The 568,374-nt window shown below is 40.1% G+C and overlaps 4 protein-coding genes, 1 long non-coding RNA gene and 1 pseudogene across 12 annotated transcripts; 3 read left to right on the top strand and 3 right to left on the bottom strand.

Annotated features, from left to right (window-relative positions):
• The first annotated feature begins 12,234 nt into the window (after positions 1-12,234).
• On the top strand, positions 12,235-18,212 carry SRP19 (signal recognition particle 19). The gene is made up of 5 exons (XM_037530214.2): positions 12,235-12,332; positions 12,892-12,967; positions 15,455-15,526; positions 15,620-15,731; positions 17,616-18,212. The coding sequence occupies exons 1-5, from the start codon at positions 12,292-12,294 to the stop codon at positions 17,747-17,749; spliced, it is 435 nt and encodes a 144-aa protein (XP_037386111.1). The 5' UTR covers positions 12,235-12,291; the 3' UTR covers positions 17,750-18,212.
• A 16,883-nt stretch (positions 18,213-35,095) lies between these two features.
• REEP5 (receptor accessory protein 5) lies at positions 35,096-86,610 on the bottom strand. The gene is made up of 5 exons (XM_037529449.1): positions 86,436-86,610; positions 85,849-85,942; positions 59,881-60,019; positions 43,821-43,989; positions 35,096-35,284 (listed from the first exon to the last, which is right to left on the bottom strand). Exons 1-5 carry the CDS (start codon positions 86,551-86,553, stop codon positions 35,235-35,237), a joined length of 570 nt encoding a protein of 189 aa, XP_037385346.1. The 5' UTR covers positions 86,554-86,610; the 3' UTR covers positions 35,096-35,234.
• A 50,263-nt stretch (positions 86,611-136,873) lies between these two features.
• DCP2 (decapping mRNA 2) lies at positions 136,874-208,880 on the top strand. Its single transcript, XM_037530796.2, has 11 exons — positions 136,874-137,099; positions 157,941-158,092; positions 163,601-163,728; positions 164,516-164,614; positions 177,235-177,387; positions 177,509-177,621; positions 177,720-177,827; positions 179,817-179,952; positions 184,451-184,561; positions 188,277-188,328; positions 189,992-208,880. The coding sequence occupies exons 1-11, from the start codon at positions 137,047-137,049 to the stop codon at positions 190,153-190,155; spliced, it is 1,269 nt and encodes a 422-aa protein (XP_037386693.1). The 5' UTR covers positions 136,874-137,046; the 3' UTR covers positions 190,156-208,880.
• On the bottom strand, positions 139,346-139,771 carry LOC119261458 (mitochondrial import inner membrane translocase subunit TIM14-like; annotated as a pseudogene).
• Positions 208,881-210,125: 1,245 nt separating the features above from the next.
• On the bottom strand, positions 210,126-547,113 carry MCC (MCC regulator of WNT signaling pathway). 2 transcript variants are annotated; one of them, XM_054688299.1, is made up of 17 exons: positions 546,510-547,113; positions 352,894-353,007; positions 319,762-319,904; positions 305,325-305,467; positions 276,414-276,577; positions 273,977-274,183; positions 257,614-257,760; positions 256,633-256,722; positions 255,401-255,549; positions 250,566-250,706; positions 248,362-248,465; positions 245,356-245,539; positions 231,888-232,122; positions 230,813-231,019; positions 226,570-226,670; positions 215,868-215,990; positions 210,126-215,053 (listed from the first exon to the last, which is right to left on the bottom strand). In XM_054688299.1, the coding sequence occupies exons 1-17, from the start codon at positions 546,564-546,566 to the stop codon at positions 214,873-214,875; spliced, it is 2,490 nt and encodes an 829-aa protein (XP_054544274.1). In that variant the 5' UTR covers positions 546,567-547,113; the 3' UTR covers positions 210,126-214,872. The 2 variants fall into 2 exon arrangements, with proteins under 2 accessions (XP_054544274.1, XP_054544275.1); XM_054688300.1 differs by lacking the exons at positions 319,762-319,904; positions 352,894-353,007; positions 546,510-547,113 and adding an exon at positions 314,634-314,813.
• LOC129144773 (uncharacterized) lies at positions 255,124-298,094 on the top strand. Of its 7 annotated transcripts, XR_008549339.1 has the most exons (7): positions 255,124-255,184; positions 255,456-255,557; positions 256,157-256,280; positions 258,035-258,121; positions 262,082-262,221; positions 267,763-267,938; positions 270,472-270,711. It is a non-coding gene; the product is annotated as an uncharacterized LOC129144773 (long non-coding RNA). The 7 variants fall into 7 exon arrangements; XR_008549340.1 differs by lacking the exons at positions 267,763-267,938; positions 270,472-270,711 and adding an exon at positions 298,023-298,094; XR_008549342.1 differs by lacking the exon at positions 267,763-267,938.
• Positions 547,114-568,374: the final 21,261 nt, after the last annotated feature.

Genomic DNA, 568,374 nt, shown 5'->3' with positions numbered 1-568,374 from the left:
CAAAAAGATAAAATTAACTTTAATAATATTAAATTACAGATTATTCCAACTCATACTGGAAAGCTAGAAGGGAGGGAAGACAAAAGCATAATAAAATTCTAATGTAAGCAGAGTCAATAGATGCTATTTTGTTTTTAACTTAGGAAAATAATCACTTTTAATTTAGTGGTAACCCCAGTGTTAGAAAAAAATTCCATCTAAATCACCAACCAAAATATAATTAAGAATACGTGAACAAGACATCAAAGAACACGAGAAATAGGGAGAGGGAGAATTAGTGAGAAAAGCATAAAATGACAATAATACCAAATAATAAATGTATTAAACACATATAGTAAAATAATCTGTGAGTGCACAGATTGGAGTCAAAAAATACCACAATAACAAAAGATACTTGGCTCATCTTGAGGACTAGCAAGACTTGGCTACCTGTCCTCCAGATACAACTAGGTTATAGTACAACAAAGCCAAAAGAACCCTGAGGGAAAAATGGACTACTATAGCACACACTAGGCATAATGGTCTGGCAGAGAGGGGTACATAAAACTTTAATTGAATGTTATTTGTTGTGACATTGGGAGCAGTACAAACCACAAAAGGGAGGGATGGCTTCTATGTGGAACCCCATAAAAATTGTTGACTTGGACACATGCCATAACTGGGGACTCCTGAAAACCATCTCTCCACTGGATAAGGGGGAACATAAGTTGGTGCACAAGATGGAGGGTGCACTGTTGGAGAGATTTTGGTGTAGAGGTGCAGAGCAAGGATTACTGACTGACCTGAGGCTTTCAATGTAGAACAGTTGAAGCCTGAACTGCTACACAGAAAACAGGTTTCAGCACCTGGGCCTCTTATAGAAGAGGCTATTACTCAAAGCTAAGGCTGAGGTAAGCAAAACATATGCTACCCCCCACACCAGGACAAAAACCAAAACAAAGAAATGCTTGAGCAAACTAGAGCTCAAGCTCCTAACAGTAACAGGAACAAACACTCCAGGATAAGACTGCAGGGAAAGACAATAACTCCTGGTGTCTGTGACACCAAATCAGCTACAATTCGTGGTAAGTGCTGCATCTTGCATTTAAAATATAACTAAAATGGAAATGGACACAAGGCTATAAGATACATTAAGACAGAGGAGCTGGCCTAAGGGATGGAGTAATGGTGATCCCTACCACAAAACACTGGTATCCACAGTACAGTATAGAATTTGAAGACCTGAGTTTACTGGAAGTGATTCTTTGGTGGCCTACTGCCCCAGTATTCTTTCATACCTTCTACCCCACATCAGTGCCAATTCTTAGATTACTTCAATAGGTTCAAAGACAACAGTCTGGAAAAATACCCTATTCTTTTTATTATTATGTTTTATTGTGTATTAGTACCACATCTTCTTGATCCAGTCATCTATTTTGGGGCATTTGGGTTGTTGCCATAGCTTACCTATTGTAAATAGTGCTGCTATAAACATGGGGTGCCGGTGTCCTTTTGAATTAATGTTTTTGTGTCCTTTGGGTAGATCCCTAGGAGTGGAATTGCTGGATCATATGGAAGCTCTATTTTTAGCAGATTGAGGAATCTCCACACAGCTCTCCATAGTGGTTGGGCCAGTTTGCACTCCCACCAAAAATGTAGGAGAGTTCCTTTTTCTCCACATCCTCACCAACATTTGTTGTTGCTAGTTTTTTAAATATGTGCCATTCTCACTGGTGTAAGATGGTTTCTTATTGTAGTTTTGATTTGCATTTCCCTGATTACAAGTGATGCTGAACATTTTTTCATATGCCTGTTGGCCATTTGCATTTCCTCTTTGGAGAAGTTTCTTTTTAGCTCTTCTGCCCATTTTTTGTCTGGGTTATTTACTTTGTTTTTGTTGAGTCTCATCAGCTCTTTGTAGATTTTTGTGATCAGTCCTTTATCATTAGTTTTGTGTGCAAAAATTTTCTCCCAATTGGTGGGGTGTCTCTTTGTTTTGGTTTCTGTCTCTTTTACTGTACAGAAGCTCTTTAATTTGATGTAGTCCCAGCTGTTTATCTTTTCCTTCACTATCACTGCTTTGGGTGATGTGTCTTTAAAGATGTTAGTTACTGAGGTGTATGTCATGTAGTGTTTTGCCTTTATTTCCTTCTATATATTTAATGGCTTCAGGTCTTATGTCTAGTTCTTTAATCCATTTTGAGTTGGCTTTTGTGCATGGTGTGAGGTAGTAGTCAAGCTTCATTCTTTTGCATGAAATACCCTATTATAAGTCATAAAAAATTTAAAAAGACAGAACACACCACAAATGCCAGAGCATAAATCAGACAATTATACAAGCAAATGGCAACCCAGAAAATCAGAAACAGCTTTTATATCTGATAAAATAGGTTTCTTAATTTTTTTTATTTCTTTATGCGTACAAGAACTGGAATCTAGACCAGAGGTGCAGGAACTGAAAGGATTCATTAGAGACAGAGTGGGGAGCAGAACCGGGGGTTCTATTGAAATGCACTGCTGAGGGGAGCAGCCGGTGAGACAGAGGAGGTCTGCTGCGCCAAGTGGGTAGCTCCCTGACCGGGATTGAACTCATGCTGCAGTGACTGCCAATAGCTTGATAGTGCTGATTTGCTGACACTTTAATCCCTGCGTCACCAGGGAGACCCCCTTACTCCTTTTCAGCTCATTACCCTCTCTTCTTCCATCTAGGTCCTCAGTGCATTAATATCTCTAGGCTACTTATTTGATCCTCCATTTGATCAATTCTACTTCCATAGCTTTCCTGAATTTGTTACTTTCTTATTTAAAGATTTTGTTTATACCATCTGTTCATTTATTTCTGAGCTCATTAATTTGTTCTTCTGAATTTTGTTGCACCTTTTTGATTAGCTTTGCTGAGTTCTCTTTTGTTACTTTGAATTGCCTTTCTGAGTTTTTCTCCATACTCTCTTGAGATCCCTTATTTCCATGTATTATATTTTTTGCCACCATTTTTGCTACTTGAGGTGTTCCTATTATATTGTTTTTAATATCTTAGCAGAAACTTAAGGGGGTTAACTTTTATTATTCCCACAGCTAGTGCTGTGGTTTTGTTCGATTTTTCTGGTTTCTGTATATACTCAGATCTGTTTTGTAGCTTTAGTCAGCAGAGTTGAAGTGTTTGGAGGTATACAGGTGATTTGTGTGGATGAGTTAGAGTGGGGCTGGCTCATGTTTGTGGCACCCCTTAGCCCCTCACACAAGTTTAGAATGAGATACTCAGCAGTTCCTGTTCTCCCAAAGTGCCTCACAAATTAAGGTCCAGTCTTAAAGTGGTAAGGGAGAGTGTAGATCAGAATGCCTACTAAGGTCTCTGGGGAGCCTACCACAGTGTAGCTGCAACCATGACCCTCCTGGGAGCTGCTGAGTTCTGCTACCACTAGTTGGGATGCTTCCAGGGCATGCACTAGAACTCACTGAGGTCTGTGGGGTCTACACTGAAAGATCTGCTACCAGGTCCAGTCAAGGGGCTGTCTGAAATCTGCTGAGGAAAACCACCAGTGAGGCTGTTTCCAGCGCCCAATCTGGAGCTCATAGATGTCTGCAGGGGGTCAAAGGTGGTGGATCAGTTTCCCATTCCCACCCTGGGACTCCCCAAATTCTTCCAGCAGAGGTCTGTGTGGGGTCTCCAGAGGTGGGTCTGCTTCTAGGTCCTGTCCCAGTTCTCAGTGATGTCTGCAAGAGCTACTATGTAAGGTCCTTACCAGTTCTACTGTGCTACAGGCAGAGCCAGCCAGCCACCAGGGCTCACCTTGACCACCCAATTGGGCTACCTGCTTGGTCCATTTCACTGCTCATTGGGCTTCCCTCCTCAGGACATTAACCCTAGTGGGTGCTGTCTTCATCTGTTTTTCCATTAGGCATTATTAGCTTTGCACTGCTGCAGTCTGTATGTGGAGGAAGAGTCCAGTTTCTTCATTCTGCCCCCTTCTTGCCACAATTACTTGTTTTCTAAATCCTTGCTTGTTTAAAATAATCTTTTTTGCCCTCATTCAACGGATCATTTGGATCCCAACTTTCCTCACAATTGTTTCTCCTCAAGACTCTTTACCTTCTGATGTTTACCTTGGCTAAGAAGTTCAAATACTGGTCAAAGATATTTTTCCCATTATAATTAACTTTTATTTCCTACCTTGATGTCTGAAATGTTTTGTTTTTATTCTTGAAATAAAGACATTTAACTGGCATAAATTGTGTTTTTTATCCAAAATTGTTTCCAGACTCAGGTTCAGCTGTCACCACTAGCGAGTCAATAATGAGATACAAGGCCTGGAGTTAGGAAAGCAAAGTTTTGATATTTTTAAGAGTCAATGTCCTGAGGAAATGGATGGGCCAGCATTCTAATATTCTATCTTGGATGTCTTTAAGTTGATTGGAGGGTTTTTAAAGGGACAGGGGATGTGGGACGTGTGTGTCAGCCAGTTTTATTTTCATGTTATCTTGACTCATGAGCACCTGGTGGTCAGACTGGTATCATTTCTCAAGGGCAAGGATTGTGGTGCTTGCAACCATAGGCCCCAATTCCTGTTTTCTTTAAGCAAAGGTGAGATTTTTAGAAAAGTTTTCTATCTTAATCTCAGCCAGTCTCACACGGTTATCTAGGTAGCCCTTTCTTTCCTGCATTCCAAGTTCCTAGCCTGGCATGACACTGAGCTTAAGGTTGTTGTTTTACTTGCTTGGGGTGTGTAGGGGCAGTAAGATACAGTGCAGGATCTCTACAAACGGAGCAGATGGGTTAAAGGCGGAGTCCTGGATCCCTCGGTGGCTTTTTCAGGCTTTTATTACATTTATCAGCTACACAGCCAATGGGGGGGGGGGCGCGAAAGGCGGGGGGGTTGGGGAGGGCCAGGAGGCTGTCAGGCCTCCCAGTCCCTAGCAAGTCTTCACTCTCTCTGGGCTCTCTGATGTTCTCTCGTGGCCTTTGCTTCTCTTATCCTTTTGCTCTGCTGGCGTCCCCGTGACGCCGTCCTTATAAGCCATGTCTTAGGCCAGGTGTACCCACTTACGTATGCCCACACCCTTCTCCAGGTGCCCTCCATCAGGCATGCATGAAGGACTGCAGGGATCCAGTATCAATCCTAATGGCAGGAGGGCAGAAAAGCCTGACAAACATTTACCCTACAGGGTGTCAGATAAACTGTATCTGCAAGTACAAGCATCAAAAGTCTGAAAAAAATTCAACTTTCTGCCACTGCACACCCCAATTTTTTTATAACCTTGGTTATAAAAAAAATTCTCTGTATCAAACACCAGTCAGTGTCTGCCTGTATGGGCAGGACTGGACACTGAGCAGGTTTTCTATGATCCAGCAGACCGGGTAAAGGAGGAGTCAGAGTCCTCAGTGGCTTTTGCAGGTGTTTTATTTAGATTTACCAGGCATGTGGCAGGCAGGGGTCCTGGGGGGCCAGGAGGCTGGCAGTCCTCCCAGCCCCCAGCAAGTCTTCACTCTATCTGGGCTCTCTGGTGTTCTGCTTCTCTTCTCTCGGCTTCTCTTTTTCTCAGCTTCTACTGGCGTCCCTGTGACACCGCCCTTAAAAGTCCAGTGTTAGCCCAGGTGAATTCCATCTACCTACGCCCACACCCTACTCCAGGTACCCACCATCAGGCATGCATTCAGGACCGCAGGGATCCATCATCTATCCTAATGGCGGGAGGGCAGAAAAGCCTGCTACCTTTTACCTTACCCTACAATCCACCCCCTCAGGGTTTTCTGCCAGACAGTCTATACAAGTCATATATATGTTTTTCTTGGCAATAGAACACTGCAGCCATGGCCCACAAAAACAAATAATGTACATCACAGTAGAACAACAAAATACATAAAATACAACAGAACACAAATATTTCCAGGCAGGGCAGCAACCTAGTGGCAAAAGACAATTATTGGCACCAGCAGGTGATCCATCAAATCTGCTGCCGAAGGCACTGCTCATACGAGGGAGGGAACCACTCACGGCATCTATTGGAGCCGTCAGGCTTCCTGGCCTTCTCTGGCTGTAGTCTCCGCTACAAGCCACACGCTGCATCCACCCCCAGGATGCACTCACTCTTGAACTGGTGATTCTATTCTACTGTTGGGGGTAATCGCCAACCCTCAGGGTTTCTGTCTGCAGTCGCCCCAACACTCGGCTTTCAAAGCCACCAATGCGACACGCAGACCCCTGCACTCAGGCCAACCCACTGCACAAGCACATGGGTCGGGGATCCAAACTCTACAAGCACATGCGGCCTCTCTGGATCCCCTCTTCAGCTTGGGCTCCACCCCAAGCCATGTTCCCCACCCACCCCCCAAGGACGGCTTCCTCAGCTCCTCACCCTCACTTGAGAATGAGCAGGGTATAGGGTAAAGAAAATGTCAGGCTTTTCTGCCCTCCCGCCATCAGGATAGATGATGGATCCTTGTCCTGAATGCATGCCTGATGGCGGGCACCTGGAGTAAGGTGTGGGCATAGGTAGATGGGATTCACCTGGGCTGAGACTGTGCTTTTAAGGGCGGCGTCACGGGAACGCCAGCAGCAGCAGTAGTAGCAGCAGCAGAAGCCGAAGCAGAAGCCGAAAGAGAAGCCGAGAAGCAGCAGAACGAACGCCAGAGAGCCCAGATAGAGTAAAGAATTGCTGGGGGCCTGGGAGGCCTGCCAGCCTCCCAGCCCCCCAGCCAGCACCCCTGCCTGCCATATGCCTGGTGAACCCCAATAAAAGACCTGCAAAAACCCACTGAGGACTCTGACTCCTCCTTTACCCGGTCTGCATGGGATCAGAAAACCTGCACTGTGGCCATTCCTGATTTTACATAGGGCATTACCCACAGGTGATTTTATGTGATTCACTGGCCTTCCTCAGCTTACTTAGTGCTTAACAGCCACTTAGGGCTTCCCAAACTTAGTACCAGCTTTTGCTTTCTCAGTTGGCTTTTCCTCTGCCTAGCTGCTGGGCAATACACAGGCTGCTTTTGGCCATCAAGGCCCCCTGGCCACCCACAGATTCCCATCTCCTGGGGTGTACAAACAGTTCTCCCCCAGGGTCCCCAGAACAACATTAGCTTGCCAAAGTTCCTCCGCCTTCTGGTGGGATTGTCAGTACAAGTCCATTAGTCCAAGTCCATTGGCTTTTCCCTTTATTAGCACTGGCAAGCTCTGAATCATGGTCCTCTTTCTTTCCCCAACGATTCTGCTGCCTCGGCGATCTCGGGCTGGTCCTCTCGGGTGTCTCCTGCAGGCGAGGTCTCGTCCTGCAGCTCCTGGACCTTGTTCATCTCCTCTGCCACCATGATGCCTCCAGCGTTGTCACAGGCAAACACGGTCTGTTACTCCTTAGTCCCTCCAGGTCTTTGGAGGGCTCCATACCCGTCTGCTTGGATCATCTTGCTGACTTACGCCAATTGTATGAGCAGGACTGGACACTGAGCAGGTTTTGTATGATCCAGCAGACTGGGTAAAGAAGAAATCAGAATCCTCAGTGGCTTTTGCAGGTGTTTTATTTAGATTTACCAGGCATATGGCAGGCAGGGGTGCTGGGGGGCCGGGAGGCTGGCAGTCCTCCCAGCTCCAGCAAATCCTCACTCTATCTGGGCTCTCTGGCCTTCTCTCTGTTCTCTTGGCTTCTCTTTTTCTCAGCTTCTACTGGAGTCCCCATGACGCTGCCCTTAAAAGCCCAGTCTTAGCCCAGGTGAATCCCATCTACCTACGCCCACACCCTACTCCAGGTGCCGGCCATCAGGCATGCATTCGGGACCACAGGGTTCTGTCATCTATCCTAATGGCGGGAGGGCAGAAAAGCCTGATACCTTTTACTCTACCCTACACTGCCCAAGTGTAGATTGTACTGTCAGGAATTCTTGGTGCCCAGAAGTTGCATGGGCTGCTCTAGAAGTGGGATGAACAGCTGCCCTCCCCTTAGAATTAACAGTTTCTCATAAGACTACCAAAGCTGTTTGTGCTCAAATGCAAGGCATTTGATATGGGTATAAATTTGATATGGGTATCACCTAATGATATGGGTATAAATCCCACAGAGACTGAATATGGAATAAAAACAAATCTTAGTCATAAATACCATGTGTACTCTGGATTTTTCCCAACAGGGAAGCTCTGCATTAGGTCAAGTTGAACTAATGCAGATAGTAATCCCATCTTCTGTCTTCTGTGGAAACTGACTGTACTATATTTCTGTAGAACATGACTTACACTATGGTAGATCATATTTCCATAGGTTGCACAATATCCCACATCCTATATGATTTTTTTTTTTTTTTTTGCTAAAAGAATTTGTATTACCTTCATTGAATCGGAACTAGTCCTATTGTTAGGGGGAAAGGATGGCCTGAGCAAATTCCATGCAGGCTTTGTGGACTCCACCCCCATTCCATGAAGACACTGGGAGCTACAAATCCCATGACCCCCAAAGGGAGGTTGCGAGGACTTGAGGGTGGAGTTAAGCAGCCATTTTTCTCTGTTTGTATTTTTAACCAGCCATGTGAGTGGGAGTAGCTCTGTCTTGGCCAGGTAGTGCTTGGTTTTGGCAGGTAATTTGGGATTGCAGGTCAGTGGAATGGATAGGACGCATTAAAGAATTTATCTCCCTCCTTTTCTCCCTGAGTTACTCATTTCCTCATTTCCCCTTTCCTTGTAAATAAACCTGTGATTAACCTTTTGTGTGTACCTGCATTTTAAGTCCCCTTTAAGCGCACAGGTGAGGACCCACAGTCAGGCAACTCGTTTTATATTGGAGTTGCTCTGTAACACTATGACTGCTTTGACCAATGAATGTGGAAGAAATAATAACGGACATTAAAAAAAAAAAAAACCTTGCAGTTTCTACTTTGACACCTCTAGGAAACCATTTACCATTTAAGAAGTCCTGAAACTATCATGCTATGAGGAATTTGTTAAAGAAAAAGTTACTCTGACGCATGTTAAAATGGTAAGAAAAACGGTTCAAGATTATTGCAATAAAGGAAAGAGATCAGTTCAATTCTGAATACAATAGATACACAGGAAATGTTTAACCAAAGTGCAGAATGAGGGTCAGTGGATGGAAAATTACTCTGGGTGGAGGGATTCTTGCTTAACAGGACATTTGTTGAAGGCAGACCAAGGGTTTATATATAAGAGGTGTGGGGTGATAGTGGGGTATCTCAACATCCATATTGGTATGAGCCAATTCCTATCATCTATCTATCCGTCTGCCTATCTATCTTGCCCCCACCCATTTTTTTTTTTTTTGAAAAGTGCCTTCTTTAGGATGTGGCACAGTGGGTTCAGAACAAGTCAGACCAGTCACAAGCCACCATGCCATCCGAGGATTCTGGGACCAGAAAAGCATGCTGTACACTGAAAGACTGCACTTTTCTATAATTAATTATGCCTCATTTGTTCCAACTTATGCTTTTTTGTGCCTATGAACAATTACCTTCTTCCAGGTATAGGGGGACATTCCAAAGATTTATGAACAGCCCTGACCACCATGTACCCTTGTAGTTAAACAAATAGGGTTTTATAGTTTTAAAAGACAGGATTTCCCCCTTGTGTGCAGTGATAGTTGACCTGGTGGCTTAAGTTTGGAAAGTGCCTTATGACAACTGAAGGGTCTTTGCAGAAAATTTATTTACAGAATTATGTCATAGTTAAGAGAGTGGATGCTCTTGGGTCTGGGTGTGTACACCCGTTGAAGAATAACAGCCACCATACCAAACATGAGAGCAAGCAAGTGTGGGTATTGAAGCAAACAGAAAGAACTCCTGATGATGGGGGGGTGTGGGGGTGTCTATGAGAGGATGCCAGTTTTACTCCAGTCCTGTTTATGACTATATACTGTTAGACTTGCTGTTGCCCCATGTGCCAGACTATTGATTAGGCACTACTTGTCCAGGAAGTTTCTGGTGGTCGTTTTTTTGTGTTCCCTACTTATCCTGTAACCTGATCTTACTCTAGGTGGTGGCTAGCTCAGCAACATTTCAATAAAACACTTCTGTTTTCCTGGAAGCTGTTTTGTTTCCTCTGTTCCTATATTGTTTAAAATCACCGTCCCAAATCTCATCCTTTCCCGTTCTCCAAGTTGTCCTGGCCTCAGTTCCTCTCACTACTCTATTTTTTAAGAGTCATTTACATTTTGTAATCTAACAACAGATTTAAAGTAATTTTACCTGACGCAATGAATTTGGTTTTGTGTTATTTAATCGTTATGAACAGCCCTGACCACCATGAAATCTTGGAGCACAAATATGTTCATCCTGCTTACTGAAAAACAATTAAAGTGTATTTACCTGAAGTTAGCAAATGCTGAAAGAGTGCTTTGCAATTTACCTAAGTATGCAAAAACATTTAAGTTTAGGGCAGAAGGTATTCTTCAGAAGTTTAAAGCTGGTAGTCTAAATTATCGATGTATATACAGCACACCGATATATGTACAGCGCAGCCACTAATTTTTTAGTTCCATCACTATAAATCCCACTTTGCCAAGTTAAAAGCAAGCAGCAGGGCCCAGGAGCCAGGAAAGCTTCAACACAATGGACATCTCCTCGCAGAATCTGTTATAGTGTTATAGAACAGGGAAAGGGGCAGCCCAAACCCCGCAAACCTGCCTATTTTAAATGGGTTCTGCCATCCGCCGCATCAACACAAAACATAGGAGACTTTAATGGGAAGGAACTTTAATAAAACTAGGAAACAATACAGGTAAGGCAAAGAGTCTAGTTTCTAAATGAAGCACCCAAAGTTACCCGTCCCCTCGTGGGTAAAACTCCATCCATATGGGATCGGCCCAGAACAAGGCCCCAAAGTCTACCACAAGTCTAAAACATCTTCCAGTGGGGACCCACAGAAAAGGGTCACAAACAACCAGACAAGCCCGGAAGGAAAAGAGCAAAATCAACATCAAGATAAAAGCTGCCATTGTCACCTCCCCACAGGTCTCACCCACATCTGTGTCACCCAGTCCACGACCAAAAGACAAGCGCAGTTTCTTTACATGTCTCTAGGCTCCATGCGCCTCCTCCAGGTCTCCTGGCTCCATCCTGCTTCCTTCCTTCCTCAGTCTCTTCTGCCGCTTCTCCTCTTCCTGCTCAGCTCCACCCTCCCTTGGGTGGGGCAGGGAACCTCCCCCTTTCCTGGGGACCACCCTGTTACAATAGGACAGGGAGAGGGGCAGCCCAAACCCCGCAAACCTGCCTATTCTAAATGGGTTCGGCCATCCGCCGCATCAACACAAAACACATGAGACTAATGGGAAGGATCTTTAATAAAACTAGGAAACAATACAGGAAAGGCAAAGAGTCTAGTTTCTAAATGAAGCACCCAAAGTTACCCGTCCCCTCGTGCGTAAAAGTCCCTCCATATGGGATTGGCCCAGAGCAAGGCCCCAAAGCCTGCCACAAGTCTAAAGCACCTTCCAGTGGGGACCCACAGAAAAGAGTCAGAAACAACCAGACAAGCCCGGAAGGAAAAGAGCAAAATCAACATCAAGATAAAAGCTGCCACTGTCACCTCCCCACGGGTCTCACCCACATCTGTGTCACCCCGTCCACTACCACAAGACAAGCGCAGTTTCTTCACGTGTCTCTAGGCTCCATGCGCCTCCTCCAGGTCTCCTGGCTCCATCCTGCTTCCTTCCTCAGTCTCTTCTGCAGCTTCTCCTCTTCCTGCTCAGCTCCACCCTCCCTTGGGTGGGGCAGGGAACCTGGAACTTCCCCCTTTCCTGGGGACCACCCTGTTACAATCCCCCCTTTTAATTTTTATTCCACCATATCCTCCAGGTCTCCTGGCTCCATCCTGCTTCCTTCCTCAGTCTCTTCTGCAGCTTCTCCTCTTCCTGCTCAGCTCCACCCTCCCTTGGGTGGGGCAGGGAACCTGGAACTTCCCCCTTTCCTGCGGACCACCCTGTTACAGTTCTACTACCGCGTGACGTGCGGGACGACGCAGACGCGCTGCCCCGGCCACGAGGAGCGGCACTAGCCTAGCTCCGTAGGAAACTGGCAAACAGCCTGAAACTCGAACTCGACTTTAGGTCTCACGGACCCAAAACGTGCTCGCCCACGGATCTGAACAGGGGAGGGGTCAGTTTTCTCCTCGCGAGAGGAGAGGGGCCCAACGCCACGTCAGAACCAGCGACGGCGCCGAGCGACAGGTGTCGGGACAAACGGGCGGCGAGGGGCGGGCTGACGCGGCCCGTGCGGGGGAGGGACTTCCGCCGGAAGCGGCGTCTGGGACCTCTCGGAGCCGAGTACCAGCCGCTTTTCTCACGTTCCGGGGTCCGCGCGCCGAGTGCGCCGCCGGGACGATGGCCTGCGCGTCGGCGCGCTCCCCGGCCGACCAGGACAGGTGGGTCCTGAGGCGGGTAAGGGGTTGGCAGCTGCCGCGGGGCTAGGCCCCCCCCCAGGGCTCCCCGCGGGGCTCGGCCCCGGCGCTGGTGCCTACCCGAGGGTCCCGGCATTCTAGATAAGTTGCTCGTCGCGTACCTGTCTGTGAGACAAAGGACTTTGGTCTAAGTGGCCAGGGCTATTAAGCAACAGAATGACAAAGTGGGAAATCTGTTCTTTTTCATTTTTTGTTATGTCTGTGCTGCTTTGGGTTCTTTAAAAATCCCTAATACCTTTGTCGCCGTACTTTCTGCTTGGGAGAAAGGGCCTCGCCCTCAGCAACTGTTGACAGGCGGTTCTGTCGCGCTAAATACGACTTTTTTTGTTTTAACCTTCTCTTAACAGGTGATTTTTTTTCATTCAAAGTAGTAAAGTTTCCTTTTTAAGTAAGTTACATAAAAGGTTACATTAAAAAGTTAAACAAATAATAGTATAGATGGGTTAACAATCGTGATGAAGATGAATGATGAGATTTTGAAATACTGTCCCGGTGATACCAGCTGTGCTTTTTATTGTGGCAGGTTCATTTGCATCTATCCTGCTTACTTAAATAACAAGAAGACCATCGCGGAAGGGAGGCGAATCCCCATAAGTAAGGTAAGTCGGTGGCAGGTACTTCTTTGGCAGGGTTGGGAAAAGTTGTAATGTTAAGGCCACAGTAACTTTTAATGTGGGGGGCTTGAGGAGAGCAGCAGCTAAGAATTGAGGTGCTCTCTTAATGATGGTGAAACCAGAAAGACACGTCATAGCTACAGGAATTTTTCCAAGTAGTGCTTTATGAAACTGTTTGAAAGAAAGGGGTGGGAGGTGAAGGGCTTGCATATTTTTTTAAATCAAGATTTTGGTAGTCTTCTCCTTGATAAAGGAAGCCAACATGGCATTGTACAATATAATATCCAGAATGCAGTTGAAGTATTAAACAAGACTTGCAGAAAATTCAGACAAGTTTCATTGTTATAGTTCCATTATTTTTTTTTTAATTTTTTTGAGAGGGGTACAGTTATTTTAAAGTTAATGCTTTCTAAATTAGTGTATTACAGTTTTAAAAGGTAGGATTTTCCCTGTGTGCTGTGATAGTTGACTTGGTGGCTTAAGTTTGAAAAGTACTAATGCCAACTGCAGGGTTATTGTAGAAGTTACTTTGTTTTCAAAATTGAGGTCATATTGTAGGTTTTTGGTTGGTTTGGTTGTTAGATTTTTATCATTGAATTTACTCACAGTGTTAATTTTTGTACAGTGTTTGATTTCTCTACTCTGATGTTGTCCCCATAGTTCTCCCACCACCATAGAATAGACCCTGTGATCTGTCACCCCTGTTTCTTGTGCTCTTCTTCCCTCACTGTTTTCACCCCACTTCCCCTCCCCCACCCCTTTCCTGCTGTAGGCCTCAGATCTGCCAGTTCTTTTTTCTGGCCCTTAGTTCATTTTCTCTGTATTCCACATATAAGTGAAACCATCCCATGCCCTATTTGTGTGTGTGTGTGTGTGTGTGTGTGTGTGTGTTTCTAAAGATTTATTCATCCATGCATACAAGAACTGGGTACAGGCCAGAGGTGTGGGGGGTGAGAGGATTCAACAGAGACAGAGTGGGGAACAGAAAAGGCAGATTAACTTAAAGTACACTGCTAAGGGGAGCAGTGGGTGGATCAGGAGAGGTCTGCTACACTGCCATGTGAGTTGCCCCCATGGCCTACCAGGGGATCGAACTCCTGCCCCAGAGGCTGTGGACAGCCTCATAGGTTTCGTCCCAACTCCTTGCGCCACCAGGGGAGGCCCCTGCCCTAGTTTTTAAGAGTCATTTACATTTTGTAATCTAACAACAGATGTAAGGTAACTTTACCTGAACCAGGAATTTGTTATTTTTGTGTTATTTAATGTTTCCCAATTTGCTGCATAAATATGTAAAGGAAATTCTACTTTGCTGCTTCAGGGTAAAAGAGAAGACACTAAAGCAGTGATTCAGAATACTTGAAATTTAGCCGCTGTGAGGGAGACCTCTGGTAGCAAGTTCTTAAGATTTGGAGAATGAATTGTTTTTAACTTTACTGATGTAAAGTATACATACAGATACATAAATGTCAAGTATATACGTACACATGGGTAACTAGCACCCAAATTAAAAAAAAAAATTGCTAGCACCCAAGAAGATTCCGTTATGTTCCCTCTGGTTACTGTTCTCTGTATATATACTCACCCGAAAGGATAATCGCTGCCCTGGCTTCCAACAGTGGTTTCAGATGGCTTATATACTGTGTGCTTTTGTCTGTCTTTTCTCACTGAACTTTAAGCTTATGTGATTTCCCCACACTTTAGTGTAGTAATTCTTATTGCTCTGTCACAGCGTTGCTCAGCACCAGAAGCCTGACATTTTGAGTCAGATAAGTGTTTCTTGTGGGAGTTACCTTGTACATTTTAGGATGTTTAGAAGAATTCATGGCCTCAACCCACCAGTTGCTAGTGCCCTACCCTACCCAGGTTATAACAATCAAAAATGACTCTTAAGCATTCCCAGATGTCTTTTAGGGCACAAAATTGCCTTACTGAAAAGCACTGCTCTGTAGTATTTCATTGCGTTAGCATACCATAATTCATACTACTGTTCATGTATAATTAAGTTGTTTCTGGTTTGGGGCTATTAAAAATACTGCTGCTGTGAACATTTTTGAACTTTAGTGAATGAATTTTTGAATTTTACTGATAGATCCTAGAGTAGAATTACAGGCCCATAAGAAATGCAAGTATTTGGCTTTAGTAGTTTCTTCCAGATTTCTAAAGTGGTCGTTTAATCAATATTCCTTGAAAATCTACTGTTTTACAAGCAGCAAGTCAGGTGCTGCTAAATATACGGGTGAACAAAACAGTCCTTGCCCTTGTGAAATTTATGTTCTGTTTTAAGGGAGTGGCCACAGAAGTATGAATCATTGTTATTCCTAGGAATTTTTAAAATTACAATTAAAACAACTGTACCTAGTGAAAGAGAAAGCCTAGGATTTTAACATGTGTTTTGGTGTTGGTATTTTAAGTGATTTACACAATATAGCAGTATCCACTTTAAGCTGTAGTGTTTTTATTTTAACTATTCAGGCTGTTGAAAATCCCACAGCTACAGAGATTCAAGATGTATGCTCAGCAGTTGGACTTAATGTATTTCTTGAGGTATGATGTGGTTCTTTTTTCACTGTTTTCCATGCATATCTTATTGGGATAATTTTCAATTTTCTTAAAACTTTTTATTCTTATTTTTGTTAGAAAAATAAAATGTATTCCAGAGAATGGAATCGTGATGTTCAATACAGGGGCAGAGTCCGGGTCCAGCTCAAGCAAGAAGATGGCAGCCTGTGTCTTGTACAGTTTCCATCACGTGAGCTTTTTTTGATGAACAAATACACAATTTGGGGATAGGTTATTCCTCTGTACTGCAGAAAAGGCTCTGAAATTGATTTTGAAAGGTAAAAATATAATATGCATTCTATAAAGACTATTGATGGAAAGTGGTAAACAGTGGGCCTCCCTGTTGGTGCAGGCTGTTGAACGCAGTGCTGTGAAGCTGTCTGCAGCCTCTGCAGTGCCAGTTTGATTCCCGCCAGGAGATACCCACATGGCGAGCAGACCTCTCCTGTCTTGTCTGCTGCTCCCCTCAGCAGTGTATTTCGGTTGGTCAGCCTGTTCTGTTCCCCACTCTGTCTCTGGTGAATCCTCTCACCCTCCCACACATTTGGCCTGTACCCCGGTTCTTGTATAAATAAATAAATAAATCTTTAAAAAAAAAAAAGGTAAACAGTGGCTCTAACTTCTTTTAAGAACCTCTTTGAGATTGTGATAAATTTTAATGATCTGTCCAAAAAAAGTTTTACAAACACTTTATAATCTGCTGGAAATGCATCATTGCTTCCAGTTTAGTGATATAAAATTATTAATTAATCAGATGTTAGCTGCCATTCAGATTCTAGAGACCCTTGAGGTCTGTGTTAATAATTTCTATGATTAATCTAAAAAGCCACATTGAAAAAAGCAAGAGGTATATACATTGTATGGGATCTCTTAGGTAAATTTGAATACAAAATACCACTACTTATTGATAAATGTGTAATGTAATATTCTGTACTGATATTTTGTGTGTGTGTATATGGATGTGTATCCATATATACATATATAGCACATATATATCCATATACACACACATATATAAAATGCTTTTGCAATGATTAGAAGAAAATAGCCAATCTTTAATTAATCTATCAGAGTGCAGGGTGTATAGAGATGGTCAGGGAGGACTATAGCCTTATATTTAGTGCTTTATTTCTTAAATAACCATAACCAATAAAATTGACATTTGAGTTCTAAAATTTTAATTCTAGGTATTGGGAAGATAAGTTTTTATGTGTTAATCTTTTCAGAATTTATTTCAAAAAGCATTTTAATTTTTTTTTTTAATTTTTATACAAGAACCGTGGTACAGACCAGAGGTGCAGGAGGTGAGAGGACTCATCAGAGACAGAGTGGGGAACAGAACAGCCAGATTGACTGAAACACACTGCTGAAGGGAGCAGTGGGTGAGTCAGGAGAAGTCTGCTGTGCCATATGGGTAGCTCCCTGGCCGGTGCATTGAACTCTTGCTGCAGTGGCTGTGGATTGCCTCAGAGGTTGCATTTTAACCCCTGCACCACGAGGGAACCCAAGCATTTGAATTTTTTAAAATAAGATTTTTTTCCCTTTACACAAAGACCCCAAATGGACAATTTAATTTTTTGACAACTCAGTTGTTTTTTGAATTAAAGATTGGTTTTTATATAAAATAAATAAAATAACCATAGAAATTACAGTTGAAGATATATTTCACGTTTCCACTAAGAAAATAGTAAAATGAAAAGAGCCAAGAGCAAGGTGTTTTAAGATAAAGATGGTAACTACTGGAGCTGGAAGAGGCTCTTGGTACAGAACACGTGCCTATATACATAAATCACCTAAACATTTGAGTAAAATATTTTGTACCTTAATCTTTTGTACCTTAAAATCTTTTGTACCTTAATTGGGTTTTGTTAGAAGTTTGAGAAGGCATGTTTCTATAGCTTAAGGTGTGATATTCTGACTCTTGTTTCCAGCTTGAGATATATTGAGATATATTCTCCTTTGATGCTCAGGTCAAGTTCAATTTTGGACCAAGGCCAACATTTTTGTTTTCAATTTAATGTTTTACATTTTGATTTTGTTCTTTTAAATACTAAGCCTAATTTCTGATTCTTAGGTAAGTCAGTAATGTTGTATGCAGCAGAAATGATACCTAAATTAAAAACAAGGACACAAAAAACAGGAGGTGGTGACCAAACTCTGCAGCAAGGAGAGGGGAGTAAGAAAGGAAAAGGAAAGAAGAAGAAGTGACTGGGTCTGAGTTTCAAGTATGTGATACTACTGTAAGAAATATGAACAGAGGCATCTGGAACAAGCAGCTGTTTATTTCCATCATTTTTCTGCACTATGAACATTTCTGCCTCCCAACTTCAGCCTCAGAGTTGACAAAGAAATTTACATCTAAAGTTTGCATCTGATTCTTATGCTGTGTAAAAGAAAATGTTAATTGCCTTCCATAGAGTTTTTGTGGAAGAAAGAAGCATATTTTTAAATGAACATGGACTCTACCATAAGTTACTGTCCTCTATGTAAACATATTTTAGATCGATAAGTTTGGTAAGATTTTAATTACACATTTTGTTAACCTTTTAAGTTAAATAAAATTCGAAACTGACTTGTAGCTTCTGCTTGTGAACTCATTAATGTCAGTAGAGGACATAAGAATAAAATGAGTAGTGCAAGGTTAAGTGTGAAATTATAGGAATTTTTAGATCCTTTTGGAAGACTATGAGTAGCTTGTAGATCATAATTTATAGTCAGTTGCTATATCCAAATTGTGCAATTAGTTTTTTGACATACAGAATGCCCTGGAGGCAGCTCTTTCTGCCTGCTTGAGTCTCTGCAAGCATCCTTTCCTTTTTTTTTTTTTTTTTCAGTTTTTTTTAAGATTTATTTATTCAAGCACTGGGTACAGTCAGAAATGTGGGAGGGTGAGAGAATTCGCCAGAACGGGGAGCAGAACAGGCAGAAGGACCGAAGTACACTGCTGAGGGGAGCAGCGGGTGCAGCAGGAGAGGTCTGCACGCCATGTGGGACCCTTGTCAGTGGCCGGGGATCGAACCGGTGCTGCAGAGGCTGTGGGCAGCTTCGCAGCCCAGCGCTCAACCACTGCGCCACCAGGGAGGCCCATCCTTTCCTTTTTTTAATAATAATAATTTTTTTAATAAAAATAAGCCAGCCATTTGTATATGGGAAAAAAAAGTCCTGGAGTTTAGGCTTTAGATTTGCTTATTTTATAGACTTGACAACATTATCTTAATTGCAATTCTAAGATTATACACTATTTTTCAAGAAACTAAATTGGATTGGAGAGTAACTTTATTCCGAAGGACTATTCTGAAAATGCTGATTTTGTGTAAAAATTTACTGGGATCCTTACCCAGCCATGTGTTTTTGGCTAATGAACTTTACTTGTAGAATTGCATTGTCTGACTCCATGTGCTTCGGCTAGTAGGTTATTTCTCGGGAATTTAAATCTCAAGTATGGATGGTGATGGGAGCAAAGATTCCTAATAATTTACAAATTTGAACTTATAATTCCTGAGGCCTGCTTTAGCTTGTCTGTGAATTCTGTGAGTTACCTCACTTTCAAGTAAATCTCATTTAAGTTTTTATTGCCTGAGACTGAACAATTTCAGTTGGTTGAAAAATAAACCCACAGTTTCAGTGACCCATTGATGTGCAGGAGGAAGTATTGGAATTCCTGTTTTTTTCCTTAATAATTTCTGTTAATGTACTTTACAGTGATGAACAAAAGTCAAATATCTAAGTAGCTATATCATGAATAAATATTGGGATGATATGTGCAAAACAGACCCCTGCACTAGTTAATTTTGGAATAATATGAAATCTACAGATTATAACTGTTGGTTCAGCTGTCACTGATGTCCTCATGTATCTGTATATTTCACTGTTCTTGGCATGTTCCTAACATTCTTATGATTGTTGTCTCAAGCTTGTAAAAGGACTGACAGACACAATATCAAATATACCAGCAGTGTTAAAGGCAGAAAGAAAAGATAGCTGTGCCAGCCTCTTCTGTCCTTCAATAGGAAAGTCAGTTTTCTCAAAATCCCTCTCAGCTGACTGTCACTGTAGAAAATTGTGACACCTGTCCATCTTTGGCTGTGAGGGAGGCTGGGAGACTGAATATGTAGCTTTTTCAGTCCTGATAATAAAGACAACCAAAGAAGAAGGTAGTAGAGTATGGCAGTGGGGGTAGCCAAATAAAAGATACGTTACAAAAAGGCAACTGGAGTCTAAAATTGTTTTAGTTATGGGCAGTAGGATTGTCAGAAAAAGTTTCTGAACAATTACTGTAACATTATATTGCTGTTTCACATTTATTGTAGTTAGCACATAATGAATTTTTCATTAATCAAAAACAGTCCTGGCCTCTCCTGGGAGCTTGAGAAAAACGCAGAATCTCTATAGATGCAGGCCAGAATTTGAAGGCATGTAACAAAATTCCCAAGTGATTCTTACGCATAAGTTTGAGAAACACTGAAGTGTGCTTTAGTTATTTTTCTTTTCTGTACTTATGTTTTCCTCAAGCTAGTTCTTGGTTTTTTTTTTGTTTTTTTTTTTTTTTAATAGAGGCATGTTTTATTTATTTGTTTGTTAGTTTATACGTGCACTGGGTACAGTCAGAAGCGCAGGAGGGTAAGAGGATTCACCAGAGCTAGAGCGGGGAGCAGAGCAGGCAGAAGGACCGAAGTACACTGCTGAGGGGAGCAGCGGGCTGCAGGAGAGGTCTGCACGCCATGCGGGGCCCTCCTCCGGTGGCCGGGGAGCAGCCGGATATCGAACCCACGCCGCAGAGGCCTCGGGCAGCTTCGCAACCCAGCGCTCAACCGCTGCGCCACCGGGGAGGCCCAAGCTAGTTCTTGTTTTATCTGCTTAGTTTTCTGAATGTCATGAAATATTTTTTTTAAATATGACTAACAAATATTTCAATTGTCAAAATGTCCTTTGATAAAGTTTATTCATGTCAGGTAGTTTATTTCATCTTTTCAAAAAATCTCTTCTGGGGCCTTTTTATCTGACTATTCTTTTGTTTGCACTTTAGACCTAGTGCACAACTTAATTCCAGATTCTCTTCACCATTTGGAGTTTGACTCATTTCGTCACTTTGCTGTTTGGGATAGTCTCTTTTCCTGTATCCTTTGTATGCCTCTTTCTTGGTTTCTTCCTTGTTTTGTGTATGCCATCTTGAGATCTTACTGAGACAAATGCAAGGAAGGTAACTGTTCTTAAATCTTACATGTCTAAATGTCATCATTGTACCATTACACTGTCCTGTGCCCTGAGCTGCAGGGATAGGCTCACCACCCAAGACCCTGAACTGGGATAGGCAAGTTAGAAAATGAATTAATGAATGAGTAAGATTGTTTATATTAGAAATGTTTTTGGTCTTTGAAAGTTCATGACCAGAAACTAGCATAGTAAGTGAACTTTATTTTTTTTTTAAGATTTATTTATTTATGCATACAAGAGCTTGGGTACAGGCCAGAGGTGTGGAGGGTGAGAGGATTCACAAGAGACAGAGTGAGGAGCACAACAGGCAGACTGACCGAAGTACGCTGCTGAGGGGAGCAGCGGGTGAGTCAGGAGAGGTCCGTTGTGCCATGTGGGTTGCTCCCTGGCTGGCTGGGGATTGAACTTGTGCTGCAGAGGCTATGGACAGCTTCAAGTCACAATTTCCAAGAATCTTTTATAGCATTCTATTCATATTTCACAGATGTAATTTATTTTTTAGAGGGTATGGTTTGTATTTTGTTTCCAAGTTCACTTTTTTATGTTTTTATCTTGATCCCTGTCATACCAAGTGAATATCCTTAGATTGATGAGGGTTTTGTTTGTTTGTTTTAAATTAATGACATATCATTTTACATACTTGTTTGTCTTTTCACGATACAGAATTTCTCCTTCAGGCGTGGTCACCATAGTTTTCCCACCACCAAAGCACCTATTGCCCTCCACCATAGTCCATTGTGCGCTCTTCTCCCATTTTCTCTTCTCCCACTCTCCCTTCCTTCTCCCTCCCTTGTATGCCTCAGATCTATGGTCAGCCTTAAAGGAGCTGTTTTATAGTTTAATCCTTTGTTTTTTCTATATTCCATATATGAGTGAAACCATCCAATATATATCTTTTGCCTTCTGACTCATTTCACTTAGGATATTCCTTCCAACTCCATCCTTGTTGCTGCAAAAAGCATTTGAGTTTATCTTTTTTGATGACTGAGTAGTATTCTGTTGAATGTATACACCATATCTTCTTGATCTACTCATCTGTTGTGTGACATTTGGATTGTTTCCATATCTTAACTGTAGTAAATAGTGCAGCAATAAACACAGGAGTGCAGGTTTCCTTTCAAATTAGTGTTTTTGTGTTCTTTGGGTAGATAACCTAGGAGTGGAATTGTTGGGTCATATGGTAGATCCATTTTTTGGGAATCCCCAAACTTCTTTCCATAGTGGCTGGGTCAGTCTACGTTCCCACCAACAGTTTAGAAGAGTTCTTTTTTCTTCACACCCTTGCCAGTATTTGTTGTTTCTGTAACTTGGGTTTTGTTTTTTGTTTTTTTTCTTTATAATGGGGACCTTTCTCACAGGTGTGAGGTAGTATCTCATTGTGGTTTTCCAGGGTTTTCATTATAAATGGACACTGGACCAGTTTGCACTCTTACTAGCAATGTAGGAGAGTTACTTTTTCACTGCATCCTTGCCAACGTTCGTTTTGCTTGTTTTTTTTATATGTGCCATTCTTACTGGTGTAAGGTGATATCTCAGTGTGGTTTTGATTTGCATTTCTCTGATGATAAGGGATGTTGAACATTTTTTCATATGCCTGTTGGCCATTTGCATTTCCTCTTTGGAGAAATGTCTTTTGAGTTCTGCCCATTTCTTGACTGGATCATTTATTTTGTTTTTGTTGAGCCGTGTGAGTTCTTTGTATATCTTTGTGATCAGTCCCTTATCAGTTGACTGGAGTGCAAAAATTTTTTTCCTAATAAGTAGGGTGTCTCTGTTTTGGTTAATATCTCTATGACTGTACAGAAGCATTTCAGTTTGATATAATCCCAGGTGTTTATCTTTGCCTTCACTATCACTGCTATGGGTGATGAATCTTTAAAGATGTTTCTGAGATGTATGTCATGTAGTGTTTTGCCTATATTTTCTTCTATATATTTTATGGTTTCAGGTCTTATGTCCAGTTCTTTTATCCATTTTGAATTGATTTTTGTGCATGGTGAGAGGTAGTGGTCTAGTTTCATTTTTTGCATGTTGGGGTCCAGTTTTCCCAGCACCATTTATTGAACAACCTGTCCATGTTCCATTGCATATTCTTTGCTCCTTTGTCAAAGATTAGTTGTTCATATAAGTGTGGCTTTATTTCTGGGCTCTTTATTCAGTTTCAGACTACTAAAAATGGAGCTACCATCCGATCCGGCAATTCCACTACTAGGGATCTACCCAAAGGACACAAAAACAGTGATTCAAAAGAGCACCTGTACACCTATGTTTATTGCAGCACTATTTACAATAGGTAAAAATTGAAAAAAGCCCAAAAATAGATGACTGGATCAAGAAGATGTGGTATATATATACACAATGGAATATTACTCAGCAATCAAAAAAGATAAACTCGTGCCATTCGCAGCAATGTGGATGCAGGTAGAAGGAATTATGCTCAGCGAAATAAGCCAGAAGGAAAAAAGAAAAATATCAGATGGTTTCAATTATAACAGGAATATAGGGGAACCAAATAAGACATCAGTATATAAAAAAAAAATAACAGTACAAAACACAACAAAGCAAAAACAGACAATTATAAATCAGAGACATACTTCGGGGAGGAGGAGGGAGAGGGGAGAGAGGGAGGGAGGGAGGAGCACAGGGGACTGTGGTGATGGTGCATGGGTGCCTTGGGGAAGGAAAATCTATGGGGCTCAATCTGAGGGGGTAGGGGAAAGCAAATATTGTCTAAAAAAATTTAACAATGATAAATGTTAAAATAAAAAATAAGAAATAAAAAAATAAAATATAGGTGAAACCAATAAATAAATAAATAAAATGGATGCTGAATCTTCTCAAGTGCTTTCTCAGCATCTGCTTATATGATCATATGCTTTTATCTTTTTGGTGATTATGTTGATTGATTTTCAGGTTTTGAAGCATCCTTGTTTTCCTCATATCCCCTTGGTCATGGTCATATATATATTTATATATAAAAATTACATGCGTAATCTTTCATGTGGTATTATGTTTGCAAAGTATTGATTTTCTTTTTTTTTTTCTTAAAGACTTTTTTATTTATTTTATACAAGCACTGGGTACAGTCAGAAGCGCGGGAGGATGAGAGAATTCACCAGAGTCAAAGCGGGGAGCAGAGCAGGCAGACTGAGAGCAGAGCAGGCAGACTGACAAAGTACACTGTTGAGGGGAACAGCGGGCAGCAGGAGAGGTCTGCGTGCCATGCGGGACCCTCATCCAGCAGCCAGGGATCAAACCAGCGCTGCAGAGGCTGAGGGCAGCTTCGCAACCCAGTGCTCAACCACTGCGCCACTGGGGAGACCCACAAAGTATTGATTTTTAACTGTGTTTACTAGGAAGATTGGTCTGTAGGTGTCTTTCTTAGTGTTGTCTTTGTTTGGTTTTGGTATTAGTATGATGTTGGCCTCATAAAATATATTTGGAGGAATTCCTTCTTTCATGATTTTTATCCAATGTCTTTGAGCTAGATAGATATTAGTTCATCTTCAGCGTTTTGATAGAATTCAACGTAAAGCCATCTGGTCCTGGTATTTTGTTTTTTTAGGGGAGTGTTTTGATTACTGTTTCAATTTCCTTGTTTGTGATTGGTTTCTCTTGGTTTTCTGTTTCTTCCCTATTTAGTCTTGGATGATTGTATAATTCTAAGAATCTGTCTCTTCTAGATTGTTAATTTTATTTGTATATAAATGCAGTGTCTGTTGTAACTTTTTTTTTCATTTTCAATCCAAGAGTTTTCTGCCTCATTTCTTAGTGAGTCTAGCTAAAGATTTAACTATTGATACTTAATTTTATCAAAGAGCCAACTTTTGGTTTGATTGATAATTTTTATTTTTTACTTTTTATTTATGTTTCATTTATTTCTGCTCTAAATTTCATTATTTCCTTCCACAGACTTTTGGAAATTTTTTGTTGTTCCTTTCTAAGTTCCTTGAGATGAGAGGCAAGATTGTTTATCTTGCTCTTACTTATTGATATGGGCCTGTATTGCTATATATGTACCACTTTGTCTGTGTCCCATACATTCTGGAAGATTGTGTTTCATTTGTCTCAAGGTATTTTTTTATTTCTTCTTTGATTTTCTCATTTAGCCAGTGGTCATTCAGTATTGTTTGTTCAGTCTCCATGAATTAGAGTATTTCTTTGTACTTGTTTCGTAGTTGGTTTCTAGTTCAGTGCCTTTATGGTCAAAGAAGTTATTTAGTATGATTTCAGTCTTTCATGTACTTGTTGACACTGTGTTGTGGCCCAGAATGTGGTCAATCCACATTCTGGAGAATGACCCATGTACACTTGTAAAAAATGTATATTTGACTTTTTGGGGTACAGGGCCCTCTCAGTGTCTTAAAACCCATTCAGTCTAATTCTTTATCTAGGGCAATTTTGCTCTTATTTATTTTCTGTCTTGTTGATCTGTCCATTGATGATAGTGGGGTGTTGTTTGTTTTCAGATTAGGTAATAGTTGTTGGATGTATTTTTGGTGCTCCGTCGGTTGGCAAGTATATATTTATGTTTTCCTGTTGTATTCCCTTAACTTTTATGTAGTGTCCATCCTTGTGTCTTTACTTTTTTAAGCTCTAGTAGAAGAATAGCTGTTTCTGCCTTCCTTTGGGTACCATTTGCTTACAGAATTTTTCTCCATTCCTTTAATTTCAGTTTATGTTAATATTTGGAACTTATGTATCCTGGAGGGAGCAGATGGTTGGATTCTATTTCCCAATCCAACTGTTAGTCTGTTTTTTAATTGGTGAGTTCAGTCCATTAACATTTGGAATGATTACTGATATGGCAAATTCTGTTACTGCCATTTTGTTCCTAATTCTGTGGTTCCATTTAATTTCTTTTTCAGTTCTTGTGTTCATTCCTCAATCTGGTTTAAATCCTCAAGGTCCATTTAATATTTCTTGGAGGAGGGGTTTAATTGATGTAAACTCCCTAAGATTTTCTTTGTCTGAAAAGGTCCTTATTTCTCTCTTATACAGGAAAGAGAGCTTTGCAGGATAAAGTATTATTGGTTGGCATATTTTGTCTTGGAGTATTTTTGAGTATGTCATCTCATTTTCTTGCCCATACTGTTTTTCAGAGAAGTTCGATGTTAGCCAGGTGGTTCTTTTATAGGTTATCTTCTACCTTCATTTTTTTTTCTTCGTCTTGGGTTTTTTGGAAATTTTACTAATAATGTGTCTTGCTGTAGGTCTCCTTTTACATAGGTAGCTTGGTGGTGTTTTTGCTTCCTCTTTACGTTCAGTTCCTTGTTCACATTTTCTTCCATCATTTCCTTGAATAATTTTTCCATTCCCTTCACTATCCTTCAGATTCCTGTGATTCTTATATTTTCTTTCCTCATGGTGTCAGAAAATTCTCAAAGTGTTTCTTCATTCCTTTTTTTTAAATTTTTTTTTAAAGATTTATTTGTTTATTTATTTATACAAGCACTGGATACAGTCAGAAGCGCGGGAGGGTGAGAGAATTCACCAGAGCCAGAGCGGGGAGCAGAGCAGGCAGAAGGACCGAAGTACACTGCTGAGGGGAGCAGCAGGCGGCAGGAGAGGTCTGCGCGCCATGCGGGACCCTCCTCTGGTGGCCCGGGAGCAGCCGGGGATCGAACTGGCGCTGCACAGGCTGCGGGCAGCTTCCCAGCCCCGTGCTCAACCACTGCGCCACCGGGGGAGGCCCTCTTCATTCTTTTTCCTTTATATCTTTTTTTGTATCTTTATTCTTTTTTGTTTGTTTGTTTTAGATTTATTTATTTATTTATACAAGCACTGGGTACAGTCAGAAGCGCGGGAGGGTGAGAGAATTCACCAGAGCCAGAGCGGGGAGCAGAGCAGGCAGAAGGACCGAAGCACACTGCTGAGGGGAACAGTGGGCTGCAGGAGAGGCCTGCGCGCCATGTGGGACGGGACCGTCACCAGGTGGCCGGGGATCGAACTGGTGCTGTGGAGGCTGCAGGCAGCTTCGCAACCCAGCGCTCAACCGCTGTGCCACCGGGGAGGCCCTGTATCTTTATTCTTGCCTCATTTATGTCTTTGAGATTGCTTATTCTTTCATTAGTTTTATTGTGCTTTCATGGCTTTCTCCAGAATTTGTTACCTCTTCCATTTATCTTTGTACATCTTGCAATTCTATTTTCTTGTTTAAAGTTTCAATTTCGATCTGTTTATTGCTTGTGCTTCTCAGTATTCATTTCCTTTTTCTGAGTTTTCTCATATATCTCTGATCACTTGTCATGAGTTTTCTTTGTATTGTTCCCATTCTTTAGTTTTTAATCATGACAATTTTTAATTCTTTTCTGATAGGTAAGAGAGCTCTTCCATGTCTGTGGTTAGGTTCTCGGGGTTTTTTTCCTTTTCTGTTATTTATTTGAAACCGGATCCCTGCAGCATAAGCCTCTGGACAAGACCAGCTCCTTACCACTAAGCAAGCAGTGGGACATGTGGCTTTGTTGGTGCCTCCACCTTACCAATCAGTGAGTACAGCTGGAGGGTTGGCCAGTGGAGGCTGCTGAGAGCTGCACACAGCACTCTAAAAGCATAGTGGCTGAAGATACTGACTGTGGGCAGCCCCTTTCCTCCACAGGCTGCAGGGGGAATTTCCCACAGGCCACCCAGGATGCTGCCTCTGGGCAGCACCCAGACAGCCCTGCTGATGGCTACATTGCCATTCACCTTAGGCACTGGCCCCAGCACAAGGCAGGTTTGAGCGCCAGACCTTGTGCTCCATTAGCTGGCTCCAGAAGCATGCTGCTTGTGGGGGGCATTTTACTGCCTGCCACCTGTGGCTCCACTGGGCTCAGGTTGTTGCTGGCACACACTTCATGGGGCAGTGGTTCCCCTGCCACACTGGCCCAAGGCATGCAGCCCCACTGGCAAGGTTACCCTTTGCAGGAGGCAACAGCAAATCCCATGGCCCCTGATTCACAGCTGTAGGGAGGAGCATGGGGCCCCACTGGACCAGCTCCAGTGCTGCAGCTCCTGGAGCCCCAGGCTAACATGGTGGGCTCTCAGCTGAGCCCACCCTGCAGCAGCTGGGACAAAGTGCTGCTGATCCAGTGCTGCTGCAGGGCCACCCCCTTACTCTCAGCCTTAATTTCATACCCAGCCCCACTGAACAGGTACCATGCGCCAAGTGCCTCCAGTCCCACTGAGGCCAGCCCTGGCTCAGAGCCCACCAGCCCATGAGCCTGCCTTCAGGTCAGAACAGGTAGGGTCTTTGCAGACACCAAGTTGTAGAATGAAACAATCATGTATGAGCTAAATGAACCAATAAGGCTCAAGCCCAGATCATTAGTTAATTATTCACATAAAAACACAAAACCAAAAACAAGAATGAGCTGTTTGGTGCAAATGTCCAATCAGTAATTTAGGATTGAAAATGGTCCAATCAGACTTGTATGGTAGGAGACCCTGAAAAGGATAGAAGGAAGGGCAGGAGCCAGCTTGTAGATTTTGTTTCAGGACTCTGAAGAAATAAAGGATCAGTGACAACCTTGCAGGAAAGAAGCATTCAAGCAGCCTATCTCCAAAGAAAGAAGCCAAAGACTGTTACAGAGACCTGGCTGCTATGCCTGCCTCTGGTGACCAGTGGTGACTGGCACTACTGGCCAGTACTATCAGTACTGTTGACAGGTGACTGGCACGCTGTCTGGGTCACCTCTAAGAGCTGTCCACCACTTCTGTTGTCCAATACCACCTCCCGGTGCTGTTGTCTCTGGTGCTGTCCAGTCTATCCTTCTGTGAGCTTCTGTATTGTCATCTCAGCAGCCCCACCTCTGAGCACTTCCAGCTGCCACTGTGAATTGGATCCTGGCCCACTGCTTGTTGGTGTTGCCACAAACTCTAGGCCATCATTGATGGGACAGCACCATCTAATGAACAGTCTTGTTTGGGACTTCTGGACTCTGTGCTGAGATAGCCAGAATTCTTTGTTCCCCTGTTTGATAAATAAGCCCCATTGTTGTTGTTCCTTGAAGATTAGTGGTCTTTAGTTGTGTTTACATGGTGAAAAGCCATAGACAGTGACCTGACCTCCACCTGTGCACTGTCCTTTGAGTGCTGTAGCCCTGCTAGAGCCCTGTCTTAGCATCGTTTCAATACTATTTACAATAACCAAGTTTTAGAAATAAACTAAATGTTTGAGCACTGTATATTCCCGTTTTATATTGTTCCCCAGAAGACTTTCTTGGCTATTTGTATTTTTCTTTCTCCCTATTGTTTGCTTTGGGTTTGCTCTGTTGTAATTGGGGCTTTTGTTGTATGTGGGTCCTTCTCTCCCCTCTTCTGGGTGTTACCTGATGTTGGGCACAGCTGCTGGGGCCTTGTGAGATCTGGAGTGGTGGTAGAGCCTGCCCTGGAGCATGTCTGTGCCTTGTTCCACTGGCTTGGAGGGCTGTGAGGACTGTGAGTGGAGGGTCCCAGTGCTGAAATCTTACCCTGCCTAGCAGAAGCTCCCGGGCTGATTCCAGTAACTGGGAGGGCTGGGACAGTGATGAGTATTTAAAGAGTGAAACACCAAGAAGTCGATTGGCACTACTGAGCACATAAATACTATGCATTTTATTAAAAGGATATCTGCCAGACACATGTGGGGAGATAGCTCCAAGATCAGAGGTGTTTTCACATAGGCTGATCTGCTTTTTATCAATTTTCCTGAATGGAGGAAGGATCTGTAAGGGCTTAGTGAGAGAAGACGGTTTGGAACTGGGTTTCAGAATTTAGTCATTCAATTCTGTTTTAATATAACTACTTCTCTCCCTCAACTCAACCTATCCTAAGAGGATAAACCTCTACTCTTGGTTTATTTCCCTTATTTTTGTTCCCTCTCAATGTTGTGATTGCTCATTTCAGATAATCCCCAATTTAAAGTGGTTCTATTTAAGATTTTTGATTTGTCAATTTTACAATGGGTGTGAAAACAACACACATTCCGTACAGACTATTTTTTGGGGGATGGGGGTGCTGGCTAGTGATAGGCTGTGCAGTACTCATGCTGTTGGGCAGTGGCAGGGAGCCAAAGCTCCTAGTCAGCCATGTGATCATGAAAGTAAACAACCTACCTACCAGCTGTTCTGAGCCTTATCACAGAAAGACAACCCTGTAACTATAGCATTTCTATCCTCCAGCAATTAATTTTAGTGCAGTGTTTCATTCTCCAGGCCCATTGTACTTTCAACTGTGTTATTGGTGAAAAACTATGCAATCATTCTGTTTTTCACTTTCAGTGAAAATAAATTACAGTGTTCAATAAATTATATTAGATATTCAACACTATTATAAAATAGACTTTGTGTGGGCCTCCCCTTGTGGCGCAGCAGTTGAGCGCTGGGCTGCAAAGCTGCCCACAGCCTCTGCAGCACCAGTTCGATCCCCGGCCGCCGGGCGAGGGTCCCACATGGCACGCAGACCTCTCCTGCCGCCCGCTGCTCCCCTCAGCAGCGTACTTCAGTCCTTCTGCCTGTTCTGCTTCCTGCTCTGGCTCTGGTGAGTTCTCTCACCCTCCCGCGCTTCTGACTGTACCCAGTGCTTGTATAAATAAATAAATATATCTAAAAAAAAAAAAAGTAAAAAGAAAAATGGCAGGATTTCCTTCTTTCTTTCCTTTTCTTTTTTTTTTTTTAAAATGTCTGTTCATTTATTCCATTGACAGATTGAAAATAGTGCCCAGGATTTTGCACTTTACATTATTTTTTCAACAGGAGGTAAGAAAGTTTGATCACCCTTTTTCCATGACTCCAGTGTGTTATTATTTTCTTTTTTTTAATTTAAATTTTATTTTTATATTCCCCATACAATTACAACCCCCTTATTTTGACCCCAACCCTTCCTTTCCCCGCCCCCACCCCCTTCTTTCTCTAAAAAAAAAAAAAAAAGACTTTGTGTTAGGTGATTTTTACTTGATATAAGCTGATAAAAGCATAATTAAGGTAGCTATAATGTTTGATCGGTGTATTAAATGCATTTTCAACTTTGGTATTTTCAATGTACAGTGGATTTCTTTGGATATAACCCCATTGTAAGTCAACGAAGATCTGCATTTTGATATTGGGTGTGACTTTATAGTGAAATTTCTATACCCAAAGAGAAACTGGGTAAAGTAGGTACAATAATGCTCCCCTACAGCACCCCCCCCCAAACCTGTGAATGTTAAGTTACATGGAAACAGTCTTTTCAGCCTTTTCGCTAGCATCGAGTTCTTATCAGTTTAATATCCAAGGACAATCTTATGTGGAATGTAGAGGAACAGAAAAAAGGGTTAGGAAAAAGACAAAACTTGCAAACTGACCATAGATCTGAAGCATACAGCAGGAGAGGGAAAAGTGTAAGGGTTGGGGGAGATGGATCACGGGTGTGCTATGGTGATGGGAGAATGAGGACTAGAACCTGAGAAGAGAAATAAACTACTGCCCCATCTTAATCACATCTTTACAATGATATAAGAAAATTTATAAATTAATTTTAAAAGAAAGAAAATGGTCTTTGCAGATGGGATGAAGGATTTCAAACTGGAGAGAGTACCTTGGATTACCCAGGTGGTCCAATATAATTACAATATAATCCCCTTATAAAAAGGAAGTCAATGTTGAAGTATTAGAGGTCCACAAGCCAAGAAATGCAGGCCACATTAGAAGCTGAAAAAAGGCAGGGAAATAGATTCTCCACTACATTCTCCATAAGAAATGCAGCTCTATCAACCCATTTTCAGATGTCTCCAAAACTGTAAGCTAGTACATTTGTGTTCTTTGAAGCCATCAAATTTGTGGTAATTTGTTACAACAGCAAACCAACATGCCAGATGAACTATCTAGCTAAGACAAATCTTTTGGGATTCTTGTTCTTACTAGTAGTCATCAGTGGTTCTCAGCCCTGGCTATATATTAGGATCACCTGTAGTTTAAAAGTGCACTGGTACCTGGGTACCATAGCTGACTGATAGAATTTCTAGCAGTAGAGGTAAAAAACAGTTTTTTTAGGAAGCTTCTCAAGTGACTGTAATGTGCAGCCAGATCTGAAAACCTTTGTAAAGATACATTTACCTAACCCAGTGGTTTTATCTCAAAGTGCGGTTCTTGGACCACCACCTGGGAATATGATGAAAATGCAAATTTTTCAGCCCCACGCCTTACCTACTGAGTCAAAACTTAGGGGGGTGATGGGATCATCACTCTGTTTTAACAATGCCCCCTCTGCTCAAAGAAAGCATCTTAATGTAGGAGAACTACTGATTTAACCAAAGAAATTCCTTATTGCCCTTAATTCTCCATGAAGTGTGTGTTATAAAGAGATCTTACAAGCCAGTATTTTAAGAGGACCTAGGAAAACTTTTAAGGTCATTCTCAAATTTATCTACTTTCTTGCCAGACTATACTGTACTGAAATCTTGATGGCTAAGAATGTGAAATGTGTGTGTTCTTCTAAACACCATGATTCTAGACATACAGGTCTAAGTGAAAGTAGATGTATGTGATAGAGCTGATCAAAAATCACCCTTCCAGAAGTAGGTATTTTAAATAAAATTCTCAAGTTCTTTTCTCAGTCTCTTCTAAAATAATACAGAATGATTTAGAGGGCCTCCCTGGTGGCGCAGGGGGTTAAGACACAACCTATGAAGCTGTCTGCAGCCACTGCAGCACGAGTTTGATCCCCAGCCAGGGAGCTACCCACATGGCGCAGCGGACCTCTCCCGCCTCCTCACTGTTCACCTCAGAAGTGTGTTTCAGTCACTCTGCCTGTTCTGTTCCCCACTGTCTCTGGTGGATTCTCTCACCCTCCACATCTCTGGCCTGTGCCCCAGTTCTTGTATGCATAAATAAATATTTAAAAAATAAAATAAAATAAAATAGTACGGAATGATTTAGAGGCACGTTTAAGAAGTGTTTATTATACATCAGCATATATGCAAAACACTATCTTATGTTACACTAGACTGGTGTGTATAGAAAGCGATGGTTTCAGTTTCTTTTAAATCTAGTACTAATTATTGGTAGAAACTTTTTTAGGGAAGGTCTTTCCTCTGACAAGCAGTGATCAGTAGGGAAAAATTACAGATAAGCAATGGGGTTAATAAACAGCAATGTTTAAAATTCATTTCTATATTTACTATGATTTTGCTTAAGTAATTTTAGGGTTTTTTTTCCAAAGCCCATAAAATAAAATGAAATAGAACAGTCACTGAGATAACGGAATTTTATTTACATCCATTTCCACTTAATATATCACATCTCCAAGATAGGTTGTAATTTATTTAAAGGTTATGCTCATTTTCTTCAGGCTGTATGTAGAAGAGTCTCGCAGGGTAGCAGTAACTGTTGATTTGAAACCTTTCAAGTAGGAAAGAAATTGCTGTAGGGATTCTGTAATTTTACATACCCCTGAAATATCATTCAGGTACTAATAAATGCTTGTTTTCTAGCTAAACACAGGTTTAATTAGTTTTTCAAATACATTAACCATAGCAATATATTCTTTGGGAAATCTAAACTGAGAATTTTCAACTCATAGCTTCTGCCAATAATATGTACACTTTGCCCAGAAGAGTAACCTAAATTCCTTGCAGAATGCACTGTAGGAGAAAGTTATATGGATAAAAAATTTTCAGTCAGAATATATTTTCTTAATATAGCTTTTAAACTTATTAGCCTATAAGCAGTTATGAGCAGTAGTAACTTATGCCTCCCTTTCTTGCCTGATAATATATTCTATGTAGTAAAAGTTATATGTTTTGGATTCTAACAATTACATATTCTAATTTTTAAGTTGCTAATTTTCATTTTTCTGCCATCAAGAAAAGCATACTTTATCTATGGGGAAAGGGCTTTAAATATTCCTAGAGATATTTTTTTAAAAACAAAAAGTTAAGGCTTGATTTTTCTCCCAGTAACAATTATTTGCTTTCTAAAGGTTTTTTTTTTTTTTTTTTTTTTTTAATTTTGAGGTAAGTTTACTAAGATGACTTATGATCACCACTGTTTTTCAGAAAAAAAATAAAGCCCTGATCCATATTGTAATATTTGGGTGATACTGTCTCATTTTTATAACATGAACCATGTTACAATCTTAATTGTTACCTAAAAGAGAGTTAACCAGCTCTATTTGCCTCAACAAATATTTTATAGGTTGGATATTTAATCTTGTTAGTTCTGTGACAGTCTTGTTTTAGTCAATTTATTCTACTTCAGAAGGCTCCAAGCAGTAGTACTGGTATAAAGCTCAATTATCTAGTCCTGACAAGTTGTCAAGGTCTCTATTATTTGGCTGATCCAGCTTCAGATATTAATTTATCCTTTTTGCTCTGAAGTTAAATGCAGGTTATCAACAGAAAGCATAAAAATGATAACATTTAAAGGACTATAAATGATTGTGAATAGTATACTAGGGGTATCTCTTGTATTTGCCCTAAAAGGCCAGAGAAAGAAGGTTAGGGCAGCTGGCTTAACCACTGCCAACTAGGTTACAGGTTTTATTATACTTCCTTTCATTCTGTCAGCATTGTTCTTAAAACCTAGTATCATCATGACATTACCAATGATATAAACAAGAATATGGAATCAGAGATGGGCAGTTCCTTAAAGTAGTTTTAAAAAAGACTAGGAAATAAAACAAGACTAAACCAACATGTTACATTACTCCTCACTTTTGAAAGTGAAACCAGCTTGAAGTTAAGAAACTTTAGCATCTTAAAATAGAGACATCTAAAGCTTATAAGCAAGTATTTAAAAGGCCACAAGATAGTATTACGAGTTCTACACAGAATTAGGAGTTGTAATTACTAATGTGTGTGTACATTTCCACATTTATCACTAAAGTGACTGCTTTACAAAGTTGTTCTTATATTTAGATGCTACCATGATAGGAAAACAAGGAGGCCACCCTCCATTCAATCTCATTTATCACTTAACTGACTTAGAAATATTATTCATTTGTATTAATTTTCTGCAGTATTATTTAGCAGATCACAATGGAGTCTTCAGTTTTTGACAGTTGCTCTCCATGAGCATTATGCATGTTATAACATTTTTCCACATAAATGCACAAATACATTAAAAACATTTCATACAAAATTGTACATTTCATGAAGTAGAACCATACAGAGTAAGTGTAAGTACAGAGAGAATGCATGCAGAGAGAGACCAGTAAGGTATAATGCCTGTGGGATACTTAATTTTAAGTTTTTATTTCCTGTAGGACAGTAACATCTGTCTCTTCCTACCCAGAGGCAAACATATTTTCCAAAAATTACATTAAATTTAAATTAAAATGCTCCTTATGTATATAGTAAAAGTAAGCAAAAAAAAAAAACAAAAAACAAAAAAAACAAAAACAACCCAACACATTCCTTTTTTTCATATATCAAAAATGTGTCCAAGGTAACATTAAAACAATTATACCACAATCCCTAATGTAGTAATAGCAAGCTCTAATAAGAAGGTATAGAGAGGGCAGAAAGGGTCCATCCAGTCATGGCTTAGGTACTCTTCTTTTCATCACCCAGTAAATTCACAGCAGCTTTCTTGGCTGTTAGAAGGAAAGAAAAATAATCAAAGTTGTTTGCAACATAGGCTCTGTGCTTAATGTAGCTACCAGATAGCAATCGCATGACTCATGTTCAGAAGGGAACACAGAAGTCTGTGATCTAGGCTGAGAATTTCCAGGAAATGGACAAGATATCGCCTCAGATCACAAATATTAGTATTTGAACAAAGTTCTTGAAGGCCATCTAGGAGTCCTGAGCTCTGAAAAAGAAACTGGTGAGCCCAAGGTGGAAGAAGGGTATGGAAGTTACAAGTTAAGAGAATTCTTAAAATTATAGAAAAGAATTTAAGTAGATTGGAGTTTTGTGCCCAGAAACAGCAGTGTAGGAGGGAGAGAGGCCTGTGAGAAGGAAGTGGGGGAACATCCTGCAGGGACACCAGTGCTGCTGAGAGCTATCTTGGTGGGCATCTTGCCTCCTCAAGAGGCAAGGTCATCTCTCATTTCCCACTTTCTAATTAAAGAGTGAAAAAAAAAAAAATCCCGAATTATAAGTCCATTGCCCACTTTTCTACAAATTCTAAAAACCCTGTGGAACTTAAGATCATCATTAGCTTTCTATATATAACTTCTATATCCTCATTCATGTCTCTGAATGTTTCCTTTATACCTTCTTGCTTTTACAGAAATCCAGCTGTCCTTAAGGACAGTGTTTTCTCTGGTTGTGATTATTTGTTTTCTTCTATGATTCTAGCACCAGGGCTTGAGGTTGTTCTTGTTCTTCATTGTTCTTTGTTCTTCATTTTCCATTCAGAATCTTATTATATCTACTACTAGTGTGTTTTCCCCTAGCCACCTCTGATCTTTACATATGCTGCCTCATTTCTTTAAGATTTTGCTCCAAAGATAACATTATTTTCTAACACTACTCCTATTTTAATTATTGATGATTTCAATAACCATAGATGTTCACAATCCTTCTAATATCCTAGCCCCTTAGTTCTTCCCTCCCAAAACAATGTTTCATCCTACCTACCATACTCTACCTCAGACACTCACTCTATGGCCTCTGTCACTGCCAAGAACTACAGTTCCTTTAATCTCGGTGCCTCCTATCCCTGAAGCTCATGATCACTATTATACTGATTCAGAGTTCCTCCCCCACCACCTGGTTTTCTATTCATTGATCCTAATACTTTTTACATTGATCCTCTCTTTCCTTTCTGTTCTTCTCTTCTTCCTCACCCAGCTTAATTTCCACTGTCAGGCATTACCTATTTGTTAGCCCCACTCTAACTTCATAGCTTTTATTTTAAAAAGTCAACTTTGAGGAGTCCCAACAAGATGGCAGCAAAGTGAGGACAAAGTTAACCCCTGAAAGATAACAGACAACTATAGCACAAAACAGGAGCAATGGTCCAGCAGTAAACTGTGTTTGTTGCAAAACTAGTGCAATATAACTCATGAGTTAGATATGGCTGCTGAATGGAACCATCCCCCCCACCACCACCTTCAGCTCTTGACTCAGGCTCATACCTACACTAAAGACTTTGGAGACCCAGCACTTTGTTGCATAAGGGTATGTACAGAGTTGACATCCAGGACAGAGGGTGCACTGTTGGGAAACTATAGAACAAACGGGTGTAGAGTGATAATTACTGGCTTGAACTGAAGGCTCCGACTATAGAACAGCTGGAGCCTGAACCAATAGAGAGAACTAGGTCAGATCACCTGAGTATCCTCATAGATGAGGCTGACTTGCAGCCTGAGGCTGTGATATTTTAAACACCTGCCACCATTCAACCCAGGACCAAAACTGAGATGACACCTGAATTAACTAGAATTTAAACACCTAGATCTCAACAATAGGCACAAACACCCCAGGGTAAGGCTCTATACTGGAAATGCATAAACCAATACCTGTCTTGTTGGCGTTGTCTCAAAAACAATCCATGTCCAATGCTCAAGTGGTGTGTGACACATATGAAGTGGTGTGTGTGTGTGTGTTCATACACATAGGCTGGGAGTTTTTCTGGAGAAGGGGGTCTCTATGGAGCTTCATGACACAACAGAAGGAAGCTTGAATCCCTGATTCTCACTGGAGATGACCCTCCTGTGCTCTATGTATACTTCAGTTTCTTTCTACTTGTTACCCCTTGCCACCTGTTCTCTGGACACCTAACAGAGTAAAGGCAGCAATCTGAAAGTTTATCCCTGCTACAACCTGTAAAAACTAAAAATGAATAGACAATAGAACATAACACAAACACTGGAGCAAAGAAAAGCCTACAAGAAGTAAATTCATCAGAACTGTTCAAGGTAACAGTTTTCACAAGACTCACTGAACTAAAAGAAACAGTGGAAAATGTAAAACAGGCATAGAATAAAGACCAAGAAATAGGAGACTGTAACAATTAGAACCAATTGATCTAAAAAATACTATCACCGAATTAAAAAATGTAATGCTTTTGTAGATGGCCTCAACAGCAGAGAAATGCAAGAAGTGGAGAAAATTGGTGAACTCTAAAGCACAATGTCACAGAAAACACAAATAGAACAACAAAGAGAAAAAAAGAATAAACAAAATAAAAATAGTGTAAGAATCCTTGGGGTGGGGGGGGGTCTCCCTGGTGGCACAGGGGTTAAAGACAGCACTATCAAGCTATCGCCAGCCACTGCAGCACAAGTTCTATCTCCTGCCAGTCAGGGAGCAACCCACATGGCTCAGCAGACCTCTCCTGCCTTGCCTGCTGCTCCCCTCAGCAGTGTATTTCAGTGCATCTGCCTGTTCTGCCCCCACTCTCTTTGGTGAGTCCTCTCAGCCCCTGTGACTCTGGCTTACACCCTAGTTCTTGTATGCAAAAATAAATAAATCTTTAAAAAAAGAAAAGAAAAAGAATCCTTGGGATATCCTAAAGAGAAATAACACCCATACCATGGTGTTCCCAGAAGTAGAAGAGAAATAGACAGGCATAGAAAATGTATTTAAAGAAATAATTACTGAAAATCATTTCAAGATGGGAAATGAACCAGATATCCTGATCCAAGAGGCCCAAAAAGTTCCAAACAAAACAATACCAGACAGGCACACTTCAAGTCACATTATAATAAAACTTGAAAACCAGTGACAAGGCCAGAATACTAAAAATATATAGAGAAAAAGGTAACCTATAAGGGAACACTAGTTAGGTTGTCTGTAGACTTTTAAGTAGAAACTCTACTGGCAAGAAGAGAACAGCAGAGTATATTTAAAATGTTCAAAGAGAAATATTTCTAGTCTAGAATCTTTTAACCTACAAGAATAACATTCTAGACAGAAGGAAGTGTAAGAGTTTCACTGAAAAGAAAAAACTAAAAGCTTCACATGAAAGAAGTACTACAGGGTTATTATAAAGTGACAGAACAACAAATAAAAAGGTAACAGTCACCTAAATTATATAATATGGAAGAGGACAGCAACAATGTGGCCCATCAGAATGAGTTTGGGAACAGACAGTCCAGTGGTTCACACAAATAGTCCATCATATACTAAATCTCAAACAAACTCAGTAGAAGTAACAAATAAGACATGGAAATGGATTCTAAACAAAACATACATAGAAGAGCTCAAAAAATCAAAAGAAAAAGACAAACTAAAAAAAAAAAAAAGGCAGTCAGCATTTAAGTCTCAACATCACCTTAAATGTAAGTGGCCTGAATTCACCAGTTAAAAGGCATAAAGACTATAAACACTTGGAAACTAAACAACATGCTGCTTAATATCTATTGGATAAAAGAGGAAGTCAAAGAAGAAATTAAAATATACCTTGATAATATAAAGATGGTGCTCAAAGCAAAGAAGGAAGTCCCTGCCTCTCCCAAAGCCAAAACCAAAGCAAAAGTTTTAAAGAACAAGAAAGCAGTGTTGAAAGGCTTCCATAGCTGAGTCCCAGGCAAGTTAGGGTTAATCAGACAGCTTCAGGGACAGTGCAGGCAGGACTTTGGGACAGTTAAAAAGGGGTTAAACAAAACCTACTCCAGAGAGAAGGGTTACTGGAGGCAATAAATATTAAGAGAACTTGGACAGGGGAGGTAAAGGAGAAACTCTAAGAGCTGGGAAAATGGATACATCTGCCTGGAGTACAGCCACTAGGAGAAAGAGGCAAACACCTAGTAGGATGATGACATTTTAGAACAGAGAAAAAAGGTTTAAATATCCCCTAGACGCAGGCCCATATGGTATCTTTTGTTCCTCCTTGGCATCGCTGTCTTGGAGTCTTTGCTTTTGTTCTTTCTCCTCTAAATAATCTTTTCTTTACTCTCTAAAAGATTTGCTTCTCTCCGCTTATTTATCGAGGGTTTGTCTATGAATTTCTTTTTACAGCTTCACGGGACAAGAACTCATGGTAATTTAAGGGTTACTAGGGTGAAAAGCAGCAGCAGCAGCTGTAATCATGGTAACAGCACACACCCGCTTCACAGCCACACAAGAAAGAAGATTCGCATTGTCACCTACTTTCCAGTGGTCTAAGATACTGTAGTTCTGAAGGCAACCCAAATATCCTCAGAAGACCACCCACAGGAGAAACAACCTTGACCATTATGCCATCATCAAATTCCCCCAGCCATGAGGGAGAGAGGACAACACACTAGTGTTCATTGTGGATGTCAAAGCCAACAAGCAGACTGTGAAAAAAGTCTATGACATTGACATGGCCAAGGTCAACAACACCCTGATCAAACCTGATGGAGAATAAAAGGCATATGGCCAACTAGCTCCTCCAAAGCTCCTGATTGTTTTTTTTTTTTTTTTTTATAGAGGCATGTTTTCTTTCTTTCTTTATATGTTTGTTTGTTTGTTTATACATGCACTGGGTACAGTCAGAAGCGCGGGAGGGTGAGAGAATTCACCAGAGCCAGAGTGGGGAGCAGAGCAGGCAGAGGGACCGAAGTACACTGCTGAGGGGAGCAGCGGGCTGCAGGAGAGGTCTGCGCGCCATGTGGGACCCTCCTCCGGTAGCCGGGAAGCAGCCGGGGATCGAACCGGAGCCGCAGAGGCCGCGGGCAGCTTCGCAACCCAGCGCTCAACCGCTGCGCCACCGGGGAGGCCCGCTCCTGATTGTTTTTAGATGTTTCCAACAAAACTGGAATCATTTAAAGTGGACTAATTCTAAATATAAATTTTTTCATCATTAGAAAAGGTACCTTGAGCCAAAAGAAAATGACAGAAACTATCAGAATTATGGGATGCAACAAGTGCAATCTTAAGGGAGAAGATAATTGAAATAGGAAGGAAGAAAAATCAAATAAAAAAATCTATCACATCTAAAGCAACTTGGAAAAAAAGAACAAACATGATTCAGTTAGGAGAAAATAATAAAATGAGCAGAAATAGAAGACGGAGAAATCAAAAGGTCTCTACAAAAGATCAGTGAGACTAATAGTTGGTTCTTTGAGAAGATAAAATAAACTTCTAGCTAAGCTAAGAAGAAAATAATAGTAAAAATCTCCCTGACTCACCTGCTGCTCCCCTCAGCAGTGTATTTCAGTAGGTCTGCCTGCTCTGCTCCCTACTCTGTCTCTGGTGAATCTTCTCACCCCCCACACCTCTGGCCTGTACCCCAATTCTTGTATGCATGAATAAATAAATCTTTAAAAAATAATCTCCCCCCAAACAAAAGCCCAGCCAGACACTTCTACATACAAATTCTATCAAAATCAACCTTGACACACACTCCATCCATGGAGTGAATGTGGGAGGAGAAAAACACAACAGTCTCACTTTAAAATCACAAACAAATCTCAAGTCAGTCTTTCATACTCCCTAGCAACCATGTCACACAGTCCATTCACTCCCCCACAGTCCAAGAGGGCCAAGCAAATTACAGACATACTGGTTTACAATTGCCTGTGGCTGCTTTCACAGTACAGTGGCTGAGTTGAGTAGTTGCAAAAAGACCCGAAGGTCCTTAAAAAAGAAAATATTTATTATGTGGCACTCCACAGAAAATGTTTACCTCAGTCCCAGATAGTCAGTTCATAATTAGTCTTTCCATCACCTTTTCCCTTATTCTCAGCTAACCTTCTTCCTACTTTAGTGAGAAATTTGAAGCAATCAGACAATCACTTCTGTAAGCTCACCTACCAATATCTGCAGCCATAAGCCCTGATTTCCCTTCTGTTATTATACATTGTTCTTGCTCCTGTGAGTAATCCCTCCATTTACACAAGGTTACCTGTCTTGTCTAGTCTAATTAAGGTCAGAGCTCCAATTCATGTTTTCAAAATTATTTTTTCTTCTCAACATGCCTTTCTCCTGGATTATTCTCTTTAACCTTCACACATATTTTATTTCTTCTACTGTAAAGAAAAGAAAAAATAAATTCTTCCATTTCTCCTCTTTGCAGGAAATTTCTCCAAACAGTTGTCTAAATTAGGTCATGTCTTTCCTCCCATTCTCCTCAAATCTGTAACAGTCAGGATTTTGCTCCCACTCCACAAAATCTGTTTTGTCAACATCACTAGTGCTTTCCTCAATGCTAAATCAAATAACATTTCAGCCCTTATCTATCTTATTTGACATGTCTGCAGATGTGACACTGGATTGCTCCTAACTCTTTGAAGCACTCTCTGCACTTGACTCAAGGATACCACAGCTTCATGGATTTTTTTCTCAACTGGGCTTTCCCTTCTCAGTCTGCATTTCTGAGTCTCTAAATATTGGGGCCAAGGGCCCAGTTCTCAGACCTCCTCTTTCCTAACTACATTCGCTCTCAGTGATCTTCTCCAATCTCATGCTTACTATACTGGATATGCTGGTAACCCCCAAATTTAAATCCCCAGCCAAGACCTTTCTCTTTAACTCTCAGATATCTATATCCAACTGGTGTTTGATTGCTCCATGTAGGTATCTAATATACACTTCAAAGTTATGTCTAGAAGGAAATTCTTTGTTTTTCCCTTCAAATCTGTTATATCCAGTCCTCTCCTGCACGATGACAATTCTTTTCTTGCATTTGTTCAGGCTCAAAAGCTTTATCTTGTCATTGACCCCTCTCTCATACTCCATGCCTGATCCACAAATAATATCCACTTAGCTTTAAAATACATCAAGAATCCAATGACATCTTAGCTCCCACAGCTACCACTATGAACTAAGCCACCACCATCATACAGTCACTGCAATAATCTTTTAACTGGTCTACCAATGTCCTCCCTGTCCCCACTTCAGGCTATTCTTGATACATTATAGTAGCCAAAGTGATCTTGTTAAATACAAGATGGATCATGTTGCTCCTTTGCTCAAAATTCTCCATTAGCACCCAACTCACACAGAGTAAAATCCAAAGCCTTTAAAATAGCCTGCAAGGGGCCTCCCCTGGTGGCGCAGCGGTTGAGCGCTGGGTTGCGAAGCTGCCCGCGGCCTCGACAGCGCCAGTTCGATCCCCAGCTGCTCCCCGGCAACTGGAGGAGGGTCCCACATGGCGCGCAGACCTCTCCTGCCGGCCAGCTGCTCCCCTCAGTAGTGTATTTCGTTGGTCTGCCTGTTCTGTTCCCCGCTCTGGCTCTGGTGGATTCTCTCGCCCTCCCGCACTTCTTACTGTAACCCAGTGCTTGTACAAATAAATAAATAAATCTTAAAAAAAAAAATTAAAAAAAAAATAATAAAATAAAATAGCCTGCAAGACATGACACCATCTGCCTTCCTCCAGCCTACTTTGCCCAACCTCTTGGACTTGCCTGGTTTGCCTGGATGTCCCCCTTCCAGTCACAGTGCTCTCACCTGCCAGCTGTTGCAAGCACAGCTCCTTTTCTCTGGAGCATTCTCTGGAGCTCCTTTTCTCTGTGCCTTCCTTTACCACTTTCAAATCTGATTCAGGACAGCCTTCAGCATGAGAATTTCCTTAATCACTCTATTTAAAATTGTAGCCTATCCTTCAGCTCCTGGCACTAGGAAGCCCTTGACACTATCTTTCTGCTTTATTTTTTTTCTCTATCATCTGTAAACTATTAATATAAAATATAAGTTACTTTAAAATTTTTCTTTTTTTTTACTTTAAAATTTTATTGTCATTCTCTCTCAACAAGATTACAAGCTTCATGAGTTCAAGGAACATGATCTTGTTCACTGGTTTATTCCCAGTACTGTGAACATGCTTATAAGTTCATAAGCACATATTAAGAACTTAATATGTTATAAGAACATATGAAAAAACTTCAATTAAAAAATAAACATTTGTTGAATGAATTAGGAGAGCTGAGAGAGGGGGCATTCTCTTGTACCTATAAATAAAAAGCATCTTGAAAAGCATAGTAAGCAGTTCAACCTGAACTGTGTTAAAGAGATTATATTTGTATATAAATTAGGGTATTATCTAAATCTCTGCCACCACTGAAAGTCATTTTTGCTAATGTGATGGTTGAATGGCACATTAAATGTGGGAAAAGTAAAAGGCAATAGGCAGCCTTGGTAAGAAAATCCCAGCATAGCTTTGGCGTTTGGCTGAAGAGAACTGACAGGACAAGAAGGCTGGGAAGCTTGTTGAGGCCCAGCATATCCCGTCTCCTCTCACACACCGAACCATGCTGCCCCAAGTCTTACCTTCTTTGGTGATGGCATCTGCAGTCTCCTTGGCTTTGTCTTTCAGGTCTTTCACCACAACATCTACCTGGGCTTCGTGCTTCAGGAAGACAGGACGGATAATGCGCTTGTAGAGGAGCTCGGCACCGTTGGAAGGGCTGGGGGCCATGCACCACAGCAGGAAGCCACACTGCAAAGTAAGAGCTGACATGTAACAGGAGGGGCACGTGTCCCCCACACACTGTCTGCACAGTGGGGATGGTTGTGTGCTATTTTCTCCAGTAGCATTTCCACTGTTTTCTACAGGGTGCTTGTGGGCTTCTGTTAGATGGGGAAAATGTCACAAATAATGGGCTACTAGGGAAAAGCTGAGACTGTAAAACACACCAAGTCCAGGGCCTCCCTGGTGGCATAAGGGGTTAAGATGAAACCTATGGAGCTAGCTGCAACCACTACAGCACAGAGATCGATCCCCAGCCGGGGTGGGGGGGTGGGCACCAACATGGTGCAGTAGACCTCTCCTGGCTCGCCTGCTGTTCCCCTCAGCAGTGTATTTTGGTCAATCTGCCTATTCTGTTTCCTGCTCTGTCTCTGGTGAATCCTCTCACCCCACCCCCCAACACCTCTGGCCTGTACACCAGTTCTTATATGCATAAATAAATAAATCTTAAAAAAAAAAACCACACCAAGTCCAGCACCTAAACTTCCCTTCTAATGTGGACCACTGCTTAGTTTATAAGCTATGAGACTTGAGCGCTAATGCACATATTTGTGACCAAAAGCTCATTACTACATTATCATGTTTGTTTTTTAAAATTCTGTACTGCATTTTGAATTTCTATTACACTCAAAATACAAACACAGGTTCTCAACAGATTACTCTCTCTAGATTATTTGAACTACAGAATTCTAGAAAAGTAACATCCACTAATCGGGGTTTGTAACAGACACACAAGGGCAGGGGGGCAAGCTTTCAAAGAACAGATTATTAGACCAGATGAAAAAAGAAACAAACTATAGCTATATGCCTCTTGCAAGAAGCACAACTGAAAACCAATTAGGAACACTAAACATGGATGGGAAAAGATAACCCAGACAGGGCCTCCCCTGGTGGTGCAGTGGTTGAGCGCTGGGCTGTGAAGCTGCCCGCAGTCTCTGCAGGGCAGGTTCAATCCTCAGCCACCAGCGAGGGTCCCACATGGCGCGCAGACCTCTTCTGCCGCACCCGCTGCTCTCCTCAGCAGTGTGTTTCCTTGTCTGACTGTTCTGTTCCCCGCTCTGGCTCTGGTGAATTCTCTCACCCTTCCGTGCTTCTGACTGTACCCAGTGCTTGTATAAATAAATAAATAAATCTTAAAAAAAAAAAAAGATAACCCAGACAAATATCAACTTTCAAAATGGCTCATCCTGAAAATATTAATAGTACATAAACATTATTTGGGGCAAAATAGGTAAACCAAGTGATAAAGAAGAAAAAAATTTACCAAGAAGATTTACCTAAACCTACATTTTAAATGTTTTATTACATATTTCTTTGAAATATATTTCTTCAAAGAAATATATATTTCTTGAAATATATATAGCTTGAAATATATAAATTATATATAGCTTTGTATATATTTGTAATTATATAATCACACTTTTATAATTTAGATAAATTTCATTTTTATAATTATAACTTATAATTATATATCACTAAGTATAGTTTTGACATATATACATTAAATTCAGAAATATATAGATGGGGGCCTCCCCGGTGGCGCAGCGGTTGAGCGCTGGGTTGCGAAGCTGCCCGCAGCATCTGCAGCGCCGGTTCGATTCCCGGCTGCTCCCCGGCCACCAGAGGAGGGTCCCACATGGCGCGCAGACCTCTCCTGCCGCCCGCTGCTCCCCTCAGCAGTGTGCTTCGGTCCTTCTGCCTGCTCTGCTCCCCGCTCTGGCTCTGGTGAATTCTCTCACCCTCCCGCACTTCTGACTGTACCCAGTGCATGTATAAACAAAACAAACGAACAAACAAATAAATAAATAAATAAAAACATGCCTCTATTAAAAAAAAAAAAAGAAATATATAGATGGGAGGACAAAATTCACGATCATAGTAGATTTTACACTTCCATCAAATTAATATATGAGACTTGTGAAGAGGTGGATCAACATGGCGGTGGGGAAATGCTGCGAGTAAGTCTTCCCATAAAAAAAAATTATGGGGAGGAAATGTGGCAGGTCCCTGTGAGAACCAGGACACGGAAGATAAAGGGCAACTCTGGCAAACTGCCTGAAGAGGAAAGTTGCCATAAAAGTGCACGAGAAGAGAGTAAAGCTCAGAACCCTGCTACCCTCCCCCACCCACAAAGCCGGCACTCTCCGTCCAACAGAAAGGAGAAAAACAACAACAACAACAAACTACAGATCAAGAGGGGGCACTGAGTAGAAAGAAACTATTGCAGGCACCGCATCCTGCGAATGGTAACTGAAGAACTGTGCAGGAATCGCCATAGAAGTGAGCGAACGGCTCTGGGCACCATTAGAGGAAGATAAGGACTCAGTGGAGAGACCTACAAATAGCCCAAGGGCAGCTGGTAAGCTTGTGTGGAAAAGTGCGCGTGCTCAGAAAGCACACGTGAAACGTGGCTGCCCAGGTCCCTGCGCACTCAACCTATTTTCCTGGGAAGACATGCTGGAACTGTCACTGAGGTGAATGACCCTCACCGAGTTATCAAAAAACACGTGTGAGACACGCCATATTTAAGATAGGGAGCTTTGCATCCAGACCTCACCAAAACTGTATGACTCTGAGAAGTGCTGTCCCCACAGTCAGAGGTGAAGTGAACACCCTCCCCACTTCTCCTCCTCCCCCCTCCACACAAGCCAGGCACCCCCCCCCACCAACTGGCCACAAGTTGGTGCCCAGAGGGGGATCCAGCCACCACTGGGGCAGACCAAGGGCACAGGTGAGCGTCTCCCAGACACACCACCTTTAAAGCAGGGAGCTCCACATCCGGACCTCACCAAAATTGTGTGGAACTGAGAAAGGGCTATCCCCAAAGTCAGAGCTTCCGACATCCCAGAAGGAGCTCACCAAAGAGATGTTGGCCAGTACCAGAGACACAGTGTGTCAACGCATAGTACAAATCAAAAAACAAGCAGCAGGGAGAAGAAAAACTACAAGCACCCAAGCAGTCCTCAGGGAAAGGACACACAACAAAAAGAAAATCAACCACCAGACTGCAACAACAGTGACTTGGAAAAACTTCTGAGCCTTCTCGATAGAAAATTTAAAATCACCATGATTAAAAAACTGAAAGAAGTAGAAAATGATATGGGGAAAATAATCAACAATCAGAAGAATGAAATTGAGTCCCTAAAGAGGGAAGTGAAAGAAATGCAGGAGATCAAAGGATTAATGGAGGAGCTAAAGAACTCTGGGGAAAGCAGTGAAAGCAGAATAGATGAAATGGAAGAATGAAAAAGTACTCTCGTAAACACAGAAATAAAAAGAACCAAAACAGAAAAGGAAAGAGAAGTATGAAAGAAAAAGAATGAAGACAGACTTTGGGAACTATCTGACTCCATGAGGAAAGGAAATATGAGTTATAGGGATCCCGAAGGATCCCTATGTGTCTACATAGGAACAGAGAAAATATTCAAGGAGATAATCAATGAGAACTTCCCAAGCATGAAGAAGGAACAAGAAGAACACCAAACTTCCATGATGAAAGTAAAATACAGCAAGATACATAATAGTAAAGTTTCCAAGAATCAAGACAAGGAAAAATTATGAAACTGACAAGAGGGAAGAAACAGATAACATACAAAGGAAAACCAATCAGGCTGACATCAGACTTCTCCAAATAAACACTACAGGCAAGGAGAGAGTGGAGGGACATAGTAAAAACTCCAGGACAACAAATATCAACCAAGAACACTTTATCCAGCAAAGCTTTCCTTCCTCTATGAAGAAAGTATAAGAAACTTCCCAGACAAACAAGCTCCAGAATTTCATTACGCTAAACCTCCTCTCCAAAAAATACTACAAGGAGTCCTAAAACTGGAACCAACAGAGAGATGAATAACAACGAACCAAGACAAACAATAAAACCACAGAAAAGACAAATAAAATGGCAAATATAGACGCCAACATATCAATATTAACGCTAAATGTAAATGGACTAAACTCCTCAATAAAAACCACAGAGTTGCAGGCTGGATTAAGAAACAAAACCCAACCTTTTGCGGTCTCCAGGAAACACATTTAACTACAAAAGATAAAAAACAGACTGAAAGTAAAAGGATGGAAAACAATCCTACAAGAAAATGGACCAAAAAAGAAAGCAGGAACAGCTATACTTATGTCAGATAAAACAGATTTCAAACTCAAAAAGGTAAAGAGAGACTCAGATGGAGCATACAAGAACTGCATTACACTACATTATGATCAAGGGGACAATATACCAAGAAGACATAACATTCATTAACATACACTCACCAAATGAAGGAGCACCAAAATATATCAGACAATTATTATCATCTCTGAAAACAGACGTCGACAAAAAATAAGTAAGGACACTAAGGCTCTAAATAAGGCTCTCTACCTCGTAGTCTTAACAGACATCTATAGAACACTACACCTAAAAAAATCTGAGTACACATTTTTCTCAAGCACACATGGATCATTCTCCAGCATTGATCATATACTGGGACACAGACAAACATCAGCAGATACACTAAGACTGAAATCATACCAACCATCTTCTCTGACCACAAAGAAATCAAACTAGAATTAACAATAAAAGGAAGGCAAGGAATCCTCCTACCTCATGGAGATTGAAGCCCAAACTACTAGAAGATGAGGAGATCAAAGAAGAAATTAAAAAATACTGTGAGTTGAATGACAAGGAGGATACCAATTTCCTAAATGTATGGGATACAGAAAAAGCAGTAAAAAGAGGAAAATATATAGCAATACAGGCTCACATCAATAAACAATAAAGAGGGCCTCCCTGGTGGTGCAAGGGGTTAAGATGCAGCCTATGAAGCAATACGCAGCCTCTGCAGCTCAAGTTTGATCCCCAGCCAGGGAGCTACCCACATGATGCAGCAGATCTCTACTAACTCACCTGCTGCTCATTCTGCCTGTTCTGTTCCCCACTGTCTCTGGTGAATCCTCTCACCCTCTGCACTTCTGGCCTGTACTCCAGTTCTTGTATGTATAAATAAATAAATCTTTAAAAAAAAAAAACAAAGGAAAAAACTCAAAGAAAGAACCTAATCTCAATCTCAAAGAACTAAAAAAAGAACAACAAAATAAACCCTAAAACCAGTAGAAGAAAGGAAATAATAAAAATCAAAGCAGAAATAAATGAAATAGAAACTAAAATAAAATCCAAAAGATCAATGAAACGAAAAGTTGGGTCTTAGAAAAAATAAATAAAATAGACAAACCCCTAGCCAGACTCACAAAAGAAAAACCGGAGAAAGCACAAATAAATAGGATCACAAATGAAAGAGGAGAAATCACAACAGACACAGTAGAAATCAAAAGAATAATCAGAAAATACTATGAATAGTTATATGCAAACAAGCTCAACAATCCAGAAGAGATGGACAAATTTCTACAACTTTACAATCACCCTAAGCTAGATAAAGAATAAATAGAACACCTAAACAGACCAATTACAAGCAGTGAAATTGAATTGGTAATTAAAACCCTTCCTTCCAAAAAAAACCCAGGATCAGATGGATTTACAAATTAATTCTACCAAACATTCAGAAACGAATTAGTGCCTATCCTTCACAAACTCTTTCAAAAAATTGAGAAGGAAGGGATAATACCAAACACGTTCTATGAAGCCAACATTACACTAATACCAAAACCGAACAGGGACAACACAAAAAAAGAAAACTACAGGCCAATCTCTCTAATGAACACTGATGCAAAAATCCTCAGTAAAATTTTAGCTAACAGAATCCACAATGTATCCATAAGATAATTCACCATGACCACCAAGGATTTATTTCAGGGACACAAGGATGGTTCAACATCCTAAAATCAATCAATGTAATCTAACACATCAACAAAAAGAAATATAAAAACCATATGATAATATCAACAAATGCTGAGAAAGCTTTCGACAAAGTACAACACCCATTTATGTCCTTGAAATCCTTGGGATACAAGGAACATACCTCAACATCATAAAGACCATCTATAACAAACCCAGAGCCAATATCATTCTTAACGGTGAAAAGTTGAAAGCATTTCCATTAAGATCTGGAACAAGTCAAGAATGTCTACTCTCACCACTGCTTTTTAATATAATACTGGAAGTCCTAGTCAGAGCAATAAGACAAGAGAAAGACATACAAGGAATCCAAATAGGGAAGGAAAAAGTAAATCTATCACTATTCGCAGATGATATGATAATATACATAGAGAACCCCAAAAACTCCACAGAAAAACTAATCAAACTAACCAATCAGTTTCGTAAACTAGCAGGATACAAAATCAACACACAAAAATCAGTAGCCTTCCTATACACAAACTATAAATCTGAAGAAGAAATCAAGAACCATCCCTTTTATTATTGAAACAAAAAAAAAATCAAATACTTGGGAATAAACCTAACAAAAGAGGTAAAGAACCTATACAAAGAAAACTGTAAAACACTGTTAAAAGAAATAGAAGAAGACACAAAGAAATGGAAAGACATCCCCTGCTCATGGATTGAAGAATTAACATTATCAAAATGGCCACCTACCAAAAGCAATTTACAGATTCAATGCTATTCCAATAAAAATTTCAATGACAGTCTTCAAAGAAATAGAACAAATATTGATGAAATTCATATGGAGCCACCAAAAACCCTGAATAGCCAAAGCTCTCTTGAAAAAAAAAAAAGGGGGGGACGGAGGTATCACACGCCCACCTCAAATTATACTACAAAGCCATAATCATCAAAACTGCATGGTATTGGAACAAGAACAGACACACAGACCAATGGAACTGAATAGAAAATCCAGAAACAAACCCACAAATTTACAGTCAACTAATCTTTGACAAAGGAGCAAAGAATATGCAATGGAGCAAAGAAAGTTTGTACAATAAATGGTGCTGGGAAAACTGGGTTGCTACATGCAAAAGAATGAAACTTGACTACTATCTCATACCATGCACAAAAGCCAACTCACAGTGGATTAAAGAACTAGACATAAGACCTGAAACCATAAAATACATAGAAGGAAATACAGGCAAAACACTACATGACGTACACCTCAGTAACATCTTTAAAGACACATCACCCAAAGCAATGATAGTGAAGGGAAAGATAAACAGCTGGGACTATATCAAATTAAAGAGCTTCTGCACAGCAAAAGAGACAGTAACCAAAACAAAGAGATACCCCACCAACTGGGAGAAAATTTTTGCACACAAAACTAATGATAAAGGACTGATCACAAAAATCCACAAAGAGCTGATGAGACTCAACAAAAACAAAGTAAAGAACCCAGTCAAAAAATGGGCAGAAGAGCTAAAAAGAAACTTCTCCAAAGAGGTAATGCAAATGGCCAACAGGCATATGAAAAAATATTTAACATGACTTGTAATCAGGGAAATGCAAATTAAAACTAAAATGAGATACCATCTTACACCAGTGAGAATGGCACATATTAAAAAAACTAGCAACAACAAATGTTGGTGAGGTTGTGGAGAAAAAGGAACTCTTCTGCACTGTTGGTGGGAGTGCAAACTGGTCCAACCACTATAGAGAGCTGTGTGGTGATTCCTCAGTCTTCTAAAGATAGAGCTTCCATATGATCCAGCAATTCCACTCCTAGGGATCTACCCAAAGGACACAGAAACATTAATTCCAGAGGGCACCTGCACCCCTATGTTTACTACAACACTATTTACAATAGGTAAGCTATGGAAAGAACCCAAATGCCCCAAAATAGATGACTGGATCAAGAAGATGTGGTATATATACACAGTGGAATATTACTCAGCAATAAAAAATGAAAAACTCATGCCATTTGCAGCAACATGGATGGAGCTGGAAGGGATCATGCTCAGCGAAATAAGCCAGAAGGAAAAAGAAAAATACCGGATGGTCTCACTCATACCAGTAATTTAGAAAACCTAATAATGGACCCAGAAAAAGACTAATTATACTAAAATAAAAATCAAAATCAACAAGAAACTATAAACCAGAGACACACTACAGGGCATGGGGGAGAAGGGAATAGGATCAAAATAAGGGGGGGTGGGAATTGTATGGGGATTATAACCAATATGAAAATGCATACATTGTGCAAAAATGAAAAATGATGTAAAAAACATAAAATTAAAAAAAAACAAGTAAAAAAAGAATATATCAAACAAATTTTAAATTGTTCAGAATATAGAACAAAGAACACAAAATTAAAAATCTTGATCTAAAATATATATAGGGCCTCCCCGGTGGCGCAGCAGTTGAGCGCTGGGTTGCGAAGCTGCCCGCAGCCTCCTTGGCGCCGGTTTGATTCCACCGGAGGAGGGTCCCACATGGCGCGCAGACCTCTCCTGCTGCCCGCTGCTCCCCTCAGCAGTGTACTTGAGTCTGCCTGCTCTGCTCCCCGCTCTGGCTCTGGTGAATTCTCTCACCCTCCCGCGCTTCTGACTTTACCCAGTGCTTGTATAAATAAATAAAAATAAATCTTAAAAAAAAAAGAATTATAAACAGCCAAATGTCCAACAATAGATAAAGGGTTCAATGAATTTATTAGCAGCCAGAGGTAGTGGGTTCTTCAGTTCCTCCCTCAAGAATGAAATGGGGACTCTAACCATGGCAGTTGATTTTGAAGCTGAGACTTATAACTGAAACAATAGATCAACCTCCCTTCAATATCAAATAATTATCAAAGCAACTTCTGCCCAACTGTCAAAGCCCATCCCATGAAATAAAATTCTTGCCAAAAACACATTTTGGGAGGCATATTTTTGTTTCAAATAATTAAAAATATTAAATGGACCACACTTATTATACTTTCTTTTAATATTGAATGACATTACCATAGAATGCCTTGAAGACAACTGTGTAATTTTCATTTCAAAACAAATGGAAGATTAGTCTTTTGGAAAATTTAAGATTTTAGAGATTGCTGGATTTTTTTGTTATCCAAAGATATTTAGCACTTATAAAAAATATATTTATGATCTTTGAATTTATCTAAATTCACATATGTTAAAATTTAAAATATTTGGAAGTCCTTATTCATAATGCCCATCTAATAGCAGTGATATCACAGTGCAGTCTCCAATAGAAAGAGACTTGGTTTTTGCCTGGGGCCCACAGACTGTGCAGTAGAGGGTCCTGTCAGCAGAACCCCACCCGGTTAATATATGATCTCAAACTATGAAACATGAGCAAGCTTGACTCCCTCCCTATTCCTGCTCCCCTCTGCTAGTGGAGGCCACATGAGGTGGAGAGAGGATCCAACATAAGAGAGAATTACTAAATCATTTATATTTGTTTTTAAAGTACATTACAAAAATTGCTTTGCAGCAGACTTTCTTCTCTATTAGTAAAATGCTTGTATATCCATTATTCTTCAACTCCACAGCACCAATGAGATCACTGAAAATAATAAAATTTACTGCAGATGTTCTAAATAGATAATATACTTGGATGAGAAAACATTGAATATGCTGTCAGTCAAAATGCTTTCTTCTGCATTAGTGATATATTCTGAGTGAAGGGACTGAGGAAAAGTCCATTCTCTGTAAGAGAAATTTTTGAAGCATATCCCATTTTAAGGGGTAGCAGGGATCTTACCGATGTCATTGCTACAAACACACAGTGATTGCTTGGAGTGTAAAGACATGTTCAATATTTTATCTTTTATAGAATTTTTTTTATTTGTGTTTTTGTTTTTCTAACGCAGCCTGTAACATTGGAGTATCCACTGGTTAGGCATCAAAGATCAGTTGAGAAGATACAGCGCCATGTGTGGAATTAGAAACAACACAACGGTCAAGTTTTGTTCTGAGGTCTGTCTTTGACAGGTTTTAAAAGTTAGTGTAGGGCCTCCCTGGTGGCGCAGCGGTTGAGCGCTGGGTTGCGAGGCTGCCCGCAGCCTCTGCAGCGCCGGTTTGATTCCCGGGCTGCTTCCCGGCCACCAGAGGAGGGTCCCACATGGCGCGCAAACCTCTCCTGCCGCCCGCTGCTCCCCTCAGCAGTGTACTTGGGTCCTTCTGCCTGCTCTGCTCCCCGCTCTGGCTCTGGTGAATTCTCTCACCCTCCCGCGCTTCTGACTGTACCCAGTGCTTGTATAAATAAATGAATAAAAATAATTAAAAAAAAAAAAGTTAGTGTAAAGGCACTTTTTTTTTTTTGATTATGAAAGTAGTATATGTTCATTCCTTTACTCAGCAGATATTTATCTGAATGTTAAAAATCTTTTCTAAATCTAGGGGAAACTTGGATAACACAATATCCCTGTGGTCATTCTCTTTACATTTATGTGTGTTGGAGCATGTTTTAGATACGGAGGAAAATAGCCCTGGTAATCCTACCAATTTTAACATGTTAGGGTAGTCGTCCTTTTTTTTTAAACGCACAAATCTATTGGCATGTATACATAAATACATACAGAATTGTGTATGTATTACTGCCCTAACTAGATATGTAGGTTACATCTAATTCTGCCTCATTTTTTTCAATTAATACAATACTATTGGTTTATTCTCATGTTATTCAACATTCTTTGATATAGCTGTCTAATTCATATAGAGAATAATGTACTCATTTCTCCAGTTGATAGACATTTAGGAGATCTGTCTTGCTATTATAACTAATACTGCAGTATCTTTGAACATAAGCTTTACCCTCATTTAGATCATTTTTCTAGATTTATTTTTAGAACAAGATTGGATAAACTCTGACAAGTTTACACTTTGATCCAAACTGTTACCTATGCTGTTTTACCCATTGACAGAGAGCATAGCAGTACTCTTCTAATTTTGGAGGAGACAAAATTCACAATTTGTTAAGCTTTTATTTGTGCATGCTGAACAGTCATTTTAAGTTTAACCCATGCCTATTCATGTGGCTGCAGTGCAAAGATTTCCTAAGACTTATAGTCTAATAAAGTAATTGTAGTGTATCAGAAGGATTTTTCTAATATTAACTCTTGGTTCTGCGCAGCTAGTCCTATACTGTATATGTTAAGCATAATCCTACCTTGGAAATACCTCTCTGAAGGAAAATCAGATAGTGACAGAATTATCCGGCCTATTGTCATCATTCATGCAAGGAGTGAGTATGTTAGTGCTAATACAGTCTAGAGTCCAAGAATTGCCAGACTCTTTGTTGATCTGCTGGTAAGAGTGGCTTGTTGGTATATCATCGGCTGGCACTTTGGGCTGTAGGATAGTGACATAGATTAAGAAGAGGGAGCTGAAAAGCTGGTGACTGAATATCACCTGAGAGTTGAGCAGTAATTAACTTTATTATTAATATAAGGAAATTATTCATTTGAGAACTGGAAAATGCTAAGGATGTAAGTAGAAAGCAGTAATTATTTTACTGTGTCAAGGCAATAGCTAGAGAGTACTGGAAAGAACTAAATTAGTTGGACGGTAGCCTACAGAGCAATCACAGTGGAGAAGTATGAAAATGCAGGCAGTTGAGTCTGGTCCCTCTCATCATCTGCTTAATCCATTCAGAGAAGGTGAAAGAATCATTGCTGAATGGTTGATATCTATATAAGCAGATAATATAGGCATCGGAGTAAAGTAGAAATGACTCATTCTTGTTATGAATCAGGACAGTTGGAGTCTGCTTTATGATTTTAGATATGTTAACTACCCTCTCTAAGAGTCAGGTTTCTCTTCTCCAGGATTTTAAGAAAGTCACAAATTAATGTACTTAAAGTATATAAGATAGTAGTAGTGTTACTAAATCCTATAGTTGTTGAAAATCTCTAAAATATTATCTACTTATATAGATATCAACCATTCAGCAATGATTCATGGTCGGCAAAGTCTAATTGACCTGGCTTTCAGCAGAGGAAATGAATACTAAAACCGGTGAACAATGCAGTCACTTAGTTCTCCATTTTGTGTTAATGTAGATGTATAGATCAAAAAACCAAGGTTCTCCCTGGCAACATCTCAAAATTCACTGAGATAGCTGGCCAAGCCCAAAAGGTGCTAGAGTAGAATCACTGGGAAAACGGACAGTAAATATGAACTACCCGCACCTACTGAAGTACTGAGGGTCCTTCAAGGAGGGAGCTTCATTTAAGTGCTTGAATGTTTTAACACCATTGTTTATCTGTGAGGGCTCATGGAGTTTTTGCATGGTTGCATATTTCTATACGTGTTAGTGTAACTAGGAGATGACCAGTCTGAATCCTTGCCATTCCTACTGCCATGCTTCCCACCCCCCACCCCCACTTTGTAATCCTAACTGAATATTCTGTTTTCCAGTTGCTGTGTTCAGTAAACCAGTCTTGGCGGCTGTCAGACATCAGGAGTAGGAGAGATGAAGCAGGGAGGGCTGGCTTAAAACCCTAAGTGGGAGATAGTGGCAGTGAGTGTGTTTGGTTGGGTGTTCTGATATGGAAAGCAGGCTGTGTGGGCTCTCTAGTCTAGATAGTCTCAACCATTTGGAAATATATGTAGGAAATCTTGTTTGTAGCCACTACAGTCACTGATTCTACTTAAGGATATTTTATGGTGTTTTTTAGCATATTTTGGTTTGAACACTTATATACTGAAATATATATTGTTTATTACTTATTTTCACTTTGTTTCCTTTATATTATAGTTGGAGTATTACATTGATTTTTTTTGATAATTATGTGTATAAATATAGAAGCACATTGAATGTCATTTCAGGTAGTAAAAGGAGAGTCAAAATATTTGTATAAAAAAGGGCATCTTGTTTCATGATTTGATTTTACCCACTTTATTTAATTATTTTTTTAAAGATTTATTTATTTATGCAGACAAGAGCTGGAGTACAGGCCAGAGGTGTGGGGGGTGAGAGGATCCACCAGAGACAGAGTGGGGAACAGAACAGGCAGACTGACTGAAATACACTGCTGAGGGGAGTAGCAGGCGAGACAGGAGAGGTCTGCTGGACCATGTGGGTTTCTCCCTGGCTGGCCAGGGGATCAAATTTGTGCTGCAGTGGCTGCAGACATCTTTATAGGTTGCATCTTAACCCCTTGCACCACCAGGGAGGCCCAATTTTACCCCACTTTAAAGCTAATAAATTAGTCTGTTACTATTTCATGGGTTGGAGTAGAAGACACAGTATTCTTGCAACAGATACAAAGTCCCTACTATTCTAATGCCCCAAATGCTTATTTTCTTACAAATTCTGTATAAGGTAGATTTTAAAAAATTTTTCATGAGTATCTATTTTAGAGAACCAAAAAGACAAGCAGTTAAATGACTTGCAGAAGGTTTGCCCAACTAGTAAGTAGCAGGAAGAACTCAGGAACCCAGTTTCTCTGAGCCGACTTTTCTATATACCACAGGAGATAGTTATCTTAGAATTCCAGTTTATTGGGTGGGAGCCCTATATATATCTTTATTTATTTATTTATTTATTTATTAAACATTAGAGAGAGGTCTGCGTGCCATGTGGAACCCTCCTCCGGTGGCTGGGGAGCAGCTGGGGATCGAACCGGCACTGCAAAGGCTGCGGGCAGCTTTGCAGCCCAGCGCTCAACCGCTGCGCCACCGGGGAGGCCCCTGGATATCAATTTCTTATTGGTGTAAATGCTGTAAATGTATCTTCCTAGTTTTGTCTTTTTTTTTTTTTTAACTTTGTCTATGCTGCCATGGCTACATAAAATTTTAATTTTTAGATATTGTATTACTCAAATTTCAAATCTTTGTGACTTTTGCTTTTTGTCTTACTTTCATACCTCCAAGTTAAAAACCACCTTCCTATATTTTTCTGGTAAAACAGACATTTTGGTGAGGAAAGAAAATACACATAGGGACTAAAAAGCAGTTCCTTCGCAAGCCCCCAGCTCCAACCCTTAGAGCTGCGATTAAAATTCAGGAGCATCCTCTCACAATACTGCTTGGAGTGAGTGGGAAGCAAAGGTGAAGAGCTCTTTTGTGGGGGAGAGTGATGAACTGTGGTTACTCTGCTGCCTAGGACACCTCCATAGGACTCATCCGCCCAGAGCTCTTTACTGCCAACAACTGGGATGGCCTTCCCATTCTAGAGCTTGACAGAGGTGCTGATATACCTGAAGGAAAATGAGCTTTTAGACCAAAATGAGGGGATATCTGAAGAGCACAACCATTTCAAAAGAAAGACAACATAATCAACTACAGATTCTGTTAGTAGCAGAAATATTACAACTGACTGACCAAGAATTTTAAATTGAAATATTAACTATGCTAAAAGGAATATAGCAGTAAGAAACAAGAACAAGCAAACATAGGAAAAGTCAAGTAAGGTATGAGAAACTTGAGAACTGGAAGGTAAGATTGAGAAAATTTTCTAGGAAGAAGTAAAATACAAATGAATACATTACACAAATATATGTACATATATATATGATCAAAATATCAAAATAACAATGTAGTTGTTGGGGTAAGGGAAACCAAAGAAGGAGAGCACTTCCTTCATCTAATTTCCTATATCTAAATTTCCTTAGATAAGAAATTTAAAACAAAAGAAATGGAAATATAGAAAAAGTAGTACAACAAATAGGATACTAGAAATAGGTCTGAATATATAAATAAGAAAATAATTACTAGTTCCCAGGAAAATTCTTTTTAAATGTGCAAGGACACTACATGAACCTTATGTGCGCTCTGTATAGCCCAACTAGACAGTATTCACAAGGTCATAATAAGTAATACCTGTTTATTTAATCAAGACTCTGACACAGATGTCTGAGGAAGATGGGAAAATGGGAAGGTTGCATGTGAGTGGCAGGGATGAGGGGAGAAACATTATTATTCAAGGAGAATCAAAGAGTTACTGCATGAAGTGGAAAAATTAAAGAGTGGTTGATATGAGTATTATTTAGAGACACAGAGGTGAAGACAAGCTAATGTGCCAAAAATGAAGGAATGGTGGTTGCTTTTAAGGAAGGCAACATAGGGGGGCAAAGGTACAGAACTCATGTTTTTCTTCAAAAATCTTACAGGAATATTTCAGTCTATAAACTATGTCATATGTAACTTTTATTGAAATGAAAAAGTGCAAAGAATTTTTTAATTTTTATTAAAAATAAAAAGTACAAAGGGAAGAAGAAAGCCAGAATTTACAATGGCTGAGCTCACCACCCTCTCCAGCTTGGAACACCTGCTCTGTGAACCTGAGGGACTATTTACATCCTACACAATTAATAGGACTCAGGGCCTCTCCCATGGAAGACATCTGAGCTGCCAACTGAAGACAGTTTGTCTCATCTAGGGAGAGAGAATCACTCTATCTACCAGAAGTTGTGAACTCTTTCACTCTTAATCGCCTCTGGTGCAAGTCCTGAGTTGACAAAGGTCCTGTTGGGAGTGACTTTCAATTTCCTATTCCTCTCCCCACATGGCTGTAACTAAGGCAAATCCTCTGCAAATTCGAGGTATGGCAGGCCTGACATCTGCCTATGCACTTGCTGAATTTATTAAAATAATTTCCTCAGACAACCTAGTTCACATCTTCTTTCTCCAAACCTACATAAAAAAATATGTATTTTTTTCTTTTGAAAAGAATGACTCCTGTGCCTTGCAAAATCTGCAATGTTTCCACATCAATTGTAGAGAACTTTGCCAGGAGCAAACCCACAGCAATGCCTGTGCTAGTCATGGTATGTTCATCCTTTGTTCTTATCAAACACACCATGAACACACAATTGCTTTGGCTCTTTCCAAGACAGTATACAAAAAGTTAGACACATTGAATCCTGCCTTCTTGTTTGTAACCTGAGTCATAGCCAACAGCTGTGAAACATCCAAGCATTTGTTCCTATTCCTGGGATATAGGTCCTGAGAATTTATTTTAGTGGTAGACATCAAACCAAATACATAGATGAAAGGAAACAGAGCATTGTGGGAGAAGTCACATACCTTCAGCATGTAATAGAAGGGAAACCATGACAGGAAGAGGTCAGAGAAGAACTCGGCAATGCTGAATACACCATACACTACCCAATAGGTCAGCCACTGAGTATCATCGTCTTTGTTGGGACTCTCTATGGCTTTAATCCTGAAAGGCAATACAAATGTAAGTTTTATCATTTAATAAGGTGTAATAAAGCATTTTCAAACATACTTTCACAGCTGTCCTCTAACATGAAGTAAGAAATTCAGGCAAATGTATATACTATTACTAGATGCAAGAGCACAACCTAAGCCAGGAAGCAATGAGGGGAAGTAAGGACAAACCATTATAACTTCTTGTTCTGATCCTCTGGTGACCAGAGAAACCAAAACCAGTTGTTTCCTGTCAAGCTCCAGCCAGACCCTAGGAGATACCACCAGTGACCAGTAACTCCAAACGGGGTTGAGACTAGAACTGAGTGGGGTCTACCACCAGGATATATCAAAAAATCTCTTATGATAACTCAGTTCTTGTGCACTTTTAATAACTGAGGTACATCATGGGTCAATAACAATTTTCATAAAGGAACATAGTTCAGATACTATCCAAATTCCATAACACACAAATAGGGAAAATACTTTGCTATCAATTTGGTTCTGGTTGTCATTCTGTGATCCTCTTATCTTCCTCCTCTCATCAATAATATGACTTTCTCAGTAGCAACTGCTGCTTAAACAAATTCTTTCTGCAAATGAAATTTAGAGATTTCATTCTGTACAACAATCTTCTTTTTACTTCTGAATTACAGAAATTTCTTATAGTCTTGTGAATCTCCTCATTCTAAAGCTAAATGAAATATCATTTTAAATCCTATCCCAACATATATCTGAATGCTTATAACTGAGCTGGACTAAAATAATAAACTAGAAGAAATATGAATCTTGTTTAGCGTATGAGATGAGTTAACTATTGAAAATGCACTAGCTACTAAAATCAGTTCCCCAAAGTGACTGTTAGGCCCTGAGTCATGCTGAGTCATTCACTAAGGAAGATTCTGAATTAATTAGGAGAAGCTATGAGTGTATGCCTGCATACATGCATGAAAGTGTGACAAAAATAACAAAAGGGAAAGTTAGAGTTGAATGAGATTAATGCTAATGATTTAGGAAGAGAAGGAGAGGAAGAATGAGGAAGTGAATGCAGTTTTGAACATCAGAGAAAGGGCAAAATGGATATTTTACCACAAAATATGTATGAAATAAATGTAAATAAAATGAACTTTAAAAAATTATTATAAAATAATGACTTGTGTATGCCTGTATTACCTTTTCTCATATATACACTAGCTAAAGTAACACCAAGCCAATACATCCTTGTCCAAGTGAGTGAATATGGGTAGATTCTACAACTGGACTTGTACAGTATGTACAGATTTCAACTCACTGTGTCAGAATGAGGATGTAACAATTTATTAGGCAGCACAGGGGATTCAGGAAATCCAAGATGCACTCTATGCTTATTGGTCATTTATTGTATGGACCAAAGGACAAAAATAAAGAATGCGAGGGAAAGAGCTGAATAATTATTTCATTTAAACTTCATTAGTTCTATGGAATATATATAAATAATAATTGAGAAGAAGAAATTGAGACTTAGGGAAGAAAAATAACATGTGGAGGGCACCTGGCTGCAAGTAGCAGAGTTTGGATTTGCACCTATAAGTAACTTCAACCATTTATCCATTGTTGGACTCTTTGGTTGTTGCCATATTTGGTGACTGTGAATAATGCCGTGACAAACATAGTACAATTGTGATATTTTAAATAAAATAAATACTTCAAATTAGTGCTTTTGTTCTGTTCAGATACATATCTAGAAGTGAGATTGCTGAAAGTTACAGTAATTCTATTTTTAACTTTTTGAGGAAACTCCATACTGGTTTCAACACTGGTTGCATCAATTTACATCCCCAAAAACAGTGCACAAGAGTTCCCTTCTCCACATCCTCTGCAAAATTGCTTTCATGTTGATGTTTTGATAAAAATCATTCTGACAGATGTGAGGTGATACCTCATTCTAGTTTTGATTTGCATTTCCCTGCTTAATAGTAATATTGAAGATCATTTCACATGCCTATTGACCATCTGTATGTTTTCTGTGGAGAAGTAGTTGTTCAGATCCTCTACCATTTTTTTTTGGAGACCATCATTTTTATTTACATCAATTCAGTTTATACATATTTGAATCTTATTTGAATGACCTACATCTGTTTCTGATATAAAATCCAAGTTTAAAATAACGATCAATTTGCTATTCACATATCATGCTCAAGTTCCATTTGTATATGTAAATCCAACCTTATATAGAGAGATAAAAGGTACTTCACATAAATTTAGTGAAGTTGAACCTTATATAGACAACACAAAAACATATCGATGAAGTTTTTTCAGGCTGCAACTACGGTAGCATTTTTCTGCAGTATTAGTGCACTGAAAGAAAATAAATTTATCTAAAATATAAAGACTAATCCATTCTTCCAAAACTATTAATTACCTCCCAAGTGTTTCATAATTCAGTTCTAGAAGTTTGTGGAACTGTGAGCATTCCCTGTTCAGAAATGTGACATCTATAAAAACTTGCAGAAAATTTCAGAAAAAAATCTAGTCTTCTAATTTAAAAGTTGATTGGTTTGCCAATGGCACAGTCATATCTTGGGGCTCAAGTCAATAAAACCACAAAGATCAAAATTATACCTTGTACTCTCTCTGACCGTGATATAAATTAGAAATCAAACTATAAGAAAAAAAAAAACAAAAAATTGTGAATACATGCAAACTAAACAACCAGCTGCTCAAGAGCATTTGGATAAATGAAGAAATCAAACATAAATTAAAAAATACCTTGAGACAAAAATGATGATACAAGCTGCTGGAATCCATGGAATACAGCAAAAACAGTCTCTGTGGGACCAAATTAAAGATCAAGAAATAGCTAAATAATCTCATATCTCACCTAAAGCAACTTGGAAAAGAAAATGAACATGATCCAAAATTAGTAGAAAGAAGGAAATAATAAAAATAAGAGCGCTGGGCTGCGAAGCTGCCTCTGCAGGGCCGGTTAGATCCCCGGCCGCAGGCTAGAGGGGGTCCCACTGGCGCGCAGACCTCTCCTGCCGCACCTACTGCTCCCCTCAGCAGAGTATTTCGTCAGTCTGCCCGTTCTGTTTCCCTCTCTGGCTCTGGTGAATTCTCTCATCCTCCCACGCTTCTGACTGTACCCAGTGCTTGTATAAATAAATAAATAAAAAGATAAAAAAAAAAAAAAGAAGATGGGCCTCCCCTGGTGGCGCAGTGGTTGAGCCCTGGGCTGCGAGGTTGCCCGCAGCCTCTGCAGTGCCGGTTAGTTCCCCAGCCGCTGGCGAGGGTCCCACCAAAAAAAAAAAAAAAAAAAAAAAAAAGAGCAGAAATAAATAAAATGAGACCAAAAAGACTATACAAAAGAAAAAAATAAATGAAACTAAGAGCTTGCTCTTTGAGAAGATAAACAAACTTGATAATGAAAGAAAAGCGATCATTACAGATAACACAAATATAAAAGATCGTAAGAGATTACTAAGAATAGATATATGCTAATCTTTTCTATAAAATCTGTCACAAGACCAGGATGCCCATTTTCACCACTTCGGTTTAACCTGTTACTAGAGGTTTTGGCTAAACACAGGAAATAAGGGGAATCCAAGTAGGAAAAGATGAAGTGAACCTATCACTGTTTGCAAATGACAGATACCAAGATCCTAAAGACTCCATTGAAGTTTATCAGAGACAAGAAATTAATACAGCAAAGTGGCAACGATGCCAGCAACATACAAAAATCCTTTGCCTTTTTATATACAAAAAAGGAAGCAAAAAAATTAAGGAAAAGAACCTCTATTAATAATTGTTTCAAAAATAATTAAATGCCTCTGAAAAAAACTAATAAAAGAGGTAAAAGACTAATATAAAGAGGACAAGATGTTATTAAAGGACAGTGATATAAGGAGGAGAAAATCAATATAATCAAAATGACTATCCTGCTTAAAATAATACACAAATTTAACACAATCCCCATCAAAATGTGAACAATATTTTGCAAAGAAATTGAACAAAAAATACTGAAGTCCATATGGAACCACAAAAGACCTTAATTACAAAAGTAACCCTAAGAAAAAAGGAGAGAAATGGAGATACCACATTCCCCAGATGCAAACTTTACTATAAAGCAACAGTAGTAGGGCCTCCCCGGTGGCGCAGCGGTTGAGCGCTGGGTTGCGAAGCTGCCAAAACCTCTGCTATGCCGGTTCTATCCCTGGCTGCTCCCCGGCCACCGGAGGAGGGTCCCACATGGCGCGCAGACCTCTCCTGCCGCCCGCTGCTCCCCTCAGCAGTGTACTTCGGTCCTTCTGCCTGTTCTGCTCCCCGCTCTGGCTCTGGTGAATTCTCTCACCCTCCTGTGCTTCTAACTGTGCCCAGTGCTTGTATGTATAAATAAATAAATAAATCTTAAAAAAAAAAAAAAAAAAAAAAAAGCAACAGTAGTAAAAACAATATAGCACTGGCACTTGGACCAATGGAACAGAATTGAAAGCCCAGAAATAAGACAGCATCTAATCTATGATAAAGTATCTATGACCATAAAATGGGGGGAAAGACAGTTTCTTTAATAAATGGTGCTTGGGAAACTAGAAAGACACACATAAAAGGAAATGGATTACTCGCTGACACCCTGCACAGAAATAAACTCCAAAGGATTAAAGATTTAGATATAAGACCTGCAACAATGAAATACATAGAAGAAAACATTTGGCAATACGTTGCATAATATCAACAAAAAAGATAAATTTGGTGATTGGTTCCTATGACAAGGGATTAAAAAAACAAATAGTTGGGATTACCTCAAGTTAAAATCTTCTATACAGAGAAACAAAATATACAGTATTAAATAGATACCCACAGAATGGGAGAAAATACTCACACAATATGTAGCTGATAGGGATTAACATTCAAGATAAGTAAAAACACACAATTGAAGCATAAAACAAATAACCTAAATAAATGGGCAGCAAATACAAACAGGCAATTCATCAGAGGATATCCAGAAGGCCAAAAGACATGAAAAATGGACATTGCCACTTCTAATAAGAGAGATGCAGGTTAAAACAAGATACCAGCTCACACCTGTGAGAATGGCGCATATGGAAAAAAAAAAAAAAACCAACAACAAGTTTTAGAGAGGATGCAGAGAAAAAGAAACACTATTACACTGAGAGTGGGAATATGAACTGCTGCAACTATTATGGAAAGCTATCTGAATTTACCTTAAAAAACGAATAATTGAGGGCCTCCCCTGGTGGCACAGTGGTTGAGTGCTGGGCTGCGAAGCTGCCCACAGCCTCTGCAACTCCGGTTCCATCCCTGGCCACCAGGCGAGGGTCCCACATGGTGCGCAGACCTCTCCTGCCGCCCGCTGCTCCCCTCAGCAGTGTACTTCGGTTCTTCTGCCTGTTCTGTTCCCTGCTCTGGCTCTGGTGAATTCTCTCACCTTCCCGTACTTCTGACTGTACCCAGTGCTTGTATAAATAAATAAATAAATCTTAAAAAAAAAAAAAAAAGATTCCTTTAAAAAAAATCCAACAAACTAGTAATTGAAATAGAATACAACCCAATAGTCCCACTCTTGGAAAAACAGCCACATAATATAAAACAATCATCAACAACAAAAAAACCCTTATGTTCCACAATGTTCACAGCAGCATTATTTACAGGACATGGAAGCAGCTTACATGTCCGTTGACAGACTACTGGATCATGAAGATGTGGTGAATACACAACATGGAGTATTATATAGCCAAAAGAAAGGGTGAAATGTAGCCATTTTCAACAAAATGGAGAGTATTTGCAAGAATTATGTGCAACAAAAATAGAACAAATACTGGACATTTACATAGCAGACAGATACTGGATATTCACATAGCAGACGATTTGATAGCATCAATCACTTTCAAAAACTAGTGGTCATTTATAAACATTCTGAGGGCTCTGAGGTTAAGAAGGAGGGGGAAGAAATGGGACAAAGGATGGTGCTGAAGGAAATAAGAAAGATGAATGTTAGTTAAAATAGCATTATTATAGCTGTTGATATGATGAAAAGTAGTAAGACCAGCATATATTTGGAAAATATAATCTGCAGAGCATACTGATAATATGAAAGTGAGAAAAATCAAAGGTAATCCACATTTTAGCCCTGAGAAAATGAACAAATGGTTATACCACTTCTAAAGGCTGGGAGGCAGATGGGTTTGATTAATTGGGTACTAAGCAATAGCAGAAGATTCTGTTTTGTGCATAGAGTATCACACTATGTTTAAAATATATAAGGGCCTCCCCAGTGGCACAGAGGTTGAGCGCTGGGTTGTGAAGCTGCCCGCCTGCAGCCTCTGCAGCGCCAGTTTGATCCCCAGGCGCTGGGCAAGGGTCCCACATGGCACACAGACCTCTCCTGCCGCCCGCTGCTCCCCTCAGCAGTGTATTTCAGCCAGTCTGCCTGTTCTGTTCCCCGCTCTGGCTCTGGTGAATTCTCTCACCCTCCCGCGCTTCTGACTGTACCCAGGGCTTGAATAAATAAATAAATAAATCTTAAAAAAAAAAAAAAAAACAGCTACTCATATTTAAAAAAATAAAATAAAATAAAATATATAAGATCATGTATGATCCCCTAATAAAGTGCCCCATGTTTATAATTGTAGTGATCTGATTAATGGATTCAATTTATAAGAAAGTTTTCTGCTAACACAAAATCTGATTCTGTTTGAATTCAAATTTTACCTTGAAGTGGTAATGAAGAGGTGAGTAAGATGTAACCGAATTCTAGAATATTGGAAGTAAACTCCTATCATAGTTAGTACTCAATAATTTAGTGTTCTTTCCTCTTGATTTTCCAGTTATAGAACTTTACAAATGATGCTATATAATTTATTTCACATGTTCATTTGGAACTTCCAGTGAATTATAGGAAAATATCACATAGTCCCTTTTAACTACTTAAGATACGTAAGAGTTTCTATTAAAATGTATTTGACATAAATTTGTTTAAAATTATTGAATACTGAGAAATTAATTTTAAAATGTACCTATCTTGGGCCTCCCCGGTGGCGCAGCAGTAGAGCGCTGGGTTGCGAAGCTGCCCGCAGCCTCTGCGGCGCCGGTTCGATTCCCGGCTGCTCCCCGGCCACCGGAGGAGGGTCCCACATGGTGCGCAGACCTCTCCTGCCACCCGCTGCTCCCCTCAGCAGTGTACTTCGGTCCTTCTGCCTGTTCTGCTCCCCGCTCTGGCTCTGGTGAATTCTCTCACCCTCCCGCGCTTCTGACTGTACCCAGTGCATGTATAAACAAAACAAATGAACAAACAAATAAATAAATAAATAAAACATGCCTCTATAAAAAAAATAAAAAATAAAAAATAAAATGTACCTATCTTCAAAGACAAACTATATGAAAAGTAACAAGAACAGATAATGTAAATTACATAATCTCAAAAAAGTAAGCTTTTCATTAAAAATGCATAATTAGTTTAAATGGATAAACTATAAGAATGTTGTCATCAGCTTTTGTGGCAGTGAACTGAATTTTGCTGATAATCTTTCCATATCCATTTACATGAGCAACTTTACTCTGTATAAGTTAAACACCTGTTAAAGTTTTTACTGCATTGCTGTTTCTGCACCACCATTCTCTCTGAATTCAAATGGACTTCAGGCATTTCAATTCCCCTAGATGAAAATATTTTTCATGGGTCATATGATAATAATGAGAATTGTTTAATACAACCTTAGAAAGAATACAACCAACATTCAAGCAAGTTCTAACAAGTGTTTCATTTTTTTCAAAGCACACTATTTTGAGCCTAACTATCACTTTTATATAGGATCACATCCTCCAGGGCCAGAACCCATCACTGTTGTATCAGCATCAATTGGTTAATCTGCATAAATTCTCAATGGCACTGTAGAAACTCACTGTAGTCCATGGATATTCAACTGAAAAGGCATCTCTTATCCAAGAAGTAGTACAGACAACTCCAGCTCCGCATTTCACTATTCTAATTCCCTTTTCCTCTGACGATTTTTTCCAATCAGGTTGTTTGTTTTTGAGCAATAAGGGTTCTTCATATATTTTGGATACTAATCCCTTCTCTGATATATTTGTAAATATATTCTCCCATACCATAGGTATCTTTTCTCCTTTGTTGGTGTCCTTTGCTGTGCAGAATCTTTTTAGTTTGATGTAATCCCATGTATTTAGTTTTTGTTTTAGTTGCCCTTCCTTTCCTTTGGAGACAGATCCAAGAAAATATCATTCAGACAGATGTGAAGGAAGCTACTGCCTATATTTTCCACTAGGAATTTTATGGTTTCAGATCTTAATTTTGAATTAATTTTTGTGGATGGTGGTTGAATTCCATTCATTTGCATGAACTATTTAAATACATTTTAGTGTATCCGTACAATGAAATATTCTGAAGTCTTTAAAAGGGGTAGTAATAGGGAAAGATGTCCAAGAAATATTGTTAAAATGAGTGTTATAAAATAGTGTTAAAATAGTGTTATAATTTTGTGTTTAAAGAAAAGGAACATTTATTTGTGCATGCTTATACACCAAGGATGGCATCCAGAAGTATATATTTCAAATTATTAAGTTAATATTGGATATTGGGATAGTAGAATTTATTTTTGAAGATCTTTGCAATGAGCAAATACTATTTTTCATACATGGAGGGAAAAGATTTCTACTAGAGAAAATAAAGTGCACCAGACCTTGTATAACTACTTCCTCCTATGAGACTAGTTTCCTCTATAGGGCTTTGTTAAGAACAAACAGTAAAGTGAACATCAGACAAGTTCATTTAATTTCTCTCTTGAGGAAACAGCTCATGACTTACTTACAAACTCCTCTAAACAATGATCAGACACAATCTGTTGTGTTTTAGTTCATTAAAAGGACTTCAATACACAAACAGACAAGAAAGATGCTGAGAGAAATTGAACTCATTCTAATTTTCAAAACAAGCTATCAAAAAATTATGAATTATACTGAACTATGGAATAGCTAGATTTTTCCCTTCATTGTATCCTAACATTTACTAGGTATATGACCTTGGACAAAATTTTTCTTAGTTCTCTCTTCTGTCAAGTAGGGATGATAAATCTTATTGTGTTGTTGGGAAGATTAAATTTAAATTTAATTAAATTGATTTATTGAATTGTTTAAATTCAATGACCAGAACAATGACTGGAACAGAGTAAGAGCTCAGTAGATTGCACCTTAATGGGTAATAATTATAATATAATAATTTATTATTGTCATAGGAAAACAGGAGAGTAAAAAGATTAGAGAGTTGTAAGGACACTATAGGCCTTATGCCTATGTAGAGGTGGTAAAGGATTGATACCATTGTTCATAAGGCTAAAAGATTAGAGAACTATCCATGTATATCATTATATCTTACTCTCCAAAATACCAAATGTTACAGAGTAAAAAGTTAGCTGAAATCCTGGAAATCCTATTTTTTGGTCAGTGGAAATGAACTTGGGGGCCACAGAAAACACTGCTCAGATCCATGCTGCAAGGCACAGACAAGCAATTATTTTTTTACATTTATATTGGATTGGTGTACATAATCCACTGGCCCTCACCCAGACCAGCAGACCACTGTGACTGGTGGCTAAAGCCAAAGACTGTTACAGGTGGTCTCCCCTGGATGGGAGTGCTGGTGAGGATAGAGAGCCCCAGGGAAAATGCGAACAAAGTATCATTCCGGGTGGAGAATCTGATAAAATATATATATAAAAGGGATTGCAGAACAGCGCTCAGCATTCAGTGTTTGTGAGTGAGCATTCGAGTGTGAATGTTCAGGATTCAGCGTTCAAGATTTTAGCGTTTTTGGATCTTCAGCAATTTCAGGATCAGTGATTTCTGCCCCCACCATGCTGATCTTCCAGAAGGCTGTTGTGGGCATCTGAAGAATGTGGACAGGCTTCCAGCAGTCACTCTCAGAGAGGAAAAGTTCGGAAGCTTTGCAAGCAGCCGAGCAACTAAAACTGTTCCCAGTTTTGCTGCTGTTACAGCCAAGCAACTGAGTCTGGAAGGGAAGGTGAAGACCCAGTGCCTGGCCCCTCTCTGAGCTGCATGAGTATGGCTGTTTGTTGGGTTGTTCGGCTGCTGCAGCTGCTGTTTTGAGTGTCATTTGTCTGGTGCTGTGCTGGGGCATCTCGGCAGCTATGGTGAGCAATCTCCTTTTGTGTCTTCTGTTGTCTTTGTGAGTTGGATCCAGGCCTATAGTCTGGCAGCCACGTGCTTCAGGTCTGCAGTGGCGGGAAGATGCCATCTTGGGAGTGTTTGTGTTTAAGACTTGAAAACACTGGACACTGCTTTGGGTGAGGTAAACAGACAATTTTGACCTCTGTAACTCTTTGTTTTCCTTGGTTTGTTAAACAAATCCCATTATTGTTGTTCTCTGAACCTGAGAGTCTTACAATTGGGCGAAGAACTCAGATGGTGGCCAGTAAACTCTTTGGGCAGTGTTCTTGGCCAGGTGTAGTGCCCCTTGCTGCCCTGTATCAGTACCAGCTGCCTCCACTCTTGTTGGTGGCCATCTACTTATTCACACCTTTGCTGCTGTTTTCTAAAAGCCAGGACAGAAGCCAAGGATGGTCAAAGGATAGAATTTAAAATATGTGAAAAAAAGCAACGGTTGAGCAAAGATGGTACTAGGCTCTCCCTTCCAAACTAAGTGGCATCATTCAGAGAACCTAAGATTTCCCTGACCTATGCACATGACTAAGTTGCAAATCCTGTAAAAACTTTATTAGAAGGAAATCATATCACTAAAGACATGATGATGAGTTTCATAGTTTTATGGGGCCCAGCATGAAGGGAGGCAGCAACCTTGTAATAGGTAGGGCAACAGGCAGGGGTGGGAAGTCAGCACTCCATTGTGCCCAGATAAGACCCTGGGTCCTGCTGTATCACCCATGGAACATCACCTTTCAGACTTCTTAATATGTTAGTTAATTCAAGTTCTTCATTGCTTAGGCCACTGTTAATAGCCACACCTAACTGAAACCTGATATAAAAGGTGAGGGGAACCATGGAAAAAGTCTTGGAAAACAGTCAAAAAACATCTCTGCTTAACTTGCCAAATTCCATTATCAAATACATATATATACATACACACACACACACATATATATACACACACATACATATACAAATATATATATGTCAAACTATTTACAGTTAATGCTCATTTGGTAGACAGGAGAAATACACTACTTAATAAAATTATTTCAGCCTTAACACATCCATCTAGGAAAATAATCACTTTCATATGCTCTTAAGTCAGGCTCACACTGATAAAAATAAACTTAAAAAGCTGATAAAAATGCTATTCTACATATAAATGAAACAGCTTATTCATGTTTCTGTTTTGAATTCTTATCTTTTTTTTTAGGACAATATCAAGGTTTATCATATCTAACATGTAATACATTTAGTAGTTTAAAACATTTAACAAATATAAAAAATAATATACCAAATAACATGACACTCAATTTTACCTAATATTGACTATTAGGTAATTAAGAACTTAAAAAATAAGAGATTGATTTACTAAGAAACTAAAACTAGAATCAATTTTTTTTACTCTTTTTTAATTTTATATATATTTTACATCATTTTTGTACAATGTATGCTTTCTCCTCTCAGGTGTAGTCCCCGTGAAATTCCCACCACCAGTTCACCTGTGTCCCATCACCATAGTCCCTTGTGCTCTGCCCACCCCTGTTTTGATCCTTCTCTCTCTTCCTCCTTGCAGAATGTCTCTGATTTATAGTTGCCTCTTGATTTTGATTTTTCATTATAATTACTCTTTTCCCCCGATCCCTTATTTGTTTCCTCTACATTCCTCCTATAAGTGAAACCATCTGTTATTTTTCTTTTTTCGTTTGGCTTATATCACTGAGCATAATCCCTTCCAGCTCCATCCATGTTGCTGTGAATGGCATGAGTTTATCTTTTTTGATTGCTGAGTAATATTCCATTGTGTATATATATCACATCTTCTTGATCCAGTCATCTATTTTTGGGCATTTGGGTTGCTTCCTTAGTTTACCTATTGTAAAAAGTGCTGTGATAGGGCCTCCCCGGTGGCGCAGCAGTTGAGCGCTGGGTTGCGACGGATGCCTGCAACCTCTGCAGTGCCGGTTCGATCCCCAGCTGCCGGGCAAGGGTCTCACATGGCGCGCAGACCTCTCCTGCCGCCCACTGCTCCCCTCAGCAGTGTACTTCGGTCCTTCTGCCTGTTCTGCTCCCTGCTCTGGCTCTGGTGAATTCTCTCACCCGCCCGCACTTCTGACTATACCCAGTGCTTGTATAAATAAATAAATAAATCTTTAAAAAAAAAAAAAAAAAAGTGCTGTGATAAACATAGGGGTGCAGGCGTCCTTTTTTTTTTTTTTAAAGATTTATTTATTTTTATACAAGAGCTGGGGTACAGGCCAGAGGCACAGGAGGGTGAGAGGATTCACCAGAGACAGAGTGGGGAGCAGGTCAGATGACAGAAATACACTGCTGAGGGGAGCAGCAGGCATGACAGAAGAGGTCTGCCACACCACATGGGATTCTCACCAGCCAGCAGGGATCGAAACAGCACTGCAAAGGCACAGCTTCACAGTGGGGCGCTCAACCTGCTGTGCCACCAGGGAGGCCTGCAGGTGTCCTTTTGAATTAATGTTTTTGTGTCCTTTGGGTAGATCCCTAGGAGTGGAATTGCTGGATCATATGGAAGCTCCATTTTCAGTAGTTTGAGGAACCTACACACAGCTTTCCATTGTGGTTGCACCAGTTTGCATTCCCACCAGCAGTGTAGGAGAGTTCCTTTTTCTCCACATCTTCGCCAACATTTGTTATTGCTAGTTTTTTTTTAATATGTGCTATTCTCACTGGTGTAAGGTAGTTCTCATTGTGGTTTTGATTTGCATTTCCCTGATAACAAGAGATATTGAACATTTTTCACATGCCTATTGGCCAATTTCATTTCCTTTTGGGAGAAGTGTCTTTTCAGCTCTTCTGTCCATTTTTTGACAGGATTGTGTATTTTGTTTTTGTTGAGTCTCTTCAACTCTTTGTAGATCTTTGTGATCAGTCCTTTATCATTGGTGTTGTGTGCAGAAATTTTCTCCCAATCAGTGCGGTGTCTCCTTGTTTTGTTTAATGTCTCTTTTGCTGTACAGAAGTGCTTTAATTTGATGTAGTCCCAGCTGTTCATCTTTTCCTTAACTATCTTTGCTTTAGGTGGTGTGTCTTTAAAGATGTTACTGAGATGTATGTCATGTAGTGTTTTGCCTGTATTTTCTTCTATATGTTTTACAGTTTCAGTTCTAATGTCTAGCTCTTTAATCCATTCTGAGTTGGTTTTTGTGCATGGTGTGAGGTAGTAGTCAAGCTTCATTCTTTTGCATGTAGCGACCCAGTTTTCTCAGCACCATTTATTGAACAAACAGTCCTTGTCCCATTGCATATTCTTTGCTCCTTTGTCAAAGATTAGTTGTCTATATTTTTGTGGCTTTATTTCTAGGCTTTGTATTTAATCCCCCTGGTCTGTGTGTCTTTTTTTATTCCAGTACCATATTGTTTTAATTATTATGGCTTTGCAGTATAGTTTGAAATCTGGGAGTGTAATACTGCCATTCCCCTCCTTTTTAGCCAGGAGCACCTTGGCTATTTGAAGTTTTTTTGTGCTCCAGAAGAATTTCATCAATATTTGTTCTATTGCTTTAAAGACTAAAACTACAATCAATTATATGGTGATGGATATAATTGGACTTTTAGTGGTGAACTTACTGTAGCATATACACATGTTGATTTATAATGATGCACACCTGAAATTTATATAATGTTATAATGCAATGTTACTTCAATAAAAAATATTTTTAAAAAAAGGAATTAAAACTAGTAAACTGGAGACAGCGGATATGGGCGAAAGTTGTATTTTCTGTGTCTTTGAAATATTTTGTCATTTCAATTATTTAACTTTTCTTCTGTCATGACAAGCTAAGTGATGTAGTTCATTGGGATGTTATAGCTTACTGAAATGCATTCTAAGTTAAGCATTTTTGGTACCATATTAATCTTACAGACTCAAAAGTGATTCCTGATTAATAAGTATTTCAATACCTTCATTCATGTCATAATATATAAAAATGTAAATTTCCTACCTTAAAATGAAGTATATATTTATATTTATGTATTATACACACACACACACACACACACACACACACACACACAAAGTGAAGGGAAATCATAAGACAGATGACAAATCCAAAAAGCTCATTTAGAATTTTCTAAGTATTCATTCCTGTGTCCTATATCCTAAAAGATACACTTTAAAGGGAGTTTCTAATAGGAAATAAGAATGTATGATTTAATCTTTACTTTGATATAATTTTTCTCAAGATAAAAAGGAAATGAAGAAAGTAAATACAATTATTAACTATCAGTATAAACCAAAAGTTGACTTGCTTTATTTTTCTCCACTAAGTAGTCTGTTGGGTGCAAGGGACAGACAGTGAAGTGAAATGAAATGACCAATGGAGCCCTGTCTACTAATCTACCCCAGATTACCAGGGATAGATTCACTCCAAGCACAAGTACCCATCACACAATGACACTGTACTTAAGTCTTGGGGACAAAACAATGATTCTCAAAGACCAAAAGCTCATAGTCAAAAAGTGTTCCCTTCCTAATTATTGCACACTTGTGCTTGGGGAGATCTTATCAAGGAGAACCATGGAGGCAGTTATGGGAAACTGAAAATCTCAATGGAAACACAATAAAGTGGAAATGAATTTAATATTTGAACATTGTTAAAATTATACCACTACTTAAGAACATATATACCACTCTACCCAAACAGAAGAAAACCATTAGCAAAAACATATATTTATCTTTTTTTGTTCTTGCAGTAATGCTGAATTAAGATGTTGATATAAGTTAAGACAGGAACAAAAAAAAAAAGCAGAAATTTAAACAAAAGAAAACACTACCTGGAAAGTTTTTCCTTAATAGTTCAAAAGTTCAATAACATAGAATAAGAGAACTGTAATTATGATAAGTCAATTTTCTTTCCTCTTTTTATGTTCAAAGTTACCATCCTTAAGCATTCCGTGAAAAGTGACACATATTATCCCCTCTCTTATACATGAGAAAATTTAGTTTTAAAAAAAGTTAAACTATTTGTCCAAGGGTTAATATAACTACTACTTATCATCTGCTTCCAATTACTCACATCAGAGTACATACTTTCTGTACTGCCTCAGTTCGTATATAACTAGCCACTACAATTCAAACTAGCCAAATGACATAAAATTATTATATGCCTTTAAGGCATTGGCTATAACACTAAAACCAAATGTATTCATCAACAGAATTTTAAGTTTATATTACAAGATGGACAGTGCATCAAAAAAATCAGTTAATAAAAATCCTATAATGGAGAAAAGCTTTGAGATATACTGCTAGTAAGCCAAAATATAAAGAATATGAACCATCATGTTTTTATAATCCTTTTTTGATACAGCAGACACATAATATGACCATCCATAGAACCCACTATGCATGGGACTGGTTTGGCTCTATTTATGTACAGTGTGATGTAGGAATTCCTGATAGCTTCAAAGAATTTTATATTACCTCTACTTAGGTGTCTGCCCCTGCAGGAAAAAAATTATACATTTTAAGACATAAATACTAGTTTGTTTCCACACTAATAAATAAAAGATTTTCATCTTCATAGAAAAAAAGAAGGTAAGAAAATACGAGCACTCTGAAAGTAACACTTCTTTTTTATTATAGAGTAATTGCATTCAAAGCAAGCGAGAGGATCCACAGAACAATAGACTAAAAACAAAAATGGAACAGAAAATAAAACTGATTTGTTTATTACAGTTCATCTCATGCCCAACACTTCTCCCCCACTCAAAAAAAAGGATATTAGCTAGTGGCAAATATGATTTCTAAGATGATTATACAAGAGGAAAGAATAAATAAAGTTCCTTTGTTCTTTAACAGAGACTTCATATAATATAAATTGATGGATTTAGTGAAATATATAACATAAAATAAGCTAAATTCATGGGCAAACATTTTAAAATGAGTCTTTAAAACATTTCTTATGAAGAGTGAATTATACAGACAAATCTTTGACTCAGTGGTCAAAGATTTTGATGTTCAATTACAGTGACCTTATTTACCAACTACCTGCCATTTTAGTGTTGTTGTTGTTGTTGCTTTATAATGCAAAATAGAAGATTCAGCCATAGTCAAATTGAAATATTGAACTGTTGACCGGGCCCAGGCCAGGGAGTCAGGCAGTCCCATGCCTGTGCCTGTCTTTGCTTAACATATGACCTCAGCAACTTGATCTCTAAGACCTCTCCTCCCTAATTTTCTAACTCAAAACTGAATGCATTCAACGATTTGATAGAGAGATGGCTTAAAAAGATGAATTCTGGGCCTCCCCGGTGGTGCAGCAGTTTGAGCGCAGTGCCATGACGCTGTCCGCAGCTTCTGCAGCACGGGTTCAATTCACGGCTGGCCAGGGAGATACCCACATGGCATGGCAGACCTCTCCTGTCTCACCTGCCGCTACCCTCAGCAGTGTATTACAGTCCCTCTGCCTGTTCTGCTCCCCCCTCTGTGAATCCTCTCACCCTCCCACACCTCTGACTTGAAACCCAGCTTTTGTATAAATAAATAAATTTAAAAAAAAAAAAGATGAATTCCTCATGCAATAAAATAGTAGATGCACATCCTACTGGGGAAAATTGTTGTTTATAAAATTGATCACTCTGTAAATAGGCTAGTTATGTCAACTATAATATCATAGTTGTCAACTATAATATCATATAATATCATATATCAACTATAATAAAATCTGAGCTCAAGTACCTTCACAAACTTGACTGGAACAACATAAGCCAATCTTTCCAGGCAACAGATGATGATCAAAACGTAGGCAGCAGGCTAGAGTTCCCCCTGACATGTTAGCGATCCCATGACTAGATCCAATAGCCATGTGACTGAGAGGGGTGAAGAGAAACTTTCTTCCCAGGAGTCAGAATAATGAAAAAGTAATAGAATGAAGTCAGGGAAGGTTTCTATAGCCTCTACTTACATTTCAACTACTACATAAAGTCATCTCATTAGCAATTTTTGAAAGTGTTTTTAAATTTTGATATAAATTCATTTCCTCAAAATTTCTTAATCGGTATGTTATCAATAGCCACTTACTTTAAATGGGATATGAGGAGATTAAGTTGAAAACTGAGTCCTCATTCAAAGTAAGTGTTGACTAATGATAAAGGACTGATCACAAAAATCTGCAAAGAGTTGATGAGACTCAACAACAACAAAGAAAATAACCCTGTCAAAAAATGGGCAGAAGAAACTTCTCTGAAGAGGAAATGCAAATGGCCAACAGGCATATGAAAAAATGTTCAACATCACTTGTAATCAGGGAAATGCAAATCAAAACTACCATGAGATACCATCTCACACCAGTGAGAATGGCACATATTAAAAAAACTAGCAACAACAAATGTTGGCGAGGTTGTGGAGAAAAGGGAACTCTCTTGCACTGCTGGTGGGAGTGCAAACTGGTCCAACCACTATGGAAAGCTGTGTGGAGATTTCTGGACCTACTAAACATAGAGCTTCCATATGATCCAGCAATTCCACTCCTAGATATTTACCCAAAGGACACAGAAACATCAATTCCAAAGAGCACCTGCACCCCTATGTTTATAGCAGCACTGTTTACAATAGCTAAGCTTTGGAAACAACCTAAATGCCCAAAAATAGATGACTGGATCAAGAAGATGTGGTACATATACACTATGGAATATTACTCAGCAATCAAAAAAGATAAACACATGCAATTTGCAGCAACATGGATGGCGCTGGAAGGGATCCTGCTCAGCGAAATAAGCCAGAAAGAAAAAGAAAAATACTGGATGGTCTCACTCATAGCAGGAATCCAGAAAACTTAAATAAGGGACCAGGAAAATGAGTAACTATAAGAAAGTGAAAATCAAAATCAACAAACAACTATGAACCAGATACACTCTATGGGGGGTGGGGGCTGGGGAGGGGAGGGATTGGGGTCAAAATAAGGGGGTTGCAATTGTATGGGGAATATAAAAATAAAATTTATATTAAAAAAACAAAGTAAGTGTTGAAAAGAGAAGAACTCAGGACAGAGGGGAGATGAAGGCAGCTCCAAAGACAATGGACTCAATCTTTAGGGTCTTAGAAAAGACAAAAATAAAAGTTCATTCAAGTTCATAGGAAAGACTCCAGAACAGAGTTCTAGGAATGTGATCCCCCTATCAACTATTTTAGGGTCCAGAAACTCAGATGGTGAATAAATAACTTAAATCATTCATCTTTTTGCTCCTCAAAACTATTTATGTCACAGGCAAGAGGGAAATAAAAGTAATCAAATTATCTACAAAAATAGTCACAAGTTGTTAGATGGCTATTTTATTACTTTTTCAATTTTTCTCCACAACTTCAACTTAAAATAGGCTAGCAATATTAGCAGTAATACTAAGTGAAAACATAACCAAAAAAAGCTGACAAAAGTAAAGTGTTTAAATGTATAGGATTTCAGTGTTGCTTAAGGCAAATTAACAGAATTCAGGTTATATTTTTGATCCAGATGCACTGATGGCCAGAAGATGACATCTTTACATTACTGAGAAGGTAAAATGTGGGTGTGCATTGTTCTGCTCTTAAGCACTGTAACAAAGAACATACAGTTGCAGAGAGAAAGGCTAATGTAACAGGAACATAAGCAACTTACAGGGAATCTACCCGTTTTCAAATTCTCAGAAATAAAAGAGAAAAAATGTAATTACAAGTTTTCAAAAAAAAAAAAAGAAAAAAAACCCACAAGAAAATGAATCCCCCTCACACAATCCAAACACAATCTAAGAAGAGAACCACAAAAACCCTCTAGCACGAAGAGAAGCCTGGTCCGCTTCTCTCTACTTCAGGTCACTTGCTTCTGTGAAACAAAAAGTGGTTTACAGGGCAACTTTCTCACACTCTCCTCTGGTAATGAATTCTGTTTAGGAGTCTTCCATTGTAAATCATAAACAAGTATGTTATTAAATAAGTTCCAATCCTTTTATTTTTATTTGTTTTTTTTATTTATTTATCTGTTTGTTTGTTTTTTTGTTTATACAAGCACTGGGTACAGTCAGAAGCACGGGAGGGTGAGAGAATTCACCAGAGCCAGAGCGGGGAGCAGAGCAGGCAGAAGGACCGAAGTACACTGCTGAGGGGAGCAGCGGGCGGCAGGAGGGGTCTGCGCGCCATGTGGGACCCTCCTCCAGTGGCCGGTGAGCAGCCGGGGATTGAACCGGCGCCGCAGAGGCCGCGGGCAGCTTCGCAACCCAGCGCTCTACCGCTGCGCCACTGGGGAGGCCCAGTTCCAATCCTTTTAAACCCATATTTCCTCACTTCATCGGCTGGATATCATTTGCTAAGATGTTACAGCTTTTCCTATGTAGTTAACTGTATTAAACTCTTGTAGTTATTTGACAGTGTTTTTCCAAATTTGTCCCCATACTCCCTTTTTGATATGATGTCATAGGGACTATCCCCTAACATTCTCCCCTTTAGATTCATTGTCTGATGACATGGAACTAAAGGAATACAGCATTCCTTTAGGAAACCCAATTCAGGGTGTCATCTTCAGAAGGGTATACCAGAGCAAGTCCCAGAAAATAACTATTTATATTGCTACTGTCATGAATCAAAGCTACATGAACAGATAATAAGAAATTATTAGTAACATATTCTAACTCATTTTCACAAAATGTGATGAAGGCCCATGAGTACAGATGTATGATTTGAGATGGCAGTACTTTATATGATAAAGAAAAAACACACTGCAATAAAGGCATTAAAGAAAAAGCTAATACCGACATTGTGATTTTTCAGTACACATATAGTCATGGCCTATATCTGTGAGACACTCCAAAAGCCACAGAAGCAGCAGTAAGGCACACAGGTTAAAAACATGTGTCAGACTTCGTAGGTTTAAATACCATCTTCACCATCTGCCAGTTAGAAGACCTTGATCAAGTTTGCTTTCCCTGTTTCCTCATTTGTAAAATGGGAACAATCACAGTACTTACGTGGAGGGCTGTTATGAGGATTAAACAAGCTGTATTTGGAAGGTACTTTTATAGACAAACAGGTCTGTTACATGTTAAAATGTTGCATCAGTGTTCAGCAGTCATGCAAGGAGAGAAAAGCAGTAACATTCTTTGAACTAGCAGCAAAATTTAAAATGAGCTGAAGAGGTCCATAAATGATCAAATGACAGATCACTTTAGTGGGCCTGGGATTACACAAGTGTTAACAAACACCAGACACCAAATGCAAGACTCTAAACATAATTAATCTGCTTGAACCTGATGGTAAAATATTCCTAAATGTGCTGTCACATTCTTGTGTAGTAGCTGAGGGTTCCAGACCATGTCTAACCTGTGCCACAGGAAGCATACACTACCTCTCTGTGTCCCTGGATCATCTGAAAATTAAAGGAATCATGTCTGATCTCTAAGGTTCAGCTCTAAGAGTCTCAGGAAAGTGCCAGCCTGATCCTTAGGAAAATATTAAAGGAAGAGAAAAATCAACCTTTCCACAGAATTTAAAACAAAAAAGTGACTGTGTCAGACAAAAAAAAAAAAAAAAAACAAACAAAACAGAAAAAAACACAAAAAACCATTCCTCTTTTCCTTTTTTCCACAGAGCAAAAATAAAAATAGAAACAAAGTCATTAAACTTTCCCTCATAATCCCATTAGAGCAAAGGAGCTGGCACAGGACCAGTGGCCCCATTCAGGGGCCACTAAAAGTGGTCTCTGGCAGGAGTCTTTGCAGCACAAAGTGCAGTGCAGCACACGTTCTCAAGGGGGCCCCGAGGAAGCCTGAACCAGAAACAAGTTTCAGCACTGTGTATATGATTCTATTTATATTAAATATCTAGGATAGGCAAACCTATAGAAACAGAAAATAGATTTGTGGTTTCCGGTGACTGGGATGTAAGAGAAATGGAGAGTAACTGCTAATAGAAATAACATTTCTTTCCGGGGTGATGAAAATATTTTGGAATTAGATAGTGGTGAGGGCTGCACACTTTATGAGTTGTATACTTTGAAAATGTTGCATATGAAAAGGGTGGTGAGCCGGTCTATCTTATAATAGAGGTTCCTAGTATTATCCAGTGGTTTTCCTTCTCCTGTCAGGAACAGAGGAAAGTAAGGGATTAAATAATTCTGCCACAGCACTTAATATTGAAAAGGCTGGAATCAGATTTCAAGTTGCCTATATAGGGTGGCCAAATGTCTGGAAACAAAGGTAGAGGACTAAGGCTGTGCTCTCAAAGAAACAACATACACAGAAAGTGAGAGTAAGCCAGAAGGGGGTTGCCGGTCCATGAGCAGTGGCAAGCCTCAGCTGCGCATTCCAACTTGCCTAGACCTGACCTAGAGCCCCACCCACAAATTTCCCAAGGTGGCAACTCAAATTAGGAAGCCAAATGAGGTTCTCCAAATTTTATAAGATCCCTTTACACACAATCTGTGGGCTCCTCTCTATAATGGCCCAGGAAAAGGAAACAGCAGGAGCAAAAGTTTTCAGTTTTCAGGAGAAACAGTAAGGGATCAGCAATAGTTGGCAGGATTGTTGATTACTTCCAGGAGGCACAGCAGTCAGGATGACTTTAAAATGCAAATTATCTCATGTTACACCTATTAAAACTCTTTCAAGCATTCAGAAAACATGCAAACTCCTGACAACCACCTAGTATAAAATGCACATTGTGTACTGGCTCCAGCCCTACCCACTGGCACCTTCCTTTTCATCCTCTTGCAACCACTTCCTTCTCAGAGAACAGACCCCAGTTCCTCCACCAGCCTGGGTACCTGCTGCCCCAAGGCCTGGCACACTCCACTCCCTCTGCTGGGCCCTTTCTCATTCCTCACATCTTAACTGTGAGAGTATGGCAGATAACTATCTGAGGAGGGTCCTTCCAGTTACTCTCTACACAGCGCTCTGTCAATTTTCTGTAGAGGATTCACCACACTGTCGCTACTTTACCCTTTCTTGCAGTTCACCCCGGTAGATGGTTCTTTCAGGAAAAATGGAGAACATGTCTGCCTTAGCCCCTGGTGTGTCTAAAGTGTCGCCACTGTACCTGGCACATGATTGGCATTTGACTGTTGCGGAATTGATGAACTTTGGTTGGGGAACATCAGGAGAATTACAATAGGCAAGGAAAACAAAGTGAAGATAATCATAGATCACACTCAAAGTGACTCTGACTTAGGTGCTATTGACACTGCTATTTTCAAGAGCTTTCTTTTGACAATGATACACATTGGTTAAGCAATGAACAGACTTGAGACTAATGTAACACTGATTGCCTGACTGTTTACTAACTAGGGTTTTACTCGCACATAATTCCACATCTTGAATCTCCTTCACAAAGTAAAGGCCAAGTAGGCCTCTGGATTAGTCCCAGGTTCAACAGGACATTTCCCCTTCCCTTTCACCCCACCTTCAAGGAAAAAGCACAGGGTACTGCTGTTACCATACACCAGGGGTTCTCAACAATGCTCATTAAATCCTTTAAGACTAGTAAAAAAATCAAGGAAGTTAAAAAATTCCCACCTCCAGGCTGTACCACTTAAGAATTTCTGGGGGCTGGAGCCAGGCATTTGTATTTTTTAAAGTTCCTCAAATAATTCCAATGGATAGCCAAGGCTGGGAACAACTATTTGGGGGGAAAGCCACATACTTGTAGAGACCATTTAATTCATCTAATTTCCTTATCATCATAGATTCATATTTACTTTAAAGGTAAAAGAGTTGGATCTATCAAAAAGGAGTATACTGGGGCCTCCCTGGTGGTGCAAGGGGTTAAGTTGCCGCACTATGAAGCTATCTGCAGCCACTGCACTGCAGCACGAGTTAATACCAGGCCAGGGAGCTACCCACATAGCACAGCAGACCTCTCCTGTCTCACTGCCTGCTCCCCTCCGCAGTGTATTTCAGTGGATCTGCCAGTTCTGCTTCCCACTCTGTCTCTGATGAATCCTCTTACCCCTATACCTCTGGTCTGTATGCCAGTATTGTACGCATAAATAAATCTTTAAAAAAAAGGGAGAATACTTTGAATTAAATACCAACCCAAAGATATTCATAAACTATTTCTTGAGTTTTTGCTTAAATTGTGAAATTCCTTTGATTAGATTTTTAATTTTTTTTCCAACTCATATTAAGGTATACTTCAAATGTCACTTTACCACAGATATTTAAATAGAAAAGAAATGTGTACACTTGAATAGAATAATTCTAATATATGTAAAGCCAACTTACCTGACTACTAAGAAATATGACAATTTTACAGAATTCCTTGCAATAGACAGGAACATTTAGTTTCTTTTAAGTAAAAAGAGGCATAATATAAAATTGACTGTCTACAAACAAATGATAAAGCCAAAAATGACTGGCTTGAAATTACCTCAAAATACAACTAAAGAAATAGTCCCTGATAGAATTAATCCACTTCAGGTTAAGGAAAAGTAATTCTGGCTTCATCTCAATTATATCCACTCCTATACATATATGGATCTACATATCCCACTTAGAAACAGATGTCTAACTTTCTAAAGTCCATGCCAATGAATAGCCACACCATCAGAGAAGGTTATGGAAAAACACAAAAAATAAGATTATGTACAAAATGGCACTGATGTGGAAGTGATGTTTTTTTCATACTATTTGGTATTTTAGAAAATCCACATTTCTTGCTAGTTCATTGTAACTCAAGCAGCTACGCAGTTATTAATGTGCCACACAAGATTTATTCTAACTGTAATCAATAACATCTAAAGCACAAATCTGAGAAAGACTTTGCATGTTTTGTTTTTTTTTGGTTAAAGAACACTTTTTTATTTACATATATACATATATGTATATGCTACTTATTATACATGTACACACACATATGTGGAAAGGTAATATATTTGCACACTAAACCCTCACTTAGCTTTTTCCTTCTAACTCTTCTCTTTTTATAGCCAAGTTCATTGAAAATGTCTTCTTTCTCAGTGAACACAGCATATATCGCTTTGAATTAATGTAAAAGAATATCTTTAAATACGGTGATATGCAAGCCATTTTGAATCAGGTTTGCTTACTAACTTTCTATAGACAGCAGACAGCACATGACATTTTATGGAAAACTGCTATTCATGTACCTTTTTCGCTGATGGACAAGACAAACCAGTTTTTCTAGCCTTCCTTTGGCATCATTTAGTATACACATAAAATCTGAATGGTATGTTCTTGGAGAGGGTAAAAGCACTTCTCAACTGTAAGACAGAGTGCCTCCAAATTCGTAAGCAAGCAATGTATGTAGGCAGACTTTCTGAGTGTCACTGTGTGTCTGCACAAGACTATACAGTTACTATACAGTTACAAGTAGTCTTGTGTAATTTCCACTTCATTGTTCAAATCAGAACTAACATCTTTTAAAATGTTACTTCCCCTTCTAGTCATATATTAAATTCTAGCCCGGCCCATGATAGAAACAAGGTATAATAATGTGTTATCTGTGTTTTAGCTGAACAGCTGAAAATCTTTTCTTTCTTAATTTTTGTCCCTAGGGTTGAGGAAAATTGCAGAGATCAATTCAATGACAGTAAAACCCACCAGCTTTCTTAGGAAGAACTGTAGAGTAAAACAAAATTCATTTGTGGGAAAGAATGATTCCTATGTCAATCTATCTAAAAGTTAAATTGTGGAATACCTGTCAAATAATCACACTGTAGAGTAAAAACAACTTCAACTAGTAATTTGGATAAAAATCTGATGATTCATCTTTAATTAGTTTAATTATATAAATTATTTATAAAACCAAGATCACATTAGTTATATAGAGACACTTATATCCCTATATAAGGGATGCACTTTATAAAGTTTATTTTTATACTAGGGTAAGCATTCCTATTTGCCTGTAACAATTGGCAAAGCTTTTTAAATTCAAGAAGGTAAAATTCTCCCTAACTTAATTAACATAAATAAAAAATAACAATTAACATAAATTCAAAATTAAGGAAGTCCTAACCGTTGGGATTTTACCATCTCTGAACATCTGTAAGTTGAAATATACATAAGAATAATTATTAAGAAGAAATCGGGGCCTCCCTGATGGCGCAGCGGTTGAGCGCTGGGTTTCGAAGCTGCCCGCGGCCTCTGCAGCGCCAGTTCGATCCCAGGGCTGCTCCCCGGCCACCGGAGGAGGGTCCCGCATGGCGCGCAGACCTCCCCTGCCGCCCGCTGCTCCCCTCAGCAGTGTACTTCAGTCTGCCTGCTCCCCACTCTGGCTCTGGTGAATTCTCTCTCCCTCCCGCGCTTCTGACTGTACCCAGTGCTTGTATAAGTAAAATAAATAAATCTTAAAAAAAAAAAAATAGATAGCCTTTCTACTTAAAAAAAAAAAAAAAGGAAGAAGAAGAAACCATCTCTCTCAGCCCCTAGGGATCTCCCTGGCAGTACAGGCAGGTTGTCTGTATTGTGACACTTTTCATTGTGCTTGGGTTGGAATGTAGACACCAAGCCAGGATAATGTGATGAAATATACATTTCGACGAATCATCAGGCATCAAATTAAGCTCTAAAATGTGTAACCCTAAGCAGTCGGTTACTCCAGTGCTTTGCCATCTCTCCCAGGAAAGTGGCGCTACCCTGCCCCTGGGCACCCCCGCGTCCCGGGGCAGTGAGTGGACGTGAAGGGGCGGCTGCGGGAAAGCCACTTACGAGATGTAGGCTGGGTAGCCAAATCCGATCAGGTTGCAGAGGAGAGAAGCGCCATAACCGAACACCAGGTACAGGGCCACCAGCCCGACGACACCTGCAGACCCGAACAGAGGAGTGAGTCGCCGGCCCCGAGCCGCTCAGCCCCGCGGCCTCCCCACCCCCGCGACGCTGGGCCTGGCGTTCAGGAACAACAACGCACAGCGAGGCTGGGCCCGCGCCCCCCCGTCCTTCCCTTGAGTCTCGGGGCGCCCGGCGCCCCCCGCCCCGGGGCCCTCGCGCCACTCCCCCCGCCCGCAGCGGCCCCGCCCGGCCCCGCCCGCCGCGGGCACCGACACGTCAGCGCCCCGCGGCCCCGCGCCCGGCTCCGCCCGCCACCCGGCCCGGGGCGCAGGCCGGCCACGCCCTAGCCTGGCCGCCGGGCGAGACCGCCGGCCCCCGGCCTCTCTCGGCCAGCAGCCCGGCCCCGGGGGAGGCCTCGCGGCCGCGCGTCCCCGACGCCCCCTCCCGGGCCCCGTCCCCGCCCGCGCCCCAGCAGCGGAGCGGCAGCGGTCCCCGAGCCCGCGGCGCCCCCCGGACCCGGCACCCACCGAGCGCGATGTAGCTGCGGTTCACGCCGGTCTTGGCCTCGAGCTTGGCCAGGAGGTCGGTCATGCGGTTCTTCTCGTGCAGGAACTGGTCAAACCTCTGCCTCATGGCCGCAGACATGGCGGGGACCGTCGCGCCGCCCGGGGCTGCTCCTGGTGCCGGTGGCCGCGAGCCGGGGTGCCGGGGGCGGGAAGCGGGCGGGGCGGCGGCGGGCGGGGCGGCCGCTCGGCCACGTCCTCGCGGCGCCCGCCCTCCCGCACCTCGCCACGCCCGGGCGGGGCCCCTCGGAGGCGGCCGGCGCTGCTGCCGCGCCCGGGCTGCTGACCGCGCGGCGGAGCGGGGCGCGACGGGCGTCCGGACTCGCAGCTCCGGTCCCAGCGCAGAATGTGGCGGGGAGGGGGCGGGCGCGGGGGGCGACGAGACGGGCTTCTCGGACCACGACCGCGGCGATAAAACTAGCAACGCGTTTCAAATCAATCTGAAAATTGAAATGTGCCACCATCCTGGAAGAACCTTTGGTTACTGACCTAATTTTTCCTTCGTTGCCAGACTCGGCATCGTTTTTCTCACCTATTGATGTTAGTTTTTTTTTTTTTTTTAAGACTGCTGAAGACACATGCTTTCTTTGGGGGGACATCCTCTTCAAGGAAATTTTGCACTACCTAACTTTTCAAGGCGGACTGGAATTCACTTGATGTCTGATGTGGTGATAATATTTCTAACCCCCTTCAGCTCTAGCTTACAGACAAAATCTCGCGAAGATGGTCTTTCCAGCTTTGGAGCACGACCTCATTTGACCAGAAAGCCGTGCCCCTGCTCTTCCTCCACCTGAACTTCATCTCTTATTCTCTCTCACCCATGTTATTCCAGGAGACTCCTTTTGAAATGATTCTTTCTAGCTCAAATGTTCCATCCAGAGCTGAGTCATTAATTATTACAGCAGTTACTGACCCTGACCTCTACATACTCTGTCCTACACAATCCCTTCTGCTCTTTCAAAAGAATTTAACTACTATTGTGCCTTCCATTTCAGCAAAAGATTACTTGCACACTCTTTTTTCATTTTATGCTGATTCTACATTCTTCCTTTCTTCCCCAGAGTTTCTTAGCTCAGTTCTATAAGCTGTCTGCCACACCCCTTCCACAACCACCATCAAGCAGCCAAATCAATGAACACATTAATCCAAATTAAAAATGAATGGAATCGTGGAGCTAGTCCCCCAACTGGACTTTCCATTTCTGTCTTTGCGCCTACCGTCAGTTCTCAATGTGACAATCATTTGTACCATTTTAAAATTGTGCGTTCAGTGATCTTTTAACTCTTAGCTTTGCAGTGGTGTCACATCTGCCTAAAGATTGGCATCAAGAGTGCCTAAAGACAGAAGAGCTAAAAAGACATGTCTCCAGAAGAAATGCAAATGACCAACAGGCATATGAAAAAATGTTCAACATCACTTATGTCAGGGAAATGCAAATCAAAACTACAGGGAGATAGCACCTCACACTTACTAAAAAAACAGAAACAACAAATGCTGGCAAGGATGTAGAAAAAAGTAACCCTCTTACACTTCTGGTGGTAATGAAAACTGGTCCAGCCCCTTTTATGGAGCTGACTTTTATGGAAAGCTGTGTGGAGGGTTCTCGATTACTAAAAATGGATCTACCATGTGATCCAGCAATTCTACTCCTAGGAATCTACCCAAAGGACACAAAAACATTAACATAAAACCTGCTCTCCTATGTTTATTGCAGCACTATTTACAATATCTAAGATATGGAAAAAACCTAAATGCCCCCAAAACAGATGAATGGATCAAGAAGTAGTATATATACACAGTGCGATACAACTCAGTGATCAAAAATTATAAATTCATGCCTTTGCAGCAACATGAATGGAGCTAGAAGGGATTATGCTAAGTGAAATAAGTAGAAGGAAAAAGATAAATATCAGGTGGTTTCATTCATATGCGGGCTATGGAGAAACCAAACAAGGATCAGGAAAAAAACAAAACTTGCAAGCTGACCATAGATCTGAGGAGAGGGAGGAGAGGGGTTTAAACAGGGGAGAGAAGAACACAAGGGCATATGATAATGGATCACAGGTGCTGTGGTTGTGGAAGAACTATGAGTACTGCACCTAAGGGGAGAAATCAAATACTGTCCAAAATTAATAATATAAGAAAATAAATGAAAATGCTAAAAAATAAAAGAGTGCCTAAAGCTAAGCCCACTCTTTCCCCTGGTTTTCGCTCTACTTCTAGCTCAGTGGTTTCAACCAGAAGCCATTTTGCCCCCCAGAGGACATATGGCAATGTCTCTCTAATCCTGAATTGCAACCACCAACACTCTTCCTGTGTTTTTCTCCTTAGCATTTGTTTCTGTCTGACATTTCTCAATGCTCTACTTTTTAATTTTTTTCTTTTCCCCTAGATTTGAGCTTCATGATGATAGATTTTTTCCTGTTTTGTATACTTGTAACTCAAACAGCTTGAATAGTTCCTGGCACTTAATAGACAGTCAGTAATTTTTGTTGAATGAATATCAAACATGGTGGTATGAAATACCACCCAGCATTCTAAATGCTACATGTACTGATTCATTTACAGCTAAATTTAGCTGTCTCACTTTGGGCAAGTTACATAAACGCCCATCCTTCTGTTTCCTAATCCGTAAAACAGAAATATCAGTAGTACCTATTTCACAAGGTTGTCATGATGATTAAATGAATTACTTTTACAAAGTTCTGAAAGCATGGATACAAAATAAATATTTGTTAATAATTTAAGAAAGAAAGAAAAACTCCACAAGACTAGATGCTAAAATTGAATTAGAGGAACACTAAATATTTTTTGCCTTTAGGAAATTACAATCAGGTTGGGAAGTGTGGGACCTTTAGCTCCAGTCATCATTAAAAAGCTTAGATGCTTTCATAGATAAGTAAAAAGATAGAGGAGATAAGAACTCTGCCTCACATCGAAGATCATTCACCCACTCATGTTCATTAAGTTTATCCTATGTGTCAGATGCTCCTAAACCTGGAAACCAGATAGACTAGGTCTCTGGCAGGCCATGGAGAAAGCTAGCTTGAAGCACATTAATGTCTGCAATCCCTAAGAAGGAAGTCAGATAAACTTGGGATGATGTTCATGCCATTGCTATTGCTTCCATTCATTAGAGAAGGAAAGTCTGCTGGAAACACACGTTTTCAGGTCACTTTGGTTCTTTAAGTGAAGATAATTTTTCAACTACTTGAAGTCATTAACACTTCTGTTCTAATTCTCTCATGGGTGTTAGGTAGAAGATGTAGGGCAAAATTTACAGGATATTTCTTTAGTACCCTTCCCCAGCCCCCACACTTGGAAGGGACCCTGACTTTTACTGGAGCCTGACACCCACGAAGCAGCCAACATTCTTATCTGAAGGCTCTCAGCCCCTTCAACCGAGCCCTGTTGGCACGCACTCCCCTCCCTTTGCTGAAGAAGGTTGATGGTGACATGTCAACAAAATTAAAAGGAGAAAAGACTAAACACAGCCTGAGACACAAACTTGGCAGAAGACAGCAGGAAAATGGAGAGGCTAGATGTAATTCATGAAAGCATGTTAAAAGAAATAAAATGTGAAAATTACCATGCTTCATTGAATATATGTGAATTACATTTTGCTTGCTTTGTCTTAAATAAACATTTTCTACTAAAAATATGGACATTTTATCATGTATTCATTTATCAAACGGGAAGTTGAATTTTAGAAAATTACTGCTCACAATTAAGAATAAACCTTGTGATTTGTTGTTTAACAATGTATTATTTTTCTGAAATTAATACCAAACAACGCAATTGCAGAGAAATCTGGAGATTTTCACCAGATAAAAGATTTCTTCTAGCGGCGCGAGGGGTTAAGATACAACCTATGAGACTGTCTGCAGCCTTTGCAGCACAAGTTTGGTTCCCAGTTAGGGAGCTACCCAAAAGGCGCAGCAGACCTCTCCTGACTTGCCCACTGCTCCCCTCAGCAGTGTATTTCAGTCAGTCTGCCTATTCTGTTTCCCACTCTGTCTCTGGTGAATCCTCTCACCCCCCACACCATAACTTTGGCCTGTACCCCAGTTCTTGTATGCATGAATAAATAAATCTTTAAAAAGAAAAGAAAAGAAAACAGTCTATAAAAAAATGTCTTCTAATTCACCCTTTTGTTTCTCTAGAGGCACTGCACAATAGATAGATAGAAAATAAGTCACTGAAAAGTTGTTCCTCTGAATTCAAGACTCGCTCAAGATAAACCATGGTAATTAGATTCCCGCTTTGGAATCTAAATGCTCCCAGGATATGATGTCAATTACAGAGAACGTCTCAGATCTGCCTCATAGCCTACATGGTGGCATGCATTTTGCTTTTCTTCCCATATAAGAAAAGGACAAGAAAGGGTCAATTTTCTGTACTTTCCTTTGTGAAAAGACATCAGAAAATTTAGTTAACTTGACTAGAGGAACTGATCAGTTGTATTAGTTTCTTATTGCTGCTATAACAAATTACCACAAACTTGGGGGCTTAAAATAACAGAAATTTATTATCTTACAATTCTCTATGTCAGATGTCTTGCACAAGCCTCACTGGGCAAAAGTCAAAGGGTTGTCAGCAGGGCTGCATCCTTTCTGTAAACTTACAGGAAAATCTGGCTTTTGTTCATTTTGGGTTGTTGGTAGAATTCAGGTCTGTATGGTGGTGGGACTGAAGTGGCATTTCCTTCCTCTTCTTCAAGTCAGCAGCAGTGGATTGAATTCCTTTCATACTGCAAGTTTCTCTTCCTTTTCCTTCTCTCTCATCTCTCTGAACCATGTGCCTTCTGCTTCATGTGATTGGATCAGACCACCCAGATAATCTAGGGGAGTCTTCCTATTTTAAGGTCCATGACTTTAATTATATCTTGAAAGTCTCTTTTGCTATGTAAGGGGATATATTTACAAATTCTCAACATTAAGACATGGGAACATAGGAGAGTCATTGTTCTGTGCTCTATGCCATACTTATATGTGACAGGGTGGCTCATAAACAGCCTCAAGTTTCCTGGGATTAATTAATATGTTGAGGTCAATCAGCGTAGTCCTTTCACAGGACTCACATTGGGAATCAACCAAAGACTTGGCACAGGTTCAAATAAGGCACAGGTCCTAAAGAAGATGCTCTGGCTATGTTACTTATTAGCTGTGTGAACATAGGAAAGTTCTCAAATGCCAAAATCCCTACTTTCCTTAGCCTACCAAATAATGAAGATGTTTATCTACCTGTTACAAACCAAATGCTTGTGTTCTCCCAAAGTTCATATGTTGAAACCTAACCCTTAATGTGATGGTATGTGAAAGTGGGAGTTTTAGAAGATAATAAGGTCATAAAGGAGAGTCTCGTGAATGGGATTGGTGCCCTTATAAAAGAGTTCCCTTGCGCTACCAAATTATGTATGCACAAGAAAGACAGCAGTGTACAAAGCAGGAAACAGGCCCTCACCAGATGCTGAATCTTCTGGTGCCTTGATCTTGGATTTCTGAGCCTCCAAAACTGTAAGAAATAAAAGTTTGTTGCCAGAGCCACTTGTTCTACGGTGTTTTTGTTTTAACAGCACAAGTGGACTAATGATCTACCTCATAGGGTTGTTGGGATGTTATCCATGTGAAACACCTTGTGGTGTACCTAGCCCCTTGGAACACTGACGAAGCTTCAGCTGATCCAAAAGACTCATGAGAAATTAAGTAGGCTGTCAAAAGAATTGATGTCTGACATTCCTCCTTCTGTCTCATTCCTTTGATACAGGATTTGCTGTCTGTGAAAATAATATCCTCTAAAAGAAATAAGAACACATTTTCATCAGAATTTTACAAGAAAGAAGGATGGAAATGAAAATTTATACTGCATACCTATTACTGAGAATGATAGCTCATGCAATACATGAGGTATTTGAGAAATCAATTTTATTTTCAAGTAAATTAGCAAAGAGGTGGGAGATAATCTACCTCTCCAATTAAGAAGGGAACTAAGAACAAAGAAGTTAAATTTTATTGACTGAAAGCAGGTTGTGGCAAAAAAATATGAATTTAGCTGAAGTTCATTAGTTACTCACAGGCACTTTACACATGAAGTATGAAGAGCCTTTTCTTCAAATAACTGGAATTTTGAATTTCTCTCGGTGTGCTCCCTCCCCCTTTGTGTTCTCAGTCTTTAGCCAAACTTGGAGGTCAGTTCAATGATGTTTGCTTCTACTTGGCTAGGCAGTGTCACTTAAACTGTGTCTATAAATACAAGCCTCAAAGAGAAAGTTAGATAAGTTCTTTTTCTCTATTGTACTTTAGGGTCTGAGAACAATTTAACCATTTAATCCCTGTTGCACACCTATTTGGGCTAGGCAATTTGTGTGCACAAAGGATGTAGAGCATATTCCAATAGGATGGGGGCACCAAGATCAGAGTAGGTTTTTCCCACACACAAAGTAGTGAAATGAAATTGCTAATTTCTTGGTCTTGACTACAACTCTTTGAATAATCTGTGGTCAAGGGAAATGAATCTTCCAGACTGAACAGAACTGACCTAGCAAGTTGTGTCAGGTGAAATCAAGCTATTCTCTGACAGCAAGCAAGCTAATTGATACATTTCTTTATCACGTAGCAGACTCCAAATACATTCTCTCTCTCTTGTCTTTATCTTTCAGCCTTTTTTGGATAAGTTTTGGTTCACAATCCCCCAACTCTTGGATATCTTGACTGTACTGGTTAATTCAAGGACATGCCTCTTCCTTTGAATACATAAATAACTTCTGCTTTATTATGAACCCAGCTATGCAGTTAGGGGAGAAGGATTTGACCATGTAGCTTATTGCTTATTATCCATGATAGTATATCTAAAATTGATGCTAATGTATTGATGCTAGCTAGCATTGGCTTGACTATTTTCACTCCATTGTTTCTAACAACTCTTTATCAGCCACCATTAATAAAAACTCTCTGCTATAAGGGAGAATTTTTTACTATAAAAAATTAATGCATACTGTTTCCAAACAGTACCATTGCTGTTAGTATCATCTTAACCGGTGACATATAAGTGTTGATACTTTTGAAGACCATTCTTATGCAAAGAGTTTTAACTTGGAATTTCAATAATTATAACCTTTAATCATGTACAATAGTAATTGAATTTGTGTTGGACACTATACAGCAGGTTTGTACCACATGTATATTTATTTGATATGTTCATCATTCCACAGTGTGGCATATGAAGTAAATTAAAGGAGGAGACTTGAATACGATTGCTTAAAGTTATGTTTTTAAGATGTAGGAGTCCCTTTTTACTTAGATTGCTTAATATCAAGTTCATAACATTTATTTAATTTCAAAAAATACCATGATGTGCACTAGATGCAATCATGTTAATTAAGCCACAGAAGACTTCAGTGAAAAAAATTCAGTGGAGGTTAGGCAGGTGTCTTGATAAATCAAAATATACAACCAACATTGGCTCAATTTCAAGGCAATCAATTTAAAATAATTTATTTTTATAGATACCTCTGTTAATTAAAGATAGCAATGAAAAGGGTAGCCCTCTTCCTGTTCTTAACTGAAGACATAAGCCAAAAGCCAAGGCACAGCTGGACTTGTAAATGGCCACTGAAACTGTTACAGGTGGTGCCCCCTGGAGGGGTTTGCTGGTGTGGATAGATAGCCCAGGGAAAATGCTAAAAAGTATCCCATTTTGGGGTGGAGCGACTGATAAAAGAGTATAAGGAACTACAGAAGGGAGTACTGGATTATTCAGCCTTTGGGATTCAGCATTTTAGGATCTTCAGCATTTGGGGTCAGCGGATTCCAGCCCCTACCGCACCAATCTTCAAGAAAGCTGGGCCTCCCGTGGTGGCGCAGGCGGTTGAGCACCGCGCTGTGAAGCTGTCCGCAGCCTCTGCAGCGCCAGTTCCATCCCGGCTGGCCAGCGAGGGTCCCACATGGTGAGCAGACCTCTCCTATCTCGCCCGCTGCTCCCCTCAGCAGTGTATTTCTTCAGTCTGCCTGTTCTGCTCCTGCTCTGTCTCCGGTGAATCCTCTCACCCTCCCGTGAATATGGCCTGTACCCCGGTTCTTGTATAAATAAATAAATAAATAAATAAATAAATAAATAAATAAATAAATAAATAAATAAATAAATAAATCTTTAATTAAAAAAAAAAAAAAGAAGAAATCTGTTGTGGGTCTCTGAAGGTGGAGGCCTCCAGCAGCCAGCCTCAAAGAGGAAGAGTTCCGAGAATTTGCAACTAGCCAAGTGACTGAAACTTCCCAGTTTTGCTGAGGTTACAGCTTGACAGAGCAGGCGAAGATCCAGAGCTCGTGCTTGGCCAAGCTGCGTGTGTGGCCATTTGTCGTGTCGTTCAGCTGCTACAGGTGCTGACTTGAGTGTCACTTGTCTGGTGCTGTTCTGGGGCATCCTGACAGCTCTGGGAGTGGTCTGCTGTTGGTCTTCTGTTGTCTTTGTAAGTTGGAACCTGGCCTAGAGTCTGACTGCCACATGTTCCAAGTTAGCAGAGGCAGGAAGATGCCATCTTGGTCATGTGTCCTATTGTTTGGGAGGGGAGATCTGTTGCCTCAGTGGGGGGGAAGATGCCATCTTAGCTGCTTTTGTAAGGACACTGCTTTGGGTGAGGTAAAGGCCATTTTTGGTCTCAGTAACTCTTTGTTTTTCCCTGGCATGTTAAATAAATCCCATTGTTTTTGTTCCCTGAGCCTGGGTAGTCTTGCAATTGTGTGTATGGGTGAAGAACTCAGACAGTGACTGGTAAACAATTTTGGCAGTGTCCTTGGCCAGTTTTAGTGCCCCCTTGCTGCCCTGTGTCAGACTGACCTTGCATAGAAATTACACAAATAATAAAAAAGTTGACTTTAGGCAAATCATTAACTTCAAAGAAAAACAGGCTTCAAGGTTTACAGTATTTCTAAAATTCCTACTTCCCAGAAGATAGGGCTCTAAATAGAGTACATTTTAACAAGCCTCTTAGTTTTCTTCAATGTATAGAAAACATCAAGTAGATATAGTCACTGGATACCTTCCCAGACTTTCTCTGTAAATTCCTTGAAAATGTAAAATGTTTTCTTTGTACACTGTATAAAATTCTCATTGTGAGGCTCAGAATTTGGAGTGCTGTCCCAAAATTATCTGGAGGCTTTTCTTGGGCTAGAAATATCTCAGTTTGATTCCTTAAACTTGCTTATCTTTTGCTTACTTTATTTAAGTCACACCACAAGTCAGGGTTTTAGATTTGTATTGGCTCAGAGAAGACTAAAGAGAAAAATCAAGAGAGATTGGAACAAAACAAAATGGAATGAGATGAGGTCCCTGGGAGGATAATCTGAAATTTAACCAGACCAGTATTATACCCAAAGGGCCCTGTGATTTAGGGTGAAATTGGAAAACACCTCTTAGACTTTGGAGATCAGTAGGGCTTCCACAGAAAGAAAATGAGGAGAGTTGTACTTCATTACACAGGTGGCATGTGGAGAGAAATGCCTGTAGGCAGTGGTCTGGGTCATAGAGGCTGCCATACAAAGTATGGCACTGAATAGGGGAACGCTGAGCAGTGTGGAAGCACATACCTTTGACTGAGGGGAAACACATGTGAAGGAGCTGGGATACCACAGGTGGTCTGGGTCCCCATGAAAAGAGCAAGAACAGTGTCCTGGGATGTGCTCTTCTCTCCCCCATGCCTTGGGACTAATACTCATAAAACACAGACTGCAAAAATCAGGCTCGGAACTATAGAGAGGAAGGATATAGGCAGTGCCACAGTCAGGCCCCTTACCCAGTGCATTCCCACCAGCAACTAAACCCCTGCAGGAATCTCTTTGCCACCTGACTCAGCAGGCAGAAGATCACATCTTTATACCTACAGAAACTGAGAAGGGCTAAAGAAAATTAAAATAAAGTAGAAGTGCAGTACCACCTGCTGGAGAAGTAGAGGTAGTACAATATCTTTATGACTGCTAGAGATACTTTAAAAAAATAGGAAAAACCAAGCACTGAGATGGGCAGACAAAAAATAAAACACATGGCACATTGAAACCACAAAAAAAGGATGTCATAATAAGGATAGAACAACTCTACTTGTGAAATCCAGCCACAAAGTTATGAAAGTTTTATAATCTGATTAGAGTTCAAAATTGTCATGATGAAAAAATTCAAAGAAATGGAAGAAAATGCAGAAAACGAATCAAAGTGATAGAAGAGAACATTGAAAAGTTAAAGAGACACAACAAAATTCAGAAAAACAAGTGAATCTGATGATATATAAAATGATATGAACAGAAAATTGAAATAAAATCCTTAAATAAGAAAATAGCAGGACCACCCTGGTGGCCTAGGGGTTAAGTCTCATCGCTAGCACTATGACAGCCCACTGTGATGGCTTTAGTTCTATCCCCAGCTAGGGAGATAACCCACATATGGTGCAACAGGATATAAAAAGAGCAACTAATGAGCATAAACAAATGTGGAGAAAGCTATAGAAGCAGAATAGACCAAATAGAGGACTAAATCAGTGACCCCAAATAATGCAAAAAGGGCTCACATGCAAGAAGAAAAAGAAATACAAGGAATTAGAATGAAGAAACACTTCAAAAACTATCTCACTTTATTAGAAAAGGCAACATAAGAGTAATGTATTTCAGGAAGGGAAAGAGAGAGAGAAGAGAACAGAGAACTTATTCAAAGAAATAATAAATACTTCCAAAACCTGGGGAAGAACTGAATACAAAATCTACAATGCTTAAAAAACACCTGGTTATCTAAATGTATGGCGATCTACACCAAAATAGTGAAACTCTAAAGAATCAAGACAAAAAAAGAATATTGAAGGTGGCTAGGGAAAAAAGTAGTTAACCAATAAAATTATTCCCATCAGGCTTACACCAGATTTCTCTAAGGAAATCCTATAGGCAAGGTGAGAATGGAATGATGATTTCAAAATATTAAATACAAAAACTGATGGCAAGAATACTATATCCTGCCAGAGTCTCTTTCAGCTATGAGGAAAAAATGAAGACTTTCATGGACAAATAGAAACTGAAGGAGTTTTCAAATATTAGACATCCTCTATAAGAAATATTGAAAGGAGTGCTTGATCAAAGAGAATGAAATAGAACCAGAAAAAAAAAAAAAGACAAAACAGCAGTAGCATTGATAATGATTATATCAATAATCACCAGGAATAAAATAGACTGAACTCACCAATCAAAAGGCATAGTGTGGCACATTGGGTTAGGAAAAAAGCCCAACTTTCTGTTGTATCCAAGAGATCTGCTTGAGGTCCAAAGATAAACATAGGTTCAAAGTAAATGTTTGGACACTACATGACATGCACCTCAAAGACATCTTTAGAGACACATCACCCAAGGCAGTGATAGTGAAGGCAAAGATAAACAGCTGGGACTACATCAAATTAAAGAGCTTCTGCACAGCAAAAAAGACAATAACCAAAACAAAGAGAAACCCCACCAACTGGGAGAACATTTTTGCACACAACAGTAATGATAAAGGACTGATCACAAAAATCTACAAAGAGCTGATGAGACTCAACAAAAACAAAGAAAATAACCCAGTCAAAAAATGGGCAGAAGAGCTAAAAAGAAACTTCTCCAAAGAGAAAATGCAAATGACCAACAGGCATATGAAAAATGTTCAACATCACTTGCAATCAGGGAAATGCAAATCAAAACTACCATGAGTTACCATTTTACACCAGTGAGAATGGCACATATTAAAAAAACTAGCAACAACAAATGTTGGCGAGGATGTGGAGAAAAAGGAACTCTCCTGCACTGCTGGTGGGAGTGCAAACTGGTCCAACCACTATGGAAAGCTGTGTGGAGATTCCTCAATCTACTAAAGATGGAGTTTCCATATGATGCAGCAATTCCACTCCTAGGTATTTACCGAAGGACACAGAAACATTAATTCCACCCCTATGTTTATAGCAGCACTGTTTACAATAGCTAAGCTTTGGAAACAATCCAAATGCCCAAAAATAGATGACTGGATGAAGAAGATGTGGTACATATACACAATGGAATATTACTCAGCAATCAAAAAGATAAACACATGCAATTTGCAGCAACATGGATGGAGCTAGAAGGGATCCTGCTCAGCGACATAAGCCAGAAAGAAGAAGAAAAATACTGGATGGTCTCACTCATAGCAGGAATCTAGAAAACCTAAATAAGGGACCAGGAAAAAGAATAACTATAAGAAAGAAAAAATCAAAATCAACAAACAACTATGAACCAGAGACACACTATGGTAGGGGGAGGAAGGATTGGGGTCAAAATAAGGGGGTGGCAATTGTATGGGGAATATAAAAAAACAAAAACAAAGTAAATGTTTGGAGAATAACTTTATAAGCAAAGGGGACCCAAAAAAGTGGGGGGGGAGAGCACACTAATATTAGGTAAAATAGACTTCCAGATTAAAAAAAGTAAAAAGAAACAGGGACAGCCATTATGTAATGATTAAGGAACCAATATATCAGTAAGATATAACATTCATAAATATATATGCACCAAGTAAGGAGTACCAAAATATATACAAGGCAACTGTTAACAAATTTGAAAACAGATGTTGGTAACACCACAATAGTAGCAGGGATTGTCAACATCCAACTTTCATCAGTGGACAGATCAACCATATAAAAAATCATTAGGGAAATAATTGCCTTAAAGAAGGAGTTAGTCCACCTGGACTGAATAGACATTTGTAGTACATTGTGTACCGCCCACCCCCCCTACCCCTAGCCCCCCAGCCCCCACCCTCCCAACCTCCCCCCCACCCCGGAAAAAAAAGCTGAGTATGCATTCTGATGAAATGCAAATGGAACATCCTCCAGAATAGGCCACATGTTTGGTCATAAAACAGCTGTCAACAAATGCATTAAGACTGAAATAAAATATCTCCTCTATGCACAATGATTATTAAACTGAAATCAACCACACAAAGAAGAAGGAAAAATATTTAATATTTGGAGACTGAGCAACATACTACTGAATGACTATTGGCTTAAAGAACAAGTCAAAGAAGAAATTAAAATGTACCAGGAGACCTAAAAATGATGACATGAACTATCAGATTCTACGGGTCACAGCAAAGTCAATACTAAGAGGGGATATATAGTAATAGAGGCCTGCAGCAAGGAAAAAGTAGGTCAAATAATCTAATGTTACACATTAAGAAACTAGAAAATGAAGAACAAAATAAAAAGCTGGTAGAAGGAAGAAAATAACTAAAATTAGAAAAGAAATAAAGGAAAGAATGATAAAGCCAAAAGCTAGTTTGCTGGGGGGAAAAATAGACAAAACACTATCTAGGTTCACAAAGAAAGAAAGCTCTAATAAAAATAATCAGAAATGAAAGAAGTCACATCAGACATCTCAGGAATAAAGAGGTTCATAATAGATTACTATGATCTCTTGATATCAATAAACTGGAAAACCTGGAAGAAATGGATAATTAATTTTTAAATTTTAATTAATTTTTAATTAATTTTTAATTAATTAATTAATTTTTAAATTTTTTTACATCATTGTTCATTTTTTTTAAATCTTTTTATTTTTTTTATAGAGGCATTTTTATTTATTTATTTATTTTGTTTGTTTGTTTGTTTTGTTTATACATGCACTGGGTACAGTCAGAAGCGCGGGAGGGTGAGAGAATTCACCAGAGCCAGAGCGGGGAGCAGAGCAGGCAGAAGGACCGAAGTACACTGCTGAGGGGAGCAGCGGGCGGCAGGAGAGGTCTGCGCGCCATGTGGGATCCTCCGCCGGTGGCCGGGAAGCAGCCGGGGATCGAACCGGCGCCGCAGAGGCCGCGGGCAGCTTCGCAACCCAGCGCTCAACCGCTGCGCCACCGGGGAGGCCCTCATTGTTCATTCTTAAACAATGTTTGCTTCCTCCCACCCCCTCAGGTGTAGTCCCCATAGAATCTCCTTCACCAATGCACCCATGCACCATCACCTCAGTCCCCTGTGCTCCTCCCTCCCTCCCTCTGATTCCTCTCCCTCCTCCTCCCCTGCAGGATGTCTCTGATTTACAATTGCCTGTTTTTGCTTTGTTGTGTTTTGCATTGTTATTTTTTTTTACACTGATGTCTTACTTGGTTCTCCTATATTCCTGCTATAAGTGAAACCATCTGATATTTTACTTTTTCTTTCTGACTTATTTCCCTGAGCATATTTCCTTCTAGTTCCATCCACATTGCTACAAATGGCATAAGTTTATCTTTTTTTGATTGCTGAGTAATATTTCATTGTATACATATACCACATCTTCTTGATCCAGTCATCTATTTTTGGGCATTTGGGTTGTTTCCAGGTTTTACCTATTGTAAATAGTGCTGCAGTAAACATAGGTGTACAGGTGTTCTTTTGAATGAATGCTTTTTTGTCCTTTGGACACAAAATTCCTAGGAGTGGAATTGCTGGGTCATATGGTAACTACATTTTTAGTAGACTTGGAACCTCCAGACAGCTTTCCATAGTGGTTGGAGCAGTTTGCACTCCTACCAGCAATGTAGGAGAGTTCCTTTCTCACCACATCCTCACCAACATTTGTTGTTGCTAGTTTTTTGTTTTTTTTTTAAAAAGATTTATTTATTTATTTATTTATACAAGCACTGGGTACAGTCAGAAACATGGGAGGGTGAAAGAATTCACCAGAGTTAAAGCGGAGAACGGAGCAGGCAGACTGACGAAGTACACTGCTGAGGGGAGCAGCGGGCAGCAGGAGAGGTCTGCGCCATGTGGGACCCTCGCCTGGTGGCCAGGGATCGAACGGAGCTGCAGAGGCTGCGGGCAGCCTTGCAACCTAGCGCTCAACCGCTGCACCACCAGGGAGGCCCTGTTGCTAGTTTTTTGATATGTGCCATTCTTACTGGTGGAGGTGATATCTCAATGTGGTTTTGATTTGCATTTCCCTGATTATAAGGGGTGTTGAGGATTTTTTCATATGCCTGTTGGCTGTTTGCATTTCCTCTTTGGAGAAATGTCTTTTAAGTTCTTCTGCCCATTTCTTGACTGGATTGTTCACTTTGTTTTTGTTGAGTCTTGTGAGCTCTTTGTATATCTTTGTGATTAGTCCCTTATCAGTTGAATGGAGTGCAAAAATTTTTTCCCAGTCAGTGGGGTGTCTCTTTGTTTTGGTTAATGTCTCTTTTTCTGTACAGAAGCTTTTCAGTTTGATGTAATTCCAGGTGTTTATCTTATCCTTGACTTTCTTTGCTTTGGGTGATGAGTCTTTAAAGATGTTACTGAGATGTATGTCTTGTAGTGTTTTACTTATATTTTCTTCTATATATTTTATGGTCTCAGGTCTTATGTCCAGTTCTTTTAGAAATGGATAAATTCTTAGGAGCATATAAACTTCCATGCCTGAATCAGGAAGAAATAGAAAACCTGAACAGACCAATTATAAGCAAGGAAATTGGAATAACAATCAAGTACACAAAAATCAAAAAACCCAGCACCAGATGGTTTTACTAGTGAGTTATAGCAGTTCTTCCAAGAGGAAATAATACCTAACCTTAAATTCTTCCCAAAAATTTGAGGAAGAGAAAATGCTCCCAAACACATTTTATGAGGTCAACATTACTCTGATACCAATAGCAGATAAAGACACCACCTAAAAAGGAAAACATACAATATCCACAAATCAATGTATTTCACTACATCAACAGAAAGACAAAAATCAAATGATCATATCAATAGATGCTGAGAAAGCATTCAATAAGATTCGACTTCAACTTACGATAAAAACTTTCAAAAAATGGTGATAGAAGGCACACACGTCAACATATTAGAGGCCATATATGATAAACCCACAACAAACATCACTGGCAATGGCAAATGATAAAGCTTTTCCTCTGCAATCAGGTATAGACAAGGAGGTTCACATTTACCACTACCCTAATGAACACAGATACAAAAATCTTCAACAGACTCTTAGCAAACAGAATTCAACAATATATTAAAAGGATTATATATAACAACCAAGTGGAATTTATTCTAGGGACTCAAAAATGTTTCAACATCCACAATATCTACTGAATAGGATAAAATAGTGGCACATTATATATCTGACAAAGGGTTAATATCTAAGATCTACAAACAACTCATACAACTCAACAGCAAGAAAGCAAACAACCCCATGAAAAGGTGGGCAGTAGGGCCTCCCCGGTGGCGCAGCGGTTGAGCACTGGGTTGCGGAGCTGCCCGTGGCCTCTGCGGCGCCGGTTCGATCCCCGGCTGCTCCCTGGCCACCGGAGGGGTGTCCCACGTGGTGCACAGACCTCTCCTGCCGCCCGCTGCTCCCCTCAGCAGTGTACTTCGGTCCTTCTGCCTGCTCTGCTCCCCGCTCTGGCTCTGGTGAATTCTCTCACCCTCCCGCGCTTCTGACTGTACCCAGTGCTTGTATGTATGTATGTATGTATGTATGTATCAATCAATCAATCAATAAATCTTTAAAAAAAAAAAGAAAAGGTGGGCAGTAAATCTAAATGAGCACTTCTCTGGAGAAGACATGCAGATGTCCAACAGGCATATGGGAAAATGTTCATCATTATTTATTATCAGAGCAATGAAAACAAAACCACAGTGTTACTCAACCCCCTGAGAAAGGCCCATTTAAAGTATAACAGAAACAACAAGTGAGATAAGGATGTTGGATAAGAGAACCTTGGTACACTGTTGGTGGAAATGTGGGCTGGTCCTGCTACTATGGAAAAGAGTATGGAGGTTTCTCAAAATATTAAAAATCAATCTCTACCATTGATCCAAAAGTTCCACACTGAGGTATCTACCCTAAGAATGTAAAAACACTAGTTAGAGGGTATTTCTGCACTCCTATTTTCTTTGCAGCACTTTTTTTTTTTTAAGATTTATTTATTTATTTATACAAGAACCAGGGTACAGGCCAGATTCGCGGAAGGATGAGAGGATTCACCAGAGACAGAACAGGGAAGAGAACAGGCAGACTGACGAAATACACTGCTGAGGGGAGCAGCGGGCGAGACAGGAGAGGTCTGCCACACCATGTGGGACCCTCACCAGCTGGCCGGGATTGAACCGACGCTGCAAAGGCTGCGGACAGCTCCACAGCACTGCGCTCAACCACCTGCGCCACTGGGGAGGCTGTGCAGCACTCTTTATAATAGGAAAGTTATGAAAACAACCTGAGTACCCCATGACAGATGAATGAATTAAGATGATGTCATAGATATACATAGTACAATTCTATGCAATTATTAAAAAAATGAGCTCTTGCTATTTGCAATAACATGGATGTACCTGGAGGGAATTATGCTACATGAAATAAGTCATAAGAAGAAAGATAAATATGAATGGTCTCTTTCATATGCAGAATACAGAGAAACAAAAAAATGGATCATACAAAACCAAAACAAAACAGATCCTAGAACACTGTCTTTAAAATTGAAGCTCTGGGGTCTCCCTGGTGGTGCAGGTGGTTGAGCGCCACACTGTGAAACTGTCCGCAGCCTCTGCAGCGCAGGTTCAATCCCGGCCAGCTGGTGAGAATCCCACATGGCTTGGCAGACCTCTTCTGTCTCGCCCGCTGCTCCCCACAGCAGTGTATTTTGTCAATCTGCCTGTTCTGTTCCCTGCTCAGGCTTTGGTGAATTCTCTCACCCTCCCGCGCATCTGGCCTGTACCCCAGTTCTTGTATAAATATTTTTAAAAATCTAAAAAAAAAAATAAAAATTGAAGTTCTTAGAGGGGTAGGAGGAATATGGAGGCGAAGAAGGTAGGGTCTCAATGGAGCAAAGGAGAATGGGTGCCTTGGTGGTGGATGTGGGGTGGTAACATACTTCTGAAGAGGTGTGATCCTATATCTCTGAATATATGCAATGTTGTAAACCAATGTTATCTTAATAAAAAGAAAAAACAGGAAGAGAAAAAAGTCAGGTTAGTCTGAAGACCTGAATCAGTTTATAGAGTGTGATTTATTTTCATTTGCCTTAGATTGCAACTACTTTGACAGAAAAGTTGAGAGATATAGAGAGCCTCAGGCTATGACTCTGCCAGGGAACTATTGGATGTAAGTGCCCAATTTTTTAGGGTGACTTAATTTGAGACCAAGGAACAGCAAGGAATGCTGGTTTTGTGAAGCAGAAAAGAGATTCAAGAATACTCACTTCCCCTTGAAGTTCCTCCCCACCTGTATTGTATCTAATTATTTAGATTTAATTTCTTAAAGGTTTTACATCACTTTCTGTAGGATAAAGGAAAAATTGGGCTCTTTTACACCCTCCTGTCACTAGCCTCTATGGCCGGCACCTTATACTTCTCCCATAATTGTGGACACCTGGGCCTAAAGAGCATGGGCGTGCGCATGTGTAAATGTGTACACTTGGGCCTTATAGGGAGGGAATAAAAGGATGGCTGTGAGACTACAAGAGGACTACGAGACCACACAAGACCCAGGGAGAAGCCAGAAAGAATGCAAGGAGCTAGAAAGAATTATGCTCACTGAAATAAGTCAGAAAGAAAAAGAAACATATAGGATGGTTTCACTTATAAGAGGAATATAGGGGAACCAAATAAGGGGAAAAATAATAACAGTACAAAACACAACAAAACAAAAACAAATAATTATAAACCAGAGCTATCCTGAGGGGGAGAAGGGAGAGGGATCAGAGGGAGAGAGGGAGGAGCACAGGGACTGTGGTGATGGTACATGGGTGCATTGGTGAAGGAAATTCCGTGGGGACTACCCCTTAGGGGGTGTGGGGAAGCAAACATTGTTTAAAAATGAACAATGACAAAAAAATATTTAAAAAAAGAATGCAAGGAGATTCTCAGCCCAGCCCCCCTGCCTGCCTCCTTGCATGCCAGCCTTCGGACCTCCCTGCCTTTTTTTTTTTAAAGAGGCATGTATTATTTGTTTGTTTGTTTATACATGCACTGGGTACAGTCAGAGGCGCGGGAGGGTGAGAGAATTCACCAGAGCCAGAGCGGGGAGCAGAGCAGGCAGAAGGATGGAGGTACACTGCTGGGGGGAGCAGCGGGCGGCAGGAGAGGTCTGCGCGCCATGTGGGACCCTCCTTCGGTGGCCAGGGAGCAGCTGGGGATCAAACCGTCGCCGCAGAGGCCGCGGGCAGCTTTGCAACCCAGTGCTCAACCGCTGCGCCACCGGGGAGGCCCTCTCCCTGCTTTCTTCATGCCCCATGCTTCCCTGCTGCCCAGCCTGCCTGCCTGACAGAACACTTTCAGAGGGCTAAAGAATCACCAGTCTTTTATATTCATTAATCTAACAGCTATTTACTGAGCACCTACTATCTGTTAGGCACTAAAGATATACCAGGAGTCAAGATAGATAAAGTTCAAGCTTAATAGATCGCACAGCAGATAATAAACATACTTTCTGGATCAAAATTCTGTCACTGAGAATTTGAAAGAAACTTTTGTATCTTAACCCAATATTTGTTTTTCATCACTGTAAAGGCAGGAATGGACCTGTAGAGCTGTAGAGGGCAGGACTGGACACAGTGCAGGTTTTCTGATCCCATGCAGACTGGGTAAAGGAGGAGTCAGAGTCCTCAGTGGTTTTGAAGGTCTTTTACTGGGGTTCACCAGGCATATGGCAAGCAGGGGTGCTGGCTGGGCCTCCCAGCCCCCAGCAAGTCTTCACTCTATCTGAGCTCTCTGGAGTTCGTTCTGCTGCTTCTCAGCTTCTCTTCAGCTTCGGCTTCTACTGCTGCTGCTTCTGCTGCTGCTTCTGCTGGCGTCCCCGTGACGCCGCCCTTAAAAAGCACAGTCTTAGCTCAGCTGAATCCCATCTACCTATGCCCACACCCTATTCCAGGTGCCCGCCATCAGGCATGCATTCAGGACAAGGATCCATCATCTATCCTGATGGCGGAAGGGCAGAAAAGCCTGATATTTTCTTTACCCTACAGGACCACAGGGCAGGTTCTGATTCCATGCAGACCGGGTAAAGGAGGAGTCAGAGTCCTTAGTGGGTTTTTGCAGGTCTTTTATTGGGGTTCACCAGGCATATGGCAGGTAGGGGTGCTGGCTGGGGGGCTGGGAGGCTGGCAGGCCTCCCAGACCCCAGCAAGTCTTTAGTCTATCTGGGCTCTCTGGCGTTGGTTCTGCTGCTTCTCGGCTTCTCTTTCGGCTTTGGCTTCAGCTTCGGCTTCTACTGCTACTGCTGCTACTGCTGCTGCTGCTGCTGCTGCTGGCATCCCCATGACGCCGCCCTTAAAAGCACAATCTTAGCTCAGCTGAATCCCATCTACCTATGCCCATACCCTATTCCAGGTGCCCTCCATCAGGCATGCATTCAGGACAAGGATCCATCATCTATCCTGATGGCGGAAGGGCAGATAAGCCTGACATTTTCTTTACCCTACAGTCCACCCCCTCAGGGTTTTCTGCCATATACAGTCTATACATATATATATACAATTTTCTAAGCAAACAAACAATGCAGCCATGGCCCACAAAAGCAAATACATCAAATATAACAAAATACAATATAACAAAATACAACAGAACACAAGTAAGTCCAGGCAGGGCACCAACCTAGTGCAAAAGACAATTATTGGTACCAGCAGATAAGCCACCAAATCTGCTGCTGAAGGCACTGCTCATACGAGGGAGGGGAATCACTCACGGCATCTACTATATCACACCAGGAGCCGTCAGGCTTCCTGGCCTTCTCTGGCTGTAGTCTCGGCTACAAGGCACACACAGCATCCACCCCCAGGATGCACTAGCTCTGGGATTGGCAATTTTATTCTATTGGGGGTAATCGCCAATCCTCAGGGTTTCTGTCTGCAGTCGCTCCAACACTCGGCCTTCACAGCCACCAGTGCGACTCACAGACCCCTGCACTCAGGCCAACCCACTGCACAATCACATGGGTCGGGGATCCAAACTCTGCATTCGGCTTGGGCTCCACCCCAAGCCACATTCCCCACCCGTCCCCCAAGGACAGGTTCCTCAGCTCCTAACCCTCACTCAAGAATGAGCAGGGCATCACCCACAGGTGATTTTACGAGACTCACATTTCTTCAGCATACCCAGGCTGCTTAACAGCCGCTTAGGGCTTCTCAACGTAGCATCAGTACCAGCTTTTGCCTTCTTAGTTGGCTTTTCTCCTCCACCTGGCTGCTGGGCATAACAGGCTGCTTTTGGCCATCTAGGCCCACTGGCCACCCCCAGATTCCCATCTCCTGGGGTTTACAAACAAAACTGTTCCACCCCCAGGGTCCCAAAACTTATCAACCTGCAAGGTCCTCCGCCTTCTGGCGGGATTGTCAGTCTTAGTCCATCAGTCCATCAGTTCAAGTCCATTGGCCTCTCTCTGCGTCAGCAACGGCCTGCTGCCTCAGGGGTCATTGGCTGGTCCTTTCCGGTGTTGTTGGCTGGTCCTTTCCGGTGTTGTTGGCTGGTCCTTTTGGGCGTCTCCTTCACGCCAGGTCTCGTCCTGTAGCTCGTGGAAGTTGTCCACCTTCTGTGCCGCCATGGCGCCTCCAGCGTCATCACAGGCAAACACTCTGTTCTCTTTAGTCCCTCCAGGTCTTCGGAGGGCTCCAATACCCGTCTGCATGGATCTTGCCGACTTACGCCAGTTGTAAGGGCAGGACCGGACACTATGCAGGTTTTCTGATCCCATGCAGACCGGGTAAAGGAGGAGTCAGAGTCCTTAGTGGGTTTTTGCAGGTCTTTTATTGGGGTTCACCAGGCATATGGCAGGTAGGGGTGCTGGCTGGGGGCTGGGAGGCTGGCAGGCCTCCCAGCCCCCAGCAAGTCTTTACTCTATCTGGGCTCTCTGGCGTTGGTTCTGCTGCTTCTCGGCTTCTTTTTCGGCTTCGGCTTCTCTTTCGGCTTCGGCTTCGGCTTCGGCTTCGGCTTCGGCTTCGGCTTCGGCTTCTACTGCTGCTGCTGCTGCTGGCGTCCCCGTGACGCCGCCCTTAAAAGCACAGTCTTAGCTCAGCTGAATCCCATCTACCTATGCCCACACCCTATTCCAGGTGCCCGCCATCAGGCATGCATTCAGGACAAGGATCCATCATCTATCCTGATGGCGGAAGGGCAGAAAAGCCTGATATTTTCTTTACCCTACAATCACTAAGAAAACTAATATCAATAGGAGAAACCTTGTCATCATGATGCTTTACCAGTCTCTGTGCATAGCAAATCTTTCAGTCCCATCAGTTACTCTCTTGCCTTTTCTTCAGTTCCAGTAAAAGTTGGGGAGTGGTGACCTTTTGATTGACTCATCATTTTGCAACATTATATAATGAATTCAGTGGAAAAAAACACAAACAGTAAGAAGTGCTATTGTTTACCCCTCATCTTCCAGTCTCCCAGGATTTTCTCAGTGACATAATTAGACCCATGAGGAATGGGAGGTGGAGGGAATCATTGACCTGACAAAACAGTTGACCATAATATCTTTATTCAGCAGAGAGATATTTAAAATTGTAGAGACTATTATTGTTTTATATTAATGCAAAATGTGTTAGCAGTTAGCAATTGTTTCTTATACCAGGGAACTAACATCTGTTACCAATGAGATTCTGGCATCTCATCCCATCTGAGTAATTCTGAGAAAAGGAAACCAGAATAACAGAGTAGTGGTCAACCCAAAACTGCCCTGAGGCTGCAGCTTTGGAACAACCCATAAGCAAAATAATTAGATGAGTAGGACTGTTTTTCCATGGGCTCATCTGTCTTGCACACATCTGTGTGGTGACCGTACTGTGTCAGGCAGTATGCTTAAAGATAACCAAATGTGCTTCCTGCTCAAGGAAACTTAGATTTTAGCATCCTTTCCCTACTTTTTTACCTCTACAGTTTCTTCAAACTCCTTGTTATTTTATCTTTTGATTCTCTTATCAAAACTGTAAAAAAAAAATCTCTTTTACTGAAGTACATTTGTTGACAGCATTATGTAGATGTAGGGTAAATGGAAGTGATCAGGTTTTTCCCGCCCTCCCTGCCATTAGCATCAATGATCAACACCCGTGGTCTTACATGCGTGCCTGATAGAGGCCCCTGGAGTGTGGTGTGCACAGGCATGAGTGGGCGCGCCTGAGCCTGGAGAGGGACCATATAAGGGCGTCACAGAGGACAGGTCGCAGCAGAGGAACAAGCAGCAGAGAGCGTCAGAGAAAGGCTAATAGAAGAAAGAACATCTAGGGATTCACGGGGGTGGGGGGGGGTGGGGGGGGTCATGTTGCTGGCTCTCTGCTGGCTGTTTCCCCTGGTACTGTTAACAAACCTGTGGGAATGATGCCAAGGGCTCCAAGGTTCTCTTTCAAGCTGCCTGAACCAACGATGAACCTACGCAGCCTGGGATGGCTGCAGAACAGAGGTTTCAGGTGTATTGAATTCTAAATCAGCATCCATATATGCCATATACATTTGCCACTGGAATTCTAGTTTCCATCCATCACTATACAGTTGACCTCTTTTACCTGGTTTACCCATCTCTCTTCCCTTTCCCTTCTGGTCACCACTATTTTGTCCCTATACTCTTAAAGAAATTTTTTTTTAATTATAAGTTGGGAAGAAGCGGATAGGTATTAAAGACTGTAGTGGTTTAATCCATAATGTTCTACCTTTCTCAGAGGTGTTTGTTTTTTCAGATACCAAAGTCCCTTAAAGTGAAGTAATGAAATTAATTTGGAACTGTAGACTTTAGTGAAGAAATAGTAGAGACATTTTTCTCTAGGTATGTGGAGTTTCCCAGATCCACCAGCATGGAGACGTCCATACTGCACTGTTTAGGGATGAGCCATTGAGAACCAAACTGTATTTGCTTGTTTTTTTATTTTTATTTTTATTTTATTTTTAAACAATATTTGTTTCCCCCCACCCCCTCATGTTTGCTTGTTTTTTAAATACAAGATAGTTTGGTTTTGTTAAAAAATAGGTTGCTGGGGCCTCCATGGTGGCGCAGGCGGTTGAGCGCAGCACTGTGAAGCTGTCTGCAGCCTCTGCTGTGCGGGTTCGATCCCAGCTGGCCAGGAAGATACCCACATCGCACAGCAGGCCTCTCATGTCTCACCCTCTGCTCCCCTCAGCAATGCTTTCGGTCTGTTTGCCTGTTCTGCTCCCCGCTCTGTCTCTGGTGAATCCTCTCACCCTCCCGCACATCTGGCCTGTACCTGGGTTCTTGCATGCATGAATAAAATCTTAAAAAAAAAATAGGTTGCTGAAATATGATTAAAAACTTTAAAGTATAATATATAATATATATAAAATAATTGAAAAATTTTAGACATTGTAGAATGTCATGAAGTAGTAAAAAAATAATTCTCCTTCCCTTAGGAAGTCACATTATTTTTTTCAATGTGTAGGGTCTTACTTGGGTTCTCTTCTGCAATTTGCTTTTTCTAAACTGTGTAAATCTTGGACATCTTCTCATTCAGTATATATAATTCTTTTAAGTGTCAGTGTAGTATTTCTGCTGTACAGATGCTTGTGATTATTTAACTCATTCTTTATTGATAGACATTATAAACAGTGCTACAGAGAAACGTATTATTACTTACTTCCAGTATTATTGCTTACTTTCGCTAGTGTACTAGCAAACTACATTCTTTTATTTCCCTAAATGCCATTCTTAATCTCCTTGTCCCTTTCTCCCTTCTGTCTTAACCTCAGAGCTCTCACAATACTTATTAATGTGTGCTGGTTCTTTTTTTAAAGTCATTTGCTTTATCAAATCATCTGTTATATAAATGTCTGGTATTTGTGTTTGTTATTCTAACTTGATTTTCTACACACAACTCCTTCCAGTTTCCTCCATTTTCCTATAAATGATGGCATTTCATCTTGTGGCTGACTGGTACAATGATGGACATTTAGGCTGCTTCCAGTTCTAGCTATTATAAATAATGCTGCATGTTTTTTTGTCTTAGTATAATTAAACCCAGATCTTTCAAGGATTAGGACACATTTTTCCTTTAGTCATTGAAGTGCTTGTGACTTTTAAAAGTTCTTTCAACAAATGCTTGTTGATTTGTATAAAATGCCAGTCATGCTGTTAAGCCAAATATCTAAATTCCTATTGTTGAGGACAAAGATACCCAAGGACCCTTGGGGTCGCTGGAGAAAAGAATTTCATGAAGCACCAGAATGAAGCCATCAACAAAGTTTATTAAGAAGTGATAGGACAGGGCCTCCCCTGGTGGCGCAGGCGGTTGAGTGCCACTCTGTGAAGCTGTCTGCAGTATCTATAGAGCCGTTTCAATCCCAGCCAGCCTGTGAGGGTCCCATGTGGTGCTGCAGACCTCTCTTGTCACGCCCACTGCTCTCCTCAGCAGTGTATTTCGTCAGTCTGCCTGCTCTGTTCGCCGCTCTGTCTCTGGTGAATTCTCTCACCCTTAATCATGCATGCTTTTGGGAAAAAAACATCATTATTCTCAATTTCAGGACTAATTAGAACTATCCCTTCTCCCCTTATTTATCTATCTATCTATCTATCTATCTATCTATCTATCTATCTATCTATCTATTTATTTATATTTTATATCATTGTTCATTTTTAAACAATATTTGCCCTCCCCGCTCAGGTGTAGTCCCCATAGAATTTCCTACACCAATTCACCCATGCACCATCACCCCATGGGAGAAACTATAGTTAAAGTACTCCCAGTTCTCCCAACCAGCCAGAACATATCTGGTCCTTGAAACAAAGCGATGGCCCCAGGTGGACTGCAGGGTTTTGGAAATGCAGCTGTGCTGCTCTGGGGGAGTATATGAGGGTTCTTTGCTTTTTTTTTTTCTTTTCCTTTCTTATATCATTTTTCATTTTTGCACAATGTATGCATTTTCATTTTGGTTATATTCCCCATACAATTGCACGCCCCCCCCCCTTATATCCTTCCTCTCTCTACCCCTCCCCTCCCCAGTGTGTCTCTGGTTTATAGTTGCTTGTTGATTTTGATTTTTACTTTGTATTGATTAGTCTTTTTCCTGGTCCATTATTTAGGTTTTCTAAATTCCTGCTGTGAGTGAGACCATCCAGTATTTTTCTTTTTCTTTCTGACTTATTTCACTGAGCATGATCCCTTCTAGCACCATCCATATTGCTACAAACTGCATGTGTTTATCTTTTTTGATTGCTTAGTAATATTCCATTGTATATATGTACCATACCTTCTGCATCCAGTCATCGATTTTTGGGCATTTGGGTTGTTCCCATAGCTTAGCTATTGTAAATAGTGCTGCTATAAACATAGGAGTGAAGATGATCTTTGGAATTAATGTTTCTGTGTCCTTTGGGTAAATACCTAGGAGTGGAATTGCTGGATCATATGGAAGCTCTATCTTTAGTAGGTCAAGAAATCTCCACACAGCTCTCCATAGTGGTTGGACCAGTTTGCACTCCCACCAACAGTGCAGGAGAATTCCTTTTTCTCCACAACCTCGCCAACATTTGTTGTTGCTAGTTTTTTTAATATGTGCCATTCTCACTGGTGTAAGATGGTATCTCATGGTAGTTTTGATTTACATTTCCCTGATTACAAGTGATGCTGAACATTTTTCATATGCTTGTTGGCCACTTGCATTTCCTCTTTGGAGAAGTTTCTTTTTAGGTCTTCTGCCCATTTTTTGACTGGGTTATTTTCTTTATTTTGTTGAGTCTCATCAACTCTTTGCAGATTTTTGTGATCAGTCCTTTATTATTACCGTTGTGTGCAAAAATGTTCTCCCAGTTGGTGGGGTTTCTCTTTGTTTTGGTTATTGTCTTTTTTGCTGTGCAGAAGCTCTTTAATTTGATGTAGTCCCAGCTGTTGATCTTTGCCTTCACTATCACTGCTTTGGGTGATGTGTCTGTAAAGATGTCTTTGAGGTGCATGTCGTGTAGTGTTTCTCCTATATTTCCTTCTATGTATTTTATGGTTTCAGGTCTTATGTCTAGTTCTTTAATCCATTTTGAGTTGGTTTTTGTGCATGGTGTGAGGTAGTAGTCAAGCTTCATTCTTTTGCATGTAGTGACGCAGTTTTCCCAGCACCATTTATTGAACAAACTTTCTTTGCTCCAATGCATATTCTTTGCTCCTTTGTCAAAGATTAGTTTACCATAAATCTGTGGGTTTATTTCTGGATTTTCTATTCGGTTCCATTGGTTGGTGTGTTTGTTCTTGTTCCAAACCCATGCACTTTTGATGATTATGGCTTTGTAGCATAGTTTGAAGTCTGGGAGTGTGATGCCTCCATTTCTTTCTTTTTTTTTTTTTTCAGGAGATCTTTGGCTATTCGGTTGTTTTTGGTGATTCCATATGAATTTCATCAATAATTGCTCTGTTTCTTTGAAGAATGTCATTGAAATTTTTATTGGATTAGCATTGAATCTGTAAATTGTTTTTGGTAGGATGGCCATTTTTATAATGTTAATTCTTCCAATCCATGAGCAGGGGATGTCTTTCCATTTCTTTGTGTCTTCTTCTATTTCTTTTAATAGTGTTTTATAGTATTCTTTGTATAGGTCCTTTACCTCTTTTGTTAGGTTTAGTCCCAAGTATTTGATTTTTTTGTTTCAATAATAAAAGGGATGGTTTCTTATTTATTTCTTCTTCTTCAGATTTATTGATTTTTTGTTGTTTTTTTTTTTTTAATAGAGGCATGTTTTATTTATTTGTTTGTTTGTTTCTTTGTTTTGTTTATACATGCACTGGGTACAGTCAGAAGCACGGGAGGGTGAGAGAATCCACCAGAGCCAGAGCGGGGAGCAGAGCAGGCAGAAGGACCGAAGTACACTGCTGAGGGGAGCAGCGGGCTGCAGGAGAGGTCTGCGCGCCATGTGGGACCCTCCTCAGGTGGCCGGGGAGCAGCCGGGGATCGAACCGGCGCCGCAGAGGCTGCGGGCAGCTTCGCAACCCAGCGCTCAACCGCTGCGCCACCGGGGAGGCCCGATTTTTTTGTTGTTTTTTTTTTTTTTTTTTTTGTGGGACCCTCACCGGCGGCCAGGGAATGAACCAGCACTGCAGAGGCTGCGGGCAGCCCAGCACTCAACTGCTGCGCCCCCAGGGGAGGCCCTTTAGATTTATTGTTTGTGTATAGGAAGGCTACTGATTTTTGCATGTTGATTTGTATCCTGCCACTTTACTAAACTGACTGATTAGTTGAATTAGTTTTTCTGTGGAGTTTTTGGGGTTCTCTATGTATATTATCATATCATCTGCAAATAGTGATAGTTTAACTTCTTCTTTCCCTATTTGGATTCCTTATATGTCTTTCTCTTGTCTTATTGCTCTGGCTAGGACTTCCAGTATTATATCGAAAAGCAGTGGTGACAGTGGACATCCTTGTCTTGTTCCAGATCTTAATGGAAATGTTTTCAGTTTTTCGCCACTGAGAATGATACTGGCTATGGGCTTGTCATATATGGACTTTATGATGTTGAGGCATGTTCCTTGTGTCCCGAGAATTTCAAGGGCCTTTATCATAAATGGGTGTTGTACTTTTTGTCGAAAACTTTCTCAGCATCTGTTGATATTATTATATGGTTTTTATATTTCTTTTTGTTGATGGGTTGGATAACATTGATTGATTTTCAGATGTTGAACCATCCTTGTGTCCCTGGAATAAATTCTACTTGGTCGTGGTGAATTATCTTATGGATACATTGTTGGATTCTGATAGCTAAAATTTTATTGAGGATTTTTGCATCCATGTTCATTAGAGAGATTGGCCTGTAGTTTTCTTTTTTTGTGTTGTCCTTGTTTGGTTTTGGTATTATTGTAATGTTGGCTTCATAGAACATGTTTGGTTTTATCCCTTCCTTCTCAATTTTTTGAAAGAGTTTGTGAAGGACAGGCACTAATTTATTTCTGAATATTTGGTAGAATTCTTTTGTAAATCCATCAGGTCCTGGGATTTTGTTTTGGGGGAGGTTTTTGATTACCATTTCAATTTTGCTGCTTATAATTGGTCTGTTGAGGTGTTCTATTTCTTCTTCTTCTTTTTTTAACTAATCTTTTTTTTTATTTGAAGATTTATTTTTATTTATTTATACAAGCACTAGGTACAGTCAGAAGTGCAGGAGGGTGAGAGAATTCACCAGAGCCAGAGTGGGAAGCAGAGCAGGCAGACTGAAATACACTGCTGAGGGGATCAGCGGGCGGCAGGAGAGGTCTGTGCACCATGTGGGACCCTCCTCCAGTGGCCTGAGAGCAGCCAGGGATCAAACTGGCGCTGCAGAGGCTGTGGGCAGTTTCACAACACAGCGCTCAACCGCTGGGCCACTGGGGAGGCCCTGTTCTATTTCTTCTTTATGTAGCTTTGGGTGATTATAGAGTTGTAGGAATTTGTCCATCTCTTCTAGATTGTTGAACTTGTTTGCATATAACTGTTCATAGTAGTTTCTGATTATTCTTTTGATTTCTGCTGTGTCTGTTGTGATTTCTCCTCTTTCATTTGTGATCCTATTTATTTGTGCTTTCTCCCGTTTTTCCTTTGTGTGCCTGGTTTGTCTATTTTATTTATTTTTTTCAAAGAATAAGCTTTTGGTTTCACTGATCTTTTGGTTTGCTTTTTAGTTTCTATTTCATTTATTTCTGTTTTGATTTTTATTATTTCTATTCTTCTACTGTTTTGGGGTTTTTTTGTTGCTCTTTTTCTAGTTTTTGAGCTTTGAGATTAGGTTGTTTCTTTGAGTTCTTTCTTGTTTCTTGATTTGAGCCTCTATTGCTATATATTTTCCTCTTATTACTGCTTTTGCTGCATCTCATAATTTTAGGAAATTGGTGTCCTCCTTGTCATTTAACTCAAAGTATTTTTTAATTTCTTCTTTGATCTTCTCATTAGTCTGGTGGTCTTCCAGTAGTGTGGGTTTCAATCTCCATGAGGTAGGAGAGTACCTTGCCTTCTTTCTATGGTTTATTTCTAGTTTGATGCCTTCATGGTCAGAGAAGATGGTTGGTATGATTTCAATCTTGGTGTACTTGTTGATGTTTGTCTTGTGTTCCAGTATGTGATCGATCCTGGAGAATGATCCGTGTGCACTTGAGAAAAATGTGTGCTCAGATTTTTTTTGGGTTTAATGTTCTATAGATGTCTATTAAGCCCATGAGCTCTACATCCTTATTTAGAGCTTTAGTGTCCTTTCTTATTTTTTGTCTCATTGATCAATCCATTGTTGATAGTGGTGTGTTGAAGTCTCCTATACTACGTATGTGTTTTCTCTGATGTCTGTTCTCAAAGATGATAATAGTTGTCTGATATGTTTTAGTGCTCCTTCGTTTGGTGAATATATGTTAATGAGTGTTATTTCTTCTTGAAGTATTTTCCCCTTGATCATAATGTAGTGACCGTTGGGGTCTCTTTTTACATTTTTAAGTTTGAAATCTGTTTTATCTGATATTGCTCTTCCTGCCTTTTTTTTTTTTTTTTTGTCCACTTGCTTGTAGGATTGTTTTCCATCCTTTAATTTTGAGTCTATTTTTATCTTTTGTAGTTAAATGTGTTTCCTGGACTCAGCAAAAGTTTGGGTTTTGTTTTTAATCCAGCCTGTGACTCTGTGTCTTTTTATTGAAGAGTTTAGTCCATTTACATTTAAAGTTAATATTGATATGTTAGCATCTGTATTTGCCATTGTGTTTGTCTTTCCTCTGATTTTATTTATTCTTTAATAACTTTTTTGTTTTGGCCTTGTTTTGTTGTTATTCATCCCTCTGTTGGTTCTGGCTTTAGGACTCCTTGTAGTATTTTTTGGAGTGAGGGTTCAGTCGTAATGAAATTCCAGAGTTTCTGTTTGTCTGGGAAGGTTCTTATTCTTTCTTCATAGAAGAAGGAAAGCTTTACAGGATAGAGTATTCTTGGTTGGCATTTGTTGCTTGGAGTCTGTTGACTATGTCCTTCCACTCTCTCCTTGCCCGTAGTGTTTCTTTGGAGAAGTCTGATGTCAGTCTGATTGGTTTTCCTTTGAATATTATCTGTTTCTTCCCTCTTGTCATCTTCATTATTTCTTCCTTGTCTTGGATTCTTGGGAGATTTACTATAATGTTTCTTGCTGTATTTTTCCTTTCATCATGGAGGTTTGGTGTTCTTGCTTCTTGTATCTCTGCTTTTAGCTCCTTCACATTTGGAAAGTTTTCTTCAATTATTTCCTTGAATATTTTTTCTGTTCCTAGGTCTCTCTCCTCTCCTTCTGGGATTCCTATAACTCTTATATTTCCTTTCCTCATGGAGTCACATAGTTCCTGAAGTCTTTCTTTAGTCTTTTTCATTTGTACTTCTCTTTTCTTTTCTGTTTCGGTTCTTTTTATTTCTGTGTCTTCGAGAGTGTTTATTCATTCTTCCATTTCCTCTATTCTGTTATCACTGCTTTTCCCAGCATTCTTAAGCGCTTCCATTAATCTTTTGATCTCCTGCATTGCCTTCATTTCCCTCTTTAGAGACTCAATTTCATTCTTCTGAATGTTGTTTTCCTTAATGACTTCTGTCCGTTTTTTCATCATGGCAATTTTAAATTCTCTTTCTGGAAGGCTCAGAAGTTCTTCCCAGTCACGGATGTTGCAGTCTGGTGGGTGGTTTTCTTTTTGTGGTGTTTCTTTTTCCTGAGGAGTTGCTAGGTTGCATGTAGTTTTTCTTCTCCCTGTTGCCTGTTTTCTAATTTGCCCTATGCGTTGGGACACTGTGTCGCTGGTACTGGCCAGCATCTTTTTGTGTGCTCTTTCTGGGATTTCAGAAACTGGCAGTGCAAATGAGTCAAATGCTGTTATGCCAGATGTCCACGAAGGCATACTTTGAGTATGTTAATGGTCGCTGTCACAGAATATCTCCTCCTTCTGTGTTTGTTTAATTCCAAAGGTGTGTCTTGAAGTCCCACAGACTTCCCTGGAGGCGGGGCAGCTGGATTGCACTCTGGGCTCCAAATTGCTGTATCCCTCTCTGGGCTCCAACTCCCTGCCAGGCAGGACCAGGCTTGTGGGGGCCTTCAGCTCACCTCTGGCTGCACAAGGAGTCTTCTCCCAGTTTTAAGCAGTCTTTATTGAAGGAAGGTTCCTATTCTAAAATGGTGAGTCTGAGACGAACTTTGCTGTGCGCACTGTCTGCTCTGGCCATGGATGCCCACTCCCACTCTGGTCTCAGACTGTTGGAGAGTCCTTTTCTATCCCTAACACCAAACAAAATAAAATAAACATAAATTTGACAAATTATTTGCTGAACATATTGAAAAAAACTATATAACTTGACTGAGAAATATTAAAGACTTGGGATATATTCAATATTTCCCCAAATGTTCCGTAATTTTAACACAATCCTAACATTTGGAATTTGACAAAAACATTCTAAATGTCACCAGTAAGAATAAGCCAGCAAAAATAACCAATGACATTCCCAAAAAATGTATGAGGACAACTTATCTTAGCAGGTGTATAATTGCAGTAGTTAAAACATGGATCCTGTGAAAAAGAACCTATCAGAGAACTGAAACAACTTAATGACAGACACTAAAATAGACATAAAATTGTGAAAAAATGGAGGGAAATATAATAAAACAACAAAGCAAAACAAGCAACAAAAATCTAAAACGCAAACACAAATATGGAAAATAGTTCACATGTATAGCACAGGCAGGATTAATGACTTCATAAATTTAGTTATGAAAAAATAGGAAAATTCCAAGAAAAGTGGACAAAGTACATGAATATGATAATTTACAAAATCAGACAATCAAGGGAAACATGTTCTTTCTCACCTGTAATCAAACTTCATACTAAAACATTAAGACACATTTTTAGCTGATAAGTGAGAAAAAATAGCAAATTTTATAATACCCAGGACTGATGAAAGAGTGCAGAAAGCATACACAGGGATATTGTATTAATATTGTTTTACCATGGAAAGATGGGACACACTCTAAAAACCCGTAAGTAGACAATTGACTAAATGATATAAAATAGCCATATAATAGAATGTTTAGAACAATTAAAATTATGGCATAATTAATTTTAGTTGAAATGAAAGCTGTTCATTAGTATATACTTCTATTAATTTCTAAAGCAGTGCATGCAATTATTAGAATAGATAATGTAATGCATTTAAAGTAAAAATTTTAATTTTCCTTTACTTCACCCTCACTTCCATCCCCTCCCCTGCATTAAATTTGGTTTGTATCCTAATAGATCATATTCCACAGAAATAAAATCATTTGTGTGTCTATATTTATATCTAGATATAAACATATACATTTAAAATGTGGGTCATACAATGAACATATATTTTACTCAGTAACTTCCTTTTTCATTCTACATGTTAAAAATGTGATACATTAAATATAAAAGGATGGTTATAAAACAACATGTACAGACTGATTCTGCTTTTGTAAAATCCCATATGTCTATGTGTATGTGTGTATCTGGATTTAAACAAAGAAAAAAGTTCAGGTATATAGATTTCCTGGTGGAGAAGTACAGGTGATTTTCAGCATTTTTCTATATACTTCTTCCTATTGCTTAACTTTTTTTAAAAAGCATGTACTTTGTATTACTTTTATACCAGAATAAGACCTGTTTTTATTACAAAGAAAGATATGTTATTATTGAAAAACAAGTGACACAGTATTTATTGATATCCTTCAGTTAAATGTTCCACTATTGCTCCCATGACCTACTATCTTCTCAGTTGACAAACAAATATTAATATTTTATTTCTTTATAAGTCAAAATATGAGTTATAATCTCACTATATATTTATGTATATAACATGCACGAACTATATATTTAAAGTGAATTGTGGCTGTGTTTAGGATTCATCTCAACTTTTTGTGATTTTATCAGGGCAAACTGAAACTGCTGCAAGGGGAAGAAATTAAAAACCACAATCATTTTGCTGCCATTTTTGTTATTGCTATAGGTGGTAAGATTGATTTTTTTTTTTACCCAGAAAAATGTGCTATCAAAGAAACTGCCAAGGTGACCAGAGGAATAATTTCTATGGCAGTTTTCTACCTTCCCAGATCATCATTGTATTGTACCATTTGTCTGCAAAAAAGGACCTGCCTAATATCTAGTATCAGTCCTGGTTAATGTGAGAAGTCTGCCACTCCAGAAGTCTTTTATTTACCTTGTCCCAATCCCAGTCCTTTCCCTTTTACTTGAAAGTAACCACATCTTGCCTTGTATGATCACCATTTCCATGCTTTCTTTTTTCTTTTTTAAAGATGTATTTATTTATGCATACAAGAGCTGGGGTACAGGCCAGAGATGCGGGGTTGGAGAGAATTCACCAGAGACAGGGTGGGAAAAACAGGTAGATTGACTGAAGTACACTGCTGAGGGGAGCAGCGGGCTAGTCAGGAGAGGTCTGCTACATCATGTGGGTTGCTCCCTGGCCGGGGATCCAACTCGTGCTGCAGAGGCTGCGGATTGCTTCATAGTGTGGTGCTTAACCCCTTTGCACCACCAGGGAGGCCCTCCTTGCTTTCTTTATGATCTCATCATCCAAGAGTCATCTCTAAACCCTATAGTTTAGCTTGCTTAGAAATATATAGATACACACATCCTTTAAGTTTCTTCTAATGTACCCCTTTTTCTCCTCTTACCCCATCTTTTGTTTAAAACTTAGTTCTGGAAGAAGCTGAGTTGTTTGATTTTACTTGTAGGATTTCCACATCTGGATTTTGCTGTTTGCATTCCCTTGTAATTTATTCTGATCACATTGATCAGAGCCTCCCATCTGGTGGGCCATAAGATGTTAATGGCCATAAACCATACAGTGATCAGGGCATGGTTTGCGATATTGAAGTCTATGACTGTGACAGCTTAGATTAATACTAAGCATAAGAGGTTGGGGGCAGGGGTGGAGGGATCAGCAATATACTTTAATGTATTGCTGGTGGGAATCAAAATGGTAACAACCATTTTGAAAAGCTATTTCATATTATCAATGTCGAAGATACACATACCCAGCAATTTTACTTGACATAAATACATACCATGGAGAAACTCTTATTCATGTGCGGAAGTAGATAGGAATGATAGATATTCCTTGCAGCATTTTTTTTGAACCTGGGGAAAATTGTAAGTAACTTAAAAACAGATCATCAGGAAAACTGTTTACTAAAATGAAGTTCTAAGAAGTGAAAATAAACAATCTAAAGTTCCCATATTAACAAGATAAATTATATATTGTAAAAAAGAAAAAAAAAGTATGTTGTAGAATAGTATGTAGAGTATTACATTTAAAACATTTAAGACATGCACAGTAGTGGTATATATTATTTTGGGTACATACTAATTTGGTAAAAATAAGAAAATGTGTGGGAATGATATACAATATTTGTAGGATAATTATCCAAGAAAGAGAGAAACAGGCTTCCAATACTTTGTAATAAATGTACATATAACGTGATTACTTATAAAGTGAGTAGCATATTCTGTAAACATATTTATAGAATACAGTTAGGCTTACTTAGGTCTGGTTTATATAAGTCTAAGAAAATAGTCTGTAGTTACTAAAATGGCATGCTTAGGTGTCTGCTGTCAATTTTCATTTGCAGTTATATCAATAAAGTAGTAATCTATATTCTTTGGGAAACTTGGCAAATGGAAACCACATGTTGGTTTTAGATAAATTGTCCTTCATTTTATTTGTGGTTTATAAATATACTGAAGTAAACTAGTGTTTGCCTAACTTATATCAAATTAATCAATCAACAGTTCTACATTTTTGAGTGTTTTATATGCAAGGTTCTGTAGGAAATTAGAAATATATTTTCCCTCCAATCAAAGAATTTAATATCTAATTCTAGAGATAGTAAACAGAACAATATAAATAAAATGTCAGCTAATTTGTATGTCATGTGTTAAAAGAATTTAGAGAAGCTGGAATTCAGATTGAGGGCTGGTAGCAGTTGGTGGAGCTTATAAAGTTAGTGAAATCTGAGCAGGGCTTTTAGAAATGAAAAGAATTTACTCTAAGTGCAAAGATGGAACTTAAATGCAAGACTTTTCCTGGAATGTGTTCTTATCGCAGATCTGAGGAAGATCATTCCCATCAACCATTGGCACTAGATTTAAAAGCAGCTCCACTCATAAAACATTGCTCTAGTCTTGGTGAAACAGGGCTAGCAGGGTGCTATTACCAAGCAAGGACAGTGCCCAAGAGAGGACAAGTCACTGTGGGTTTACACCCACACCCACAATTGCAAGACCATTCAGACTCAAGAAACAACAACAATGGTGTTTATTTAACAAACAGGGCAAACAAAGAATTTCTAAGGCCACAGAGGACTGGCTACTGTGTTGTCCAGAAGTCCCAAACACAAATGCTGCTCATCTAAGATGGCGCTGTCCCTCCAACAAGGGCCTGGAGCACATGGCTCACCGGCAAGCAGTGGGCCAGGATACAGCTCACAGTGGCAGCCAGAGACATTCACAGGTGGGGCCCCAAGAGTCCGAAGGTCAGGATAAACAGCATCAGACAATGGAGCAAAGAACAGAAATAGCACTAAAGCAATGCTGGGTGATCAGATAAACAGCTCTTTGAGACAACAGGCCCAGGGTCTTCGGTGCTCTTTTCAGTGGCAGCAATAGGACCAGATGCAGATTTGCTGATTTCACTTCGCTGAAAAATGCTTTGACTTCTCTCTCTTCAGAGGTCAGCTGCTGGAAGCTCCTTCTTTCTGAGGCCAGGTACAGAGATGGAGGAATCCCAAAGTCTGGGGGATCCCAAGATGTCTCCTGTGCTCCTTACATTATTCCTGTGCTCCTTACATTATTTTTCCAGTGGCTCCCGCTGCTCAGGAGGCAATGGGGAAACACCTGTCTTGCCCTACAGTCCACACTGCTGGGCCCTGGTTTCATTGAGATTGGGTAACTAATTCAGTGCTCAACTCTTTCTCTGATCCAACTCTTTATCAAGTTGAAAACTGAAGTGAAAGTAAAGAGCATACCATTTATGTGTCCACCTCAAAGTTTGTTGTAACTTATGGCAAAGACCAGAAATCCACTCAAACAGGCAAAAGTGAAAACAAGAGTTTACTGAAGATGAAATGGGTTCGTAGACATGAAGAGTTAGAATTGAAAGAGTCCATGAATTGGAAGGTTCAAATCTGCTCTCTTTGTCTCTCCAATCTCTTTCTTCCCTTTGTTTTGCTGTCTCTGTCTCTCTAGTCTTTTTGTGGCCTCCCCGCATGTTTCATCTTGCACATAACTCGAAATGTGTGTCTATGAAAATTAGACACACATTCTCTGTACTTATGCAAATGCATTTCTTAGAATTTATACTGTAGATATACAAGTGCGCAAAAAATAAATGTGAAATGAACACTGAAAAAAAAAGAAGCAATCTAAATGTCAACTTAAATAGTGATATTGCCATTCAATGATATGTGTGATAGATCTTACGAGGCATAACAAAACTCTGCAGGAAGAATATGCTTCCCTGTTCATTTAGAGTTGGGCATATATATGTGATTTGTTTTGGCCTGAGATTTGTGAAGTATTTTAAGAACCCATTTTATGAGGAAGACCCTCCATGCTTCCTCTGGTACAGCAATTGTAGAAACACCCATTAGAGGGAGAATCACTAGATGGAAGCTGATAGATACTGAGCCTTCAGGGGGACAATGATGGACTTCCACACAGTAAATAAACTTTTGTTGTCTTAAGCCACTGTGATTCCTGTATTATTTGTTATCATAGCATAACCTAAATCATCCTGAGTGATCTTCACTGTACTATGCAGTCAATAAAATGAATGACAGAGATATGCATGCACTGAGATGTAAAATGTAAACATGTTAAGCACAATACAAAAGAGATAATTTTACATCAAATTATTCTATACATAATTTTATGAAAATATCTCTAAAAAGAAAAACTAGGGAACTCTTCCAGAGAAATAGAGGCTGAAGACGCATGGCAAGTAAATACAAAGTGCGTGATCTTTGATTTGATCTTAGACCAGAAAAAAATTAGTTTTCTTTTGTTAGTGGGATAATTAATAGGATTTGGATGAGCTCAGTAGATTAGATAATATTATATTGATATTAATTTCTTGATTTTTAGAATTAAACTATTCTAAAGGAAAATGTCTTTGTTTTCAGGAAACACACACCAATATATTTAATGATAAAAAGGGACATCATATTTGTAATCCAATTTCAGATTTTTCAGAAAAAAATGTGTATCAATCATCTACATATCTATATGTAAAGAGAGAGGATAAACTATTTATGACAAAACGCTATTATTTGAGGAGTTTGGGTGAAAGATATGTCTGTGCTATCTTTATTATATTTCTGTATTTCAAGACAAAAAGGTTATGCTTAGACTTTTTTCCCTCAATTTTTTTTTATTTGCCAATGGTTTAGAAATTTTTTAAACTATAAAAGGTAAGTAAAACCTGGAGTTCTGGGGTAAAGGGAGACTTTTCTTTTCCTGGGTATTTTTATTCCATTTGAATTCTCCAGAGATAATAAATGTTTATTACTGTTTTCAGACACTATGTTTTAAGGGAATATGTATTTGTCTTAGTACCAAATACACCAGAGAATACCTAGCAGAAACTGCTGCAGGAGAAAGATGACAACCTGAACCATAACTGAAGTAAGAAAATTTAACAGAGTTCAATTATACCATGGAAAAGAATTCCAGGAAACATTAAGCATATTTTTTTCATTTAAATAAAAAAAAGAATCAGAAGTACTAATTTGGAAATCTGTTGGAAAGAAAAATTTATTTAAGAAGGAAAAATATGGCATCAGATTTTTCATTAAAAACCTGAAGTTAGGATGAAAGAAGATCCACAGAGTTCTAAGGGAAACAAACTAACAAAATAATAATTAAAAAAAAAAATCCACTCAAGAGTCATTCCCCAACTTGGATACCTGTCTGTCAGGTTGTCAGGTGAAGGAAAGGAATGTATGAATCTACAAAGATTCAGAGAGTACATCCCATTGATGGTCTAGGCAATAATTAAATTAGAACAGGGGCAAAGAGGTCAGCACATTTCTTATTTTTTTTAGCTGTATTTTATTATTTATTTATTTATTTACTTACTTACTTACTTACTTATATAAGCACTGGATATAGTCAGAAGTGCGGGAGGGTGAGAGAATTCACCAGAGCCAGAGCGGAGAACAGAACAGGCAGCCTGACGAAGTACACTGCTGAGGGGAGCAGTGGGAGCGGCAGGAGAGGTCTGCAGGCCATGTGGGACCCTCGCCCGGGGGCTGGGGATCGAACAAGTGCTGCAAAGACTGAGGGCAGCTTTGCAACCTAGCGCTCAACTGCTGCACCACTGGGGAGGCCCAGCATATTTCTTATTTAGTGTAATATTAGGAGATCTGACTCTGATCCAGAACTCTCAATAAAAGTAATAAGACAAATATTAAAAATCCAATTACTTCTTGTCAAGATGTAATAATTGAAAGGAATAATGCCTGTGGTTGGTAGCAGAAGAGGTGTGGGTAGAATAAGGCTCACTCATACAGCAGAGTCCACTGGGAATGCACTGGCAGTATCCACTAAAATGAAAAATATGTACACTTTTTCATAGTAAACTCACTCCTGCCACTCCTTAGACATACAATTATACAGAAGAATATGCAGAAAAGGACTTTCATTTGCAGCATTTTTTTGTAGGGACAAAAATTTGGAAACAAAGTGTATGTCCACCAATGGGGAAATAATTGCTTAAATTATGGTATATCCACACCATAGACTATTTAGGAAGACAGCATTTTATGTATTTAAAAGACTGAGTGCACTCTGTCAATTGACTTGGATAGATATATTCTTACTAAGAAAAGGAAATGCAGAGAATTTTGTAAGCCCCCTTTTATCTTGTAATACAATGAGGCAGGAATGCCCATGTATATATGTTCATCTAATTAAAAGTAAAGAGAATGTGTGCAATTTGGCGCAGAAGTTGTTAACCTTCTTTAAGTTTAATTAAGAATGGGAATGAGGTTACTGGGGAGAAGGCAGAGACAGGAGGGGACTTAAGCAACCCAGGGGAAGTAAGCAATAATTCATTGAACAATTCATTGTAAGTGTAGTCTCCATATAGACTGGGTAGATGTTTTGCAAATCAAACTTTAAATTTGTGAAAACTAACACATCTTTGTAGGATTTTAATAGTTTTCTAATTTTAGAGCTCTGGCAGACTAGGTGTTTCATCTACTTTAGGGCTGCATGAGACACTATCCAAGTTTGGCAATGCGAATTCTGTTCTGTAGAAAACTGAATAAGCATATGATAAAGTAGGTACTGAAACAAGGCCAAACAGTAGTTCTGAAACCTGGCAGTCTACCTGCTGGTCATTATTACCATTCTTTCCAAAACATAACCTCCAAATATATTTATATAAGTCTTAAATAATTTTAGAAATTGTAAACCTATGGTCACATATCCTGCTGTCATAAAAATCATGGTATAAAATCCAGTTTTTGCATATTAACAGTATCCTGGCTTATGCATTTTAATCATAAAAAATGCATACATTGTTTATCATGAGTGAGTTCTTCATTTATTTGCAAAAATTTTTCATATTCAAAGTTAGGAAAATTACTAAAAACAATGAAGTTCTTTTAAATAGTAAAATGGAGGACACATAATTTTGACTTTAAAAGGAAAATTTTTCCATGAGAATGTCTTTATGAGTGATGAAGTTTAATGTACTAACTCTCTTCATGGACATTTGCATTTTTAGAGGGGAAAACATTTTAGGACAATGGGAGACTTTTAAAAAAATCAATATTTTCAATATTAATGAAAATATGGTTTTGGCTCCTAGTGGGTAGGAAATCTTGTGCAGAAAACTACAAGAGAGAGAAATGGGCCCTGTTCCTGTCCACCTGGCATCCTGCATTAAACCAGCTCCTTCCTGAGAGCACTATCCGACAAAGGGCAGACACAAGCCTCCCAGTTTGATTAGAACAATTACCAAAGTCTCTTTGTTCATTTCCAACCTGACCTTTTATTCCTCTGTGACTCAAAAAGTGTAATCTCCTCACCATCACCCCGCTTCCAACTTCACATTCTTTCCCCAAATTGACACCATCCAGACTGGACTTGCCTCCCAGGTACAGTTTCACTTTCCACTCTCTTAAATGGTTTTGATCTAGACTGTATCTTTCTTCCAATAGTGCTCATGGAAAGCTACATGGGATGTAAAATTGTAACTTTCAGGTTATTTGAATAATGCTAAATTGAAATGGAGCCTAATTTGAGTAAGAGGAAAGGGTAAAGGTCCTATCAGAGCACTCCATGAAAGTACTTCAGGCAAAAGACCAAGTTGGCTTCTTGGTGTGTCTCCAGTCCATGGCACTTGAAGAGGCAGTGTCAAATTCTGCATCTCAGATCTCTTTCAGACTCTCCTCATCCGTGCTTTGCTGACTCATTGTTATTTTAGGGAAGTGAATAATGTTAGCTGACTGTATGATTTAGCTCTTCCCAGTTGGACCTATGAGACAGTTTTCTGTAGATATCATATTTTATTTGTGATATATTGATTTTATTAGTACAATCAGATGTTCCTAAGTTCTCTAGGTTTTGAAGGTCATTCTTATTTAATGCCAAAATAGTGGAGTGGAGCCTGATCTCCAGCTCTAGAATCACCCACCCTCTTGCTTTACTCTCCAACTCTTACTCTCTTAAAACTTTTCTTTTCATGCTGCCTTGCTTTTCTAATAACATACACCCCAAATGTAGCTGTAGACTTTGTTCTTGATTTCCCAAAGCACTGTTACTAGACTTAGGGTGTGCATTAGGACTCAGGGTTGCAAAAAGAAAGTATTCAACTCACATGAGTTCTAAAGAGCAACATCACAGCTATCTTAGCTAATGAAAAATATAATGAAAAATCCAGGGGATACAGGGAGTTCAAAGCTGAATGGGATTTCAGGACTAAAACAATATGATGAAAAATTGGTTTTCCTTAATCTCTTACCCAACTCCTCTGCTTTAATGGAAATAGAGAAAGTAAGGTTGTAAATAAATTAAGGTTACAATCAGCTGATGTTAAGAAAAGGTGTTATGTTTAAGTGTCTGGGTAGGCCCAGTATAATCACAAGGTTCCTTAAAAATGGAAGAGGAGCAGGGCCTCCCTGGTGGTGCAAGGGGTTAAGACGCAACCTATGAAGCTGTCGGCAGCTACTGCCGCATGAATTCGATCCCCGGCCAGGGAGCAACCCACATGGCACAGCAGACCTCTACTGACTTGCCTGCTGCTCCCCTCAGCAGTGTACTTCAGTCAATCTGCCTGTTCTGTTCCCCACTCTGTCTCTGATGAATCCTCTCACTCCCCACCCCTGCCCCGCACCTCTGGCCTATATCCCATTTTGTATGCATAAATAAATAAATCTTTAAAAAAAAAAAGAAAAAAAAATGGAAGAGGAGCAGGAGTGAGTCATAAAAAGACGGGAATATGGGGCCTCCCTGGTGGCACAGCGGTTGAGCGCTGGGCTGCGAAGCTGCCCGAAGCCTCTGCAGCACCGGTTCGATCCCCGGCTGCAACCCGGCCACCTGAGGAGGGTCCCACATGGCGCGCAGACCTCTCCTGCCGCCCGCTGCTCCCCTCAGCAGTGTACTTCGGTCCTTCTGCCTGCTCTGCTCCCCGCTCTGGCTCTGGTGAATTCTCTCACCCTCCCGCACTTCTGACTGTACCCAGTGCTTGTATAAATAATAAATAAATAAATAAATCTAAAAAAAAATGTTAAAACCTTAAATAAAAAAAAAAGACGGGAATATGAAAGAAAGTCAGACTGATAAGAGGTGAGAAGGAATCAGTCAGCCATTGCTGGCTCAGAAGATGGAGGAGGAATGGGAGCATGAGCCAAAGAATGCAGGTGACTCCAGCTGCCAGAGAAGGCAAGAAAATGATTCTCGCTACAGCCTCTAGTAGAGAACACAGCCTTCCCCTGTGTTGAAATTCTAATTTACAGAATTATAATAAATTTGTATTTTTTTGAGGTACCAATTCTGTGGTAATTTGTTAGAGCAACAATATAAAGTGAATATATGGAGAGAAATTATGTCACCATTTGGCAGTGCTGCGACAACTACAGAAGAGAAAGTCAACTTTAAGGGGGAGATTTCATTATGTGTGAAAGGATTTCTTCAGAGATTCAACTAATTTAACCAGAAAACAATGTAATTACCCAGACTCCTTAGAAGTGTAGTCCTACATATGGTGAAAACTACAGCTGTTAAGTCCTGCCCTTGTGCTGAAAGCATGAGTCAGCATTATGATGTAGGCTTTAAAAATGGAGAAAAGGAATGGACACTCTCTGCTGGAAAAGCAGACTTCTGGTGTTTTGGACTCATTCCTTGTATATTCTGGGAACAGTTAGGTCCACCCACAACCTTCACGGGAAGTGATGAGTCAACTGTGAACTCTGCACCCCATGTAAACCATGTGGGAAGTGGGTTACAGGGCCAAATTGAGCTGATATTTTAACAATGGGTGATTGGAGAACTATTTCTTTGGATTTTTATGCTGTTTCAACAGAACCTCTTAAAGAAGTCAACCATAAGAGATGCTATGAGACAGATCTTCCTAATTAAAGATACTTTCAAGGTGAATTTAAAAATAAAACAATTGCCTCCAGCAAGAACAAAATATGTTTAAAGATTTGACATTTGACAGAAAATGTCACATTTAAACACATTTGACAACAAAATGTGTTTAAAGATTCAACATAGTAGAGAGCTTAGTTTCTGAAATTTCAGTAAAAAGAATCCCTTCACTAGTAACAGAGAATTAATAAAAGAATTCTTAAGAACTGTTATTGAGAATTAAGAAATTATTTCTATTTTTTTTTTTATATAGAGGCATGTTTTATTTATTTATTTGTTTGTTTGTTTGTTTTTGTTTATACATGCACTGGGTACAGTCAGAAGCGCGGGAGGGTGAGAGAATTCACCAGAGCCAGAGCGGGGAGCAGAGCAGGCAGAAGGACCGAAGTACACTGCTGAGGGGAGCAGCGGGCGGCAGGAGAGGTCTGCGCGCCATGTGGGACCCTCCTCTGGTGGCCGGGGAGCAGCCGGGGATCGAACCAGCGCCACAGAGGCCGCGGGCAGCTTCGCAACCCAGTGCTCAACCGCTGCACCACCGGGGAGGCCCAAGAAATTATTTCTAAAACAGAAAACTCCTGAAGCAATTTTCTTTTTCCTGACTTGTCCCTTATGCGAAAGGTCATTTAGCACTAGATACGAGCTTTTTTATTTGGGTCTGTAGGGTAAGTAAAGTATCAGGCTTTTCTGCCCTCCCTCCATTAGGATTGATGACGGAACCCTGTAGTCCTGAATGCATGCCTGATGGCGGGCACCTGGAATAGGGTGTGGGCATATGTAGATGGGATTCACCTGGGCTGAGATGGGGATTTTAAGAGCAGAATCACGGGGACGGGGACGCCAGCAGAGCTAAAAAGAGTGACCAGAACAAGAGAGAGAGTGAGGCCATGAGAGAATGCCGGAGAGCCCAGAAAGAGTGAAGACTTGCTGAGGGCTGGCAGGCCTGCCAGCCTCCCAGCACCCCTGCCTGCGGTGTACCTGGTAAATCCCAATAAAAGCCTACAAAAGACACTGAGGGTTCCAGGAGTCTCCTTCTTTACCCCATCTGCTAGGATCATTAAAAAACCTGCCCTGTGCCCATCCTGCCCCTACAGGGTCTGACAACCCCCCTTTCATTTGCCCTCTTTCAACTTCTTTCCATTCTGTGCAAACCCATCAGAATATGGAAGTTGGACATGAGAGAGAAGCAAGAAGAGAAAGGCAAAAGAAAAGGAAGATAACCTAGAGTCTAGAGGTGTTTTATATCTTTTGTATTCATATATTTATATTTAACATGTAATGTTAAATACATTTAACATTATATTTATATACTACATATATTTATATATTTTATACCTGTGCTTTATGCATAAATAATACACAAATATCTACATAATTATATATGGGAATAAAATAAGTAAATATATAGACAGAGAAAGAGCACAAATAAGATCTATTAATTAGGACTCTGGTGAAAGTAACAAAGTGCATTAAGCTAGAATGAGTACATCTTTTCCAACAGATTTCTAAGCAGATTTTTTAAAAAAGATTTATTTTACTTTTACAAGAGCCAGGGTACAGTCCAGATGGGCGGGAGGGTGAGAGGATTCACCAGAGACAGAGTGGGGAACAGAACAGGCAGACTGATGAAATACAATGCTGAGGGGAGCAGTGGCTGAGACAGGAGAGTTCTGCTCACCATGTGGGTTGCTCCGAGGCCGGCGGGGATCGAACTGGCACTGAAGAGGCTGCGGACAGCTTCACAGCACTTAAGCAGAGATTTTTTAAGAGAGTGATGTTTACTCAATGATATTAAGATTTTGTATCTCATCTCCTCCTCAGTAAACTCAGTACATATTTGGTAATAACTTACTCCTTTGCTTGTTCTTTAGTTTGTAGAGTGCCTATCATATAACAAGAACATTCTAAGCCCCGGAGAGTCAATGAATGAAAGAAAGGATTCCTGCTTTCTCCCTGCTTTCTTTTTTGTAACTTACAGTTGGAGAGAGGAGAAAAATTAATTGAAACAAAATTTAATTGAGGAAGCCTAGTTTGGAGGAAACAAAGGCTTGTGACAGAGAATAGTAGAGAGTATTAGATGCAGTGGTTAGGGAAGAGCTCTGAAGAGGTGATTGTTAAGCTGCACATGAAGGATAAAAGGAGGAAATTAATGAATGGGGTGGGCAGGACTCCAGGTGGAGGGGATGGTATGTGGAAAGAGCTTGGTGAGTTTGATGAATTGCAAGAAGACAACTGTGCTAGAGTATAATGAATGAGATGACAACAGGACAAAGTACAAGGCTACAGCAAAAGCAGGTGCCCTATCACGTGAGGTCTCTTGGGTCACGGCATGAAGATTGGATTTTACTTAAAGGGTCATGAAGATTTTCATGCAGGAGAATGATGCCATGTGTTTTAAGATGCTCACTCTTACTGCTATATGGAGGAGTGTAGTGGCAGGAAGGAACACTGAGAAGGTTTACTATGACCCGAGCAGATGGGGTGAAAGAGAGAGTCCTGGAGCCCTCGGTGGCTTTCACAGACTTTTATTGGGATTTACCAGGCACACAGCAGGCAGGGGTGCCGGGGGGCCGGGAGGCTGCCAGGCCTCCCAGAAAGTCTTCACTCTATCTGGGCTCTCTGGCATTCTCTGGTGGTTCTGCTTCTGCTGGCATCTCTGTGACACTGCCCTTATAAATCCAGCCTTAGCCCAGGTGTACCCCGTCTACATATGCCCACACCCTACTCCAGGTGTCTGCCATCAGGCATGCATTCAGGACTGCAGGGTTCTGTCATCTATCCTAATGGTGGAAGGGCAGAAAAGCCTGATACTTTTACCTTACCCTACAAGGAGGGATGAAAATAGAGTAAGAGTAGAAGAAAGGAGTAGTTAGGAGCCTACTAGTAGTCCAAATGAGAGATGAGGTGATGTGGATAAGGTGGGGACAGTTGAAGTGGAGAAAAGGGAATGGACCTTAGATATGTTTTGTAGAGAGACTGCTTAGGACTCACTGATGGACTGCACATGGTAATGTGTGAGCAAAGAATCAAGGTTCTGAGGTTTCTGGTTTGGGTCACTGGATGGCCAGTGGAACATTGATTGGAATGATTTCAGTCCAAGGGACAAGAAGTTTTGGCTGAAACGAAAAGAAATGCTTGGGTTAATATAAATTCAGAGGTAGGATAGTGTAGCGGCATGAAGGCACAGTACAGGTTCTCTATGATCCAACCGGACGGGTAAAGGAGAGTCCTGGAGTCCTCAGTGGCTTTTCAGGCTTTTATTGAGCTTTTTACAGGCAGGGGGCTGGGGGGACCAGGAGGCTGGCAGGCCTCCTAGGCCCCGGCCAGTCTTCACTCTTTCTGGGCTCTCTGGCGTTCTCTTGTGGTCTTTGCTTCTCTGCTGGTTCTCTCTTGTTCTGCTTCTGCTTCTTTGTGATGCCGCCCTTATAAGCCCAGTTTCGGCCCAGGTGTGCCTACCTATATATGCCCACACCCTACTCCAGGTGCCCGCCATCAGGCATGCATGTAGGACCGCAGAGATCCATCATCAATGCTAACGGTGGGAGGGCAGAAAAGCCTTATAATTTTTCACTTACCCTGTAGATAGGCTTCAGGATTCACTTATGTCCAGCATTTCTTCAGGAACCTGGATCCTGGTTCAAAACCTGGGGGTAGTTTTTCAATCCTAACTCTTGGCTATTGTAAAAGCTTCACCTGGCATGCAGCCTCATGGAAGGAATAACTGACATCCCTTTGCAGACTTGGCACATGGCCAGTGCATTGCAACCTCTGCCAGGCTTTGTATTTCAGCTAGGTCTCTTTGACTCATGTGTTTCACATGTTTGCATTCCTAACCCCACACCCTCAATAATAAGTCTTTGAGGGCTTGGGCAGAGTTCTTTACGCACCTCTGCTTATGGGGGAAGGGAGGGTGAAAACCTTGATGACCTTTTCCTACTCTGAACCACTACTCAGTACTTTTCCATTCCTAATCCCTCCCCCTAAGCTCTCCCTCCCTCATCCCAGGGTTCATAAAACTGATGATCTATTTTGCTCAGTGAATATCACCCATCCTGGTGGCTCTGTGCCACCTGGCCTTTGACGAGTGCCCACTTCATGTGTGGGGTGTGTGTGTGTGTGTGTGTGTGTGTGTGTAGGGTAGGTGAAAGGTATCAGGCTTTTCTGCCCTCCCACCATTAGGATGGAAGACGGAACCCTGTGGTCCTGAGTGCATGCTTGATGGCGGGCACCTGGAGTGGGGTGTGGGCATGCGTAGGTGGGTACACCTGAGCTAAGAGACTGGTTTATAGGGGTGGTGCAGCAGAGTGCGGTGTGGTGGTGGTGCGGTTTCGAGGGGGAAGGAGTGCAGTGGAGTGCACGGAGGAGTACGGCGACTACAAACAACCGCGTAGAGCATGTGGCTGCTAGAAACGTTAATAAAGCTACCCAGAATGGGTAGGTTGTTTTACAGTGTGTGTGTGCGTGTAACACAGAGGGCTATTTGCTCTTATGTACATAAACATGATTAAAGGGAATCCTCACATTTTTGTTTTGTTGCTTTCATTGGTATCCGGCTCCATTTGTAACGGGGCTGAAGCCACTGTTACAGGTGGTGCCCCCTGTATGGGGATGCTTGTGAGAATGGATAGCCCCAGGTGAAATACGAACAAAGTATGGGTGGTGGTGGTGGAGACTCTGAGATAAAAGGGACTGCAGAAGTAGCCCCCAAGACTCAGTATTGGGGTTTCAGCTTTCTGGATGTCAACATTTTCAGATCTTCAGCCATTCTGGGGCTAGGAATTTCTGCCCCCATCTGTGCCGATCTTCGAGAAGGCTGTTGGAGGACTCTGATGGACTTGGAGAGGCTTCCAGCAGCCAACTTCGGTGAGGAAAAGTTCGGAGGCTTTACAAGTAGCCAAGGAACTGAGCCTGGCAGGAAAGGTGAATTCCCAGTGCCTGGCACCTCCCTGAGCTGCATGAGTGTGGCCATTGCTAGATAATTCGGCTACTGCAGCTGCTGTTTTGAATGTAGCTTGTCTGGTGCTGTGCTGGGGCATCTTGGCAGCTCTGGTGAACATCTGTTTTATCTCCTGCTCTCTTCCTGAGTTGGATCCCAGCCTATGGTCTGGCTGCCATGTGCTGCAGGTCTGCAGTGGTGGGAAGATGCCATCTTGGGAACCATTGTGTTTAGGTCTTTAAAACATTGGACCCTGCTTTGGGTGAGGCAAGCGGCCATTTGTGGCCTCAATAACTCTGTTTTTCCTGGTTTGTTAAGTAAGTCCCATTATTGTTGTTCTCTGAATCTGAGAAGTCTTACAATTGTGGGCATGGTGCAGAACTCAGACTGTGATGGGTGAATTCGCTCTCCTCTGCTTCTCTTGGTGAATATAAATACTAGCCCACAATACAAGTGAATATAACAATGTAACAAAATGCAAGTACTTGCCATCAAGTGTGCAGTCCTAAGGCTGGAAGGCAGAAAAGCCTGAAAATCATTTACCCTACAGGGACTTTACCCCTTTCTGGTAATTCTCCACTACCGTACTCTGCTTCATCGCCCCACTTTGCCACCCAGAATTGTGAAGCCACCACTATCTACTGTTATTTCCATACACTTAGCTTATAGCAAACAGCCTCTGCCTGCTAGCTTTGTGGTTACCTGCCTCAGATTGTCAGCTTTCAGTTCCCTCAAGCAACCAGCCCTTTCCAGCCTGCTCTTACAGGACAGTTCCCTAGCGGGCTAGTTCTCCACTCCCTCACCAGGTGTGACACTGGGATACAGGTGCTTGAGTAGGGACAGAGGCAAGCCTGCGCAAAAATGATGTAACCTGTCCACCAGCCCTTGCGGCGTGTGAGGACAGGTGGTGAGAGAAATCGTGCACGCACACTGGTGCTGCACAGGCCCTGCGGCCCTGACTTCTAGGTGAAAGGTTTGCTGGTGATGCCGGCGTGTGTAACAACTGCTGCCGCTTTACCACGAGTTTTTGTCTCGCGAAACCGTAGAAAGGAATTCACAGACTTTTGGAGTAAGTAAGCAGAGAGAGACAAATCTTGTCTTTGAAAGAAAAGTTTATTTAGGAAGAAAAGAGACAAAGAAGAAAGACTCCCAGGTATAAAGTACCTGGGAGGGGCCAAGATGAGCCGGTATGGGATATTACATTGGCAATATATACTTTTTCTCTTTCATTATGTTAAAAGTTCAGTCTCTCTTCCTGATTGGCTAGCTCTCAGGGGGTACTAAGGAATTTCACATTCCTTATTTTAACAGTATTTTTTTCCCCCCATTTGTTATGTTTATTGCTTTACCTTTATGGTCTAGCCCTCCCGGTGAGTATCTTTACACTTTATCTTATCAACCAGGACCATCCTTAACAAGATTATCTGTGGTGCTAGGATGTTTGTTTTTCCCCTAGTGTTAACAATGGTGCTAGGATGTTTGTTTTTCCCAGTGAAATTGGTTTCATTTCCTTGCTTGTCCTTATCTCTGAAGCCTCCCTAAATTCTTCAGAGGTCCCCTCCTGCACTGTCCCTAAAACTGCCTAATAACCCTAGCTTGCCCTGTCTCACTGGGTTGCAGAAAGGACGGTGCGACCACGTTAGAAGCCCCAGACGCCGGCCTCAGGACGGCCGGGGAAGACACGGCCCAGGAACAGCTCCGCGGGCTTCCGTGTCCTCAACTCCACCCACCCTCGGGGTCAGACGGAGCCCCGGGGAAGTTGGCTTTCCGAGCAGCCACTGAGGCTCTTGCAGGCGGGTTGGCGACGACGGGCCAATAAACAAACGTCTGATTGGCTACGCGGCAGGCCCCGCTTCTCTAGCTTCCAATTGGGCCTTTCAAGCGGAGCAGGGGCGTGGCTCCTGGGGCCCTGCCCGCGCTTTGACCCGGCCTCGGGGGCCCGGGCTGAGGCAGCGGGACGGAAGTGAGCGGTTCCGCCCCTTCCTCTCCGTCTTCTGTGGAGCCGCGGCCGCCCCATCTCCGGCTCCCGTAGTCTCCTCGCCTTAGCCTCGGTCCCCGGCCGTGCGGAGCCGGGATGCGCTGCTCCTGCTGTGGGGGCTCATCATGGAGACCAAACGGGTGGAGATTCCCGGCGGCGTCCTGGACGATCTCTGCAGGTACGCGGCGCCGGCCCGCGGCGGGTGCCTCCCGCTTTTCTCCGCGTTCGTCGACCCCGAGGCCTCCCCGCCTACCTCCCTGTACTCGCCTTCCGGCCCCGTCGCTCGTCCCCGGGCGGCCCCTTTCTCCGGCGACAGCACCTTCGCTTCCAGCCGCAGCTCCGCTGGCCTTCGGCGGAGCGCGGGAACGAACTCATTTTCTTAGTTTTCCAACTGCTTCGCTTTCCCGCCAGTGACCCGGCTTCTCCACATTCTGCGTCTTCAGCCCTTTTTCGACCGCCCCTCCCCCTTCCATTGTTTTTCCTGCCCCCTGCAATTCTGTGAAAGACCCAGGGTTTTAAATCGCAATCTCGGGTCCCCTATCTACGCTAGAAGCAGTTTTCAAACTTATTCGTACCCTGTGTATTTTTGCACGTCTGTGGCCTGCTCTGTCAATTGCAATAAAGAGTGGTACTCTGGTCCATCCCAAACTTATATTTGCAAGGGGGAAAAAAGTCTAGAGCGCTTTTCTTTTCCTCATTCTTAAAGGAAATTCTTAACTACAGGATTTAACTCTTGGTATACTTTTACAGAGAAGTTTTCTGTGTTCTTCCCTGTTGTCAGCTAACATTACACATAATAAAACACGTGTAAATGGACTAAAAAATTTCTTTGCCCGAATTCAGTTTTTTGTTTGGTTTATTTTTTGGCTAGTTAATACCCTGAGCTGTCGAATGTGTATGTGGGTTGTGAAATAATGTAGGTTACTAGTGAATAAATTCATTGTATCTATGTGGCTTCTAGTACTTGTCATACAGTTTTTTTAAATAGGAAGGAAAGAACTAACACAGTAAACCAACATTTACTGTGTGCCAGACGCTTGGTAGCTTCTTTAACGTACATCATTTTATTGATCCTTGAAACAACCCTGTTTGTTGGATGCGGTTATTTCCATTTTAATCTGATCAAACAGCTTCTGAGAGGTCATTATGCTGATTCAGAAAAAAACAAGATTTGAAACCTAGGCCTTTTCCTTTAGTGTCTGTTCTTTTTCTCCTAGACCAGGTGGATGTTAAGAGGTCTAGTCTAAAAGTTTAAACCTTTCAAGAGGGAAGTACATATAGATAAGTAAGTAGAGTAATTTTGCAACTAATAAGAATGTCATTGTGCTTTGGCTATGATATAATTGGGGGAATATCATAGGTTTAACTGAACTACTTAAATAAGCACTTATTTTCTAAGAATCTAAATTTTGTAAGAAAAGAATAAAAGATTTGATACATGTGTATCTATGAATGTACACAGTGGTTTTGTGGTTTTTATTTTCTTCATTTTTCCAAGATATTTTTAAAGGATGGGGTTATTGCAGTTAAAAATGTTAGAGATGAGTATTTGGAAAAGTGAGCATTCATCCTGGGAGGATTAATAGGGATACACATTGCTTTACCAAAAGATCGACTTCATAAAATAAAAAAAAAGAAGGTAATCTTACCTGTATTTGGGTAGCTAAACTAATCTTTCTACTCGTATTGGTTGTATTTTGTACATTACTGAAGATTACACCATTTAAATGAGCTATATGGGCCAGTAAGACAGTGATTGAATTTAAGTGTGGAAACTGTTTATTCACAAATAATTATGCTGTGTTTTTTAAATATGTTAGACATCGATTAGTGTTAAGTTGTTAAATAAAAGTTCTTACTTGGTTTTCCAGTGAGAGTATATTTGTTGGGTTTTTTTTTTTTTTCATTTTAACTCTTTTGGAATAGAGTGACTTTTTTTCTTTTCAAAGTTTTTTTCAATTACTGTGTTTTGCCAATATAAATAAGGATGATGTATCTAAAAATTAGGTCTATTTGATAACTAACTCCGAAACCAAATCTTAAAATTTCAGGTTTTAAAAGTAATGTAACTTTCAAGTTAATATATCTTTGTTGATTAAATATTTCTAATGTTAATAATTCAGACTTTTGATTGTGGGTTTTTTTTTACAGAAATCTTTACACTTGGAAGTTACATTTTCTACAAAAATAAAGTTCAAGTTGAAAAAGACTCATTTTTCTTCATTTCCTTGCTCTCTTAAGTACCTCTGATTATGATTTTGGTCTGGGCTCTTATTTTTACTCCCTTCATTTTCCCTCTAGTTCTACTGCTTAGCAGGCTTTTTGTTTTGTGTTATTTTAATGTGTTTCTTTTTTTAATTTATGCTAAATCATTTTTAAGATTTATAGCTTTGAAGCATTTTATTAAAAAGTTGGTGTTTATACATCAACAGCTAAGAACTTAAAATTCATCGTAACATTTACTTCATTTTTTGGCTTGACCTTCTAGTAAATCTTTAGCTTCATTGATTTTGGCTGCTATATAAGGAGATCCTCCCTTGTCTGGGTGATTTAAAAGCATAATTTGTCCATGAGAATCTCTTATTTTTCCTCTATTGGCAGTAGGGCTTACACCTAAATATTAATGCTGCTTCCCGTTTTATCATTTTTGGTTCAAATCCACCTCTGTAATAGCCACCAATGAAAGCAGGTTTTGGTAGGCTTTGAAAAACTTGTTTTACTTGAGGCTCCATATGCTTCATGGCTTGCAAAACATAGCGGCTTGCAAATCCTGCAGCAGCAATTGTCAGTCCAACTGCTACCATTGTACTGGCCATGGCTCCGGCTCAGCTCTCCTGCCTCCACCGAGAGTGCGGCTCATCCCAGACCAGAGGCCACAGCCACCAGCCCCACGTCCCCGCCAGACACCTGTGCGGCCACCGCTGGCCGGCACAGGCCCCTATTTTAACGTTTTGACAAAGTAAGTGTTCTCGACAATCTTGCCTAATTCAGTTGTTTGCCATATATGAGTAAGTTAAAGCAGATGAACATACACAGAATGAAAGCAGTGAAGTGTAGTTTTCATGTATCCGATTTTTCTTTTTCTTACACAGTTTTTTAAAGAAGTCAACTTTTAACTTTTAAAAATATGTACTCATATAAGGTTTAAAAAAATAAAACATTACAGATGAATTTATGAATGAAAAGAAAGTTTTTCACTGCCCCATTCTATTCCAGTTCTTTTCTTTCCAGACTTTTGTGTGTTTTGTGTTGATTCTTGTGGATACTTCAGTATATTAAGTATATTAATATACTTGTACCCCCATTTTCTTGCTTTATCAACTTTGAATATAAGATTGAGGATTTAGTTTGCCTTGGTAAATACTATGTGAGGGTTTAGTTTACCACACTACTTAGTTGCCCTTCTACTTCCAATGGAGGTAAATCACTAGGTTTTTCCATTGGTTCTCTTTATGACATTAATATATTCAAAATTATATTTCTGTTTTATGAACTTATAGCTAGTATATCTTGAATCTGTATTTGAGGTGTATTTGCAGTTAGTGCAAATACCGCAGCTTATTCCCAGGTGAACTTAATGTAAAAATTAAGATTTATAATGTTTACATTCCATTTGGTAACTTTACTAAGTCTTTTATACTTTTTACTATTGCTTGATGATAAAAGCTGAACAATAAGGATTTATTATAGAAATTTTTCACATTAGAGGGAAATCTATAATGACTAGGATTTTCTTATCTACTGGGCCATAGTCACTGTCCTTTTGTCAGGATCTTGAAAGGAGAATGTCCAAATATACTTTTTCTTACAGTTTTACAAATTGGTTAAAGTGATGCTGCCTTTTAATTTTTTCTTTTAGAGAAAGAAGCATATACTTTGTTCATTATTCCCTGTTTTTTTCCTAACTATCTTTGATATGCATTTACTTTTTTGATTATCTTTCTGTTCTAATTTTGGCTTTTTGCTTCACATTTGCATTGTAATCCTCTTGTTCATTTACCTCTCCCCTAACACACCCAAAGTTTCTAGTGATTCCTTCCCCCTCTTCTGCTCCTGCTCCTTTATTATATTCATCACCACACCCTCTATTATACTATCCATTCCAAGGATTTTTTTCCTGCAGTGTGCCCTCTTGGAGACCTCCACTCTCTTTAGTTCAATGTGGACTGGTTGCTTTCTAGACTTGCCAAACAACTAGCATATTGGAATTCCCCTCCCACACTTTTCCCAGGTTGTATCTATTCACTATTGAAGCTCATGTTTTATGTTTTCTCGGTTTTCATTCTTATTTTGGTGGTGCACCAAAGAAAATAAGTAATTTTCTTTGAGGGACTCGTTAGAAAGTAAATTTTCTGAATCTTAAAAATGTCTTATTTCTCATATTATTCTTTCCTAGTGGTCCATGGCCCATGCTAGTACCAAGGTTTTAAAAGATTCCTCAAAACTTTCTTTTCTGGGCCTCCATGGTGGCGCAAAGGGTTAAGTCTCAGCACTATGAAGCTATTGGAGTTCGATCCCAGGCCAGGGAGCTACACTTGGCACAGCAGAACCTCTCATGTCTTGCCCGCTGCTCCCGTCAGCAGCGTATTTTAGTAGATCCACCTGTTCTGCTCCCCACGCTGTCTCTGGTGAATCCTCTCACCTATACCTTTGGCCTACACCCCATATATAAATGAATATTCAAAAAAAAAAAACCTACCTTATCTTCAGAGCCAGTTTGTAACTTTCTTTGTCATAGATTATAGAATATGTTGGCTGATTCTTGGTAGCTTTTTCATATTCAAGGTCAGGTGGTAGAGGGTTTAATTTATTGATTAGAGTTCTTTATACGAGTATATAGGACACTTGGTTTTACATTGGGGGGCCCTTGAAAGTAAATCTATGGGAGTTCTGCTTTTGGGTGCCAAGATCCAAACCTATCGGCTAAAGTTAAGAAACAGACTTGAGTGTTAATCTCCCTACTGCCATGCTTGTGGAAGAAACTCCAAGGATGTAATAGAGTAGACTTTTTAATTACATCAAGCAGACCTTACTTTTTCTTTTTTTATTTTTTATTGAGGTAACATTGGTTTACAACACTGTATATGATTTAGGGGGATAGGTTCTCACCTTTTCAGATGTATGTTACCAAACCACACCAATCACCAGAACACACATAATCCTTCACCTTAGACCATTGGCCCTCCTTCCCCCTATAGTAGCCTCAATTCTACAATCATATATAGGATTTATTTTTGATTTAAATTTGTCGGTTCCTTTGTTTTGTGTTATATTCCCCATATGAGTGAAAACATCCAGTAGTTGTCTTTCTCTGACTTATTTCATTTAGCATAATCCCTCCAGTTCTGTCTACATTGTTGCAATGTATCTTTTTTTATAGATGAGTAGTATTTTATCAAGTGTATCTGCCATATCTTCTTAACCCACCCCTCTGTCACTGTGCATTTTAGGTTGTACCTGTAAATTGGCTATTGTAAAAAATGATGCAGTAAACACAAGAGTGTATATATCCCTTTAGTGTTTTTGCATTCTTAGGGTAGATACCAAGGGGTGGAATTGTTTGGTCGTATGTTATCTGTTTTTAATATCTATTTTCCATGGGGACTGGGCCATTCTGTATTCCCATCAACAGTGTGTGAGGGTTCCTTTTTTCCTACATCCTCACCTACATTTGATTTTTGTTTGTTTTTGGGTATGGGCCACTTATACATGGGTGAGGTGGTATCCCATTGTGGTTTTGATTTGCATTTCCTTGATGATGAACATTTTCCTGTTCATTGCCTGTTCGCTATCTGTATATAATATATTCCTTGGAGAAATGTTTATTTAGCTCTTGTACGCATTTTTTTTTGGAGGGGGGTTCTTTGTTTTCTTTTTGTTGAGATTGAGTTCTTTGAGCTCTTAGATATCCTTTTTCAGATAACGATGTGCAAATATTTTTTTCCATTTGGTAGGGTGACTTTTTGTTTTAATAATCGTTAGTTTTACTGTATGAAAGCTATTTAGGTTTATGTAGTCCCATGTGTTTATTTTTGCTTTTGTTGTCCTTTCCAGTTGCCATCCCTGAAGCCACTGTCAGTGTTTTGCCTGTTTTACTTCTGTGTATTTTATGTTTCAGACAACATTTTAATAAATCATTTTCAGTTATTTTTTTTAATTTTACTTTATACATACAAGATTTATTTATTTATTTATACAAGAATCTGGGTACAGGCCAGATGCACGGGAGGGTGAGAGGATTCGCCAGAGACAGAGTGGGGAACAAAACAGGCAGGCCGACTGAAATATACTGCTGAGGGGAGCAGTGAGTGAGACAGGAGAGGTTCTGCTCCCCGCTCTGGCTCTGGTGAATTCTCTCACCCTCCCGCACTTCTGGCTGTACCCAGTGCTTGTATAAATAAATATTAAAAAAAAATTATTCATTTTATGTATACAAGAACTGGGGTACAGGCCAGAGGTGTGGGGAGGTGAAAGGATTCTCCAGAGAGAGAGTGGGGAGCAGAGCAGGCAGACTGACTGAAATACACTGCTGAGGGGAGCAGCGGGCGAGACAGGAGAGGTCTGCCACACCATGTGGGATCCTCACCAGCCGGCCGGGATCGAACCGGCGCTGCAGAGGCTGCGGACAGCTTCACGGCGCTGCGCTCAACCCCGTGTGCCACCAGGGGAGGCCCATTTTCAGTTAATTTTTAATAAACCGTTTCCAGTTAATTTTTGTGTATGATATGATAGGAATCTAGTGTTTCTCTTTTTCTTTTTTTTTTGTTTTTGTTTTTGTTCAGTTTCCCATTACTATTTGTTGAAGAGAATTTGCATTCTCCATCGTATACCCTTGCCTCCTTTGTTGTAGATTAACTGTCTATAGTTAATCTGGGTTCTCATTTCTTTTTTTTTTTTTTTTTCTGGGCTCTCATTTCTATTGGTCTGTATTTATTTTTATTCAAATTCCATTCTGGTTTTTTTTTTCAATTTAAATTTTAGTTTTATATTCCCCATAGAATTTCAACCCCCTTATTTTGACCCCAATCCCTCCTTTCCCCCTGCCCCAACCCCCATAGAGTGTCTCTGGTTCATAGTTGTTTGTTGATTTTGATATTTTCTTTTTTATAGTTACTCTTTTTCCTGGTCCCTTATTTAAGTTTTCTACATTCCTGCTATGAGTGAGACCATCCGGTACTTTTCTTTTTCTTTCTGGCTTATTTTGCTGAGCGTGATCCCTTCCAGTGCCATCCATGTTGCTGCAAATTGCATGTGTTTATCTTTTTTGAATGCTGAGTAACATTCCATGGTGTATATGTACTACATACATCTTCTTGATCCGGTCATCTGTTTTGGGGCATTTGGGTTGTTTCCAAAGCTTAGCTATTGTAAACGGTGCTGCTATAAACATAGGGGTGCAGGTGCTCTTTGGAATTGATGTTTCTGTGTCCTTTGGGTAAATCCCTGGGAGTGGAATTGCTGGATCATATGGAAGCTCTATGTTTAGTAGGTCAAGAAATCTCCACAAAGCTCTCCATAGTGGTTGGACCAGTTTGCACTCCCACCAGCAGTGCAGGAGAGTTCCTTTTTCTCTACAACCTCGCCAACATTTGTTGTTGCTAGTTTTTTTAATATGTGCCATTCTCACTGGTGTAAGATGGTATCTTATGGTAGTTTTGATTTGCATTTCCCTGATTACAAGTGATGTTGAACATTTTTTCATATGCCTGTTGGCCATTTGCATTTCCTCTTTGGAGAAGTTTCTTTTTAGCTCTTCTGCCCATTTTTTGACTGGATTATTTTCTTTGTTGTTGAGTCTCATCAGTTCTTTGCAGATTGATGTGATCAGTCCTTTATCATTAGTGTTGTGTGCAAAAATGTTCTCCCAGTCAGTGGGGTTTCTCTTTGTTTAGGTTATTGTCTCTTGCTGTGCAGAAGCTCTTTAATTTGATGTAGTCCCAGCTGTTGATCTTTGCCTTCACTATCACTGCTTTGGGGGATGTGTCTGTAAAGATGTCTTTGATGTGCATATCCCATAGTGTTTCGCCTTTATTTCCTTCTATGTATTTTATGGTTTCAGGTCTTATGTCTAGTTCTTTAATCCATTTTGAGTTGTTTTTTGTGCATGGTGTGAGGTAGTAGTCAAGCTTCATTCTTTTGCATGTAGCGACCCAGTTTTCCCAGCACCATTTATTGAACAAACTTTCTTTGCTCCAATGCATATTCTTTGCTCCTTTGTCAAAGATTAGTTTACCATAAATCTGTGGGTTTATTTCTGGATTTTCTATTCGGTTCCATTGGTTGGTGTGTTTGTTCTTGTTCCAAACCCATGCACTTTTGATGATTATGGCTTTGTAGTATAGTTTGAAGTCTGGGAATGTGATGCCTCCGTTCCCTTCTTTTTTTTTTTTTTTTTCAGGAGATCTTTGGCTATTCGGGGTTTTTGGTGATTCCATATGAATTTCATCAATAATTGTTCTATTTCTTTGAAGAATGACATTGAGATTTTTATTGGAATAGCATTGAATCTGTAAATTGCTTTTGGTAGGATGGCCATTTTAATAATGTTTATTCTCCCAATCCATGAGCAGGGGATGTCTTTCCATTTCTTTGTGTCTTCTATTTCTTTTAACAGTGTTTTATAGTTTTCTTTGTATAGGTCCTTTACTTCTTTTGTTAGATTTATTCCCAAGTATTTGATTTTTTTTTTTTTGTTTCGATAATCAAAGGCATGGGTTTTTTTGATTTCCTCTTCTTCAGATTTATAGTTTGTGTAAAGGAAGGCTACTGAATTTTGCGTGTTGATTTTGTATCCTGCCACTTTACTGAACTGATTGGTTAGTTGAAGTAGTTTTTCTGTGGAGCTTATGGGGTTCTCTATGTATATTATCATATCATCTGCAAATAGTGATAGTTTGACTTCTTCTTTTCCTATTTGGGTTCCTTGGATGTCTTTCTCTTGTCTTATTGCTCTGGCTAGGACTTCCAGTATTATATTGAAAAGCAGTGGTGAGAGTGGACATCCTTGTCTTGTTCCAGTTCTTAATGGAAATGCTTTCAGCTTTTCACCATTGAGAATGATACTGGCTGTTGGCTTGTCATATATGGCCTTTATGATGTTGAGGTATGTTCCTGTATCCCAAGAATTTCAAGGGCTTTTATCATGAATGGGTGTTGCCCTTTGTCGAAAGCTTTCTCGGCATCTGTTGATATTAGCATATGGTTTTTATATTTCTTTTTGTTGATGTGTTGGATAACGTTGATTGATTTTCGGATGTTGAACGATCCTTGTGTCCCTGGAATGAATCCTACTTGATTGTGGTGAATTATCTTATGGATACATTGTTGGATTCTGATAGCTAAAATTTTATTGAGGATTTTTGCATCAGTGTTTATTAGGGAGATTGGCCAGTAGTTTTCTTTTTTTGTGTTGTCCTTGTTTGGTTTTAGTATTAGTGTAATGTTGGCTTCATAGAACGTGTTTGGTATTATCCCTTCCTTCTCAATTTTTTGGAAGTTTGTGAAGGATGGGCACTAATTCGTCTCTGAATGTTTGGTAGAATTCATTTGTAAATCCATCAGGTCCTGGACTTTTGGTTTGGGGGAGGTTTTTGATTACCATTTCAATTTCGCTGCTTGTAATTGGTCTGTTTAGGTGTTCTATTTCTTCGTTATCTAGCTTTGGGTGATTGTAGAGTTGTAGGAATTTGTCCATCTCTAGATTGTTGAACTTGTTTCCATATAACTGTTCATAGTAGTTTCTGATTTTTGATTTCTGCTGTGTCCATTGTGATATCTCCTCTTTCATTTATGATCCTGTTTATTTGTGTTTTCTCCCTTTTTTCCTTTGTGAGCCTGGCTAGGGTTTGTCTATTTTATTTATTTTTTCAAGAACCATCTCTTGGTTTCATTTATGTTTTGGATTGTTTTTTTAATTTCGATTTCATTTATTTCTGCTTTGGTTTTTATTATTTCTTTTCTTCTACTTGTTTTAGGGTTGTTTTTTTTTTTTTTTTTTTTTTTTGTTCTTTTTCTAGATCTTTGAGCTTCAAGATTAGGTTGTTTTTTTGAATTCTTGTTTCTTGATCTGAGCCTCTATTGCTATATATTTTCCTCTTATTACTGCTTTTGCTGCATCCCATACATTTAGGAAATTGGTGTCCTCCTTGTCATTCAATTCATAGAATTTTTTAATTTCTTCTTTGATCTCCTCAGTAGTCCAGTGGTCTTTCAGTAGTGTGGGTTTCAATCTCCATGAGGTAGGAGAGTACTTTGCCTTCTTTCTATGGTTTATTTCTTCGTTTGATGCCTTCATGGTCAGAAAAGATGGTTGGTATGATTTCAATCTTGGTGTATCTGTTGATGTTTGTCTTGTGTCCCAGTATGTGATCAATGCTGGAGAATGATCCGTGTGCGCTTGAGAAAAATGTATACTCAGATTTTTTTGGGTTTAGTGTTCTCTAGATGTCTGTTAAGCCCATGCTCTCTAGATCCTTATTTAGAGCTTTAGTGTTACTTATTTTCTGTCTCATTGTTCTGTCCATTGTTGATAGTGGTGTGTTGAAGTCTCCCACTATGTATGTGTTTTCTCTGATGTCTGATTTCAAAGATGATAATAGTTGTCTGATATATTTTGGTGCTCCTTCGTTTGGTGAATATATGTTAATGAGTGTTATTTCTTGAAGTATTTTCCCCTTGATCATAATGTAGTGACCGTTGGGGTCTCTTTTTAGCTTTTTGAGTTTGAAATCTGTTTTATCTGATATAAGTATAGCTGTTCCTGCTTTCTTTTTTGGTCCATTGCTTGTAGGATTGTTTTCCATCCTTTAACTTTGAGTCCGTTTTTATGTTTTGTAGCTAAATCTGTTTCCTAGATACAGCAAAAGGTTGGGTTTTGTTTCTTAATCCAGCCTGCGACTCTGTGTCTTTTTATTGAAGAATTTAGTCCATTTACATTTAGAGTTAATATTGATATGTTAGCATCTGTGTTTGCCATTGTGTTTGTCTTTCCTTTGATTTTATTTATTCTTTTAATAACCTTTTTTTTTGGGGGGGGTCTTCTTTTGTTGTTATTCGTTCCTCTGAGGTTCTGGCTCTAGGACTCCTTGTAGTATTTTTTGGAGTGGGGGTTTAGTCGTAATGAAATCCCAGAGTTTCTGTTTGTCTGGGTAGGTCCTTATTCTTTCTTCATAGAGGAGGGATAGCTTTGCGGAATAGAGTATTCTTGGTTGGCATCTGTTTTCTTAGAGTCTGTTGACTATGTCCCTCCACTCTCTCCTTGCCCGTAGTGTTTCTTTGGAGAATTCTGATGTCAGTCTGAATGGTTTTCCTTTGAATGTTATCTGCTTCTTTCTTCTTGTCAGCTTCATTATTTTTTCCTTGTCTTGGATTCTTGGGAGCTTTACTATTAGTGTGTCTTGCTGTATTTTTCCTTTTGTCGTGGAAGTTTGGTGTTGTTCTTGCTTCTTGTATATCAGTTTTCAGCTCCTTCTTCACGTTTGGGAAGTTCTCTTCAATTATTTCCTTGAATATTTTCTCTGTTCCTACATCTCTCTCCTCTCCTTCTGGGATTCCTATAACTCTTATATTTCCTTTCCTCATGGAGTCAGATAGTTCCCGAAGTCTTTCTTCGGTGTTTTCCCTTCGTACTTCTCTTTCCTTTTCTGTTTTAGTTCTTTTTATTTCTTTGTCTTCAAGAGTACTTATTCGTTCTTCCATTTCATCTATTCTGCTTTCATTGCTTTCCCCAGAGTTCTTTAGCGCCTCCATTGATTCTTTGATCTCCTGTGTTTCTTTTACTTTCCTCTTTAGGGACTCAATTTCATTCTTCTGATCGTTAATTATTTTTCCCTCATCATTGTTTTCCTTTATGACTTCTTTCTGTTTTTTCATCATGGCAATTTTAAATTCTCTTTCTGGAAGACTCAGAAGTTCTTCCAAGTTACTGTCGTTGCAATCTGGTGGGTGGTTTTCTTTGTGTGGTGTGCTTTTTTCCTGAGGAGTTGCTGAGTTGCATGTGGTTTTTCTACTCCCTACTGCCTGTTTTCTAAGTTGCTGTATTCCTTCGGACACTGTGTTGCTGGTACTGGCCTGCATCTTGGGCGAACTTCCCAGCTCACCTCTGGCTCCTCTGGGAGGCTTCTGCAGGTTTCAAGCAGTCTTTACTGAAGAAAGGTCCCTGTTCTAAAATGCCGATGCGGGGACATGCTTCCTTGCACACCCAGTCTGCCCCGGCGGTGGGTGCTGCTCCCCTCTGGGCTCGGACTGCAGGCCTGAAGGGGCCTGGCGTGGGTGAGCCTCCCAGCTCACCTTTGGCTCCTCCGGTAGCCTTCTGCTGGTTTCAAGCAGTCTCTACTGAAGAAAGGTCCCTGTTCTAAAATGGCAATGCGGGGAACGCGCTCCCCTGCGCGCCTGGCGTGCCTGGGCGGTGGGTGCCGCTCCCCTCTGGGCTCAGACTGCAGGCCAGAAGTGGCCTGGCATGAGCGAACTTCCCAGCTCACCTCTGGCTCCTCCGGGAACCTTCTCTCTCATTACTATTTTTAACTGGGAACCTATTGTATCAGATATAAGTATAACTGTTTTTTATGCGTTTTGGTTGCCATTTGCTTTTATTAATGTTTCTTAGTCTATGGTTGTTTCGTAAGATGGGTTTCTTGTAAAGAGTAGAAGGTTGGATTGAAGTCTATTTAGCCACTCTACATCTTTTGACAGGTGAATTTGGGCCATTTACATTTATGACGATTATTGAGTCATAAGTGCTCATTGCATTTGTTTATTTACTTTTTTCTTCTTGGTTTGTCTTGACTTTTTTATTTGAGGGCTTTATGTTAGTTTAGATTATGTTTTCATTTGCCTTATGCGTTGTTACTTCTATTTTTGTTTTCAGGTTCTTCTGAAGTTAGCATAAATATATGGGGCTGTTTATGTTACCCATTGGACTTTCTGGTAGACCATGTTGTTATTGTCTTCTTCCTACATATGAAATGATTTAGGTGTCCGTTGCCTCTGTATTGGCTGTTCCGCTCTTACGTAATCCCTTCAAGATTTCTTTCACGTGCTGCTTGGTGTTTTTAAAGCCTTTAAGTTTATGCTTTTCATTGTAATGTCTTACTCTTCTGTCTTGAGTGTTAATAGTGCAGGGTAATGATTCTGGCTTGGCAGTCTTTTGCTTTAAGTACTATAAATATTTCCTTCCAGTCTCTCTGTTCTTATAATGTTTCTACAGAAAAGTCTGATTGGTGTGCCCTTATAAATTACTGTTTTTTTCCTTCTGAAGTGAAGTATTTTGTGTCTATTGTTGACTTTCAACAGCTTCATTTAATTTAGAATTGTTTTGTTTGGAACTCTTTAAATTATATTTGTTTTTCTCTTCTTTCTGGGGCCTGCATAATATTGATATGTCTTTCTAATTTATGTTAAGGTGTTTTTACATTATTTGTATTTCACTGTTCTTTTTTTCTCTTGTTCTATTTATGTGTTATCTGACATGCTTTTGAGCTCTTTGTCTCCTGTTTGCTCTTGAGAAACTCAATTTCATTTTTTCATTTCGTTTCACTATTTTAGTTGTTATTTCCAATTATAGTTGCCTTATGCTTTATTCAGTTGCTGTTTCATATCCTTTGTTTTTTGAGTTCTTTAAGTGTTGTTATTACTGTTACCTTGAATTCATTTTCAGTCATGATTTGCAGTTGTTGTGAACTGGGACTCCTCTTGGGTACTTCTTTCCTTCTCCATTTATGTTTGTTGCGGTAAAGTTGCTTTACATTTGTAGGGTAAAGAAAATGTCAGGCTTTTCTGCCCTCCCACCATCAGGATAGATGATGGATCCTTATCCTGAATGCATGCCTGATGGCGGGCACTTGGAATAGGGTATGGGCATAGGTAGATGGGATTCAGCTGAGCTAAGATTGTGCTTTTTAAGGGCGGCGTCACAGGGACGCCAGCAGAAGCCAAAGCAGAAGCCGAAAGAGAAGCTGAGAAGCAACAGAGAACGCCGGAGAGCCCAGATAGAGTGAAGACTTGCTGGTGGCTGGGAGGCCTGCCAGCCTCCTGGCCCCCCAGCACCCCTGCCTGCCATATGTCTGGTAAACCCCAATAAAAGACCTGCAAAAAACCGCTGAGGACTCTGACTCCTCCTTTACCTGGTCTGCATGGGATCAGAAAACCTGCACCGTGTCTATTCTAACCCTTACAACATTATTTTGTTTTGGGCCTCTAAGGGTTTTTTTCCTTCTAACTTTTTTTTGTTGTTGTTCATCTGTCTCCTTATTTTTAAGCTATTGTTATAATAGGATTAGGTTTTCAGACTGTTGCCTGTGTATCAGTTGAAGTAATCAGAGAATATCTGACACTCTCAAAGGGTGGTAGGTATAAAAGTCAACCAAGGGCAGTAGAGCACCAAAGCAGCATCTCCAGTGAGTGTCAGGGATTCATTTTCTACTGTGCTGTGGAACCAGAGTTGTATGTTGAGGATCCACAGTAATTTCTAGGCTGATTCCTGGGTCTTAGTGTTTCTTATAGCCTTGTGTCTGTTTCCACCTGCAGATTTTTTTTTTGAGCACTAGGTGTACTGCTGGGCATGGGTTGTATTTGATACAAGGCCACAGATTGGGAATGTTCGCTTTTCCAGCACAGAGCCCTATCTTGGAGTGTTATTAACAGGTGGTTAAGTTCTAGTTTATTAGGTGTTCTTGTTTTGGTTTTGACCCTAGGTTGTAGGTGGCAGGTGTTTTGAATAGCCCTACCTCAGCTTTGAGTAAGTAGCCTTGTAAGCCGTGGCTGAAGCCAAAGATTGTTGTAAGTGGTGCCCCCAGGAGGGGTTTGTTGGTGAGGATAGATAGCCCCAGGGAAAAAGCTAAAAAGTATCACATTTTGGGGTGGAGATTCTGATAAGTAATAGAGGGGACTGCAGAAGCAGCCCCTGGGATGCCGTGTTCGGGATTTGGTGTTCAGGATTCAGCTTTGGAGCATTTGGTGTTTGGGATTCAGCTTTTGAGATTTAGCATTTTTGAATATCAGCGATTTCAGGGTCAGTGAGTTTGGCCCCCACCATGCCAATCTTCCAGAGGCTGTTGGGGGCCTCTGAAGGATTTGGAGAGGCCTCCAGCAGCCAACCTCAGAGAGGAAATGTTCAGAGGCTTTACAAGTAGCCAAGCAACTGAAACTGTTCCAGGTTTTTGCTGCTGTTACAGCCTGGCAGGGAAGGGGAAGACCTGGAGCTGGTGCCTTGTTGAGCTGCATGAGTGTGGCTATTTGGTGGGTAGTTCAGCAGCTGAAGATGCTATTTTGAGTGTAGCTTGTCTGGTGCTGTGCTGGGGCATCTCAGCAGCTCTGTGAGCATCTCTTGTTTTGTCTTTTGTTGTCTTTATGAGTTGGAACCTGGACTATAGTCTGCTGCTGCATGCTCCAGGCCTCAGTGGCAGGAAGACACCATCTTGGGCATGTGACGTATTATTAGGGAGAGGAGCTCTGTGTCAGTGATGGGAAAGATGCCATCTTTGATGCTGCTTGTTTAGAACTTAAAAACTCTGGACACAGCTTTGGGTGAGCTCAACGGCCATTTCTGGCCTCAGTAACTCTTTGTTTCCCCCTGGCTTTTTAAATAAATCCATTATTGTTCTCTGAAGCTGAGCAGTCTTACAGTTGTCTATGTGGGTGAAGAACTCAGACAGTGACTGATAAACTATTTGGGCAGTGTCCTTGGCCAGTTTTAGTGCCCCTTGCTGCTTGTATCAGCCTCTTTTATAAGCCACTACAGGTTATTTGACCTGTTTATCACTGCTGATTAGGCTCCACCTGGTCTATATTTTGAGCCTGAGGTCAAGCCAGTGATCCTTGCTTTGCACCCCTGTTCCTATAGCTTTCCAATAGTGTACCCTTTGGCCTGGGCACCAGCTTTACACACCCCCTTATTCAAGGCAGTGCTGGGTCTCAAGAGTCCCTGATAGTGGGTGGCATTTGCTCCTGAGTAAGCAATTGTAGACTGTTCTGTACTGCCCCCAGTGTCACCATAAACCCATTCACTTCAATGTTTTCTTATCCCTTTCCACTGGAATATTTCTTCTAGTGTGTGTTGGTGATCACTGTTTTTTTCTTCAGGGTTCTTTTACTTTGTTCTACTGTAGTCTGGTTGTGAGTTCATGGAGGTAGTGAGCCCAGCATCTTCACTTTGCTTCTATCTTTCTGGACTCCCTCATGTTTTTGATTGGGTTGTTCTTTTCTCATTTTCTGGTTGCATTAGTGTAGGGTAAATGAAGATTGGTCAGGCTTTTATGCCATAATCGCTGTGGCTATCACCTGTGATCTTGAATGCAGGAGGTGCTTGGGAGCATAGGCCCAAGGTACATGTACCTGATGGTGGGCACTTGGAGTATGGTATGGACATGCGTAAGTGGGCGCACCTGAGCCTGGAGGCTGAGGCTTTAAGGGCAGTGTCACACAGGACGGTGTGTGGTGGAGAATGGCTACATGAGAATGAGTGCAGAGATGTAAGACCACAAGACAATGCCAGAGAAAGCCCAAGGAGTACAGATGGGTGGGGCCTGGGAGGCCTCTGCCCACCGGCCTTCCTGCCTTGCCAGCCTGTGAGCTTGCCCCACAATAGTTGGTGTAGAATGATCATTAAAAACCTGAAAAAGCCACCAAGGACTCCAGGACTCCTTTACCTGTCTGTCCAAATCATTAGAAAACCTGTTCTGTGCCTTGCTGGCACTACAATTGGTATTTCAACTACTTTTTCAAATACTGAAATGCTGCTAGTATTTGCAGTGCTGTTAGTGTTGTGTATATAACCCAGTAACTGTTCTGAGGCTTGTGTATGGTCTTTGTGTAGTTCTGTTCACAAAGTCTGTGGTATACTGTTTTGTAGCCTAATCCAAAATTCTGTAGCTTGGGGCTGGACACCTGTGTTCATAAACAATTCAATTGGTCTAAAACCAATGCCTCCCCTGTCCCCTCAGGGCTCTGACTCTTGGCTCCAGACCACTGCTTGCAGGCTGTGCAAGCAGCAGCAGGTAATGGGGATTTTACCGTCCACCACCAGTGGCCCCACTGGGCTCTGCCTGGGCTGCAGGCAGAGGCCTGCAGTGATAGTGGGTGGCAGTGGTTCCCAGGTGTAGGGGCAGGAAGGCACAACAGAGTAGGTTCTCTGTGACCTAAGCAGATAGGTATAGGAGAGTCCTGGAGCCCTCAGTGGCTTTTTAGGCTTTTATTGAGTGCTTTTTACACCATCTGTAATGCAGCAACCAGGTACACAGCAGGCAGGAGGGCCAGGAGGCTGGCAGGCCTCCCAGCCCCTGGCGAATCTTCACTCCTCTGGGCCCTCTGGCGTTCTCTTGTAGTCTCTGTTTTTTTCTTTGCTGCTCTGCTGGTTCTCTCTCATTTTTTTCTCATTTTCTGCTGGCGTCCCCAAGACACTGCCTTTATAAGCCCACCTGTGCATGCCTACGCCCTACTCCAGGTGCCCGCCATCAGGCATTTATGTAGGACTGCAGGGATGCATCATTAATGCTAATGGCGGGAGGGCAGAAAATCCTGATAATTATCACTTACCTACACCAGGGCATGCAGCCCCTAGTTCAGGGCTGCAGGGAAGAACGTGGAGCTCCACCGGGCCTGTGGATTTAGTGTCTGGATTGTGGAATGGGCAGATCAGGTGTGAGCTGTGAACTGATTGGTGAATGGTCCAATCAGCCACAGGATTGAAAACGATTCAATCAGACTGTGGTGGGGGTTGGGGAGAACCCTGAAAGAGGATATAAGGAAGGGCAGGAGCCAGCTTGGGACTCTTGTACACTCAGAATCTTGGTTCTGATCTCAGAAGAGGTACTGACTCTATTGCACAGTCAATCTGTGCTTGAGAAGGAATCTCTTTTCCTGATCTCTGGAGAAAGGAGAAAGACGCAGCCTGGGAAGCCTACCTCTGAAGAAAGAAGAGAAGCTGAAAGCTTCATAGAGAAACCGAAGAGCTTTGCAAAGGCTGGGTTGGCAGCACCTGCCTCTGGCCTGCCTGTTACATCACCTGGAAAGAGCACCAAAGGCCCCAGACCTGGTGTGTCAAGTACTGTTTGTTGTTGATGTGGGCCAACAACTCACAAAGAGCTGTAACACTAGTGTTAATAACATGGCTTCTGGTAATTGGATGACCAGCACTACCAGCCATTTGCCTCTGTGTCTGGGTCACTTTTGAGAGCTGTTAATTATCTGACCCCACCTCCTAATGCTGCTGCCTCCTTTGCTGTCTGGTACAGTATCTGGTGCTGTCCAGCCCAGCCTTCAGACTGTTGCTGTGGGCTGTGACATCATCTTAGTGCCCACCTCCAGCTGCTGTGAGTTGGATCCTGGCCTGCTGCTTGCTGGTGTGCCATGAGCTCCAGGCTCTTGTTGACAGGACATCACCATCTAGGATGAGCGGCCTTTTGTTTGGGATTTTTGGACACTGCACACTACCTGGGGTGAGATAGCTAGCCATTTGTGGCCTTAGAAACTTTCCCTTGTTTGTTAAATAAGCCCCGTTGTTGTTGTTTGTTCCCTGAACCTCAGTGGTCTCACAATTGTGTTAGCAGGTGAAGAACCCACAGACAGTGAACTGTCCTTTACTGGGTACTGTCATTTGACCTGCGATAGCCACCTCCACACCCTATCTACCCACCCGCAACCCCCCTGTAGCTGTTTCAGGTCCATCTTCCTCAACTGCTTTCCTATGCTATCCCCCTGATACTACTTGATTCCTTGATTCTTCCCTCTTTGGTCTATTTGCTAGAATGCCACTGCCACACACTTCTTGTAGTTCTGCTTATTTGTGGGACCACCCAGTTGGAGGATAGAAGGAAAAAACAATAGAATTTGGTCCCATTCTCCTGAGACCATGTAGGTCTTGTGATTGAGATGAGGATTCCCATCCCTCATAGTTAATATGCTCTGTGTCCATTTCACTGCTGCTCTTACTCTTACCTCTGCAACCAGTATCGTATTGCTTAGGGCTGGGTCACCAGAGAAAGAGAAAATGAAAAGGGAAAATTTCCTCCTTTAGTTCTATGCATTAGGTTACTCCTTTAGACACCTTTCTTGATCCTTACGGCAGAACTAGAGTGTTTAAACTCGAGTTCTTTATTTCTGCTCATGTTACACCCTCAATCCAGCCTGGGGGTAATACTGGAGGTTGGAAAATTTGTAGATATATTTTAAATACTGAACATCTTTCCCAGTCTTCCTGCTGTTATTTTCACAATCCTCAAGTTAACTGCCCCTTGCATTCAGTCCAGGTTTCCAAACTGCATCTTATGGAAGGAAGAGAGTGGTGTGTGCTTGTGACCTCTTACCAGGAATAGGAACCTGTGTCATCATTTAAGAGATAAATTATAATTACCTGTATGTCGTTATCAGTATGTGTCAGCCAGTTGGTAGGCTATGGGAATAAAAGTATGTGAAAATCATGTAAATTATCAGTAATTAGTTTGAAAGAGTTTGGAAAACAATAGTAAAATTTAGGTAATTGCTTTAGTAGAGAAGTGAGAGAGTATTCAGAGTGAGTCTTCAGAGGAGTCTGATTTACCTGAGTAAGAGAAGGAATATTTAGAAATATACTATTTCATATTTTATAATTCTGTATTTCTACCTGGTTGTAGCATATGGTATGTAATAGTTACCTAGGGCTTTGATAATGTTTCACAAAATGGATGACTGAAATCAACAGAAATTTATTCTCACCATTTTGGAGGCTACAAGTCTGAAATCAGTGTGTCAGCACAACCATACTGATTCTGAAACCTGTAGGGAAGAATCCTTTTTTACCTCTTCTTAGTTCTGGTAGCCCCAGGTGTTTTATAGTTATAGATTTATTACTCCAATTTTCCGCTCTTCACATGGCATTCTTTCAAGTCTTACCGTCTTCCCTCGAGGAGTGTTGTGTCCTATTTCCCTGTTAGGAGGGAAACCAGTGATACCTGGGTAAGGCTTATCCTAAAGATGCCATTTTAAGTTGATAGCCTCAGAGTATGAAATCTTCTCCGAATGAGGGTAGTAGGAGTTAAAACTTGAACATTTCTTTTGGGGGCCACAATTCAACCAACAGCCATAGTACAGCGTAAGTAGGTGCACGACAGATACCTGGAAAGTCATTGACATTACACTGTAAACCAAGGGAACCAAAGATAATGAAGACATAGAACAGATCGTTGGATTCATAGAATACAACATTGGAGGAATCTTAATACGGAAGAGAGAAGTGATAGCTGAGAAATAAGCAGGTACCCAATCATGAAGGACTGGAAGGGAGTCTTGGGCATAAAAAATTTTTAAAAGACTCCAAAAAGCAGTGGACTTTTGTAGTGCAATTTGTCTCTCAAGCTCCCTTGAAGATGGAATTGCCAAATATGCAATTCTGTGGAAGAAACAATGGGAAGAAACAATTACTGCTATAAATCACATTCGCTTAAACTCACAAATTGTTCTTGCACAAAAATGCAGGTCATTATCTTATTCACACATATACATAGGTATATATAACTTAGTTACATTTATACTCCATATGTAAAAAAATACCTTCCCTTTAGGATTTTTAATTGTTGAGTGTATTTGAAAGTTAGTTTGAACTGACTGCAGAGTCTCCAGATTAGACTCTTTGGGACGTCTATTAATGAGCAACAGAGTATAGATTTCTTTAATATTGCTTTGTAATAAGTGTGAAGATAAACAGGTGTCTTTTCTCTTGGATTATCTGAATATATTGACATATTATTATTAGAAAATGGTGCCAGAAGTCCTGGGAAAAGTTGTTTTCCTGCTCACTTAATTTATTGTTAGTGAGCTATAAGTACTTGTGGCCAGAGGGCGAATGATATCTTTCAAAAATTCTTCATGAGTGAGATACACAGGACACCGTTATTTTTTTCTTAAGATTCATCTTCTCTATAATAGTTTCACCCAGTTTTGCTTTCTTTATCAGCACCATTTTTGATCCCTTTTCTGTGTTAAAGTAGATGAAAATGAATTGTATGGTTTGTAAATGTAATGTCTTACATGCTTTTTTTGTTTTTGACAGCCGGTTTATTTTGCATATTCCCAGTGAGGAAAGAGACAATGCTATTCGAGTGTGTTTTCAGATTGAACTTGCCCATTGGTTTTACTTGGATTTCTACATGCAGAACACACCAGGATTACCTCAGTGTGGGATAAGAGACTTTGCTAAAGCTGATATCCTTTTTATAAATGTAACAACTGTTGTTCATTCTTACTAATATTTTAACACAGATTATCTCTTGTCTTTGAGATTTATAACCTATTAGATAAAACGTTCTTGATTTCTAAAATTGTCAAATAGTAGACAGAATTTAAAAGTGTTCTTTTACATAAAGGATCCTTTGAGGTGTACACTGATGACTAGAATTAAATTGGATTTTCTTTGCATTTATAGCTGTCCAGCCTGTTTGTAGAATTGATTTTTCGTTTTCTATTGTTTTCTTTTAACCACATTGTTTTTAATTAGATGGGATAGAAATTCTTAGCTATTTATTGAATACTTAGTGTGTTCAAACTAGTGTTTTTGATTTCTGGAAAATATAAAGAAGACTTCAAATATAATAGAAACTTGTCATAATTTGTCATATTAATATTTAAGATTAGTAAAGAAACTGTGTCATAAAGCAGAAAATGCCTGATATGAAGTGCTTTTAGAATTTGGGAAAACTGGAAATATTTTAGGTGCAATTATATTTTTAAGGTAATAAAGGGCTTTCTCAGTAGACAGAAGTGGGGAATAATATTTACTAGGTAATGAAAAGGGATTGAGCAAAATTGGAGAGCTGGAAAACATAATGGTTATCTCAGAAAGTAAATTAGTTTGATCCGGGGGTGGTTCTTCCTATTATGTCTGTAATAGGAGATATGAATAGAGGGTATAAAGGATGGATTTGTGTCTAAAATCTTTGATTTTCATTCTGTAGGTAACTTTTAACTATAAGTCATATGTTGAATTGTAATTGTATTCAAAAGTTCAGTGTCCTGTACTAGAGTTGGAGTAGGAATAGGTAAGGACTCAGCACAAATGGATAGAACACTGTTCTAGATGACCGATAGTCATAAAAAGTTTTTGAGCAGGGGTAGAGAAGATTATTGAGCTCATTTGAAAGTGGCACTCAAGAAGATTTATTTGGCAGGATAGGTTGAACCATAGGATGGTCAGTAACATAACTTGAGATAGGGACCATTGAGGGTCCTGAACCATAATAGAGAGGCTGTAAAGAAAGAACTGAGGAGACACTTTTTGTTGGAAGAAATGATCAAGCTATTTGATCATTCATCATCTTCACATTCCATGTGAAGAAATAAATGAGAAATCAAGGAGAATAGAGGTGATATTTAACGTTCTTTTGTTAAGGCCTTGGAGTATAGGTTCTGTGGAGAAAGACTGCTTTTAAGCAGTTATAATGTAATTAGAGAAATATGATGAAAACAGCTAAATCCTCTTAATTCTGTGAGTTTGGTCCACCAAAACAACATCACATGTACTTTGAGGTTTGGGATAAAATTTTGTATATAGCATGAGTTCTGATCTTTCTTTGCTATTAAAAAATTGAGAACCTATTTTAGTTATGCTTTTTTAAATTAAGTTACATGAAGAAAAAAACTTATGCTAATGTGGTATTAAGTAATGGAGCACTTACTCTGTGCCAGGCATTCTGCAGTGAACAAGGAAAATGCAGTTTCTATCTTTAAGAAGATGAAGAGAGACAGGAAAGGAAATGATGGCAATGCAGTTTGGTAAATTTTAATAGGGTAGTATAGGGTTTAGTGGGGATAGAAGAGTGGGATACTCAACTCAGGTTTGAAGCTAGATAAAAGTTTTCTTTGGAGGGAATCTGTGAGAAACTGCTATATGAAAGAGTGAGAAGTTAAATACGTTGGGTTTTGAATGAGTGGGGTGGAAGATGAGATAACTTTGGAGAGACAGTCAGTGCTATAAGGGTCTTGTATGCCTTTTTTGGGGGGAGGGGTACTTTATACTTAAGAGTGATAGACCAGTGTAGGAGATCGAAAAGAAAACGTTAGATTTTTTCACTGGGGGAAAACTTCCACATAAAAGAAAGTTGAAATAATATTACGTATGCCATCATACCTTTCTTATGTATTTGCCTATTTTTAACATTTTCTGCCTTTGCTCTTCTGTCTAGGGGTGTTTAGAAAGACAACTCTGGAAGGTGAGATTGGGAATCTAGTAAATCGCATTTTCATAATTTATGAGAGAAATAAATGGAAACCTAGGATAGAAGTGAATGAAGAGGTTAAATTTGAATGTTTTTGGAAGTGAAAATTAGTGTTAAATTGGATGTTTGGGGTGGGTGTGGGACAAGGTATGAGTGCTTGGACACAGATTTCTGGTTTGAGCATTTGAGTTGGGTGGGTGTGCTATTCCATCGGTAGAAAAAGTTTTAGGAGAAACTTTGTGGGGTGAATGAAGTTACGCACAAGATGGTTTGTGGTACCTTTAGGATATTTAAATGGAGATTTTGCCTGTGTAGTATAAAAAAGTTAATAGCATGAGTTAATAGCACCTGATGCCAGATTCCTTGGAATAGCTTCCCATCTTTGCTATTTCACTAGACATGCAATGTTGGGGAGATTGTGGCACTTTTTATGCCTGTTTTCACTTTTGTAAGTTGTACATGATCTTACGAGTTTTCTTCAGTAAATGCTCAGGAATTTTGATAGAGGATGGATATCCTGAATTTGCTCCTGAGATGAAGCTTTGCTAGGGAGCTGTATAGAGAACGACAGATAGGATTTCTAAGAGCTTGATTATAGTAATGGACCCTATTGCTAATATGGAGAAAGGAGAATAAAGGTAAATGTCAAATAATGATGTAATAATGCTGTGAGTAACTGAAAGAATGCCATAGAAAGTTATGGTCAAGATATTTTATCTTAATCAAATTGTCAGAATAGTTCCAGTGATGGTGATGGCAAGGCCCAGAACATTGCTCTGGGAATTGGTCCCAGAAGTAGAAAGTGGATGTGAAGGATAAGAAATATGCGTAAGTGAAGGCGCTGGAAGGGATCATGCTCAGCGAAATAAGCCAGAAAGAAAAAGAAAAATACCGGATGGTCTCACTCATAGCAGGAATCTAGAAAACTTAAATAAGGGACCAGGAAAAAGAATAACTATAAGAAAGTAAAAATCAAAATCAACAAACAACTATGAACCAGAGACATTCTATGGGGTTGGGGGGTGGGGAGGGGAGGGATTGGGGTCAAAATAAGGGGGTTGCAATTGTATGGGGAATATAAAAATAAAATTTATAATTTAAAAAAAACAAAGAACTTCAGAAGAGCTTTGTTGTCCGTGGGGAAATTGATGTTATCTAAGATAATGGTAGGATTTGAGGTGGAGATTATGCCCTAAATGATTTGTTTATACCCACAGCGGATTTTTCATGTTTCTGCAAAAGTGTTAATAAAAGGGTTATATAAAAATTACTTATTCAAAAGAATGTGTAAATACAAACTTCAAGTGGACATGTGCTTAACATTGTCATATTCTATCTCTAATCCATCTGACATTCTTTTTTCTTAGTACTGTTGATTAAGGCCCAGTAACCCAGATTCAGCACACAGAATAATTTGGGGGTTAAGATCAGAGAGTAGTCAAGGAAGAATTTCAGTGAAAGTTAGAAATGATAGTTAACAATCCTTACATTATAGGGTTTTTATAATTAAATATATTTTCATTGAATAATAATATTTCTAGAAGTTTCAGTCCCATGAATTACTTCTATGATTATTAAGTTTGAAGAAGGATTAAAGAGTTTTCAGTGGGTAAATTGATGTCATTTGGTTTTGGTTCTCATTGTATGAACTTCGGTAAGTACACGTTTTTTTCAATGTTAATTACAAGTGTATCTTGAACTGTATTTAGTTTATTTGACTCACTTTTGTGGTGGTTTTGGGGTAAAAAAATGGATAAAGGAAAAGTGTTAAATACTTGTAAAGCTGTCAGTTGATTAATCTCTTTATTCTTTTAAAAGAAGTTTTTTACTGATTTAGAAATAAAATACAAGATAACAGTAGAGTTAGCGATGTAGTTGATATTATAAGGAGCATTGTAGGTAGAAGGAAGAGAAAGAAGAAAACTGAATAAGTATTCTACTTTCTAAACTACTGACATTTATTCCTGTTTCTGGGTTTTTATTTTCTCTGGTTAAATTTTTAATGGAAAAATAGCCATTTATTTAAAATTTATACTTAGATTTGAAAAAAATCTCTGTAACCTTAAAAGGTGTAAGGGATTTTACTAAACATCTAAAGTTAGGCTTTTATTGAGAATAACTTTTAGAATCTGTGTAGAAACCTATAGTTTGTGTTATAGCCAAACTTGATTTTTTTCTTTCCCCTCCCCTTCCTGAGATTAACCTAGTGCCTCGTTTTTTAATTGCAGTGATGTTAACTTCTGGACTCTTCATGACCTCTTGGTTCTTACTATAACTATAAAATGAAAACAAAGTTTGAAATACAAAGCTGTAGTTCTCATAAAACTTAGTTTCATATAATGAATTTAATGGGATGTCTTTGTATAAACCAAACCACACATCACAATGTGATCGTAATGCTGATCCTTTTCAAGGATTTTTGTGTGTGTGTGTGGGGGGGGGGGCCTCGCTGGCAGCCGGGAGCGAACCGGCACTGCGGAGGCCCTCGAGGATGTTTTGATGTGTGTCTAGTACTTGTTTTTCTGACACATTTCTTTACTCCATCTGTTATGAAACCTGCTTTTTCAATGTTGTATATCATTTGGCCCCAGTGCATCACTTGCATGTTAGGTTTCCTCTGTTCTTAATGGTATACAGCAATTAAAGTAGTCCTATTTTAAGTCTGGTCTTTGTATGCAGTATATGTGAACATACAAAGGATTGAAAATATGCTCATATTACATGTTTTTAGATTAACATTAAAATGAAAGCAGAGTATGAAAGTTTTCATGGAGGACCTGAGAATCTGATAGAATATGTCCTGGGTTTGAGAAACACTATCACAATTTTCCCATACTTTTTGTAATTCACAGTATTGGAATGATGAGACACTTGATACCATGGAATACTGGAAGCCTGAGCATGTACTTTATAGTAACTTTTGTTTTTTTAATTTGCTGTTTTTTAATCTAAATTATCTTACTCTGCCCAATTTGGGGGGAGGGAGGCAACTTTTAGCCCAGTTTTAAATAGGCTATACTTATACCTTGATACCCGGATTTACCTTGCTCTATAGTCCTTAATAAATCTTCCTCTTAAAAAGAATGTTTTGATTGTAAAAGAAATACATGTTCATGGTAAAGAAATTCAGCAGTATAGAGTGCTAGAATTTATCCCTAGTTCTACTTTCCAGAGTTGAGCATGTTAACTAGTTTCTACCTTTTACCAGTGTATGTGTACTATAATTCTGTTTCTTGCTATCAGTTTGTTGAGCCCTGGTGTGATTACATGGTTCTGGAATATATGTGTTAATTTTAGTATCCATGAGATGAATATTCAAAGTTAGCTTGATTTGTTACAAGAGAAAACAAATGTGAGTAAACAAAAACAAGAAAAATAAACTTGAGATAAAGATTTGAGAAATTTCATATAAAACACAGTTATTTAAAGAGGTCTTTTTCTGTATGTAAGTGCTCATGCTAATTAAGGGAGACAATAGTTTCCTTAACATTATGTATACTCTTTAGTCATTGCCCATTTTTGCTGCCTCAAGGTGAAGATGTGGAAAAAGTTTTGGATGAATGGAAGGAATATAAAATGGGAGTACCAACATACGGTGCAATTATTCTTGATGAGACACTTGAAAATGTGAGTGTAATAAAATAAAAGATTTCTAGTGAAATGGTGACGCCCGTTAATTTTTACCCTTCTAATAAAATGCATGTGATTATCAATAAAATGTTATTTCTGTAATGTTCTGAATTGAGGTTTTATTTTTATTTATTTATTTTTAAAGAATTTTTTTTTTTTAATTTATTTATACAAGCACTGGGTACAGTCAGAAGCGCCGGAGGGTGAGAGAATTCACCAGAGCCAGAGCGGGGAGCAGAGCAGGCAGAAGGACCGAAGTACACTGCTGAGGGGAGCAGTAGGCGGCAGGGGAGGTCTGTGCGCCATATGGGACCCTCACCCGGTGGCTGGGGATTGAACCGGTGCTGCAGAGGCTGCAGGCAGCTTCGCAACCCAGCGCTCAACCGCTGTGCCACCGGGGAGGCCCCCCTGAATTGAGGTTTTAAAATGTACTTAGATTTTTATTGCTAGAAGTCTAACTTTTGTATATTTATTGAAAAATTAATGTTTTGATTCTACATTTGGGTTTAATATTTTGTACTTGTTGGTATGACTTATTCTAAAAAAAAGAATAAACTAATTGCTGAAGAAATATTTTTAAATAGGCAGAGACCTTTCTTCACACTAGTAGTGGTATATTCAGATTCATGGAAGATACTTTAACCAGGTATTTTATAATAAATTATCAGTGATAACAATTACCTGAATAAGACTAAGACTAAGAATAAGAATAGCTCCATAGAAAGGAGCATGGGAAAGAAGGGTGAGGTTTATTTTCACATTTTTACCCCTGCTTATTTTGTAGGTATTACTGGTTCAGGGTTACCTAGCAAAGTCAGGCTGGGGATTTCCAAAAGGAAAAGTAAATAAAGAAGAAGCGCCACATGATTGTGCTGCTAGAGAGGTGAGTTATTGTAATTTGAAACAATAATATTTGATTAATTTTTGCTCTAAGTGTTTTTGTTGTTGTTTTAGCTATGTAGACCTGTTTTTTGGATAGTCTAATTCTCTATACAGAAGCATAAAATAATCTCTTTTATAATTGTTGACTGTATTTTATTTGCCTCTTATTTCCATTTTCTTTCATTGTCCCATTTTCTATTCTAGCACTTCTAACTCCTTTTCTCATATTGCCTACCTTTCCTTTTAGAATTGGATTTGCAATTGATAAAACATTTTGTGTATTAAACCTTTGTTTTTTGCTTATAATACTGGCTTCCAAACATTTGCACAATTTGAACATTTCAAAGTCATTTAGTTTTATTAGTCATAACCCAGTCTAGCCTCCCACTGCAAATACTCTTTAATTTTAATTTTTTTTTAAAAAAAGATTTATTTATTTTATACAAGAACCGTGGTACAGGCCAGATGCGCCGGAGGGTGAGAGGATTCACCAGAGACAGAGTGGGGAACAGAACAGGCAGACTGACGAAATACACTGCTGAGGGGAGCATAGGGCGAGACAGGAGAGGTCTGCTGCGCCATGTGGGACCCTCACCCGTCTGGCCGGGATTGAACCGGTACTGCGGAGGCTGCGGACAGCTTTACAGCGCGGCGTGGTCAACCACCTGTGCCACCAGGGGAGGCCCTCTTTAGTTTAGTTCTTTAAGGATTGAAACTCCCTCCGCATCCTCAATTTATCTTTCCTTATTTTCAGTTGAAAGGATTTATTATTTGTCCCCTGAATTTGATTTGTTTCAGCCTCTAAACTTATGTTATTTCTCTACCTGAAAAGTACCTTCTTTGTACTGCCTGTTCAAATCCTATCTAGGTACCTTTCTAGACCCAGCTCAAATTATCTTTTTTCTCTGAAGGTCATCATTAACTAGCTCTGTAAATAGGATATGAGTTTCCTATTTATAAAATTGTTTCAGGCCCCTGACCCAATAGAATTGAGTCCTTTGACCCCCGAAGAGAAAGTACCAGAGAGCAGCAGGCTGCACTTAAGCTTAAGAGAGTATAAAGGAGGCAATCCAAGGACAGGACTCTAGGTTGACTCTGAGGGGAGTCCACACCAATTTTACTCAGTCTTCAAAGATCTTAGGTCCTTCTTTGAGGCCATCTCTGTTCTCTGTGGCGTGTACATGTCTGAGTGTGCATAATTCCAGAGGTTACATGGTGATATCATGGGTGCTTGTAAACTTGACCATAAGCTTTAAATAAGCTCATGGACACAATGCATGGGTGGAAAGATGTGCAAATTAGAACAAAGGGGGCATAGACAGTGATTACAGAAAAAATACAGTCTCTCTGGTGTCCATTATATCTTATCAGTCCAGGGACCTGCTGAGGGTTTGTAACAGGGTGGTCCCAGGAAAGGGGGAGGTTCCCTGCCCCACCCAAGGAAGGGTGGAGCTGAGCAGGAAGAGGAGAAGCTGCAGAAGAGACTGAGGAAGGAAGCAGGATGGAGCCAGAAGGAGACCTGGAGGAGGCGCATGGAGCCTAGAGACATGTGAAGAAACTGCGCTTGTCTTTTGGTCGTGGACTGGGTGACACAGATGTGGGTGAGACCCGTGGGGAGGTGACCATGGCAGCTTTTATCTGGATGTTGATTTTGCTCTTTTCCTTAACACCCAGGCATACATTTGCTAATTAAAACACCACTGCTCCACAGTTGGCTTGCAAAACCCATCAGACACAGGGCAGGAAGTAGTCAAAGACAAAGCAACATACCACTGAAGAACCATTATTGCCTTTAGAAATGCTAATGAGACAGCAGAGATTACAAAAAGAAAGAAAAAAAAAGTTCCAAGTGGTCTCAGACGCCATCTTTGATCTGGCCACATGGTCCAATGTACTGCCTAATCTTTTGAGTAAAACTGGCACAGAACAATTTCCACAAAATCAAATGTCTTAGCAAGTCACTACAAACAAATTACATACAGACACACAGATCTTAAAATCGACATATGAAACAAACACACCGGAGAAACCAAAAATCACATTTGCGCTTATGGTAGCCAGTGCCATAGGGAAGCCCAATTTCCCCATGGGGCTGACTAACCACGGATGGCTCTGTCCTAAATCACGTTGGACGCCAAATCTGTTATAGGACAGGGAGAGGGGCAGCCCAAGCCCCACAAACCTGCCTATACTAAATGGGTTCTGCCATCCGCCGCATCAACACAAAACATATGACACTTTAATGGGAAGGATCTTTAATAAAAACTAGGAAACAATACAGGTGAGGCAAAGAGTCTAGTTTCTAAATAAAGCACCCAAAGTTACCCGTCCCCTCGTGGGTAAAAGTCCATCCATATGGGATCGGCCCAGAACAAGGCCCCAAAGTCTACCACAAGTCTAAAACATCTTCCAGTGGGAACCCACAGAAAAGGGTCACAAACAACCAGACAAGCCCGGAAGGAAAAGAGCAAAATCAACATCCAAATAAAAGCTGCCATGGTCACCTCCCCACGGGTCTCACCCACATCTGTGTCACCCAGTCCACGACCAAAAGACAAGCGCAGTTTCTTCACATGTCTCTAGGCTCCATGCGCCTCCTCCAGGTCTCCTTCTGGCTCCATCCTGCTTCCTTCCTCAGTCTCTTCTGCAGCTTCTCCTCTTCCTGCTCAGCTCCACCCTTCCTTGGGTGGGGCAGGGAACCTCCCCCTTTCCTGGGACCACCCTGTTACAGGTTGGCGACTGGTCTGATTTGTTCCTGCCTCCACTGTTCCACACACCCTATTTCAAACTGAGGGTTCGAATGGATACTTTCTAAAAATCATTTTTTAAAATTCTGTTTATTTTAAAATCTGTCAGTTCTAGCCCACAGTAGTGTCTGAATTTTAATAGCATTTCTCTTTTTCACTTAACATTAATTATATAGCATCTTCTAATAGATTACAGATTGTATTCTCTTATCAATTCATTATCTTTTTCCTTGACATTTGGGAAGATGAGCTAGAGGAATAAGTGGAAAGTGAACTAGCTAAAACGTTGATTTTTGTTCCCATGTGTTTCTGCTATGTGTCATTCACTATTATGTGTCACACTGGTCACTTAATCTGTAAGATATATAAATTGTCACTCGTGGGCTCAATAACTAAAAGTATTATGTTTGATTATTTTATAATTGCAAGTAATATCTTTCAAATCTAAGGTGGTAGTGACTTCAGAGATATTTTTGAGATGATTATTTGGACTTTGTGGCATATTTGAGTTGGTGCCTTACTGCTCTTAGGCAGCATTGTTTACTGGTTGGCTTAAGTTTGGGTGTAATCTATTAGTGAAGGCTAATAATTAAAATTCTTATAAACCACTAGTGGTTATTTTCTTTGGTTGAGGATTTAAAAAGATTTAAAATGCTGGTTTTTAATTTCAGCATGGAGCAGCTTATCTAACAAGTATTTGCAATAGCTTATAGACAAAACCATTATTTACATGTGAAGGAAGTTTTATGCACACTACTTAAAATTGAAAGCCTTTTAGGGAACAGGTGAGGAATTGCCATTTCCTCTGAGATCTTTTCCTTTCAGTAGATGTCAGGGATGAAACAGAGCATTTTAAGGTCTTCCCTTTTATGTCCTCAAACTTTGTAACCCTCTTGCTCCTAAGAAAGAACAATATAGGAACCATTGCATCTTAAATTAGAGGTATTAACCTACTAGTTAGACTAGTCCTGTAACAGTGAGATAGTTGTCCAGGTCCGGGAAAGACATTGTGTTATCTGGAATAGTAGAAATTTAGGCTACATTGGGTAAGACTGGCTGTCTCTGCAGTTGGGTCTTCTTGGGGGAAATTGAAGGAAATCAAATACCTAACTTGTGAACTAAAGAAGTAGACCAGACCCAGGGGATTTGCTTGCATCTACCACTGGAACCCACCTTTGATGAGTTTAATACACCTCATTGTAAAGAGTCAGAATAATGCAGAAAGGGGCCAAGGGAAAGAGGGAATTTGGAAAACTCCAACCTGTGAGCCAAGCATGTATAATTTTCACTTACTTGTTATCTGTTCGGGGATACTAAAATAAAAGGTGTGTGTGTTGTGTGGTACTAATTTCAGTAGTTTACCATAATTTGTAAGAAAGTAAATGGGATGGATTTCTTAGGACATGGGTTGTGAGAGAATAGAACGTGAATCAAAGGATCTGAAGACAGTCTTGTACGTGGGATATAATCATTTTGGAGGTTATCACCATTAATAGATGAGGAACTGAAACAAGGCAGTTTATACTATTGAAGCATGGTGACCTGAGATAAGCAGCCTGAGGATCTTAGTAACAACCTTTTGTTCAGTTCCTGGTATGCAATGTATTTCCTGATATGAGTCTTCCTTCATATTAGATTATATACCGCCTTGAGACAGAATGGACCTGGGTGGGGGGTTCCCATGACTACTGACCCTTTACTCACTGCTTGGTATGCAGCTATGCATCTTACCTCTTTGTATGTAGCCACGTCATATCTGACCATGTACAGCTGCCAGTGAAAACCCACCTGAAACTGTTAGGGGGAAATGATGTCCTGAGTTAATCCCATACAGGCTTTGTGGACCCCACCCTCACTCCAGACTAAAGCCATCAAGACTCTGGGAAAGACAAATCCCATCACCACCAAGGGAGGGTGGCTGGGACCTGAGGGTGGAGTTGGGCAGCCAGGTTGGATATAAAAAACCAAACACGTGGGCCTTGGGCGCTCTCTGGCTCGCGATTGCTCGCCTCCTGGCTTCACCGCTCCTGGCTGGCTGCCAACTCTGAGAGCGCCATTTTGGGATTCCTGATCGGCGGATCGGGTAGGACTCATTTAAAACTTTGTCTCCCACTTTTCTCCCAGAGCTGTACATTTCCTCATTTCCCCTTCCCTTGTAAATAAACCTTTTATTAACCTTTCACGTGTGCCTGCAGTAGAGCATTGATGAGTCCTTTTAAGCACGTGGGTGAGGACCCACAGTCAGGCACCCCGTTTTATATCGGGGTTGCTCTACAACAAAACCTTGTAGAAACTGACAGTGTATATAAACCCCTGACTTTCTATAGATGGGGCTCCGCCTTGGGAAGCGAATGGTGCATTAAACCTTCTTGTTAGCCCTGGTGTCCAAGTTGCCTTTGTGCCATATAACACTGTGTCCAAGGTTACATAGTAAACAACAAGCAAACCTGGGAGTCAGGCGCTGGAGTGCACATAGTAGTTTATGACTACTACAATATAGGCATGTGAATAGTATTTATAAATGGGTATTTCTAAACACACATGTGCAGACACAGATGAAAGCAGAAGTAATCTGTGATTTTATTTATTTTCTAATGACAGTTGCTGTTCTGATTTGGATCAGCAGGAAATTATTATTTCTGTTTTGAGTTTTTGTCTTGCTCCGAGGGAACTATATATAATCCCTTAATTTTAAGGAACGATATTCCTCTAATTTTAGGGAAAACATTTTATCTTTATAAGAATTAATTCTGACTTCTAACATCTGTTTCAAATAGCATCCTTGCCGCGGACCAGCACAGCAGTAGACGATGAGGCCACCTCAGGGTTGAGAGAAGCGTGCAGTGCAGGGTGGTCAGGGCGTCGGTGAAAGAAATGACAAACAGACACACTTCAAGAGTGAAAATCTGAGTGTAATTTTCTTTGAGTTTGTGACCAGTATATATATGTTTTCCAAAGGCACAGGGACAATGAATATCAATGAAATCAGCTTGCTCATGGGCTCAGTCTATCACCATCAGGGAGGTGATCTACATAACAAGCAATGACTTTTATAGAAGAAAGGAGGAAGTTTAGAAAGACAAATAAGGGATTAAAGTTTGTAGTTCTAGAAAGATAGGATAAGATTTTTAGTGGTTCCTGGTGGTCGTTATCTTTTGATAAGTTTCTGCATTTTCAGGGAACTTCCGCTGTACTTCCTCTGCTTCGGGGGTGTTATGCTGTTCTCCCCCTGCGCGCTGGTTGCCCAGCCGGACCTAGGGACGGTTAACCCTAAAGGTCACTGCAGGGGGAGGTGCAGCACATCCTCTTCTAACTGTTCAAGGACCTTGTCAATAAAGACTTAAGTGGCTATAAATTTTTGGAGTAGGGTTTTTGAAGACAAATATTTTGACTTATTTCTCAGTTTTAAATGACTAACTCACTTACCTTTGTCTTAAAGACAACAATTTGGGGGTTAGGATGGAGAGTTGCTATATTGGTTCACTCAGAATGCCATAACAAAAGTCCACAGACTGATGACTTAACAGAAATTTCTCACAGTTCTCAAGGCTGAGAGGCCAAGATCAATCCCTGGAGAGGACTTACCCTGACTTGCAGAAGGCTACCCTCTTTTCTCCCTATGTGCTTTTCCTCTTCCTATTATAGGGGTACCAGTCCTATTTTGATTAGAACACCCCTTGCCCCCTGTGATCTCATTTAACTTTTGTCTCACAGGCCCTGTCTTAAAATATAGTTGTATTGGGGGCTACACATTCAGTGTATGGCTTTTGGAGAAAGACAATTCAGTTCATAGTGCAACAGGGTGGTCCCCAGGAAAGGGGGAGGTTCCCTGCCCCACCCAAGGGAGGGTGGAGCTGAGCAGCAAGAGAAGAAGCTGCAGGAAGAGACGGAGGAAGGAAGCAGGATGGAGCAAGGAGACTTGGAGGAGGCGCATGGAGCCTAGAGACACGTGAAAAAACTGCGCTTGTCCTTTGGTCGTGGACGGGGTGACACAGATGTGGGTGAGACCCGTGGGGAGGTGACAATGGCAGCTTTTATCTTGATGTTGATTTTGCTCTTTTCCTTCCGGGCTTGTCTGGTTGTTTGTGACCCATTTCTGTGGGTCCCCACTGGAAGATGCTTTAGACTTGTGGCAGGCTTTGGGGCCTTGTTCTGGGCCAATCCCATATGGATGGACTTTTACCCACGAGGGGATGGGTAACTTTGGGTGCTTCATTTAGAAACTAGACTTTTTGCCTTACCTGTGTTGTTTCCTAGTTTAATTAAAGTTCCTTCCCATTAAAGTCTCATATGTTTTGTGTTGATGCGGCGGATGGCAGAACCCATTTAGAATAGGCAGGTTTGCGGGGTTTGGGCTGCCCCTCTCCCTGTCCTATAACAGATTTGGCGCCCAACGTGGGGCGCCAAGCTGTTATAGAGCAACCCCGATATTAAACGGGTTCCTGGCTGTGGGTCCTCACCCGCGCGCTTTAAAGGGACTTATGAATACTCTACTACAGACACACGCAAAAGGGTTAATAAAAGGTTTATTTACAAGAGAAAAAGAAATAAGGAAAATGTACAACTCAGGGAGAAAATAGGGAAATAAAGTCTTTAATGCGTCCTACCCGATCCGACGACCTGGAAACCCCAAAGTCACTCTCAGAGCTAGACGGACGCCGCGAGCTGGCCGAGGGCCCCAAAATGGAGAGAGCCCCCAAAGCCCACGTGTCTGCCTTTTGTATCCACCTGGCTGCTTAACCCCACCCTCAGGTCCCAGCCACCTTCCCTTTGGTGGTGATGGGATTTGGAGTTCCCAGTGTCTTTGGCTTTGACCTGGGGTGGGGGTGGAGTCCACAAAGCCTGTATGGAATTTGCTTTGGGGCAGCCTTTTCCCCCTAACACTGGGGTGGGGGTGGAGTCCACAAAGCCTGTATGGAATTAGCTTTGGGACTGCCTTTTCCCCCTAACAATAGTAGTTGCCATTTTTAAAGATTTTATTTATTTCCCTTTGCATAGAACTGGAGGGTAAGCCAGAGTTGTGGGGAATGAGGGGATTCACCAGGATAGAGTGGGGAGCAGAATAGGTGGATACACTTGAGCGGAGCAGCAGGTGAAACGAGAGATCTGCTGTGCCATGTAGGTTAGCTCCCTGTCTGAGGATACAACTCAGGTCTTGAAGGTGGTAGTGCTGAGACTTAATCTCTTGGCCACCAGGAAGGCCCAGTTATTGCCATTTTCAGTGATGAAAGTGTAAACTAGCAGCCCCAGAGTTGCAATGTTTCTGTCTGCCACTTGGTGGTACTGCAGTATAACAAAAGCAGTGCCATGGGGGGGGGTGGAGCTTACTATTAAAGCTGAATAATTTTGGAATAAATTAGGGACACAATGTCCCTTTACTCTGAACCACTCCTACATGTAACTTTTAGGAACAGGAAAATTCTCTTATATATCACGGTGTAGTTGTCAAAAATAGGGAAGTTAACATTGAGGGATGGTGTTATCTAATGGACAGTTTATATTCAGATTTACTAATTACCACATTATGGTCCTTTTAACAGCAGTTTCTGCCCCTCCCCCATCCAGGATCCTGTCCAGCCTCCTGAATTGTATTTACATTTAATTATTGTATCTCTTCAGTCTCCTTTAATCTGAGACAATTCTTCCTTATTTTATTAAGCATGAATGAATTCACTTAGATCTTATTTGTAACACAAGTACAAGCTCTGCTCACATGGAACATAGATCATAAACAATTTACTTTTAGCATAGTGTTTCTAATATATGGATTTACATGATTAGGTGTTTATCTTATTTTTTGTTTTAAGGTACTATTCAAAGAAAGATGCTAGAGCAAATACTAAAAATAGAACTAAGAATCATACACATTTTCAGCTTTTTTGGTTGAAGAAGAGACATAAGGTACATTCCTCTTAGCATTTATTCAGTTTTACATATGTGTATACTTCTGAAACTACCACCTAGATCAAGATACAGAACATTTCCAGCACCTAAGATTTTTTCCCTAGCCTTTTGCAATAAATACCCATTTTCACCCCCACTTTCTAGAGGGAACCATTATTTTGACTTCTGTAAACAATGTTTTTACCTTTTCTTGAAACTTCTATGAATGGGATTTTGCAGTAGGCACTGTTAGTATTTTGTGTCTTTGGCTTATTTGTAATGTCCATGAGATTCATCTATATTATAGTGTATTAGTAATAGTATTCCAGTGTACATTTATATCAGAGTTCTTTATCCGTTCTCTCTCTGTGTTGCATTATGTCCACTATTTGGGTATTATGAATAAAACTGCTGTCACTATTCTTGTAAATGCCCTTTGAGGTAAATAAGCCCGTTTTCTCTGAGTGGATTTGTTGAGTGACACAGAAGGTACATACCTACTGCACTGTAAACTGGTTGTACCAGTTTACATTCCCACCACCTATATATGGGCGTTCTTTCTAGTTGTCCTGGTCTACATATAGAATTACCAATTTTAAGAAATTTAGCTATCCTGATGGAAATGTAATGGTATGTCACAAGTTTGTAATATGCTTTTTCCTGAAATGTTTTGATATTGAGTACATTGTCACATTCATATTAGCAATCTGAATATCCTCTTTTATTAAGTACCAACTTAAATGTTACACTTTTTTTTTTTTTTTTACTGTCAGGTTGCTTGGCTTATTTGATACATAGGATTTTTTAATATATTCTAAATTTAATTCTAATGTGAATACCTTCTGGTTTATGTCTTAATGGAGTCTTTTTGGTGAAGAGAAACAATTTATCATTGGTGGGTAAACTTTTAGGTAAGCCAATCTTAATTGTTATATATCTAATAGCTAATCAATAAAGATTGATTTATAATAAAATACATTTATTTTTAAGTTTTTTATTAAAGTAACATTGGCTTACATTTTTTTTTAAATTTATGCATACAAGAGCTGGGGTACAGGCCAGAGATGTGGGGGCGGGGGGGGGGTGTTGAGAGGTTTCACCAGAAACAGAGTTGGGTACAGAACAGGCAGATTGACTGAAGTACACTGCTGAGGGGAGCAGCCGGCAAGACAGGAGTGGTCTGCTGTGACATGTGGGTTGCTCCCTGGCTGGCTGGGGATCGAACTCATGCTGCAGAGGCTGCAGATTGCTTCATAGTGTGGTGCTTAACCCCTTGCGCCACCAAGGAGGCCCTGGCTTACATTATTAATGGTATTTTGGAAATACAGGACCCCCCTTCTCTTCCCCACTCCAGGTATCCCCATTGTAGTGCACCCAACACCAAATCACATATGGTCTTCCACATATAGTCCTTTGTGCTTCCTCTTTGCTTTCACCCCCTCACTCCCTCCCCATCTGAATGCTTCAGCTTTCAAGTGTTAGTCAAAAATGGTTTCAAACTCTGTCTTAAGATAGAGTGGACCTAGTTTCAAAGAAAAGGAAGGCCAGGGCTTTGAACTTGGATTCATTTTCACATAGTGTATACATCAGTTATAAGATAGACCTACATGGTTGGTCTACCTACCTATCTTTCATTGCATTGTCTTATATATGTAAATGTTAAGTTTTGGGGGAGTGGGCAGACATGTAACTTTCACCACGGAGCCTTCAGAAATATCCTAGATTTTATACATTTGAATGTCAGTGACAATCTCTACAGTAGACTGTTTATATGTGTACCTATAACACCTTATATGAAGAAACATAGAATAAGGATGCTTTCTTTTTATTATCACATATGTCTTTCTGTACCCAGCCTGAAATTTTCAGAACAAGTGATGCCTCCCCTTTTCTATATGCCATATAGCAATTTTCACATGTGTATATTTACCTCATTTTTAAATGGAAACAAATGGCTTAGAATAGTTACTAGTATAAGGATATGGTGACAAAAATGAGTTAGGTGTGGGGCTCACACACTGTATACATGCCTGAGATGCCCCATTATTATGAGGATGGTAGAAAAATGTATTAGAGCTCACAGAGAATGACAATAAAGGAATGGGTACAAGTAGCTTCATCTTACCTGTATGTTGCGAGAGATTCAGGGCTGTGCAGTGTTTTAGTGTCTTTTGTCCCACTAATTGGGTAGGTAATGCTGAAGCTAGAGGAAGGGAAGAAGTCCATTATAAAATATCTACAGTGGGGCCCTCCAGTGGGGGCACAAGGAGTTAAGCACAGCACTGTGAAGCTATCCGCAGCCTCTACAGCGCCAGTTTGATCCTTGGCAGGCCAGGGAGCTTACCCACATGGTACAGCAGACCTCTCCTGTCTCGTCTGAGGCTCCCCTCAGCAGTGAATTTCAGTCAGTCTACCTGTTCTGTTTCCCACTCCGTCTCTGGTGAATCCTTTCACCGCCCGCACCTCTGGCCTGTGCTCCAGTTCTTGTATGCATAAATACATAAATCTTTAAAAAAAAAATCTACAGTGGTTTCTCATCACTGAGAATCCACATTTTTTTTTTATTTGGGGGGTGAAGTAGGGGAGGACTTTGTCAAAGATTAATACAAATGTTACTGGGAAAATTTAAAGGCTAGAAGAGACCAGTTGTTAGGTAAAACACAATGTTAATCAGATTAAGCATGGTTTCTTTGGTTGGGCAGGGGTGAAGGGTGAAGGTAACATTCTGTGATTTATATGCTTTCATTTCCTCCTTCCTCCAGTCCTTGAGCCACTGCTGAAGGCAGCTTTAGAACCATTAATCCATTTCAGTTTTCAGTTCTTCTGCACCTATAATCACTCTCCTCCTCCCCTGCCCATCTGGGGCTGTAACTGGAATCTGGACACTTAATTGTTAACCACAATTCATTTTTCACTTTTGCAGAATAGCTTTTTTTGTGTAATACCTTTATTAGTCTCTAGCTTGTATATATATTTATGGATCTTGTGGGTAAAATCTACCTACACGTGGTTTCTAGATCTACTTCCCACAGATTAGGAGCCTCTGAAGTAATTCTAACTCAGATACGTTATGTGTAAAGGAGGGTTTCCCCATACCAACAAGCAGTTTTCAAATACTAGCAGGGCGTTTCACAGTTCAACTCAATTCTGACACCATCCAGATTTAGCATCAGATTCCATTCCAGAGTCCACTTCAGATACCAATTGCAAGTCCTCTAGGTTGTCTCTATCTTATCTATCACTTGTGCTTCTGACAGACTGGCTATAGATTGGAGGTTCCAACCACTCCCTGCTTAAGTTTTATTAATTTGCTGGAGCAACTGACAGGAGTCTAGAAGCATTTTACTTACTAGATTATTATTTAAGGACATAATATTATAAAAGGAATACCTCAGGAGCAGCCAGATGGAAGAGATTTTTACACACATAGGGGAAAGGTATGATGCTTCCAGATTGGAAACTTCCTGAACCCCATCCTTTTGGGTTTTTATGGAGGCCCAGCAAGCATGTGGCTTATTGAATCATTAGTCTTTAGTTGTAGAGCTCTATCTCCAGCCCATCTCCCTGCCCCAGAGGCATGTATAAAGGAACTTGGAATTTCCAACCATTTGGGAGTCCCCCAGAATCACTTCATTAACATAGCAAAAGATATCTTTGAGGCTTTAATCACATAGGAAATTTCAAGAACTCTGTCAGGAAGGGGAATGAAGACCAAGTAAATATATACTATAATTATCATTATAATACATTTTCAGTTAGGTGAAGAAAATTAGGCTCAGATATATAAAGAGTTTTGACCGTAGTGATAAGGTTTCAGTAGAGGAAGAGCTCTAGAACTAGGCCCTGGAGTATTTGGACTTCCTACATAGTGTTTTCATGCCTTGAATTGCCTGGTTATTTTTGAATTTTCACCGTTGAACTAGACCATTTTTAATAACTGAAGGTCTAACAGCAATCACTGAAAACCACCATCAAAATTTGTTACTTCCAGGTCTTTGAAGAAACTGGTTTTGATATCAAAGATTATATTTGTAAGGATGATTACATTGAACTTCGAATCAATGACCAGCTTGCTCGTTTATACATCATTCCAGGAATTCCAAAAGACACAAAGTTTAACCCAAAAACTAGAAGAGAAATTCGGGTATGTAACAAATTGGAATTATGTTTAAGTTGTGCTGGATAAGTATCTCAGTTGAATAATGTATAAAACTGCTTTTAGAAATTTATCGATAATAGCTAACTGGATTGTTTCCTTCTTTTAGAACATTGAATGGTTCTCTATTGAGAAGTTGCCTTGTCATAGAAATGATATGACCCCAAAATCCAAACTTGGTTTGGCACCTAACAAATTTTTTATGGCCATTCCTTTTATCAGGTATGTTGATATATCTTGAAATATAGAACTAACCTTCATGCTTCTAATAGTCACCTTTTTAATGTTGCCCAGTTTTATGATTTTTTACTCTTCTGTAGACCTTTAAGGGATTGGCTTTCCCGAAGATTTGGAGATTCCTCAGACAGTGATAATGGATTTTCCTCAGCTGGTAGCACACCTGCTAAACCAACTGTGGAAAAATTAAGGTAAAGAAACCCTGTATTCATAGGAGTCTAACTTTCTGTTAGTTTTTAATGAAGTGGAATTTTGCTTCTAAAGTTGATGGTACTGTTTTGTTAATGGTCTTGTAGATAATACAGGTTTTATTTTTTATTTTTTATTATTTTTTTTTTTTAATGAAGCCATTTTTATTTTATTTTTTTTTTTTTTTTTGGTGGGACCCTCACCCGTGGCTGGGGATCAAACTGGCGCTGCAGAGGCTGCGGGCAGCCTCATAACCCAGCGCTCAACCGCTGCGCCACCAGGGGAGGCCCGATAATACAGGTTTTAAAGGGTTTTTGATGAGCTGCAAAGGTTAGGTGGGGTTGGAAAAGTGCTTCAGGCATATTGTATAATAGTATATAAAAGAGGATGCCTACTTTTTGGATGGAGTAGATGGAACATCTGGAAAAGAAATCGTGTGCCATTATACAGTTACTTCTCTATTCTCATATCCTATTAGAGATAATTTAGTTTCTGAAGATAGCTGAATAGTGGGAATATTGAAATTTATTTTTTTGTGAAGGGGAAATGTGATGCTGATGTATAATTTGTTCAGAAAGAGAGCTGTGCATGAAAACTTGGGCTTGCTTTCCCCCCCCCACCCCCTTGGCATAGATTGTGTATTCTAAAGAGTGACTTACATGAACTCTTTAGTAAATAATTTTGTTAAATAAACATGTTTGTAATCAGTTTACTAGATAGAACTTAACCTCTGTTAGCTTCAGAAAGTTATTTTTAATATCTTCACTATATGTACTGTTAACTTATTCTTGGTGCTTTGAAAATTAAACAATAGAAGTAAACCAATCAATATTTTTAAAATACATAGAAAGTATTCTATTTTAGTGGGGTTTTATGAGGATAAAGAGCTTAGGCGAAATGCCCTCAGAGTAGTTACTATGTTTCACAATCTGTGATTATGACCAAAAAAATATATACTAACAGGTATAGAAAAAGTAGATAGGAATATAGTGAGGATTGTAAGTGAATAGACGTTAACTAAAAAGTTAGGAAATAGTGACAGTGTTAGGGGAAGCATTGTATGAATGTTTGATAGGATTTATCCACCACTGTGTGTGGTATGGTTCTCAAGATGCTTAGTCCTAGGGTTTGTAGTTCTGGAAAGTGGCATTAGGAGATAATAAAACAGTACTAAATTTCGGGTTTCTTGGGGAGTGTACTATATATTTTTATTACATTACATGTGATGATATATTGGTGGAAATACCTGAATTTTACCTAGAAAAAGGGTGTAGAGACTGCAGTTATATTATAATTTGAAAATGCCAATGGGGAAGAACTGAGATACTCATAAATCATCTTACATATAATACAGTTCTTGAGCTCACTCTGGACTGTATTATACATGTAAACGGTACTATAGAATGGAAAATAGTGCTTCATTGTAAACTGCATTTTCATGTTATCTTGTACAAATTCTTTGCAATAAGAATTTGAGACTTGATGTTTATATAATTTGCTCATCTGTTTTCTTTGGCCCCTTTATCTTTTCCTTTAGAATATAGCTTAAATTTTTCAGTTCCTCCAGCAAGAATGGATTTCATAACTACCTGTGTAGAAACAGTACTAAATTCAGAATATCCTATTAAGAAATGAAGTTTTCAATTTATTAAGAAGGAAAACCTGCTTACATTTCTTTTCATTAATTTTAGAAAGAATTCTTTTTTCAAATTTTTAAAAGTGTAATCACTTATATGGAAAAGATAGTGAGGATAATTTAGAAAAGTTTTGGATTAAAAATAACATTACGGATTCATTCAAGAAGTTGCGAACAAAGAAACTTCTAGGGATATAGCAGTAGACAAAGCAAACTAGATTCCCTTCCCTGGTAGAACTTAGAGAGAAAATAAATAAGAAAATAAAATTTCTAGTCTATAAGATAAGTAAGGTGTTAGAAGAAATGTAAGTGAAAATATTCTGATCTGATTTTTATTTTTTAAATTTCGGTGTAGTCGAACCAAATTCCGCCACAGTCAACAATTATTTCCTGAAGGTTCTCCTGGTGACCAGTGGGTAAAGCACAGGCAGCCATTGCAGCAAAAGACATATAATAATCATTCTGAAATGTCCGACCTTTTAAAAGCAAAGGTGAGTGATACACATTTAAAATTTTTCAGAATTTCAGATCATTTGACTTTGAACTGCATCTAAATTGAGGAATTGCAGATTAGCATATAGTGCTCTGAATTCTTGACCTCCTGTATTCATGACTTATAATTTGAGCAGGATTGAGACTATAACTTTTTTTTTTTTTAATAATAAATTTTATTTTTATATTCCCCCATACAATTGCAAACGCCCCATTCTGACCCCAATCCTTCCCCTCCCGCCCCCCACCCCCCAAAAAGTGTCTCTGGTTCATAGTTTTTTGTTGATTTTGATTTTCACTTTCTTATATTCATTTTCCTGGTCCCTTATTTAAGTTTTCTAGATTCCTGCTATGAGTGAGACCATCCGGTATTTTTCTTTTTCTTTTTGGCTTATTTCGCTGAGCATGATCCCTTCCAGCGCCATCCATGTTGCTGCAAACTGCATGTGTTTATCTTTTTTGAATGCTGAGTAATATTCCATGGTATATATGTACCACATCTTCTTGATCCAGTCATCTATTTTTGGGCATTTGGGTTGTTTCCAAAGCTTAGCTATTGTAAACTGTGCTGCTATAAACATAGGGGTGCAGGTGCTCTTTGGAATTGATGTTTCTGTTTCCTTTGGGTAAATCCCTAGGAGTGGAATTGCTGGATCATATGGAAGCTCTATGTTTAGTAAGTCCAGAAATCTCCACACAGCTCTCCATAGTGGTTGGACCAGTTTGCACTCCCACCAACAGTGCAGAAGAGTTCCTTTTTCTCCACACCCTCGCCAACATTTGTTGTTGCTAGTTTTTTTAATATGTGCCATTCTCACTGGTGTGAGATGGTATCTCATGGTATTTTTGATTTGCATTTCCCTGATTACAAGTGATGTTGAACATTTTTTCATATGTCTGTTGGCCATTTGCATTTCCTCTTCAGAGAAGTTTCTTTTTAGCTCTTCTGCCCATTTTTTGACTGGATTATTTTCTTTGTTGTTGCTGAGTCTCATCAGCTCTTTGCAGATTTTTGTGATCAGTCCTTTATCATTAGTGTTGGGTGCAAAAATGTTCTCCCAGTTGGTGGGGTTTCTCTTTGTTTTTGTTATTGTGAGACTATAACTTTTATTGCGTGGTGTAATCCGGTGTAATGAGTAATTTTGGGATATATACTACCAGTGAAAGGTTGCATTACTGTGTGGTATTCTAATGTGTGTTTATACCACTATTTATGTTCCACACTTAATGGATTCTTACAAACAATACTGCTATGAATATTTCTGAACATGCCTTTTGATGTCCATACACAGTTCTTTGGAGTATATATAATTAACAACAGACATGTTGGGTCAGCTGTGCCTATGTTCTTGAGTATATACAAAATGCTTGAGTATTTTCTCAAGTAATTTATATCTCGCAAATATGAGTCCAAGTTGTTTCACATCCTTGCTAATCCTTGGTTTTTATTACTTTACATGTATTTATTACTTTAATCATCTCTTTGGTTACCACTCTTCTTTCTTTTTCTTTATTAAAAAAATTTGCTAATCAAAATTATAACTTTTGTGTGTCACAGGACACGAATCAAAAGAGTGAAAAGACAACCCACAAAATGGGAGAAAATACTTGCAAATCACATATCTGATTATGGGTTAGTACTTAGAATATTTAAACCATTTCTACAACAAAAAAATCCACTTAAATGGTCCTGAGAAAAAAGGAAAGGGGGTATCACAGCACCTGATTGTAAGCTATATTATGAAGTGATAGTACTAAAAAAAAATATGGTGTTGGCACAAAAAGAAATAGCCCAGAAATAAATCCACATATATATTTATTTACAATACAATAAGCATGACCGCATACTGGGGAAAGGAGGATCTCTTTAGTGAATGGTGTTGGGAAAGTGGAAAGGTCATGTGTAAACAAAGTTGGCTCACTGTCTAACCACCTACAGAAAAATAAATTTAAATGGATTAAAAATGTCGATATTCAGACCTACTGTAATGAGATACATAGAAAAAAGCATTGGTGATGTGTTTTATGGCAGATAACAGCGATGTCTTTGGGGACCTGACCTTTAAAGGCAAGGGAAATAAAAGCAAAAAGCAATTGGGACTAACTCAGATTAAAAAGTTTTCACAAAGTGAAAGAAAATATAAGTATATTAAAAAGATATTTTACTGAATGGGAGAAAATATGTACATATTACATAATCAGCAAGATATAGTACAAGCTCATATAATTCAACAGTAGGAAAAAAAAATAATAAATTGGTAGCAGATCTGGAGAGACAGTTCACCAAAGAGAATATCCAGAAGTCCATTAGATACTTGGAAAAATGTTCATCCTTCCCTCCAATATGAGAGATGCAGGTTATATCCACAATGAGATGACATCTCACACACACGAGAATGGCTCATATTAAAAAGACTTCTAACAATGAGTACTGGAGTGGGTATAGATACAGTGGAACCTTGTTAACACAGTTGACCCAACAGTTTCACTCTAGGACAACTATGCAAAGAATATAAAAACCATCAACTTGAAAAATCACATGCTTTATAGTTTTTGTTGTAATATTATTTATAATAGCTTAGGATATAAAAACAAATGCCCACTGATAGAAGATTATATCAAGAATACAGTAGTATATCTGAACAGTGAAGTACTTTCCAGCCATAGCATAACATGAAATATGCCATTTGCAACAAAATCAAAGGAGTTTGAGGGAAGTATGTGGAATAAAGCAAATCAGAAGGACAAATATTGGACATTTATGTAGTGGATGATTTGCGAATGTAAAATACTTATAAAAACTAGTGGTAATTAATAAATGAAGTGAGATTTCTGAGGTTTAGAGGCAAGGGGAAGGAATAAAAGGTCAAGGGGGATATAAACATAGTGATGGGGGAAAAAGGAAAAAGCAATTTATTGGTTAAATTACTTGACATTTCTCCAAAGAAGGCATACAAAATGGCCAGTAAGACATAAAGATGCTCAACACCATTGGCTATTAGAGAAATACATTCAAAAAGCACGAGATACCATTTTATACCCTTTGATGGCTGTAATTAAAAAAATAAATAAAAGGATACTGAAAGGTTTTGACAAGGATGTGGAAAAATTGGAACCCTTGTGTGACGCTGGTGGCAATGTAAAATGATACAGCTGTTGTGGAAAATAGTTTGGTTGTTCCTCAAAAGTTGAATGTAGAATTACCTTATTACCTAGCAACCCAGAAAAATTGAAGACAGGACAAATAACTTATAGGGTAACTTTCATAGCAGCATTATCCACATTAGCCAAAAGGTAGAAATAACAACCTACATGCTATCAGCAGATTAATGGATAAACAAAATGTGGTATGAGAATGGAATATTACTCGCTCTTAAATAGTAGTGAAATTTTGACACATGCAACAACATTTATGAACGTTAAAATCTTTATGCTAAGTAAAAGGACATATGTTGTATGATTCCACTTATCATGAGGTACCTAAAATAGAGAAATTCATAAAGACAGAAAAACTTGAGGTTAACAGGAGCTGAGTGATGGGGAAAGAGGGACTTCCTATTAATGGGTACAAAGTTTCTGTTTGGGATGACAAAGTTCTGGAGTTGGGTCATGGTTGCATAACATTGTGACCATGCGTATTCCCCCTGAATTGTACAGTTAAAAAGTGGTTAAAGTGGAGTCATTGGTTCAGTTCCCAAGATGCTTCATAGCTGCATTAAAAAATGTTTGGGCCCCAACTCTGCCCAAGTTTACCATGAGATTTGGGTAAGAATGGTTGTGTTGGGATGATGGATTTCATCGTTTATTAAATGAGGAGCACTAATAAAAGAAGGAAAGTTTTGAGAGCTTCCAACCGTGCTCCTAAAATAAAGCAGATGAAACGTCAGCCTGTATATAAATTTTACCATGCTGTCTTAGATGGGAACATGGAATGTCACTATTCAATTGTAAGGACATTTCCTTCATGGCATGAATAAATGTCCCTGTAAGGAGACACATACTGCCTGCCCAGCACTGCTTGAAGTAGCTTTCCACTTGGCACCCTATGTGTCTGTCACTGTCTGAATGACCTTTGTAACAGCAGATGCAATTTTCCTGAGCCCTCACACTTCTGATGGTTAATAAATGTGTTAATAAATGTGTTCTTGGGGTTAAAAAAAAGTAGTTAAAATGGTAAACAGCTATGTATCGCAATAAAAAATAGGTACCAGAAAGAGTAGAATTGAAATTGAATTAAGAATGTATGGCAAGTTGAGTTTCTGAAAGCCGTGTTTCCCTATCATCCTTTACTTGTTAGCTTATGTTTTCAAGCTATTTTAACAACTCCTTAAACTTTTATATAGGTAGATATAGTGTGAATTAATGAACATATTTTTATGTATTTCTAAAGGAATCTTGCTTTGGAAGCACTATTATCTATAAGACACTGATTGAAAACTGATTCAACCATATTAACACTGTAGATTTACATTTTATTTTTTCTTAATGGAAAAATAGAATCAAAGTGTGAGGGGAAATGGCAGAAAGCAGTATCAAGACTCGCCTAATCAAAAGAAACGAACAAACGGGATCTACAGCCAGCAAGCCAAGCAGCAGAATCCCTTGATGGTAAGAGTTTTAGAGCCCCTATACTAAGAAGGTAGTTTCTTTTCTTTTCTTTTCTTTTCTTTTCTTTTTTTTAAAGATTTATGTTTATTTAATTATGCACAGTTGAACTGGGGTGTGGACCAGAGGTGGTGGTGGGGTGGTGTGTGTGAGAGAGGATTCACCAAAGGACTGAGTGGGATTCAGAACAGGAGGATCTACTGATACACACTGCTGAGGGGAGCAGCGGGCGAGACAGGAGGGGTTTGCTGGGCCATGTAGGCCAGCTCCCTGACTCAGGATCAAACTCATGCTGCAGTGGCTGGTGATAGCTTGATAGTGCTGAGACTCTAACCTGTGCACCACCAGGGAGGCCCCTGGTAGTTTCCATTTTGTAAAAGTGAGGCAAGAACTTTGTTAGACCACGTTGATGTTAATTTGCTTTGTTCTTACTTTAATTGATATGTTAATATTTTTATGGAGCAAAATTATATGCTATTCACACTAAAAATCTTGGGTACTGTTAATTACAGGTTTGTAACATTGATTCAATTGCATATTTTTATCTTAGCTTTTTTTGTGGAGTTGTTTTATTTTAGTAATATGAAAACAATGTGTAGTCAGCCCTGTTTTCTATAGCAGTAGCTTGGCCGCTGTACTGTCTATATTTTCCTAGAGTCGGTATTATTTTAATGCAGTTAAAAGTTTGTAAAAATATCGCAATGTGGTTTTTCCCTGTTAAGGTGTTAGAATTTAGAAAATTAAATACAGCCAATGCCATTAGTCATTAGAATAAATCTAGAGACAAATAATTATAAGCATTTCAAGGCATTTATTCCCGTTCTCTTTGTGTTCCAGAAGTTAATTTATAACTAATGATCTCTGTTGCTTGTCTTTTCTGTTAAGCATTGATACTTGTGTGTAGAATTTTCTTATGGTAGCTTCACCAATTTTTTTTTTCTTTAACGGTGGGTGATAATAGTAATTTCAAGTTTTTAGCAGAAACATTTTACCTGAATTCCCTGATGCTATTTACTTCATTTGGGGGTGCATTAATTCTACTAGCAAACACATGTTAAAGATCAGTTTACTCTTTATGCTCCTCACTATTACTGTACTTCTACTCTGGCAGAAATAGTGATTAACAACAAAGAAGACAATCTCACTAGATGATCAAATGGCTTTTAATCTAACTCAACATCTGTCCGTAACAAAATGACAAAAATCATTTCTTCTCAATATATAAATTTAACCCAATACCAATACAAATCTTTGTGGGTTTTTTACGGGTGCTTCTTAAAATGACTCAAGTACAAGAAACTGTGTGTAAGAGAAGTAAACACATGTGTTAACGAAAGAATGTAAATTAAGGGCCTCCCCGGTGGCACAGCGAGTGGTTGAGGGCTGGGTTGCAAAGCAGCCTGCAGCCTCTGCAGCGCTGGTTCGATCCCCGGCTGCAGGACGAGGGTCCCACAATGGTGCATAGACCTCTCCTGCCGCCTGCTGCTCCCCTCTACAGTGTACTTCGTTAGTCTGCCTGCTCTGCTCTCCGCTCTGACTCTGGTGAATTCTCTCACCCTCCCATGCTTCTGACTCTACCCAGTACTTGTATAAATAAAATAAATAAATCTTTTTTAAAAAAAAAGAATAAATTAAAATAAGATACGAATTTTTGTGTCAGACTGGCAAAGATGAATGTGATAGCAACATGTGTGTTGTTGAATATTGGCAACACATAAAAATTACTAACTGGTGCAGCTTTCTGGAAAGGCGTTTGCTTATCTTTTTTTTTTTTTTTTTAAGATTTATTTATGCGTACAAGAACTGGCGTACAGGCCAGAGGTGTGCAGGATGAGGGGATTCACCAGAGACAGAGTGGGGAGCAGAACAGGCAGATCGACTGAAATACACTGCTGTGGGGAGCAGCGGGCAAGTCAGGAGAGGTCTGCCACACCATGTGGGTAGCTCCTTGGTGGCGGATCAAACTTGTGTTTCAGTGGCTGCAGATAGCTTCATAGGTTGAATCTTAACCCCTTGCGCCACCAGGGAGTCCTGAGTTTGGCTATTTTAATAGAAATAGTTCTTGCCTTGTTTCCCTGAAGAGAAGTTTAAAGAATAGTCTCACCAGGGCCTCCCCGGTGGTGCAGCGGTGGTTGAACGTTGGGTTGTGAAGCTGCCCGCAGCCTCTGCAGCGCTGGGGCTGCCGGAAGAGGGTCCCACATGGCGCACAGATCTCTCCTGCCGCCCGCTGTTCTGCTCTCCACTCCGTCTCTGGTTCTGCTCTCCACTCTGTCTCTGGTGAATTCTCTCACCCTCCCACGCTTCTAACTGTACCCAGTGCTTTTATAAATAAATAAATAAATCTTTAAAAAAAAAATAGTCACACCAGTAATCTTTTTAATAATGAAAACGGTAACAATCTAAATATCGAAGAAGATAATATTAAATGCAATATTGTAAATCTTTGCAATAGATTACCATGTAGTTATTAAAAATGGTACTATAGATCTTTATATACAAAGCAGAAATAGATTTATAATATATTTAAAAGGTAGAGTATTAAAAATCAATGAGCTATCACCCCAACTCTGTTACAGTGACTATTATCAAAAACACGAGATAACAAGTGTTGCAAAAACATGGAAAATGGGAAACCTCTGTGCATTGCTGGTGGGACTGCAAATTGATGCAACTTCTGTGAAGAGAAATGTATGGAGAGTTCTTAAATTAAAACTACCATATGATTAAGAAATCCTGCTTCTAGTACTTTTCTGAGGGAATTAAAAACACTGCCTTGAAAAGATTCTTGTATCTCCATGTTTCTTGAATTATTTGCAATAACCAAGACATGGAAACAACCTAAGAATGCATTCATGGATGAATAAAGATGAAACATACACACGTGCGTGTGCACACACACACACAAATATTCAGCCACAAAAAAGGAAATCCTGCAGTTTGTGACTGCATGGATAGATGTGAGATTTTATACTAAGTGAAATAAATCAGAAATGCAGGTACTCTTGTCTAACTATATGTGGAATCTATTAAATAAAACAAGCAAGCAAAACAGCTTGTGGTGGTTGCCAGGAGTGGGTGCAGGAAATAGACAAAAGGTATGAAGGGGGTCAAAAGGTACAAACTTCCCGTTAAAAATGAGTCATGGAAATGTAATGTACCTCATGGTGAGTAGAGTTAGTAAGTGTAATTGAAAGTTGCTAAAGTATAAATCTTAAAAGCTCTCATCACAAGAAAACATTTTTTTAACTGTATGGTAACATATTTATTAGACTTATTGTGATTATTTCACAGTATATACAAATGAGAAATTATGTTGTATACTTGTAACTAATGTAATGTCGCATGTCAGTCATAGCTCAATAAAGAATAGTAGATTATAGAATAGTTGCATGTTTTGAATAATTGCCCTGAAATGTTACACAGTTATATGAAAATACCCTCAGACATACCAGAAAAATAGATGGGAAAAACAAACTGGAATGTTAATTGTAATTATTTCTGGGTTGAGAAACTCTGGTTTTTTATATTGTATACGTAATAAAGAACTAAAAAGTGTTTTAGACTTAAAAAGAGAAACTAGAAAGTACTAATGATAGAATAGGGATGGATAAAATTATACTGGTTTTAGTTTTCTTCCTGAGAAATTTGATAGTACACCCACATTTATGATATGTGAAATAACTAGAAATGGTGTATTGTGTGTTTGTTTTTTTCTTAGAAATGTGAAAAAAAACTCCATCCACGGAAGCTTCAGGATAATTTTGAAACAGGCAAGTCATTTTCTTTTTAAAATCTCTGCCTTGTGAGATTTGGTTTTATTTAAACTTGATTTTTGTGGAATACGGTGTGATGAACAATATAATAATAAATTAATAAATTTATAATAAATTATGTTCTGTAGAGTTAGTTCATATATGTGGTGAAGCCCTATGAAACTGGCTAAAATGAATTTCCGTAAATGATCTGGGTGAAATTACCTTTCCTTTAATGTGCTATTTTGTGAATATCAAGCCTTGGTGGTTGTGCTGGAATGTTGTAAATAATTACTTAAGGTTTAGTGGGAGAGTATAGTAAAAGCAAGGAGACCTCATTTTCCTGTGTATGTAGGGAAATGTTTCCCTGACTTAGGGGATAATGATCAACTTTTTAAGGTGGTATTAAGGATAGTGTTTATTAAAATCGTACTTGAAACTTCTCCATCCTCAGATATGAAGAGTAGTATGTAATTTGATTTGGATAGTAATACTAATGAAAGTAGAAAGCGCTTTAGTAATGATTTAATAGATGTTTTTTAGGAGTGCAATAGACTGTATTTTTTCTTAGGTGCTATTTCAAATTATGTGAATTCCCTTACAGTTGATATATATGTATCACCATCTCAATTTAAGACTATCATATGGAAAAATCTAAGAAATGAGAAAAGCATCCCAATCATAATTCTTTTCTTACAGTACTCTATGGCTTAAGCAAGATACAAGCTATCTTTTTTTTGTGTGTGTGTGGGACCCTCGCCGGTGGCCGGGGATCGAAATGGCGCTGCAGAGGCTGCGGGCATGCTTTAGCCCTTTTTTTGGGGGAAAGGTTATTGAATAGCTGAGTTAAGGAATAGTTTAGTATAGCTAAGTTATGAGGGTCAAAGTCTTGATTGATTTTTTTGGCCATGTGGGTGATGAGGGAATGGTAGGCTGATCACTAAATCTAATCACCACAAATTCAGAAATCCATCATTTCACAAAATCTTTATTGAAAAGAAGCCAATGTTTAGGATCATTAAAGGTGGGTATACTATAACTTAGTATAGCCAGCTTAGTTGGGTGTTATATAGATATAAAAATGAATTTATCTGGAGAAAGAAGTATAAAAAGATTCTTGTCCTGAGGAACTTCATTTCAGACTTTATTCTGCCTCAGTCTCTGGGTGTCTGTTCCAAACCTACTTTCCTGGTCAGGTCCTTGCTTTACTTAAAAAAACAAACCTCATATAAGTTGGAGTTCTGTTGTACTGTGATTTTGAAAATTTGAGTTTTTCTTTAGGTTCATATACCTAATTTGATACTTGAAGGTTTGGTAAACTATTTTTCTAGAATTGAAATCTTAACAAATCTTCTCATTGTAATTTTTATAATACCTACATTTTGATTTATGTAAAAGGCTCCCATTACTTGGGCACAAAATACAAATAAGGGATTAGACAAAGGTATATTCATTTTGAAAGCAAGGAAATGTTAAGGATGTTAAAATAAAGACTGAGGTTAAGATTTTAAATGTTTGTATGGAAATAAGCAATGGTGTAGAAATTCAGTTGAGTACCAGAATGGCGAATGTAAAGTATCTTGATCATTCTACATAGATTTAGATTTAGAATGTTAGTACCATGAAGAATTTTATAACCAAAGTGAAGCATGGTGATTTTTTTTTATTTTATTTTAAACAGATGCTGTATATGACTTACCTTGCTCCAGTGAAGACCAGTTGCTAGAACATGCGGAGGGACAGTCTGTGGCATGTAATGGACATTGCAAGTTCCCTTTTTCATCCAGAGCCTTTTTGAGTTTCAAGTTTGACCATAATGCTATAATGAAAATATTGGACCTTTGAGAGCAGCAGATTTATTGTGGAAGTCCTGCGTCCGGAGACATGTTGCATTTGAATGGGTGTCTCTTTGAGCCTCACCTTTCTCAGGTGTTTTTAAAGCAATGCAGGGAGGCAGTGATGCTTCTGAAGTAGCAAGAAACTTGAGTTTGCACTGTAAATGCAGTTATAACCTTATATAGACATACCTTCTCAGTGTTTAGCTTTTGAATTTAAGTTGGCTGTTTGGAGGGCATTTTTTTGTTTTCTGTGTGATTGTGGCTTTTCATTTGTATTTTGGTCAGAAAAAATAGTGTTACCGTCATCAAGTAGCCACATTAATGAGAATATTCTGTCTACCCATTACAGTAATTGTAATAATAGTTATCTTACATTGAAATTTTAGAAGGAACTTAAAATACATACTTTTCATATGACCACATTGCTGAAATGTCACAGAAGTGAAGATTGCAGATCAGCTGCTATAGTGGCATATTGTGTATTTCTCTGCTTCTAACCAGTTAGGTTCTGTAATCCTCTGCTTTTTTTGAAAGGTTTTGTTGAGAGGTTTTCTTTAGTGCCAGTACCTGCCTATGTAATATTCATGTTCAAGATGAACTCATAGCACTTCATTGGAGGACAAAGTCCTCAGCCTGGAGAGCGGCGAAGCCTGGTGGGGATTGGATGATATAATTTGAAATTGTGCTTTACAGTGAGAAAACCTGAGACACAGCTGAAAAGAGGGGAACAGAGAGCAAGAGGTCCCGTCCTCAGCAACAGCTATAGTCATGCCTTTGTAACCTTACTGCCGCTGACCTGTTAGTATTGTATAATACGGTAATTTTGTTCTTGTGAAAATGTATTCTGTATTACAGTTGTGTGTGTGTGTGTGTGTGTGTGTGTGTGTGTAAAACTGACTTTATAAGATATTACATTGCATCTCAGTGTTGATCTCTGGAAACTGATACTCATAAGGTTCCAATTTGCAGTAGTACCAGAGACTGATGAGCTTTTATTTGCATGCTGAAGCTTCTGGGTGATGGTGCAGGAAGGGAAAGATGTGCAGTTAACCAGGTACACTGCAGAGGACCAGAAGAACACGGAAGCAACATACATAACTTACAGTAAGGAATGTTTTTTTCATTCAGGATTCTTACATCCAGATATGGATGGCAGTGCCCATCTTAAGAAGGATTTCAGCTCTAATTGAGGACAATCATCAGGGCTTTAATAAGGAGATCTTAATGTTTGGGCTGCTTCTGACCTCATTGAAGGTATTTGTGAGGTGGGACATTTGGGGAGTGTGTGAGCATATGCATGTATGTGCATCTGTCATGTGAGTTTTAAAAATCTTTTTTTTACATGTGGTATCCACAAAATATATATCTCTGATTGTAAATTTTATTGGGGAAATCTTTATTCTGTATACATAGGCTTATTTAATAGGGGTTCTATTTAACCCAATGGGACTTTCAAAATAAGTGCTAGTGTAAGGAATTCACTTGGTATTTTTACTTTGCTTTAACTTTTAAATGGCTTGATTTTCAAGGAGAAATTCTATTTATTAATAAGTGTCACCCTCTTGGTGCTAAGCAGGAGAATTCACAACAAAAGCAGTACTTTTTGAATTAGGTTATTCCCAGTCCTGCATCTTTTAATGTGACAAAATTGTGAATCTTCTGTGACTTTACAAAATGCATTATATTACTGTGTTGGGAAGCTCTTACTGTTCTTTCCAGAAATACGCCTACCTTGCTTGGGTCTCCTTATAGTTAGTTCCAGCATTCCAGTTTTGTTAAAAGTGAAAATTTAGTTTGCCTGACAGGTAAATCATTTTCACTTGTTTACTGTCATCTGTAAGCATTTAATACATAGTGATTTCTGTGTGTGTGTTTTCTTTTCTAAGTGAGTACTCAGTCGTTTTGGTGCCTAGTGTTGGATTTTTCAGCTTTTAGTACTAAAGCAAAAGACATTAGAGTTTGTTACCAAAAATATGTCCTAATTTGAGCTTTCTCAAGAACCAACAAGTTTTCTCTTTTTTGATAATAGTAGTCGAACTGGTTAAATATTGTTGCTGTTGTGCTGCTTCATTTAATGCACTGTGGAACAAAATAAGGGTACTGTTGGGAGGGTATTTTGGTAACTTGAGGCTTTTGGCTCTCTTGACAATTTGAGATTAAAAAAATTAAGAGATGTGTTGTAAGTTTGTGATGTAACTTAACTATGCAGAAACTGTGTAAGTTGGATGTACCTGTTTTACGTCTGCTGTACTTATTCCTTTGAAGCTATGTATTAGTTTCTCAGAGTTCAGGTGATTTTGAGAAGGGCCAGGTTTAGCACAGAACTGGATTTCTCCTTTGAGAAATTTTAGCATGGTTTGAAGAAATCAAGTGATAAGTGGGTGTGCTGAATATGCAATAATTTCCTTCTGTGTGCTGCATGCATTTTAAGGAGCTAGAAGTATATTAGCTTATGTTTTTTGTCTTTGAGAAATGGTTCTTTAAATTCACTTTTTAAAATGTTCTTATGTTTCAACTTTACATATTCCAAGGTTCTAGTGCACTGTGAATCTTTTTTAATTTTGTAGGTGCTTTTATGTATGACTTTAATGATTTGTAAAATGTTAAATGAATTGTTTGTGTACTTAACCATTATGATCCACAATGGGTTTGGTTTACATGCTTTCACAAGACTTTGTTAAGAAATAGAAATGAATGGCTTTAGGGTTTCAAACAGATGCTCTCCTGACAAATGAACATATGGAGAAGTCTGAGAACCTAGTAGAACTCTTTTAGCTTGGGTAATATTTGATTAAAGATGTTTGAATATTAGTTGGATTTTTGTGTTAATATGTAAAGGCAAGTCTCCTGCCCAAGGAATTACGGCCACTGCTTGCTGCTTTGAGCTTTGAATATCCTTATTTTTCTAGTAAATATCAGTAAGTATTGATATGTAGATATATAGCAAAATAAATTTTATGCTATAGGATTGGGTTGGTACTTTTTTAAAGCTTTAGTAATTTGTGAGTAATCTAAAATAAAAACTCAAATCTGAGTGGATAACATCCTTTCCATGGGGCTCAGCATATTGTGGTGGTCTTTAGAAATGGTCTCAGTACATATATGCATTAAAAACAGTTCATTACCTATTCCCCTCATTTACTTTTTTTTGGGGGGCAGGGGTGTCTCCAACCCCCCCAAACAATAAGGAAGCAAATAGGACAATAAAGGAGCAAAGTTAGATATAAAAATCAGATGTTTTGTGAATTTATTTTACTCACCATATTAATATCTCCTGTTTTTTTTAATGTTTACTTTTACGTCAGACCTCCCTCTGCCTTATCAGAGATTTTGTTTTGATTTTTATGTGTTGTGTGTGTTTGTGTTCTCTGAGGCTATATTGCCTTAGCATATTATTCAGTTACAAGGTCAGATTCACTTTTTCTGACTGAGAGAAATAAGAGTTACCCAGTCATTTTGATTTTGATTCTTTTTAAGTCTGGAGGAAGGGGTCACCTGTGTTGTAACTTTAGATTAATGATACTTAGAAATTATCAAGAATAAACAGTGGTTTCTTTTTTAAACGCTTATTCCTCATATCTTGTTGGTAAGCATAATTAGAGGTCTTCATTTTGTGTTATGTCCTAAGACCTTGGCGTGCATTTGTATAGTTGCCAAAATTCTAGAAATGAGATTATGGTGGGCTTTCTCAACATCTTTTTCATCCTAGAATTTCATTCTTCTTAAAATTTGTGGTACTGTGTTATAAAGATGGCAGATTGCAAATAAGTAGGAAAGTCTCTGCCCAATGCTTTCAAAGTAGAGTTCTGGATTGCATTTTCCAAAAAATAGACTAGATTATTATTTTAGAACAGAAGTGTCCTGAAGGGAAAAGATACAGTTATCAGTTTTGAGCAAAGAGAATGTAAAAAAGATTTTTAGAAGATAGGTGTGTGTAACTTTTACTATCATTTTGAATCTCTGGATAAAAATCCATTTTTTCTAGTTGCCTAGCAGTCCATTAAATCTAAAGTATATTTTCTCAATTTTTAAAGGCTTCTGAGTGTTTGGGAGTCAGGTCCTTTCTGTGCTGATAGAACTCCAGTTACACTGAAGTGCATCTCCTTTTCTATAGGCAGGTAACAGCACACACAGCCATAGTCAGGTGTCTATGTGTTGTAACCACTTAATGTGGTAGCTATACATTTGTTCTGAGTGTGATTTATTCCTTTCCTTGAAACAAATAGTGTTTATTATTGAAAGAGAAATCTATAGTTAGGGAAGGGTAAAGTTAACTCATGCATGGAAGTGGATTTGAATGGTTGATTTCTACCAGCTTATAAACTCAGTCTTCAGCATGAAGTACAAAGAAGTATAAAGAAATAACTGACAAAAGTATGGAAGTCTTTTGAAATGTTCTAATTAAATCTTTATTCTGAGTCTCCAAATTAATGAAATCACCAGTTAAGAGATTCCATTTATCTAGAGTCTTCTATGGTAGCAGAGGATGGTCTAGCTCTGGTTTAGATTGGAAACACAGTCTAAGGGAAATTAACCTTGACAGGATGCTTGTATTAGCTTCACATTGTTGGTCAAGTGTTCTCTGGGAAAAGGGAGTAAATGAGAATCAGTTGCCTAACTTGTCCTACATGGACCCTCCTCTTAGTGGATTTAACCCTTTAGTCCAGTGGAAGGATTAGGCCCTGCTACATATTTGATGCTTTTTTAGTGGAAGGGTTCTTGCAGATGGTTGGATCTTTTTTAGCTATAGGGCTCTGTTGAGTGCTGCTTGAAGACCTGATATTTCTTAATCTTTTTTCTTGGCGTGGCTGGCCAGGAAGACATTGAATGCTTGCCCCTGCAATTTGGGTTTTTTTTTTTCCCCCTTTATACTATATTTCTTTTTTCTTTACTTCTTTTTTTTTTTTTTAAGATACCCTACTTCATTTATTTTTTAATGTATTTTTAACATCATTTTTCATTTTTGTAGAATGTATGCATTTTCATCTTGGCTATAGTCCCCATACAATTCAGTCTACCACTGTGGGAATTAGCAGGCAGTGATCACATCTTGCTATCCACAGATGATCTCACTTTGACCCTATCTGCAACAATTAGATAAGATAACCGTGAACACTATTGCTGTTTTGAGTTTGTGAATGTAGCTGTCAAATTGGTTTGGGAACAAAGGAAATTCTTTTGAGTTCTAGAATGAAAAATGAACAGCATTCTGATGATGGTCCTCAGTTTTTAAGAGTTCTTAGTTATCATGCTTACATTATGGACTTTCTAAGATAGAAAATACATTTAAATTTAATCTCCTTTTAACCCACTGAATGTGAGGCTTCAGCTGTCAATTGCTATAAACTATGGTGTGAAACATTTTGGCCATAAATCTGTATTGTTAGTCATTTCTCAAGCTTTAAGGAATTAGGTCTTTGTAAAATGAAAGCTTGGCTTACGCTTTTGTGATATTTATGAATAGAGAATGGATGACAGCATATTAAGGCTAAAGTTCTCAACTGTGGAATTTAGAAAGGTAATAGCTATTCCTCAGCAGTTTGGTTGGTTAAACAATTTTGGGAAAAAATTCACTAGCCACAGACTTGCACTCTTCATGTAGTATTGAATGATAGGCACTGAGAGAAATGACACAAAAGACACATCTGCAAGGGATTCTTTGTTCATTTCAGTATTATCCTAGGGCATTGCTATCTTCTGTTCAACTTAGATTTGTTTTTGGATCTTGGAAAAATACCATTTAATTTCAAATGCAAATTTCCAAAGAACTTTTCTGCTCATTTTTCACTTCAAATAGAACAGAAAACAGCTAGTCTGGCTTCCATTTTATAAATATTACAAACTTTTCTTCAGTAACAAATTGGGAAGGGAAATAAAGCCATGAACTTTTGCGCACGTGCACACACACACACACATTCTTACAAAAGTTTGTTTATTAGCTTAATATCTTGAAAAGTTTATCTTTGGTAAGTATTAATCATCCTAGATCCACATACAATTCAGATTTTAAATTTTATTTGTTGACTTTAATGAAGATTTAAAATAATTCTATGATTAATAAAATAATTGATTAATCAATGGAATTATAGTTTATGTATTAGCTAACTTAAGTCTTCTTATGTAAGATAATCTTTCATCTAACCAAAATAAGTGCATACACTTTAGTTTGATAGGAAAAGGCATAATAATTGATTCCTTTCTATACCCTGCCTATTTCTAAAAGAAGATTTGAAGTTTTTTTTTTTTAAATACTGTGGAGATCTGGAGTAGCTTTTAGTCTGAAAAAGTTGAAGGTATTTATACTGAGTTATGTTAAGCAAATTATCTTGAGATTTATGTTGAATTATGATGGAAAAAATGGTGAAATGATTTTACTATTAAATATGACATTCAGTTGAAAAAATACTTCAGAGTAAATGTGATAACCAAATAGACTAAATTTTAATCAGTAATCATTTTTGTTTTATGTGAAATGAGTTCAACATTTAAATTTTGCCTTAATTGTAGCAGTATTTCATTATTCTAAGTATTTTAATGTTTCGAGAGATAAGTTACTCAGTGGAGTAATTCTGTCTATGGTGGTACTGGAGTATTTGTGCTTGTCTTGGTTAATCATCAATTATTTAGGAAGAGCAGAAAAAGATATCCTCCTCACCTCCATGTACCTGTTGAGATTGCATTGAAATTATAAGAATTAATATCTTCAGAGCAGATTTATTGTGTTTCTAGATATTTTACATTCTGGCTGAACAATAGCTTTGTCTCCCTCCATCAGTATTATTGAAAGGATAAGGACTGAATTTCACCTACATTGTGTTGTGTGACTGTCATAAACAAAGGACTTTAGGTGACTCATGTTTGTGAATTGGGAGCTAAAATGTTTACAGGACTACTGCATTTCCAAAGATTAGAAATGCCAGCTGTACACTTAACTGAGAAAATGATCAAAGTCCTGTGTCTTAACAGTTAGGCTTTTTGAAAGTTTTTTGATGTAAATAACACCAGTTTAGAAATAAAAAACCTTTTATTTTATGAAATACAATTTGAATGATGGAAGGTTTTCTTTGTATTTTAAAACATTTCTACAACTGATTGTTCAATACTGCCTTTCTGTAAAACATCCTATTAAATTTAGACTGTAGTGCAATATCAATAAATATTGCTGCTTGGGCAGTTTTAATTACTACCTTTACCTGGTTTCTGTTGCTATTACTGGTTATAGGTTTCAAATTTGCTCATATTTTGGTTGCATCTCTTTAAAGAAAAGTGACAGATAGGAGATAAAGATATCTTTATATGATTGGAAGAAATATTAAAAGAGTGTCTGCAAAAACAAAAGTAATCTCAAGCAATTTACATTAGGTTACTTTAGTGCAAGGCTCTAGTATGAGTTAATTATGAGTTAGTATAATAAGGCTCAATAACTCTTCAATTTGTACTATAATTAGTTTTTCCAGATGTAATTAATGCTTTACTGTCCTTGAATCTCAGGGGAGAAACAAATGCATGCTCATCTAGAATCTCAGTTCTGTGATAGTAATTTTTATTTAAAATTTTGTTTGGCAAAGGAAGCATTTTATTAATGGGTGGCACCAGGTTGTGAGGACAAGAGAGTCGATAGGCAGAAAAGGCTGTCTCCCTGAGTGACAAGTGAAGGAAGATTATATAGAAAAGAAAAGAAGTTACAACATATTGGAGTGGGGTGAATTTCTTCGTCCTTGGCTCTGGGGACATTAAGCAGTCTAAGAGTAGTCAATCACAAAACTACTGATGACATAAACCACCCTGGGATGTTGATCCTGAACTCTGTTATCAGCATTAAGCCAGTTCCTTAGGATTCTTATGTCACTGCTCATAAAGGAGGGCTCTGTGTTGAATGTTTCCTTACCCACATCTCTTTCAAGTGTTTTCCTTACATGTCCCCAGAGTTCCTCTTGCCAAGTACCAAGACTCAGAAGCAAGCATGGCTTCTTTTTCACATCTTTGTTTATGTTTATAATTTTTAAGAATGAAGAAAGACCAGTTTATTAAATTTTTAATTTTTTAAGTACTTTTTTTCTTACATTGTTAATTTTTGGACAGAATTTGATTTCACCCCTCAGGTGTAGTCCCTGTGCATTCTCGCACCATCATAGCACCCACAGTCCCTTGGGCTCTTCCCTGTCCTGTTTTGACACTCTCCCTTCTCACTTGCTATCTGCCTGAGATCTGTTGTCAGCTTCTAAGTTTTGTCTTTTTCCTTACCCTTTGTTCACTTTTTCTATATTCCAGATATAAGTGAAATCATCTGATACTTTTGTTTTTCCTTCTGACTTATTTCACTTAGCGTTATCCCTTCCAGCTCCATCCATGTTGCCAATATGGCATGTTCATCTTTTTTGATCTGAGTTGTGTTGGTGTTCCATTTATATATTGTTCCATTATATATGTTCCATTTATATATACCATATCTTCTTGAATCAGTCATCTGTTTTGGGACATTTAGCTTGTTTCTATATCTTGGCTATTGTGAATAATGCTGGAATAAATATAGGGGTGCAGGTTTCCTTTTTTTTTTTTTTTTTAAAGATTCACTTATTCATACAAGAGCTGGGGCACAAGCCAGAGGTTTGGGGGGTGAGAGGATTCACCGGAGACAGAGTGGGGAACAGAACAGGCAGATTGACTTAAATACACTGCTGAGGGGAGCAGCGGGCAAGTCAGGAGATGTCTGCGCCATGTGGGTGGCTCCCTGGCTGGGGATCGAACTTATGCTGCAGTGGCCGTGGCCAGCCTCATAGGCTGCGCCACCAGGGAGGCCCTGCAGGTTTTCTTTTGGATTAGAGTTTTTGTGTCCTTTGGGTAGATTCCTAGGAGTGGAATTGCTGGGTCATATAGTAGATCATTTTTAGTGATTTTGTTATAGAGCAGCCCCGATATTAAACAGGTTCCTGGCTGTGGGTCCTCACCCGCGCGCTTTAAAGGGACTTATGAATACTCTACTACAGACACACACAAAAGGTTAATAAAAGGTTTATTTACAAGAGAAAAGGAAATAAGGAAAATGTACAACTCAGGGAGAAAATAGGGAAATAAAGTCTTTAATGCGTCCTACCCGATCCGACGACCTGGAAACCCAAAGTCACTCTCAGAGCTGGCCGGACACTGCGAGCTGGCGGAGAGCCAAAAATGGGGGATCCTCCAAAGCCCACGTGTCTGCCTTTTATATCCACCTGGCTGCTTAACCCCACCCTCAGGTCCCAGCCACCTTCCCTTTGGTGGTGATGGGATTTGGAGTTCCCAGTGTCTTTGACTTTGACCTAGGGTGGGGGTGGAGTCCACAAAGCCTATATGGAATTAGCTTTAGGACATCCTTTTCCCCCTAACAATTCGAGGAACCTCCACAAATATTTCCATAATGGCTGGACCAGTTTATGTTACCTCTAGGAGTGTAAGAAGGTTTCTTTTTCACCACATCCTTGTCAACACTTGTTTTTGTTTTTAAATATGTGCCATTCTCACGGGTGTTTATTTTTGCATTGTGGTTTTTATTTACATTTGTATCATATATTCCCTGGTAATAAGAGATTTTGAATATTTTTTAATATGCCTGTTTGCTGTTTGCATTTCTTCTTTGGAGAAGTCTATTTAGCTTTGCCCATTTTTTGATTGGATTTTTTTGTTGTTGTTGAGTTGTATGAGTTATTTGTACATTTTGGTATCAGTCCCTTATCAGTGGTATGGTTTGCAAATATTTCTCCCATTCAGTAGGGTGTCTCTCTTCATTTTGGGTACTGTTTTGCTGTATGTACTTTAGCTTTTTGGTTTGATGAAGTCCCAGCTGTTAATCTCCTTTGCTTTCCTTGCTTCTGGAGATGAACCATCCTCAAAGATGTTTCTGACATTTATGTCATGGAGTGTTTTGCCGATGTTTTCTTGTATGTATTTTATGGTTTCAGTCTTTTATCCATTCTGAATTGATTTTTGTGTATGGTGTGAGATCGTAGTTTCATCCCATGCATCTGCAGTCCGGTTTTCCCAGCACCATTTATTGAAAACATTTTCCTTGTTTCAGTGTACATTCTTTGCTCCTTTGTCATAGATTAATTAATTGACTATACATGTGTGACTTTATTTCTGGGCTTTCAATTTGATTCCGTTGTTCTGTGTGTGTTTTTATTCCAGTACCATACTATTTTTATTATGGTTTTGTAGGCATTTAATTCCTCCATTCTTTCCCTTTTTAGTCAGGAGAGCTTGGCTATACAAGGTAATATTGAAATTCCATGTGAATTTCAGCAATATTTGTTCCATTTCTTTGAAGAATGCCATTGAGATTTTTATTGGAATTGCATCGAATCTGTAAATTGCTTTGGGTAGGATGGCCATTTTGATAATTTTATTTCTCTGATTCATGAGCAGGGAATGTCTTTCCATTTATTTATGTTGTCTTTTATTTCTTTTAACAGTGTTTTGTAATTTTCCTTGTATGGGTCTTTAATCTCCTTTGTTAGGTTTATTCCCAGGTATTTAATTTCTTTTGGAATAGTTGTAAATGAGGTGATTTTCTTAATTTTTCCTTTTCAGACTATTTGCATATAGGAAGGCTACTGATATTTTTGTATCCTCATACTGAACTGGTGTATTGTTTTAATTAGTTTTTGTATGGAGTCTTGAGGGTTCTTATGTCATCTGCAAACAATGATAGCTTTACTTCCTTTGCAATTTGGATTCCTTTCTTTGTTTTTCTTCCCTGACTGCTCTGGCTAGGACTGCGAGTATTATATTGAAAAGCAATGGTGAGAGGACATCATTGTCTTGTTCTAGATCTTAATAGAAAGCCTTTCAGTTTTTCAACATTGAGAATGAAGTTAGCTGTGAGTTTGGCTTTTCTCCCAAATTTTATGAGGGCCTTCATCATAAATGGATGTTGAACTTTATCAGATGCTTTCTCAACATCTATTGGTGTAATCATACGGCTTTTATTTTTCTTTTTATCAGCGTGATTTGACTGATTTTAGATGTTAAAGAATCCATGTGTCCCTAGAATAAATCCCACTTGATTATGTTGTGTAGTCTTTTTGATGTAGCCTCTTTTCAGCCTTTTGGCTAAGATCCCTTTTTATGCGTTGTTGGAATTTGTTTACTAAGATTTTACTGAAAATTTTAACATCAGTGTTCATTAGGGTGATTGGCCTACAGTTTTCTATTATTGTGTTGTCTTTTGGGGGTTTTGATACTTGTGTGATGTTGGCCTCATAATGTGTTTTTGGTATTACCCCTTTTTTCTCAGTTTTTGGAAACAATTTTAGGAGGATAAATATTAGTTCATCTTTGAACTTTTGGTATGGCTTGCTTGTGAAAGCATCTGGTCCTAAGCTTTTGTTTTTTGGAAGAGTTTTGATTACTGTTTCATCTTCCTTATAATTGGTTTGTTCAAGTTTTCCATTTCTTTATTCACCCTTGGGTGATTGTATAATTTTAAGAATTTGTCTTTAGATGCTTGAACTTGTTGCGTATAAATGTTCATCATAATCTCTAGTTATCCACTGAATTTCTGCTGTGTCTGTTATAATTTCTCTTGTATTTATAATCCTATTTATTTGAATTTTCTCCCCCTTTTTTTTTTTGTAAGCCTACCTAGAGGTTTGTTTTTTTTTTTTTTTTCAAAATACTAGGTTTCATTGCTCTATTGGACTGTTTTTTCCCCCCTCCATTTCATTTATTTCTGAATTATTTATTTTATTTTTTCTACTGGCATTAGGGCTTTTTTTTTGGTTATTTTTCTCACTTGAGATGGAATAGGTTGTTTATTTGGTTTCTTTCTTGCTTCTTGACTTGGTCCTTTATTGCTATATACTTCCTTCTTTGTGCTGCCTCTTCAGCACTCCAGATAGTCTAGAAGATTGTGTTGTGATTGTCATTTATCTCAAGGTCTTTTTTAATTTCTTCATTTCCTCATCAATCTAGTGGTCTTTCAATAGTATGTTGTTCAGTCTCCATGTAATGGGGAATCTCCTTGCTTGCGTTTTGTAGTTGATAATTATCAAACTAGATACTGTTTGGGGCTAAATGGTCAGAGAAGATGCTGTTTTTGGAACCCAGCCACCTCAGCAGCAGGAGCTGGCGGCAGCAGTAGTGTTGTCTTACCTTGCTGCTCCACCACAAGTCAGTTGTGGCAGTTGCTCCTTAGAGCCCAGAAACTGCCCTTTTGTCATTTGTGGCAGTTGCTTTTCTGAGCCCAGTAACTGCCTTTTTGTCAGCTATGAATCATGGAATGGACTAATCAGGTGTGAGCTGTGAGCTTATTGGTGCTAAATGGTCCGATCAGTCACAGGACTGAAAAAGGGTCTAATCAGACTTGTGGGTGGGGCACCCTGAAAGAGGATATAAGCCAGGGTCAGAGGGATCCAAGGGACAGACAGTTCTAGCCTCCAAAGAAAGAAAGAAGACAGCCAGTCCCAGAAGAAAGAAGGAAAGTCTTGGTTCCTGGCCTCGGAAGGAAGAAGAAAAGAAGCATCCAGTAGCCAGCCTCCAAGGAGGGAAGAGAAGCCAAAGACCTCTGTCAGAGACTGGGCCTCCAGTCCTGTCTCTGATAATGCCTGAAAAGAGCACCAGTGGCCCTGAGCTGTTTGTTGTTGGTATAACCCAACAACCTGCAAAGACCTGTCAACACTGGCTGTCTCTGACACCACCTCTGGGGGACCAGTAGCGACTATCACTTCTGGCCAGTGCTATCCAGTACACCTGGTGACCAGTGACAACTATCCTGACACTATCTGGGTGAGATAGCCAGCCACTAGTGGCTACAATAAGTTTTTTGTTTACCCTGTTTGTGAACCCCATGATTGTTGTTCCTGGAGCCTGGGGTCTCTTGCAATTGTACGGGTGCATGAGAAACCACAGACATTGTAACCTGGCCTATTAGGCACTGTCCTTTGTTTAGCTCTAGCTCATAGGCCCCTATGGTGTGGGTATTGTATTGGTATAGCCTTTGGTTTGGTTTTTGACCTTTTGGGAGTTTTTTGGTGACTCTTTTATCTTAGAGCCTCGGCAGTTGGGTAGCCATTACATGGCTACCATCAAGCCTCCTACCCTGACTGCCCCTATTTCAATACTTAATGTGCTTTCACTTTTTTATTTTTTAAGATTTATTTTTGCATACAAGAGCTGGGGTACAGGCCAGAGATGCAGGGGGTGAGAGGATTCACCAGAGACAGAGTGGGGAACAGAACAGGCAGACTGAAATACACTGCTGAGGGGAGCAACAGGCGAGACAGGAGAGGTCTGCTGTGCCATGTTGGATTAGCCTCCCTGGCCAGGGAGCGAAAGCATGCTGCATGCATGCTGTAGTGGCTGGCGATAGCTTGCCTCAGCTATTGGGGTGTAGGCCAGAGGTGTGGGAGGTGAGGATTCCTCAGAGACAGTGGGGAGCAGAACAGGCAGATCTACTGAAATACACTGCTGAGGGGAGCAACAGGTGAGACAGGAGAGGTCTGCTGTGCCATGTTGGATTAGCTCCCTGGCCAGGGAGCAAGCGTGTGCTGCACGTGTGCTGTAGTGGCTGGCGATAGCTTGATAGCTGTGAGACTTTAAACCCTTGCGCCACCCGGGAGGCCCTGATTTCAGTCTTTTTTTTTTTTAAGAAACATTTTTTTTTTTAATTTTATTTATTTTTAATAGAGGCATGCTTTATTTATTTGTTTGCTGGTTTGTTTGTTTTGTTTATACATGCACTGGGTACAGTCAGAAGCGCGGGAGGGTGAGAGAATTCACCAGAGCGGGGAGCAGAGCAGGCAGAAGGACCGAAGTACACTGCTGAGGGGAGCAGTGGGCGGCAGGAGAGGTCTGCGCGCCATGTGGGACCCTCCTCCGGTGGCCGGGGAGCAGCCGGGGATCGAACAGGCGCCGCAGAGGCCGCGGGCAGCTTCGCAACCCAGCGCTCAACCACTGCGCCACCGGGGAGGCCCCTGATTTCAGTCTTAATGTACTTGTTGATATTTGTTTTTTGACCCAGAATGTGATTGGTCCTGGAGTATGATCTATGGGCACTTGATCTGTTCATTGATCAAGTGATCAATTGATCACACATTGATCTGTTCATTGATCTGTTCATTGGTTAAGAGAGATGTTGAAGTCTCCTATCATGGATTTGTTTTATGTGATACCTGTTTATTGAGATGATAATAGTTGTCTAATGTATTTTGGTGTGCCTTCTTTTGGTGAATTTAGATTGACAAGTGTTATGTCTTCCTGGTGTATTGTCCCCCTTGATAATTAGTGTCGATCTATGTCTCTTGTTACCTTTTTAGCTGCAAATCTATTTTATCTGATATAAGTATGACTGCCTTTTCCTTCATTTGGGTGCCATTTGCTTATAGAATGGTTTCCAGCCCTTTACATCTTTGTTTATCTTTGAAACAGGTGTATTTCCTGGTGACAGCAGATTTTGGTTTCTCTTTCCTAATCCACCATATGGTAGTCTTTGTCTTTTATTAGTGAGTTAGTCTGTTAACATTTAGAGTCATTATTGATATTTGGAAGTCTTTTGTTGCCATTATGTTCTCAGTTCTGTGTGTTTTCTATTTAATTCCTTGTTCAATTCTTTGTATTCATTCCTTTCGTGGTTAGGAGGAATCCTAACTTCTGTAATAATTCTTGGAGTAAGGGTTTAAAAGCGAATTCTAAATTTTGTCTGAGAAGGTCCTTATTTTTCCCTCATAAAAGAAGAAGATATTTGCAGGATAATGTATTCTTGGCTGGATTTTTTTGTTTGTTTCATCTTGGCGTTTTTTGACTATGTCACTCCATTCCCTTCGTGCCCATAGTGTTTCTTCAGAGAAGTTTGATGTTAGCCTAATTGGTGTTCTTTTACAGCTTCTTGTATGTGTATTTTCACTTCTCTTCAAGTTTGAAACATTTTCTTCAGTGATTTCCATGAATAGCTTTTTAGCTCCCTTCTTTTTCTCTTCTCCTTCTGGGGTTCCTGTGACTTTTATATGTCCTTTCATCATGGTGTCATCATTTTCAAAGTGTTTCTTCATCTCTTTTTTCATATCTCTCTTTTTCTATCTTGGTTCTGTTCGTATCTGCATCTTCGAGATTACTGATTTGTTATTCCATATCGTCTATTCTATTTTCCATGTTTCCCCCCAGAATCTCTTACCTCCTTTTTTGCACCCTGCAGTTTGTTTTCTTATTAAAAATCTCAATCTTGGGCCTCCCTGGTGCCCTTTCAGTGCTATCACCACTGTGGCCTGAGTTCGATCCCTGGCCAGGGAGCTAACACACATGGCACAGAGGACCTCTCCTGTCTCTCCCGCTGCTCCCCTCAGCAGTGTATTTCAGTAGATCCACTTGTTCTGCTCCCCGCTCTGTCTCTGGTGAATCCTCTCACCCCTGCACATCTGGCTTATACCCCAGTTCTTCTGTGGAAAAAGAAAAGAAGTTTCCATTTCAATCTCTCTGCATTGATTCTGTTTTCTCATAGCATTCTTTTTCTGTATCTTTTCATATATTTTTGATCTGTTTTCCTGGGTTTTGCTCCTGTTTCAAGTTCTTTGACTTTCTTAATTATGGCAACTTTGAAGTCTTCATATGACAAGAAGAAAAATTCTTTCATGTCAGTGTTTTTTTGGATTCGGGAGGTTAATTTTGTTTCTTTGGTGTATTGTTCCCCTAAGCATTTGTGGGACCATTTGTATTTTTCTTTCTCCCCTTTGTTTGCTTTTGTATTTGCTCTTTCTACAGATGGGGCTTCTGTTGGGCATGGACCGCCTTCCTCCTTCTGACTATTTACGTCATGGTGCTATAATTTCTGTGGTTTTCCCTGTCCATGTGAACAGCAGGCTGGCCATGGGGGTTTGGGAGCACCTGGGGGTTGGTGGTTGGGATTTTTGGTGTCTGGTATGCGGCTTGTCTTCACAGCTAAGCCATTATATTCATAATATTGCTTCCACAGTGGAAGTGACAACATTGTGCTGGGAATTTTTGTTGTTGTTGTTGCTTTATTTTGAACATACATGTTGCAAAATTGCCTGCCATCCTTCTGGATATATGAATTCCTTATACTTCCAATTCCTGATTTTACTCCATTTTGGTGATTTTTTAAAAAGGAAAAACTCTTCAGTGCATAACTTTCCCTTCATGCTACATATAAAAGGCAGCCTCTGTAGGGTTCCTTGATTCAATTCCAGTGCGTGTAGCAGTGTTAAATAAAAATAACCAGTATTAACTGAAAATAAGCATCTCAGTGATAATTAGACAATTAATCAAAGTGAGAATTTGAATGCAGGACCAACAGATTTGATTCTGAGAGCTGTTCTAATAAACAGAAGTTTGAATTTAGTTATATATGTAGGAACAGTGAGTCCTTGACATTAAGAATGTAATTATTCATAGGAGGGGCTTCAGTTCTAAGTTATCCTAACATAAAGATATGCTGTTGCTAGAGGAAGGCAATGCAGGATTTAATATGTGAAAAAATTCCTTTTGAACGAATATCCTGCAGAGATACAAACAGTGGGTATCCATTGTTACATCTTTTTCCCCCTGACTTCTTTGGTCAACAGTGGTTGTGAATTCTGACTTTATTTTCAGTCAGCAGACTCCTACAGATAGGTTGGAACCAATGAAGGTAGCTTTGCTCTCTTACCTGCTAGACCAGGGAAAGTTTCCCAGAAAATTTTAGAGTATTAACCATACCAAATAATTATCTAACATCAGGAGGTGTCCAACTTAATTCAGCTGAATTCTTAGACTTTCTACCCAAAGATAGCATCAGATTCCACAGGTTATAGGGTTAATCTTAAAACCATTTCAGATGCCAGTTGAAAGCCTAGGCTGTTACTTAGTGAGACAGCCTAGGTAAAAGAAATAGCAAATGGTAAGATGAGTTGCCCCAAGTCCTCTTTGAACAGATGGACTAAATTGTGGACTGGCAAGCCCTGAGCAAGTGATTTGGCCCACCATACTGGCCATGAGGCCCCATGACAGACAAAAATCATTAGATCTTGACTAATGATTATGCTATAGGGAAGCCCCAAAGGGAAATGGGTTGACCTTAGTGTGTGAGTTCTCTTAAGAACTCAGGAGAAGACTCAAGAGTAGGCATGCAGAGAAAAGTTTATAAAAGGTTAAAAAAGTTAACTACAAGGGAAATGAGAGGAGGGTAACAGTAATTATTCAATACATCCTACAGGTCATCCTATGGGTTTGTCTGAGCTACAACCCCAGGTGCAAGCTGAAAGCAGGAAAGGCAAGAGAGTGCAAGCCCACATGTGTTCAATTGTATACCAAACATGGCTTTTTCATTCCACCCTTAGTTCCCAGCATACCCCCACACCCTTCAGGAAGTCGAGTGAAGGCAGATTCATGGCATGATGGGAGTTACAGTCCTTGGCACCTGAGATCTCTTTGGCATGGAGGTGGGGGTGGAATCTGTAAGACATCAGTGGATGGAGTTCATTCAGGACATACGGTTCCTCCAACAATTATCTCAAAATTTCCTGGAGGTCTCCCTCCAGATGGAGAGCCCATATGCACAGTTGGACTATAACCTATTTGCACATGCCAAACCCAGAACAAGCTACGATGCTGGTCTCTGCCCCACCTCATGGACTTACTCTTTAAATATCTCCTCCTAATTCCCTTGGAGGAACCAGGTTAAATTCTCTTTTGCAGGACAGGTTCCATCATGCATGAGTTTCTAGGAAAGCCTTGGCTGGTTCAGCTATATCAAATGCTCTCTGGTGAATTCTTTCCCTAGAGGGCAAAGGACCAACTCTTGTGTCAGTGCTTGTATTGTAACACCTGTGTTTCTGACTGACTTGCTGTAGATTAGAGGTTCTCAAGACACCCTTTCCCCAGGTTGAATTTACTTGCTGGAGTTAGAACTTAGGAAATCTGTTTACTTAGTAGATCAAAGGAGCTATCTCAATAAGATGCACAGGGCAAAAAATGGGAAAAGGGCTATCCAGATGTGCCACTTTCCTCCATTGTTCACCATTGTGGGTTTTGGAGTCATCTCCTTTGTGGACTTTTATGGAGGCTTCAGTAACTAGGTGTGATTAACTCATTGGCCATTGACAGTTGAATTCAACTTCTGGCGCTATTCCCCTTCAAGATACTCAGGATGGAACTGAAAGTCCCATCATGTCTGTTCATATTGGTTTCCCTGGCAGCAGCCCCTTTAGGTATTTTCACTGATGCTGCTTTATAAATATAACAATGATTTTTTAAAAAAAAAAATTTATTTATTTATTTACACAAGCACTGGGTACAGTCAGAAGCGCTGGAGGGTGAGAGAATTCACCAGAGCCAGAGCGGGGAGCAGAACAGACAGACTGACGAAATACGCTGCTGAGGGGAGCAGCGGGCATGGCAGGAGAGGTCTGCACACCATGTGGGACCCTCGCCGGCCGGCTGGGGATCAAACCGGCACTGCAGAGGCCGCAGGCAGCTTCATAGCTCATCACTTAACCGCTACGCCACCAGGGAGGCCCAACAATAAATATTTTTATCTCAACATATAAGAAATTCTGGAATTGTGGCAGAAGGCCAATAGTGTGAGACACATATTTTGCTAATCTGAATGGCCAAATACATATTTTTCTTATAAGTCAAAATATAGAAATGGGATATAAATGAGGTTTCTTTTACTATTGGCTGTTTTATTTTATATATATATATATTTTAATTTTATACATTTTTTACATCATTTTTCATTTTTGCACAATGTATGCATTTTCATTTTGGTTATAGTCTCCATACAATTCCCACCCCCCCTTGTTTTGATCCTACCCCCCTGCGCCCGCCCCTCCCTCCCTCCCCCCCGTATTGTGCCTTTGGTTTATAGTTGCTTGTTGATTTTGATTTTTACTTTATTAGATTAGTTTTTTTCCTGGTCCCTTATTTAGGTTTTCTAAATTCCTGCTATGAGTGAGACCATCCAGTATTTTTCCTTTTCTTTCTGGCTTATTTCGCTGAGCATGATCCCTTTCAGCTCCATCCTGTTGCTGCAAATTGCATGAGTTTATCTTTTTTGATTGGTGAGTAAATATTCTATTGTGTATATGTACTGCATCTTCTTGATCCAGTCATCTATTTTTGGGCATTTGGATTGTTTCCATAGCTTAGCTATTACAAATCAAAACTACAATGAGATACGAGGATGTGGAGAAAAAAGGAACTCTGGTCCTGCACTGCTGGTGGGAGTGCAAACTGGTCCAACTACTGTGGAAAGCTGTGTGGAGATTCCTCAACCTGCTAAAGATGGAGATTCCATATGATCCAGCAATTCCACTCCTAGCTATTTACCCAAAGGACACAGAAACATTAATTCAAAAGGGCACCTCCACCCTATGTTTATAGTAGCACTATTTATAATCGCTAAGCTATTGGCTGTTTTAACCTAGTCTTATATCTAGCCAGTTACTCTGCTGTGACTAGGGCTCTTCATTAAATGTGAAACATCACAGATTTGGTATTTACTTGTGAGACCAAAGTGTTTGTTACTGGAAGCCTTAGACCTCGACCTTGCTTGGCTCACCTTCCTGCAAAACCTGGCCAGCCAATTACCAGTGAGAAACATCCTCAACCCTGCAGTGACTTTTGGGCCACTACTCCAGAACCAGCTGAGACCTGATGGCCATGGAAAGGCAGATGCAGAAGACCTGACCTAGAAGTCTCCAAGGATTCATTAGTATGCTAAAATGCACACCCCTGGCCAGAGACTTAAGGTGCTAATGAGATATGGGAAATGGGAGTCACATAACCCATCTGTGCTTGCCCCAGTGTAGCCCAGCTTAAACCCCCACTACTCCTAGTCCACAGTGTAGCTGAAGGCAGTTGCAGTCCTTTTCCTATTGTGTGGTTCACAGTAAATGTTTCTTACTTGTTATATTAGCTCTTTCAAATTTGTGGGGGAATTGATTAGTGGAAACCAGACCCTTCGGAATCTGTAACAGAAGGTCAGATGGACCTTTAGCTGATAACACAATTATTAGCTGTGTTATGGAATTAGAAATGTTTATTCAGAATATAAGCATGTAAAATATTATAAATGTCTCTGTATAAATAAATGGAGTTCTTTTTAAACATTTTTATATCAAACAACACAAAGTGGCTATTTTACAGAAACTAAAGGCATCTGGAACCATTTAAAGCATACAAGTGAAGAATAAAAAAATTACAAGGTATAGTACAGTTTTAAGTAGCAATTTTAAAGTGAGACTTTCAATATAAACAGTAGGACAGTACTGACAAATGCAAACACATAGTCATGTGTGCTTTAATTTAAACTGTACATTCAAGCAGATTCTAATCACAACATATTTAAAAGTAGCACATATTCAAATAATAGGAAACCTAAATCTCATGCAAAGTGAGTAAGTGTTGCCAGTATCTTTGAAAACTGATTAGAAATAGAGTGAACATGTTAGGTTCCAACAAAAGCAAATTAGGGGTTCTTTACTTGGCAGTTCTGACTAAGAGCACTATAAGTGAATACTATGAGTTCTACAAACAGAACATTTTTCTTGTACATGGATTTGATTTGCAAAAAAGTGCAAAAGTAAACGGTAGAGCAAGAACAACTAAGCAGGTCATTAGTGCAAATGAGGGGGATTTTGTATGTAGCTTACTCTGTTCTGTAGAGCAAATGTTTAAAATGTTCAGCAGATCAGTGATCATTATCCTGACAATGGAAAAATCAAGTACTTGGACATAGTTGTCATATCCAAGCAGTTGATGTTATTGAGACAGAAATGTCTTGGTCACATGCAGAATCTTGGAATGTAATAGAAATTTATCCAGTATAACTTAGCCAAAAATGTAATAGTTGTCTGTGAAACTGTCTTTCTCTACACAGGAATTAAACAAAACAAGAATGCATGAATAGTTGCTGTTCACCTTGTAACAACAACCTTTTCCATTTGTTGATATTTAACTGCTACTGAGTGCTCAGTGAAGCTGGTAACAGTAGTCAGCATTACATTAATTGATAATTCTGTTTCCACTTCTAAAAAGTGATTGGCAGTCTAAGGCAGATGTCATTTCGTTAATGATTACAAATATAGTTAGGAGATTCAGTTGTGTGAAACAAACCATCAGAAGGCCAAGGTTGTTCACTGACTTCAGCCTGGCCTATATAAACACAAGGTTTCATTGAACTAGAACAGGCTTTGGATAAAATTCAATAAGAACTGTGTTTGCAGTGAAAGAATAATTTTTGTTTCATAATAGATAACCGTTCTACAAAGGAGTACCCACCTTCTGAGCTCTAGAGAGTTTGCAGGCCTTATTGAAAGGGTGATTTGTTTTCTTGGATGGAGTTTTAGAAATTGTTTTCCAGGTTTTTTTTGTAGTGTTCTACTAATCTGTCTACTTTCTTCCCCAAGGGCAGGTGGGGGGAACTTAGCAATCTTGACTGTACCCCAATTAAATTAAATGCAGACCACCAGAGAATTTACTCCCGTTTTAACCTCTATATCCTACTTTTAGCTGTTTGCTGCACCTAGAAGTAGGTGCAGCTGTAAACTTAGTATTACTAGTATGATCTTTTCACTTTTGTTTCATGTGTAGACAGGATGAGACATACTCTCAGGCATTTGCAAATGGTTTAAAGCTTTATTGTAGTGTTATGATTTTCAGAAGTTGTGAATAAACATTTGGGTGTGTTGTGTGATGTCTTTTCATCACTTAAGAGCAGGACACACCAAACTTGAGAGCTTTAAGACAATTGGTAGAATTAGAAAGCGATTGCAGAATAACTCGTGGACCATAGAAAACATCTGTAGAAGGGAACAGGCACTGTGGCAGTTCAAATTGTTTCAAGTTTTATTTAGGGTAGTAAAATCCTTACTAGCTTTGTGCTGACAGCTTTAAAGAAACAGCCTATATGCTGTGATTTGCCTGCTTTTTTTGAGTAGTGGAACTTCAGGGCTCCAATTTAGAGTTCTCTGAGGTCCCTGTAAAGTATTGCTGGAGGCTCAGAGGAAGGTGGTAAAGTTCTTGCACCAAAAAGAGAATTAAGCAGTTATGTTTAACAACATGGGTATTAACGTCAGAGTCCTGATATGACATAGCAGATGAAACTGAATATGAAATAGTACTTAACCTGCATTGACTGGCAATCTGATCATACAAGGTGTAAAGGCATTTAAATGTGTAAATGTAAAGGCATTTAAATGTGATCATACAAGGTGTAAAGGCATTTAAACCTTGGGTATAAGTCTCAAAAGAAGGAATTTACTGCTTGGAAGCTGGTGTACATGGATTTTGGCAAAAGCCTGTATTGATGGCACTGCAGCTGTAGACAGAAGCGTCTTGCCTGTGATTTTGTGCCTCAATTCAGCCATGGGAAATAAACTCCAAGGGTACTGTCAAATCAGTTATTTCTTGCATATAAATCAGAGACTTAACTCTGAATAGAGAAGGTACTACACTGAGGAAACTAGAAGAAAACTGAAAAATATGGATGTCTGGATGGGTGTTTTAACTTTCATGTAAGTTAGAATCAAGATCATTGTTTATCTCAAATGGAGATGTTACTATAAACCAGGTCCTATTTAAAGAAAAGTTCAGGTAATTTAAAAGGAAAAGTATCCAGGTACTGCTGTTATTTAATCAGTACAGTTTTAGTTAGTCCCACAATTAGCATAACCAAATGGCTATTGGTTCACCTTAATGTACTTAAGGAATATTTGAAAAATACAAGGAAAGGAAATCAACTATTTAATGTTTTTTATTCTACACATTTAAAAAAGTAACAATTTTGCCAGGGAACGTTCTCACCCAGTCACCACATACTTAAAAGGATTAAGTTGATGCTCGGAATGAGGCCAGGTAGAATCAGTAATATTGAATCCTGTCATAGAGGAGCCAAGACCTGGGTCTAAGAGCTACATGACCCTAAAAGGGTGTGTTGGGTTCCTGTTCAATGTGGTGCAATAATGGTTGACTGGCCAGCAGATCAGATTTTTTAGTGTTGGTGAAAATGAAGAGCTGTGACTGGTTTCCCCCCTGTATATCCCAGTTTGCTCAGGAAAACACTAACCAAGCAAGCTGGAAAATAGGGAAAACCACAATTGTGTCACAAGTCATTTTTTTGAACATCTCAGCCAAAACATTTTTCTTGCGATGTGAAACTAGCCAAAGAGGAAAAATTAATTAACATAAATTACAAGTACCAACTTAAACTAAATAAGATTCAGACAAAACAAAACCAGTGGGCACTTTCACAGTGATTGAAGCTGATCCTTCTATCCTTTTCTTGGCATGGCCTTGTCTCATTACTGGCCTGAGAAAGAAGAGAGGTGGATTTGGGGACAGAACTGCTTTGCCCTCCCAGGTAGTAGGGTGTGTCCTTACACAACACAGAAGGCTGAAATGGGTCATGCTTTTTGAAAGGGAACTCTAATGCAGTGCCCTGGTCTTAAAGCAACATATTTCTCATAGATGACTGTGGAAGGATCTGCAGGCACTACAGAATAAATGTCAAGTGAGCCTTTAAAATATATCAGTGTAGGGGACCCACAGAAGACTTGTAGGAAAGTGAAGGGGTAAAATAGGGAAGGTTACAGTAAAAAGGAATAATGAATTTAAGATGGGAGACCTTGAAAGAATTTAGGTACAGTGGTCCTAGCTAATGTTCTCAACATTCTGATTAAAATCTAACCAGTTTAGGCACCGTATATGAACTAACATGTCTAGGGAGTATAAGGGGCCTCAACCATACCCTCATTCCCTCCCCTTTATGATGTCAGAATCACTTCTTGAATTGGTGGTTCAGTAACAATCTCTAAATTAGGATTGGTCTGAAAAACCCTTAGATCCACTCAGTGCCTAACCATGTAGCCTCTTGTTCTTAAGAGGCAGGTCCAGAACTACATATGTTCTCATGTGACTGGCCTTTGATTCGTTCAGAACAGCATTTGTATATTGCTCTGGGCTAAGTACTTGCCTGCTCTTGAAGTTTAGTTCCACTACACACGCCACCAACAGGATTCTCTCAGCGCTAAGACCTAGTGTCAAATGAGGGCCAGTGGAATGGGATAGTACCAGCAAACCTGGGTTGCTAAGAGCAGTGAAAGTTTTTATTCCTCCTACAGACCTGTTCAGGCATCGCTGTGGTTAAGCTTCCATGGGCAGAACTCTGGTGCTCTACTGTAGGTACGGTATCTGGGACAGAAAGTAACCCATGCACCATTCTTCTTTAAACTCTCCACCCCTCTTATGGATAGCCTGTATCTTAGTCTAGGTATTTGAAATTCAAAGTCAGCTGCAATAAGCAAACCAGTAGTTCTCCATGCTGGAGACACACACCCTTGTGTGTGTGAGAGTTTTCCCATGAAAAAGAAATTAAGGGTGCTAAAGATAAGGTCATTGGCTACCAAAAAGAGAAGAATGGAAAATCTTAATAAACAAATGCCTGGGACACCACTGAAGTACCACCTCCAAACAGAAAAGGAGGGAAAGGCACAAAGCCAGAGCTGGAAGCAGAAGCAGGGTCTGCTGAACATGGTGCGCAGCGGCCACAGCTCTGTAGCAGGAGCTCTACCTGCAGTCAACGCAGCATCGCCAGGACCACTTGCCCCTGGGCTTGAGTCATAGCACTCTGTTGTCTCAGGGCTGACCTACCACTAACTTCCCTCAATCTCCCCACAGGTCCTCTATCCCTTGACCCTCTCCCTGGTGACCTGTTGTAGATTAGTGTCCATGGGCAGAACTTTGGTGCCAGTGCCAGTTAAAGTGAAGTCTCATTGGTGTGTGGCCTTGAGTTCTCCTCCTCCAGCAGAGCTATTCTTTGCTTGAGCATCCTCACTTGGGTTTCATGTCTCTCCACCATGGCCATCATCTGAGACTCCAACTTCTTCAATTTGTTTTGATGCTTCTTCTTGGCTTTCTCATAGGCAGCCACCAGGTTGCTTTTTGGAATAGAGGAAAATGAGAATGAAGATTCATCTTAGCATCCTGTCCTATCCCCTGGGTAACCAGATCCAGAGAGCACCACTAAAAACAGGTCACTCAGACTCTTGAGTAAGAACCTAAAGTCATCCTTTTTCTTGCAACTACTGATCTGTGAAGCTGGGTTTTACAACTATATTTCAAAACAATATATGCCTGTAAAAGCAGATGTGAAAATCTAGCCGTCTATTAAATCAGATGTGATTTATAGAATTGTATAAACAGTGCCACTCTTTATTTTTAGAAGTTATTTTTAATAAAAATGTCATTTGTATTACATGTAGTAAATTTATTTTGTAAACAAATAAAAACTAAAAAAATGTGTCTGTGTTTTAGTATAATAAAGTCTTCAATTTTTGTTGAGTGTAAAGGGGTCCTGAATCTGAAAAGTTTGAGACTGTTCTTTTAAAATAGTGCTTCCTAAGGTGTTCGTTCCATTGGATATTAAATGTTCAAGTGAAAGGTGCTCTGGCCAATTTTGTTAGGAAAATATTGGCTTAAACACTCACTCTGTTTGTATTATGACTTCTCAGAACCATCGCTATATAAAATATTGAAAGTAACATGGCATGCTGCGTTTCTGGGCCGAAGAACTCATCTTCCCCACTAAGTATTTAAGTGTCTGTTGATCAATCTGGAAATCATGTCCTAGGAATGACCAGGCCCTAAAGGGGGCAGTTGAGGACTCTATTATATAGAGTTGGTTCCCAGGAAACATGAAAACATCCTTACTGGTGTATGAGTACAAGTACCACCCTCAAATGGAGATTGTACCTGTTGGCTCGCTTTAGGTCATTAACAAACTCTGCTGACTGCTGATGTCGAATTTCACTGCTCTTGGTGAGTCTTTCCAAGGCACTGACCAATTCTTGAACTTTGATCTTCAACTTCTTCTCACTATATCAAGGAGAGACAAAGATGCCATGAACAACTTGACGATAGTGGCAGTGACTGTTGCATTAGAAGTGGTAGCAGAGGGGAGGGAGATTTAACTTACCAAGTCAAAAGGCAAGGAAAAGGAAATAGGTAGACATGAGACTACTTGCACTGCTGGACACCACCACACCACTGCATCTTACAGGCCTGTTTGAGCCTGCTTCCTGTAATGATGAGGGCACTTCAGAGACCCAGTATATGGCACAAGCCAGGAAGCTGTTTCTGGCCTGAATCAATCTAGAAATTCCTTTATGTAGTGGGCATATCAGATGCTCAGTAAAGAGTGGAATCTGACCACAAAATCCTGAACGGCTTCTTCCAAGTATCTTAGGCATCTCCTAAACCACCTGAGGAGTCTAGAAGAGAAGCTTCTGGTTTTGGTGGCCTTCCTTGGACTAGTCCCTACTCGTTAAAATCAGCAGTATCCCACCTTAAAGAGAAACACAAGGTGGGTAGTGGTGGAAGGAGTGGAATTGTTCTCATTTTAGAGGTCTTTGTCAAGTGGAAAGGATGAGTTCTACGAATGTCATTTTTGCAAGAATAACCACAAATCTAAATGTATTCAGCTGATCGAATCTAACAACAGGAGAAAGCTAAACACCAAACTCGAAGATTAACTTACAGAAGAGGGATGATGGAAGGCTTTCATTTTTCCATGTTACTTTTGTATTGCTTGAAATGTTTGTATACTTTTTTGTAAAGTATTTGAGATGGAGCCTAAGCTGTTCTTCCAGTAGGACAGGTGTGGGAGGATTTTCAGATGCCCCCTTCCTGACTTATATTTCACATATCTTTCACATGCTTGCCCTCAGTTACTGTAAATGCAAGTCAGGCTTTCCAAATTGATTAATAAATACAGGAATTACAACACAACAATCCAGACCTGCTTCTTAACATTAAGGGTAGAGGCGGAAAGTTGTTTAGGTGTCTTTGGGAGGTGGTTCCCTTCCCACCCTCAGCCTTCTAGGCAGACTTGTCAGCTGAGGGGAAATCAGTAGAGCAGGAAAGATTTTTTTTTCTTCCCTCTGCCAAAAAAGAACAGGGAAGGGTTTTTTGTTTGGATTCTTTTATCTTTTGTTGTAAAACTGATTAATAGTGCAAAGAGAAGAAAGGTTGAAGAGAATTTAAAAGGTCACAGTGAACTCTTCACAACAACATAAAAAGCAATATCATTCCTCCCAATTACATCAGCAACCCAACCAGCCCACTGGCAGAAGCATATAGAACTCCCTGACCAGTTCAAAATAAAGGGCTTCCCACTCCAGCACCCAGCCCTGGGAAACCAGAGGGAAATTTCTGGACAACCCAGGAGTCAGGAGAGGCTCTCATAGACTTCTAACTGCAATTGGGACTCGGGGGGAGCCACATCTGGGAGCTGAGTCTCAGGAAAGCAGGTGGGATGGAACTGTTGTACACACTGCACAATAAAACTAGGCTATTACTATAGAGATAAGGCCAAACCTCAAACCTAAAACGTGGGTTACTTTACCTGTTTTTGAGTGAGGCAAATGCCTGCAGCAAGTGTCACACAGGACAAAGCCAAGCAGGTCTGTTGCTCACCTGGACTGACACAAACACTAAATACTGTGAAGTAACAACTCTAGGCTTGCCAAGGTGGCAGCCTCTGGCCATCGGTAGCCATTTTGCATGTGAAATGTGGCTTATTGTAAGGGAAATGGGTTAAATCAGGCTCTTTTTTTGCCCCCTCATCCCCAACCTCCACAAGGGATAACATGTTTTTGCAAAAGGCACTTGGGAACAAGAGCACTGGGCACCTGTGATTGAGTGCTGGGTCCCAGAAGCCAGAGAGCATGGGGTGTGTGCACATATTTTAAATATGGATACCTGGGCTGAGAAGTGAGTGAGAAGCCAGAGTGGAGATTGTGTGCAGGAAGGTGGGACTGGGAGGCTGGGAGATTCTGTTGCTGCCTGCCTCCCTGCCTGCTGGTCTGACCTTCGTGTACCAGGTCCCCTGCTGCAGCATTAAAGGCCTGTAAGATTTGCATAAGGCTCCAAGACTCCTTTTCCATTTGCCAAATCAACAGTGAATCTGCCCAGCCTGGAGCTGATCCCCCTACACTGGTTCATTGTAAAGTAGACATGAATTTGAAGACAATATGGAAAAGAGAATGTAAGAATCAGTGATTTTTTTTTTTTACATTTTCATGTTATAATTTGGATATTTGGGGCTAAAGTTAATTTTGCCTGTGTTTAATAATATTTGATGTGACTGCTAGAAAATTACACATGGCTTATATTTGTTTCTCTTGTGTTATGTGCAGATGGCACATGTTTAGAGTAATAGTACCATGTGTTTTCCTTGGATTTTGATTCAGGTTTGGATTTAGGGTTGGGATTGAGAACCAAGTGATTTTTATCAGGCAAATTTGGGAAGCACCAATAAAATGAAAGTGTTCTTCACCTGAGTGTTCTTCATATGTAGCTAACTTCCGTGGTCTTGAATTTACATGCACAATTGCTGGCCAAAGCATATTTTCCTGAAGTCTTCAGCCTTCCTCAGAACCTCAAAGGATTTTGAAAAAGATTTGGAACTTAAGTCCACTAATTCATGTGTAAGGTAAATGAATCAGGCTTTTTATGCCACTAGCCTCTGTGGCTATGTAGGATAAGGAAAAATGTCAGGCTTTTCTGCCCTCCCGCCATCAGGATAGATGATGGATCCTGGCAGTCCTGAATGCATGCCTGATGGCGGGCACCTGGAGTAGGGTGTGGGCATAGGTAGATGGGCAGCGTCACGGGGATGCCAGTAGAAGCCAAAGAGAAGCCAAGAAAGAGCAGAGAGAACGCCGGAGAGTGGAGTGAAGACTTGCTGGGGGCTGGGAGGCCTGCCAGCCTCCCGGCCCCCCAGCACCCCTGCCTGCTGTGTACCGGGTATATCCCAATAAAAAGACCTGCAAAAAGCCACTAAGGACTCTGACTCCTGCTTCACTCGGTCTGCATGGGATCAGAAAACCTGCACAGTGTCCATTCCTGCCCTTACAGGCTATCACCTGCGAGCTTGTCATGTTAATGTGGGAGCATGCACCTGAGCCTAGAGGTGGGGATAAAAGCAGTGGCAGCAGGAGCAGGAGGATGAGCAGTGTGACTATAGCATAAGCAAGATCACACGAGAATGCCAAAGAAAGATGGTAAAGATTCAAGGGGGCTGGGAGCCAGCCCCTCTGCTTGGCTTTTGCCTGCCTTCTTGCTTGCCAGCCTCCCTGCCTGATGTGTCTGTGTACCTGGTTCCCTGAGTGAGCATCAAAGCTTGACAGATCTACTGAGTGCTCTGGGACTCTCTTCATCCATCTGCTTGAGTTGATAATGAACCTTTCCTGTGCATGCTGGGGTTACACTATGTTACTTTGGAACCTACACTGTCATGTTCTGTTCCTTCTAGTTTCTAATTAAAATTTGGGCTTCAGTTAAGGAAGAATGTGTATGGTTTGTTCAGATAAGGCTAAATGAGCACTTTCTAAGGCTCACATAGATGAGAAAGTAAAAATTAAACAACATACATTCCATTTGCCTGCTTACTAATAAGCATTTTGAAATGCTGATATTCTTTTCTGGAATACCCAGAACCACATACTCCCTTCCTTTCTTACACCGAGCTGTATGGGCACTTGCCTACTTATCAAGTGAAAACAAGGCCATGCTGGGTTATACCATTACAAGGAAAACCCAGGTCACCAGCACATACAAGGATGTCTGTTTCAGGTCTTCTCACTCCTCCAAACATGAAGGTTGTTCCTGGCCACAAAAATGTCCTATGAATCTTACTCGAATCACATAGGGAGTGTTTTGTTTTTTTTTTTCTTTGAAACTATTTTAAGCAGTTGCATCTACAGGGAATTTAAGAGATTGTCTCATGGCAGGAGTATGCCAGTCAGTGATGGTAAAACCAGGGTGGCTGCCAGCAAGCAGGGTAGGCTGCAGATATGTGGCGAGGCTCTCTGTGTGATGCGGTCAGCTTGCCAGCGGTCTGGAAGGAAGGTTCTCAATTAGGGGAAGCACTGTCATCACAAAATCCAAATGAGGAGCTGGGTGGTGGAGGGGAGAGTCCGCAGGTTAAGAGCTAGTTTTGATGAGGTGGTGACTGACTCTGCAGTCAGGAAACTTTCTAGAGGAGCTGCAATCAGACTCCTCTGCAGGGAGTTGCCACGTTATAGTCACGGGCTAGGATTCCTTAGTGATTGCTCATCCTACAGAATTCGTCTTTGAGAGTATTGTCTGCACATGTGGTTCTTGGCCTCACTTTTCACTTTATTTTTTAACCCCAGCCGTACTCTCTGAAACTGCTCACTGAGACTAATGACCTCAGCATGGCCACATCCAAAGGTCCCTCTGTCCTTACCTTGCCTGTGGGCACAGCTCTTCACTCCTGAGTGCCTGGATTTCATCCATTTCATGATCCATTCCTCTGACTTCATTATTGATATAACACTCCCCTAAGGACTAGGAGTTATTTAGAATGTGGGATATGAATACATTTTATAGCCTACACTTTCTAAATTGAGTCTTTCTTCCCATTTATTTTCCTAAAGATGACTTACATGTTAAAAACTTCCAAATCTTTACCTCCAGGTCTTCCCTCAGATCCTGGAATTGTCTATTTGACTATGAACTTAACAGGCATCTTCAGTTGAACATGTTCAAAGCAGGACTTTGGATATGACCTCCCCAAACCTTTCTCCAGCCCTGTCAGCTGATGGCTTCCTTCAGCTATTCTTACCTGGTCCCTGTCCCTAGTCTTCCACAGTTATTCAACACAAACCGATTCACCAAATCTCATCTTTCCCTTTCAGCCAACACACGGTCTGTGTGGCCATCATGTCTTACCTGGACAACCTGAGTCCCCTACTAGGTTCTCTGCTTCACTCTGCACTCTCTAATCTGGTTTTCACAGAGCAGTCATTTTTTAATATGACAAATAAGATCACATCACTGCCTTCCACCTGCACTTAGAACAGTCTAGCAGCATGCCTGAGAGTGGACTCACCCAGGCATCTGCCACCCAGCAGGTGTGTGCTGGGGCCCCAACAGGATAGACAAGTGAGCTGTCTCTGCTGAACAGACAGGCTGTGGGACTAAGGGTGAGGTATCCCCAGATAAGGATGCCCTCCAGATATTAGGTTTGATTGAGGCTGTATTTTTCAGCAGCAACAGGATGGTACAATCTTTTTGGTCCAGACTTTCCAAAACATGTTTCTAGCCAAGAATAGTCACGTTCACGTTCAGTGTTCCCAGGCAGACCTGCCTCTGCCTGCACTGGGGCACTCCTTACTTGTCTGCCTGAGTTCCAGGTAAAGCTTTCACTTTGAGCTTTTGTAACATGAAGGAAACAGTGGAACGCCAAAGTAATCTAGTTACCCAAGCAGTGCCTGCCAACCCCTTGGATGAGAGTCAGTCTTTACCTGTGAGCTTCTAGGTACTGGTCTTGGAGTTTAGCAACTTATTTATGTGACAGTGTACTCAGAGGCATACTTGGTACTCCATTATGCTCATCAGATCCATGTGCATCTATGGAATTCTAAACACATCTTCCATTGCTTAATTGCTATGACAAGTCAATCAAATACAAATATCAACAAGTTTAATGAAAAGTGCCTTTTAAAATAATGGTCCTACTAATAAAATAGTGAATATTCTGTTGCTTGTTTGCTCAGTGGAGGCTCCAAATATGAAAGGACTCTACCCAGTTCCTTCTTCATTCTAGTTGTAGGGCTCAATAGCAGTATTAATCCATAATTGCTAAAATCTGGGTCAACTGGTGGTATCTTTCTTCCCCTTCTAGCCAGATGTTTTCTATAAGTTGGAATACTTCTGGAGCTGGGCAGATAGTTTTGGAGCCCCAGCCTGAATTTGAGCTCCGAGAAGGCTGGCTGTGGACTGTTAAAAGGCACTCCTAACAACAAGTGGTCTTCAGGTCACTGAAGGGAATGAGTGGTCAGTGGCACTGGGAACTCTGAGGAGAGCAGGAAGGTACATAGTTGAGGTGACTTAGAAGGTGAGTGGTCTACTGGAGCAGGATGGCCACAGGTTGAGAGAGAAGGGGATAAAGTGGAGGGCATGCTCAGAAAGAGGAATTGTTCAGAATGTCTGGACTACAGATTGTATAGTGAGGAAACAGTTTAGTAGGGAGGGGCTAAGGATTTAAAGACCTACATATAATCTTGAATGCCAAGCCATGGAAGATATTTCTGCAGAGAATCTAGTCAGAAGTGTGTTTTAAGTGATTCTGGTGGTGGAACATGAGGTGAGATTGACAGCAGAATGATCTAGAAGGTGCTACTCCAAGAGTTCGGAGGAGTGAGGAGAACTCAGAGAAGCTACTTCAGATGGAAAGGGATGGGTGGGACTTTAAGAGGTAAAAAACAACATAAGCTGCTGATAAGAAGTAGGAGAAACTTCGAAGTTGTAACCCTAGGCCATTAGAAGAATATTTTTTATATATATAGACATTCTGAAGAGGCAAATTTCAAAAGGCAGGAAGAACCAATTTCTGCTTGGGAGGGTTGGCTACACAACCCTATCTAAGTACAAAGAAGAATCACTTCTGCAAATCCCCTTCCTTAAGTGCACTTTTATAGTTTATGTCTTTGGTGGAAAAGTTACACATTTAAATTTTACCTGGTCCAAGAGCAAGAAAGACATCTGAGGTGGGAGTTTTGCAGCACACCGGCTGTGTAGGCATCTATAAAAACAAGGTGCCCTGACAAAAATGCTCATCCTGTGCAAGACTGAAAACCTGGTCATGCACATGGGGTTTATGGCAAAACCAGAGCCAACTAACTGCAATACATTTTCATGGGAATGGATTCAGACCAGATGGGGTTTTATCATAAGTGTGTAACTGCATAGAGTCCCGGTTTTGTTCCAAACAGCCAAAGGTAGGGAAGGCACACTGTGAGTTTGGAGGCCTGAGTTCTCTGAGGCTGACACTAGGTTGGGTGGGGGTGAGGCTGGGGCATCCTGATCTAGAGCCAGCAGGTGAAATGTGTGCCAGCAAGCTCCTCCGGGAGGCAGCGGATTTTCCTCTCTTGCTTGCTCCCTGTTCCATGTCTATACCTGCTCTTTTCAGTCCGGATACCCAGGCCCATGACTTTGTTGTCTGCAAAGTATTTTTCCATTTTCAAGGGGGGAGTATTTCAGAAAATTCCCTCAAATGCCTTGACCCATTAACACAGCAATGATTTAATACTGTCAGAGAAGTTGTTGGTTTCCATTTGATGTTTTTTTTTTGAAAGATTTATTTATTTATACAAGCACTGGGGTACAAACCAGAGGTGTGGGAGGGTGAGAGGATTCATCAGAGACAGAGCGGGGAACAGAACAGGTAGATGGACCAAAATACACTGCTGCGCAGAGCAATGGGCACAACAGGAGAGGTCTGCTGCACCATGTAGGCTGTTCCCTGGCCAGCCAGAAATCGAACCCATGCTGCAGAGGCTGCGGACAGCTTCACAGCGCTGCTCTTAACCCGCTGCGCCATGGGGGAGGCCCTCCATTTGATGTTTTAAAATAAAGAGATCTCCAAACCTCAGCCCTCAGGTGTCTGTATTATATACCCTTATGAAATGATTATTCTAGTTTCTAAGCTGCATTTACAGCATAATTCCATTATTTTTCTTTTTCCTGTAGTCTTGTGGGAGCTTCCTTATCTCCTTATATCTAGGTCTTGATTAGAAGTCCATGCTAACCAGTTTAAGATTGGTTATTAAAAATCTGTTGTGACCAAAATAACAAATAATATCTCTTTATGTTTAGTCAGCAGAACCTGCATCCTATTTTTGCCTGAGAAGGACTATGAGGTTTGGGAAATTTCAAAAATGGATGGGCTTAGCTTACAGATACAATATCCAAATTAGAAGCAGGGAGTGAGTTTGCACCTGGAGGTGAAGGCACAGTCACATGGTTCAGGTCTGCTCAGAGTACTTACCTAGTTGCCATTCTTTCCCCACTGCAAGCAAAGCAATTACAATTTAACCACAAGCACCAATTTAACCATAGGCACTGGCAGTGTAAAAACAAGAAAGGAAAGATAAAAGTGAGGGTGAGTGAGTCAGGAGGGGGGGAAAGCTCCCCACAAGCAATCTGCCTTCAGCTTGGAGGCCACATAATATAAGCAACCCCACTGGATGGAGACAGCTGACTGGGAGTATATGGAACCTTTCACTCTACCCTAAATATCCAGAAAAGACAGGATATGTAATTTTTAAAAATCCCCACGCATGTTAGCAAGCATGGAGAACTCTTGGCATACCAGACACCATTAGCAAAAAGATACAAAGTAAAGGGGCAGATTTTTATCCTTCCTGAAAAAGGAAACCACAGCTCAAAATACTCAGAGAGCTGCTACAAAAAGAAACAGGCCGGCCTCCCCTGGTGGCACAGCAGGTTGACGGCAGTGCTGTGAAGCTGTCCACAGCCTCTGCAGCATGGGTTGGATCCCAGCTGGCCAGCGAGGGTCCCACATGGTGTGGCAGACCTCTCCTGTCTCGCCTGCTGCTCTCCTCAGCAGTGTGTTTCGTCAGTCTGCCTGTTCTGTTCCTCGCTCTGTCTCTGGTGAAACCTCTCACCCTCCTGCGCATCTGGACTGTACCCCGGTTCTTGTATAAATAAATAAATAAATCTTAAAAAAAAAAAAACAAATACAAAAACAAAGAGAAACTCTTATGTTTTAAAAAAAATTTTTTAAAAAAAAAAAGAAACAGGGGCTTCAGAGATGGCCCAACCAGAGGTGCTGGACATCAGAACAGGAGCCAGATGCTCAGGACAGACTCGCAACTCAGACAACTGTGTTCAGCCAGGAGGAAGCCTAGAAGGTGAGTTTGTGAGCCAAAACCAAGAAAGAACCATGGAGTTCTAAAAAGAATTTTTATGTGAGGAAAGTTAATACAGCTGAGAAAATAAAACTTTAGAAGATACATAGTAAATATTCTCAGAGAGATGTAAGAAGATATCATATCATATCATTAAAAAGAGATGCTAGATTTCATCACCAAAATAAACTCAACATGTAAGACAAACACCACAGTGTTTGTCTATAGCTAAAGAACAAACTAGTGAGCTAAAGAGTCTCTCTAGAATTGTCCAGTAGGCAGTCCAGCCATCTATGGTTCTTGAGCACAATTTTGTTGGTTTGGATTTGAAATGTGCTTTAAATGAGAAATACATGTCAGATCTTGAAAATGTAGTATAAGAAGATAAACTATCTCATTAATATATCTTTTAAAAATGTTGATTATAAGGTAAATGATATTTTGGATACACTGAATTAAGTAAAATAAGTCAGATAAATAATTGATGAGGATTTAACTGTTTCTTTTTACTTTTTTAATTTGGCTAATAGAAAGTCTAAAATTATGTGTGGGCCTCCCCGGTGGCGCAGCGGTTGAGCGCTGGGTTGGGAAGCTGCCCGTGGCCTTTGCAGCGCCGGTTCAATCCCTGGCTGCTCCCCGGCCACCAGAGGAGGGTCCCACATGGCGCAGACCTCTCCTGCCGCCCGCTGCTCCCCTCAGCAGTGTACTTCGCTTCTGCCTGCTCTGCTCCTTGCTCTGGTGAATTCTCTCACCCTCCCGCGCTTCTGACTGTACCCAGTGCATGTATAAACAAGCAAACAAACAAATAAATAAATAAATAAAACATGCCTCTATAAAAAATAAAAAAAAAAAATTAAAAAAAAATAAAATAAAATTATGTGTAATTTGCATTACCTTTCTATGGGACAGAACGGAGTGCTTAAGAATGGTAAAATATGAAAAGTGAAGTTATGGGACACATCTAGATGAGTCACATCTTGGTGTCCTTGCAAGAGAGAAAGAAAGGAGGTGAAGAAACACTGAACTGACAGGAAACATGGAGAACTGAACACAGGTGTTCTGAATGGGAAAGCACCCCGCCGATGCTGGAAACAAGGGAAAGATGCCAGTTTTGATTACTACCATTGATCACTGTCCTGAAGGTTCTTGGCAACACAATACCACAACGAAAAAGGAAAGCTACTTCGGGCCTTCCTGTGGCGCAGTGGTTGAGCGCTGGGTTGCGAAGCTGCTACAGTGCCGGTTCGATCCCCGGCTGCTCCCCGGCCACCGGAGGAGGGTCCCACATGGTGCGCAGACCTCTCCTGCCGCCCGCTGCTGCCCTCAGCAGTGTACCTCGGTCCTTCTGCCTGCTCTGCTCCCCGCTCTGGCTCTGGTGAATTCTCTCACCCTCCCACGCTTCTGACTGTACCCAGTGCTTGTATAAATAAATAATTAAATCTTAAAAAAAAAAAAAAAAAAAAAGGAAAGCTACTTCTATTTGCAGGAGAGATGACTGCTTCTGTACCCCCTGCCATTCCCCTTGAAGCCTGGGCACCAACAAACTTCTCCAGTCTATGCCCCAAGGCCCAGGCAAAAGAAGCAAATGTCAGCCCTTCCTTCTGCCCAGGTAGGGCTGGAATGATCCACGAAGAGTGAACATGAGCAGCCAAAAGCACAGAATGAAGCCATCATCCCTAGAATAAATGCTCGTGAGTGGAAGGAAGGGTGCTTACCGACGGATGGCATTAGCAAACTCTGCAGCCAGCTCACTGTCGTTGCATGTTGTCCTCATTTCAGCCAGGGACAAAGTTGGGGAGGCAGCGTCAGCACAGTCCTGAGAACAGCAAGCACACACTTGTTAGCCTGGGTCCAAGACTGAGAACACTGGGCAATACATCGCAGGTGACTGGAGCAAGGACCATCAACAAGCGCTGCCTGCCTTGAACCTGCAGCCTCCCAGCTGGGCGTGGGCAGCGACACTGCAGAGAGTGCTGAGTGCCTAGGGAACTGCGTGTGGGTCTAAGCACCACATATATTCACATATTTTATCATTGTGTCATTATGGGGCAGCTGCTTCACTGTCCGCGTTTCACCAAGGAGAGAACTAAAGCACAGGTACAGGACACGTGCCAAGTCACCAGTGAGGACACATGGGATCAGGAGTCAGACTCAGGTCGGCTGCTTCAGACGGGAGACCTCTTCACTCAGCAAAAACTCTAGTTACTCACAAAATACACCGCGTGTCCCTGCCCCTATCCCACTTCTCCTTGGGAGAACACTATCTTCTCTAGCTTTAGGAGGTATAGTGGGTTTGGTGTGGGCATCTAGAAAACCCAGGAAGGAGATGGACAAGTGCAGACCCACCAAGGTCTTCGCATGAGGTTGGAAGCTTGACACTAGCTAAATATCCTCTTGTTTACACATGAGGAAACATAAGAGCCAGAACTCTTGAAGCCTGAATCCAATGAACACTCTTCGGATACCAGTGATGCACCAGCAGAGCACTCCACTTTCTCTGTGCCTGGACGGAGCACAGAGCTGCACTGAGTAATAAAGTGGCTAGGGCAGGCTCTCATCTGATAATTTTCTGAACAGTCCTATACCAAGAATCTACCACACCCCGGCCAGAGAGTAAAAGGTGTGTGATCTGTCACATGAGAGTGAAAGTAATTGGAAAGTCATGTGAAGACAGTCTGAGAGGTACAGGCAGCATGAATCAGAGCTAGGGGTCTAGATGAGGGAGGGCACAGTCTCCCTCAACCCCTCTGACCTGGGGGGTTCGTCTCAAGCAGTCACATCTGAACCCCCTTCCCTTTATCATGCCCACCACCTGCAGCTCTTTCCCTGTATGCCAACTTCCAAGTAATGTTAACAATTCATGAGATTTAAGGACAGAGACTTCTTTATCCCACCTGCCTCTCACTGAACATGTTTGGTAATATCTATTGCATAGAGATAATAGCTACCAAAATCTAATGCAATGTGGATAAAATTTTTTGCTGCAGAGAAGTTTTTAAGTAGGGATGGCTATATCCTGTGGAGCAAGAATGAATGTTCTAGATCCAAATTTTTGCTGCTATCTGTTTTGTTAGGGTCCACAGGTTAAGAATTAGAACAATATCTTTTTGATGTATAGAAATCATATGTAATTCAAATTCCTTTGTCCATAGATAGTTATGAAATACAGCCATGCCCATTTGTATTATAGTCTGCTTTCATACTCTAATTCTGTAACAGCAAATTTGAGTAGTTATGTCTGTCCATGTGTCCCAAAGAATGCTAAAAAATTGACTGACTGGCTTTTTACCATTTGCCTCATCTACCAAAAAATAAGATCAAATAAACATCCCAGAATAGAGATTTCACTGAAATACTACATGGATCTAATATTTGAAAGACACGGAAATCAGTGTATTCTAATTTCACCACCTGAACTGAACAACACAAAGCACACTTAAAAAGCTTCTTACACTGGTGTAAAAATATTTTTAAATCATCTGACCAAATTACCTGTCCCACCAGAGATTTCTGTATTTTGAAGTCATTCCATAAAACATGTTGCTTCCCAAGTAAAAATAAATTCTGAGAACTAGCAGTTCATGGGTCTTTTGGTAAGATGCTGGCACGTTCATTTCCACCACACCCTAAGAGTTTGCACCCACAAACACTGGAGCTCTGTCTCTCAGACTCTGTCCCCAAGTGACCACTGACAAACTTGAAAGTCTATATAAAAATCTTAAGATATTTGCATGGAATGGAAAATCCCATCTCCTCCAACCCCGGATACTATATGAAACAGCACTTCGTGGACACAGATGGCTCATGGTACACATGCACAGGTGCCTCTCCAAAGCCCAGAATGTGTCACAGTGTCTCCTGCAGCAAACCCTTCAGTGACTCATCACTGTCCATCAGGCCAACTTGTCCAGCTAATGGGTCAATTCCTCTGGTTCCCCATTCTGCCCTGGCCCTCTGTCCCTGCTTGCTCCAGCTCCCTACAGGGTCTCAGTCTAGGAATCCTGCTGTGAATCCCCACATTTGGATTTTGTGCTTGGTTTGTGGCCTCCTACCACACTCCGAATTGATCCTACCATTCAGGATGTAGTTCTGCCTTATTGTTATCTGCTTGTCCATCACTGTCTTCTCTGGAACCCAAACTCCTGGAACTGCCCCCAGCACCTTGCCAGGATCAAACCACATCTAACAAATGAACATAAGATTGAGAAGCACCAGGGTCCTGGTGGATCTGGCCTTGGTGGACACTCTACTCCCTCCCTTAGCTCCTTAGCAGGTGCGAGGTGGGCAAAGTGTACCTGTGAAAGACATTTAAAATTTCTTAGCTATTTAGGGCGCCTCCCTGCTGGCCTGGGCAGTAAGTCTCAGTACTATCACCTCAATGGCCTGAGTTTGATCCCTGGCCAGGGAGCCACCCAAATGGTGCAGCAGACCTTTCCTGACTCGCCTGCTGCTCCCCTCAGCAGTGTATCTCAGTCAATCTGTTCTGTTCCCCACTTTGTTTCTGGTGAATCCTCTCACCCCACCCCCCCAACCTCTGGCCTATATACCAATTCTTCTATGCAATAAATAAATAAATATTTAAAAAAATTCTTAGCTAGGGCCTCCCTGGTGGCGCAGGCAGTTGGATGCTGCGCTGTGAATCTGTCTGTGGCCTCTGCAGCGCGGGTTCAATCCCGGCCGGCCAGCGAGAATCCCACATGGCGAAGCAGACCTCTCCTTTCTCGCCTGCTGCTCTCCTTGTAAAAATAAAAAAAAATAAATCTTTTAAAAAAAAATTCTTAGCTATTTAGAAAGAACTACCACATGGCCCTAGCTAGTTGCTTCCTTTCCAGCTACACAGCTCTTCTTGAGGTGCCCCTTCTCAGGGCTGTGAGAAGCCACTCATAATACCAGCAAAACAGCACATGCTCCCACATTTCTGGGCCTGACACAAATTGCCATCAGAGGTGATATTTATAAGGAACAGAAAATAGGATACACAAGATTTCCACACCCTGGGATGAGGGATAAGACACTTTAGGACTTAGAGCTTCTTTCCCCCTCTAATACAGTATTTTTTTTTTTTAGAGATTTATTTATGCATACAAGAGCTGTGGTACAGGCCAGTGATGCGGGGGGTGAGAGGATCCACCAGAGACAGAGTGGGGGACAGAAAAGGCAGACTGACTGAAACACACTGCTGAGGAGAGCAGCAGGTGAGACAGGAGAGGCCTGCCTTGCCATGTGGGTTTCTCCCTGGCCGGCCAGGGACCAAACCCATGCTGCAGAGGCTGCAGACTGCTCCATGGTACAGTGCTCAACCCCTTGCGCCACCAGGGAGGCCCTCCAATACAGTATTTAGAATAATGCCGAGATATGGTATGGTGACTTGAACTGAATTCTAGAAAATAATTGTAGGTTAATGGGTGTGAGTTTGCAAGATGATAGCCCTGACAGCCCCTCTCTGTGATATCGTCTATAACTCAGAGCTGGCCTTCCCGGCTTGCTTCGTACATTGAAGATATCTCAGGGGGGGCAATGCAGACAAGAGGAGGGGGCTTGTTAGCTAGATTTGGGTTGTCTCAATTCTGCCATTTATTAGATGCTAACACATCTCATTTTCCTCATGTAAATGGGAATAACTACTCCTTCCTTGGAATTCTGTATGGTTTGTGCAGAGGGATCAATCTATGATGGTTGCTGTGTGACACACGACAGATAAGGTGAAATTATTATCAGACCTTAGGACAGCTAAGTCCCTCCCCCATTAAGACTGTAATGTGAGATAATGTTTCCACTGTGATATAAAGGGAGAATTTTTAAAAATGTGGATTTCGTCTCTTTGCACTTAAAATATCACCTTCTTTCAGATCTTGAGAATGGCTGGTGGTTTCTATGCACATAAGGAAAATGGGGTAGCATGGCAGGAGATGTGGGGTGGTAAGGCAGGCAGTGAGCTGCTCGGGCTGTGCCCTCTACCTTGCCAGGCTTGTCCCTGCCGCTGCTGCTAGTAGAGCTGAGGGACCGCATGCGCTGCTCCTTCTGCTCCTCCACCTCTGACTTCAGATGCTCGATGTGAACCAAGTAGGCCTGTTCCTGCGCCTCCCGCGTGCTCAGCTTCAGCTCCAGGGCCTTCTTCTCCTTCTCCAGTAGGTAGAGCTGGGCCTTCAGTTCAGCCATCTCCTCCTGTGGGTACAGAGAAGCCAGTGTGAAGAGGGATGTGATCAGGACCTTGAACTATTGGTAGCTATTGGTTGGGGATAAGACAGTATGGGCAGGAGACACAATAGTGGTTTCTACACACCAGAAGGACTGACATGTGACAAATTGTGTGTTATGTCACTCCGTGGACCTGAATTGAGATGAACAGGTAAAATTGCAGGCAAGAAGATCTCTGCTCATTATAAGGAAAACCTTCCTAATAATTAGAATTCCTTACTCCCCCCCAAATGGCCATACTTTCCTGTCAGAAGCCACCTATCTGGCATGCAGGAGCTGAGCATCACCAGTCAAAGAGGATGCAGAGGAGGCAGCACTGATTTGGCTAGGCCTGAACAGGTTCCATCCAATTTCTTTTCTATGGCACCAGTCCATGCAGTCAACCACCCTGATGGCACTCTTGGTGGCCTGCAGCTGAGCCATCAGGTGGGGTGCACCCACAGCAATGACATTGCTGGTCTTGTCTACTTCAGGGAGCCCAAACACGATCAATAGAAATAAGCCCTTCACAGGTGACTGCTCAAAAATAACTTTTAAAAGTTTGCTAGAGAATTCAAATTAGCGTTTTCTGTGGAAAACAAAAGGTGAATTCAAAATGAACACTGCTATCCTGGGACCAAGAGCCAGATAACAAAGATGCACCAGAGGTGCCCCAAAGTTAGGCAGGGCCACCCCAGACCCCTCCAAGAACACATCTAAACCCTGTGACTTTGACCTATTGAAATTGTCCTTGTCTGAAAGTGGGCTCTGATGCTCTTCCAGGGACATTTTCATATTTCTTTCTGATGAATTGATGTGAATGGGAACAGAGTTCGAAACAGCCCGCCACAGGTACCTTCATGGCCATGAGCTCCTGCATCAGCACCGCGTTCTCCAGATCCAGCCGCTGGCTGTCTCCACGGGGCTTGACATCGTAGCTGAGTGGGTCTATGTGGATGCTCTCCAGCTCCAGCATGGTCAGCTTCACAGCCGCCCTGTCATTCTTCAGCTGCTGGATATAGTCCTTCAGCCTCTGCTCATCTTCTTTGGTGAACTCAGTGTCACAGCTACTGGCTGTAGAGCTGGTGGTGCTGAAAAGAGGAAGAAAACAATCAAATTCCCACATCAGTACTAACAGAGCCTTCCTTACTCATCCACACAGTCTTTCCAACAGTCTAGACACTGTATACACTATATGCGGTAGTAAAAAAAAAAACCCAAAACCAATCTTCATGGCACAATGAATTGGTATCTCCTTCTAGGAAAGGAATGAGTATGGAGAATAACAGAAATGTTTAACATTTACAGGGGCTCTAGAAATGAATTCTAAGGAAATAATTCTACAGGCACAATAAGATACATACAAAGCTGTTTCATGGAATATAGGGTTTAGTACATTTCAAAAGGAGGGAAACTATGTGGACATGACAGTATTTTGACAACAGTGAACATCGTTTCAACATGGAAATAAAATGAAAAACATTCTGCAATAAAAATAGGAGGACATGCGGATATGACCTTAAAGAAGGGAGATGTCAAGTGAACAAAGTAAGTTGAAGAACAAAATACCTGTGGCATGATCTGTAGACATGTGCATATATCTACACACAGGCTTCAGATGGCCAACAGCACCTCTGGTTGTAGATGCTGGAAGCGATTTTGTGCCAGGAAGCCACAGGTGTGGTTATGCACAGGTGCATAACACTGAAATCACAACTCAGAAAACAGGGTCCCCTGAGACACAGCATGTTGATTACAAATCAACATTGAGTACAGTCCACCACAAGGACTCAGGTGGGCCAACAGGTCATTGGCCACCCATGCTGAATGGTGACAGGTTAGGGGCTGACAGACTTGAGCTGCATTTGACTGAACACAAGGAATGTGGTGGCCTGTGAATGAACTCAGACCACTGTGAAAGGACTCTATCATTGGGAAACTGAGGCTGTAGCTCTTTGAAAATTTCTGGCCTTTTCCAGCAGTGGATAGGCAGTCCCCACTGGTTTGGAGGGGCCTACTTCATCCAGTGAGTCCTCTCACATTTGAGACCAGTGTGGACCTACAGAAGTTCTTCTGGGCCTCCACTGGACCCACCTATACCAATCCTCATGGAACTGATTTTGGAAAGACAGCAAAAAAACCAAGCAGGGGCCCATTTAAGTCTTGTCAAAACAGGCCAGTTTGCAACAAAAAATTACTGGGGAGGATGTGGAAAAAACGGAAATCTTTTATACTGCTGGTGGGAATGCAAACTGGTCCAACTACTATGGAAAACTGTGTGGAAAACCCTCAAATTACTAAAAATGAATCTATCATATGACTTAGCAATTCCACTCCTAGGACTGGTGGACACAAAAACATTAATTTGAAAGGAAACCTGCACTCCTATGTTTATTGCAGCACTATTTATAATATCTAAGATATGGAAACAATCTAAATGTCCAAAAACAGATGAATTGATCAAGAAGATGTGTATGGGGCCTCCCTGGTGGCACAAGGGGTTAAGACACAACCTATGAAGCTTACCGCAGCCACTGCAGCATGAATTCAGTAGGGAGCAGCAGATCTCTCCTGACTTGCCTGCTGCTCCCCTCAGCAGTGTATTTCAGTCAATCTGCCTGTTCTGTTCCCCTTTAGCTCTGGTGAATCCTCTCACCCCCCACACCTCTGGCCTGTATGCCAGTTTTTGTATGCATAAATAAATAAATCTTAAAAAAAAAAGATGTGTATGTATACATAATGGAATACTATTCCACAATCAAAAAAGATAAACTCATGCCTTTACAGCAACATGGATGGAGCTGGAAGAGATTATGCTCAGTGAAATAAGACAAAAGGAAAAAGAAAAATATCAGATAGTTTCATTTATAGGAGGAATACAGGGAAACTGAATAAGGGATTAGGAAAAAAAAAAGACAAAACTAGCAGGCAACTTTAAAGAGGAAGAGGGAGAAAGGGTCAAAATAGGGGAGGGAAGAGCACAAGAGACTATGGTGATGGTTCACGGGTAATGTGGTGGTAGAAATTTTATGGGGACTACACCTGAAGGGAGAAATCAAGCATAGTACAAAAATGAACAGTGCTGTAAAAAAATTTAATTTAAAAAAGTGAAACAGGCAAGGTTGTCATTATCATCTCTATCATTACAGATTTGGAAAATGAAGTTCAAAGGCATTCAGTGTCTTGCCCAGTCCTAAGAATGGATATTGGTGCAACTGATCTTGAGCCTTACTCCTCTCATTCTTAGCCCCATCTTCTTGAGCTTCCTGTTGCTATAGTGTGCCAGGAGCAAACAGCAATGTCCACAGGCTGCCCTCTTCACCTCAGTTAGAATATAGGTAACAGGCCTAGAACCTCCGCTCCCTGAATGCACTCTCCTCCCCATCACTGGGTTTGACCAAGGGCAATTCCCTTCTTGTTCATGACACATTATCAAGAAAACAAGGTTCCCGAGAGAGGGGAGAGGAGAGAATGTGGACGGGCATTCTGAAGCTTGAGAAAAAGTGCATCCAGAGCTGGGAGTGCACTTCAAGTCAGAAGACTCCTGAGTATCTTCCCTTCCCCACTCCCCATAATCCTATCAGGTCACGAAGTATGTTCCCCTGAAGACAAATGGAGCGAGATCAACCCAACAACATACAACTCTTCAGAGGTTTTGTGATGGTTAAATTCCTAAGTCAACTGGGCCATGGTGCCCAGCTGCTTGGCCAAACACCTGTCTAGATGTTGCCATGAAGTTACTTTTTAAATGGGATTAATTTTAAATTGGTAGCCTGTGGGCAAAGTAGATCAGTCTTGTGAGCTTGTGATGTGGGTTGGCTTCATCCAGTCAGTTGAAAGCCTTAGGAGAAAAGATTGAGATCTCCCAAGAAAGAAGAAATTCTGTCTCCAGTCTTTGGATTTTTTTTTAAGGATATATTTATTTCTTTTTCTTTTTTTTTTCATTTTATATATTTTTTACATCATTTTTCATTTTTGTATAATGTATGCATTTTCATCTCAGTTATAATTCCCATACAATACAATTCCCACCCCCTTGTTTTGATCCTACTCCCTCCTCCTCCCCCGCTGTAGTTTGTCTCTGGTTCACAGCTGCTTGTTGATTTTGATTTATACTTTATTAGTCTTTTTCCTGGATCAAGAAGATGTGGTACATAAACACAATGGAATATTACTCAGCAATCAAAAAAAAAAGATAAACTCATGCAATTTGTAGCAACATGGATGGAGCTGGAAATACCTGATTGTCTCACTCATTGCAGGAATTTAGAAAACCCAAATAAGGAACCAGTCTTTGGATTTTGACAGCACCGACTACTCTTCCTTGGGTCTCTAGTCTGCCTGTGTGCCATGCAGATTTAGGACTTGCTACCTTCTCCAAGCACTTGAATCAATTCCTTAAAATCCATTAATCCTTTCTGTATACATACATACACACACATGCATGTATGTCTATATGCACACACACACCCTATTGAATCTATTTCTCTGGAGACCCCTAAAACAAAGGTGATATCTTTGTGAATGACCCACACATCTCATACACTCTGTAGATTTGGAGGTGGCATGACTGAACCTCTTTTTGCCTATTTTCCTCATCTGTAAAATGAAGGTAACACTAGTGTATGCTTTACAAAGTTGTGATAAGGATTAAATGTGAAAAATGTGAAGAATTTAGCACAGTTACTGGTATATAGTAAGCACTTAATAAACACAGCTGCCACTTATTTAAGAATCATTGGACTGCCTACTACAGGCACTTTTCTAGGCCCTAGAACAATTCCTGACCTTATTTAGAGGAGAAAACCAAGTAAAATATATCGTATATTAGTGAGAATTACCACAGAGAAAAATCAGGTATACGGAGCACTAGGTGGGCATGGAATAATTGAAATAAGTTGTAGGAAATAGAGTTGTGATAAAGTCACATTTGAGTAGATTTAAGGGAGGTGAGTGATTGAACATGGCCAGCAACAATGACTCAAAATTGGAGTCAGATTCAGGACAGGAAGTAGGAGAACTGATCAGAGGAGGGGGATGTGTGTGGGATGGGTTACATGTTTATAGGACTGTGTCTTTTTCTCTAGAATTAGATTTGAAGCCTCTGGAAGGTTTGCAATAGAAGAGTCAAATTATCGGCCTTACATTCTTTTTTTTTTTTTAAAGAGGCATGTATTATTTATTTATGTATTTGTTTGTTTGTTTTGTTTGTTTGTTTATACATGCACTGGGTACAGTCAGAAGCGCGGGAGGGTGAGAGAATTCACCAGAATTCACCAGTCATTGTTGCTGGCCAGAGCGGGAAGCAGAGCAGGCAGAAGGACCGAAGTACACTGCTGAGGGAAGCAGTGGGCGGCAGGGAGGTCTGCACGCCATGTGGGCCCCTCCTCCAGTGGCCGGGGAGCAGCTGGGGATCGAACAGGCGCCGCAGAGGCCGCGGGCAGCTTCGCAACCCAGCGCTCAACCGCTGTGCCACCGGGGAGGCCCTATCTGCCTTACATTCTAACAGGATCCCCTGGTAGCTCTGCTGAGGCAAGGGCTGGGGGCTACTGCAACAATCCTGGAATGGGGCAGGAAGAAGGATAAATGAGTTATTAATTGCTGTGATTGTGTTACCTCAAGCTGTATTTTCTCCAGTTGTAAAACTCCAGATGAATGTTTATAATGAAACGAAACAGCTCAAAAGCAACATGTGGCAAGTGGCACCCTCACCAGAGGGCACTGGGGAGCCTGCTGTCTGGAATCTGGGATGAGAGCTGCCCAACAAGAAGGGTTTGTCCTGAAAGAACCAGGTCCTGCCATTGGCATCCTCAGCAGAGACCAGCCTATCGATGGCTCTGTGGCAGCTTCCTACTCTCCCTCGCTTTCAGGGATTGTCAGCATTGATGTGGAGGGTCAGGGCTAATGTTCCATAGACAGAGGAACAAAACACAATTAAAGCAAATGGAAGCGGTGGCTTTGTTCATAAAGCATTCCACAGCGCTGAGGGTCAGCTGCCTCTGAGGGGGTGGAGGGTGGTGCTGGGAAATAAGACTTCTCTTCCAATGAGTTGGAAAGAGGCTTCAGGTAAGAAATCCAGCTAGACCTGGAGGCTCACTTTATTCTAGTTCTAGCTGCATTAAAAATCATTTTGAAAAATTTCAAGCACATAGAAAAACAGAATAATTAATTCCCTTGTTCCTGCCACCTAGATGACCGGTTACTATATTTTTTTGAACCACTTTTTAAGAAATCTAACATTTATATTTGAAGCACCTTTGTTTCTTTTCACCTTCTTTCATTTTCAGAGATTTCAAAATTCAAAACCACTAAATGCTAGAGTTCTCTAAGTATCCTGCAGGTGCTGAAGTGATAGTGTTGTGTCTGGTTTCTATTTAGTAGGACAGGTCTACCCCTGTGGGTGTCAAAAGACTGGCCAATCAGCAACACCCAGGGACCTGGTAGAGATTTGCACTTCCCAAGCCAAACTCACAAGATCTACAGATCTGGGACTTCAGAAGCAGGGGTCCCAGGGAGATCTGGTAGAGTCTGAGATAGTTCCCTATCCCAGAACTATCCCAGAGGATAGTTTGAGAACTATTTTATAGAATAAGTGGGCACTAGCCTAGTAGTCTGTGATGTTGTGGGACCTTCCCAATATTCCAGGGAGATGCCCCCTTGCTCTGTGGGTTGCTGTAATTACCAGCAGGTTTCTGATGTCAGACTTCTGAGTAAATGTCTCCTCTGCTAGCCTAGCTCTTTGTCCAGAGAAGATTACCAGTCCTTTCTGAGCTGCAGGAAAGTGGACCACGAGTAATGTTACTGGGCTGGGGAAAGTAGAGACTTGCTCTGGGATGGAGGGACAACTGTGCGGTAACCTTCTCCAGACTCAGGATTCTGTCTCAGTATGTTACTACCTGGCAGATCAGACAGAAGACCTCCAGTCTAGTGGATAACACCTGTGCTTGGGTGGACTTGAGAAATCACCTTGAACCTACCAGGAGAACATGAATCTGGATGGGTAGAGCCTGACAGATTTTGGGGTGTCCTGGAATTCTGTTGGACTCTAGCCTGCCCGCCAACGAGGTTTTACACTCTCTGTTATGGGTACAGTTTTCAGAAAGGAAAAAAAGGAACAAAAGATTTCAGCCCACAGTTCCTATCCTTGTTTAAAATGCTTTTGTGGGCCTCCCAGGTGGCTTGGGGGCTAAGTCTCAGTGCTATCACGACAGTGGCCTGAGTTCAATCACCGGCCAGGGAGCTGACCCACATGGCACAGCAGACCTCTCCTGTCTTGCCTGCTGCTCCCTCAGCAGTGTATTTCAGTAAATCACACCTGTTCTGCTCCCCACTTGGTCTCTGGTGAACCCCCAAGAACTAGGCTACACCCCAGTTCTTATATGCATAAATAAAAATAAATCTTTTTAAAAAATGCTTTTGTCAGAGGAAAGTTTAATTTCAACATAAGCCCCTTGACCCTGTAGTCCCTCCACTTCCCTCTCTCCTTTTCTGGATGCTAGTAGGGAACAGACTAGGTGAGGCTAATTACAATTCTGCCCTATGCCCTCAGTGCTCCACTGCTGAATATGATTATAACAATGGTAAAGGAGGGGTGGCCACTGGTCTTTTTCTAGCCTCTTGAAGACAAAGACACTGTGGTCTCTGGAGAGCCTGCTCTGGCTGCCAGGCCAGGGTTAAGCCACCCATTAACTCTTTAGCTCGGAATGCTGCAATCTCAGTTGTCAAGGGGAATAAATCACTTTCCTGTGGGCTCAATTTCCTTCCTGTAGGGGGAGGGGTTGTGTGAGGGATTGTGAGGGAGGGTGAGAAGGAAGAACCCACACTCCCCAAACACAGTTTTGCATTTTGCTCTGGTTTTCTGAGGTGCTAGGCCAGATCATGTGGGGTTCTCTTTTGTGTGGCAGGCCTCTGAGCTCTCTCCAGCAGGCTTTGCTCTGCCCAGGGCTTCCATGGCTGCTCTGCCAAGGGCACAACAGGACTATAAGCAAGCCTGCTGGGGCTGTGCCTCCGGCTGCAGGTTTGTGCAAACAGCTACAGATCTCAAACATCCTTTTTCCTGACCCTCTCCCCTGTATCCCAACTTCATCCTCAAGATAACCCTGCAAGGGCCTCCCTGGTGGTGCAGGGGTTAAAGTCTCAGAGCTATCAAGCTATGGCCAGCCACTGCAGCCAGGGAGCAAACACACATGGTGCAGCAGACCTCTCCTGTCTCCCTGTTGCTCCCCTCAGTTGTATATTTCAGTAGATTCACCTGTTCTGCTCCCCACTGTGTCTCTGGTGTATCCTCTCTCATCCTTCCCCCCCACCCCACCTCTGGCCTGGATCCCAGTTCTTGTATGCAGAAGTAAATCTTAAAAAAAAAAAAAAATCCGCCAGAAAAATTCATCTCCTTCCACTTCATTGACTTGCCTTGGTGGAAAGCTAGGAGGACATCTCATTTCCTTTGCCTTGCAACCTAGAGATGGCCTTTTTTCCAAAGTTTTTTTCCCAGCATTTCCCAGATGGGATGTCATTTCTACCAAGGAACAGCTCCTGTTCAGAAGGAAGGTGCCCTGGGGCTGACCTCTTGCTGAGAATTTGAAGTTCGTTTGGAGGAAGGGGTTGGCCCTGTGACTCTAGGTCAGTCACGGTGACCCCATTCTGCCAAGCACAAGGTTCACCTTGTCATCTGCCTGTGTTTTTCAGTGTTGTGCTGGGGTGTACCTCCCCCTTTCTTAATTTTTTAAAAAAAAATTTCCTTTTTTTAAAAAAGATTTATTTATACAAGAACTGGGGTACAGGCCAGAGGCGTGGGATGGTAAGAGAATACACCAGAGACAGCAGTGAGCAAAACGGGCAGATGGACCGGAAACACTGCTGAGGGGAGCAACAGGAGAGACAGGAAAGGTCTACTGCGCCATGTGTGTTTCTCCCTGGCCGGCTAGGAATCGAACCGGCGCTGCAGAGTCTGTGGACAGCTTCACAGCACTGCGCTCAACCCGCTATGCCACTGGGGAGGGCCTCTTTCTTAATTTTTTACACAATTCTTGGTCACCAAGGACTAAAAATATCAAACACAATGGAAACCTACTTGTGTGCTCTGGAATGCACAAGGAGAAGTAAAGGTTAAATGAGGTGAAATAATTCAACAAAATATGGGAAGTATGCTGCCAACTAACTGAAATTCTTGAAAACTTCCTGTTTTTCAGGAGAAAGCTTTAAACTTTTTTTTTAAAGATTTATTTATTTATTTATACAAGCACTGGGTACAGTCAGAAGCGTGGGAGGGTAAGAGAATTCACCAGAGCCAGAGCAGGGAACAGAACAGGCAGACTGACGAAATACACTGCTGAGGGGAGCAGTGGGCGGCAGGAGAGGCCTGCGCACCATGTGGGACCCTTGCCAGCGGTCGGGGATTGAACTGGCGCTGCAGAGGCTGCGAGCAGGAAAGCTTTAAACTTTAAGCAACAATGGAATTTAAAAGAAGCAGCAGACATATTTAGGGGACAGATAGTATTTATGCAGTCATTCTAAAGGTGTTATTATGATAGTGCTGAAAACCAGCCATCCCTAAAACAAGTATTGAACTATTCCTGATTCAACACACCAAGCCAGACACCACCTAAGCCAGACAGTTATAGTGTTTTTAATGATTTCTTGGGTTGGAAAACTGTAAACGCCACTAATAATTAAGAGGTACAACAGACAATGTTAAGGTCATGTTTTGGCCTACAGATTGGTCCTGTTAAAAAAAATTGCACTACTCCGTTGTAGCAGTGATGTAGGGAAGAGGCCCTCCATTGTGGCTGCGGGAGAATGACTGGGTCATGTATATGAAGGGCTATTTGACATTTGAAACAATCATTTGTGAACTGGAAAATTCTGTTCCTCGGAACTGGTCTCATGGATTACACAAGAGTCACAGAATTAAGCACAAGGATGGTAGCTCCAGCAATGTTCTAATAAGTAAAAAGCTGGATATTAATGTCCAACAAAGAAGCAACTGTTTAACTATACAATGGTATTGCCATCCAGTGGAAAGTTTGTGACTATTGACACAAACAACACATATGGAAAGGTAATTAAAAACTTGCTAATAAAAAACAAGTTTCAGGAGGGTCCCATAATTGGATACTCATTAGGTTAAAAATTAGATGTTGTCAAGCTTTTAGAGATAGCACTTTTTAAAAATCATTACTACTTTTAGTTTTCTTATATTAATTCACTAGCTAGGATTTCTAGTGTAATGTTAACTAGAAATAGTATAACTTAATAGTTCATTATTGTCTTGCAATTTAGGGGAGTGGGGACATATTCAGTATCTAAGTGTCTCCCATAGATTACCTTTTCAGGTTGAAAAAATTTCCTTTCACTACAGGTTTGCTGAAGACATGATGTTTTTAAAGATGCCCTGTTTTGAGCCACCTAATATTACTGGAATGTTCTTTCTTTTGCCATCAGCACTCTGCCCTTCACTCTTCCTCTCTGCCCTTCATACAACTTCTCTGAGCCCTACTCCTTCTCTTCTCCAGGCTCGTGGTTCCTATAGGGACTGCCACAGTCAGAGAAGACTGGGGTGAGCACCTGGGCCCAACTGGGCTGGAGACTCCTCCCAGGATTTTCTCACTTGACACCAGTGGACCTGGTCACCCTTGTATGTGAATGTAGATGGCTAACTTCCTGTCATCTGGGGGCCCACCTGCAGCAACGAAGAGATGAAAGTCACTGGAGCAGGTACCTGGCTCCCCTGATCTCTGCCTTATTGCAGCCTCTGACCTGGCCATCGGCCTGGAGGTACAGTTCCTGAGTGAGGACCTGATAGTCTTCCAGGAAGACCCTTTTTTGTTTAAGTGATTTGAGAATATGTCCATGATTTGCAAATAAGGATTCCCCTCTAATATAAATGCAGTTAAATCTGTGGGCACTGCAGTGTCCCTAGCATGGAAGAATTTTACTTTGCATACTATACTCAAAATTAGTGATTATTTTATAACAAGCATATAATTTTTTTGAAATCAGGAAGTTTACAGAAAAAAGGTATTTCAGATCTCTACCTCGTTCTCACAAAACCTAAAAGATATGTGAAAAGGACATTGGAGTTAGAGGGCTGACTGCCACACAGTCATATTGAGAAATATCTGAGATAGACTGAGTAGAATTTACTTTTAAGTGTTAATCCAAAAGACTTTGGATGGACTCTCCTGATATGTGAGGAAAGTGCTCCTTTTTTGCCCAGGGAAGATAATGATAATTACAGGCCGATCTAGTCCAACTCTTATTCCCTGGATTTTGGTGGTGGTGGTCCTAATTAGATAACCATTCAACCCCATTCACCCATTTAATGGACATGGTTTCACTGTCCTCAATCTCTCTACCTCAAAGAAACTTTCCCTTAATTAAGACTAGCTTAGAAGGTGAGAGCTGGGCTTGAGCTCCACTGCCTTCCATTCCATTTGGGACTTATGCCCACTGTGACTTGTCAGCCAGGTTGGTAATCTGGAGGTGCCAGAGACTCACTGTAACACATACCTGATGTCAGGACAAGGGGACTAAATTCCGGTCTCATGAGAATAAACATGTTATGCCTTGTTTGTTCTTGTCCACAAGCCTTTTTGTAGATTTAGATGGATAATTGTGCTTCCATGGAATGAACTGAAATTGTGATGCTTGACACAAAGGGTGGACTTGATTAAGAATGGCTATTCCCACTCTTTAACAATTCAGTCCATTTGCCTTGCTGTTGTGATATGCTGATAAAGCTATCCAGGCAATCAACATTACCTAGTTACTCTGTCCATTAAGACAATTACACTTTCTGATGCGGTCATGGCTATATTTTTCAAAGATGAAACAGCAGCGTCCCTGGGCTCCTGCCAACAGAGTCGACTGACAAGCTGGCTCCCATTTCTAGTCTTTGCTGGTAACCACCCTCTGCTGTTCTTTCCAAAACTTTGAATCCCACTGTCATTAGCAGCTGCCCATGTGCTGCAGAAAGGCATGAGGAGGCCGGGCACTCAGCATTCCTTTCCTGAGAACTTGAGGAACAGTGACCAAGATTCTGATTAAAATTCTCATTAGTTGGTTAAGTGGGAAGGAAGAGGGGATTTATGGAATCACAGAAAGCTCCATTTCTCCCATAAACATGACATGGGGAAATGTGTAAGCTGGAATAGCAAGATTTACAGGCAAAATGAATTATAATTATGAAAGGGTCTCGTAGTTTGGGATATTTTCCCGAACCCAAGGTTAGCAAAATAGCAGTAAGCTGTGTCAGGTCCTAAGAATGTGATTTCCACCACTATGGAAAGCTGTGTGGATATTCCTCAAACTACTAAAAATGGAGCTTCCATATGACCCAGCAATTCCACTCCTAGGAATAAAAGGATACCTGCATCCCTATGTTTATTACAGCACTAATTTATAATAGGTAAGATATGGAAACAACCCAAATGCCCAAAAAATAGATGACTGGATCAAGATGTGGTACATATGCACAATGGAATACTATTCAGCAATCAGAAAAGAAAAACTCATGCTATTCACAGCAGATGGATGGAGCTAGAAGGGATCATGCTCAGTGAAATAAGCCAGAAAGATAAAGAAAAATATCAGATGGTTTCACTTATAGAAGGAATATAGGGGAACCAAATAAGGGATCAGGGGAGAAATAGTAACAATAAAAACAAAATGAAACAAAATTAACAGGCAACTACAAATCAGAGATATTCTTCAGAGGAGGGGGAGGGAGAGGGATCAAAATAGGGGAGGGAAGAGCACAGGGGACTGTGGTGATGCTGCAAGGGTGAATTGGTGGTGAGAAGTCTATGGGGACTACACCTCAGAGGAGAAAGCAAACATTGAAGAAAAATGAACACTGACACTGATGTAAAATATAAATAAATAATTATCTATCTATCTATCTTTCTATCTATCTATCTATCTATCTATCTATCTATCTATCTATCTATCTATCTATCTATCTATCTACCTACCTATGGAACGTGGTTGCCAGGTGATGCTCAATGTATGGGGCTTCTATTCCCACTTGGAGCCGCTCTGATTTGGGCAGAGCATGGAGGTGAATTGTTAAGAAATGGATGAAATCTGTGCTTTGATGGGAAAATCCATTTAAGGCTGAAATTAGTTCAAGGACCATTCTTCAATGAGGTCATCCTTGAAAATAGAAACTATGTGCGGAATTTATCTGAACCTGCAGAAATATGTTACCTGAAATTAAATTTCTCTAAGGAAATTGTCCAAATTAAGGCTCATCTCTATGTTAAAATATTTCTAAGAAACATTCAAAACCAGGCCCCCAATAAACAGGTGGTGAAACAATGTTCCCATTCCTGATCAATACCAAATTTATCCTTGATTTAGATTAAAATAACACAGTAATTTTGGGGGTGATAAAGTGTTAGCACAGCATCTGGAGCATAAACCTTATAAGCTATGGAGAGAGCATACATTTCCTGTCAAGCCATTCAGCATCTTTACTAATTCAACAGGACAATATTGCTGACAAATGAACATTACATTTCTATTTCAAAAGAACAACAGAAATTATAGATTATATGCATCTGGAAGTCATTTAAAATATCTGCTTTCATCTTTAAAAAGAAGAATGTAGTTTTAAGAAAAAAATAAATTATATAATCTCTGCTTCCCTGAATAAGACAATCGTTGCTGGAATCTGGTGGAAATAAGTTCCCTGTGCCTGTGGGCCCCTGGCCAAGTACGTTATTAGGAAAGTCCCCTCTCCTAAGGCAGCAGATCCAGGACAGGTAAATGGATGCACTTAGGCAGATGACTGGTCCTGCCAGTGGGGAAGAGAGATGGGAATATTAAATTGCTTTCAGGCACCAAGAAAACATCAATATTAATCCTTTGGCTCTTGAGAGTCAGCCTACTATTAGGTGGTTCTTGTCACTTGATTTGCAAGCAGACACTGTTTTCTAATGTCATGAGGTCCAACACAGTATAGTGGAAAGTATAATATGTTTGGTGTCCTGGGCTCGAGTCTCCACTCTCCTTTTATCTATCAGTCATGTGACCTTGACTTAGTAAGTCACTTACACACATGTGAGCCAGGTTTTTCTCATCTGTGAACTGGGTAGATTACCTTTTCTCTTACAAAGCTTACAAAGAAGAGAGGCACTAGACCAAGGGAGAAATGGGAGTATGGGAATAAGATTCAGTGGTCTGGGTCTTAATACTATGGACCATTTGCAGCAAATGCACTTTAGCTACCCAAAAGCTCCTGGAAATCAAATGGTGAAGAAATAGAGAACAAAACAAACAGGAGAAGGCGCACCAAAGAGAAAGATAGGAGGGCTGAGAATTACCTTGTGTGACTGTTGGAGGACAGGCTCTCCCAGGGCTGCACACTGCACCCGGCCACCGTGAAGGCCCCCCCACAGCTGCCATCCAGCTTCATGAGCAGGGCCTTAGCTGCATTCTCTGCCATCTTCCGGCAGTCGTGGGCTTGCTTGAGCATCTGAGTGACGTTTTCATCCCCTGACTGATCTCCTACATGGCAAGGAAGCAAATAGTTTAATCAGTACAGTCTAGGAAGACAAATCTGGAAGTGAGTGTGAATAATTGGTTTTCAGTTACTCCAGATGGAAGAGGGGTGATGAGGAGGAGCAAGCTGTGTGTGGCTGGCACAGAGATGGGGTTCTGGGTCTGACTATAACTTAGAAGCTGGACTTGGGAAGACATTTCTCTGCCCTAGACTCAGTTTTCCTTATCAATAAGTGACAGACAAGTCCATGTAATCTGAGATCTGTTTCCAGCACTACCTGACTGATTGGCCTGAGTTCTATAACCGGCCAGGGAGCTACACATATGGCGCAGGAGATCTCTCCTGTCTCGCCCGCTGCTCCCCTCAGCAGTATATTTCGTCAATCTGCCTGTTCTGTTTCCCACTCTGTCTCTAGTGAATCCTCTCACCCCCACACCTCTGACCTGTACCCCAGTTCTCATATGCATAAATAAATAAAAAATAAATCTTAAAAAAAGCACTCTATTAAAAAATAAAAAACCAAAAAACCATGCTGTTCTAATAAGTCACCAGCCTGCTACCTCTCCAGCAGAGAGCCATTGTTTCCAAATATTTTCAAATGAAATCTTATGCCAAAGAGCAAGATATAAAATGGTTAATGTGGAAGTGGATGAAGTTTCAGGGGTGGTGGGTAAACACTCAGTCTTCCCACCCTCTAATTCTTTTCCTAGGGTCCAAGAAACTCCTCATTTTCCAGGGCACAGTCTGAAAACCAGTGGCTAGATTTTCTAGAATGAACATAAGGAAAGTCTGTGAAGTAAAGAAGAAACAAAGAAAAAAACCACCAATGATAATGTAAATATAAATGTTACAAACTAGCATTTGCTTTGCTGCACAACTAGTGAAGGCTGAGAGTGACAGTTCAGCCACGGTTGTCAGCAGAGCAGGGAGAACGGGAAGAATCCTGGGTGCCTGTGTCCTGCAGATTGAGGATCCCTGGACCGCCTTTAGCATTTCTTTGACAACTTTCCTGCCTGTCTTCCTTCCACAAATAAGAAATTTTACAGAGAGCTCACCAACTGACTGCTCTTTGTATTCTGTTCTAAAGAAGGCATGATATTACTGACCATTTCATTTTATAAATATATCCATGTTACCCAGGACTAGGTTAATACAAAGCATTTCATTATTGATTTTAAGTACTTTAAAAGCAGATTTGTTTGAGAACTAAAAGCACCTACAAAGCAACTGTGCTGAATAGATAGAAGCCTCATAAAACCTTATGAAAAGCCTAGCTTTTGAATGGGATGATTTAAGACATGCCTTTGATACAAGTCAAAAATAAAATGATTGATTTTTCCCTTTAATTGATCATTTTCCTTTATACATATATTAAAAAAAATTGACAGCAGGCCAAGATCATTTTAGGATCTATTTCTCATGAAGAATAAAATTTTATGGTTCAGTTAAAAGACCCTGAAAAATGAGGTTTCTAATGGAAATGTTGGCAGTGTTTCTACTTCTGGGCCGGGATGTGATACTATTAAAAAACACATGAGAGAGGAGTGGAAGGCAGTCACTCTACAAATGGAGACTTTTTGTCTTTTTGGGTAACTTGGATTTGAAGTGGGAAATTAACAAGTAGGATACTGCCTTTCCTTCAGACTTGCTTCAGAGTTCTGCACATATCAAAACTAAAGGAATAAAAATGTGTTAGTATTCAGTGCCAAAGAAGACTTCAGGCAAGGCAGGAGTTGGCAACAATAATAGGCATGGGGTGGATAGAGAGCTGCGTTGGCTGGAGGGCTTAAGGGGAGGTGCCTTGATGGCAGCCTTCTTTGCAAGGTGTATCCTGGAAGGTCCACCCCTGATGACAGATGCCTTGTCACAAGGCTGGGGGCTCCTGGCATGCCCATACCACCCATCTTTGGCTCTGAACTGACCTGGTTACAGTTTGCTTACTACCCATTGCTTCTCCAAAGGTCCTGCAATTTGAAAGTAATGGGTAAGGTAGTGTCCAGGCCTCACCCAGAGAAATGAAAACCTTTTCCCTTGGTCTCCTCTTCTCTCAGGCGTCATTTCTACTACATTCCTTCTCATGTTATTGCAAGAACCACAATCTGATCACAGGGAGAAGTTTCGGAAACATTGCCAACTACGATGATATACTTCTGTTTTTCTCAAATATCCTTTCCAGTTACTCAAAATTGAGAGACAGCAGTGGGGGCCAGTGCTGATCTAGGGGTACAAATCAGGCCACGAGGACACATGATCTCCTGTTAGAAGATGGGGTAAGATGTGAAGGGGAGTTGAGGAGAAGCAGCAGACTGCATGGCCTGGCTCGGGGGTTAGCATTATGAGAAACAGGCAAGGTGTGAAACCATGTCCTCTGTATTGCTAAGATACCTGGAGATGAGGTAGAGGGAAACCCATACTTCAAATCAAACTAAAGGAACAAACCTGGAGAAAAAGCATAGCCAATAAAAATAGCAAGACAAATAAAGGCCACGTGGACAGCAAGGGGACCCTTAACCAGCAGCATTGCAGAGACAGGCTGGTCCCTTTCATCAGGAATGTGGGCCTCTGGCTCCATCTGTCATACTGTCACTAGGGAGGACATGTTTCCTGAGAGGCCTTGTTTGTTTTAACTTGTCTGTAATTTTGTTTCCACTCCACTTCTTTCTGCATCCAACATAACTTTACTCAGTCATGAGGAAAAAACACAAAACACACTTGACAAGTGAATTTCATATCAGGACGTATACAGTGCCAGCAGCTATGAAAGTAAGAGCAGGAAAGTAAGAGGGGTGGGGCACAGAGGAAGAGGCCAGGGCCAGGTCACACTCACCCGATGAGGAGCCCACACCAGCTGCCCGGAACTGCCCGAGGATGAGGCTCTGCTCACTGTCAGCCAGTGCCAGGAGGAGCTCATAGGCTTCTATGCACTGCTCACTGAAACACAAGCAAAAGGGGTGGCCATGGAGATGGGGGGTGCATGGTGTGAGTATCTTCATGCCACGCACTCCTGGGGTGGGAGGTACCTCTGACCTGTCCCCATAAGCGTGGAGCTACCTATGAATACTCATAGACAAATTCAGGAACTTGCTTGGCTATCTTGCCACCTGCCATTTGTAGGAAAATTTAAACTGGGATCTAGAAAAATATAGGAAAGGCAGCATGGCAGAGAGGCAGATTTATTGTCCTTTGATGATCAGCTAAAAGGAAGGTCACACACCCATGGTGGCCAGCCTCTAAGACTGCCCCCACCCCTCACAGATGGTATCTACACTCCATTTCATCTCCTTTCATATGCTCCAGGGCTAGTCTGTGTGTCTAAGAGACTATGGCAGAAGTAAGGGGATGCCACTTCCAGGTTAGGTTATTATCAGTAAAATCACTGTGACTTCCTTCTTGGTCTCTCCACTTTCTACTGGATTGTCCTTTCCAGAAAAGTCCATCTGTCATAGCTCAAAGGGTTTTAAGCAGCCCTAGGGAAGGCCCACATGATGAGGAAGTAAGGCTTCCAACCAACAGCCAGCAAAGGACTTTGGACTCCATCTGATAATGGGCTCATGAGCCTTCTTCCAAGTAGACCCACCAACCCCAGGTAAGGTTTCAGATATCACAGCCCTGGATGCCATCTTGACCAGAAACTAAATGGCACTACCTCACTAAATCATCCTGGTTCCTGACACTTGAAACTATAGCACAATAAGTATAGTCATACAATAACAGGTGACTAGTATAACATCCCAGAAAGGAGACTATTTTGACCTATCATTCAATACAGTAGCCACTTGCTGGATTTTGATTGTTCTTATTCTCATCTTTCTTTACAAAGAGATAAGGAGGGGGTGCAATCACAAGCTCTGGGTGCTGGCAGCTCTCCCTGCACAGAGCAGCCCATCTTTCAGGGTATAGATGCCAGGGAATTGCTTCATCTCTAAGGATGAAAGGGAGACTGTGGGCACAGAACATTATCATAGATGGATTATCTCTCTGTTCATGTGCATCTGTAAATTAGTATGATTACTCTCTTGCTTTGGTCTTGTATATTTTGGTTTGATTTTGTTTGCTGAAGAGACAGGGTTTTTTAAAAATAATATTGAACTTTTCAGAGGATGCTAAGAGTAACATAGAGTCACTACTCTGGGACCTTAGCAAATATGCCTAATTGGTGACACTAATCAAGTAGGCCCATGAACACAATAGAGCTTTCTGGTTTTGTAGCAGCGAACAAGCAATAATTAAAAATAAAAGCCAAAAGCTGATGAAGTTGAAAAACAGTGGTACATTCATATACTATTTTCTCATCGCTGAATGAGTCACATTCATTTAGACCACTTGTTTCATGGGGAGAGATTGGCAACATGCCTGACAAGTCATGGAAATATTCATATCCTATGACCTATAATTCTAGCTTCAGGGATTTTATCCCAAGGTAAATATTCAAAGGAATGAAGGTATTATCTGGATAAATCACTCACCATAAAATTATTTTCAATATCAAAAGTCTGCAAAAATGTAAATGTCTTTTAGAGAAACAATTAACTAACAATATATAAATAATGCACAGGGACAGTCGTTCAAAATAAGGGGAAACTGTTAAACAATATAAACCTATAATAAACTGAAGAAATAGAAATTGCTAGATTTATAACAATGGAAAATATATGTGAATAAATAGAATATATGGAAAGAACAAAATTAAATGAATATGTAACACAAAAAGTTGGTATTTTACACTTGATCTTAGCCAAAAGGCCAAGGAGCAATAAAAAAGTTGACATTTTCAGTGATATTACTTGAACAATATTTAAGATGACTATGTTAGCAGAAATATACCTGTATACTAAAACCATACTCATTATCCTCATTTTCTTAATTGCTATGGTACACTAATTGATTTTCTAAGTATCATACTGGTATTTGTTGATTTGTTTTCCCAATTATGTCTTCTACAAACATGTTTTCTACTTTTATGCAGAGGATTACTCTCGATGCATCTGTCAGCTAACGTGGCTTCCACATCCCTTCCTCCCACCTCTCTACCTGTACTGGAGGGCCAGCCTCAACGCGGTGGCATTGGATTCGTATTTTCCCACCAACATGCTCATCCTCTCAGCGTTACTTTTGCATTCTTCCAGGGTGATGGTCAGGAGGTCATTTTGGGATTTGAGATGTTCAATACGGCTACAAAATAAGAAATACCACTTGTACAATTTCAACCAGGATTATAATGACTTTGCAGTATTTGAATAATCTAATCTTGATCAGGCTAGAAAAGCATGTCAGGATATTTTTCAGATGTTTTAGCAAAATAATAAGAAAACAGTCTAAGTTAAAGAATCACTGATTACTGTGAGAATTAGAAATAAAAAATAAGCCCCCATGGTTATTTTCCATCTTGCCATCTACATACCATGTGCCAGGTACTGTGTGGATTTTGGGGATACACAGGGAGAAGCCATGTGCCATCACGAGAGCAAACACTTCAATAAATCACCCTCTACAGGGACAAGTGAGAAGCAGCGGAACAGTAATAGCTACCTTTCACTGTGTCCTGCTTAATAACTTTCCCAACAGCCCTTTGAAATAAGTATTATATTATTACCATTTTTCATTTATCCCAGATGAAGAAATGTGGCATGGAAAAATTAAGAACCTTGCCCTGAGATTCGAGCCCAGAACATATACTCTTAACTACTCTCTACAGAGCAGAATCAAAAGATGAATCAGTTAAGAAATGAGAAACAGCCCTTGGGGGTCTCTGAATGGGAAGTGAATGAAGTCTACAGGTTGTATGCAAAGGTCCTTTCAGGCAGTATGCCCTGCAACTGTAAACAACAGGTGAGAAGTTTAGTTTTATAGGAACCAGAACTGTAAATTCAGAGAGTTTATGGCAAAGTTGGAAAACACAATAAACTTTCAGCTTCTCAGTCTTCTGTCCACGGAACTGATACCCTAGATGTGGTGATTTGTTTTCCACAGGGCATGAAGTCTCAAAAAATATATAGGCTTTCTCTCTCTCTCACACACACACACACACACGATACAAGTTACTCCAGAGTGTTAGGGACTCACCAGTCATTGCCTAGAGGGTGAGCCCAGGCAGCACCATCTCAGGGTGGAGCATGGAGAGGCTCACCCACACGAACATCCGTGTAGAGCTAGCACTGTGGTGAGGCTTTTGCAGTGCCCAGTTCCATTTCATGTTAGGTGTTATAAGAACATACTCTTCTGTCCTTGTTCACTCTAAGACTTCTTGAAACACTGCCTAGTTTCTCATTACTTTGCAACTTGCTCCATTATGCTTTCAGTCCTTATTAATTAGAGGAAATATTTACCCAGCTCATAGACTTTCATGTGTCCGATCCCATCGTAGTTTTGAGGCAACTTACTCTTTATTTTTTTAAAGATTTATTTATTTATGCATACAAGAACTGGAGTACAGGCCTGATGTGCGGGAGGGTGAGAGGATTCACCAGAGACAGAGTGGGGAACAGAACAGGCAGACTGACGAAATATACAGCTGAGGGGAGCAGCGGGCGAGACAGGAAAGGTCTGCTGCACCTTGTGGGTTGCTCCCTGGCAGGCTGGGGATTGAAATTGTGCTGCAGAGGTTGCTGCAGAGGCTGCGGACTGCTCCATAGGTTGTGTCCCAACCCCTTGAGCCACCAGGGAGGCCCTACTTACTCTCTTTAACTTGTCCTTCCTCACTTAGGTCATGACAGGTCTTTACTGGTTTTTCTCCTGCCATAAAAGGGTATTTCCTCTGTTTCCTTTGCAGGTTCCTTATTTTCTATAAAGTCTGTGACAGTTATGCTCCACTGGCTCATTCCCAGTCTCCCTTCCTCTATGAACACTCTCTCATAGTGGTGATTCTACCCGGTCCCTGACTTTAATAGGCATTACTTTCCCAGAGCTCCTGAATATCACAGCCCAGACCTCTCGTCTGAGTGCCAGCTTCACATAGCCACTGCTTCCTGATAATTCAATTTGCATGTCATATTGACACATCAAATCTAGCATTCCCAAATGGAACTCTGAATTCTACCCAAGCCTTGTCCTGTCCTGTTTCAGTAAATGCCACAACTATCTGCCTATGATATAGGTGGAGCTCTAAGAATTTTCTTTGAGACCATCCCTTTCTTTTATAGCCAGGTCTTACCTGGTTTCAGTCTTCACTGGCTTTGCCACCAAACACTGAGCCCAGCCCTTGCACATCATCTCCACTTTGGCCACAATGTTCCACAGCAATATTCTCCTTGCTTCCACTTGTGCCCCTTACCTCTCCATTCATCACATCCGAGTGATTTTTCACAATTAAAATCAGATCTACTCTTCCCTAGTTAAGACACTTTCATGTCTTCCAGTGACTTCTAGAATACAGTAAATGTAGTGCATGGTCTCAAAATCCGTGTCCCAGCAACCCTGCCTACTCTGCCACCATATCTAGGTCACGCCTCCTTTCACTAATTCTATTTCTGTTCCATTGGCCTTTGTACAGCTCTGAGTTCATGCCAAACTCTTTTCAGCCTTTATGGTGATAAGACTCTTCTCAGTTTGTCAAATGACTGTCATTTTATTCCTTAAAATCTCAACCTAAAGTTTCATCTTCAGGGATACCAATTTAAAATTAACCCTTCCTATTATTCTATCACAGTTCTCTATTTACTTGGGGCTTTCTTAAACCTTGCTTATTTGCTTGTTTTTTGCCATGCTCCCATAATAGAATATAAGTTCCAAGAGAGCAGGGACCTTGTCTGTTTCATGTTCCTTTGCATGCCAAATAGCCCAGCACATTGTAGGAGCTTTATACAGATTTGACAAATGAGGAGACACACTTTTGAATAGGTATGACCACTCTTCACCAGCCCCCACACCCTGCCCCCACTCACCCCCAAACACAGTCACAAAGCTATCTGCCATTTCGGGGAGCATAATAGGCCTTCAACTTGAGATAGGTGAACATACTGGCATTACTATTTCTAAGAATTCACTTATTTTAGCAGGACTATGATTCTATAGAGGACCTGGGAGGTGAAGTCAAAGGGCAGGGGTTGGAATTCTATTCTGGCTAGGCAGTTCAGCTGTTTCGTAGCTATGGACTTAAGGCAAGTAATTCAGCATCAAAGCCTTGCAACTTAATGAAGTCTTTTGTTTTTCCAGTTGAAAAATGGAACTATTCTGCCCAAACAAGTTGAGGGCTGAGTAGTTGTCTGTGAGAACTCTTTGCAACACCATAAAGATATGAGCTACAAACATCAACTATTTCCCCCTTCTTTGGCTTTTCCTGTGTAATTGAAAAGAAAGGAAACTCTTCTGAGTTCAGCCACAAAACAGGCTTGTTAAATTCCAGAATCTGTGGAGAAGAGGTCCTCCCTAAACAGACGGTCCTTGAAGGCATCTAACTTCATTAAGTTGCAAGGGGCAGATCTGATTTAAGTTTGTTAAGAACTCCTAACCTGTGATACTGAGAGTGCTACTTCTTTCTTGCTATAAGGTAATCATATGATTATCACTCTGAAATATTTTGGGTCTAATGAAGAAATTATTTAATTTGAAAACTTAAAATGACCTAGATCCCCATAGTTTCATAGTTCTCAAGTGCTATATTAAACAGCTTCAAATCAAGGAGGACTAACATAATAATTCAATTTATTCAGGTTTGCCAGACACAAGGGGAATGGCACTGAGCAATGGTGGATGAGAAATGGTACCCACATTTCCTCCAGGTTAGCTCATAAGCCTTTCAAATTCTTACTGTGCTTTTTTCTGAAGGTGGATAGGTGAAGGCAGCCACACACAACTGATGTGATTCAACAGTCCATCTGCCACTGGGGGACCAATTATGATTCAGAGTGGTGAATATAGCTTAGCCTTGGTGCTTCATTGATTTTTCAGTAACTCCCTCATAAGCATCTATGCCAAGAGGAAGGAGTGTGAACTTAAACTACCTCTATCATGACATTTGGAAGGAACACTTTAAAACCTGTAATTTATGGTAAAATAGTTCTAAGTAGACCTCCTTGGAAAATCATTCTAAGTAGGGCGAAGGAGAACAGGATGTAGGGATTGAGGGTTGTGCACATTTGCCATTTGCATAGAGCATAGATAAAACCAAGCATCCCTCAGTGAGGACAGGGAGGATTGGACCAGAATGCCCACTCATTCCTAGGATGCTTTTGCTGGTTCCAGGTAGCTCCAGGCACCACTGGGATACAGATTCAACATTCCAGAACATCCTGTGGTTCTGCACAGTCTGTAACTATCTGGCATTTTTGATCTACTTGCCATCCTATGTGGACTGCTCCCCAGACTTGAGGCATAATTTGCAAGGGCCAGGGAAAAATAAAGAAGTAGGAACCCTTGTTCATAAATTATTAAGAGTTTAATATGGTAAAGCAGAGCAGCAAAACAAGCATGAGGTCTGTCTAAACATTATTCATACGCATATGTCAACCACAAAACAGCTGTGAAGCCAGTTCTGACAGCTTGGCCACTCTTTTGACAAGCAAGGTGGTGGAGACTCCTACTCACCTGCCTGAGGGCTTTGCTATGTCACAATACAGTTCTATGTCACAATACAGTTCTGTGTCACTTATGGACATTTCAGTCAATAATGGACCACCCCAGATTATGGTGGTCCCGGCAGGCTACAGCACATGGTACTGGGTGTGCAACAGGCTATGCCATCTAAGTTTGGGCAGTTACACTTGATGACAGACACACAATGACAAAATCATTAAGGATGCATCTTTCAGAATATTTCCCTATTGTTAAGTGACACATGACTTTATACAAATCAATCTGAATCAGTCTTTGGAAGGGAAGGAAGGGGCAGTTCCTCCACCAACACTCAAACACATAGTATTTCTCCTTACCTATTCAACCGTTCTGTTTCCACCTCAAATTCTCTAATTTTGCTTTCCGAGATAGCCGATCCATGTGAGTAGAGTGTCTGAAAGATCTCTTGGATGTTGGAGCAGTCCTGAAGAGAATGGGCCAGATGTTCTGCCACGCTGCTGGATACCTGTACAAGTGAGCAATGATTCCCCTATGGCCAGTGTCACTTTAGGGATACCAGTCCCCACAAATGCTTTGCATGTAGAATAATTTAAAGCTAATATTCTTAAGAATCAGGCACCAGGAGGTGGTTTACCTGGGTCTTCCTCAGTCTGTGTAACCTGTATAGGTTACACAGTGTTAAAAGCTAACTACTCTAGAAGCAGCACATAAAGAGGATCAAATAGAGTTGCCTCCTTCATGCACGTGATGCTGGGCAGCAGGTGCAGCTGATCATGTCTCTGTGTGTGCCTAAAACTTTGGATATTGAACAGAGTCTGGACTCCCCTTCTGCCTCCCTGAATCCCTGCCACTCCAGGCTCTCGTCTCTGTTGCAACAAAGGAGATCAACCAACCTTTGTATTTTTACAACAGCTTTGGTGTGGAATCTGAACACATGCATTTTTTCCTTAGTGCGAAGTTCTAAATTAAGCCTTGAAAGTGCTATTCAGGCTCTCCCTACCCACAAGGATCAAAGAGCTAGGTCTCCTAGTCTCATCCCCAATCATGAAAGATATCCACCTAGGAACTGAAACAGCTCCCTTTTCACCACCCATTAACGTCTGCAGTCTCAGTGGGTTCACAGGTGCTACAAATGAATATTTGAAGGTTCCAGTGTTTCAGAGCATCAGGCTAACTTCAAAGGCAGCATTCACCCTCACTGGAGAGCATGTTTCCTTTCAAGAGGAATGTGTAAAGGTAAAGTGTTTTTAGTCATTCATGACTCAAACATGTTTGTGAGGCAGTAGGTGACATGAAGCAGATATTTCAAGTCTTTCATCTAAATCACCAGTAACATCATCAGTAACATTTCTTTTTGAATGGTTTTAAGTAGAGAAAAAACATCTCCCTTATGGCTGAAGAAGTAATTCACCACATGGAAACCACTATACATTTCAATCTGATCTTCTAAAGGAAATAGGGTCTGATTTATTATTATAATTAACAGGTTTACTGGAGGTGAACCAAGGACATTCTTCTATCATCTATAAATGGGTATCTGTATGGTTCTATGGGGAGTTTTCTGGTCACGCTTCTTAGGAACACTCACTCCTATGCTGCTGATTTCTGAGCCCAGGACTGGTCGATCAGATGATGAGGATTCAGACCTGGTTTTTGATAGTTTCACCCTCTCAGCAACCTGCAAAAGATGAAACAAAATCTAAAAATGTCATAGCAATTTCCAGACAAACTGTTGGGACTGTGTTTATATAGGGTTACTGTTTCACCATGACAACTACATCAGTTAATTAGTTTTTAAAAAACAATTCACTTACCTAATTTTTCTACCATTGGCTTAATCCAAGGGTTTTCAATCACAGTGCTATTATCATTTTGGACTGGTTTATTATACATTGGGAGTGAGAAAAAGGGCTTGTTCTGTATGTTATAGGATAGTTACCCCTGCCTCCCTGCTTTTAGCCATAAGCTGTCAGTAGCTCTCCAGTTGTGACCACCAAAAATGGCTAGAGGCATTGCCATATCCCATGCAATTGGGTAAAGAAACATTGGCTTGACCTAACTTTCTTGATGGTTGAGAACGAACCTTCTTGTGGAGACCAGGCAAGAGGATCACTTAAACAGTGTTTCTCAGGTTGACTCAACATATGATCCAGTGGGGATACCTATTACAAGCCCACAGGCTGCCCATCACAGTTGATTTTTTTGCTGGTGGGGTTATGGGTCCTTCAGTGGGAAGATCATTGGTTCATTACTCAGAACCCACCTGGAATGAACCTTAGGCCTGAAGAGAAACTCCATCCACCTGAAGTATTATGGAATCTGACAAACCAGCTCACTCCATAGTGACTTGTCAGCTGTGACATGTTCCAGCTGGCTAATGAATGAGAGCTGGCATCCAGACTGCAAGCGAGAGATGCTCTTGGTCAGGCATCCCTCTCTGAGAGAGTACTGAAAAAGCCCCTGGTGGCCAGCTGAGCAAATCACATGTCTGTACAGTAGGTTAAGCTCCATGGAGGCTGGTGCCCCCAGATAATAGGAGGGATCCCCAGCACTATCCCCAGGAATTTACCTTGGCAATGGGAATATCATTGCTGCTGCTGCTCGTGCTCAGCTCTCCTGTGCTAGGGTTGACAGGGCGGTTGGTAGAAGTGAGGCGTCCAGGGCTGGAGGGTCCTGTGGCCTGCATGCTCTGTAGTCGGGTTTGAAGCTCTCGAACCTGAAAGAATAATCCCTTTAGTCACAGTTGGTCACTTTCCTGGCCAAAGAGCAAATTAGCCAGATGGGTAGATGACCAATTTTCATTTATAGGAAGGGATCAGTTTCATTCAGAAACTGAGTTGATTGAGTCTACACAAGTCACTAGCCTCAATTAGACTTGCTACTGGCCATCATCTAATCTCCACAAATATAAGGTGAACATGTTATCTAAGGCACTAGAAGCTTCTAGCACTGTTGAAATGACTATCTCTAAGGAATGTTTATTTATTCAGCCTCATGTGACTGTTGCTGTCTGCAGACAGAGAACCCAGAATGAAATCTCCACTCTCATGGAACTTGGGGATCAGAGGAAGATGTAGGTAGGTAATGTCAATACAAGTGCAGACAAGTGCTAAATAGCTATGGAGGTGCTGTAAGGAGAAGACCAGGGAAGAATGTGACCACCTGAAGCCATTTGTTAAAGAAGGGAAAAGAGAGAGAGGGGAACTTGAGCAGTCTTACAAGTGAAGAGAGTTACACAGATGGGTAAAGGGTTGGCTTTGAGGGTGTTCTGAGTAAGTCAGGGTAAGAACAGATCACACAAGATGATATGCTGCATTTGAAGAACTTCAAATTATTGAATATGTGTAGTGCAGAGAGGTCTCTGCATTTGGAAGAAATTGAGGCTGGGATGAAAACAGTCTTGCCCCAAGACTTGAAGATGTAATTATTCCTGGAATGTTGGAAAGGCATATCTAAACAGTCTTTCTGTATAAAAAGGAAACACAGGTCCTTGAATTGCATTTTTTTAAAAGGAGAACTCTTGTTTTTTTGTTTATTTATTTATTTATACATGCACTGGGTACAGTCAGAAGCGCGGGGGGTGGGGGGGTGAGAGAATTCACCAGAGCCAGAGCAGGGAGCAGAGCAGACAGAAGCACCGAAGTACACTGCAGTGGGAGCAGTGGGCGGCAGGAGAGGTCTGCGCACCATGTGGGACCCTCCTCCGGTGGCCAGGGAGCAGCTGGGGATGGAACTGGTGCTGCAGAGGCTGCGGGCAGCTTCGCAACCCAGCGCTCAACCGCTGCGCCACCGGGGAGACCCTCTTGAATTACATTTAAACACATATTTACTTGCACAGAATTTAAATGTCCAAATCCTACTTCTCAATGGTTACTGATCAGTGGCTTCCAAAGAGAGAAGCATTCCAAGTAAATGAACATGATTATTAGGAATTGTTATTTTTTTCCTGATGACCTTAATCACCATTTTATCATTGAGTACAATGTGCACCTTAAGGGAAAGCTGTCTACAACACATTAGGGCCTCACTGGAAAGAATAAGCACAGGAAGAACTAAGGCTGAGTTTTCCAAACTTGGTCCATCAGAATGTCAAATAACTGAGAGCTTGTTAAAACAGAATGCAAAAAATAATTATATAAACTAAAAACAAAATTAGAAAAAAACAAAATCAACAGGGAACTATAAATCAGAGACATTCTGCAGGGGAGGAGGAGAAGATGGATCAAAACAGGGGAGGGAAAAGCACAAGAGACTGGTGACGGTACAGAGGAGAATTGGTGGTGGGAATTTTACAGGGACCACACCTGAGAGGAAAAAGCATACATTATGCAGAAATGAAGAATGATTTCAAATATATATAAAATAAAAAACAAAACAAACAAACAAAAAAACAGATCCTGAGGCCCCACCTCAATGGCTTCTGATTTACTGGTTCTAGATGAAGCCCAGGAATCTTCATATCTAACAAGCTCCCAGGATATGCTGGTGCTGTGGGTCAGAGGACCACACTCAGAGCAGCACTGACCTAAGGGAATCCCAAAGTTATGCAGCATTTTTGTTCCTGAGACAAGAGGCACAGAGCAGTCCAGTTGATGCCAAACCCTTTTATAAAATGGGAGGTTTTCATATTAAACATCTTGGATGTTTTCCTCCTGCTAAATTGGGAACCAAAAGTAATTGAAGTTTCAATAATTCATCAAAATATTAGAAGCCCAATTAGGAAAATTCCCTTGGAGCCAATTACATTCACTAGTCAAACAGCTATAAAGTGCGGAATGTGGCACAGTAACTTCCAGTAACTGTGGGTGATGGGAATATGTGCCACACCACACAATATACCAGACACAAGATTGATCTTGAAATGTTTTAAAGATGAAACACATGCCTGTTGAAGTCAAATGATATTGGTGAAAGATTACAGCGGTAATTCTGGAATGGTCCCTAACAGACTGAGAATGGCTGAGGGTGACTGTCTCCTCTAGCCACATGACACAGGGCAAGGGTCCATTTTCCCACCATGTCAAATTCCTGGCACTTGGGAGACCTCCTGGGGGAGCCCATATATTTCCATTTCTACTGCTGTGCAAGTATGATGAGGTCCTGAATAATTAATAATGTTAGCACCACTGCAAAATCTAATGAATGCCTGAATCAGTCACAAAATAATCAGTAATGTTTTCTTATAGCCCAATTGGCCCACTCTATCCCCTTTCAAAAAAATACAAATGGACCAGTGCAATGTATAAAAATGTCATTAAAACTGTCCATGTTTTAAAAATGTTTCTTCAGGGCCTCCCCGGTGGTGCAGCAGGTTGAGCACAGTGCTGTGAAGCTATCTGCAGCCTCTGCAGTGTGGGTTCCATTCCCGGCCGGCTGGCGTGGGTCCCACATGGCACGGCAGACCTCTCCTGTCTCACCCGCTGCTCCCTTCAGCAGTGTATTTCGTCAGTCTGCCTGTTCTGTTCCCTACTCTGTCTCTGGTGAATCCTCTCACCCTCCCACGTCTCTGGCCTGTACCCCAGCTCTTGTATAAAAATAAATAAATCTTTAAAAAAAAGTTTCTTCACCTAAAAAATGTTTATTGTGGAAAGTTTAGATGACACTGAGAAAAATAAAAAGGAAGTACCTAGTCTCTCTCTCTCTCTCTCTCTTTCTCTCTCTCTCTCTCTCTTTTAACCAGGCAGAGACAATTACTTGTAGTCATTTTCCACAGTGTGAGTAAGCACAGGTATGTCCACTTAAAATAACTTTTAAATGTAAACATCCATTTCCATTTTTAAAGTCTTGGACCCATAGAATGGCTTTGAAAACGAAAGGCTGATAAACATTCTTATTTTGGTTTATGGTTTATTATTTAAAGACAATTATTAGGCAGTGGAAAAAAAATCAATGAAAGGTATGGTGTGAAACTGTCATGGAGAGGCCGGCCCTTGATGGAGCTACATAGCCTTCTCTCCTGCCTTGATTTGTATGTATTATGTATGTGGGGGAGAGGGAAAGTGGGGGAAGAGTCTCAATTTAATTTAAATGAATATATGCACAAAGATGAAGGCTACAAACAATTTGCTGATTCAGCTTATGTAAGGCTTGGGAGAGGGGAGACAGCTTTTATTAGAGTCCTTACAGTAGGTAAAATTGTGTCCTTTTGCAGTAGGTTAAATTGTGACCTCCTTCCCCTACCCCCCTAAATAAGACATGTCCAAATTCCTCACCCCCGTTATTTATGAAAATGACTTTATTTTGAAATGTAGTTTTTGTAGCTATAATTTAAGAATCCCAGATTAGATCATCTGGGACTTAGAGCAGGTCCTAAATCTAATGACTAGTGGAATGGAGAAAGGAGAGGGAGATTTCAGACAAAGAGGAGGCCATGTGAGGGTTGAGACAAAGCCTGGCCACGTATCAGTGGACTCCAGGATCTAACAGGAGCTGAAGAGGCAAAAATGGATTCTCCTCTGAGCCTCTGAAGGAAATGCTTTGATTTTGTAGATTCTAGGACTGTGAGAGAATACATTTCTGTTGTTTCAAGCTGCCAAGTTTGAGGTAATTAATATACCATCTTTTGCTGAAGATAATTTATTAAAGAAAATACATTTCTCTCTTCAAAACATGTGGCTTGGAGTCAGAGGTTAACCAGGAATCACAGCTGTCCTAACCTAGGAATTGATGCTATGGGAAGGTCATTTTCCCGGTTATATCCTTTCTCAGTCTGAGTTCTTTAACAACAACACACAAAGTAACCAAATGGTCACTTTGTTGTTTTTTCCTAAATAGTTCATACCCATCTAGATTCCCAGAAGAGAAATAACTTTGTTACATATAATGGAAACCTGGTAGAGTATCAAGGGAAGATTCTTATCTTTTAGGGCCTCAGTTAAATATTACAAATGTGTTCCCAAAAAGGGTGTAATAAGTCCTTGCTTATTTGTTCATAGGTTCCTTGAAATGGCTGACTTTTACTGAAACAATGTATAACAAAATCAGGACCTCTGTAACATCATTTGATTCAAATGTGGTCTGTGATTTTTTTTCCCTAGGTAACATTATAATGAAAAGATATTATTGGAGACCAGTTCTACCAGAGTGTCAAAGTATGAAAGAAGAAACATTTCCTCTCCCTTTCAGAAACACTGAGATTCAGTCTTGAAGGCTGAATGGTGATCAGCAAACAAAAAAGGTAAAATCAGCAAAAAGGTGAAACTTTCAGGAAGTCCTGAAAGGTTCAAGTAAAGAAATGATAATAAAATGCCAGAATGCAGGCTTTTCTCAGTTAAATGATAATGACTCCCAAAGGGAGAAGGGGTTTTACAAAAATTACCTGATTAGAGAAGAAGATGGATGGGATGGAGGAGGACAAAGACGGTGAGTCAAGAGCTGCACTACAGTGCTGATGAGAAATGAGGAGTGTCAAACACAATCAGTGAATTGGGCACCGGTGGTGAAACACACCCATGCCAGCTCTGTCCAGGAGAACTTCTGTAAGCATGGGTCTGTTGCGCAGCTGCCGCAGGCCCTGAGGGAGCCCCCAGCCACAAAATGGTACTGAGCACTGGCTAGGTGCCCAAGGTAGCCATTGAATGGTGGTTTCTTTTAATAAATGTAAATTCACATTTAAATATCTGTTTGTGACTAGCTGCTATTAATTGGTCATTGCAGTTCTAGAACTATTAAGGGAAATTAAAATTCATCCAAACTTGTGGCTGGGATAACTCAGCAACTCATAGTATTGCTCAACAAAATAAGGGCAACCTAACACAGACTGATTTTTTTCAGAGAGAAATAAAGATGGCAAGTAACTATGGGTGTACTGGATTTGAGGAAACTGTCCGGTATGTGAGGAAGGATATTCAGGAAACATTTAGAATGGAATCCGAGGAAGAAGAATAGAACTGGAAGCACAGTGTGGGAATGTTGTGCATGGGCAAGGCTGCCAGCCGAGGCCTGGCTGTGGGATGGGCGGAGAGGGTTTCTCTTTCTCTAAGAGAAAAGAGTTGAGGTCCCCTGGGAGGAAGGAAGGCGGAAATACCAGACATTGGAAATGAGGAAGGAAGCTAACCTCAGAGCAAAAATGGAAGAAAAAAGCTTGCGTAGCAGCACTGAAGACTCAGTTGAGTTCTTTTGTTCAACAGAGTAGATTGTGCAATTGCGTATCTTCAGATGCTGGAGATTTCATGATAATAATAGCAAGAATAAAAGAGGATAAAAATTACGGCAATAAGAAGGATGTGCTGGGGCACTGGCAGGAAGATTTGGACACATTCTTAACAGCAAAGAGGAAGGAAGAGTACTGATGAAAAAAAATTAATGGAAAAAGCCAAATTCTATAAAAGTCACAAGGAGAGGTGGCCTATATACCCAAAAGACAGTTGGCAGGGTTTAGACTCAGCTTTGACAGGTGCTACAAAGGATGAGAATGAGAAGGACTGCAAATGGGAAGAGTAGCTGTCTGTATGCAGAACAATTCAAATTTTGCAGCACATGCCAGCTAAAGTAAACAGGTGCTCCTCCTATTAAAAATGCATAGAAGTGCTACATAAAAAGGAACAATGAGAAAGAAATTCACTGCCAAATTTTAAAAAAAAAAAAGACAGTAAAATCTCCATGTTGCAGAAGTGAAGTGAGAACTAGAGCTAGAGAGGCAAGGAAGAAAGCAATACTGTAGGGTGCTGTGGGGGTTGAGCTGCCATGGAGGGTTCACTCCAGGTCGGCTGGGGATCTGGCTGATAATTGGAATAAAGCCTGGAGCCTTCCTGCCCCACCTATGTGTGAAAGGTGGACTGAAAGTGCTACCCCGGAGGCTGGAAAGAAACCTTAGAGCTGTGCAGTGGTCAGCCATAAGAAATCAAATTCCAGACCTGTGACACATTTGTATATGGGTTCCCAAGTTATTATCTTCATATTGTGGGGCCCCAGGCTTATATGTTAACAGTGAAAACTGGTCTGCATTTTGCCACTCACTCCCTTAGACACTAATTTGCAAACCACAATATCCATATGGAACAGGAGACTTAGGCCCTCCATGAAGCTGTAGACATGGAAGGGCAACTACACAGAAAGGTGGATGTACCAAGAGAGCTAGCAGTCTAAATTGGGAAATGGATTCACCAGATAAATGAAAATAAAGCAAACTCAGTTAAGTCACAGCAAATATTTGGGCCCTTAAAGAAAGTAATAATTTATATATTTTATGGAAAAAGCATTTCCATAAAAAATAAATTATGAAAGAAAAACTAGGGGCCTCGCTGATGTCAAAAGGGGTTAAGATGCAGCTCTATGACAGCCACTGCTGCATGAGTTCGATTCCCGGCCAGGGAGCTAACTCACATGGCACAGCACCGGTCATATAGCACCTGTCAAAGCTGAGTCTAAACCCTGCCAACTGTTTTTTGGGTACATAGGCCACCTCTCCTTGTGAATTTTATAGAATTTGTCTCTTGTCTCCCCGCTGTTCCCCCCAGCAGTGTATTTCAGTAGATCCGCCTGTTCTGTTCCCCACTCTGCCTCTGGTGAATCCTCTCGCCCACCCGCCCCCTACATCTCTGGCCTACACCAGTTCTTGTATGCATAAATAAATAAATCTTTTTTTAAAAAAGTAAAAAACTAGCAGATATCAAATAAGATTAGGAGGATGAGAAAAATGGGCAATGAAAGAAAGATATAGTCTATGAAATAGAATGCATGTATAGGTTAAAGCCTTTACTGGATAAAATTGAAAAGAGAATTAAAAAATTGGAACACAGCATGGAGAAAGTGGCAGTCTGGGGTTAGCAATGCAGTCTGGGTGCTAAAGAGATATAAAATATGCAGGCATCATTAAGAGACATAAATGATTGACTGAAGCTCTAACACATTGTTAAAGGAGTTCAAAAGGAAGAGAACACAGGAAATGTCTGATAAACATCTGAAAAGAAAACAGATTTGTTTTCCAGATGTGAATACAGACATAAATCAGACTGCATTATTACATATCAGGTGCTAAGTAGATGTGGCAGTTTTTAGATATGTCTGCAGATTCTTCGACATTCCTTGCCTCAAGCGGTGAAGTCCACGAAGAGGTGGAGTCCAGTTCTCATTCTGTACATGCATGGACTGAGATTGAATCCTGCCGCGGACCAGCACAGCAGTAGACGATGAGGCCACCTCAGGGTTGAGAGAAGCGTGCAGTGCAGGGTGGTCAGGGCGTCGGTGTAAGAAATGACAAACAGACACACTTCAAGAGTGAAAATCTGAGTGTAATTTTCTTTGAGTTTGTGACCAGTATATATATGTTTTCCAAAAGCACAGGAATGAATATCAAAGAAATTAGCTTGCTCATGGGCTCAGTCTATCACCATCAGGGAGGTGATCTGCATAACAAACAATGACCATTATAGAAGAAAGGAGGAAGTTTAGAAAGACAGATAAGGGATTAAAGTTTGTAGTTCTAGAAAGACTGGATAAGATTTTTAGCATTCTTGTAGTGGTTCTTGGTGGTTGTTATCTTTTGATAAGCTTCTGCCTTTTCAGGGAACTTCCGCTGCACTTCCTCTGCTTCAGGCTGTTCTCCCCCCCCCCCCCCCCCCCCCCCCCCCCCCCCCCCGTGCTGGTTGCCCAGCAGGATCTAGGGACCGTGGCTAAAGCCATTCCTAAAGATCACTGCGGGGGGAGGTGCAAAGGTAGGGTTTTGCTGTTCTTCCCCTGCACGCTGGTTGCCCAGCCGGACCTAGGGCCGGTTAGCCCTAAAGGTCACTGCAGGGGGAGGTGCAGCAGGTCCCCCTTTGTTCCAAGAACCACTACAAGAATGCTAAAAATCTTATCCAGTCTTTCTAGAACTACAAACTTTAATCCCTTATCTGTCTTTCTAAACTTCTTCCTTTCTTCTATAATGGTCATTGTTTGTTATGCAGATCACCTCCCTGATGGTGATAGACTGAGCCCATGAGCAAGCTAATTTCTTTGATATTCATTCCTGTGCTTTTGGAAAACATATATATACTGGTCACAAACTCAAAGAAAATTACACTCAGATTTTCACTCTTGAAGTGTGTCTGTTTGTCATTTCTTTCACCGACGCCCTGACCACCCTGCACGCTTCTCTCAACCCTGAGGTGGCCTCATCGTCTACTGCTGTGCTGGTCCGCGGCAGAATCCAATGGGCAGAATGCAAGGGAAGTCATACAAATTGACTTCTAAGGCTATTTCAGAAAATGTATTAGTTTTGCTGACACTCTTTCAGGATGCTGATCCATAGAAGTCAGCCTCCGTGCTGGAGGCTGCCCACCAAGGGCAAATGCTCATAGGAGTTCTGACATAGGACTAAAGAAACCTTCTTGATGACTAACCAATCACAGATGAGTCCAAGTGAGAACTACCCAGCAGAGTCTAGTTATCCCTAGAACCAGGTGGGATAAATGCCTGTAGCTCTCTAAGTTGTGATGTTTTGTGATTCAGCTAAAGCTAACTGGAACAGGAGGAAGGAAAATATAACTATGTGTCTAGAAACACTATATAGTACAAATGTAGGGGGAAAAAGGATAAAGAGATAATCCTAAAAACCATCTAGTGGGAGAAATAGATAAGATGCTTCAAGCTCTGACGGAGGGATGTTGGCCTGTTTCACTGACCACTCTATAGTCAACTTTTGAAGGGTACCTGACAAAGTGTCAGTCTCAACCTATATAGGTTCAATAGTGGCTCCCAAAGATGTCTACATTCTAATCCTCAAACCCTGTGACTATGTTGCCTTATTTTCAAGAAAGATTAAAAATCTTGAGATAACGGGCCTCCTTCGGTGGCGCAGCGGTTGAGTGCTGGGCTGCGAAGCTGCCTGCAGCCTCTGCAGTGCCGGTTCCATCCCTGGCCACCGGCGAGGGTCCCACATGGTGGCAGACCTCTCCTGCTGCCCGCTGCTCCCCTCAGCAGTGTACTTTGTCACTCTGCCTGTTCTGCTCCCTGCTCTGGCTCTGGTGAATTCTCTCACCCTCCCACGCTTTTGACTGTATCCAGTGCTTTTGTATAAATGAATTTAAAATAAAATCTTAAAAAAAAAAATCTTGAGATTGGAGGGCCTCCCTGATGGCACAGCAGTTGAGTGCTGGGCTGCTAAGCTGCCTGCAGCCTCTGCAGTGCTGGTTTGATCCCTGGCGGCCAGTGAGGGTCCCACATGGCACGCAGACCTCTCCTGCCGCGCACGCCCGCTGCTCCCCTCAGCAGTGTATTTCATCAGTCTGCCTGTTCTGCTCCCCGCTCTGGCTCTGGTGAATTCTCGCACCCTTCTGCACTTCTGACTGTACCCAGTGCTTGTATAAATAAATAAATAAATCTTAAAAAAAATTAAAAAAAAATCTTGAGATAGGAAAATTATCCTGGATTATCACATAGACCCAGTAGTCATGAAGGTCCATGTAAGAGGGAAGTGTCCGTTAGAGGTTTGAAGACACTATGCTGCTGGCTTTGAAGACAGAGAAAGAGGCATGAGTCACAAAATGCCAGAACCTCTAGGAGCTGAAAAAGACAGAGTCCCAGAAGGAAGACTCCCTGATGACATTTTGATTTTAGTGAGAGATGCATCTCAGACTTCTGAACTATAGAACTGAAATATAGTAAGCCTGTTCTCTTTGAAGCCATGGTTTTTTTTTTTTTCTTTTTATAGCAGCAACAGGAAGCTACATAGTTATCACCTAAAGTATAGGTAAAATAAAGACATTCTCAAACAAGATTACTAATTTATCACCCATAGACCTTTGCTGAAAGAACTTCCTAAGGATACAAACAAGAAAATTAAACCCAGAAAAAGAATGGGATGAAAGTGACCACAGCAAGCACAAGCAGGGCTGCAGGGACAGGAGCAGGTCTGCTCTGCTGTCGGAGATGGGATGGCCGGACAGACCTTTCGGAAATCAAGACTTGCTCAAGGTGAGAATGTGCTCATCCAAGACTGTAGTCTCACCTGGGACATGTGTACCTGGAAAGTCCCACCCAGGACAGAAGAAATCTGCAAGAGTATAAGCACCAGAGTGCTCTTTGCAGTAGTGGGAAGCCTAGTGTTGAGCACTGTGATGTGGTGAATGACACTATAGAATACAAGGAAGCCTGAAATACATCAGCCAGAGGTACACACAGCAGTGTGGACAGCCCTTAACTGACTGAGTGTACTGAGGTAAGTAAGAGAGGTCTAAAGTACAGCAGCATTGGCCTCCCTGGTGGCCTAGGGGTTAAGTCTCAGTGCACTGAGATGGCCCTCCTGTGGCAAATCCCCAGCCAGGGAGCTAACCCACATGGCACATCAGACCTCTCCCATCTTGTCTGCTGCTCCCCTCAGCAGTGTATTTCAGTATCTGCCTCGTATGCTCCCTACTCTGTCTCTGGTGAATCCTCTCACCCCTGGCACCTCTGGCCTACACCCTAGTTCTTCTATACAAAAATAAATAAAATACACATTTTACAATAAAGGAATCATTCTTTAAAAAAAAGAGAGTACAGCAGCATTTACATAAATTAAAAATAATGCAAAAATATATAAGGTTATACATAAAGTGGGGAAATGGGGAGAGGGAATAGGTTATAAAAGAAAGAAATTGAAAGAGGGACCTTTCACAGATCAATGAATATGCCTTTAACAGAGAAATGTAATTTATCTCTTTGCTCCTACAAACCAAATTAAAAGAAACAAAGTAAATGCAAAGGTGAGAGCCCAGGTGCAGGAGAGATTATGCAAAAGCAGAGAGAAAGATGCAAGTGGTTAAGAATTTGGTACTAAAGCTGTCAAAGATGAACATCCAGTGGAGTGGGCACAGAGGTGGGGTTCTGAAATGAGGGAAATTTACTGAAAAAGTGAGGCTAGGGCAAGGATAATGTGGTGTCCCAGTACAAACGTAGGAACACAGACAGCATGACTGAGTCAGCGAGGATGCCATCTGAATGTAGTTCACAGACTAGTGACAAGAAAGGTGGTGTTAGATACCTAGGTGGGATTAGAAACACTATTAACCATGAAAAATGAATTTGTTCTGTTTATGACAGGCAGCATTGTGAATTAGGCAGATATAATTTCAGTTAATTAAGTTGTGAATTCATAATCTCAATGTGTAGTGGAGCTGGCTGAGGTGAGATGATTTTTACCCTGAAGAAAGGTTAGAATCATTGGGCTGGAAAAAGCTCTCCTTAATGAGGCTGACCACTTAGTCTCTGTGTAGTTCTTTGAAAGCTGCCTCCTCCATGTCCAGGTTTGGTGGATACTTTGTGGAGAGTCACTTTCTTATGAGACATTTCTGCAGACTTCTGTTGGAGCCCTCATCAGAGTTTCTTTATAGAAATAACATATTTATTCCTGTATATTTCACTTTCATAGTGTTTCAGAAAAGAAGTTTTTTTAAATTACTTATGGCAATTTTTTATAGGCTGAGTCAGAAGAAAAAGAAACCACAAAATAGAAAAGGAATACAAACCTGACAGCATTTTCATTGTCTGAAGATAATAGTATAGGCATATTATTTTCTCTTTTGTAGTATAGCCCACTAAAGAACCAGGACCAGATTATCAAAAAACCTGCATCAGAGAAAAGGTTAGCATTTTGGCTGTCTTCCTAATTTCTTACCAACTTTCCAACTAATGGAGTCAGCTACTTTTGTTATAGCCAAGAGTTTGCCTTGAGAAAGTATGACTTCTTCATAGAAACAAGAAAATCAAATAGAAGTGGACCTAAGGACCCACGTTGTTCAAGAGTCAAGTGTACTCAGTTTGCTTCACCAAAATATCTGGGGAAATCACTTATTTTTTTGCTATAGACACTTGTCCTAAAAAATTAGGTAAAAACAATAAATAGTGTGGAAAAGCTAGGCCTACCATCACATGTCCCTCCTATGAGTTCCCAGTGTTCCCCATGTGTTTTCCCCTCCATGCTTGACACATATACTTGACACACTTGACACACAGCATTTTAAACACCTGTTTACTTTCCTGTCTCCCCAAGCCATTTCAAGCTGGGGGCAGTGTTCTGCTCATCACTGCAGTCCCTCTGCCTGGCACAGAGGAGATGACCAATCATATTTATGATATAAAAAATAAATAAGTGTAAAGTGCTTCCTTTCAAGTCAATTACTTCTACCTTGCCTAAATTAAGCCCACTTCTTTAAGTGGGAGGAGATGTGTGGTTATATATCAGAGCATGTAGAAACAAATGATTATCTCATTTAATAATGAGATGGGACCAATAACAAAAATTGTCTACCTCTCATTCCCTCCTTACTGCTCTGTACAGTAGCCCAATTTGTTAACTGATATTAAAAACTGGGAGTTTAGATCTAAATTAATTAAATCTTGAACAAGGCTCAGAAAACCTACTGAGAGCACTTTGTTTAATTACAGGCACCATTGACACTGTTGGTCATTTAGAATTCTGCACAGTGAACACGGGCATGAAAATAATGTGTGCCCAACTATTTTTCAGTGTCGATGAGCTATGGATTCATATCTGCTGGAAAGACAGCACAGGCCAAGGAGTCAGGTATCAGGGGCTGTCGCAGGCATGGGAATTGATACCATGACTCAGTTGCTGCAGTGCTGCACATCATAGAGAACAGAAGACAACCCACCACACAAAATGCAACATTTAACATCTGGTAAATTGGTATTCAAAGATATCTAGGCAAATTCTATGAGACCTACAACTGTCTTCAAATAAAGATAAATAAATCCAATTCATGGTATGTATACAAATTCTGAAGGACATTTCCATTTGATGAAGAGATTCAAGTTCCTCAACATATTTTGATTTGAAGGTCATTGAAAGTAAATTGTATACTTTTATATAAAACCATACTGACTCATGCTCAGCGAAATAAGCCAGAAAGAAAAAGAAAAATACCGGATGGTCTCACTCATAACAGGAATCTAGAAAACCTAAATAAGGGATCAGGAAAAAGAATAACTATAAGAAAGAAAAAAATCAAAATCAACAAACAACTATGAACCAGAGACACACTTTGGTGGGGGGCAGGGAAAGGAGAGATCGGGGTCAAAATCAGGGGGTTGCAATTGTATGGGGAATATAAAAATAAAACAAATAAATAAATAAATAAATAAGCAAAACTGAAAAAACAAATAAAACCACACTGACTACAAAACTTAAAAAGTAATAAATGTGATCAGAAGTTCATATTAGACTTCTCCCAATATCTAATGACTTTTACTAGGAAAAAGACAATAGGGTGGTGAACTCATCAGACCACTCTATAGGTAACTCTGGTTTTCACCCCAACAACTACTAATATTTTTTGAGGATTTACTATGTGCCATGTGTTGTTTCAGTGCTTTATCAGTATCATTAATTTTCATGCACTGGTTATGAATATTACCCCACTTCACGGCAGAGGAAAGTGATGCACAGAGAGGTGAGGGGACTGGGTAGGTCCACGAGCCCAGGGAGTGCGCCTCTAGGGCCCTTGGAGCACTACAGGTAGGGCAGGTAGAACCACCACCTCTGCCATTCTCTATATCGACTTTTAGAGTTGGAGAAAACAACTGAAGAAGGAGGGTGGTATCTTATCTTTTGCTACTCACAAACAAGGGCTCTCTTTTGCTTCAGTAACTCAAGCTGAAGGCAGAAATTTTTTCTAAACCACAATATGTAATTATACCTAAAGACACATTTCCTTTACAAAACACATACCATGAGAAAGCACATGCTAAAAGCAAGCACACCGAATTAGGGCATTAGCCATAATGATGAGGGAGTGTGACCCAGGAAATTACAGGTGGTGTGTGCCTCAGCTGCAAGGAAATTTCATCAACTTGCTCAGATAAAATTTTTGCTGACTGATTTACACTTGCTTATGCAAGTATGGAAAATGGCATCTGATAAAGTTGGATACTGAAAATAAGCCTATACTTGTGAATTCAGATAAAACGATGTTCCGATATGAGAGGTAGGACTATTGGTCTTTTAATTATGACATTTAGCCAGGGAGTTGATATAGTCAAAAAGAGTTGATAACATTCAAAAATAGTCATTTCTTCCATAATTATATACAATGGCAATCATGAAAACTTGCACATAAGTTAAGAACAGAAGGAAGTGGGCCTCCCCGGTGGCACAGCGGTTGAGCGCTGGCCTGCGAAGCTACCCGCAGCCTCTGCAGTGCCAGTTCGGTCCCCGGCCACTGGGCGAGGGTCCCACATGGAGCGCAGACCTCTCCTGCTGGGCCCTCTGCTCCCCTAAGCAGTGTACCTTGGTCTTTCTGCCTGTTCTGCTCCCCACTCTGGCTCTGGTGAATTCTCTCACCTTCCCATGCTTCTGACTGTACCCAGTGCTTGTATAAATAAATAAATAAATAAATAAATAAATAAATAAATAAATAAATAAATAAATCTTTAAAAAAAAAAAAAAAAAAAAAAGGAACAGAAGGAAGTACATGTTCTGACCTTATTGGAAAAAAGTTATTTTCAAGGTGTTCCTTTTTTAAAAATTTTTTCTTTTTAGATTTTATTTATTTATTTATACAAGAACTGGGGTACAGATCAGAAGCGCAGGAGGGTGAGAGAATTCACCAGAGACAGAGCAGGGAGCAGAACAGGCAAATGGACCAAAGACATTGCTGAGGGGAGCAGTGGATGAGGCAGGAGAGGTCTGCCATGCCATGTGGGTATCTCCCTGGCTGGCTGGGAATTGAACCTGTGCTGCAGAGGCTGCGGACAGCTTCACAGCACAGTGTTCAACCTGCTGCACCACCAGGGAAGCCCCTCAAGGTGTTCATTTAGAAGAAGAAAGAAAAATGATGAAGGATGATGAGTTCTAATGTATATTTTTTCTTTATCTGTGTGCAAAACCACCAGTCAAAGCACAACTAGAAGGCAAGCTTCTAATATTGTTGAGATTGAGAAAGGGAATAAAGTAGATCTCCTAATTCAAAGTGAAGTTCAGAGAGAATATTTTCTGATTGAATAATTCATTGATTCACACCCAGTCCAACACAGATCAAATTCATAGCCAAACAAAGAATCACTGTTGGTTCCCTTGAGGAAACTTCATCTTTGGAAAACTGAGTGCTTGAACCATTCTGCCAAACATTTCTATCTTCAAACATCAATTCTTTAAATTGTATTTATTTCCTGAACAAAGTGGTTCCCAACTGGTTCAGGCTATACAGTCATTGGCATACTAGGTTAAATGCCAGGAATTACACACACACAAAAATGCACACACAGCACAGAGAACACAGATATAATATACAGGCATACACATATACATACATGTGATTATTTTCATTTTAGTAAGTCTGCTTTGAATAGATGACATTTCACACTAGTCACTATAGCTAAGAGAGAGCAAGTATATACTTAAAGATTCTTTTGCAAATTATAAACTATTTTTAGTCTATCTTTTTTTTTTTTTTAGATTTATTTATTCATGTGTACAAGAACCATGGTACAGGCCAGATGTGCGGGAGGGTGAGAGGATTCACCAGAGACAGAGTGGTGAACAGAACAGGCAGACTGACTGAAATACACTGCTGAGGGAGCAGCAGGCAAGACAGGAGAGGTCTGCCGTGCCATGTGAGATTCTCGCTGGCCGGCCAGGATGGAACCCACGCTGCAGAGGCTGTGGACAGCTTCACAGTGCTGCGCTCAACTGCCTGTTCCACCAGGGGAGGCCCTTTAGTCTATCTTAAAAGAAGAAATTTTAATCGAGCTTGGGGAAAATGTGCGCACCCTGAAGAAAGGTTTGAGAATTGTTGCCTGGATAGAATTTTATCATCTACTTAGACTTGAGATTCCAGGGGCCAGTGATTTTTGAATCTTACCTCCACTTCTCAGCACTTTCAAATTAGTTTCCTTACAAGAATGACTTCATTGCAGATAGGAATGGTGAGTCCCAAGCCACAAATACCATACCTCCCCGGGTCGCTTTTGGCTCTGCCGCCTGTCCTTCTCAGCCCAGTGCACTCCGCACTCACCCTCCTTCGGAGTCGGTCCCGCTCTTCCCGGATGGCGTTCATGGTGGCCTTGGTCCTGTTCAGTTCCTCCTCTTTGTTGCACAGCATCGCTGTCAGGCTCTCATTCTCTTCCCTCAGCCCTGCCAGCTCCTTCTCCCAATGAGAGCGCTCTTCAGCCAGGTTGGGATAAAGGTCCCGACCAAGGACCCCCTCAATCTCCTCGACAGTCTGCGAGACAGCCACAAAGACAAGTAGAGTCATTTTGGAGAAAGAGGAGGGAAAGAAACGAGGCCAGGAGTGAGAGTTCATAGAAGAATGGGCTCCACACCACCTCATTACAAACAGTGCTCACGACGAGTGATATCCAAAATCATCCTTTACCCATTTTCAGATGAGGTTCTGCGAACTGCCTGGGCTTCCCACTGGTCCCCAGAGTAAGCAAGATAAAGTGTCTTCCTCATGTGTAAGTTTGTCTGTGACACTAACTGCCGTGTCCATACAAATGTTTATCTGCTCTGTCCACGTTCCAAGTTGGTGAACACATTACCAGGCTGCACACCAGCTAGTGATCCTGATAATGCAAACTGCATACAAAATTGAACTTGAAGTTTCCCAAATTATAGGCCTCCTGTGTTACAACTCAGCGATACAGCAGATTGCATCACCTTTTCCAGCTTTTAGTTTCATATCACAATCCAGAGGGTGTGAGTGAAGTTCAATCCCTCAGTGTGAGAGACAAAAATAAACCTCTACACAGTAATGAGGAAGCTCATTGTGGAGGTTTGTAAAGCTACAGGGATTTAATTAATTAATAAGAAAGCTATGAAATGAAATAAACATAATTTTAACAGTACTTGGAGAATTCTTGAGAATTTCCTTAAAACAGTCTCAATGGAGAAGGAACATGCATAATGTTAGAAAAGAAGAACTTTTTCTGCTTGCTTTCAGAAACTATTCATTCACAGTTATTGTTCTTCAGAAAAGGAAGCATAATTCAACTGATACTGAAGGAGGAAGCAGAGTTACTATAAAGTAGTAGGAGGCAGTGAAGTGATGTGATGAGAAACAGATACCAAAATGGGATATGTGAGGCACGTCACTCTAGGACTCTCAAGCTGGTTTTCTGATAAAGACTGTTAATCAAATCTTGCTGTCACTTTCCACACTTGCTGCTTTGTCTTTCCTCTCAAATCAGATTGGCCTTCCTTGAGGGCCCGTTCTGTGCCTTACTGGCTAGCAAAAGAGCTTAGCCCCCTCCTTTCCTCTTAATGCTGAGGCCGGGCCTCCTCGCCAAGTTGACATTCGAATCCAATATAGTGTTTGGGACACTAGAGAAGCAAACACCAGGACTTGCTTCCCCAAACCTCCTCTTATTTGTAATTGAGATGAATGAAGATGGAAACCCAGCTGTGTCATAAACATGAATCATGTTTTACCTTGCAATATCACCATTCTTTTGTGGAATCTAGGATTCTGGTTTATGGAAATGAGCCTAAAGTGCTAAGACATTTTTCAAATAACACCTCACATTTTTTCCCTGGCAATGGTTATTTCCAGACTTTTCAGTTTGGATCACTACACCTAGGTCACTAAACTGTAGTGAATCAAGTAATTCTAGAGGCCCAGGATCAACAGGTCTTGACTTTCCCATTGTTCCCCAGTTTGTGCAGATGCAGCAAATGCTCTGATTTGGGCCTCCTCCTGCAGTAAAATGAATGCACATGAAAGTTGTGAAGCTCCCTTGTGCTCCAGATGGATAACTCATTCAGACATGAACTTCCCCCTTGTTGGCACCATGAATTGGTAACTCCTGAAATAATACTCTAGAGGTCTTAAAGATTTCATAACCCCCCCAAGTTAATCTTACAACCTAAGAGTGCAATATGATGAGCCACACCAAAATCATGAGAATCAGTATTAGTAGTCTAATAGTTTCCAAGTAAATTGTCAGTTTTGCTGCAAAGTCAGTGATTTTGACTGATATGATTTTTTAAAAAGATTTATTTATTTATTTATTTATTTATCTATCTATTTATTTATTTATATAAGCACTGCGTACAGTCAGAAACACGGGAGGGTGAGAGAATTCACCAGAGCCAGAGCAGGGAACAGAATAGGCAGACTGATGAAACACACTGCTGAGGGGAGCAGCAGGTGGCAGGAGAGGTCTGCGTGCCATGTGGGACCGTCGCCTACGGGCATGGATCGAACTGGTGCTGCAGAGGCTGCAGGCAGCTTCGCAGCCCAGCGTTCAACTGCTGTGCCACTGGGGAGGCCCTATAATGATTTTTTTCTAATGTAATTCAGGCCAAAAAAATTTACAAGACTCCTGCTTCTACCTAGTGGGCCAACTCTTAGAACACTTATCCCTAGCAGATGTTTGATAAAGAGAGAGGGCTCTGATTATTTCCTTTTTATGATCTCAAAGAGCCAGAGCATGGAGGACAGGAGGCTCTACCTTAATAGCCAAGTCACAGTGTTCACTAGCGGTGGTGAGCTGCTCAATGTGTCTGTCCACCTCGGCCACCGAGAGGCTGCAGCTGCTCTTCTTCCTGCAGCAGACGACATTCTCCAGCCCTGTCAGCACCCTCTGCAGTTCTGAGTTCAGGTCACTGCAGTTATCTGGAAGTGAATGTGGACAAAACTGAGTTAAGCAGGCAAGGGATGTTCTCCATTTTTCTTACCAGCATGAACACCTATGGGTCAATGAAATGCTAATGAAGGCTGACAGCCCAACTGTAACACCTTGTACTCTAATCTCACAGGCTGCCCATACTGTCTCTGAGGCTTAGACCCAATGTCAAGTCTTTATTAATGAGTTTCACACTAGTTATTTTCTAGCTGAAGCCATGCCTCTTGGAATTCTTGCTTTCTCCTTTTTCACTAGAAGGCAGTCATGCCTCAAGTTTTTTTTTTTAACACTTTTTTAAAAGATTTATTTATTTATGCATACAAGAGCTGGGGTACAGGTCAGAGATGCAGGGGCTGAGAGGATTCACCAGAGACAGAGTGGGGAACAGAACAGGGAGATGTACTGAAACACACTGCTGAGGGGAGCAGCGGTGAGACAGGAGAGGTCTGCTGTGCCATGTGGGTTCCTCCCTGGCCAGCTGGGAATTGAACTCGTGCTGCAGAGGCTGCGGATAGCTTCACAGTGCAGTGCCTAACCCCTTGCGCCACCAGGGAGACCCCCATTCCTCAAGTTTCTTATGGAAAAACAAAAGAGTGTCCCAGAAAAGGCTCACGCAAACACTGACTCCAGAAAGTTAGAGTTAAACAGGTCTTATCACTTTACTATATAAACAAAACAAAATCCTCAAAGTGAGCAGAAACTTGGAATTAAAAAGAAACATTGGAGACAGCCTTTGCCCTCAATGAATTTAAAATCAGGACTTTTTCCCTGATATTCTTTTTTTTTTTTTTTTTTTTTTAATAGAGGCATGTTTTATTTATTTATTTATTTGTTTGTTTTGTTTGTTTGTTTATACATGCACTGGGTACAGTCAGAAGCACGGGAGGGCGAGAGCAGAGCAGGCAGAAGGACCGAAGTACACTGCTGAGGGGAGCAGTGGGCGGCAGGAGAGGTCTGCGCGCCATGTGGGACCCTCCTCCTGTGGCCGGGGAGCAGCCAGGGATCGAACCGGCGCCGCAGAGGCTGCGGGCAGCTTCGCAACCCAGCGCTCAACCGCTGCGCCACGGGGGAGGCCCCTGATATTCTTAATATCTGCAATTTAACCCATTTCAATATAAGCCAGGGGAAAAATAAACTATTCTAACAAATTCCATTTTGTTCTCCATGTAAGTGTCTTATAAGCAATTAAAATAATTTGATTCTTATTTTAAAATATAGGCTACTTTTAATTGCTGGACATCAAGGGTTTGGTCTGGGAAGGAAAATAATCTTAATGCTAGCTAGACATATCATAGAAGATAATTTTAGTGGAGAAAAATCCCCTCAAAGTTAAATACAAATATCTCAGCCAGCTATTTTGGATTTTATGTATAAGAATGCCATTCAGTTCTTACAGCAATATAGTTGTCAACTACAGCTATCTCTCCTACATCCAACATAATTTCTGCATGAAAGAAGTTCCCTATCTTCAGCAGTTTCCCTTCTTCACTGCTCCTCTATTCTTTTTACCATGCACTGAAATGGTTAATTGCTTTTGGAAGAACTTCAAGAACACTCAGCACTACAGCAACAGGATTTATCAGAATATTTTAGTTAACCTGATTTGGCTGTTTATATTGAATGTCACTAAATCCAGTAAGAAAACAGCCTAAAGATTCACTCCAACCACTGCACACAATATTCACTCCTCCTCTCAAATTTTCTCTTCCATCTTTGTAAATGGTATCACCATCCACCCAGTGATTCAGCCAACTCTCAGGTAATCTTGATCTCCTTCTGCCTCACAATCTAAACCCAGTCTGTCTTGTGACCACAACCTTTAAAACTTATCCCCAAAGTAACCTCTGCATACCATCTCCACTGACACCACTGAAATCCAAACCATCTTCATTTCTCAACAAAGCTACTAAACAACCTCTTACATTCCATTTCCCACACTGTAGCCCAAGAGAGAGACATGAGGACATAAATCAGACCATGTTACTCCCCTTAGTCCAAACCATCTAATGGCTTCCCACTGTCATTCAATTAAAGTCCAAACTCCTTACCAGAGCCTGTAAGACTCTGCATGATCAAGAATGCTGACATTCTCAACCCAGGCTGCTCCATGGAATTCCCTGGGGATTTATAAAATATCAGAGTCCATGCCCCACCCCAGACCAATTAAACTATAGTCTCTGGGGGAGGGGCTTGGACACTCAAAATTTTTAAGTTCCTCAGACAATTTTCATGTGTAATCAGGGTGAGAATTACTGATCTAATTGGTCCTTGCCTCAGCTGTCCACGTTGCTCCTCATTCACAAAGCTCTGTTCACACTTCTGGCCTTCTCCCCATCCCTGGAATGCACCAACTATCTACCAACTACCGGCAGTCAGATAGTTGGTGCATTCCAGGGATGGGGAGAAGGCCAGAAGTGTGAACAGAGCTTTGTGAATGAGGACACATGGATTGGAAGAATAAACATTATTAAAATGGCCATCCTAACAAAAGCAATATACTGATTCAATGCTATTCCAATAAAAATTTCAATGTTATTCTTCAAAGAAATAGAACAATTATTGATGAAATACATATGGAATCACCAAAAACCCCGAATAGCCAAAGCTCTCCTGAAAAAAAAAAGAAGGGAATGGAGGCAACACACTCCCAGATTTCAAACTATACTACAAAGCCATAATCATCAAAAGTGCATGGCATTGGAACAAGAACAGACACACAGACCAATGGAATCAAATAGAAAATCCAGAAATAAACCCACAGATTTATGGTCAACTAATCTTTGACAAAGGAGCAAAGACTATGCATTAGAGAAAAGAAATTTTGTTCAATAAATGGTGCTGGGAAAACTGGGTCGCTCCATGCAAAAGAATGAAGCTTGACCACTACTTCACACCATACACAAAAATCAACTCAAAATGGATTAAAGAACTAGACATAAGACCTGAAACCATAAAATACATAGAAGGAAATATAGGCGAAACACTACGTGATTTGCACATCAAAGACATCTTTACAGACACATCACCCAAAGCAGTGATAGTGAAGGCAAAGATCAACAGCTGGGACTATATCAAATTAAAGAGCTTCTGCACAGCAAAAGAGACAATAACAAAAACAAAGAGAAACCCCACCAACTGGGAGAACATTTTTGCACACAACATTAATGATAAAGGACTGATCACAAAAATCTGCAAAGAGCTGATGAGACTTAACAACAACAAAGAAAAGAATCCAGTCAAAAAATGGGCAGAAGAGCTAAAAAGAAACTTCTCTGAAGAGGAAATGCGAATGGCCAACAGGCATATGAAAAAATGTTCAACATCACTTGCAATCAGGGAAATGCAAATCAAAACTACCATGAGCTATCATCTTACACCAGTGAGAATGGCACATATTAAAAAAACTAGCAACAACAAATGTTGGCGAGGTTGTGGAGAAAAAGGAACTCTTCTGCACTGTTGGTGGGAGTGCAGACTGGTCCAACCACTATGGAGAGCTGTGTGGAGATTTCTGGACCTACTAAACATAGAGCTTCCATATGATCCAGCAATTCCACTCCTAGGGATTTACCCAAAGGACACAGAAACATCAATTCCAAAGAGCACCTGCATCCCTATGTTTATAGCAGCACTATTTACAATAGCCAAGCTTTGGAAACAGCCCAAATGCCCAAAAATAGATGACTGGATCAAGAAGATGTGGTACATATACACCATGGAATATTACTCAGCATTCAAAAAAGAGAAACACATGCAATTTGCAGCAACATGGATGGCGCTGGAAGGGATCATGCTCAGTGAAATAAGCCAAAAAGAAAAAGAAAAATACCGGATGGTCTCACTCATAGCAGGAATCTAGAAAACTTAAATAAGAGACCAGGAAAATGAATAACTGTAAGAAAGTGAAAATCAAAATCAACAAAAAAACTATGAACCAGAGACACTTTTTGGGGGGTGGGGGGTGGGAGGGGAGGGATTGGGGTCAGAATGGGGGGGTTGCAATTGTATGCGGAATATAAAAATAAAATTTATTATTAAAAAAAATAAAATAAAATTAAGTTAGCCCATAAAAGTACAAAGTGAAAGGAATTGTGGGAAGGGGTAAGCTCACACAGTCTTAGCATTTGGACTTCTAGTTGTCCAATTTGCTGTAAAGATGAAACACGACACAGATGTATACATGGAATGGATCTCTCCCTTTGATCAGAGGATGCAAACTGGCCACCTGTAGCCAGAGGTGTGTTCTGTTTAGATGATATTGTTTGATATCTGGCAGGCTTCTTCTTCTTTTTAAGTTTTAAAATTAATTGTTCACATTTAGAAATCATTAGAATTTATGAACGTTCTTGTGAAATTAGAAGGTCTGGTTCTTTCCACAACCCTGAGAGGAGCTGGAGAAAAGACAACTATGGCTTTTCCAGTGAGAACCTAGAGCCTGTGGTTTTCATATTGATGTTTAAGGGAACACCCTAGTACTTTGGAAATCTGGAAAGGAGGAAAAAATCATGGCTATGAAAATTAAATCTAACCAGCATTCTTATCCAGTTAAACCACAGTCATAGGCAAAACTAGTTTTCCTCAGGATCTGCTCAGCCTACTCAACCAGAGCTGGTACATTTCTAATCTAATACTTAAGGTTGCCTGCTATTTTGAACTCTCACAAAAACCCTAACCCAAATGCAAATATGGTTGAATGGGTTGGATGTTAGGAACATTTCCCTGGTCCATCTAATTCTGTGCACCTTTATTAGAATAAATCTACTCCAAAATATTGTTTCAGTGTCACAAGGCACATACCCTGGGACTAGGCATCATCCCATATTTGGTGTTGTGTCTACTTAGTTTGGAAGTCTCTCATTTTCCCCTTCATAAATGCTCTTTTTGAAGCTTTATTTTGAAAACTCCTTTACTAGGAAGCCTTCCCTGTCTACCTATAGTCTCGTATTTCCTTCTTCCTTTGAGGCATCATATTCTATGTAATTACTTATTAGCTGACATGTTGACTCTATTAAGCTCAGCTCTGGAGAGCAGTGACTGTTCACCGAGGTGCCCTAGGTATTCACAGTGCTGGGCAGGTAGTGGGACTTGATTAAGACCACATGAATTGAAGATGTAAAAGAAATGAGAGACATTATTTTGTAAGTCAGCTTTAAAAAGTATCAAGATTTTGTTAGATAATTTATTTTTCAAATATCAAATCTAAGACATATTACATGGCTTATGGCTAAAAAGGCTGAAAGCTTTCAATTAAGGTGGATTCCCCAGGTGGGAACTTTCACCGAAGTTAGAGATATTAGCCAAGTAGTGTGACAAATAAAAGTGGTGTGGGCCAGCTGTGAATGCTCCAAAGCCTTATCAAGTTGAGGGGGAAGGCAGCAGGACAGGACAAGGCCATGACTCTGATGGATTTCCAAGGGTAAATCCACATCACCTTCTGTGTGCTGATCAAGCACATGTCATGCCTTGTAAAGCAATTCAACTGCTGGAAGGAGCTAAATATTCTTTCAGCATCAATACACATGTTGTGCTAAGAGGCAAGATGTGAGATGAGCTTAGATCCTGTTGAGGCCCTAAGTCTGAAACCAAGAACCTGGTGCTTCCTTTGTAGCAGTCCCTCCATTTTACATGTTGCAGCAGTGCCCACTCTAATTGCAGCAAGGAATAAGCAGGATAAGAATAAAACAAAACAGAAAACCATTTAATAGTCAACATCCAGGCCTGAGAGGAAAGGTGTGAGAGAGCAGAGAGGTTACCCTTGAGCAATACGCACTGTCCCTGTGTCTACTGAAGACAAAGGTGTTCATAAAAATGATGCTTACAAACACCTTGTAAAGGCAGGAACAGACACGGTGCAGGTTTTCTGATCCCATGCAGACCTGGTAAAGGAGGAGTCAGAGTCCTCAGTGGATTTGCAGGTCTTTTATTGGGGTTCACCAGGCATATGGCAGGCAGGGGTGCTGGCTGGGGGGCTGGGAGGCTAGCAGACCTCCCAGCCCCCAGCAAGTCTTCACTCTATCTGGGCTCTCTGGCGTTCTCTGCTTCTGCGTCGGCTTCTCCTTCAGGTTCTGCTGCTGCTGGCTGGGGCTGCTGGCGTCCCCCCGTGACGCCGCCCTTAAAAGCACAGTCTTAGCTCAGCTGAATCCCATCTACCTATGCCCACACCCTATTCCAGGTGCCTGCCATCAGGCATGCATTCAGGACAAGGATCCATCATCTATCCTGATGGCGGAAGGGCAGAAAAGCCTGACATTTTCTTTACCCTACAGTCCACCCCCTCAGGGTTTTCTGCCATACAGTCTATACATATATATACAATTTTCTAAGCAAACTAACAGTGCAGCCATGGCCCACAAAAGCAAATACATCAAATATAACAAAATACAATATAACAAAATACAACAGAACACAAATAAGTCCAGGCAGGGCACCAACCAAGTGCAAAAGACAATTATTGGTACCAGCAGATGAGCCACCAAATCTGCTGCCGAAGGCACTGCTCATACGAGGGAGGGGAATCACTCACGGCATCTACTATAACATACCAGGAGCCATCAGGCTTCCTGGCCTTCTCTGGCTGTAGTCTAGGCTACAAGGCACACAGCATCCACCCCCAGGATGCACTAGCTCTGGGATTGGCAATTTTATTCTGTTGGGGGTAATCACCAACCCTCAGGGTTTCTGTCTGCAGTCGCTCCAACACTCGGCCTTCATGGCCACCCATGCAACTCACAGACCCCTGCACTCAGGCCAACCCACTGCACAAGCACATGGGTCGGGGATCAAAAATCTACATGCGGCTTGGGCTCCACCCCAAGCCACGTTCCCCACCCGTCCCCCAAGGACGGGTTCCTCAGCTCCTCACCCTCGCTCAAGAATGAGCAGGGCATCACCCACAGGTGATTTTACGAGACTCACAGTTCTTCAGCATACCAAGGCTGCTTAACAGCCACTCAGGGCTTCTCAACTTATCATCAGTACCAGCTTTTGCTTTCTTAGTTGGCTTTTCTCCTCCACCTGGCTGCTGGGCATGCACAGGCTGCTTTTGGCCCTCTAGGCCCACTGGCCACCCCTAGATTCCCATAAAAAAACATAACCTGCCAAGGTCCTCCGCCTTCTGGCGGGATTGTCAGTTCCTCAGTCCATCAGTTCAAGTCCATTGGCCTCTCCCTGCTTCAGCAACGGCCTGCTGCCTCAGGGGTCATTGGCTGGTCCTTTCCGGTGTCATTGGCTGGTCCTTTCGGGCATCTCCTTCATGCCAGGTCTCATCCTGTAGCTCATGGACGTATCCATCTTCTATACCGCCATGGCGCCTCCAGCGTCGTCACAGGCAGTCTTTTACTTTAGTCCCTCCAGGTCTTCGGAGGGCTCCAATACCCATCTACATGGATCCTGCCGACTTACGCCAATTGTAAAGGCAGGAACAGACACGGTGCAGGTTTTCTGATCCCATGCAGACCGGGTAAAGGAGGAGTCAGAGTCCTCAGTGGATTTGCAGGTCTTTTATTGGGGTTCACCAGGCATATGGCAGGCAGGGGTGCTGGCTGGGGGGCTGGGAGGCTGGCAGACCTCCCAGCCCCCAGCAAGTCTTCACTCTATCTGGGCTCTCTGGCGTTCTCTGCTTCTGCGTCGGCTTCTCCTTCAGGTTCTGCTGCTGCTGGCTGGGGCTGCTGGCGTCCCCCCGTGATGCCGCCCTTAAAAAGCACAGTCTTAGCTCAGCTGAATCCCATCTACCTATGCCCACACCCTATTCCAGGTGCCCGCCATCAGGCATGCATTCAGGACAAGGATCCATCATCTATCCTGATGGCGGAAGGGCAGAAAAGCCTGACATTTTCTTTACCCTACACACCTCGACATCACCAATAATGGGCAAACTAATATCATTAACCTCTTCCTGGGAAAGGCAGTAAAAACACATCACCAAGTACATTCTTGCAAAAAAAAAAAAAAAAAAGGTTAACCTATAAATTCTGTGAGTCCAGCAACCCTGGCTAACCTCCTCTTGATACAACAAAACTGCAATAAAAAAAAGTCAAGGGGCCTCCCTGGTGGCATAAGGGGCTAAGTTTCAGCACTATGAAGCTATCAGCAGCCACTGCAACATGAGTTTTATCCCCAGCCAGGGAGCTAATTCAAATGGTGCAGCAGACCTCTCCTGACTTGCCCGCTGCTCCCCTTAGCAGTGTATTTCAGTAGATCTGTCTGTTTTGCTCCCCACTCTGTCTCTGGTGAATCCTCTGCCCCCTGCATCCTTGGCCTACACCCTGGCTATTGTATGCATAAATAAATAAAATAAATCTTAGAAAAAATAAAACAAAGCCAAAAAACTTCTGAGGGAAAAATAACAACCATAGTACACAATGCAAGCATGAGTCCAGCACAAAGGGGTAGGAAAAACATTGTGAGCTTTGTTTAGAGTGATAGCAGGTGTAGTATAACCCATAAGATGTGGGAGCAGCTGCTGTAGAGAGCACCCTACAGCTATTGGCTTGGGCATATAACCAACACTGGGGTTGCTAAGACCCAGCATTACACTGGATAAAGGGGAGCACAAACAGGCTGTCAGAATGCAGGGGACATTGCTAGTGAACTGCAGAGGTGGGGCACGGAATGAGGATACTGCTTGAGCCTGCAGCTTTTAACACAGAATAGGTATAGGCTAAATGGGTCAGAGAAACTGGACTTCCCTATAGAAGAAGCTAGTACTTAAAGACCAGGTTGAGATATTCAAAACACCTACCCCCACCCCAAGCTTAACTATTTAAAACATTTGCCACAGTCTGCCCCCATGGTGAGATACAAAACACCTGCCAACCCCCACTAAGAACATCTGAAAAAACTAGAGATTAAGCACCTACCAATAGCAGGAGTGGCCATCCCAAGATAAGATTCTCTGTTAAGGAGGTGCAAGGAAAATGGAGTAAGTCAGGCTCTTTTTCACTTTCCTGCTGATAGTCTCTATGGCTGCCATCTGTGGCTTTGTTTTCTTCCCAGGTTTCATTACTCACACGTGATATGCTAGTGCAAAAGTGCTCGGGTATGGGGCCTCCCTGGTGGCACAAGCAGTTGAGCGCAGCACTGTGAAGCTATCCGCAACCTCTGCTGTGCAGGTTTGATCCTGGCTGGCCATAGAGATACCCACATGGTGGGGCAGACCTCTCCTGTCTCGCCCGCTGCTCCCCTCAGCAATGTATTTCAGTCAATCTGCCCGTTCTGCTCCCCACTCTGTCTCTGGCGAATCCTCTCACCCTCCCACACATCTGGCCTGTACCCCAGTGTAAGGGCAGGAACGGACACGGTGCAGGTTTTTTGATCCAGCAGACCGGGTAAAGGAGGAGTCAGAGTCCTCAGTGGCTTTTGCAGGTCTTTTGTTGGGGTTTACCAGGTACACAGCAGGCAGGGGTGCTGGGGTGCCGGGAGGCTGGCAGTCCTCCCAGCCCCCAGCAAATCCTCACTCTATCTGGGCTCTCTGGCCTTCTCTCAGCTTCTCTGCTTCTCTCAGCTTCCGTTTGTACTTGGCTTCTTCTTGGCTTCTCTTTCAGCTTCTTCTGCTCTTCTCGGCTTCTGCTGGCATCCCCGTGATGCTGCCCTTAAAAGCCCAGTCTTAGGCCAGGTGAATCCCATCTACCTATGCCCACACCCTATTCTAGGTGCCCACCATCAGGCATGCATTCAGGACCACAAGGATCCATCATCTATCCTGATGGTGGGAGGGCAGAAAAGCCTGATACCTTTTACCTTACCCTACACCCGGTTCTTGTATAAAAAAACCAAATCTTTAAAAAAAAAAAGTACTCGGGTATGGAGCACATGTGTCTGTTATTGTGGACACCTGCACTGAGATGGTAGCGATTGAGAGATAAAGATGAGAGAAGGGGCCTCCCTGGTGGCGTAAGGGGTTAAGCACTGCACTGTGAAGCTATTTGCAGCCTCTGCAGCATGATCAATCCCTGGCCCACCAGGAAGCCACCCACATGACGCAGCAGACCTCTCCTGTCTTGCCCACTGTTTCCCTCAGCAGTGTATTTCGGTGGATCTGCCTATTCTGTTCCCCACTCTGTCTCTGGTGAATCCTCTCATCCCCCGCACATCTGGCCTGTACCCAAGCTCTTGTATGCATAAATAAATAAATATTAAAAAAAAAAAAAGATGAGAGAAGCCAGAGAGAAGAAAGCATGGAGAATGGGGCGTGGGTCTGGGAGGCTTGGTTGCTGCCTGCCTTCCTTTCTGCTGGCCTGCCTGTTTACCAGATCCTTTCACTGGTATCAGATCCTGATTCCTCCAACAGGTAAAAAGACAGAAGTTGAAAATCTAACCTTACTAAAATGCAAAATACTATCCATGCTAAAAGATTGAAAATGAGGAGACAGAAGTCAACATCACAAAGGCCAGAGTGAAAAAAGAAATGATCCCTGACTCAGCAGAGTTGAGGTGCATGATGGAAGGGGAGTTCAGGGCAACAGTTCTGGCAATGATGAGGAACTAAAAAAATGGATGTAAAATAACAACAGAATAAATATTAAGGAAAATATGAGGAAGCTACAATTGGAAATAATGGAGATAAGAAACACTATAGATGATTCAAAAATACAGTTGAGGGCCTCAGTAACTGACAAATAGAAGCAATGGAAGGAATGAACTTATAAACACCATGTTGGGGGCCTCCCCTGGTGGTGCAGTGGTTGAGCGCTGGGCTGCGAAGCTGCCCGTAGCCTCTGCAGTGCCAGTTGGATCCCCAGCTGCCTGCAAGGATCCCACATGGCATGACAGACCTCTCCTGCCATGCCCACTGCTCCCCTCAGCAGTGTACTTTGTCAGTCTGCCTGTTCTGTTCCCTGCTCTGGTTCTAGTGAATTCTCTCACCCTCCCGCACTTCTGACTGTATCCAGTGCTTGTATAAATAAATAAATAAATCTTAAAAAAAAAAAAAAAAAAAAAAGAAAACACCATTGTAGGGTAAGGTAAAAGGTATCAGGCTTTTCTGCCCTTCCGCCATCAGGATAGATGAGGGAACCCTGTGATCCTGGGTGCATGCCTGATGGCGGGCACCTGAAGTGGGTACACCTGTGCTAAAAGACTGATAATATAAGGGTGGTAGTGCGGTGTTAAGGGTGGAGGAGTGGAGTGTACGAAGGAGTGTTGGAGCGACTACAAACCACGGTGAAGAGCATGTGGCTGCTAAAACCGTTCATAAACCTGCTCGGAATGGGTTGGTTGCCTTACAACCATGTTGGAGAATATAAAAATAGAATAAAGTAGATAAAAAATAATTTAAAAAAATGAAAGCAGTCAAAGAGTTTTCCGGGTAACTTATAGAGAAATCATACCTGTATCATGAAGCTCCCTGAAGGAGAACAGAAAGGGAAAGGCATAGAAATTTTAGTGAAAGAAATAATGACCAAAAACCATCTTAATCTGGAAAATGAACCAGAAGTTATGATCCAAGATACTGTAGGGCAAATGAATTTATCGGACTTTTTTTGTGCCACTAGTCTCTGTAACTCTCACCTGTGGCCTTGATTATGTTAATGCAGAAGGCACTAGGGAGTGAGGGCACTGTGCCTGATTGTGGACAACTGGAGCATGGGTGTAGGCAAGTGTAAGTATGAACACCTGATTCTAGAATTGGGAATAAAAGTAACAGTGGCAAATTAGGGTGAGTGGCATGACTATAGAAGAAACAAGAGCACCAGATGGTGTGCCAAAGAGAGCCTAGAGAACGAACATAAAAGACTGGCTGGGGGCTGGGAAGCTCAGTTGACTCCCAAGCCTCCTGGTCCCCCTGCTTGCCTGCTTGCTGCCTATTGGCCTAACAGATACACAAAGCATTCCAAACAAATAATACCTGACAGACATACACTTAATAATGAAGTTGTTGAGAACCAGTGACAAAGACAAAAAGATAACCTATAAGAAAACACCCAACAGACTGTCAGCAGACTCTGCAGCACAAATATTATAAGCATGAAATTTCTGGAAAGAGATATTTAAGCTACTTAAAGAAAAAAATACATCCAGCCCAGAATCCTTTATTCTACAAGATTAATAATAAAAATAGAAGAGTAAGAAGCTTCATTGAAAAGCAAAAACTAAAAGAATTTATCAACTCGAAGTCACACAGGAAAGAAACAGAACAACATATACTAAGGAACAGACAACTAAATCACTTAACATGGAATGAGAAAATAAGTGTTGCCCATCAAAACCATCCATGGTCCAGGGTATCCAAGGGGGTCACACAACCCATCATATACTAACCTCAGGGAACCCTCAAACAAAAGATAATAGAAGTAACACATAATATGATGAAAATGGAAATTACACAAAATATAACAGGAGGACTTCAAAAGATAAAAAAAGGCAAGGCAAATCAAAAAAAAAAAAAAAAAAAAAAAAGGCAATGAGCACTTATGTCCCAATAATTACCTTAAACATAAATGGCCTGAACTCATCATTCCAAAGTTACAGAGTGATGAATGGATTTCAAAACAAACCCCAACCTGTGGTTATTTATAAGAAACTCACATTACTAACAAAGACAAGCACAGAAATAAATGAAGGCCGACAGGTATACAAACAAATGGCAACCAAAACAATTCAGGAACAGCTATATTGATAAAATAAGACTACCAACTAAGAAAAGTAATAAAAATAGAGACAGGCACTATATTATGATTAAAGGTCTAATACAAGAGAAGGAAATAATACTCGTAAGTATATAATGATGGAGCACCAAGGTACCTAAGATAGTTAATAACAGAACTTAAGGGAGATATTGATAACACAATAATAATTGGGGATCTGAATAGTCCACTTACAACAACAGAGAAATCAATAAGACAAAACAAAAATAAGAAAATGACAGCTATAAATAAAGAGTTAGATCAATGAGGTCTAACATTTCTACAAAACACTCCACCCAAAAACTGCTACATGTACTTTTTTTTTCAAGTTATATGAACCATTTTCGAAAAATCAGTGAAATTAAGAGCTGGTTCTTTGAGAAGATAAACAAGATAGGTAACTAAAAAATAAGCTAGGCTAACAAAAAAACAAGAGAGAATACATTAATAAACAGAGTTATAAATGGAGAGGAGAAATTTATACAAATGGCATAGCAAAACAAAGATCTTAAGAGATGATTATGAATAACTATATGCCAACACATTTGATAACCATGAAGAAATAAATAACTGTCTAGATCAACATAATCCATTAAGACTAATCCAAAAGAAAAAGAAGAATTGAACAATTGACCACAGTCATAAAGCAGAAGCCCAGACCAGATGACTTTACAAATGAATTTTATGAAACTCTTAAAGAAAATGCCCACCTTTCTCAAAATTTTTTAAAAATACAAGAAAGAATGCCCATAATAGATTGTATGAGGCCAACATTACCTTAATATGAAAACCAAACAAAAAAGCAGAAGAAAATAAAATTATAGATCAATATTTCTGATGAACATAAGTTCAATAATTTTTAACAAAATACTAGGAAATTGAATTCAACAGTATACCACAACGAGTATACACCATGAAAAAGTGGGATTCATCCCAGGGATGCAAGGATTGTTAATATATGTAAATCAATTAATGTAGTATATCACATTGACAAAAATAAAAATCATAAGGTAATCAATAATCAATCTTATATCAATAGATGCAGAGAAAGTATTTGATAAGATTCAACATTTATGATAAAAACTTTAAACAAGATGGGAATAGAAGGAACCCAAAGGGCATATACCACAAGCCAACAGTCAATAGAATACTTAATAGTGAAAAACTGAAGACTTTCCAAACAAAATCCAGCAAGACAAGGATGCCCATGGTTACACTTCTGTTTGATAGAATAGAAGAAGTGAAACTATCTCTCTTTGCAGGCAATATATTATGTGGAAGACCTAAAGACTTCATCAAAGTTATTAGAAATAAGAAATGAATACAGCAAAGTGGGAATTATAAAATCAACATATAAAAGCCATAGCTTTTTTATCTACAAAGAACAAATAAGTAAAATAAATTAAGAAAATAATTCCATTTACAATTGCTTCAAAAACAATTAAATAACTTGGAATTATCCTAACAATGGAGGTAAAAGACCTATATAATGAAAATATGTCTAAAAATGCAGAGATGATAGATGGCAAAGCCAGGATATGAATCCTATTCTGTTTGATTTTACTATGCTATATGATATTTATCACTTCAATAAACATTTTGCTTTTTTTGGGAAAAAAAGACCTATATAATGAAAACTACAAGATGTTATTAAAGGACAGTAATATAAGGTAAGGGAAGCATATCCTATGCCCATAGATGGGGAGAATCAATATAATCAAAATACTGTACTACCTGGAATGATACACAAATTTAATGCAATCATATCAAAATTACAGCAAGTTTTCAAAGAAACTGAATAAAAATTAATAAAATTTATATGGAACCAGAGTCTTGAATTGCAAAAACAACCCTAAGAAAAAAAGGGGAGAAATAGAGGTATCATATTACTTGACTTCAAACTTTACTACAAAGCAAAAGTATTAAAAACAATATGGCACTTCCACAAAAAAGACACATGGACTGGTAGAATAGAATCAAAAGCCAAGAAATAAATCCATGTATATACAGGACCTACTCTATGATAAAATATCCATGATCATAAAATGGATAAAGGATGCTGGGACAATTGGAAACACACACATAAAAGAATGACATCTGATTATTCACTAAAACTCCATACACAAAAATATACTCCAAATAGATTAAAGACTTAGATCTGAGACCTGCAACAATAAAATACATAGAAGAAAACATTGGTGATATGTTTGGTGTTATCAACAATGCAGATATTTTTGGTGACTCAACCTCTAAGACAAGGGAATTTAAAAATATAAGCAATTTGTATTATTTCATGCTAAAATACTTCTATACAAAGAAAGGAAATACAAGACAATTAGACACCCTACTGAATGGGAAAAAATATTCACACACTATAAAAGTGATAAGGGATTAATATCCAAGATATAAAGAACTTACACAATTCAACAGTAAAATGAATAAATAGCCCAATTAATAAATGGAAGTAGTTCACAGCAACATAGATGGTGCTAGAAGGGATTATGCTCAGTGAAATAAGTCAGAAGGAAAAAGAAAAATAATCAATGGTTTCACTTATAGGAGGAATATAGGGGAACCAAATAAAGGATCAGGGGAAAAAATAATAAGGGATCAGGAGAAAAGAAAGCAAACATTGTACAAAAATGAACAATGATGTAAAATATATATATATTTATATATATAAATAAATAATTTATTAAAAAAATGGGCAGTAGACGTGAACAGATAATTCACTAAAGAGGATATCCAGAAGGCCAAGACATGAAAAAAGTGTTCATCACCACTTCTAATAAGAGAGATGCAGAATAAAACTACAATGAGATACCACCTCACAGCCATGAGAATGGCACATCGTAAAGAGATGCCCAACAAGTGTTGGAGAGAATGTGGGGAAAAAGGAATCATATTACACTGTTGGTGGCAATGTGAACTGGTGCAACCACTATGGAAAACAACCTGGATTTACTTTAAAAAAGTACCAGTGAAAATACTGTTTGACTTAACAATCTCAATTGTGGCATATATCTACAGAATATGAAACTATTGACAACCCTTCACCCCCATGTTCCACAATGTTCACAGCAGCAATATTTACAATAGCTGAAACATGGGAGCAGCCTAAATGTCCATGGATGGATGATTGGATGAAGAAGATGTGGTATGTGTATATACATACATACACACATACCATGGAATATTATATAGCCATAAGAAAGGATAAATTCATTTTTAATAAAATGGAGGGAATTTGAGAGAATTATGAGCAGAGCAGCAAAGTAAGTCAGAATGATAAAAACAAACATGGAACATTGACATAGCAGGCAATTTGAGAATGTAAAAACACTTTCAAAAACTAGTGTACATTAATAAACATTCTAAGGGCTCTGAGGTTAAGAAAAAGAAGGAGAGAAAGAGACAAGGGGACACAAGGGGACAGTAGGGATGGTAGTGGGGCAAAAAGCAATTTCTGTTTTTGGGACCTATATATGTAATTATTGCTACATCAAATAAGCAGAAAAGATGATAATAATCCTGGGAATAATATGCCAAAATTTAAGATTTTGTGACCTCACTGAAATGCTGATTTGCATAATATGTATTAGACTCCTAATAATACAGCACAATAGAAATAGCAAACAACAACAAAGAGTCATGTTAATTCTGCAGATTTGGAGTGCTTCAGTCATCACACTTTATGTCCCTTGCATTTAAAGATAGAGAAATCTAATTTCCTTTAGGGAGAACAATTAAGTCCTATAGGTTCTGTGATGGCGGTAAACAGTTGAAGAATGTGTATTTTATTATTTGCATTTACACAAGGTTCTTACTGATCACCTTCAACAAGTTTTTAGGTTTTCCTAAATTTGGGGCTCTAAAACATAGTCAAACCACTTAATGTCAAAATGACTTAGAATATGTGTTGTAGTCATTCCCTGCCAATCCCTGGAACAGGTCAAACACTTTCGTTTCTGCAAGAGCAGTTTGGAATATTTTAACTATTAAACTTTAGATTTCTGAGGGGAGAATGATTTATATCAGCATAACAGTGATCCATTCATAGACATTCCATCAGCTAGCTTCCCTTTGCGTCACTCAGCTAGGCAGATAACTAAGTCCATGTGATCTAAAATCTTTACCACTGGTCATAGGAATCAACTACCAGCTGACACACACACACACACACACACACACACACACACACACACACACACACACACACAATGTGGGCACCTTAAGTAGTTCCCAGGTTAAAGAAAGCAACAAAAGACATTAATTCTACAGTAGGGGAAATTTGAATGTGGATTGTATATTAGTTAATGTTGTACTGGTGTTAAAATTCTCGAGTGTGATAAAGGTTCTGTGGTTATAACAGACAAGGTTCCCATTCTTAACAGATTTATGCTGATAAAGTCAGAGTGAAGAATTACTGTATCTGCAACGTACTTTCAACTGCCTCAGAAAAAAGTTTTTTTTGCAAATGTAGGGGAGGGATAGAAAATCCAAAGCGGCAACATGTTAACATGTTAAATAGTAAATCTGGGCAAAGAATTTACAGGGATTCAATTTATTTTTCATGTATGTTTCAAGTTTTTCAAAACAGAAAGTTACTGGGAAATAAATACATTCACATTCAAGGAAAGAAGATCTGACATAGTATGGATATGCTGAAGTCTAGACTAGGGGCCACAGTGATGATGGATTTTTCAGAGTAGCCACAACAGAAAGTGACACTGCCACACCAAATTGTTTCCTGAGAACACAGGCTTGAGTCAGGGTGAGAGTCAAAAAGAACTATCTGCAACCCCCTGCCACACCATCCCTCTCGTGCCCCCCCGCCCCACCCTGCCCTCCCGCCCCACCTCCTCACAGCCCAAACTTGCCAGCCTGGGACTTGTTTTTGCTGCTTTGACAGTTTCTCTACAACAGCACACTTGATCTCAAATATGGTAAAGCACGAGAAAGATAACCTATAGCCATCCTCCAAGGACTACAAGCCTCAGCTGCCTTTGGTGTCTCTTCTAGGACCTCCCTCTAAGCTTCACAGCACCCCCTCCCTAAGTTCCCAGCCCCTTCCCTCCACTTCCTTCCATCCTCTGTGGTATCAAAGTTCTGGCACAGGTGACAATGACACTTAATGTGAAAAAAGTTCAAATTCACATCTAATCCTTTTCCTTACTTGTTTGGCACCAATTTGGTATTCACCTGAAATGATACATTTTTAAAAATAAGAAAATGCTCAGTGTTGCAAAAGATCTGAGGAAATATTTGGGGTGGAGAGGGTATAATTTGGTCATATGTATGAAAGCCTTAAAAATCATCTCTGTTTGAGCTTCTGAGGAGTTATCCTGGAAAAGCCAGCGGTGTGTTTAGAGAATGAACTCCAGCCCCCTGAACAGACTCACCCAGCTTTCAGGCCTCACCTCTGTCCACTCCCCTGAAACTCACTGACTGGTGGTCCAATATCTGGATTTCTCAGTATCTGGATAGCTCATCTTCGACAGATTGCTCTAGTTCTTGAGAGTAAACTGTGCTGGTGCACAGTAGCCATCAGAACCAATCCCAGGCCCCACTCTCTTACTGTGGCAGGGCTGGGAGAAGATCTAAAATGGCCAAGAGAAGTGGAGGCTGTGCTCTGGTGAGCAAGTGTGTTCTACAGTCTTTTCTAGCCGGAATGATGTTCACAGTGATGGCGGAGTTTGTAATAATAATAGTGAGGTCCCATACTTTATTTCCAATGCAGATTAAATCAGGTTCCAGATATTGGTCTTAGATGTTACCATTCTTTTATAATGCTGGTTTTAAGGAGAAATGTCACAAATTTCAAACACCTAAAAAAGCTATCCAACTTGAGGAGATATGTTGTGTTTAGAAAATGAAGACTGCTTATATTTGAAAAGGAGTTTATGAAATCTAACAATTAGGGGAGCTCATTTTAAACAAATGTGGTAGATGCCTTTTCATTTATGTCTTATACTTGGTAAAAGATTGACTAGAATGACTGATTGAAAATTGTTTTTTATAGAATGATATGACAAACATTTCCATAGAATGAAAATATTCCAAAGCAAAATGTAAGGGAAGTGGAGTAACTCAGGCTCCTTTCACCTTCCTGCCACTGGCTTCTGCAGCCCCAACTGTGGCTTTGTTTTCTGCCCAGGTTTCATGACCCATATGTGATGTCGTGTTAATGCAAAAAAGCACTTAAGAGAGTGAGCACAAGGCACACGCACCTATGATTATGGATGCCTGGGCTAAGATCGTGAGGAGAAGCAGGAGATTGCCGGTGTTTTCTTCTATGCATTTTATTGCTACTGGTCAATCTATGGACACGGCAGTACATAATGCTTCAGCATTAAAGACCTGACAGATCTACCTAAGCCTCTGTGATGTCCTCTCTCCATCTGCGGATGTGCTGCACAGGCTGACCAGCAGACATGGGGACAGGCAGGGAGCAACACAGCCTCCCAGCCCCTGTGATCTCTGAGATCTCCACAATCTCTGTGATCCCCCATGATCTCTCCCTCCCGTGAACTCTGCCCAGGTATCATATTTATAGGTGAGCATGCCCTGTAATCATGTTCCCAAGTGCCTTTTTATAACAACACAATATCACATGTGGGTAATGAAACCTGGGAGGAAACAAAGCTGCAGGTGGCGGCCAAAGAAGCTAGTGGCAGGGGCAAAAAAGAGCCTGAGCCACTTCATATTCCTTACAGGCCCCAAGACTCCTTTCCCATATGCCCAAATCAACAGTAGACCTGCCCAGCCTGGGATGGTTACCTGGACAGCAACACAAACTGAGGTGGCACAACAATCTTTCCTGTTGTAAAACTTGGTTATTCTAAGGAAAATACTGGAATGATTTTTAGGTGGGCTCCTCAGTCACTTGATCCTGCTAACATTTGCAGACAGGTCTTGTCTGATCAACTCAGATCCCCCAGAGAAAGCAAATGGATACCACAGAGAGTCAATGTTCACAACTTCAAAATCTTCCCTGGGCTTGGTTCTCAGGCATGACCAACACAATGTAAGTCTGGGGAGAAATTCAGATGCCCAATTAAAGTAAGGGGAAGAAAGGATAGGCAGCAAAGGCTCAGCCAGTTCCATCAACTAGTCAAGGGTGCCACTTTCAGTCCTGTCGAACATTTCCAACTTCTAGAGAGGTTCCTTAAAGTTTCAGCATCAGGTTATGAATCATCTGGTCCTCTTAAAAATTCTTTGCTGGAGAATAACTACCCAGCTGCCCCATTCCTAACAAAACTGTGTATTCTCCTTTTAGTCCACCCTGCTTTTGTAAACACTACTCTCCAAATCTGAAGAAACCACTTTTGGAGGAGCACAGTTGCCTCCCACCTTTCTGGCCCCCTGCTTGTAATTGGGAGTAAGGCTCAATATTTTGGAACATTTTTCCTGAAGCCATTAAGCCTCACTGGCCACTAAGCCAGGAAAATCTGTCTTTAACATTAAACTTATTTCAGTCACGGCTGTGCCAAGAGCCAGGTTTCATGTGTAAATTCTTCCTTGGTTATCCTCCAAAAATTACTTACAAGGAGGAAATCTCTATGTAAATGATCAGAACCAGCAAGCAAGGTATCATATGCTTCCATACATTCTGAGGGGCAAAACAGTTTAGCATTGCTAAATTTGAGAAAATAAGAGGTTCTCACCTTTTAAAAGAGATCTCAACATGGAGGAACAGAATCCATCAGGTTGTATAAAGTTCCATAGATCAGGGATTTTATTTGTTTGGCAAATGATTGCTCCAAACATGCTTTGTTGTTCCAGTAACAGTGTTGGGGGCGCATACCATTAAGAGCTGAGGTGCACCAAGCATGCGCGAACATGTACAAGACCATAAGCATTCGAGCACACACCTGGGCCTTGCTGTTTTGTGACACCCAGAATCATTGGTTTGAGAATGTTGTTTCTAAGATGAGATCTGCAAAATCTGGATTAACAACAAACACTCTGCTATTAAGTCAGGTATTATCATAGCTGCTCCCTTAATTGTCTCAGCAGCACTAGAGACCTCAAAGGATTACAGGAAGCACAACACACTAACCACAGGCATATTTTACTGTTTTGCCAGAGGCGTGTAAAAACAGCCATCCACAGAAATATAGGAGGCATCAACAAAAACAACTGCTTAGCTGTTCTGCCTTAGGCAAGTGACTTACCCTCTTTGAACTCTGCTATCCCAATTTTATAGATGAAGAAATGCACAGGCCTCCTTCAGGATTGAGGATTAAATAAGGATGCATGTAAATGCATCAGAGTAAGTGTGCAAAGCATGTCAGCTATTATATCCAGCCTCTCTTTCAATGAGAACTCTGCCAATTTGAGGAAATAAGAATCACAAGCCATGATTCCCACCTCATCTTTATTGATTTAGTTACATTTACTTTCCAAACAATGGTATGACCAGGTTTGAATGAGGTAATGCAATTTATCTTAAGATGCAACATGATAATCCTGGGACTTTTCTACTTTACATGACTGCTTTGATAAGTCAAAGCACTTTCTAAATTGCTGGTTTATTTCTCCAGACCAGAAGAGCACAGTGCTCAAGGGTAGCTTATTGAAAAGGGAAGTCTGGGTGGAGTTTGAAAATAAAAGAAAAATATTTCTGATGAAGGGAATGGATTGTGTTGGCTTCTGCAATCTGTAAATAGGGATCAGCAAATACACTGCTGAAACTGCAAGTGTAGCTCAAGAGAATCTTTGGGTTGCTAATGCAGTTTTAATGAAATGGTTGTGTTTTAATGATTTTCTAAAATGGCATTTCAATATGGAAGTTTTTTCCCTATTGTAGCAATTCAATTGGAAAATAGCAAAGAAATAAGAAGAGGCAGATGCACAGTTGCAATGAACACACGCAGGGACTGCATTCTGCTGTGCCTATAATGACTGCTCGTCTTTGCTGTTCTCTGTGCCCAGCTTCCCCAGGGACCTGGCATGTGTGAGTCCTGAGCCCCCCAAATCTCCTCCTGCCCCTGGCTTTTTGCCTGCATAGCTACCACTCATTCCACAGCTTTCTGCTTCTTTGCAACCCCTGGGACTTGTCTTCCGATGCTTTACCCCGAGGTGTCACTAGGGACCCATCTGTGTTTTATTTTGGTCCTGATCCCATCACTGAGCATTGCTTGTTTACTTGTCACAGCCTCCATAGAACAGTGAGCTCCAAGGTGGCAAAGTCTGTTGCACAGACATCTGGGTGCCTCCTGTTTTGTGGGTACTATGACCTTGGTAACTAGGATAGCCAAAGTCATGCCCACAGGGAGCTTGAACTCTAATGTGACAGACTGATAAAGACAGACAGTATGTAACAAAAAAGATGCAAATGTGATATCACTAGGTAGTGCTATGAGGAAAAATGAAACAGGGAAGGGAGAGTCTGTGAGTGAAAGTGATGCTGGAATTCCAGTAGGGGCCCAGGGGCCCTTCTTCCCCCAGGAGCAGACAGCTGATAGCATGCAAGAGAAAGCACCACGGGTTAACTGCAGGAAGGCACCCTGTAGACAGAAGGAACAACTATGCAGAGACCCTTGAGGCAAGAGAGGCAGTCAGGTTTGAGGGACATTAAGAAGGACAGTGTCTTCACAGCTGGCAATCCAGGCACAGCTGGATTAAGCTTGGAACTGGAAAGCCCGGTGGGCCATGGTGAAGAGTGTGGATGTCACTAGGGTGTGAGTGTGGAAGTACAGCATTCTGATTGCAGATTCTGTCTAACCCTCAGGATCTAGCAAGATCATCCACAATTTGTGGAATAAATAAATAAAGGCAGAGAGCACACAGGCATTTGGCAGATAGGGGTCTTGTGCTCCAGAAGCTGTCTCTGGGAAAGATACAGTCACGCCCTGCCACAAGCCCCTCCATCTCTTCAGCAGCTGGTCACCCTGAATGCTTGATCTCTGGCTCTGCACACTCCCTCATTTGCAGACTTCCTTTGCTTCAGCAACTATCTGCAAACATCGGGGTGTTGCCCAACTGCTTTCCCTCTACTTAGACCTCTCTTCTGGGCTTCAACTTCTTTCCAAAGCATCTCCACCAATATCTCAAAACACCTCAAGTGTATGCCCAAACAAAACACATGATCACCACCCAACCCATTTCTGAACAGAACAAAACAGAACAGAACTCAAAACAAAACCCCCTGGTCTATTATCCTATACTTCCACATTGATGACTGGCCTCACTGACCATCCATGGTGCAAACCAGACACCTTTGGGACATGTGTGCACACACACATGCACACACATGCATGCGAGTGCCCCGCACCCCCATAACCCTCTCCTTCTTTATCCTCTGTTTTAGTCCTGCAGTAAGTCATGCCAATTTAATACCTTTTCTTCAACCATCTACTTTTCTACACCTCAACTACCACCACACTATTTCTAGCAATAATTTTTTCAGTGGTTTCCTAGCTGATCTCCCCCATTCATTCTTGATCCACTGATTTTTTTTCTTCTTATCCCACTGATTAATTCAAAATGAAAATCTGATCATCAATCACCTTCTCCCACTATTAAATCTTTAGTGTTTTTTTTTTTTTTTTGCATTGGCCATAATACCTTTTTCTTTCTTCTTCTTTTTAATAATGTATTTATTTTTATATATTTTACATCAGTGTTTGCTATCTACTCTCAGGTGTAGTCCCCGTAAAATTCCCACCACCAGTTCCCCTGTGCACCATCACCATAGTCCCTTATGTTCATACCTTCCCTGTTTTGATTCCTCTCCCTCCTCCTCCACTGCAGAATGCCTCAGGTTTATAGTTCCTGTTAATTTTGGTTTTTTATTTATTGTTATTATTTTTTCCCTGATCCCTTATTTGGTGCCCCTGAATTACTCCTATAAGTAAAACCATCTGATGTTTTTCTTTTTCCTTCTGGCTTATTTCACTGAGCATGATCCCTTCTAGCTCTATCCATGTTGCTGTGAATGGCATGAGTTTATCTTTTTTGATTGCTGAGGAGAATTCCATTGTGTAAATATATATATACCACAGCTTCTTGATCCATTCGAGTTTTGATATGATATATAATATCATCTGCAAATAGTGATAGTTTTACTTCTTTCCCTATTTGGATTCCTTGTATTTCTTTCTCTTGTCTTACTGCTCTGGCTAGGACTTGCAGTATTATATTGAAAAGCAGTGGTGAGAGTGGACATCCTTGTCTTGCTCCAAATCTTAAGGAAAAGGCTGTCAGCTTTTCACCTTTGAGAATGACATTGGCTGTGGGTTTGTTATATATGGACTTTATTATGTTAAGGTATGTTCCTTCTATCCCGAGAATTTTGAGGGCCCTCATCATAAACAGATGTTGAACTTTGTTGAATGCGTTCTCACATGTATTGATATGATCGTGTGATTTTTCTTTTTTCTTTTTGTTGATGTATTGGATTACATTAATTGATTTTCAGATGTTGAACCATCCTGTGCCCCTGGAATAAATCCCACTTGGTCATGGCATTGTTGATTCTGTTGGCAAGGATTTTATTGAAGATTTTTGCATCAGTGTTCATTAGGGAGATTGGCCTGTAGTTTTCTTTTTGTGTGTTGTCTTTGTTTGGTTTCAGGATTAGTGTGATGTTGGCTTCATAAAATATATCTGGTAGTATCCCTTCCTTCTCAATTTTTTGAAAGAGTTTGTGTAGGATAGGCACTAGTTCATTTCTGAACATTTGGTAGAATTCATTTGTGAAGTTGTCTGGTCCTAGGGTTTTGTTTTTGGGTAGGGTTTTGATTACTATTTCAATGTCAAAGCTTGTAATTGGTCTGTTTAGGCGTTCTAATTCTTCTTTATCCAGCTGGTTGCAGAGTTTTAGGAATTTGTCCATCTCTTCTAGATTGTTGAACTTGTTTGCATATAAATGTTCATAGCAATCTCTGATTATTCTTTTGATTTCTGCTGAGTCTGTTGTAATTTCTCCTCTTTCGTTTATTATCCTATTTATTTGTATTTTCTCCCCCCACCTTTTTCTTTCATATGAGTCTGGCTAGAGGTTTGTCTATTTTATTTTTTTCAAACTTTTGGTTTTTTTGATCTTTGGATTTTTTAAAATTTCTATTTTGTTTATTTTTGCTTTGATTTTTATTATTTCCTTTCTTCTTCTGTTTTTTGGGTTTTTCCCCTAGTTCTTTGAGATGAGAAATTAAGTTGTTTCTTTGAGTTCTTTCTTGTTTCTTGATGTGAGCCTGTATTGCTTTCCTCTTATTACAGTTTTTGCTGCATTCTATATATTCTGGAAAGTTGTGTCCTTATTGTCGTTGGTCTCAAAGCATTTTTAAATTTCTTCTTTGATCTCCTTTTTAATCCAATGGTCATCCAGTAGTGTGGGTTTCAATCTCCACAAAGGGGGAATATTTCTTACCTTCTTTTTATGGTTTATTTCTAGTTTGATGCCTTTATGATCAGAGAAGATAGTTGGTATAATTTTGATCTTAATGTATCTGTTGATGTTTATCTTGTGGCCCGATATGTGATCAATCCTGGAGAATGATCTGTGTGCATAGATCAAAATGTGTTCTCACATTTTGAGAAAAATGTGTACTCAGATTTTTTTGGGTGTTGTGTCCTATAGATAACTGTTGAACCCATGAGGTCTAGGTCTTTATTTAGGACTCTAGTGTCATTATTTATTTTTTGTCTCATTGATCTGTCCATTGGAGAGTGGGATAGTGAAGTCTCCTACTACATATGTATTTTCTCTAGTGTCTGTTTTCACAGATGATAATAATTGATATATTTTGGTGCTCCTTCATTTGGTGAGTATATGTGGGTGAGTGTTATATCTTCCTGATGTATTGTCCTGTTAATCATAACATAGTGACCATCTATGATTATTTTACCTTTTTTAGTTTGAAGTCTATTTCATCTGATATAAGAATAGCTGTTACTGCCTTCTTTTTTGGTCCATTTTCTTGTAGCATTGTTTTCCAACCTTTTACTTTCAGCCTACTTTTATCTTTTGTAGTAAAATATATATTCTGTAGACAGCAGAAGGTTGGATTTTGTTTATTAACCCAGTGTGTTACTCTGTGTCTTTTTATTGATGAGTTTAGTCCACTTACATTTTTTAAAAAAGATTATTTATTTATACAAGCACTGGGTACAGTCAGAAGCATGGGAAGGTGAGAAAATTCACCAGAGCCAGAGCAGGGAACAGATCAGGCAGACTGACGAAATACACTGCTGAGGGGAGCAGCGGGCGTGGAAGGAGAGGTCTGTAGTGCCATGTGGGACCCTTGCTGTCAGCTGGAGATTGAACCGGCGCTGCAGAGGCTGCAGACAGTTTCTCAGGCCAGCGCTCAACAGCCGCGCCACCAGGAGAGCCCTAGTCCTTTTACATTTAGGGTTAATATTGATACATTGGCATCTGTATTTGGCATTTTGTTTGTCTTTTTGTGATTCTATGGCTTACCTTCCTGTCTTCCTATTCATTTCTTTGTTGGTTTTGAACTTAGGGCTTCTTGTAATATTTTTTGGAGTGGGGGTTTCTCAGACAAACAGAATTCAGTAATGAATTTCTGGAGATTCTGTTTGTCTGAAAGGATCCTTATTTTTCCTTCATAGAGGAAGGAGAGATTTGCAGGACATTCTTGGTTGGCATTTGTTGTCTTGGAGTTTGGTGAATATGTCACTCCGTTCTCTTCTTGCCCGTAGTGTTTATTTGGAGAAGTCTGATGTTAACCTGATTGGTTTTTCTTTATAGGTTATCTGTTTTTCCCCCTTGTCAGCTTCATTATTTTTTCCTTGTCTTGGATTCTTGGAAGCTTTACTATTATGTGTCTTGCTGTAGTTTTCCTTTCAATATGGTAATTTGGTATTCTTCTAGCTTCCTGTATATCTATTTTCATCTCATTCTTCATACTTGGGAAGTTCTTTTCACTTATCTCCTTGAATAGTTTCTCAGTTACTTTGCCCCTCTTCTCACCTTCTGGGATTCCTATAACTCTTATATTTCTCTTGTATTTCTTTTCCTCGTGGTGTCAAAGTGTTTCTCACAGTGTTTCCTCATAGTTCTCAAAGTGTTTCTTCATTGTTTTTCTTTTGTACTTCTCTTTCCTTTACTTTTTTTTAAAAGATTTATTTATTTTTATACAAGAATTGGGGTACAGGCCAGAGATGCATGGGGTGGTGAGAGGATTCACCCGAGACAGAGTGGGGAATAGAACAGGCAGATGGACCGAAGTACACTGCTGAGGGGAACAGCGGGCGAGACAGGAGAGATCTGTCCCACCATGTGGGTTTCTCCCTGGCTGGCCAGGAATCGAACTTGTGCTGCAGTGGCTGCTGATTTCTTCATGGGTTGCGTCTTATCCCCTGCGCCACCAGGGAGGCCCTCTTTCCTTTACTTTTTTGGTTCTTTTTATATTTGTATCTTCAAGAATACTGATTTGTTCTTCCATTTCATCAATTCTGTTTTTATTACTTTTTCTCAGAGTTCTTTAGCATCTCCATTAATCTTTTAATATCCTGTGTTTTCTTCATTTTCTCCTTTAAAACCTCAGTTTCACTCTTCGTTAATCGTATGTCTCAAATCATTCTTTTCCTTTAAATCTTCTTTATGTTTTTTAATCATGGTGATTCTAAATTCTCTATCTGGCAGGAGGAGAAGTTCTTCCATGTCATTGTTGTTGAGTTCTGGGGGCTGATTTTCTTTTTGTGGTGTGTCCTTCCCCAGAGGGCTTGCTTGGTTATTTGTATTTTTCCTTCTCCCTGTAGTTTGTTTTCAAATTTGTTCTATGTGCTTGGCCACTGGGCCACTGGTACTGGAAGGGCATCTTTTTGGGGTGCTTCTACTGGGATGCCAGGTTTGGGTGTCCAGACCAAGTCTGGTACTGTCATGCCAGACTTCATGAGAAGAGTGATGCTGTGGATGGGTTGATGGGTGCTATCCCTGAAGATCACTGAGTGTCTGTATGCTGCTTGTCTCTTCCCCTACATGCCTGTCTTAACTTTTGTTTCAGAGCCCTCCCTCTGCCTTTGTTCAGTTCCAGAAAGGGGGGCACAATGTGCAATATTTAATTAACATTTATCTCCCCAATTTTAAGTTCTATGGAAATTGTACTATATTTACTCTTCCTTCCCCTGGTTCTTCTACCATCTTTGTTCTACATGTAAACGTTTCCTCAGATAGCATGCTTCTCCTCCCTTTGACACCACATCCTTGAGAGCAGAGAGATCTCCTTATATCAGAACTTCAACTTTTATCCTCTACCCCATTCTCTCCAAAGATCCATTTAGGCATTTCCAAGTAAACCAGCAGTTTGCAAGGTTTGGATTGCAACCCAATTGGAACATATCATTTCATAACTTACTGCACACATACATACAAACACACACATGCATGCACACAATACTGTTGTTCTATTCTTTTCCCTCTTTGGTTTGATTATTGAAATATTTTATTTTTCATATAATTTTAAGATTCATGGGTCATGACCTGCAGTTTAAAACATACATGGGCTATGGCAACAGCACCTGATAGGGGCAGATCCTACACTTCTAAAATACAAACAACAATGAGAACCAATGCTACCTCAATAAAAAAATATTTAAACAAATAAAACATGATGCCATGTTCTTCCACATGTACATTTATCTACAACCTCAAAATTAACATATTTCCCAACTCATTTCTCAAGCAAATGTCCTTACTAAGGAATATAATTATTCTCTTAGTCACTAAGGATCAATATGTGAAGAGGTATTTTGGATTCTTCCTTACCCAACATTTGTAAGACCTATTGGTTCTTCTTCTACAATGTATCACCTCCCATCCTGTCCTTTCCATTCCTATCATTATAGTTCCAATTTTATTATAACTTGAAACACTGTAATAGTCTTGTTACTGGTCCCTATCTCTGGAATTTTGAAATAGAGGTGACGTATGTTTGAGTCACAAATGTCTGCAGGAAGCTAACTTAGCAATTCAGTTCCATTTCACCAACATAGTATATAGGGTACTAAAATGGATATGTTTTTATTTATTCATCAAATTCCTTCATTAACTAAATTTCAATTTGGGCTGCTTCATTATTTCTAAAATTCCTATTATAGTGCAGAAACCAAACTTTGGCTTTGTAGTAATGGCAGACAGGCTCACCCATGTCAGCAGTGACCATTGTAGACTGGTTTTCAGGGATGGAGACAGAGGTCTGATCTTGGTCCATGCTTCGAGAGTCCTCATTAACCTCATGTTGACTCTGACTGAGTTCTGATCGCAGCTCTGAGTACTCATCTTCCTCCCTGAGAAAAAAAGGAGAGTCAGCCACCACTGATAGAAAAACCCCTACAGAAAATGTCTTTTAAGGACAAGAAAAAGATATTCAGAGAAAAAGTAAGAGCACACTCTTCCCTCTCCTTATAACACATAGACCAGTTTCCTTTTATCCCAAATATACAGATAATCATATCATGGTCAGTGTGTGAAGCTGAAAGATTGCTCTGGATTCATCTATTAGCCTACTAGAAACTTTTCCTTTTTAAAGATTTCCTGAACAAATTAGATCTCCTCACCCACTGAAATGTGGAGGTGGAAAGGACAAAGAATACTAGCAAATGCCATTTAAGCTGAGGTGACACATCTATAAATTAGAGAAATGTGAAGAGATTTCCAGAGTTCTAGGTTCTCTTGAGAAATCCATTCTTCCCAAGGCAGGGATTTACCTCAGTCTCTGGTTTACAAGCTATTTTAAAAATAAAGTCCACCCAGAACTATGAGTAGACCTTAAACAGATATAAGCTCCAGACATGAAAATATGAATTGATATGGGAGTGGTGAAGGCAAAAATATAGGTTAATGTTCTATGAATAAGTTAACTATTAGACATCTACAAATCAAACAATAATTAGGTTTAGGAAAAAACAATTAAAAAATACTCTTAAGAGTTGCTTTTGCGGTCCAAAGGGTAATCGTGCCCTGATATATTAGCTTGCCTTTCAATTAGCACTTAAAATTCTGATTTTAGTCTACTGAAGATTTCATGCATGACCATGAATGATGTAGTCAATTTCAGCTTGACTGAGACTGTTGTACAGCCAAGAAAACCATATAAATGCTTCTGTGTTTCATCTTTAGGATAAATGGCATTTAAAAAATCTTTAATACCCACCTCAAACCCTTCTACCTTGGGAGGATCCATAATACATAGTACCTGGCCAAATATTCTGCTTTGTAATGAATTACTCCTGGGGGTTATTAGGATGATGTTTATAAAGGAGTGGTCAGAGAGTGGTGAGAGATGGAAACTGCTGATCATAGAAACATCTCCAACTGATGTCAGAGGTAAGTCTGAGAGAAAATTATACCACAGTAGATATGTTGTGTTAGGGAGATGATTTTCAGTGCCATGAAATGCAAACTAAGGATGCCTGCTCAATATATTCAAGCACCAAAACAAGGATAGGAAAGCAAAGACTAGATGGCTGCTACCTCTAAGAGTCAAATATATTTAAAACAATTCTAACTTAAAAAGGATGTTATGGGTAAACAAGAAGACATATCTGGGACTGCAGGCAAATAGTGACCAAGAAGACTTCCTGGATGCAGTCTCAATGTAAGCAGATTCTTGATAGATTATGAGGCTGGAAGTCTCATGCAAAGACTCAGAGGCCTCTCTGAACTTGAATGTGAACATGTGGAACTTGGAGAGTTGAGTATAGCTGAAGCCAAAAGGGGATGCAGGATGGAACATGAGACTGGAGGGACACACAAGCCACTTATTGAGGGGCAATTTTGATCAAAAGGAGAATTTATTGTATTGAAAATCAGTATTAGATGGTAAAAAGAAACATAAAATGTGTTATGTCTAGGAATTTGGGGAAGGAGCAAGATCTTGTATGGAAATGTTAAAATAAGCAGGTGGGAGGTACAGAAAGTTTCTATTCTTTACTCCACAGGGAGGAGATGGGCTGAGAACCCAATCCCTGCTTAGGTTTCCTCCTATGGTGATGATAATGTATATTACAGAAAAAAACAACACATGAAAACAAAGTAAATAGTAATTAGCAGTGGAAAACAACCTTGGAAGACTAGGCAGGGTTTTGTGCCACAAAGAATAAGGTATAAAAAAGTTAAATTGTGGGCCTCCCTGGTGGTGCAAGGGGTTAAGCATCACACTATGAAGCAATCCACAGCCTCTGCAGCATGAATTCGATCCCCGGCCAGCCAAGGAGAAACCCACATGATGAGGCAGACCTCTCCAGTCTCACCCACTGCTCCCCTCAGCAGTGTATTTTGGTCAGTCTGCCTGTTCTGTTCCCCACTCTGTCTCTGGTGGATCCTCTCACCGCCCGCATCTCTGGCCTGTACCCCAGCTCTTTTATGCATAAATAAATCTTTAAAAAAAATTAAATTGTGCCCGAATATTACAAAGTTGTGTGACCCTATTGTTTCTCCCCCTGACTGACAAAATATTCATGGAACTACATACCCTTATCACTGCCTGAGTATCAATGCGTCATTCCTGAAAAGAGGTTGGACCAGGGACTGGGAGATGACAAAAGTTAAATGTCTCAGAGCCCTGTGTAAGCAGAAAATCCATTTGGGTTCACAGTAGATGTAGAAGACCCACACTGGGTTTCTCTCTCTACTCTGTAATTCAGGAGCAATGGAGCAAGAATTTAAACCACTCTTTCAGTCTAGGATAGTTTTACAAAGGCAAGAATTTGAGGTCTGTTTTCAAGGGTACTCTGCACAGTAGTGTCACTGAGCTGGTGAAAGTGAATGGTTAATGACAAAACATCAGCATATCAAAGTAAATTTATAGTTTGCTTCCCTCAATTGGCAAGTGATAGCTACTTTTGGGGGAGTAAAAATGCCTCCAAAATGAACACCAACTGCTAATGCTAGTGATAAAAAGAAAGAAAACATGAAAAGGTCTGAGTAGTGATTATTTTATGTTATAAAAACAGGAGTTTGATAAACTGATAAGTGTTGTTAATGATTAGCTGTTGTGATAGTTTCATAATTAGGAATTACAAAGTTCTCAGGTTTTTTCCTTTGGAATATAAAGTATCATTTCATAGTGCTTCCACCTTCCTTTATTTAGAGTTGGAATAATTAGTGCTTGCTACGAGCTCAAATAACAAAGTAAACAGGGCTGTTTCTAATTTGGAGTTATTAGATCTCACACATCTGTGTAATGACTATTAGTGGTAAGAAAGTCACAGATTTGCACTGTGGAAGGGATGTGAGAGACCATCTAAACCAGGACCAATGTCTTCATTTTACATTTAAGACAAGTGGAGCCTCAGAAGGCTAAGCTACTTACCCAAGTTTGTGCAACTAAGTAGTAGCACAGTTTCCTAAGTCTAATACCAATGAAACAACAATCTAACATGGTATTTTTATTGTGGTTTTTACTGTTTATTGTTATTGGCTAGGAAAAAAGAGATCTAATCAGAAAAGTGAACTGTCTATGAAAATATGATTTTTAAAAAAGATTTATTTATTTATTTATTTATTTATTTATACAAGAACCAGGGTCAGGCCAGATTCGTGGGTGGGTGAGAGGATTCACCAGAGACAGAGCGGGGAATAGAACAGGCAGACTGATGAAATATACTGCTGAGGGGAGCAGTGGGCATGACAGGAGAGGTGCTTGCATGCCCACACCATACTCCAGTTGTCCACCATCAGGCATGTGTACCCAAACCCACACTCCCAAACGCCTTATACATTCAAGGCTGCAGGTGCTAGCCACAGAGGCTATTGGCATAAAGGCCTGAGCATCTTCATTTACTCTACAACTACATTCTATTTTCCTTACAATTACAGGCAGAACTTTGTTCTGAAATCACCATCATTCTTTTAAAGAATAAAGATTATTTAGATATAAGGAGGAAATATATTCTGTTCAAATCTCTTAGAGGATCTATAACAGGAGATAAGTGATGAGTAAAGTCTTGGATAATCCTTAAATTCTTCCTCTTCTCAGGCCTCCCTAATGGCACAATGGGTTGAGCGCAGCACTGTGGAGCTGTCTGCAGCCTCTGCAGCATGGGTTCAATTCCTGGTTGGCCAGGGAGATTCCCATATGATGCGGAAGACCCCTCTGTCTCCCCCACTGCTCCCCTCAGCAGTGCTTTTGGTCCATCTGCTTGTTCAGTTCCCCACTCACTCTGTCTCTGGTGAATTCTCTCACCCTCCCATGCCTCTGGCCTGTACCCCAGCTATTGTATAAATAAAAAAATGAATCTTTTTTAAAAAAAATTCTTCCTCTTCTAATTTTTTCCATATAGTATGGGAGGAGATCAGACTCACCTATGAATCTTTTGGTGACTAAATGAACAAATGAGATTTTGAAATGCTCTCATATATATAAAATAATCCATCTTTATCCTCAATGAATACAAGATCTGATGATATAGGATCCATATTCATGAACTTCTACATAGTGAAAGAGGGTTTAATTAAAACTAGATAGGAAAACAGAAAAAGAAATCTTATCTTTCTGGGTTTTATTATTATTTCATTGTATTTTACTTCCTAGTCAAGAAATTAATCAAAATAACGTGTTTTTCTGGGAGATAAAGATGTTCTGGTTACATTGTTTTTGCAATGTAGCAACACAAAGGTGGACAGACACATGCATGCAGGTAGAAGTGTGGGCTGAAAGATCAAAGCTCATGATGCAAGTAGGTATCTTATAAATCAGATTATGCTAGGGCCTACCTGGTGGTGCAAGGGGTTATGACACAACTTATGAAGCTATCTGCAGCCACTGTAGCACGAGTTTGATCCCTGCAGGTAGGTGACCTACATGGTACACCAGGCATCTCCTGACTCGCCAGCTGCTCCCCTCAGCAGTGTATTTCAGTCAATCTGCCTGTTCTGTTCTCTACTCTGTCTGGTGAATACTCTCACCCCATACACCTCTGGCCTGTACCCCAGTTCTTATATGCATAAATAAATAAATCTTTAAAAAAAATCCAGATTATGTTAGGTTAGACCATGATTTTGGACCTTATCTCAGTTGCCAAATGAGGGGTATTTTTCAGGCAAGGAAATAGAAGAATTGAGTGGCAATGCAGAGGTGACACTAATAGGAGAGATCAATGCTTTAGGATGTAGCTATTAAAGGTGAAAAGAATGGGAGATGAAACCAAGATAAGAGCTAAGGATGAGGGTGGGCCTTAGAGACAGACGAGTAGATCTAAGATCAATAGAGTTCTAGATGTTTGAGAAGAGTACACCAAAATTGAAGGAATATTTAGGGTCAAATGCTTCAAAAACAGGACCACTAATAAGATAATGTCACTGAGTTTTCAGTTAAGAAATCACTGATTAGGGCCTCCCTTGTCACCACAAGGTGCAAGGGGTTAAGAAGCAGCACTATGAAGCTAGCCACAGCCACTGCAGCAAGAGTTCAATCCCTGGCCAGGGAGATGACCCACATGGCACAGCAGACCTCTCTTGACTTGCCTGCTGCTCCCCTCTGCAGTGTATTTCAGCATATCTTCCTATTCTGCTCCCCACTCTGTCTCTGGTGAATCCTCCCACACTCTGCATCTCTGACCTGCACCCTCAACAAAAGGCTGGTATGAAAGGTCCATGCAGGAGGCCTGAATGCAGGAGCCAACCAGGAAGCCCACCTGGGGGGCAGGAATGCGGATACCTGCCTGGAGGACTCAGACAATGAGCCTCCTCCCTCCCCCTACGAGTCTCATCTCAGACAAAGAACCTATACCTGCCCTACAAACTTTTCCCGCCGTAGGAGCCCAACTACCCACCTGACCTCTCCTCGCCCTATAAAACCCTGCTTTCCCCTAACAACGTGCGCGGCTTCACTGACCCCCACCTTGGGTCTGTGAGGTCCGCCTGGGGCACAATAAACTTTCCCTCCCTTTGAGAAATTTAGCCTGGCTCTCCTTTTCTTTACCGCGCCGAACCTTTCACACCCCAGCACTTGTATGCATAAATTAATAAATCTTAAAAAAAAAGAAATCACTGATTATTTTCAAAAACAGTGTCTTAGTTAAGGCTGCTATAACAAAATACCATAGACTAGTTTGCTTAAATATCAGGCATTTATTCTCTCATAATTTCTAGACTGGTTCTTTCCCTGGCATGCAGATACTTGTTCTTATATGGCAAGGGGAGAAAACAAGTGGAGTGAGAAGCTCTGGTCTCTTTCTATGAGGAGATTCACTAATCTTATCATGCTGGGCTCACCTGCATTACTACAACTCCACTAATTACATACCAAAGGCCCCATCTCCAAATAGTATCAAATTAAGGGCTAGGGCTTCAACATATAAATTTGGTGGTGGTGATGGGGGTGGGGAGGATGGGACACAGTTTAATCCATAGCAAAAAATTTTGGCAAGTTGTTAGTGTCAGAATCCAGACAGCAGTGGGCTAATGAGAAACCAGGAAATGAAGCAGTGAAACCTGTTTGCAGCAGGATTAACATTCAAGACAGAAGGAAGGGTAAGCAACTTCACTGAAAAGCTAAAATTAAAAGAATTGATCAACATCCAGCTGTGCTGAAGGAAGTTGTAATGGGGCCATTATAAAGAAAAATAACAATAAATACAGAAGAAACAAATACCTAAATTATATAATTAAATATAATTTGAAGAATTAGGAGAGTTACAATGTGACCCATGAGAATGAATTTGAGACCAGATAATAAAATAGGTCATACAAATAGCCTGTCGTATATTTAATTCAGCAGTACTTTTAAACATTTCTACAAGTAACAATAGGACAATGGAAATGGAACCTAAACAAAATACAGAAGGAAGACTGTTATAGGACAGGGAGAGGGGCAGCCCAAGCCCCGCAAACCTGCCTATTCTACATGGGTTCTGCCATCCGCCGCATCAACACAAAACATATGACACTTTAATGAGAAGGAACTTTAATAAAAACTAGGAAACAATACAGGTAAGGCAAAGAGTCATCAGTATTATTATGTTAAGGAAAACTTGTAAATGTCAGGTGTATTTCCAGGTTTATTTAGTCCTTTGTAGGAAAGTTGTTTTTTTTTTTTTCTCAACAGTTCCATTAATAGGAATCTGTTGAGACCTTTTTTTCCTATATTTCCGGAAACAATTTCTGTAGGTGTGAAACAATTGAATTATACAATATTACAAGGTGACAATTACCATTGACAATTTACACACATACCAGATACTACTGTTAACATTTTGTACATACCAAAGTTTTACCATTTTTCCAAGTGACAATGTTTCCCTTCCAGTTTTACTTCATTAGGTAAAAGCCAAATAAAACAAATTCATGTAATGCCTTCCCAGGAGGAAAAGGAGAAACTTCGTGGAGTGTCTCAGGAGCTCTACTGAGGTTCCACAAAATTTTTTTGCATCAGTCAAATGACAGGCTACCAAATTTGTACTTGAATTTAGATTTCTGGGAAGCTTTGCCATAGATATCAGAAAAGTAACAGAAACAACAATATTCAATCTCTATGAAGGCACCGGCTTAGTTCAGTAGCACAATGTTGACAATTAAACCATAACTTTTTTTTTTTTTTCAATGTCTGTGGGCACCATGTATACCAATTTGTCAATCACTAGAGGTCAAGACGGTTAGACACAAGGACATACAGACATTCAACGTATAGACAAAGACAGTTTTTTTTTTTAGTTATGCCACGTGGAATATGTCATGTAACTGCAGTTTTACTCCATAGGCTCAGAAAAAAAATATCAAAGTCCAAAAAAAAATGTGGAGTGTTGCTGGCAGAAAAATTTTCAGTTGTCATCCTGCAAACCTAAGACTTTGGAAATAGGAAGGAAAAGTTTTATTAATCACAAGGGTTACACGACCTTGTTTATCATCTTAGGGCTTTCAGTGTTGAAGACTTTTTATTAGAAGTCAATCCTGGGGTATTCTGTACAGCAACTGAAAGAATAAAAGTAACAGTTAACTTTTAAGCAAAAGGAGTCATTTCTTGTTAGCCACCAAGCAGGCACTCCTTGGGTTTCCTGGAATAGAACCTGAAAAAGCAAAATCAAAATATCAGTAATTAACTTTTAATTAAAAGGAGTCATCTCCTTACTTCTGTTAGCCACTCTGGGACAGAAGCTGAAAGAGCAGATTAAACATCTAAGCACAGATTACACCTCCCCCACACTAGGGAGGGACAACAACAACACAGGTATGAAAACCTGGTATAGTTACATGATGCACCCTAAAGAGTGCTTTCCATAACAGACCTTCCTCAGTAGGAAGCAGAAACTTAGAATTTTGTCTTACACCAGCAATTGAACAAATCCAGGATTCAAAATGGCAAACATGCCCAAAACAAATTGTGTAGACAAAATTCACAGCAGAAAATTTTTTCAGACTCAGACAAAATTTTGTTAATTTTTCTGATCCAGACTTTGCAAAAATTTAAGTTATTTCCAAGAACCCATCAAGGATACCAGCGATTACCAGTTACTGCTTAAGGCTACGCTTTCCTTAACACCCAGGCATACATTTGCTAATTAAAACACCACTGCTCCACAGTTGGCTTGCAAAATCCATCAGGCAGAGAGCAGGAAGTTGCCAAAGACAAAGCAACATACCACTGAAGAACCATTATTGCCTTTAGAAATGCTAATGAGACAGCAGAGATTGCAAAAAGAAAGAAAAAAAAGTTCCAAAGTCCTAGCAACAAGAAACTTTGAATTTTACAAGAGCCAGCCAAGTGGCCTCAGACGCCATCTTTGATCTGGCCACATGGGCCTACGTACTGCCTAATCTTTTGAGTAAAACTGGCACAGAACAATTTCCACAAAATCAAATGTCTTAGCAAGTCACTACAAACAAATTACATACAGACACACAGATCTTCACAAAGCCCAAGCCAGTTTTTCAACAACAAATCGACATATGAAACAAACACACCGGAGAAACCAAAAATCACATTTGCGCTTATGGTAGCCAGTGCCATAGGGAAGCCCAATTTCCCCATGGGGCTGACTAACCACGGATGGCTCTGTCCTACATCACGTTGGACGCCAAATCTGTTATAGGACAGGGAGAGGGGCAGCCCAAGCCCCACAAACCTGCCTATTCTACATGGGTTCTGCCATCCGCCGCATCAACACAAAACATATGACACTTTAATGGGAAGGAACTTTAATAAAAACTAGGAAACAATACAGGTAAGGCAAAGAGTCTAGTTTTTAAATGAAACACCCAAAGTTACCCGTCCCCTCGTGGGTAAAACTCCATCCATATGGGGTCGGCCCAGAGCAAGGCCCCAAAGCCTGCCACAAGTCTAAAGCATCTTCCAGTGGGGACCCACAGAAAAGGGTCACAAACAACCGGACAAGCCCGGAAGGAAAAGAGCAAAATCAACATCAAGATAAAAGCTGCCATTGTCACCTCCCCACGGGTCTCACCCACATCTGTGTCACCCAGTCCACGACCAAAAGACAAGCGCAGTTTCTTTACATGTCTCTAGGCTCCATGCGCCTCTTCCAGGTCTCCTGGCTCCATCCTGCTTCCTTCCTTCCTCAGTCTCTTCTGCAGCTTCTCCTCTTCCTGCTCAGCTCCACCCTTCCTTGGGTGGGGCAGGGAACCTGGAACCTCCCCCTTTCCTGGGGACCACCCTGTTACAAGACTTCAAAAGTAAAAGATAAGACAAAGTAAAAAATAATGAAATGGCAGTTAATACTTATGTCTCAATAATCAATAATATAAATGGCCTGAATTCACCAGTCAAAAGTTGTAGTGGCTGACGGCTATGAAGTAATCCGCAGCTACTACAGCATGAGTTTGATCCCTGGCCAGGTAGGTGACCTACATGGTGCAGCAGACCTCTCCTGACTTGCCAGCTGCTCCCCTCAGCAGTGCATTTCAGTCAATCTGCCTGTTTTGTTCTCACTCTGTCTTTGGTGAATCCTCTCACCACCCCCACACCTCTGGCCTGTACCCATTCTTGTATGTATAAATAAAAAAAAATTAAAAAAAAAGTTGTAGTGGCTGAATAGATTTCAAAGTAAAGTTCAGCCTTCTGCTGTTTACAAGAAACCATCTTACCAATAAGACAAGCATGGACTTAAAGTGAAAGGCTAGAAATAATCCTATAAGCAAACAGCAATTAAAAAATTCAGAATAGCTATATTTATATTAGATAAATTAGACTTCCAATTAAAAATGGTAATAAGAAATGGACATTTTGTTATGATAAAGAAGGACTAATACTGAAAAAATGTATATATACCACATGATGGAACACTGAGATACATAAGATAATTACTAACAGAGCTAAAGGAGAGATATTGACAAATGCCAGAGGGTTTTAATATTCTTACAAGTGTAGACAGATCAATAAAACAGAGAATAAATGAAGGAACAACAGCCTTAAAAGAGGACCTAGACCAACTAGGCTTACTGTAGCTACAGGTACCCATACCCAAAATCACTGTTAACACATCTTTTTCAAATGCTCATGGAATTTTCAATAAGAGACCATGTGCTGAGACACAAGTCAATTGTCAAAAAAATTATAACTAAAACTTATACCAAAAATCAATATTATATTCTCAATGACCATAATGCCATAAGGTTTGAAATCAAGAATTAAAAAAATGGGAAAAACTATAAAATACCAGGAGACTATACAACGTGCTACTTATTGGCCAGTCAGTAAAAGAGGAAATTGAAACAGAAATTAAAAATACATTGCACTAATTAAGACAAGGATACAAGCTACCAGAATATATGGGATGCTGCAAAAACAGACTTAAAAAGTAAGGTAATTACAATACATGACCATATCAACCAAACAAACAAAAATCCCAAATAAAAAACATAAAACTATACTGAGAGCAACTTGTAAAAGAGGAAATAAAAAGATCAAAATTCGGCAGAAGGAAGGAAATGAAAATAAGAATGGAAATAAATGAAACAGATGAAAAAAACTATAAGAGATCAATGAAATTAATAGTTGGTTCTTTGAGATTAACATAATAGGTGAATCTCTAGCTAGGCTAACAAAGAAAGGAGGAAAACATTAATAAATGAATCAGAAATGAAAAAGAAGTAATTATCACAGAATATGCACAGAAATGCAAATGCTATAAGAGATTACTATAAACAACAATATGCCATTAAGTTCAACAATCTTGAGGAAATGGACAAACTCATAGATCAATATAATTTACTAGACTTAATCAGGAAGAAACAGAGGAATTGAACAAACCACAGTCACAAGCATATAAATCGAAACAGCAATATAGAATATCTTCTCAAAAACAAAAGCCTAGAACCAGATGACTTTAAAAATGAATTTTATCAAACTTTTAAATGAGAATTAATGGCTGTCTTGCTGAAGTTATTTTTAAAAATTCAAGACACAGGAACACTTCCTAAAACATTTCAAGGTACTTAATTACCCTAATGCTGAAACCAGATAAAGATAGTGTAACCAGATCCCATGGTGCCCAGAGGCCACTGGGCAAGAAGGCTTTGTTTGAGCCAAGGCACACAGGCCTCAACCCACCAGCTGTGGATGTAGCCCCTCCCAAACCCCAGTGAGGTTGGCTCCTGCCAAACTGAAAATAGTACTATGACAATGTTATACAGATCTAAAACAGTGTTCAAACTGTGCCAAGGGGCTAAAACAGAGTCAAAGGACAGTGTTTAAAGTGCAGAAACAAGTCACTGTCAGTGGGTTCTCCCCCACACACAAGACCATTCAGGCTCAGGGTCCTCCAACAACAACAGCGTTTATTTAACAAACAGGAGATTGGGGGAAAGAGTTTCTAAGGTCACACGTGGCCAGCTATCTGAGCCCAGATAGTATCTAGAAATTCCAAACAAAGGGCACTCGTAGAAGATGAGGCAACACAGCAGTAGTCCACAACAGCCGTCTAGAGCCTGGGCTGGACACGAGACCAGACAGAGATGGACTCAATAGCACCAAGAGATGGTGCCAGAGAACCAGAGGCTGTGGTCAGCTCTTTGAGCTGGGCCAAGCTTGACAGTGCTCCTTGCAGGTGATGTCAGAGGTAGGGTCGGACGCAGGTGCAGCAGCCAGTCTCTGTGCAGGTCTATGGAGGTCTGGAGCTCTGGAAGTCCATGCAGGTCCTCTGAATCCCATGGAGCTATTTGATGCTTCTCTGTCTTCAGAGGCCATCTGCCAAATCCTTCTTCAAAGGTGGTCTGATTAATAATGCTTCCTCTTTGAAGGCCAGAAGCAGAATGAATAAAGCTGTCTCTTGCTCTGCTTTATATCCCCCTCAGGGTGCCCTACTCCACAAGCCTGATTGGACTCTTTTCAATCCTAAGTGTTAGATTCGGCTGTTTAGCACCTATCAGCTTATTTTCTATGTTTCAATCTGAATAATTCATGAATTAATTGAGCTTGGACCTGATTGGTCTATTTAGCTTGCACCTGATTGGTCCATTTAGCTCCCACCTGACCATTCCATTTTAGAATCTGAAAGTCAGATATAAAAGGGGGAAAAGCCCAAATAGGCTTGCACTTAGGTCAGTGCAGGTTTGTGGGCCTGTTGGTCCCAGAGAGCCATGGCTGGAGCCAACCTTGCTGAGGCTAGGTAAGGGGAAATATCCACAGGTGGTGGGCTGAGGCCAGTATGCATCAGCCCCAACAAAACCTTCTTGCCCTGTGGCCTCTGGGGGCTGCCCAGATCCGGTTATAATAGCACCAGAAAAAAAAATTATAGACCAATACCCCTGATGAACATTGATGCAAAATCTTCAACAAAATAGTAGCATATCAAGTTCAACAATGTATCAAAAGCATTATACATCACAATTAATCCCCTGCTCAAAGTGGGATTTATCCCAATGAAGCAAGGATGGCTTTATATACTTAAATCAATTAATATAATATACCATATCAAAAAAGAAAGATAAAAATCATATGGTAATATCAATATACAGAGAGAACATTTCATAACATTCAGTACTATTTATGGTAAAAACTCTAAACAAGATGAGAATAGTAGGAATCCTCCTCAATATAATAAAGGTGACATATTATAAATCTAAATTCAATAAAATAATCAATGGTGAAAGTAAAAGTTTTCCCCTAAGATCAGGAACAAGACAAGGATATGCACTGTCACCACTCCTTTTTAACCTAGTATTAGAGGTTTTGTCCATAGGTATCAGACAAAAACAGGAATTAAACAGAATCCACATCAGAAAAGTGAAACTACTACTATTTGTAGATGATACATTATCTATATAAAACCCTAAATATGCCACCAAAAAAACTATTTCTATCTATTAGTAGAAATAATAGATAAACACAGCAATGTGGCAGGTACAAGATCAATATACAAAAATTGTAGCTTCGTTGTGTGTAAACAGTGAGAAGCAAAGGAAATGAAAAAATAATTGAGCCCATTTGCTTTCACCTTCTTAAGTGCTTTATGGGAATTACAAACTTGCTGATGTACTTTACTATAATTATTTTGAGGGGCTGAAAATTCTAACTCTGTTCATACATTTCTAACCTACAATCACTCTAAATGTCAAGAAGCAATTTAAAAACTGAGGTTCTAATTTGAATATGGAATTTATTGTGTGGCTTCAGCTCAGTGTAAATGTTTCCATGATTTTGCTCAGAAAACAGAGGCCCACCAGTACTGTCAGCAAGTAGCCCCATCATTAGTGGAGTTCCTAGAGTTGTTATGAAATGCATCCAAAGTTTCTTATGACTTGGACTTCTAAAGGGAGGGTTTAAAGTAGCTGCCTCTAAAACTGTATTAACTGTGAGTTGAACAAACATTCAACAAACAAAGCATTCTTTCTTCATAAAGGTAAGTACCAGCTTTTCGCTTTCCTCGGGGCTGTTCCTTGGACATAGACAGGGAGAGAAAAAGTTCCCATCCTTGCTTAGTGAGTCACTTAGAGCAAATGCCTCCTCTGAAAGAGTAGGGCAGATACACAAAGTGAGTGTTCAGGAAATTTAGGGGTCAACTGATTGAGAAACAAGGAAGACAGGGTGCCCCATAGACATTTGCAAGGAATAAAACTTAAGTGAGGACAGAGACACTGGAGGTTCTAGTTCTACTTCTACTCTCTTATAAACGTAAAATCAAAGTAGCCGCTTAATATTTTTAAGCACCAGGTTTTTCACAGTAAAACAATGGATAAAATCTTGCCCCCTACCTTAGTGATTTGCAAGAGGTTAAGTCAGTGAGGAAAGCTCAAAGTTTTATTAGAATTGCTTGAAGCCTCTATTATTAATTATAAACTACATTTGTAAATCCCAAGAGCTGTACATAGTTTACTTGTCTAGAGCAAATCTGATGGATAAAAAAGGTGCTGGTCTCTCAAGACAGAGGACCTCCATTTTAAACTTATTGATAAAGTCTTTCACTCAACTTCTGACTTAACTGAGGATTATAACTCCCTCCCTATCTATCTTGCAGGGTTATCCAGAAGATGAAAATCAAAACAGATAATGGAGGAGAAAGTACATGGTTAACAGAGAAGAGAAAGTAGTTTATTAGCTATACAAGTCTAAGTTACAAATAAAACATCTTAATACCAGGGTACAGCCCAGAGGGGCAGAGAACAGCCAGAAATTGGATCCAACTACCTGATGGTAGTGCCTTGCAAGCGGTCTATCTTCCTGTTGAGCTCAGCAATGATGCTGTGGAGCTCTGTGATGCGTTCCTCGTACCGAAGTGTTGTTCGTTCTTGGACATCCTCATGTTCTCTCATGAGGTGAGACTGCTCACTCTGGGATCAAGAGAAGGAAACAGGTGTCAGTGAGTCAAAGAACCTACAGGAAATGATTCTACAGTCTATGGCATCAGATCAGCATGACCTTAACACTGAGTGTGCCACAAATAAACACACACCTGCTCACAGATGGCAATCCCAGGAGACACAGAAACAGCTACTTCTGGGAAAATCTGAGTCTGTTTTTTAGCACTTATTCTCCCTGGAGAGAGGTCTCTATGCTGTTGCACTGTCTTCTCTTTTCCCCTGCTGAGAAGTGGTGCATGCCCCAGCTGGATCCAGCAGATTCTTTCTTTTGAGAATCTGAATTTTGAATGAATAGACCTAAGTTTCCACGGAGTTACCTCATTTGAGGATCCTGAAGAGATGGTCCCTTAGTTCTTGCAGTCTATATCTCCAGATTCCTTTCAAGCTCCTTTCCCCTTTTATCAATTTAATCCTTTTTAAATTTGCTGGGATGCATTACAGTTACTTTCCTACCAAATAATCCTAAGTGGTATGGCAGTACTTCTTATCTGACTGGTTATTACAGACTTTGCACTCTCTACTGTCCTTTCCTACCCAGTTATAAACTCCTGGAAGGCAAGGACTAGGTATGGTCACAACTTAGTGCTAGCACATGTCATATCACTGCTTCACTGTGGATGCTCTAGAAGTGCTATGAAATGAGTAACTCACAATTTATCATACTGTCATGAAGGCAACTAAGAGGTAACAGCTGCTATAAAATTTTTTTGTAGCCAGAATTTAAATCCTAAAGATACTGTTCACCTCTTTCATTTCTTTCCCTACTTGGCCTCTTCCATGACTCTACATTTTATCCACATAATAATGAAATGCTCATCAGTATTGGAACAAGGAGTCTAGCTTATGTCTCTGTCTACTTAGATTCAGTCCTGATTAATTTTCTGACCAGCTGAGGAATTTTAATTTCATTTTCGGCAAGGCTTTCCTAATGCCAAGAGCACATGTACTTGCCAGTCTTGTGCTTGCAAGGCTGTTGGCAGGAGGCAGGGTTAATACTTCTCACCCACACTTTTCAAAGCCCTCCTTCCTTCCTAAAACTGGTAGACTTCCAACTCAGAAGCTACTGGACAAAGACAAAAAGCCTTCAAAGAGAAGCAGAACATGACACTAAACTCGACTCAATGCTAAAATAAAAGTACTTGACAAGGCTGGATAAGTGCATCAGTATAAGTCATGGTAGAGACCACACCTGTGAACACGACTTGTGCCACCAGCTTGATCAGTATTAATGTAATACTGGGAGCTGTTCAGGGTGCCAGAAACAAGATCAGAGGTGACAAGGCTATTGAAAACTGTATCATAGACCTACATTAGTTACTTCTAAAAAACTACAATTTGACAAAACTTGAGAAAAACTACAATTCTCAATGACAACCCAAAATATCAAATAATTTTCACTCAAGATCAAATACACAGGAAATAAGTGGAACCAAAGGCAATGGTGAAAGCTTAGTAAAAGCTGCATTTACATGGAAGCTTTCCCAAATGGAACGAAACCCTAAAGGGCCACAAGTGTTGTTTCTATGAAGTTATGCTTTTTCCATGACCCATCACATTTTAAAAGGAACAACAGAACTGCACAAAATGACAGTGTCTCAGACAATTTCTGTCAATAAACAAAAGCGTGTCATATTTCTCTGGCACATTACAACAGTAAATTACGCTCTTCTCCATCCCTGTTGAATATCTATAAACTTTTGCTATCGGTCTTCATTCCCATCTTCTAATTGGGTGTATAGTATGTACATATGTATAGAGGAGTTCCTAACACTTTCATGAAGGTTGCTAACTCCAGATCTTAAAATAACTAGAGGATAATGCCTGGTCTCTGACCCTTACACATATTGCCATGTTTCTAGTTCCTCCTCTTTGATTTTCTTCAGTATAGTCAGTCCTCTGGGATACAGACTACTGTGAAATTCTTCACCTTACAAACTCAATGAGCTCACACTGTCCCTTAATCAGTTCCTCACTTATTCTTCCTCCTTCACAGTCTTTATATGTCAATGGGCCACTACCACCAAGGTAGACAAGAAATTGCAAATCTATCTAAAATGTAGATGTCCAAGTGTTTATAGAAGAAAAAGGCACATGATTAATTGATGAGCACTAAGAGAAATCTGAGCATCCCCGTGGACTGTTGAAAGCTGCCAAAAAAGTAAGATCTCCTGGGGTTCCCAGGTTGTAGAGATAGCGGTGGTTCATGCCAGGGTAACAAGAACATGATCTCTGTTACTGTACCTCTGCCCCTGCCTCTAAATGAAGAGTAAAAATAGTTACAGGAGATAAGAACAAGCCTGATGATTCAGTGAGACACAACAGTGCTTATAGCTGAAGGGAGAAAAAAGAGGCAAGATGTATTGGAACTTATTGGCTCATTGAGTTCATAGCAACAAGAATATATTGAAGAAAAAAACCGAGATATTTGGTTACAGTCTTATATTTTTCCATAGGTATGTTTTTTAAAATGGTGGAAAACCTCAATAATTTAATATTTAATTGATATGTTTTGATTCCCTACAATGTCTAAGATATTACGCAAGATACCACAGGGATGGGGGCATCACTGTTGCCCACTTTGAAGGAAACTGTGCTCAGAGCTTCCAGGTGGACTTCTCTGCTGGAGAATAAGAAATAAGGAAAAGAAGAGGTAAGAGAATGGTATCCTAGGGACTCTTCCAAGTGAAAGGAGAATACTAGAAAGTAATTATCAAAACTCTTAGGCTCTAGATGAATAAATGGCTGAAAAGGTTCATCTGCACAAATCAATATCCCCTTGAGGCATCTCAAACAACACTTCATCCATTCATTCTTTGCACATTCATTGCACTGAGTCAAAGATATGTAGAAGTGCTGATCTCCGAATTTAGTGAAAACCACCTGAGATTTTCCAAGCTGGAGTGCTGACAAAAGTGGAACAACTCCCACAGTGCAACATTGCAAGAAGGAACAAGTCACCACCTGCAAGAACCAAAGAACCCAACAGACATCCTTGCCAAACAGCTCCCATTAAACTCCATGAGCACCAACCCCAGGAACGTGGCACTTTAGTGCAGGAAAAGCAGAAGGTGAGAGGGTGGTGCCTGAGACAAAGCTGTCCTGTGTGTAATCAGTGCCTTCCTGCCCTGGCAATGCACCCCCATCCTCACTGCCCACCTCATAGGCAGGATGGCCTGGTAAAGTGAGGTCCAAATCTATCGTCACATTCCATTATCCTTACTAAGTTAGTGCCTCTACCCACTCCAAGTTTTTACTAGTCATAGACGCATGTTTTAACTGAGGTGGGTGTGTGACTTCAGGTATTTTGTTTCATAAGGACAGGGGCTAGGTCAAATTTGATGTGGTGCTTTCATGTAACAATAACCTAAGTACATATATCCAAGTAAAACCTCATTCCAGAAGGTAATACAATAATTACAACTTATCAGGAAAAAGGGGTATTATTTCTATTATTGCTAGTTGACATTTATACAAATGTTTTGGTTTTCAAATTACAAATTTAAGTACATTATAGAAATTTAAAATAACCTTCCATTTTTTCATATCTATGAAAACAATCCCTTTTCAGTGGTGTTCATTTCTCTCTAGTCTTTTCCTATGTAAGTGGGGTGGTGAACTTCCATGTGGGGTAATGATCACAAGGCATCAGTATACTATGGGTCTAGGAGGGGCATTTACCAAGACTCTGGTTCACCTCCATGCGTGGGCATGAGGGGATTATACTTTCCCCTTCCTTAAAGTGGGATATGGCCACATGACTTCTCCTGGCCAAGGAGATATGAATGGACACATTTTTTACCTGAAAGTCTTTAAGAGCTCCTGTAGGATTTGCCACAGTTATTTCCCTAGTCCATGGCTGAATATTCCAGATGGTAAAGCCAGTCAATGTGGGAGGCTGGGTGAGGATAATACACCAGAGTGCCCTGCCATTCCCACTGATATCCCAGCAAGAAGCAAGAAACAAACCTTTGCCATTTTAGTCACTGAAATTTTGGGGATATTTGTTATTACTGCATATATTGATGATATAGCCATTTTCTAGATGAGAAAACAGACTGAAAGTGACAATTTATTTATTATAAGCCAAGTAACAAGCATAATTCTCTGCAAAACTCTCAGGTTCCTATTTATGTCATCAAGGGGTTAAAACTGTTGTAGCTACAATCTTCTCCCCTTTATTGCCTCACATCTTTTTGACCTGTGGGCCTATCTCCTCCTTGGCATTTGCTTGTAGATCTGAAGTGCTGGCACAGTGGTCTCACCTTGGTCTCTGGTGAACTCCAGAAAACATGAATAGTATGCCTTACAACACCAAATGACAACTAGGAAACTATTCTCTCCTCAATTTTCTGGGAGCACCACAACAGAAAAGTAGACATATAGGGGTATCAAAAAGAGAGTCAAAGTCCCTCCAGCCCCTACCAAGTGAACTTTAGCTTCCAAAGTCAACTATTTAGCAACAAGTTTGTTAGCATGGGGTACAATGGAGGCTTCTTCTAGTAAAACTTTTAAATTTTTTTCTCCTTACTGTACAGAAACACCCATGCAATTTTAGCTGGAAAAAAAAGAAATGCTCTCAAACAACATAGTTCTGCTTGTTTATGTTATTACAGGTAATTGCAGCCATGGTTCTCCCTCCTACAACCTATTGATATATTCAATTACTGACTGATCCTATAGTGGAGAAAAGCCTGAAAGCCTGTGTCTTGCCTTGCATAAGTTTCTGGAGGTGAGTATCATTAGGAGTCTGAATTTCTCCTACAATTAAAGACTTTCAGCCTGAAAGGCAAAGGAAAAAGATTAATATTGGATAAGATAAAATTTTGGTTTTTTCCTGAATTTCATCTGATACTTAAGACCTTCTTCTTTAGGTTTCAGCAGTATTATCATGATGATGAAGCGAATAAAAATCCCTATAAATACTTGTGTTTAGCCACATAAATTGGTGAAAATGCCTATATTCAAAAATATTTAATGTTTAAACATTATTTAATGCTATTAAAAATGTTTAATAAAAACAGGCAACATCATTATTACAACCACCAAAAGTACAGCCCTTTAGGCTCATTGCCATTGATTTGATTCAGGAATGAAGCCATTAGTCAGCCTTGAGACAGACTGGCATGAGAACTTGAGCCCTTGCTGGAAAAATCCTATGCAATATGGTGATGCTTTATGGTTTTGTTAATGTTCTCCACTGGGTTTTATCTTACTCCACAGAGGCCTCTGGTACTTCATCATCACATTAGTCTCAGCTGTCAAACCTAAGAGCATTATGAAATCCATTCTTGAAAAATTGCAATGCCATCTATAATTTGTTAACCCTCTTCACATCCTATGAAGGAAGTGAGTACTACTCCATTTTAAAATATGCTAATAAGTGATATTACTTTCTAAGGTCACACTGTATTGTTTAAAAGTTACACTATTCTGATCATTTTCATCTTATTTTAAATCCTTGCCCAGGTTCCCCTGAGGAGAAGGTAGAGCCAACTGAACAAAGAGGTACCAGCACAAAAAGGAATGTCACTGAATACAAACAAAATTAAAGGAGTGGGTGTTGAGGAGCCTAACAGAGAAAGTGCATTTTTAGTATCTGATAAAATAAGAGAAAGAAATTACTCTCTCCATTATATTTAATGAAAACTCTGTATGTTTTCTTTCTAAAAGCTCAGAGGTAGAAAATTTGAGATTTGTTTTCAAAGATAGAAAGTTTAGAAATAGAAAGTGCTCCCTATCATTACTGACTGATTTAAAAGATACTTATCGGCATGTTTAAAAATAACTCCTTCTCTAGTATGGAAAAATAGAGGAAGTTAATTTAAAACAATTGTACTAAATGAATAGCATAAATTCAGAAAACATCAAATCAGTACTATATATGATCTTTGCCAGTTTCCTACAAAGCTGTTGAATGTAGGTACAAATGTATGCATTTGCCTGCCTATCTGTTCACTTTAGGATGGTAGCGATGTAAACCAAATTAATCTATACCCTTGTACCACCACAATCTAGATCCTCTCTGGATGCTAAAGGCAGCTTAAGAAACTGAATACAAGACCGGGTGCTCAGGGAGTGCGTCCCTGCATCAGCATTTTAGAACAGGAATCTTTCTTCAGTAAAGACTGCTTGAAACTGGCAGAAGGCTCCTGGAGGATCCAGGGGTGAGCTGGGAAGTTCGCCCACGCCAGGCCCCTTCTGGCCTGCAGTCCGAGACTAGAGGGGAGTGAGCACCCATCTCTGGGGCAGACCGGGCATGCAGGGAGTGCGTCCCTGCATTGCCATTTTAGAATAAGGATATTTCTTCAATAAAGACTGCCTGAAACCAGCAGAAGGCTCCTGGAGGAGACAGGGGTGAGCTGGGAAGTTTGCCCATGCCAGGCCTCTTCTGGCCTGCAGTCTGAGAGCAGAGGGGAGCGAGCACCCATCTCCGGGGCAGACCAAGTGTGCAAGGGAGTGCGTCCCTGCATTGGCATTTTAGAACAGGGACCTTTCTTCAGTAAAGACTGCTTGAAACCTGGAGAAGCTTACCAGAGCAGCCAGAGGTGAGCTGGGAAGTCTGCCAAAGATGCCGGCCAGTACCAACAACACAGTGTCCCAAGGCATATGGCAAATTAGAAAACAGGCAGTAGAGAAGAAAAACCACATGCGACTCAGCAAGCGGCAACATGGCCATGAGGAGACGCTGTGAGTAAGGTCTCCCATTAAAAAAATGTTAATAGGGAGGAAAAGCGGCACGTCCCAGTGAGAACTGGGACACGGAAGATAAACAGACAACTCCAGCAAACTACCCGAAGAAGAAAGTTGTCATAAAAGAGGACTAGAAGGGAGGAAAGCGCAGAACACTTCTACCCTCCCCCACCCACAAAGTCAGCACTCTCTGACCAACAGAAAGGAGGAAAAAAACAAACTAATACAACCAACAAGAACAAACTATGCATCAAGCGGCACTGTGAGTGGAAAGGAACAATTTCAGCCACCACACCCCGTGAACTGGAGCTGTGGAGAACCCTGCAGGATTCGCCGCAGAGGTGAGTGAACGGCTCCGGGCGCCATTAGAGAACAACAGAGACTTTGGAGACCTGCACACAGCCCCGGGCCAGCCGGTAAGCTTGCGTGGAAAAGCGGCGCACTTGAAAAGCAAATGCGGATCGCGGCTGCCCAGGTACCCACGCCTGCGACCTAGGCTTGCAGGGAGATGCGCGGGGGCCCTCACTGAGGAGAAAGTCCCTCACTGAGTAATCAGAAACCAGGCTCCCGGACACGGGAGTGGGGTGCAAAAGGCACCATTCCTGCGGCCACTGAACTGGGCTACAGCCCGCATCCTGGACCTGAGGGCTTTGGAACTGAGACCCGGAGCACGAAATTCGGGGCGTGGGTCCTCCATGTCGGTGGGGCACAAGGCAGACACAGCACCCCAAAGCCGTTGAGGTTTTCCCTACCAATTCCACTCTGTTCCCTGTCCCACGGGGTGAAAAAAACAGCTCCCCAAGAACAATAGGAGAGATCTCTGGCGCCACCTAGCGACCAGAAAAAAAGTCACTAACACCCCATAGAACAGGGACCTTTCTTAAGAAAAGACTGCTTGAAACTGGCAGGAGGCTCCTGGAGGAGCCCATGGCCAGCTGGGAAGTTAGCCCACCCCAGACCCCTTCAGACCAGCTTCTGAGCCCACAGGGGGAGCGGGCACCCGCGGCCGGGGCAGACCGGGCACGCAGAAGAGTGTGCCTGAGATCGGACGCACAGGGAGTGCGTCCCACCTCGCCATTTTAGAACAGGGACATTTCTTCAGTAAAGACTGCCTGCAGAAGGCTCCCTCAGGAGCCAGAGGTGAGTGGGGAAGCTTGCCCATGCCAGGCCCCTTCTGGCCTGCAGTCCAAACCCAGAGGGGGAGCGGGAACCCACCGCTGGGGCAGACCAAGCCCACAGGGGAGTGTGTCGCCACATCGGCATTTTAGAACAGGGACCTTTCTTCAGTAAAGACTGCCTGAAACTGACAGATGGCTCCTGGAGGAATCATAGGGGAGCGGAGAAGCTCACCCAAGATGCCGGCCAGTCCCAGCAACACAGTGTCCCAATGTATACGACAAATTAGAAAACAGACAGTAGGGAGTAGAAGAACCACACGCAACCTAACAACTCCTCAGGAAAAAAGCACACCACAAAAAGAAAACCACCCCCCAGATTGCAACGACAGTAACTTGGAAGAACCTATGAGCCTTCCAGAAAGAGAATTTAAAATTGCCATGATTAAAAAAATGACAGAACTCATAAAGGAAAACAATGATCAGAAGAAAGAAATTGAGTCCCTAAAGAGGGAAAACAATGGCCAGAAGAATGAAATTGAGTCCCTAAAGAGTGAAGCAAAACAAACGCAGGAGATCAAAGAATTAATGGAGGAACTAAAAAACTCTGGGAAAAGCAATGAAAGCAGAATAGATGAAATGGAAGAACGAATAAGTACTCTTGAAGACACACAAATAGAAAGAACCAAAACAGAAAAGGAAAAAGAAGTACGAATGAAAAAGAACGAAGAAAGACTTCGCGAACTATATGACTCCATGAGGAAAGGAAATATAAGAGTTATAGGAATACCAGAAGGAGAGGAGAGAGATGTAGGAACAGAGAAAATATTCAAAGAGATAATTGAAGAGAACTTCCCAAATGTGAAGAAGGAGCTGAAAATTGATATACAAGAAGCAAGAAGAACAGCAAACTTCCATGACAAAAGGAAAAATACAGTAAAGCACCCAAGAATCCAGGACAAAGGAAAAATAATGAAGCTGACAAGAGGGAAGAAACAGATAACATTCAAAGGAAAACCAATCAGGCTGACATCACACTTCTCTGAAGAAACACTACGGGCAAGGAGAGAGTGGAGGGACATAGTCAACAGACTCCAAGAAAACAGATGCCAACCAAGAATACTCTATCCCGCAAAGCTCTCCTTCCTCTATGAAGGAAGAATAAGGACCTTCCCAGACAAACAGAAACTCCGGAATTTCATTATGACTAAACCCCCACTCCAAAAAGTACTACAAGGAATCCTAAAGCCAGAACCTCAGAGGGACGAATAACAACGAAAGAAGACCAAAAACAAAAAAAAAAGTTATTAAAAGAATAAATAAATGAAATCAAAGGAAAGACAAACACAATGGCAAATAGAGATGCTAACATATCAATATTAACTCTAAAGGTAAATGGACTAAACTCTTCAATAAAAAGACACAGAGTGGCAGCATGGATTAAGAAACAAAACCCAACCTTTTGCTGTCTCCAGGAAACACATTTAGCTACAAAAGATAAAAATAGACTCAAAGTTAAAGGATGGAAAACAATCCTACAAGCAAATGGACCAAAAAAGAAAGCAGGAATAGGTATACTTATATCAGATAAAACAGATTTCAAACTCAAAAAGATAAAAAGAGACCCCAATGGTCACTACATTATGATCAAGGGGACAATACTTCAAGAAGAAATAACACTCATTAACATATACTCACCAAACGAAGGAGCACCAAAATATATCAGACAACTGTTGTCCTCTCTGAAAACAGACATCAGAGAAAACACATATGTAGTGGGAGACTTTAACACACCACTATCAACAACGGATAGATCAACAAGAAAAAAAATAAGCAAAGAAACTAAAGCTCTAAATAAGGACCTAGAGCATTTGGGCTTAACAGACATCTATAGAACACTAAACCCCCCAAAAACAGAGTACACATTTTTCTCAAGAGCACACGTATCATTCTCCAGGATCGATCACATACTGGGGCACAAGACACACATCAACAGATACACCAAGATTGAAATCATACCAACCATCTTTTCTGACCATGAAGGTATCAAACTAGAAATAAACCATAAAAAGAAGGCAAGGAACTTTCCTACCTCATGGAGATTAAAAATCACACTACTGGAAGACCACTGGACTAATGAGGAGATCAAAGAGGAAATTAAAAAATTCTTTGAATTGAATGACAAGGAGGACACCAATATCCTAAATGTATGGGATGCAGCAAAAGCAGTAATAAGAGGAAAATATATAGCAATAGAGGCTTACATCAAGAAACAAGAAAGTACTCAAAGATACAACGTAATCTCGAAGCTCAAAGATCTAGAATAAAAACAACAGAAAAACCCCAAAACCAGTAGAAGAAAAGAAATAATAAAAACCAAAGCAGAAATAAATGAAATTGAAACTAAAAAAACAATCCAAAAGATCAATGAAACCAAGAGCTGGTTCTTCGAAAAAATCAATAAAATAGACAAACCCCTAGCCAGGCTGACAAAGGAAAAAAGGGAGAAAGCACAAATAAACAGGATCATAAATGACAGAGGAGAAATCACAACGGAAACAGCAGAAATCAAAAGAGTAATCAGTAACTACTATGAACAGTTATATGGAAACAAGTTCAACAATCTAGAGGAGATGAACAAATTACTACAACTCTACAATCATCCAAAGCTAGATAAAGAAGAAATAGAACACCCAAACAGACCAATTACAAGCAGCGAATTGAAATGGTAATCAAAAACCTCCCCAAAACAAAAGTCCAGGACCTGATGGATTTACAAATGAATTCTACCAAACATTCAGAGACAAACTAGTGCCTATCCTTCACAAACTCTTCCAAAAAATTGAGAAGGAAGGGATAATACCAAACACATTCTATGAAGCCAACAATACACTAATACCAAAACCGAACAAGGACAACACAAAAAAGGAAAACTACAGGCCAATCTCCCTAATGAACACTGATGCAAAAATCCTCAATAAAATTTTAGCTATCAGAATCCAACAAAGTATCCATAAGATAATTCACCACGACCAAGTAGGATTCATTCCAGGGACACAAAGATGGTTTAACATCTGAAAATCAATCAACGTTATCCAACACGTCAACAAAAAGAAATATAAAAACCATATGATAATATCAATAGATGCCGAGAAAGCTTTTGACAAAGTGCAACACCCATTCATGATAAAAGCCGTTGAAATTCTTGGGATATAAGGAACATACCTCAACATCATAAAGGCCAATATGACAAGCCAACAGCCAGTATCATTCTCAATGGTGAAAAGCTGAAAGCATTTCCATTAAGATCTGGAACAAGACAAGGATGTGCACTCTCACCACTGCTTTTCAATATAACACTGGAAGTCCTAGCCAGAGCAATAAGACAAGAGAAAGACACACAAGGAATCCAAATAGGAAAAGAAAAAGTCAAACTATCACTATTTGCAGATGATATTATAATATATACACAGAACCCCAAAAACTCCACAGAAGAACTAAATCAACTAATCAATCAGTTCAGTAAGTGGCAGGATACAAAATCAACATGCAAAAATCAGTAGCCTTCCTGTACACAAACAATAAATCTGAAGAAGAAGAAATCAAAAAATCCATCCCTTTTATTATCGAAACAAAAAAAATCAAATACTTGGGAATAAATCTAACAAAAGAGGTAAAGGACCTATACAAAGAAAACTATAAAACACTGTTAAAAGAAATAGAAGAAGACACAAAGAAATGGAAAGACATCCCCTGCTCATGGATTGGAAGAATAAACATTATTAAAATGGCCATTCTACCAAAAGCAATATACAGATTCAATGCTATTCCAAACAAAATTTCAATGTCATTCTTCAAAGAAATAGAACAATTACTGATGAAATTCATATGGAGCCACCAAAAGCCTCGAATAGCCAAAGCTCTCCTGAAAAAAAAAGAAGGGAATGGAGGCATCACACTCCCAGACTTCAAACTATACTAGAAAGCCATAATCATCAAAACTCATGGTATTGGAACAAGAACAGACACACAGAGCAATGGAATCGAACAGAAAATCCAAAAATAAACCCACAGATTTATGGTCAACTAATCTTTGACAAAGGAGCAAAGAATATGCATTGGAGCAAAGAAAGTTCGTTCAATAAATGGTGGTGGGAAAACTGGGTCACTGCATGCAAAAGAATGAAGCTTGACTACTACCTCACACCCATGTACAAAAACCAACTCAAAATGGATGAAAGAAGTAGACATAAGACCTGAAACCATAAAATACATAGAAGGAAGTATAGGCGAAACACTACATGATAAGCACCTCAAATACATCTTTACAGACACATCACCCAAAGCATGATAGTGAAGGCAAAGATCAACAGCTGGGACTACATCAAATGAAAGAGCTTCTGCACAGCAAAAGAGACAATAACCAAAGCAAAGAGAAACCCCACCGACTGGGAGAACATTTTTGCACACAACACTAATGATAAAGGACTGATCACAAAAATCTGCAAAGAGCTGATGAGACTCAACAACAACAAAGAAAATAATCTAGTCAAAAAATGGGCAGAAGAGCTAAAAAGAAACTTCTCTGAAGAGGAAATGCAAATGGCCAACAGGCATATGAAAAAATGTTCAACATCACTTGTAATCAGGGAAATGCAAATCAAAACTACCATGAGATACAATCTTACACCAGTGAGAATGGCACATATTAATAAAACTAGCAACAACAAATGTTGGCAAGGTTGTGGAGAAAAAGGAAATCTTCTGCACTGTTGGTGGGAGTGCATACTGGTCCAATCACTATGGAGAGCTCTGTGGAGATTTCTTGACCTACTAAACATAGAGCTTCCATATGATCCAGCAATTCCACTCCTAGGGATTTACCCAAAGGACACAGAAACATCAATTCCAAAGAGCACCTGCACCCCTATGTTTATAGCAGCACTGTTTACAATAGCTAAGCTTTGGAAACAACCCAAATGCCCAAAAATAGATGACTGGATCAAGATGATGTAGTACATATACACCATGGAATATTACTCAGCATTCAAAAAAGATAAACACATGCAATTTGCAGCAACATGGATGGCGCTGGAAGGGATCATGCTCAGCGAAATAAGCCAGAAAGAAAAAGAAAAATACCAGATGGTCTCACTCATAGCAGGAATCTAGAAAACTTAAATAAGGGACCAGGAAAAAGAATAACTATAAGAAAGTGAAAATCAAAATCAACAAACAACTATGAACCAGAGACACTCTATGGGGAGTGGGGTGCAGGTAGGGGAGGGATTGGGGTCAAAATTGGGGGGTTGCAATTGTATGGGGAATATAAAAAGAAAATTTATAAAAAAAAGAAAAGAAAGAAACTGAATACAGGGCCTCCCTGGTGGCACAAGGGGTTAAGATGCAACCTATGAAGATGTTTGCAGTCTCTGCAGCACAAATTTGATCCCAGTCTGGCCATGGAGCAACACACATGGCGCAGCAGACTTCTCCTGTCTCGCCCTTTGCTCCCCTCAGCAGTGTACTTCCGTTGATCCACCTGTTCTGTTCCCCACTCTGTCTCTGGTGAATCCTCTCAACCCCCTCCCACACCTCTGTTGTATCCCAGCTCTTGTATACATAAATATATAAATATTAAAAAAAAAGAATCTGAATACAGAGTTAGTTCTGCTATTGATTCACAAGAAACCTGGATTTAAATCCTGACTTTTGCTACTTTCTAGCTACATAATCTCAAGCAAGACATTCAAATTCTTAAACCTCATTTTCCTCAAAAGGGGGAAACGTTAATAGTGTCTACCACAGAGGTAATTATGAGGACTAAGTGAGATGAAGCATATGAAACCCTTGGCATACTTCTTGGCACAAAATAGAGCTAAAGAAATGTGGTGATTTTCATTGTTGGTATAAGCTAATTGGTATTATTATCCAAATCTCATAGGAAGCTGTTATGGACAGACTCTAAGGTGCACTTATTGTTTCCACGTTTACTTGTAGTCAGTCTTTGAGGGATACTATCTCATTGAGTCTAGGCAGGAACTGTGATTTGCTTCTAACTAATGTGATGTAGCAAAGATGATGGATGTCACGCCGCAAACTACAATGCATTATAAGACTCTTTCTTGTCGGCAGGCTTATTAAAGGATTTTTCTCTTCATTGCTGAGTTTAAAGATGCTGCCATGAATCTTACAATAAATAAGAAAAATATTCTGCAATGGAGTGAGTGAGCTTGTGTGTGGACTCTTCCCAAGTTGAGCCTCCAGATGAATATTCAGCTCTGGCCAACACCTTGATTACAAGTGTGCAGAAGACTGAACTAAGCCATGCCTCACCTCCTGTTGCACAGAGACTGAGATTATAAACGTGTGATATTTAAAAACAGTAAGTTTGTGACAATTTGTTACACAGAAACAGGAAACCAATATAGAAGTTCCCCGCCTTCCCCATCACGTAGCTATTGGGTTCCTTTACCAGGTTCTTTTCATCACGTTTAAGTTGACTTTAGGACCATGTATAATGAACATCTTTTAATTTAACCAGTTCCAGTGTCAAAATTAATAATTACTCAACAGATGTTGGAACTATTTTGATTATTTCTGATGAACACAACTGCAATTTAAATGTTAGCTTATAGCAATACTTAGAGAGCTGGTAAAAATTACTATAGCCACAGAACATTAATTTACATATGAACTTGCTCTTCCACTATCTGGTAAAAACCCCTAACATAAATCATTTACCCAGACATATAACAGAGAAGGCATGACAAAGTAATTTCATTGTTCTTATTTTGTCTTGTATAAATCTCATCTTTCTAAAAGTTGTAAGACTGGCAAGTCTAACCTTTTCCCCATGTTTTATTTCTTGAGTCCAAGTAGCTCAACTGGGAAACCATATCCAGTGAGAGGAATAGAGACTAATTTTTAAGTATGTCTAGCATAAGAGGCAAATGATAGAGAGCCAGATAATGGCAATTATGATTTGACCATTGTCATCAGGGGTAAAACTAGCCATTAAAAACTATTACATCAGGTTTCCGGGCACCATTGGGAAGTGCAGCCAACCCAGCTCTCAACCACCACTGCCTCAGGAATAGACACATGCCCTAGACTGGACCACACAGAGCCTCATGCTTCACCGCCAGCCCAAAGCCACCTTTGGGCAGTACAGCCACCCAGCCCTCAGCCATCAATGCCTAAGGAACAGATGCATGGACCATCTTACACTACACAGGACCTCACCCTTCATCAGGGATCTTCAGCAACACTCTGCCCACCCTGCCACTGGAGCCAGGCCCAGAACCACCACTCCTGGGCAGTGTAAGTTCCCAGCAACTGAGGCCCTTGACTGAGTGCCTTCCCAGCCCTCCCAGTCACCAGAAACAAGTCCAGAAGTGCTTCAGGGGAGGTTGTAGCACCACCACAGATACTATAAGGCTCCAGCAGGTGGGCCAACAATAAAGTAATACAATAGCAGGAGAGAAGGACTCACAAAAAACAAAACCCCCAACAACAGCAGAGCAAACCTCAAAGTAAACAACAGGGAGAAAGAAAAATACAAATGGCCAACAAAGCTCTCAGAGGGATAATACACCACAGAGAGAAAACAAAATCCCAGAACTAAACCACAAAGACATGGAAGAGCATATTTATCTATGAAACATGGAATTCAAAATGGCCATAATTAAGAAAATTAAGCAACTGGAACAATACAAAGAAAACTCAGAAAAGGAAATAAATACTATGAAAAACATAATCAACAAAAAGAAGATTGAAACAGAAATTTTAAACATGAAAATATCAGAAATGCAGGATGTAAAAAGATCAATGGAGGAGGAAAAATATTGGGGAGAACATCATGGAAGCAGAATAAACCAAATGGAAGAATGAATCAGTAATCTTGAAGATGAAAAAAAGGAAAGAAGCAAGATAGAAAAAGAAAGAGAGATACAAAGGTAAAAGAATGAGTAAACACTTTGAGAATTATCTGACACCACAAGGAAAGGTAATATAAGAATCATAAGAATACCAGAGGCGAAGAGAAAGGAAAGGCAACTGATAAACTATTTAAAGCAGTAATGGAAGAAAACTTCCCCACCTTGAAGTAACTGAACATAGAAATACAAGAAGCAAAAAGAACACTAAGCTACCTAAATAAAAAGAAAACTACAGCAAGATACAGAGTAATAAAACTTCCAAGAGTTTTAGACAAAGAAAAATAATAAAGCTGATAAGGTGGAAGAAACAGATAAACAATAAAAGAACATAGATTAGGTTTTAAGATATCTCCAAAGAGACACTATGGGCAAGAAAAGAAAGGAGTGGAATGTACAAAATACTCCAAGACAAAAATTTCCAAGCAAGAACACTTTATCCTGCAAATTTCTCCTTCCCGTACAAGAAAGAAGGATCTTCTCAGACAAAGAAAATATTAGGGAGTATGTATCTACACATGCCCCACCCCTAAGAAATATCACAAAGAGCTTGAGGATTTCAACAAAAGAGAGAAATGAACACAAAGAACTGAATACAGAATTAAATAGAACCACCACAAAACTAGGAAGAAAATGTTAGGAAAAGACTTACACACATCGCTCTAAACATCAATGGACTGAACTCACCAATAAAATAAAAGCACAGAGTATCTAGTTGGATTAGGAAACAGAATACAATCTTTTCCTGCCTCCAGGAAATATACCTAAGTTTGAAGTATAAACATAGACTGAAAGTAAAGGGATGGAGAACAATCTTGCAAACAAGAGACAATGAAAAGAAGGTAGGAACAGCATTACTTATGTAAGACAAAAAAGACTTCCATTTAAAAAAGATAAAAAGACAGAAGGATGGACACTATATAACAATCAAGGGAACAGTACAATAGAAGGACATAACCCTCCTCAATATATACTTACTAAATGAAGGGGTAACAAAATACATCAGAAACCTATTATCAAATCTGAAAACAATCAGTGGAGAAAATACGTGGTTGGAGATTTCAGCACCTCACTTTCACCAACAGACAGATCAACAAGACAGAAAATAAATAAGGACATAATCACCCTAAACAAAGAACTAGACTGCATGTGCTTAGTTCATGAAAAGTGCAAATGTGTATTTTTCTCCAGTGCACATGAGTCATTCTCCAGGATTGACCACATATTGGGTCAAGGCTAACACCAATGAATTCATGAAGACTGAAATCATAACAAGTATCTCCTCTGAACATAAAGATATAGAACTACAAATCAACTACAAAAAGAAAATAGGGAAATACATTAATATGTGGAGAATGAATAATACACTACTGAACAACCACTGGGTTAATGAGGAAATAAAAGAAGAAATAAAAAATATGTCAAAACAAATGATAATGAGAACACAGCCTTTCAGAATGTATAGGACACAACAGTTTTAAGAGGGAAGTATGCCACAATATAGACCCACATTAACAAATTAGGAAGAGCCCAATTTAACAATCTTGTCTCTCATCTCAAGGAGTAGAAAAAGAATAAAAAAATCCAAAAGCTAGTAGAAGGAAGGAAACAATGAAAATTGAGCAGAAATAAATGAAAAAAAAAAAAAACAAAAAAAAACAGTCCAAAAGATCAGTGAACCCAAAAACTTGCTCAGTGAACTAATAAACAAAATAGATGAAGTTTTAGCTAGGCTCACTACAAAAAATAGGGGGAAAATTCAAATAAATAGTATCAAAAATGAAAGAGAAGTTATAATAGACACTGTGGATTTTCAGAGAATAATAAGAGCTTACTGTGAATATTTATATGCAAACAAATTAAACAGTCTAAATGGGATGGGCAGATTCTTAGAACTATAGAATCAACCAACACTGAACAAGGAAGAAATAGTAAAACTGAACAAACCAATCACAAGCAAGGTAATCGAAACAATAATCAAAACTCTTCCCAAAACAAAAGCCCAGGACCAGATAGCTTCACAAGTGACTGCGACCAAATCTTCAAAGATGAACTAATACCTATCCTGCTCAGACTCTTTCAAAAATCAAGAAAGAAGGAATTCTTACAAATATATTTTATGAGGCCAACATTACACAAATACCAAAACCAGCAACAACACAAAGAAAGAAAACCAGAAACCAGTCTCTTTAATGAACACACATGCAAAAATCCTCAATAAAATCTTAGCAAATTGAATCTAACACTGTATTAAAAAGATTACACATCATGAATAAGTATACTGGAAGCACAAGGCTGGCTCAACATCCAAAAATAACGTAATTTGCCACACCAAAGAAAAAAAAAACCATGCAATCATATCAATAGATGTTGAGAAGTCATTTGATAAGATTCAGCATCAATTTATTTGAATATCACTGAAAATAGGAAATACATGGAACATATCTTAATATAATAAAATCCATAATTGACAAACCCACAGGCAATATCATTCTGAATGGTGAAAAGACTGAAAGCCTTTCCACTAAGATCTGGTACAAGGCAAGGATGTCCTCTCTCGCTACTACTATTCAACATACTATTAAAAATTAGGAAATTAGGCAAGGGAAATTAGGCAAGAGCAAGTAATCTAAATTGAGGGAAAAAGAAGTAAAGCTATTACTATTTGCAAATGATATAATAGCATTCATAGGGAACCCCAAATAAAAACTCTTTGAAAAAAAAAACAGTTTAGCAGAATACAGCATCAGAATAAAGCACACAAAAATCAAATAATGAACTAGAAGAACTTAAGAAAGCCATCACATTTACAATCTCACACACAAAAATTAGATACCTGGGACTAAACCTAATAAAGGGAGTGAAGGGCCTATAAGTGGAAAACTATAAAACATTGTTTAAAAAAGTAGACGACACAAAGAAAGACATTCCCTGCTCATGGATCTGCATTGTCAAAATGGCTAACTAACCAAAAGCAATTTAAAAATTCAGTGCATTCCCTGCAAAAATGCCAGCAGCAGTCTTTGCAGAAATAAAACAAAGTTTACTGAAATTCATATGGAACCCCCCAAACTCTGAATAACAAAATTTCTCCTGATTAAAAAGGGAAAAATGGAGGCAGCACACCTGTAGATTTCAAACAATACTCTAAATCAAAATAATCAAGACAGCATAGTATTTCAACAAAAACAGATGCACAGATCAATGGAATAGAACTGAGAGTCCAGAAAAAAACACACACATATATGGGCAATTTAATCTATGACAAAGAAGTAAAGTATATATATATATTGGAAAAAGGAAAGCCTCTTCAATTAACGGTGCTGGGAAAACTGAACTACCATATGCGAAAGAATGAAACTAGATCATTATCTCATACCATACATGAAAATCAGCTCAAAATGGATAAAAGACTTGGATGTAAGAACTGAAAGCATAAAATAAATAGAAGAAAACATAGGCAAAACATTCCACGACAGAAACTTCAGAAACATTTTTGTGGACTCATTTCCAACAGCAAGGAAATTAAAGCAGAAAATAAATAACTGGGACTACATCAAATGAGAAGCTTCTATACAATGACAAAACAAAGAAAACATCCTAATGAATGGGAGAAAGTACTTGTACACCATACATATGATAAGGAATTTATATCAAAGATCTACAAAGAACTCACATAATTCAACAAAAAGTAAACAAAATCCAGTAGAAAACTAGGCAGAATAGCATGTCTCCAAAGAAAAGATGCAGTTGGGTGGCAGAAATATAAAAAAATATACATCATCATTAATAATTAGGGAAATTAAAATGAAAATCACAATGATATACTACCTAAAGCCTGTAAGAATGGGCCATATTAAAAAAAAAACAAAACAGAAACAACAACTGCTGGTATGGGTGTGGAGAAAAAGGAATTTTCTTACACTGTTGGTGGGAATATAGACTGGTCCAGCCCCTATGGAAAGATGTGTGGAGATTCCTTAAAAGACTAAAAATGGATTTACCACGTGATTCAGCAATTCAACTCCTAAGTATCTATCAAAAGAGCACAAAGACACTAATTCAAAAGGAAACCTGTTCACCTATGTTTATGGCAGCACTCTTTATAATAGCCAAGATATGGAAACAACCTAAATGCCCCTGAACTGATGAGTGGATCAAGAAGTGGTATATATACACAATAGAATACTACTCACTGATCAAAAAAGAAACTGATGTCATTTGCAGCAACATGGATGGAAGTGGAAGGGATTATTATAAGAGTTATGAGCCAGATGGAGAAAGACAAGTACCAGATGTTTTCACTTATATGTGGAATATAGAGAAACCAAACAAAGGATCAAACAAAGACAAACTTTGTGACTAACCCTTCTGAGTAGACCATAGATTTGAGGTATTCAAGAGGAGAGGAGGAAGGGGTGAAAGAGGGGGAGGGGTTCAAATAGTGGGGGAAGAGAGCACAAAGGACTATAGTGAAGAACAATGGGTATTTTGGTGGTGGGAAAAGTATGTGACCTCACCTGAGGCGAAAAATTCTATACTGTGAAAAAATAAACAAGGGTTTATAATTTTTTAAAAACTAAAAATAAATAAATAGTAACAATATAGCTAAATAAACTATTAGATGGGAATGTCTTGATTATAAGTGAGTCAAAGAGTACTCAATCTCAACATAATAAAGGAAATGTTTTCCATCATTCTCTTACCATCTTCTGCATAAACTACTGTGTCTTTGCAGGCTTACATTTTTTTCTCTCCCTTTTCTTACATCATTGTTCATTTTTGTATAGTATTTTAATTTTCCCCTCAGGTGTAGTCTCCATAAACCTACCATCACCCCCTCACACATGAACTGTCACCATAGTCCCTTGTGCTCTTCCCTCCTTGTTTTTTTTTTTTTTTTTTTTTTTAAAGATTTATTTATTTATTTATACAAGCACTGGGTACAGTCAGAAGCGCGGGAGGGCGAGAGAATTCACCAGAGCCAGAGCGGGGAGCAGAGCAGGCAGAAGGACCGAAGTACACTGCTGAGGGGAGCAGCGGGCGGCAGGAGAAGTCTGCGTGCCATGTGGGACCCTCCTCCAGTGGCCGGGGAGCAACTGGGGATCGAACCGGCACTGCAGAGGCTGCGGGCAGCTTCACAACCCAGCACTCAACTGCTGCACCACCGGGGAGGCTCCTTTCCTTCCTTGTTTTGACCCCTCCTCTCCCCTCCCTCATTGAACATCTGTGATCTATAATTTGCCTGTTAGTTTTGTTTTCTCTGACCCTTTGGTTTCCTTGTATTCCTATAAGTGTAATCCTCTGATATTTTTCTTTTTCCTTCTGACTTATTTAACTGAGAATAATCCCTTCCAACTCCATCTATGTTGCTGCAAATGGCATGAGTTTATCTTTTTCAAGCTCTGAGTAGTATTCTATTGTGTATATATACCACATCTTCTTGATCCATTCATGTGTTCTGGGGCATTTAGGTTGTTTTCACATTTTAGCTATTGTAAAGTGTGCTCAGTAAACACAGGAGTGCAGTTTGCCTTTTGAATTAGTTTTTGTGTCCTTTGGGTGAATTCCTGGGAGTTGAATTGCTGGATCATAGGGTAGCTCCATTTTTAGTAATTTAAGGGTCCTCCCCACAGTTTTCCACAGTCGTTGGACCAGTTTGCATTCTCACCAGTAGTATAAGAGGACCCCCTTTACTCCAAATCCTTGCCAGCATTTGTTGCAGCCAGATTTTTTACTATGGACCATTCTAACTATGAGGTGGTTTCTCATTATGTGTGTGTGTGTGTGTGGTTTTTTTTTTTTTTTTTTTTGAAGGGTTTAAATTTTTTTAACAATTTATTTATATATATTTTACATCATTGTTCATTTTTTTTTACAATGTTTGCTTTCTTTTCTCAGTGTAGTTCCCATAGAATTTCCACTACCAATTCACCTGTGCACCATCACCATAGTCCGTTGTGCTCTTCCCACCCCTGTTTTGATCACTCTCCCTCCCCCTCCCCTGCAGAATGTATCTGATTTATAGTTGTCTATTTTTGTTTTGTTTTGTTGTGTCTTTTTTATTGTTACTATTTTTCCCCTGATCCTCTATGTGGTTCCCCTATATTCCTCCTATAAGTGTAACCATTTGATATCTTTCTTTTTCCTTCTGACTTATTTCACTGAACATAATCCTTTCTAGCTCCATCCATGCTGCTGAGAATATTAGTTTATCTTTCCTGATTGTTGAATAGTATTCCATTGTGTATATATACCACATCTTCTTGATCCAGTCATCTATTTTCAGGATTTGGGTTGTTTCCAAGTCTTGTGCTGCAATAAACATAGGGGGCAGGCATCCTTTTGAATTAATGTTTTTGTATCCTTTGGGTAGATTCCTAGGAGTGGAATTGCTGGGTCATATGGTACTTCAATTTTCAGTAGTCTGAGGAACCTCCAGACAGCTTTCCATAGTGGTTGGAGCAGTTTGCATTCCCACCAGCAGTGTAGGAGAGTTCCTTTTTCACTACATCCTTGCCAACATTTGTTGTTGCTAGTTTTTTTTTTTTTTTTAATATGTACCATTCTTACTGGTGTAAGGGGGTATCTCATAGTAGTTTTGACTTGTATTTCCCTGATTATAAGTGATGTTGAACATTTTTTCATATACCTAATGGCCAATTTCATTTCCTTTTGGGAGAAGTGTCTTTTCAGCTCTTCTGTCCATTTTTTGACTGGATTGTTTGCTTTGTTTTTGTTGAGTTATATGAGTTCTTTGTAGATCTTTGAAATAAGTCCCTTATCAGTTATATGGAGTGTGAATATTTTCTCCCAATCAGTAGGCTGTCTCTTCAGTTTGGTTGCTGTTTCTTTTGCTGTACAGGAGCATTTTAGTTGATGTAGTCTCATTGGTTTATCTTTTCCTTCATTTTCTTTGCTTGAAAGGAAGAGTCCTCAAAGTTGTTTTGGAGATGTACATCATGGAGTACTTGTCTGTTTTTTTTTTATATATATTTTATAGTTTCGGTCTCATATTCAAGACATTCAAGTCATTTTGATTTCATTTTTGTGTATGGTGTGAGGTAGTAGTCTATTTTAATTCTTTTGTATGTAGCAATTTCTGGTGGTCAAGGATGCACCAGCACGCTTCTGGGGACATGTCAAGAGATGAGTCAAGGAGCAGTTGTGTAAGGCATGACTCTGCTGCTCAGTGAGCAGCCCACTTGCTATTTACTTAGTAATAATGAACAAGCATGATTGATTCTGTGACAATGGCAGAAGAGTCCAGGGGAAACAAAGGGTATTCATCTTTATGGGGACCAGGGCTTCAAAGAGATCAAAGGGTAATCAATTTTAAGAGGAGGAGGATGGGACATGTTGGCCATGTATACAGGGACTATTTCCAATGCAGGTGATTGGCATAATTTCCGAGCTACTCCCAGACCGTCTTGGACCCTGACCACACAATCATTCAATGGGTTACCTAGGCATCCCCAGGCACCTTGTGATGTGGGCCATTGTCTCAAGGCAGTAATGAAGGAGTGCCTTATCCAATTCTTGTACACACACACAGGCTTACAGAGAGGCCATGCACACACAGGTGCAGAGGCCCTTGGTGGAAAAGAGACCACAGCAATCCATTTTTCCCAGCACGATTTATTGAAGAGACTATCCTTGTTCCATTGCATATTCTTTGCTACTTTGTCATATATATGTGGCTTTATTTCCAGGTTTTCAGTTTGATTCCATTGATCTGTGTGTCTGTTTTTGTTCCAGTACCATTCTGTTTTATTTTTATGGTTTAGTGGTATGATTAGAAGTCTAGGAGTGGGCCTCCCTGATGGCGCAGCAGTTGAGCACTGGGCTGCAAAGTTGTCTGCAGCCTCCACAGCACCAGTTGGATCCCCAGCTGCTGGCGAGTGTCCCAGATGGCATGCAGACCTCTCCTGCCATGCCCGCTGCACCCCTCAGCAGTGTATTTCATCAGTCTGCCTGTTCTTTTTTTTTTTTTTAAAGATTTATTTATTTATTTATTTATTTATTTTATTTATACAAGCACTGGGTACAGTCAGAAGCGCGGGAGGGTGAGAGAATTCACCAGAGCCAGAGTGGGGAGCAGAGCAGGCAGAAGGACCGAAGTACACTGCTGAGGGGAGCAGCGGGCGGCAGGAGAGGTCTGCGCGCCATGTGGGACCCTCCTCTGGAGGCTGGGGAGCAACCGGGGATTGAACCGTCGCCGCAGAGGCTGCGGGCAGCTTCGCAACCCAGCGCTCAACCGCTGCGCCACGGGGGAGGCCCAGTCTGCCTGTTCTTCTCCCCGCTCTGTCTCTGGTGAATCCTCTCACCCTCCTGCACTTCTGACTGTACCCAGTGCTTGCATAAAATAAATAAATAAATCTTTTTTTTTAAAAAAAAAAGAAGTCTAGGAGTGTGATATCTCCATTCTCCTTCTTTTTAGTCAGGAGATCTTTGGCTATTTGAGTTCTTTTGTGGCTCCATGTGAATTTTGGCAACGTTTGTTATATTTCTTTGAAGAATGCCATTGATATTTTTATTGGAATTGAGCTGAAATTGTAAATTTCTTTTGGCAGGATGGCCATTTAGATACCATTAATTCTTCCAATCCATGAACAGGGGATGTCTTTCCCTTTCTTTGTCTCTTCTTCTATTTTAAGAGTGTTTTATAATTTTCTTTGTATACGTCTTTCTCTTCCTTTGCTAGGTTTATTCCCAGGTATTTAATTATTTTTGGTACAGTTGTAAGTGGGAATGGTTCTCTTAATTTCTTCTTTAGACTGATTGTTTGCATATAGGAAGGTTACTGATTTGTAGTTGCTGATTTTGTAACCTGCTACTTTATTGAACTGCTTTATAGTTTTAATAAGTTTTACTCATTAGGGTTCTCTCTATATATTATCAGATCATGTAGAAATAGTGATAGTTTTACTTTTTCCCCTATTTTGATTCCTGTATGTCTTTCTCTTGCATTATTGCTCTAGTGAGGAATTACAGCATTCTATTTGAAATCAGTGGTGAGAGTGGACATCTTTGTGTTGTTGCAGATGTTAGAGGGAAGGTTTTCAGTTTTTTACCATTGAGAATGATATTGGCTGTGTGTTTGTCATATCTGGCTTTTATTTTATTATGGTATGTTCCTTCTATCCCAAGAATATCAAAAGCTTTCATCAAAAACGATTGTTGAACTTTGTCAAATGTTTTCTCAGCATCTTTTAATATGATCCTTGTGTCCCTGGAATAAATCCTGCATGGCCATTGTGTATGATCCTTTTGATGTATTGTTGGATTCAGTTTGCTCAGATTTTACTGAGGATTTTAGTATCAGTATTCATTAGGGAGATTGAGCCGTAGTTCTGTTTTGTGCGTGCGTGTGTGTTGTCTTTGGTTTTGGGATTAGTGTAATTTTGGCTTCATAAAATGTTTTTGGTAGTAGTTCTTCTTTCTCAAGTTTTTGAAAGAATTCTTGTGGGATAGGCATTACTTCATCTTTGAACATTTGGTAGAACTCATTTGTGAAACCATCTGTTCCTGGTTTTCTGTTTCTTCTTTATCCTGCTTTAGATGATTGCATAGTTCTAAAAATTTTCCATCTCTTCTAGATTGTTGAATTTGTTTGCATATAAATGTTCATAGCAATTTCTGATTATCTTCTGGACTCTGCTTTGTTTGTTGTAATTTCTCCTCTTTCATTTATGATCCCATTTATTTGAGTTTTCTTTGTGATCCTGGCTTTGTCTAATTCTCTTATTATTTTGAAGAACCATCTTTTGGTTTCATTGATCTTTTGTATTATCTTTCTGATTTCTATTTTATTTATTCCTGCTTGAAAACTTATTTCCTTTCTTTTATTGGGTTTTGGGATTTTTTGTTTTCTTTAGTTCTTTGAGATAGGATAACATGTTGTTTCTTTGGGTTTCTTGTTTCTTGATGTGAGCCTGTATGCTGTATACTTTGCTCTTATACTGCTTTTGCTGTGTCCCATACATTCTGGAAAGTTGTGTCCTCACTGGCATCATCTCAGTGTATTTTTTTTTAATTTCTTCTTTGATTTCCTCATTAATCAATGGTCTTCCAGTAATGTTGGGTTCAATCTCCATGAAATGGAAGGGTTCCTTGCTTTCTTTTTTGTGGGTGATTTCTTGTTTGATGCTTTTATGATCAGAGAAGATAGGTGTTATCACTCTGATCTTCATGTATCTTTTGATGTTTGTCTTGTAGTCCAGTATGTGGTCAATCCTAGATAATGATTCATGTATGCTTGAGAAAATTTGTGTTCAGATATTTTTGGATTCAGTGTCCTATAGATGTCTGTTAGGCCCATGTGGTTTAGGTCATTATTTAGGGCTCAAGTATCTTGTTCATTATTTGTCTCATTGACCTTTCCCTTGGTGACAGTGGGTTGTTGAAATCTCCTATTACATATGTATTTTCTCCAATGTCTGTTTTCAGAGATGATAGTAATTGCCCAATGCATTTTGGTGCTCCCTCATTTGGTGAGTATGTATTGAAGAGTGTTATGTCTTCCTAGTATATTTTCCCCTTGATCATTATATAATGTCCACCTATGTCTCTTGTCATATTTTTTAGTTGAAGTCTATTTTATATGATATAAGTATAGCTGTCCCTGCCCTCTTTTGGGGTCCATTTACATGTAGAATCTTTTCCAGCCCTTTACTTTCTATCTATATATGTATTTATTTATTTTTAATTTTTGTATATATTTTTTACATCATTGTTTATTTTTATTTTTTTGTTATGCCATTTTATTTTTTAATTTTTTAAATTTTAACATTTATCATTTTTTACATTTTTTAGACAATATTTGCTTCCCTTCACCCCCTCAGATTTAGTCCCCATAGAATTTCCTTCCCCAAGGCACCCATGCACCATAACCACAGTCTCCTGTGCTCCTCCCTCCCTCTCACCCCTCTCCTTCCTCCTCCCCTGCAGTATGTCTCTGGTTTATAATTGTCTGTTTTTGCTTTGTTGTGTTTTGTACTGTTATTATTATTTTTTTCACAGATGTCTTATTTTGTTCTCCTATATTCCTGTTATAAGTGAAACCATCTGATATTTTTCTTTTCACTTCTGGCTTATTTCACTGAGTATAATTCCTTCTAGCTCCATCCACATTGCTGTGAATGGCATGAGTTTATCTTTTTTGATTGCTGAATAATATTCCATTGTGTATATATATATATATATATATATATATATATATATATATATACCACATCTCCTTGATCTGGTCATCTATTTTTTTGGCATTTGGATGTTTCCAGATTTTACCTATTGTAAATAGTGCTGCAATAAACATTGGGGTACAGATGCTCTTTTGAATCAATGTTTTTGTGTCCCTTGGGCAGATCCCTAGGAGTGGAATTGCTGGGTCATAAGGTAGCTCCATTTTTAGTAGGCTGAGGAATGTGCAGACAGCTTTCTATACTGGTTGGACTAGTTTGCACTCCCACCAGCAATGCAGGAAAGTTCTTTTTTCACCAACATTTGTTGTTGCTTGTTTTTTTGACATGTGCCATTTTTACTGGTGTAAGGTGGTATCTCAGTGTAGTTTTGATTTGCATTTCCCTGATTATAAGGGATATTGAACATTTTTTCATATGCCTGTGGGCCATTTGCATTTTCTCTTTGGAGAAATGTCTTTTAAATTCTTCTGCCCATATCTTGACTGGATTGTTTACTTCATATGCCTGTGGGCCATTTGCATTTTCTCTTTGGAGAAATGTCTTTTAAATTCTTCTGCCCATATCTTGACTGGATTGTTTACTTTGCTTTTGTTGAATTGTGTGAGTTCTTTCTATATTGTCGTGATCAGTTCCTTATCAGTTGTATAGAGTGTAAAGATTTTCCCCAATCAGTGGGGTGTCTCTTTGTTTTGGTTAATGTCTCTTTTGCTATACAGAGCTTTTCAGTTTGATATAATCCCAGGTGTTTATCTTTTCGTTGACTTACTTTGCTTTGGGTGATGAGTCTTTAAAGATGTTACTGAGATGTATGTCTTGTAGTGTTTTACTTATATTTTATTCTATATATTTTATGGTTTCAGATCTAATATACAGATCATTTATCCATTGAGTTGTTTTTTGTGTATGGTGAGAGGTAGTGGTCTAGTTTCATTACTATCTATGTATGTTTATCTTTTGCAATTAGGTGTGTTTCCTAGAGACAGCAGAAGGTTGGATTTTGTTTTCTAATGCCATGCAGTCTCAAATTTTAATGAATAACTTCCTGTAAAGTACACGCCAACTTCTGGTGAAATCATTCACAATTTTTTTCTTTTTTCTTTTTTTTTTAATTTTGGAGATGTCTTTTTTTTCCTTTTTTTTGATGATTTATTTATTTATTTATACAAGCACTGGGTACAGTCAGAAGCGCAGGAGGGTGAGAGAATTCACCAGAGCCAGAGCGGGGAGCAGAGCAGGCCGAAGGACCAAAGTACACTGCTGAGAGGAGCAGCAGGCGGCAGGAGAGGTCTGCGCGCCTTGTGGGACCCTCCTCCAGTGGCAGGGGAGCAGCTGAGGATCGAACCGGCACCACAGAGGCTGTGGGCAGCTTCGCAACCCAGCGCTCAACCACTGCGCCACCAGGGAGGCCCAATTTTTTTTTCTTTTTATAAAAATATTCACTGATAAGAACTATTAACAGTGGTTTTCTTTGGACAGCTGCAAGTTAGAAAATAGTTGCCTAACACCATTTTATTATTTCTTTAATATGAAAATAACCACTTTCTAAAAAAAACTTATGAAACTTTAAAAAAAGCATTTTTCAAAATTTTAATTTGCCAGAGAATTTTTTCTATTATATTGTTTTCATTGAAAAAACTTAAATTTCTTGGTCATGGATAACATCCTGTATGAATAAAATACACTTGTGGCCTTGTCTTATTTCTGGGGTTAAACTATTCATTTGATCTTGGGTAAGCAACTTAGTTTCTCTGTTGTCTGTCAAATGATCAAATATAAAAGGTCTTTTCTACCTACTCAAATAATCTCTGATTATGACAAAAGAACTTCAAATCTTTCCATGGGCCACTACTTTAGATCAATGACTGTGGCATCTTGGTTTGCCAAGCTCTTTAAATTCCTACATAAAAACACATAGAACATCTATATAGCAAAACCAAATGCCTAGATCACAGTGTCCCCTTTAAGAATAAGCACAACTAGGTAAGCACAAACCAACACCATCCGTAAGACTGAATGGTGCCTGTGTGGGTAGAAGCACAGGGACCAAAGGACCTGAGAACTGGAAAATCTGAAAAATAACCAGTAAGTATTCCTGTGAATGTGAGGTAGGTCAACTGGAAAACAGCTGCTAAAATAGAAGGGGTTTTGCTGGAGCTCTGAATGAGTGAGTGAGTAAGGATCTGATGAGGTTAAAGCAGTTAGTCCCTATGAACTTTCAAGACTAGACCCAGGACTCCCTTTTAGGAAGAGAAACTGCTTGGAATAGTATCAAAAGTTAACAGGATGGGGTAACAAAGTCAAAAGGATATATCCAGGTTGGAGCAAGAGTGAAAAGAGCCAGGGACTATCAGAAAGTGGGCTGCCACATTTTTGACTACATGAAAATAAGAGACAAATAAACTCTACAAACTTAAAAAAAGTCACCTTAACCTTGCCTCCTAAAAGTTCACATAAAAATGAAAATAGGGGCCTACCCATTGGCACAGTGGTTGAGCGGTGGGTTGCAAAGCTGCCCGCAGCCTCTGCAGCGCCAGTTCGATCCCCGGCCACCGGGTGAGGGTCCCACATGGCGCGCAGACCTCTCCTGCCGCGCCCACTGCTCCCCTCAGCAGTGTACTTCCTTGTTCTGTTCCCTGCTCTGGCTCTGGTAAAATCTCTCACCCTCCAGCGCTTCTGACTGTACACAGTGCTTGTGCTTGTATAAATAAATAAATAAATAAATCTTTAAAAAAAAAAAAATGAAAACAGGAGGGCCTCCCCGGTGATGCAGCGGGTTGAGCGATGTGCTGTGAAGCTGCGTGCAGCCTCTGCATCTCGGGTTCAAGTCCCGGTCGGCCAGGGAGATTCCTACATGGTGCGGCAGACCTCTCCTGTCTCACCCACTGCTCCCCTCAGCAGTGTCTTCAGTCCGTCTGCCTGTTCTGCTCCCCCCTCTGTCTCTGGTGAATTCTCTCACCCTCCCGTGCCTCTGGCCTGTATGCCAGTTTTTGTATAAATAAATAAATCTTTTTTTAAAAAAAAATAATTAAAAAAAAGAAAACAGGAAAGTATGAACTGTTAAATTCCAACAAAATTGTAATAACGAGGAAAAAATAGCAAAATAGCATCACTATAACCCTTGAAAGCATAACAAAAATGGACCAGAAATAATTCAAAGCAATAGCCTATTTCAAAACAAACTACAATAGTTTAAGGAAAAGACACAAAAGAGCATAATTTAGAATTAGGAAGACCCAGCAGTGAGGTGATAGAATACAGAAAAGAATCAGGAACAAAAAAAAAAGAAATGCATCTCAGAAACAAAGAGTAAAGTAGAAGTCATATGAGGGAATAAATACAACATGTATTCTAAGAGACATAAAAGATGAATAACAGGGAAAACAAAGTAAAGAGAGAGAGAGCAAGAGTGAGGGGGGGTTAGGAGTTGGGTGAGGATTTGCAATGGAGATAGATATTGAAGATAGGCAAAGAAGATCTAATATACAGATACAATAAGCATCCTTGAATATAAAAACCAAAGCAAGGGTACAAAACTAATATTAAACACTGAAATGTTTAGGACCTCCCCTGGTGGCGCAGCAGTTGAGCGCTGGGCTGAGAGGCTGCCCGTAGCCTTTGCAGCACCAGTTTATTCCCCGGCCGCCAGTGAGGGTACCACAAAAAACCAAACAAACAAACAAACAAAACACTGAAATGTTTAAATGTAATGTTTAAAAAGTACCTGAAATTAAGAAAAATGGTTTTATAAAAGAATACACAGCAAATATAGAATATTAAAGTAGAATGACTAAAATTAAAAAAGATAAAAATGCTATGGGAGTCTATAATAAGTGTTTTGTGAGGGAAAGAAAATCATGTTATCAGACTTTGAGAGTAACATGCTATCCCCAAAGAAAATAAAGCAATATATTCAAGTAAAGAAAAGATGACCCAAGGGTTTTATATCCAGCAAAAATATCTTTCAAATATGAAAGGCACAAACACCATGAAAAAACTTGGTGAACATTATTCCCATGAATCCTCCCTGAGATATCTACTAGAAAATAAGATTAGGCAATCAGTCTACTAATAAACATATACACACACATCACATATACAAAATCAATCAGCCAGCCGACAAACCAACATATATACATAAATGTAATTAAATAGAGGGAAACTCACATTAAGGCCATGATATTAAATATATAGTTACATGTGGAAGACTAAATTAGGACTAAAAGGGAGACTATAAAATGCAATTTCTTGGACTTAGTAAACTACAATAACTTAGAGGAATGAAGAGAGTACAGTGGACACTTAAAAAAAATTCTCAGTAACTATATTTGTCATAGTAATAGTATTAAGAGACTTTGTAAATAATATGGAACAAAACAAATCCATAATTATGGACTATCCAATTCGATTATCTTCTATAACATTAAGAAGCAGGATTCTTAGTATGAAAGAAAGGAAATAGAAATAAAATATGGAAGATGATAAATAAAAATGCCCTATAATCTGAAACTGAACTGGGGAAATTAGTATGAACTTGTAAAGTATTTTTTAAAAGATTTATTTTTATTTATTTAAGCATACAAGAACTGGGGTGTAGGCCAGAGGTGTGGGGGATGAGAGAATTCACCAGAGACAGAGTGGAGCAGAACAGGCAGATTGACTGAAATACACTGCTGTGGGGAACAGCTGGCAAGACAGGAGAGGTCTGCTGCTCCCTGGCCGGGGATCTAACTCATGCCACAGTGGCTGGCAATAGCTTGATAGCACTGAGACTTGAACCCCTGCACCACCAGGGAGGCCCCCAAGAAATTGTAAGGCATTTCATATTAATATTCATGCATACATACATATATACATATAGAAAATAAATAATTTCTTGTCTCCAACAAAAAAAGAGGCTCTAAAACAATGAGCAACTGTAAACAATAAGTAACCATTTGCACCCAGACTGTGGTCTTGAATGACCATTTCTTACTGAGAAAAAGCAGGGGGATGGTTATCCAGGAATGTACTAAATGAATCTGGAATAATTTCTAGGTTTATGCCAGATGACTCAAGAGCCAACATGAATATTCTCACTGGCTAAAAACTGTATAATTTGAGTTTCAACAAGGAAATTAATTAGTTGATTGAAATCTAAAAATGTTTAATTAACTTTAGAATAGTATTTCAAAAAATGATTGGGCAATTTCAGAAGATCACAGGGAATCAGTTCATGATCTTGAAAAGCAGTAAATAAAAAATTAAGTGTTCATCCTGCTTTTCTCTATGAACTAAACCACTGTTGAAACAAATTATAGATGATGGGAGAGATCTGTATAAAAAACATTCCAATGAATACTGAGAAAGAAATGTTAGAACTAAAACACAATGATTTTAAAAGTCCTAATGCATTAATGAATTTGGGTACTAAGTTATCAAAAACAACTAACATCTCAGACAATAAGACAAACAGACATTATGTGCTTCCCATTGAAAGAAGCAAATATGCTCCATGGTCTCACCAAAGGTACTTGGCTTGAACTGACTGACTTCTGGATCCAGCTGCCAATTTGCAGGATGTACTGCAGACAGGGGAATGTGTTGAACTGTACCATGAGTTTGCAACAAGCAACATCCAGGTCAGAATACTACAGGTCAAATGGTCAGGTTTTAATGGATTAAATATAAAGCAGACAAAGAATGGGGGACAAACCAGTAGATTAAGAGAGTCAAAGGAGTCACAGCTTTTAAATGGACAAGAGTAAACAACTCTCTAGGGACATATAAGCTTCAGTGATAAATTGTAAAGAAATACCAGAAATACTAAAATAATTTTACAGTAGTGCTCATCTTCCTTGGAGGGAAAATCGGGTTGAAATAGGATATAGGAGGGACTTCTGGGATACTGGCAAATTCTACTTTTGACCTGGACAATGGTTACATGAAAGTTTGCTCATTAAGCTATAATTTATTTTTATGAAATTTCCAAAGTTATGTTTTATTTTAAAACAATAAAAAATTCCAGATCCCTTACCTGTGCCTTGGCCAGTTTCTTTTCCAGAAGGTCCCGTTCCCGTTCTGTTTGCTGCAGACGTTTATTAAGCTCTACTATATCTCCCTTTAGTGATGCCAGGGCTGCCAAATGGAGCTGAGGAGACAGAAAGAAAGGCACTCAAGATCAGAGCCTTCAGGAGAAAATTCATTTCCTTTCCTCCAATTCCCTGTAATTAGTCTGCTCATATAATATATATATATATAATTTGAGTATACATATTATCTGTATTATATATATTATATATTATATATAGTATTATATATATATATAATATTAAATGGGATATGTAGGGTACTCAATCTGAGAAGACAGTTATAAATCAGGTGTCACCTGATATGGTTACCTCAAGTGCAGTGGGGGGAAAACTGTTAGGTATGGGCAGGGAACTAACTTTGGATGGTTACATCAGGTCAGAGAGCAACATTCTTCACTCTAAGGGCTTTTTCTGGGTGACTCAGCAAGCATGGAGTTAAGAGCTGAGGTGGGGCTACTGATTCTCAACAAAGAAGCAAGAAAAATGCAGAACCAAATTAGCCTTTTTACCTTTGGGAAATATGAAAGTTCAATAGGGCAAATCCTTATTTTAGTTTTTTTTTGTAATTCAATCACCCTTGTACTTGGTGCTTATATAGCAGACCAAGGAACTGAATATTCAGAAAAAATGGGAGAATTCATTTTTTCAGATGGTCTCCTCTTAAAGTTGATCCATTTGTTTTCTTGCTTGTATGTGCTAATGAAGTAAAGAACTTTAGCACTGCATATCAACAGCACTGAACGTCATAGAAAATGAGACAACCAGACATTACATGCCTCCCTCTACTTCCTTCCTGACTGATTGCCAGACAGATTTGATTACCAGAAGCTTTGAGGTAGCAGGCACTCCAGCAGGAGTAGAACCAAAACTCTGATAAATGTTGCTATGAACAGACAAACCAAGAATCCATTCAGTTATCTTTTCCTGGCCAACTCTGTCAGGTTAACTGACAGAGGTTAAGAGAATGTTCTTCAACAGATAAACCAGAGTACCATGAACTTCCAGGAGCTCAATATGTGCAGCTTTCAGGACTGAACACTGGACTTCCACCACCAGTATAGGAGACACACACACACACACACACACACACACACACACCCCTTAAAAATGAGATTATTTTTAAAACCATTCAACTACAGTTCAATCTGCAGTGCCGGTTCGATCCCCACCGGCTGCGGAGACACCCACAATGCGTGGCAGACCTCTCCTGTCTTGCCTGCTGCTCCCCTCAGCAGTTTATTTCAGTCAGTCTGCCTGTTCTGTTCCCCCTCTGTCTCTGGTGAATCCTCTCATCCTCCCGCACATCTGGCCTGTACCCCAGTTCTTGCATAAATAAATAAATCTTTTTAAAAAAACCACCATTCAATTCATTGATCCTAGAGCACCACCCATACTTCTTTGTCCTGAGTCTCTACTTCTCATCTGTCTTCTCCATCTCTCCTAGGTAGAGTTCCACTCATCACCTTAGTTGAATCCCGTATTGCATTTGGGTGATGACTAGACTCACAACAAACCTGTCTCTGTAGGTTTTTTGTAGCATCTGCCAAGAGGGATTTAAAGTAAGAAGTGAGTAAATAAATTTGATTTTTAAAGTAGGATACAGTCTACAGCACACAACTCAACTTTGAAGATTTACATTTAAGGTTTAGAAAAATTCTCTTTTCTGTGAACTGCCCCTTCACACTACCTGTTTGCTGTTAGGCTTAACAAAGATATAGTAGGAGAATAGGAGAGAGAAGACTAAGGTTTCAAAACTGTTGTTTTTAACAGAAATGAATATGACTTCACTTAATTGCATTGGGACTACCAAGTAACAGATCAATAGTTGATTTGAGTTAGGAATGCTTGAAATTTAAAAAAGAAAATGTCAGGCAATCTGGTAGTATTTGCTCTCTTTTGCAGGGTTATGGCTACTTAGAAAAGTCACTTTGGGTTTCAGACACAAGGTTATGTGTGATGAAATCTCAGCACAACTGCCTCAATGCTCCCATCGTATAATTTTTTTGAGGCTGTTTTGCTTCTAGTATAGTAGAGAAGCATACAAATTTATCCCTTAGATAATATGACCTCCTCTGCCTCAGAACTACCAATCTGAGACTTTCCTTCACTATGGCCTTTTATATTATTATGCCAAGTCTTGGGAGAAGATTCATCACTTTACCTCTGGCCAGAAGGATGAAAAACATAGAAATGAAATACTCTTTAAGAAACATGGGGTAGGGACAAAGATCCCCATTGCACTGTCACCTTTATACTTCTTTCTTACTACTTCTGGAGGAAAGGGTTCCTTGATAAGGTTGAGGAAGAATTGGGAGGAAACCTGGGAGGAGACTTTACAGTTCACTTTGACTTCATGAACTCAGCCAGATGGGCAGGCACAATGGATGCTGTTTCATTTTGCCTTTACAATATCAATTTCAGTTTCTTGTTACATTTTTAACTGGATGCCTGTTTATCTGATATTTTATCTGTACCTCCCTTTGTTGAGTACCATTTCATTGTAGGATTGTCTCCCAATCATTTATTTTGAGCCTATATTTCTTTCTGGAGCTAGCAGAAAGTTGGGTTTTGTTTTCTGACTAAAGCAGCCATTCTGTGCCTTTTTATTGGTGAGTTCGATCCATTTTCATTTAGGGTGATTATAGATATATGAGGATTTGCTACTGTCATTTTATCTTTACTTTTCTTTTTCTATTTTCTTGTTCATTTTTTAATGGATTTTATTCTTTTGATCTAGATAGGATAGCTCCAGTCAGCATTTCTTGTAAGAGAGATCTTAGTGTTGGCAAACTCCTTAAGCTCTTTTTTTGTCTGGGAAGGTCTTTACTTTTCCCTCATTGCTGAAGGACAGTCTTGTAGAATATAATGTTCTTGGTGGGAAATTTTTTTTAATTTAACTTTTATTTTTTTATTCCCCATACAATTACAACCCCCTTATTTTGACCCCAATCCCTCCCCTCCCGCCCTCTACCCCCCATAGAGTGTCTCTGGTTCATAGTTTTTTGTTGATTTTGATTTTCACTTACTTATAGTTATTCTTTTTCCTGGTCCCTTATTTAAGTTTTCTAGATTCCTGCTATGAGTGAGACCATCCGGTACTTTTCTTTTTCTTTCTGGCTTATTTCGCTGAGCATGATCCCTTCCAGCTCCATCCATGTTGCTGCAAATTGCATGTGTTTATATTTTTTGAATGCTGAGTAATATTCCATGGTGTATATGTACCACATCTTCTTGATCCAGTCATCTATTTTTGGGCATTTGGGCTGTTTCCAAAGCTTAGCTATTGTAAATAGTGTTGCTATAAACATAGGGGTGCAGGTGCTCTTTGGAATGGATGTTTCTGTGTCCTTTGGGTAAATCCCTAGGAGTGAAATTGCTGGATCATATGGAAGCTGTATGTTTAGTAGGTCAAGAAATCTCCACACAGCTCTCCATAGTGGTTGGACCAGTTTGCACTCCCTTGGTAGGAATTTTTATTTTTAAGTATTTTGAATGTATCATGTCATTCTCTTTTTACCTGTAGGGTTTTTTTTTTGGGGGGGGGGAACCCTTGCCTGCTGCCGGGGAACAAACTGGCGCTGCAGAGGCTGAGGGCAGCCTCACAGCCCAGCGCTCAACTGCTGCTCCACCACGGGAGGCCCAGGGTTTCTTTTTGCCTCAGGTTTCTTCACAAATCTTACAGGAGTATCTTTATTGGTTGCCTGTTTTATTCCCCTAAACAGTTTCAATGTTCTTTGTCTTGAATTCTTCACAGTTTTATAATAATATGTTTTGGTGTAGATGTCATTATAGCTAGATAACTAGGTATTCTTTTAATTTTATAGAATTGTATATTTAGTTCCTGTAGGGTAAAGAGTTCTCAGGCTTTTCTGCCACCATTAGGATTGCCTGCCTGATGGGGCACCTGCTATTGTTACATTGTTGCAAACTGACTTATTTACTTCTGTGGGCCATGGGAGTAGTATTGAGATAGTCACCTGAGAAGCAGGAGAGAAGCAGGAGGGAGAAGGGGAGAAAGCAAGCTTGAAGAGAGAGAGAGAAGCCCAGAGTTAAGACTTGCTGGGGGCTTGGAGGCCATCCCTGCCTGCCCTGTACCTGGTTGCCACACTACATGTAAAGCTCAATAAAAGCCTGAGAAAGCCACTGAGGGCTCCAGGACTCCTTCTTTACCCAATCTGTATAGATGATAGAAACCTGCTCAGAGCCCTTCCTGCCCCTACAGTACTTTTTTAAATGAGTTGTTTGTCCTCTTTCTCAATTCCCCTTCTGGGATACCCTTTATACTTATGTTGCCTTTTCCTAAAGGAGTTGAGTAGTTCTTGATGTGTTTTTTTCATTTTTTCTTCATATTTCCTCTCTTTTCTTCCACCTGAATTTGTGCATTATTATCTTAAATGTCACTGATTTGATCCTTCATTTGGCCCAGTCTGTTTCCATAGTTTTCTGCAAAAAGATGGGACTCACCCATCTTTGTGAGTTCTCAGTGAGCCTCACAAGTTCTGAGAGGTGAGGGAAGTGGCCTGCAGGCCAGCACAGTGTCCATGTTCCTTTTCTTTCATTAGGGACCTGGTATTTCCCATCACCAGCGTGTGGTATGCCTTCACACTAGCTCTCCCCTTGTCAGGGTCACTGGCCTAGTAGCTGTGGGCACAGTTTGTATGGCAAATTCCTGTGCTAAACCACAGCCTTTACTATGTCTTCTTCGTCTCTGATGTTTAAGAGCTGTCCTAATTTTGCCACATGCCAGAGAACTCTCTACATGTAATATACTACTGGCTAATCTAGATGATCCTTTGGGAAATAAAGCAAGGAAACTCCTCTGAAGCCATCTTGGATGCCTCTGGTTTTTATTTTTGAATGAAACATTACTTGACTAATATTTCACCATTGTGTTGTTTGATGAAGACAAATTTGCTTAACTGCTGACAACTTAAGTATTTTGTAGTCTGGAACTGAGTGAGCAGGCTCATTGTGACATCCTCCCTTGGTGGTTTCTCCTGGGCTGAGGAAAGTTATCCTTATACATTAGCCACAATACAGACTATCACACTTAAAGATGCCTTTGAGACCAGAAGCACAATGGCTCTGATGAGTGCTGGGAGCCTCACTACAGTTAGAAGATACTTCTCCACCTCACTGCTATTGGCAATAAAACAGCAGACATTTCAACCCTATCCAGCCTACATAACGCTCACCTGTTGTGCAATCATTCCATTGCATATTTACCATCATACCCCAATTATGAGTTCCACAGAGAAGATGTGATCTCAAGTTTTCTGGGGGGGATAAATACTCTTCAAAGGACAACATTGGTAAGGAGTTATTCAGGATCTGAATCTAGGCTATTAAATGCTAACATTTTCCTCATCTTTTGGTCTGATCTCTAGTAGCACTAATTTAAGAGACCTCTATGGTTTCCAAAGCCACAGCTGATATAGAGGATGGAGCGCACACCATAGTATTCATGGGTATGGGCCCTAATGGACCCACAGGTAAGTCAGCTGTCCCCATGATATTGGACATTAAATTCATCTAAGGTACACGGTGCTTGTGATACTTCTTTCTCCTTTCCTTGGTGCTCCAGTAATTTGTATGATTCATGCCAGGGTATTCCTATTTTCTTCCTTCTGTAATGATGGGAATGACCATTCAGTCCTTCTAACTGAGCCACTTGGCCTCTAGTTACAAGCTATACACAGTTTTTGCTTATGTTTGAGTGATGATAATGGGTAGTGGTAGTGCCAAATTCTTTCACCTAATGAACTGTTGTCTTCATTAAGGAGAAAGAAATAAGTGCAATTCAATAGTACCGGATATGTACTTTTGGCAGGATCTACACTAAAAAGGCACAGTCACAACCCCAATGCCACCCTCTGGGAATATTCTGAGAATTCTAGTCAATTCAATAGTACTAATAGAATAAATGATATTAATAGTGGACATTTGATATTTAATGGGTGTCAGGCACTTGGGTTAAGTTCATTTCAAGCAGTATCTCATTTAATGCTTACCACAGTGCTGTGAGATTACTTCCTTCTGACAAATGAGGAAACTAAGGCATAGAGAAGGAGTAAGAAATCAGGCCAAGGGCAGAAAATGAGTAAATAGTAGAAGAGATATTAACACAGAGACATTCCTTGCTTTAATCTTCTCTACTTGCTTTCCTGGCACTTCCAACTCAATACACCACTGTTCTCTCTTACTTGTCAGATACATATACATGTGTGCATGTATTTGTGTCTGTGTGGGTGGATGGGTGATCAGATAGGGGTAGGGTTGTGAGGAGAAGCAGGGTCAGGACCTGCAAGAATGGGTGCAGGGCGAGATGATAGGGCAAGTCACTTAGGAGTGGTAAAGAATGGAGCTGGTGACCGGTTCAGTTCAGTGTGAATTTGGGAGTCTCTCTTTAACTTCCTGTGTATTTTTTTTCATTTATCTGAGGAGGGCCTATAACAGATGGTCCCTGAGATTCCTCTGGTTATAAACCTATTTGTGTATACCTGGCACACTCATCTGTGCAGTTTTACATTTGGGGATTTGCAGACTTAATTTGTCCACTGCTCCCAAAAAGCAGTGAAGCTCACTGTATAAGGACGCTACATACATATTAGTAATATCTTTCACTAGAATTTGTAAAAGCACTCAGAATCACACATAATTATACCACTAATATTATGAGGAAGTAGAGAACATCTAGTCTAACTCCCTTGTTATAAAGACATAAAACAAAACCAGAGAAACAAAAGGCTCATCAAATTCAGATTTCCTCATTCCTTGTCCCAAGACTTCTTTCTCTCCTATGTGGCCATCCAAGAATTCTTGTGTGGTGAAGAAATGTGAAAATCCCAGTTCTACCCTTGAAAACAGCAGGAGACATCTGTAAGGAGAGAGAAAGTGGCCTCATACTCAGATCTCTAAATTAGATATATAAAGAACAAAATCCCTGGCAAAGGGTAGCTTTCCTTTCCAGATGGACATAATCAAGCTTGTTCAGTGGCTTTCAGGACTGGCACATTCCTATTTGCTTCCAGAACTCCAGCTAGGGCACCTGCTCACAGTCTTGAAACTTAAAACTCATTAAACATCATCTACAAGATTGCTCACTTTAGGCAAATCACTTTCTATTGCCCTAGATCAACTCAGAAATCAGCAGCTATTTTTTTCTTAATTTCATTTTACCTGATAATTTTATTGAGAGATCTGAAGTCTCTGTGTTACTTTTGAAGACTCATTTGAAATTTTGTTGTTGAAACATTCTAACACCTCTTCAACACAGCAGCACACAATACCATCCACACAAGAAGAAATGACCCATATATGTTGCCCAATGTGCATGATGTTGTTAAAGCACACGATGGGCCCCAGTGGTAACTGTGAAGACAGGCACACCACCACTCAGTGTCCCTCCTACAGAAAACTCAAATAAATGGGGGCTGAGACTTGACCACCCTAGATTTGTAAATAACCCTGAACCCTACCCTATTTGGCAACATATGCTCATACACAAACAAGTGACATCATAATTTTTTCCTGGAAATAAGATTGGCTAACATGTAGGTACTTGCTATGTGCTAGTTGCTATATTACCCATGTAACACACATTTTCTTAATTATTCTTCACACAGTCTTAGGAAGTGAGTACTGTGGGTTTTTTTTTTTTAAAGATTTATTTTATTTATACAAGAACTGGGGTATAGGCCAGATGCATGGGAGGGTAAGAGGATTCACCAGAGACAGAGCGGGGAATAGAATAGGCAGACTGACGAAATACACTGCTGAGGGGAGCAGTGGGCGAGACAGGAGAGGTCTGCTCTCCATGTGGGTTGCTCCGAGGCCAGCAGGGATTGAGCCCACACTGCAGAGGCCGCAGACAGCTTCGCAGCGCTGTGCTCAATTGCCTGCACCACCAGGGAAGACTCGAAGTGAGTACTGTTTTAACTCTAATTTTATTAACTCCAAAGTAAGAGGTAAGAATAGATGATTTGCCACCTAGTAAGTAACAGATATAGAACAAAAATCTAGTATTGTTTAATGTCAGATCCCAGTTCATAACCACCATGCTTCATGCTTTGCAATGAACATCATAGCTTTTCTGGAATCCCTGCAGACAGCCAAGGAACTGATGAAAAGATAAGCTCTGGGACAGAGGGTCTTTCTCTAAGAGGGGAACGAGTATTCGTCAAAACATCCAACATTTTGATATCAGACTCAGGAAGGATAAGCAAAAAATTAATCTCCAGCTTTTTCCAAAAAGGGAAATTTAAAGAGTATTCAAATCTAAATATTGCAATGTACAAGAACATTGCAATGTACAAGAAAAAGGTGTTAATTATATAATTTTAAACTGTACATGGGAAGAGGGCTTATTTTAACTGAGAGAATATTTTTATCTATTTTATACCTGTAAACTTATAAATATACACATATATACACATGCAATTTAAAACTTACTAAACAATTACTATACAAATAAAAGTGAGACATTTAGTATTTTCCAAGATTAAGTGAATTCTTACTTTTGTGGTGTTATTTTATTTTCAAGGGAAACCAAAATTACAGATGCATACAAGAACATTTAGAAAGCATCACAGACAAAATAAAAACAATAATAAACTGGTAGTACTTACTTAAGTTTCAAGGTGGGCTGGTAGCACTTACTTAAGTTTCAAGGTGTGCTGAATCTAATGACACATCACGATGGAGATGAAAATGAACTGATTACCTTTGCTAATCAGAGGATGTGAGTACTTTAGTATGCATGAAATACTGATGTGATCCCTGAGGGAGAAATTCCCACAGAGAATTACATAGCTTAAGTAAAAGAGTTCCGGACAAGGCCTGCATTGTCATAAATTATGCTGATCCAGTTTAACAGGTATTGAATTCTCCATTCCAGAGAAACCAAATACTTTTAGTATTGAAACAGTCAAGAACCTCCATGGATCAGAGGAGGTCAGTTTATATTTACAGCAAGAGTTGAAGTAAAGACCTATTTTTTTACTGGATTGAGGACAATGTTTTTTTCTTGGGGACAACAACTGAATATTTAGATTTGAGTGGGTATATGTGTATACATACAGATACATACATACATCTATACACATACATGAACACAAACATACATGCATGGATTGTCTACATATACAACACTCAAGTATTAAGTGAAATGAAAAGTGCTTTCACTTTTCATTAAAACACAAGAGACACCCAAGAGTTGACCACTGAGATATTCAATACAATAATTTTTAAATGCATTCCCAACTTTTCAGAGATGCTTTAATATGCAGTATTTTCATGTAAAGTAATTCACTTTAAAATGCTTGATGCCAGAATCAAGCTCCCACTTCAGTGAAGGAGCAAGCAGGTCTGGTTCTCCTCCTTACCTCAGAGCTGCTCACTCATGAGGCATCTTACCACTCACCCGTACAGCAAATCCAGAGCACAGGAAAGGGTAGGAGATACTCATTTTAAATCTGTCGGTGTTTTCTCCCCTCAGGGTCCCTACTGACTGTTTCAGAGAACAGTGTGTTTAGACAGAAAGAAATGGTATGATTCTTTTCTCCTTCTGAATCACCTAATTCAGCCAACCATGATAATCTTGTTCCCAGAAAGGAAGAAAATGGAAGAGGGAACAGAAGGAGAGGAAATGATGGTTTAGTGGCTTAGAACACAAAATAAAAATCTCCAGACCCAACTACAAGTGCAGCCTTGAGTAAGTTGTTAAAAATTTTATAAGCTTACTGTACTCACCCTGTAAAATGGGAATAAGACCCAACCATACAGAATCATGGAGATTAAATGAACATCCTGCAGGTAAATTGCTTAACCACGATGGTGCCTGGCAGAATATTAGCCACAATGGCCATTATCATCTCTAAAAGTTTTTAACACTGGTTTATAACATTTTAAAAGTTTCAGGTGTGCAGCTGTATATGTTATATTATGTCCACCACTAAAAGTCTAATTATGACAATCATGCTATATTTGGGGCTTGCTAAGAAGTACCCTGATAATTGGGGTTTGAAAGCAGGAATATGTTAGTAGCCATATCCTTATTCACACAAACCCTGATTAAGCAATCAGAATGAATCATTACATTGAGGCCTAATCACATTAATCATAGTAATCCACACTTTGCCTTTGACATGTGCATTGAATCAGCTGCTCCATACAGCAAAGATTGTCTGAGAAGGTGCAGCCATGGGTATGGAATTCCTCTCCTGGAAAATCTTTCAAGACAGGGGTGAGTCTCTCTCTGGGGCAATCTTCCCATTATTTAGATTCCTCCTGTCCTTATAAGAGAAGCTGCTTTTATACCTCCAAGTCCAAAGTCTGGCCTAAGTATTAAAATGACATTTTTGTGTTTTGTGCAATGTCAAATCCCCTCCGAAGCACTCCTTTCCTCGTACCTTCTTATAAATAATAGAAATACAATGCAAACTAAAATCACCTGAAGTTCCTTATTTTGTTTTCAGAAAGCATAAATATAGTGAGCAGAAAAATTAATAAATATTCCTAGGCTGTGTAGGATTGAAACATTTACCAACAAGATAAAAAAGTTAAAAAGGAAAGTCTAAATCTGGCAGTGGTTAGAAATACTGAAGTTTCAACATTGTGAAAATCAAAGGTTACCCAAAATTATTAAACCTAGATCTCACTGCTGAAGTGCTGTCAAGCATGAGGCACAGGACTAAATACAGGGGTGGAAAAAACATGGAATAGACTTTGGCCTGATATTTTGATGCAGTCTCCTCAGAAGCCTGAATGTGTTGCCTTATGAGGTCGGTCAAAATTGTTAAATGCTAATTAAGAAATAATTTGGTGATATTATAGTTTAAAGATAAACACTATCCTGAGATGAATCCAAAGACTCTCGGAGGTAGTTTTTTCATAAATCTCAATCCTAGGAATCATGCAGCCCCAGAAAAATATCACAATTTTGAAGTGGAATTACATAGCTCTGAGGTGAGAGAATTAAGGCAAGTTAGTACTTGCTGACAAGCATATGGTGAGCTCTTACATGGTGGGTAGTCACTAGTTTAGAAAGTCAGAAATCATAGGTTTACCTAAAGACTACACTAAAAATCTACTGGAAACAATAAATCAGTACAGCAAAATGGCAGGCTACAAAATCAATGTACAAAAATCTGTTACATTCCTATATAAAAGCAATTAACTAGAGGAGAAAGAAATTAAGAAAATAATCCCATTTATCACATAAAAAAGAATTAAAAACTTAGAAATAAACTTACCCAAGGAGATGAAGGACTTGCACAATAAAAACTACATTATTAAAAGAAAAAGAAGAAAACACAAATAAATGGAAAGACATTCAAGTCCATGGATCAGAGGAATTAACATTGTTGAAATGGCAATCTTACTCAAAACAATGTACAGATTCAATGCAATTCCTATTAAAGTTTCTGGCATTGTTTAGAGAAATAGAGGAAATATTATTGAAATTCATGTGAAACCACGAAAGAACCTGAGTAGCAGAAGTAATCCTGACAAAATAGAAGAATGGAGGTATAACAATCCCAGACTTCAAATTATAATACAAAGAAATTGCAATCAAAACAGTATGGTATTGCTATAAAAAAGGGGCACATTGCCCAATGGAATAGAATTGAGAGCCTAGAAATAAATCTATACTTACCCGGACAATTAATTAATGACAAAGGAACCAAGAGTATAAAATGGAGAAATGGGGCCTCCCCGGTGGCGCAGCGGTTGAGCGCTGGGTTGCGAAGCTGCCCGCGGCCTCTGCAGCACCGGTTCGATCCCCTGCTGCTCTCTGGCCACCGGAGGAGGGTCCCACATGGCGCGCAGACCTCTGCTGCCGCCCGCTGCTCCCCTCAGCAGTGTACTTCGGTCCCTCTGCCTGCTCTGCTCCCTGCTCTGGCTCTGGTGAATTCTCTCACCCTCCCGCGCTTCTGACTGTACCCAGTGCATGTATAAACAAACAAACAAACAAACAAATAAATAAATAAATAAAATAAAAACATGCCTCTATTAAAAAAAAAAATAAAAAATAAAATGGAGAAATGATAATCTCTTCAACAAATGTTAGTGGGAAAACGGGACAGTCTCATGCAAAAGAATGAAAACAAAACATCATGTCATAACATATACAAAAATTAACTTGCAAAAGCAAAAATCAACACATGGGACTAATGAAACCAAAAAGTTTTGTGCATGGTGAAAGAAACTATTATAAAAATGAAAAGGCATTCTTCTGTGTAGGAGAAAATATTTGCACATCATATATCTGAATAGGGGCTGGATATCCAAGATGTACAAAGAACTATTTACTACACCTCAACAACAAAAACCAAATAACTCAATTAAAAAATCAGCAGAAGTACTAAATAGACACTGTCCAAAGAAGACATACAAACTGCCAATAGGCACATGATAAATTGCTCATCATCACTTATCAGGAAAATGCAAATCACTCTTTACTCCTGTCAGAATGGCCCATCTCAGTGCCTCCCCGGTGGCACAGCGGGTTGAGCGCTGCTCTATGAAGCTGTCCGTAGCCTCTGCAGCATGGGTTTGATCCCGGCCAGCTGGCGAGAATCCCACATGGCACAGCAGACCTCTCCTGCCGGGCCCACTGCTCCCCTCAGCAGTGACTTAGGTCCATCTGCCTGTTCTGCTCCCTGCTCTGTGTCTGGTGAATTCTCTCACCCTCCTGCACCTATGACTGTACCCCAGTTCTTGTATAAATAAATAAAATCTTAAAAAAAAAAGGAATGGTCCATCTCAAAAAGACCAGAAACAAGTGTTGGTGAGGGTGTGGAGAAAAGGGAACACCTGTACACAGTTGACAGCAATGTAGACCAGTATAGCCCCTATGGAAAACAGAATGGAGAGTTCTCAAAACTTAAAACAGATCTACCTTATGATTCAACAATCACACTTCTAGATGTCTCTCCAAAAGCTGCAAAAACACCAATTCCAAGGGGTATATATAGTTCTTGGTTCACTGTAGCACTATTTACAATAGTCAAGTTATGGAAACAACCTAGGTTCCCAAAGATTAATGAAGGAATTAAGAAGATGTGGTATACACACACACTGGAATAGCTGCTAAAAATGATGAAATCTTACCACTTGTGACAGCATGGATGGAACTAGATGGTGATTATGCTACAAGAAATAAATCAGAAAGGGAAAGTAAAATACCAGTTGTTTTATTAATATGTGTAATATAGAACAAAAAAAACCCCACAAAAGAATAGAAAAACTAAACCACAAGAAACCCTAGAAATCTGACTGTAGAGCTGAAGTTACCAGAAGAAGAGGCATGGGGGGAGAAGAGCAAGGGAAGGAGGGAACTCAATGGAATATGGTAGAGGATTCTGGGGACTTTGTGATGGATATAGTATTGTAACATCTTATAAACCATTGTTACTTCAATAAAACTAATACAATAAAAAGAGAAATAAGTTCACATTTCAGCACCAGGATCCAGGTCTTCTACTAAAGTCTCTCATGGCAGCAAAGCTTATATGAGAAGTTGCAGCAGTGGGTATGGAATTCCTCTCCCAGAAAATCTTTCAAGTCAGGCGTGGGTCTCACCTCTCTGGGACAATGTAAGGGCAGCCTTGCCTGCTTAGTCGGCAGCCTCCTGAAATTCATTCCAGGTTGATTCTTACACCCAACGATGCACCAATGCAAAAAAGGTAAGTCAATATGCAGAGTATTTATTGGAGAGCATTTCTTTTATTTATTTAATATATTTTTATATCATTTTTCATTTTTGCATAATGTATGCATTTTCATCTTGGTTATAGTCCCCATACAATTCCCACCCGCCTTACTTTGACCCTAAACCCCCTTACCACCCCATAGCGTGTCTCTGGTTTATAGTTGCTTGTTGATTTTGATTTTTACTTTATTATAATTAGTCTTTTTCCTGGTCCCCTATTTAGGTTTTCTAAATTCCTGCTATGAGTGAGATCATCTGGTATTTTTCTTTTTCTTTGGCTTATTTCGTTGAGCATGATCCCTTCTAGCTCCATCCATGTTGCTGCAAATTGCATGAATTTATCTTTTTTTGATTGCTGAGTAATATTCTATTGTGTGTATGTATTTCTTTTTTCTTTTCTTTCTTTCTTTTTTTTTTTTTTTGTGGACCCTCGCCAGCGGCGGGGGAATGAACCAGCACTGCAGAGGCTGCTCGCAGCCTCGCAGCCCAGAGCTCAACCGCTGTGCCACCAGGGGAGGCCCTGTATTTCTTTTTATGTGGAAAGGAAAACAGATCATTTGATGCAGAACACAGGTATCTTAAAGAAAGCTGTTTGGAATAGTGATTCTTAACACAGCAACATTATAGAGGCACAGGACTCGCACACCTTGGCCTGACAGCTGAGGGATCTACACTCCCACAGGGGAGAGGACTACCCAGAAAATGACTGATAGAACTGGATATTTATTTAAATTGATTGATACATAAAGGAATAGCTTTCCCTCTCCCAAAATAAGAGACTAGAGTGAAAAAGGCAAAGAGAACCATAATCTAAAATTTGTAAAGGGACAGAGCTAAACTCCTTTTAGATTTTTATTTTTTTAAGATTAATGTGTTTATTTTTCATTTTTATTTTATTTTTTATTTTATATATTTTTTTACATCATTTTTCATTTTTGCACAATGTATGCATTTTCATCTTGGTTATAGTCCTCACACAATTCCCACCCCCCTTGTTTTGATCCTACTCCCTCCTCTCCCCCCACCCCCCCTGTAGTATGTCTCTAGTTTAGAGTTGCTAGTTGATTTTGATTTTTGCTTTATTATAATTAGTCTTTTTCCTGGTCCCTTCTTTAGGTTTTCTAAATTCCTGCTATGAGTGAGATCATCTGGTATTTTTCTTTTTGTTTCTGGCTTATTTCGTTGGGCATGATCCCTTCTAGCTCCATCCACGTTGCTGCAAATTGCATGAGCTTATCTTTTTGATTGCTGAGTTATATTCCATTGTGTATATATTCCATGTACCACACCTTCTTGATCCAGTCATCTATTTATCCAGCAATTCCACTCCTAGGTATTTACCCAGAGGATATAGAATTATTAATTCAAAAGGGCACCTGCACCCTGATGTTTATAGAAGCACTATTTATAATAGCTAAACTATGGAAACAACCCTTTTAGACTTTTAAAACAATCTTTTACAGGGCTGAGAAATCTGACCTACAAGATCAACTTCCCCTTTCAGTCACCATCCTAAAAGAAAGCAGTTATTGAAAAACTGCCAACTGTCTCAAGATTTTTAAAACTTTAAATTTAACCCGCCTCACTCCAGATATTATGTGGATTTGTTAAGAAAGAAAAAGTAAAAATATATCACCAAATATTCCCATGGGAAACACCTGAGCCTGAGCATATCCTTGTAAAGCCATAAGGAAAAGCAGGATTTTCTTTAGTCCTTTCCAGTACCTAATACAATAAAGCCATGGGCACACCAGAGCAAGCCAACTGGAGCTCACACACTGTTCTCACTTGTAGCAACGTGGCAACCAGAGTGACCTGGCAACTAAGAACCTGATAACTTAAATGTGAAGTTTTCAATTTTTTGGAAATCATACTCTTTTTTCCTAATAAATTTCAGGTGTTAAGAGTAATTTCATAGAATAGGGTTTTTATATCATCTGTTCTTTACAACCTGAAAGAATATTTCTTTCTCCCACTACATTTTATGGTGAAAAATACAGTTATTTACATACATTGTAAAGGGCTTTTAAAAAAGATGAGCCCCACCCCATGAGTTAAATATTCCACAAACATTAATAGAATGTACAGAATGACAAATCTGTAGTATGAAGATGACAATATAAAGCAGTCTTTGCCTACAGTGAATTCAAATTCCAGAATATACTATAGGTACAGAACTCTTGTGATTTATGGAATTGTGAATCTTCAAGTTTGAATAGTGGGCCTAGGCATCCATGCTATTTGCTCTCTATGGCTTTTTATTAAGTCCTCCTAGTGAGGTGGGAGAAGGCAGACAAAGAGGAGGTGAGAGGAGAGAGCAGGGCAGGAATCAAAGATTTGACAAGGCTAATCCATGTATGGCAGTTTACCTCTTAAAGTTTGTAAAGCAAGGACCCTCTGAATTTGGGCTAGAACAGTAGCAGGCTTCAGCACCAGCTCTCCTGCAGTGATCAATTCACATGAAAATAGTGTTGCCTATACAGGCAGAGCTTTACCAGGAGCCCTCTGTTCCCTGCCCCCCACTCTCTGCCCAGGGTGATCCTGAGTGTGTCCAGTACAGAAGTCACAGAAGTGCCTCTGTCCTGGATGTCTGCTGTGTCCAAGGGAGAGGCAAAGATTAGACAGTGATTTGTATAACCTTTGCTATTTTGTGGGTAAGACTGGAGGAGAGAAAGGAAGGGGGGAAGACAGAATTAAATCTGAAATAAGGGCAAAATGGGAAGCAAAATGGGAAGCAGAATGGACATGTCTCTATATGCAGAGACAGTCACTCTGAAGGAAGCCAAGAAATCCAGGAAAAGGAAAAATAAGAAGATAATTAACGGAATTCATATTTGGGTTAAAGAAAACAAGCCATGGGCCCTACTACAGACTACTTCTTGAAGAAACACTCCTGTCCCTAGGTGTGCCAAATCCTTCATCTTATATCACCTCCTGTAAAGTCACCCTACCCCCTCCCCACCAACATACCAAGGAGCATTCATGCTTAGATAATTGGGTGGAGCTGAGTTATGGACTGAAAAACAGCACAAGTTTGTTCTCAAAAAAGAATTCTTTCATTCAGACCCTGTCATATTGCTCAGATGCAGAGTCAAGGGGGTTAATGTTCAGTTCAGAAATTCAGTTTAGGTCACATTCCCGCCATGGGGAGACACATTCTAAGGGACAGTACTTAGAATGCATAGACTTACCCTCTTGCCCATGACAGATTACCTTTTGAGCTGCTGTGGGATGACCTAGGAAAAGACTAGAAAGCTCTGCAGCTGGGTACTCCAGTGAGAAAAATAAAATGCCTCATTTCTTTAATAGTAGCTATTTAGGCAGCAAGAGACAATTCAGAGAATGACTTGAAAAAGTGCACTGCTTATAATGTCAGCAGATCAGCAAAAATGAAGTTTCTATTCTGCTCTAGCTTTATGCATTACACAATTTCACTTTGGTTAAATAAAGTAATTTCTTCTGGGTGCAGCAAGTATACATGATACATATACATGTAATAGTTACTGTGATAGAATTCAGTATCTCCACACCAATGTAAAATTCTTAGGAAGATGAAAAGAAAAGATCATTGTTAAGTCTGTACTTCATGGAAAGAAGTAATTAATGTGGTATTTTAAGTATAAAATTTTTTTTTCTCTTTTAATTTTTATAGCAATTACTTTTTTTAAACAAGGAAATGGGATATACCTGGTTCCATTTTTTTCTCCATTTCTTCAATAAACTTTATTTCTATCCCTTGGCAGAATCACCCCTGTCTTGTAGAACTGGACAATATACCATTTTTTCCACCTCTCTGGCAGGAAGCTCAGTTGCCTTTTTTTTTTTTTTTTTTTTTTTGGGCAGGGGTAAGATACCTGTAACTAAAGTACCTGAGGGTTCAACCTTTATATTCCTGGTCATTCCTGCATTCTTGTGTGTTCTGTGAAATCTATTACTGACCCTGCTATCTACTCAGGGATATGAGGACAAGGGGAAATGTATATGGAGTGCGAGATACAAACACTATAAAACTATTAGTAATAATCTATGATACTGTGCAAGGTGATATTTGACTTTTATTCATAACTCCCCTTACTTGGTCCTTAACACACTATTGTTTTTATTGCGGTAACAATGGTTTTCAACAGTATATATAATTTAGGAGTATAGATTCATACCTCTTCAGAGATATATTCCACACCATGTTAACTAGCACTACCAAAGAACATATAATACTTAACCACAGTTCATTGAGCCCCTCTCCATTTATTCTCCTCCTTCCACTCTCCCCCTCTGTTAGCTTTAGTTCTACTTTCAGATTTTTAGGAATTGATTTGGCTTAGTTTTTTCCTTCTTCTATTTTGTTTCTCTGTGTCCTACAATGAGTAAAATCATATGATATTTGTTTTTCTTCTAACTTATTTTGTTTAGTATAATCCCCTCTAGTCCTTTCCATGTTGTCACTAATGGCAAGATTTCATCTTTTTAAATAGCTGAGTAGTATTCCATTGTCAGCACTACATCTTCTTAGTCCACATCTTCTTAATTCACTCATTAGTCTTTGGGCACTAGGTTGTTTCCATAAATTGGCTATTATAATAGTGATGCAATGAATATAGGAGTGTATATATATATATCCCTTCAAATTAGTGTTTTTTTCATCTTTTGGAGAGATATCCAAGAGTGGGATTGCTGGATCATAACACAGACTGGCCTATTTTTAAAATTTTGAGAAATCTCCATACTTTTTTCCATAGGGGTTGGACAATCCCACCAACAGTAAACACACTTTATTATATTTGTCTCTGTTCATAAAGTTTGACAAGCAGTCTTGTTAATGGCCCACAGTTTCTTTGCTAATGGGCAGTGGTTACAGTATGAAAAAGTACCTCCAGTGCTCTGAAGTGAAGTGAAGGAGCACTTTCGTTAAGAAGAAGACTTGACATTTGACAGTCAGGGTTCAGATACTGCCATATCATTTCCAATATCTCTGTGCTAATGGGAATCTTCTGAAGTAAAGGATGGGTGCTTGGCTCCCATCCTGGGATTTCTGTATCCTGACCTAAGATTTCACTCAGATATCTGCCTCTAGTACAAATCTAATTGCAGCTGCCTAATCCACAAGGAAATTCCTGAGACAGACTGCACAGTATAAGACACTTTCCCATCAGTCATTTTCTTGACTCTAAAGACTGAAGAAGGAAGAACAAAAAACAGATCTGCTTCAAGATTCTGGTACCAGTTAGTCTGCATTTCTGTTCCAAAATGTATTAAGCTCGCATCTAGTGATCAGCTGAACATGGCAAATATGCATAGACAAGCAGAAGGTGAAAAACTCCTTAACTTAGAAAATTAATTGGCAGCTTTATGTCCTGTATCATTTCACAGTGGTAAATGAAAGCCTCCAAAAAAAAGCAGACTTGGCAAAGGAATTTCCCAGAAATTATGAGATTTCAAGGCACAGAATGCTTTACAACGAGAAATCTACTTGTCATGCCATAAAGTCCTGGAACATGTTAGTGATTGACACTGTTGCAGGAAGTTTCACCAAAGGAACATATCCCTTCTTGCTCCCATGATAAATTTACCATCAATTAAATATTTTGACCAAGAAAAAATAAAATGAAAAGTTGTCCAAATGTTGGTTGACTGACCTAAGGCACTGTGAGAGCCTTGGCAAAGAGAAAAATTGCTATTTAGAGAAAGAATTCTGTATGAGAACATACTTTTCTCTGTTCAAGAAGTAGAAGACATATCAGTGAAGATTTCACATTCAGTGAACATAATTTGGCTCAAATAATATGGGCATCTAATGTAATATTAATGACCAAGTTTCACCTAAAAGCAAGATAGGATTCAGAGCTGATGGCATGACTTTTGTGCTCAGGACCATAAAACAATTCAAGCAAGTATCACAGGCCTCAAAATCATCTCTTTAAAGTTACTAATCAGCCAAGGTAAAGTTTGGATGATTATTAAAGATATTTAGCTTCTTCAGTACTTCATTTGATACAGAATATACATTATTTTCCTTCCACACTGTATGAGGACAGCTATTTCCCTCAACTTTATAAGTGGGAAATTTACTTTTTATATACATCTCCTTCCCCTTATAAATAACCTTGTTTGAACAGAAAGGGGTGGCAAGTGTAAGATTCTGCTTTGTCTCTGTACCTTCTAAATATTGACAACACCAGAAAAACCAGGCTACAAGAAAGATGACCTTACTTCGATTTTCTGTCCATTGTAATATAATTAGCAATGTGCTAGATTTACCATAATTTAGCCAACAGCCAATTATTGGGCATGAAACCAAGTTTCTTTCTTATATAACACTGCAACAAAAAACATTAGGAAAATTCCTGGAAATGGAATTACTTGGCCATAACATCTGAGTGTGAAATTGCCTCTCCTACAAAAGCTCATGGTGTATGCTCCTGCCAGCTGTATTTATTTTGCATTACTCTCAACAACTCCAGATATATCATAAATGTTTCTTTTGTTGCCAGTACTGTTTCAAGAAGACTTTTAGTCTTCATTTCCTTGATTATTTGAATTTAAATTATTTTCATAAATGTGTTGGACATGTTGTTTTATATTTTATCTATTTCACATTCTTTGCTATTTTGACATTAGAGTTTTATGTTTATTTTGGATATTAACCATTCACCTTATGTATTGTAAATATTCTTCAATGGTTGGTTATTCATTTAAATTTATATAGTATTTTTTGCTCATCTACATGTTGTATATTTTTACAGTCTCCTCACATCTTGTCCTTTACAGATTTTCCCCTCTGTTTTTCTGTTTAGAAAGCTTGTCTCCACTTAGATCAGATAAACAGTTACTACTTTTTAAAATGCAGTCATTAAAAAATAAACTATTCTACCTAGAATTTCACAAATCTTGCTTTTTTATTTAATATTTGTCCTAATACTATTGAATAATTAAACCCTACTACTATTCTTATATGCAGTTATTATGATACATCTAAATCCTTTTTATATATTAAATTACAGTGTTATAAGCTTAATGCTATGGTGATATAAAAACACTCCCTTTGTTCCTCAAAAATAATTACCTTATTTATTCTTCCAGATAAATATGAAATTACTATGAAGACTTTAAAAAATCATATAGGACTTTGAATCAGAACATGGAACTTCAACTTTCCCCTCAGCAGTGTAGTCATATCCCATCTAATAACATGGACATTACATTTTCATTTGCAATGTTCTTTGTAGTGGTCCTCCTTAACCTAGCTGAAAATTCCTTGAGGACAAACACAGTATCTGTTCTGTTCCTCAAAACTAGTACAATATAAGCATACATACAGTTAGTGAATGAATAAAATCAGATACCTAAAACATTTGAATTTAATATCTCTACTAACATAGCTAAAAGTAGCACTATATTTCTGATGCCCTTGCTGTGCACAAACCGGTCAAATCTGTACCAGGGGGTTCATGAGCCTTCATTCTAGAAGGCAGCTATGTTCACCACTATACTAATGCCTCTCATTGCACCTAATTATGACCATCTTCAAAGATGATGACCTTCCTAAATGGAGGGCAACACTGAGGTAGGTCAAGATGAACTAAAATCAAAAGATTAGGAATTAATGCTGGTAAACTATCAGAAACATTTGATGGAGAGATGTCCTTTTTCCATCATTACTATGGAGGAGTGGAAATGTCAGTCAGCTGACCAAATTCTAGCAGAAATTTACAACAGTTAAAGAGCAATGTCTTGGGGGTGGGTAGAGAGAGAGAAGCAACCTGAGGGAAAGAAATGGTTGGTATCAGTTCCTGATGCATCTTCTTCCCAGAGCATTGCTGAAGGCACTCAACTAGGAAAAAATCAATCTGCTTGGAAGGAATGGTGGTATATTGTGTCCAGATTACTGCTAAGAGTCACCTACATTATTTATGACACCTAGGGGGCACCTCTTTTGAACTAAAAATTTACTAGTTTTAGGGTACATTTACAAAGATGCTCATTGTAGCACTTTAATCATAATAAAAACTAAACAACTGAAAAGATAAATGCTCATCTACAGGATAGTGAATAAATAAACTGTGGCACATCCACTTTTGGCAGGATACACACACACACACACACACACAGATGTATGTGTGTGTGTGTATACAGAGAGAGAGAGAGAGACTGATTTATTTTATATAAAAATGTTCACCTGAGGGCAGAAATCCTACATTGTGAAAAAATAAATGAGAATGTATAAAAAATTAAAAAATATGTTCATGTATATAAGTATTTGTATATTTTACATGAGCATAGAGGTGTATTAAAGATTAAACACCTAGTTGTTAACATGGGTTAAGGAGGAAGATGGAAATATATGGGGTGAAAGAGACTGAGTAGGTCTTTTCCAGGATAAACGTCTATGCCTTTGACTTGTTACAATGGGCATGCATAGTTCTGGAGTTTTCATACGAAAGGCTAATAAATTGTTACTCTTGAAAATAAATAGATGTGTCAACAAATTTTAAAAAATGGATACTAATAATGCAGATGAAAAATTATCTCAGAATTGGGCCTCCCTGGTGGCGCAGGCGGTTGAGCACTGCACTATAAAGCTGTCCCCATGCAGCCTCTGCAGCGTGGGTTTTATCCCGCCCGGCTGGCAAGAATCCCACATGGTGAAGCAGACCTCTCCTGTCTCACCCGCTGCTACCCTCAGCAGTGTATTTCTTCAGTCTGCCTGTTCTGTTCCCTGCTCTGTCTCTGGTGAATCCTCTCACCCTCCTGCGCATCTGGCCTGTACCCAATTTCTTGTATAAAAATAAATAAATCTTTAAAAAAATTATCTCAGAATTATTAAATGTAAAATAAACAAAACAATGAACCCCACTAAAGCATACTTGAGACAGTCAAGCTTTGATGACTCAAAGCTGGAAAGAGCTATTACAATTAGTTTTCCTTTGATATCAGGGACTCATTTATTCTGCTTATCTCATGACAAAGTTAATAGACCAAATGGTTCTGCAAGAACCTAAATAGTTTTTAACATTTTGGGCAGATTCCAGGAAGACTAAATTAATTTAGCGATTCACAGAGTGGCACAATTGATTGGGAATACAAATCAAATTACTGCAGTTAATGTTCGATTAGCCACTCAAACTGGAGGGAAGGAATGACAGATAAATGAGATGATGTTATAGCTGCCATAATTTATCTGACTTTTGAAACTTTTATCTAACTTGTTCAAGAAAATATTTGGGAGACTGTATGAGATTTCTATGAAAGTGAAAATTTATTGTGGACTACCCCAGAGGATAAATTAAATATCAACAACATGGTATTCTTTATGATATATTCTAAAATATAACTAACTCTATGAAAGAATAGAATATATGGTCCCCAGTCAACCACCCCTAGTACATTTCATACACATTTTTAACCTCTGGTCATGACCCATAAATGGTCTAGAAATAAATTTAATATGTTCAGCATAGATCTATGTTTTAAAAAAATGGAAACCCCATCTGTATTCTAAATATTTCCATTTTGCTGCACCCTTCCCTACCTCCTACTCCCAATCAGCAGGGACAAAATAAATACTTTCTTTTATCTGTATGGCTACATTTTTAAAAATATGTATTTGCTGATATTCAAGAGTTGATTCTGCCATTTAAAAAATGTATCCATTAGAAAATTAAAGAGATAATTCTATTTTCTTCACCTCTCAACAAAGTATTTGTTTTAATGGGTAATTGGCTTTGCCTTTGTATTTCTCCCTGAAATAGGCACTAAGTTCCAAAGGAACTTTCTTCTACATTATTATGCCACATGAGAATAAGTGGGATTACAACAATAAAGTTACAATTGGGATCAGGTTAGGCTGCCAAAACCTGCATTAAATGTCTTAGTTAAGGGATCTACCCAAAGGACACAAAAACAGTGATTCAAAAGAGCACCTGTACACCTATGTTTATTGCAGCACTATCTACAATAGGTAAAACCTGGAAACAACCCAAATGCCCAGAAATAGAAGACTGGATCAAGAAGATGTTGTATATATACACAATGGAATATTATTCAGCAATCAAAAAAGATAAGCTCATGCCATTCGCAGCAACATGGATGGAGCTAGAAGGAATTATGCTCAGTGAAATAAGCCAGAAGGAAAAAGAAAAATATCAGATGGTTTCACTTATAATAGGAATATAGGGGAACCAAATAAGACAACAGTGTAAAAAAAAATAATAACAGTACAAAACACAGCAAAGCAAAAACAGACTATTATAAACCAGAGACATACTGCAGGGGAGGAGGAGGGAGAGGGATGAGAGAGAGGGAGGGAGGAGCACAGGGGACTGTGGCAATGGGGAAGGAAATTCTATGGGGACTCAATCTGAGGGGGTGGGGGGAAGCAAATATTGTTTAAAAAATGTAAAAAATGATAAATGTTAAAATAAAAAAAATCTTAAAAAAAAATGACTTAGTTACCAGTGAGAGGAAGGAAATGTTGTTTAAAAAATGAACAGGGCCTCCCTGGTAGCGCAGTGGGTTGAGCACAGTGCTGTTATGCTGTCTGCAACCTTTGTGGCATGGGTTCAATTCCTGGCCAGCCAGGGAGATTCCCACATGACGCAGCAGACCTCTCATGTCTCGCCCGCTGCTCCCCTCAGCAGTGTATTTTGGTGTCTGCCTGTTCTGCTCCCCGCTCTGTCTCTGGTGAATCCTCTCACCCTCGGGCACATCTGGCCTGTACCCTGGTTCTTGTATAAAAAATAAACAAATCTTAAAAAAAAGAACGATGATGTAGAAAAATAAAGAAAAATGAAAAATTAAAGTCCTAGTTACCAGCTGTAAAACAGAGATGAACCATGCCCTGAGTGTAACTGCTAGTAAATCTTTAAAAAAAAAATTAGTAAATCTGAAAAATTACTTCTAATAACTATGAGGCTAGCACTTGCAATTCTGACTACCATTGCGAGCAGAATTTTAAGGTCAAATGACATTTACTATCAAAAGCCTAGCATGTTCCTCACACACAGAAGTAAAACAGAGAACTCAACTCCAGTAGTCATGTTCCCTTGTACTCCAGATCTTTACACAGAGCTGTCAACCAGACCTCTGTATCCACAGGAACACATTCAACCTGTCTTCTACCCTGGCAAGCTAACCCACCCCGTACCTCCACTGTGCTACTCTGATGCCTGCTATGCGAACAAATAAATGCCAAGAGTCAAGTTCTATATGCCCATTTACCTATGGCATAGATGTAGGCATCCTCTTAAAATTCTTCCTCCTTTGGTTTATAGTTGCTTGTTGATTTTGATTTTTACTTTATTATAATTAGTCTTTTTCCTGCTCTCTTATTTAGGTTTTCTAAATTCCTGCTATGAGTGAGACCATGCGGTATTTTTTTTTTTCTTTCTGTAAACCAGGGAAACACTAGGGAGGGGGTTGTTGGGGGGAGGAGAGGGGAGTAGGGATTAGGTTCAAAATAAGGGGAGTGGGAATTGTATGGGGAATATAACCAAGATGAAAATGCATACATTGTGAGAAAATGAAAAATGATGTAAAAAGTACCTAAAATAAAAGAAAAAAAAGAAAAAATTCTTTCTCCTTACTACTCACTCCTCATTTTTATCAATTTCTGTTGATCTTACCTCCTAATTCTTCCCAGAAACTCTCCACTCTATGCCTACCATTACCATTCTGGCTTAGGATACCACTGCTTACCTCATTGCACCAATATTTAACCTGATTTCTTACCTCTAGCCTTCTTTCCAAATTGTTCTCCAAAGCCAGAGCCAACACTGTTAAATGCAATTGTCACCTCTCTTGTTAAAAACTAAATATAAATAAACAACAGCCAACCTTTCAATGACTGCTCTTTGTCTCAGGAAGAGTCCAGCTTTCTCAGCAATCAAATTGCTCAGCTTGCTAAGTAACCCTGAGCAATCTTCTCTGGCTTCAGACAGACTTCTTGTACCCTGATGGACATCTCTTCCACTGGCCCTTCCTCATTCCTATTGAAGCATCTGTTACACTCCTCAATGATTCCTTCTTGGGTCTCTTATACTGGGTCTGCAAATTCCTTGAGGAGTGGGATTGTGTCTGGCTGGTTTACAATACCCAGCATTATGTCTGGCATAACAAAAATATTCAGGACACATATTTGAAAAAATAGCATTAATTTTTCCCTTTGTATGGGGCAGTGGGAATTATGGAAAAGCCAAAGGCATTGGATTTCAGCATGGGATTTGCTCAATTACACAATGAGGACTTTGAGCAATGGTTAGAAAACCATGAAGCCCCTGAGATGCATAATGATGGAAGATCTAGACTTAGAGGGTTGTGCATGCCCTACTGCACATAGTCGATAAAAGGAACATTAAAATTAATTATAAATTCTGTGATTATAAACAATGTGAACATTATATGAAGAAATTGCAACCACAACCTCACAATTTTTGTATCATATGTATTTGATTTCTACATGCTCCTTTCTATTTTTTTATCTATATATTTGTATTTTCCTTTAAATGGCTACAATAATAGCATAGATATATTGCCAATTTAGTGTTATTCTATATAGGTTTTCCAAACAGGGTACACAGTCTTCATATTCATAATTTTAATGAGTAAATGCTATCAAGAAAATGTAATTTTCTTAATCACATTTAGGTAGTTTCTAATCTTTATGAATGATAATAATAATATAACAGATACATAAAAACACATAAAATTTTCCATTAGGAAAATTAGTACAGAATATTTTTAGGATTATTTCATTACCTGAAAGAACCTAAAATGAACGTGTGCTTGGGGACACTGTCTATATGAGCAGTATTCCAAATAATGGCAAGTATAATTATGGAAAAAAGGACTTGCAAATCTAAACACAAGCTTTGAGGGCAAAGAGGAATGAGTAAGGAGGTTGTGAGTGATGATGGAGAAGACTGAGGAGGGGAGAGATGCTGATTAAATGGAAAGGTCAATGCAGGAATTTAGACAAACAAGTACAAGTGGAATATGTTCCTGAAAGACACAAATAAAACAAAGATGGAAATTATCCTTGGTTCTCAGACAGCTAAGTCAGACTCTTAGGATTTCAACTGTCCCTAATGAGAAACAGGATACATCACTGGATGAGCAGACCATCTTGCCACCTCTCATTGCATAGCAGATCATCAAGCAGGGTGGTTTAGTACCAGAATTCAACAGAAAATCCACAGCCACCAGCTGAGGGTTCCAATCTTTTTCTAATAGCTGAGGGACAAGAAGACAAGAAGATGAAGAACAAACAAGGGGACAGGTGGCTACTAGGGCAGACCATTTATTTATGAAGGACATTTTGGGGAATGTATCCAAAGGAAGAGTAGAATCGCAACCCACTCTGCCCATAAGTGGTCACCCAATAATACTCCATCCCCTCCCCAAGTCTGGCCTCGCAGTGACAGCTAAAATTCTGCTAACAGACTGACTCTTTCCTAATTAAAATTTGATTCAGCATTCATGTAAATATTATTTTTCTCTACCATTCCTGTGCCACTTCAACAATTTTCCCACTTCTCTTCCACTGTCAAAAAGGGAGAAAATCCTCCTAGAAATCTTCTTAATGAATAAGCTGTTTTTTCCCCTTCCACCCAGACAGCATGAATCCAGCTGCTTTGGAAGGTAACAGGGATATAAAGTCTTCCTGAAACACACAGAGTTGTGGTCAAGTCATTACAGCCCCATTCCCATCAATCCCACTTATTTTATAAAATATTTTATGATATTTACATACCCTTTAAAAAGTCGAGTTACTATTAAGCCTTGAATTCAACAGGGCTTGGAAATAAGAGGAGGTAAAAACTGGTCAATAAGTCATACTTTACTGTTAGAAATGCTATATATCACACACACCATTCCCCACCCCCATGCTTCTTCCCTGCCTTATTCAATACCCTACAGAGACTCTTTAAGAACACAGTCTGTGCTTTCAGCAATAACTGACATCCCCTTAAGTCCATGTGATGTTTAGAAAATAAATCCAGTGCTCTCTGCTCCCTACATGGCAACATTAATCTTATGAACAGCACTATAGCATACCCTCTCCCTCCTCTACTCCCTCCATCTGCTTTAAGTAGGGCAAGTATTTTACTCATGCTAATTGTTCTGACAGATGAGGATCAACACTGCTTTAATCCATTTGAAGCCTAGTATTGGGAACATTTGTCTTCTCGAATGCTTTAGAGGCAAGTACCCTGGATGTTAGTGATGCAAGAGCTATATTAGGGTGATGCTCAGGACTTAATGTTCAGCTTTCCTTTCTTTGTAGATGAAATCCAAGGAGAATTCTTCCCCGACTGGTTTAAGGTTTTTATGGTTGCCATTAACCATTGGTTGTCAATCCTTTAAAATAGCAGATGGCAAGATTTTAGTAAATTAAGATGATTGAATCTATTTCTATTGATTTATTTTAAAATGTTACTATCTTCCCACTTACCAGTTAATCAAATCAAGTTCTCTATAAGACAAAAGGGTGTAGCTGAATTCACTAGGATTTTGCTATAAAATTTGACAACCCAATTAGGAATCTTGTATATTTTCAAGGATAGATATATTTATAACACACACTGGGGAGACCATAGAACTAAATCTATCAGTCAACACCGACTGGGCATGTGCCTTAGATACAGGCATGCCTGGGTTCCATTCCCAGCCTCACTGTGTTTCACCTCCAACCACCTGCCATGAGACTGTGAGTATCAAATTATCTGGGACATTTAACACCCAACTCAGGATAATCCCTAACAAGGGCTTTGGGTGTGTTCATTGAAGCTACTATTCTGCAAACCTGCCTTGGTTCTGAATTATATCAGAAAGTAGCTTCATATAATGTGCTAAATATTTCCTAGATATTTCTGTTACCACCCTTAAAGTATAGTCCTGGGAATTCTATAGAAAGTAAATACCTGTGCCCCCCATTTTAGGATAGATGTAGTTCTTTTTGAGAAGGGCCAGATCCACTGGCCCATCTCCACTGCATATCCCCACCTGCTTTTGAATTTGCTGTTTTCTCTTTTCTAATGCCTATGTCTATGGTATAATTTCTACTTTCCTTTCAATTCCATCCCATAGCTCCCAGCTTTTAATTTAATAACCTTATATATTTCAAGTTTTTGGTATGGTGCTTCCAGCTCAGAAATCTAAAGAAAAAAATAAAAAATGGTATGATTCAAGTTCATGGACACATGAGTTCACAGAAAACCTACTTGCAAAACTCACTAGTTATCTTTTATCAACAGGACTACTAATTTCTTCCTTCCCCTTGTCTCTGCTTTCAACCCTGTTCAGGCTATATTGGTGCCATGAGAATAGACAGGAAAAAAATCATTCTAATCTGTGGGCTCTTCTTCAACTTCCAGGGAAATGGGTGGCCTACAATGAGCTACTTAAGAAAAATTACTATTACTGACATGAGAAATACTTATAACACTAGCCTTTCTTATCCAAAATTAGTATACATCTACATATATATGTTATGATTGCAACAGTGCAAAAAAGATCATTTGTTTTTTTTTCCCACAATAGAGAAAAATGTCAAAACATTCATGGGTACAAATTATTTTGCTAATCAAAAAAAATTATAATTATGTAACATCATTTATGCTATCATCATTTAGCCCCATACTTCACAAGTCATCAGAAACTCTGTTCATAATTTAATCTAAATGATCTGAGTAGCCACTTCTAATCTTGAAAAGATCTGAATTGCAAATGATTAAATTAGATTATGCAGCAGAATCTTCAAAACCTACATATATGCATTCTGAATCCCTGTCTTGCCAAAATGCAGGTACAGTGCTCTCTCCACAGGACTGCAGTCCCTGGCAGCTATGATCCTCAGCTTCATCTGTTCTTCCCTAACACCCAGCCAAGCCCCACTGCAGTGACAAGGCAGGCATGTGCCAGGCTCCACATCAGCTCTGCAAGCCCTGTCTTCACACTTTTGTAAAGTAATAGCACAGTGCTCTTCTTCATAAGGGCTATTCCTTGTCTGTCAATTTAGTTTCTATTTAGGGGAGTTCCCCCCAACTGAAATGATTTTAAGGAAGTTTTTATAGAAGAGAAGGGTTCATACACATTATACTTAACACTGACTAATGTTAGAGGCAATCTTTTCACCCTGTTCTATCTGACATCTGTTCCTCCATTAGAGTATCTAGCCAACTCAGTGTTGCAATTGGTTATCTGGGCATAAATTCTTTTTGCTAACCAGATGGTAAGTGATTCACTTAATATACAGTTGATCCTGAACAACAAGTATTTGAAGTGCAGAAGTGAACACTTATGTGGATCCACTTATATGGGTATTTTTTCCAACTGCAGGGTCCACATTCAGGGATTCAGCAATCACGGATGTTGGTTGGTTGAATCCCCAGCTATGGAAGGTTGACAATAAGAACTTGAGCATCTGCATATTTTGGTATCCACTGGGGTCCTGAAATCAATTTTCTAAAGATACCAGGGGATGGTGATGATTAAGTTTTGGGGAGTTAAACATAATATGTGTATTTTTTACTTCGAGGCTTGGGGTCCCTAAACCCCATTCTCCAAGAGTCAATTGCACATATATTAAATATTGGTTGGATCACTGTACTCTGTTACATATGCAAATAAAAGATTGATAAAACCCTCTTCAGCCTCAAAAATTGAGACACTCCACACATGATGGAGAACTCAGATTTACCTATTTCCAGTTCCCAGCAAAGCACCAGTCACAGTCAAGACTCTTAGTTGTTTCTCCAATGCAGAGCTGACAATTGAGATAACAGCTGTACTGCCACAGGGGATTGGTGATAGGGAACACAGTGGAAGTTCTAATAATGGGTCACAAGACAGCATAGGCAATTCCTACCTGAGGTGCTTTAGGAAGACTTTATCAGAGAGTGGGCACTATGGCAAAGCCAAAGGAGAATTTCAGCAGGTAGAAGAATGAGAGATGAGGGGAAGGTGTCCGGATGGGCAGAGCAGCTTCAGGTAAAGCAATCTTTTGATTTATACTGGCTAAAAAGTTGTCTGAAGGTGGACCTTCCTTGGGTGGGATTCTGGGTTTTTTATGCCATGGGTTTTACATGGCTTTGTCTGCTCCCTATTGATAATGATTTTAAAGATTATAGACTGCTCCAGTAACCAAGACCCACTCCTGACAGAAAAACTCTGACCCACACTGGAGAGAAGTTTGAAAAAGTTAAGGAATGTGTGTGTGTAAGAGTGAGAAAGAGAGATTGGAAGGTTTTTTTTTTAAGATTTATTGTTTTTATTTATGCATACAAGACCTGGGATATAGGCCAGAGATGCGGGGGGGGGGGGGGGGGCGGGCAGTGAGAGGATTCACCAGAGACAGAGTGGGGAGCAGAACAGGCACAATGACTGAAATACACTGCTGAGAGAAGCAGCGGGCAAGAGAGGAGAGGTCTGCTGCGCCATATAGGTTAGTTCGCTGGCCGGGGATCAAACTGGTGCTGCAGTGGCTGTGGATAGCTTCATAGTGCTGAGACTCAGTCCCTTGTGCCACTAGGGAGGCCTAAGATTTTTTTTTTTAATAAGCTTTTAAAAATTCTAATGTCTTAAGACCTGAAACCATAAAATACATAGAAGGAAATATAGGCGAAACACTATGTGATTTGCACATCAAAGACATCTTTACAGACACATCACCCAAAGCAGTGATAGTGAAGGCAAAGATAAACAGCTGGGACTACATCAAATTAAAGAGCTCCTGCACAGCAAAAGAGACAATAACAAAAACAAAGAGAAACCCCACGGCAAGGAGAACATTTTTGCACACAACACTAATGATAAAGGACTGATCACAAAAATCTGCAAAGAGCTGATGAGACTCAACAACAACAAAGAAAATAATCCTGTCAAAAAATGGGCAGAAGAGCTAAAAAGAAACTTCTCTGAAGAGGAAATGCAAATGGCCAACAGGCATATGAAAAAATGTTCAACATCACTTGTCATCAGGGAAATGCAAATCAAAACTACCATGAGATACCATCTTACACCAGTGAGAATGGCACATATTAAAAAAACTAGCAACAACAAATGTTGGCGAGGGTGTGGAGAAAAAGGAACTCTTCTGCACTGTTGGTGGGAGTGCAAACTGGTCCAACCACCATGGAGAGCTGTGTGGAGATTTCTTGACCTACTAAACATAGAGCTTCCATATGATCCAGCAATTCCACTCCTAGGGATTTACCCAAAGGACACAGAAACATCAATTCCAAAGAGCACCTGCACCCCTATGTTTATAGCAGCACTGTTTACAATAGCTAAGCTTTGGAAACAACCCAAATGCCCAAAAATAGATGACTGGATCAAAAAGATGTGGTACATATACACCATGGAATATTACTCAGCATTCAAAAAAGATAAACACATGCAATTTGAAGCAACATGGATGGCGCTGGAAGGGATCATGCTCAGCGAAATAAGCCAAAAAGAAAAAGAAAAATACCGGATGGTCTCACTCATAGCAGGAATCTAGAAAACTTAAATAAGGGACCAGGAAAATGAATAACTATAAGAAAGTGAAAATCAGAATCAACAAAAAACTATGAAACAGAGACACTTTTGGGGGGGTGGGGGGCAGGAGGGGAGGGATTGGGATCAGAATGGGGGGGGTTGCAATTGTATGGGGAATATAAAAATAAAATTTATTATAAAAAAAATAAAAAAATAAAAATTCTAATGTCTTCAATATATGGGTATTTTTTCCCAAATGTATCTTTTATTTTTATAGGTATCAGGTTGGAGAAAGCCTGTCAATTTATTCTCAAAAACATTCAAGGATGGTGGTAATTGTGTGGAGACTATAGTAAGATGAAAATGCATAGATTGTGCAAAAATGAAAAATGGTGTAAAAAATATATAAAATAAAAAATTAGAGGAGAGATCAACATGGCAGTGGGGGAACGCTGTAAGTCCACCCATTAAAAAAAAGTTAATAGGGAGGAAAAGCATCTGGTCCCTGGGAAAACTGGGACACAGAAGATAAACTGGCAACTCTGGCAAACTGCCCGAAGAAGAAAGTTGCCATAAAAGAGGACAAGAGAGGAAAGCTCAGAACACTGCTGCCCTCTCCCACCCACAAAGTTGGCAATCTCCTGACAAACAGAAAGGAGAAAAAACAAACAAACAAACAAACAAACAAAAACAACCAACAAGAACAAACTACACATCAAGCAGGACTTTGAGTAGAAAGGAACTATTTCAGGAACTGTACCCTGTGAACTGAAACTGTAGATAACGAGGCAGGAATCACCACGGAGGTGAGCAAACGGCTCCAGATGCCATTAGAGGACTCCGTGAAGACCTACAAATAGCCCAAGGCCAGTCTGTAAGCTTGTGCGGAAAAACAGCACACTCAAAAAGGATACGTGGATCACGGATCACGGCTGCCCAGGTCCCCACGCCTGCCACCTAGGCTTGCGGGGAGATGTGCAGGAGCCCTCATTGAGGTAATTGTCCCTCACTGAGTAATCAGAAACCAGGCGCCCTGACAAGGGAGCAGGGTGCAAAAGGCACCATTTCTGCGGACACTGAACTGGGCTACAGCCTGCGTCCTGGATCTGAGGGCTTTGGAACTGAGACCCAGGGCACGAAATTCGGGGCGTGGGATCCCTATGACGGTGGGGCACAGGACAGACACAGCACCCCCATGCCGTTGAGGCACTCCACGCCATTCCCACTCTGTTCCCCCAGACCCAGCAGGGAAAAAACAGTTCTGGAAGGACACTAGGAAAGATCTCTGTGCCACCTAGTGACCAGAAAACAATCACCAACATCCTGATAGTTGGAAACCAGGGATCCCAAAAACACCCTCGGGCTGTGAGAGAGGGTGGGCCATGCAAACAGGGGTAAGGAGGGAAATAAGGCTTGGATCAAGACCTCATCCTGAAAATGAGAGCCAGGTGCAGAATCTGGGTCATGGGATGCGCCATCACAGTGGGCACTGCACAGGGTGACAGCCAGTGTTTTGGATCTGATAGCACTGTAACTGAGACCTGGAGTGCAGAATTCTGGGCAAGGGATCCATATAGCTGCAGGCACAGCACTTGATGAACATGAAATGAATAAAGGTAAAAAGAGGCATAGATGGACACTACATTATGATCAAGGGAACAATACATCAGGAAGATCTAACACTCATCAACATATACTCACCAAATGAAGAGGCACCAAAATATATTAGACAATTATTATCAGCTCTGAAAACAGACATTAAAGAAAATACATATACAGTGGGAGACTTCAACACCCCACTCTCACCAATGGACATATCAAGAGACAAAAAATGAACAAAGACACTAGAGTCCTAAATAGAGACAAAGAACTCATGGACTTAATAGACAGCTACAGGATACTGCACCCAAAAAAATACAAGTACATACTTTTCTCAAGTGCGCATGGATCATTCTCCAGAATCTATCACATACTGGGCCACAAGACAAATATCAACAGATACATGAATATCAAAATCATCCCAACTATCTTCTCAGATCATAAAGGCATCAAGCTAGAAATAAATCATGAAAAGAAAACAAGGAACCCTCCCACTTCATGGAGATTGAAATCCACATAACTGGAAGACCACCAGACTAATGAGGAGATCAAAGAAGAAATTAAAAAATACTTTGAGTTGAACGACAAGGAGGACACCGCTTTCCAGAGTGTATTGGAACAAAAACACACAGACCAATGGAACTGAATAGAGAGCCCAGAAATAAAGCCACACTTATATGAACAAGTAATTTTTGACAAAGGAGCAAAGAATATGTAATGGAAAACAGACAGTTTGTTCAATAAATGGTGCTGGGAAAACTGGACCCTAACATGCAAAAAAAAAAAAAAAAAAATGAAACTAGACCACTACCTCTCACCATGCACAAAAATCAACTCAAAATGGATAAAAGAACTGGACATAAAACCTGAAACCATAAAATATATAGACGAAAATATAGGTAAAACACTACAAGACATACATTTCAGAGACATCTTTAAAGACTCATCAGCCAAAGCAGTGATAGTGAAGGCAAAGAAAAACACCTGGGATTACATCAAACTGAAAATCTTCTGTACAGCCAAAGAGACATTAACCAAAACAGGGACACCCCACTGTTTGGGAAAAAATCTTTGCACTCCATTCAACTGATAAGGGACTAATCACAAAGATATACACAGAACTCACACAGCTCAACAAAAACAAAATAAACGATGCAGTCAAGAAATGGACAGAAAAACTCAAAAGACATTTCTCCAAAGAGGAAATGCAAATGGCCCACAGGCATATGAAAAAATGTTCAACATCCCTTATAATCAGGGAAATGCAAATCAAAATCACAGAGATACCACCTTACACCAGTAAGAATGGCACATACCAAAAACACAAGCAACAACAAATCTTGGCAAGGATGCGGTGAAAAAGGAACTCTCCTACATTACTGGTGGGAGTGAAAACTGGTCCAAACACTGAGGAAAGCTTTTTGGAGGTTTTTCAGTCTACGGAAAATGGAGCTACCATACGATCTGGCAGTTCCACTACTGGGGATCTACCCAAAGGACACAAAAACAGTAATTCATAAGAGCACCTGTACACATGTGTTTATTGCATCACTATTTACAATAGGTAAAACCTGGAAACAACCCAAATGCCCAGAAATAGATGACCGGATCAAGAAGATGTGGTATATATACACAATGGAATATTATTCAGCAATCAAAAAAGATAAACTCATGCCATTCGCAGCAACGTGGATGGAGCTAGAAGGAATTATACTCAGTGAAATAAGCCAGAAGTGAAAAGAAAAATATCAGATGGTTTCGCTTATAACAGTAATATAGGAGAACCAAATAAGACATCTGTGTAAAATAATAATAATAATAACAGTTCAAAACACAACAAAGAAAAACAGACTATTATAAACCAGAGACATGCTGCAGGGGAGGAAGAGGGAGAGGGGTGAGAGGGAGGGAGGGAGGAGCACAGGGGACTATGGTGATGGTGTGTGGGTGCCGTACAGAAGGAGATTATATGGGAACTCAATCTTAGAGGGTGGGGGAAGCAAATATTGTCTAAAAAAATTTAAAAATGATAAATATTAAAATTTAAAAAATTCTTTCCTTGCTTATGTCAGAAGAAAGAAAAATGTACAATTATTGCTGTTGTGGTAATTCAAACATCATGATAATAAGAGTTGGCAACCTCCCTTCCCAAGACATCTCCCTTCTAAGGGGACCTGGTTTCACTTGAAGTTTTGGCTCCCAATAGACCTGGAGGTTTATTTGGCAGTAGCTGCCCTAAGTAATAATCCAACCTCAGCTGCATTAATAGAAATATTGTATTCAACACAGAATGGGGCCGAGTCTCACCATCCCCAGAACCAGTTGGACATCTGGAGAAGTGTGCATATACAGACACACATTCTGGGAACACTACTTGGAAACCGGACCATCCAGAGGAGGTGATCTCGGACATCAAGACCAGTGATGACAGATTGTCAGAACTGTCTATGTTCTGTCTGAAAGAAGACTTGGGGAGAAAAGAGGAAGGAGGAAAAGGGACTACTATTGATTAAGCTCCTTTCACTCCTATTTATTCTTTGTTACCAGGATGTCACACTTCCCAATTCCATTTTTTCAACTGTACAAACTGAAGCCCATGTAGGTTAAGAGTAACCATTCAAAGTCAAAAAGCTGGTAAGTAGAATGAACATCTGATGGCAATACTCCTACCTCCTTCTAAAGTTCATTAGAGGAGACAGCTGGCATTTAACTTTCAAGGAACTGTCATCTCTTAATATCAGTTTGCTCTCCTAGGATTGTTTTCCCATTTACTAGTACCATATCTTTGTTGAGATAAATTTAGATAACATCAACACCTTGACAGAATAGAATGGTACAATTCAGATCCTTAACCCAAAGGTCCATTTCTATTTAAGACAGTCTAAAATAGGGGCCTCCCTGGTGGCAAAGGGGTTAAAGACATGGGGCTATCAAGCTATTAGCAGCCAATGCAGCATGAGTTTGATCCCCAGCCAGCCAGGGAGCTGACACACATGGGACAGCAGACCTCTCCTGTTTTGCCTACTGCTCCCCTCAGCAGTGTATTTCAGTGGATCTGCCTGTTCTACTCCATACTCTGTCTCTGGTAAATCCTCTCACTCCCCTGCACCTCTAGCCTCCACACTAGTTCTTGTATGCATAAATAAATAAATCTTTAAAAAGAAATCTAAAATAAATAACACGAGGGGGTCTTCCTGGTGGCCCAAGGGGTTAAGCACTGCACTATGAAGCTATCCACAACCTCTGCAGCACAAGTTCGATCCCCCACTGGCTAGGGAACTACCCACATGGCACAGCAGAACTTTCCTGTTCTGCCCACTGCTCCCCTCAGCAGTGTATTTCAGTAGATCCACCTGTCTTGTTCCTCCTGCACCTCTGGCCTGTACCCCAGTTCTTGTATGTACAGATAAATAAATCTTTTTAAAAAATAAACCACAATATCAGCTTCTAATGCTATGTCATCCATCCTGCCACCAGCTCAATTGTTTTTTCTTAATTACTGGGAAAAAATTTTCTGCTGTGGTCTGATTAGAAAGATCATTGGAAGAAAAATTAAACAACTTGTTAAACTTTATTTTGCTAATTTGTGAACTAGCACATAGCTTTCCTCTGTTCAGTATCTACAGTCCTATAGGATTAGCAGTCAACCAGTTTTACTTTTATTAACAATACCAAAAGAAGAAATAGATAGACATAAGTCAAATGAATAAGTCTGAAACTGTAGAAACCATAACTTCTGTGTAAAATCTTTAAGTCCATGAGCAGGGGTAAGCTGTCTAGGTGTGCTAGACAGGGGTAAGACAGCTTACCCCTTCACAATCACATCTTCAAATATAAAATTACCCTCTGAAACAGACAGGCGGACAATGTTAATTTTCTATAATGGACTCACAACCATACATTGCAGATAGACAGAAAAAGTTAACTCTGAGAACATCTGTCTCCAAACTTAAATCTCATTTCCTCTACCTTTTAACAGAGAGAGATGAGAGAAGTGTGTAAAAGCACCCAGGGGGACTGGTAGAAGTGAGAGATATAATGATAATGTGCAATTGCTCTAACTCCACTAACATTGGTATGAAAAGGTGGAATAAATATTTGGTGTCAAGAGGCTATTACCCATTCTCTGTGTAAATATCCTTACTATGACCATTCAAACTTCACCTTTATGAGGAGAAAATTGGTATAAGAAATTGAATTCACCCAACTTTGGATAATGACTGTCCAAGATGAGGTCCCAAGTCTCCAAGCACGCAGGAGGGTTATAGGGAGAGGAAGTGACCCTGAGAAAGGGAAGAGTTACTCTAAGCAGTGAAATCTCACTGAACTAGACAGAAGTCCTGGAGGAACTATTCCTCCACAGATATGGAAACTGTGAGGAAAACTAAATGGCTCTCAACAGCCCAGGAGACAGTATCCAAACAGTGCTCACACAGTTGACACATTAGAAGGGTCCACATGTAACATGGTCTATTTTGCTTGAAATTCTAAAACTCCCAGCTATACAATTCTAAAATTCCTGGACACATGATTTCCCAACTCATAGAAGATTACAAGCAGCAAATTAAAATGCTAGACACAGCTATATAGCAAGAACTAACAGGTGACAGAGAGGAGAAAGAGAACAGTTATTTTAAAAAGCCAACAGTCAAAAATTCAGCAGCCATCTAGCTATCTAGCCTAGTCTTTTTAGCATTAAGAGGGACAAACAGCTTTGCAAACTTTAGTTACACTGAGTCATTACCATTCCTGAGCATAAAAAAAATAATTTATTGCCAGTGTATGCAGCAGAAAATATTGAAGAGATTTAGGAATTCTACATTATACTACATTCGTGGTGAATTTCCATGGGGCTCTGCACACTCAGGATCCTGACAGAGGCTAAATGAGTGTGAAGGAGGTGATTCCTCCCCACCCCACACTGCTCATTCTGGACTCAGGGAAGAGTAAATAAGTGTGCCTTTCTATGAGAGGTATCAGGATTCTGAGATTTGAAAACAGGTAATATGAGGAATATTTTGGGTTTTGCTTTTAAGCGGCAAAGTGCTGTGCATGTAGATGGGGAGGGAGATGAATAAATTTAATAAACAGGATTGAGTCAGAGTTGCTGCAGCTGAAGCAGAATAGGGACCCCTGCGGGGAACATGCAGGTGTCTCTGGGGTTACTAGAGGAGAGGGAACGCACTCTTGTGTTGCCAATGAGTGTGTTGCAAATGAGTTTCTCAGTGTCACAAGCAATTTGACAACATCTGTACATATTTCAGCTCAGAGGCATTGTTTTCCAAACAAGGGGAACCCAAGTGTGGGTGACAGGGAGAGTGCCAGTAAGAAGTGGAAGCCACAATCTAAGTGGCTGGGGATGGGGGGAGTAGTTTATAACTGGCTGTATGGAAGTGTTGTGTTTAGCTTGTACAGTCTCCTTCATTTGAATCTATTTTAAATATGTATGGATTTAATATGAAAATATATTTCCAGATTTCTTTAAACAATTTGAACTCTGATAGCCCAGGTCCTGCATCAGGGATGGTGATAATGGACAACGAGAAGGGGCTCAGCTTCCTCCTTTGGCCACCCCCTCTGTAATTAACATCATATCCTTGTAAACAAAAATAAATGAACTGCCTGGCCCGCTTTATTGACTGAACTCACCCTGGCTGGGTCTCTGAGTTTGTAAATCTTGTCCTTTAGAGCAACACTTTACTTGATTTAATCATAACAAAATATTTTTACATTTAAGGCATATATATATTAAAACACAAATTAAAACACATGGGTAGTTTTAAGAGAAACTATTTATTATCCCTAGGATGTTGAAGAAATTTCAAGTTGTGTTATGCTTCTGAATGGCAGGCATTCTCTAAGTCATGCTTTATTTTAAGGCAGTGGTTCTCAACCCAGGACATTTGTGTTCCCAGAGAACACCTGGCAATGTCTGGAAATGCTTTTTGTTTTCACTATGGGAGGAGGAAGGGGGAGTGCTCCTGGCCAGGTGTGCTGCTGGCATCCTACAAAGCGCAGGTCTCCTCACACCAGTCTTGCCAGTCCCCTACTGCTGAGACTGAGAAATCCTGCTTCAGAGAAATGTTTGAGATGTGTTGGCCCACAGGATAGAAGATATTTTGAGACTTCTCAAAATTTGGTCCTAATCATTCCGAACACATCCACATTGCCATCTCTCATCATTTCTTCTCCATTCCCACTTACCTCCTCACTGTCATCCTCACACAACTAGCGGTTACCACCATCTCTGAATTTTTCAGCATTGTATTCTTCTGTCACTTCTTATCTTTCAAGGTTACTCTCAATTTCACCTACAGGCAGATCCCAGATCTTCCCTATAAAATTAGCTTGCTTCCTTCTGTGTTTTTCAATTTTAAAAATTAAAAATAAACCTTGATAATATTATGAATATGATGACTTTTGGTGTGTTGTTCAATCTATCTGCATTTGCATCATCACTTACTTCTCAAGACATTGATAAAGCCTGTGGAAAGTCAACAAGAAACTTATTATTAATGGGTGGGTAATGGACCCAGGCACACCAGGATGTGGATTTCTGTGCTACCTCTCATTGACTTTGTAATTATGGGTAAGTTTCCTCACTATGGTTATGAAAATGGAATAAAAATATCCCAAGAGATTGGGTTATTAGAGGATCAGAGGATCCCAGGATATTTTACGGCTTAGGCAAGGGAGTTTTGGGCAAGGGAGTTCTGGGAGATTCTCAGGGGAGGTTTGCTTCTAACACTACAGCTACAAGGATGATGGCTGCAGGCTCCCATTTACATAGGGAGGGAGACAGAACTCCACTGAGAAGCAACCATAGATATGGTGGCACCCAGCACCCGAGTTGGGATTCTCGGAGGATCCAACCAGATACCAAGAGAGTTCCAATTCCTAAATCAAAGATTAAATATGATGTCTGCAGCCATGAGCCTAGTCCCACTGTGAATCTATTGCAGAATTCTTGAAATAGGTATTTATATTCTGCCATGACACAGTCCGAATGCCATTTCATTACTAACACACTTAGTCTAGGCTGTGCATCACCTTCTGCATGGTGGCACACTTAGTATACTCCCAAATGACTTGTATCATTTTGTCTAGTAGCGAATGTTGTAACAAAACATACTATAACAAATGCAAACATGTGCACCATGACCATAACAGAAAATAAAAGCTCTCCCAAAGAGATAAGTTATCACAAATGTGAGTCACACTGGGTTAGTCCAAACCCACTCTGCAAGCCAGGCTCCTTACAGTTCTATCACACACTCAGAGCAAACTGAGGGGTGAAGACATGACAGCAGAGGCATAAACAAATCTGGGGAGTGGTCCCACTCCAGCGTGACTCCGTATTCATTCTAGAGATGGGAAGCAGGAGCAAGTAAACCAAGCCATAAATGGATCTGTTTCACTCCTGAGGCTTTGAAAGGGGATGGAAAAAGGGCCATGCATTATTTAGAGTTAAAGAGATGGGAACCTCAGATGGGAATTGAAACACTAGATAGGGCTTATTCAGAACTAGCCTGTCCACATTACATGCAATTCTGTAGTAGTTTCTTGATGCCCTGCTTTGCAGTATCAATTCATCACAGCCATGTCTGGATGTTGTCAAGCTTCATAAAGACACATGATCCAGCTGACCAGTAATTTTCATTTCATTATTACCAACAGGAAGTAAAATTCTAATTATTCTAGCACTATTATGAAACACATAAAAACACACAGAAACACCACAGTGTTTGAATTTATTTTGTTTCAAGCCACAGATACTACAGGGGCAAGGCTGAAAAGTTTGTTATTTAGTAAGCAAACTTAATCAAGAGGCTGAAAGCTTGATGCTTTCCTGATCACTCAATAAAAGATGCATTACAACCAACATGATGGCTAAAAGGCAGAGGAGGAAATCAAGGTTAAGAGCACCACTACAGAGGGAATGGTCTGAAGAAGCCAATCAACATTCAACTCGAATGTCACACATATAACATCTCATTTAATCATCACAATGACCTTCTAGTGAAAGTGCTGTTGATAGTTTCCTCACATTCAAAGGTTGACAAATGTGTTCAAGGTCACACTTGGTCAGTCTGTGTCAGAGCCAGGAATCCAATGACTGCAGGACACCAAAGCCATGCTTTATACTTAGATAAACTCTGAGCTCAAGTAACTACAAAAACAGTGAAGAAAATCAAAAGCCAGTATTAGATAACGTAAATGAGAGACAAGGAAAAGTAAACATGAGAAGAGAAACTCTTATTCCACCATGGGACAAAGCTAAACTTTGTGCAACTTATTTTCTGGATGCAAAGTCAGAGATAGCTCCACCTTGGAAGAATCAGGCTGTCTACTGAGCTCTGTGAATGGCAATCACAGTGCAAAACATCTGGTGAGACAAAGAAGCACCTGAACAGAATCCAGTGCTTGCCCATTACTTTCAAAGACTCCAAACCAATTTTCAAAGAATAATGCAATGTGTGACTCTGAACCTGGTGACAACCATGTCCCACATCCTCCCAGGAAGAGGTTGATATCCTAATCTGTGACCAATAGTCAATTGTGCCCTGGAATGGGAGGTTCTTTTTGTGGCTCTGGTGCAAGAAACTTACTGTAAACGCCCCAATTCCACAGGATGAGAAAAAACAGCTTTGAGGTTTTAGCCTAATTTTTCACTTTAGCAGAAGAGAATGGTGCTTGAAGGACCAGGTGATGAAAGCAGAGATGGACCATGTGCGTCTGTCAGAAAACAGATCAGAATGATGATGAGGTAGATCACTAACAATGGTGACCCAGGAACATGCAGCCCCACTGACATGACAGCACTGACATGCTGCGTGACCGAGTTCCAGTGGGAGGCCTGGCACTGTTTTCATGACACTGCCATCTCCCCAGCATCAGCAGTCTTGCTCTGACTGCCACACCAAATTCTCAACTAAAAATGCCATTCTCCTGGTTTACCATCTATCTCACTCAGATTCACTGTTAATTGCTCTTTAATTTAAAAAAATTACAATTCATCCTCAAAGGTTGAAGATTTTGGCTACTAAGAAAAAGTCACAAGAGGAATGCCCAGCAATATTTGCAAGGAAATGCAAATGATGAGCTCTCCAAATGCAGTTTCTCTGTGTTTTCTCTTTGATCAGAAAATGTTAAGAACATACAGAAGAGAACAGATTTGTACATGTACTGAGCACCTTGAATTAATAAATATGAATCTTTTGTCCATTTGCTTCCATAATTTTTATTTTTTTATTTTTTTAATAGATTTATTTATTTATACAAGAACTGGGGTACAGGCCAGAGGTGCGGGAGGGTGAGAGGATTCACCAGAGGCAGAGTGGGGAACAGAACAGACAGAGCAGCTGGCGCAACAGGAGAGGTCTTCTGCGCCATGTGGGACCCTCACTGGCTGGCTGGGATCAAACCAGTGCTGCAGAGGCTGCGGACAGCTTCATAGTGCAGCGCTCAACCGCCGGTGCCACCTGGGGAGGCCCTGCTTCCATACTTCTTAAAGGAAATACGCTGTAGCTATGATCAAATGCTTCTTTGTACCTGTCCCAGACCCCATTCTTCTCCTCAAAGGCAGTCATTCTACTGATACTGGTATGAACCTGTCTTACCAAGTTTTCATACTGACAACATAACTGCCTATGTTTTAAATTGTTTGACTTTCATTACATTTCACATCTGCAGTGTTCTCTTGTATATACCCTTTAACATTGCTTCCCCCCACTCATCAATCTAAGATTATCTATGCTGATATAGAAATATTAATGAAGTATTAATTTTAACTGATTCATTTCCTAGTTGGTCAATTTACCTCTGGTAGCCATTTCAGCTGACTGGATTTGATCATTATTATAAGCAACAATGTGATGTAGACTCCTCTACCTGTATCCCTGTGTTTATACAGGGACATTTCTAGGACACAGCCAGAACAGGAATTGCTACTGTCTTCAGTTTTTTAGGAACCTGCCCAAATGCTTTTTTTTTTTTTTTTAAGATTTATTTATTTATTCATACAAGAGCTGGGGTACAGGCCAGAGATGCAGGGGGTGAGAAGATTCACCAGAGGCAGAGTGGGGAACAGAACAGGCAGATTGACTGAAGTACACTGCTGTGAGGAGCAGCGGGCGAGACAGGAGTGGTCTGCTGCACCATGTGGGTTGCTCCCTGGCAGGCCAGACATCAAACTCATGCTGCAGAGGCTGTCTATTGTTTCATAGTGCAGTGCTTAACCCCTTGAGCCACCAGGGAGTCCCCCAAATGCTTTTTTAAACAGTGGTGCCAATTTATACTCCAACTAGCATGGCTTGAAAGTGGCTATTGCTGGGCTTCCCTGGTGGTGCAGGGGTTAAAGGTCTCAGTGCTATCAAGCTATCACCAACCACTGCAGCACGAGTTCAATCCCAGACCAGGGAACTAACAGACATTGCATAGCAGATGTTTCCTGTCTCGCCCGCTGCTCCCCTCAGCAGTGTATTTCAGTAGATCTCCCTGTTCTGTTCCCCACTCTGTCTCTGGTAAATACTCTCATCCCCCACCCCACTCCCAGCATACACCCCTGTCCTTGTATGCATAAATAAATAAAAATAAATCTTTTTTAAAAAGTGGCTATTACTTCTCATTCTAATATAGACCATAAGATTTTTTGATAAATATATGGATGTGAGTATTGTCCCTTAATATTTATTTCTACTCACTTTTCATTGTGAAGAAGAATTTTAGCTTTTGAGTTGGAACCCTTACCTTGAATCCTGGCTGTGCAATCTATTTGTTCACGTAACATTGACAAAGTGTCTTAGCCTCACTAACCTTCAATTTGCTTGTATGTAAAATGCTATATAAAAAAAATCTTCCTCAGGGGCACTGATACGATTTAATAAAATAGTGTATTTAAAGCACCTAATACAATGTGCCTTGCATAGAGCAAGTTTTCAATAAATGTTAGTTGCTATCATCATCAAAGAGTCTTGAAGTAGAAGCTTCCTCTTTAAGTATAAGTTCATCTTATAGGTGGTAAAACAGTGTGAGAAGTTACTAGATGGCCCCTCCAAGATCACTCTGATTTGCTAAGACAAGACCCAGGTGGCTCCAAGCCTCCCAAGTCGATCTATCACACTGCTGAGGCCTCCATCTCTCTTCTCTATCATGGTACACAAAAAACAGGATAAATCCAGGTGAATGCAAATCAACTGAGCTGACAAGAGGCTCCAAGTACTGAAGATGATCAGGGTTTGGTAGCATAATGGCTTAAGGCATAAAAAATAAGTGTTTTGTATTCAAGGACACTGATGGATACCACCAAATTTAATTTTAAAAAACAAGGACTTATTTTTTATTAGCCACAGTCACAATGAACAGTCACCATAAAGAGGGTGCCTATAACCATCGGTGCCATAGCTGTATGTCATTCCTGCATACAGGAGTGACCAGGATATCTGGGGGTCACCAGGACAGTTTGGTTAGCTGCTGAGGTGCCAGTCAAAGGATCAACCAAGGCCCTGCAGCTGAACACAGTCCAGACAACTATAGCCCCTCCACCCCTCTCCCTGGGCAGGTCCACATGTATCCTGCTTAGACAGCTGCCCTAACAATCTCTGACAAAATACTGTACAGCTAAGGTCAGGACAACATGTGAGAGAATGCACAGTCTTCCACTCACATTTGCAAGGCTGCTCTGACTCAAGAAGGCTTTGAAGGCTTTGATCGTCTCTTGGTCTCCATTTCCATATTGAACTGAGAGAACTACAGGTAAGGATGATAAAAACAAATAAGGGAGTACACCTCTTCCCTGGAGCCTTCTTAGCTCATGTGGAAATGGAGGCTAAGAGACAATGCTCCCAAAACTATAGTTATATAAAGAAGAGAAAAATCAATAAAACTTGCAAAAACATTTAAAAACTACAGAGAAAAAAAAAGGTAATGAGCCTTCGTGTTTTCCTAGTCCAAGTTCTCTGGCTTAATTTGCAAGGGCAAACTCATGTGGAAGAGGAAGGCCATAAGAATTCACACCAATGTGAGTGGTGTGCTCCATAGGAAAAGAGGACTCTGAAACACAGAAACAAAACAAAACAAAACAAAACAAAATAAAAGGCTCTGGACCAAAATAAAAGTCCCAGATCCTGGGAGGAAATGTCTTCCTGAATCACAGAGTGCAGGACTAGTCCATATTAGCTAAATTCTGGTGATCAACAGAAGAAACCACCACAAAATTCAGGGTGGCTGGGGTAGAGAAAGGACCTGCTACAATAATATAGAAATATCTTGATGGTTTGAGAATTACAGTGTAATTCTCTGTAAAAGGCTGTGCTGAGCAACCTAGGGCAGGGCCATGCAGATGTGTATGAGAACATTCTGAGTGGATTCTAGTCTTTGGGGCTTGCCTCATTTTGAGAGGCAAAACAAATGGAAGGACAAACAAACAAACATCACTGGTCCTCAGGTTTTATAATGGAAAAGTCCCTTGAAAACAAGCCCACGGCCACATCCATAGCTGTCTTAGGGCCCAGAGTGAGTTCTTTGAAGAGGGCATGGGGGCACTTGAGACAGGCCTGATTATGACAGTGGGGTGCCACAGATTATATTAATAGCATTTCAAAAGGGCAGAAATCATAAAATACAAAAATTACTATCACTTTCTTTGTCATTACACATCACACTGCATTTAAGTTCCCAAAATGCCACTGAGTGAAAGGTGGAGATTGTGTACCTATCTCTACCCCTGTTTCTTCCTATCCAGTAGTGATAAATGTCAGAAGTGGGAGGGGCAGGAAGGCTTTATCCCTCAGCCCCCAGGGCATCTCTGCTTTCTGCACAGTTTTCTGACTCATTCTTCTGCCATCTATCATTTTGAGAATTCTCCGCAAGTGTTCCGGCTGTCAGCCTACTTAACTCCCAGTGGCTGTAAAACCTCTCGTTTCATGTCAGCTGGACTTTGAGTCTGCACTTCTCCTTCTCCTATCCCATCAGATGAGTGGGGCCTTACTCTTTTTTCATGTCTCTCTCTGGTCCTGCATCAACATCTGTGGTCCTGGCGAACAAGATGTTCCAGACTATACTGCAGGGAATGGGTCTGTCCTGTGTGGGATGTCAGGAAATCCAGGGGACACTCAGGAGTCCACCTCATTAGGCTGTGTTTCTCCACAGTCAGTTAGGCCATCCTCAGCAGGAGCAGAGTAAAGATGAACAAACAGGAGAAGGGGAGGAACTACTAAGTAAAGATAGTAAAGATGATGGCCAGGGCTCCCTAGCCTCACAGCACCACAGGTAGAGGCTCATTTTGCAGGCACTTCCCCTTATCATGTGTATCAAAGGGACAACAGAAAGGAAGCAAGGTCACTCTGCTGGGGATAATGCAGCTGCCTTTGAGTGTCTTTTTTATGTGACAGCTAAAGTGACACAACTGATTACAGAGCAGCCTGCTGGTGGGCCATCAGTCACATTCTCCCTCACGCTGGACCCAGGACAATGTGCCTGGATCCTCTGTATCACCTTCCCACATCTGCACCAATGCCTGAAAACATGCCTACACCTGAGATAAACACAGACAACACCTGGCAATGTTCTGATTAGGCCAAATTCTTAGATCAAGACACCCTCTGAAAAGCACCTCTGAGAAGTTCCGTCTAGAGGATTTTTGATTCAGAAAACAGTCTCTGAGCAAAGAATATGCATGGGAGCAAAGAAAGTTTGTTCAATAAATGGTGCTGGGAAAACTGCGTCACTACATGCAAAAGAATGAAGCTTGACTACTACCTCACACCCATGTACAAAAACCAACTCAAAATGGATTAAAGAACTAGACATAAGACCTGAAACCATAAAATACATAGAAGGAAATATAGGAGAAACACTACATGACATGCACCTCAAAGACATCTTTACAGACACATCACCCAAAGCAGTGATAGTGAAGGCAAAAATAAACAGCTGGGACTACATCAAATTAAAGAGCTTCTGCACAGCAAAAGAGACAATAACAAAAACAAAGAGAAACCCCACCGACTGGGAGAACATTTTTGCACACAACAATAATGATAAAGGACTGATCACAAAAATCTGCAAAGAGCTGATGAGACTCAACAACAAAGAAAATAATCCAGCCAAAAAATGGGCAGAAGAGCTAAAAAGAAACTTCTCTGAAGAGGAAATGCAAATGGCCAACAGGCATATGAAAAAATGTTCAACATCACTTGTCATCAGGGAAATGCAAATCAAAACTACCATGAGATACCATCTTACACCAGTGAGAATGGCACATATTAATAAAACTAGCAACAACAAATGTTGGCGAGGTTGTAGAGAAAAAGGAACTCTCCTGCACTGCTGGTGGGAGTGCAAACTGGTCCAACCACTATGGAGAGCTGTGTGGAGATTTCTTGACCTACTAAACATACAGCTTCCATATGATCCAGCAATTCCACTCCTAGGGATTTACCCAAAGGACACAGAAACATCAATTCCAAAGAGCACCTGCACCCCTATGTTTATAGCATCACTATATACAATAACTAAGCTTTGGAAACAACCCAAATTACCAAAAATAGATGACTGGATCAAGAAGATGTGGTACATATACACCATGGAATATTACTCAGCATTCAAAAAAGATAAACACATGCAATTTGCAGCAACATGGATGGCGCTGGAAGGGATCATGCTCAGTGAAATAAGCCAGAAAGAAAAAGAAAAATACCGGATGGTCTCACTCATAGCAGGAATCTAGAAAACTTAAATAAGGGACCAGGAAAAAGAATAACTATAAGAAAGAAAATATCAAAATCAACAAACAACTATGAACCAGAGACAATCTATGGTGGGTGGGGGTGGGGAAAGGAGGGCTTGGGGTCAAAATAAGGGGGTTGTAATTGTAAGGGGAATATAAAAATAAAGTTTACATAATAAAAAAATAAATAAATAAATAATAAAACAGTCTCTGAAAGACTTTGCTGACAGGATGATACGTCATGAGAGTGAGGCACCAGTCTTTCATTAGGAATTCTTTGTCCATTCTCCTGAGCATAGGATTATGAGTTCTCTGTAGAAAATTTGAAAATTATGAGACCTGCTAGTTGCACATCTCATTTGCAGGCATTGCTATTTACCTGGCAGCAGCTGTACAAAGCACGTCACCATATGCACTTTGCAAGTACTCAAAAGTGAGAGTTAAAGCCACACATGTATGAAGACAAGGCAGGCTGCTACCTCTAATACTAGTGGTATGATGTGCAATTTTACAATTTAAGACCCAAATTTATCTGCAAAAATGAGGTCCACCTCCTTCTCCACAGGTTTGTGAGGACTGAGAGAGGTGATTCATGCTTAGCACTCAGTGATCTGGAAGCACTGGCTAAGGGAGAGAAGACATCTCTAGGAAAGCTCAGTCCAGAGACATTCTGTGTAAATTTCCTGTTACTACAAAAACAAATGACTACACACATTTATTATCTCACATCTCTGAAGTTCAAAAGTTTGAAATGGCATCACTAGGCTAACTTTAAGATGTCGGTAAGGTTGAGCACCCTCCAAGGTTCAGGGGAGAGGTCCTTTTGTTGCTTCCAGCTTCTACCCATAGCTGGTATTCATTGACTCAAGAACTTCCTACTTCAAGACCCTTCTTCCTACTTCAAGGTTGGCAGTCCAGCTCCTCACCCATCTCTCAGACTTTGACCCTCTGCTTCTATTAATCACATCTTTCTTCCAACTGTAATCCTCTTGCCTCCCCCTTATAAAGACCCTTTTGATGATACTGGGGCCACTTGGTAATCCAGAATAGGCTTTCCAGTTCAAGAGTCTTACTTATACTGCAAAGCTCCTTTTCTCTGGAGTTGTCATAAATTCTAGGGAGTAGGATGCAGACATCTTTTCAGGGGTGGGATGGTAGGACTTATTTAGCTTACAAGATGCTCTTACTATAGTAAGCTATTTGATTCTCCCCCTAATTTTAAGCCGCGGAACTCCCTCCATATCCAGCAATATATATGTGTATCTAGGTATATTTTACTCAGTGTTACAAATTCAAATGATACAGAAATAAACAAAAGAAGAATAGATTCTGCTTCTAATGTGACACCCTTTATAGCTTGGGGTCCATTCTTCTGAAGTTCACGTTCCTCATTCACACACACACACACACACACACACACAAATGCATGTGTGCATGCATTTTCATTTGTATATGGGGTCAATTTACATGATTTAGTCTCTAGTTCAACTGGGATTGACTTAGTGACTGCTACACACATAAGAAATTCCTCCTCAAATTTGTTTCTTTTCTAAAGAAGGATCAACTAGAGCACTACTTGGGTAATATTTGTTATTTTTCTATGATAGTATGTTTTATGATTATCCAGTTACCCATAGCTGGGCATGATCGACCTGCTGGTTGCACATCTCATTTGCAAGTATTGGTATTCACCCGGCAGCAGCTGTACAAAATGCAGGAAGGGCACTTGGGCAACATTAACCAGAATCTGGAGGACCCATTTATAAACCCAAATCCATTCAGTGACATAATCATCACCTTTCTGGTTTTATGCTTCAGGAAAAAGGAAAATGGTTATATTCCACAAGTGAGTGAATCCACCTTGAATTTGTCACAAGGAAATCCAGAAATCCCGTGGGTGCTAACTTACCTATTGCTTGCTTCAGCAACTCCAGAGACTCACATGATGTTCAATGTACACAAAACAATTGCAGAAATTTCTGTTGAATCAATGGGGAAAAGCAGACCAGAACTACCCCATAGAAGAGAAAATAACCTGAGGGACATTTGATGTCACAGTGCTGCCAAGTGACAAATGTTTTTCTCACTAGAAGATTTCACAATCTTTAATTCACTCAAAAGTCATCTCTGGAGGGCTCATGGTGAGATAATTCTAGATGTAGTGCAAAAAGCAAACAACACAAGCCAACATAAAATAGCCACAAAGGGCCTCCCTGGTGGCACAAGGGGTTAAGTCTCAGAACTATGAAGCTATCAGCAGCCACTGCAACACCAGTTCGATCCCCAGCCAGGGAGCTAACCCACATGGTGCAGCAGACCTCTCCTGTCTCGCTTGCTGTTCCCCTTAGCAGTGTATTTCAGTAGATGTGCCCGCTCTGTCTCTGGCGAATCCTCTCACCTCACACACCTCTGGCCTATACCCCAGCTCTTGTATGCATAAGTAAATAAAATAATTTTTTTTTAAAAATAGCCACAAAATTCATAGAGGAAAGAGTATCCCTTAGTTGCAGGGGCTGCCTCACTTCTTTGCTCTCTGTGGCAACATCACAACTAGGCTGGAGTAGAGATGTGCAACTGAGTGAAACCTCATCACCCCAGGTAAGTGGAGTTTGTAAGTCTCCCTGATGATGACTATGCCACTGTCTTTTCAAGGGCACAAAGTGGACTAGATATATCAAAGCTCTGGGTGAAGGGAACAGTGAAGGAAGCTGGCTCCAAGATGGTATGGAGACCAAGCCTATCAATAGTGACTTGGCACATCAGCATTCATAGCAGAATGTGCTTCAGAAGGGTCATATTTCTCACCATCATTCAGACCCCAACACAGAGAAGCAGGGCGTCTTTTCTAGTGCTTGCTGGTGGGAGGCAAAATTACATCACTTGGAACCTAGTGAGTCCACTTACATAATGAGACTTATAACCTGACCAGAATAAGACACAAACAGCTGTTCTGTTTGGACTGACATAATTTATAGCAGCCCAAACACACTTTGCACCTCTTTCTATGAAAATAGATTAAGTTCCTGTCCATGTGTCACCACACCCCTTTGGTGCACTTCCAATTGCATGTGAAATTTATCCCACCTACAGGTTTGAAGCTTGGCATCTTTGGGACTTAGTCACCTAACAGAAGCAACAGGGATGGGAAGGAGAGTGGATCTTCCCAACACCCTCCATGCACCCTTGGAAGAAATGGGCTTCGAGAAGCAGCAGGGTGGAGGGTACAGCAGATATCTAGGCCATTTCTGCCCTTTGGGATGCTTGCTGACAGCTGAAACAAATTTCATTTCTGAAACTCTTTTAAACACAATTTATCTTCCAATATCTCTGGCAGCTTCCTGGTGCTGTGGTTCAAAGTCCACAGTCTGAACTGGTAAGGCCCCTGATTTGGCCCCTCCTTTCCAACTCTGCTCCCCCATCTGTGGGTCTAACTGGTCAAGTCTCAGCTGCCTTTTCCTCATGTATTGCTCCCTCCAGGGAGAAAGCAATTTCCCTTCCACATATTGAAATCCTATCACCTTAAAGAGAAAGGCCACATTCATGAGCCCCCATAAGTAGCTCAGGCAGAAGTAGAATATCATCCCTCCAATTATATATACATGAATCCTCCCCTTTCCTTTGGCGACATACAGGAGTTTGTCTTGTCCTTCAGTTTCTACATCCCTTGCCCCCATGGCCCTCAGCACCTAGGATAAGTCTTGGAAGAAGAAATGGATGAAAAACTCTCCTTTCTGGCTTTGGGTTGTGGTATAGTGCTGTAACTTGCGGTACCCAGAGGGTCAGGCAACTGTGATTCAGGAAAAGTGGGTAAGATGAAAACTGGGGAGCAGTGGGGCCCATGGAAAACCAGAAAGCACAGCCCTGTTTACTGCAGGGTAGCTGCTGCTCCCTGCCAGCACTCACTGACAGGTGGGAATGTATGTCCCAGGCTGTTAGATAATTTTGAAAGAAAATGCAAAATTTTCGATTTCTAAGTGACATATGTTGATATATAAAGACTACTTACTAGTGCTAATTTAAAAACAAAAACAAAACCAAAAATGTGTTAGGGCCTCCCTGGTGGCCTAGGGGTTAAGTCTCAGTGTCATTACCTTGAGAGCCTGAGTTCCATGCCCGGCTAGGGAGTTAACTCACATATGCTGCAGCAGACTGCTCCCGTCTCACCTGATGCTCCCCTTAGCAGTCTATTTCAGTCAATCTGCCTGCTCTGCTCCCCATTCTGTCTCTGGTGAATCCTCTCACTAAGCACCTCTGGCTTATACCCTAGTTCTTCTACGAAAAATAAATAAAATATTTAAAAAAAAAATCAATTAAAAAAAAAAAAAATGTTTATTTCTAGCAAATAGAAATATGCAAAAGAATGAAGCTGGACTACTACCTCACATCATGTGCAAAGACCAACTCAAAATGGATAAAAGAATTGAACATAAGACCTGAAACCATAAAATATAGAGAAGAAAATATAGACAAAACACTACATGACATCTCAATAACATCTTTAAAGACACATTCCCCAAAGCAAAAAAAGTGAAGGAGAGATGAACAGCTGGCATTACATCAAACTAAAAAGCTTTTGTATAGCAAAAGAGACATTAACCAAAACAAAGAGACACCCTACTTATTGGGAGAAAAAAATAAAAGGGAGCTGGAACATCATCATAAATGCATAGACTATGGGTGAAAAACATCATGAAGTTATAAAGGAAAGGAGATCTTGTACAAACAGAATCTTGGTGGAAATGATATTACAATAGGAAGGTGTATCTTGTTCAGTGAATGTCATCCAGGAGGGTACAAGAAGGCCGCTGAGTATCTAAACGACAATCTGCTAGTGGAACTATGTGTTGTGATAAGAATACATCACTGGCCTCTTCCACAGACCCTGCCCAGAGAGAATACAAGGGAGAGTGGTGGTGGGTACCTGCCAATGCCATTGCAAGTCCTACTGGCTCAGCTTACAGAAAGTCCTCCATATTTATCTTCCCAGTTTCACATAATTGGGCTATACCTTGTGTCTCTATAGCAGACTGAGCCAATACAGGAAGTCCCTCAAGTATTTCAAAGGTACAGTCATGTTGGGATAAAACTTAAGAAATTAAAAGAAAGAAAGATACCCAGCCCACTGTATAAGCAAAAGGGTAAATCATCAAAAACAGAAAAAAATTCCAAAGATAGAACAATGAGGTGGCTTGAAGCTAGACATAACCCACACAGCCATCTAGGTGAGACCAGGAGTGAGGTCTAAAGACCCTCACCTGGCATGGGAATTAGCATTTTGTTTCAACAAGCCAGGAGAAGGGGAAAACTTCTGTTAGGATAAATCTCTAAATATATTTGCATTTCTTGAACAAATGAATGTAACTGTACAGGAGACAAAGGCCTAACATTCTACTATGGATCATCTGCAGGTTATTTGGACTACTGTAGGATATTTGAGATCAAACATTTAAATTCTCATGCTGAATAATTAAATGTGGCAAAAAAGCTTCTGATCTATCCCTTTAAAATTAACTTGCCATCACGTATGCAAGGATCTGGGATTAGAAATGACTGGTGCACAGCAGTCAAACATCACACCTTTATCCACGCAGGGTCCCAGTTACATAAAATCCTAATCCATAGTCTTTGCCATGACTCACAACATCCAAGAACCAGTGAGTAGTTTTCTTTTTTTTCCCCAGTTGTGAATATTACTAAACAAACTGCTTGCATTTCACAGTCGATGCTTTTGACATTCTCATTTTTTAAACTGTTATTAAAACTTGAAAGAAATATTTAAGCTATATTCTGGATCATACTTTACCCTTAAATTTTAGGAGCTCCTTTACTTCAAAGTTGGAGATTTAATTATGTTAGAGTTAGCTTAAGAAATGTTCATTAATGCTCAATATACACATTTATTTCTCTTTTTAAAGGGGGAAGATATTATTTTGCTACAGGGAGAGAGTAAGCCAAGAAAAGCTACGCAGTCAAGCCAATTGAAGTCAGGATTCCTAGTGGGTCAGTAGACTGGCTGCACTCCCACCAGACAAGAAAGGGGTGGGGCAACAAGGAATGACTTCCAGTCCATTCTCCTTATCTTTACTCTTTAACTCCCAGTCTTTACTGACTACCAAGTTTACAAATAACACAGCAAACTTTTCTTGTACCAAAACAGGCTTTCTTTATGAGCCAGCCACACACAATCCCAACCCTCCATAACTAATTTCCACCTTTCAATGAAGTCACCAAACTCTGGACAAATTGTGATTAGTTGAGTTGAATGTTCAGTTTTGCAAGAGAAAATATAAAAGGAGAAATGGGGAAGAAGCTAAATTAATCGCCATATGTTGCCTGAATGTACATGGAGCTTCAAGGGGAAATGACTTCTTAGTAGGTCCTTTAAAAAAAAAAAAGACTCAGCTAGTCCAAGCAGCTGTTTTTTATGTAGATTTGTCAAACTCAATCCTTGAAACTAATAACCTATATTGGAGTAGCTCCATCATTCAGAGTTTACCTTTAAATGTTTTTTTTCAAGACACCACCAATTTTAGCTTTCTTTTGACAACACACATATACAATTAGTCTATCAGCTCATTTCTGTAGTTACTATTTTGGATGTGTTCACTTATTAATAGTCATTCATATATGTCCACAGAGTATGTGTTGAGACACAACACGTATGCCACCTCCATCTACCATGCAGCACATGCTCACAATTAGTACTTACCATTTCAGGCTAGGAAATCTTAATGCAAAGATGACATGCCCTCCTCAAGACACAGACACATTGTGACTTCTACCCTGACAGTCCTCACCCCAAATACCTTCTATTTTCGCCTCAACCCCAATCTAGATAAATTTGTCAATTTTGTACTTTTCCTAGAGATAAGGAAGTCTCAGACTCTATGTCTATGGCACTATGAATGAACAGCCCTGTTTTACTCACCTATACCAACAATGCTTGCTCACTATCAAGTCTAAATTTGACTTTAAATTATACTCTGGAGAAAAAGTATTTGACTTCTGGCTATTGGTAAAGCATACATGATTTCCTCTTTTCCCTTTCAGAACTTTTGAACCACCAAGTCAAGAAATTTTTAGATGACCAGCCCCTTCCCACCTGGATAGGGAAAACCCCATCCAGAAACAGGCCAGTTCTACATTTCAGCTGGGGGTCTCACTCTGCCACCACTGGGATCTTCTCAGAGTTCTTAGCAAAGGGAGAGGTTCAGGGGAGTCTTAGGAGGACCAGCTGCCTCTGCCCCTACCTCATCAGGTGCTGTTGATATCCTTGCCCAGTATAGCAGGGAGTCTTGACTAAACCAGTGGTATGGATGTGATGGTAATACAGTCCAGGAGCTGGTCTTGGTGGTTGCTGCCCTGCAGTCACCTTTTAATGAACTCAGTAGCATCCCCTCCCTGACTGGATGCCCACCCCACTCCTCTCCATAGTAATGATGCCCATGTGACAGCACAGTGTCTCCACTGAGACTAATCCTACATCAATAAGAGCTTTCAGCTCAACCCAGACCATATCAGTCTGTCTCATACCACTCTGCTGACCTTCCCCGATGGCCAGAGAATACTCCCCCAGTGCATACTATTTATAGAAAAGTTGACATAAGCCGGATCTCTTGGTGTGATGATTTCACTTCCAGAGTTTGTGGCTTTAACAAAGCAACTCAGCAACAAATATTCAATCACTCAACCAGGCACTGTGCAAGCCACTGAGATGAGAAAACTACACTGGGTTTCACACAGATACAGCAATGAAAATCATTCCTGGGTTGTACAAGATGCAACTACTACAGTAGAGAACAGTTACCATATATACCGTCACCATCACCAAGCCAAAACATTACAAATAAGGACTGCATATTTATTTATTTATTTTTTTTTTATTTTTTTTTTTTTATTTATTCATTTGTTTGTTTGTTTGTTTATACATGCACTGGGTACAGTCAGAAGGGCGGGAGGGCGAGAGAACTCACCAGAGCCAGAGCTGGGAGCAGAGCAGGCAGAAGGACCGAGGCACACTGCTGAGGGGAGCAGCGGGCGGCAGGAGAGGTCTGCGCACCATGTGGGACCCTCCTCCAGTGGCCGGGGAGCAGCTGGGGATCGAACCAGCGCCGCAGAGGCCGTGGGCAGCTTCGCAACCCAGCGCCCAACCGCTGCGCCACCGGGGAGGCCCAGGACTGCATATTTAATAGCAGATTAAGATGAGTGTGATGAGTGATGATCCAAGACAAGGCAACATAGTATTTTATTATTAGATTAATTCAAACTAACTATAATATATTTAAGAAGCTTAAACAATTACTAAAATTGATGCTTAGTCTAGTCTCTAATGATTTGGAACCAAAATGAGGAAATTTCCCTCACCTTCCCATCTTTTTCAAAAATTTTAATCCTGATCCTAAAGTATGATAAGTGACACAAGAGAACAGTGGATCTATCCAACAGACATGATAAGTAAAAAGAATGACTATGGAGTCTCCAAACTTTGTCAAAAAGTTAACTCTGCATTCCCAGAGAACCACCATGAACTTGCCTAAAAAGATGATCAGGAGATTTTGTGAGAACAGTTTCAACAGCATTAATGGTAAGAACAGTAATTAACACCATAAATAAAGTCACCACAAAGGATTTTTATAGGACTAAATATTAAGGTAGGAGGCCATCACAACAGATGGAGCCCTCTACACACCAAGCTCTCATCCTCAGAAGAGTTCCACTTCACCATGTAACCACAGGCTTTTAGTTCCATATAAAACGACAATGATAGCTACTCAAAATTCAAACTTTCTTTTAGAAATAAATACTGGATGGTCTTACTCATAGCAGGAATTTAGAAGACCTAAATAAGGGACCAGGAAAAAGACAAATTATAATAAAGTAAAAATAAAAATCAACAAGCAACTATAAATCAGAGACACAGTATGGGGAGAGGGAGGGAAAGAGGAATTAGGGTCAAAATAAAGGGAGGGATTGTATGGGGAATATAACCAAGATGAAAATGCATACATTGTGCAAAAATGAAAAATTATGTAAAAAATATATAAAATAAAAAAAGAAATAATATAAAAAATAATAAAAACAACAAAATTAGCAGGCAAACATAAATCAGAGACATTCTGTGAGGGAGAGGGTGGAAAAAGGATCAAAACAGGGGAAAGAAGAGCATAAGGAATGGTTTACAGGTGAATTGGTGGTGGGAATTTTATGGGGAATACACAATGATGTAAAAGATATAAATAAATAAAATTAATAACTGCAAAACATAAAAAAAATCTGTGTTTACTGTTAAACAATAGAAATATATTAAAATAAAACAATCACCAATACAAATATACTTTTATTATTTTTTTTAATAAATTTTATTTTTATATTCCCCATACAATTGCAATCCCCCCATTCTGACCCCAATCCCTCCCCTCCCGCCCCCCAACCCCAAAAAGTGTCTCTGGTTCATAGTTTTTGTTGATTTTGATTTTCACTTTCTTATAGTTATTCATTTTCCTGGTCCCTTATTTAAATTTTCTAGATCCCTGCTATGAGTGAGACCATCCGGTATTTTTCTTTTTCTTTTTGGCTTATTTCACTGAGCATGATCCCTTCCAGCGTCATCCATGTTGCTGCAAATTGCATGTGTTTATCTTTTTTGAATGCTGAGTAATATTCCATGGTATATATGTACCACATCTTCTTGATCCAGTCATCTATTTTTGGGCATTTGGGCTGTTTCCAAAGCTTAATTGTAAACAGTGCTGCTATAAACATAGGGGTGCAGGTGTTCTTTGGAATTGATGTTTCTGTGTTCTTTGGGTAAATACCTAGGAGTGGAATTGCTGGATCCTGTGGAAGCTCTATGTTTAGTAGGTCCAGAAATCTCCACACAGCTCTCCATAGTGGTTGGACCAGTTTGCACTCCCACCAACAGTGCAGAAGAGTTCCTTTTTCTCCACAACCTCGCCAACATTTGTTATTGCTAGTTTTTTTAATATGTGCCATTCTCACTGGTGTAAGATGGTATCTCATGGTAGTTTTGATTTGCATTTCCCTGATTGCAAGTGATGTTGAACATTTTTTCATATGCCTGTTGGCCATTCGCATTTCCTCTTCAGAGAAGTTTCTTTTTAGTTCCTCTGTCCATTTTTTGACTGGATTATTTTCTTTGTTGTTGAGTCTCATCAGCTCTTTGCAGATTTTTGTGATCAGTCCTTTATCATTAGTGTTGGGTGCAAAAATGTTCTCCCAGTTGGTGGGGTTTCTCTTTGTTTTTGTTATTGTCTCTTTTGCTGTGCAGAAGCTCTTTAATTTGATGTAGTCCCAGCTGTTGATCTTTGCCTTCACTATCACTGCTTTGGGTGATGTGTCTGTAAAGATGTCTTTGATATGCAAATCACGTAGTGTTTCTCCTATATTTCCTTCTATGTATTTTATGGATTCAGGTCTTATGTCTAGTTCTTTAATCCATTTTGAGTTGATTTTTGTGTATGGTGTGAGGTAGTGGTCAAGCTTCATTCTTTTGCATGTAGCGACCCAGTTTTCCCAGCACCATTTATTGAACAAACTTTCTTTGCTCCAATGCATAGTCTTTGCTCCTTTGTCAAAGATTAGTTGACCATAAATCTGTGGGTTTATTTCTGGATTTTCTATTCGATTCCATTGGTCTGTATGTCTGTTCTTGTTCCAATACCATGCAGTTTTGATGATTATGGCTTTGTAGTAGAGTTTGAAGTCTGGGAGTGTGATGCCTCCATTCCCTTCTTTTTTTTTCAGGAGAGCTTTGGCTATTCGGGGTTTTTTGTGATTCCATATGAATTTCATCAATAATTGTTCTATTTCTTTGAAGAATGACATTGAAATTTTGATTGGAATAGCATTGAATCTGTATATTGCTTTTGGAAGGATGGCCATTTTAATAATGTTTATTCTCCCAATCCATGAGCAGGGGATGTCTTTCCATTTCTTTGTGTCTTCTTCTATTTCTTTTAACAGTGTTTTATAGTTTTCTTTGTATAGGTCCTTTACCTCTTTTGTTAGATTTATTCCCAAATATTTGATTTTTTTTGTTTCAATAATAAAAGGGATGTTTTTTTTGATTTCTTCTTCTTCAGATTTATTGTTTGTATATAGGAAGGCTACTGACTTTTGCGTGTTGATTTTGTATCCTGCCACTTTACTGAACTGATTGATGAGTTGAATTAGTTTTTCTGTGGAGTTTTTGGGGTTCTCTATGTATATTATCATATCATCTGCAAAAAGTGATAGTTTGACTTCTTCTTTTCCTATTTGGATTTCTTGGATGTCTTTCTCTTGTCTTATTGCTCTGGGAGACTTCAACACACCACTATCAACAATGGATAGATCAACAAGACAAAAAATAAGTAAAGACACTAAAGCTCTAAATAAGGATCTAGAGTGCTTAGGCTTAACAGACATATGTAGAACACTAAACCCAAAAAAATCTGAGTATACATTTTTCTCAAGCGCATACGGATCATTCTCTAGGATCGATCATATACTGGGGTACAAGACAAACATCAACAGATACACCAAGATTGAAATCATACCAACCATCTTTTCTGACCATGAAGGCATCAAACTAGAAATAAACCATAAAGAGAAGGCAAGGTATTCTCCTACCTCGTGGAGATTGAAACCCACACTACTGGAAGTCCACTGGACTAACGAGGAGATAAAAGAAGAAATTAAAAAATTCTTTGAATTGAATGACAAGGAGGACACCAATTTCCTAAATGTATGGGATGCAGCAAAAGCAGTAATAAGAGGAAAATATATAGCAATAGATGCTCACATCAAGAAACAAGAAAGAACTCAAAGAAACAACCTAATCTCGAAACTCAAAGATCTAGAAAAAGAACAACAAAAAAGCCCCAAAACCAGTAGAAGAAAAGAAATAATAAAAACCAAAGCAGAAATAAATGAAATCGAAACTAAAAAAACAATCCAAAAGATCAATGAAACCAAGAGCTGGTTCTTCAAAAAAATAAATAAAATAGATAAACCCCTTGCCAGGCTCACAAGGGCAAAAAGGGAGAAAGCACAAATAAATAGGATAATAAATGAAAGAGGAGAAATCACAACGGACACAGCAGAAATCAAAAGAATTATTAATAACTACTATGAACAGTTATATGGAAACAAGTTTAACAATCTAGAGGAGATGGACAAATTCCTACAACTCTACAATCACCCAAAGCTAGATAAAGAAGAAATAGAACACCTAAACAGACCAATTACAATTAGCGAAATTGAAATGGTAATCAAAAACCTCCCCAAAAACAAAAGCCCAGGACCTGATGGATTTACAAATGAATTCTACCAAACATTCAGAGAGGAATTGGTACCTATCCTTCACAAACTCTTCCAAAAAATTGAGAAGGAAGGTATAATACCTAACACGTTCTATGAAGCCAACATTACACTGATACCAAAACCGAACAAGGACAACACAAAAAAAGAAAACTATAGGCCAATCTCCCTAATGAACACTGATGCAAAAATCCTCAATAAAATTTTAGCTATCAGAATCCAACAGTGTATCCATAAGGTAATTCACCACGACCAAGTAGGATTCATTCCAGGGACACAAGGATGGTTTAACATCCGAAAATCAATCAACGTTATCCAACACATCAACAAAAAGAAATATAAAAACCATATGATAATATCAATAGATGCTGAGAAAGCTTTCGACAAAGTGCAACACCCATTCATGATAAAAGCCCTTGAAATTCTTGGGATACAAGGAACGTACCTCAACATCATAAAGGCCGTATATGACAAGCCAACAGCCAGTATCATTCTCAATGGTGAAAAGCTGAAAGCAATTCCATTAAGATCTGGAACAAGACAAGGATGTCCACTTTCACCACTGCTTTTCAATATAATACAAATATACTTTTAGTATTTAAATACTGAATGTTTATTCTAAGTCTCTGTTCAAATGAGTTGGTTAGTTGCAAGGATGCTGGGTCAACTTCACAAAGGGGGAATCCCAGGGAAGGAGAGAAGGGCTGTGGGCTGCAAAGAGAGTGGCTCCAAGCAGAAAAACATGAGGGAAAATCATGGACATCAAGAACCCAGGAGTAATTAATTCATTTCAACATTGCTCGATCTCTGTTCCACAATTCTAGATATGACCAGAGGGAGATCACTCCAAATACTTTCTGATCATAACACTTTTTGCAATTTGTGTAATATTAGACCTCAAATTCCAGGTGGATTTATTTGGAAAACTGAATTGAATCCATTTTGAAGTCTTTGTTTTACATGTGACAAGTGATAATTGCAAATAGGCAATAATAGAGGATATATACAAATACCTACAATGCAAAGTAGAAGTGTCCTCAACTGTCTCCTAAACACACGATAAAGCTGAAGCAGGATGTTTGAATCTGATTTAGGGTTTTACAAAGAGTCAGTGAATTCCATTCTGAGTGTTGCTTTTCCCACACTCATTGAAGGAGGTAGGAGATTCAAATGCTGGCCTTGTTCTTTTCCATATTTCCCTTTCTCTTAACCCAAGCTTTACTAACATTTTCTTCAATGAGTTTTTAAAGACATGATGTATTTTATGCTGATGAAAGAAGGCCACTGTCTGTAGGTTTTACAGGAAGTGCTGAAATGAAAGCCAACCGACTAGTTAAAAGAGCAAGCCTATGAGAAAAGGATATAGGTTTGACATATTGGACAATCAACAGCCACCAGCCTGTGGGCAAGAAGTTTAACTACTGAGGCTCTGTTTTCTCAGATGTAATGCAAGCATTACCTTCCCTGTTTGCTTCCTTAACTTGGTGCCTAACAGTCAGGGAGATGAACCCCATAAGAAGGTGACTAAACAGGATGGAGAAAACAAAGTGTGAGGCCAGCTCTACCTCAACATTTGTGTACTTTCCTTTCGCTTTAGGCACATTAATAACATGTAGATAGTTATTACAACTCTGTAACCTGCTAGTATCAGCTAAACCTTAAAAAATGAATCTGAAAATCAATATTATAAAACACAGTTACTATAACAGGGCACATTCTTATCAGTACTGAAAGGGTTTTCTATTCAGATGTTAAGTTTTGAAAATATAAATAATTCTAAGATTGAAAGTCTTAAAAGAATATTTTTAATTGTATTGTAGGAAAATATTTGCTTAAATAAGGGAAATACAACAGTTTCAAATCAATGAATTAACTGAGTTTGGAGCCTCCTTGGTGGCACAAGGTGTTAAGCACCAAACTATGAAGTAATCCACAGCCTCTGAAGCACAAGTTCGATCCCCAGCTGGCCAGGGAGCAACCCACATGGCGAAGCAGATCTCTCCTGTCTTGCCCACTGCTCCCCTCAGCAATGTGTTTCAGTCAGTGTGCCTGTTCTGTTACCCACTCTGTCTCTAGTGAATCATCTCATCTCCTGCATCTCTGGCCTGTACTCCAGCTCTTGTATCCATAAATAAGTAAATCTTTAAAAAAAGAAAAAGAAAAGAAAAAGAGTGAGTTTGTAGAAATACATGGAGGTAGCACAAGAGGTAAAATAGAAAAATAATCTTAAATAAAACTATTGAAACCAGTACTAAAGTACACACAGATCAGCTTTGGAATCTAGGAAGTTGTGTGAGGTACTAGAAGGCAATCTACAGGCTGGAATCCTATCTGTAACTTCAGCTTGGTAGGATGTGCCCACCCTTTTGCCAGCACAGTGAAAGCCCAAAACTGCTGCACCAGCTGAAATAAGCAGTGACAACTCAGTCCTGCAGGTTTGACCCAAACACTGAAGTTCAGAATTATTCCAAACTCTAGTAACCCATCATTCAGTGCAAATATCTTGTTTCACAGAGAGGGGAAATGAGGCCTGAAGGAAGGTGAAGGCACTTCCTTAAGAAAAATAGAACAGGGCCTCCCTGGTGGCACAAGGGGATAAGCACTGCACTCTAAAGCAATCCGTAGCCCCTGCAGCATGAGTTTGATCCCTGGCTGGCCAGGGAGAAACCCACATGGCAAGGCAGACCTCTCCTGTCTCACCTGCTGCTCCCCATCAGCAGTGTATTTCAGTCAGTCTGCCTGTTCTGTTCCCTACTCTGTCTCTGGTGGATCCTCTCACCCCCCACATCTCTGGCCTGTACCTCAGCTTTTATATGCATAAATAAATAAATCTTAAAAAAAAAAGAAAAATAGAACAAACTACCAGCAGAGTTAATGTATCCCTATTCTGTTGAGTATCCTGGTCCTTAGAGATCCCACTCAGTGTACACCCCATGAACCTGGGATGCTTTCCTTTATCTGGTAGGAATCCTATGTTTTCCAATTTGCCAATAGTGGTGTATATCTATACCAAAAGACCTTAAAATGAACATAAGAGTATTTTTTCTCCTACTCTGATAAATATTCCCCTGTGTTTTCCTCAGGCCAATTATTTTTTAAACATTTAAATATTTCAGAACCTCAACCCAGTCAGGTGGGAACTTGGGCCCACCTTGAAGGGGAGACAGATTGCCCCGAGACCTTCCCACTTTCAGCATGTGAGGCCACCAGCCACCGCCCAGAGCAGCAGAGGTCTTGTGAAGTTTCCTGGGACCATGCCAGACCAGTCCAATCAGGTGAGACTTGGGATCCACCTTGGGGAGGGAGCCAGAGCACCCAGAGACCACACAACCCTCAGGAAGAGACACTTGGCATACACCAAGACCAGCAGAGGCCTAGTGGATGAGATCCTGACAGCACTAACCTGCAACCCACCTGGATGACCCACTCCCAGGTAGGATAAGCAGAGATTCTGCCCACCAGCCCCAACCACCAAGATAATCCATGTTGCACCTTAGTAAACATCCAGAATTAGAGGGAGAGGCAGATACACATGCAATAGAAGCCCCATCTATAACAGAATAAGCCAAAACACAATGGCTGGGGAGAAAGAAAAATACAAGTGGTCAAGCAAGACCTTAGGGGAATGATATACCACACAAAGAAAATCAAATCTCCAAAATCCAACAACACTGACATGGAAGAATTTTACTTCTTTTCAGATGAATAATTCAAAATTGTGACCTCCCTGGTGGTGCAGGCGGTTGAGTGCCATGCTGTGAAGCTGTCCGCAGCCTCTGCAGTGCCAGTTCAATCCCTGCCAGTCGTGGAGATGCCCACATGGAGAGGCAGACCTCTCTTGTCTTGCCTGCTGCTCCCCTCAGCAGTATATTTCAGTCAGTATGACTGTTCTGTTCCTCGCTCTGTCTCTGGTGAATGCTATCACCCTCCCACACATCTGGCCTGTACCCTGGTTCTTGTATAAATAAATCTTAAAAAAAAATAAAAGAATTCAAAATTGCCATAATTAAGAAACTCAAAGAATTTGAAAAACAAGTCACATATATTCAAGAGGATGCAGAAAAGGAAAAGAAGGCTATGAGTAACATAACAAACAAACAAAAAATCAAGACAAACTTTAAGCAAGAAAATTAAGAAACTACACAATGTAAAAAGATCAATGGAGGAGATAAAAAAAATCTGGAGAAAGCCAAGGAAATAGAATAAAAGATATGGAAGAAAGAATCAGGAATCTTCAAGATACAGGCATGACAAGACCCAAGAATGAGAAAGAAAGAGCGACAAAGGAAAAAAGAAGAAACACTTTGAGAAGTATCTGACACCTTGAGGAAAGGAAATATAAGAGTCATAGGAATCCCAGAAGGAGAAGGGAGGAAGAAGGGAGCTTGAAAAGTTATTCAAGGAAATAATTGAAGAAAACTTCCCAAACTTGAAGAAGGAAATAAAAAAAGATACAAAAAGCTAAAAGGACACTGAACTCTTTTAATGAAAAGAAAGGTACTGCAAGACACATAATATTAAAGATTGCAAGAGTCCAAGACAAAGTTAAAACAATGACGCTGACAAGGGGGAAGAAACAGATAACCTATGAAAGAAAACTGATTAGGGTAACATCAGACTTTTCTGAACACTCAGGTGAGAATGGAGTGACATATTCAAAAAACACCATGACAAAAAAATGCCAGCCAAGAATACTATATCCTACAATTCTCTCTTTTCAATATGAGGGGAAAATAAGGACCTTCTCAGACAAACAAAACCTTTAGAAACTCACTACAATTAACCCCCCCCAATCGAAGTAGTATTATAAAAAGACTTAGGATTGAAATTAATAGAGGAATGAACACAAAAAACTGACCGAGGAATTAAATAGTACCACAAAACAAAAAATAAAATGGTAGTAACAGACATCCACATATCAATAATCACCATAAATGTTAACAGGCTGAACTCACCAATATAAAGACACAGACTAGCATGTTGGATTATCCAATAGAATCCAAACTTTTGCTGCCTTTAGGAAACACAACTGAGTTCCATTTATGTTCCATAAACATAGATTGAAAGTAAAAAGTTGGACAATAATTCTATAAGCAAATGGCCTCCAAAAGAAGTTCGGAACAGCCATACTTAGATAAAATAGACTTCCAGCTAAGAAAGGTCATAAGAGACAAGGATGGACACTATATAATGATCAAGAGGACAATACACCAGAAAGACATAACACTCATCAATATATACTCATCAAATGAAGGAGCACAAAAATACATTAGACTATTACTGTCATTTCTGAAAAGAGACATTGGCAAAAATACATATGCGGTAGGAAACTTCCACACCCCACTCTCACCAACAGATAAATGAGACAGAAAATAAAGACACAATAGCACTAAGCAAAGATCTAGACCACATGGACTAGAGGACACTATACCCCCCAAAAACTAATATACATTTTTTTCAAGTACACAGGGATCATTCTCTAGGATCAACCACATACTGGTTTACAAGACAAACATCAACAAATACATGAAGATTGAAATCACACCATGGATCTTCCCTGACCCAAAATCTATCAATTTAGAAATCAATTACAAAAAGAGAGCAAGGAAATCACCTATGACATGGAGACTGAACAAGTCACTGAAAAACCTCTTGGTTAATGAGGAAATCAAAAAAGACATTAAAAAAATACTTTGAGACAAGTGATAATGAAGATACATTTCAGAACATATGGAGCACAACAAAAGCAATATTAAGAGGAAGGTATGTAGCAATACAGGCCCACATCAAGAAGCAAGAAAGAACCCAAAATAGCAACCTAATTTCCCATTTCAAGGAACTAGAAAAAGAACAAAAAAGTCAGTAGAAGAAAGGAAATAATAAAAATTCACCCAGAAACAAATGAAATAGAAATTTTAAAGAGTCTAAAAGATCAATGAAATCAAAAGTTGGTATTTTTAAAAAATAAAAGACAAACCTCTAGCCAGGCTCACAAAGAAAAAGAGGGCCAATAATTTGGCTCAGATAAAAGAGGACTAGAAGGGAGGGAAGCACAGAACCCTGCTCCCCTCCCCCGCCCACAGAGGCGGCACTCTCCGACCCGCAGAGAGGAGGAAAACAACAAACCAAAACGACCCACAAGAACAAACGACGCAGCAAGCGGGACTGTGAGTGGAAAGGAACTATTGCAGCCACCACACCCCATGAACGGGAGCTGTGGAGAACCCCGCAGGATCCGCTGTGGAGGTGAGCAAACGGCTCTGGGCGCCATTGAAGAGAGACCCCGCCCCCGGGGAGGAGACCAGCACCAGCACACAGCCCCGGGCCGCCCGGTAAGCTTGTGCGGAAAGGCGGCGCGCTGGAAAAACAGGCGCGGATCGCGGTCAGGATTGCGCGGAACAGCGTCGGGCTGGAAAACCAAGTGCGGATCGCAATCAGGATCGCGCACGGAAAAGCAGTGCAGTTGAAAAGCAAACACGGATCCAGATCGCAGCTGCCCAGGTCCCTGCGCCTGCGACCTAGGCTAGAGGGGAGATGCGCGGAGGCCCTCACTGAGTGAGCAGGCCCAGGCGCCCAGGCACGGGAGCGGGATTCAAAAGGCGCCATTCCCGCGCCACTGAACTGGGCTACAGCCTGAGTCCTGGAACTGAGGGCTTTGGAACTGACACCCGGGGCACGAAACTAGGGGCGTGGGTTCCCCACGATGGTGGGGCACAAGGCAGACACAGCACCCCAAAGCCGTTGAGGTTTACCCTACCACTCCCGCTCTATTCCCTGTCCCACGGGGTGGAAAATCAGCTCCCCAAGGGCTCCAGGAGAGATCTCTGGCGCCACCTAGCGACTTGAAGCCAGCAGAGGCGCCTAGAGGAGCCAGTGGCCAGCTGGGGAGTTAGCCCACGCCGGGCCCCTTCCGACCAGTAGTCTGAGCCCACAGGGGGAGCGAGCACCCACAGCCGGGGCAGACCAGGTGCGCAGAAGAGTGTGCCTGAGACCGGACGCACAGGGAGTGTGTCCCACATCACCATCTTAAAACAGGGACATTTCTTCAGTAAAGACTACCTGCAGAAGGCTTCCTCAGGAGCCAGAGGTGAGCGGGGGAAGTTCGCCCACGCCAGACCCCCTCTGGCCTGCAGTCCAAGCCCAGAGGGGGAGCAGGAACCCACCGCCAGGGCAGACCAGGAGCATAGGGGAGTGTGTCCCCACATCGGCATTTTAGAACAGGGACCTTTCTCCAGTAAAGACTGCTTGAAACTGACAGATGACTCCTGGAGGAACCAGAGGAGAGCAGAGAAGCTCACCCAAGATGCCGGCCAATCCCAGCTACACAGTGTCCCAACGCATACGGCAAATTAGAAAACAGACAGTAGGGAAGAGAAGAACCACACGCAACCTAGCAACTCCCCAGGGAAAAAGCACACCACAAAAAGAAAAGCAGCCCCCAGATTGCAACGACAGTAACTTGGAAGAACTTCTGAGCCTTCCAGAAAGAGAATTTAAAATTGCCGTGATTAAAAAACTGACAGAAGTAATAAAGGAAAACAATGATAAGGGAAAAATAATCAACGATCAGAAGAATGCAATTGAGTCCCTAAAGAGGGAAGCAAAAGAAATGCAGGAGATCAAAGAATTAACGGAAGAACTAAAGAATTCTGGGAAAAGCAATGAAAGCAGAATAGATGAAATGGAAGAACGAATAAGTAATCTTGAAGACACAGAAATAAAAAGAACCAAAACAGAAAAGGAAAGAGAAGTACGAAGGAAAAAGAACGAAGAAAGACTTCGGGAACTATCTGACTCCATGAGGAAAGGAAATATAAGAGTTATAGGAATACCAGAAGGAGAGGAGAGAGATGTAGGAAAAGAGAAAATATTCAAAGAGATAATTGAAGAGAACTTCCCAAATGTGAAGAAGGAGCTGAAAATTGATATACAAGAAGCAAGAAGAACACCAAACTTCCACGACGAAAGGAAAAATACAGCAAGACACATAATAGTAAAGCTCCCAAGAATCCAGGACAAGGAAAAAATAATGAAGCTGGCAAGAGGGAAGAAACAGATAACATTCAAAGGAAAGCCAATCAGGCTGACATCAGACTTCTCCGAAGAAACACTACGGGCAAGGAGAGAGTGGAGGGACATAGTCAACAGACTCCAAGAAAACAGATGCCAACCAAGAATTCTCTATCCCGCAAAGCTCTCCTTTCTCTTTGAAGAAAGAATATGGACCTTCCCAGACAAACAGAAACTCCGGAATTTCATTGCAACTAAACCCCCACTCCAAAAAATACTACAAGGAGTCCTAAAGCCAGAACCTCAGAGGGACGAATAACAATGAAAGAAGGCCAAAAAAAAAAAAAAGTTATTAAAAGAATAAATAAATAAAATCAAAGAAAAGACAAACACAATGGCAAATACAGATGTTAACATATCAATATTAACTCTAAATGTAAATGGACTAAACTCTTCAATAAAAAGACACAGAGTTGCAGCCTGGATTAAGAAACAAAACCCAACCTTTTGCTGTCTCCAGGAAACACATTTAGCTACAAAAGATAAAAATAGGCTCAAAGTTAAAGGATGGAAAACAATCCTACAAGCAAATGGACCAAAAAAGAAAGCAGGAACAGCTATACTTATATCAGATAAAACAGATTTCAAACTCAAAAAGATAAAAAGAGACCCCAATGGTCACTACATTATGATCAAGGGGACAATACTTCAAGAAGAAATAACACTCATTAACATATACTCACCAAACGAAGGAGCACCAAAATATATCAGACAACTGTTGTCCTCTCTGAAAACAGACATCAGAGAAAACACATACGTAGTGGGAGACTTCAACACACCACTATCAACAATGGATAGATCAACAAGACAAAAAATAAGTAAAGAAACCAAAGCTCTAAATAAGGACCTAGAGCAATTGGGCTTAACAGACATCTATAGAACACTAAACCCAAAAAAACGGAGTACACATTTTTCTCAAGCGCACACGGATCATTCTCCAGGATCGATCACATACTGGGGCACAAGACAAACATCAACAGATACACCAAGATTGAAATCATATCAACCATCTTTTCTGACCATGAAGGCATCAAACTAGAAATAAACCATAAAAAGAAGGCAAGGAACTTTCCTACCTCATGGAGATTAAAAACCACACTACTGGAAGACCACTGGACTAATGAGGAGATCAAAGAAGAAATTAAAAAATTCTTTGAATTGAATGACAAGGAGGTCACCAATATCCTAAATGTATGGGATACAGCAAAAGCAGTAATAAGAGGAAAATATATAGCAATAGAAGCTCACATCAAGAAACAAGAAAGAACTCAAAGAAACAACCTAATCTCGAAGCTCAAAGATCTAGAAAAAGAACAACAAAAAAACCCCAAAACCAGTAGAAGAAAAGAAATAATAAAAAAAAGCAGAAATAAATGAAATTGAAACTAAAAAAACAATCCAAAAGATCAATGAAACCAAGAGCTGGTTCTTTGAAAAAATCAATAAAATAGACAAACCCCTAGCCAGGCTCACAAAGGAAAAAAGGGAGAAAGCACAAATAAACAGGATCATCAATGAAAGAGGAGAAATCACAACGGACACAGCAGAAATCAAAAGAATAATCAGTAACTACTATGAACAGTTATATGGAAACAAGTTTAACAATCTAGAGGAGATGGACAAATTCCTACAACTCCACAATCACCCAAAGCTAGATAAAGAAGAAATAGAACACCTAAACAGACCAATTACAAGCAGCGAAATTGAAATGGTAATCAAAAACCTCCCCAAAAACAAAAGCCCGGGACCTGATGGATTTACAAATGAATTCTACCAAACATTCAGAGACGAATTAGTGCCTATCCTTCACAAACTCTTCCAAAAAATTGAGAAGGAAGGGACAATACCAAACACGTTCTATGAAGCCAACATTACACTAATACCAAAACCAAACAAGGACAACACAAAAAAGGAAAACTACAGGCCAATCTCCCTAATGAACACTGATGCAAAAATCCTCAATAAAATTTTAGCTATCAGAATCCAACAATCCATCCATAAGATAATTCACCACGACCAAGTAGGATTCATTCCAGGGACACAAGGATGGTTTAACATCCGAAAATCAATCAACGTTATCCAACACATCAACAAAAAGAAATATAAAAACCATATGATAATATCAATAGATGCTGAGAAAGCTTTCGACAAAGTGCAACACCCATTCATGATAAAAGCCCTTGAAATTCTTGGGATACAAGGAACATACCTCAACATCATAAAGGCCATCTATGACAAGCCAACAGCCAGTATCATTCTCAATGGTGAAAAGCTGAAAGCAATTCCATTAAGATCTGGAACAAGACAAGGATGTCCACTCTCACCACTGCTTTTCAATATAATACTGGAAGTCCTAGCCAGAGCAATAAGACAAGAGAAAGACATCCAAGGAATCCAAATAGGAAAAGAAGAAGTCAAACTATCACTATTTGCAGATGATATGATAATATACATAGAGAACTCCAAAAAGTCCACAGAAAAACTAATTCAACTCATCAATCAGTTCAGTAAAGTGGCAGGATACAAAATCAACACGCAAAAGTCAGTAGCCTTCCTATACACAAACAATAAATCTGAAGAAGAAGAAATCAAAAAAACCATCCCTTTTTTTATTGAAACAAAAAAAATCAAATATTTCGGAATAAATCTAACAAAAGAGGTAAAGGACCTATACAAAGAAAACTATAAACACTGTTAAAAGAAATAGAAGAAGACACAAAGAAATGGAAAGACATCCCCTGCTCATGGATTGGAAGAATAAACATTATTAAAATGGCCATCCTTCCAAAAGCAATATACAGATTCAATGCTATTCCAATCAAAATTTCAATGTCATTCTTCAAAGAAATAGAACAATTATTGATGAAATTCATATGGAATCACAAAAAACCCCGAATAGCCAAAGCTCTCCTGAAAAAAAAAAAGGGAATGGAGGCATCACACTCCCAGACTTCAAACTCTACTACAAAGCCATAATCATCAAAACTGCATGGTATTGGAACAAGAACAGACATACAGACCAATGGAATCGAATAGAAAATCCAGAAATAAACCCACAGATTTATGGTCAACTAATCTTTGACAAAGGAGCAAAGACTATGCATTGGAGCAAAGAAAGTTTGTTCAATAAATGGTGCTGGGAAAACTGGGTCGCTACATGCAAAAGAATGAAGCTTGACCACTACCTCACACCATACACAAAAATCAACTCAAAATGGATTAAAGAACTAGACATAAGACCTGAAACCATAAAATATATAGAAGGAAATATAGGCGAAACACTACGTGATTTGCACATCAAAGACATCTTTACAGACACATCACCCAAAGCAGTGATAGTGAAGGCGAAGATAAACAGCTGGGACTACATCAAATTAAAGAGCTTCTGCACAGCAAAAGAGACAATAACAAAAACAAAGAGAAACCCCACCAACTGGGAGAACATTTTTGCACCCAACATTAATGATAAAGGACTGATCACAAAAATCTGCAAAGAGCTGATGAGACTTAACAACAACAAAGAAAATAATCCAGTCAAAAAATGGGCAGAAGAGCTAAAAAGAAACTTCTCTGAAGAGGAAATGCAAATGGCCAACAGGCATATGAAAAAATGTTCAACATCACTTGTCATCAGGGAAATGCAAATCAAAACTACCATGAGATACCATCTTACACCAGTGAGAATGGCACATATTAAAAAAACTAGCAACAACAAATGTTGGCGAGGGTGTGAAGAAAAAGGAACTCTTCTGCACTGTTGGTGGGAGTGCAAACTGGTCCAACCACTATGGAGAGCTGTGTGGAGATTTCTGGACCTACTAAACATAGAGCTTCCATATGATCCAGCAATTCCACTCCTAGGTATTTACCCAAAGGACAGAGAAACATCAATTCCAAAGAACACCTGCACCCCTATGTTTATAGCAGCACTGTTTACAATAGCTAAGCTTTGGAAACAACCCAAATGCCCAAAAATAGATGACTGGATCAAGAAGATGTGGTACATATATACCATGGAATATTACTCAGCATTCAAAAAAGATAAACACATGCAATTTGCAGCAACATGGATGGCACTGGAAGGGATCATGCTCAGCGAAATAAGCCAAAAAGAAAAAGAAAAATACCGGATGGTCTCACTCATAGCAGGAATCTAGAAAACTTAAATAAGGGAACAGGAAAACGAATAACTATAAGAAAGTGAAAATCAAAATCAACAAAAAACTATGAACCAGAGACACTTTTAGGGGGGCGGGGGTGGGAGGGGAGGGATTGGGGTCAGAATGGGGGGGCTGCAATTGTATAGGGAATATAAAAATAAAATTTATTATTAAAAAAAAAAAAAAAGAATAGAAGTTCCATATTATGGGATACACTGTTGAAAATATAATTGGCCTTTAAGTACTAACATAATCTATAATGTAAAAATAAATTTTAAAGTGAAAAGTAAAAGATGCAAAAAGTGTGTAACAAGAATCATTTTGTAAAAATACATTGGGTCATATACTCTTATAAATGTAGAATATCCCTTGATAAGAAGTGGTGCAGTATGTGTGTGTTTTGGGGTGGGGAGTGCTGGGTGACTGGGATAGAGAGGTGGGAGGAAGATCAAAAAAAATAAATAAAATAATTTGGCTCATAACAGAAATAAGAGAAATTATAACAGACACAGCAGAAATCCAGAGGATAAACAGAGGTTAATATGAACAATTATATGCAAACAATTTCAACAACTTAGATAAGATGGAAATATTCTTAGAATGATACCCAAAGCTGAACAAAGAATAAATAGAAAACTTGAACAAACCAATTATTAGCAAGGAAACTGAAACAGCAGTCAAAACCCATCCAAAAAACAAAAGCCAGGACCAGATGGCTTCACAAATGAGTTCTACCAAACATATGCCTATCCTACTAAATTTCAGAAATAAGGAATAAAACAAAATAAATTATATGAGATCAATATCACACTAATACCAAAAGCAGAAAATGAACACACAAAAAAAGAAAACTGGAGATCAATCTCTGCAATGAACTCAGATGCAAAAATCCTCAATAAAATCTTAATGGTCCAAATCCAACAATATATCAAAAGGATTATACATGATAACCAAGTGGGATTTATTTCCTGGATACAAGGATAGTTCAATATCTGAAAATCAATCAATGTAATTCACCACATCAACAAAAAGAAAAAAGGAAAACCATATGATCATATCAATAGATACCAGGAAAGCATTTGATAAAGTCCAACATACATTTGTGATGAAAGCCCTTGAAAACTTTGGGATATAAGTAACATATCTTAACATAATAAAATATATGATAAAACCCATAGCAAACATCATTCTCAATGCTGAAACACTGAAAATCTTTCCATTAAGATCTGGAACAAGACAAGATGTCCACTCTCACCACTGCTTTTCAATATCATACCGGAAGTCCTAGTTAGAGCAGTCAGGAAAGAGAAAGACATACAAGGAATCCAACTAGGGAAAGAACAGGTAAGGGTATCATTATTGCAGAAGAAACTAAAAAGACAATTCTCCAAAGAGGAAATGCAAATGGCCAACAGGCACAGGAATGCGGCAGCCTCTGCCGCTGAACACCAGTGAACTTACTGGAAAGAGGGAGGCTTTCACTCAGACACATCAGAGTGAGTAAGACCCCCTTCCCCTGTGCGCTGGACTGGACAGTCAATGACGGGTAAGATCGGGGGCAGACTAAAGAAGGCACTGGCCAGCCTCATGTCTGTGACTCCTGACCACCTAAGACAGGCGCAGTCCCCGAGGGGCTTCATCATGATAAACTTTGGCGTTCAGATCAAACAAGGTCTACATGCCTATAAGCCTAATTTAGGCAACAAGCCCGCAGAAATTAACCCCTCCTTTGATGGAAACAAGGCTGCTAAGAGCGTCACCTGCAAACAAGCCTGATGGAATTACCTACAAAGCAGTTTAACCATTAATCAGATAGTCATTGTTTCAGAAATAGTAACAACTTAGCAACCTGCCTATAATCATACTACTTTTTCACTTACTTTGCTTTTTCTTTATATGTGTACAATCAGTTTCAGGAAATGCATGATAAAGAAAATAGCGTGTGGCAATAGTAGTTTTATAATAATCATAATACTTCTCACATGAGACAACACCATAAAAATCAAAATGCTTAAGTAGAGAATATATTGCTCGTGATCACTAAAAGTAGAAGGTGCCAGTAGGTAAATATCAATGTTTTTGATCATTGTGGTTTTGGGATATGAATCAAGAAAAGCTAGCTTAAAGAATGCTGTTCGGTGTAAGCAAAAATGACTGTGTAGATTCAGTACCTTGAGATTGTTTACTGTGCCATGTCATGGAACAGCGATCACATGCACATGAATAATGAAGTAGATGTCTTATGCCTTACAAAGTATTTTATGCTGAGAAAGAATTAAATTGTATGAAATCATCCATTGTTAGAAAAGGTATAAAAGTGTATGATGATTTTGAGCAAATTACATTCAGATCTTCACTCTTGAAGTGTGTCTGTCTGTCATTTATGTGTCTGTCTGTCATTTATGCGCCGATTCCTTGAGCATCCTCACAGTTTCTCAATCCTGAGACAGTCCTGCAAGTCTACCGCTGCGCTGGTCCACGGCACAGGAAGAAATATTCAACATCACTAATTGTGGGTCTGCTAGACTTAAGCGGCCTGTTCAGCCACCATTATTGTTACCTGCAGTTCTGCATTCCTATACAAGGTCAGAACTGCCCTTCAGAAATGAGTCAATCAGGGCCTCCCCGGTGGCGCAGCGGTTGAGCGCTGGGTTACGAAGCTGCGCTCAGCCTCTACATCGCCGGTTCGATCCCCGGCTGCTCCCCGGCCACCTGAGGAGGGTCCCACATGGCGCGCAGACCTCTCCTGCCGCCCGCTGCTCCCCTCAGCAGTGTACTTCAGTCCTTCTGTCTGCTCTGCTCCCCGCTCTGGCTCTGGTGAATTCTCTCACCCTCCCGCGCTTCTGACTGTACCCAGTGCATGTATAAACAAAACAAACAAAAAAATAAAATAAATAAATAAAGCATGCCTCTAAAAAAAAAAAAAAAAAAAAAAAGAAATGAGTCAATCAGTCATAGGAGCCAATGACGTGCCTTTCAAATCAAGATGCCTTTCAAATCAGAAAGCTTGCATCAAGAGGTATGACTGGGAACACCTGGGGGGCTGATGATGGATGCATAAACTTACTCCAGACTCATATATCATGAGGTATGACTGGGAATGCCCGGAGGGCCAAGGACCAATATGACATGGGACTGGGACCCAGAAGCTTATCAGTGGAAAGCCTTGTTGATAAGATTAGAAACATGGCTGGGGGTCTGAGGTATGGTTTCAATCACAACACTCTGTCATCAAACTGATAACAATTATCTGATCAGCAGACTCATGTCCCCCCAATCCCTAGATGACATACCTTAGTTTCACCCATCTTTTTCTCCTTGTCCTCCTACCCCACATAACTGATGCTATATGATTATTCTATCAATAAAAACAGCCAGGATCTTGCTCTCAAGCAGCATCCTGCATTGTGCAGCCTGCTCCATGACTTCCGTTTCTTTGTCAGTGTGGTTTTGCCTGATGCAACAACTAATAATCAGGGAAATGCAAATTAAAGTCACAACAAGATACCACTTCACTCCAGTGAGAATGTCTCACATTAAAAAAAGAAATAAACAAAAAACAGACACAGTGTGGTGAAAAAGGAATATTCTTAAATTGTAGGTGGGAATGCAAACTGGTCCAGCCACTATAGAAAATTGTATGGATTTTCCTCAAAACAGTAAAAATGCATCTACCATATGAGCCAGAGATTCCACTGCTAGGAATCTACCCAAAGAACACAAAAACTCTAATTCCAAAGTAAACCTATACTCCTATGTTTATTGCAGCATTATTTACAATAGCCAAGATATGGAAACAACCTATATGCCTGAAAACAAATGAATGGATCAAGAAGCTATGGTATGTATACACAAGGGAATACTACTCAGTGATCAAAACAGATAAACTCATGCCATTTGCAACAGCTGGATGGAGGTGGAAGGGATCATGTTAAATGAAGTACATCAGAAGAAAATTAGAAATTTCAGATGGTTTTGCTTATATGTGGAATATAGAGAAACTGAAGGATCAGGAAAAAGACAAAACTAGCAAGCTGACCACAGATCTGAGGCATATATGTGGGGAGGAGGAGGTTCAAGGGTCAGAACTGGGGTGGGGTGGGTTGTGTTGGGGAAGAGAACAGGGTTCTGTGGTAATGGATCACAGTGCTATGGTGGTGGGAGAACTATAGGGACAAAGCTTGTGAAGAAAAATCAAATATGGTCTAAAAATTAACTACAATGTAATAAAATAAATATAAATTTTTTTAAAATTAAATTATTCAAATATTTCAGGTGCTTTGAGGAACTTGCAAAATAGATAAATTAGGTAATTAGTTTAGGAATCTGCTCAACATTTACATAGTTCTTTATAGTTTTCATTAGCTCTTTCTTCTTTGAGCCTCACAACAGCTCTGTGATTACATATATATAAATATATATACATATATATATATAAAATAGCTTCTTTATCCATTCATGCATTGATGGACATTTAGGCTGTTTCCATGTATTGCATAGTGTAAACAAAGCTATAATGAACACGGATTGCAGATATCTTTTCTAGTTCATGTTTTTGTTTTCTTTGGATAAATACCCAGAAGTGCACTGGATCATATGGTGGGGTTCATTTACTGGATCATATGGTGGGGTTCTATTTTCAAATTTTGGAGGCAACCCCATACTGCTTTCCGTAGTGGGCACACCAGTTCACATTCCCACAATGTACAAAGGGTCCCGTTTCCCCACATCCTCACCAACACTTGTTACTTCTTGTCTTTTTGACACTAGCAATTCTCACAGGAGTGAGGTGGTATCTTGTGGTGGTATCGATTTACATTTTCCTGATAATGAGTGCCTGCATGCTTTCTGTGTACCTGCTGGCTATCTATATGTTAGACTCCATGTAAATAAGAGCGGCATGTCTTAGGTAAACCTCTTTAAACCAGGATTTCCACATCTAATAGAAATGTTTGGAGGTTTAAATGAGATGACAGATGAAAGATGTTTAGTGAAGGGCCTGGTTCGCACAATAAGTGGTTCCTGTTTTAATGACAGTAACGCAGTGTGGTGATAGAGAGTTTGAAGGTCATTATTGGAACAGGCTCTAGCGACACCCATCCTGTTTGGGATAGTGTTTCTGGGGGATGTGAATCTTAGAGAATGGTTTTAACTAAAGGAATGTTTACATGAAAAGAACGCTTTTTTCATCTGTCCATCATGTAGTTAGCTATTCAGTGACTACTATGAACACAGCACTTCACAAAATGATTTTCAGCAGAACATTCTTGACTAAAGAGTTTTCCTAGAATACTTAAAACATGAACTTATTTATTAGAATTATTATACTCACAACTTTTCAGAGATATCCCAACTGGGAGAAATAAGGCATCTTTGATCCATTCTGATCCAAGCCACTGGTAATAGCATAAAAAATACACCCATAGGAAGTGCCTCAACAAAATGACTTTTGTTAACAATTTAAAAGATCCTTCTTTCAAGGACCTCATTAACATAACTGCCTGGATAGCAAATGTGGGGCCTGAGATATTTGAGACTTCAATTGTTTGACTTTACCTTTCATTTGAAAGAGAGACGTTACCTGTCCAAATGCTTAGTTACAGGCAATATTTGCTTATCAAAGGTAGCTCAGATAACAAATCCATGACTTTCACTTTTTTGATATGATTTGAACTTCTTCTACACTTATACCTTTCAACTCATCAGTTCCTGGTAGCCAAGAGAGCTAATATAGATAGAGCAAAGATGTGGCCAAAATGATCTAGCCTATAAACATCCTTTCGAAAAAAGAAAAATATGCTGTTACTTAAGAAAAAATTTAAAAATCACCAAATATGATCATAAAATAATCATAACTTGAAACTGGATAATTAGTTGAAAGCAATTACTTGCATGACAAACTTTAAGAGAAGGGAAGTTGGCATATCTATCAGTCCTTTACCCAGATGGATAAGCAGAGATTACTTTGTGTAGGCTCCTTAATTTTAAGCAGAAGAAAACTACCATCCTTCAAGAACACCTAAAAGCTATTTATACCTGACTTCTTGAATGGTTCTTTCTTGTCTCAGCCAAATCCCTGCATAACAATTTTTTGCAATTTTCTTCAACTATGTTCTTTGTAATGGGGAAAGACTTTCAAATCTCACCTAATATGTGGAGTGAAGAAACTGAAAAAAGGCAAGTCTTTCTACCATAAGAGACAAATATAATTGCTATGATGTAAGAAGATAAAACTAAGCTAGAAACTGAGACAAAGGGGAAGTCATAGAAATTTTACCTAGGCAACCTCTATTTCTTAAGAGAGTCAGTCCTTTAAGGTAGATCCATTAGGGCCTCTCTGATGGCACAAGGTGTTAGGTAGGACGCAACCTATGAAGCTCTCCATAGCCACTGCAGCACGAGTTCAATTCCAGGCTAGGGAGATACCCATATAGTGCAGCAGACCTCTCCTGACACCCACTGTTCCCCTCAGCAGTGTATTTCACTCACTCTGCCTGTTCTGTTCCCCACTTTGTCTCTGGTGAATCCTCTCACCACCTACACCTCTGGCCTGTACCCAAGATCTTGTATGCATAAATAAATAAATCTTTAAAAAAAGATATATCCATCACCTGAAGAATGACAGGGTTCCCCACTACATTATCCAATAACATCACCAATAACATAGCTACAAAAGTTCAGACATGGGGCCTCCCCAGTGGCGCAGCGGTTGAGCGCTGGGTTGCGAAGCTGCCTGCAGCCTCTGCAGCGCCGGTTCGATCCCCGGCTGCTCCCCGGTCACCGGCGGAGGGTCCCACATGGCGCGCAGACCTCTCCTGCCGCCCGCTGCTCCCCTCAGCAGTGTACCTCGGTCCTTCTGCCTGCTCTGCTCCCCGCTCTGGCTCTGGTGAATTCTCTCACCCTCCTGCGCTTCTGACTGTACCCAGTGCATGTATAAACGCAACAAACAAACAAACAAATAAATACATAAATAAAAAGCATGCCTCTATAAAAAAAAAAAAAAAAAAAAAAAAAAGTTCAGACATGGATTTCTTGATGTTCTTACAACACACTACAAAATTCAGAGGTCGACACTGAGCTCAGATCCTGAAGTCATCCTGTGAAGGGGTCATAGGATGCAGCATGTATTGATACACTATAGTGGAAACAGGAATAAACATGAACATCAGCAAAGTCCTCAAGGAATAAAGTTTAGCAGACTGATGAGATATACCATGCAGTGTTAAAATATTAAATGGAAGTGAACACTGCTCTAAGAGTAGTATAGGACCTTCCTGGTGGTGCAGGGATTAAAGACACACTATCAAGAAATTGGCAGCTGCAGCAGCAGGAATTCAATCACGGCTGGTCTGGGGGCAGTCCACATGGCTCAGCAGACTTCTCCTGTCTAGCCTGCTGCTCTCCTCAGCAATGTATTTCAGTAGATCCACCTGTTCTGCTCCCTAATCTCTCTGGTGAATTCTCTCACCCTTCCTCTGAAATGTACCCCAGTTCTTATATGCATAAATAAAATAAATCTTAAAAAAATGAGTAGTACAGTGCAACAGAAACTTGTGAGGGCAAGATAACAAAATCTGATTTATATATAGACGCCATGTGATTCACAGAACTGTTAGGGGGAAAAGAATGTCCTAAAGCTAATTCCATGCAGGCTTTGTAGACTCCACCCCCCACTCCAGACCAAAGCCAAAAGACACTGGGAACTCCAAATCCCATCACCACCAAAGGGAAGGTGGCTGGGACCTGAGGGTGGGGTTAAGCAGCCAGGTGTGGTATAAAGCCAGACACGTGGGCTTTGGAGGGGATCCCCCATTTTGGCTCCCCGCCAGCTCGCAGCGTTCAGCCAGCTCTGAGAGTGCCTTTGGGTTTCCAGGTCGGCAGATCGGGTAGGATGCATTAAAGACTTTATTTCCTGGGCCTCCACGGTGGCGCAGCGGTTGAGCGCTGGGTTGCGAAGCTGCCCGCGGCCTCTGCGACGCCGGTTCGATCCCCGGCTGCTCCCCGGCCACCGGAGGAGGGTCCCACATGGCGCGCAGACCTCTCCTGCCGCCCGCTGCTCCCCTCAGCAGTGTACTTCGGTCCTTCTGCCTGCTCTGCTCCCCGCTCTGGTGAATTCTATCACCCTCCCGCGCTTCTGACTGTACCCAGTGCATGTATAACCAACCAAACAAAGAAAAAAATAAATAAAACATGCCTCTATAATAAATAAATAAATAAAATAAAATAAAATAAAAAAGACTTTATTTCCCTATTTTCTCCCTGAGTTGTACATTTCCTCATTTCCCCTTCCCTTGTAAATAAACCTTTTTATTAACCTTTTTGTGTGTGCCTGTAGTGGAGTATCAATAAGTCCCTTTAAAGCGCACGGGTGAGGACCCACAGCCAGGCAACCCATTTTATTTTATATCGGGGTTGCCCTATAACAGAACCATGATAAAGCATCTTGGTCTTACAATATTCCATGCTATCAGTAGACGCTCATAACCAGGGCCTCCCTGGTGGCAGAAGGGTTAAGTCTCAGCGTTATCACCACTGCAGCCTGAGTTCTATCCCTGGCCAGGGAGATAACCCACATAGCACAGCAATCTCTGCTGGGTCGTTAGCACAGGACTCTAACAAGCTGCCCATGGCCTTGACAGGTTCATGTCAAAGCCTGTCTATCAGAGCAAAAGACAAAGTGAAGGCCTTTTTATACCACACAGAGCTAGGGTGGGAATAATAACTGGCTTGCGCTTTCTGAAGCTGCCCAACTACAAGCAAGGTCCATTACTAATTCCTGACGCGCCCTCTCTTTCACACACACTCACAGAGGATTGTCAGCTTCCCTTTACAACCCTTTGTAAACAAACACCATTCTGTAATTTGTTTACCAAAAGTTACTCGGCCTGTGAAGAGAGCTTAATCCAAAGTCATTTTGAGTTCTGAGGCATAACCAGCAGGGTACATCATTTAGTTCTTCCCACTTCCTAAATCCTCCTTACTCCTTACTAAATCCATACCACAAGGGGTATAGGGAGCCACATCAGAATTGTGCTGCTCATGGTGGTATTGTTTCTCCCATGTCCATCCTGCTCCTTACATCCTCCCTTCCACAACGTCTCCATATTCCAAGAATAATGATGTGACAAACAAAAGCACAAAGCCATACACCAAGTAGATCAGCTCTGAAAGCACTCTGGGTTACAGCCTAGAACTCCCCCTCCCCCACTCAGTCTACCCAGGCTGTTGTGCCCTCTGCTCATTCCCTTAGCTATGCTTTCATAACTGACAAAGAACAGGAACTGAGGCGGGGCAGACACCACTCAGCTTTTGGTGATTCTCAGCTTTTGGTAGGTCACATCTACAGAACTCTGTGGAATTAACATCTTTAAATTATCTTGCCAGTTGGGTGCATGGGGATCCAATAAAAAATCCTTATGTTGCTTATAGTCAAACATGAGAATCTAAGAAGCAAAACACTAAAATACAATGAGGTATGTGCCAGAAAAAAAGTTAGGCATTGTCCGGGGCCGCGTTGAGCTGTGGTGCAGTAAGAATGCATATCATTAAGCAAGCAGCCAATGAGACAAAGCAGCCAATGGGAGGAACGCATGTGTACAGCACGATATGTGCACGAGGCAGGCATGCAGGGAAAGTACCAACCAAAAAGAAGCACGTAGCCTGAACATGACACACAGGCAAAGCGCAGGCACAGCACAGGGTATTTAAGGCATGTGCTAGAGGAAATAAAGATCCTCCGTTTTGCAGCTTCTCATCTGGTGTGTCAGCCTCTCATTTCATTCCCAACCCCTCTTCCGTGCCTCTCGAATCCCACGGGTCGGGACAGGTGGTGCCCAACGTGGAGCACGGACACAAGGGACTCGCTGAGGGACCAGTCTCCGGATAAGATGGCCGTGCATTTACAGTGAGTAGGGGGAGACTGGGAATCATGGGCACCAGTGTGTCCAAGAGGCAACTGGTGCGTGCCTTACAAATATTACTTGAAAATTACGGCACCCCAGTTAAGGTTCGGGCTGTGCGACTCTTGGTGGACACCTTGAGTCAGACCAGCCTTTTGTTCCAAACAGGATTGTGTGACATTAGATGGGTGGATCAAGGTGGGGGGAGACCTACAGTTACACAGGGATTTGTATGGTCAGGATGCTGTTCCCCCAACGGTTGGTAGTCTATGGCGGCTAATTAGGGATGCCTTACAGACCGGCAGCAGGGAGGCTTGCGCCGCAGCTACTGCTGCCCGGGAGTCGGAAAGTGACACCGGTGGGGCGCAGCCAAGATGGGCTCTTGAGTCCACAGGGCTGCCAGAAAGAGGGAAGCGGAAGGCCCGGCCGCCAATCCCATCCAATGACTCCTCCTTCGAATCCAGTTTGGAGAAGGAATCGGATGAGAAAGAGATGCGGCCAATGCCCAAGTTAGAGCCAGGGCAGCCGCTGCCATCTTATAACCCGCGGCCGGCGCAATTTGCTATGCCTACGGTACCTGGCGGTAGACGCTCCCCGGACCACGTCTTTCATGTAGGACCAGGGACCACTGGCATTGCTGACCTTTTGCGAGCGATGAAGGACATGTTTATGTCCTCCTAGCATTTTTACCCTGTACATGAAGTGGACATTTACCCTGTACATGAAGTTTACGTTTACCCTGTACATGAAGCGTCCGCCAGCGGGTCCATCAGCCTACAGATTTCAAGGACACAAAGACGCTGAAGGAAAGTGTGTCTCAGTATGGCCTGCAAAGCCCTTTCACTCAGTCCCTGTTAGATTCGTCCACAGACAAACATCCGACACCTGATGATGGGAAAAACTTATGCCGAGCAGTTATGATCCCTGGAGACTATCTTATTTGGAAGGGACTTCTCTTTGAGAATTGTGAGCGCACCGCTCGCCAAAGTGCTGCGGCGGGTTTTCCCATCGGAAATAAAGACATGCTGTCCTGAGAGGGTCAGCATTCAGGAAATGATGTGCAAAAGGACTACGATCCTGCCGTTTTCGCTCAGGTAGCGGTGGCAGCAAAGGCGGCTTGGCGAGCCCTAGGCGATCGGGGAGGGGCCGACATCAACCTAACTCATATAGTGCAGGGAGCCTCGGAGCCGTTTGCCAATTTCGTGGCTCGACTGATGATGGCCGCGGGCCGTATATTGGGCAATACTGAGGCGTCTCTTCCCCTTGTTAAACAATTGGCCTTTGTTTTACGGCGATTCATCAGCTCATTATGATAGCTTTAGATCTCGGCGCCTCAATCAATGGTACCCTGACAGACAAGATTGTTGTCCCTTACACCAAATGGGCAATTAGAATGGCTCATCCGCCATGACACCGATTGGACTATCCTGCACTGTACATTCTCAGGATCTTCTGACAGTCATTACCCTCATCATCGCCTTATTCCATTCTTTCAAGCTCATCCCGTCTGCTTCCCAAAGGCTATTTCCACCACTCCTATTGCGGAGGCATGCACAGTCCTTACGGATGGTTCGTCTACAGAGATGGCAGCAGTGTTCTCATGGACTTATCGCACCCAAATCCCGACACCACATAAATCTGCGCAGCTGGTAGAGGCCGTGGCCATTATCCATGCGCTACGGCATTTTTCAGATACACCTATGAACCTTCATACTGACAGTAAATATTTGGCTGTGTCAGTCCTGCTATTAGAGACCGTGGTATGCATTTCCTCACAGAGCCCCATTCAATCTCTACTCCACAAAATTCAGTTTCTCATACGGGAGAGTGTTCACCCCCTTTTCATTGGGCACATTCGTAGCCATTTGACCATCCCTGGTCCGCTCACTGAAAGTAACCATATTGCGGACTCTCTCACTCATTTCCACTCTGCCCTGCATTGCAGAGCGCTCTTGAAGAGCACAAGTTCTTACATACCAATGCCCGCTCACTAGCTGTTCGTTATGGTCTTACCAGGGCACAGGCGCGGGATATCGTCCGCGCCTATGAGCAGTGTGCTCCTTATACTCCTGCCCCCCAGAGTCAAAGAGGGGCAAACCCTCGTGGGCTCTTGCCAAATGATTTGTGGCAGATGGATGTAATGCATTTTTCTGCTTTAGGACGTTTAGCTTTCATCCATGTATCTGTTGACACCTTCTCCAGATTCATTTTCGCCACGCTCCATGCTGGCGAGGCGACCAAGGATGTTATGTCTCACTTGCTCACCGCCTTTGCAGCCCTTGGCCACCCTAGGGCTCTGAAGACCGACAATGGCCCTGGTTATACCAGCAAGGCTTTTACTGCCTTTTGCAGTCAGCATGCTATACAACATCGCACTGGCATTCCTTACAATCCCTAGGGTCAGGCTATCGTGGAGTGCAAGCACGCCACCCTAAAGTCCATGCTTAAAAAACAAAAGGCGGCGTATCGATCCCCCAAGGATAGATTAACCTTAGCGTTATTTACCCTAAATTTTTTAATGCTGGACTCTTCTTCCAGCTTGGCAGCAGATCGTCATTGGATGCCAGATGGCCGGCCTCCCTTACGTACCGCCAGGTGGAAAGAGCCATCCTCGGGATTGGCAACTGCCCATGCCGGTTGTAACCCAAACACCAGGGAGTGTTTGTCTTTTCCCTAGGTTGGCTGATGGTCCCATCTGGATACTGTCGCTTTTGGTCCAGTTTCTCTCCACTCCCCCCGGTGAATCATGAAGATGCAACCTGTGCACCCGCGGATCCTGATGTTGCTCTTGATGACCCTGACCGTGACGGTGTCAGGGGAGATCCGCTGGGCAGTGACGCACCATCCGCCGTTCCTGATTCCGGTTCACTGACATGATGGCTTACTCCCTCAAGTCTTCGCCACAAATCTATCTATTGGTCTTCCCTCCATTCCTTTCGAGGATTTGGTCGCCAACATCACCGTGAGTTGGAATTTCACGGATGCCCTTTGCTTTCAATATGTTCCCCAGGTTAACTGGACAGAGGGCATGCTTGACAACTTTTCATGTATTGCTCTGACTAATGTGTCAATAGGGAATTTCAGGGGAGCTGTTCTGGGGGTACTATGATAGGTTTGTCCGGGATCCTGTCCCCTTTCAAGGCAAAGACTCACACGGTGTATGGCTGGAGTGCCCCTCCAGCTGGATCATGTTGGGATTCCGATACTGATAATACCTGGTTAGACAGGAGTAACATGCGTTGGCATCATTATATTCCCCAAGGCAATCAGTTCCTCACCCGTGATGGCTTGGTGTTCTGGGGTCCTAGACCTCCCCCAGACAACACGTCCCAGGTCCCCTTCCCCTGGGTCTTCCGTGCCCCAAACAAACATGCTCGGATGCGTTCACCAGATGGTATCTCTGCAACAACAGCACCTTTGCCTGCAACTGCTGTTCTCATGGTTTTGAGAGTACCATCAATATCACAAGCAACTGGACAGTCCCTATTCAGAGCGGACTCTGTGTGAAACCCCCTTACTTCCTTCTGGTAGCCAATACTACCCCCTTTGATACATCTAGGACCCTTAATTGTTCTGCCCTCCCTTGTCAGCTTTGATCATGATTGGAACGTGTCACAAGGACACACACTGGTTGTCATGCATTCACCCGGTACCTTGCCGTTGCCCGTCAACGTCAGCAACCCGGCCACAGCCATCGTTATCTGTCATAAGTGCGATTTTGGGGTTACAGCAGCCTTGATAGCCGTCGCTGCCATCGCTGCAGCAGCTGCGGCGGGAGCCGCAGTGGCCTTGTCAATACCGTGGCCACGGGCAGACACTCAACACCTTATTCTCAGAGGTTGCGGCCCCTCTGTCTACCCAAAATGCCATTAACAATCATATCCATGTAGGAATGTTGAATTTAAATTGGCAGATAGAGTTGCTTCAAGAAGAGATAGACATGCTTATGTTAACTTCCCATATTGCTTGTATGCCTACCTACCAGTATACTTGTGTTACGCCAGTTATTCTACATACTCATTCGCAAGTTGTGCAAACCCTTAATGCTGCCCTGTGTGGCCCCTGGAGTCAGCAATTTCTCAACTATACCCTACACCTCGCTAAGCAGATAGTCACCATGAACTCCACCAATGTGGAGGTCATGCATCCTGCCAAGTTCACCAACTGGCTCTCCAGAGCCTTCTCTTTCATGGAGGTTTGGAGTGGATTGGGCCTAATGGCTGCAGTCCTTCTTGTCAGCTTGTCTGTGGCATTGTACTTGTTGATTCGCCACGTCGAATGCCGCTGCGTGTTAAGAGTGGCTCTACAACAGGCACAACGGGCCCCGGCACAACCAGATAATGTCTGGATAAACAGCTCTCCGCGCCCTGTGAGCCAATGACGGGTAAAAAGGTGTTGCGGGCATACCAACCTAAGACAGCACCGTTGTGCAGACACAGCGGCTGTGATGATGGGTAAGGATGATACTGTGCACGCCTCGACCTAAGACAGGCCAGGTTTGCACTTAAATAAAGAAGGGAGAGATGTCCGGGGCCACGGCAAGCTGTGGCGTAGTAAGAATGCATATCATAAAGCAAGCAGCCAATGGGACAAAGCAGCCAATGGGAGGAATGCATGTGTATAGCACGATATGTGCACGAGCCAGGCATGCAGGGAAAGTACCAACCAAAAAGAAGCACGCAGCCTGAACATGAGACACAGGCAAAGCGCAGGCACAAGCACAGGGTATATAAGGCATGTGCTAGAGGAAATAAAGGTCCCCCGTTTTGCAGCTTCTCATCCAGTGTGTCAGCCTCTCATTTCATCCCCAGCCCCTCTTCCGTGCCTCTCGAATCCCGCGGGTCAGGACAAGGCATGAGATTCCATTACCAGCTAGTTTGATTCTTCCTACTACTCCAGCTTCTTGTCCAACCATCAGCATTACCTGTCCCAGCAGCCAAATTCTGTGGAATCCATACTTCTCAGCTACACTGTTCTCTCTGTTAATTTTAGTTAAAATTAACAAGTTAACTTCATAAACAAGTGATTGCTTTTTTAGTTGAAACCTATCACTCTATCTCAGTTGCCCCTCCGCCCACCAGTCGCACAATGTCAATATACCACTTTAATCAGTCAGGATCATTACAATAGCAATACATATAACAGTCTTGTCAAGTAAATCAGGTGTAAATAGAGGATAGTATTTTTAAGGGCAAATTCTTCTTTTAGGCTACACGTACAGAGGCAATGAACATGGCTGTAAATGTCGTATCTGTGTTATAGCAGCACAGTTTAGCTTTTCATAGCAGATCCCAGGCTGAGGTGGTGGTTTCATGTTGCACATTATAAAAACAAGCAGCTTGGTCTTATATAATAACTATTCTTCAAAATAAAACATCAAACTTTAAGAAAGGAGTCTTTCTCTCTTTTCCTTAAAGGCTCATGAATTAAGAAAATATCAGTACTGACTCTAAATCAACACTGACAAACTACACTGTAAATTGTTTTGTGTAATGGAGTTTACCATAGTTTGTTTTTATTTATTTTTTAAGATTTAGTTATTTATGCAAGCACTGGGGTACAAGCTAGAGGCGAGAGAGGGTGAGAGAATTCACCAGAGAGAAACAGAGCAGGTCGCAGAACAGGGAGAAGGACAGAAAAAATACACTGCTGAGGGTGTTACAGGCAGCCCTGATATAAAATGGGTTGCCTGACTGTGGGTTCTCGCCCTCACGCTTAAAAAGGGACTTATTAATACTCTACTGCATGCACACACAAAAAGTTAATAAAAGGTTTATTTACAAGGGAAGGAGAAATGAGGAAATGTACAACACAGGGAGAAAAGAGGGAAATAAAGTCTTAAATGTGTCCTATCCTTTCCACTGCCCTGGAATCCCAATGGCACTCTGAGAGCTGGCCACGGGCCACGAGCCCTGAAGCCAAGAGGGGAGAGACCCCAAGGCCCACGTGTCTGGTTTTATACCAAACCTGGCTGCTTAACTCCACCCTCAGGTCCCAGCAACCTTCCCTTTGGTGATGATGGGATTTGTCTTTCCCAATGTCTTGATGGCTTTGGTGTGGAGTGGGGGTGGAGTCCACAAAACCTGCATGGAATTAGCTCAGGACATCCTTTCCCCCTAACAAGGGGAGCAGAGGGCGTGACAGGGATGGTCTGCTGCACCATGTGGGAATCTCCCTGGAGGTTGGGAATAGAACTGGCGCTACAGAGGCTGCTGCAGACAGCTTCAGAGCACTTTGCTCAACCCGCTGCACCACCAGGGAGGCCCCATACCATAGCAAGTTTTTAAAAGCTATTTAACTTAGGATTCAAGTTACAGATTTTTAAGAGTAGTTATTTTGGCAACCAAAAGGACAACACTGAATGAATTTTAAGGTATTATTGTAAAAATACCCTTTCCTTAATGAAAATATATGAAATTCCATCTTCTTTGTGGAAGCTACAACAGAGATACTTAAGTTTTGCACAGGTCAAACAAAAAGGGAGTAATAACAATAAATTCACCAAAAAGGAAACACAGATATCCCATCTGTGTTTGGAGGGGCTGGGTCTAGCAATAAATGTAGAGTGTTAATCTAATTAGGGGGAGCCCTACCTTCTACCCACATCCCTAAATTGGTATTCTGGTTGCATCATGTGACTGTGATGGATGGTCAGAGCTATGCCATTTATCTTATGAAGTGAAACCAGGGAATTCAGGTGGTACCCACTGAGCTTTACACCGAAGTGCTATCCTATGTGCTCCCAGGGGAAAAGTGACACAATTAGAGGTCAGAAAGGACCACACCCATGACTACACCTCATGCTGAATACCCTACTCCTTTTCCAACTCAACACATTTTTTGGGGGGTCTGGGGAAGTCTGCAGTAGAGATTTAATCAGCATCTTTCAGTACTTTCTGCAGCTTGATATGCCTCTCATTAGCCATTCTGTGCAAATAGTTTAGTTTAGAAAGGAGCCTAAATCCTAACAATGTTTCCGGCTCTGAAGACATAGCCAGAAGAACACAGGGAGGAGGGTGGAGGACTCCACCCAGCTTCTCTTATGACCTGAGTGATGCTGGCTTAGAGATGCCTCATTTGTGATAAATAACTTACAAAATATACATTGGTAATATGAATCCTTACCCTGGCTTTTGTTAGATTTATTCTTTCATATCTCTAACAATCACATCCTAAGATTAGCTTTTGGTTTTGTCACTGAGCTGAAAAGTTGGGGGAAGGGTCAATAGTGTTTCAGGAGTAAAGTGAATGTCAGACTAGGGCAAAGGGCAATGTGTGATTGGCTAAGTGCTCCTGCTTTCTCCTCCTTCTTACTGATATTACCATCCATTCAGCCAGGAGGGTAAAAGGTAGGCAGAATAATCAGTTAAATGCATTAGGACTTTTCCCCTTTGTTTCCTACAAATCCCACATGAGCAACAAATGAGAAAATGCCAGAGTGGGTACATTTTAATTTACATGTGTCAAAAACAATGCCCTCAAATAAATTTGAAAGTTATTTTTCACATAACAAATGAAGTCACTATAGAATTCTTTTAGAATATAAATGTTCATGCAGGCATTTGAAATAATTAAACCTTTGATTTACACACTATGTGTTTAGCAATATCTTTCATGCAAATCAATATATACAAACTCAGACACAAAGAAACCAGTTTTAGATTTTTAGTTACTTCATAGTTTTTAAATTAATAACTTCCCTTCAAAACAGAAGGAGGACCTCCCTGGTGGCACAAGGGGTTAAGCACAGCTCTCAAGCTGTCCACAGCCTCTGTTGGATCCCTAGTCCAGCCAGGGAGCTACCCACATGGTGCAGAAGACTTCTCCTGTCTCACCCACTGCTCCCCTCAGCAGTGTATTTCAGTCAGTCTGCCTGTTCTGGTGATTCCTCTTACTCTGTCTCTGGTGAATCCTCTTATGCCTTGCACCTCTGGCCTGTACCCCAGTTCTTATATGCATAAATAAATAAATCTTTTTAAAAAATAGGAGATACATTAAAAGAGTGCCTTTTCAGATAATCTAGAACAAAGATTAGTCAGAAATTCTCCACGTATTATGCTACATAATTTGTGTTTATGGGAGTAAATCTCTGTAGGAGAAATACAGTATAATAGTAGTTTTTAAATTGTCTCTGCCTCCTGAAAGTATTTATAGATTTCTGCAAACAAGATATTTGCTGTCAGACCCTGAATAAAATACCTAGGCAGGAAACCTGCCCACTGCTTTTATCTTTGTAGTTGTTTTAAATGTTGGGGTCCTGAACAAAGAGTTATGTTGCCAAATAAATTTGGAAACTATTGTTTGAAAGGTGCCACGCAGTCTGTACACAGGGACATTTGAGGAAATAGCCCTTGGCAATGAGCTCACTCAAAGACCTTTCCTTGGGGCCCTTAACATCCACTGCGACTCCTGACAGGGAATTACTAGCAGCACTAAACATCAGCAATTAAAAATTGAGGATCAGTTGTTTTATTTATCCACAAATTTATTTATAAAATAGTTTTGCCATGAGGTCAAACAACATCTCATAGACTGGATCTATGTGTTAGCAGTTAACATACAGTCTCATAGTTATTATTTCAAAATGAGTTAGAGGTCCCATCTAGGGAACAGTAATAGAAAACCCCTTATACCTACTTTTCCAACTTTTTTATTTGGCTCAAATTATCCATAACAAAGACTTATTTTAAGTCCCAGAAGCCCAGATATATTAAAGACTAAAATTCCTGTCCCTCCACCATACTCTAGAAGCTTTGTGATGGGAGTGTTGATCATTCTTCAACTAGTCCAAACTGACTTCAGGCTAACTCTCGTGGTTGTTTCTCCTACAAGATTTTCTGCTCTCTACCACAGTATGGTGGCCACCAGGTATAAATGATGTGTTTTATCATACCATCTTGGTCAAGGATTAAAGTAAAGCTAACACACCTGATCAAAAAGCATTCTACCAGGGCCTCCCCTGGTGGAGCAGAGGTTGAGTGCTGGGCAGCGAAGCTGCCTGCAGGCTCTGCAGTGCTGGTTCAATCCCCAGCCACCAGCAAGGGTCCCACATGGCGCGCAGACCTCTCCTGCCATGCCCGCTGCTCCCCCCAGCAGTGTACTTCGTCAGTCTGCCTGTTCTGTTGCCCGCTCTGGCTCTGGTGAATTCTCTCACCCTCCTGTGCTTCTGACTATACCCAGTGTTTGTATAAATAAATAAATTTTAAAAAAAAAAGCATTCTCCCCATTTCACTTTGCTTGGGGGCTCTAAAAATAGCAATGAAAGGATCCACAGACAGTGTGATTAAGGTCATTCCTAGCTGAAATACAGGGCAACATTATCAAGCAGCATCAGAGTCAAAATAAATAATTTGTACTCAGTGTTTACTTAGACTTCCTTAAAATAAAAATGATTATCATCCTCTCTGAATCAGGCAGGAAAACAAAACAGAGGAGCAAACTGACTTGAAGAAAGCATCTGCCAAACCAAATTAATGAATTAGCAGGAAAACTAATGAAAGTAAAACCATTTCTTAAAAGGTCAATACTACTTATCAGTTTGGTTCTGGAACTCTCAAGGTGTCATTTGACTCACCTGTAAAAAAGTTTGCCTCCATGTTGTAAGGCCCTACTGAGCACTAAGGTATACAAGCTAAGTCTCTTGCTCTCACAACTAAAAACCAGCTGTATTTTACTCTTCAGAAACTATTTTAAAAAGAAAACAGACAATATGGTCTATAAGGAAAGGTGGTCCCAGCCAGCCTTCATTTTAATAAACAAAGCTTACACTAGAATTTCTAGTTGTTCCTCACTTTCTTGCCCACACCCAACTTTATTTTAAAAGGAAACCTCAGAAATAATCATCCAGTACCTATTGTTAAAAACGATGTATTCTAGATAATGGACGAGATCAAAGAAACACAGGTCCTGACTTTTTCTTTGAGTTTTGAGATATAATCATCACATGATAAACTCCACACAAAGTATACAACAGAAAAGTTGTGACATGTATACACTCATGAAACCATTACCACCATAATCAAGAGAATGAACATATTCATGATTCTAGCTGTTCCTGCTTCTCCCAACCTCAGGTAATCACTGATCTGCTTTCTGTTACTACAGACCAATTTGCATTTTTTACTGTTATTTTTTTGATACTCTAGATTTTATTTTTTAATTTGTCTGTTTCATTTTTAATCCTCCATATTTACATATACTTCACTCACCCTCCACCAAATGTCCTATCAACGCCTATCATCCCTGCCCCCGACTTGCTGTGCTTTGCCATTAATGTATCATAGTTTTATACAAATGAAATCACACAGCTGTCACTTTTTGTCTATTCATCATAATTATTTTAAGATTCATCCACAAAGTTGCATGTATTGATAATTCCTTCCTTTCTACTGCTGATTAGTACTTTGCTGTGTGGCGGTCTGTAGTGGCAGCAAGGCACAGAGCAGGTTCTCAGTGGATCTGGGCAGATGGGTAAAGGAGAGTCTTGGAGCCCTCAGTGGCATTTCAGGCTTTGAATGATCTTTAAACACCATTTGTAGTGCGGCAACCAGGGCAGGGCAGGCAGAGGGGTAAGGGAGCCAGGGGGCTAGGAGGCTGGCAGGCCTTTTAGCCCCAGGTGAATCTTTACTCTCTAGGCTCTGGCGTTTTCTCATGGTCTCTTCCTCTGTAGCCATTCTCGACCACTCTCCACTGCACTCTGTTCTCTGTCCTCTGTGACACCACCCTTAAATGCTTAGTCTCTTGCTCAGGTGTGCCCACTCACGCCCACACCACACTTCAGGTGTCCGCCATCAGGCATGCGTACCCTGAGCCCATGCCTCCTGCATTTGAGGCTGCAGATTATATCCACAGAGGCCAATGGCACAAAAGCCTGAACATTCTTCACTTAGTCTACAATCTCAGTCTCTTTATCCATTTATGTGTTGCAAGCAAAGTTGCTATGAACATTGGTGTTCAGAATGTCTGGGCAATATAGTAGGTATATGCTTAACTTTTTAAGAAACTCCCAAACTGTTTTCTAAACTGGTTTAAAAAATTTATATTTGTACCACAGTGTATTCCCATTTGCTAGACATTCATGTAAGAATGTGTTCTAGTCAATATTTTTAAGTTTTAGCCTAGAATGGCTGTGTAGCAGTTCTGGGTTTATCACAAGTTGGTAGGATACAAGAAAATCCTGCTCCCAGTTTATACTCAGTTTGTAGAAATAAAAGAGGTTGAAGACTGAGGCCACATTCACATGGACCAAACAACAGATAACTCTACATAGTACTTTACTGCTTTCCTAAACTTTACTATACATTGCCCCAAAGAGTAATAATCTCTGAGGTGGGTATAAACAGAGTTGTATGCAGAGTCAAAGAAGCCATTTTCACAAAGCTGGTAATTATCTGAGTTTTGACCTGAGCCCAAATATAACACAAAACCTATACCCTTCCCCTTATATTTCACCAAATTTGTTACAGGGCAGAGTGAGAGGCTCCCCAGAGACATCTCAATTCCTTCCACCCCAGGGAAACTGAGGTTAAATGGTTGATTTGATGTCAGACCCAAGGAGCATAAATGAGAGAAAATAAAACTTATCTAAACTCTTATGTGAGGCTCATATTTACAGAGCCTCTGGGAAGCCCCTCACCCTGCCCACTCTAAATAGGTTCTGCCATCCGCCGCATCAAGATAAAACATACTGTAGTGCATAAGACCTTTAATGGAAAGGAACTTTAATACAATTAGTGTGCAATAAAGAGATGAGAAGGAAAGATAAAGAACATAGTTTCCAAATCAAGCACCCAAGGTTACCCATCCCCTTGTGGGTAAATATCCAGCCACACAGGGTTGGCCCAAAGCAGGGCCACTGAGGCCTGAAATCCTGTCACAAGTCTAAGGTACCTCCTAGTGGGGACCCATAGGAAAGGGGCAGAAGGGGCTCAGCATATCTGAGATAGAAGCAGCAAAATCAAGATAAAAACTGCCACTGCTAATCAACCCATGGGTCTCTCAGCCACATCTGTTTCAACCATTCCAAGACCAAGAAGCAAGTGCAGTTTCTTCCCATGTCTCTCTGCTCCATGTGCCTCCTCCAGGTCCCTCCTCCTTGCTCAGCTCCACCCTTCCTGGGGAGGGGGGCAGGGAATCTGTAACCTCCCCTTTTCCTGGAGACTATCTTGTTACAAGTTAATCTTATCCATGCATTTCCCATAATACCTCATTGAGGTATTATGACTACCATCTCAATTCCCTTCACCCCAGGGAAACTGAGGCTAAATGGTTGATTTGATGTCAGACCCAAGAAGCACAAAGGAGAGAAAACTTATCTAACTTCTTATGAGGCTCATATTTACAGATGCAATTTATCTGACACAGCCTGCATAAGTAGAAACCACCTTGAGCTGAGCTCCAAAGTGGGCTGAGGACTGAACACTCAGAGGAGTAGGGCTACCTAGAGATGAAGGTGCACCAACAAATTCAAAACTCCAGTTATATGAAGAAAAATCTACTCATGCTTCTCCATATTTGAATTGCCCTTTAAATAGACAATGAACTTCACCCAAGTCCACAATTCTTTGCCCTAACCTGCTTTTCAGCCAATAAAATTTAACTCCTTTGTTTTCAAGTAAATATGGTTTAAAATTTATACCTATATTTAAAAAATATAAGCAAAGGTCAAATTACATGTTTTAGTAAGAGTAGTAGAACATAAGTCTGGAAAAAACAATACAGGGATAGTTTATGGATTTTTCATGGGCATCTACTTCTTCTATACAATTGTAATGACTATAAAGTAGATAGTGGATGCAAAAACATTGTTTCCATCACAAAAGTCAAGTAAAGGCAGTCCTTATTTCCCATAAGAGCTATTACTTCTCACTATTCTACTTTTTAGCACCTGTCATGAATATCCCAAAAGAGAATCTATAAAGGAAGTCTGTTCATCAGTTTCGCATTTGATTTTTCACTCAGACCAATACATGCTTCTGGTTAAAGATTGATCCATCCATAGCCTAACCCATACTAGCTAAAGGTGTTAAATACAACACAGCTGATGCCAGGCTAATTTGCAATCAATTCACATGTTACTAAATCTGAGTTTAACTACATTCAATAGAACAGAATATTTGCCACTTGAGTTTTGTTAAACAAACTCATTTCCAAATCTAGGATACCAAGATCACCTGCAAAAACCTTTTAAACAGTCAGAATAGGTATGGGGCCCAATCCAGTCTTTAGGTCTGGATAAGGCAAAAACAAAATAAGCCAAAATATTTCCCTCAGTGATTGGCTGCTGCATAAACAGTCTCTGTCACATTGCCCCACTCTCCATAGGGTTAGACCAGGGCAGCAGCCCAGTTCCAGATCAGCTAGATGGTCATTAATGATTGTAAGGGGCAGGAATGGCATGGAGCAGGATCTCTATGACCCAAGCAGATGAGTAAAGGAGGAGAGAGTCCTGGAGCCCTCAGTGGCTTTCCAGGTATTTATTGGGATTTATCAGGTACATGGCAGGTGGGAGTGACAGCCTCCCAGCCCCAGCAAGTCTTCACTGTTTTTGGGCTTTTTGGCCTTCTCTCACATTCTCCGTTCTTCTCTGCTTGGTTCTGCTTCTGCTGCTTCTTCTCTTGGCTTCTGCTGGTGTCCCCGTGATGCCGCCCTTAAAAAGCCCAGTTTTAGCCCAGGTGAATCCTATCTACATATGCCCACACCCTACTCCAGGTGTCCGCCATCAGGCATGCATTCAAGACCGCAGGGTTCCGTCATCTATCCTAATGGCGGGAGGGCAGAAAAGCCTGATACTTTTTACCTTACCCTACAATCCACCCCCTCAGGGTTTTCTGCCATATAGTCTTTATTAGTCTCTATATACAAGTCATAAACACATGTCTTTTGGCAATATGAACACTGCAGCCATGGCCCACAAAAGCAAAATGGTATACATCACAATAAAACAACAGAACACAAATAAGTCCAAGCAGGGCACCAATCTAGTGGCAAAAGGCAATTATTGGCACCAGTTATATCCATCAAATCTGCTGCTGAAGACACTGCTCATACAAGGGGGGAACCACTTACGGCATCTGCCGTCACATACCAGGAGCCATCAGGCTTCCTGGCCTTCTCTGGCTGTAGTGTAAGCCACAAGCTGCACACTGCATCCACCCCCAGGATGCACTCACTCCTGGATTGGTGATCCTGTACTCTTTGGGGGTAATCGCCCAACCCTCAGGGTTTCTGTCTGCAGTCACTCCAACACTCGGCTTTCATAGCCACCAATGTGACACACAGACCCCTGCACTCAGGCCAACCCACTGCACAGGCACATGGGTCGGGATCCGTGGATACAACTCCACATGCAGCCTTCCTTGGGTCCCCTGTTCGGCTTGGGCTCCACCACAAGCCACGTTCCCCACCCGTCCCACAAAGACAGGTTCCTCAGCTCCTCACCCTCACTCAACAATGAGCAGGGCATTACCCACCGGTAATTTTAAGAGACTCACTGGCCTTCAACATATTTAAGCTGAGTAACAATTACTCATGGCTTCTCAATCTCAGCACCAGCTTTTGCCTTCTCAGTTGGCTTTTTCTCCTCTGCTTAGCTGCTGGGCATACACAGGCTGCTTTTGGCCACCAAGGCCCACTGGCCACCCCCAGATTCCCATCTCCTGGGGTTTATAAGCAATACCATCCACCCTTAGGGTCCCAAAACAAAATTAACTTGCCAAAGTTCCTCCGCCTTGTGGTGGGATTGTCAGTTAATTTGTACAAGTTCATTGGTTTTTCCCTTTGTCCACACTGGCAAGCTCCAAATCATGGTCCTTTCTTCCCTGATGATTCTTGCTGCCTCAGGGGTCGTTGGTTGGTCCTCTCAGGCATCTCCTCCAGGCAAGGTCTCATCCCACAGCTCCCAGACCTTGTCCATCTCCTGTATCACCATGACACGTCCATCATTGTCACAGGCTCTCAATCTGCTACTCCTCAGTCCCTCCTGAGGTCTTCGAAGGGCTCCGTAGTCATCTGCATGGATCATCTTGCTGACTTACGCCAATTGTAGGGGCAGGACAATTGTGGACAATTGTGGCTTTTTGGGTTTTTATTGGGATTTACCAAGTACATGGCGGTAGGAGTGCTGGGGGGCCAGAAGGCTTGCAGGCCTCTCAGCCCCCAGAAAGTCTTCACTCTTTCTGGGCTCCTCAGCCTTCTCTCATATCCTCTCTGCTTCTCTGCTTGGTTCTTCTTCTGCTTTCTCTCATTCGTTCTTCTCTAGGCTTCTGCTGGTGTCCCCGTGATGCCGCCCTTAAACGCCCAGTCTTAGCCCAGGTATATCCCAACTACGTATGCCCACACCCTACTCCAGGTGCCCACCATCAGGCATGCATTCAGGACCACAGGGTTCTGTCATCTATCCTAATGGCGGAAGGGCAGAAAAGACTGACACTTTTTACCTTATCCTACAATGAGTGATTGTCAGGAAGTTAGTGGAACAAGGTTGTCACCCTGGGACACCCAAGGCCTCTTCAGTTGCCTCAGGAAGAATTTACTATCTTTGGTGTCATACAATAACTAGGAGGCCCCATTATCCCTTACCTAAAAATGACTGTAGATGACTGTAGGGTAAATAAAAAGTATCAGGCTTTTCTGCCCTTCCACCGTTTAGATGACGGAACCCTGTGGTCCCGAATACATGCCTGATGGCAGGCACCTGGAGTAGGGTGTGGGCATAGGTAGATGGGCTTCACCTAGGCTAAGACTGGGCTTATAAGGGCGGCGTCACGGAGACACCAGCTGTAGCAGAGAAGCAGAAGCAGAATGAATGAGAAAGCAGAACCACTAGAGGAGCAGAGAACAAGGCCACCAAAAAACCCTGGAGAGCCCAGAGAGTGAAGACTTGCTGGGGGCTGGCAGGTGTAGAGTCAGGACCTGGACACGGTACAGGTTTTCTGATCCAGCAGATCGGGTAAAGGAGGAGTCAGAGTCCTCAGTGGCTTTTGCAGGTCTTTTATTGGGATTTACCCAGTACACGGGAGGCAGGGGTACTGGGGGACCGGGGGGCTGGCAGTCCTCCCAGCCCCCAGCAAGTCTTCACTCTATCTGGGCTCTCCGGCTTTCTCTGCTTCTCTCTCGGCTGCTTCTGCTCTTCTCGGCTTCTACTGGCGTCCCCGTGACGCCACCCTTAAAAACCCAATTTCAGCCCAGGTGAATCCCATCTACCTATGCCCACACCCTGCTCCAGGTGCCCGCCATCAGGCATGCATTCAGGACCACAAGGATCCACCATCTATCCTGATGGCGGGAGAGCAGAAAAGCCTGACATTTTTTCTTTACCCTACACAGGCCTGCCAGTGTCCCAGCCCCCCTGGCATCCCCTGCCTGCCATGTATCTGGTAAATCCCAATAAAAGCCTGAAAAGCCACTGAGGGCTCCAGGACTCTCCTTACCCTGTCTGCTCGGGTCATAGAGATCCTGCACTGTGCCCATTCCTGCTGCTACAATGACACAATTTTCCCCATCAAAACTGGGATATAGAATTCCCTCTAGCCAAACTTAGGACAACTTGAGTATCAAAATGAGTGAAAGAATTAGATAATAGCAAATATAAATATAAATAAATTTATGAATCCATACTGATACTAAGAAAAGATTTTAAAACAAGGGAAAGCTTTATACAGAAGATATCAACTAATAATCATAGGAGGAATGATAAAAGACTATTGTCATTTTACATCATTGAAATTATTGGTGAAAGGTTGTAAGGGGACCTGGAGAACCAAATTGTCTCAATGCATCACCTCAAAGATCATTTACAAAAGGAAAAGAAACATCCTTATGACAGGGGAATACGCTGGGCATACCCTAACTAACAATCCAAAGTGGCTTTACCAGTCATACAAGAATGACAGTGTGGGTCTATATGATCGTCTGAATAGTACACAATTTCACCTGGCTTATGTTCCTCAAAACATTTTCTTAGTAGATCAGAATAAACAATCAAACAAATCCAAATTGAAAGACATCTTGCCAATCATCTGGCCTGGATTCTTAAAAACAAAGAAAAAATGTAAAGCTTAATATACCAATAATATCTAGGCAACTATGTTCTAGATTAAATGTAACACTGAGAGGCTTGGCAATTAAATGCAATGGATAAAACTTGATTAGATCAAGGACTTTTTTATTTACCATTTTTTTTCTTTTTTTAATATTTTATTTTACATAATTTTTACATTTTTCATTTTTGCACAATGTATGCATTTTCATTTTGTTTATATTCCCCAAACAATTGCACACCCTCTTATTTTGACCTAACCCTCCTCCCCCCATAGTGTGTCTCTGGTTTATAGTTGCTTGATGATTCTGATTTTTACTTTGTATTAATTAGTCTTTTTCCTGGTCCCTTTTTTAGGTTTTCTAAATGCCTGCTATGAGTGAGACCAACTGATATTTTTCTTTTTTCTTTCTGACTTATTACACTGAGCATGGTCCCTTCTAGCTCCATCCATGTTGCTGCAAACTGCATGTGTTTATCTTTTTTGATTGCTGAGTAATATTCCTATGTTTATAGTAGCACTATTTATAATAGCTAAGCTATGGAAACAACCCAAATGCCCAAAAATAGATGTGGTACATATACACAAGATGTGGTACATATACACAATGGAATATTACTCAGAAATCAAAAAAATAGATCAAGGACTTTTAAAAAGTTGCAAATGAACTAAGTAGAACAAAACAAGCAACTCTTTAAGCTATAAGAAAGACTAAATTAGTGCCTATCAGAAGGGAAAGGGGGAGTAGAGTGGGTAAATTGGGTAACAGGGAGCAACTATATGGTGAAAGATGGAATTTTGTCCTTCAGTGGTGAACTTAATGTTGTACATACAGACCCTGATTTATAATGATACACATCTGAAACCTAAATAACATTTCTTCAATAATAGCTTTTAAATAAAAATATGTATTTTTTTAATTTAGTGAAAAAAAAAACAGTTAAATGGACAATATGGAGATAGAGGAATTTGAATATGGTATACATTAGGCAGTAGTACTGTACCAATGTTAATTTTTTTCAAAATGATACTTGTATCAGGGATATGTAGGAGAATGTGCTTGTTCTTAAAGATTTTTTTTTTAATACAAGAGCTGGGGTACAGGCCAGAGGCATGGGAGGGTGAGAGGATTCACCAGAGACAGAGCAGGGAGCAGAACAGGCAGACGACAGAAATACACTGCTGAGGGGAGCAGTGGGTGTGACAGGAGAGGTCTGCTGCACCATGTGGGATTCTTGCCAGCTGGCCGGGATCGAACCCACACTGCAGAGGCTATGGACAGCTTCACAGAGTGGTGCTCAACCTGCTGCGGCACAGGGGAGGCCCAGAATGTACTTGTTCTTAGAAGATATACTCTGAAGCAATTCAGAATGGAGGTCAAGCTCTACAAAGATGTCTTCTTAACCAATTCAAATAGTTCAGAAAAAAATTATGTAAAATGTTAGGATTGGCAAAGTGTACAACTCTTCATTATATCATACTTGTAACTTTTCTGAAAGTTTTACATTTGACAGTAATACTATGTAAAGGCTTCTTAATAGAGAGAAATTAAAATGAAATATGTAGGAGGATATAGAAAATTGCTGAGAACCAATGTAATTATCAAAATTTGGATAAAATTGTGTATACTTGCAACTTTTGCAGAGAAAAGAAATAATCCAAAATCTATTCATTTCATAAAATGTCTAACTGAGAATCTGCCATGTACCCCAGCACTATACTGGCTGTCAGAAAGTTCCTGCCCTTATGTAACTCATGCCTTGGTCAGGGGACAATAAATAAGTGTAAGTGTGTGTGTGTGTGTGTGTGTGTGTGTATGTAATAAACATTATATACAATACGTGGAGGGAGTAAAGAACTAGCTGGGTAGGGAGATGGCTTGCAAGAGCTGGCTGCAAGCTGGCTGGAAAGGGCTGGTTGTAAGATGGCAGAGTGAGGTTGGGTGCTTGAGGAAACAGAAAGCTGACAGGCAAAGGCTGGTAACCACAAAGCTAGCAGGCAGAAGCTGTTTGCCACATACATGTGTAGGGAAGTAATAGTAGCTAGTGGTGGCTTCACACCTCTGGGTGGCAAAGTGGGGCAATGAAGAAAAGTAGGGGAGTGAAAAAGCACCAGAACTCAGAAAGTCCCCATGAGGGATTATAAAAGTAAACTACCCCCCCTCAGTAACAGCTTCTTTCCTTGGACCCCCTCCTGCTGTCAGCAGTCTCTCTTGCAATAAACCTGAGCTTGCTAACCTATAGTCCAGTGTGTCGGTGATTATTCCTCAATCCCTGGAACACAAGAACCCACTCAATTGGCAACAATATCATATTATATTTTATATATATATATCTATCTACATATATACACACATATATATACACACACGGCCACTGGATAGCTATACACACACACACATATACATGGCCACTGATAGTTATATATATATGTATATATAAAATACATTATATATAATATATTTTATATATATTATATATGTATATATAATACATTATATATATAATATATAGTATATTAATATATATTAATATATATTACTATATATTAATATATAGTAAAATGTGTCTGGGCAGGGAGAATGAGAAGGAAATTGTACATAGGTGGTGGTAGATGATCATACAGGGCTGTATGGCCCACTTTTAGAAGATAGACAGTTTTGAGTAGAGAAATAACATCAACTGATTTATATTTTAATGGAGCCCTCTGCTGTGGTGAGAACAGACTGTAGTGGGGCCAGGGAGGATACAAACCAACTACATATACAACACAGAACAAACAGAAGCAGGTGGCACAGGTGATGGTGACTTGTTGAGGGTGTGAGGACAGGTAGTTGGATTTTGGATAATATTTGAATATAAAGACAATATGATTTGGTGATAGATTGAAGGTGGGGAATGAAGAAGATTCAAAGAAAACCCACATGTCTTAACTTGAGAAAATGAAATGATGGGATTGTTTCTTTTTTAAAAAATATTTATTTATGCATAAAAGAACTGGGGTGCAGGCCAGAGGTGTGGGGACAGGGGGTAAGAGGATTCACCAGAGACAGAGTGGGGAACAGAACAGGTGGACTGACTGAAATACACTGCTGAGGGGAGCAGCAGGTGAGACAGGAGAGGTCTGCTGAGCCATGTGAGTTAGCTCTCTGACCTGGGATTGAACTCGCGCTGCAGTGGCTGGTGATAGCTTGATAGTGCTGTCTTTAACTCCTGTGCCACCAGGGAGGCCCTGGGATTGCTTCTTATAAATATAGTAAAGATTGAGAAATGCCCACGGTTTGGATTTAGCAGGTTTAGTTTGAGATACCTAATATATACACAAATAAATATGATTGGAGGCAGTTGATTTTGGATCTGGAATTAGAAGAGGGGCTGGTGACACGGACTTAGAAGTCAATGTTTAGATGGTTCTTAAGCCACAAGATCACTGAGAGGAGGTGCAAAAGTTGTGCTTTAGGATACCTGTGCATGTGCAGCTGGGGAAGGAGAAAGAGCCAGGTAGGGACACCAAGAGTGGCAGTCAGTCAGGTGGGAGAGAGCCAAAAGAAAAAGGTTCTAGCCATATTGTATTTGAGCTAAAAATCTATTTTACATTTCAGAAACTGAAATGAAATTATGAAAAAAACATGGCTTATTTATTTAGGGAATATATAATATATGCTCAGTGGTGACTAACAGCAACCAGAAATTGCAATTACTATTTTTCTAAATACCTAATATAATTAAAATTAGTGACTCCACCTAACATACAACTGGAGGTGTTAGCTTTGAAAAAAAACATGAGGGCCTCCCTGGTGGCTCAAGGGGTTAGGACACAATCTATGAAGCTCGCTGCAGCATGAGTTGCATCCTCAGCCAGGGAGCTACCCACATGGCACAGCAGACCTCCCCTGACTCACCCGCTGCTCCCATCAGCAGTGTATTTCAGTCGATCTGCCTGTTCTATTCCTCCCTTTGTCTCTGGTGAATTCTCTCACCCCCCACCCCCCCAACTCTGGCCTATACCCTAGTTCTTGTATGTATAAATAAATAAATCTTTTTAAAATTTAAAAAAATGAACTATTCTTAGGTCATCAAAATTGATCCTTATGAGAACTACAGGCCCAACTCAACCTTTTCTAATGCCTTCTAATACGGATTTGGATACCTGCCTCCGGCAGGTCTAAGCAGTAATGTGGAGAATGAATGATAGGGCAGTTGGCATCTCTCACTTATTACCTTGTTCCTGTGTACTCCCTATATCTTGCAAGGGATTTTCTGACACTAAAGAGATGAGCCCAGCACATTCTTCTTCTGGTAGGTACACAAATTCCTTACACTATACAATTTACATAGTGTAGTAAAAATTTAAAGTCCTTATTTAAAAAACAAATCCTAATATACAATGTACTTATCTAATTCCAAAAATGTTTCCATGGGGTTAAAAAAAAAAATTGAGGTTGGCCTTCAATTATTGATGAATATTGGAAAAACTAAATATTTTTAAAATTGGAATATTAATTTACTGCAACATTTCCCTATTTCGATGCATCTCAGTCCTTTCAAGTCTCTCTCACAACTCATAAGAATTTCCCAGCTTGGGCCTCCCTGGTGGCGCAGCGGTTGAGCGCTGGGTTGCGAAGCTGCCCACAGCGTCTGCAGCGCAGGTTCGATCCCCGGCTACTCCCCGGCCACTGGAGGAGGGTCCCACATGGCGCGCAGACCTCTCCTGCCGCCCGCTGCTCCCCTCAGCAGTGTACTTCGGTCCTTCTGCCTGCTCTGCTCCCCGCTCTGGCTCTGGTGAATTCTCTCACCCTCCAGTGCTTCTGACTGTACCCAGTGCTTGTATAAACAAAAAACAAACAAATAAATAAATAAAACATGCCTCTCTATAAAAAAAAAAAAAAAGAATTTCCCAGCTTGAGAAATTCCCTAAAGCCACACCTCCAACTCTAATACAGGAACTCAGTTTGATTGCATTTTTACCCATCAGTAGTATAAATATGTTCCTGCCTAAAAATGATCTTAGTGTGTCTACGGGGGGAGGGAGAGAGGAGGGATTAGGGTCAAAATGAGGGGGGTGGGAATATAACCAAGATGAAAATGCATACTTTGTGCAAAAATGAAAAAATGATATAAAAAATATGTAAAATAAAATAAAAAAAATTTTAAAAAGCTATCGTAGGATGCAAATCCTTAAGAAGAAGAATCTTCAATCTTCTTAACACATTTACTTAAAATGAAGGAAACTGTTATTTAGCCAGATCACAATTCAGAAGAGAAACATATGGTGCTGTTTCACCCAAGAGTCGTGGCTGTCTCTTTAGTTCACCTTGTTCCTACAGTCAAATATGCTAATGAGCTTTCTTATGAACCCTTTTCCCCCACATCACCTGTAAATTGAAAGTATCTCCTAGAATGGAAATGCTCACAAATTTTCTTGCCCAGTATGAGAGTTACATGCAATGTCTTTAAGATTATCTTGATTATCAATTTTCTAATATATTTGAAAGAAATACAGAAAATAGTGCTGAAATTTGATATAATAAAGAATATCATGATTTTGTTGATACCCATACCTGTTATCTTTATTTCAAGTTTATTTCATAGGGTCAATGTTCCTTATAAACATTCACAACATAGTTTAATACACTTCAACTCTACACTAATACACTTCAACTCTATTCAAATCCCTACTTTTTGTTATATGTATTAAGTGACACTAAGTTTTATGGGGCCAATATAATTTTGAAACCTCTGGCTTTATATTTATTGCACAGTATATTCATAATATATTAAATACAGTTAGTTAATTTATTGCCACTGAAGCATTAATTAATAGGCAATAAGGTTATCTTTTTTTTTTTTATAGGCAATTCAGGTCATTTTTATTTCTTTTTTTTTTTAATATTAAATTTTATTTTTATATTCCCCTATACAATTGCAAACGCCCCATTCTGACCCCAATCCTTCCCTCCCCCGCCCCCACCCCCAAAAAGTGTCTCTGGTTCATAGTTTTTTGTTGATTTTGATTTTCACTTTCTTATATTCATTTTCCTGGTCCCTTATTTAAGTTTTCTAGATTCCTGCTATGAGTGAGACCATCCAGTATTTTTCTTTTTCTTTTTGGCTTATTTCGCTGAGCATGATCCCTTCCAGTGCCATCCATGTTGCTGCAAATTGCATGTGTTTATCTTTTTTGAATGCTGAGTAATATTCCATGGTATATATGTACCACATCTTCTTGATCCAGTCATCTATTTTTGGGCATTTGGGTTGTTTTCCAAAGCTTAGCTATTGTAAACAGTGCTGCTATAAACATAGGAGTGCAGGTGCTCTTTGGAATTGATGTTTCTGTGTCCTTTGGGTAAATACCTAGGAGTGGAATTGCTGGATCATATGGAAGCTCTATGTTTAGTAGGTCCAGAAATCTCCACACAGCTCTCCATAGTGGTTGGACCAGTTTGCACTCCCACCAACAGTGCACAAGAGTTCCTTTTTCTCCACATCCTCGCCAACATTTGTTGTTGCTAGTTTTTTTAATATGTGCCATTCTCACTGGTGTGAGATGGTATCTCATGGTAGTTTTGATTTGCATTTCCCTGATTACAAGTGATGTTGAACATTTTTTCATATGTCTGTTGGCCATTTGCATTTCCTCTTCAGAGAAGTTTCTTTTTAGCTCTTCTGCCCATTTTTTGACTGGATTATTTTCTTTGTTGTTGCTGAGTCTCATCAGCTCTTTGCAGATTTTTGTGATCAGTCCTTTATCATTAGTGTTGGGTGCAAAAATGTTCTCCCAGTTGGTGGGGTTTCTCTTTGTTTTTGTTATTGTCTCTTTTGCTGTGCAGAAGCTCTTTAATTTGATGTAATCCCAGCTGTTTATCTTTCTCTTCACTATCACTGCTTTGGGTGATGTGTCTGTAAAGATGTCTTTGATGTGCAAATCCCGTAGTGTTTCGCCTATATTTCCTTCTATGTATTTTATGGTTTCAGGTCTTATGTCTAGTTCTTTAATCCATTTTGAGTTGATTTTTGTGTATGGTGTGAGGTAGTGGTCAAGCTTCATTCTTTTGCATGTAGCGACCCAGTTTTCCCAGCACCATTTATTGAACAAACTTTCTTTGCTCCAATGCATAGTCTTTGCTCCTTTGTCAAAGATTAGTTGACCATAAATCTGTGGGTTTATTTCTGGATTTTCTATTCGATTCCATTGGTCTGTATGTCTGTTCTTGTTCCAATACCATGCAGTTTTGATGATTATGGCTTTGTAGTAGAGTTTGAAGTCTGGGAGTGTGATGCCTCCATTTCCTTCTTTTTTTTTCAGTAGAGCTTTGGCTATTCGGGGTTTTTGGTGATTCCATATGAATTTCATCAATAATTGTTCTATTTCTTTGAAGAATGCCATTGAGATTTTGATTGGAATAGCATTGAATCTGTATATTGCTTTTGGAAGGATGGCCATTTTAATAATGTTTATTCTTCCAATCCATGAGCAGGGGATGTCTTTCCATTTCTTTGTGTCTTCTTCTATTTCTTTTAACAGTGTTTTATAGTTTTCTTTGTATAGGTCCTTTACCTCTTTTGTTAGATTTATTCCCAAATATTTGATTTTTTTTGTTTCGATAATAAAAGGGGTGGTTTTTTTTTGATTTCTTCTTCTTCAGATTTAATGTTTGTGTATAGGAAGTCTACTGACTTTTGCGTGTTGATTTTGTATCCTGCCACTTTACTGAATTGATTGATGAGTTGAATTAGTTTTTCTGTGGAGATTTTGGGGTTCTCTATGTATATTATCATATCATCTGCAAATAGTGATAGTTTGACTTCTTCTTTTCCTATTTGGATTCTTTGGATGTCTTTCTCTTGTCTTATTGCTCTGGCTAGGACTTCCAGTATTATATTGAAAAGCAGTGGTGAGAGTGGACATCCTTGTCTTGTTCCAGATCTTAATGGAATTGCTTTCAGCTTTTCACCATTGAGAATGATACTGGCTGTTGGCTTGTCATAGATGGCCTTTATGATGTTGAGGTATGTTCCTTGTATCCCAAGAATTTCAAGGGCTTTTATCATGAATGGGTGTTGCACTTTGTCGAAAGCTTTCTCAGCATCTATTGATATTATCATATGGTTTTTATATTTCTTTTTGTTGATGTGTTGGATAACGTTGATTGATTTTCGGATGTTAAACCATCCTTGTGTCCCTGGAATGAATCCAACTTGGTCGTGGTGAATTATCTTATGGATACATTGTTGGATTCTGATAGCTAAAATTTTATTGAGGATTTTTGCATCAGTGTTCATTAGGGAGATTGGCCTATAGTTTTCCTTTTTTGTGTTGTCCTTATTCATTTGGTATTAGTGTAATATTGGCTTCATAGAACGTGTTTGGTATTGTCCCTTCCTTCTCAATTTTTTGGAAGAGTTTGTGAAGGATAGGCACTAATTCGTCTCTGATGTTTGGTAGAATTCATTTGTAAATCCATCAGGTCCTGGGCTTTTGTTTTTGGGGAGGTTTTTAATTACCATTTCAATTTCGCTGCTTGTAATTGGTCTGTTTAGGTGTTCTATTTCTTCTTTATCTAGCTTGGGGTGATTGTAGAGTTGTAGGAATTTGTCCATCTCCTCTAGATTGTTGAACTTGTTTCCATATAACTGTTCATAGTAGTTACTGATTATTCTTTTGATTTCTGCTGTGTCCGTTGTGATTTCTCCTCTTTCATTGATGATCCCGTGTATTTGTGCTTTCTCCCTTTTTTCCTTTGTGAGCCTGGCTAGGGGTTTGTCTATTTTATTGATTTTTTCAAAGAACCAGCTCTTGGTTTCATTGATCTTTTGGATTGTTTTTTTAGTTTCAATTTCATTTATTTCTGCTTTGGTTTTTATTATTTCTTTTCTTCTACTGGTTCTGGGGTTTTTTTGTTGTTCTTTTTCTAGATCTTTGAGCTTCGAGATTAGGTTGTTTCTTTGAGTTCTTTCTTGGTTTTTTTTTTTTTTTTTTTTTTTTTTTTTTTTAACATTTTATGATCCTTCTCTGTAGGTCTTTAATTTTTTTTTTTTTTTATAAATTTTATTGTTATATTCCCCATACAATTGCCGCGCCCCCATTCTGACCCCAATCCCCCCTCCCGCCCCGCCCCCCTAAAAGTGTCTCTGGTTCATAGTTTTTTGTTGATTTTGATTTTCACTTTCTTATAGTTTTTCATTTTCCTGGTCCATTATTTAAGTTTTCTAGATTCCTGCTATGAGTGAGACCATCCGGTATTTTTCTTTTTCTTTTTGGCTTATTTCGCTGAGCATGATCCCTTCCAGCACCATCCATGTTGCAGCAAATTGCATGTGTTTATCTTTTTTGAATGCTGAGTAATATTCCATGGTATATATGTACCACATCTTCTTGATCCAGTCATCTATTTTTGGGCATTTGGGTTGTTTCCAAAGCTTAGCTATTGTAAACAGTGCTGCTATAAACATAGGGGTGCAGGTGTTCTTTGGAATTGATGTTTCTGTGTCCTTTGGGTAAATACCTAGGAGTGGAATTGCTGGGTCATATGGAAGCTCTATGTTTAGTAGGTCCAGAAATCTCCACACAGCTTTCCACAGTGGTTGGACCAGTTTGCACTCCCACCAACAGTGCAGAAGAGTTCCTTTTTCTCCACACCCTCGCCAACATTTGTTGTTGCTAGTTTTTTTATATGTGCCATTCTCACTGGTGTAAGATGGTATCTCATGGTAGTTTTGATTTGCATTTCCCTGATGACAAGTGATGTTGAACATTTTTTCATATGCCTGTTGGCCATTTGCATTTCCTCTTCAGAGAAGTTTCTTAAGCTCTTCTGCCCATTTTTTGACTGGATTATTTTCTTTGTTGTTGTTGAGTCTCATCAGCTCTTTGCAGATTTTTGTGATCAGTCCTTTATCATTAGTGTTGGGTGCAAAAATGTTCTCCCAGTTGGTGGGGTTTCTCTTTGTTTTTGTTATTGTCTCTTTTGCTGTGCAAAAGCTCTTTAATTTGATGTAGTCCCAGCTGTTTATCTTTGCCTTCACTATCACTGCTTTGGGTGATGTGTCTGTAAAGATGTCTTTGATGTGCAAATCACGTAGTGTTTCGCCTATATTTCCTTCTATATATTTTATGGTTTCAGGTCTTATGTCTAGTTCTTTAATCCATTTTGAGTTGATTTTTGTGTATGGTGTGAGGTGGTGGTCAAGCTTCATTCTTTTGCATGTAGCGACCCAGTTTTCCCAGCACCATTTATTGAACAAACTTTCTTTGCTCCAATGCATAGTCTTTGCTCCTTTGTCAAAGATTAGTTGACCATAAATCTGTGGGTTTATTTCTGGATTTTCTATTCGATTCCATTGGTCTGTATGTCTGTTCTTGTTCCAATACCATGCAGTTTTGATGATTATGGCTTTGTAGTATAGTTTGAAGTCTGGGAGTCTGATGCCTCCATTCCCTTCTTTTTTTTTCAGGAGAGCTTTGGCTATTCGGGGTTTTTTGTGATTCCATATGAATTTCATCAATAATTTTTCTATTTCTTTGAAGAATGACATTGAAATTTTGATTGGAATAGCATTGAATCTGTATATTGCTTTTGGAAGGATGGCCATTTTAATAATGTTTATTCTTCCAATCCATGAGCAGGGGATGTCTCTCCATTTCTTTGTGTCTTCTTCTATTTCTTTTAACAGTGTTTTATAGTTTTCTTTGTATAGGTCCTTTACCTCTTTTGTTAGATTTATTCCCAAATATTTGATTTTTTTTGTTTCAATAACAAAAGGGATGGTCTTTTCGATTTCTTCTTCTTCAGATTTATTGTTTGTGTATAGGAAGGCTACTGACTTTTGCGTGTTGATTTTGTATCCTGCCACTTTACTGAACTGATTGATGAGTTGAATTAGCTTTTCTGTGGAGTTTTTGGGGTTCTCTATGTATAATATCATATCGTCTGCAAATAGTGATAGTTTGACTTCTTCTTTTCCTATTTGGATTCCTTGGATGTCTTTCTCTTGTCTTATTGCCCTGGCTAGGACTTCCAGTATTATATTGAAAAGCAATGGTGAGAGTGGACATCCTTGTCTTGTTCCAGATCTTAATGGAATTGCTTTCAGCTTTTCACCATTGAGAATGATACTGGCTGTTGGCTTGTCATAGATGGCCTTTATGATGTTGAGGTATGTTCCTTGTATCCCAAGAACTTCAAGGGCTTTTATCATGAATGGGTGTTGCACTTTGTCGAAAGCTTTCTCAGCATCTATTGATATTATCATATGGTTTTTATATTTCTTTTTGTTGATGTGTTGGATAACGTTGATTGATTTTCGGATGTTAAACCATCCTTGTGCCCCTGGAATGAATCCAACTTGGTCGTGGTGAATTATCTTATGGATACATTGTTGGATTCTGATAGCTAAAATTTTATTGAGGATTTTTGCATCAGTGTTCATTAGGGAGATTGGCCTGTAGTTTCCCTTTTTGTGTTGTCCTTGTTCGGTTTTGGTATTAGTGTAATGTTGGCTTCATAGAACGTGTTTGGTATTGTCCCTTCCTTCTCAATTTTTTGGAAGAGTTTGTGAAGGATAGGCACTAATTCGTCTCTGAATGTTTGGTAGAATTCATTTGTAAATCCATCAGGTCCTGGGCTTTTGTTTTTGGGGAGGTTTTTGGATTACCATTTCAATTTCGCTAATTGGTAATTGGTCTGTTTAGGTGTTATTCTTCTTTATCTAGCTTTGGGTGATTGTAGAGTTGTAGGAATTTGTCCATCTCCTCTAGATTGTTAAACTTGTTTCCATATAACTGTTCATAGTAGTTACTGATTATTCTTTTGATTTCTGCTGTGTCCGTTGTGATTTCTCCTCTTTCATTGATGATCCTGTTTATTTGTGCTTTCTCCCTTTTCCTTTGTGAGCCTGGCTAGGGGTTTGTCTATTTTATTGATTTTTTCAAAGAACCAGCTCTTGGTTTCATTGATCTTTTGGATTGTTTTTTTAGTTTCAATTTCATTTATTTCTGCTTTGGTTTTTTTATATTTTTTTCTTCTAGTTTTGGGTTTTCTTGTTGTTCTTTTCTAGATCTTTGAGCTTCGAATTAGGTTGTTTCTTTGCGTTCTTTCTTGTTTCTGATGTAAGTTTCTATTGATATATTTTCCTCTTATTACTGCTTTTGCTGCATCCCATACATTTAGGGGGATATTGGTGTCCTCCTTGTCGTTCAATTCAAAAAATTTTTAATTTCTTCTTTGATCTCCTCATTAGTCCAGTGGTCTTCCAGTAGTGTGGTTTTTTAATCTCCATGAGGTAGGAAAGTTCCTTGCCTTCTTTATGGTTTATTTCTCTAGTTGATGCCTTCATGGTCAGAAAAGATGGTTGATATGATTTCAATCTTGGTGTATCTGTTGATGTTTGTCTGTGCCCCAGTATGTGATCGATCTGGAGAATGATCCGTGTGCGCTTGAGAAAAATGTGTACTCCGTTTTTGGGGGGTTTTTTAGTGTTCTATAGATGTTGTTAAGCCCCAATTGCTCTAGGTCTTTATTTAGAGCTTTGGTTTCTTTACTTATTTTTTGTCTTGTGATCTATCCATTGTTGATAGTGGTGTGTTGAAGTCTCCCACTACGTATGTATTTTCTCTGATGTCTGTTTTCAGAGAGGACAACAGTTGTCTGATATATTTTGGTGCTCCTTCGTTTGGTGAGTATATGTTAATGAGTGTTATTTCTTCTTGAAGTATTGTCCCTTGATCATAATGTAGTGACCATTGGGGTCTCTTTTTATCTTTTTGAGTTTGAAATCTGTTTTATCTGATATAAGTATAGCTGTTCCTGCTTTCTTTTTTGGTCCATTTGCTTGTAGGATTGTTTTCCATCCTTTAACTTTGAGCCTATTTTTATCTTTTGTAGCTAAATGTGTTTCCTGGAGACAGCAAAAGGTTGGGTTTTGTTTCTTAATCCAGGCTGCAACTCTGTGTCTTTTTATTGAAGAGTTTAGTCCATTTACATTTAGAGTTAATATTGATATGTTAACATCTGTATTTGCCATTGTGTTTGTCTTTCCTTTGATTTTATTTATTTATTCTTTTAATAACTTTTTTTTTTTTTTTTTGGCCTTCTTTCATTGTTATTCGTCGCTCTGAGGTTCTGGCTTTAGAACTCCTTGTAGTATTTTTTGGAGTGGGGGTTTAGTTGCAATGAAATTCCGGAGTTTCTGTTTGTCTGGGAAGGTCCATATTCTTTCTTCAAAGAGGAAGGAGAGCTTTGCGGGATAGAGTATTCTTGGTTGGCATCTGTTTTCTTGGAGTCTGTTGACTATGTCCCTCCACTCTCTCCTTGCCCGTAGTGTTTCTTCGGAGAAGTCTGATGTCAGCCTGATTGGTTTTCCTTTGAATGTTATCTGTTTCTTCCCTCTTGCCAGCTTCATTATTTTTTCCTTGTCCTGGATTCTTGGGAGCTTTACTATTATGTGTCTTGCTGTATTTTTCCTTTCGTCGTGGAAGTTTGGTGTTCTTCTTGCTTCTTGTATATCAATTTTCAGCTCCTTCTTCACATTTGGGAAGTTCTCTTCAATTATCTCTTTGAATATTTTCTCTGTTCCTACATCTCTCTCCTCTCCTTCTGGTATTCCTATAACTCTTATATTTCCTTTCCTCATGGAGTCCGATAGTTCCCGAAGTCTTTCTTCGTTCTTTTTCCTTCGTACTTCTCTTTCCTTCTCTGTTTTGGTTCTTTTTATTTCTGTGTCTTCAAGATTACTTATTCGTTCTCCATTTCATCTATTCTGCTTTCATTGCTTTTCCCAGAATTCTTTAGTTCTTCCATTAATTCTTTGATCTCCTGCATTTCTTTTACTTCCCTCTTTAGGGACTCAATTTCTTTCTTCTGACCATTGTTTTCCCTCTCTAGGGACTCAATTGCATTCTTCTGATCGTTGATTATTTTTCCCTTATCATTGTTTTCCTTTATGACTTCTGTCAGTTTTTTAATCACGGCAATTTTAAATTCTCTTTCTGGAAGGCTCAGAAATTCTTCCAAGTTATTGTCGTTGCAATCTGGGGGCTGGCTTTCTTTTTGTGGTGTGCTTTTTCTCTGGAGAGTTGCTAGGTTGCGTGTGGTTCTTCTCCTCCCTACTGTCTGTTTTCTAATTTGCCGTATGCGTTGGGACACTGTGTTGTTGGGACTTGCCGGCATCTTGGGTGGGCTTCTCTGTTCCCCTCTGGTTCTTCCAGGAGTCATCTGTTAGTTTCAAGCAGCCTTTACTGGAGAAAGGTCCCTGTTCTAAAATGCCGATGTGGGGACACACTCCCCTGTGCGCCTGGTCTGCCCCGGCGGTGGGTTCCTGCTCCCCTCTGGGCTTGGACTGCAGGCCAGAGGGGGTCTGGCGTGGGCGAACTTCCCCCGCTCACCTCTGGCTCCTGAGGAAGACTTCTGCAGGTAGTCTTTACTGAAGAAATGTCCCTGTTCTAAAATGGTGATGTGGGACACACTCCCTGCGCTTCTGGTGTCAGGCACACTATTCTGCGCGCCTGGTCTGCCCCGGCTGTGGGTGCTCGCTCTCCCTGTGGGCTCAGACTACTTGTTCAGAAGGGGCCCGGTGTGGGCTAACTCCCCAGCTGGCCACTAGCTCCTTCAGTAGCCTGTGCTGGGGTCAAGTCGCTAGGTGGCACCAGAGATCTCTCCTAGAGCCCTTGGGGAGCTGATTTTCCACCCAGTGGGACAGGGAGCAGAGCGGGGATGGTAGGGTACACCTCAACGGCTTTGGGGTGCTGTGTCTGCCTTGTGCCCCACCGTCGTGGGAAACCACGCCCCTAATTTCGTGCCCCGGGTCTCAGTTCCAAAGCCCTCAGTTCCAGGACGCGGGCTGTAGCCCAGATCAGTGGCGCGGGAATGGCGCCTTTTGAATCCCGCTCCCCTGCCTGGGCGCCTTGTTCCTGCTCACTCAGGGAGGGCCTCCGCCCGGGTCTCAGTTCCAAAGCCCTCAGTTCCAGGACGCGGGCTGTAGCCCAGATCAGTGGCGTGGGAATGGCGCCTTTTGAATCCCGCTCCCCTGCCTGGGCGCCTTGTTCCTGCTCACTCAGGGAGGGCCTCCGCCCGGGTCTCAGTTCCAAAGCCCTCAGTTCCAGGACGCGGGCTGTAGCCCAGATCAGTGGCGCGGGAATGGCGCCTTTTGAATCCCGCTCCCCTGCCTGGGCGCCTTGTTCCTGCTCACTCAGGGAGGGCCTCCGCCCGGGTCTCAGTTCCAAAGCCCTCAGTTCCAGGACGCGGGCTATAGCCCAGATCAGTGGCGCGGGAATGGCGCCTTTTGAATCCAGCTCCCCTGCCTGGGCACCTTGTTCCTGCTCACTCAGGGAGGGCCTCCGCCGTCTCCCCGCAAGCCTAGGTCGCAGGCGCAGGGCCCTGGGCAGCTGCAATCAGAGCGCCGCTTTCGCGCAAGCTTACCAGGCGGCTGGGGCTGTGTGCTGGTGCTGGGCTCCTCCTGGTGGGCGGGGCTCTCTTTACTGGCGCCTGGAGCTCACCTCCGCAGCGGATCCTGCAGGGTTCGCCTCAGCTCCCGTTCACGGGGTGTGGTGGCTGAAATAGTTCCTTTCCACTCACAGTCCCACTTGCTGCATCCGTTTTTCTTGTTGGGCGTTTTGGTTTGTTGTTTCCCTCGTCTCTGCCGGTCGGAGAGTGCCGCCTCTGTGGGCGGGGGAGGGGAGCAGGGTTCTGCGCTTCCCTCCCTTCTGGTCCTCTTTTATGGCAACTTTCTTCTTCGGGCAGTTTGCTGGAGTCGTCCGTTTATCTTCCCTGTCTCAGTTCTCACTGGGACCTGCCGCTTTTCCTCCCTATTAACTTTTTTTAATGGGAGATCTTACTCGCAGCGTCTCCTCGCCGCCATGTTGCTCCGCCCCTTCTTTCTTGTTTTTTGATGTGAGCTTCTATTGCTATATATTTTCCTCTTATTACTGCTTTTGCTGCATCCCATACATTTAGGATATTGGTGTCCTCCTTGTCATTCAATTCAAAGAATTTTTTAATTTCTTCTTTGATCTCCTCGTTAGTCCAGTGGTCTTCCAGTAGTGTGGTTTTTAATCTCCATGAGGTAGGATAGTTCCTTGCCTTCTTTTTATGGTTTATTTCTAGTTTGATGCCTTCGTGGTCAGAAAAGATGGTTGGTATGATTTCAATCTTGGTGTATCTGTTGATGTTTGTCTTGTGCCCCAGTATGTGATCGATCCTGGAGAATGATCCGTGTGCACTTGAGAAAAATGTGTACTCCGTTTTTTTTGGGTTTAGTGTTCTATAGATGTCTGTTAAGCCCAAATGCTCTAGGTCCTTATTTAGAGCTTTAGTTTCTTTACTTATTTTTTGTCTTGTTGATCTATCCATTGTTGATAGTGGTGTGTTGAAGTCTCCCACTACGTATGTGTTTTCTCTGATGTCTGTTTTCAGAGAGGACAACAGTTGTCTGATATATTTTGGTGCTCTTTCGTTTGGTGAGTATATGTTAATGAGTGTTATTTCTTCTTGAAGTATTGTCCCCTTAATCATAATGTAGTGACCATTGGGGTCTCTTTTTATTTTTTTGAGTTTGAAGTCTGTTTTATCTGATATAAGTATAGCTGTTCATGCTTTCTTTTTTGGCCCATTTGCTTGTAGGATTGTTTTCCATCCTTTGACTTTGAGCCTATTTTTATCTTTTGTAGCTAAATGTGTTTCCTGGAGACAGCAAAAGATTGGGTTTTGTTTCTTAATCCAGGCTGCAACTCTGTGTCTTTTTATTGAAGAGTTTAGTCCATTTACATTCAGAGTTAATATTGATATGTTAGCATCTGTATTTGCCATTATGTTTGTCTTTCCTTTGATTTTATTTATTTATTCTTTTAATAACTTCTTTTTTTTTTTTTTCTGGTCGTCTTTCGTTGTTATTCATCCCTCTGAGGTTCTGGCTTTAGGATTCCTTGTAGTATTTTTTGGAGTGGGGGTTTAGTCGCAATGAAATTCCAGAGTTTCTCTTTGTCTGGGAAGGTCCATATTCTTTCTTCATGGAGGAAGGAGAGCTTTGCGGGATAGAGTATTCTTGGTTGGCATCTGTTTTCTTGGAGTCTGTTGACTATGTCCCTCCACTCTCTCCTTGCCCGTAGTGTTTCTTCAGAGAAGTCTGATGTCAGCCTGATTGGTTTTCCTTTGAATGTTATCTGTTTCTTCCCTCTTGTCAGCTTCATTATTTTTTCCTTGTCCTGGATTCTTGGGAGCTTTACTATTATGTGTCTTGCTGTGTTTTTCCTTTCGTCGTGGAAGTTTGGTGTTCTTCTTGCTTCTTGTTTATCAATTTTCAGCTCCTTCTTCGCATTTGGGAAGTTCTCTTCAATTATCTCCTGGAATATTTTCTCTGTTCCTACATCTCTCTCCTCTCCTTCTGGAATTCCTATAACTCTTATATTTCCTTTCCTCATGGAGTCAGATAGTTCCCGAAGTCTTTCTTCATTCTTTTTCCTTCGTACTTCTCTTTCCTTTTCTGTTTTGGTTCTTTTTATTTCTGTGTCTTCAAGATTACTTATTCGTTCTTCCATTTCATCTATTCTGCTTTCATTGCTTTTCCCAGAGTTCTTTAGTTCCTCCATTAATTCTTTGATCTCCTGCATTTCTCTTACTTCCCTCTTTAAGGACTCAATTTCCTTCTTCTGATCTATCACTTTTTTAATCATGGCAATTTTAAATTCTCTTTCTGGAAGGCTCAGAAGTTCTTCCAAGTTGCTGTCGTTGCAATCTGGGGAGTGGTTTTCTTTTTGTGGTGTGCTTCTTTCCTGAGGAGTTGTTAGGTTGCGTGTGGTTCTTCTACTCCCTACTGTCTGTTTTCTAATTTGTCGTATGCGTTGGGACACTGTGTTGCTCGGACTGACTGACATCTTGGGTGAACTTCTCCGCTCCCCTCTGGCTCTTCCAGGAGCCATCTCTGTCTTCTGGGGGAGCTTTCTGCTGGTTTTAGGCAGTTTTTACTGAAGAAATGTCCCTGTTCTCAAATGGCGAAGCGGGATGCAGTCCCTGCGCCTCCGGTTTCAGGCACACTCTTCTGCGCACCCGGTCTGCCCCGGACGTGGGTGCCTGCTCCCTCTGTGGGCTCAGACTGCTGGTCGGAAGGGGCCTGGCGTGGAATAACTTCCCGGCTGGCCACTGGGTCCTCCAGAAGCCTTCTGCCCTTTTCAAGCAGTCTTAAGAAATTTCCTGTTTTATGGGGTGTTAGTGACTTTTTTTTCCTGGTCGCTAGGTGGCGCCAGAGATCTCTCCTATTGTCCTTGGGGGGCTGTTTTTCGCCTCCCCCCACCCCGTGGGACAGGGAACAGAGCAGCGGGAATGGTAGGGTACACCTCAACAGCTTTGGGGTGCTGTGTCTGCCTTGTGCCCCACCGTCGTGGAGAACCCACGCCCCGAATTTTCGTGCCCCGGGTCTCAGTTCAAAGCCCTCAGTTCCAGGATGCGGGCTGTAGCCCAGTTCAGTGGCGCGGGAATGGCGCCTTTTGCACTGCTCCCGTGCCTGGGCGCCTGGTTCCTGCTTACTCAGGGAGGGACCTTCACCTCAGTGAGGACCTCCGCGTGTCTCCCCGCAAGCCTAGGTCATCTCCCGGCAAGCCTAGGTCGCAGGCGCGGGGACCTGGGCAGCAGCGATCCCGGTCTGCACTTGCTTTTCAAGCGTGCGCCGAGTGCTCCGCTTTCCGCGCAAGCTTACCGGCAGCCCGGGCTGTGTGCGGGTCTCCCGGGGTCTTTGTTCTTCTCTAATGGCGCCCGGAGCCATTTGCTCAGCGCTGCGGCAGATCCTGCAGGGTTCGCCTCAGCTCCCGTTCACGGGGTGTGGTGGCTGCAATAGTTCCTTTCCACTCACAGTCCCACTGCTGCGTCGTTTGTTCTTGTTGGCCGTTTTGGTTTGTTGTTTTCCTCCTCTCTGCAGGTTGGAGAGTGCCGCCTCTGTGGGCAGGGGAGGGGAGCAGGGTTCTGCGCTTCCCTCCCTTCTAGTCCTCTTTTATGGCCAGTTTCTTCTTTGGGTAGTTTGCTGGAGTCACCCGTTTATCTTCCGTATCCTAGTTCTCACTGGGACCTGCCGCTTTTCCTTCCTATTAACTTTTTTTAATGGGAGATCTTACTCGCAGCGTCTCCTCGCCGCCATGTTGCTCCGCCCACCAATAAGGTTATCTTTTTTATCTAGCATTCACTTTAATGGGAAACTCTAACCAAGCAAAAGTAAAGTTTATCACTGCTAACATTAGATTTTCTAAACTCCAGGGAAAAAAAGAACCAAGCATGAAAACCACATTCATTCACACTGAAGTAGAGAAACAATATATTCAGAACCTTTTCAGATTTTTTTTTAATAGTTTCTGCTTAATTCACTTAATATGACCATATCCCATATCCCAGTGCTGGTATATTGGGCCTCAGAGAGTGAGTGAGAGGTCTAGTTAGCTGACTTTTGTATTTCAGTCTTCCAGGTTCAATGCCTGAGATAGCAGTGCACAACAGCAGAAGGTGTTGTGAGTATGCATGTACCATTCTAGGAGTCTACCAGTTTGCAGGTTACCACAAATGCTTCTGTTGCCTCCCTATTTGGGATCCACATACCCAAAGAGGTGTGTGATTGCAAACAGGTATGCATGCAAGAGTTAAGAGTAGAGAATTTGGTCAGTTTAATGGTAGACTTCTCACATTAGCATCAAATTCTGAGTGATGCATAATATATCTATATATAAACTTACACATTGAATACATATGTCTTCAACGTATCAACACTTCAACAAACCTCTAACTCTAGTCAAAGTCACTTTGAAAATTGATTAAAAGGCAGGCTTATTTGAACAGTAAGAAAAATAAGGAACTGTAAATTAAGTGTAATTAATATAACATTTACATGAGGAAGAACTTTCATACAGATCTTTGGAAAAAAAATAAAACAGGTTCCTACCCATTGTGTGCTTAGAGCTGACAGGCCTGGCCTTCAAGCTATGCTCTACCACTATGTCATTTGGGACATGTTTCTAAATTTCTGTGCCCTCAGCTACAAGATGTAGACCATTCAAATTAGCTATCTAGAAGCAAAACCAAATTTTGAGAAGTTGAAACTTATAGTGGAGTGGTGAGTCATTTGCAAAGCATGACTGTGTCAACCCACATTTGGGGAACTTTGGAAGTTTCTGTGCAAGTGGATAGCTACATAGTAGCTCTGCCTTCATACCCACCAAAGAAAGTTGCTATAGGGATTAAATAAAACATTATACGAAAGCACTCAAGAAAAGTACCCAGGTGCAGTGTGTATGCTATAAACTTGAATATCATTAATATTAGTGAAACAAAATGATACAAAAAAGCAAATGGATACTATGCACCCATTCACTTTATTGAAACCATTAGCAATAGAAAATAGAATTTTTTGTAACAAAATTGTTTTGGGTCAGATGGAATATTTATCTACACAGTAAATTACCATGAGTTTTGAAAGTTGAAAATACCCCGTATTTGGGGTGGAGGATACCAAAAGTTTTGATGTTCATCTGTAAAAATCTTAGACTCCAAATACCTCTCCATGGCTCAGTCTATGAAGTACCTCATTGTGAACTTAAGAAAGGGGACCAAAGCAATCATCTATTAAGCCCAAACACAAATATGTAGGCAAAGAAGTGTCACTAAATGCTAGATTCTCTGGACTCTCAGTAATCAAGAATAGGAACAAAACCTCCATTTCTCTGATTTGTAGTTCAGAGGTGATGTTAACTAACATGTGTATGATTCTCTCTTTTCTCTCTCCCACTCCTCTTAACCCCTACCCTTACCCCACTCCATCTAGTAACTTGTCGATACTTTGGGAGAGAAAGACTGAAACATTAATCATTACATCAACATTTCTTTTCAAATTAGATCCAAATCCACCCAGATCACGTAGATATATTTGGCTGTCCCAAATCCCTAGATTACATGTGATATTCAATCTTAACTACTATGAAATGTCAAACTATAGATGGCCTTGGAGGATGGTGACTGTCAGACCAGTTCTGCTCATCTGATGCTACCTGCTCTTGAGTAGAAAACAATTCACAAGAGACCAAAAAAGAATAGAAAGACTAAAGTAGGTGCTAGAGAAAAAGTCCTTCAACTCTCCACCACTAAGTGTGAGGGGACTGATTCTGAACCTTTTGTCATTAACACAGTTTAAATTTACACATCCACTCTGACTAGCAACTAAAAGAATAACAGAAACTCAATATTTGTTGACCAACTGAATTTAGAGGTACTGATCTACTTTTGGGAACATTGTGATAGTTTATGAAAATGAAATTAACTATCACTTTGATGATAAAAGACATGAAGATATAAAGAAACCTTACACAATATAGTACATTATATTAAAATGTACCTTTTTTTAAAAAAAGATTTATTTATTTAAATATCCATATAAGCACTGGTTACAGTCAGAAGCGCAGGTGGGTGAGAGAATTCACCAGAGCCGGAGCGGAGAACAGAACAGACAGAGCGATGAAATACACTGCTGAGGGGAGCAGCGGAAGCAACAGGAGAGGTCTGCTGTGCCATGTGGGACCCTCACCAGTGGCTGGGGATTGAACCTGTGCTGCAGAGGCTGCGGGCAGCTTTACAGCCCAGCGCTCAACCGCTGCTCCACCAGGGGAGGCCCTAAAATTTACTTTTAAGTAAAGCTATTTCTTTGTTCTGAGATCACTTTTAACATTTAGTAAACATGAGAGGAATTCTTCCCACAGGCTTACATTACTAGAAGGAGTCTGAAATCTATGTTCATAAAAACATATTTGAATAGAATTAGTCATTACAGTCTTGTTAAGAAGTGGCTCGGGAAGCAACATTTTAATAATACAATGCAATTAAATTTACCACTTTCTTCCATGTGAAATGGAACTGGAAGCAGGCACTTCATTTCAGGTCAGAGTAGAAGAACACACTGTAGGGCCATGTGATGTTTTAGCATGCCAGGGTAGGCTCCCTAGAGGGATTGTCTACAAAACCAAAATATCTGAAGAAAAATTGTCTATCTCTACTCATATTTTTCAACTTTCCTTCAAAAAGACAGATAAACAGAAAGCTATACTATGTAAAGATGTTATATATAGAAAACAACCAGACTTAAAATAGGGCTCTTCTTCCTGCCCATTTCCTTGAGGAAACTCAAAGCCCCACCCAGCCGAGTACATAATACTATTCTTCTTCATGGATCCGGATATGCAGTCTACAAATAAAACATAAACTTCTAAAAGCAACTATAATTTCCTTGAAGAATGATCAACTCTTGGATCCAAGCAATTCAGCCCAAAACACAAGAAGGAGACATATATGCTATAAGGAAAATGAGTTAAAATCAAACTATTTCACCTTCCATACCACAGACAGCCCTTCCTTTCAAATGCTGTTTCCCAACATTCAGCATAGAGTGTACTGATGGGCCTTGCATTTGCAACCATGTATGGGTTGTGTGGTTATGGACACTGAACAGTGTTAGGGGGCTAGACAGGGGAGTTGCTGTTCTGCCTCTCTCAGCGTGGAGTCTCTTGCTTTGTCTGCCTGCCTGTGTACGTGGTCCCCTGTCTCAGCATAAAGGCCTGCAAAATCTACCAAAGGTTCCAAAATTCTCTTCTTGTCTGCAACAACTGAAAATGAACCTACCTGGATTGGTATTGTCCGCAAGAGTGGTTGTGAGCATGAAATGTTTGCCATTTTGCATGACAGCTGACCATGGTGTCCATTCTTTTCTGGATGAGGTTGTCTGGCAGACCCTTGAGAAAAAGACCCAAACTCTTTGCCCCAAAGGTCCTCCTCACTCTGATTTGCTGTTTTCCTTTTAAGTGAGGTAAACTTGATCCAGGTTTGAAATGGCATTGCTGCATATTATCTCAAACCAAAGATACCAACAATTTGGAATGCTGATTTCAACAAATAATATAAATGGTAGTGGCCCATGGGCAGCAGTGTGGTGTTACGGGCACAGGCACCAGAGCCAGACTCCTGTTCTTCAGTCACAGCCATGTTGATCACTAGCTGTGGGACTTTGACAGGTTAAAAATTTTTTCTATATCTCTGGTTCCTCTTCTAAAAACTGGGGAAAGTTACTTCTAGGGTTGTTGAGGTAGGTAGGAATTCATTACTTTAATGAGTTAAAGTGCTTATTAGGGGCCTCCCCAGTGGTGCAGTGGTTGAGCACTGGGCTGCAAAGCTGCCTGCAGCCTCTGCAGCACCAGTTCGATCCCCGGCCGCCTGGTGAGGGTTCCACATGGCGCACAGAACTCTGCTGCCGCCCGCTGCTCCCCTCAGCAGTGTACTTCATCAGTCTGCCTGTTCTGTTCCCCGCTCTGGCTCTGGTGAATTCTCTCACCCTCCCGCGCTTCTGACTGTACCCAGTGCTTGTATGAATAAATAAATCTTTAAAAAAAAATAAATAAAGTGCTTATTAGGATGACATCAGGCACACCTCTTTGTGCTATACATTATTTGTCCTCATTACTAGTGCCACCAAATTTAAATATTAGAATTTCCACATGAGGCACTCTGGAGACCAGCAAAAAATCATTAAGCTAGCCATTAAACTTAGAGCAGAGTAGATAGAAAGCCAGAAGAGTTTGAGTTTTCAGAGCAGAGAACCAAGGTCTGTCCTTGAGCTGATATGATCTACATTGAGGGGGACAGAAGAGGGTGCCAGGATGGGAGGCTGGACCAGGAATGGGTCCAGAAGAGTCAACGCCCAAGAGACTGCTCTCTTTCCTCTTCAATTGAATTTATAATTAATTATGAAAAACAAGAGATTGGAATATATACTATTAAGAGAAAAGAAATTAGAACCTGAAATTAAGTTGTATTCACTCTAACTGGTTTTTTAAAAATTGGAAAGGAAAGTTGTAAAAATGCTCTTGCATGTTGAAAGCTCTTAGGATGTTCACTAAAGATCTACTAATTAACTGAAGTTGCCTCTTCAGAGAAAACTGGAAATCATATTTGCCTTCAGGGAATAAATCTCATCATATATAACTCACTATCTTGTTGCTTAGTAGTAGCCATAGAATACAGTTTATATTTAAGTTAAATATTTAAATGATGTAAGTGTGCTACTGAGATCACTGAAGGGAAATGTAACATTTTATTTCTACTTTTCAATGGGAAAAATTTTGGCCATTATATTTAAAGTAAACATGACAGAAATTTCAGCATTTCATAGCTCAAAGCTGTATGACTTAGGTATTCTCTTTGCATCATGTACCATGACAGAAAAATAAACAGGCATGTTCCACAAAAAGACAAGTATCAACCACCTCTACTGCTCATTTATCCTAATGTTCTAAAATTATTTTAGAGAGAAACCTAATAATAAGATTGCAAGCTAGCAAGACTAGTGCTTCTAGTGTTAGGAGATCATAAAGTTATTTGGCTTTATTTCTGCCAAGGAAAATCCAAGTCAAATTCATATCTACTGAAGAATCATTTACATCAAAGTGTCTATCAGCCAGCCAAGGGAAAATACAGGTTTCAGGGATTTTTTTTTGTTGTTGTTGTCTTAATTAATGAAGTACCAGTGTGTGTTTGTGTGTGTGTGTGTAATTTCTCCTATACCTTACGTGCGGTCAAAAGCTCTCCTGCCACCAAAGCCCCTACAGTCCTTCACCAGTCTGTTGTGCTCTTCCCATACCCAGTTCTCATCTCTCCCCACTTTTCCTCCCCTCTTAGAAGAGGCTTCAGGTTTAAAATAATAAGGTAAAAAGGTGAATTGCATTTTAAGGAAAGTACAACCACAATATACACTACAAAAGAGATTGTGCTTGCTCATTGATCAGTCAACTGTATTATACTACTGTTATAAAGCATATGTTATACTACTCTACTATAATTTCTGACTCACTTAGAAATTTCCAAAGTAACTAAAGCCAAGACAGACAGGAATTTTGATGTATGTTGGATGGAGGAAATTATTGCGGGTGATTTAATTTCTTCTAAGGCAAGATTATTGAAAAAAATTAGGATCATTTCATGCTTAGAGTATCAGAATTGAATCATATTTCCACAATAATTAAAAATTATTTCCATGAATTGAGTATGCTGAAGGTAAGGGAAGTGAAAACTGAAGTAGGAATTTAGAAAAGGAAGAAAGTGGACTGTGGATTTTCTCTCCTTCAATAACAGAGCTCAAATATTCCTGGTTGTTAGACAGACATTAAAAATTCAACTATTGGGCCTCCCCGGTGGCGCAGCGGTTGAGCGCTGGGTTGCGAAGCTGTCTGCAGCCTCTGCAGCGCCGGTTCGATTCCCGGCTGCTCCCCGGCCACCGGAGGAGGGTCCCACATGGCGTGCAGGCCTCTCCTGACGCCCACTGCTCCCCTCAGCAGTGTACTTCGGTCCTTCTGCCTGCTCTGCTCCCCACTCTGGCTCTGGTGAATTCTCTCACCCTCCTGCGCTTCTGACTGTACCCAGTGCTTGTATAAATAAATAAATAAACAAACAAATAAATAAATAAACCCTTAAAAATAAATAAATAAATAAATAAATGGGGGATTGATTTAAAAAAATAATTCAACTATATTTTCCTTTCCACATGGCACAAACATCAATCGTAGCAATACCAGCTCAGTCTCACAGTTGCTTAAATTCAAAAAGTAATCAATGCAACCCTTGCAAAGTTTTAGAGGTGGGGATGCCTGGTTAGTTTAGAATACAAAATACAGAAGTATCAATTCATGTTTCAATACCTATCATTGCCTACTGACATATACTATGCTGACTGAAATAAGTCAGACTAATAAAAACAAATATCAGATTATTTTACTCATATTGTTATAGGATCCTCACTGTGTCCATGGGAATGGATGCCATCTTCCCTGCCCCCACTTCCACTCCAATTCCCAGCATCCCAGGAATGAGGAAGGAGAGAGGCAGTCATTGAGATATAATTGAAAGAAAATGGGAGACTGCATAAGTGAACACAGCTTCTGATTTTCCTTTTCTTTGAGAGACATTCATGTATACTCCACTTACTGCTCCACTGATGTTAATCTGAAGGGTAATGTTGTGCTGCAGCCTGGCAGCTTTTTGGTTAAAGAGGCATCAGGGCAGGGGAGCACTGGCGGTAGAAACCACAGGTCCAGGAACACAAGTGCCTGAGAGCTGGGCTCAGCCCTTGACTCCAAGCCAACCTCCAGGTCAACCTTCACAGCATTTATCCCTCACCAATGTACTCTTTCATTTCCTCTGTAAATAAATAACTTTTTATTTCTCTGTTTTCAGGTCCTATCCTTTCATACTTGAGTGCACAGGTGGGGATTCAAAAACAAAGCATTGTGGGTTTGCCTACTTGTAGCTTGTCATCCAAAATGGGTCTATCACACCCATTGATGGTCAGTCCAAGGCACCCTTCCTTATGTTGACCACTATAAGCACTTTGTAATTGTTGGATACATACCAGGAATTTTGCCTTTTTATTTGATAGGAAGGAACTTGGTTTTGCAGTTATCTGTGTGGATTTTTTATTTAAGCACAAGTTCAATCTTTGCGTTGATATTTTATTTCTTATACATCTCCTTCCTCTTTTTCTTCAAGTTTTGGTTATCTGATTAAGTCTGGTATTAGGCAGTTGATTCTATTCTTATAGGAATCCCTGTGGGCATAATCATCAGTTTGTTTTCAACACCTCGCCTCTTTGGCTTCTGGGAGGTCATGTGCATGTGTGTGTATGCATGTGTGTGTGGGAGAGAGACCTACTATTTAACTCTAGGTTCAACAGGAGCTGTCTTTATCTTGATGGATAAACTACTTCGACAAATTCTGGTTGCCTTACATGAACTAAAGTTAAAAAAGTCAAAAGCCCATTTGAAGGCACAAAGAAGAAGAATGCAGCCTTTTCCCTCACCCTGATTGATAAGAAGAGGAGAAGGCCTCCTTGTTGGCGCAAGCTATCAGCAGCCACTGCGTGCGGCATGAGTTCGAGAGTTTGATGCCTAGCCAGGGAGCTACCCACAAGACACAACAGATCTCTCCTGTCTCACCTGCTGCTCTCCTCAGCAGTGTATTTCAGTGGAACTGCCTGATCTGTTCCCCACTCTGTCTCTGGTGAATCCACTCATCCCACCACATCACTGGCCTATGCCCCAGTTCTTATATAAATAAATAAGTAAAAATAAACCTTAAAAAAAACCAGAAGACAGTCAAGAAAAGCAAGCTACCAGTTACTGGAGGCTCTGAACCCACCAGCAGAAAATCCTTTCAAGAGGCTAGTGATCCTCTTGGGGAGGCTGCAGAGGCCACACTGCCTCAGGTCCTACTGCTACTCCTCCTCTTACCCTCAGGAGTAGAATGGCTTCTCCTCACACAGAGCACACCATTGAGCCAAAGGAGATGCACTGGGGTTGGATGATTGCTTACACCAATTCCCAACAAGTAGAAATGATCAGGGCCAAACTTCAGGATATTATTGGTCACATATCTCCTTCTCCACCAGGGACCTCCTGAATTGGAAAAATTCTGTCCCTCTGTATTGGCAGGATCCTCAAGTCATGGTTGATTTATTTGTTTCTGGTTTTGCCTTCCATCAGCCTTCTTGGGTAGATGTTGATGTTACTATCCTATGAATGTCAAATGGGTGGAAAATGATTCTAGGGAAGGAAAGTGAAGAGATTCATCATCTCCACCAAGAAATCTAGAAACCCCAGAATCAGAAGAGGCTGTACCAGTGGTAGACTCTAACTGGGACCCTAATGATGGAAGATTGGAAAAGCAACATTATGAGAAGTGCTTATTATAATGAAGGGATAGCCTAAGCAAAAAAAAAAATATATATATATAGTAAGATTCTAAAGCTTCAACAAAAGGTCAGTGAGGATCCACCCAAGTTTCTTGAATCTTATTGTACCCACGCAGTCTAGATGTGAATCTAGATACTCCTATAAAATGCCTGGATGATTAATATGATATTCATTTGGAAGAGTACTCTGAATATAATTAAGAAATTACCCACGGTAAAAGGCTTAATGGAGATTAATCCTTCCCGATTGGTGGATATAGATATTAGCATTTACTATGCAAGAGAAGAAAGGAGGCCTAGGCCTGCAAACATTTTAGTAGAGAGAGAAGACAAGATAGGATTTAGGATAAACAGAGAAGTGGCATGGAAAGGAAATAGAAGAAGCAAAGGAAGTATCAGTGTACTTATTGTGAAGAACAGGGACACTGGAATGACAGGTGTTTCAGGTTGGAAACAAGAAAGGGGAGAAGAAAGGAGAGAGTGGGAATAAAGAAAAGGCAGCAGGAGACAACATGAATGATGATTCAGACAAGCGTTGCATAAGGTAATGAAGCAGTAAGGAGAGAGAAAAGGAGACAAATGAAAGACAAGGATGGGGGCTCAGATAAAGAATAAGGGTTCCCCGGGGCTCCACTTGTTCTGGAAAAGTCTATTGTGATAAGTCCCTAGGAGGTCTAGGTAACTCTTACTATGGGGAGCCATTTGATTGATTTTTGGTTGACACTGGAGCAAGTTATTTGTTTTGATTCTTAAATTAGCTCAAGTCAGCAAGAGAACTCTATCAGTTACTGGGGCTACATGGGAAGGCCATAAGAAAAAACATTCCTACAACTTCCAGCAAATCTCCAACATAGATTTCTGTACAGGGAAGATTATCCAATCCAACCCCATCTTGGCCATGAACCCCTCAGTAAACTTAATGCCCACATCTCACTTCAAGATCAGGGGCTATATCTACAAATGCCCTCTGAACATGCTTTGCAATTCCCAATACTCATGCTGCTCTACCAGAAGGTGAAGTGCTTCAGAAATCTAAAAAAGGGTAAGTAAAGTGGTATGGGCTGATGGAATTCTTCAATTTGCCAAAAATTCAGGCTCAGTAAGAATAGAAGTGGTGGGAGGGAGTAAAGCCCCAAAGAAAAAGCAATATCCTTTAAAAGGGGAGGTCTTGAGGAGAATGCAGCCAGTATTGCAAAGGTTAATTATATCCAGACTCTTTCAGTTCTGCCATTCTCCTACAACACCCTGATTTTGCTGGTAAAGAAAGCCAACACAAATGAATACTGTTTTGTTCAAGATTTTAGGTCCATTAATGAGCTTGTCAAGGATAAACATTCAACATGCTTAAAAACAACAGTCTTGCAGGCCTCCCTGCTGGTACAGCGGTTGAGCACTGGGCTGCAAAGCTGCCCGCAGCCTCTGCAGCACCGGTTGGATCCCCGGCCACTGGGCAAGGGTCCCACATGGCGCACAGACCTCTCCTGCCACCCGCTGCTCCCCTCAGCAGTGTACTTCGTCAGTATGCCTTGCATAAATAAATAAATAAATCTTTAAAAAAAATAAAAATAAACCAGAGACATCCTGTAGGGGAGGGAGGGAGGAGCACAGGGGACTGTGGTGATGGTGCATGGGTGAATTGGCGGAGGAAATTCTATGGGGACTACACCTGAGGGAAAAAAAAAGCAAAGATTGTTTAAAAATGAAAAATGATGTAAAATATAAAGAAATATAATATAAAATATAAATAAAAAAGAGAGAGACAGGGATCAGACTAGGGGTACTAATCCAATTGTTAGGACCAGAAATGCAGACCATTTCATACCTGTCCAAACAATTGGACCACACCACCAAGGAATGTTTGTGTGCTGTAACTACCACTTGTGACCTTCTGCATGAGGCAGATAAATTTGCACTAGGTCAGTCTATTACTGTGTATGTATGCAAGAAGACTTTAGGTGACAGCTGAACGAATGCAGAAATATCAAGCACCTCTATTAGATAATCCTAATGTACGACTGCAAGTAACTAGCTCTTTCATTCCATCTACCTTGTTTCCAAGCAGGAAGAGAGTTTTGAGGATGGAATTTTAACAGCTAACTATCTAGAAACTATTGACACAGTATATGCTAGCCAACCAGATTTTTCTGACTAGCTCCTGACAGATCTAAGAGTGGGAGTTGTTTACAGATGGGAGCAGTTTTATGGAACAAGGTCATTAATGAACAGGTTATATAATAGTGATGCTTCAGGACACTGTAGACTCTAAGGTCATCCCAGCATGTACATTGGCAGAGAAGGCCAAACTAATAGCCCTGTCTCAGCCCTGGAAATATTTCAAGGTAATATACACATGACACTGAATAGTCATACGTGGTCCTAACACACATGGGGTCATATGGAAAGAAAGGAGACTCTTCACAGCAGGAAGAGAAACAGAAGCACTCACTAGATCATTAGGGGCATTACTGAAAGTAGTAGCTTGGTTGTCAGTTACAGCAGTAATACATTGTCCTGGCCACCAAAAGAATTGGTCTGAAGATGTTCAAGGCAACAAGGCATCTGACTATGTATCTAAGGCTGTTATTCATTCTGTCTTCCATGGGATATTCATCACTCTCATGGACTTATCTCAATTTGCTCCCAAATATACTGATCAAGATGACGGAATAGCCTGTGTATGGGGATTTATTAAACTTCGACCCTAGTTCCACTTACAGAATAAACTAACAAGGAATGATACTCCTCCTAGAGGCCCTAGTATTGAAACATCTACACTAGAGAGCCCACTGTAAGAAAAATGCCTTGTTAGAGCCCACACCATATTTAAAGGGCCCGTATTTGCATAGGGTAGCCTAACAGATCACTCAAGGTTGCTATTTATGTGCTAATGTAACTGGTGGTGGAAGCCAAAGATTGTTACAGGTGGAGCCCCCTGGAGGGGGGGGGGTGCTAGTGAGGATGGATAGCAAAACACAAATGAAATATCAGTGGGGGTGGACACTATGATAAAAATATAAGGGACTGCAGAAGCAGCTTTTTGGGATTCCAGCATTTTCGGCTCTTCAGGAATTCTGGGGTCAGTGATTTCTGCTCCCACCATGTTTATCTTCCAGAAGGCTGTTGTGGGCCTCTGAAGAAGTGGAGCGGCTTCCAGCAGCCAGCCTCAGAGAAGAAAAGTCAGAGGTTTTATAAGTAGCCAAGTAACTGAAACTGTTCCCAATTTTGCTATTATAACCTGGCAGGGAAGGCTAAGACCCAGAGCAAGGCACCTTGCTGAGCTGCGTGTGACCACTTGTCAGGTCATTTGGATGCTGCAGCTACTATTTTGAGTGTCACTTGTCTGGTGCTGGGGCATCTTGGCAGCTCTGGTGAGCTTCTGTTGTCTTCATGAGTTGGATCCTGGCCTATAGTGTGGCTGCCATGTGCTCCAGGTCCGCAGTGGTGGGAAGACACCATCTTGGGAAGCGTTTGTGTCTAGGACTTTAAAACACTGGACACAGCTTTGGGTGAAGTAAATGGCCATTTGTGGCCTCAGTAACTCTGTTTTCCCTGGTTTGTTAAATAAGTCCCATTATTCTTGTCCTTTGAACCTAGTAGTCTAGCAATTGTGGGCATGGTGAAGAACTCAGACGGTGACTAGTAAGCTATTTGGGCACTCTCTTTGGCCAGTTTTAGTGCCCCTTGTTGCCCTGTATCACCAAAAATAACTACAAGGCTATCACCCTAAACTTGCTGGAGGCAAGCACCCTTATAAAGACTGTCAAGTGGATTTTACCCAACTGTGTCTTTTGGTCTTTATGGATACCTCCTAGGGATGTGTAGAAGCATCCCCTATCAGGTTAGAAAAGATTAGGAGGTTGCCAACCAATTGTTGAAAGAAATAATTTCTTGCTTTGGATTTCCCAACTCAATGCAGAATGACAATAGATCTGCATTTGTTTCAAAAATCACACAGAAATTAGTGTCTTACAGATTTGTAGAAGCTACATGCTTCCTGAAGACCTAATATACAGGACAAATTGAGAAAACAAATCACACCCTAAAGAAGACCTTCGTGAAACTATGCTAAGAAGCCCATCTGGGTGGGATCAGGTATTGTACATCATCCTCCTTTGGATAAGAGTGGCTCCTAGAGGTGGCTTACACTTAAATCCTTTGAAATTGTCTTTAGAAGACCATTCCAAGTTTCAATTTTGAACACTGACCAGAGGTAGAGCAAAAATGTACAATCAAAGAGTTCACAAAACATATCCAGGAAATCGTAGCTACAAGTCATAATCATGCTCTCTATAGGAATTCTATGCCTCCAGATGAAACATTCCATGCTTTCAGGTATGGCGAGCAGGTCTTACTCAAGACCTGGCAGTGGAGATACCCAAGTTCAGCTGTTGGAGAAATGGTCTGGTCCTATAATGTTTTGCTAATCATTCACACTTCTTTGAAACTTGCAGGCATAACATTTTGGATACATCACTATAGAGTGAATAAAGTCCCAGAGACAATGACTGAGAGGCCAAAACTCATGGTGAAACTGCTGAAGACCTGAGATATTTCAGAAAAAGGCAACAATGTGACTATTTTTTCTCCTTTGGTTTCTGATGCAGAATACTTCAGGAATAACTTTTGAAGCCTGGAAACCCAGAGATGATAAATAAGGCTATGAGTCTTCCTTAGATAATTCTCTAACTAAACTTTATTTCCTTCCAAAGCCTAAGATATGTAAGATGGCATCTGAAAGTGTATGACTTCTGCTGTCATCATTCTCCACTTTAGGAATTTGATTTTGACTACATGGAAAGAATTTGGTTTTGATTTTGGCTTTTTAAGTTTTGATTTTCATAATTTTTATTTCTGAGAGTTTTTTACGGGCCTATGCTTGATTTTTCTCTTTTCAGGTTTTTTTTTTTTTTTTTTTTTTTAGGTATATGTGTGATTCAAGTGCGTAAACAGTCTGACAACTTCAATGTAAAACTGCAGTTACATAAGATATTCCCCATGGGTTAAAAGAAAACTAAGGGAACTGTCTATGTCTATATATTGCATAGCTATATACATCTTCTCTGTTGTGCCTGATTATTTTGGCTTCTAGAGGATGAAAATTGGTATAGGCAGTACCTATAGAAATCTTGAGCTCAGAATTACAATGGGAACTGGTACAAGTGCTTCCAAGAAGCATGGAATGTTTGATCAATGAGAACTAACTTGGGTTTTAATGGGTTGATTTGCCCATAAAGTTGTGGCACTGAACTGTAATTATTTTGTTTTGTTTTTCCTCTTCTACCTGGGTCATTGGTGTTGTGTACATGGTATATAAAAGCAGCATTTTGAGGTAAACTGATTCAGTCTTTAAATACTGAATTTAAATTGGGAGCTGGGAAGTTAAGGGGTTTTGAAGGTTAAAAATTCCAATTATAGAATCAAAATGATAGGTTAATTGTGCTTGCTGAATTTAACCAGAGCTCTGATTGTCTCTATTGGGTAATTACATGTTTTTTCTTAATACTTATGATGAAACTTCCTAGAATATAAATTAGGAAAACTTGGTTGTCTTTTGCTTGATTTATCAGAGGGAATTTCATGGAATCTCAGTAGAGCTCCTGAAACACTGCACACAATTTCTCCCTTTCCTCACAGGAAGGGTATGAGATGAATTCGATTTATTGTGTATTTATCTGCTATATTGAAAATTAATGGGAAGCACTGTCATTTGAGATTAATATTTAACCTTGTCATTCATATGGATATTAACATTGGGGCTCTCAGGTTTATGTGAAACATTTCAAGTGTCTGATATGTACTTATAATATTGTCAATTTTGATTGTTCTTGAATGTTCTAAGTTATGATGTTGAAAATATTTCGATGCCAATTATGTTATTAACAGATTTTAAATTTTGGTTATCTCAGAGTTTTGACAGTTGCAGAAATTGTTTCCGGAGAAAGAACTTGACAATATCTTTTTTTTAAGCTTTATTTATTTATGCATACAAGAACTGGGATGTAGGCCAGAGGTGAGGGGATGAGAGGATTCACCAGAGAGAGTGGGGAGCAAAACAGGTGGATTGACTGAAATACACTGCTGAGGGAAGCAGCGGGAGAGATAGGAGAACTCTGCTGCACCATGTGGGTAGCTCCCTGGCTGGAGATTGAACTCGTGCTGCAGTGGCTGTGGAATAGCTTCATATGCTGTGACTTAACCCCTTGCACCACTAGGGAGGCCACAGAACTTATCAATATCTTAAGATTCATGCTGACTGACAGAACTAGGGAGTGAGAATTTTCTAAGCAGGCTGAATGGACTATTATCTATGAACACAATTTTAAGAAGTGCTTGTTTGAAATTATACTGATTTTGAGATTTGTTTTGATTCAAGGAAAACTTTTTCTTTCAGTAGCCTATGATCTACAGCAATGTTAAATTGTGTTTTTGTGAACAGAACTTAATTGTGTTTGCATTTCTCTCTCCTTGATAATATCATAATATGGAAAAATGGTAATTATTACTCTTGGCAATGTGTCTATTTTGCATAATTTCAATAGGAAATTTTATTTGCCTCTCCATAAACTAGTGTATTGGAAACATGTTTCAATAGCGAAGATTTTACTGGAATGCATTTTGTGAGTTTGGTTTGAACAAAGCCAAGAAGAAAAGAGTCTATCACTTTGCCCATAAGTTTCTAGAGACCTCTAAGGAAGGTGGGAAGCTTGCCTCCATTGGACACCTGGAAACCATAGAGAGAAAAATTGGGAACCTTGAGAAGAGGAAATGTTCTCTGGAATCAGGTAAGATCATTGCCTTGCTCCAGAAGAAGAGCTCTATCTAATATCCCTTATGGAAAGTTCCAACAAACTAAAAAAATTTCTGCCTGGTTATTCTACCCTATGAATTGATACATTAATAGGTCAAATGGAGTATAATTAGTGTAGATTACAAATGCCATTTTCTGTACTATCTGATAAAATTGGGACGAAGGTGAAGAGAACATGAATTTAATAGTAGACATCCAGACTGACCTCCTGCATTTGTCCCTCACCAACACACTCTCTTCTTGCCCTCTCTCTGCAAATAAATACATTTCACATTTCTGTTTTGGGTTTTATACTTTTGTTCTTCAGTGCATGGGTGAGGATTCATGAACCCAAGCATTGTGAGATTTCCTACTTATAATATGTGGAATATATGAAAACTAAACAAAGAAACAGAAAATCAAAACCAAAACAAACTCCAGAAATCTGACTGTAGAATTGAAGATATTAGAGGAAGAGGGTCGTGGAGGGGAACAGGCCTGATGGACGATGATGGAGGATGATGGGTGTTTTGGTGGTGGGCATGGGTGTTGCAATATGTACCTTTACCCTCAAATCATATACAATGTTGTTGTTGTACCTCAATAAAATTGTTACCTCAATAAAAACAATACAATTTTTAAAAAAGAAAGAAAGAAGTTACCTGTATAATTACTATCCACAATGGGTTGTTAGTGTTTTGTAGGCTTCACTCCAGTCTTTTTTCCCTGTTTTCTTTCTGACAGTTAAACATGGTAACACATGAGAAATAAAGTCCTATATTTTATTTATTCTCTTCACTATGGGGGCCTCCCCTGGTGGCACAGAGATTGAACCCTGGGCCGCGAAGCTGCCCACAGTCTCAGAAGCGCTGGTTCGATCCTTGGCCGCCGGCAAGGGTCCCACACGGCGAGACAGACCTCTCCTGCTGCGCCCGCTGTTCCCCCAGCAGTGCATTTTGTCAGTCTGCCTATTCTGTTCCCCGCTCTGGCTCTGGTGAATTCTCTCACCCTTCTGCACTTTTGACTGTACCCAGTGCTTGTATAAATAAATAAATAAATCTTAAAAAAAAAAAAAACTCTTCACTAAAGTTGTTAAAACAAAAAACCAGTAGTTTAAGCTAAATCAAATTTTGCTTGCAGATTTCTCTCAGCTTTACATTTTGTGGTGATGGTTGTCTATTTTTAATTAACAAAGGCTGTGAATGCTAAGAGTTAAGTATAGACAAAAAGCCAGGAGATTCGGAAAAAACTGTCAACACGTCAGGAACTCAGGGGATTAGTCTTTGTTCACCCTACACCTTAATGGGGTGTGGTGAGGATACACTTTTTTCTCACCATGGTTTGCCTCAGAGCCTCAAGGTGATGCCATATAATAGTAGGAAAAGACCCAGAATCTCAAATTTGTAACAAAGTAATGGTCTCAATTTTTATAAAATGAATGTTTACAACTTAAAACACATTTTCCACAGAAACAGGACATATTTCCAGTGTACTCTGCAGAATCTATTTAATTCATGCAGTTTAAACCAAAAGTCTCAAAGGAAATGTAATCATGGCAATTCATTAGATTTTGGGATGGATATTCATCTGCTTATTTTTCACCTTGTCCCTTAACGCCTAGTTTATGTTTTATAGGTTATGTAACAGTAATACAATGGGAAAGTATTTTACATATATATGTATATGTATATATATATATACATATACATATATATGACAAACTGTAAGTGCTCAAACTTCTTTTGTTTTTTCAAACAGAGAAGTTTGGACACCATTAGTCTAAACAGCAACGCTAGTATTACTTGTTTGCTACCATATGGATAACAAGCTCTCTTTATAAAAACTGGGACAGTCCCCAAGAATAAATCTGTCATTGGAACATTTCTTTACACTGTGGGTCTCTTTCAGAAACATAGTAATGGGAGTTTTGAATCCCAGAAGTACTTCAAGAGAAAGTACTGTATTTCTCCAGGGAAGCCTCTCACAATGCAGTGGTTCTTAATCTCCTTCAGTTTTTTCTTTTCTTAAACTGTATAATATGGATTATACAGTATAATACGGATTTCTGGGAACATGATTGCTGGAGGCAGAATGTGGCTTTGGCCACAACTAGAAAGAATCTCAGTTGTAAAGTCAAGACTGGGGTGAGAACTTACCATCTGATATATCAAAGTGGGGCCATTTGTGATAGGTTAGCTAATGGGAATGGTTTGTATGGATGAAAGTAAATCTGGATGTTTATTTTAGTCATCCATGGTGTATACATTCATTTTTAACACACACACTGTGCAGATTTCCCAAAGTGAAGTACCAATTCCTCTTTGGGCGAAATATAAACATTCCAGAAGACGGGTTCCTTGGTTCTGTTCCAGGTCCTGTCAGTTTCTAATCAGGACCTGATCTACCAACTTAGTTGGATGAATGAATTGCTATTCACAGTCCAGGTAACACAAATTTTATCTGGTTATTCATTATATCATTTGTATCTTCTAATAGCTCTTTTCTCTCTACTTTAAAAAGCCCAAATCCTACTTCCTTTTTGGTTTCCTATTCTGCACATTAAATCTTCATAAGTGACTGTATTCTCCATGTGGGAAACAAAGAGTAATAGGAAGCTGTCATCACCCATACTATTCCTTTTGGGAAAAGCTCCCTTTCCTTCCTTATGGTTGCTGGATGGCAAGAAGAACAGTTGTAATACTGTTAGAAAGAAAAGATGTCCTGAGCTAATTCCATGCAGGCTTTGTGGACTCCACCCCCACTCCAGATCAAAGCCAAACACTGGAAATGACAAATCCCATCATCACCAAAGGGAGGGTTGCTGGGACCTGAGGGTGGAGTTAAGCTGCCAGGGTTGGTATAAAACCAGACATGTGGGTCTTGGGGGCTCTCTTGGCTTCACGGCTCTCAGAGTGCCATTGGGATTCCAGGTTGGCGGAATGGGTAGGATGCATTTAAGAATTTATGTCCCTCTTTTCTCCCTGAGTTGTACATTTCCTCATTTCCCCTTCCCTTGTAAATAAACCTTTTATTAACCTTTTGTGTGTGCCTGCAGTTGAGTATTAATAAGTCCCTTTTAAGCGTGTGGGTGAGGACCCACAGTCAGGCAACCTGTTTTATATTGGGGTTGCCCTGTAACAATACCTGCAGCACAGTCAGTAATCTGGGGTAGGACCTGCTCCAAGTGAGTCTTTCCTAAAATCAATATGCACTAGATGGGGAGAGAGTAGGCCTTGAATGTACTACCCAGGCCTAAAGATCAGTAAAGTTACTCCTGGATTCAGAAGTTTTATGAGATAATTTTTTGTTGTTAAACTAATTTGAAATAGATTTCTAAGTTTTCAACAGAAATAAGCACTGACCTTTGACTATATTGAGCTGACCAGCCATAAAATGTATGTAATCTGGTTATTATAAGGCAATAGGAGTAAATAAGTGCAGATTTTCAACTCATCAAGACATAAGTATATCACAGTGCAGTATCCAGTTTACACAGTCCAGCTACTCTTAGCTTTTCCCGTAATTTGATTTGTTTAATAGAACAGTGGGACTGTAACTGGGGGCTGAAGCCAAACGCTATTATACCCTGGAACTGGAACTACGCTGCAAGCTCCAGCAGAGGCCTGGGTGCTGCCCTGGGCTGACAAGCTGCTCTACCTTTAACCTGGGGGCTGAAGCCAAAGACTATTACAAGTGGTGACCCCTGGAGGGGGTTGCTGGTGAGGATAGATAGCCCCAGAGAAAATACCAATAATGTATCAGTGGCAATATAGACTCTGATAAGAACTATAAGGGAATGCGGAAACTGTCCCCTGGATTCAGCCCCCACCACACCTATCTTCCAGAAAGGCTGTTGTGGGCTTCTGAAGGACGTGGCAAGGCTTCCAGCAGCCAACCTCAGAGAGGAAAAGTTTGAAGGCTTTGCAAGTAGCCAAGTGACTGAAACTGTTCCAGGCTTTGTAGCTGTTACAGCCTGGAAGGGAAGGTGAAAACCCGGAGCTAATCACCTCCTTGAACTGTGTGAGTGTGGGCTGCTTGTCATGTGGTTTAGCTGCTGAAGCTGCTGTTTCCAATGTCAATTGTTTGGTTGTAGGGTAAGTGAAATGGTCAGGCTTATACACCACCGGCCTCTTGGGAGCATGGGCACAGGGTGTGGGCGTGTATAAGTGGCGCACGTGAGCATGGGATGGGCATGTATGAGTAAGTACCCTGAGCCTGGAGGCTGAGCATATAAGGGCAGTGTCACTCAGACTGGAATGACGGCTGCAGTGGAAAACAGCTATGCGAGGACGAGAGACAACTGTAAGGGGAAGAGACCGTGAGAGAACACCAGAGAAGGCCCAGTGGAAAAATAGATTCACAGGGGGGCCCAAATTGTTGCCTCCCTGCTTGCTTGTGGGGATGATGCCAATGGCTCCAAGGTTCTCTTTTAAGCCTGAACTGACAGTGAACCCACCCGGCCTGGGATGGTTGTAGCACAGTGGTACTGTGCTGACATCTCAGCACCTCTGCTGTCTTAATGAGTTGGATACTGGCCTATTATCTGGCTGCCACGTACTCCAGGAGTTCTAGTAGCGGGAAATCACCATCTTGGGACCATGGCCTTTTGTTCGGGATAGGATCTCTGGGTCTTCAGTGGTAGGGAGATGCCTTCTTAGACACCTTTTGTTTAGGGTGAGATAATTGGCCATTTGTGGCTTCAGTGATTCTTTTTCCCTTGTTTGTTAAATAAATCCCATTATTGTTTTTCCCTGCACCTGAGAGTCTTGCAATTGTACATTCAGGTGAAGAACTCAGATGGTGACCTTTAATCTATGTGGGCACTGTCCTTGGCCAGTTTTAGTGTCCCTTATTGCCTGGTATCAGGACTATTTACAGTAAGGGAAGTTTCAGTGAAGATATCTTGGATATCACTTTTTCCTTCCTCAGAAAGTCTAATGCTAACTGTAATAGGATTTCCAGAGAGCATGCTAGATAATTTTATCACAAAGTTAACACACCAGCTGCTGTGGAAAAGCAGATGGGCATTTGCATTATAGTCAACTGGAATTTGAGTTCTAGGAACAAAAGCCTCAGAAGCAGAGCTGAGCAACAGAGGACCCCCTGCTCCACTTGTTGGAAAAGGCAATGCCAGTTCACAGGGAGCTTGGATGCTGTGGGCTGGAGAGTTTCCTGGTCCAGTTTAAAGACCTTGGGGTGGGAGGTACATTCGTTGCTTTTATACATGCTGTCCTCCCTCCAGCTTTTTGCCTCTGAGCTAAGAAACACAATGCTTGCCCTACAAGGCACTTCAGAGATATTATTCACAAAATAGGGAACTGCGTTTAAGGGGGAGAAAGTCAACTTGGAGCATCACAGTTAGATGGGCAGATCCTTGTCCTGGCCACATACTGCTATTCCAGGATGTGTAGTCTCCGGACATAAGTGTCCATGTATTGCCATGGTTTGTGGTTTTCCTATAAATTGGTTGTATCAGAAATTGAATATCTGCTGGTCACTTAAAAATCAACTAGAAATATCTTTATTTTTGTTAATTTTTTTTCCAACTCACTAGATTGCTGATTTATTACAAAGGCTGTAACTCAGGAACAGCCAGATGAAAAGATATGTAAGGAAGGAAGCTTCCATGCCCTTTCCAAATATGCCATTCTCCCCTGAATCTCCACATGTTCACCAACCCAGAAGCTCTAGAAGTATTTTAACTTCATAGTAACTTCATAGTAATAGAGTATATCATATGACATATTGATACAACAACTATGTGGAAACTCAGCTTTCAGTTGTTTCTTTGACCATGAAAATGATTGGTTATTCAACCAGTAGCAGTGTGGCAGATTGACCTTACACTATTCACCTTTCCTTCCAGAGCCATGAAAATGATGGCCAACGATTGATACATTAAAGAAATAAATGAGGGAAAGAGAACAGGAGGGGAGACAGCAGAGGAGAAATACTTTAAAACGGAGGAAGATAAAATAGATAGAATGATGCCTGACCTAACTTCCTCAACTCTGCTCCAGCCTTAAGGACCTACAAGGGATATCAAGACATATTTGTGCCACAATTCCCCAAGGAACTCAAGTTTGGAGACCTCGGGTACTATGGAGGATAGGAGAGAGACACAAGATTGGACACTGGAAGATTGTAAATTTATTTAGAGATGGAACCCAAGCCCAACCTTAACCTTCCATAGGTATAAGATGAATGTCTTTTCACCTCGACAAAGTAAGGCATGAAGATTACAGACATCAGGTACTATGTGCAATTCAAGTGAGGCTTGGATTGAGGGAAAAAAAGATTAAATTTAAAAAAGCATTTGAGACATGGAACTCAATTGATTCTTTCCTTCTCTGTGACGATCTGTATTTCCAAATAGCAGAAGTCAAGCAGATACACCCAAAGTAGAAAATTAATGGGACCTCCTCTGGAAAATCTAAGAAAAGAGCTCCAGTTATTGTGTAGACAGATTGGAAAATGACTCCAAAGCCCTCCTTTTTACTAGTCTCCCTGCTCCCACAGAGTGTCCAGTTAGCTTTCTCATATTCTTTAGGAACATACAATTAAAGAGTACCATTAGGAATTACCACAATAGAAAAAGACAATAGAATCAAACAATAGAGTATAAAAACAAAAGCTCTCCTCTTAACCACACTAATTTATTTCCCATGTTCCATTAGCCTTTACTGGTACTAACCTAATCCCCTACTGTATCTCCAGTGCCAACAGACCAATATGCATGACATATCTGAATCCATATACAAAATTCCAGGCATCAGTAAGGTTGTAACAAATTCTTCCAGGACACATTTGATCCTCTGGGGCAGAATAAAAGCAGGCTGAAAGACTGAATTTGGGAAAGAGGTCTTTCATAGTAAGTTACAGGCATCCATGCAGCTTATTCAACACTTTATTCCAGTCATCGATAAATATGTTGATGGTACAGTTCCCAAACTTCCAGGTGACACCACTCTAGGAGGGACAGCCAATATATCAGTTGACAGAAGTAGGATCCTACACAGATAGAATTTTAAATGATAGGCAGAATAAAGGGCAAAATTGGCTCAAAAATTAGGTCACATTCAGGTTTTTTATTAAAGATATATTAAAATAGAGATGAGGGAACCAAATAAGACATCAGTGTAAAAAAAACAATAATAATAACAATACAAAACACAGCAAAGCAAAAACAGACAATTACAAATCAAAGACATACTGCAGGGGAGGAGGAAGAAGAGGGGTGAGAGGTATGGAGGGAGGAGAACAGGGGACTGTGGTGATGGTGCATGGGTGCCTTGTGGAAGGAGATTTTATGGGGACTCAATCTGAGGGATGGGGGAAGCAAATATTGTCTAAAAAATGTAAAAAAAAAGATAAATATTAAAACAAAATGAAAAATAAATAAAATAGAGATGAATTAATAAAGTTAGTTATTAAGAATTTTTTATAAGCTCTCAAGAATATAAGTTTTCTATATAGTCAGTGACCAGGTACCAGGACAATCTGACTGAACCTGACTGAAGTAATTTTCAGGCACTCACATCAAAGTGGTGAAAAGGGCAGCACATGGCCAGGAATATGTAACCAGATTGACATGGCTGAAGATAATTTAAAAACAATCACTGGATCTTTTGGGCCTCCCCTGGTGGTGCAGTGGTTGAGCCCTGGGCTGCAAAGCTGCCCACAGCAGCCTCTGCAGCGCCGGTTCGATCCCTGGCTGCCGGCGAGGGTCCCACACAGCAGACCTCTCCTGCCATGCCAGCTGCTCCCCTCAGCAGTGTACTTCGTCAGTCTGCCTGTTCTGCTCCCTGCTCTGGCTCTGGTGAATTCTCTCACCCTCCCATGCTTCTGACTGTACCCAGTGCTTGTATAAATAAATAAATGAATCTTTAAAAAAAAATTATATATTAAAAAAAAAAACAAAAAAACTATCACTGGATCCTTTGACTCCTGAACTAAATAGCCAATTCCCAGTCTGATACTCAAGGGTTTTGCAGTGGGACTCGGCCCGGGGCTCCAACTATTCTCAAGGCCAACCTCCATCTGCCCCATGTTTCAGCCAGATGGTATACCCAGAATTGCCCTATCTTTTCTCTTTGCTCCCTATAAATCTTCCTCAGCTTCTCCGACTCATCCAATACCCAGCTTGACCCAGCTTGTGTTCATTAGCAAGGTGTTAATGGAGTGGAACCCAGCAACAGTAGGCAGATAACAGGATCTGATTCTACGATTTAGGCAAGGTAAATATACCAAGAATATATTTCTTTGCATAGTATACATGGAGATACTGAAATCATTAAATTTAAATAATCAGTACTGAAAGATCTGACTTATCCAGTAAATAAATATCTAAATGTGAACATACCCATGTCACCTCCAAACAGTATATGTAATGTGAATATAATTGCTGGCCTCAATTACTGATATGCTTTTTAAGAGCACATCATCTATATTCTCATGATATATATACCCATGCCTATACACACACACACACATATATTCACACTTAAGAAATGTACAAGTAGACTTAAATATTAAAGTCTGTAGGAACAAACAATGTATCTTGGTCTTCTAATACTTTGAGTAAATGGAGGAGCTACTCTAAACCACATTATGCTTGAATTAGTCTCTGGAATTAGAGAAGAGGTTTATTATCTCTACTGCATTTTAAGCCTATACATTATGAAACTTTGGATGTATCAGCTTTTAAAATAGGAAAAGAGAATTAAATATTATTTCTAAATACATTTGGCTACTAGGAGTATTTTCAGTGACTAAGAATATGCGTAGTCTGAAAGATGAAATGTCAAAAGGAAAGAAAGAAAATTGGTAAAATTCATACTCTCTCACTGGAGAAGTGATTTCACAAAGTAAGCTTACTGAATTCTACACTTAAAGGCTTGTAGTTAATGGGGCTAAAGAAGAAGGTAGGTGCTTCCTAAAATAATTAGGAAAGCAATGTTTCAATTTACTACTATCCCTCCAACCACTTCTATTCTTTTTTTAATTTAATTTTATTATTATTATTTTTTAATTTAAATTTTATTTTTATATTCCCCATACAATTACAACCCCGTTATTTTGACCCCAAGCCCTCCTTTCCCCGCCTACCACCCCCATAGAGTGTCTCTGGTTCATAGTTGTTTGTTGATTTTGATATTTTCTTTCTTATAGTTATTCTTTACCCTGGTCCCTTATTTAAGTTTTCTAGATTCCTGCTATGAGTGAGACCATCCGGTATTTTTCTTTTTCTTTCTGGCTTATTTCGCTGAGCATGATCCCTTCCAGCGCCATCCATGTTGCTGCAAATTGCATGTGTTTATCTTTTTTGAATGCTGAGTAATATTCCATGGTGTATATGTACCACATCTTCTTGATCCAGTCATCTATTTTTGGTCATTTGGGTTGTTTCCAAAGCTTAGCTATTGTAAATAGTGCTGCTATAAACATAGGGGTGCAGGTGCTCTTTGTGCAACAGGGTGGTCCCCAGGAAAGGGGGAGGTTCCCTGCCCCACCCAAGGGAGGGTGGAGCTGAGCAGGAAGAGGAGAAGCTGAAGAAGAGACTGAGGAAGGAAGCAGGATGGAGCCAGGAGACCTGGAGGAGGCGCGTGGAGCCTAGAGACACGTGAAGAAACTGCGCTTGTCTTTTGGTCGTGGACTGGGTGACACAGATGTGGGTGAGACCCGTGGGGAGGTGACAATGGCAGCTTTTATCTTGATGTTGATTTTGCTCTTTTCCTTCTGGGCTTGTCCGGTTGTTTGTGACCCTTTTCTGTGGGTCCCCACTGGAAGATGCTTTAGACTTGTAGCAGGCTTTGGGGCCTTGCTCTGGGCCAATCCCATATGGATGGACTTTTACCCACGAGGGGATGGGTAACTTTGGGTGCTTCATTTAGAAACTAGACTCTTTGCCTTACCTGTATTGTTTCCTAGTTTTATTAAAGTTCATTCCCATTAAAATGTCATATGTTTTGTGTTGATGCGGCGGATGGCAGAACCCATTTAGAATAGGCAGGTTTGCGGGGTTTGGGCTGCCCCTCTCCCTGTCCTATAACAGATTTGGCGTCCAACGTGATTTAGGACAGAGCCATCCGTGGTTAGTCAGCCCCATGGGAAATTGGGCTTCCCTATGGCACTGGCTACCATAAGCGCAAATGCGATTTTGGTTTCTCCAGTGTGTTTGTTTCATATAACAGATTTGCTGTTGAAAAACTGGCTTGGGCTTTGTGAAGATTCTGTGTGTTTGTGTGTAATTTGTTTGTAGTGACTTGCTAAGAGATTTTGATTTTGTGGAAATTGTTCTGTGCCAGTTTTACTCAAAAAATTAGGCAGTACATTGGACCATGTGGCCAGATCAAAGATGGCGTCTGAGGCCACTTGGAACTTTTTTTTCTTTCTTTTTGTAATCTCTGCTGTCTCATTAGCATTTCTAAAGGCAATAATGGTTCTTCACTGGTATGTTGCTTTGTCTTTGGCAACTTCCTGCTCTCTGCCTGATGGGTTTTGCAAGCCAACTGTGGAGCAGTGGTGTTTTAATTAGCAAATGTATGCCTGGGTGTTAAGGAAAGAGTAGCCTTAAGCAGTAACTGGTAATCGCTGGTATCCTTGATGGATTCTTGGAGATAACTTGAATTTTTGCAAAGTCTGGATCAGAAAAATTAACAAGATTTTGTCTGAGTCTGAAAGGATTTGCTGCTGTGAATTTTGTCTACGCAATTTGTTTTGGGCATGTTTGCCATTTTGAATCCTGGATTTGTTCAATTGCTGGTGTAAGACAAGATTCTAAGTTTCTGCTTCCTACTGAGGAAGGTCTGTTATGGAAAGCACTCTTTAGGGTGCATCATGTAACTGTACCAGGTTTTCATACCTGTGTTGTTGTTGTCCCTCCCTAGTGTGGGGGAGGTGTAATTTGTGCTTAGATGTTTAATCTGCTCTTTCAGCTTCTGTCCCAGAGTGGCTAACAGAAGTAAGGAGATGATTCCTTTTAATTGAAAGTTAATTACTGATATTTTGATTTTGCTTTTTCGGGTTCTATTCCAGGAAACCCACGGAGTGCCTGCTTGGTGGCTAACAAGAGATGACTCCTTTTGCTTAAAAGTTAACTGTTACTTTTATTCTTTCACTTGCTGTACAGAATACCCCAGGATTGACTTCTAACAAAAAGTCTTCAACACTGAAAACCCTAAGGTGATAAACAAGGTCATGTAACTCTTGTGATTAATAAAACTTTTCCTTCCTATTTCCAAAGTCTTAGGTTTGCAGGATGACAACTGGAAATTTTTCTGCCAGCAACACTCCACCTTTTTTTTCGGACTTTGATTTTTTTTTTCTGAGCCTATGGAGTAAAACTGCAGTTACATAACATATTCTACGTGGCATAACTAAAAAAAAAACTGTCTTTGTCTATACGTTGTATGTCTGTATGTCCTTGTGTCTAACTGTCTTGACCTCCAGTGATTGACAGATTGGTATACATGGTGCCCATAGACGTTGGAAAGGAAAAAAAAAAAAAAGTCTCCAGTTAGGAGAAAAACAAAGTTATGGTTTGATTGTCAACGTTGTGCTACTGAACTAAGCCAGTGCCTTCATAGAGATTGAATATTGTTGTTTCTGTTAATTTTCTGATATTTATGGCAAAGCTTCCCAGAAATCAAAATTCAAGTACAAATTTGGTAGCCTGTCATTTGACTGATGCAAGGAAATTTTGTGGAACCTCAGTAGAGCTCCTGAGACACTCCACGACGTTTCTCCTTTTCCTCCTGGGAAGGCATTTAATGAATTTGTTCTATTTGGCTTTTACCTAATGAAGTAAAACTGGAAGGGAAGCATTGTCACTTGGGAAAATGGTAAAACTTTGGTATGTACAAAATGTTAACAGTAGTATCTGGTATGTATGTAAATTGTCAATGGTGATTGTCACCTTGTAATATTGTATAATTCAATTGTTTCACACCTACAGAAATTGTTTCCGGAAATATAGGGAGAAAAGGTCTCAACAGATTCCTATTGATGGAACTGTTGAGAGAAAAAAAACTTTCCTACAAAGGACTGAATAGACCTGGAAATACACCTGACATTTACTAAGGTTTCTTTGACATACTGGAAATTTTTTTATGCATTCTGTCCTGAATCCACGAAGTTTTTGTTTTGTTTTGTTTTGTTTTGAGTAACCAGGATCTGCAGAAAGGTTGTAATTTTTTTTCCAGCAAAACTAACTTGTCACATTTTCTCTCCCCTTGATACCAACACAGCATACAAATAGTGGTAGTAATTTTTGCTACTTATCTTAGAGTCTGTTTTTGCATAACTTCCATAGGGATTTTGTCTGTTTTAACAAAAAAATTGGACGCGAGTTTGATTGTGTGGCTTTGTGTGGAGTTCTTCCAGAAAGTTGAAAAAGAGCTGAACCAAGAAGAGGAGAACCTGTTTGCCTTGTTTGTAGGGTTCCAGAGACCTCCAAAGAAGGTGAGGAAGCTTGCCTCCATTGGCAGGACTGGACAACCCGGCCAACGAAAATGCCCTGGTACCCTCGAGAAGAGGAAAGCCCAGGTGGAGTCTGATGAGACCAACTTTATACCTGAAGCCTACATCGACTGGATGCCACCGGTTCGCTCTGATCCTGTGTGGAATATTTCAACAAAGCCAGCTAAAAATTGCTGTTAGTTATTTTCTGCCCTGTGATTTTATGCAAAAATAGGAAAAATGGTTTAAAAGTAAATTTAATTTGCAAATTTTTGCTATGCTGTTAAAGTTTGGGATCAAGGTTGAGAGAATTCGTTTTTGCATAAGTTGAACCATTTTAACATTTTTTCCCTGTGATTTTGATATATTTGCTATCTTGTTTTAGCCAATGCTCCAACTTTTTTTTCTTTTGGCTTGGATAATGGACTATTTTTAAGTAATGAAACTGTCATACTGGACATTCATGGACAATGCTGCTGACTAATTGTTGCTTCTCTTACACACATTGTAACCCTGAAAAAAAGACTGTCTCCTAAGACTACACCCTGAGATTGTGCCACCATAGATATGGTGGAATAAAAATTAAAAGGGGGGATTGCAACAGGGTGGTCCCCAGGAAAGGGGGAGGTTCCCTGCCCCACCCAAGGGAGGGTGGAGCTGAGCAGGAAGAGGAGAAGCTGAAGAAGAGACTGAGGAAGGAAGCAGGATGGAGCCAGGAGACCTGGAGGAGGCGCGTGGAGCCTAGAGACACGTGAAGAAACTGCGCTTGTCTTTTGGTCGTGGACTGGGTGACACAGATGTGGGTGAGACCCGTGGGGAGGTGACAATGGCAGCTTTTATCTTGATGTTGATTTTGCTCTTTTCCTTCTGGGCTTGTCCGGTTGTTTGTGACCCTTTTCTGTGGGTCCCCACTGGAAGATGCTTTAGACTTGTAGCAGGCTTTGGGGCCTTGCTCTGGGCCAATCCCATATGGATGGACTTTTACCCACGAGGGGACGGGTAACTTTGGGTGCTTCATTTAGAAACTAGACTCTTTGCCTTACCTGTATTGTTTCCTAGTTTTATTAAAGTTCCTTCCCATTAAAGTGTCATATGTTTTGTGTTGATGCGGCGGATGGCAGAACCCATTTAGAATAGGCAGGTTTGCGGGGTTTGGGCTGCCCCTCTCCTTGTCCTATAACATTTGGAATTGATGTTTCTGTGTCCTTTGGGTAAATACCTAGGAGTGGAATTGCTGGATCATATATGGAAGCTCTATGTTTAGTAGGTCAAGAAATCTCCACACAGCTCTCCATTGTGGACCAACCACCTCTATTCTTACAACACTCCCCAAATATGAAATCTAGATCCACTGTGGCAATAAACTTGTCAGATAAAAATCTGAGTTTCTCTATTGCTGTCCTACAAGAAATACAAGCATGTAAATATTAGTATTGTTTAATCAATGTGAGTTTATATATAATTACTCCTGTTTTTTAGATTAAATCATCTGGGCAGCTCTTACTTCTGGAAAGTACATAAATATACATTTTGTCCATGGAAGTTCAAGCTAAAAATCCTTAAGGAGTAAATCAAAGAGACTCTTATATCCTCGTTTTTGTGTTCTCCAAGTTATCTGTTTTTTTCACCCAGGGAACAACTTAAGTTAATTAAATGTGCTGAAGCCATCAATAATCCACTTAGTCAAAGGGAGAGGTTAATTTAATCCTTGTTACAATATCTTTGGAGTAACCAAGGATAAAGCCCAACAAAGAGTGTACAACCAGGTTAACAGTGGATTTGGAATTGGGAGTAAACAATAAAATTCCTAGTGATTAATGGTGAAGCTGTGCAATCCTGTACCCTTCCTAGGGGGAAGTACAGCTTTTAGGTTTCAGTACCATGTCAAAGCCTCATACCTTTATTTTCATCCCTACCCCTAAATGATGGAAAATCCAAAGGGATCCCAGCCTTAAAGAACCCCTCCTGAGATAATTTGAAACCCATTCAATGACAGCAATTGTCACTTTGAAAGGAAAAAAAATCACCATAGTAAGGGCCCACAGTAATCACATCTAAAAAAATCAGAAAATCTCTGTTAAGTCTGGGCTTCACAATGACGGGAGAGGGGGGTGGGGCAAAGAGGAGGGTGTCACTTCAGAGATCTTAGAAAAAGATTCCCAAGGGGAGGATGGGGATCAAAAAAAAAAAAAAGTTCTTAGGAGAAAAAGACATTTGGATTTAGTTACAGAAGATGGTTTATTAGAACAGATTTTGATAAGCAATAGTAAGAAAAGATTTTCCCTAAGAACTCAGATTCTATTTTAGGGTTCCAAAGACAGTTAAAATATTTCCAGAGATTTAGGATAATGCAATCTTTACCATTGAACTATTTTAAATTAATAAGTGGGAAGTCAATTCATTATTCCAAAAGCAATTTCCCATAAAAAGTAGTCTCATTTCAAAATAGTGAAAGAAAAATAAGGAGGAAGTTTATCCCAATAGAAAGAGGGCAGTTGTGGAACAGAAAGGAATTCAGATTATATCTTCCAGATTGAGGGGTGGAGTGGATTTAATTACTAGGAGAACAGGAAAGTCAAATGACTGCTCTATTCAACCAGGAATTCAGAGGAATGTAAAGAAGAGGCAACTAATCTTATTTAGAACACAAACAAGGCTGGGAGCCCTGTAAATGAATCCTAAGAGGAGATACTGACTTTGTCTCTAGTTCAGCTTTTTATTTGTTTTTTAAAAGTTGTTTCATCACTTTCTGTGATTGTAGTTAAGGAAAATTCTACTTTTATTATGTGAAGGAAAATTCTCTATTATTTTTATTAAGCTACATAATGCTTCATTAAACCACTCTACTCCTCTGCTTAATTATAACAGGGAGGGGAGACTGCAATGCAGATACTATTTCCAAATCCAATCTGTGGAGTCATTTGTATAACATTAGTTTGAGGACCTGAAAAATGGCTTTAGTTCATTCATATTTAAGTACGCAAAATATTGAGACCTAGAGAGATATGGCAAGGTTCTCTGTGACTCAGAGGCAGAAGTGAGATTCTAACCCAGTTCTCACAGGGCTCTACTGTTTGTCCTTTATGGACCCCATTCTTTCTACCTAAAATGGTTTGATGGAAAAGAAGATGCTAGACACTGGATTGGTCTTAAGATAAAAATCCCTTTCCTGGAGAAGTTTATAACTACTGGAGAAGACAGAGTTTACACAAGGAAACATATGTTATAATATAGTTAGAAAAAATTCCTACAGGGATACAGAGGAGGGACTCTTTGCCAAGAGATAGGACAATTGAGGTACACTTTGTGACAATGTGGAGCATTTGAAAGAGAAAGACCATGGATGAGAGCAAAAGGAGACCATTCTAAGTGGGGAGTGAGATGGGTCCCATCTCCCAGTGAATGAGTCCCTCCCCCCAGCACACAAAGAAAGACACCAGAATGACTCCCGATTTTAGGGCAACAAAGAACAATATGAAAAGGCATGAGAAGGAATTAGAAACACTACAGAAAGCCTCAATAACAAACTAAGGAATTTGGACATGATTTAGCAGACAGCCAGTAAAGATTTATGTTGATACAGAGAGAATTTTTATAGAAACAAAAGTGATAAATACAAGGCAGAATTTTAAGGAGAATAGCTCTGGAAATGTAGTCCAAGGTGGACTGAAGAAAGCCTGGACTCTGAGAAATCTGCAAAGAGAACATTAGTTCAGGTGTGCGACGATGGGACTGGTCACGAAGGAAGACAGAGGTAAGAAATAACGTTGCAAAAAAAGGTCAGTGGGATTTGGCCATCAACTAGATATATATAGCAGGAAAGAAAGATGCAGAAATAAAAGGTACCAAATCTCAGGTGTCAATATGGAAGGACAGTATCTTCTTGACCAAAGGACTCCTTAGCTTTAGTCATTAGACACAGCCTGGGTTATATTCCATTGTTAGGGAGCAGGATTTTAGGGAAGGGGACACACATGGGTTAGCCTCAAGAGGAGGCTAAGAATGAAGACAGCGCACAGGGAAAGGCAGGAAGGAGGCTCAGAAATCAGTAGTAGTAAATGCCTAAGGAAATGAAAAGAGAAAACATACAAGAAGAAGTGATCAGAAGATCATGAATATTGGAAGAAAAAGTAAGAAGGCTGATAGTAAGCAATAAAATGGCCCAAAATATCTAAATAATTTGCATTATTTGTAGGCAAATCATCAAATCTGAAAGGCTCTGAGATGTAATAGAAAACTTTATGAACTGTGATCAGGAAATTGGAGATTTAACAGGACCTGCTCTCTGCTGCCACATATGAAATGTGTGCCCTGCATTTTGCCTGTGTTTAGGAATTCAACCCTGTAACAAACAGACCTGCAAACCATTAGTCCCATTTTATTTTATTTTTTTAAAGATTTATTTATTTATGCATACAAGAACTGGGGTACAGGCCAGAGGTGTGGGGGGTGAGAGGACTCACCAGAGACAGAGTGGGGAGCAGAACAGGCAGACTGACGAAATACACTGCTGAGGGGAGCAGCGGGTGAGACAGGAGAGGTCTGCTGCGCCATGTGGGTTGCTCCCTGGCTGGGGGTCGATCTCGTGCTGTAGAGGCTGCGGATTGCTTCATAGGTTGCGTTTTAACCCCTTACGCCACCAGGGAGGCCCCCGTCCCATTTTATTTTAGATGCAGAAACTGAGGCACCTAGAATTTCAAGAACCTGTTCATGAGCATAAGTTCATAAGTGGCAGAACTATACATGACCCAGGTTGCCTGAAGCCTCATCTGTACTTTATCACTATATGGTATGTAATTTTTGGCAGGTCTTTTAAGTGTTGTTTTCTCACCTGTCAGATATGGTTCATTTTCACTGACATGTAATGTTCTCACTTTTAATATTTTGAAATTCTGGGGTTGTGTTAAAAGATGTCCTTGAAAAGTCTTTAAAACTTTTTTCATTTAAGTAACATGACATAAGTTTCAGGTGTGCATCAATGTAAATATCTGCATAAACTTCATTAAGTTCATTAACAGTGCAATTCTGTCCTACACCCCACAATTGAACCCTTTTATTAGATTTACCTTCTTCTATTCCCCTTCCCTCTTTGGTTTTATAGTCTAAAAAGTTTACTTTTGTTTAATTTAATTCATTTGTTTTGTTTATATATATGCCACATATGCATGAAGCCATGTGGTTTTTCTTTCTCTGTCTTCTTATCTAAGTACAATACCCTATAGATTCATCTATGTTGTTGCAAATGACAGGATTTCATTTTTTTTTATAGCTGAGTAGTATTCCTTTATATATATGCATTGCATCATCTTTTTCCAATCATCTGTCCATGGGCACTTAGGTTGTTTAGAAAGATACAGTTTCCCTTTCTATGCTTTTTTATTTTAATATTTAAAAATTATTATTTTCTTATATCATTATTACTTTGTGGGCAGTATTTGATTTCTCCCCTCAGGTGTAACCCATGTCCTTTTATTTTTTAAACAATAACTTTGTTAAGTTACCACTTCAGCCTTACATTGATTTGTTTACAAAAATACCAGTTTAAATACATTATTGAAAGTGAGTATACATGATAAAAAGAAAATAAAGATACAGGGTGCTGGAAACCTATCAAGTAATTTACCTTCATTTGTTACCCACAGTTGTCAGCAAAATTCAACACAGTTAATGTTATTGAGAGAGCAGAGTACCTGGAGAAGTTTGTGAGGTACTAAAAATGTAGCTGAAAGCTCTGAGCCACTCACCCCAAAAAAAAAAAAAAAAAAGAAAAAATCACTCTTTATCTAGAAGCTAACCTCGCTACAGCATTTATTTATCTACTGCTACTCTTAAGAGCAATTTAAAAATGAGGAAAGTGTGAAGGAAACTTCATGAACAGTATTCTTTTTAAGTCAAAGTTTTTACTTTAATTATCTGATTACTCAAATATCCTAAGCCACGAGAAAGACCCTATGACAATAATTTATCAATGGTCTGAATTTAATAACTTAAATGTGATATAGTTAATATGATAAATACTGCGTGAGTATCTCAACTAACCTCTGTCAACTAAGGTTATAATTAAAAGTTTTAAATTTATAGTTTCAATTTCTGCTAAGTAGATTCATGTTAGTATACTGGCAAAAGTGATGACACCCATGACTACAAATATGCTAAAGTACACATTATTCTGAATTATACTTGACGAAATTCTGTGTATACATGGCTCCATATACCAAGTGCAAATTCTCAGAGGGGCAGGTTTATAACAAATGCTTTCTGACTTCTGAAAGCACATGATAAAAGCACTTCCTAAAAGGGAACAAACTAAAGTTACAAGTAGATGACCAGTTTCTTCTCTCCTTATATGTGATGAACTTCATGAAGCATTAATTCCCAAGGTATAGTTGCTGCTGGACCATACGATTTACACTCTCTTCTTTCAAAGGAAGCTACCAACTGCTTTTCAGCTCCATCAAGAAACAATGTGGCGGGGTGCCTCCCTGGTGGCGCAAGGGGTTCAGATGCAATCTATGAAGCTATCTGTAGCCACTGCAGCATGAGTTCGATTCCCGGGCAGGGAGGTGACCCACATGGTGCAACAGACCTCTCCTGACTTGCCCACTGCTCCTCTCAGCAGTGTATTCCAGTGCATCTGCCTGTTCTGTTCCCCACTCTGTCGCTAGTGAATTCTCTCACCCCCGCCCATATCTCTGTCCTGTGTACCTCCATTCTTGTATGCATAAATAAAAAAATCTTTGAAAAAAAAAACCAAAACAGGGCCTCCCCTGGTGGTGCAGCAGTTGAGCACTGGGTTGCTAGGCTGCCCGCAGCCTCTGCAGTGCCGGTTCAATCGCTGGCCACCGGAGGAGGGTCCCACATGGTGCGCAGACCTCTCCTACCACCTGCTGCCCCCCTCAGCAGTGTACTTTGTCTGTCTGCCTGCTCTGCTCTCCCCTCTGGCTCTGGTGAATTCTCTCACCCTCCCGCACTTCTGGCTGTACCCAGTGCTTGTATGAATAAATAAATCTTTAAAAATAAATAAAAATAAATTTTAAAAAAATGTGGCAAGCTGAGAGTGTTGACATGAGTGAAATTCAAAAGAAATTGAAAAATCTGAAGTACATGTTCTTGAGTAGTCAGGAGGAACTAGGCTAAAAAAACACCTTTCTGGGCTAAAAAACAATCTCCAAGTGATTGACAGCCTCCCATCAGTACAGGACGTCTTTACCAAATGTTGTTGCACTTATTTGTACAGTGCTCCAGTATGGGTGGAAATCCAATTTCTAATCATGTTTTGCAGTATCCAGATCTCTTGGATATTACATCTGATTTTTAAAAATTTATTTTATTTTATATAATTCTTACATCATTTTTCATTTTTGCATAAATGACTGGATCAAGAATATGTAGCATATATACACAATGGAATATTATTCAGCAATCAAAAAAGATAAACTCATGCAATTTGCAGCAACATGGATGGAGCTGGAAGGGATCATGCTCAGTGAAATAAGCCAGAAAGAAAAATACCGGATGGTCTCACTCATAGCAGGAATTTAGAAAACCTAAATAAGGGACCAGGAAAAAGACAAATTACATCTGATTTTTTTACTCCTAGAAAAAAATGCTTGTAATCCTCTGTCCCTGACACTACATCATACATTTCTTTCATAGACTATCCAATGGTTCTCCTCTCTGAATATTCTTTCCTTTTGTTTATTAATGGTGCAGCAATTTTGAAGAAAGTTCTCTCATGTAACTCCTTAGGCAGGAGTTCTACTCATTAGTACACCACAGGAAGCAAAGTCTCTGACACTTGGTGCAGATATGTGCGATGGAGACCCAGCTCCAGCCACTGCAGCTGACTTCACACAGCATCCCGCAGCACCTTTCTCAGGAACCTGTGACTGTCCCTGGCTGCCACAAATGTCTGTCTTTGCTTTTATACCTCTCAATAAGGGGCTTCAATTTATTTACAATTAAGCCAGGAACCGAAGAGAATATGTATACCCTTAGCTAGCCTCTTCTTGCTTTTGTAGGAATTACAGTCACAGTGAAGAATGTTAATCTGAACAAAAGCCACACAGAGGTTTACCAAGTGTTATCCCTACCTCACTGCCTGAGTAACAGAAAAACTCATTTCATAAGTGACATAGAAGAATAAGGACAGTGTAGAAATTACCTGGCTCTTTTCTAAGTTTCATTGGCATTGCAACTCTGGTGATCTTCTAAATGCTAAAAGGGAGTTAGGTGAAATCTTCTTGGCTGATATATTCACCCAGAATGGTTCTGAATAGTAAAGCTATTGACATGTTCCTATACCACAGAAGCAGGTAGTTTCTGATATTAAAAGTTCTCTGTACCAGGTCAAAACTATATTCCCTAGTCCTTGGTGCACATGCCCTAATCTGTCTTGTTAAATGCTCAATTAATCATGACACTCCCTGAATTTGAAGAAGGAATAGTGATTGATGTAGGATGAGCTGGAGCCCTAATGTTTACTCTACAGAAATTATTTTCTTCCAATGACAATTCCCACAACATAAAGATCCACTTAGAACCAAATAAAGCACAGGAAGATCAGGAGGTCAGCAGAGTGATAAGGACAATAAGAGGACTGTAGAATTTTTACTTCACAGGGGATAAGAACAACAATTCCTCAAGATCCTATCTCCCCTCTGTCCATGCTATAAACTTGCTCCTTCTTTCCTTTCATAGGTTTCTGTGATGGTAAAATTTTCCTTTTAATTATGATAAACCCTTACCTTCTATGTTCCAGTCCCAATCTTTACAGTCTCTGCCTGGCTGCTATTGAATTAGGTGTTTCCTATCTTTGCATCTTCTCTCCCTAGTTCCTGCTTCATCTTATAAAGGTGCTCAGGTAAACCTGGCATCTCTATGTCTGTACAATCAGGACATGTACAATACACCCACCATCACTGGGTTTCAGGGCAGAGTCATTAAGAGTAGCATAACTCACCTCACCTTCAGACCTGCCCAATCTGGACAGCTGGACAAGCCTACCTGATAGATGTAGATGGCCTGAGAGTCTGTATGCCTCTACCATTGATTTTTTGGTTTTGATATCTACTAAACAAATCCTGTGAATCTAAGACTTGCTAAGTCAGTAGCCTCTTCTGACTTCAAAACATAGTCTTCAGGAAGGAAAAAGAAAAAAAAAATAGAGGAAAAAATATTGCAGAATTTCAGGAATCACTATCACTTCTGAAAAGAAGAAAACATCCCTGCAGTTCCGAAACCCAGAGAAGACTTTCTCCCTATAAAGCCTGTCTTCTCTTAGAGTCCCCAGCTACACTGCATACAGCTGGAATTAAAGATGATCAGTGACCAACCAATGCCAACATAACTCACAGGGCATCTGCCCTAGGATTCGTCAGCTCTGAAAAAAGATGAGAATAAATGACTGATTAAATATCAGAACTGGGAGGGCATATCAGAAGTCTGAAGGGCATAGAAGGGCATATGTCTGGCCTCCTTAGTTTACAAAAATAGAGGTGAAGAGGAAATTTTCTCAAACACACAGCAAGACAGAGACAAAACTGGGATTAGAACCCATGTTTCTTAGTCATCATCCCAATTCATCCTGTTAGTATGGTACATGGTTTCAATCTTATATCTTTTCTTTCACATGCTGAGACATATACCTTTACAACGTAATAAAGGTTGCTTAAATTATCAGAACACATGTGATCGTTGCTATTGGAATTGTAACATCAATCACAAAGTTATGTCACACATTTCCTGAGAAGTGCATGGAACTGTTTATGTAAACTGTGTGGGGAATTCAGATCAAATACTGAGTGACTCAAAACTGAAGACAAAGACTGCCAACACTGGAAAACTAAGCAGCTTCTTCTAATGGGCTGGGTTCCAAGCATGTGTAATACTACTCCCTCCACTTCCTATGTTCTGAGAACTGGAATTCTTGGGGTTAGTCCAAGGTTTACCTACACACCCTAGCACAGTCTTTGAAAAACATGGCCTCCAAAGTAGGGACATTTAAGGCACTTTGCTCTAATAAACTGTTTCATCTTGCAATGTTCCTTCCAACTATTATGCTGCAGGAAGGACTGATACCCTTTCTTTACTGAATTCACCAGCACAGATTTTATCCAAAAGGATATCTTATGGGGATGCTTCAACAATAGAGTCAAAACTGTGTCATTCAGATTCATTTTCCACATGTTAACACATCGCTATTGCCAGGAAAAAAGTAGTTATCCACACGCTTACTTATGAGCCTAAGAAAGAGAATTCAAGTTTTTGCCTTGCAGCCTTTTGTGAATAGTGGCTGTGCTGTGGTGTATATAGTCTCTCATTCAGGCCAAGCCAAAAGTTATTTCTCTCTCTTTCATAACTTCCTATCAGTACTGCCTGTTTTATCTTTGTAAACAAAAAAGTTGGTAATGTCTAGGTTAGATCTCAATATTTAGATGAAAGTTTCTATATAATCCTATTTGTGCTTTGTGGGGGAAGAAGGGTTTGATAAGGGAGAAAGGTAATACAAAAAACAAAGTTCAATTTATTACATTAATTTTACACAGTAAAAGAATATGAAATGCAGATTTGTCTAGATTTTCTTGCCGATTCTCTTGAACAAAGTCACCCAATACCATACTGGTGGTGATTATGCTGCCATTGAGTTCAGTTTGGATTTGATGCCTGTGAAACTTGTCACCAGTTTATTATCACTTTCTGTCTGAAACACTGCCTTGACCTTCTCCCTAGTAATGGACTCCTGCTCACTCCTTCCCACTTTGACATGGGCGGTTGTAAGGAAAATAAGTAAATGAGGCTATTTTTCACCTTCTACATCATAGACAGCCCATATGTTGAAATGTTATGTCTTCCTCCTAGATTCTGAGTTCTAGGAAACAGCAGATGGAACTTGTGTTTCCAACAATGTATGGGTTGTGTGACTATGGGCATATAACCTTGTAAAGGGGCCTGGGCAGGAGAGTTGCTGTTCTGCCTCTCTCAGGGTTGGAGTTTCTCTTGTTCTGCCTGCCTGCCTGTGGATAAGGTCCCCTGTCTCAGCATTAAAGGTCTGCAAAATCCACTGAAGGCTCCAAATCCTCTTATCATCTATGAGAACTGACAATGAACCTACCTGGCCTGGGATGGTTGCACAACACTATCTTTTTCTTTTAGCTAAAAGCCATACTTTTTATACAGATATCAGGAGTCTCCTTGAAATCATTCAATCCTGACTTCTAGCCCCATAAACCTGCTTCACTGGTTAGAAGACAGCCTTTGAAAATACAAGAAGTTACTAGATAATGTACTCCATTCCTACCCCCAAGTCATTTAATAGACTCATCATCATTACTAAAGGAAAACAAAATTGGAAATTATGCTGCTTTTAATATGCTTCAAAAGTTATTTGCAAAGATAGCTGAGAAGCCACTTGCTTCTTTATTTCCAGGAATCAGCTTAAATTTGAGGGAGGAGGAAGTACATGGCTATTATTCTTAACTTGAAGGTTGATTATAACTTCTAAGAAACACAAACCATCACATTAAAAGTGAGGCTATTTGATACCTTCTACTAGGTATCTGAGAAAGCAACATTTCACTCAAGAAAATATTCACTTCTAGGGCCTCCCCTGGTCGCACAGCGGTTGAGCACTGGGCTAAAGCTCCGGTTCCATCACCGGCCAGCTGGCAAGGGTCCCACATGGGGTGCAGACCTCTCCTACTGTGCCCTCTGCTCCCCTCAGCACTGTGTTTCGTCCATCTACCTGTTCTGTTCCCTGCTCTCTGGTGAGTTCTCTCACCCTCCCACACTTCTGACTGTACCCAGTGCTTGTATAAATAAATAAATAAATCTTAAAAAAAAATATTCACTTCTAGGAAAATTTCACCAGAATATGTAAATGAGCTCTAATTAGAAAATGACTCAAAATAATAAAGATAAATAGTTAAGTTGGTTAATAAACATCTCTCAAGGTTGCCTAAATTCATTACAAATTCAAGAGTAAAAGCAGGAATCAATGACATCTGGATCTCTGGAATAAACTCTAAGCATTGAAATTAGCTAACCCATTGGTTTTCTAACTTTTTTGACCTCAGGACACTTTTACACTCAAATTACTGGGATCTTACAAGACTTTTACTATATGGGTTATATCTATTGCTCTTCACCATATTCAAAATTAAGAACATTTAAAAATATTCATTTAAAAATAATTTTTAAAATTATATGCTAACCTAAATACTTTTTATGAAAAGTATATATATTTTAGAAAAAAATTAATGAGAAGAATGGCACTGATTTATCATTGGTTTTGAAAATCTCTTAAATGTCTGGCTTAATATAAAACAGTAAAATTATGTCTGTTTCTGCATGCAATCTGCAGAGGTATGTGGGGGTATGTTGTTTAGGTTGACTCATTGTTCATTTTATGTACAACAAAGAATCAGCTTTTGATTTCATTGATCTTATGTGTTTCCTTTTTGATTTCTATTTAATTTACTTCTACTCTAATTTTTATTCCTTCGTTCTTTTGGCTTTAATTTGACTTGTTCTTATTTTACAGATCCTTAAGATGAAATGTTACATTATTTATTTGAGCTCTTCTTGTATCTTGGTGTGCACCTATATTGCTATATGCTTCCCTCTTAGTACTCTTTTTTTAAAAGATTGATTGATTGATTGATTGATTTATACAAGCACTGGGTACAGTCAAAAGTGCGGGAGGGTGAGAGAAATCACCAGAGCCAGAGCAGGGAACAGAACAGGCAGATTGATGAAGTACACTGCTGAGGGGAGCAGTGGGCACGGCAGGAGAGATCTGTGGGCCATGTGGGACCCTCGCCGGCAGCCGGGGATCGAACTGGCACTGTAGAGGCTGCGGGCAGCTTTGCAGTCCAGTGCTCAACCACTGTGCCACCAGGGGAGGCCCTCCCTCTTAGTATTCTTTTTGTGTAATATTCATTTGTTCCAAGTTTTTGGTAACACAAATCTTCATTTGTGTTTTTCTCAAGGTAATTTTTAATTTCTTCTTATATATCCTCATTAAACCAATATTCTTAAATAGAATGCTGATTAGTGTCTATATATTATAGGTTTTTCCTGCTTTTTTTTTTTGTGGTTGATTTCAAGTTTGATACCATTGTGATCAGAGAAGATATTTTATGTGATTTCAAAATTTATAAGTATATTAACATTTATTTGTGACCTAATGTGATCTATCCTGAAGAATGTTGTATGTGCCTTTTCAAAGAATTTATGCTCAGATTTTGGGGGGAGGGGTGGTGATGTGACCTATCAATGTCTATGCCTATATGGTCTGATTCTCCACTTAACGTTCTTGGTTCCTTGTTTATTTTCTACTTGTTTGATCTGTCCATTGGTGAAAAATGGGGTGCTGAATTCATCTACAATTATTGTATTACTGCCAATATCTGTTTTTAGATATAACAGTTGCCTTATATATTTTTATCCTCCTTCATTAGGTGCATTGATATTGATGAGTTATGTCTTCTTGATATATTGATCTCTTAATCTTTATGCAATGACCATCTCTATCTTTTGTTACATTTTCAACTGGTAGTCTATTTTATCTGACATATGGCTGTCACAGACTTTGTTGGGGTCTTATTTGATAGCAGGATTGTCCAGCCATTTATTTTTGTTTCTTTTTTCTTTTTTTAAAAACGATTTATTTATACAAGCACTGGGTACAGTCAGAAGTGCAGAAAAGTGAGAGAATTCACCAGAGCCAGAACGGGGAGCAGAACAGACAGACTGATGAAATACGCTGCTGAGGGAAGCAGCGGGCATAGCAGGAGAGGTCTGCGCGCCATGTGGCACCCTTGCAGGCGGCTGGGGATCGAACCGGCGCTGCAGAACTGCAGGCAGCTTCACGGCCTAGTGCTCAACCACTGCGCCACCGGGGAGGCCCCAACCATTTATTTTTGAGCCTATATTTATCTTTAGAGTTCAGATGTGTCTCCTGGAGACAGCAGTTGGGTTTTGTTTTCTGACCAAACCTTGTATCTTTTCATTGATAAGTTCAGTCAATTTACATTTAGGATGATTGATATATGAGGATTTGTTACTGCCATTTTTGTCCTTGGTTTTCTGGTTCTAGCTTTCCTTTTTTCAAATTTATTTTGTGGATTTTCTTCTCTTGATTCCAGATAGGATAGCTCTGTTCAACTTATATTGTAGGAAAGGCCTTAGATTGGCAAATCCTTTCAGCTCCTGTTTGTGTAGGAAGGTCTTTATTTTCTCTTTCATATCTTTCAGAAACATATCTTTCAGGACATAGTTCTTGGTTCCTAATTTTTATCATTAATTATTTTGAATAGGTCATTTCATTTTCTTCTCACTTGTAGGGTCTGCTGAGAAAAATGATGTAAGCCTGTTGGGAGTATCTTTATAGATTACCTGTCTTGTTTTCCCCTAGCCATCCTCAACATTATTTCTTTTTCTTAGACTCTTGGTATTTTCACTATTATGTTTGTTTCTTGGCATATGTCTTATTGCTATTAGATAACCAGGTATTCTTTTAACTTCACTAACTTGTGTATTTAATTCCTTGGCATATTTGGAAGTTTTCCTCTATTATTTCTTTTTTTTTTAAAGAATTATTTATGCATACAAGAGCTGGGGTGCACATCAGAGATGTGGGGCATGAGAGGATTCACCAGAGACTGAGTGGGGAGCAGAACAGGAAGATGTACTGAAATACACTGCTGAGGGGAGCAGCAGGTAAGACAGGAGAGGTCTGCTGTGCCATGTGGGTCACTTCCCTGGCTGGGGATCGAACTCCTGCTGCAGTGGGTGCAGATAGCTTCATAGCGCTATGTCTTAACCTCTTCTGTCACAGGGAGGCCTTTTCCTCTATTATTTCTTTGAATAAGCTCTCACTTTCCTTCTTGCTTTCTACCCTTTCTGGGATATCCATTATTATTACTGCCTTTCCTAATGGAGTCAAATAGTTCTCAAAGTATTTCTTCATTATTTTCTTCATATTTCTCTTTCTTTTTGCACCTACAATGTTTGTTCATTATTATCTTCAAGGTCGTGATTCCATCCTCCATTTGATCTATTCTGTGTCCATAAATTTCTGAAGAAATTTATCTCATCTATTGAGCTTTTTATATATTGAATCTGTTATTTTTCTTATTTAATATTTCAATTTCCATTTTCTGTTCATTAATAATATTTCTCATTACATTTTCAGTATTTCTCAATTTTTTTGTACTTTTTTGATTAGCTTTTCTGAGTTGTGTCATTATTTTACTTGATTTTCTGCATTTTCTTCTATCTCTTTGATTTTCTTATCATGGTACTTTTGAATTCTGTAACTGATAGTAAGTGAAATCTTTCAAGTCTTTGTTGTGTTTGATTCTGGAGAGCTATCCTTTCCATGTAATCTCATATTTCTTTGAGGTGTCAAGATGCCATGTGTTGTATTTTTTTGTCTGCCCAATTTGATGCTTCAGATTGACCTATTTTTTGAAGTATCTGTATCAGTAACTTAGAGAACTGAACTATTTCACTTTTCCAGAAGATAATGCTGTGTTTTTATTTTAGTTTAGTTTGGGTACTTGGTGACTTCTGTTCCTGAGTCACAGGGTGGTGGAGAACCTTGAGGGTCAAACACTGGTGTGAATTTGCTGGGTGTGGGGAAGGACTTGTTCCTATTTATGGTACCATTGTTATCCTTCCTCACCGGGTTTCAATTCCCAAGACTCTCAGTCTGTATGCTTCATAGACAGTACCAATATTTACGGATTGGCAAGAGTGCACTCTAGAGATTGTTCTCTTATTGGGGAGCAGTCTTGCCTTTTGGACACCCCAGCATCTTTGCATGTACTACCCCTCAGTTAATGGAGTATGCTTCCATACACTCAGCTACCTCCCCCAAGGTCCCTAGCTAATAGTGTCCTTGCAGTTTGTGCTACAACATCCCCCTTCCCCAAACCACAGTCTCCAGGCACTTCTTTCTATGTACCATTCATTAAATGAAGCATGAATCTTCTCTGGACCCCTCATGCTACAGTCTATGTTAATATTTGATATCCAAGGGGTGTTCCAGTTTTGCCCCAAGCCATGGGGCTTTCTGGGTACATAGTCTCTCTAATTACCTACTAGATTATCTTATCAGGAGTGAAACAAGGAACCTTTTCTCCATGGTTAGCTTTCAAGTAACTCAACTAGTATCCAAATATAAGTTTGGCACTAGACTTTGGTGTGCATTAGAATCACCTGTGAAAAAGATTCCTGGGCCTATTTCCTGAGTTTATGATTCAGTAGGTGTGAAGTAGGCCCAATAATTTACCTTTTGTAGTTACATTTTTTTTGAAGTACCACTGCATTAAAACATTATATAAAAATCAGGTGTACGTCATTGTCTGTATATACTATAGTTAAGTTCATCACTAAAAATCCACTTCTATTCTTTATCATACAAATGACCCCTTTTATATGACCTACCCATTTTTCCCCCTTTTCATTCTGGTAACCACTAATTTGGTGTTATAGTCTAAAAATTTGTTTTTGTTTTGTTTAGTTCATTCCTATTTTTATTTATGTACACATACATGTGTGGAGTCATGTGATGTTTGTCTTTTTCTCTCTAACTTATTTCTATCTGACATGTTGCCTCAAAGTTCTGACACATTATTTATCTTTTTTTATAGCTGAGTATATATTCCATTGTGTGTGTATATATATATATATATACACACACACACACACACACACACACACACACACACCCCCCACATCTTCTTTATCCAATCATCTATTGGTGGGCAGTTAGGTTGATGAAACTTAGCTACTGTAAATAATGCTGCAGTGAACATGGGGGGGGGTGCATATATCTCTTCAAATTGGTGTGTTTGTGTTATTTAAATATACAGAAGTGGTATACCAATTTTGTGCCATACCATGAAAGTATCTGGAAAATTAGGATTTGTTATAAATTACAAAGAGAACAATTGTTCTTAACCATTTCAACCATCATAACCTTGCAGAGGGTTCACTGTGCATATAGAAAGCAAATGAAATGTAACACAGTCATGAAAAAATATGGAGTTAAAAAGTTGTAATCCTGATACATTTTAAAAAATTCCTTTTGAGAAATTCCTTGTCTTACTTTTGTATTTTCCTGTACTCAATCTATGCCCTTAAGAAAACCTTGAGGTTTGGTTTACTTCATAGTACCACCAATGAGTCTAGAGCAGTAATCACTATCCTCACCAAGTTAGCAGAGAAGAGACATTCAGAAACCACAAATCTCCACTTCTTTACCTGGTAGAAGTCTAGCATTCTCAAGTTAGAAATGAACAAAAAAAAAAGCATTGGCCCTAACAACTAGTGTTGATTTTAAGTCAATGAATAGATTAGTAGAATTTTCTGGTGTTAGAGGGCAGATAGCTTTCCAAATTGACTAGTTCAAGGGTATTGCAGGTAAAATCTAAGGGATTGTGACACTATAGACTAGAAGGAATGGCGGGTGAAGACAAAAACAAGGAAATGGAGTGTACTGGAGGAAATATCTTAGTCCATTAACTCTGGATCAAATATTAGCTATCACACCAAAATCATGTTTGGATTACTACTGATTAATCAATAGTGGCCCTGATTCACTTGGACAGCTGAGGGCTATATGTTCAGCGTACCAAAACTCTGTCCAGTAAGCTGCAAATTGGCACTGATAAAACATGGCTTTTCCAAAGTTTCCATACTGCACATATTTTCAGTGACATTTTACTTCTCAGAGTAGCATAACTCAAAGACAGGGCAAAAAGACCATAATAATTTTATTGCAGAGAAGCTACTCCAAAAAGTAAAATACCACTGTTACCTAAGGGGTTATCTCCAGGAACATCCTAATTCTCCAGAGACTGTCATGATGTGGCACAAAACAGCTTGACTCTCACATACCAATTCCACGCAGAATCAGAAATAAACCTCACAAATCAACATGACAAAAGCACAGTAACTGAAGGGAGTAAAAGAAAGAAAGTAAGAAAAACAAGAGGTTTATATTTATTTATTTTTCATTGTGGGACCCTCACCAGTGGGCAGGGATTGAACTGGTGCTGCAGAGGCTGCGGGCAGCCTCGCAACCCAGCGCTCAACCACATGCCACCAGGGGAGGCCCAAGGCTTATATTTAAAGGGAAGGATAAAAAAAAAGAAAACCCTGGTCAGATTAGAAGCCATACAACTTAACTTTGCCTGAGTCAGTCATCATATTTGGTCTTTTCAATCCTCATTTGACAGCAATGTTCTGAAAATAAAAAGTGGCAATAAATATTATTGCTCTTTAGAAAAAATATTAAGTGATCCCAAGGATGTGATTTTCCACATTTAAGAGAGTTAATAAGGCAACACTAAAACTGCTTCCTAAAACCAGGACACTTAGGGATGATGTGGAACAATTAGGACATGCCTTCATTGTTGGTATGAATGTAAAATTGTACAATCTCTTTGAAAAATAGTTTGATAGTTTTTTTTTTTAAAATTAAACATATACTTTCCAGGCAACCAGCTATTCTACTTCTAAGTATTTACCTAGATGAAATGATAGTACAGGTCCCTAGAAAGACCTATACACACATATTTACAGTAAACTTATTTGTGATACAAACTGGAAAAAATCAAATGTCCATCAACAGATGAATAAACAAACTGTGATATATTCATACAAAGAAATATTACTGTTGTGCAACCATCCCAGGCCATGCTGGTTCATTGTTGATTTGGGCAGACAAAAAGAATTTTGAAAACTTTAGTATCTCTAACATGCTGAATCCGGGGACCAGGCACAGGCAGCCCAGTAGACACAGAGGGAATCCCCTAGTCGCTGCAAATCTCCCCCTTTTGCCCCTCACTTCTTGGCTTAGGTGTCTATATTTACATATGTGCATGTCTTGTGCTCCCTGGCTTCTCTGCCAGGTGCCTGCAAGTAGAGGTGTATGTGACCCATGTTCATGCTCCCAAGCAATTTTAGCACCAACACAATATCACATGTGGGCAATGCAACCTGGGAGGCAAGTAAGGCTGCAGGTGGTAGCCATAGAGGCTAGCGGTGGGAGGAAAAAAGAGACTGAGCCACTTCATTTTCCCTACAAACATGCAACATGGTTAAATATGAAAAACACTATGTCAAATGAAAAAAAGTTAAACCACAAAAAATAGTACATAAGATCCATAATATCAAATTCAATGAACAGGCTAAAATGCTCAGGACTCTCATTTGAGAGCTCTTCTCACCTCCAGGAGCTATTATAAAAGCACGCACGTCCTTTTCCTTCCCTTTGCTCTGAGTCTGCAAACCACAGCAATGGTCCAAATCCATCTCACCTGCACATTTTTGTATTGCCTACACACTAAAAATAATATTCACATTTTTCAATGCTTTTAAATACATTTGTAAGCTGAAAACAAGAAAATCCAAAGATTAACTTACAAAGCACAAAAATTTTATGTAACCATACTGGCACACAGCTATGCCCATCTTAGCAACCATGTTGCTAAGATTGCATTGACCCTATTATGGATGACTAGGTAGTTGCAACAAACACCATATGACCCATGAAAGTTAAAGTATTTACTTTCTGGGTCTTTACAGAAAATGTTTGCCTTCCTCTGCCAGAAAAGTCATGATGCATTCATGTATTAAGTTCACTACTAAAAGTCTAATTCTAGCCTTCACAATATAATTGACCTCTTTTACCCAATTTGCCCACTTTCTTCTCCCCATCACTTCTGGGAATCACTTATAAGGCTTATAATCTAGAAGTTAATTTTTATTTAGTTATTTTTCTTTACAGACCACATGCTTGAAGTCATATGGTGTTTCTCGCCATCTGACATGTTGCTACAAATGGCAGGATTTCATCTTTTTAAAAGTAGAGTAGTATTCCATTGTGTGTACACACAACATCTTCTTTATGCAGTCATCTGTTGAGGGACATTTAGGCTGTTCCCAACCTTTCACTATTTTGAACAGTGCTGTGATGAATAGGAGTGCATACATCTCTTCAAATTAGTGGTTTTGTATTCTTTCAGAAGTAGGGTAGCTGGATCACATGGAGTTTCTACTATTAATTTCTTGAGAAATCTCCAAACCACATTCCATAATGACTACAACAATTACATTCCCTTTTCTTCACATCCTTGACTACATTGTTTCCTGTCTTTTGGATATAGCCAATCTCACAAGTGTGAGCTTGATATCTCATTCCAACTTGATGTCTTTAACAAATGCTTCTCTAATTCAGAGCAAGTCTGTGACATTTCATGATGGTGACCCAGCTTCAAGGTCTGCATCCAGGGAAGGGTTCAGCAGCTATATCAATGTATCTTGTGTTCAGTAACTCAGCCCCTACTTCCATCTTGTATTTTATCTTTCAATAGGTCCACAGAACAGATATAAAATCTCAGACTGCTTCACATATTATATTAGGGATCCTTTGTCTGCAAGCTCTCAAAGTGAATCAACTCCCTTTCCACTTGTTGTAAGTACACAGAAGTCTCCAGAAGCTATAGGCACCATTCAGAAAAGTACACACATCTACATTCGTCCCTCCTTGCAGACCAACCCCTCCGAGTTTATATGCCACATGTCTTACATCTCCCCTCTTTAGAGACAGAGTAGGAGTAGAAATATACCTTGCTTTCAAATGCCCAGGAGATGGGTCAAGTTTACAGAATCTACATGGCAATGGAAACAGAGTGCAAGGGGGTTACTAGAAAATGAGGATGGTGAGGTCTGGATAAACACTTTAAGTACCTGCTTCACCCCATAATACAGGCAATATATAGCACAAGCTATATAAATTTAGAAAGAGACAAAATAAGTCTCTTTCCAAAGACAGGACTCTTACAGCATGGTGCAGTCTTAGGCATTTGATTTTAACTTTTATTAAAACCAGAGATCCCATACCAAACTCCAGGAAACAATTGTGTTCTTGGTTTATGGCTCCCTTTTGCTTCACTCCTTCTCCTGGAAACTTGAAAATTATCTATACTGCTGGGCCCCAGCTCAGGTGACTACCATCTTCGTTTTTTATCTATATTTCTTTCTACTTGCTTCCCTTTCCTGGTCTCCCTTCTACACACACACACACACACACACACACACACACACACACACACACACACATACACTCAGACACAGAAACATACACACACAACATTACCACGACCACCGACCATAAAAAAAAAAAAAATACCCCTCCTGGAAAAAAAAAATCTACACAGGAGAAATAGTCACACTAGAGGTTCAATATCAGAAGTAAGACTCTTGTTTACCCAGCAACAATCAATCACACCACTAACAAATTGGTTACACAACATAGCAGGTCTTCCCCAACTGAAGCCAGAGTCAATCCTTCAGAAATTCCCAGTATCTTACTTGTGACAGTACTTATATTTATTTTGAAGGGATGGTGGCAGGTGAGATGGCACTACTCCCTGACACTTAAAGGCATCTAAGCACTTGCAAAGGCTTTTTGCATGCCTTGTTATATATGCAGTGGCTTTCAATGTTCCAGTAAAGGAGCAAACTATGATGTACTGACAAAATATCCTAAGACCCTACAAAATTAGGCTAAAGCTTAAGCCAACACACTAAGCCCAGGTTACTTTACACCTTTGCTTAACTTTGTTTATTAAATAAGGGCCTAAATTACTGACCAGTTAGCATGTGGTCCTGGGTCAACAAGTGGGCCAGAGACTCCTGCACAGACAAGACTTGGCCAATAGTTAGCTCATTAAGAGAACTTAGTAATGATTGCATTATGAAACCATTTCAGCAGAACAGGTTTAGCACTCTCATGTATTCTCTAAATAGCTCTTCTTCCTACCCTCCTATAGCAAGTTTTCTCTGCATCTCAACCCTCTGCTCTCCTTCTTTAACATCTGCTTTAGAGAATCTCACAAGGTCTTAAGGACTCAACCACTGACTCAGCAACCAGGACTTCCCAAGAGGATCTTCAATTTACAAGTGTGTCACCATCGACCCAAATGTAATGACATCTAAGTTGCATCCCATCACCCAAAAATTTGTCTTCTCTTCAGCCATAAAAATTCAAAGTGTTTATAAAATAAATAAATGTTCTTGCACATTACCTGATCTCCATAATAACTTTTTGAAATAAAGAGGACATAGTCCTCTTTCCCATGTATGTAACATTCAACCTCCATACTACTTGCAAAATCAAAACCCAGCTACATACTGAAATAGGTTACAACATGAATGGACTTGAAACGATTATGGTAAATGAAAGAAGTCAGTCACAAAGAGGCAAATCCACAGCGACAGAAGTAGATTAGTAGCTGCCTAGGAAAGAGGGAGTTGGGCAGTGAGTGTTAATGAGCTTTCTTTCAGGCATGATGTATATAGGTATTCTACAGTTAGATTGTGTGGTGGCTGCACAGTCCTGCAAATAGATAAAAACCAGTGAATTATAAACTTTAAATGAATAAATTGATGATATATAATTCTCAAGAAAGCTATTAAAATAACTCCTAATATATGTTATGTAATAAAATAGGTCTCCTAAACAGAATTGATCATAAAGCAGAATGAAAAAAGTAGAATGGGTGATAAAGGAAAAAATTCCAGCTACATCTTTGATTCCTCTTTTCTCCTTCCCTTAACAATCTCTCAGTCAGTCTTGTCACTCTTAGCTGTATTCAATTAATTCTTCAGTCTTAATTTAGCCCTAATTTCTACAAGTTTGGGTTATTGAAATAATTCCTAAAATTTTTCCTCATTAACAATTTCCTATCCAAATAATACAACACAAAATTGATCAAAATTTATCTTTTATACAGCAACCATTTTCCTGCATCAGTCCTCTGCTAAAACTATACAATGACTTTTCCTAGAGTAGCCAATCATATTAGTAGCTAATTTAGCACGGAATACACAGAAGTCCTCAGGAATCTAGCTGAACTCAATCCTTCTCCTCTTTAACTAGAGGTTTCACCTAGTCATACTTTTCTGCTCAGCTCTCCCTGACCCTCACTTGCACTCATAAGTTCATTCTCTCTCAAACAAACACACACACCAGAAATTCTTCTTATTTATGGGAAGTCCTTTAGGCTGTACCATGTTCATCAATTTCCCTTAGCCATTTCAGAACATGTTTCCCCCAGCATTTATCTTCTGTGTGACTCACTTGATAGTAATGTAACAAGAGAAGACAATTTTTTGTTCTGTCCCCCAGTGATGGTCAAGAACAGTTTAGGCAGTAAGATGGTGGTATGACTTCCGTATCCTCTTCCCTTGCTCCATTAGGTCAAGAACACTGTTATACAAGAGTGTCCCTAAATTTACTGACTGCCCAAAAAACCACAAACTTTTGAAAATAACAGTTCACCCATTTACTATGCAATATAACTTTAGCCAAGGAAGACTATTTTTTAAAATTACCATTAACCTTTTGTTACCTGGGAATTAGTTATAACTGGCTTATAGACTGCTTCTAAACACTGGACCTAGGGGAAGAAAAACATCAGCTAACATAGACCAGCTTCAGAAGCCAAAGATTATACCCATTAGTTCAGGACACAAGCAAAGGAATATTAACATTGACTGGTGTTACCTGTAAAGACCAGACTTTTTTTTCTTAAAGGTGAGAATCAGGAAAGAAGCAGAAGGTACTGAAGAGATAAAAGAAAAATGTCAGCAAACATTAGAAATAGTGATGATAGCAGTGGGCATAGCAGGTCTACAGGCTGGAGTAGCATTTTATGGACAAGACAAAGGTGAAGAAATGAAAATCAGAGGAGCTCTGTAAGCTGGAGGGAGACAAGATACTCATTCTTTGCCTACACACACCTGTGAAAAACCAGCAGGTTTAGTTTCTTTCCTGGTGTCGGGGCTCTGTATTCTCTCTCCAGGTGGAGACAGGGTCCTGTCACTCTAACAGGCCCTGCTAGCAGGAACCAAAGGTCAGTTAGCTCTGCTATAAGTTTTTTCAACAAACACCTGAATGATAAAGAATGCTTATGTGGTTAAATTCCTCTCTCTTGAATGTAACTATTGCAATGAGAACCCATCAAAACAGTACTTTCTTCACAGTTTTAGAATAATATGCTTTTTTTTTTTCTATAGACTGACATAGTGAGTGAAACAAATTACTAAATTGTGGTAGCTTTCTAAATCAGATTAATGTTATTCAGGGATTACAACAAACTGCCTTTTATCATACTTGCTAACTAGTGGCTGTATGGTCTTTATCTTACCCAACCTATTGTCCTGCACCCAGAATGAAGCTTTGATATAGCAGGACTCCTGGCTAATGTTGCTGATGAATTTAGTACTACCAGATCATTTATGGTTTTTTTTCTTTTTTTTGCTCAGTCTGAAAGGGTCTAATTTATGTAGTTCAGCTGCCCTTGTTAATTTTCATGAAAATATAGGAGCAGCAATCAGAAGAAATGAATAGTAATAACGATGATGACTAGAAGGTTAGGAAGAATACCCCAGTGATAGACTTTTTATTTCTGTTTCAGTACAAGATTCAGTTCAGAGACAGGAAATGGAGTGCACAGATCTCAGTCCCAAAGCATAATTATATATATTGTTTAAGTGCAATTACATTTTTGAAAAATAAATACATAAGGTATGAGAAGTTTAACTGTAGAAGGAAGAGAGCTTAAGGAAGAAAAAGGAAGAGCAGGGATGCTAAATATAATTTTCTTCCATTCACATAAAATTTTTAGATGCTAAAATGAGGACAGTGTACAAGAAGGAGTTAGATTCAGATTGCTTTAAGCACTTTTACACTATAAAAATTGTGGTCTCACTCATAGCAGGAATTTAGAAAACATAAATAAAGGTCCGGGAAAAAGACTAATTATAATAAAGTAAAAAACAAAATCAACAAGCAACTATAAACCAGGGACACACTATGGAGGGGGAGGGGGTAGGAGGGAGTAGGATCAAAATAAGGGGGGGGGTGGGAATTGTATGGGGACTATAACCAAGATGAAAATGCATACATTGTGCAAAAATGAAAAATGATGTAAAAAATATATAAAATTTAAAAAAATTAAAAAATTGCTTAGGTTTTAAGGCAAAATAAAGATAGATTCCTTCTTTAGCAAATTCAATATATTCTTTCTTAAACAAATCATAACTAGCAATAAATGTAATCATTCTAACAATCAGTGATTGAAAATAGGGCTGTTCATGTTTAGGTAATGGGTGCCTGGATGGCCACAAATGAGGGGGTGTTGACTTGAGCTAATCGCAATAATGTGGGAAGTAGACCCTGCCTGTGTACTGAACTGAGAATTCAGTTGTCATTTATAGAACTCAAAAATTTAGCATGGTGTCACATAAAATGCATACCAATTACTGTGAAAAAAGGACAATCACACAAAATAAAGAAAAAGGATATAAAGCATGCTATCTAGACTCCAAGGACTGATTTCATATGGAATCCAAGAATTTCGGAATCCCAAGATACCAATCTTCACACCTAGCAGAATCTCTCCCTAAATTCCTTTATTTCACATAGAGGTAAAAATAATGATTCAAGGGTTTTTGTTTTTTTTTTTTTTTCTGATGTGATGTCCATTCTAAGTTTTTAACTTACTAGATGAGGCAGAGAATATTGTAACAACATTTTTGCTTAGGAAGTTGAGAAATGAAAATTTCATACCAAATTCCATGTGATCTGAGCCATAGCCCTAACTCCAATATGTGCTCTTTCTGCTAGCTCAGGGTGTCTTTGCTCCTCAAAGTAAAGGGTCTAACCAATATAGGTGTTAAGAAAAAGTTTTGATAAAATGATAAAAATGGGACCTCCCCTGGTGGCGCAGGCAGTTGCGCGCAACGCTCTGAAGCTGTCCTCAGCCTCTGTAACCCGGTTCAATCCCGGTTGGTGGGTGAGGGTCCCACAGGGCACGGCAGACATCTCCTGTCTTGTCCACTGCTCCCCTCAGCAGTGTGTTTTGTCAGTCTGCCTGTTCTGTTGCCTGCCCTGTCTCTGGTGAATCCTCTCACCCTCCTTTGACTCTGGCCTGTATCCTGGTTCTTGTATAAATAAACAAACAAACAAACAAACAAATAAATAAATCTTTTAAAAAAAAAGATAAAAATGATTTCACTTTAATGCTTAAATTTCTCTGCAAAAACAAAATAAACATGGGCCTTCTTGGCGGAGCAAGGGCTTAAGACGCAACCTATGAAGTTATCCGCAGCCACTGCAGCACGAGTTCAATATCTGGCCAGGGAGCTCCCTACATGGTGCAGCAGACCTCTCTGGACTTGCCCACTGCTCCCCTCAGCAGTGTATTTCAGTAGATCTGCCTGTTCTGTTCCCTACTCTGTCTCCGGTGAATCCTCTCATGCCCCACACCTCTGGCCTGTACCCCAGTTCTTATATGCATAAATAAGTAAAATCTTAAAAAAAAACAAATATACAAATAAAAACATGGCATATATGAGTTTAACATCTCTTGAGGAAAATAAACAATTTACTAAGACTAAGATAAAAATGTTTGCATCATTAACATTTTTTATTAATTAATCTTGCTAAGAAAGTTAGTGATTGCAGCAGTACTACTTAGACCCTTAATGATCAAGTATGTTTATTTTAAGATAATGAAAGGAAATATCTTTATCTAAGAGATCTTTGTTTACATTTCCAAGCACTGACTCACAAGGATGTAATGCTGCTGACTTGGCTGCTTAAGAAATATTTTGTTTTTTCCTTGACTGCCACTAACAATGGCTAATTGTCATCTCTTCTATCAAGTACCCAGAACAGTATATTCACAAATTATTAGGAGTGTGCTAGACACAGTGAAGTTTCCAGACTCAAATCTTAAAAGGAAGACAGAAAAAACCCAGTAGCAAGAGAGCTACTTAGAAAGAAAAGATGGTTTATTAAAGAATTTCCTACTGTGAAATTAGAAACAAAATTTTCTATTGACATGAGAAATAAGTGACCAACCTAGTTTGCTCAAGAAAAACTCAGCTTCTGCACTGAAATTCTTGGGTAAAAGAGAACATTTGGTTACCTTGACAGAAATTCAGATGAGTAATAATATTTGCATAATCAAAGATTACTTATCATTTAACAAATAGTTACTTTAAACACAATAGGATCTTTACCACTTTTAGCTAGTTTACATTTTATTTCAGTTTCACTGGTGAGAAATAAGTGTGGGTTTAATTATTGAAGGCTGGCCTCCCCTATGGCACAGTGGTTGAGCGCTGGGCTGAGAAGCTGCCCACAGTCTCTGCAGCACCAGTTCAATCCCCGGCCACTGGCAAGGGTCCCACATGGCGCGCAGACCTCTCCTGCCATGCCTGCTGCTCCCCTCAGCAGTTTACCTCGGTCCTTCTGCCTGTTCTGCTCCCCGCTCTGGCTCTGGTGAATTCTCGCACCCTCCCGCGCTTCTGACTGTACCCAGTGCTTGTATAAATAAATAAATCTTTAAATAATAATATTAATTATTGAAGGCCACTTACTCTGTAGCATTCAGTAAGTTATTTAATCTCTGAGTCATGTTCCTCATCGTGTCAGGCATGTAGTAAGCACTCCAATGTAAGCCAGCATTATCACCTCTTTTTAATAAAATATGGCCACATACCACACCACTGACAATGTTTAAATATCTATCATTCACCTATATAAATATTGTGGATTTTTTTTTTCCAATCTTAGAAAGCCTACAATTGTAATCAGGTTGATAGGCATTCTTTTAATTCTTCCCTTTACAGGCTACATAAAAAAAGTAAACAGGTAATTTAATTTCCTTTTTCAATTTAAAATCAGGAGCTACCACACTCATTTTAGTATATGTGCTGCCGAAGCGAGCACGCTACCACACTCATTTTAACATAACCAAGTGTAAGAAAACCCTTCTAACAACAAAGTATTATCATTTCTTTCTTGTTAATTTTTTTGCTTTCTTGTTGATTTCTGATTATCAGGATATACTTGTCGATATTAGAATATGTTCCCTTTTCCAACAACTAATCTAGACATAGGAATAAGCCTATTAGAATTCTTGCAAAACAAGTAACAGAATATAATCAGTTTCTTGAGAATTTATGAGACTCTTCTTTCAATAAATTGCAGTAATTCTTTTTTTATTTATTGGAATTTTTAATCACAAGCTAATAAAACCACTGACTATCAAGTGAGCAGGCAGCACAGAATCATAAAAATGTAAAACATTAAGAAAGTGGCTATTTATTCTTGGGGCTACCAGTAATAGTAGCTACAGAAATGGGACAGGGAATAGTTAAGACAAGTTACTACTGCTTACTACTGTAATTTGAAGAGAGATCTATTAGTCTCATGATAATAGGAAAGAAGCATAACCTACTATATTTATCAGAGCAGTTCCTGAGGGACTAAGTGATACTGGGCAAAATTTTGGAGTGGGAAGAGGTAAACTGCAGGAAATGAGCAGGAAATTGACTCACTACCAATTACTGAATCAATGCAGCTCCCAGCAAACAATAGAGATGCTGTGAATATATGTCCTTTATTCCTTCTGGCAAAATTCCACTCTCAGTTACAGTGTATTATATAGGGATGAGAAGTTTCTCATTTCACAATTTCCTAAAAAGTGCCTTCAGGGAAAGCACTGTAGATGCGCAGTGAGATTTTAGTAAACTGATGCACAATTGAGGATCAGAAATTCAGTATTCTGACTCATGCTTTCAACACACAGGATCTTTCTCAATTGGGTCTTTGATTTCCTGTATTGTATTAGGTATCACAGAGGGAAAGCAGGAGTGTACAATAGCACTGGCCACTCCCAATTACTGAAGTGCTTGCAAGCTTGTTGAGCAGGAAAAATGTAAGCATAAAAAGCAAGACAAAGGCACCCTTTAGTACATATTATGTGTATGTAGAGACCAAATGTTACAAGATTTTTAGAAAAGGCCAGTGAGAGTAGACTTGTATGGATTCCAAGTAGGCAGCTGGACCAAATAAAGGCATTTTCATGATTAAAATGGATTAAGACATCCAAATAACACTATGCAAATGGTCATGGTAAAAAAAAAAAAAAACAAGACCCTAAGAATCTTCTCATTTATAATAATAATAATAATAATAATAAACTGAATGATGAAAGAAACACAGTAATATCAAGAGTGAGTACATTCATAAGCCCTTTCTCCAAAAAAAAGTGAAAATAGTGGTGCAAGGGGTTAAGACACAGCACTAAGAAGCTGTCCACAGCCACTGCAGCACAAGTTCAATCCCTGGCCAGGAAGCTACCCATATGGCACAGCAGACCTCTTCTGCCTTGCCCACTGCTCCCCTCAGCAGTGTATTTCAGTACATCTGCCTGTTCTGTTCCCCACTGAATCTCTGGTGAATGCTCTCACCCACTGCACCTCTGGCCTGTACCCCAGCTCTTGTATGCATAAATAAATAAATCTTTAAAAAAACTTCACTTTAAAAGTGAAACATAGTAAGAACAAAACAAAACAAAAACCAGAAAGAAATAGAAAGAAACACTTTGAGAATTATGACTCCAAGAGGAAAGGAAATATAAGAAACATAGGTATCCCAGAGGGGAAGAGAGAGATAAGGAAACTGAAAAATTATTTAAAGAAATAATGGAAGAAAATTTTCTGACTTTGAAAAAAGAAATGAACATAAAAATACAAGCTAAATGAAAACCAAACTACCTCAGTAATATGAAAACTACAGCAAAACATATAATAGTTTCCAAGAGTCCAAACAAAGAAAGCATGACCTATATAGATAACCTATATAGGAACCCTGATTAAGATAAAATCAGACTCCTCAGAACACATTATATGCAAGAAGAGAATTGAATGAAATATTCAAAATACTAACAGATAAAAAATGCCAGCCAAGAACACTCTAGCCTGCAAAGCTCTGCTTTGGATATGATGGAGGGATAATGGCTATCTCAGACAAAGAGAATCTTAAATAGTTGCAATAACTAGATTAAACAGAGCTTTAGTATATAAACAGGGAGAGAAATAACACAAAAAACTGAACAAGGAAATAAATAGGACCACGAAATTATGGACAAAATGATAATAACGGGCCTCCTCTGGTGGCGCAGCGGTTGAGTGCTGGGCTGCAAAGCTGCCCTCAGCCTCTAAAGCTCTGGTTCGATCCCTGGTCGCCGGCGAGGGTCCCACATGGCGCACGGACCTCTCCTGCTGCGCCCACTGCTTCCCTCAGTAGTGTGTTTCATCATTCTGCCTGTTCTGCTCCCCGCTCTGGCTCTGGTGAATTCTCTCACCCTCCTGTGCTTCTGACTGTACCCAGTGCTTCTATAAATAAATAAATCTTTAAAAAAAATGATAATAACAGGGATTGATATGTTAATAGTCACTCTAAATTCACCAAACAAAATCACAGCTACTAGCTGGATTAGGAAAAAATATCTAACCGTCTGCTATCTTCACAAAACCCATCAAAGTTCTAAGGAGGAACAGAAACAATTCTAGAAGCAAATGTGACACAAAGGAAGGCAAGAAGAGTTATCTTATATCAGCTAAGATAGGCTTCCGGGTCAAAGAGATAACAAGAGACAGGAAAGAACACCACATGATAATTAAGGGAAAAATACATCAGGAAGATTTAACACTTATCAATATAAAATCACCAAACAAAGGAGCATGCCAAGATATATTGGGCAATTACTATCAACTCTGAAAGCAGACATTGGAAAAAATACATATGCGGTAGGAAATTTCAGCACCCCTCTCACACCAATGGACTCACCTCAATAAGACAAAAAAAAAGATAAAATCACTTAATTTTTTTTAAAAGATTTATTTATGCATACAAGAGCTGGGGTACAGGCCAGAGATGCGGGGGTGAGAGGATTCACCAGAGACAGAGTGGGGAACAGAACAGGCAGATGACAGAAATACATTGCTGAGGGGAGCAGCGGGCGAGTCAGGAGAGGTCTGCTGTGCCATGTGGATGGCCAGGGATTGAACTCATGCTGCAGAGGCTGCAGACTGCATCATAGTGGGGTGCTTAACACCTTGCGCCACCAGGGAGGCCCCCAAATCACTTTAAATTAGACCATATGTGTCTAATAGAAATTTACAGGTCACTGTCCACCAAAAAGCAAAATAAAAATTTTTCTCAAGTACACATGGGACATTCTCCAGTATTCAACACAGACTGGGTTACAAGACAAACATCAATAAGACCATGATTATTGAAATTATATCAAGCATTTTCTCTGATCATAAAGCTATAAAACTAGAAATCACAAAAAGAAAGCAGGGGAATCTGCAAATAAGTGGAGACTGAACAACACATTACTGAATGACCACTGAATTAATGAGGAAATCAAAGAAGAAATAAAAAAATACCTTGACACTAATAATGAGGACACAACATTCCCGAATGTATGGGACAACAGCAAGTGCAGTACTAAGAGGGAAGTATATTGCAACAGAAGCCCATATCAAGAAATAAGAAAGAGCCCAGGGCCTCCCCGGTGGCGCAGCGGTTGAGCGCTGGGTTGTGAAGCTGCCTGCGGCCTCTGTGGCGCCGGTTCAATACCCGGCTGCTCCCGGGCCACCAGAGGAGGGTCCTGCATGGCGCCCAGACCTCTCCTGCCGCCCGCTGCTCCCCTCAGCAGTGTACTTCGGTCCTTCTGACGGCTCTGCTCCCCGCTCTGGCTCTGGTGAATTTCTCACTCACCCTCCCGCGCTTCTGACTGTATCCAGCGCATGTATAAACAAAACAAATAAATAAATAAATAAAACATGCCTCTATTAAAAAAAAAAAAAGAGCCCAAATAAACAACCTACTCTCTCATTTTGAGGAACTAGAAAAAGAAGGGAAAAAATACCCCAAAAGTCAGTAGAAGGAAGGAAATAATAAAATTTAGAGCAGAAATAGATATCCAAACATTCAAACCAAAAGCTGGTTCTTCAGTTACATGCAAACAAATTAAATAATCTAGGAGAGATGGACAAATTCGTACAACTTTACAATCATCCAAAGCTAGAAAAAGAAGAAATAGAACAGGGTCTCCCCTGATGGCGCAGTGATTGAGCACTGGGCTGCAAGGCTGCTCGCAGCCTCTGCAGCACTGGTTCGCTCCCCGGACGCTGGTGAGGGTCCCACAAAAAAAAAAAAAAGAAGAAGAAGAAGAAATAGAACACCTAAACAGACCAATTACAAGCAGTGAAACTGGAACAGTAATCAAAACCCTCCCCAAAAACAAAAGCTCAGGACCAGATGGCTTTACAAATTAATTCTACCAAATGTTCAGAAACAATCTTGTGCCTATCTTACACATATTAAAAAAAATACCAGCAACAACAAATGCTGACAAGGATGTGGAGAAAAAGGAACTCTCCTACATTGCTGGTTGGAAAAGCAAACTGTTCCAACTGTTATAGGACAGGGAGAGGGGCAGCCCAAACCCCGCAAACCTGCCTATTCTATGTAGGGTTCTGCCATCCGCCGCATCAACACAAAACATGAGACTTTAATGGGAAGGAACTTTAATACAATTAGGAAACAATACAGGAAAGGCAAAGAATCTAGTTTCTAAATCAAGCACCCAAAGTTACCCGTCCCCTCATGGGTAAAACTCCATCCAAATGGGATCGGCCCAGAACAAGGCCCCAAAGCCTGCCACAAATCTAAAGCATCTTCCAGTGGGGACCCACAGAAAAGGGTCAGAAACAACCAGACAAGCCCGGAAGGAAAAGAGCAAAATCAACATCAAGATAAAAGCTGCCATTGTCACCTCCCCACGGGTCTCACCCACATCTGTGTCACCCAGTCCACGACCAAAAGACAAACACAGTTTCTTCACGTGTCTCTAGGCTCCATGCGCCTCCTCCAGGTCTCCTGGCTCCATCCTGCTTCCTTCCTCAGTCTCTTCTGCAGCTTCTCCTCTTCCTGCTCAGCTCCACCCTCCCTTGGGTGGGGCAGGGAACCTCCCCCTTTCCTGGGGACCACCCTGTTACACAACGACTATGCAAAGCTTTGTGGAGGTTCCTCAAACTACTGAAAATGGAACTTCCATATGATCCAGCCATTCCACTCCTAGGAATCTTACCCAGAGGACACAAAAACAGGTATTCAACAGGATACCTGCACCCCTATGTTTAATGCAGCAGTATTTACAATAGGCAAGCTATGGAAACAACCCAAAAGCCTCAACAGATAACTCAACAGATAAGTGGTATACATAGACAATGGAATATTAGTCAGCAATCAAAAAAGATATACTCATGCCATTTGCAACAACATGGATGGAGCTGGAAGGGATTATGCTCAGTGAAATAAGCTAGAAAGAAAAAGAAAAATATCAGATGGTTTCATTTAAAGGAGGAATGTAGAGGAAACAAACAAGGGATCAGGAAAAAATAATTATAATAAATTAAAAAACAAAATCAACAGACAACTATAAATCAGGGACATTCTGCAGGGGAGGAGTAGGGAGAAGGCTCAGAACAAGGGAGGGAAGAGCACAGGGGACTATGGTGATTGTGCACAGGTCAATTGGTGGTGAAATTTTACAAAGAATACACCTGAGAGGAGAAAGCATACATTGTACAAAAATGAAGAATGATGTAAAATATATATAAAATAAAAATAAAATTCATATGTTGAAGTTAATAAAAAATGCTGGTTCTTAACAACAATAACAACGAAAAACCAAAGACAAACCTCTAGCTAGTTTCACCAAGAGGGAGAAAACTCAAATAATTTAAAAAACAAAAAGGGGAAGTTACCACAGACCCTGAAGAAATTCAGAGAATAAAAAGTAATGACTATGAACATTTACATGCCAACAAGTCAACAACCTAGACAAGACAAAATCTTAGAATTATACAATCATTTATGCTTCAATAGGGAAGAATTAGAAAACCTGAACAAACCAATCATAAGCAAGGAAAGTAAAACAGTAATCAAAACTCTCCCCTCCCCAAATAGTGCTGGTCTAGATGGCTTCACAAGCGAGTTCTACTAAACTTTCAAAATTGGATTAATGCCTACCCTTCTCAAACTTTTTTTTAAAAAGATTTTATTTATTTATGCATATAAGAACTGAGGTATAGGCCAGAGATCAGGGGGTGAGAGGGTTCACCAGAGACAAAGTGGCAAGCAGAGCAGGTGGGTTTACTGAAATACACTGCTGAGAGGAGCAGCTGGTGAGACAGGAGAAATCTGCTTCACCATGTGGGTAGCTCTCTGGCTGGGAATTGAATTCATGCCATGGTGGCTGGCAATAGCTTGATAGCATTGAGACTTTAACCCCTGTGCTACCAGGAAGGCCTCTCAAACTCTTTCAAAAAATTGAGAGAGAAGGAACACTTACAAACACATTTTATGAGGCCAATATCACTCTAATAGCAAACCAAACAAAGACAACACAAAAAATAAATGATAGAACAATCTCCGTAACGAGTATAGACACAAATATGCTCAATAAAATCTTAAAGTTTAAAAGGATCATGTCCATGAGGGATTTATACCAGGAAACACAAGGATGGTTTAACATCAAAAAATCAGTGATCATAATTCACCACATCAACAACAAAAAAAAGTAAAAAGCATGTTCATATCAATAAATACTGAGAAAGCATTTGATTAGATTCAACATGCAATTATTATGAAAACCCTTGAAAAACTGAGGATACGTGAAACATATCACAATGTAATAAAAGACATATGACACACCCATAGCTAGCATCATTCTCAATAGTGAAAAATTGAAAGTCTTACCACTAATATCTGATATAAGAAAAGGATGTCCATTCTCACCACTTTACCACTAAGATCTGATATAAGAAAAGGATGTCCATTCTCACCATTATAGAACATAGAATTTAAAGTTCTAGCTAGAGCAATTAGGCAAGAGAAACATACAAAAGAATTATAAATTGGGAATGAAGGAATAAAGCTATCATTATTTGAAGGTGACATAAGATAAAGAAACCTAAAAATTCCATGGAAAAATGAAACAGTAAACCATTTCAACAAAGTGGGAGGTTATAAAATCAATACACCAAAATATCAGTTTCCTTCCCCTATATAAACAATGAGCTGAAAGAGTAAGAAATTAATAAAACCATCCCATTTACAAGCGCACACACACACACACACACACACACATAAATAAATAAATAAATAAATAAATAAATAAATAAATAAATGCCTAACAAAGGTAGTGAAGGACCTATACAAGGAAAATTATAAGTCATTATTTAAAGAAAAAGAATAAACAAAGAAATGGCAAGATATTTCCTGCTGATGGATTGGAGGACTCAACATTGTAAAAATGGCCATCCTACCCAAAACAATTTACAGATTTAATGTACTCCCAATAAAAATTTCAATAGCATTCTTCAAAGAAACTGAACAAACATTACTAAAATTCACATGGAACAATGCAGAAAACCCAAAATAGCCAAAGCTATCCTGACAAAAAAAGAGGGAATGTGCCATTACAAGTCCAGAGTTCAAAGTAACTATAAAGTCATAATTAACAGCATGGATCTGGAACAAAAACCAGATAGACAGACCAATGGACTAGAACTGAGAACATAGAAATAAAGCCATATATAACAAAGAATAAGAAATATACACTGGACTAAGGAATGTCTCTTTAATAAATGGTGTTGGGAAAATTGGACTGTCACTTACAAAAGAATGAAACTGGACCCCTATCTTATCACTATACTCAAAAATCAACTCAAAATGGATGAGTTGGCTCTAAGACTGAAACTATATAATGCATAGAAGAAAACTGGCAAAACAGTCCATCATATAAGCTTCAGAGATATCTTTGTGGATTCACTCCCAGCAGCAGCTCAAATAAAATAATAAAATAAAATAAAATAAATCTTCTGTATAAAAAAAGACTAATCAAAACAAAGAGACATACTACTGAATGATGGGAGAAAATTTTTGCACACCATACATCTGGCAAGGAACTGAAACCAAAGACCTACAAAAAACTTATACAATTCAATCAAAAAAATCATCACAGGAGCTACTAAATAGGCACTTTTTCAACAAAAGCATATAGATAGCCACCGGGCATATGAAAAAGTATTCACCAACACTTATCATCACAGAAATGCAAATCAAAACCACAATGAGACAATACCTGGCACTTCTGAGAATTACCCATGTCAAAAAGACCAGAAATGACAAATACTGGAGAGGGTGTGGAGGAAAAGGAATCCTTTCAACATCATTGGTGGGAATGTTGACTGGCTTACCCCTGTGGAAAGTAGTGTGGAGTTATCTCAAAAGACTAAAAATAGAACTACCATACAATGCAGCAATTCCACTCTTAGGTATCTACCCAAAGAACACAAAAATACTAATTTAAAAGGAAACCTGCAGTCCTATGTTTATTGCAGCATTTATTTAATAGCCAAGATAGGGAACTATGGCCCAAACACAGGTGAGTAAATCAAGAATATGTTTTGTACATATACACAATGGAATAGTACTTAATGATCAATAAAGATGAACTCAAACCATTTGCAGAAACATAGGTTGAGCTGGAAGTGATTATACTACATAAAATAATCCAGAAGGGAAAAGATAAATATTGGATGTTGTCACTTATAAGTGGAGTCTACTAGAAAATCCAAACCAAGGTTCAGACAAATAAAAACTTTAAAGCTGACCCTGAAAATCTGAACATAGATCTGTGGCTTTCAGAGTGATGAAAGTTGGGGGATGGAGAAGGGGGAGAGTACTGTGGACTATTGTGGTGGTTTGGTGCAGGAACTGCTAATAGTAACTACACCTGAGGGGGTATATCCTATGCTGTCCCAATGCTAAGGATGTAAAACAATCGTTCATCAATAACATATTTTTTTTTAAAAAAATGAGAGAAGGGACACAGCTCATCGTAATAAAAGCAATATATGCCAAACCCACATGCCATAATCCTCAATGGCAAGAACCAATGTTTTTCCTCTAAGGTCAGTTATATGATAAGGACATCCACTCTTATCACTACTGTTCAACATAGTATTGGAAGTTCTAACTAGAGCAATTAGGCAAGATAAAGATAAAAAAATTCCAAATTGGAAAAGAAGTAAAATACCAAATTTTGCATGTTACATGGCAATATACACAGAAAACCATAGAGACTCCACTAAAAAAAATTTAGAAACAGCAATTCAGTATAATAAATTGGCAGACTACAAAATCAACATGAGTGTCTGCTGCATTCCTATATGCAAATAATTAAAAGAGATAGAAAACAATCCCATTTACAATAACATCAAAAAGTATTATATACCTAGAAATAAACCTAGAAAAGGAAATAAACAACTTATTCAATGAAAACTATAAAACATGTTAAAAGAAAAAGAAGATACAAGGAAATGGAAAGATGATTATCCAATCAGATAATCATCCAATTAGAATTAATGTTGTTAATGTCCAGTTTACCCAAAGTGACCTATAGATTCAATGCAACCCCTATCAAACTTTCAGTGGTATTTTCAAAGAAACAGAAACATTATTAAAATTTATATGGACTACAAAGACAATGAAGAGCAAAGCAACATTGACAAAAAAAGAAGAGGTATAGAGATATCATGCTCCCAGGTTTCAAATTATACTACAAGGCTATAGTAATCAAAACAGTAAAGTATTGGACTAAAAATAGACATGTCAAACAATGGAATAGAATTGAAAGTCATAAATAAGGCACACTTATTTGTACAGTTAATTTACCACAAAGGAGCCAAGAATATAAAGTGGAGAAAGGAATGTCCTAGCACAAATGGCGCTAGGAAACAAAGAAGAGCCATGTGCAGATAAATAAAACTAGACCACTCTCTCATGTCATACACACAAAAATAACTGAAAGTGGATTAGACCTTTGATGTAAGAGTGGAAAACATAAAATACACAGGAAAAAATAAGTAAAACTATATATAACAATGGCTTCATGAATATCTTTGGGGATTTAATTCTAAAGCAAGAAAACAAAAGCAAAAATAAACAAATGGTACTACACAAAGCCAAATAATTTCTGCATAGTGAATGTAATTATCACCGAGAGAAAAAGCACCTGCTGAATGAAAGGAAATATGTATACATCCTACATCTGAAAAGGAGCTAATATCCAAGATCTACAAAGAATTCATACAACTCAACAAAAAGACAAAGAAAACAATCAAAAAATGATCAGAAGAGGTAAAGAGGTCCCAAAGAAAACCTAAAGAAGTCCAACAGGCGCATGAAAAAATATTCTACATCAGGGAAATCAAAACAACATTGAGACAACATTGAGACAGAACCTCACTCCAGTGACAATGGTCCATATCAGAAGAAAAAAAAAAAAAAAAAAACCCCAGAAACTACAAATGTTAGCAAGAGTATTAAAAAAAGGAACCCTCATACACTCAATGGGAATATAGACTGGTCTAGCCCTTATGGAAAATAGTATGGAGGTTTCTCAAAACATGAAACATAGGTATTACAAGTGATCCAGCAATTATACTCCTAAATATCTATCCAAAGAACACAAAATCACTAATTCAAAGGGATATATTCACTCTTATGTTCATTACAGCACTAAACCACTATAGCCAAGTTATGGAATCAACCTAAATGCCTATCAACACAAAAATGGATTAGAAGACATGACATATATAGATATAGATATATACGAATACCACTCAGCTATTAAAAAAGGATAAACTCATTTGTGACAACCTTCAGGGAACTGGAGGGGACTATGTGAAAAGTGAAATCAGGATACTTACAATTATTGGATGATTTCAGTTATGTATGCAAAACATAGAAAAAAACAACAACAAAGGAACTGATGAAAGTAAACTAAAACTAACCTTAGAAATATAATTGAGGGCCTCTCCGATGGCTCAGCAGTTGAACGCTGGGTTGCGAAGCTGCCCGCAGCCTTTGCAGCGCCAGTTCGATCCCCGGCTGCTCCCCGGCCACCGGAGGAGGGTCCCACATGGCGCGCAGACCTCTCCTGCCGCCCGCTGCTCCCCTCAGCAGTGTATTTCGATCCATCTGCCTGTTCTGCTCCCCGCTCTGGCGCTGGTGAATTCTCTCACCCTCCCGCGCTTCTGACTGTACCCAGTGCTTGTATAAATAAAAATAAAAATAAATAAATCTTTAAGAAAAAAAAAAAGAAATACAATTGAAAAATTGAAGGTAATAGAGGGGGAGGAAACATGCAGACGTGGCCCAATGGACTAGAGTAAAGGACTGTGGAGACTTTGATAGTGGGTGTAGTGCAGTAACATACATCTGAAAGGTATGACCTTATTTCCCTAAATCATATGTAGTGTTATAAACCAGTTACTGCAATAAAGAAAGAAGAAATGAGATTGCCAGAGATTGCAAGAAATTGCATTAAGTTCTAGGAAAAGAATTAAAAAAATAAAAAAATAAAAAGTATTATTCCTTTAAAGATTATTTATAAGCAAAAGAATATACCCAAATACTATCCAGTAGTATAATTACAAGATGTTTTGCTTACTCACACATATTTTCCAAATTCTGGTAAACACATTACTTTCATGAACATAGCCACTTATTCAATCTGTTTATCCTGCCCTTTTTCTGAGGAGGAATTGTAAGAACAAACGTTATTGTATTGGGCCAAGCTATTCAGAGATTTTAAGTGAGATAAAATTGATACAAACCATTATATTAGTTTCAGGTGTAGTACATAATAATTCTACATCTGTATATATTATAAAATGATCACCATAGTAAGTCTAGTTAATAGCTAATTTTTCTTAAATAATTCAGAACCACAACTTAAGCATAACCTTTAAACAACATATCAATAGGTTTAAACTGCACAGGTGCACTAATAAGTAGATATTTTTTCTGTCTGCAATTCTGCATATCGGTTGGTTGAACCTTGGATAAGGAGGGTAGATTGCAAGGTACTTGAGCATCTGCCAATTTGGCTATCCTGGGGTAAGTGGGTGTCATCCAACCATCCCAATCCAGGTAGGTTCACTGTCAGTTCTCTGAGACAATTTGCTTAGCCAACCCTTTACACTGTTAAATGCCCATAGGCATGCTGTTGCAAATGCAAGGCCCATCTATTTTTTGTTAGATGTATGGTGGAAAAAAGCATTTCAAGGTATGGGTTGTCTGTTGCATGGAAGGCAAAAAATAGCATGATTTGAACTCATGTTCCTTACAGTGGGGGAAGGCAGCATCTTGAAGCTAGTATCTCTCAATGTTCAAGAGTCAACTATACATATAATAATATATTAAGGGCAGACTAGATTCCTTTTACCTACATTTGAGCACACAGAGCAGTACCACTTTGTAACTTATGTGTACATAAGCTATAAGCATGTATTGTGGAGGAGCTGAAGTGGACTATAACATCAGCTATCAACTCATCTGCATTGTAGGAGAATAGCTATGAAGACCAGACAGTCCTAATCTTGACCTCTCCCTGAACCTTTTCATCACATAACCTATTGCACATTTGTACTTAGATGACCACATTTTCAAACTCAGCCTGCCCAAAAACAGACTCATTATTCCTCATTAATTGGATTTTATATGAAATCACCAATCTGTATTAGCATAATCCTCTCAGGAGCTTGGTCATCCTTCCAGATGTCTCTCTTTCAACCTACCCACCATCTCCAAGGCCACTTCTGGAGGCCATGACCACATATTCTGAGAAGACTGCAGGTATTATGCAAATAGCAGGGACTTTTAGAATATCATAATGCCACCTGCTTGATATGTGACCTTGCACAAGAGGTTTAATCTGTCTGAGATTCCATTCCTCACTAGCAAATGCTCCTAAATATAGAACCTATATACTACTGCATAGGTTGAAATTAAGGTCATTCATTCAAAGGGAATGTTGAGGGGTTAGGCACCATGCCAGTGCAAATAGCAGCAAATCTGCATATCTGTATGGTAGTAAGTGCTATAATGCAGAAATGGCTGGTGTATCAGAGCACAGGGGAGAGCATGAAACCTAGACCTTATTAGAATGTCATGAGAATTATTATGGGAACTAATTCTTGAACTAAGTCTTCTAAGACGAGCAGGAGCCAGATAAGTCAAGGTTGAGGATACGGAGAATGTTTCAGCAGAGGTACAGCTCTGCTGAAAATTGCAAGTTTTGAGGTCAAAGAAAAACAGCACTCAACTGGACACAGTTGAGTTGGCTGGAAGTTGGAATGTAAGGGTATGAAGTGGCCAGAGATAGATGGTCAACAGAGAAATAGAGTAGGGTACCTGAAATGAAGGGTGTTAAGCAGGGAAATGACAGAAAATAGGCATACGTAGGCTTAGCAATTTTGAGTACTATTCCTGAACACTGGACATAACTGTCTGCATATTGCTGTCTAGAAATTTACAATCTAATGTCTTTTTTCTTTAACTGGCCTCTTCCTATTAACCATTCATATGTTAGAATATTTTTTTAAAGCAATTAAAATTTTTCCTCAAATTACTTGTTGAAATAAAGACAGGATGTGAAAGGAAAAGCATTTTACCTGGGGTCTTTGATGGTAGAAAAACCTTGAAAAGGTTAATTTTTTTATTAAAAGCATAAGCCTCGGAACTCTCCACATAGCTTGTTACATAACATCTTTGTTCCAACTGCTGCACTGTGTTTATGACACTGTATGAGCCTCATCATTTGTGGTAGAATATGTGCCAACTTCCCATCTAGTGAACCAGTGGTGCAGTTAGAGCCCCAAAGCATTGTTACAGGACAGGGAGAGGGGCACCCCATAATCCTCAAACCCGCCTGCTCTAAATAGGTTCTGCCATCTGCCACATCAAGACATATAGAACTTTAATGGAAAGGAACTTCAATACAATCAGTGCACAATACAGAAAAGACAATATAGTTTTCAATTCAAGCACCTGAAGTTACCGGTCCCCTTATGGGTAAAAGTCCAGCCAAACAGGACTGGCCCAAGGCAAGGTCCAAAAGCCTGCCACAAGCGCCTTCCAGAGGGGAACCATAGGAAAGGGTCAGAAACAATAAGACAAGTCTGGGAGGAAAAAAGCAAAAGCAAAATCAAGAAGCTGCCATCTTAAATCTCTCCACACGTCTCTCACCCACAGCTGTTTCAACTAGTCTAGGACCAAAAAGCCAGTGCAGTTTTTTCACATGTCTCTCTGCTCTGTAGAGCATACCTCCTCCAGGTCTTCTTCTTGCTCTCCATCCTGCTTCCTCCCTTCTCCTCCCTTCTTCTCCTCCCTGCTTAGCTCCACACTCACTTGGGTGGGGCAGGGAACCTGAAACCTCCCCTTTTCCGGGGGACCACCCAGTTACAACATCACAGGCTGATTGCTTTGATGATAACTTAATTCCACCACTGAGGAATATTGCAATCACATTTTGAATAAAACCCACACAGTAGCCCAGACCTTATTGGAATCTCCATATGAACACTGATATTTTTAAAAACTTACATTAGTAAAATTGTTATAGGGCAGCCCTGATACAAAATGGGGTGTCTGACTGTGGGTCCTCACCCACACGCTTAAAAGGACTTATCAATGCTCTACTGCAGGCACACACGAAATGAATTGAAATCTTTATCACTCCCACGAGATTAAAATCATTCCCCCAAAATAAAACCTATTAACATATTTCTATCACTTACAAATGAATACAGAAGCTTAACCACAGGAACTTTCCTATCTTTGTCAGAAAAGATGTCTTCCTGAATGTAGGGCACAATTATATACAGATTTACTCTCCACATTCTTATCCTTAAACACCACATACTCATTTTCAATTTGTAAAGAAACCATGATAAGGCTAGCAGCATTAGCTTACCATTTTCACAAGCACTAACAACTTTACTTTAAACAGAGTATCAATGGACAGCAGTAATTTCTAAGAGAATGCTACTGTATACCAACCTTATTGCATGTCAAAAAAAGTTTTGTTGTACTGTTATCAACATGTCTTTAAAAACATGGATTTAACCTTTGATATGCATAAAGGAGGGAATGCTTGCAAGATGAAATAAGTAGTTTTGCACAATATTGCTTCATTTGAAGTATTTCAGCAAAATATTAACATTGGGCCTCCCCTGGTGGCGCAGTGGTTGAGCGCTGGGCTGAGAAGCTGCCCGCAGCCTCTGCAGCACCGGTTCAATCCCTGGCTGCTGGCGAGGGTTCCACATGCCGCGACAGACCTCTCCTGCCTTGCCCACTGATCCCCTCAGCAGTGTATTTCGTCAGTCTGCCTGTTCTGTTCCCCATTCTGGCTCTGGTGAATTCTCTCACCCTCCTGCGCTTCTGACTGTACCCAGTGCTTGTATAAATAAATAAATAAATCTTAAAAAAAAAATTAACATTGCCATCCTTCACATTTATCATTTCTAATGCAATAACATAATCTAATTCCAACTTCTAAAGCTACTCCCACAGGCTAGGACTAGACCCTGCATCCAAGTGACCCCCACACTGATCTCTGCCCTTAAGAGAGAATATGTAGAAACACACATTCAGGCATTCCCATGAGATTTAGCTGAAGCAAAGTTTTCCAAACCCAGTTGGAGGTCTGGGGCTCCTGGGTGCCTTCAGAAAGAGATGGGGGGTAAGGGGTTCTGTAACCAGGATCTTAACTTCAGGGAGAAGGAAGTTGAGAATATACAGTAGGGGCCACACCATTTTCCTTTTAGTCTTTTCTTTTTACTTCTTTCCATCATTCTTAACTGTCAACCATGCTGCAAGAATGTTCCCTGAGAAAGAAGTATTGCTCTGACCATTGAACACTCCCTAACAGGTAAACTTCTGAGACAGACAAACACAGGAATAAATGGTATACAGGGTGGTAAGGGTTATGGCAGAAGAATGGGTAGTGTTGCCAGGTACATGTGGGCTTACAGAAGGACAAACTCAGGTGGTAAGGCAATTGATGTGTCCTGATAGGGAAGTGAGTAGGAGATAGCCATATACTGGAGACCTTTCCTAGACATTCAGCAAATTATTCTGACCCCAATATGTTACCACTGCTAGCTGGAGGCATTTTAATGCCAAATAAGAAAGATGTACCATCTTTAACACTTAAGAAGTTAAATGGTGACAAGGCAGCTTTCTCAGTATCAGGCACTTTCTCCAGCAGTAATTACCTGTGTGCCAGGACAGCATTTTCATAAGTAGCTCAGAAGCCCCAAATGAGAAACCATTTTGGAAGTCACTATAATCAATGATGCCAGGAAGCAGATTTCCTTCCACTTCATGCCTACATCAGGGCATCCTGAAAAGGGGGATTCCAAGTTTGAGTTGAAATCTACATTGGAAGTAAAAACCCCTCCTATTCAGAGGTTAATCTCACCTATTTCCCCTTATGATATTAATGCCCTAGCAAACCCTGGACTATCTCATTCTCACAGTAGTCCCAGAAGCTTACTTGCATACAAACACTTAATCAGAAAGTGCTCCCAACCAAGTATGAAAATAAATTAGAATTTGTTTTAGCTAGGATTAGGTTCACAGCACTAAGAAATAAAGTAACAGTTATCTATCTAACAGTCCAGCCACAGACCTCTTGGTTATTGTCCATGGAGGCGCCTCTTAATTTAAAATATGCACAAAAACAAAACACTAACTACTCTTAGAGTTTATTGCAGTTAATCCACAGGGAAACTAGGATTGGGAGGACAACAAAATCATTGAATCTAGAAGTGGTTTGAAAGAAGGCAAAAAATGATCAAGCAGACAGTAAGGGAAAAATCTGGTAAAAAATGTGGTTTGTGTAAAAACTTATTTCCTTAGGGACAAAGCCATGTCCTTACAATGCTCAAATGTTAATTGTTTCAATTAACGCAGAGTTCATAATGCGCACTTAACACTTTCATGTGGCTGTAAGTTTTCTAAATAGTAGCCACAGAGAAGCAAAGAGCTTGATCTCCCACCTGGGTTTCACAGCACTAGCAGTTCAGCTAATACATTTATTATACATGCCAATACTACAAAAGTCAATCCCACTCTCCACTTTCACTATTGAGCCTTTTAGCCACTTTTGTTCTGAATCTGTGATTTATTTTTAAGCAAAAATAACTGAATAGCACACTTCAAATGAAGATAGTTATAGCTGCTACAGAGAAATACAAAATGTGAAGGTCTAGCAGAGACTCTGAAAGATTCCCTTGGTGTTAGATTTTTAAATGACCTTAGAAGCCAAAGCCTTCTCCTTAGCATTAGTAAAGGACCCAGGACCCTCTATTTTAGATTTGAAACCTCTCCCTCCAGGTGAAATTGGCAAAAGTTACTTAGGTCCTTGTGCCTCTTCCCACAACCTCTCTTTTTTAAGTTAAAAGGCCCTTACTGTCAGCATCGCCCAGGACTTATACCTTACAGGAAAATCCTGAGGATTAGGAAATGCTTCTACCACATTTGATCAACACTTCAAAAAGCTATTCTAAGCCCAAGCAGGAACAGCAAAGCAACAAGACCCTTAAAGAACCAGATAGTGGATAAGTGCATTCACCTAGCCCCAGACCTGGGGGGTGGGAGTGTTACCCCTTTTTCACTCCCTTTCCACATGAACCTATCCCTCATACACCCACATACACCATGAGGGTGCCATCCTTTCATTTTTTCCTTTTCTGTTGGTAGTCTGATATCACCTCTATCTGCCTTTCTGGCTGCTTTTACACCAGTCTCCTTTTCTTCCCTTTTCTAGTCTTCAGCCATACATAAGAAGCACAGGGTATTTATTCATCTTTTGCCCCCATAAATGACTCAGTGATGGTGCTAATAGGGAAAAACAGCCTTCTTCCTCTCTTTTAAGTATACAGTTCCTTAGGTTTGGCATCACTACTTCTCAAGTATTCAAAGACTTGGATGGGGGAGGGGGAGACATCCCTAAAGTCATCAAAAAAAGGTGGCTTTGGGCATCTCACATAGTTGAATACTGTTTGATGTAGTTTTAGCCTCAAATATTCTAGATGATATGTTGCAGTGAGAATCAGAAATTGCAAATATTCTTGCCTCAGAAAGTCAGGAGTCCAGTCTCAGGCAGGAAATAAAGTTCTAAGCAGCTTTGATGTGTTTCCTTCCAGTGCTGATCCATTCACCTCCTCAGAGAAGAGACCGCCTTGCTTGATCTCAACCAAACGCATCACACCAATACGTCAATTGATAGATTTAAAACGCCAGTGAGTTTCCCATCACACCACAAGCCCCAATCCTAGCCAATTAGTTACCATTGGCTTGTGTTCGGCTGGGATCACCTTTTTTTTTTTTTTTTTTTTTTGCTGATTACATAGAGGAATGTTGTACACAAATTGGGGGAAGGTGGTGGGAAGGGACAGAGGCACAGAAAGCAGAAAGTAAACGCCTTGGTGGTGTGGTGAGAGCTAGTTTCTTTTTTGAGCTACTGGTTTCAGACTGAAAATATCAAGCCAGTTCAGGTCATTTCCTTGAGTAGCACTACAAGTTAAAACAGGATCCAGAAAAATCTATTAATCTTTAATTATGTTGCCTCCAGCCTAGGAGCGTGGGGAGGGGTTTAAGTATGGGGCTGGGGTAGATAGCGAAGGAGGGGGTTTGCCAAAAAGCCAATGCCTCAGAAACCAGAGAACCCATTTCAGCTGTTTCTTACCTCACTTAGTTCTGTCGAGGAGTCGTTTCCATATTTCATGGCAACTCCAGTATTCATGACTGCACTTTTCAGAGCTGGGCTCCTCCTCCTCCTCCAGGTCTCGGAGCTTAAGCGTTGGGCTTAACTGGCTGGAGAACCACAGTATGGTCCCTTAAGGTACATTTTAGTCTAGACAGCCATTTTCACCCAGGACAGCGGTGAAGCCAAAATCGAGGATGCAGGCTCTTCTAAGAGGCACCGGGCCGGCCAGCGTTTCAGCGCCCAGCCATGGCTGCAGACCGCCGGGTGGCGTGCGCGCTCGCAGTTGCAGCGGCCGAGCTGGGACCACCCTGGTGCCGCCGCGCCTCTCTTAAGGTCCCTCGCCCACACCCATTACCAGGCTGGAAGGCACCTCCTCGTAGGATCGGACCCCCGGAGACACCAGGCGTACCGGGCGAGAAGGATCCCGGGGATGGAAAGCTCCACAGACTGCAGCCGGCTGCGCTTCACGCCGAAGTTTCCCCCTTTGAATCGTCTAGAGTAGTAAGTGGTTTCTGATTGAACCCAGCTGTCTAGCTGCTGGCTATAGGGTGTGCGGAGGAGGCGGAGCCAGAAAGAACGAGAGGAGGCCGAGCAGAGGAGACCTTGCCAAAGAACAGGCATCCTTCCAGGTCTCTGCGATAGTAATTACAGCACCCAAGTCCGGGAGGGAGAGAAGAAACAGGAAGATCCTTGTGAGCAATTGTGCAGAAAAATTAAAAACAAAGCAGACAAAAAAATACTTCCCTCCTGGAAGCCACTTTCCATAACATAGTAAGGAAGATCAAGACAATTTTCTATGGTTTCATTCAGATTTTACATGAGTGTGGGCGGCCATTCCCTTGATCAGTCTAAAATCAACACTGAGAACGTAAAATCACTCGCAAATCCCTCTTTGTCACTGGCAGCGTGCATTTTCTGCATAAGTGATACATGAAGGAAATACAAGATTAAAATTTGAAAGATGTTAAGTCAGGCTCAAATCTCCTACCATCCAAACTTCCAGACTTTCCTTTAAAATCTCATCTGGGCAGAGCTAGACTTGTATTATGTGAGGTTTGGCGTATGTATCAGAAAAGATTGAAGGGATTGATTGTTAAAAGAACTAGGTTTTTTTTCCTCCATAAAGGTTAAAGTCCAGCTGAGCTTGAGATACACTGAAAATGCTCTGATTCTTTAAAACAGTCGGTCTGTGGGACTGCTAAAGAGACTTCATCCGTCTCTTTCTATACAATAGGAACAAAATGTCTCCATCCCAGTGACAGAACTTGGCACTTCCTGAATCCTTCTATGAAAAAGCCATTGTGTTATTAATTTCCAAGTTCTTTTTTTAAAACCAAATAAGATGTTTATTTTGCTCTTTAAGAAGAAGCAAAAGTTTGCTTGCATAAGAAGAAGAAATCAAGAAAACCATTCCTTTTATTATTGAAACAAAAAAAATCAAATACTTGGGAATAAACCTAACAAAAGAAGTAAAGGACCTACACAAAGAAAACTATAAAACACTGTTAAAAGAAATAGAAGATAACAAAAAGAAATGGAAAGACATCCCCTGCTCATGGATCAGAATAATTAACATTATTAAAATGGCCATCCTACCAAAAACAATCTACAGATTCAATGCTATTCCAATTAAATTTCAATGTCATTCTTCAAAGAAATAGAAAAAATATTGATGAAATTCATATGGAGCTACCAAAAACCCCGAATAGCCAAAACCCTCCTGAAAAAAAGGAAGGAAATGGAGGCATCACTCTCCCAGATTTCAAACTATACTACAAAGCCATAATAATCAAAACTGCATGGTATTGGAACCAGAACAGACACATGGACCAATCAAACCAAATAGAAAACCCAGAAATAAACCCACAGATCTATGGCCAACTAATCTTTGACAAAGGAGCAAAGAATATGCACTGGAGCAAAGAAAGTTTGTTCAATAAATGGTGCTGGGAAAACTGGGTCACTACACACAAAAGAATGAAGCTTGACTACTACCTCACACCATGCAAAAAACCAACTCAAAATGGATTAAAAAACTAGACACAAGACCTGAAACCATAAAATATATAGAAGGAAATATAGGCGAAACACTACATGACATGCACCTCAAAGACATCTTTACAGATGCATCACCCAAAGCAGTGATAGTGAAGGCAAAGATAAACAGCTGGGACTACATCAAATTAAAGAGCTTCTGCACAGCAAAAGAGACAATAACAAAAACAAAGAGAAACCCCACCGACTGGGAGAAAATTTTTGCACCCAACACTAACAATAAAGGACTGATCACAAAAATCTACAAAGAGCTGATGAAACTCAACAAAAACAAAGAAAACAATCCAGTCAAAAAATGGGCAGAAGAGTTAAAAAGAAACTTCTCTAAAGAGGAAATAAAAATGGCCACCAGGCATATCAAAAAATATTCAACGTAACTTGCAATCGGGGAAATGCAAATCAAAACTACAATGAGATACCATCTCATACCAGTGAGAATGGCACATATTAAAAAAACTAGTAACAACAAATATTGGCAAAGATGTGGAGAGAAAGGAACTCTCCTTCACTGCTAGTGGGAGTGCAAACTGGTCCAACCACCATGGAAAGCTGTGTGGAGATTCCTCAACCTGTTGAAGATGGAGCTTCCATATGATCCAGCAATTCCACTCCTAGGGATTTACCCAAAGGACACAGAAACATCAATTCCAAAGAGCACCTGCACCCCTATGTTTATAGCAGCACAATTTACAACAGCTAAGCTTTGGAAACAACCCAAATGCCCCAAAATAGATGACTGGATCAAGAAGATGTGGTACATATACACCATGGAATATTACTCAGCATTCAAAAAAGATAAACACATGCAATTTGCAGCAACATGGATGGCGCTGGAAGGGATCATGCTCAGCGAAATAAGCCAGACAGAAAAAGAAAAATACCGGATGGTCTCACTCATAGCAGGAATCTAGAAAACTTAAATAAGGGACCAGGAAAAAGAATAGCTATAAGAAAGATAAAATCAAAATCAACAAACAACTATGAACGAGAGACACACTTTGGGGGGGGCGCCAGGGAAAGGAGAGATTGGGGTCAAAATCAGGGGGTTGCAATTGTATGGGGAATATAAAAACAAAAATAAATAAATTAAAAAAATGTTTGCTTGCATATATTATCTTGCCCATCTTCCTTCCTCTTGACTTCATTAATGCCTGATGGAGGCACTACTGGGATAAGCAGAGTCTGCTGCTGTTGTGGATAATTGAATTTCAGGCTTTGAGTCTCTTCTGCCTGGAAAGAGGTTGAAAAATCACAATTCTTTACTTATTTATTCATTATACTCTGTTGAGAACTGACTATCTACTTGTAGATACATATGGCAGTGAAGGAAGATTCAAGCACTGATCCTGCCCATCAAGGTGTTTATAGTCTCATAAAACATCACCAGAAATCACAATGCTAGATAGAATATGATACTTACCTATAAAAAATAATACAAATGAAGAAGCACTGCTGTTCAAAGGAGAGAAAAATGATTGGGAGGAGGGTATGTTGAGAAGCCTCTGAAGGAATCTTAGAAGAGGCAGCATGTGAGTTGATCTTGAAGAATGGATGATCCCAACACAGAGAGAGAGTTGAAAAAGGTATTGCAAGTAGAGGGATTACTATACAAGAAAGTATGAATGGGGCCTCCCCTAGTGGCGCAGTGGTTGAGCGCTGGGCTGCAAAGCTGCCCGCAGCCTCTGCAGTGCTGGTTTGATCCCTGGCTGCCAGTGAGGGTCCCACATGGCGCGCAGACCTCTCCTTCCACCCGTTGCTCCCCTCGGCAGTGTACTTCATCAGTCTGCCTGTTCTGCTCCCCACTCTGGCTCTGGTGAATTCTCTCACCCTCCCGTGCTTCTGACTGTAACCAGTGCTTGTATAAATAAATAAATAAATCTTTAGGAAAAAAAAAGAAAGAAAGTATGAATGCAGACTAATATGCAAAACATATATGTGGATTGGCACAGGCATTCTACTTTGGAGTGGAATCTGCTTAGAAAAGTGAGTTGAGGCAGATCATGGACAGTTTTGAGTGCCAGGCTAAATAAATGGGACTCCCTGATAGGCAATGAAGAGCCATTAAAAGTTTTTGAACAAAGAAATATTAGGAAGAGAGCTATCATTTTAGACATTCTAGTAGATTTGTATCATACTTATGAGTAACTAATGTGAATGCAAATATACTAGTGTTGAGTGTGAATCTGGTCTTTATAGAAACATTTTTCATACTACATAGCCCCCAAAACCAAGCAGATGACTTCATCTGGTGTTCAACCAAAAGGAAAGTGATCTGTTCCAAAAGTAGAGAAAAAATTGGCAGTGCTGACTTTCCAAGAAGCCCTATGTCTGCAGATTCTACTTGACGGACAATACAAGGCATTTTTAAAAGCAATTTTGACTATACAGAATTTTCTCCATGAACAATAAATTGAATACTAAACCCCCACATATGATGCAACTCCTGTATAATCTGGCAGCAGGCGATGTAGTAAATTGAAAGTAAAAAATGAAAATGTCAAATGGATTATCCAAAAAATCTAAGAAGCAGCTAAAAAAGAGTTAAGTGGAAATGGAAAGAAAATAGACAGGAGGCATAGACGTAAGATAATATAGAAAGAAAGTAGACAGAAATTGTTACTGAAAAGAGAACTTAAAATTGATATGCATATTGAAAACTTGGTTGATTGAGATTTTGAGCAATTTCTTCAACAAAAATAGGGATTCCTGAAAAGGAAATAAGTTATAATTATTATCAGCACAGTAAATTTCCCCCATTGGCTCAGGTCACCATAGCTCACCTGTACACAATCTTCTCCTATATATATAGAGAGAGAAGCTTCATATATATGTATGTATGTATATATATATCTATATATATATCCTTCATTTTTGTACAATGTATGATTTCCTGTGAAATTCCCACTACCAATTCACCTATGCACCATCACCATAGTCCCTTGTGCTCTTCCCACCCTTGTCCTGATCCTTTTCCCTCCTTCTCCCCTATAGAATGTCTCTGGTCTGTGATTGCCTGTTGATTTTGATTTTTACTTTATTAGAGTTATTTTTTTTCCTGATCCCTTATTTGGTTCCTCTACATGCCTCCTATAAATGAAACCATCTGCTATTTTTCTTTTTATTTCTGGCTTATTTCGCTGAGCACAATACTTGCAGCTCCATCCATGTTGCTGTAAATGGTATGAGTTTATCCTTTTTGATTGCTGAGTAATATTCCATATTCTAAGGTTTCTAGAATCCTTATAATATGTCCCTCTGAAGTATGTCTTTTACAGAGCACAGACCTTTTATAGAAGATAATGACCAGAAGATGCCAAGATAAAGAACAAAGACATTGCTCAAAGCCCCTTCCCACACTAAACAATACTGTATAATTTTACCTAATTGGGGCCTCCCTGGTGGCCTAGGGGTTAAGTGTCAGTGCTGTTACCACTACGGCATGAGTTCAATCCCCGGTCAGGGAGCTACCCACATGGCGCAGCAGACCTCTCTTGTTTCACCCGCTGCTCCCCTCAGCAGTGTATTTCAGTATTTATGCCTGTTCTGCTCCCCACCTATCTCTGGTGAATCCTCTCATCCCCCCCTCCCAATCTCTGGCTGACACCAGAGTTTTTGTATGTAAAAAAATAAATAACTCTTTTTTAAAAATTACCCAATTGTCACCTCAGGAGACAGTTTCTTTGGAAATGCTAGTTTTGCCACTTCCTTCTCATCACATTGTTGGAGTGGCCCAGTGCATTTGAGGGATCTAATTTGCTCCCTGACATCTGGCCCCAACCAAGTTGGAGGGGACTATACTTATACAGTGCCATGGCCTGAATTCCACCCCTGACATCCTCTGACATCCTAGGTGAAGGGGTTACAAGGAAAGGGTGGAGCTGAGGGGCCATTTTGGTAGCCTTTAATAGGGAACCATGTATGTAGACTCAGTCTCTTTTGAGTTGGAGATGCTGCAGAAGGCAGCTACCCTGACAGGTAGTGGCCCTTTCTTCCACCTTAACTCCCCAGATCAGGGAAGACCTTAACAGTAGCAAGCTCCTTCCACACCCTGCTGGCTCCTATAGCTGCAGCTCCACCTCTTACCATCTGTCAGTAACTGGACCTTTTCCTTCTCCCTCTACACTGTTGGTGAGAATAAGTTGATATTTTTTTAATTTGCTGCACCAAAGGCCTTTTTCTTTGCATACACTGGACTGGGAACAGTGAGAGAGATTCCAACCTGGTGAATTTTACCCTTTGCCAGGTAAAAACAAAATAGATACTGGTCTTTTGTGCACTTAATCTTGTCAGTGTCTTTTGTTTGGTCCTGATACCAACCAAGAGAGTGAACCCATTGAGCTCAGTTATTCTAAATATGGTATATCTTAAGTTTGAGGTGGCAACCTGTTATTCAAGTGAATATGTTCATCAGGAATCCTGAAGGGGAGCTATGGAGATAAATCTGGGTTGAGATACAGATGGAGTTTTGAGGTTACCACTATTAAAATAACAAAATCTTTTGCATGTGGTGGTCCAGTTTTCCCAGCACCATTTATTGAACAAACTGTCCATGTTCCATTGCATATTCTTTGTTCTTTCATCAAAGATTAGTTGTCCATATAAGTGTGGCTTTATTTCTGGACTCTATTTGGTTCCATTGGTCTGTGTGTCTGTTTTTGTTCCAATACCATACTGTTTTAATTAATATGGCTTTGTAGTATAGTTTGACATTTGGAAGTGTAATACCTCCATTCTCCTTTGTTTTCATGATAGCGCTTTAGCTATTCATGGTTTTTTGTTGTTCCATATGAATTTCATCAGTATTCTATTTCTTTGAAGAATGTCATTGAGATTTTTGTTGAAATAGTGTTGAATTTCAATGTGCACAAAAATCAACTCAAAATGGATAAAAGAACTGGACATAAGGCCTGAAACCATAGAATATATAGAAGAAAATATTGTAAAACACAAGAAGACATGTATCTCAGTAATAACTTTAAACTCATCACTCAAAGCAAAGAAAGTTAAGGAAAAGATAAACACCTGGGATTACATCAGACTGAAGTGCTTCTGTACAGCAAAAGAGAAATTAACCAAAACAAAGAGACACCCCATTGATTGGGAAAAAACCTTTGCACTCCATAAAACTGATAAGGGATTGAGCACAAAGATATACAAAGAACTCACACAACTCAACAACAACAAAGTAAAAAATCCAGTCAAAAATGGCAGAAGAGCTTAAAAGACATTTCTCCAAAGAGGAAATGCAAACGGCCAACAGGCATATGAAAAAATTTTCAACATCCCTTATCAGGGAAATGCAAATCAAAACCACACCAGAAGAATGGCACATATCAAAAAAACTAGTAACAACAAATGTTGGCAAGGATGTGATGAAAAAAGAACTCTCCTACATTGCTGGTTGGAGTGCAAACTGGTCCAACCACTATGGAAAGCTGTCTGGAGTTTCCTCAGTCTACTAAAAATGGAGCTACCATATGATCCAGCCATGAGAGTTCAGATTTTAGAAGGAAAACTGTCTGGTGAAACTAATACACACAAAGGTGAAAACACTTATAATCTTCTTCATCAAACCCAAAGTATTTGAATTATAAAGAGAACTTTGAAATAATGATTAAATCAGTGAATTTTCCTGAAGCAAAAGATGACTTTTGAAAGTGGGATTTCAGAGTCCTTTGGAGATTCAGGAAGTCACAGGCCTCTACATCTTTGAGGCTTATGAAAGTCAGGAAGCTCTCAAGTATCATTGAAAGAATTTCCTGCCCTAAATCTATAAGCCCACCCCTATACTCTCCCACCCCTATGTGTCCAGAGATATTCTCCCAACCCAATTCCTGTGGCCTTTGTTCAATCAGCAAGCCATCTCTTCTCTCAGGCCCAGAATAGGCTCGATTCCAGATTGGGAGCCTCCAGCAGTCTCAGTGGCTGCCTAGTCAGAGATATCACTTGCTCCAACAGCTATGACATGAACAGTCCAGAAAGAATTACAAAAGGATCATCTTTGTCCTGGCCTAAATCATCAGACAATGACATAAAAAACGTGAAGGGATTCTATTATCACTTAACTCACCCCTGACCCATTTATATATGTGAAAATATGTAGGTTCAGCAAGTTTGTAGTGTTCTCTGAGAAAAAAAGAAAAGCACCCACTGTGTGCCAGACATTGTGCTGTGCCTTGGGATCCAGCACTATGCAGGATGTCAAAGAACCCTGCTCACATGGTGGAAAATGACTAATAAAAAAATAAAGAAGATCGTTATCAAGTCTTATGGATGCTGTACAGAAAATAAATAGGGGTTATGATGTAGAGACCAGGTCCTTAAATGAAGCAGCCAGGGAAGACCTCTATAAGAGATGACATTTCAGCATGGCACACAGCAAAATAGTAATGACTATGTAGTCATACAGGCCCACATCAAAAAACAAGAAAGAACCCCCCCCCCAAAAAAAAGAACACAACAACAACCTAATTTCCCATCTTAAAGAACTAGAAAAGGAATAAGAACAAACAAAAACCCAAAGGCAACAGAAGAAAGAAAATAGTAAAATTTCAAGCAAAAATAATGAAATAGAAGTTAAAAAGACAATCCAAGATCAATAAAACCAAAAGCTGGTTCTTTGGGAAAAAATTGATAAAACTTTAGCCAGACTCAGCAAGAGAAAGAAAAGACTCAAATTGATAGGATATTTAATGAAAGGGGAGAAATTACAACCGACAGAGCAGAAATCCAGAGGATAATCAGAGACAACTATGATTATACATATGCCAACAAATTCAACAATATGATGAGATGGACTAATTCTTAGAACTATGCAATAATCCAAAGCTGAATATAGAAGAAATAGAAAACCTTAACAAACTGATTACAAATAGCAAAATTGAAACTGCAATCAAAACCCTCTCCCAAAACAAAGTCCTGGAACAGATAGATTCATAAATGAGTTCTACCAAACGTTCAAAGATAAACTGGTACACACAATGACATTTTTTCAAAGAAATGGAACAAATATTACTGAAATTCATATGGAATCACTAAAACTTTGTATAGCTTTTCTGACTAAAATGAGGAAAAATGGAGGTATTACACTCAGGCTTCATACTATACTACAAAGTCATAAAACTAAAAACAGCAAGGTATTGTAACAAAAGCAGACTACAGACTAATGGAGTCAAATAGAAAATGCAAAAAAAAAGGCTATACATTTATGGTCAACTAATCTATGACAAAGGAGCAAAGAATATACACTGGGAAAAGTATTATCTCTTAAACAAATGGTGCTGGGAAAACTGGGCAGCCACATAAAGAGAATGAAATGAGGCTACTACCTCACACCATATGCATGACCTGAAATCATAAAATATGTGGAAGAAGACTCAGGCAAAATAACCTATAACATACACTTCAGAAACATCTTTGAAGACTCATCCCAGAAGCAAAGAAAATGAAGGAAAAGATAATCAGCAGAGATTTATGTAGATAAATCTAAAAATCTTCTGTACAGCAAAAGAGACAATAACCAAAATAAAAAGATACCTTACTGATTGGGAGAAAATATTTGCACACAATAGAACTGATAAGGGCATGATATCAAAGATATACAAAGAGTTTACACAAGTCAACAAAAACAAAGCAAACAACCTGATCAAAAAATGGGCAGAAGAGCTAAAAAGACACTTTTCCAAAGAAGAAATGCAAATGGCCATCAGGTATACAATAAAATGTTCAACATCACTTACAATCAGGCTAGTGCAAATCAAACCAAAATGAGATACCACCTCATACTGGTTAGAATGCTCCATGTTAACAAATCTAGCAATAACAAATGCTTGGAAGGATGCAGAGTAAAAGGAACACTCTTACACTGCTGTTGGGAATGCAAACTGGTCCAGCCAATATGGAAAGCTATATGGAGGATCCTTCAAACACTAAAATTGAATTTACATATGATCCAGAGATTCCATTCCTGGGAATACACCCCAAGGACACAAAAACACTAATTCAATGGGAAACCTGTACTCCAATGTTTACTGCAGCACTATTTACAATAGCTAAGATATGGAAACAACCTAAGAGCCCCAAAACAGATGTGTGGGTCAAGAAGATATGGTATATATACAAAAGGGAATATGACTCAGTGACCAAAAAAGATAAATTGGTGCCATTTGTGGCAACATGGATGGAGCTGGAAGGAATTATGCTAAGTGAAAACAAGTGAGAAGGAGAAAGAAAAATATCAGATGGTTTCACTTATAGGGAGAATACAGACAAACCGTACAAAGGGTCAGGAAAAAGAAAAACCTGCAGGCAAACCATATATCTGAGGCATACAGCAGGTTAGGGAGAGTGTGAGGAGGGAAGAGCACAAGAACTATGGTGATGGCCACAGGTGTGATGGTGGTTGGGAATTATGGGGACTATGCATGAGGGGAGAAATCAAATGTGTAAAAATGAACGGTGATGCAAGATAATAAATAATAAAAAAACAACCATGTGAGGAAATTACAAAAAGGCAGTTATCTCCTCAGGAGAAACTAAACTATCTTGGACTTCTGTCCTCCAGAACTTTGAGAAAATAAATTTCTGTTATTTTTTTTTAAATAAGAAAATAAAACTGATGTAGGTATATAGCAGTTCATGCTATCCTCTCTGTCTAATTTTATATGTTTGAAAATACTGAGAATACAAAAGGTCCCAAAATAGAGCATTGAAACTTTTTTTAAGATTTATTTTTATTTTATTTATGTGTTCAAGAACTAGGGCATAGGCTGGAAGTGGGGGGGGGGGTGAGTGGATTCACCAGAGACAGAATGGGGAGCAGAACAGGCAGATCTACTGAAATGCACTGCTAAGGGGAACAGCGGGTGAGACAGGAGAGGTCTGCTGTGCCATGTGGGTTAGCTCCCTCGCAGGGATCCAACTTGTGCTGCAGAAGCTTACATGGCTTCATAGCACTGAGACTATAACCCCTGCACCACCAGGGAGTCCCATCTTGGAAACTTGTTAAAGTGTGTTGCATTTCCATGTAAAAAGGCATCCTCAGTGAAATCAATGAAGATGGTGAGAAGTGGATGGACTAGAGATATATATTTTTTTAGCTAAAACTAACAGGACTTGGAGAATAACTGTATGCAAGTAATGAGATTAACATAGGAATCAAAAATAATTTTGGGGTTGAACAACTGGGTAGGGGAAGAGTTGAATTTGGGGAAATCAAGGATTCCATTTGGATGCATTGAATTGGAGATTCCTATTTGACATCTAAGATAAAATCTGTAGCAGCTGGATAAATAAGTTTTGAGTTCAGTGAAGAGTCAGTCTAGATGTATAGATTTGGAAATTATCCAATATATAAATTACAGTTGATATTGAAATCCTCAAGAATACATGAGGTCACATGTTGATAACTTTAACACATTGACCAGAGCAAGTATCAGATGAGACCTTAAACCAAAGTCCCAACTTCCACCTTTGAATTTTTCTTCCTTTCTTAATCAAATTAATTTCAATTCTCTTGACTAGGATTAGATTCAGAGCTGTTGGCATGATTGACCCCTCTTAAAACAGGTCCACCGAATTCTGTTTGTTCCTTGCAAGGCTGGTTCTTCACTTGATTGTTTATGAAATACACTATATTGTTTTTACATCCAGTGACTTACTGTGAAATAGATGGAAAGTAGTAGATAATTTGGTTAGTCTGTGTTTAAAAATTTCTAAGAAATGAAATACCTGAAAATTATTTCCAGACTAAATCTTACACATAGAACAAACATAAAACCAGCCTTCTCCAATTGCAAATTTAATTCAAGAAAAGAAAGGACCACTGTGGTGTTTGTCTCATTAATTACATTCTTGGACTGACTCAGACCAACCATTTGTCTACATCTTTCACATTATCAGTGGGATATTCCTACTTGAGATTCGCTATCTTATGCAACTATCATGTGATGTTTCAAAGAACCTTTTTGCTGTATTTACTCATTCATTCTCTTATATTAAATTCTCTATGGAAAAGGAAAAATAATCATTGGAGATTAGGGATTTGGAAATCCAGGGAAGTTTATAAAAATGTTTTAAGTTCTGCCAGGCATATTTATGCTTGAACAATCTCCTGGAAAGGAAAAGTAAAAGCATATATATTAAATAGATTCATGAAAATAGATGTAGTTAAATTTGGAGAACATTTTCAACTTAATGAATTTCAATTGCCTGCCACTGTTATTTCTGGTGTTCTCTGGGAAGTGAAAACAGCATCATTCCATCACTCTTACATAACTAGGCTATGTTGCAAAATCTACCCAAAAGGGGTAGAGAAGTATACATAATGCTTCATAGAATAATGGCAAAGGAGGCTGTTCATCGGAACAACTTACCAAACTGAAGATGAAGAAAGATTTTAGGAACAGGCTGGGGAAAGTTATCATTCCAGACTGTTAGACTCCAAACTGCTACGATGGTAGAGATTTCCTCAAGGGACATGCTAAGGCATGAGGAGCAGGCTCTTGCTTGTCTTAATTAGTCACTTTCCCTCTCCCAGACATCCTCAGTTGTTTTGCAGGATTGCCCATGAGTTCAAACTTTTCTTTCTAAGCAAATGCTTTTTGATCAGCATCTCTAGCTACAATGCTTACTAGTCTTCCTGTTAATTTTTCTTCCTGCAATGACAGGATACTTACATTAAGTTTTATCATCACCACCAATCATGTCTAAAATTGACCTTGTCACTTTCCACTAAAACCCAGATTTAATTTCAACTTACAAATTTCTGTAAATGGAATCAATTTATAATTGAATAACTGTGGAGTTGTTTTCCATTCCCTTCTCCTTCATCTCTTCTTTTAGTCATTTAGACCTTCTACATTTGTTCATCTCTTTTAGCATATTGCATATTGCAGGCCATCTTTTTATATTTTGGTAATTATAACTTCATGATAGGACTCAAGTCTAAATCATTCTGCACAATCTAGGCTAGCTATTTTTCTTCATAATACAATGTTCTATCACAGGTAAATTGTTTAAAATATATTTATCTAAGTTTTATGAAAACGTAATTCACATACTAAAAAATCACATTTTAACATGTATAATTCAATGGTTTTTACTATATTTACACACTTATACAAGTTTCACCACTATCTAATTTAGAACATTTTCATCACTCCCCCAAAAGAAACCCATACCCATTGACAATCACTCCTATTCATCCTGAACACAAATATCTTTTGTATCTCCATGGATTTGTCTATTATGGGCACTTCACATAAGTGAAATAAAATGAAATTGTGACACTTTGTGACTTCTTTCATTTAGTGTTTTCAAAGTTTATCTATGCTGTAGATTGTATCAGTACTTCATTCCTTTTTATTGCCTAGTAATATTCCATAGTATATACACATTTTGTGTATCCATTCATTAGGTGATGGGCCTTTGAGTTGTCTTCATTTCTGAGCCATTGTTAATAATGTTACTGTGAACACATATGAGCAAATTTTTGTCTTATTCCTGATCTTAAGTGTGGGGGAAGGGAGGCAAGGTTTTCAGTCTTTTCACCTAGCCCACATGAACCCTGGCACCTCTAATTTGCAAAATGAATGAATGAGCAATTTGAGGAATATAAAAAACAGGGTCACATAAAAACAATCCATTATTGCATTACATCTGATGCCCAGTTCTGAACAAATAAACTCCTTTACATGTGCTAACTTTATATCAAAGAGGGCAAGCCAAAGTGCTTTTCCATGATGTGTCAGTTGTGAAAATCCTATCAAATAGCATAGTCTTCAGCCCAATCTGCTGACTCAATTGTATATGCACATCTTTCTAAAGCTAAGTTTTTGTTTTAATAGTATTCCTTTTTATATATTTTATTTTTTTAAAGATTTATTTATTTATACAAGCACTGGGTACAGTCAGAAGCGCGGGAGGGTGAGAGAATTCACCAGAGCCAGAGCGGGGAACAGAACAGGCAGACTGACAAAGTACATTGCTGAGGGGAGCCAGAATACTGTGTGCCAGTATTCCTTTTTAATTAAACAAAGCAAAATGGAAATAGCACTACAACAGTACAGTGGACATGTATTCTTGAACAAAGCTATTTTAATGAAAGCAGCTATCTATGCTTTCTTCCTGATTCCTTCTGAGTATTTAACCATCCAAATTAGATTCACTTCACTGTCTGTCTTCATCAAATTTCACAAAACTGGGGACTATGAAAAAGAAATGAAAGGTATTTTCTTTCTTTCTTTTTTTTTTTTTAAGATTTATTTATTTATACAAGAACCAGGGTACAGGCCAGATGTGTGGGAGGGTGAGAGGATTCACCAGAGACAGAGTGGGGAACAGAACAGGCAGACTAGCGAAATACACTGCTGAGGGGAGCAGCGAGCGAGACAGGAGAGGTCTGACGTGCCATGTGGGATTCTCCCCTGCTGGCTGGGATCGAACCTGCACTGCAGAGGCTATATAGACAGCTTCACAGCGCAGCGCTCAACCGTCTGCGCCACCAAGTGAAAGGTATTTTCTTAAGGCAGGATGGTAGGTTTTGGACACAAACATTCAGATTAAGTGAAGGAATTTGATTAACCCTACAATTCAAGATTAGAATGAACTGATGACTGGAACTCCGCTGCCTGAATTTCTTTAGCATGTTAACTAAATTTTCTGTTAGCTAGCCCACTTAAAGAAGAAAACTGTATTCACATATCTCCTCCAGGAAAAGGTCAATGTATGGAATTAACAGACTCTTGGGTCCACATGGGGCTTGACTTGCAATGTCCAAGTCTGTTAGAAAAGTGAATTTATTGAATTACATTGGGAGATCTATTTGAGTATATGCCTTTCCTACGGGCATATCTATTTAATAACATGCACTATCAGTCAAATATATACATGTGTACAAACAACTGTTTTCATGAGATGTGTATAACCAGATGCTAAGGAAGTCACTTAAAATAAGGTAATGGCAAGGGAAGAACAGTCATGTTGTATGACATGGATCTTCCTAAATGCATTCACAGCTCTGTTACTATATACTGCTGTAAGTTGCAAAGTGTATTCCATAAAACCTTTACTTCACAAATAGAATTTAAAAATGGGTGGTAGCATGTGGCCATGTAAATTGTAAATACAATGCACAGTCTTCAACAATGCCAGTGGGGATGAGCTAATGAAGATGCAAATGAAGAAAGATATGCTATTCAAGTTGGTTACCTTATGACACCCAGATGTCCTGGAAATTGCAGAACCATTTTGTGAATATAAAAAGGAAAAATATGATCAGAACAGAATTCCAGTTTTCATATTCACAGTCTTACAGACTTACAATTTTATAAATCTTAAATATTATAAGATATATTAAGAGACCTAAGTACTGTATAAATCACAAGGACAAAAGGGAGGTAAATTAATTTTAAAGAGATGGAGGGCAGATGATTTTCAATGACTGATATTGAAGGTGTATTTTTGAAAGAAATTAGATATGTGATGAAGAGTTAGGAGGAGGTACATTCTGATCACTTTTTTGTACAAATAGACAAAGAGTTTATTAGACAATCGAAGTGAGGGTTGAGCACATTAATTTGTTAAAACACTGTACTACATACTTTAAATACATAGTATCACTTTACTGCCTTTTTGAGATGAAGGCAACTAAATCTCAGAGATAAAATAGTTTCCCCAAGTCACAAATTGTAAGTGTCCAACCAAAGACAATAAAAGGCTAACTCATCTGATTCTAAAGTCCATTCTTTTTCTATAGAAGAACTTACTGTGGCAGTCTTCATGAATCACTTCCACATCTCTTGCCAGACCATGCACCATCTGTATTATATTCTATTTAATATATTTCTCTAATTTGTCAATTTATACTTTATTTAAAAAGAAACATTTGTAATACTATTAATAGAAAACAATTATAAGTTGCAATAACTAGAAGGTGACTATAAAAATAAATTCTACTTGTACACTGTTGTTTACCCAAAGTTCTGAGCCAGGGGCCTTCCTTTTCCTTGTAAGGAAGGCTGGGAAAGTTAGGGGATTATTAATGACTTTCTTGTACTCAAATGAGGCCTTTTTCTCAATTAAACAAAGGGACTGAATGAGAACAAGAAAGTGAATTTTATTAAGATCTTGTTTAATGTCAAGTGGATATATTATAATCATTGTGCCTACCACCTATACTTGTGGCCACATTTTGGGAAAACATGATCACAAGCTAAGCAATTTTTTTATGTTGGAGCAAAGAAAAATAGGACATTGATTGAATCGGATTGCTTTTTTCAAATCAAAATTCAACTCCAAGGAAGCTATGCCTCTACCTCCATGTGTAATTCAGCTAAAATTTACATGTAACAAGTCTGGGACCAACTCAAAATTAAGCATGGGTTTAGTTTATGAGATACTGATGTCCAAGAGCCTTCAAGCATACTGGCTGTGGCAAATATTCTCTATAGTTTGCCATACTTCATCATAAAACTACTGTAAGACATCATCAGATAAGAATCACCAGTCCCCTTCTTCTTACATAACTCCTTGGAGAAGACAGAAAAGAAGTTCTAATGCCTACTCCTGGATAATTCTGGGCACACCTGACTCAGAGTAGTACTAGAAGCCCAAAAATTATATTTCAACATAACTTTGTCCTGGGCTTCTCCTAACTTTTCTATACAGCACAAAATGACAACATGGTCATTAGAGAACCAAGATTATCCCCATAAAATGCCAAAAAAAAAATCCACATGTCACATGCAATAACCAAAAGATATTTCTACATCTTTATTTCAAAAGCATTTTGTTTCCTACTCTTCTATAATTTGACGCACCTGCCTGTTTACCCTTCCTGTAGAAACTCAAACAGCATCTGGGATTTTGGTAATTTATATGCATGTCTTCCCAGAAAAACCCATATGTATACACGCAAAATTATTATCTACTAGTACATACCTGTGTGCACATGTGCATGCAGCCACACACACATACTAGCTGTTTGTCTCAAAAGACTGAATTTCAGTGGCAGAGAGGGCAATGGCCCTTGGGTGAGAAATATATTGAAAAGAAATGCAAAGTCATGTCAGGAAACAGATTTTCAAATGATGATAAATTGTGAGTGAGATAAAACTACTTAGGAAAGTGCACCAGAGTCATGCAAAAAAAAAAAAAATATGTGATCCTAGAAGGAACACAACATTAAATAACATAGAAGCCTAATATCCTACAAGTCCTCTACTCTTCCAAATACTTATATTTCTGGAGAAATATATGTTTATTTTAGAATTGGGGATTCATACTGCTTATGTCTTAAAATTTTCAGGAGCCAGCTATTTGGTTTATTGCTAACAGAGTTCCCTACAAAACTATTGCCTTAAAATAGGTGGTTTCCTTCCTTTCCTGTGCAATCCAAAACCAGCTTCTCAAGCTGCAATGCATGTAAATCACCCAAGAATTTGTTCAAAATGGGGATTTTGATTCATTAGGTCTGGATGATGCCCAAGTTCTGCATTTTCTAACAATCTCCCTGGTATGCAGATACTAATGATTTATGGACAATACTTAAGTGTAAGTATATAGTGAATACTCATGGCTCCCCCAACATTACCATGTAGGTAAACTTCTCATGTGGGAAATCTGTAAGCAAACATGTAGCCACCATAGATTGATTTTATATCATTCCCACTACTGATTATTTTTTTCCCTTGGCAGAGAAGAACTGGGGTGCAGGCCAAGGTGCAGGGTAAGAGGATTAACCAGAGACAGAGTAGGGAACAGAACAGGCAGATTTACTGAAATACACTGCTAAGAGGAATAGGGGCAAGACAGGAGAGGTCTGCTGTGCCATATGTGGGTTAGCTCCCTGATCAGGATTGAACTCAGGCTTTAGCTGTGATAGCACTGAGACTTAACCCCTAGGCCACTAGGCAGACCCAGTCCTTCTACTGATTATCTTGTATGTTAGTATTAAGTTTTATTGTGATTAACTTGGCATCAAAATAAATACTTTTCTTAATAGATTGAAACGTAAAAATGATCTTACAGATATGAAAAGATATGAAAGCAGCAGGCCCTATGCCCACCTGTGACTATGCAGGTGCTTCTTTTCACCAACTCTCTCCCTTTGCAGGACAGCAGCCTTCCTGCCTGCCCATGACCTGTACCATGCTGGGGCTTCTCTTCACTGACCTCCCTCAGCAACGGTAGCTCTCCTCAAGTCCACCTGCTTGCAACCATGCAAGCCTCTCTCTTAGCAAACCTGTCCTTTTAGGAGCAGCTCTTCCTGCCTGCTTGTGTCTATACAAGTATCTTTTACGCTTCTGTCTCTTTCCCTAATAAATCTGCTCTTTAAATATATAAAAAAAGAAAAGAAAAAAAAGAAAAACATATGAAAGAAAAATCTGTTATGAACAGTTTTTTTTTAATATTTATTTTATTTATTTATGCATACAAAAACTGGGGCTAAGCCAGAGGTGCAGTGCAAGGATGCACCAGAGACAGAGTGGGGAGTAGAACAGGTGGATATAATAAGATGCGCTGCTGACAGTGCTGACAGTGGGCCAGAGAGGAGAGGTCTGCTCTATCACGTGGGTTAGCTCCCTGTCTTGCTGGGATCCAACTCATCCTGCAGTGGCTGCAGATAGCTTCATAGTGCACCACCAGAGAGGCCCTTCCTTGATTCTTTTTACAATGAAAGTGTTCAGGGCCTCCCTGGTGGCATAAGGGATTAAGTCTCAGCACTATAAAGCTATCAGCAGCCACTGCAGCTAGATGGATCCACATGGTGCAGCAGACCTCTCCAATGTTGCCCGCTGCTCGCCTCAGCAGTATTTCAGTCAATCCACCTATTCCCCAATTTGTCTCTGCTGAATCCTCTCACCATCCCTTATACCTCTGGCTTGTACCCCAGCTCCTGTATGCATAAATAAATAAAATAAATCTTTAAAAAAAAATCAAGGAACGGCCTCCCCTTGTGGCGCAGGCAGTTGAGCACCACGCTGTGAAGCTGTCTGCAGCCTCTGCAGCGCTGGTTCGATCCCAGCCAGCCGGCGAGAGTCCCACATGGGGTGGCAGACATCTCCTGTCACGCCGGCTGCTCCCCTCAGGAGTGTATTTTGTCAGTCTGCCTGTTCTGTTTCCTGCTCTGTCTCTGGTGAATCCTGTCACCCTCCTGCACATCTGGCCTGTACCCTGGTTCTTGTATAAGTAAATAAATCTTTAAAAAAAATATCAAGGAGCTGCTCCCCTCCCCCACCCACAGAGTCGGCACTCTCCGACCAGCAGAGAGGAGGAAAACAACAAACCAAAACGGCCAACAAGAACAAACTACGCATCAAGCGGGACTGTGAGTGGAAAGGAACTATTGCAGCCACCACACCCTGTGAACGGGAGCTGTGGAGAACCCTGCAGGATTCGCCGCGGCGGTGAGTGAACGGCTCCGGGCGCCATTAGAGAAGAACAAAGACCCCGGGAGACCCGCACACAGCCCGGGCTGCCGGTAAGCTTGCGCGGAAAAGCGGCGTGCTTGAAAACCAAAAGTGGATCAGGATCGCGGCTGCCCAGGTCCCTGCGCCTGCGACCTAGGCTTGCGGGGAGACGCGCGGAGGCCCTCCTCACTGAGATGAAAGTCCCTCACTGAGTGAGCAGGAACCAGGCGCCCAGGCACTGGAGCGGTGCAAAAGGCGCCATTCCCGCGCCACTGAACTGGGCTACAGCCCGTGTCCTGGAACTGAGGGCTTTGGAACTGAGACCCGGGGCATGAAATTCGGGGCGTGGGTTCTCCATGACGGTGGGGCACAAGGCAGACACAGCACCCCAAAGCCGTTGAGGTTTACCCTACCATTCCCGCTCTGTTCCCTGTCCCACGGGGTGGGGGGAGGCGAAAAACAGCCCCCCAAGGACAATAGGAGAGATCTCTGGCGCCACCTAGTGACCAGAAAAAAAAGTCACTAACACCCCATAGAACAGGAAATTTCTTAAGACTGCTTGAAAAGGGCAGAAGGCTTCTGGAGGATCCAGTGGCCAGCTGGGAAGTTAGCCCACGCCAGGCCCCTTCCGACCAGCAGTCTGAGCCCACAGAGGGAGCAGGCACCCACGTCCGGGGCAGACCAGGTGCGCAGAAGAGTGTGCCTGAAACCGGAGGTGTAGGAAAGCATCCCGCTTCGCCATTTTAGAACAGGGACATTTCTTCAGTAAAGACTGCCTAAAACCAGCAGAAAGCTCCCCCAGAAGCCAGAGATGGCTCCTGCAGGAGCCAGAGGGGAGCGGAGAAGTTCACCCAAGATGCCAGCCAGTTCAAGCAACACAGTGTCCCAATGCATACGACAAATTAGAAAACAGACAGTAGGGAGTAGAAGAACCACACACAACCTAACAACTCCTCAGGAAAGAAGCACACCACAAAAAGAAAACCACTCCCCAGATTGCAACGACAGCAACTTGGAAGAACTTCTGAGCCTTCCAGAAAGAGAATTTAAAATTGCCATGATTAAAAAAGTGATAGAAGTCATAAAGGAAAACAATGATCAGAAGAAGGAAATTGAGTCCCTAAAGAGGGAAAACAATGGTCAGAAGAATGAAATTGAGTCCCTAAAGAGGGAAGTAAAAGAAATGCAGGAGATCAAAGAATTAATGGAGGAACTAAAGAACTCTGGGAAAAGCAATGAAAGCAGAATAGATGAAATGGAAGAACGACTAAGTACTCTTGAAGACACAGAAATAAAAAGAACCAAAACAGAAAAGGAAAGAGCAGTACGAAGGAAAAAGAATGAAGAAAGACTTCGGGAACTATCTGACTCCATGAGGAAAGGAAATATAAGAGTTATAGGAATTCCAGAAGGAGAGGAGAGAGATGTAGGAACAGAGAAAATATTCCAGGAGATAATTGAAGAGAACTTCCCAAATGCGAAGAAGGAGCTGAAAATTGATATACAAGAAGCAAGAAGAACTCCAAACTTCCACGACGAAAGGAAAAATACAGCAAGACACATAGTAGTAAAACTCCCAAGAATCCAGGACAAGGAAAAAATAATGAAGCTGACAAGAGGGAAGAAACAGATAACATTCAAAGGAAAACCAATCAGGCTGACATCAGACTTCTCTGAAGAAACACTACGGGCAAGGAGAGAGTGGAGGGACATAGTCAACAGACTCCAAGAAAACAGATGCCAACCAAGAATACTCTATCCTGCAAAGCTCTCCTTCCTCTATGAAGGAAGAATAAGGATCTTCCCAGACAAACAGAAACTCCGGAATTTCATTATGACTAAACCCCCACTCCAAAAAGTACTACAAGGAATCCTAAAGCCAGAACCTCAGAGGGACGAATAACAATGAAAGAAGACCAAAAAAAAAAGTTATTAAAAGAATAAATAAATAAAATCAAAGGAAAGACAAACAATGGCAAATACAGATGCTAACATATCAATATTAACTCTAAATGTAAATGGACTAAACTCTTCAATAAAAAGACACAGAGTTGCAGCCTGGATTAAGAAACAAAACCCAACCTTTTGCTGTCTCCAGGAAACACATTTAGCTACAAAAGATAAAAATAGGCTCAAAGTTAAAGGATGGAAAACAATCCTACAAGCAAATGGACCAAAAAAGAAAGCAGGAACAGCTATACCTATATCAGATAAAACAGACTTCAAACTCAAAAAAATAAAAAGAGACCCCAATGGTCACTACATTATGACCAAGGGGACAATACTTCAAGAAGAAATAACACTCATTAACATATACTCACCCAACAAAGGAGCACCAAAATATATCAGACAACTGTTGTCCTCTCTGAAAACAGACA

Source organism: Talpa occidentalis, unplaced genomic scaffold (genome assembly GCF_014898055.3).
Source record: "Talpa occidentalis isolate TD23 unplaced genomic scaffold, MPIMG_talOcc4v2.1 talOcc4.6, whole genome shotgun sequence".
In the NCBI taxonomy this organism is placed as follows: domain Eukaryota; kingdom Metazoa; phylum Chordata; class Mammalia; order Eulipotyphla; family Talpidae; genus Talpa; species Talpa occidentalis.
The sequence above is the reverse complement of the archived record's forward strand: the minus strand, read 5'-3'. Positions and strand labels throughout refer to the sequence as shown.

Coding starts and splice junctions, on each gene's coding strand:
- SRP19 (XM_037530214.2), top strand. CDS start 12,292: ATGGCCTGCGCGTCGGCGCGCTCCCCGGCCGACCAGGACAG. Junction 12,968..15,454: donor GGCGAATCCCCATAAGTAAG/GTAAGTCGGTGG, acceptor TTAACTATTCAG/GCTGTTGAAAATCCCACAGC. Junction 15,527..15,619: donor GACTTAATGTATTTCTTGAG/GTATGATGTGGT, acceptor TATTTTTGTTAG/AAAAATAAAATGTATTCCAG.
- REEP5 (XM_037529449.1), bottom strand. CDS start 86,553: ATGTCTGCGGCCATGAGGCAGAGGTTTGACCAGTTCCTGCACGAGAAG. Junction 60,020..85,848: donor GGCTACCCAGCCTACATCTC/GTAAGTGGCTTT, acceptor ATTGCCTTTCAG/GATTAAAGCCATAGAGAGTC. Junction 35,285..43,820: donor AGATGCCATCACCAAAGAAG/GTAAGACTTGGG, acceptor TCCTTCTAACAG/CCAAGAAAGCTGCTGTGAAT.
- DCP2 (XM_037530796.2), top strand. CDS start 137,047: ATGGAGACCAAACGGGTGGAGATTCCCGGCGGCGTCCTGGACGATCTC. Junction 177,622..177,719: donor ATGGCCATTCCTTTTATCAG/GTATGTTGATAT, acceptor ACTCTTCTGTAG/ACCTTTAAGGGATTGGCTTT. Junction 184,562..188,276: donor AGCAGCAGAATCCCTTGATG/GTAAGAGTTTTA, acceptor TTTTTTTCTTAG/AAATGTGAAAAAAAACTCCA.
- MCC (XM_054688299.1), bottom strand. CDS start 546,566: ATGAATACTGGAGTTGCCATGAAATATGGAAACGACTCCTCGACAGAA. Junction 319,905..352,893: donor AGAAACTGGCCAAGGCACAG/GTAAGGGATCTG, acceptor TCTTGATCCCAG/AGTGAGCAGTCTCACCTCAT. Junction 276,578..305,324: donor AATGGTCACTGCTGACATGG/GTGAGCCTGTCT, acceptor ATTCACTTCCAG/ATAACTGCAGTGACCTGAAC.